Source organism: Talpa occidentalis, unplaced genomic scaffold (assembly GCF_014898055.3).
Source record: "Talpa occidentalis isolate TD23 unplaced genomic scaffold, MPIMG_talOcc4v2.1 talOcc4.5, whole genome shotgun sequence".
NCBI classification, from domain to species: Eukaryota; Metazoa; Chordata; class Mammalia; order Eulipotyphla; family Talpidae; genus Talpa; species Talpa occidentalis.
In genome coordinates, this window is record NW_023604861.1 from 113,651,371 (window position 1) to 114,202,105 (window position 550,735).

A 550,735-nucleotide genomic window follows, 5' to 3' on the forward strand; every position below is an offset into this window, starting at 1 on the left:
GCCAGGAGAGGTCTGCTGCGCCATGTGGGTTGCTCCCTGGTGGGCCGGGGGATCGAACTCGTGCTGCAGAAGTTGCAATAGCTTCAAAGGTTGCATCCTAACTCCTTGCACCACCAGGGAGAGAGGCCCTATTTTCTCTTCTTTTGATAGTGGTCATTTTGATGGATGGGAGGTGATATCTCACTGTGATTTTGTTCGCATTTACCTCATGATTAGTGATACTGAGCATCATTTTTGGGACTTATTAGCCAAATTTGTATCTCTTTTTGAAGAAATATCTATTCAAGTGCTTTGCCCATCATTTAATAGGTTTTTTTTTTTTTTTTTTTGCTGTTGTTGTTTTAAAATTATAAAAGTTCTTTATATAGCATGGATATTGATACCCTTTCTCAGATATATGACTTGCAATTACTGCTCCCATTCTACAGATGGCCTTTTCACTGTTGCTTGTTTCTTTTGAAATGCACAAGTGTTTGTTTATTGCAGTCCCATTAGTCTACTTTTGATTGTTTATTATGTTTTTGAAGTCCTCTGATTTTAATAAAGTCACTAATATAAGGTGTTGCTGCTGTTTTGGCAAATTGTATATATGTGTCAATATGCACACAGATGTATTAAAATTACAGTTTCCCCAAACAGCTTTTTTTTTTTTAAACAGGTAAAACAAAGCAACACTTAAGATGGGGAATGAATGAAAGAGAAGTAATAACTATCATTTTCACTAGTAGGACTGCTCAGCTTTGACAATGAAAACATTAGGTATTTCTTGACAATGATTCAAAAGATAATGCTCAAAAAGATTTAGAAAATCATTTATTATGACTGAAAGGAAAGAAAATGATAGGAGACAAATATTACAATTAAACATGTAACATTATTCTCTTACAACCAATCATAATAATATACTTTGAATTTTTTAAATGGCTATAGAAGTAATTTCCCAGAAAATAGTTTTCACATCATCAGTTATAGAAAATTGATTTCTTTCCATCAAAATATTTTATCTTTGTTCTATCAAAAATAAATGCCAAGTCTAAGGTACGACTGTTTAAGCTAAGCCTCCACTACTTGCTTAAATTAGAAGATTTGGGGGAAGCTTACCAGATGGTAAACTAATTATTGCCTGAGAAAAAAGTCCTCACACATATGTAACAGTTTTGCCAAGTCTCTGGCTCAGCAACTAATGATTATTAAATGGTTTTCTGGGAACTTAGAAACTCTTACTGTATCTGAACCAAAAGGCTTTAAAAAGTCATCCCCAACTGGTAACCGGTATATACTGAAAAGTGAATTTTCTTAGTGAGTGCTTGTGGCTCAAAGATTTAGGGGACATTGTAAATGGAGATTGATGGGGTTTTGACCTTCTTTTTGTCACCATCAATAAAGCAAAATCTTATTTGAGCAATCTGTTTCCAGACTCTGCTCATTTTAAGGAGAAGGGATAGAACATTTTAAAAAGGCTTCGTGTGAGAACAGTACATTTTCATAGGAGAAAGCAGCAAAGAAGAAAACATGAAGGCTTGGCTGACATATTAACTCAGCAGCTAATGTTTTTCCAAATTGGTTAAAAAATACCATATACAAAGTGATAAATATATATCCAAAAAATAAATACAAATATTCCACACATAAATAAGGTATACTCATGATTACTATTGTAATTAAACATTTTTATAATATAATTTTCATGTCTTATCACAGTTTCATTTTTATCACGAATATTAATTATTTTGTGTTGACACATACTGGAATCTACTATTTATCAACCCAGTGAAGCAATACTTTTTTAGACCTTTTTTGACTAAAATTTTACCTCCTTTTACAGAAAAAGTACTTTCTCTTCTCTTTTAAAAACATTACTGGGAATTTATTTTCAAGGTATATTTAAAAAGGACTGTCGAGGCAAAACTTTAAAAAATTTTGTTTTCAAGGATACTATTACCTACCAAGGCAAAGTCAAGATGACCCAGCACCAAATGCAATGAAATGTGGGTAATGTTCCAGTAAACTCAGGCTATGTTGACAGCCAAGGAATGTCAGGAATCACTGTTTCATTTTAAATTGTACACTTCAGTGATCTGAAGAGGGTATACATTTTAGTACTACATAGGAGGGTCTGTTTCCCTAACTCCTGTTTTCTCACTCAGTGATTCACAGGGCCAGAAGATTTATTGCACTTGCTCTAAAAATTCGCCCCTTAACATTACCCTGCAGCTGTTTCATACTGTGTGTACTCTATTCCTTCCCAAACACCTTATCATTGATTAAAAGCACATTTAATTACAGTACTTAATTTTTTGGCAGTGAGCATTTCCAAATAAAATCAGCTGGGTTGCCAAATGAGTTTGGAATCTCTCTTTCTAAAGATTGCCAAGTTTAAAAAAAAGCCACGATGTGTCTGATGGCAAGGAAGAAAAGAAATGGAAAAAATGGTGACTTCTAACCCATTTAATCTGAGAGAAAATCGGCATGTGGGCATATTTTGTGTTTATGTTTTGAATATTTAAGAATCAAAAGGGAGTAACCCCCACTCTTTTTAAAGTCTGGAATACTAGTGTGTGGGTGTCAAGCTGCCAGGATGTAAGTGAACTTATTTGGAGCTGATACAGCTAATGCATAGGACAAGGAGTGAATGCTCAGGCTCCAGAATCTTCAGAGTAAAGTGGGGCCTTTGGTGGGTCTGTTGCCTGACAGAAGGGGTTGGCTTCCCATTGCCCTTGCTTGGGGTCCCCGCGTCTGGGCTGAGAGCAGTGCTGGAGCAGAGAGGTGATGAAATGCTGCCTTTTGCTGATGGAAGTTATTTATGTAACTGGCGATCAAAAGAGTGATTTCAAGAATCTGAAACAAGAAAAACAGAACTGTTACGCTCCTGAGAAGTTCTCATCACTTTCAAAAGAGTGGAAAGGGTTGACCTTCTTCCCTGATCAATGTTTGGTGTTCAGCACCTTCGAGGCGCTGACCTCTTTTCCCTTCACTTAAACCAGCACAGAGTGAATCTTAAAAAAAAAATCAAATCTAGTGGCAATATTAGAAAGAGTAACAGTCACTAGTATAGCTCTATCAGTTATGTTCAAGTCACAGTTGTGAATATATGAATTAAGAAATTTAGTGTATCACAGCAAGTCTTTATTAGACGAAAGTGCTAGTGTGACAGGATCTTTTGAATTTATCTGCCTTGATTTAAATATAGATTAAGAAATAATCTCCCACTTTAAAAAAGGTTTCAGACTCGAAAAAAGTGGTTTCCTTTAGTTGATAATTTTAAGAGTTAGTTTTAAGAAGATCAATTTCTCATATTCTCTACTAAAATTGGAATTGCATTTTTGTGTGTAGCCCTTTAATTTACTTCTTTTGCTTAGAGACATTAAACCTACATAGTTTGTTAACAATACTAAGGAGACAAGTACATTTTAATTACAAAGCCTTAGTATTTATATAAAGACTTCTGAAAAGTGAGTTCATCAAGTAAGAAAATGCAATAAAGTAGCTACTAACAAAATCACTTACTTTGAACTTTCTACATACCTGGCACTGGGCTAAGTATTTTATAATCCCTTCATTTAGTTCCTAAGCCAGAAAAACTAGGCAGCATCATAGCATTTTTAAGATAAAGAAACCAAAGTTTAGAAAGATGATTTAAGGCAGAATTTGTTTGATTAACAGTAAAAGTAAAGTCTGTTTTCCCAAATGGATCTTTATACAATAAATGTTACAAAATGAAAAAGAAAAATAAATAGTGTAAAAAAACGGACAGTCTTTTACTCACCTTTGGTTTTGCCATGGCAAACAGTAATTTCTCTGTTGGTTTGTCTTTTGAATGTGTATTGTTAATGACTATCATAAAATCATCTTGATAACCGCCAAAGGTCATTAGATTCTTGTACACATAGCTGACTATTAACCTCTTCAAAGAGAAGGAAAAGTAAATTTGTTGTATATTCTTTACTTTCAAAGAATGATAATAAATGGTTAATATTATATATGCCAATCATATAGTATTATTATATAATACAGAAATGATAACACTATCCATTAAAGGCTAACAAAAAAGTAATTTTTTGTATTCTATAATCCAAAATAAACAGTAATGTACTAATTTACCTTATAATTAAAATACATTTTGATTCTGAAACAAATAACTCACTGCAGCAAAAGTAGAAATAAGCCAGAAAATGGTCTTATGAAATAAGTACCTATATTCCACCACCCCGTGGAAGACCACCATCAATATTTTGTATATGTCTTTTAAGACATCTCTCTCTCTATATATATATATATAGCTTTTATATACATTTTATATACATTTATATATGTATATAAAATACATATAATAGACATATAATCACAGGAAACTGAATCATAGGTTAAATCACAGGAAACTGATAATTTTTTAGGTAACATTCTTAGTTATTAGCAAATCCATATGGTTCACCCTGATATATAGATTTTGATACATATGTAAATACAAAACCATCATACATAGTTTAGTTCTCTGCTTCTTTTTAGAATTTAACATATTACAAATGCCTCCCATAACAATATATTTGTATAACATTATTTTAAATTATTAAATTGTAATCAGAGTTGTATTTGTAAAATGACTTTCATTACATAGTATCAGGAAGAATGTTTTCTGTGTATGAAAGTAAGATATATTACCTTCTGTTTATGGGTGACTGAGCAATAGAAATAGTTGATTCAATGCAAAAATTTAGGATTTAGTCTTACCATGGAGTTGTATTCTAAGATGCTTAAACCATCCTCATGTATAGCCAGCCACATGAAAGTACTTCCAAATGATGTTGGAGTGACAGGCTAGGAAGAGGTGAAAAACATACTATATAACAAACATTAAGTAAAATTATTGAAATATTTTTCAGCCTAAATGCCATGAAACATTTGCAGCAGCAGCTTATTGAAAATCTGTCCTGGAGAGGAGACAGTGTGTAAAGGGAAAGAGAAGTAAATCTGGTATTAGGAGACCCACGTATAAAGACCCAACCTTGCCATTTATTAATGTAGTACATTTGGACAAGTTACTTGATCTCTCCTGGGCTCAATTTCCTCATCTTTAACATAGAATCAATAAAGTATATATCTTATTATTCTTCTATTTCAAGAGGCTACTAAACAAAGCCAATCAGGTTTCTATGATGACCAAAATCCTAATGAAACAAAGCATACTGATGTGCTTTTTAGGGTGTACAGAGCTTTTACAATGTAAGGGATAATTATAATTGTACGTTTTTGATGAAAACATGAAATCTGGCATTCAAAGCATAATAAAAATAGAATAAAAAGAAAATATGAAACTCTGTGATTCACAATAATGAGAAACACTAAAATATTCACTAAATTCTTTATTGCAAAAAGCAATGGAATTATATAAATAAAAACAATCCCTCACCACTAAAACCCAACTACAATCCGTCAGTGTTTCGCATTCCACAATGATTGCTTTGTTCAGTTACCAAAACTGCTCTTTTAAGAAAAAACTAACTACTTCTCTTAAATCTTATCAAAGAATGTCAAGACTATAGATAAGAAGTTGGGATGAATCTTATATTATTTGTATATAGTACGACTTATCAGAATCTCATGTATAAAAAAATCCTAGGTTACCAAGCTGTCCCATTTTCTCTTACTTTTGCAAGAAACAACTTGGCACCAAAGAAAGGCCACTTCCTGGCTACTGTCAAGTAAATGCGCACACAGTCAGCAGCGCTGTGTCCCCGAAGGGCCATCCATCTGGTTGACAGGCGCTGGCAAAGCTGCCTAGAAAGAGAAAAGAGTGAAACAAGAAAACAAAACACAAAAGCAAGAACATACACAGTTTATCATCTTCCCAAAATGAAGCTCTCCTTGAGCCAACTCTGGCACAACTGGGGAACAGGCATCGCCAACATGCAGCCTCTTGTCCTTGTTGTATCATTCCTTTCAACAACTAACACGATTGGTGCTCTCAGCATGACCTAGGTTCCCCCCCATACCTTCAGATAATTTTTTTTTAAAGATTTTATTTATTTATACAAGCACTGGGGTACAGGCCAGAGGCGCGGGAGGGCGAAAGAATTCATCCGAGATAGAACAGGGAGCAGAACAGGCAGATGGACCGAAATACACTGCTGAGGGGAGCAGCGGGCGCGACAGGAGAGGTCTGCTGTGCTATGTGGGAATCTCCCTGGGCGGCTGGGAATCGAACCGGTGCTGCAGAGGCTGCGGACAGCTCCATAACTCGGCGCTCAACCAGCTGCACCGCCAGGGAGGCCCCCTAGATAAATTTTTAAAATCTGATAAGCTAACATAAAATCTTATAGATGAGTTTAAAAGGTTACCTCAATGGGAATAACTTTCATTTTTAAGGAAAAGTATGAGACCAAAGAATGAATGTCTAATAGTGGAATTTTAGGTACTACCCCTCCTCTCTTGGAGAAATGTTGAATGTGGGGGAAACTTAAAAAAATCACAAAGGCAACTATTGATTCTACATAACCAAAAACTGATCTGCAATGTTTCTATGTGGGAAAAACTGGTGATCTCATTAGATTTGCCTCCATTTTTATATTTATAACTTTTCTTTACATATTCTTTAAAATCAAAATCAATAAAAACTAACCAAATTAGCTGAGTTTAATTAAAAATGTTATACTTTACAATCTTGGGTAAGAAGATAGTTTGCTTTATTTCAATTTATTTATAATGGAATACTTAAAAAAGATAAAAATTTTTGGTGAACACTTCATAATATTTAATATATTATTACATAAATATTTGAAATTTTATTAGTGGAATTAATTTGCACAAGAATGGGTAAGATGGAAAATAGATATTCTCAATTAAGATAAAAAATTTTAATATAGGGCCTTCCCCGGTGGCGCAGTGGTTGAGCGCTGGGTTGCGAAGCTGCCCGCGGCCTCTGCAGTGCCGGTTTGATCCCCGGCCGCCTGGGGGAGGGTCCCACATGGCGCCAGACCTCTCCTGCCGCCTGCTGCTCCCCTAGCAGTGTATCTCGTCCGTCTGCCTGTTCTGCTCTCCTCTCTAGCTCTGGTGAATCTTCTCACCCTCCTGCACTTCTGACTGCACCCAGTGCTTGTATAAATAAATAAATAAATCTTTAAAAAAAATTTTACTATAGATTCTAAGGTCTCTAGGCACATTTAAAATAAAAAGACATATAACCTGGGATTCAACAGCATTAAAAAATCTTGAAAAATTGTCATGTGTAATTTTTTCATCTTTATGAGTTGAACAGAAAAATGTCAAGGAAAAACTAGTGTGACTCTATACCCTTTAAAGAATTACAAGGGCCTCCCCGGTGGCGCAGCGGTTGAGCGCTGGGTTGCGAAGCTGCCCGCCAGCCTCTGCAGCGCCAGTTCGATCCCCGGCTGCTCCCGGCCACCGTGTGAGGGTCCCACATGGTGCGCAGACCTCTCCTGCCGCCCGCTCCCCTCAGCAGTGTACCTCGGTCCTTCTGCCTGCTCTGCTCCACGCTCTGGCTCTGGTGAATTCTCTCACCCTCCTGCACTTCTGACTGTACCCAGTGCTTGTATAAATAAATAAAAATAAATCTTTAAAAAAAAAAAAAGAATTACAAATGGTTCCTTACCTTAACTGTTCTTCAGAAGAGTCATCTCTGTATCTTTTAGGGTAAAATTTCTCTATGACTTGTTTTAGAGTTTGATTTGCTTTGCACTGATTAGTAACATGCCCTGCTGGAGTTGAAAAAGGTCTTTCAAAATCTCCAATCTCCACCTAATGGGGAATCCAAAACAGAGAAAACACAGGTTACTGAAAAGAATTTTTAAAAAGAAATATCAGTTTTATTGTTTCTTATATATTATAACATATAATGTATAAATCTATTTGTCATGATTGTGTGATTAGGGACTTGATACTCATATGTAAGTGCTATTGTTAAAATCTAAATTCCAGTGAAATTCTAATTTTGAAAAAAATATGTAATTTAAACATGTCAGTTCATTTCTACATTAACTACTCTAGACTAATACCACCATCTAGTAGTATTTGCTAAAGACCACTTCAATAGCACAGGATAATTTTTCATTTTTAAGGCACCATTTTAATTGATAATAACATGAAGTATAAATTAAAAATAAAAGAAACAAAGTCATGAAGCTATGAGAAATCTCAAAAAAAAAAGGTATTACTTAAATTTTCTAAGGGTCTCTACTAAGTATAATGGAACAAGACCAGTATTTATTTTCTTCTTAGGTTTTCATCATAAACGTTTGGGCATTTTATCCCCTCATTGAATGATTCTGGTATTTCTGGGAACAGAACCCCCATCCTCCAGTTCCCCTTTCTCCCCAATGAAGTATGTTCAACCCTTATTTGGTATTCCTTATTAAGGGTTACATCTTCTACCTACCCATTCACCTAACTACCCACCCTTTTCCTCTCTATTCACTCACCCACCCATTCATTCATCTAAACTAGTACTAAATCCTGCATGGCAGGCAGTGCTAAGTGATGTCAGAAAGAAAAAAGCATTGAGCATAGTTCCTGACCTCAAAGGGTTTACTATCTAGTAGGGGAGAGGGAAATATAAACAAATACTTGGTATAAACCATGCTGTGTGCCTTGTACAGGGCACCAAAGAGGGTTCAAGAAAAGGTATAAACTGCAGAGAAAAGATATGGCTATCATGGGCATAGATGGTCAATAAAATGGAAGAGAATGAATAGGATGCCCTGGTGGTGACAGAGAGAGAAGCCTGAAAACCCTGGAAATCTAAGCCTTTGTCCAGATTGCATGTCATACGGTTACCTGAATATTTTTCCCTTAGTTAACCTGCACAAAGACTCACCGCATAGAGACCCTGTGTTACACCTTGGGACAATTTTCTCCTTTCTAAGTAAAAAAATCCTTGAATTTAGCTGAGATTATGCTGCCCAGCTAAGCTATATTCGCCAATCCCCCTGTGGGCTGGCAAAGCCACATGAGTCAGCTTTTATTTTTTTAAAAGATTTATTTATTTATGCATACGAGAACTGAGTACAGGCTAGAGGTGTGGGGGTGAGAGGATTCACCAGAGACAGAGTGGGACACAGAACAGGCAGACTGACTGAAATACACTGCTGAGGGGAGCAGTGGGCGAGTCAGGAGAGGTCTACTGTGCCATGTGGGTTGCTCCCTGGCTGGGAATTGAACTCGTGCTGCAGTGGCTGTGGATTGCTTCATAGGTTGCGTCTTAACCCCTTGCACCACCGGGGAGGCCCCATGAGTCAGCTTTGACAGAGATTTGCATGGGGCTGGAGCTCTGGCAGATCTTGGGGACCATGAGGATGACATGCTAGGGACAGCAGGATGAAGCCCACGGTCCTTAAGATTTTTGTACAGGTACCAGCATGTCTCTCTCTCTGTGAGAGCCAAGTACACGTCTATTTTAAGTCCTTATTAATTGGCTGTGTGTGTGTGTGTACAGAAGTCTGAACTCAATCCTAATTGATAAAATAGGCAAGTTAAAGAAAGCTAGCTAGCTTTTAAAAACTGATTCCTACTAGACTACTGAATGATTTCAGCAGGGCATTCTTAACCCCACACTCAAGTTTCATCATTAAATGCAGAGCCTAGTGGTATACTTTCATGATAATTAAGAAATTAGGTTCCTTTTATGGCACACTTCATTCTACATCATTGCAACTGTCAGCATTTGGAGTCAAACTGTAATTATAATGCCTGCAATTTTTAAGGTGTTAATCACAGCAAAATGAATTGAAGGAATTACCAAAGGTATATTGTTTCACTACATTCAATTCAGCTTAGAAATTACTATCTTATTTTTATAAAATATTATTTTACAAATTTTTCAAAATATTACTTTACAAAGCATAGAAAATACCTGAGCTAAAAGTGCTGCCATTTCTAATGCCAGGTCCTTGTTCAGAGGAAAAAGTCCATTAATGATTTGATCATTTGTCTGATACATTAACAGCAACTTTTCTCTATCAGTCTCTCCACGAGCTTGCACTGAGAAATATAGTCTGTAAAAAAAGAGGAAATTTTTCAAGAAATGACATTCTTACAAAGGAAGATGGTAAAGGTTGCTAATATGGGTTGTTCTAGCACAATTCTCTAAGTGATACAAAATTAGATCATTATGTTAGTGACCTCTGTTTTCTGATCTATATAGTATTTTTACCAAACTGAGGAAAAACTGTGATGTCAAGGCTGGAAATTCTTCTATGCTATTTTTTATGCCCTGAAATACCAAATTCTTAAGTGTTACTGAGGAAGCACCTAAGACACTGAAGGAAATGAAAAATGCCCTCCCCTCACAGCGACACCGATGTAACTCTTCATTTCAATGGGCTGTACAAACCTAATTTTCGAAACATTCATGTTTTGCAAGAGGTGTAACTCTACACCCTTAAATCACACAGTGCTATAAGCCAACATTACAACATTTAAAAAAATTAAAAATAAATAAAAATAAATGTCTTGGATCTTCTGTGCCACATTTTGATAAGCAGCTTTATAAGCTCCAAACTAATATATGTGCTATTATTATTAACTTTTGAAATATGACAAGGTTTTCGTTTGTCTACGAGGTCTCCTTCAAATCAGCAACCCTCTTTATTCAACTTGCTGTTTCTCTTTAAGTGAGAATTCTGAAGCTCTACCTTCAGGCTGCAGCTCAGGATAGGGTGCTGTGAATGCTGTAAATGCTGTGGCAGTGGGTGAGGAAGACACCCCTTGACATACCTAAATACCTTCATGGCAACACAATGGCAGGTAAAGAATTTAGATCTAGCTTTTTTGTTAGATGCAGTTGTTGGATCCAATTGGGTAGAATAACTGGATTTTCAGCCTTTTTTACCTATACACTTGAAGGGGAGGGCACAGTGCCATCAATTACAGTATCTCTCCACTAATTATCTTAAACAGCAGATATATGAGGGCAGCAGGTCAGGATCTTGGGGGAGTTGGTAGGTGTGCTCTGTAAAGCTTCTCCTCCCCACGACCCCACTAAGCTTCTCCTCTGCCCACCTCAGCTTAAGATTCATTCGTCTGGTCAGTCACTCAGAGTGGTTTCCTGAAAAATAAATCCTAAGCCCCATTTCTTCTGTGACTGCCTGATGACCAATTGTTAACTGGTAGAAGAATATGGCTGGGCAATAGAAACAGACTACATTCAAAATGAAATGAGCAAAGTGATATAAAACAAAGAGAATAAAGTTGAAGATGGAAGCCCTCCCTTTTGGCATGCTAACATTTTGTGTACATAGCTTATTTTCTCCACTTGAAGTTAAGATTTACATCTCATTTATCAACACTATAATCCACTAAGGGCTAGTGAAGTGTTACCACTAAAAGATTCTTAATAAAAGTTGAATTGGGGATACAGCAAGAAAAGCTAGAGTGCATTTTTTTGTCATTTCTAGGAAGGGAAAATGAATCACTATGAGCACAAAAGACAGACACATAGACAGGAATATATTATGCAGGAATCTTTGGCTCAGCCCCTAATGAAACAGTTTGGGTTCCAAAAACTACAAAGAAAGTTGAAGCGAATGTGGAGAGGAAGTAAGGAGTCATAAAAATGACCAAGAAGTCAGAAAGTCAAACCTATGGATCCTGAATAGGAAAGGCCAGGGAAACATGATCTGAACCTCCCACGCGGTAACCAGCTTCCAACTGCCTCTCATCCTAAGGAGTAGTGAAGCCAAGAAAATAGCTTCTGTCACAACAGGCAGCGACTGGGCTAGAAAGACCACCAAGGTCTGCTGAAACACTGCTAAAAACTGCAACTGTGATTCTCTACTGAAAAGGTAGGGAAATTCTTCACCTTTGAGTCTCTACTCCAAGGATTGACACTGGCAGAAACCGAGGAGATGTTTACTGAATAAATGATAAATGGATGATAGTGAGAATTGTTAAATACAGGAATTTGCCCCGAAAACTCTGAAGAATCCCCTTCCATTGTCTTGGAAAGTGACTTATCCCTCTAAAGCTTCAATCTCCTCATCTATGAGATGGATACAATAATAACACTACCTCCTAGTGGTGCTTTAGGATTATATGAGCTCAGCACAGGACTGGCTGGTGTGTAGTAATGCTGTGAGTGTGAGTAATGCTTAGCAGATATTGGTTAGTTATTGTTACCGCTATTACTATTATTAGAATTCTCTAGAGGATCACAAGAGTCTCTTCATTCTGCATTTTGTTTTAGTGCGAACATAGCTAGAAGCTATGGAATAAATAAGATGACCTTTCAGTATGCTTTTGGGCCGAGAAGCCAAAGAATATAGATGCTCAAGGAGACAGAGATGGCAATGTTAAAATATGCTCCAGAAAATAATGACAATTGCACAGAATCTTTTCTTTCAAAAAGGGTAGGAAGAAGAGCTGTTCTCTTCAAGGATCCTTGCCAGCTTTCTTTTGTTAAAACATGCCTTAACTTTTGCAGTTTCAAATATACAGGAAGAAATTAAATAAGCAGCTTAAATATGAGTGGAACTTAAATGTTACTTTCCAAAGGTTGCCCATGAGAACAAGTTCAAAACTTAATAATTACATCTTTAACTCCTAACTAAAATTCCGTTAGTTACTAGATATAAATAAAAGTTCCATGATAAAGAGAGCTGGTATTTTAGTTTTGCTTATGACAGTCTGCTTGACAGATGAAAAATCAAATTCCTGGTTGTGTGATTTTGTTTCGAAATTAGGGCTCATTGTCTAAACTTTTTGTGCATAGATGCAAAGCACGACCATATTTGGAAACATAGTACTTTCTCATAGCTATGGCTATCCAGCCATTTTAGACTTGTGTTAAAAATTAAACTTTTTGGTTACTTTTTCCCTCTTATGTCAAAGATTTTATCAAGGAGGATTTTTTTTTTTAAAAACAAGGCAATCTTTATTATGAGTTATGCACACTCCTCTCCTTTCACGGGCATTTACTAGACTTGTAGCATTATTCTTATCTGTGCTTTCACATCACCTTTCTTGATTTCATCCAACTTTAATTTGGTTTTAACCAGAGCCCTGGTAGTCAGAATGAATATATATCAATCATTCATTAGGCGCACATTATTAGGAATATTCTTAGACATGTAATTCTATATAATTCCAACAAAGCCAATGTAAATGTCTCAAATTCTTCAACATAAAGATGTACGACAGGTCAGGTCAAGGACTCAGCTCCTCCTCACAGGTAAGACTGAGGTAAAAGCAGAAACGAGAATCTCTAGGTCAGTGGTCCTCAAATGTAGCCTGCTCAAGAATCACCTGAGAACTGTTAAGAGACAGTCTTCTGTGCCTCACCCCCAGAGATTCTGACTCTGTGCGTCTGAAGTGGGGCCTAATGATTTGCATTTCTAAGAGGTTTCCTAGTGGTATGGAGGCTGTGCTGGTCCAGGGCTCAGACTTTGAGAACTACTACTCCAGCCATCAAAGAACTAAACAAACTATCCAGAAGGTCCAAGTCTTCCTCACTAGTTTGTCAATTCCAAAAATCAAGGGCTGTGTTTGTGTCTGTGTTTATTACCACTTTATTCAGAGCATCTAGCTAAGTGCCCAGTTTATAGTTGAAGCAAGGAAGAAAGAGTGAGCATGAATACATCACTCCTAAAAGAAAAGAACTGGGTAAACATAAATCTTCTTACTATGGCTCTGTCGTTCATTTACAGTCTTTATGAAAAAATGTAATAATGGTGGGAAAGAGAGTTTTGAAAGTGAAGAATTCATCCTTGTATTGCCCGGAAAGCAGCCCTAAAGGAGTGGCATCTAAGTAGCTATGTCTTCCTATTGTTTATTCCTAATTTCTGTCCATAGTTGGACAATGTATATATACAAACTGTATATAAAGTATAGTTATTTATGACATTAAGAGATTATAACTGGAATGAAACTTTTATGTGACAACTTCTTCCTACACAAGTAGAACTACTGTTAATAGAAAAACGAGCATAAATATAATTTTCAAAGTATCCTACGGAAATCTGGGAGCAAGATGTGAGCACGACTGTCTGACCATCCTCTGATGGGCTCGGTAGGTCTGAGGTTTGCATTTCTAACATGTTTCCTAGTGGTATGGAGGCTGCTGGTCCAGGGCTCAGACTGTGAGAATTACTGCATTACACACCTGTTTTTATAAGTTAGACGAACAGTTCTCGTACCTTCCCATTTCCCAGGCTGCTGTTCTTTGGAAGCCTGTTCCCACTTAGAAATAATATCACAAATCTAGAAGGAAAATGGAAAGCAGATTTATAATATTTTACAAGTCAGCATTTTTTTGAAGACAAGCATGTGTGTGGATTGAAAAATTTCAATTAATGTGATCAAACCAAATGGACTGCTGTTTTTTATTTTAAGCCCCTGCACAACTCTGTGTTAAGGATTTTAATTATAAATTGCTCTTTGGTCTACTTATCCTTTGGACACACATTAACTTTGGACTGTGGCCATGAATTTTTTTGATTTAAAAAGAAATCTTAATGAATTGCATGAAACGGGAAACAAGAAGATTCCAGGAATTTTTTCTTGAGTTAGTCACTGAAGAAGCAACCTTTTTTCCTACCTGCAGAGTTTATAAAGATTATAATAACTGAATATATACCAAAGAAATATGAAATAGAATCTTAGGATTCTTTGATTGGGAAAGAACAAAAATCCTTTAGGAACCAAATAAATGTTTGTTTTTTTTTTTAAATTGGTCATTTATAGAATAATAAATAAAAGTTTTCAAAGGTATGTGATAAGCAGTTATTCACCAAAGCCCCTAATATTTACTCAGTTCAAGTCAACCAAAAACACTAGCTTATCTTTTGACTAATCATTAACAACAGTGCTCTAGGAATGTCTGTCTCAAAAATTCACATTTGGAATTGTTGAACTGAACAAGATATTCCTGGAGCAGCAGAGAAAAAGATAGTCATTTGTCTAGATTTCTCTGTCTGCAGCTGAAGAATAGGTGGGTGCTGGTGGAGGGGGAGGAAGTAGCATTACTTCCACCACCCCTAATGAAGTTAAGTATGAACTTGACTGCTATTCTGTGGAGCCCATGGAGCACCCACAAGTTGTTCTGCAGGTGGAGCTTGACTTTGGAAGTCAGAGGAAAGTATTATGTGTTTCATGTGGGAGCTCTAACTTATGAATCTCGTCCTTCCCCTCCTCTTTCCCAATTCTTAAATCTCCAAATCACAGAAATACTTGCATCCTGTCATAAGGTATTGATTTCCAAGAGCAATCAAAGATCCCATCAAGTGAGAAAAGGATCCAGGCTCAGTTCTAGCTACTTGGGGTAAATCAATTTCCACTTTGGCCCTCTGTTTTCTCACTTGCAAAATAAATAGGTTATTTCTCTAGTGTCCCTTATGGTTCTATATTCTGTATTTCTAATTGTTGCCATCACTGGATGAAAACTTTATTATTTTACTATGCCCTAGGAAAGATTTTTTTAATCTTCAAATATTTATGTTTCTTTCCAACATAAATGTACTTACTCATGATTTTCCTTAGGTCTGAAATCCCATCTTTATTTTCACAGTTCCATTTCCTATCCATCCTTTAAAGTCCAGTTTAGATCTTCCTTAATTTCCAGCGCTAAACTTAATTTCTCCCTGTGGCATGTTCACAGCACTCTTAAAAAAATTCATCACTTTCAGCTCTAGTTTAAGGTTCTCAATGCAAAGCTGTTCTTCCTTGAGCAAAGTTTAAGTTCATGGTGAGCAGAAACTATTTCTGATCCTTGCCTGTATTCCCCATGGGATTCAGCCCAGCTCTGGGACACAGTAAATAGTTCAATAAATAGAGCTGAGTGTATGAATAAAATGGACAGTCATTTTATTAGAACTTCCATACCTCCATCCTGATTACACTAATATTTAGGGTATCATTGCTATATTAATTCTTGTCCTTTTAAAATATGTAGTATTTAGGCATACAGATTGAGAGTAAGAATTCTATTATTACAGCAAAGTCATGCACTATCTCTTGTGTGTGTGCAGGTTAGATTGCTTGTGTTGGCTGAACAGGCCTAAACTTTTTTCAAACAGCAAAGAGTTGCTTCTTTGCTGTTTGTTGAATCTGTCTCCTTAAAAAGATGTGGTTTTACCTTGATGTTGCCTTGAAGACAGTGCTCTAAATCTCTGCCAGAAGGATCATCTGTAAACAATGCAAACCCAGAATGTGCTGGCTTCCTCATTCCTGTATCCTGGTTCAAAGTATTTAAAAATTCTTCTACTGTGGTGGATGCATCAAATCCAACTACCTAAACAGAAATAGCAAAGTTGTTCTCTTAATAAAAAAGTATGCACACATGAAATTTACATTTCAGGCGGAAAGAGGGCCTACTTGATACATCTTAATGATAACATATATTTATGTCTGTGCTTTCACTTTTGTTTCCCCAAAACGCCACTGAAGGAGTCATTAGTCATTAGCTTGCTGGAAGAATTCAGAAATCTTGAATTCAACAGATATGAATTCAAAATAGAAAGATCATTTGAGAGTATAAACATCTTGCAGTGATATTATTCCTGATGATTAAAAGCAAACCAAGAACTGTAATACAATAAGTAATCTTTAAGCAAATGGGGAGAAGAAAAAAATACATTTAAATGAATACATTAATGTTTGTTTCTTTAATATGCAGTTAAGTATCTGAATTCTGTGATAAAAGGCTTATGGCTGCAAAGACTTAATTACTAGATACGGCACATTTGCTTTTGTTGAGAGACAAATGTCTAGATCTGAGAAGTTTTTCCCAGATAATTTCTGAGATTTGGAGACTTTAAGGATAATAAACTTGTACACATCCATTGTCAGTATTTCCTCACCTAGCAGATACACTAGTGGGGGAAACCCTCAACCAAAGCTTCAACCAAATTTTTGTTTTTCTCTATCAGAATTATAATGGTAGTGAAACTCCATCCTTATTTGGTTCAACATGGACTTGTTTTTCATGTGAATCCTGTTCAACAAAACTGTTTCAAAACTCAGTTATCCTGATAGAAAATCTAATATATTTGCATGTTTCCACTATCAGCTGCTGACAAAGGTAGGCAGACAATCCAGTTCCCTCTTCCACAGAGGTTACAGACACATAGAATTCTAGGCCAAGTGCATTTTCATCAGGATATAAAGTCTAACCCACCTGGTATATCCCATTCATGAAGTGCACAGGGATACTGAAGGGCAAAGAGTGATGATAAGGGTTTCGGAGAAGAGTTGAAAGAATTTCCATTCTTGAAGGTCTTGCTTCTCGATCTCCATTTTGCTGTGTTCTTTCTACACATCGCTGGCAGTAAATGGCATATTTTCCAAATTCTGTCCTATAATACAAAATTTAAGATAAAGCCTAACAATTCTGTAATTAAGTCAACTTAACATATACGTGCAAACATTAAGAAAGCTTTGGTTGGTGTATATTATTACAATGGATTATGCTAATGTTGACCATTATTTTTCTTTTTCAAAGAGAATAGTAAACCCTTGTACTTCTGTATACTTTTGCCAGTGACTGCATCAAACTTCCCCACAAAGCATCGTTCATCTTTATTGTATTATTAGAATCACAAAATGAATTTAAAATTACCATTCTAATGCCAATGTATAGTGATTATATCAACAAATAAAAAGAAAATAATTGTATCAAGGATAGTTTGGGATAACTTAAGAAACACATGATGTGGCAGCATTATCTCTTGAAGAACATGGAGGTTAATGTTTGATGCTAAACAAGGTAAGAAAATATCTTCAAACAAAAATAATTTTTTTCTTTCCTGAATAAAACATGCATTTCTTTAAAAAATAAACATTAAACAAAACCACTGGAATAAATAAATGTAAATAAATCTTTGTAGATACAATTTTTATTCCATTTATGAAAGCAGACTGATAACACCTCTATATATTTATATTCTGGTGCCTTCTGGGCAGACACTAAAATGTCACCCTTCTCTGGGGCCCCCTCAGTGACTGAACTGAAATCACATTACCTTGATCACAGAGTTCCCCAGATATCTGATGAACTAAAGGGCAGTTTCCTACTGCTTCCAGATTGCTTTTTATTTCTTCGTGTTTGTTTGTTTTAGTCCCAGAATCTATTTAAGCAACCTAACATGAACATCTTAGACAAAATGATCCTGATAATTCTTGGCTGGCTGCTGAGTCCCATTGTCAGAAAGCCATTCTGACAGTTGAATTTTAAATGTCTTTCAAAGGAGTAAGAAGTCTGAAGTAATTCAGATACACATAATTATAAAAGAAGGGAAGACCACATAAAAGGATTCAATGTGGAGAAAAATAGTAATAGAGAAAACTAAGGAAACAAAATAGTTGCCTCTATTGAATGAACGCCCACTAATGCTAAGTCATTCATACTTGAAATGTACATAGACTTTTCACTTAAAAATATTCATTGTCAGTTTTTCACACTTTCAATGCAATCTTCTATAAGAAATTTAACATAACAAAGGAAATATTTTCCAAGCTCCATATTAATGATAACCAAAACTTTCCTGCACACTATTCATCTCACACATTCTTCACAAATGTAACTGGCAGATTACTAAATACTTATGATTTATTGTAGACTTTCAGATGTCATATAAACAGTTCAGCTAGTTTTCTGCACACCTGGAATCCGCATTCCTCTTTAGGTGGAGTCTGAGCAGCCACAGGAAAGGATGATGGGGAAGGAAGAGTCCCACACAGAGTGCCAAGAGCTGCCAGCCCTGGGGAGAGAGAAGCACCATAGTCACACACCACACAGCAGCTGGAGATCCAGGTCAGATGAGTGATTAACAGATACTGAGAGTAAAGGGCGATGATCATCTTTCTTGACTCCCACAATTTTTTGCTTCTTCCACATATACATTTTCTGCTTACAGAATTCATGATACATAAAACACCAAGTTTCATGCAAGGTCAGGGCCATAATCCACCCAGTTGTGTAGACTATTATCTAGCACTGAATACCAAAGACCATGGTAGACATGGTGGTTGTTTTTCATATCACACTCAAAGATTAGGGGCATTGTTCTGTTTTTATTCACTGATTTGTTTACTCATCCAATGAAATATAAACAATGGTTTTGAGGAAGGGCAGATCAAAGAACAGTAAAAGAATCATATACTCCAAAACAAAAGCAATTTATCCACACATACATTCATATATACATACATAAATAGAGGCAAGAATAAAATGTTAACAGAGATCATCTTTAGGTGATTAATGCATATGAGATTTCTATTTTCCCTTTGCTTTTTTTCTGTATTCTTTTCTATTTTAATTTTTTATTAAACAAATGTAACTTCAATTAAATGTTACATTTAAAAAGAGGAGGTGGGGAAGGCACTGACCCTACTCAAGGAACCTACAGTCTATACCACTTTTCCCACTTTTTGTATTTTCCAAATGTCTATTTGAATGTGTCATTCTTACAATCAAGAAAATATCATCACTTTAATTGCATGTATATGTATTAATATATACCTGTAATGGTCCTGGTTGATTCTGTGGCTGTCTCCGTCTTGTCTGTTTAATGAGCTGACAGCAAATTTCATTCTGCAGCTCAGGATGTGTCAGACAGACTTGCAAAGCACTCTGGGCTAGAGATATGTGGTAATCAATCGCAGGGGAGTCAACTGCTGCATTTATAAAAAGCTGGCAGGTCTGAATTAAACACAAAAAAATTTATATACTCAAGGCAATTCATGATTAGATTTACTCTGCATGAATTATATTCTCTTGTTAGCAGTAGTTTTTGTCTAAAAGGATGGAAAAAGTGTATTATGATAACACTAACCTAAAGAAATCTGGACTGGCTACATTAACATCAAACAAAGTAGATTTCAGAGCAAGGAATTCTGTCAGAGATTAAAAAGGGTCATTTAAAAATGTCATCGGAGGACATAACAATCCTAAATGTTTATGTGCTTAAAAACAGCTTCAGCTCTTCAACAAGGGCCTCATGTCTCCAATAGCAAGGGAAACAAACAAAAGTGAACAAATGGGACTAAATCAAACTAAAAGGTATCTACACAGTAAAAGAAAACATTTTTAAACCTACCGCATGAGAGAATATATTTGTAAATCATGTATCAGACAAGAGATTAATACACAAATCTATAAAGAGCTCATAAAACTCAACAAGAAACCTGATTAATAAAAGGGCAAATGATTTGAATAGACAGTTCTCTGAAGAAGACATACAGATGGCCAGCAGGCACATGGGAAAAGATGTTCTTTATCTCTTACTATTAGGGAAATGCAATTCAAAACCAAAGCAAGATAGCACTTCACACCTATAAGAATGGTGACTGTGAAAAAGACAAGAAACAATGACAGTTGACCAGGACTTAGAGAAAAGGGAACCTTTGCACACTGCTGGTGGGAATGCAAATTGATGCAGCCACTATGGAAAGCAGTTTGGAGATTTCTCACATTATTAAGAAAAGAAATACCATATGATCATGCTCTCTCACTTCTGGGTATTTATCCAAAGACTATGAAACACTAATTTGAAGAGATATATGCACCCTCATATTTTTTTTTTTTAAACACATTTTTTTTTTTTTATTTATAGAGGCATGTTTTTATTTATTTATTTGTTTGTTTGTTTGTTTTGTTTATACATGCACTGGGTACAGTCAGAAGCGCGGGAGGGTGAGAGAATTCACCAGAGCCAGAGCGGGGAGCAGAGCAGGCAGAAGGACCGAAGTATACTGCTGAGGGGAGCAGCGGGCGGCAGGAGAGGTCTGCGCGCCATGTGGGACCCTCCTCCGGTGGCTGGGGAGCAGCTGGGGATCGAACCGCTGCGCCGCAGAGGTCGCCGGCAGCTTCGCAACCCAGCGCTCAACCGCTGCGCCACCGGGGAGGCCCTATGCACCCTCATATTCATTGCAGCATTACTCACAATGGCCAAGAGCTGGAAACAACTTAAGTGCCCATTGACAGATGAGTGGATAGAGAAGATGGAGTATATACACACAATGGAATACTACTCAGCTATTTTTTTTTTAAAAAGGGTGAAATTCTGCCATTTTCCACAACATGGACAGACCTAGAGGGTATTATGCTTAGTGAAATAAGTCAGATGGAGAAAGACAAATGCTGTATGATTTAACTCATATGTGGTAGATAAAGAAACAAGCAAAACAAAACATGAACAAAGCAAAACAAAACAAAAACAAATTCTTAGGTTATAATGGTTATCAGAGAGAAGGAGGTAAAAGGGTGGGTAAGTCAGATAAAAGGGGTCAATTGTATGGTGATTGGTGGAAACGACTGCTGGTGATAAACACAATGTAGTATATACAGACATTGATTTTTAAGCCTATACACTGAATACTTTTAAGGTTTTCATTTAATAACTTGTTTAAAACAAGTGATTATGTGTGGAGATTTCTTGACCTACTAAACATAGAGCTTCCATATGATCCAGCAATTCCACTCCTAGGTATTTACCCAAAGGACACAGAAATATCAATTCCAAAGAACACCTGCACCCCTATGTTTATAGCAGCACTATTTACAATAGCTAAGCTTTGGAAACAACCCAAATGCCCAAAAATAGATGACTGGATCAAGAAGATGTGGTACATATACACCATGGAATATTACTCAGCAATCAAAAAAGATAAACACATGCAGTTTGCGGCAACATGGATGGAGCTGGAAGGGATCATGCTCAGCAAAATAAGCCAGAAAGAAAAATACCAGATGGTCTCACTCATAGCAGGAATTTAGAAAACCTGAATAAGAGACCAGGAAAAAGACTAATCAATGCAAAGTAATAATCAAAATCAACAAGCAACTATAAACCAGAGACACACTAAGGGGGAGGGAGGATTAAGGAAGGGAGGGGAGAGGAAGCACTAGAGTCAAAATAAGTGGGGGGGTGCAATTGTATGGGGAATATAACCAAAATGAAAATGTATACTTTGTACAAAGATGAAAAATGATGTAAGAATTATATAAAATAAAATATAAAAAAAACAAGTGATTATGATGCATCTTAGTATTGTTTTCTTCATATTTCTTCTGTTTAAGGTTCATTAATCTTAGATTTGAAGATTTTTTTAAGATTTATTTTATTTATACATACAAGAGTATAGGCCAGAGGTGAGGCGGGGGCGAGGTGGGGGCGGTGAGAGGATTTGCCAGAAACAGAGTGGGGAGCAGAACAGGTGGATCTACTGAAATACACTGCTGAGGGGAGCAGTGGGCAAGACAGGAGAGGTCTGCTGTGCCATGTGGGTTAGCTGCCTAGCTGGGGATCGAACCCATGCTGCAGAGGCTGTGGATAGCTTCATAGTGCTGTGCTTCAAGGGGTTATCCTTGCACCACCAGGGAGGCCCTCATCTTGTAAATTCTACCCACCTGAGCCTCCTCAAATAATGAACTCTGTCTTGGCAATTCAAGAAGACTGTCAGGCTCTATTTGGTCTATTTGGCTGCCTCCTTCTTGCTCTACAGTCTTGAAAGTTCTCTAGACATTAAGCTGCAGCTATAGAACTGATTTCATTGTTTTTCCTGAGGATCATTGTCTTGTACTATTATCCAATGTCTGAAAATCACTGGTAGGGCAAATCCAGTCCCTTTTATTCCATCATGGCCAAAAGGAGAGGTTTTACCTTTTATTTTCTATCTGGTTGTTGTATATATACATATAAAGATTTTGATGTCTACTTATAAATTTTGTATCTCACTACCTTATTGAATTCTTTTTTTGTTTGTAGTTATTTTTCAGTTAGGATTTTGAAGAGGGAGTCCCCAGATAAATAATTATACGATCTGTAAATATTTTTATTATATCAAAAAAGTATTTATCACTATATTATGAATATTATATTTTGTCAAATCCCTTTTCAGCATGTATAGATATGTCTATATAATAATAAATAATATTGATATCCTAATATTTACCCATCTTTAATATCTCCTGAAAAAAAATCTTAGTCACAATATAGTATTATTTTAGTATGATGGTGGATTCTGTATACCAATATTTTGCTATTTTTTGCATTAAATATTCTGTTTTGTTCAATATTTTTTGGAGTTTGGCATCAAAGTGATGCTTCACAAAAAGAATCTGGCTATATGATGGATGAGAATTGCTTCAAAATAACCTGATGTTGGGGAGTTGCAAGAATAAGGAGATTTAAACAACTGTGTGGTGACGACTGTGGAAATGGTTGATGAGTACATTGGATCTAATAATATTCTCTCTGCTTTATATATGTTTGAAATATTCCAAAACAAAACCATACTTTGGGAAATTTAAACAGCATTAAAATTACCTACACTTATGTCGGTAAATGTTGGTAATTTCCCCTGTTTGAGCATTCATTCTCCTGTGGAACTGAGTATTTGGCCGCTTCTATTCTGTTGTAAAGTTGAATGCTTCATCCAGACTTTCAAATATACTTGTAAAGGATCTTTCTTGCTTTGGGTGTTTGTAAATTCTACAGGGAGATTTTTCTTAAATGTTCCATTATGGTAATTTTAAAATGTGAACAAAAACAGAGAAAATACAATGATCACTCATCTACCTCTCTCCCTACTGAGTAGATGTGATATTAGAAATCTCTACATTTGAGAGGGTGAAGGGGAAATGATTCTTCTCCTATGAACTGGCTCAGATAACCCAAACCACACATAGTTTATTTCAGTAAATTCCAAATCCTCACTCAGAAAGCATACTAAATTTACCTAATTTTATTTCAGTGGACCTTAATACTAATCGTCATCACATTTTGAACTTTTTAGACTGAAATTTTGTAACCTAAATTATTTTTATAGTTAAATTTTTAAACAATATACAATTCCATGTATAATTTTACCTTAAATAATTTAATAGCTTCTGTCTGCAGAGCTTCTGAAGGTAGTGTTGTCAGAGGAGAAGTGATTCCTTCTTTGCTGTGACACAAAGTTGGGTGTCTCCATATCTGAGAGGCTAAAAACAGAGTAAAATATGAACAGAAAATGAAAAGAACCACTTGTTTTGCCTTACCATTAAATTAACCCTATAGAAATTTGCTCATTTGGGCTTGACTCATACTTTTAAGTCCCAAAGTTCACCAAAAAACTTTGCAATATTATTTTGTTTTTGTTCCCGTAAGTCCAGGATTCTCATGTCTCTGTTTTGGAGAAATTAAAACTAGAAGAGTTTGGTCTTAATTGTCCAGACTGAAACAAGTCTACTGGGGCACTATCATGTTGCTTCAATGTGTTAAGCACTGGTGGTTTAAGCAGGGAGATGACTAAGTAGGGAGATGCCTAAGGATGAACTGGAGAAAGATCTAGAGAGGAGAGCCAAAGTAGGAGATAGAAAGATAAGGAGAAACTTGATGTCATGCCTAAAAAGAACATTTATGCAATTCTTATTCTGTAAATAAGGCAGATCAGGAAAACAGGCCCATGCCCTCCCCTAGCTGGCTGTCCCCTTCACCTGAGCCACTGTCTGTCTTCTGGCTCCTGGATGTTTGTTTAAAAAAAAATTTCTTATTCTGCAAATAAAATGTGATCTTTATAGTTATGTAAAATATAACAGTATCTAAACTGCCAAAGGGGAAACCTTAGCCATAAAATAAATGATGTCAGTGCAGAGCAACAAATGTTATACAGGAGTTAAGTAGCAAGTGCATTGGGAGATAATTTTAACATTTATTACCTTTCATATGCCAGATGTAAGACTATGGTGGGCTGTTTGGGGGAGCTAAGGTAGGTAGGATTTCATCAGGCTTATGGGGAACACGAAGAGAGGAATTTCAGGCAAAGGAAATAATGTGAGCAAAGGCAGAATGGTGTTAAAGGAGACCGCATATTGGGGAATGATGGTATCTCTGGAGCCTAAGAATTACAGTGAGAATCCTGGCCCATGACAAGCAAAGACGATGAAGAGGTGAGCAGACTTTAGGGAAATAGGAATCCATAAAATGGAAATGCCATTAAAATAAAGGGGTCTGGGTCCTTTTCATATGCCATAAAACTTTATATGCTATAAACTTACAAGGTTCCCCTTCAATATTCAGCAATTTGCTCACAAGTTGTTCAAATTCAGACCCAACATTTACATTGTTACTTCCAGCAGCAACTGTCAGATGATAGAGCCAAGTGTCCTTAAAATCAAAACATATTAACAGAGATATTAAGCAAGATATAGTTTTTGATGACTTAAGGGGAAAAAAACGACTTGTATAAACAGTGGAAAACTTTGACTCTGACAAAAAAAAAAAATCCCTTAATTTTGTTGAAGACAAGTCAAAAAATATAGATTGACCCCAAAATATCCAGTCTGAAAAGACACACATTTTGAATTTAAGATCTCTTTGTCCTCTACCTTCATGCACTAATTTCAGCCTTGAGGCCATTTTTATCAATTGGATTAAAAAAACGACATAAGGCTTTTCCCCAGGGATAGAGAGTCTCTGAAAATACAGCTGATCATCTTTGGCAAAGTCTCTCATTTCCAAAAACTGATTTTTTTTACATAGCAATAATTATACTGCTATGTAATATTAGTGTAAATCATTCTAAATCAACCAATAAGACCCTAAGTACCTTTTCATGCTTGGATCCAATTAGTAGGTAAGTTGGACCTTGGTCTTTGGGGTGGATCACAATGGTATAATGTGTGGACAAGAGACTTCGCCCACTGGCTTCATAATCTTCATCTGAATCACAGGACCTGTCAACCTCTTCAACTTTAGCCTCCCAGAGTTTGATCTGACCTAAAGGAAACTAAAGCAAGTGTTAGGAATTGTGAGGAAGGTATTTTGTAAGTCTTTTCCTACCAAAACTTTTCAGTCCTTTTCATTCTTACCTTTGCAAACCATATATTTTTTTTAAATGAATGCCTAAAAGCAATCGGATTATCCACATTGTTAGGAAATAGGAGACTCAATACAAATCCCCAATTATAATAACAGCAAATTTCAAGAAAAAAATATACGCCACACATCTAATTTTTGTGTCAACACCTGGGAAAATATGAGAAACTGATAGTTGGGAGTAGAGTAGTAGAAGTCTTTTCTCTTAAAAATTTTAAAATTAGGATCTACAATCAAGTTAAAATTTAAAGTTGCTTAGGCATGTAATTTAAAGAATCAAGACCTTTGTAGGTATATGATTACCTCAGTAATAAACTTTATGCAAAATTTCAACTTTGTCAAAAATTCTAGTTTTAGCTAGCAACAGAAGAGTGAAAAGGAAAACTTTAAGCCATAACAAAAAATTCCTCTAATTAACAAATTAAAAATACATACATACCTTATCTTCTTGACTACGAAAATAATACAATGTTTTTCCTATAAGTGTACACCAGACTCTTTTGGAGTAGCCATGTTTTACCTGCAATCATATTTCAAAGAATTACAATCGTAGCTCAGAACTCTCCTACTGAATAATAAAGTTTATACACGCTACCTAAGTTGTACGGGTATCCATCCACTTTGCTCAGGTATAAATTCCAACTAGACTATCCAAATGCTGTTTAAGATTTACCTGTTACATTAGCATCATGAATTCTTTACCTGGATGCAGCATTCAACATTCTGCTGATGTTTGTTCTATGTCAAGAATCAGGACTCAAAGATGATAAAAGGAAAATACAAGTTTCACAAGTCAGTATATCTCACAGTTTCTATATTTCACTGAATTCTAATAATCCTGTGGCTCTCTGGGCTAAACATCCTAGCCTTAGAAATGAGAAGACTGAAACCTAAAGAATTCTAATAATTTCTCAAATGTGAAAGATCTGATCAATCCAAACATGGCTTCTTTGTAAATAAGCATACACTGAGCACACTAAGTGCCTTCTCCAGAAGGATTCAAACAAAACAATAAAATGATATCAAAAGTTATTGTTATAGCTTGAGGAATCTGAGGACTTCTTTTTTTAAAAAGATTTATTTATTTATACAAGAACTGGGGTATAGTCAGAGGTGCGGGAGGTTGAGAGAATTCACCAGAGACAGAGCAGGGAGCAGAACAGGCAGACAGACCAAATTACACTGCTGAGGGGAGCAGCGGGTGAGATAGGAGAGGTCTACTTCCCCTTGTGGGAATATCCCTGGCTGGCTGGGAATCAAACCCGCACTGCAGAGGCTGCAGACAGGTTCATAATGCGGTACTCAACCCACTGCGCTACCAGGGAGGCACAGAATCTGAGGACTTCTGACATGTCAGTAACTATGTTAAGTGACTGGAACAGGATTTAAATGTAGCTCTTGGTTTTGGATAGTGATAGACTGGTCTAAGTGTCTGGGGATACAGATATGAATAAAACAGTCTCCATTGTCACAGAGTTCACAGCCTTGTGAAGAAAAAAGACAAGTAAAGGAGCAATGTGTTATATGTCTTCAATAAGGACACGAAGTTTACATTTATATATATTTTTAAAATTTTTTTTCGAGACAACATTGGTTTATGACTCTGTATATGATTCAGAGCAGAAGGTCTGTTCCTCAGATGTGCACACGTTCCCAGAGCACCCATATCCCATTAGTATATATATTTTTGTGAGAGACATTTAACAAAATTTCAGGTTTACTGTCATAGGTTTATTATTATTTGGTGGTTTCATGAAGATCCTTACAATGATCTTCTTATCCCAGTCCTGCCCAGGTACCCAGCTATCTCCTCGGAGGTCAGAAAAACACCAAGAACCCCACTCCACCAGTGGGTAGGATGTCGCATAAGCCCTGTTTCCCCAGACCTATAATCCCACTTATGGGGCTGCCCTGCCAACTTCTGCTTTGAAGTTAGACCGTCTCCTGCACTAGTTAGGGTGGGCTTGGATCTAGACAGGCCCACCACCTGGAAACCAAGAATTTGGGCTGAAAACTAAAGTCCAAAATTCTGTTGTGATATCTCCCCATGGTGGGACATATTGAGGAGAAAAATCAACCTGGAAAGGAAAAGGAAGCGTTTGGGGAGGTGAGGTACAATTTAAAGCAAGGCCTCACTGACATGGAGGAAAGCCCGGAAGGAGGTAATGAGCCACGCAGTGCTCTGAGAGAACATTCCAGGCAAAGGAAGGAGCAACGCCAAGACACTAAGACAGTGTGTGCTGGTGCGGATGAGCCTGAGTGAGGGCAGGGAGAAATTACTGGGGAAGGGACTGTGGGTGAGCTAGGATGCAGAGGGGTGCAGATTTTGCAGGGCCCTTATAATGACTTACATTTAAATGGACTATTCTGATAGCAATCCACTGAGAAGATTTTAAGTTATTGCCACAACAAGTTTTATAGTAGGCAAGTCACAATAAGTGATTTGGGCTTAAATAAAAAGATGGAAATACTTGAACATTGAGTTCGAGTGCACCAAGGGTTAAATTGAGGGTCTACCATATACCAATTCTGCTGGTAACGTGGGGTTACTGTTGGGTTGGGATATGATGGCCAAGGGAGAAAATGTCAATAAAGGAGAATAGTAGCTACTCAATAAATGTTTCTTCCCTTGTTAGGAAATAAGGAGAAGTAAAACATATGTTTCATTTAAAACCACAAATGCAGCCTTTGGGCTTTCAAAGCAAATAACTCCACCACCTAACAGTTTGATGGACTGAGAATGCTGTTTAAAAAAAAAATATGTTTCATTTGGCAAGACATGTTTCAGTTTAATTAAATTTAGAAACATAGATTTACAGACAAATATCTTAGAAGTTTTAAATAGTTTGTGTTATGCAGGTTTCCTTCCCACCTCCTCCTTTTAAACAGACTCCAGAAAGGAGTCTCATCAAAACTGGGATATAATGCATCTGGCATGAAGAGTATACTTTTAAAATGATTTATCTATAAAATAAAACAATGTGTGCCTTTGAAGAATCACAAATTAAAAAAGGACCTTGGCCAATTCGCTATAAAAGCTATGTTTTAAAAACACAGTCTTGTTATATGTAAATCTGATTATAATAGGATTTCTTAAAACTCTGACATATTCTGAATAACAGATAATAGATTATAGCCTGGAAGACTGAAAGGCAATCTCAAGACTCAAATCTTTGGCAAACTAAATAAGTGAAATAATGATTTTTTTTTTTAATCTTGCATCCATAACCAAGGTACTTCATTCCAGCTGTTTGAAACCTTTGAACACACACAGCGTATCCCGATTAGCCTGGGTCCAAACCAAAAATATGTTCCCATGATCTTCTCACTCCTACATCTTCATCCCCCCTAGTGTTCTCCACCGCAGATCCTGCCACCAGCCCTGGTGACCTCAATATTCAGGTAAAGCTCTTGTCATATAGCAGCTCTAATTTTCTGAGTGTCCGTGATGTATAGGGCGCTGTTCTAAGCTCTATTTAATGCTTAGGTAATTCATTTACTTTTCCAACACCCTGTGGAGTTGGCACTATTATCATCTCCACTTTACAGATGGGGACACTGAGGCACAGAGCCTGTGTGTCACTTATTCGAGGTCACATAAGTTGCAAGTGTCAGAGCCAAGACTTGTGCCCAGGCAATGTGGTTCTTTGGGCCCGGGCCTCTGAGCTGCACTACCTCTTGATGTCCTTAATAGTTCCTTGCTCTCTGTATTTCCACTAACCGCTGCTAGTCCTCCACTATCACCAGCCATGCACCTAACCAGAGTGTAGTCCTCTTTTCCTCACTGGGATCAGCTTCTCTTCTGAAACATGCATTCTACTCTCTGATACCCTCTCTCCCACGTACACCATACACTGTACACCACTTCTATTATTTGACCTTTCTTAAAAGTGTAAGTGCCCTGATCCTGCCAGTTTAGTCAATTATAAGTTCCCTCTTGGCCTTTCTCTCTTCCTTCTCTAACAATCTGGAATAGCATGTTGATCACAAAACCACTCTTGCTTCAAGGCCTGTGATTAAGTTGTATTCCTATGCTTCTAACAAATCCACTCAACAAAATTGCATCACCACTTGCTTTTTTTTTTTATCACTTGCTTTTAAATAATTCAGTGGTGAATATGCGAAGAGAGAGCAGGTTATAAAAGTTTGACACATATGGTCCTTGAAATAGGAGGACAACTAGTCATATTTACAAAAGCTGAACCGCTATACCAAAAGTCAGAAAAAATTCATTGGAAAATATTTATTTGCACAATGCCAGGGAGTTCTCCAATCCATCAAGGTGAAAGTACATTTTCATGATAATATAATATTTTGGAAGAAAGCACTGTCCATCTTTTTGCTGAATGTTATTTGTGAATTTTTGTCTTGCTTTTGGTATAGCTGTTCAGTTTTCATAAATATTACTCGACAAGTGTAGGTTACGTGGTAGCATATTAAGTCTAAGTTACTGCAGTTAGATAGTATGTGTATTTTTCAGTGGCCAACTAGAATGGGATGAGAAAGAAAGGAGTTCATCTATCTCTAAAATTTTACTTCTTACATAAACAAAACACATTTATGATAAGTGATTATGTAAAGGTTATTTTTATGTGTAATATTTTTCTGCAAATATTTTATTCTATTTTTCTAAATGTGACATGCAAATAGGACTTTGGATTTTTAAAACCCTATTTATTTTAGCATAAGTCAATTCCTAGTCAAAAAAAGTGAGAAAACAGACTGATGCAAAAATAAACTAAAATGACACAGAGATAACAAATACACCTTGGCATACTTCCCATTCAAGACATTTTTCTATGACTATGTAAAACAAAAATGAGAAATTTAATATTGCACTCTTTTTATTTTATCACCTAACAGTATATCATATATTTCTGTAACACTAAATATTCTTTTATAATGTTTAAAATGGCTGATTATAAACATATTTACTTAAATTATCTCCTACATTCAGTACAACTAAAATGATCCCAAATTTTTTAAAATTATGAACTATGCCATTCAAATAATCTTTCTGGGCTAATGGAAATGTTTTATATCTTAATGGAGTAACTGTCAAAATTCATCAAACTCCACCCTTAAGATCTGTATTTCATTTTATGTTAATTAAATCATTTCTTAAATAGGAAAAAAATAAACCACACTGTGATGGACATCCTTATACTGAAATATTTTACAAATTAAGACCATTTCCCAAGTATAACTTTCTTGTAGAGAGATTGCTGGATCTAAGGGTATGCAGACATGTTTTTAAACACTTAATATTCATTCATTCATTTGTTCATTCAAATATATCTGCTGAGTAAACACTTTGGCCAAAACATTGCCAAACTGCCTTCTAGAGTAATGTTCCCACTGGCACATTTCATAATTTGTACCAATAACGTGTTTCATAATTTAAAAAAATGTTCTCCCTTTGACCATATTTTCAAAAACATCTGTTATTTCAACTTGTGCTTTTAAAGAAAATTTTCAATGATATAAATTGTTCTTCCCTATGTTTATTGGTGGTCTGTATTTCTTACCCCTGCTGGCTCTACTTCTCCCTCATTGTAGTCTTTGCTCCCCTCTCATTAGTATTTTTTCTTTATGAACTGTTTAGAAAAAGCTAGCTTCACACATTTCAAATATCTTTTACTTAGAGACTGTTTGAAAGTAAGAACACATATATTTATGTATAGTAGTTACATGTGTCATTTTTCATCTTTATGGTTTTTGTCTTTGGTATCATACTGAAAACACCCCTCCCCACTCCAATATAACATAAATGACCAATAGCTATATTCTCTGATACCCACTTTTCATGATCAGTGGGATAAACTGATCCTTGGAGGCCTGAGACACTGCTATACACACAAACTCCCTACCTTAGTGAGCAATCCCTTTACAGTTGGTTTACCCTCGGGCTGCAGGAAAAGAGGGTTGGCAGCTTGTACTCGAAGAACATTCTGTAACACTTTCATCCATTCCTCCAAGATATTGGGAGAATCTGCAGTCAGATAGTATGTGTGTTTTTCAGTGGTCAACTAGAATGGAAGGAGAAAGAAATAGGAGAGGAAACCCTGGAGATTTAGGATTATTTCTTTGTCCACTCTTCAAATATCACTACTAACCACAGAAATAAACTTGAATTCTATGTTCTTAATAAATGGCACCCCAAAATATATAATATTTTAATGACTTTGTCAGAAGTGCAATAATTAGTATCTGTTGAAATAAATTTTTCACTTCAAGTTACTTTAAAGCTTGCATAGTATCATATATATGGGTCATGATTTTTCTTTTCTCCCTTAAATGTATTACAGAACCCTGATCATTGAAAAGAGAAGAATGACTGCAGACTATAATAAAATAACACATATTTTTAGCAATGTGGAATTATTGTTATAGAAATGAAGAAATCAGTGATAAATATAAGAAGAGAAATTCTTGGCACTAGCATGATCAGATTATAAACTCACAATTTTTCAGTCTCAAACTAACATTTTAAATTTTTCAAATATTTCAGAAGTTTACAAATGGCCCTTAACTGCCATGCTCAAGACAAAGCTTTCTCTGATTCTCCTTCCTACATTTGTGGACATTTCTTTAGCAGTATCCATTGGAAATACTGATAATGTACCTTTCTAGTAAGTGTTGTATTCCACCCTTCAGCAGAGAAAGACAAGAAAATATTGGTTATTAAAGGCATTTCAGAAATAAAGGGTCTGATTTAAATAGCATTTACCAGACTATCTCAACAGACTGCATTTAAATTATTAAGTTTCCACTATGAGACCTTATATGTGTACGCAATGATCAGCAACCAGCTCTATATGGGACTTGGTAGGAACTAGGACAGCCCCCCACTCACCAATGTCTTTCCCATTTAGGTGTTACAACATCTGAAGTTCATAGAAGAACCGCCATTTTTTTAGTTCTGTATTAAAATGCAAACATTCCCAAATTTAACAGTACATTAAATTACTGAAATCTTACTGGGAATTTATCAGGTAACTCTCTCTAAAATAGTTTGACAGTTTGATTGCTACAAATAGTAGGGAGATTAAGTATAGGCAAAGCACAGTGTAAAGGGATATAGGGCATAGAAACTGTAGTGAGGAGTTTCCCAATATTAAGTTAGCTTACATTTCAGATTTAACTAGGATATCCTGGCATTTCACACATTTTTAAGGCATCAAAACTGATTCCAAAGTTAACAGAAAATATATATCACCCAGTCTTCTCTCTATTTGCTTGGATAATTACTAACTGAGCTTTGCATGATTAAAAAAAAAAAAAAGACAGAAAGAAAAAAAAAAGTACCTGAACTGTTTGTTTGTTATCGCCTCTTAAAATACTGCTGGCTGCACTAAGTTCAATATGGCCCTGGGGTTTTCTAATTACATCACTCTATAAGAAAGGAAGAAAACCAAAAGGAAAGTGATTACCTATAAGAGTAAGATTAACAAATGCTTTATATGATTCATTGCTCTACAAGGAAGAAAATCAACCAGTAAACACTTTCCACTCACCGGAGATTTGTAGTATAGTAATTCACCACCTTTAAGAACAAACCATCTTCGTTTCCAGGTCTTGACCTTACCACTCATTTTTAATAAATAGCCAGATTTTTCCAGTGGTTCCTAATTAAAAAGATATTTTTTAAAAATTAAGTTTCCTTTTGGAAGCTCAATCTAGCAGATTCATTAACCAAAAAAAAAATCTGATTCAGTGTTTACATTTTTCCCATTATCACTGGAAGATGAGCAAGTTTTAGGGAGCTTCTGCTCTGGCTGGGAGTACTCTGTGTCTGTGGAGTAAGCATCTGGGGGAATTGCGTAATCACTTTCAGAAGTCACAGAAGAGAGAGAGACACCTAGGTAAAAGAAAGAAATGAATGAAGTCAATATTTAATACTAAGGTCACCAAAATATTGGTTATAAGTTCTGCCAAAGAATACAACCATTCATTACATCATAAGCCTTCCTGGGCTGGATTTATTCTCATGCCTTTGGTCATGAAAAACTTGAAAAACAGAGAATCAAAGGGTAAGAACTATCAAGCAAATCTCTAAAAAATTCAAAGGAACACAGTATTTTGACATGATTACCAGCTATTACTTTTCCACATACAAAATATATGCAATAGTCAACTAATGCAGGTTTTGTCAAGGATTAAAATATGGACACTAACATATTGATATAAAGTCAAAATGTGTCTTATTTTAATCTATTAATATTTGTACAATCATATTTAAAGCCATTTAATTTTTGTATTCATTTTTAAAGTAATTCAGAGTAAAAAGCCTCACAATTTCAGTAGTATTTTAGTCTTAGTAATTCTTTTTTCACCATGGTTTGAAGCAAGTCCTTTGATTTTTTTTTTTAATCCTATTATGGAGATAAAATTCCCATTAAATAGTCAGAATTATTTGGGATTTGTATGCCCGAAGCTTCCTCTCACCTCGCTTCATGGCTCTGGGGCTGCCTGGCCCACTCCGACTGCGTGTGTCCGACTCTGAAGTCCGGGAGCTGGATCTGGAACTACTTTCTTCCTCTGACCCAGAGGAGTCATCCAAAAATGGGCTGCTGCTTATTTGAGTAGCTTTCTAAAGAAAAGCAAGAACATCCTCCATGTGCCCATCTCCAAAGTCACCTCTTTCATTTGATACAGTATATTTTACCAGAAGTATGAATAAGAAGTTTTAAGGAAATCAAGCAAATATCTTGCCATTTCAAAGGCATATTGTTAAATTCCAAATTCTTATCAGCAAGGCAACTTGTCAATTAGAGAAGATTCCTGAAAACACAAAGTTGTTAATACCTTATTGGGTATGAAACAGAAGTAAAAAATACTTATTTCAATTAGATACTCCAAACAAAGGAGAGGAACCTTGGCAGGCAGCAAAGAGCTTTCTAAAGTAGGAGTTTTCATCACATCATGAAGAACATGTTTCCCTAAAACAATTAGCAGCCGTGGACGGGATGGACAATCACATGGGGCATAACAAGAATGGAACAGACTTCCAATACTCTGATAAGAGTAAATATCTTCACCAAAGCTTTCCATTTCCATTTTATGATATATTATTGTGAATTTCTAAAGTTTCCTATAAAGGGAGAGAGTCTGTGAAATGTCAAGAACGGAATCTGGAGCTTGAATAAAGAGTTTTCTAGATTCATCATGAAGAAAGCCACATGCTTAACAGTAACAAGGATGAGTTACCCCCTTCAAAGTCGTATACACAGGCGTTGTCATATTCTTGTAGATGAGAGATGTGTAAAGTCCTGGTGAGGTATATGAAAGCATTGCAACAGAATCTGAAACAGAAAACAAAAATGGTTTTTTAAAAAAAACATTCTAACTAGCGCTTAGGTTCTAGTTTCAAATTTCTTAGGAATTTGGATTAGCAAAATTTCTACCAAAAGAGAGAGTGGGTTAATACGTATGATTTATTCATTACGTAGTTTACGGATGACAGCACTGACAGGTTGAATGATACATGGTCTTGCTGGTTCATTATCGCCTTGCGTTTGCCAGTGCCCCAACTAGAGTGTAAGCTCTTTGAAAACAAGGTTCATCGCTTCTACTCTTTTGGCATCTCCATGCAGCTCAGACTGGGTGAAATGAGGATCAACACCTGCTGATTGACTCAGTGAGCAGCACCCGAGGGAGATATTCTTAGATTATTTGTGGCCCTGTTACTGACATGGTGTTAGAACATTGCTGGCCTTAAGCCTTCATCAGGCAAACCTCCTATTGAAAGGTTAGACTGTATTTCCTGAACGGCATGTACAGGAGACAGGAAGGTATAGAACATCTGTTCCTCCAAGATAGGATTAGTGGTAGAATAAGGAGGGGGCTGGTAGAAGGAACCACAGAAAAATTTCTTTTTTTATTTCAGATAGTTGCTGGGTTTTATTTTTTTTTAAGATTTATTTATTTATGCATATAAGAACTGGGGTACAGGCCAGAGGTGTGGGGAGGGGGTGAGAGGATTCACCAGAGACAGAGTGGGGAGCAGAACATACACATAGCGGGCGAGACAGGAGAGGTCCGTGGCACCACATGGGTTGCTCCCTGGCCAGGATCGAAATCATGCTACAGTGGCTGCCAATAGCTTCATAGTACTGAGACAGAACCCCTTGCACCACAGGGAGGCCCTAGGTTATATTTTTTATAATGCGCATGCATTGCTTCTATATCAAGTTTTTGAAGAAAGAGAAAGGAGGAATGTGTTTTAAACTCTGGAAAAAAGGAACACAGAGACTGATATTTTTACAATTTAGACAGCTGAAACTATTGTTTCTTTGCTTCAACCTTTCACCTAAAATCACAGTACAGTGTTCTCAACTCAGAGAGTGGGAGAAAAGGAAAAAGAAACAGCATCACATAATTACTTATTTTCTGAAACATTTACATAGTACTAAACACATAACATGAAATTTACCATCTTAAGCACGTGTGAGTATACAGTTCAGCAGTTAAGTATGTTCACTTAACTGCTCCTGTGAATCAGAGCTCCAGAACCTTTTATCTTGCTAATCTGAAATTCTACCAGTAGGCAATTACTTATCTGTCCAGTCTCACCCAACCCCAAAGACCATTCTACTACTTTATCGATCTGACCACTTTAGGTATCATGAGAATGGAGTCACACAGTGTTTGTCTTTTCGTGACTGGCTTATTTCGCTTAGCATGTCCTCAGGGTTCATTTATGTTGTAGTATGCAAATGATCACTTACTTTTGTTAACATTCTCCATATTGAAGGCCTCAGACATTCGAATACCTGATTTGGCTACAGCATAAATTCTGCTTTCCTAATGTAAAAGAGAGATTTAAGCTGATATTTAAAGCAAAGAAATGATTATTTTCAATACACATGCTTTTCATTTGTTCTTCATTTAATATTCATTCAAGTACAGCATTATTATACAACTGTTGTCAGTGCCAACTAAAATATGCTGCTGTGAATAGTACTGCAAAAATTTTTTCCATCCATTAGTCATTCCATTATTTACCTTTGTTCCCAAATTTTTACTTGGTATTTTAAATTCTTTTGAAGAGTTAAAGAAAAAATTAAGAGAAAGCTTATTCACAGTCACTGACGATACTTAAGCAGCACCTTTAATAATCTACCATATTAGAACACGGTTTAAGGGAAAAAAAGAGAAAGCTTGACTGGCTTAAGATAAAGTCAGAAACCATTCATAAGCATTGCCTACACATAAATATTACCTTTACTATTCCACCATTCATATGACTAGAGAAAAAAGAAACATCTGAAGTCAGAAATCACAGATAGAGTTGCATTAAGTGCTTCTTATTTCAATATTCATTGAAATCATTGAAGTAGAAGAAATACCTGAGGTCAAATTATAAATGAATTTGATGGAATTTATAGTAATAACTTCTTCCAAAGATAGGTTGTTATTTTGCTTTCTCGTCTCTGAGTGAAATCTCTAAAATGAGACTGGTAAGGCTAGCAGGCTTGCCCCCTATGAGAAAAGAAGTTCCTAACACATAGATTATCATACCCTGATCTGTGATGCCTCTAACCTGGACATAGTTTTCTGGTGGGCAGCTAAGGCAGTCCTCTTCAGCACTTGGCCAATCTACCAGAAGGTTTCTGAAAAGCAATACTATTTTTTCAGGACTGAATAGCTTCAGAAGACAAGTTGAACAAAGAACAAGTAGTAAAATGGTTTGCCAAATAAAATAAACTGGAAAACCTAACCCAATTCTCTGAAAATCTCGACACAATAAAAGAAGCAAAATTTCAACTTCTCACTGCCCAAAGGGCAACATAATTGGAATTCCAGAGATTCACATGCCAGTAATGTCCACTTATTTGACAGTATCCAGAATTTAGTAATAAACTGCAGCCAGCTTCACATAGACACTCCAATAAAATATTAAAAGTAAATGCATCTCAAGAGCAGATACATCTCAAGGTCTGTATTTATACTAGGAAAGCATGACTGCCTTAATTTGCTTAAAATTGCATTGGTCACCAAAAGAATAATAATAATAATAATGATGATGATGATGATGATGATGCAGAATTTCACTCCCAAACCCAAAAAAATCCTGTAAAAATCCTGTAAATCCCAAAAATTTTTCTGGAGACCAAAGGAAAAATGATGCCAATATGTGAAAGAAAACTTAAATCTACAAAACAGATTATTTAATGTTCTTTCAAATATAATAATATCTTTTTAATCTAGTGGTACAGATATACCTAAGAATTAATGGATTAATTGATGCATTAATGGTCAGTGTTTCAACAGAAGAAATGTCAATTTATTCTAGGTACACAGGAAGATTTTTGTTGTTGATAAAGCAATGGTTTATAAGCACATTAATAGTGAAATTAAATTTCTCTTAAAGCCAACTAAGTAAGTGATTAATTTAAAAAACTGGTGACCAATAGAGTTAAATGTCCTGGTCCAGAATTCAATCAAAAGCATTACACAGGGGGAATTCTACTTCCCCACTCTGATGTTTCCTTCCTTATGGAGGGGGTTCCTATAATTGAACAGCCCTGATCTCTTCCATCTATTCACCTTCCCCTCCTCCAGGATAAGGAATGGCTTAATGCAACTGGTAAACTTATGAGAAAATGGACATGCAAAGCCTAGCACTTTCTTTTCTCAGACTTTCTCTTGGGAAGTAGCTGCCTGCAGGAAATAACCATCTGTTCTTTCTCCAAGTTGTAAGTTTTAGAGAAGCAGGACCTCATTGGAGGAAGCCTGAGGTCCTCCAGTGCTGCCTGGGACTGGATGAATAAATTTAGCTAGTTCCAAGATGTAGCGATGGAAAATTCAACTGTCCACAAATTTTCTATAATTATTTTATTGGTAATAAAGGTAACTGTTTGATCTCCTTTCTGTTTTATCCTTGTGTATTTCTCAGTGGATTTGGAACTCAGGAAAGAGAAGGGGGAATTCAGAGAGCTGGGAATTGTCAGAACAAAGCCGGATTTGAAAAGAAACAGGGATAGAAGTAAGTTAATCCTGAAAGTGAGCTTGGAGAAAAAGCTAGCACGCATGTGTTGTACACAACAATGTGATTTACCCAAGAGGGAAAGCGGTGCAGGGGAGGAGTTGGGGGTTTGCTGCAGCCTGCCTTCTTTGCTGAGTCAGTCTCCTGGTCGTCTGAACACGGGGACTCCAGGGAGTCATAGGAAGACAGGCCATCGTCACAACCAGTGTCCATGTTTTCTGAAATGTCCGTACCGTTGCCATCAACAAGATCAAGATCTGTTTCCTGAGGTCTCAGTGGCCGTATCATACTTATAGCATTTCTGTTTGTACCAAACATCCTATCGGAACTTAACTGTGGCTGGCTCAAGTGCCGTCTGGCTAGCGCAACACTTATGCTGAAAACATTTGGAATTCGTAACTTTGGGGGCGGCAAGTTTGATGAAGGCCCCAAAGCCGTTCCTTTTCCAGGGAAAGAGTTGGGGTGCTTTGGCATCAAAGCTGGGGTTAAAATAGGGCTTGGGGTATTGGCCTCACTTGATGAAGATGAATAATCCAGTCTCTGAGACTGAAACTTTTTATTCAGTTCATCTGAGGAACTATCATGCTCTTTTTGACTTGATTCTGAATTTCCCTTTGCGAGAGAACTATTATGAGCTTTCCATTGTGCCTCCTGCTGCCAGGAATACAGCTTCTTGTGTTCTGGCTTCTTGATGCCAAAAGTCTCTTCTTCAAATATAGAGCTGCTGTCATCAGATGCAGTCAGGTATGTCTCACTGCCCATTCGGCTGTCCTGGACCCCTTCCTCCGATGTGTGACTGGAGAGGGTGGATGTGTACCTGGACTTGGCTCTTCCTTTGGCCCCATCTTCCTCATCGGAACTCCAGTCACTTGCTGGAGCCCCAGAATTCTGGGATATCCCACCGTCTGTTAGGAAACTTGTTCTCCCATTCCGATTCTGTTCTGAAACACCTGGGTTTTGAGGCAACATTCTCTGACCTCGGTTGTTTTCTTGAATTGGATTATCGGCAGACTTTTCTGGAATTTCCATTTCTACAAAAGCATACATCATATTGACAAGTTGCCTCTAATAACAATCTTTCTGAACATTTACCTTTATGTAACCACATTGTAGAAACTGAAATTTTAACGAGAACAAGGTTAATTTACCTGAAGTTTTTTAAGTTTTATGTTTTAAATCTAAGTTTGAAAATTAAAAGCTTCATATAAAACACAGAGGTCTAACAATTCAATAGAATGGTATCAACACTAAACTGCTTTTTACAAAGAAACCTGTTGGAGGAAAAAGCTGACAATAGTCTAGGAGAGAAAAATAAAAGAAGTAAAATGTGCAAAAGGGCAACTCTCTCTGTCAAAGATGGTGGGCACCAAGGAATACCATTAATTATATTTTAGAAACAAAGAAAATGACAACCCCATTTCAATTAAATTGCAAAATTATAGTAGATAAATTTAAACACAATAAGTATAAAGCTATAGCTGGAAAACTAAACTTTGGTCCCAAGCTTCAATACTTGAAATAAGCCAAACCATGAAAAAAATATAAACAGAGAAAAGCTGTCCTCGCCCCACTTTTGGTTTAATCATATCTACAAAATATGTTTTCAAAATAAGAATAACATGCTTTAAAAATGTCTTTAGATATGGTTTACTTTCATTTATAACAAAATTGGTAGAATTTTGTTCTACTGTTAGCTTCATGACCAATAAGCTAAAATGCAGACTGAAGGTTGTGTAACCAAGCATAATTCAGAGATGTTTTAATGCCAAAAGAAGGGTAGAAATCTGCATACAGGTCTAGGATTTAAACAATTAGATATAATTTTCCTCTCTGAAACAATAAGGGAAAAGTCAAAACTGTTACTAATTTGTTACTTGGTGTTCTTTTTCTTTGTAAATTTACAATGTTGATGAAGTTCACATTTAATACTAGTTTTTTAATATTTCAAGTAAATAATGAATAGAAGATTCATAGTTCTAGTCTGAAACTCAGTAAAAACAAGCACCTGGTAGGTACAAATAAAACAATTTAAAATTTAAATATCACTGCTACCTACTGCAGGAAAAAGTCAGTTTTCTCCTAAACACTGACAAAGACTCTCAAAAAACACAAGATAACTAGAAACACAAAGTTAAACGCTCTAGTTAAAAGCTGTATTGCTCTTTAGAAATATTCTCATTAAACATCAAGCTATCAAGAACAAAATAAGGACAATTAAGCTATATTTGGATTAATCTTAGCAAATGATTTTTCCTTTTTTAAAATGTCAAAGTAAATTCCTCTAGTCAGTAAATACCTTCTATATCTTTTCCTTCAGTGAACTCAAGTTCTTTAGATGATATCTTGCTCATTTCCTCAGATTTTACTACTTGAGGAGGACTCCTTGCTCGGGATGAAAAGCACCCAAAGGTCAGGCTGCTCAGGCGCTGGCCTTCCGAAAGCTTCAGTGTGGAGGCAGCCGAGGGCTTCTTCCCTTGAGCCTCTGCAAGACCATCCGTCACCATCAAGATCTGAGTTTTTTATTAGTTTGTTAAAGATGGAGCAAATGCATATGAAAACTTGGACAAAACACTCCTTAAAGCAGAAGAAAGTCTTAAGTTCATCTTTACCTATAGAAACATGGAATCCTCAATGTCTAGCATTTTAAACATGCCAAAATTTTAATGTGCAACAACACATTTTTTAACTGCACAAAGAAAAATATCTAATCCCTTTAAAGATAGTTCTCAAATGAAAACAAAAACACCAAACCATAAAAATTAGAGTTCTCTAGTTTCTGCAAAGTTAAATGTTGGTACTGGTAAAACTTAACTATGTAGTCATGCTACTAGTTGGGGGGGCGGGGTGGAGGGACTGAGGTCCCAGTTACCACGGCAACCAAATGAAATTTATATATCCACAGGCAAATATCACCTTGTCATTGTAATAACCTTCTTATCTAGGTTTTCAGCATGCCTCTCCTATGAAAGCAGATGGAGGAGATTGGTTTACCATGACCAGTATGTGGAAAGACTTAATCATTTCTTTACAGGTAAAAAGGGAGTGGAGACAGTTTCCAGCTAGTGCAGTGACTATCTAAGCACCTAAATTCAGATGGATTTCATTCATCTTCTAGAACTTGCTGCTGTAAAAGGAAAAGCATGGTGATTCCAGTGATAAAAAGAGGTTTCCAAGGAAATTAAATTTGTAACTCTGGGAATGCACCAAAGGGTTAAACAGCAACTGGTAAATAAGGAGAGTAAAAATATCTTTACAGGTGTATTTCTTTAGATGAGTCTTTTAATACTCTCATGTTGATCATATCTTAACAGAACTAATGCACAATGATTCTAATAAACACACATATGCACATGTTTTTAAAGTATCCTGCTATATAAACACATCATATCTCTTTTTCTCTACTCCAAGTGTAGTTTCCAAGGATCAAGATCTGAGAGGCTGTCAACGAGGATTAGAACTGCAAGCTAAGAATATCAGGGAAGCTAAAAAAAGAAACTTTCATTCTAAGTATGAAATTCTGGATTAACTATGGGACCAATTATTTTCCACCACATAGAAGAGAAATTGTGTAATATAAGAAACATATTTTTTGGTCTTCATCCAAGGTTCCTTGCACAGAGCTGCTAAAACACACACACACACACACACACACACACACACACACACAACCTTAGGATTTCCTAAATTATAAGAGCAATAAAGATATCTTTTGTTTTCACAACAAGCTGTTTCAACCACATCAGATTTTATATTAATGAGATGATTTCTGGAAATCACCTAGATAGCATCAGGATAGGGGGTGGTTGGGAACAAACCAGGCAATTAAAGGATTGGAACTTTCAGTTTCACCAGTAGCCAATGAATTAATGGATCGATCATGTAGTTAAGCCTCCAAAAACCAAAAAGGGCTTTAAGGCTGGTGAACACATGGAGGTGCTGGGAAGGTGGGGGCACCCAGAGAAGGCATAGAAGCTCTGGCCCCTTCTCCCATACTTTGCCCTATAGATCCTTCAGCTCAGTGGGCACACGAATGACTCTCAACAGAACAGGATATTGAGTAAATGTCTATCTTTAACTCTACCCTCCATCCTTAGCTTTCAAGTTGGGAAAAAGAAAAGTAATCCTAAGACTGGAAAACGTAAACAGTTTATGTATATGAAAAATCCTGCTCAAAACACTCCAGCTGTAAGAGTTTCAGTGATGACCATGATACAAAATGGAAAATAACATGACTGATTTCTTTTTTAAATTAAACATTCAAACTATTATTACTGCCTTTGAATTATTTGTCACTAATAAGACATGTGGCTTTGAATTTAAATCATTCAAATTTAATATAATAAAATGTAAAATTCAGTTCCTTAGTTGTACTAATTATACTTCTATTGCTAAATAGTAATTTTTTTTTAAAGATTTATGCATTTATACAAGAACTGGGGTACAAGCCAGATGTGTGGGAGGGTGCGAAGATTCACCAGAGACAGAGCAGGGAACAGAACAGGCAGGCTGATGAAATACACTGCTGAGAGGGGAGCGGCAGGTGAGACAGGAGAGGTCTGTCACGCCATGTGGGTATCTCCGCAGCCGGTGGGGATCGAACTGGCACTGCAGAGGCTGCGTACAGTTTCACAGCGCTACGCTCAACCGCCTGCGCCACCAGGGAGGCCCCTCAATAGTAAAATTCTGTGCCAAATAAATCCAACCAAGTTAGCTTAGCCAAAGTACTCCTACCTTGTAGTTTTGTCTGCATTGTTCTTATCTCTTCAGTTTGCTTTTGGTTGATCAAACGAAGATTCTTTTTCTCCAATTCCAGCTGAAAAAACATCATGTTATTCTTTTATACAGGGGTACCATTTTTAAACTGCATTAGTAAATTTTAAAGGAAATGCTAATACCTAATTATACATAAACAAAAGAATAATTACACATAACAAAAGGATAATAAGTTAGTATAAATTAATCTATCAGTATAGATTATGAACCTAGATAATGGCTTATGGCTTCAATATTTACTTTTCTAAAACTAAAAGTTTCAAATGTTTTCATTCTTTATCTCTTTTCCACTGTAAAATTAATTTAAACTAAATTATTTTATCATTTAACTTGTCATATAAACTATATAACACGTAACTTTTTAAATGCTGAATACATTAATTTTATGAGAGAGACACACAAATTCTGTAATTATTTAAAACTAATGAGAACTAAAATCAACTAATTAATTGAGGTTATTTACACTGATTACCACAAGCGTATTAAAATTTTAATTTTAGAGATACATTGGGCATTAAAATGAAAGTCACCTATCTCACATTTACCAAAAGACAGCAGCACCACCAACTGATCAAAATTTGATTTTGCTCAGAATGATCACATATTCTGATGACTTATCTATTCAAAAGAAGTGAAAGTTAAAGAAAAGACAAAATATAGCAATAAATACCTCATTTAACTTAGTTGTCACCCATTCTTTGATCTTAGCTGCTTTCTCTTCTATTATTTTAGCTTCTTGTACTCTTATTTGTTTCTGAAATAACATTAAGAGTTTGTTTAGTTCAAATATAAGCTCACTGCTCTGGAAACATTACATCACAATTATAAAGTCCACTTAAAACCTGTTTCCAAGTTAAAACAGCTACCTTCAAATTACCTGGTGAGTAAAAAATAATGAGAAACAAAGTCTAGCAGAAACAATAAAAAACCACAAAGGCAAATGTAAAATTTTCTAGTTTTTTTTTTAAGATTTATTTTATTTATATTTATATAAGAACTGGGGTACAGGCCAGATGCGTGGGAGGGTGAGAGGATTCGCCAGAGACAGAGTGGGGAGCAGAACAGGCAGACTGACTGAAATACACTGCTGAGGGGAGCAGCAGGGGAGATAGGAGAGGTCTGCCTAGCCATGTGGGTATCTCCATGGCTGGCCGGGAATCAAACTCGCACTGCAGAGGCTGCGGACAGCTTCACAGTGCAGAGCTCAACTGCCTGCGTGCCACCAGGAGAGGCCCTAAAATTTTCTAGTCTTAACAATTGTCATTATCTTTCTCTGAAAGATCATAGGCTAAAATCAATCCACTGAATTTATCAACAAAATAAAACCATTTCTGGAAATAGTTTAGAGTTTAAAACAATGGAAGAGGGATCAACCAGATTAGGGAGAAAGGAATCAGAATCTCCTCAGGGGCATGGCTTGTTTTCCTCAAAAACACTAGTTTTAAAAGATCCAGAAAAAATAAAGTTCAAGAAATTCTACCACACATTTATCATCCTTAACATCTGGCTATGGTCACAAAATGACTGAGAATGTGACTATCATATACATCACAGCAGTGGGGTTCTGGGGGTGGTGAAAAGTTGAAAACCACTGACCTCAAAAAACACTGATGCCCAAAGTAATGAAAAAAAATGCTGAAAATAAAGAATTTAACAATTTCATAGTGATCATATTTAAATGATGCTAAATGACTGTTTAAGTAAATAACCCTAATGGAATTTTTCTTCCGAATAAAATTTTAAGATGAACTAAATACCCTATTTAGTCTGAATAAAGTAGTTCAAAATCAGTGTACACACTTTAAGCAGGATTAGCATCAAACGTATATTTAAAATACAATGTTCTGTAAACATTTCCAACACCCTAACGATCTAAGGCAAAGACTTCTTTCAAACATTTTACAGACACAAATGCCTGCTGATAACCAAGTGTTTTCAACTTAAGCACTACACTCAAACTCTTTAGTCTGAGTGTTAAGGAGCATTGTCACATTCAAAAAGTATTTGTGATATCGTCCTGGAATCACCTTGGACTTAAAGTGAATGCCACTTTATCTGCACCTTTTAGTAATGAATATGGTTTGATCCTATGTGTTGACCAAGTAAGTAAGAGTTATAACCAAAACGCAGAAATTTAGACTTTTTAAAATCTTTATGATTATGCGTACATGAATGCACATATTTAGAACTCTTTGATGATCAAATTCCTCCTAACCTGCTCTTCAAGTTGCAGCTCCAAGTTTTGAATTATGTCATCTTTTTCCTGTATGAGAGTCTCCAGATCTTGACACTTTTTATACAACCTCATCTCTGATTCACTGGTTTGGATATTAGCCGCTTTTAATTTCTCTTCCATAACTTGTACCTATATTCAGAGGATAAAATATTAAAATTATGCATGTATTTAATTTATCAAAGTATTTTAAAACTGAATTAAAATACTTAGTAAATTTTATCAGTTTAACCATAGTATTAAATTCACAATTTTACTTTAACGTTAAATAGATTCCTAAAAAAGTATCATCACAAAAGAAAAATACCAAGCAGCAGTTTTAATGCATTTAATAATCACAAAGTCTAAAGACTATTTTGCCAAGGGTTAATAAATTTGAGGTACATAATAATATATAAAAGACTCTCAGAATACTGCTATCATAAAAGCAATGTATGCGTACTCCAAGGCAATGATAATATGTAAAGTACTTCATACAAGCATAGAGCCAGAGTTTCCAGCCCTCTTTTTTTCCCATATTTTAAACAAAGAAGGAATAGAAAGTAAAGGGGACTGGTGAGATAAGTCTTAGATTGGATGAGCTGGTATTGAAACACACTTTGGGAAAAAAAACCTTGAATTTACATGAAAAAGAAACACATGCAATAAGGAAAGAAAAAAGGAAAGCAAAACAACCTTAATGTTTATACTTTTTTAAAAAAGATTTATTTATTTATGCATATAAGAACTGGGGTACCGGCCAGAGGTGTGGGGGTGCGAGGATTCACCAGAGACAGAGGGGGAACAGAACAGGCAGACTGACTGAAATACACTGCTGAGGGGAGCAGTGGGCGAGTCAGGAGAGGTCTGCTGTGCCATGTGGGTGGCTCCCTGGCCAGGGCTTGAACTCGTACTGCAGTGGCTGCGGGTAGCTTCGTAGGTTGCATCTTAACCCCTTGCGCTACCATGGAGGCCCATGTTTATACTTCTTTTAAGTGATGTAGTCATAAAAAATAAAGTACGAGAGTCAAAATTTAGGTAGAATGCATGTAATAAGAATTTATTAATTCACTCATTTAATAAATATTCAATGAATGGCTGTTTCAGGGCATGGGAAAACACTCATTTTCTGCCTGCATAGAAATGACTACTTAGTGAGCAAGAGAGGTCTCAAATACTACAAACATGTAAAAATCATGCCGCATGTGGCATAAGGTGGTAAGGAAATTGGAAAAAAACAGAACAAGATAAAAGGGAGCTGAGTGGTTCCTCAATTTTAACACCTAAGATATATTGACTCTGTTTAGATTTTCTGCATAATGCATCTGTTCATACAAAATCTTAGACAGGATTGTGAGACATTAACGATAGTAAGAAAGAAAATACTCAGAAATCTATACAATATTAATGTTTATTCTGTAGACTCCAAATAGGTAACAAGGTAATTTTAGCAATGTTTTAGGTTCTAGGAGGCAAAGAAGAAAAATATGTGAAAATATGAGAAGTTAAAGATGACAATTACAATGAAAAATCTTTTTTTTTGTTAAAGATTTATTTATTTATTCATATAAGCACTGGGTACAGTCAGAAGCGCGGGAGGGTGAGAAAATTCACCAGAGCCAGAGCGGGGAGCAGAACAGGCAGAGTGACGAAGTACACTGCTGAGGGGAGCAGCGGGCGGCAGGAGAGGTCTGCGCACCATGTGGGACCCTCGCCCGGCGACCGGGGATTGAACCGGTGCTGCTGAGGCTGTGCGCAGCTTCACAGCCCAGCGCTCAACCGCTGCGCCACCAGGGGAGGCCGTACAATGAAAAATCTTAAACTATTAATAGTACCTCTGAAAAATTATAACGAACCCTTACTTAAAATTCAAAAATACTTGACTAAGAGGGTTTCCAGAAGGAAGTGTTTTGGTTAGTTTTTTTTTTTTTTTTAATCATGAATACAAGGTTTCATCTGTGGGCTCACTACATAAATGAAAACTCAACTAGGATGCCAAAAATGCCCCATTTGAATAATTCCCATGAGGCTGAAAACTGTAAAAACAAGAGTAAACAAGAAAAATAGGAGAAAAACATTCTATCCAGAGGATAATTTTAAGTCATCTTAAGATTTAGATTTTTAACATGAGACAGTCTTTCTGCGAGAACTGAGAACAAGAAGTGCAGGGCCAAGGTCAACATCAAGATGCTGTCACAAACAACAGCTGGAGCAGGACAGAGAGGTGGACAGTAAATACTAAGGGTCAGTTTTAAGATGGTATAGCCAGTTCCACACAGGGTGTTCTGTTACCATGGAAACAGGGAGAGAAGAGCAGAGACTAAGTCCAAAACCATAGTTCACCTCCAGGACAGAGCAAAGGTGATAAACTAAAAAACAAACAAACCCAAATTAACTGAATAAGAACAGAAATAAAAATCACCAAGCCTATACCTACAGTCTTCTTTTATTAAGTCAGACACCTGACATTAAGTCACCCTACAGACTTTGGACTGTCATAAAATTTTGCTATTATTGCTTAAGAAAGGTCTACAGTTCTATGGACCTCCCCGGTGGCGCATAGGTTGAACGCTGGGTTGCGAAGCTGCCCGCAGCCTCTGCAGCGCCGGTTCAATCCCCGGCCACTGGAGGAGGGTTCCACATGGTGTGCAGACCTCTCCTGCCGCCTGCTGCTCCCCTCAGCAGTGTACTTCGGTCCTTCTGCCTGCTCTGCTCCCTGCTCCGGCTCTGGTGAATTCTCTCACCCTCCCGCGCTTCTGACTGTACCCAGTGCTTGTATAAATAAACAAACAAACAAACAAATAAATAAATAATACATGCCTCTTTAAAAAAAAAAAAAAGAAAGGTCTACAGTTCTGGAAAACTATGATTGGGAGTACTCTTCTCTGAAAAACATGTTCAACGTGAAAAAGTTCTCATTGTAAGTGGTATTACAGTCAGAGCTCTGTGGCTGCGTGTTTGCCACATGCAACTACTGAATGTGACCATTACTGCTTGATGAACCACTTTCCAGGCAAAAAATAAAATTGGCAAAAGTGGCAAAATCTCTTAAGGAGAGAGATTACAAAGGAGTTACAGGCAACTTATTTGCCAGCTGCTCCTGTTAGAACCAAGCTCCACAGGATTCACCAGCCTCCCTTGGTCATCACTATGGATATAAAGTCAACAGAAAAGCCCATAGAAGAACCAGGCAGACTTTTAAAACTTCTTACCACAAGTGCACAGAAAACAACCCAGTTCTTTTTCCATTTATTTAACCTCTGGAAGAGGATTTACCAGAGACAGAGTGGGAAACAGAACAGGCAGATTGACTGAATACACTTCTGAGGGGAGCAGCAGGTAAGACAGGAGAGGTCTATTGGACCATGTGGGTAGCTCCCTGGCCAGGGATCGAACTTGTGCTGCAGTGGCTATGGGTAGCTTCATAGTGCTGAGACTTAACTTCTTGTGCCACCAGGAAGGCCTGGAATTTTCTATTTTATATATATATATATATATATATATATATATATATATATATATGTTGCAATGGCATGGCAAAGATATCTGTTGTTCCAAAATACAATGAAGAAAGGAATTGTTAAAAGCATTTTGAATCCTAGATCATTTTCCAGTTAAACTCCACTGCAAGTTAATTAATCATTCTAATGTCTAGTGACGTTTTAAACACAATTATTTTGAAATAATTTTGGCATAATTTCCATAACTTATGTAGTAAGGCCAGAACCATTCTTATTGAAGCTATAAAGAAACAGCACCTCTTCCACTTGTTAGACTTCCACTAACAAAGCAAATTATTACAAGATCCTGGATGTTAGGATGACTAAGCAGAATCATATATTAAGAATCAAAATGACTAGGATAATAAGAACCAACTTAACAGAAAGGCAGATTAGTCTACATGAGTGGTCAGAGTGACAGTCAAATCCAGCTCCTAACAAGTCTGAATCAAATATAGGCAAGAGATCAACCCCAGAAGATAAAAGGAAAAGACAGACCTCTACAGGAGAAATGATATATTCCCTTTTGGTTAGCATAAATTACAGTGAATGATTGGCATATACACCTAATCAGGTATTTGAGAAAGATTCCTAGGTATCAGTATCTTCCAAGTGTGCTATTTGCTCTTTTTCTGCTTCACAAAAGTAAATCATAAGTAGTACTGAGCTGATGTGCACTTTGCTTTCAAAACTTGTGAACAACAACAATAAAAATATACTATAGCATTAAGTATATATAAAGATATCCAAATTTCTCTGGAAAATTGCGTGAAATTTTTACAGATAACTTATTTAACGGCTATGAAGGTTATGACACTCATTAATATAAAGGAGAAAAATGTAAAAAGCTAAAGTGTAATGTAGTGTCAGCTGACTACCACTTTTAGAGGTGAAACATTGTTTTTTGGTTAATACAGAGTTTAAGTCTTAGAATATGGCTCAAGGGCAAAGGACAAGTTGAATGTAAGCAACATAAAGGGCAGATAGGCCACAGTCCTATGTAAATTGTTAAAGACAGCAAAGGATTCAGTTACTCTAAGTTAACATTTACTTAGTCTGGTAAAAGCGAAAAAAAAGCAATATGATCAGTGCATGAGAATTCATCGCCTCTGTATTTATATTTCCTATTAACTCTTAGATTCATTATGAAGTATTTAAGGAAAAAAAAAAGTCCTTGTGAAGGATATTAAAATGTGGCAAAAAAAAAAAAATCTACAAATTTTGCTAGAATATATAGAAACTCTGGGAGATTTGTAATTCTCACTTTTTTTTTTTTTTTGGTAATGGCTCAAAGCAGTATGTCTAAAATAACCAATTATGCTGTCTTTTGCTTAAAAATGTAACATTGAGAATTAAATAATGTTACATCTGATAATCTCAGAGGACAACTTCAAATAATAAATTTTCCTGTTAACTTATGAGATCAGTGGTTGTCTCCTAATGGCTACAAACTGTTACCGTTTGCTTCCCCTAAATTAGGAATGAGGAATCTTTTATTCTCTTAAAATTCAGGGAATGGAGGGGGAGGATTAATTGGAAATCACAACTGAAAACTCTTAATTTAGTTGAATTTTCAGAGATATAGAAGAAAAAATCATTTTTAGTTCTACAAACTCAATTCTTGGGGTGTTTCCTAGCAGTCCTTTTTTAACTCTCAGGTTTTCTTTCCTGTAATTACTAATGCATTAAAGATACAAAATGTTGACCTTTTTTCCTAATATAACTCTAAGCATTTTCTATTTAAGCTCATATGCCTTGTAATAATTTTATTGGTTGTTTACTATTTCATGGAGTAGATAAAATTTCATCCTCTTGTAATTGCCATCCATATTATTTCCAACTCTTTATTATCATAAATACACTATAAAAATATTTACATATAAAATTTCATTATGGTTAGAATTGCCATAAGTCACATTTGATTTTCTCAGAAAGTAAAATTTCCTAATGAAAGCATTTTTATCCTTTTGAAAATTTGTTAGGAGGCAACATACAGTTAGATTCTTCATTTTTCTCTATAGATACAGGTCCTGAAAAAGTAAAATGGTAAGATGTAGGTTAAGACTAAGGACTATTGTGAAGGCTTTTTGGGACCAAAAATATTTACACTGAAAGTGGCGGGAAAAAAATTAAAATTATATACCCTACCTGTTGAAAAGCTTTCTCTGCTTGACGTTCAGCATCAATAACTTGTCGCTCAAGCTGTTGCATCTGTAAAGAGGGAAAAAATAGGAAAAATGTAAAATTCACCTTTCCCATTTACATCATCAAATTCTTAAAGTATATTAAAGTTGTTCACTAGATAGAAATTACAATTAGCACATTAAATGGCCCTTCAGAGCATATTAAAACCTTGATCAAACAAAATGTCACAGGTTTGATTTTTAAATTAATTTTATTTATTTCTTACATCGTTGCTACTTTTTGGACAGTATTTGATTTCTCCCCTCAAGTGTAGTCCCTGTAGTTTCCCCACCATCGTAGCACTCATAATCCATCTCAACTGTCTCTTGGTTTGATATTTTTAATACAATGTGAGATATACTACATGAGACAGAATTTTCTTCATTGGACCAGAAATTAGAAATGACTGGCCTAACAATCAATTAAATCTAAGAAAACAGTAAGACCTCAAATGTCACTTTGTTGATCACAAAGTCACTATGACGTCAAGGAAGTGATGCATTCTCTTAATTTCCACAGGCACTATGTTTAAGTGAGAACTCTGGGTAGTTTTATTTATTATTTATTTTTAAGATTTTTTTTTTTTTAATAGAGGCACGTTTTATTTATTTATTTGTTTGTTTGTTTGTTTTGTTTATACATGCACTGGGTACAGTCAGAAGCGCGGGAGGGTGAGAGAACCCACCAGAGCCAGAGCGGGGAGCAGAGCAGGCAGAAGGACCGAAGTACACTGCTGAGGGGAGCAGCGGGCGGCAGGAGAGGTCTGCGCGCCATGTGGGACCCTCCTCCGTTGTTGGCCTGGGAGCAGCCGGGGATCGAACCGGCGCCGCAGAGGCCGCGGGCAGCTTCGCAACCCAGCGCTCAACCGCTGCGCCAACTCTGGGTAGTTTTAAACCTTACAGATTTTGACAGAAAGAGTAGCCTCTGATTAAACACATACATCTGGGCCTCCCCGGTGGCGCAGCAGTTGAGCGCTGAGTTGCGAAGCTGCCTGCAGCCTCTGTAGAGCCGGTTCGATCCCCGGCTGCTCCCCGGCCACCGGAGGAGGGTCCCACATGGTGCGCAGACCTCTCCTGCCGCCCGCTGCTCCCCTCAGCAGTGTACTTCGGTCCTTCTGCCTGCTCTGCTCCCCGCTCTGGCTCTGGTGAATGCTCACACCCTCCCACGCTTCTGACTGTACCCAGTGCTTGTATAAATATAAATAAATAAACAAATAAATAAAAAATATTAAAAAAAAAAAAAAACACATACATCTACACACCCACACTCATCTACAAAAACATAGGGCACAGAAAATCTAAAATACCTAGTTATTTTTTTTAAGTTTTGTAGAGAACAAAAAGTTCAGAGATTAAAAGTAAAATATTGAAATAAACATTATCAGTAAAATAAACAAAAGTATTAAAAAGAACCCAATGCAAATGAACCTGAGATGACTATTAAGTATTGACTACACAACCATGACGTAAGATTCAATTTGAAATTGTTTTTTACTGAGGGTTGAGGTCTGATTAACACTAGAATTTGATGGGTGTTCATTTTGCAATTTCTTGTTGGTTGGTAGTCCACATGTTCACAACCTCAAGAGCACCTTGTTTCATCCCAGCCACCTCTCAGTTCCAGCTCCACCCACCTCCTAAACCACTGAGAAGCCCCATTGAGCTAAAACAGAGACCCGGAGGGGAAAGCAACCCCAGTTTGGGGGTGAGAGGGTGACAGTGACCCTGCCCTGAAGCTGCATTTGACCCTATGTTCTGACCCTAAGTTTGTATAAAACAGATTTCTCCCTTCGGAATCCTCTGTATTTTCTGCAAAAACTGGCAGGTAATTCAGGCAGCTTTCCAGCTTCAATTAATTTATCTTCAGTGAACTGAAGATAACACATCAGAAAAGGATTTCTGATTTCCACTGATTGCATCATTTCTCAATGGTATGCTGCTTGGGGGCGTTCACTGTGTTTTGCTAATTATGTTTAGGCAAATTAACATTCAACACCTAGGTGGCACCAGGATCATCATAGCTCACCAACCAGAAAAAGATTTTTTTTTGAAGATTTATTTATTTATGCATACAAGAACTGGGTACAGGTCAGAGGTGTGGGGTGGGGGAGTGAGAAGATACACCAGAAACAGAATGCGGAACAGAACAGGTGGATCAATTGACATACACTGCTGAGGGGAGTAGTGGGCAAGACAGGAGAGGTCTGCTGTGCCATGTGGGTCAGCTCCCTGGCTGGGGACCAAACTCATGCTACAGTGGCTGCTGATGGCTTCATAGTGCTGAGACTTAAGCCCCTGTGCCATCAGGGAGGCCCCCAGAAAAAGATTTCTTAAATATTTTACAAGTATAAGGCATGGAGCTTAGCAACAGTATCCGTGCTTCCTGCATCATCTTTACACTATCCAAACACAACCACGACTGGGCTGTACGTAAAGAATCTTGGTCCACCCTGTGACTATGCCCACCTCCACAGCACTAAAATAGTTTTCTAAAAGGAAATGACATGTCGGGGGGAAGTATGGCAGCAAGGACTGGTTCGCTCTTGCATATCCCACTCCATTTGCTGCCAGTGAAAATATCAAACACCTTTTCTTTGCGAGGATCGCACCACCACCTTTCTAGCAGGGCCACCCTATAACTTCTGGAGACCTGGAATAGTGACTAGGAAAGGAGGAAAGGGTCTGTGGAAACACTTGACAGCCTTCTCCATGAGTCTGAAAAGTGTACACATCAGTTTGGCTTGGAAGTTAACTGAAGATAAGTTAACTGAAGCTGGAAAGCTGCCTGAATTACCTGCCAGTTTTTGCAGAAAATACAGAGGATTCCGAAGGGAGAAATCTGTTTTACACAAAACCACTGCACATTGTATTCAAAGGACAATGTTTAACAACCCACAGCAAGCACTAGAAGGCTGCTGTTCAGGTCTGGCTATTACTTTCAGTGGAATGATTCCCAAAAAGATGATAGTAATGATGAATGGTGTGTACCGGCTCCGAGTATTTGGATGTAATTTCAACCACACACTGATTTTCTTTCCTCCAAACGATTCAGGAAATGACTGAGGGCTAGGGAATAATAGAATTATTATTATAGTCTGAGAGCACTTGAAAGGTGGCTAGTCCAAATTGTGATGTAAGTGTAAAATACACATTTCATTCAGTGATTTTATATATATATATATATATATATATATATATATATACACGTTCACACACTTGAAAATGTAGTATAAAAAAATGAAAAATATCTCAGTAATTTTTGATACTGACACACTGAAATGGTAATATTTTGGCTGTGTTGCATTAAATAATATATGCTATTAAAATTAATTTCACCTATTTTTCATTTATTTAAATTTTTAATTTACATGTTTCCCATTTCTATTGGATAACAAAAGTGTAAAACATTCCATTGTCACCACATATGGCAATTTATCTCCCTGTCCACTTGGCAGCATTTAAAAAATTATTTTTATTAAGGTAGCATTGGTTTAAATGCTGTATATGTTTTAGAGTTACAGGTTCACACCTCTACAAATGTTACCACACCACATCCCCTACCAAAGTACCAACAATCCTCCACCACAGTCCTCTGGGCCCCTTCCTCCTTTGCTCTCAACATCCCTATCACCACTATTCTGGCAGCCTCGTTTCTAAACTCAGATTTCAAGAATTTGTTTTGGTTTGTTTTTTCTGTTCCTCTGCTTTCTTCATATTCAGTATTTGTGATTCCCCTTCTTGTTTCACATTATAGCACAGTCTCCTCAAATGACAGGATTTCACCTTTTTTAATATCTCTATCTGAGCAGCATTTCATTGTGTTTACGTACTTCGGGATATTATGACCCACTCTACATACCTTACAGGAAGTTGGATAAAAATAAGAAAACATTTAAAAGTGACATGAGAAAGTTGCTGGTATTTCATTCATTAAAACTATGAAATAGTGCTTGAAGTGTTATAATTTTAAATGATAAAAACAGACATGTGGTCTGCTTTTTTCTCTCTGAAAGCTTGCAGATTCTTGTAGGTGTGTATATTCAGAACTTTCATGAAGATGTGCCGTGGGGTGAACCTACTATCTGTTGTGTTAGGTACAGGGTAGACCTTTTTAATCTGGAGTCTTGTCTCCTTCAATTCTGGGACATATAACCTTGCATTGTTTTACTGATTTTCTCCCCGAAGACCTCCGATTAGTAGAATTTTGGACATAACAGATTGGTCTTCCACATTTCTGATCTTTTCTCTCCTGTTTCCCATCTCTTCTAACTTTTTTTTTCTACTTCCTAGGAACCTAGCTTAAGTTTATATCCAACCTTTTCATTATATTTGCTGTTTTTATTACTATGGCTTTTTTTGTCAAGAGTTCATATTTGTTCTCTTCTACTTTCCTTTTTTTATAGAAGCAGTATCTTTTCTCTTGGTGAATATGAAATGATAGGGTTTTGCTTGTTTTATTTTATTTCCTTTTCCCTGAATAAGCGACATTGGGTTTTTTTTCTGATTGTTCTCTATCTTTCATGGAGAGGTTCTCTTTAGATGTCTGGTTATTCATGTGATGCCTATTTATGTCTTCAGTTAAAAGACTAAAAAGCTGATTTGAAGCTTAACTACAGAGATTAAGTTGTTGACCCATGAACTTTACCATTCAATGACCTGGCTAGGCTTTCCACTAGGGGACCACTGACCTTTCTCTTTCTGGGTTGACAAGATTCTCCAAGTGCTTTCAAATTCCTTCTATAGGATAAGAGTTTGGGAGTAAGTTGGGAAAAGACGACAAGTTCACCATTATAATACACATATATTCACTTAATCCCCTTGTTTTTGGAGAAGCAGAAAGATGGAAGTCACAGCCTAAAATATAGACTGGAGTGTTCTGGGAGCTAAATGCCCTGCAGAAGCCTCTGAAGAGTGAGTGGTGGGGCTGATAATAGTATTAGTGGAAAATGTGGCCCTTACAATAAACCAACCCTCTGAAACCTTCTCATTTATCTCCATGTGCCAAGCGTTCAAAGTGAAGAATTTACTTCCTGTTTAAATACTAAAATGTTCGTCTCTTACAAAATTGAATAACTTGCTTGGAGGGCATTACAACTGTGGTATTTATGGGTTGTGGTATAATGTAATAAGCAGCCTCCCACCCACTCACCCTAAAACAAAGATTGACAGTTAACCGGCGGAGACTATTTAAACACAACTGTCGGTCAAATTTTCAGAATGTCCCAATCTTAAATAAAAATGGACTAGCAAAGATCATCAGGCATTGGTGAAAAGTTTGCAACCTGAAAAAAATAACATAAAAGTAATCTCAGAGGAAAATAAAGATAATTCAGATAACAGACAGTGTTTTTAAAAAAATTCTAATTAGAGCTTAGGAATCAGAAACTTTCAACCACATTATTTCACAGCCACACCAAAACAAAAACTGTTTTTTCTGTGAAAAAGATTAGGAAATTGATGTTCTGAGTAAGTATGCCTTATACAAGTAGCCAGTGACATGGCTGAGATTTGAGCATTCATATTTCTAGTCCCTTCTGTTCTTTTAGTTGAACCATACACACCTGCTTTGGTATTTATAAGTGCCACACAATCAATCCCAAATGTGTGAAACCACAACATTCTTAGCTGGAAAGCACTTGCCTTTATTTCTGTCCCTTGCATGTTATTCTTTCAATGTAGAAATCGTTTATTCATAACAATTAATAATTTTACATATTTACATTTTTTCACATATTAACATTCATAATGTGAACAATTTTAAATTATATGTTCTCAAGGACCCAAGCACAGAAAGACAAAGAAGAACAGAGATATAACTAAGAGAGGCTAAATTTGGATCTTCAGATTTTAACAGATTTTTAGTACTGGATAGGAAATAAGCTAAGTAGTCACTCCCCCAGATTTTTGGTATATTATTTACTTATATAACAATTGTTGAGGCATGGGTAATGAATACTCACAACAGAAACTCACTAAATGTTTATTAAGCAAATGAATGAATGGAAGAAGGATTCAACTCTTTCCCAGGCATATTTAAAAGCAAAAATAAACTTGGATAAAAATAAATCACTACATTTTCACAATCTACATTACAAATTATAACTACTAAACAGTCACGTTGCATAAATGTAAATACACATTAAGTGTATACAATAAAGTTTGGACATTTAAAATCAATTTAAATGTAGGATAGTATTAAAGGCAACTTTGATTATAATTATTCAAGGTGGAAAATAACTTTGTCAAGTAATCACAAAAACAATGCAATAGTCAAGTAAGTTTTTACTTTCTCAATGTAGGCTATAATGTAAAGTTTGGGTCCATTCCACAATCAACCTATACTAAATCACTGAAAAAAAAAAACTCGAAATGATCTGCTGCTACATTCCAGGCTTTGGACAAAAGTAAGTATCTTGGGAAAAGACCACTTACACAAAATAAAGTAGCAAATTCTGAACCTACTTCTCTGATTCTCTACTTTAGACCTGCTCTCTGTAGCCCGTGGCAGAGAGAAATCTGCCACTGATCTTGGATCATAACACCACCACACATAATACTCAGTGAATCCCGTGTTTTCCCAAGCATTATATATAAATGTCTTATATGTAAACTTGTTTAGTGGGTTGGTTACTTTAGGCAGAATACTTTAGGATCTTTCACTTTCTGAAGGGGATAGCAATTTCCCCAAAGTATCTCTCTTCCTGATTTTGTTATCTGTGTAATTCTGGAGGGCACTGTGACATATTAGGTGAGGCAACAGAGTGACCAAAATGATGTGCAATTTAAATAAAGCAAGCACTGAGTCTTACTGCACTGTTATATGAGACTCTCCAGGGACTCCTCATTCCTAGAGAATCACAGACCACTTCAGGGACTCATATTCACAAAAGGTCAAAAGACAGGAGGCCTCATACAGCAAAGCTGTATCAGGTAAAGGCAGCATTAGGGTAAGTGGGTGATGCTCATACAAAAAGGAAAAAGCCTTCATATCTTTCACCCTTTTCACTGAGAATCTAATCTATAGGAAATAACATTCAGTTCAACTTATACAGAAGCTTTCCCTTTTCCCTCTCTAACTCAGAACACTAACAAGTAATACTGTAAAGTAGGAAAACTACTTAAATCTCAGCTTCCCTGAAGAGTTTATATTTGGCATACTAGAGATATTTCCAACACCATTCCTTAAATTCCTCTAAAGACCTCTCCCACTTACAGCAGTATTTGCCCAAGTCTTCAATAAGGTCTTTTTCTTCACAAGCTTCAATATTCTAAGTTACTTGGAAATAGTGATGGAAAAAAAAAAAGTGCAAAAATAGTTTTAAGAACTCTCATGCATTCCCCTAATCCACCTCCAAAAAAAAAAAAAAGGTACATATCACTGAAATCCACCTTTATTATAAAAAACATTCTGAGATCATCTCACACATTTTTCCTTAAAAAAAAAAAAAAAATCCATGGGCCTCCCCCAGTGGTGCAGCAGTTGAGCGCTGGGTTGTGAAGCTGCCTGCAGCCTCTGCAGCGCCAGTTCAATCCCCAGCCGCCGGGGAGGGTTCCACATGGCGCGCAGACCTCTCCTGCCACCTGCTGCGCCCCTCAGCAGTGTTATTTCGTCCATCTGCCTGTTCTGTTCCCCGCTCTAGCTCTGGTGAATTCTCTCACCCTCCTGCACTTCTGACTGTACCCAGTGCTTGTATAAATAAATAAATAAATCTTTAAAAAAATACACAGTCTTCTGTAATCAATCTGTATCTATAATTACATTTATTTAAGTCCTCTCTTGCTACATTTAACCAGTGGTCCATTTAGAAAGGTACGGGAAAAATAATGAGTTACTTTTATGTGCCAGACTCTCTATTAGCTGCATCACAAAAAAGTGTGAAAGATGTAAGGTTTGAGGCCAGTTCTGCTATTTGTTAGTTGTGTGATATTGATATTAAGGACACTATTCGAAGACTCTCAATCTTAATGTCAACATCTTGAGATTGGGGATAATAACAGTAACTTCATTGGATTTCTGTGGGGTTTAAACTCGCTAATGGTTGTAGTATAGGCTTAGAAACCACAGCTGGCACCTAGTGGTAGCTACCTATAGCCAGAGCCAATAAAACAGAACTAAGAACCAGAACTGTTGTAGGAAAGAAATGTTGGCCAGAATTCCTGGCAAAGAGCTGAAGAATGAATCAGTACTCACTCAAGAATCCTCAGCATTGGGTCTGCATCCATTTGGGGAAAGGTATGGAGAATTATTAGAGAGAAGCCTCGGGGCAGACTGGTCCTAACACAAAACCAAAGGTTATGGATGGGATCAGACTGGCCTCTGGAATGCAATATTGGAGTCAAGTTGGCATGGAGAAGCAATGCAATGGGTTTGCTTTGAAAAATATGCCATATTATATAAATTATTATTATTACATACATACACATATCTAACACACACAGATACCTACCCTTAAGCAGAGATGGATTTGTGTTTCAAGGCTGAATAAGAGAAGATGGAATAGGTGAGTGGGTGAGTATATCAGAAAAAGCAAGGAATGTGGTAATAAAACTAGATTAGAGACGCTATATAGGGTGATTGCTAGGCATTCAGACTGTTAAAACAGATTGCCTGGTTATATCTTCACCTCATCATTTACTTTTTTGGCACAAACTAAGGCAAATAACTTTCATGTGCCAAAGTTTCCTCCTACATAAATATGGATAATATTATTACCTACCTCATACGGTTGTTTTAAGGATCAAAAAGTTTATATATATAAAGTATTTAGAAGATTGATCAAAAACATCAGTTCCCTAATCTGTGAAATGGGGACAATAAAATTCATTAGCACACAGGTTGTTATAAGAATTAAATAAATCATATCTATAAAGTGTTTAGTGCATAATAAATCAATATTAGATGTTTTAATTAAAATATGGAAGGGTACCAAAATGATTTTTAATCTAGAGACAAATATATCTTAATGGAATATACAAAAAAAAACTGTAAAAATTGTTTTTCATTTTGGTGTTGAGTATATCTACTGGGAAACCATGAGTAAGTTGGCATGCTTATCCACTTTCCACTGGACAAAAAACATCTGAATAATTCCATCTTTTAGCTCTGTCAAAGGACGTTAAGTCACACATACAAAATATAGAAGACCAAGGGAAAAGAAAGAGGACGCCACAACTAACATAGCAATTTTGAAATAATATCCCTCTCACTACTCATTCACTAACACGGAAATTCTAATGACACAAATTAGTAATCTATTTATAGTCTTATCGAAAAGAGTGACTTCAAACATTTTTTTAAATGGATACTTATGAGGAAATGTGTTACAACATGCCTTCTAAAGAACAAAACAACTGTCATAAAATATAAAATTTAAAGATCAATACTTCGAGCTAGTTCAGAAAGAAACTAGGAGAGGTTAGAATTTCAAGGGAACCGAGACAATGCTGAGGAGACTGTGTGGATGCCGTGCCACCCCACTCCCAGCAACGTGCCACCCCACTCCCAGCAACGGCTGGGACGTGTCCAAGAGGTTTAGGCACAAGGATATAATTGATAATCAGGATAAAATCATTATATGGGGTTGCATGGTTGTGGAAAATACCAGCCAGCTCACAGTCTAATCTGGGGAAGTTTTAGAGAGGAGAGCAAAAAATAAATGTGAGTTGCTAACTTTGAGTCAGAATAATCTTCCCCAAGTTGAAAATATTTGAACTGGGATTTTTTTAGGCTATCATTTTTATTCTTATAGTGATAAATAATACAAATTAATTTGGGGGATTCAGACCACAAAACCTATTCCTGGGTCGCTCTTTCTGACCCAAGTGAAAAGGATAACTTTATTCTTTCTACCTGAAAGATGTTAAAGGACAAAAATTTTAAATGATGTTTATGAAAGTTTAAATGGAACACTTTATTGGATTTTATTAGACTCTTTCTGTGCCAAGAAATTCTTGGCTAGCAATGGAAGGTAGATTTAAGGTCTTTTCTTGGAGATGTGCTCTGTGTACCAGTCTCCATCTCAAAAGGATTGCACAACTAGAGTTTAAGAAACCACCTGTAAGTTCTTCTGATCGGTACTGAATGACTATTAATTTCATTTATCCATCCATCTAGTCAGCACTGTTCAACAGAAATATAACATGAACCATATGTTAGTCATACACATAAATTTAGAATTTTCTATTATCCATGTTAAAAAAGTAAAAAGAAATATTTCCTATTTAATCTGATACCTAGTATATTATCATTTTAACCAAGTAATCAATTCACTCATATAAATATCTTGCTGAGATATTCTGCATTCTTTTTTCATACTAAATCTTTGAAATCCAGGGTGTATTTTACACTTGTGACATATCTAAATTTGAACTCTTCTCATTTCAAGTGCTCAATAGCTACTTGTGGCCAGTGGCTGCTGTACTGGAGAGTGCAGGTCTGGAATTCCCATTGTCTGGAAATAGGAGCATGGATTGTCTTGTTCACAGATGCAGCACAAGGAACAGTGTCTGACTTATCCAAAGAAGATAAACAGATGGCCAATAGGAGATGTTCCACATCATATTTCATTAGGGAAATGCAAATCAAAACCACAATGAAATATCACCTCACACCTGTGATACCAGCCACAATAAAAAACACAAGAAACAAAAAGAGATGGTGAGGATGTAGAGAGAAGAGAACCACTGTATACTGCTGGTGGGGATGAAATTGGTGCAGTTACTATAGAAAAGAGAATGAAGATTTTCCTCCCCAAACCTGTACAATTCAGTTGTATTGCATTTCTGGGTATTTACTCAAATACAAAAACACTAGTTCAAAGAGTTGTGCACCCCATGGTTATCATAGCATTGTTCACAATAGCCAAGGGTTGGAAACAACCTAAGTGCCATCAAGAGAGGACTGAATAAAGATGTGGTATATGTATACATACACACACACACACAGAATGGGATACTATTCAACTATATAAAAAAAAAAAAAAAACCATGAAATCCTGCCATTTGCAGCAACCTGGATGGACCTAGAAGGTGAAATAAGTTAGAAAAAGACAAATACCATATGATTCCACACATATGGGTGCATGAGAAAATAAAGCCAAAAAATGAACTAAATAAAACAAAAATAAAGTTTTAGACTGTAAGACCAAATTAGCAGTGACCAGAAGGGAAGGGGAGAAGGAGGTGATGGGTAAATCAGAAGGGTCAATTGAATGGTAAAGGATGAAATTAGGCTTTTAGTGGAGAACATAATGTATATATACAGATGTTGATTTATAATAATGTACACCTGTAGCCTATATAATTTATATACCAATTTTACTTGAATTTAAAAAATTAATAAAAATTAATGTATAAAAATAACAGTGTCTGGCACATAATCAGTCCTCAAAGAATATTTGTTGAATGAATGAGCAAATGAAAGAATCCATTTATACATTTTATACACATATATACAAAAAAAATTGTGACTTAAATGAAAACTAATTATATGATTAGAAGTATTAAGAGAAGCATATAATTACTTTAAACTCAATTCTAGGCCAGATGATCATTTAGTGATATACAGTCAATACAAATTTCCAAATAGATATATACTTACAAATACAGTATAAACACATTTAACTATCAATAGGGAACATTCTTCTATAATCACTTTAAACATGATTTTCCTAAACAGTTAGTGAATCAAAATCCTGTCACACTCCTTTAGTAAAATCAAGTAAATTATAGCTTTTCTCTCTGGAATGAATAAACTCCACATTCATCAAATAGACACAATTCATACATGTTCCACTAGTATTTGCAAATTTTTTTTTGTTTTAATGTCTAATCCACTCTGTAACTGATAAAAGAATATGCCAAATATATCTAAAAACCCTGACAAACACTAAATTATACTCATTGTTTTAAAAAAGTTTGTCTCCTAAAAGTGGTAGGATTACTTAATATAAATAAAATAAGCTCCAAGTAACTGATGTTTAATAAGAAAGGTTAGGGAGAAAAGCTTACCTTCTCTGCTAAGAGCTCTCTAATCTTGCTTGCTTGAACTCTAAATTTCATGAGCTGGGACTCCAGGGCTACACATCTTTCCTTCCAGTCTACTGGTCCTTCTGTCTCAGAAAGCTCTGCCATATTTATTCTACAAAAGAACACATTCAAATGGTATAATACCAATTAGCATTCAGGATAATTCATGAAATCACCCAATGTATGCATTCTAGTCACCATCTAATGATTTCCAGATACAAGTTTTGAATTCTAAAATAAATTCCAGAACCAGTTACAGCTTACAGAAAAGACTTGCTAGGAGACAGGAAGTCAGGTTTGAAGGCCCAACTTCTTACTTAATTTTTCTATGTAATTTAAACTGTCTCTGTTTCAGTTTACCCAATCTAAAAAGGGAGGGAGTGCTGATAATAGCAAACTATTCTTCTTCAAGGGTATATTGTGAGGAAGTAATTAAATATTGTTGTTTTTAACAACACTTTGGGCAGTGTAAGAATAGCACAATACACAGGCTGCTATTATTATTTTAGCTCTGCCCAATGGATAAGATTTTTTAAATCTACAAGCTCATAATTTTACCAGACTCTCAAATTTACAGATAGCATAATAGGATATTCCTAGCATGACAGGATAACTTAAATAAAATTTGTACCAGTGCTGTAATTAAGGCTCAGATTTTTATTACAACTATTACTTGCCACCACTTTAAATCTATCTTTCAAACTAAAAATCCCTCAGCATATATAACTGGGCAAAACGTTATGACCCTGGACAAGTTTGCATGATTTTTATTTGGTGCAAGAAGAGAAAACATATAAATATGAAATTTGGAATGACATTAACTCAATCTGGAATCAGCATTTTCCATGATATTAACTTTCCTTTTGGAGGTAATTAATCCCAGGGAGAAGCACTGTAAGGAGAGGCCAGGAGAGGGGACCTATTTTTGAAATTCTAAAATGCAAAAAACTATTAATGGATTGTTTCTGACTCTGGGATTCAAAAAGAATTTTTAAGTGTTCGTTAGTGTTTTATCAAGCCATTTTAATAAAGGACTTGATTAAGTATCTCCAATCTGCACTTGCTATGCACTAATAAAATTTGTCTTAGGAGCAGATACCCCAGAGAAGCCAAGCCCTAGTCATGGGATAAACATGACAGCTAACTCTTCAACTTGGGATGGCTCTAAAGTTTAAGTGTACTATTCTGTTCTTTTGCTTTACAAAAATAAGTGTCCCTCACATATTAACCGAGTTATTTTCCCAATATTTAGTGTAATATAAGCCTTTCCTAAACCGACACCAGTTTTGAAAAATTTTCATTTCAGTAAACATCCACAAGTGATTCTTTTCCTAGCATAAGTAATATTTTTTATTTAAAACAATTTTCACATTGATACTAATAGTATCATTCAATAGCTTAGAAATACATATAAGTTGCATTATTCTGCAAAGGCCACAACTTTGTTAAGAGAACACTCATTACCTCATACTTCCAGGTGCTTCTAAATTCTAGAGATTTCTTATGGGAAACAAATCATTCTCTTTTCTTTTTTCATTTCTTTGTTTTTATAGAAGTTTTCTGAGTTTTTTCTCCTAAGGACATTAACTTTGTTAATGAACTTTTTTATAACCCATATTTGCATTTATTAATACTATTAGTAATTCATCTTAGCATTTATTATCAATGATTTAAGAGTAGAGAATGCAGTCAGTGGCAACTTTTCTCAATTCTACTGCTGTTTCATTTCTCTCATTTTGAGTGGACAAGGAAAGAAAATACAAATGAAATATTAGAAAAGAAAAAGCAGTTCTGAAATAGTCATCCTTAAGTCTGGAACCATTCATATTGCTACACAGAAAGGTAAATACAGTCTTCCATCTTAAAAAACAGGAAGAGTCTGTTTCATGTTGGATCATTTTTGCTCTACATTTTAAAAACTTGTTAATGTTCTATTATAAGATTTCTATTTCTAAAAATAACATAGAGTATATATTTTTCAATAAATCAAAATCAATCAATGCAATGCACCATATGAACAGTATAAAAGACAAACCAAATCATCATCCCAATAGACACAGAAAATACATTTGACAAAATTCAACATCTTTTCATGATAAAAAAACATTCAACAAACTAGCAATAAAAGGGAGCTTCCTCAATCTGACAAAGAGCACCTACAAAAAGCCCAAAGTTAATATCATATGTAATGATAAATGACTGATCGCCCCAAGATCAGAAAAAGAGAAGGATATCTGTTTTCCCCACTTCTATTCAACATTGTACTGGAGGTTCTAGCAAGAGCAAAAAAGGAAAAAGAAACCAAATGAGAAAGTAAGAAGCAAAACTATCTTTATTTTCAGATGCCATACTCTTGTTCATAGAAACTTTTAAGGAATCTACCAAAAAAACCTCAACTTTTAGAACTACTTGATTCAGCAGGTAAACTGGATCAGTATACAAAAATCAATTGTTTTTCTATCCACTAGCAAGGAAAAACCCAAAAGTAAAGTAAAGAATGTACCATTTACAAAAGCATAAAAATTATTAAATACTTAGGAACACATTTAACAAAATAAGTGCAATACTTGTATGCTGAAAACTATAAAATATCATTGAAAGAAATTAAAGAAGAGCTAAATATATGGAAAACATCCCTACTTTTCATGGGTTAGATGACTTAATATTATGAAAATGGCATTATATGTTGAATGAGACATTTAACAATTCCTATCAAAATTTCAACTGCATTTTTGCAGAAATTGACATGTTGATCCTAAAATTCATGTGGAAATTCAAGGAACCCATAATAGACAAAACAATCTTGAAGAAGTATAGGACTCTCATGCCGCAATTTCAGAAATTACTACAATACTACAGAAAATAAGACTCTGTGGTACTGCCATAAAGATAGACACATCAATGGAATAAGAGTACAGAAATAAAACCTCACATGTTTATAGTCAGTTGGTTTTTAAAACCAGTGCCAAGATCAAACAATGGGGGAAAGAATAGTCTTTTTAACAAATGGGACTAGACAGTTACATGCAAAAGAATGAATTTGGACCCAAACTTACATCACAGAGAAAAATTAACTCAAAATGCACCAAAGACCTAAATGTAAGAGCCAAAGCTCTAGAACTCTTAGAAGAAAACAGGCATACGTTTGTATGATCTTGAATTAGGCAAGAGTTTCTTAGATATATACAGTATAAGTCACCAAAGAATAAAATCAACTGGACTTAATCAAAATTAAAAACTTTTGTGTATCAAAGGACATCATTAAGAAGGTGAAAAGAAAACCCAGAAGGGGGAGAGGAACTGCAAATCATATATCTGGTAAGGGATTTGTATCCGGAATATCAAAGGGCTCTTACTATTCAACAATAAGAAAAAAAGAAAAGCAATTTAAAAGGAGGCAAAGGATCTAAATATACACTTCCATGAAGAAGATACATAAATTGACAATAACACATGAAGATGCTCAACATCATTGGCTATAAGGGAAAATGCAAATCAAAATTACAATGACATACACTGCATACCAAATAGAATGATTATAATAAAAAGACAAATATAATAACAAGTGTTGGTGAGGATGTAGAGAAATGTAATTGGTAAACTGCTTAGGAAAATAGTTTAACAGTCCCTCAAAATTTTTAACATAAAATTAGCATATGACCCAGAAACTCCCATGCTAAGTATATATACCCAAGGGAACTGAGTACACAAATCCACACCAAAACTTGTATACAAATGGGCCTCTCCGGTGGTGCAGGGGTTAAAAACAGTGCTACCAAGCTATTGCAGCCCCTGCAGCACGAGTTCCATCCCTGGACAGGGAGCAGCAGATCCACATGGCGCAGCAGACCTCTCCTGCCTCACCCGCTGCACCCTCAGCAGTGTATTTCAGTAGATCTGCTTGTTCTGCTCCCCACTCTTTCTGGTGAATCCTCTCACCCACCCCGCACCTCTGGCTTACACCCCAGTTCTTGTATGCATAAATAAATAAATCTTTAAAAACAAAAACTTTACACAAATGTCAACCAAAAAGTGAAAAGAACTCAAGTGTCAGGTGCATGGATTAACAAAAAAATGTGGTATATACTACAATGAAATACTATTCAGTCACAAAAAAGGAATAAAGTACTAAAACATGTTACATAAAAGTATGAACCTTGGCAACATTACCCTAAACACTAAGTGAAAGAAGTCAGCCACAGAACACCTATTGTATGATTCCATTTACATGAAAGAGGTTAAATCCAAAGAGACAGAAAATGGTTTAGTGATTGCCAAGGCCTCTGAAGAGAGGATGATAGCAATCAACAACTAATGGGCTTAGGGTTTCTTTCTGGAGTGATGAAAATATTTAGAATCAGATAGTGCTAATGGTTGTACAACCCTGTGAATATACTGAAAACCACTAAACCGTACACTGTGGAAGAGTAGATTTTATGATTTGTGAATTATACTTCAATTTAAAAGAGCTTATCTTTGTAAATGAGTAAAGGAAAAGTAACAGTTTAAGTGGATATATATTAGATCAACATCTACAAACTTAATAACCCATTGTTTGTGGTTATCCCTTCCAAGAACTCCACCATTAACGCAAATAATTTAAAAGCAATGGTTAACCTCAAATATGACAAGGAAACATATGTACCAAGAGAACCTTACTATGAAAACTATACAATAAATTCTACAATTAAAAATACCCATTCATTTCTTTAGTTATGCTAATTATATATTTTATAGTGAAGTAGCAAAACCTTAATATTATTAAATGGATATTTAACATCTGCATTCCCAAGTATTAAGATCATGATTTAAAAAAATTTCAAAACTACAGATAGGTTAGCTAATAGTCAGCCCTGAGGTCTAGACACCTGATTTCCTCACTTCATTCTGTAATTTCAGTTAATATGAAGTAACTGTTGTGTTAATGCACCACCTTGAGTAAAGATTCTAATTTTGAATATTCACCATCCTTTTCCATTACCACTGATTTTACAGAATGTAACTACATAGCTTTGGGACCTCGAACCATTTGCTAAATAAATACCATTTCTGGATTTTGAATTTGAAAGTTATCTATCTTCCCTGCAGCGGGAAGAAAAAGTCTTGGTTTTCCAAATACCCCTAGTGACTTCTGGAAATATTTACCAACACAAAATAAACTGTTTACAATTGTGGAGTGAATGCTCTTTTCTCTGAATGTCTGACTTCCTGTTTCTCTTCCAACTCCCAAAAGGGAAAGAAAAAGAATAGAAAGAATTAATCTATTTAGGCTTTTACCCCAATGAAGCTCGGGGCAGCCACCCATTCTGAAATTCTCTCCTCTAAAGAGACAGCGTAATTGGACCAGGTAACTTTTGTTCCCCCTTAAGTAGAAAAGATGTCTTTCTTGACCACACTGGCATTCCTGTTTAAGAAAGCTCCTGACCACCATGTGTACCACTTGGGCAAAGTTTGCCCGGGGCTGCCCAGAACAGCCGAGCTCCAAGGCCCCTGGGGACACACCCCGCTCTGGGGCTGACGCCTGCGACTGGCACTTGCACAAAGAAAGCAGTGACCTGCAGGTAGCACAGCATCGCAGCTTTTAGGGCGTTAAGTTCAATCTGTTTTTCCAAAGTGTTTCGCACATCAAAATCTATGGCTCAAATGTTCTGTCTTTTAAAAAGAGCTCTAATAACTTCAGGGACCACAATGTTTCACGGTAGGTCACCTAAGGGCACTTTGACATTGCAGCAGCTCGAGCTGCAGAAAACAGCTCTTGCAAGTTTTGCAGAGTTTCGCCCCTGAGATCACAGTAGGGATCCCCAGACGCCGAGGCCGCGCTGCAGCATCCCTAACTTCGCCGGCCCCTCCGCGCGGGGACTTGGGGTGCCCGGGGCGCCCCCCATACGGCCCCTGCCGCGCCCAACACGCCGACCCCGCGTTTTGCAACAAAATGTCACGGAGACCAGGGGGCGAGCCGCTGCCGGCCGCCGCCCCCGGACGACCCCAGACCAGGGAGCAATCGGGGAGGCGACGTCAAGTCTGAGGACTTCGGCGAAAGCCGCGGGGACGAGGTCCCGCACCCGCCGCCTTCACTCCCCAGGTCCCTCCCGGGGGGCCGGTCCGCCGCCCCCATCCTGGGCTCCGCGAGCCCCCCGGGACGCCGCGCACTCAAGGGGGCGGGGATCCCCGGGCAGTAGAGGTACCGGGGTCGTCTCTCGGCTCCCGGCCCTTCCCATATGCCTACCTCTGCTGCGGGCCCCAGACGGCAGCGCCCCAGATCCCAGCTGCTCCGGGCGTAGGGTTCCGGGGGTTCTCAGCCCGCGCCCGCCTCACACCCTGCCCTAGGCGGGCCGGGGCCGGGCACCGCCTCCTCGCGGGAACGGCAGCGAGAGCAGCCAATGGAAGGCCGCGGCCGGCCCCCTGGCGTCATCTGGGGGTGTGGCCATGGCGCTGACTCCGCCCAGTCCGTGCGGCGGGAGGGAGGTCTGCCCTGCAGCCGCTGCCCCTCGCCTCCGCCACACCTAGAGCTCAGATCCTGTTTTAGTGGTTACCTCCTTTCCGCTCCCTCTGCCTCGTCAGGACACCCTCCCTTGGGTCTCCCAGCTTAAGTCTCTCTGCTTGCCAGTCCATCAGTGCAGCAGGTTAACTGTCTGATGTGCACCCCGCCAGACTTTCAATGACTTCTTTAAGTTTTCAAGAAAAGATTTCCTAGTCCAGTATTCAAGGTTTCCATTCTACTTCACTTCTGTTTTTCACAGATGTCCTTCACACTCCTGAGACTGCTGCTGTGCCCGTTCCCATCCTAGGGAAGTGCATTTACACCATTTCATATTTACTATCTCACCTTTAAAACTTCTGATTATCCTGTAAGAGACAACACAGTGCAAATCCTCTTCTTGTAACCACGTCTGTGGCCCCACCAAGCGTAATGTCTTTCTTGCTTCTGCTCCCTAATTATTTAGGTTTTTATTCCTCTTAGTTCATTCTGCCTTATGTACCGCTTCTTGTCTTTTCATTAGACTCTGAATTCTTTGAAACCAAGGGATTGTATTCTTTCTTTTTGCATCCTCCTCAACACTAGCACGGAGCATTGCAGAAGTACCTGAGCGATTATTTTAATATAATTGGATTTTGCATCCCAAGATGGGGTGTGGAGAGGGCAGTCTCAGGGCAAGGAAGGGAAAGTATTCTGAAGATTATGGGTAATCCTTCCCGGGGTCAAAAAGCTAGGCCAGACAATTTACTCTCTTGGTTCACAGTTGGCCAATAGAGGGTGTCAGAGGGCTTTTCCCACCACAATCTTTTTAAAATCTATCTCACCTTACATGGAAAAATCACAAAAGGATATAATACACAGAGTTCCTTAGAGGGGAGGCAATAAGTGAATCCGACTAAAAAGCTAGCAAGGGAGTATCAGGCCTCCATATTTCTTCCAGATGAGCACTAATTTTGGACTGGCTCCCAGACTACCCCCACACATCAAATTCCTTTTGCCTTCTGAGGGAGCTGATGATGCATATCATATGAAAAATTGTCTCCAAACAGCCTTGGCAAACAAGCAGGCTGGACTAGGCTTCTTTTACAGAGTATGCAGGAGTTAAATAAACAGAATTTTAGTAACTTGCATAATTTAACACAGCAAGTCAGTAGAGACCAAAGAGCTAAGCACAGGAGAAAGAAAGAATGCCAAAATAGAATCACTTCCGTTTGTGAGTCAGAATACTAAACAGACTAAGAAAGCTGAGTGAATAAAGTCACTCATGAAAAGTTTTTAAACACGGCTGGCGCTCTTCTAAGGCTCAGCCAATATTTACTTTCTGTCACCTTTTTGTAGAAAACGACAAACTAAATTTGGTTGTGGAGCATATAGTGAAGCAGCATCTTATTTCTGGCTGGGCTAAGAAAAATACATGATACAATGAAATACTATTCAGCAATAAAAATAAATGAGGTATGATAAATCTTATAATGTAAATAAACCCTAAAAACATCATACTAAGTGAAAGAAATCAGTCACAAATGAGCCCATTTACATGAAATGTCCAGAGTAGGCAAATCTACAAATACAATGTACATTAGTGATGATGAGGGATTGGGGGAGACAGGGATGATAGGTAAGTGGGGCAGGGAGGGAAGGCTTCTTTGGGGTAATGAAAGCATTCTAAAAATTTTGGTGATGATTTTACAACTCTGTGCATATACTAGAAGCCATTGACTGGCACTGTTTAAATGAGTGCATTGTATCTTAATAAAGTTGTTCGAAAAAAGAAAAATATACACTGAATTTTATGTTTTTATATTGAAAAGCAGCAATTGGAAAATGTCTCTGACCAGTCCTCATAAATGTTCATCAGAGTATGTACAATTGCTTCATAGTATTTCCTTTGTTGCAATATTCTGTTTATTTGTGATTATTTCATTGTCTGCTTTCCTCCACTAGACTGTAAGTGCCTCCACAGAAGAAATGATCTTGTTTTCCTTTTCAATATATATCTGACCTCTAGCACAGTACTTGGCATGTTGTAGGTACAAAAGTAAATACTTTTTGACTGAAGGAGCAAAGGTGGCAAGGGATATGTTTTATTAAGTTCTTAGACTAAACCAGGCACTGTACTAGGGTCTGGTTTCTGTCTTCATGGAGTTGTGGTCTAGGAGGAGAGATGCACATTCATTAACTATTCCCACAAATAAATATATAATTACAAATTGCATTAGGTGTTCTGAAGGAAAAGCACAAGGTGTTTTACAACTGAAGAGTAAGGGAATCTGACCAATTCTTTTTTTTTTTTTTTTTAAAGATTTATTTATTTATTTATACAAGCACTGGGTACAGTCAGACGCGCTGGAGGGTGAGAGAATTCACCAGAGCCAGAGCGGGGAGCAGAGCAGGCAGAAGGACCGAAGTACACTGCTGAGGGGAGCAGCGGGCTGCAGGAGAGGTCTGCGCGCCATGTGGGACCCTCACGGGTGTCCGGGGATCGAACCGGCGCTGCAGAGGCTGCGCAACCCAGCGCTCAACCGCTGTGCCACCAGGGAGGCCCGGAATCTGACCAATTCTTAAGAGTCAGCAACGCCTCTTTGATAAAATGGCATTTGAGCTGAGATTTAAATGAGGAAATTAGCCAAGCAAAAGCGAAGGGTGAATCAGAAGACCATCTCAGCAGGTGGGGAACACAGGTAGCAGACTCCACAGTGAGGCGTCGTCTGAGACATTGGAGGGACTGTACGGAGGGCAGTGAGGCAAGGGCACACTGGGGCACAAGGAGCAAGGGGAAGGGTAGAGCCAGAGGAGGCTGCAGAAGACAGCGGACCAGACTTTATGCAAGATTTGAAGAATAGGGTGTCTCAATCTTCAGTGAAGATCTTGTTAAAACATAGATCCAAACTCAACTGGCTTGGTATGCAGACCAAGATTTTGCTTTTCTAACAAGCTCCAGGGACACGTTTTGAGGAATGAAACTTTGACTACCTTATTTTGAGAGCTCTGGGAATCAACAGAAGTGTTTTAAATGGGGACATGATGAGTTCTGATGTAGTAGGCGTGCAGGGAGTGGATTAGAGAAGAGCAAGAGACCAGTTGGGGACCTGTTTTAGCCATCTTGTTGGGAACTGGTGGCCACTGGGTCCTCTCCCCAGCAGCTACAACATGGCCTACAACATGGCCTACAGCATGGCGATGGAGAGAAACAAAGCTGTGTTTTAGGAAGCTCTATCTAGCATGGTAGAGACAATAGGTAGAGACAGAGGAACAATTAGGAGGCTAAGGAATTCTGTGAAGATCATCTGTTCATGATGAGAATGAATTGGAGGCTGTGTTGTGAATTGAAAGGTTCTGGATGAAATAGGTAAAATTAGTAAACAGGGCATTAACATGCATCAGGCCAATGTTCTAAGGACTTCAGTGTATAATTTCATGACAGCCTGTGACACAGGTTCATTTATTCTTCCCATCTGACAAATGGGGCAACTGGGATTCATAGAGGTTAAGTAGCTGTTCCCAGTTTTCACAGTCATTAAGTAGTGGAACTGGGAATTCTGGCTTTACTATAACCTCTACGCTATACTAAATCTTAACCTCTTTCAAAAAGTTGAATTGACAAAGTCTGACAACCTTAGTAGAATGGCGAACACGAAGGTCTAGGAGGTTTTGTGTGATTGAGAAGTCATGGTGCTATTAACCAAAGTAGAGAAGTAAGGAGAAAAGGGAATTAGTTAAGGGGAAGAAGAATGAGATCTGACTTGGTTGTGCAAAGCACAACTTTAGGTGCCAGTGAAATATCCAGGAGAGATTTCCAGAGAGCCAACTGAATTAGAGAGAAAGGCCTGGGCTTGAGATATACTTCAAGATAATCTGCAGAGAAGGGAGATTCTTCTAAATTGCAAAATAATTGTTGACCACATCATCACCTGGCACACAGGGAGTGGTGACGGGAGCACACTCTTTAGTCCAACTTAATTTTTTATTTATTTTTTAAAAGATTTATTTATTTATTTATACAAGCACTGGGTACAGTCAGAAGCGCGGGAGGGTGAGAGAATTCACCAGAGCCAGAGCAGGGAACAGAACAGGCAGACTGATGAAATACACTGCTGAGGGGAGCAGTGGGTGGCAGGAGAGGCCTGCACGCCATGTGGGACCCTCACCGGAGGCCAGGGATCAAACTGGCACTGCAGAGGCTGCGGGCAGCTTCACAGCCCACTGCTCAACCACTGCACCACCAAGGGAGGCCCCCAACTTAATTTTTTAAAGTAGCTCCAACATGTTTGGAAATGGAAGGGATTATGCTAAGCAGAATAAATCAAAAGGAGAAATATAGACACTAAATTGTTTCAAAGTAATAGACAAAAACAAACCCTTGAAATCAGAACTGAGGCTGCCAGAGGTGGTGAGTTGGGAGTGTAAAGGGGAAACGAGTGTCAGTGGACTGAGGTAGAGGCTTATTTGTGCATTGATGCTGAGAATGATTTGGCAATACACATTTGAAGAGGTGTAAACCTAAAACTTATAAATGTTGTAAATCAATGTGATCTCACTACAAAAATAATTTAGGGAGAAAAAAACCATTGTTTTTCCTCATTACAACATTAACATAATCATTCTCCTTCCTTTACCTGGAAAAAGAGAACCTAGTGATTATTTAACTGTTCTCAGGGAACTTTCCACTTTCCTTACAGATCTTCTAGAGGTTCCCTTGAGTAGCTCTGATTTAATTTTGTAATGGTTGATACTTAAAAAAACACACACACTGAAAATAATTGTGCAGCAGATTAGGTTATCACAGACTTGAATTTGTGTTGAAATTACAGCTTCTCCTGGAAATTAAATCAGTTTATAGAGCCAAATTAACTGTTCTTGCCCAAACCCATCAGCTAACAAAAGATAAAATATTTGTACATATAGTAAGTATTGTTTGGGTTAGTCTATGATTTCAAAATCCTTTAGAAACAAAAGGGATTTTCTGACCACTACAGGCACACTGTAATCAATTAAAGAAATTTGAAATGTTTTGCTGTTACATAAAGAGTTACAATCAAAGAGTTTAACTCAGTTAATGATGACATTACCCACAACAGCAAAGAGAACTTAGCCATTGGTGAGATAAATTTAAGAAGTATTGCTAATGATATCATCAATGTATATCCTATTTACCAAATACTTATAGCTTATTCCCTCATTTCCTTTGGGTCTTTGCTCAATATAACTTAGAATTTTCTGTGGGAAATAAAAATCTTCTCCCACAACCTGTTTTATATTTCTTTACACCAGTTAGCCTATTGTCTATTTTTTCCCACTAGAATATAAACCCCATGAGGCTCATTTTTTCTGTTCATTTCTGTTCACACCATTATCTGGTGTGCCTAGAAATACATAGCACATAGTAGGCACTAAGTAAATAAAATCTGCCTTTCTAACTCCACACTTAGCAATATTTATTTATTCAACAAACGGTGCCTTTAGTTTTCAGGCACTATGTTGAGATCTGATGATGAACAGTGACTAACTTCAAGGAGGTTATGGTGTAGCCTCAGGAAAACTGACAGGTAAACAGTCAATGAAAGCACAGTGTACATAAATGTGACAGGTAGAAATACTAAGAAATTCCAGAAATACTGGGATTATACAGACTCATCTCATCCAGTATTGATATCTCAAGAAAGAATTCCTGGAGGAAATAATGTCCCAACAAAGACATAAAGGACAGGAAGTTAAAGCAGGTGAGAAATTAAGAAAGAATGGCCTGTGAAAAGCCTAAGAGTGAAAAGAGAAATGCCAGACCTGAACACTCACCTTCCACCAAGGCGCCAATTTATTTCACTTGTTCAAGTCTTTGCATGTGTTGTTCCCTCTGCTGGGGATGGTTCAGATGCCACTCTGTTTACCACATAATCACTTCTCTATCCTGAAAAAATCTTTGCTATATGGCTTCTCCTGACTCACATAAGCCAAAGAAATCACTTCGTTCTTTGCCCCACTACTATTAACCAGTGCTTTCCTCCGTTCCAGAGCTCAGCAACGTTTGTTTTCAATACTATATGGGATTCCTTAGAAAACAGAAAATACACCACATTGATTATGTATCCTTAGTTACTAGGAACCCCAAAAGCCTGGCTAGAGTAGGTACTCACTAAATGTTTGTTGAATGAATGCGTAAATAATTCATTCTGCTTCAGAATGTAATTTCCTGTTTCTGTTGCTTGGAGAGGACAAAGACTGAAAAATTCCTGGACTCTCCTGCATTAAGAAAAGAATAACTTCAGGGCCTCCCCGGTGGCGCAGCGGTTGAGCGCTGGGTTGCGAAGCTGCCCGCGGCCACTGCGGCGCCGGTTCGATCCCGGGCTGCTCCCGGGCCACTGGAGGAGGGTCCCACATGGCGCGCAGACCTCTCCTGCTGCCCGCTGCTCCCCTCAGCAGTGTACTTCGGTCCTTCTGCCTGCTCTGCTCCCCGCTCTGGCTCTGGTGAATTCTCTCACCTTCCCGCGCTTCTGACTGTACCCAGTGCATGTATAAACCAAACAAACAAACAAACAAACAAACAAATAAATAAGACATGCCTCTAGAAAATTAAAAAAAAAAAAACAAATAAAGAAAAGAATAACTTCAGGGTGAAAACTAATATAAATGTAGGTTTAGATAAATAGGTAGATGGATCTATTGATCCACCCCTCCATCCCTCCATCCATCCAGATACTTGATTGATCAATAACGGTGTTGAACACATACAAATTTGTTTTATTTCATAAATGTGCTAATATCTGCCTCCAATTTCTTCTATGAAAGCAGAAACTGACATGGGACTTGGCATGCTGAATATTTACTAAGGACCAACTTCCTTTGGAAAGGCGGATGTAGGATTGGTGAGAGGACCACCACAGAGCCTCCTTGGGCAATGCCAGGAGATAGCCCAGAGCACACAACCCAGTCAGGTTTCACACAGTGAACTGAAATAGCCAGACCTTTATACAGAGCCAACCATCAGATATCAGTAGTTGGCAGAGGCCACGCTGGAAGGGTGTGCATTTGGGCATGGCAACGGTTTAGGGAAACTGATGAGATTGACAGCAAGGAGATGTCTGATCACTGCATTCCCAGCAGGCTGGGCAGCAAGCCCTCTGTATTTACTGTAGTCTTATTCCATAATTCACAGTCAGAATTTCAAATTTCCCTACCAAGAATTCATGTATGTAAAAAGGTGAGGAACACCTCAAAGATATATGATGGAAATCAGTATACTGGGAATATACTGTAAGTACATTTTTCTTAGCAATATTATTGGAACGTGACGCTCGGCCATGCAGCTTCCTTTCTTTTAAGTTTGATGGGTAATGTTTTCATGCCAGAGTTTTGGTTTGCTTTGTCCCAAAAGACATGTAACATTTTCCATGGCAGTTTGCAGCTCTCTCTCTGTTTTGAGGTACTGTGAATTTCATTTTTTCCATCCCTTTTCTGCATCAGGAGCCAACTATCCAAACAAATTTGACTTAAAATGATTCATATGGTAGCTCTGTACTTTGAAGTTTAGTGTTAATCCTTCACATTATAAAACGACTCCTTGAATCTATTTTAAAGCAATGAAGCCAACCAATTTCTTGAAATGGTTTCAATATAATAGATACTGTGGAAGAATTTTAACATTATAAAAATTAACTTTTAATGGGGAAGATGTTTTCCCTTAGTATCTAAGACCTTTCTCTTGTTCTTCATTTCTTTCCCCTGCTTGTGTCTTCCCAGATCATTCATTCTATTCTACTGTTGTGCTTTCTTTTCGAATTTTTACTGGCTCTTACCACTACTTCATGTTCTTATTTCCTAGTTGTTTTCTTTCTCAACTTATGTAGATATTGCTATTTATAGGATCTACGGATCATTAATAATACATTAAGTGTTAACCTCATGTAAGAAAGCAACGGACTCTTAAAGACCATTGAATTAGTCTTTCAGATTCTAAAAACTCAAGACTCTTAAGATTTGACTTTGTTCCCCTTCTGTATTTATATCTCTAGTTGTCACTCAAGGTTGCATTCATTTTCCCTGTGTTTTTACCACACTATAACAGAATGGCAGTCAAGTCGGTTCCACTCAGTCATTAGATGCTATTGCAGCATTTGTTGGCCATCAACTGTAGCAGGTACAGGAGGAAGAAAGATAATCCCGATTCTCCAGAATCCTACCACTGACAAAAATCAACATTTACACAAACAGATACTTTTTTTAAAAAGATATATTTATTTATGCATACAAGAACTGGGGTACATGCCAGAGGTGCAGGGGGTGAGAGAATCCACCAGAGAAAGTGGAGAACAGAACAGGCAGACTGACTGAAATACACCGCTGAGGGGAGCAGTGGGAGAGATAGGAGAGGTCTGCTGTGCCATGCAGGTTAGCTCCCTGGCCGGCCAGGGGAATCGAACTCACTCTAGCTTCACAGTGCTGTGCTTAACCCCTTGCACCACTAGGGAAACCCCAAACATTTAAACCCCAAAGCATTTTAATACGTTAAATGCTGACAGAGAGGTAAACTAGCTACAAAAGGATAAAGAAAAGGCACTTTATCTAGGGACTCAAGAAAGATTTTTAGAAAATATAACAGCTGATTCGAATGCTAAGGATATGTAAGAGTATTCAGCCCCATATTGCCAGAGTATCATATAGGGGATAGGAGAGGAGGCTGGAAATGTAGCCATGGAGCTAATATGCTGTAGGGTAAATGGTTTTCAGGCTTTTCTGTCCTCCTACCATTAGGACTGCCCTGCCTGATGGGGCACCTGCAGTTGTTACATTGTTGTAAGCTGACTTGATAACTTCTGTAGGCCATGGGAGGAGTATTGAGATAGTCACCCGGAGAAACAGAAGCAGGAGAGAGGCAGGAGAGAGAAGGGGAGAAAAGAAGCCTGAGAAGCCCAGAGTAAAGACTTGCTGTGGGCTGGAGGCTACATGTAAAGCTCAATAAAAGCCTGAGAAACCCACCGAGGGCTCCAGGACTCTCCTTTACCCGGTCTGCCGAATCATAGACATCCGGCTCTGTCCCCTATCCTGCCCCTACATATGCATTCAGCAGCTACTACATTCAATGGAACATGGGAATCCATTGAAGAATTTTAAGTAGAGAAATGCCTTGTATTTTGCAAATAACACTTATGTTGGTGTGACAAGAAGGATGGTCCTAAGCAGTAGCTCTCAATGTGCCCTGAACCAGCAGCTTCAGTGTTACCTGAAGATGTGCTAGAAATGCCAATTCTCAAGGCCTCCCTGGTGGCGCAAGGGGTTAAGTCTCAGCTCTATTAAGCTGTCCGCAGCCACTGCAGCATGAGTGTGATCCCAGGCCAGGGAAGTGACCCACATGGTGCAGCAAACCTCTCCTGTCTCTCCCGCTGCTCCCCTCAGCAGTGTATTTCCGTAGATCTGCCTGTTCCGCTTCCTACTCTGTCTCTGATGAATCCTCTCACCTCCCACACCTCTGGCCTATACCCCAGCTCTTGTATACATAAATAAATAAATTTAAAAAAAGAAAAGAAATGCCAATTCTTGTGTCTCACCTACACCTACCAACTGAATTAGAAACTCTGGGAGTTAAAACACAGCAGTCCTCTGCCTCCCTGGTGGCGCAGCGGTTGAGCGCTGGATTGCGAAGCTGCCCACAGCCTTTGCAGTGCTGGTTCGATCCCCGGCTGCTCCCTGGCCACTGGAGGAGGGTCCCACATAGCCACAGACCTCTCCTGCCGCCCACTGCTCCCCTCAGCAGTGTACTTCGGTCCTTCTGCCTGTTCTGCTCCCCGCTCTGGCTCTGGTGAATTCTCTCACCCTCCCGCGCTTCTGACTGTACCCAGTGCTTGTATAAATAAATAAATAATTTTTTCAAAAAAACCCCAAAAAACAAAAAAAACACAGCAGTTGTTTTAACAACTCCTTCTGGTGATTTTGATACAGGCCAAAGGTTGAGAACCATTGTCCTAATTCAGCAGAGAACGTTTGACAAAGTCTGGAGCTGGCTTCAGGTTAGGGTAAGGGAAGTAGAGAACTCACCTCAGGTACAAAATTTAAGAGGATGCCAAATCCTCAATAATTAAGATAAATAATGTTAATGCAATGCTTTTTTTTTATTTTAAAGAAATTTAAATTAATGCCAAAAATTCAGTGTTGTTTGTTTTAGGACCTTGTGTTATTGTGCAATAGGAACAGTTGTTTCCAATCAGCATGGGGCTCCCAGAGCCCACACAGCTGTCACATTTCCCATCAGGCAGATGGGGTAATTTGGGGTTCAAGGGTTCCATTGTATGAAACCCATGCAGTCAAACAGAACCCCACATTCAGGAGCATCCCATGCATAAAAGGGTCCCACGTGTTCTGCTGTCACTGTGTGGAAACTCTTCATAATTTTTGAAGGAAGGGTCATGTATTTTCATTTTTGTACTGGGCTGTGCAAAGTTGCCCCAGAAACATTTCTAGATGAGTTTTTCCCCTTCAAATTCTGTAACAGTGTAGAGTGGATTCAGTCTTCTTTTTGTAGTTGTAGAACTTTGATTAACTTTTTACACTGGGTTCAAAATATGAGAGGACATTTTTGATAAGTGTACACGGGACACAGGTATTCCCTTTTGTCCCAGGCACGGATAGGGCTCAGCAAATTTACAGGTTTGGAGACCCTGTGACTGTCAAGACTAAGGGGTGCTACTGACACCTAGTGGGAAGACACCAGGGATGCTGCTGAACATTCTGCAATACTCAGGACAGTTGCTCAGCCACTAACTGTCCTGTCCAAAATGCCAATGTGGAGAAGTTAAGAAACTGCTCCTCAGTAACAGGTAAGGAGGTTCTTAGTAGTATTTTAAATGGGGGCAGTGAAGGCAAATCTGGAACCGCCTGGAACTGGGGGGTGGAATTGAAGGGAAAGAAAGACTCGCAGAGTGTTTGCTTGCTGCTCAAGCTGGTACAGAGAATTCAGGAGGAGCTAGTTAAGTAGAATCAAGGCAAAAAGAGATAAGAGATTTAAGGAAGACATCCAAATGGAGATGTTTATTTAAATTTGGCATCTGAAGCTTTGAGTACAGAGATTTTAGCGCTATTAACAGGCACCTCAATTTCAGTCCTCTGCTTCCCCAAACCTCTCAGACCATTCCATTCCTCATGCCTCTGAGAATGGACATGACATCAAACCAGGGAACAAGGGAGGCAGTTTTTGGCATTTTAAGCTCCACGTGATTTTTCAGAAACTAATGGCAGAGAAATAGTTTTGTGTATTTCAACTATGTAAGCCAAAAAAGCCCAAGGTATAGAGTTCTTTGTCATGCTTTAAGTAATAGGCAAGTCCAAGCACTGAGAAAAATGAAAGTTCCCAAAGTGGGGAAGAGGAATCGCAGGGGGGTTATAGGAGGGATGGTGGGGACAAGGGGATTGGATTGGGGGCACCAAATGCACAGGGGAAGAAGAATCAGGTTCAAGGCCAGGCCACCCTGGATCCACCTAGGCAGGCACCAAGGAGCTGCCTTTCCTGATTATACCAAAGTGCTGTGTGTGGGGAGAATAACCCAACATCTGCACCAGCATATCCCCCAGGAATGACTGCTGCCAAATGACCTCCCCCTTTCCAAGATCTCAGAACAATTGCAGACCCAGGCCTGCTCACCTATTCTTGGGTAGATCTGAAGGGATTCACAGTTCATTACAGATGAACACCAACGTAATGGCCCACTGCTCTGGTTGTGACTCACAGTAAATGTCTCCAGAACTGCTTCTGGATGGCTTTATTTTTCTTTCTTCTTGACTTTGTACAGCAGCAAAGAGTAGATTCACTCTTCACCCTGAATATTTTTAATATTCTTTATTGCCATAAATAAAAGGCAAGGCTTTTTCTTTGTCATTTAAGCTATGGAATACATTGTCTATCTACAAGATAATGTGTTTGACTTCCTATTTTAAAAAATATTTATCTGTTTATCCATTTATTCTTTAACACTGCACCTCTGGGCATCGTTGAAGGCAGAGACCTTATTTTGTTCAATATAGTATCCCTAGATGTTGGCATGGTGCCCAGAACGTAGGAGGGGTCTGCAGGGGATTTGTGAGGAGCTGCCCAGATCCCCACTTAAGAACCAAGGCACTCGCCTTCCCCCAGATGCAACTTGTGTGTGATAAACAGTTGATCCAATATGGTTGATTCAGGACAGAGTCCCTCACCTGATCAGTGGGATTGGCTAAGGCCTTTGTGGCAAAGTCCTCCCAATTTAACACTTTCTAACCAAGTTCGGTTTCCCTCAAGCTCTTACAAAGGATGAAATACTCCCAAGAGTATTTCCTAGTAACCTTCTCTCAGACTTATCACTGCCTGGAGTCTTTTTTTGTGGGGAACCGACTTAAGACTGTGTAATAAATATTTGTTGACTATGACTGGGTTCTGCCATTGTAAATATGAGGTTCTCCACTCTCAACAGAGATATTACGGGAAACCTCTGACCTCTATTTGTATGTTTAACTTTTTAGTTTGTCATCGCAGGCCCGAAAAGTCGGAGCCCACACTCAAATCACTCACCCAGCCCTCAGGGTCACACACTACTTTTATGAGATGATGGCATCAATGCCCACTTGTTTTAGCTATATTGTCATTTGACCACCAGATGGCAGAGGTGACACTTGAAAAGTCACTTTTTCTGGCCCTGGGTCACTTACTCTAGGATTTAACTTCAAACTGAAATTACCCATTTAGTACCATTAATTCCCAAGCCTTCATAATTATGGTATTGTTTCATTTTGTAAGAAAGTGTCACTGACACAATGGCCTCATTAGCATATAAAAAAACGAGAGTTTGGAATATAATGGAGAGTCCTAGACTAACCATCAGAACCACTATACATGGCCATTTGCTCCATTTGAACATTTCTTCATGAGTTAAACGAGTATCCCAGCTCTGCCTGCTTTACAAGTCTGTTGTGAGGAATAAATAAAAATGATTTTGGTTGAGAGAAGGGGCCTGGTTGAAGGGACCACGTGTTCCTCCCTAGTCCAGGAGAGGTGTGGAATCCCTGGAGGTAGAGGAACTTTGCCTGGCTCCCAGGATGAGGGGCTAGTGTGAATGATATAACCTAAAGAGGCCCCTGCCTGGACCAGATACACGCTCCAGCCTAAGCCAGCCTCTCTTGTGGAACCCTTTGAAGTTTATCCCCCTCCTAGAACAGCACAAAGATCTCCTGTCTGCTAGGGCACAGAAAGTATGTTTTATTCTTCAAGAATCCTCAACTCCTGCCCTTCCTTCTTGGGCATGCTATGAGATCATGACTAAGTAGCTGGATTAGGGCAAATGTTTCGGACGGCTTTGGGATGATCACCATGCTGCCTGAATTTATCCATCCTCACACCAAGGAAGAACCTAATGCCAGCAAAACCAGAATAGTTTGGTTTTCAGGTCTATCCTGGCACCATAGCCAGGATAGCGAGAGCAGCTGGGCTAGCCTCTAACCCAGACCAGAGGGGTCGATCAGATGCTTGCTGCATCTGTGCAGCTGAAAGGCTATCATCAAAAATGCAAATGCCTGAAGATGTCACAGAACTCTGTGGAGGGAGTTATTCAGGCACTGGAGAAACAGAAGCAGGAACATTGGTTGGCCCATATAGGAAGAAATGTAACCCCACCTGCTACACAGGAAGGGAAGAAACTTTAGTTGTCATGTTATACTCAAACCAAACACTTGATACAATTTTTCAAGTGGCACCTAGAAGTGGCATTCAAATCTGGTTAAAAGGCATGAATTTTGCAAGACCCCCCAGTGATCTGGCCTAAAATAAGTACTACAGCCTAAATTCCAAGAACAGAGACTGAAACCTATATCCTTGTTTAAGTAGAACACCTTGACCTTGGAAACTTTATTGTGTTTATTTTTACTGAAGCATAATTGACATACAAGATTATATTAGTTTCAGGTGTACAACCTGGTTTGACATCCATATACAATGCAAAATAATGGCCATAATAACTCTGTCTCCCATTTATTAGCATTTTTCAAATTTTCAATGCTATATTACTGTGTGCAGACCCCATCTGTGGCCTATACCTCCATAACTTACTAAATTTTATAACTTGAAATTTGTACTACTGATCCTCGCCCATTTTACAAAACACCCCTCTCTCCATCTTCTTCCTCCTGGCTATCACCAATCTGTTCTCTGCATCTATGAGACTGGTTTTCTTTGCCTAGTTTTTCAGATTCCATTTAAAGTTATATGATATTTGCTTTCTCCATCTGTCTTATTTCCCTTAGCATAATAACCTCAAGTTCTATCTATATTGTCACAAAGAATGGCAAGATTTCCTTCTTTTTTATGACTGCATACTATTCCATAGTATACTGTCATGTGTTACTTAATGACCTTTCAGCTAGTGGCATAGCACATATACAAATTGTGTCCTCAATAGGTTATGCCATACAGTTTAGGTGTGTAGTAGACTATATCATCTAGATTTGTGTAATTATGTGATGATAGTATCGTCACTTGTTTTGCTATATTGTCACTTGACCACTAGATGGCAGAGGTGTCACCTGAAAAACCACTCACCATTTCTTTTGCATGATGAAATGGCCTAATGATCACTTCTGCTAATGTATCTTATCATAAAGAAAGGAATGACTATTTGTGCATATTATGTATATATCATATCTTCTCTATCCATTCATTTATTGATTGATGCTTAGATTGTTTCCATATCTAGCTTACTGTAAATAATATGCAGTGAATATAGGGGTGCAGATATTTTTTCAAGTAAGATATTTTTCAAGTGCAGATATTTTTTCATTTTCTTGAGATAAATACCTAGAAATAGAATTGTTGAATCATATGGTGGGTCTATTTTCAATTTTTGGAGGAAACTCCATACTGTTTTCCATAATGGCTATACCAACTTATAGTCTCACAGACAGTGATGACATTCTGCTAACACTTGTTATTTTTTGCCTATTTGATAAAGTTATTCTGACAGCTATGAGGTGATGCAGTCATTTTGTATTTGATTTGATTTGTATTTCCCTGATGATTAGTATCTGGTGCCATCTATAGGTCTGCTGTGGATATGTCTATTTAAACACTTCATTTTTTAATTAGATTGGTTTTTTTGTTATTGAGTGAAGTGAGTTCTTTATATATTCTGCCTAATTATCCTTTATATAATATACAATTTGTGACTATCTTCTTCTGTTCAATAGGTTGCCTTTTCATTTTATTGATGATTTCCTTTGCTATGCAGAAGCCTTTTACTTTGATGTAGTCCTATTTGTTTATTCTTGCTTTTTTCTTCTTCTTTTGGAGCCAGATTTAAAAAAAAAAAAGGCATTGAAAGCCCCCTTCAAGGAGCTTATTACCAATGTTTCCTTCTAGTTTCATGCTTTAGGTCATTTATATGGCCAAAATTTAAGATCTGTGGGAAGACAAGATTTATATTTGCCCTTGAGGAATTGTGGCAAAGGCAGGTTTCAGATAACACATTGGATTTATAAAAGGCCTCCTTCCTATAGATATTTCTTTATTTCTTTTTGACAACATGCCTGTCTGAAGTTTGCATTTTATTTTATTTATTTATTTATTTTAGAGGTATGTTTTATTTATTTATTTTGTTTGTTTATTTTGTTTATACATGCACTGGGTACAGTCAGAAGTGCGGGAGGGTGAGAGAATTCACCAGAGCCAGAGCGGGGAGCAGAGCAGGCAGAAGGACCGAAGTACACTGCTGAGGGGAGCAGCGAGCAGCAGGAGAGGTCTGCGCGCCATGTGGGACCCTCCTCTGGTGGCCGGGGAGCAGCCGGGGATTGAACCGGCGCCGCAGAGGCTGCGGGCAGCTTCGCAACCCAGCACTCAACCGCTGCGCCACCGGGGAGGCCCTGAAGTTTGCATTTTAATGGGCTCACTCAGATAAGGATTTCTGAAGAAGACCAGGGAGAATCACTGACTGGGCAAGACTTTGAAATACTTTTAGAGCTGCACTTTCTGGTCTTGCAAAGGTTTATATGATAAAATTTTCCAAAAGGCTTTGATATAAGCTACCAAATTTATGACTGTAGAGTTAAAAATCCTTTCAAATATTCTGTCAGGTTTCAGCTGGAACCAATAAAAAATATTTCTGGCAGTATGAGACAATTCCACAGTCTCAATCTAAAGCTACTGCATAGACCACCAAAAGAAAGATTAAGACATTTCCCCAAAGGCTGGCAATAGACCCTACCTGTTACCCATATTTCAGTCTAGTCATAACCTGCTACAAATAGGGTACAACTCTATTTGCATCCCCAAATATGGCCATTTCTGTTGTGTGGCCATATTTGGGGGACCAAGTCAAGTTTTTAGGACACAAAGAACAAGGTGAAAGGAAAACCTCATTGACTCTTTATGACAAACGACACAAAAGACAGAGAGGGGTGGTTCAGCCAAATGAGGACAAGAAAGGAGTGCAAACTCAGAGGCTTTCTTATCTCCTTTTAATTATTTAGTGACCTCAGTCAGTTTTATAATAGTATTCTGGAGGGACACAATTTTAGAATCTTGGTATCTTTTGGAGGTTTTTACATACCAATAAAAATAAGGTTCCCATTCAATTTGTTTGGTTTATTAATCAGTGGTTTACATATTCAGGGAAAAAAAGAGAATTTTTAGAAGCTCCAAGGAGCCCCAAAGTAGCTATAATGACTATAATTTTAAGTCATTTTTAGAATTTTCCCATCAGGTTAAAGATTTGCAAAGAGCAGAGAAATCATAATTTTTTAACATAAATCCAGCTGGAGTTTCCAAAGGAGGCACATACTATGGAAGAAACTGGCAAGAGAATGACAATAGGGAAATGAACTCCTTAATTTAGAGCACTCATCAGGATTCTGAGATTTGCAGTCCCTGTGTGTTCATTAGGCAGGGACATATCCTGTTACAGGAACGCTTATCGCAAGTTCCAGCAACTAAGTGCCTGGCTCAGGGACTCCTGCTACCAGTTCTAGTCCTTTCCTCCACTGAGTAGGGCTGACTTTTGTAATAGGAGATTGTTGGAATGGTGTGTGACTTTTGTGGTTAGGCCATAAAAGTCAAAGAAGCTTCTATATTGTTCTCTCTTGATCATTCTGGGGAAGGCCAGCCACTGTGTTGAGATTGCTCAAGGAGCCTGGGTTCACCAAGAGGGGAACTGTGGTCTCTGGTCCAAAACTAGCAGCACTGAGTTAAGTCATCTTGGAAGAGAATCCTCCAACCCCAGTTACACCTTCTGATGACTGCATGAAAGCCCCATGGCTAGAAAACTTAGCCAAGTTGCTAATGAATTTCTGACCCAGAGAAACTGTGATATGATAAAACTGTTTAGAGTGGTTTAAGCCATAACATTTTGGATGTAATTTATGCAGTGATACATAAACAATAGAAGTACTTTGCTTACTTTCAGGGACTTGATGACATATTAACATAAAATATCCAGTAATTCCATGTTAAACTATAAATTAATCCCACTATTCTTCTGTTGAAATGACCTTCCATTTCAGAGAACAAAAACCTTATAAGGGACTGCAAGTTTTTACATGATTTAAATCCCTTTTGTCTTATTCCTTAAAACCTGTCCCCTTGTTCAGTTGGCTACAGCTACACTGCCCATGCTATTCATCACACAGGCTAATTCCTGCCCTAACACCTAAGCATTGCCTGTTCCCTCCTTATGGGATGCGTTTGCTCTGGGTGACCATCACATCTCTCTCTCTCTCTTTTTTCTTAAGATTTATTTATTTATGCATATAAGACCTAGGGTACAGACCAGAGGTGGGGGTGGGGGTGAGATGATTCACCAGAGACAGTGGAGAACAAAACAGGCAGACTGACTGAAATACACTGCTGAGGGAAGCAGCAGCAGGAGACACGAGAGGTCTGCTGCACCATGTAGGTTTCTCCCTGGCTGGCTGGGGATCGAACTTGTGCTGCAGTGGCTGCGGATTCCTTCATAGGTTGTGTCTTAACCATCTGGGCCACTAGGGAGGCCCCCCTCTTATTCAATGAGGCTTACCCTGACCACTCCATTTAAAATAGCAACAATTCCCTCCCCTCTCACTTTACATTCTTATTTTTCTATAGCAGTTCTCACTTTTCACACACACACATATATATATATGTATATTTATATATATATATATTTATATATATATATATATATTTTTTTTTTTTGGTGTGTGCCTGCTAGCCCACTCCTTCATTGTGTGGGATGCAGAGTCACAATGATCACCTCTTCTTTTCACATGGTTGGGCCAGAAGAAAAACAATGGTTGGGATCATTGATGGTTATGTAATTATCTCAAAGGGCCTGATACAGCATACATTAAAAAACAAACAAAAAACCAAAAACCCAACAGTTAAAATAGTTTAGGAAACTGGAATAAATTTTCGCCACAAATGCATCCACGTCTATTTCCTAATCATGCCCTCTGCCCCAGTTTTCTAGCATAGTGTTCTGTGTCTACTTATTTTGTTTTTAAAGGGCTGTTATTATATATTCTGTGAAATATATATCCTAAACGGGACAACTTTCAAGGTAGCGCCTGGCGAGATGCCCTGACAATGAGGCTCATTAACTATATATCCTGAATGAATAAATGCACTCACGCATAAGTCAGCATGTTTCAACACTTCTCATTTTAGCCCAAATTCTTACAATGGCTTGCCTTCGTTACACGCTCCACCAGTACCCAGTCTGGAGGGCTAAGTAGGGCCCTCGTTCCCACTGCCTGGAGTCTGTTTTCTCCCTGTCTCAGTCCACAGTAAGATGAGCGGGAAAAGGGTGGCGTGTTTGGTGGAGCAACAGGGGCGTGGAGAACTCAAACTAGGCTGCTCTAAAGAGAAACAGGCGGTTCCGACCCACTACGTTCCCTCTAGCGAAGCAAGCGAGGCTCTATTACTTTATAAAGCCAGGTCTAACCAAGCCCACGCATGTTGATGACATCACGACCCTCCGGATTCCTGATTGGAGGAGCGCGTTTGCTCAACTCTCGCGATTCCTTGTGCGGCCCCCGCGCTTCCCTCCCTTCAACTTGACCCGGTAGTCATCAGTCCACGCTGCGAGCCACGGAGACACCGTAGAACTACATCAGCTTCCGGGAATCATCTAGACGGCTGCGACTTGTTCTCAGACGCCCACGGGCACGAGGTTTGGCTCCCAGGCATCCTGCCTGGCTGACCTGCGGTGGCGCGGGACTCCTCCACAGCTCCGCTTGGCCACTTTGCTAGCGTCGCCAGGTGATTCACATGTCCCATCCTTTAGCATCGCGAGAGTTTCCGGCTGTGCAACTGATTTCCCGTCGCCTAGGTCTCCATGGAGACCGCGTCTTAACCTTTTTTTTAACCTGTCATTCCCTGAGCGCCACGTGGTTGGAACGGCTTAGAGAATGTGGGAATCAGCCAGAAAAGTGTAGCTGCAATGAAGCAGCGTTCAAAGGGCATCAGCGAGCGAGACCCAGGAGTGTAATTTACGGAGCCTCTTCTGGCCATTTTAGTAGTGCTTTACGGTGGGCACGGTTTTTCCCTCTGGGGGAGGCGCAGTTCATCAGGACGAACGTTTATTGATCCCGTTGAGCACGGCTAAACACCGAGACTATTTTTGTGGAGTCTTGAGGCATCCAAGAACAGGCCCTGTGGCAAACTTGCTCACTGTTATCCAGAGAATAGTGTCTCCAGTTATCTGACTCCCTCCTAAACGTTGTATAGTGGTCACCTACCTAGGAAGTGATCCCCAGTGAATGCTAGATTGATTTTTTTACATAGCAAATGAACGTAGGTTCCTTAATGTCAGTACTAGCTTATCACTTAGATGTAGAATGTATTTTCGGATCAGGTAGTCCACCTTTCTGCCATACATCCTTTCTGGAACATCTCTCACAAATATTAATTAGTTAATTCGTTTATTCCAATGATATATATCAAGCACCGAATGCACGCCAGGCATTGTTTTAGGAATTGAGAAATGAAACAGTGAACAAAACATGCAAGTTACTGCCTTCAAGGCGTTTACTACTCCTGGAGACCAACGATGCACAAATAAACAATTTAATGTAATTTCAGGTAATAGTAAGTTCTATGAGGAAAAAGTAGTGGAAATGGTGCATATGGGATCAAGAGTGGTGGCATTTTAGTTAGAGTGGTCACAGAAGGCTACTTTTAGGGGATGGTGTTTAAGAGAATTGAATTATAAGGAGTCAGCCTTGCAAACATCTGGTGGAACAAGCATTGATAGGCAGAGGTATGAGGAAGTGCAAAGCCCCTGAGATGGTGAAGAGAAGATTGATTTGAGATGAAGAGCAGAGGAAGGCAGAAATAGATTATTTAGAGCCTTTAAGGGGTTTTATTCTAGGCTTAATTGGAAGCCCTAGGAAAATTTTAAGGAAGAGTAATTTAGATTTGATTGGGGTTTTTGAAACATTGTTTTGATAAATGGACTCTTCAGAAGCAAGGGTAGAAGAACAGTTGGGGTGCTGTTGCCAGAATCCAGGTGTAAGGTGTTCATTCAGCTTCTGTTATAAATCTTCCTTGCAGTAACTACTGTTAATTCCATTTAAAATGGGTGTAAAGAAGAAGAAAGAAACGCAAGTTATTGCATTGACCATTTGTCATCAGGACCTTGAAACCTTGAGATGTGAGTGATGTCTGACTTCATTTATTTCTTCTGTAGGTTGCAAACATTTTTACCTCTAGGACTTCATATGTCATAATATTCAAACATTTGCTTTTTTAATAATTTTTCCATGTTCTTTACATTCAGTTCTGCCTGTAAAATGTTTTTCTTAAAAGTCTTCAAACTAAGTTTTTTTTTTTTTGATTTATAAACTTTAATTTTATGGGCTGCATATCAAAGTTGAACTCATTTGTATATTGTTAAATCAATGAATTTTTTGTTTGTGTGTGTGTTATATAGCTTTGGCTGACGTGGAAGGGAAAAATCTAGCTTCCTTGCTATTACATTGTGTGCAACTCACGGATGGAGTGTCACAAATCCATTATGTTAAACAGGTAAGGCTAAATTGATATTCTTGGCTGCATCTTGAAGATTATCATGCTGTTGTGGACTTTTAAAATGAACTGACAATTTTTGGCTTGTGATTACTTAATATCAATATATCATTAAAAAAAAAAGGGTTCTGGGCCTCGCCTGGTGGTGCAGGCGGTTGAGCCCAGTGCTGTGAAGCTGTCTGCAGCTCTGCAGCGCAAGTTCGATCCCAGCCGGCCGGCGAGGGTCCCACATGGCGTGGCAGACCTCTCCTGTCTCGCCCGCTGCTCCCCTCAGCAGTGTATTTTGTCAGTCTGCCTGTTCTGTTCCTCGCTGTCTCTGGTGAATACTCTCACCCTCCTGTGCATCTGGCCTGTACCCCGGTTCTTGTATAAAAAATCTTTAAAAAAAATAGAGTTCCTCCCTACCCTCTTTGGTTGTATATCTTAATTCAAAGTAGCAGTAGAAGCCACATTCAGGCTTCCTTTGCCATTTGGTGATGTAAGTAGGATAGTGAGATAATGGAATACCTTTTTTGTGGAGATACATTTTTATTAATTATTTCTGTTAATCTGAATTTTCAGCACTTCTTAGCAGGCACATGAATGTTAATTTAAAATGTATAGCTTTCTTTATTAGTATTTCAGTATTAGGATTTACCATTTGAATGCACATAATTTTTTTTGGGAAACAGATGCATTGTTGATTTTTTAATGGTGCTACAAAATTCCTGTATCTTGTCATAAATAAGTCTGTAATGAAGTTAATAAACATCTCAGAAAAGATGGGCTGGTAGATTAAAGGAGGAATTGGGAAATTGCTTAATTAATTAAATCAGTGTCTTTAAGAATGTACTGTGGTGGGCCTCCCTGGTGGCCCAGGCAGTTGAACGCAGCGCTGTGAAGCTGAAGCTGTCTGCAGCCTCTGCAGTGCTGGTTCGATTCCCGCTGGCCTCAGAGCAACCCACATGGCGCAGCAGATCTCTCCTGCCTCACCCAGGGCTCCCCTCAGCAGTGTATTTCATCAGTCTGCTTGATCTGTTCCCTGTTCTGTCTCTGGTGAATCCTCTCACCCTCCCACACATCTGGACTGTACCCTGTCTCTCGTATAAATAAAATAAATCTTTAAAAAAAAAATAAAAAAAAAAGAGAATGTACTGTGGAAAATATTTCACATTGTAGTTGAGACTTGAAAGAATATTTCAAACCATGTTAACTTTGCTGAATTTGATATTGAAGAAAATTACATGACTTTTGAATTTTTTCATTATAGATTGTTCCTTTACTGGAGAAGGCAAATAAAAATGTCATATGTGATCCCACTATTCAAAGTTGTTTGGATATTTTGGCAGGCATTTATCTTTCTTTGAGTCTAAAGAATCCCTTGAAGAAAGTCTTGGCAAGGTAAGGAAAAAAAGAAGGGAAGTTAGGCATTATAAATGTCCACTTTGACCCAAAGTAACTGGTACTTAAAGTTCCTTTCCTGGTTTGGAAAAACTGAACTGAGATATATAATTTCATTCATGTGGTTTCTTCTTGGTTTTATTTTATTTGTTTATTACAACTCTGTTAAACTGTAAAACCCTTTCTTAGGTTCATAGGCCTTCATAATAACAGGCTGTGGGCTGTAGTTTGCTGGCCTGGTTTAGGCCATTTACATTTAAGTGCACTTATTGTTTAAATTTAAATCTATTACCTTGCTAGTCTCCATTTGTCCCATCTATTCTTAGCTTAAATATATTAATTACATAGGCAATACAGTAATACATGCTTGATATAAAAACTGGAAACATAGAAAAACACAAAATAGAAAGTGGGCCTTCTGTCTCACTATTTTTGTCCTCTCTTACTTTCCATAGTAAGCCTGATCACTTAACATATTGGTATCTATCTATCTAGACCTTTAGGTTTGTGGGTGATGTATTTTCGTTTTGACTTTTTTTTCCATGAGTGGGATTGTACGCTACATATTGTTTTGTAGCTTGTTTTTTCACTAAAGAATGCCTGAGATATTTTCACGTCAGTGTAGTCCTTATTCTCTTTTACCTTATTGTAAAGAAATGCAATGTAAAATTGACGATTTTCGAGTATATGGTTAAGTAGTGTTAAGTATATTCACATTGTTGTGCAGTGAATCTCTAGATCTTTTTCCTCTCACACTACACTTTCCATATGGAGAAGCACATATCCCCAAGTTTTAAGTAGTTCATCTTTCTCACGTTCTTGGAATACCACCTTGTTCTATTATTTGTTCCTGGTAAACACAAGTTTGATTTTATAATCTCTGTATTTATATACCAACACACAGTGCTTGATAGTATGGCTAATTATGTTCAAGAAAAGTCATTCCTCTGGCAACTCTTCTTCAGAATATGCCTATTTTTGAATTTTTTTTCCTTCTAAAAACGCTTTAGAACAGTTTAGTCAAATTTAAAAAATTGACTACTGGTTTTGATTTAGATTGAGGTAAATTTGATCTTAATTTTAATTTATCCTTTCAATAAATATTTATCGACTGACCACTATGTGTCTGATGTTCTTCTAAGCATTGTGGAAGCTGAGTAAAACAGTGGTTACATTCTAAGAGGAAGATGGAAAATTTACTAAGCAGAATATGTTGGATTAGATGGTGTGAGTATTGAGAAAAATAAAGCAGAGAAGTGAAAAGGGGAGCCCTAAAGATGCAGTGAGAGTTACAATTGAAATTATATTGGCCACTTTAGAGATCTTTGCTTAAATATCATTCATAAAATGATACTGAGATTGACTCAATGGGCCGAACCAGTGATGTCTGGGTTTATTTGAGGGAAGAGTATTCCAGGTGGAGGAAATAGTGAGAGCAAGGGGTCTGGTGTGTTGCTCGAAAACAGGAAGGCATGTAGCAAGAGCCTAGTGAGTAAGGATGGGGATGAGGTCGGGCAGCTAATGGTGGGGTCAGAATGTCTAGGGTCTTTAAGTCATTGTAAACACTTGAGTACTACTTTGACAGGGACACTGTGAATGATTTGAGCCAGAGGAGTAGGTATGGTGTTTTAGTGATATCAATAATTTCACTCTGTGTGCTATATGTAACCTAGTCTCCTCTTGTCTCACAGGAACTCTCGTTCTACCTTCTTTTGGGCTTTTCTTCCTTTGCTCACTTTTTTTTTTTTTTTCTGGAGAGTCTGCAGGATGGAAAGGAAGCAAGATAGAAGCAGGGAGACTAGATGAGAAATAATAAACCATAGATTTCCAGTGATAGTTGTGAAGTTAGAATTTTTCTGACTGCATTTTGAAGGTGTAGTTCAACATTCCTTCATTTGTATGTTTCCCCACCTCCCTCATTTACCCATGTACTACAAGTTGTCAGATTTTTAATATATGGTTCTCTTTCTAGCTCACTAAATGGCCTACCTGAATTTTTTCTAACTGAAGCCACACAGAATTTTACTTCTCGTCTTCAGAAAGAATTAAATACTACTGATCTGTACTCTTATAGGAAAGTAATTGACAATATATCTTCCTGTTTGGAGAATTTTAACTTGGGTAAGCCCATTCTTTTATAGTACTTTCTTTAGCTACCACCTGTTATTGTTTAAAAATGATGTGAATTTTGGTCATGAACCTCCTTATTGTGTTATTTTCTCCTCCACAGGTAAAGCCAGTGTTAATAATCTTCTTACAAATGGTAAGTCCTATTATTTTGTTTTACTGTGAGAGGTGAGTGTGATAGGAGTCATTTTGGAACTGATTCTCTAACTCTTGTGGTTGGGTAGAGCATCAAAGGTGCCTAAGGTGTCCCACATGCCTTCCTTTTAAATTTCTACTTCTACATTATGAGGTCACTCCAGGTAACAGTGACTTGAAATATTTCCTTGTACTGAGGTTAACATTCGGTATCCAATTCTAGTTTGTCATTATATTCTTTTTGTTTCAGTGCTGCATTTTCTGCAGAGGAGTTTAATCGAAATCTCAGAAGAAAACAGGCAAGTGCAAAATGTTTGCCTGCTTGTGTGTGTCTGTGTGCACACTTGCAGTTGTGCGTTGTTTGTGTACAAAGGACAATTTAAAAAAGATTCCAGTATGTGCTCCTTCCTATCCCTCTCCATTAATGTTAGACCTTATTATGTAAGTTAATTTTTTTAGAGGTTTAATATTTAATTTAAAACTATCACATAAATTATTATGAGGGTAAGTGAGAAAGAAAAGAGCTCTCATCTCCACTCGAGTGTTCCATTTTTGTAGTGCCCTGTTCATATTTCATGGATGAAGTATCCTGTGTTATGTCTGAAATATTGATGACAGTTAGTATTTGTTTAAGCTTTTTTTTTATCTCTACGTAGTCTCTCTTCCAAGTTGCTTTTTTCTCTTGGCTGCCTTTGGTCACTGTGTTTGTGGCTAGACTCTTTCCTCACAAGGCTTGGCTGAGCACTTTTATTTGAGAATGAGGGCCTGAGAATTGATTTGTATCTGTGTGCATGCATGTAGCGTTGATTGTAGGTTTTATTGAAGGATAGTTTAGGTGGGCTATTTCTTTGGGGAACCTCTGATGTCAATATCTCTAGGACTTTTTGCATGGAGGGCGGCTTTGCCGTGGAAGAATCTTGCCAACTATTATCCTGATATTCTGTTTGCTGAGTGAGGGAAGGAAGCTGAGATCTTGGCATTTGATATTCATTGTGTGTATATTTATGTAATTCTGTTTCAATGTGGTACACTGTCTTGTCTGTGTGTAATATCTTCCTGTTTATATAACTGCTGTTCTACCTTCTCTAGAGGTAAACCAGTTGTTTGCTGACCTTGAGGTGTAATCCAGAGTTCTTATTCTTGAACAGACTTGTAGTCAAGTTTTCTTTTTGTTTCAGCCTTATCTTTATCTTCACATCAAGGAGTATTAGATGCCAATGTTTTAAGTCTTTTTGGGACTGCAAATCAGATTGCTCTGGGTTTATTCTCTGACTTAGTATTCACTTTTTTTGGTGCTGCTAAGTCATTTATCACTTTTTTATCTTCTTTGTAGCATCTAAAATTTAATTATTGTCTTGTTTTCTGCTGCCCTTGTGGCTTATGTCTTTTTATGTTTTATTTTATTGTTTTTTAAAAAATTTGCATATAATAACTGGGGTATAGGCCAAAGGTGCGGGGAGATGAAAGGATTCACCAGAGACAGAATGGGGAGCAGAACAGGTGGATCTACTGAAATATACTGCTAAAGGGAGCAGGTGAGACAGGAGAGGTCTGCTGTGCCATGTGGGTTAGTTCCCTGGCCAAGGATCAAACTTAGGCCTTAAAGATGATAGTGCTGAGACTTAACCCCTAGGCCACCAGGGATGCTCCTGTCTTTTTATGTTTTAAATCCCTTCACTGTTGGCTTGGGGAGGTTCTGGGAGAATAGAGGTCATATCTATGTGCCATTTGTAACCTAGTCTCCTCTTGTCTCACCAGGAGCTCTCTCTCCATCTTCTTTTGGGCTTTTATTCCTTTGCTCACCTCTGTAGTGTGTGTTGTATCTTTTTTTCCTGTTTATTATGGCTGTTTAATATCATCCACATTTTGGTATCAGCTGCCATCTCTAATCTTATGATTCTTGAGTTTTTCACTGAAAATGAGATCTCTCCCCTGAGTGGTAAACTCCTGTAGTCCTTTTGTGTCTGACTTATTTCACATGCTTTCTTTTTCTTTTTATTTTAGACTAATAATAATTTTTGACCAAGCTTTTGTTCCCTCTTCTTTTTTTTTTTCCTTTTTTTTCATTTTATATAAATTTTTTACATCATTTTTCATTTTTGTACAATGTGTGCATTTTCATATTGGTTAGAGTCCCCATACAATTCCCACCCCCCTTGTTTTGATCCTACTCCCACCTACTCCCCCTGTAGTGTAGCTCTGGTTTCTATTTGCTTATTGATTTTGATTTTCACTTTATTATAATTAGTCTTTTTCCTGGCCCCTTATTTAGGTTTTCTAAATTCCTGCTATGAGTGAGACCATCTGGTATTTTTATTTTTCCTTCTGGCTTATTTCACTGTGCATGATCCCTTCCAGCTCCATCCATGTTGCTGCAGATTGCATGAGTTTAATCTTTTTTGATTGCTGAGTGATATTCCATTGTGTATGTGTACCACATCTTCTTGATCCAGTCATCTATTTTTGGGCATTTGGGTTGTTTCCATTGCTTAGCTATTGTAAATAGTGCTGCTATAAACATAGAGGTGCAGGTGCCCTTTTGAATTAACTTTTCTGTGTCCTTTGGGTAAATACCTAGGAGTGGAATTGCTGGATCACATGGAAGCTCCATCTTTAGCAGGTTGAGGAATCTCCACACAGCTTTCCATAGTGGTTGGACCAGTTTGCACTTCCACCAGCAGTGCAGGAGAGTTCCTTTTTCTCCACATCCTCACCAACATTTGTTGTTGCTAATTTTTTTTAATATGTGCCATTCTCACTGGTATAAAATGGTATCTCATTGTAGTTTTGATTTGCATTTCCCTGATTACAAGTGATGTTGAACATTTTTTCATATGCCTGTTGGCCATTTGCATTTCCTCTTTGGAGAAGTTTCTTTTTAGCTCTTCTGCCCATTTTTTGACTGGATTATTTACTTTGTTTTTGTTGAGTCTTATCAGCTCTTTGTGATCAGTCTTTTATCATTAGTGTTGTGTGCAAAAATTTTCTCCCCATTGGTGGGGTGTCTCTTTGTGTTGGTTACTGTCTCTTTTGCTGTGTAGAAGCTTTTTAATTTGATGTAGTCCCAACTGTTTATCTTTGCCTCACTATAACTGCTTTGGATGATGTGTCTTTAAAGATGTTACTGAGGTGTATGTCATGTAGCGTTTCGCCTGTATTTCCTTCTATATATTTTATGGTTTCAGGTCTTATGTCTAGTTTTTTCATGCATTTTGAATTGGTTTTTGTGCATGGTGTGAGGTAGTAGTCAAGCTTCATTCTTTTGCATGTAGCAACCCAGTTTTCCCAGCATCATTTATTGAACAAACTTTCTTTGCTCCATTGCATATTCTTTGCTCCTTTGTCAAAGATTAGTTGACCATAAATTTGTGGGTTTATTTCTGTATTTTCTATTTGGTTCCATTTGTCCGTGTGTCTGTTCTTGTTCTAATACTATGTAGTTTTGATTATTATGGCTTTATAGTATAGTTTGAAGTCTGGGAGTGTATTTCACATATGTTTACAAGGTACATGTATTATCTGTAGTATATGTCAGAATTTCATTCATTTTTATGGCTGAATAATACTTCATTGGCTATATTTACCACATTTTGTTTATGCATTCACATGTTAATGAACACTTGTTGTTTCTACCTTTTGGCGAATGCAAATATTGCTGCTCTATACACTGCTTTATAAGTGTGTGTTTAAGTCCCTACTTTTCGGTTCTTTTGGGCATATACCAAGGAATTGCTGGATCATATGGTAATTCTATTTTAACTTTTGAAGGAACCCCCAAATGTTTCCCCTGGCTTAAATTTAATATCATTTTTGTGTTCTGTTATGTGAGAATAGACTGAGAGGCCTATGGATAGAAACTGGGAGACCAGTGAGGAGACTATTGCAGTAATTTAAGGAAGAGATGAAAGTGGCTCAGCCAGGATAGCAGAAGTGGTCTGAATTTGGATATATTTTGAAGGTAGAACCAACAGGATTTTCTTACAGACAGGGTGAAGAAGACAGGAGTCAAGGATGATTACACAATTTTTGTAGACTAGAGGTGTAGACTGCCAGGTAAAGCAGTTTGGGGTTAAAGTTTTTGTAGTTTGATATGTCTGTTAGACATGCAGGTAAAGCTATTAACTGGGGAGCTGCATATATAAGTCTGGAATTATAAAGAGAGGCTTGGGTGGGAGATAACAATCAGGGAATTATCAGCACACAGGATAATGAAAAAATTTGAGCTAGATATCAAGGGCATGAATTAGGTGGACAAAAGAAGAGGAATAAGAATGAGTCGTGGAGAGCTCTAACAAGGAGGTCAGAGCAAAGAGAGGAACTGGCCAAGGTATCTGAGAAGGAGCCATCTGAAGGTATCTGAAGGAGAAAATCTAAAAGAACCTAGCATCTTGGAAGCAAGCGAAGCAAGTATCAAGATTTAGAAAGTATTCAAGTTTGTTAATTATGACATTTATTCTTGATCTGTTATTTTTATTCTAAAAGAGCAGTGAGGTTAGTCATTGCCTGAGAAAAGAGAAATATTAAGGTAAGTTAGAGTGCTGCAAATTTACAGTAGGTATCTCTATAATTGGGACATTTATGGGAATGGAAGAAAGAGGTATAAATGTCTACAATAATCTGAAATTGATTTTGGCCCTGTGAGGAATGTGTTTATTTTGAGAAAGATAGAAGTGGTAACATTTTTACTTGACCTTTCTTTTGTAATAATGGCTTTTCTTCGTTTGTAGAAAGTTTGCTGGAAATCATATTATTCAAACGCAGTTGATGAATAACTTGTTAGTAGGCATTAGAGTGACAGTGATGTTAGTACAGAAAGTACAAGGTTTCCAGAGAATTCATTTGAAGACTTCCAGTTCTGCCACGTGGCAAAGTATGTGTGGATTGCTGAGTATTTTCACCAAGTTTTTACATGATGGTAAGTGTAAAATCATACACATAATCATTATTTAATTGTCAATCAGTTTTTGCTAATGAAGATATGAAATATGATACTTTATGAGATGTGGAACTTCTCTTCCCCCAGCCCCTCAAAGTGAGGAAAAAGCTTGCTTTTTTCTTTCAAATGTACCAGTTGAGCAAGGGAATTGTTGAAGGACTTTTATAAGAGTGTGTTTGTGTGTGTGTATATTATACGCAAAAAAGAAATAATAATTTAAACTAATAATTGTAGTGTTGAAAAGCCACAGACTTTAAATAACAAAAGGAAATTCTTCAGAAGAAATTTCTGAATTTGGAAAAAAGATCTGGAAAGGTTGGGGTGACCATATTTCCTTAGCAGCAGGCATTACCTTCAAATGATGCCAGTAATCATGGTGAGACTGATTGTATTCCCCTGTTGTTAAAATATTTTAACATTTTAATATTTTAACATAATATTTTAACATAAAATATTTTAATATTTTAAGATATTTTAACATTAGAATAAAAATAAAGGATGGAGGGGGCACCTGTACAAGTCACAATTCTGTTATCCCTGATATCCAGAATGGATATTTACAGTACGTAAATCTTACCTCTGGTTGAGTAAACCATTATATTATTTTGTGTGCTGTCTCACAAACCAGAAGCTAGAGAGAAAAAGCTAGCACGTCAGTATTTGGTTGTTTTGGGGACACTGCCAGGGAGAGCAGAAATGTTTGTAATGAGCACTGATAGAGTATCTTTTCACAAGCCCTCAAATCATTTTAGGAAAAAGTACTAAGTGTGAGGTTGAGATGCAGAGGCAGCAGTGGAGGGGAAAGGACAGGCGGCGGTGTTGCTTGATGTGCCAGGAGGTGGCAGGCAGAGAGTCAGAGAGAGTGAATATTAGAGGAAAGGGGAAGGAATCACACTCATTGAATAGATATGTGCTGAGCATAAAAACTTTTACGTTCATTATTCATTTAAACTTTATAAAAACTGTGTCAGGTAGGATTTATGTTTTCCTATTCTGCAGAAAAGAAAGCTGTGCTCCAGGAGGTTAAATAATTAGTCCAAGGCCTACCTAGGAAGTGGTTAAGCTAGAATTTGCATCTAGGACTCTGACCCTGCAGCATCTGCTTTTTCCACCATACCAGACTATCCCTCTTCATTAATAAATCCTCTCTATTTTTTGCCAAACAGATGATCTCTTACAGACAATTCAGAGTACATGTGGATTAGCTGTTATTCTTTTCATTAAGACTATGCTTGATCCACCTGAAAAGATTCCTGATTTGGTAAGTACATTTTATGTTTTGAATTTTACTTTATTGGTAGATATATTTTAAAGATATTTTCGAAGAATAGCAGTTGAGCGCTGGGTTGTGAAGCTGCCAGCAGCTTCTGCAGTGCTGGTTTGATCCCCGGCTGCTCCCCGGCTACCGGAGGAGGGTCCCACATGGCGCTCAGACCTCTCCTGCCACCCGCTGCTCCCCTCAGCAGTGTACTTTGGTCCTTCTGCCTGCTCTGCTCCCCTCTCTGGCTCTGGTGAATTCTCTCACCATCCTGCGCTTCTGACTGTACCCAGTGCTTGTATAAATAAATAAATAAATAAATAAATAAATAAATAAATAAATAAATAAATCTTTAAAAAAAAAAAAGTTTGGGGATATATAATAGGATAATATCCAACAAGAGGTAAATCATAGACAATATTATAAACCAACATTACTTTAATAAGTAATATAATTAGGAAAGTAAAGTTTTGAACATAAAATTTTCTTTTGCATAGTCAGAATTTTTCTGATGATCTTTTTTCTTATACTAAAAGTTCCAAAAATTCAGATAAAGATAGATGACAGTAATAGTCACTTGTAAACCCATCTCACAAAGATAATCATTATTAGTATTTTCTGTGTTTGCCCTTCTAGTTTTTTTTCTAGTGCTCTTTGTTCAATTTATGATTATAAAAGATACTTGCAATATTAAAATTATGTATGTAGAGATTAATATATGGATATATATAATTAATGCTGTCTGATAAATATGTACTTTTTGTTATAGATAATCCAAATTTTGTATTTGAGAATAGGAAGCATGAGATACTGAATTGTTCAGTGAATATAATTTTATGGTAAATAAAATTGATTAATTTAGGCCACAATTATTTGCCAATAGAAGTGTTTCTGTATTATCTAGGAAATTATTTTGGCTCTTTATCTGAAAAACAGATATCTACACGTCTGTGAAATCATGCAAGGCAACTATTGGATAAATTGAAATTTTTTATTTCTCAAATCCCTGCTAAAGACATTTAGCTAAGCTCATCCTCCTGCAGGTGGCAATGTGTTGTGCTTTATCAGGACTTTGAAACCAGCTAGATGGTTCACGTACTTAGATTTAATTTTTTTTTTCTTTTGATAATAGAATTTTTTTCTCCTTTACGTTCAGCAGTATTTCCTAGGCTGTTTCCGGGATAAGAGATTTTTGTATTTATGTTTTGAAATATCTGAAAAGCTTGAGAGTCTTTTTATGTATTAACTGTACTATATTTTACAGATCAGTAGTTTGCTTCTCCGTTCAGTGGACTGCACCACCATCCCCGAGTGGTTTCTGAACTGCTGCAGGAACCTTTGTTGTGCCGATATCTCCCAGTCTGCTCTCCTATTCCTGTGCCAGGGGACACTCAGCATGTTGGATTGGCAGGATGGGATGATGGGCCCGAGTGGGGAGACCCTGCTGTTAGATACTGTGCATGTCCTGTTCACCCTGAGTACACAGTGAGTTCTGATGCTGCTGTCTCATTTTTTTTTTTTTTGCTTGTCAGACATTTAAAAGAGGGCAACCAAGCTAACATACTTAGTAATTCAATGAAAATCAATCAGGGTAATCTTCTGTTAAAAGGGAGATATATGTAGGGAATGAAGTGGATATGAAAGTAGAACAGGAGACAATAGGATGATGGGAGGAAGAAAGTTACAGAAATTATTGGTGCAAATTAACCTGTAGTGAACTTTCTACAATTAGTTTTAACATTAATGATCTAATGCTAGCATTGAAAAACACTATAAAAATGTTTGTATGTATAGTGCTTTAGATTTTATGAAGAATTTTTTTTTTTAAGATTTATTTATTTATGCATACAAGAACTGGGGTACAGGCCAGAGATGCGGGGGGAGGGGGTGGTGAGAGGATTCACCAGAGACAGAGTGGGGAGCAGAACAGTAATTTGTTCAATGGGTAATGTGAATTTTGGAAATATAAAGCTTAGCTAAGAGTATATTGTTAATAGGCACCCAAATCAGAACTGAAAGCAGGTCCTCTGACTTCATTGGACTCTATTTTGTGATTTCTTTTTTTTTTGGTGTTTTGCCATAACGCCTGAAAATGATTATATGCTTAAAATGTCAAATCATAGATGCAGCTGATAGCAGTAAACATGTAGATTAAGGAAGAAAAATACAATGTTCTAAAATAAGTTTTTACTTGTATTTTCAATTTATGTGTTTTTTAATTGTGCATATTTTAAGGGAATTAAAATTTCTTTATTATATTTTACAATAGCTTTATTGAGATATAATATATATACCATATAAATCACCTATTTAAAGTGTGCAGTCAATTTTTTTCAATATATTCACCTGGTTGTACAACTCTCATCACAATCAACTTTACAGTATTTTCATTGCCCTCCAGACAAGCCCCATTCCCCTAACTTTTCCCAACCCAAGGCCCTCAGTATTTTTAAAAACTCCTGTGAAACCATCATCATAATTAAAATAACTAACATATTCTGTTACCCCCAGAAGTTTCCTTGTGCCCCTTTTTGAATGGTTTTTTATAAGCTAGAGAGATTCGTGCACAATTTTGAGCTCTGTGTTGACCATGTCATTTTTGTTGTAAATTTAATAATTAATGAATTTTCTGGTCATTCTTTGCATTTTATGTTTTAAGAGTCTAAATAATTGTAAGATGAATTTTCTTTTATTATGCAGTTTTATGATTGATATCATTCATTTTTCCTTAGGATCAAGGAATCTACTCTGGAGATGTTTCTGTCTAGAATTTTGGCTTCTTGGACTAATTCAGCCATACAAGTCCTTGAATCAGGTTCCCCAAGCGTAAAGGACAGTCTGAAGGGGAAGTCAACCATAGTTGGGAGACTTTTGGAATACGTCTATACCCATTGGGAACATCCACTGGATGCTCTGAGACATCAAACCAAAATCATATTCAGGAATCTTCTCCAAATGCACCAACTCACTGTAGAAGAGTCAGATTCTGAAGTGTCAGATTTGGCATCTGATCCTTTCATTATTGAACTGACCGAGAGTCTCCTGCAACTGGAATGGCATATCAGAGGAAAGTACACATGCCTGGGTTGTTTAGTAGATCACATAGGCATTGAGCCTATTTTGGCAATAGCTAAAACTATTCCATCACAAATCTTAGAGGTGATGGGGGACCAGTCATTGGTACCTTATGCAAGTGACCTCTTAGAAACCATGTTTAAAAATCATAAGAGTCATTTGAAATCCCAGGCTGTCGACAATACTTGGATTGATCAGTGGCATGAGACTTGGGTTTCTCCTCTCCTTTTTATACTCTGTGAAGGAAATCTGGATCAAAAATCTTACGTGATTGATTATTACTTGCCAAAATTATTGAATTGCAGCCCTGAAAGCTTAAGCTATATGGTGAAGATTCTCCAGACTTCTGCTGATGCTAAAACTGGTAAGAACATGAATTTTTGTTTTGGTAACTCTAGTTATGTTCTTACGTATAGGTAATTAGGCAGATGTTGACTATAGGTAAATATAAATGTTACCACTTCTATATATAATAAAGAAAGATCTACCAAAGGAGATTTCAGATCCAAATGAGTATTTGTCTACATATCTGAATAAAATTTTGTGGCTGAAGTAATTTCTATTCGTGAAGGGGTGATTCCAGTTATGATTATAAGATTTCCTTTATTACTGGGCTTCATTCATTTTACCAAGTTTTTGTTACTTGGTTGTCAGACTGAAGCAAAGGTTATTTGTTTTATCTAATAGTTTAGTCAAGTGATTGAAACAGTAATTATAAATTGTTTTAGGTAAGGTTAAAGACTGGTAAATTGGTAGTAGCAAGTTTTTGCCTTTGGGAAAGAGATGAAAATAATTTAGAGGCATGACTTCAACAGCTGTCTGTAGTCATTTAAAGTAGGGATAAACATTCTATTAAAACTCAGGAAGGAATCACTGCTTTAAAGCATAGTTCAGACATTAATGTATAAAATGATGATCTAGACCCATCATGCAAATCTTAAAATTATCCTGTTTAATAAGTTAGGAATAGGGTACCTTACATTGCACTTAAAGAATACTTCCAACTAAAATATTTAAACATTTTTCAGTACTTCAAGAGTAACCTTGAGATAATTGGAAAATTTGATTCCTGTACATGGAAATGAACCATTATTTATAATTTTTTCCAGGTTTTTTTTTTTAATTTTTATTTATTTATTTATTTGCACAAGAGCTGGGGTACAGGCCAGATTCGCAGGAGGGTGAGAGGATTCACCAGAGACAGAGCAAGGAACAGAATAGGCAGACTGACGAAATACACTGCTGAGGGGAGCAGCGGGTGAGACAGGAGAGGTCTGCTGCGCCATGTGGGATTCTTGCCGGCCAGCCAGGATCGAACCCGCGCTTCAGAGGCTGCGGACAGCTTCACAGCGCTGTGCTCAACCGCCTGTGCCACCAGGAGAGGCCCTTGTTTTTGTTTTTGTTTTTCCTTTTGTTTAGGGAAAGAAAAAAGTTTATTGAGAAGAAAAGGAACAGAAATAAAGTAATTTTTTCCAGTTTTATTGAGAAATAATTGGCATACATCACTGTATAATGTTAAGGGATATAATATGGTGGTTTGATTTGCATATATTGTAAATGTACTTGTAATTTTTAATAGCAATTATTTTTACCTTTTGGAGAAGCTATCCAAAGTTAGGACTCCAGAATCTGTTTTGATGTAAGGAAGTCTTTATTTTTATATCAAGGTGCCCTGTGAGCCAGAACTCCCTAACTCCTTGGGAGTGGCTGATGTTCTAGCCTGAAAATATCAAGTTCTTTATGACTCTCCTTTTAATGTCCTTTATCAGAAAGAAAAAGTAACTCCCACAATTGCATAGAGGTTCATTCAGTATTTATTTTTTTTTAAAAGATTTACTTATTTATTCATGCAAGAACTGGGGTGGCCAGACGTGTGTGTGGGGGGTGAGAGGATCCACCAAAGAGAGTGGGGAGCAGAACAGGCAGATGTACTGAAATACACTGCTGAGGGGAGCAGCGGGCAAGTCAGGAGAGGTCTGCTGCACCATTTGGGTTAGCTCCCTGGCCATCTGGGGATCAAACTCATGCTGCAGTGGCTGGTGATAGCTTGATAGCACCGTGCCTTTAACCCCTATGCCACCAGGGAGGCTCCAGTTCATTCAGTATTTATTTTTAAAGAAATAGTGGTCTTTAGCCACTGAATGTTTTTCCTGTCCCTGCCCAAAGCTATTTTAATTTTTTTATTCATTTAAATTATTTCACCACCTGCTAGTTTTCCTGATTTACTATCCAGTTTATTTTCTAAGTATCAAGGAAAAAGTGAAAATATTAGCAAAATTCTGATTTAAGTTAGCAATAAGAAGATTCTGCTTACTTGAAATTATTGAGACCTGAACTGTTGGATCTTTGTATATAGTGAGTATTTTATAATAGGAATTTTAATTCATGTTAGCTGGTATTTTAAAATACATTTTTTAAATGTTTGAAATAGAGTATTAATTTGAAACATGAGAATTGTTGTTGCATGGCTCAGTAGTACTCTTTGTTATGCTTTTGAAATAAGAGCAGTCTTTTCCATTTTTAGGGTCTTGTAATAGTAGAGGGGCACTGGGAGCGCTGATGGCATGTCTACGCACAGCTAGAGCTCATGGACATCTTCAGTCTACAAGTGATACCTGGCGGGACCTTGTGTCCAGTGCAAGAATAAAGCAAGGCTTAATTCATCAGTACTGCCAAGTAAGTAAACAAAAGAATTGGAGTTCTTACATTCAGTAGACTCCTAATTCATTTATTCATTTAGCAGTCCAATAAAGAGATCCTTTTATGTTGTGTTCAATACCATTTTAGGGGATCCATGAAGAGGATGAGTAGAAAGTGAAAAGTATAGACCTGGTATCATGCTGTTTAAAGTTTAGTTGAGGGAATAAGAAAACCTACATAAAGCAATGGAATTCCCTGGGAGGACAATGCAGGTACTCATTGTACCTTTATGTACAAGGACTTGGGAGGCTCAGAGTAGGCTGTGGTTGATAAAGTGATGAATGTGATCTGAGGAGAGGGAGCATGGGAGTGGCATGCAAAATGGAAGGACAAAATAAACACGGTCTTGAGGATGATTAAGGACATTGTGGCAGGAATGGAGTGTTTCATCCATTTCATGAAAGCCTGCAATGCTGGGCTGAAGACCTCCCATTTCATTCTGTTGGTAACTGAATCCCAGCCACTCTGGCTTCAGCAAGGAAGTGGCATTAATGGGAACAGGGATGCATTTCCAGGGTGGAAGAAAAGAAACCAGGAGACCAGTTAGATGTGCGTGCCATGTATCTAAGAGCAAAGAGACACAATATTGGGCTAAAGTGATCACTGAGAAAAGAGGAGAGAGAAGGAGATTGAAATTAGATTGAAATAAGAATCTTTAAGATTGTTGACTTAAAAAAAATACCCAGTTTACACATTTCATAAATAATTTTATAGTAAGTAACCACAAGAACTTGTTAGGTACCTTCTGAAATACATATGGGTAAACTGAAGTACATATGGGTAAACTGAAGCTTACTTTCTTTTCTTTTATTTGCCTTTGTAAATAAATAAATCAGGTGGCTTGGGCTTCACTCATTTCATTGAAAAATTAATGTTTTATTGCTTGTTATATTTTAGGTGCGGATAGATACATTAGGCTTACTTTGTGAAAGTAATCGAAGCACAGAAATCATTTCCCCAGAAGAAATGCAATGGATTCAATTCTTTATCACATATAATCTTAACAATCAGTCTCCAGGAGTGCGGCAACAGATTTGTTCTCTTCTTAAAAAGGTAGACTTTCTCATCAGAAAGTATAGAAAAGTGGTGAATTTTGCCCTGGTATAAAGACGCCATGTTTTGGGAGATTTGGGGAATAAAATGGTCATGGGTTTGGACGACTGCATCTCTTCATGGCCCGTCTGTGAACTCTTCCATGAGCCCACAAAGTTTACATTTGAGATTAAAATCCATAATGAAAAGTCTTCCATTCTGGTGTAATAAATCAGCCTTGATCTTTTTTTGCAAGAAGAAAAATCTAGTGCTGGAGTTTTTCAGGGTGTAAAGTATTTTAAGAAAACTTGTAAGCCAAGAAAGATGTCATTGTATATTTATAGTTTCTTTACCGCATGAAATAGTTGTTATTGAATAATCAACTCGAGTTAATCAGATCATTTATGGGGTGAAGAGTTTCTATAGAAGTGAGTTTATCATCTTTAAGTTCATGCCTACCTAAAGGAAGTAAGAGAACTGTGGTTTAATGATTGTGTTTTCTGGTTTGTGGTATTATTTTGTTTTCCCTTGAAAAATATCACTGATAACGTTCTGTTAGAAAGAAACACTGTCAATATTAAGTTTTAAAACCAGTACTTTCCTTGCCTGACTAAAGAATTTAGAAACTTCTCCCTTTGCCTTTTAGACTGACATTTAAGTTTAATGTGGCTCACATTTGCCCTCATTTTTCTTTTGCTCAAAAGTTGTTTTGTAGGATACAGGAAGGTTCTCAGGCACTTTATAAACTGGAGCAAAATAAATCCAAACTTGAACCAGAGATTGAGCTAACCCAACAGCACCCTTCTGCTTCTTTACAGCAATATCAGGTAGGTGATATAGTTCTAAACAGTTGACTTTTAAGAAACCTGAAACAAGTTTGAGTAAGCATCAAAGGGAAATAAATGGAAGTCTGTTGGTAAATAATGTTTTTGTGCTTTTTTTCTCCCATCATGCTGGGTTTTACATAAGCCTTCTGGTGCTTTGATACTTCTTTGAAGATAGCCTGAGGTGTAGAACTAGTGGTGGACTTGCAGTCTGTTACACAATAAGATTAATGGGCTAACCTAGAAAATGGACAGTTTCTTTGGGCCAGTTGAATTTAGTACTGCAACATATAATTGCCAGCCTTGAACTCCTCCATCCCTTCCGAGGTTAAAAGACTGGTGTGCCTGGGCCTGTTTCCCCTTTAGACTAACATATTTTCAGTGCCTTGCTAGTGATTCCTGGACCCTGGTCCAACTTTGGAGTCTGTCCCATTTTGGAGTGAACTTGAAAGCTGGCTGAGTTTCAGGGCCCTGTGTTAATGGGATAGATAGAACCTCAGATGTAGCAGCTCTGGGCTGGACCAGTGTTGAGTATGACAGCATTTGATTTCTGCCTCTCAGAAAAGAATGAGCTTTCACTGCTTTCTTACTCCAAATGTAGCCTCTCAGAAGTAGACTCTTAATTTCTCCTATGGCCCACATAGATGCCTGAGATCATCTATTTTATTTGGAAACAAGTTTAATTAATGATACACTGGGCCTTGACATACTCACTGTTTATTTTACACATTAGTAAGGATGGACCTCAGTTTTCAGTTTTGAGTTTGAAAGATAAAAAAATCATCTAAACCCAACCTTTCTGAAAGGGGGGGTTGCAACTGTATGGGGAATATAAAAATAAAATCTATTATTAAAAAAAATAAAAAATAAAAAAAATAATAAAAATGTTTTCCTTTCCCTACCAAAAAAAAAAAAAAAATCATCCAAGGAATAGTCTTTACAAGATTGAAATCCGCTTTATCTGGTAAAATACCACCAGCAAAGACTGGAAAGTCACAACCTAAACTTTATAGAAATAGGTTTAGCCCCATTTTTGCCATTGACTGGTGGATTTACTTTATGAATGTACTCAACTATAAGTGGGATTAGTAGACTCTTAAAAGGTTGGCTTTGAGGCTGTTAAATGAAAAAACTCAGTAAACTAGAAAAGTTCTAAGAAGCCTTGCTGAGAGTTATTAAAAGTGTCTGGAGTGTATATTGAGTGCTTGGTGCATGTGTGAGACAGTTACAGGTCAGCCTTTCTTAGATCATTGCTAGAGCTAAAAAAGCATCTTGTTTGCTTCTTTTTTGCAAGGGGTAAAATGACACTTGTAAAATATGAAATAGGTACTTAGAAACATGAAAACCTCATGCTTTTGATATTTTCTCTCAACTGCCTCACCTGTGGCTTCGAAGCTTATGACTTTAGCACCACGTCACCGTCATCACAAAAGTGTGTGTCACATGCAGTGTGGTTAGCTCCACGAGAATCAACAGACTCAGTATTGGGGGAGAAGAGAGTTAATTGGAAAAGATGTCTTCTAATGAAGGAAATTATCTCATAACTAAATAATTAATATTAACAGCTAGACTATTTTAAAGTTCACGACAGTTTTATTTCTATGTTCTCATTTAGCTTTAAATAAGATTGTGAGATAGCATATTAGCCCCACTTATAAGTGAGAAAATTGAAACTTCTAGTTAAGTAACCTGCCCAAAGTCCCTCAGCTAATAAAGGGGAGAGCCAGAACACCAATCCAAATCTGCTATTGAATTCAACATCTGAATCATTCTTTCCTTGAACCAGCTTAAGTGAAGGCTTGGAATTAAAAAAGTACAGGAAGAATTGGAGGAACAGTAAATTCACTGGTGTGAATGACGTATAGTGTACTTAGAGAAGTAGAGGAGTTGAATAATGGGAAATGAGTTTTGAAAACTAGCCCAAAGTATTTGGAAACCTCCCTAGAGAAATTAAAGAAACTAGAACATATATTGAGCCTCTTCTGTGTGTTGGGTACTCAGGACTGTGCTCAAGACTGTGCTTAGGACTAGGGACATAAATGTATAAACCAGTTCCTGCCTCTGTTGTGGTTAACATCTGGGTGAGGGAAAGATGAACTGTTTCTAGAAATATCAATGACATAACAGTCAGGAAAAGTAATGCCTAAAGGATGGACTTACTGCCCTTTAACATGAATACTGTACTGCTCACTTATATATATAACTAGTTATATCTATAAATTATAACACATAAATATCTTAGTATTTTCAATAACTATTCTATTTCTTTGAAACTCAATAGAATTAGTAAATTAATAAACTCTTACTAAGGATTTGTAGGGGCTAAAGGATAAATCCCTAAAATTGTTTATCCTTGATGAGAGAAATGAATGCAGGGATCCTGTCTGAGGCGGTCAGGACTAGGGCTGCTTATATGTTGCTCAATTCTAAGTGTTTGCTGTTGGGGCAGAGCAAATGCATGAGAACCACAGCTTTTTCTTATAATTTTTCTCTTTGCTCCTGCATAGAAATAATAGCAGTAGTAATAATAATAATTGTTTAGTTAGAGGAAGAGGACTTAACCTTGTTTAAAGTATTTTCTACTTTTTTTTTTTTTAATTGCATTTCACTTAAAGTTCTAACTTTTTATCTTTGATATAGCAGAATGGTAGAGCAGGAGTGTCAAAAAGGCAGATAGAAGACAACGGGCTATGGTGGTGGAGAGTGGACTAGTTGGATCTTTGTATGAATCAAGTCATATAGTGAAGTTTATCAAGTATTATATTTATCAAATTTAGTAACTACTGATAGTATGGATTAGATAGTTCTTTGGTGACTTTAAAACTTAAAAGGTGTGTATATATCTTTGATGCCAGAATGCCCCTGGTGAAGAAAGTCAGTATTCATCCAGTTTTAGCATAATTAGGGCAGGAGAAATCTTGTTTTCACCAAAAATAAGTTTTTTTTTTCTGGTCTGAGCTCCAGTATTGTGTTGACTCATTAAAGTTGTGTCAGGTGTGCTACTTAGAACTGTCAAGCAAAATGAACAACTAATGTAGTTAAACAAATCTTTCTCTCTTAACTAAACTAAAATAAAACAGTGAAAGGTGATACCTATTGTGAATTAACTGAATTATGCTTACTGTCATTTTTGTTTTTAGAATTTCATGTCATCTGTATGCAACATTCTTTTTGAAGCATTGTTTCCTGGCTCTTCCTACTCAACTAGATTTTCAGCTTTAACCATTTTAGGTTCTATAGCTGAAGTTTTTCCTGTACCAGAAGGTAAGTGTTCAATAATGTTTGGGGAAAGTATTCTTTTTCCTTGCAAAGTGCATATTTCTGCTTTTTGGTTTACTCGAAGTTTCAGTAATGCTGTCTTTTGTTTAGATTCTTATGGGAGGTGTTATTTTCACTATATAATTTTTAATTAGGTCATAATTAAATTTGTCAATAAGGGATATAATGGAGAGGAACTGTTTTCAGTGATCATTGTTTGCTAAACCAAAGCTATAGTTTTTAACAGATTTATGCATATTATGGGAAGAGTTGCTGTTCTCACCCTCCTGCCCAATAAGCATATTGTTCTTTCAAGATAATCCCCAGTCTGTAAGTTTAGTTTTAAAAATTATAATAAAAATTACAATATTCCTGGTTTCTCTTGTGTATAACATTCCTCAGTATGTCTTTGTGGTTAAAGTGTGGTTTCACTTCTAGGCTATCTGTTCTCATAAGTCTCGATCTGGTTTTGAAAGACAATACGAACATGTCATTTCCAGGCATTCTGGTTTAATGATGCCCTTTGTTTCTCCTTCTGTGTGGTATTTGAGAGGATAAGCATTTAATTTCTCTCTGTGAGTCTTTTTTTCCTTTTTGACCAGAAATGATTCTTTTTATCCTGGTACAGTATGTTTTTTTATATCTGAATTTCTTGTTAGAGCTCATTCCTCATCATCAAACAAAAATATCCTGCTTAGCTGCTCTTTCAGAAGGAAGGGCCAGAGAACCAGAGAACTTTACACTCTAGTTGGATTTTTTTTTAACATTTAGACAAAGCTTAATTATTTGGAGGAGAGGAAGACGGATATTTTTGATGAGGCAGGCTTGCTTCATTTGAAGAAACCATTTTTCTTTGAAAAAAATTCAAACCAACAGTGAAGTTTCAAGAATAGTTCAATGTCCAACTACATACCTTGATTCATCAGTTGTTAATATTTTGCCATAAATGCTTTATCTTTGTGTCTCTTATTAATTTTATAACTATAGCATGTCTATCAAATTCAGGAAATTTAATGACATAAATATAAATATATTACGTTATCTAATATACAATCTATATTCAAATTTTGCTAGATGATTCAATAAGTGACTGTTTGTGGAAAAAAGAATTCCTATCATCCAGGAACCAACCTAACATGATGTATTATATTACCTTATTATGAGTCTAATCTCCTGATATCTAGAAAGTTTCTTAATTTATGACTTTAACATTTGGAAGAATGTATCTCAGTTTGTTTTTTTCCTTCTGATTTGATTCAGGTTATGAATTTTGGGCAGGAATATTGTATAGTTGATATAGTTTTCTTATGGCATCGTATCAGGTATATAATGCTGGTTTGTCCCATTACTGATTATGACAAGTTTGATTACCTGATTAAGGTAGCTATGGTAAGCTGAAAAATGACCATAAAAGATTTCCACATCAAATCCTCAAAACTCATATCTTTAAATTCTTAGATGCCAAATGATGTATACCTCTGAATGCTTACAACCTTATTTGGAAAAGGTGGTTTTTGCAGATGTGATTAAGTTAAAGGTTTTAAAATGGAATAATCTTGGATTACCTGGGTGGGCCTAAATGCCACTGCCAGTGTTATAAGTTAGAGAGGCACAGGGAGGCCTAACACAGAAGCGGGAAGGAATCCTTGTCTCAGTGGAGGTGGAGGTCTGAGTGATTATGCTATAAACCTGGAATCTTGGCAGCAACCAGAAGCCGGAAGACACGTATTGAATTCTCCCAGTGATCCTCTAGAGTGAGCCTGGCTCTACCAACATCTTGATTTGGAACTTCTGGCTTCCAGTACTGTGAGAGATGTATTACTGTGTTCTTATAAAAAATATTTTTTATTGAGTTAATACTGATTTACATCACTTTGCATTATATTACTGTGATTTTTTTTTTAAGCCACCAAATTTGCGGTGATTTGTTAAAGCATCCATAGAACATAAATACAGAGATATCCATCAGCTTAGGGAATTTACTACAATTGAATATAGATTATACAGTTTTATCTGCAAGTGATGGATTGTCCATTTAGCAAAAAGTTTCTTGTTCATTTAATGTAGGTTTAGTTTTACCTACTCATAAGGAAAATAACAGTAGGTTGAATTATACTGGTAATTATTCAATTGAAGAGTAGTTTAATGTACTTAAATGTACTTTAAAAGTAAAAATTCTGAGTCATCTTCCTAATGAATGAGTCACATGTAATTGAGCAGTGATTGATGTCATGGTAATTATGTTAATTAAACAACTGGGAGGTAAAGCAAATGGAGCAAACCATATTATAACCATTAACTTTAAAGGAAACTGAAGAGGCATGACCATGAAATACAGGATGGGATATGCACATTTATTTTTATTCTTTATCTCAAGTGAATTTTTATATTATTACAAGGACTGTGATTTGGGATTACTAAAAACGGGCTTTACCTTTTTCTCAATATGTCCTAATTCAAGAAGAATAAGCCAAATGCATGTCTCTTCCTTGGAATAAAATTTGACAATATTAAGTGAAAAATTGGATTCTACAATAAGATTAAAAGGGTTTGTTTATCAGGTATTTATTTACTGCTTCTTATATGGCCAGTAGTGAAGAATATGCGATGTACAAAGCAATGTGCTCCCCACTTTTGGGTGTAGATTTTAGTAAAGGAAGATTGACAATAAACTAACAAGTGAATTTTATGTGGAGAGATTATAAAGACTAAGAAAACCTGCTTCAACAAAATGGGGGTGAGGTAGATGAGAGGGTATGGGGTGGAGGGGGTAGATATGGAGTACTTGGGAGGATGGGAAGTTCTATTTCATATAGCGGAATGGGAAGGCTTCCAATTTGAGCAGAGCTCTCAAACAACCAACGGCTCGAAATCACAAGGGAAATTAGAAAATATTTTGAGAGGAGTGAAAACAAAAATACAGCTTATTAAATTTACAAAACACTGCTCATAGGGAGATTTAAACCTACTTAGGAAAAAAATCTCAATTCAATAACCTAATTTATACCTCAAGAAATTAAAAGAAAAATAAATTAACCCTAATCTAGCACAAGTAAGGAAATAATAAAGATTAGATTGGAGATAAATGAAATAGAGAATAGAAAAACAATACAAAGAATCAATGAAACGAAAAGTTTTTTTTTTTTAAAAGATCACAATTGACAAGATTTTAGCTATACTGACTAAGAAAATAGCAAAGGAGACACAAATAACTAAAATCAGAAATGAAACTAGGCACATTTCTACTGACTTTACAGAAATGAAAAGGATTATAAGACTGATATAAGCATTATATTTCCAAAAAATTAGATAACCTAAATGAACAATTTTCTAGAAACTTTTATATTACTGATACAAGAAGAAATAGAAAATTTAAACAGACCTATAACCACTTTGTGGAAAGAAATGTAGTTAGTGGGCCTCCCTGTTGGCGCAGGGGATTAAGACGCAACCTATGAAGCTGTCCACAACCTCTGCAGCACGAGTTCGATCCTCCAGCCAACCAGGGAGCAACCCACATGGCGGAGTAGACCTCTCCTGTCTCACCCACTGCTCCCCTCAGCAGTGTATTTCAGTCCGTCTGCCTGTTCTGTTCCCCACTCTGTCTCTGGTGAATCCTCTTACCCCTCACACCTCTGGCCTGTACCCCAGCTCTTGTATGCATAAATAAATAAATCTTTTAAAAAGAAGAAGAAATGTAGTTAGTAATCAAAGCCTTTCAACAAAGAAAAGTCCAGTGGAAGTGACTTCATTGGTGAGTTCTACCAGATATTCAATGTAAAAGGGAGCTGGGCTAGAAGGCAAGGGCACCATACCTAGTACAGGAATCTGCACATACACAAGCCTAGGCTGCAAGTCCACACTACATGACTAAGGGTCTATTTTCTTTAAATTAAGACTCTTGTGTTAAACTGAGATTCCTCCCCTGATGATGCCACAAATGAGTGCTAAACATTGACACTCTCAGATGTACCAGGGTCAAGATGACTGGGAGGCTGATAACAATTTCTGGGGGTGGAACATGACAAATAACCAGAAGTATCAACTGTGACAGGCTATTTCTGATGGTCTATTTGCTTACAACTGTCTTCCTGTAACATAATAAAAATGCCAGCTCAATATGAGATGGCGGAAGCGTTTCTTCAGGGTGCTATGCTATGCCCACCGTTCTCACAGATCATTGGCTATGACAGAACAGTTACTTTAGGGTGTTATACCCACCATTTTCTCAGAACAGTGGCCAGCAATCTGATAAATAAAAGTGCTTATAGATTCAATTCTTGTCTCTGCTTACTGGCTTTTTGGTACAGCCAAAAAGTTAGCAGCAGAAAGCAGGCCTGCTCCACTAGCAGACAGAATTAACCACTTCTTTTCAAATTTCTAAAAAATTGGAGAGGAAGGAATACTTCCCAACTTACTCAACGACGTCAGCATCATCCTAATACTATAGTCAAGGGGAGGGGACCAGTGGTTTGTAGTAAAGGACTATGGGTGCTTTGGTGGTGGGTGTGCTATGGTAACATACATCTGTAGAGATTTCACACTATTACCCTAAATCATATACAGTATTGTAAACCATTGTTGCCGCAATTAAAAAAGTGTAAAAAAAAATTGTAAGAAAACTATAGGCCTGTATGGATATGAAAGTTAGATATAGATATAAAAATTCTCCACAAAATACCAGCAAACCAAATCCAGCAGCATATTAAAAGTATTATACACCATGACAAGAAGGCATTTATCCTGGGAATGCAAGGAAGATTCAGCATAAGAAATAGTCGATCTAATATGCCATATTAGAACAAAGTAAAAGCAAACACCTGATCACTTCAATTGGTGAAAAGAAGCATTTAATAAAATTCAAAACCCTTTTATGATAGACCAACACCCAACAAAGTAGGAGTAGAAAGGAACTCGGTTTGGTAAAAAGACATTCATGAAAAACCCACAATACCATACTGAATGATGCGAGACGGGGAAAGCCTTTCCTTTCTGATCAGGAAAGTGACACCAGTGCTCACCTTCCATTCACCTTTCTAAGTTTTAGCTAGAGCAGTTAGGCCCAGACTAGAGAAAAAAAAATTGCTTCAAATTAGAAAAGAAGCAGCGAACTGAACAGATGTATGCATGAAGTGCCAAAAACTTCATTTGCTTCATCTAGGAATGTCACAGGATTACTAACTTACTTGTCAGTTAAGATTAAATAAGAAAAAACATCCTGCTTTATATTGAACATCAGTCTTCAAATTAAGCGTAGGAATGTTTTCAGTTATTCTCAGGGGTTAAATTATTAAATGTTCTTCACATTTTGCTATGTAACCCATTATTCCCACAATTATTTTGTCTTAATCTTAGAGTTAAACGTATTCATTACTGCTATCATTCTTTTGTGATAGCTTTTTCTGTTTGTTTCTTGGTCGGCTGAAATTCATCTTCCTTTGAGAAGAGTTTTTGGGAGAAATGTATTTCTTAATTTCTTGTACATTCACTTAATTTCTTGCCTTATGTCTGGTGCTATATTCAGATTTTGATAGACAATTTTTCATCACACCTTTCCCTGAGAATTTTATAAGCATTGCTCTACTATATTCTAGCTCTACCTCTACTACAGGTTGCTCTGGTGAAGAGTGAAGCCAACTTTGTTTTTTCTAATGTATAGATTGAGGTGGTTTTGCCACTATGGCCAGAAGATTCCTCTTTATTTTTGATGTCCAGTAATCCCTTTAGGATATGTCATCTTACTGATTATTTTCAACTATTATGCAGTAGGGCTTGAGTTTACAAAAAATTTTTTAAACAATATTTGCTTCCCCCCACCCCCTCAGGTAGAGACCCCCATAGAATTTCCTTCCCCAAGGCACCCATACACCATCACCACAGTCTCCTGTGCTCCTCCCTCCCTCTGATCCCTCTCCCTCCTCCTCCCCTGCAGGATGTCTCTGGTTTATAATTGTCTGTTTTTGCTTTGTTGTGTTTTGTACTGTTACTATTTTTTTTTTTACACTGATGTCTTATTTTGTTCTCCTATATTCCTGTTATAAGTGAAACCATCCATTCTTTTTCTTTTTCCTCTGGCTTATTTCACCGAGCATAATTCCTTCTAGCTCCATCCATGTTGCTGTGAATGGCATGAGTTTATCTTTTTTTTTTTTGTAACATCATTGTTCATTTTATCTTTTAAAATTATTTATTTATTTATTAGGTCCTGCTTCAGATTTATTTGTACAAATAGCACAGGAAGACACCAATGCCTTGTAGACAGCAGCCTAGGGGTGACACCAATCCTTCTGTCCTCACACGGGCAGACAGCGTTCTCTATTCTTAAGGCTTAGCTGGGGCCTGGGCACTTGGCGGCCTGGGCACCTTCGGCTGCCTGTGTTCCTTTGGGGACCTGTGCTGCAGCCGCATCCTTGGCCTGGGTTTGAGCCTTGCCCTTTGGCCGCGAAAGCCTGAGACTCTTGGTGATGCAGGCACGTGCATGTTTCCCAAGCTTGGGGTGAGCGATGTAGGCAAGTCGGCTGAGCTTGCGGCTGCTGCCCTTAGGGATGTTAGCCCTGACCATCTTGGTCTTTACAAGGGCCTTGATAGCCTCAGCACGTGCACTCTTGGCATTGTTGGCCTGCGTCTTCTTCAGGCCCTTCTTGTTATGCTTCTTGGCAAAGGGCATGTTCCTTAGGAACTTGGGATCTACCCCCTTAAGAGATTCGTATCTTTGGGATCGGGGTTTCTTGATGCCATTTCTATGCCATTTTTGGTACTGGTTGTGTGTGGTGTGGTTCTTGGACTTGGCCATGTCTGCACCGAGGCCCGCGGCTCCCCAGGGGCCTTGAGCCGGAAGAGAAAGAACGGCCGCGGCTATTTTTTAAATTTTTAAAAAATATTTTATTTTATGTAATTCTTACATCATTTTTCATTTTTGCACAATGTATGCATTTTCATTTTGGTTATATTCCCCATACAATTGCACCCCCCCTTATTTTGACCCTAATCCTTCCTCTACCTGCCCCGTAGTGTGTCTCTGGTTTATAGTTGCTTGTTAATTTTGATTTTTACTTTGTATTAATTAGTCTTTTTCCTGGTCCCTTATTTAGGTTTTCTAAATTCCTGCTATGAGTGAGACCATCCGGTATTTTTCTTTTTCTTTCTGACTTATTTCGCTGAGCATGATCCCTTCTAGCTCCATCTATGTTGTTGCAAAGTGCATGTGTTTTTTTTTAACTGCTGAGTAATACTCCATTGTGTATATGTACCACATCTTCTCGATCCAGTCATCTATTTTTGGGCATTTGGATTGTATCCAGGTTTTATCTGTTGTAAATAGTGCTGCCGTAAACATAGGTGTACAGGTGTTCTTTTGAATCAATGTTTTTGTGTCCTTTGGGTAGATCCCTGGTAGTGGAATTGCTGGGTCATATGGTAGCTCCATTTTTAGTAGACTGAGCAACCTCCAGACAGCTTTCCGTAGTGGTTGGACCAGTTTGCACTCCCATCAGCAATGTAGGAGAGTTCCTTTTTCACCACATCCTCGCCAACATTTGCTGTTGCTTGTTTTTTTGATATGTGCCATTCTTAACTGGTGTAAGGTGGTATCTCAGTGTGAAGAAATGTCTTTTAAGTTTTTCTGCCCATTTCTTGACTGGATTGTTTATTTTGTTTTCGTTGAGCCGGGTGAGTTCTTTGTATATCTTTGTGGTCAGTCCCTTATCAGTTGAATGGAGTGCAAAGATTTTTCCCAACCAGTGGGGTGTCTCTCTGTTTTGGTTAATGTCTCTTTTGCTGTACAGAAGCTTTTCAGTTTGATGTAATTCCAGATGTTTATCTTTGCCTTCACTATCACTGCTTTGGGTGATGAGTCTTTAAAGATGTTTCTGAGATGTATGTCTTGTAGTGTTTTACCTGTACTTTCTTCTATATATTTTATGGTTTCAGGTCTTATGTCCAGTTCTTTTATCCATTTTGAGTTGATTTTTGTGCATGGTAAGAGGTATGGTCAAGTTTCATTTTCTTGCATGTGGAGGTCCAGTTTTCCCAGCACCATTTATTGAACAAACTGTCTGTGTTCCATTGCATATTCTTTGCTCCTTTGTCAAAGATTAGCTGTTCATATAAGTGTGGCTTTATTTCTGGGCTCTCTGTTCTGTTCCATTGGTCTGTGTGTCTGTTTTTGTTCCAGTACCAAACTGTTTCAATTATTATGGCTTTGTAGTATAGCTTGAAGTTTGGAAGTGTGATAAGAGGTCAAGAAATTTTGTAAAGATTTTTTTAAAGGTATAGTCCTAAATTTAGTTTTTTTTGTCTTTTAAAACAACTTAGGAATCTTATATAATATATAGCCTTTTGAATGAGAATGAAGTGATTTTAAACAAATTAAAAAATGTTTATTTTCTGTCTGGAGTACTATTACCATTTTGGGAAATAAATTAAGAGAAAAATTATTCTTATGCTATTGTGGTAAAGTATGAAGTATACATATTTATGTTAATTTTCTATAAACTTGATCAAATAACTTAAAAATGTTGCTTTCCTTTTATTCTCTTGTCAATCTTTGTTTTTAGATGGAGTCCAAACAGTGTATCAGCTGAGTCATGATATTGATGTTGGTCGTTTCCAAACACTGATGGAATGTTTTACCAGCACTTTTGAAGAAGTAAAAATTTTAGCATTTGATCTTCTCATGAAGTTACCAAAAACAGTTGTCCAGTTTCAGGTATTTGGACTTTTCCTCTCTGAATGAAAATGTGATTTTTGGATGAAAACTTTCTATTTTAGCAACAGATACAGCAATTTGTGTTTTGTCCAGGTTCTTTCCATCTTTCTTATGATTTCTGCCACTTTCAGTTCTCATTAATGCCTCCACTGTTATGGGGTGAAAGTATAGAGGAGATTGGAGTGAATGATATGGAAGGAGGAAATATCATAAGAGAAAACAAAATCCAAATCAATAAGCTTTGTTTTTTGCCTTTCTTTAAAATTGTTTTGATAAAAAGAGGTTTAGAAAGCAGTTAGTCTCATTGTTTAGAAGATTATTTGGTAGATATTGACTGTGGTCTCCCTGGCTTACTTGAATGTGTTAATACATGATCAAAACACATCACTTACAGTAACTTGAGTTTTTTGAGATAACCTCCCTGCTTAGTTGTCTGGGAAAAGCTGTGTGTGAGTGAGGTAGAGAACATATTTCTGACCTTCCATCAAGCAGTAGCTAAACTGAGACTGAAACTCAGTACTTGAGGTTAACAGCAGTTCTCTTCCTAGACGTTCTACCCCATCCCCGGCCCTCCTTCTCTTTCTGACACTTTGTACTTTCCACCTTAGGGTGGGAACCTAAGATGGACTCAGGAGGGAGGGAACAGCTTTGGGATAGGTCTGCAGCCACGGCACCCCTTAGTTTAGGCACCCAGGCTTGCCTTGAAACTTAATCTGAGTCTGTGAGGTCACTTTTTTTTTTAATATTTATTTATTTACGCATGCAAGAACTGGGGTACAGGCCAGAGGTGTGTTGGGTGAGAGGATTCACCAGAGACAGAGCGAGGAACAGAACAGGCAGACTGAGATACACTGTGAGGGGAGCAGCGGGCGAGTCAGGAGAGTCTGCTGTGCCATGTGGGCAGCTCCCCGCCTGGGGATTGAACTCGTGCCTGGGATTGAACTGCAGCAGCTGCAGACAGCTTCATAGGTTGCTTCTTAACCCCTTGCACCACCAAGGAGGCCCACCTGTGAGGTCACTTTGCTGTGGCTTTCTGTTAGAGCTGTATGGAGGCCCAGATGCCTGCTGGGATTACATCTGTGCCATGACCTGGGCTTCAGGCCACGCCCTCTATTTAAGGCACGCCAGCTTGTAGATGCAGTGTCATTCTGTAGGAGCACATGTCAAAAGACACAAGCTGACTATTTCCATGGTTTCTTGATGGCATTGCAAAATCTCAGAGCATCTTTTCTGAGTTAGGTCTAGATTAGGAGTTGTTGTCCAGTATCCACCTATCCCTGCGGCCTTTCATGTGCCCTGGTGAGCAGAAGCTTCTTTGATGCTTAGGGTGCTAACTTTTGTGCCATATAGAATTTTAAAATTTTTATTAAATTTTTTTGGTACTATATAGAGTTTATAAAGAAGAAATTTATGTTTTCTATCTTCTTTCTCCTCTCCCTCCTCCCCTTGCCCCTTACCATTCATCACACTGTAGCCTTATATCATATATGCAACTGGGCCTCATTGCTGGCAAATATATTGAGAGCAACTGGAGTGGGGAAAGTATATGGTAGCACTGTATCAAATGCCTGATCCTTACATGAACTGTGAAGGGTTTTTTTTTTAAATAATAAATTTTATTTTTATATTCCCCATACAATTGCAGCCCCCCCATTCTGACCCCAATCCCTCCCCTCCCACCCCCGCCCCCCAAAAAGTGTCTCTGGTTCATAGTTTTTTGTTGATTTTGATTTTCACTTTCTTATATGAACTGTGAAGGGTTTTTAGGGAGCCTCCGTGTCTCTAAACTGAGAGACATGTGCTTGAGATATAGACACTTAACTATAGAATTCAGAAAACTGGGCTGTATATGGCTTGGTATAGGGGTTTGGTAGTTATCCTTTCTGGTTTGGCTTGCGTATTAGTAAAACGGTCATAGAAATAGGCATTCAAGAGTTTAAAACATTGATTACATATTTATTTGGTTATGCTCTATAATACGTAATTAATGTTTTAATAATTAACTTTAATTAATGCTTATATAGTTAATTTTAAGACATTTCTTGAGTGCTGACACAGTCTCTTTAACCTGTATATACATGTTTTTGATAACACATCTTTCTAATATATGACATTACTATTCACCTAGTCAATTTTCCTTCTTTCTTGTGGGGTTATATATTCAAAGTTTTTACATTACATTTTGATTGATCTAATATGATAGAATAAAAGAATAAAAGATACTTTAGATTTGAAAGGCTGTTTATTATGCTTTTTACTAATTAGTTGGTTAAATAGTTTGGGAACTTAACTGTTAGTTACACAGAATGGCTTAGAGGCTTAATTGATTCTTTCTAATGTTTATTTAGATTTGAGCTTTGGCCACTGTTTTTAAAAGGTCATTGAAAACTGAAGATATCAAAGACCAAAGAATTTAAATGAAACTGATACTTGAATCAGTATGTTCAATTTTTACTTTTTGGAAATTGTGCTGCATCATTAATGTACACCTGTGATTAAATTCAAAATTAAGTTCATAATGGTTTCCTCCCTTATATTAGACAGTTATGGAGCTATCCTAGAGGAATCAGTTTATTGAACAACAAAATCCTGAATTCCAGCATGGTGTACATACAGCTTGTCGACTATGGAGTTTTGAACAGGACCATGTTTCTTGTCCTCTGCCCAGTGCCTTTGCATGAGTATGACAGTGACCTGTCCTTTGTTCTGTCCTCTTTAGATAGGCTGTGTGAGTGGGCATCCCTGTGAGCTCTATGTGTGGGAGCTGTGATGCAGAATTTTTGAGGCTGATCTGATCACTTTATTTCCCATCCATATATGAAGCTTCACCAGGACCAACCTGGTGGATTTGTATTTTTGTGACGCTTGATATTTTTCCTCTGTTGAACTAGTTGCATGAGAAGAGGAAAGGGAGACAGGCAAGAGTATGATATCCAGTTAAAACAAACCTCAATACGCCCAAGAACTCTGCTCTTGGTAGAAATAATGAAGATGATTTGGCTGTGGTTATTGCAGAATTTCTACAGAGAAAAAATAGACATTTTCTGAAGAAAGAGGTATACTTAAGAAAAAAAAAGGCTTTATCAGTGTTTAATTTTCTTACTGAAATTCTATTCAAGACTCTCATCACCAGGATTAATAATAATCATTGATTCTTACAATAAAAACTTCAGCCTGTGTTCAGGGAGAAAGGGAATGAATGCTCATATTAAATTATAATTATGCGGCATGCTCAGTTTTTAATTACCTACTATTCTCTTGAATTAAAAATTTGTTTCAGTTTTGGTAACTGTGCTTTATTCTAGGATTCGGAGAAACTGCAATACTTATTCCAGGCAGCTTTGGAGCTCAGCACAAGCACCAAACCATATGACTGTGTAACAGCCTCCCACCTGCTGAACTTCTTAATCTGGCAGAATGCGCTGCCATCATCGCTGTCAGCCTGTTTGAAAACTCAGCAAGTTGCATGTGGAGATGGAGATAAGCCTGCTCTTGTGGTAGAAAGAAACACATTAATGGGTTTGTATTGAGTAAATGACCTTTTGTTCTTATTTATCAAAGCCAATATCTTACTCCCTCACTATTCATTTGGTTAGAGTATTTAATGGTTAAACATGTACTTTGTGGTTTCTTTTTTTAAGCATTTACCAGCATAGTCGTTTTCCAGCATATAAGAATACCATAAATTTCTCTTATGCAAATGAATAATTTACTCATTTTCACAGGTTTCTAAATAGGGAATTCATGTTAAGAGAGGAGATATACAAATATAGTTAATTAAGCTTTCACTTAAACAGGACTTTTTTCTCTACCAAAAAAGAACTTTTTTGTCTGCAAAGGTTTACTATGACTATAGCCAGCTCATCTTCATTATTTCTATGTAGAGCAGAAGTCCTTAGTTTGTTAGGGTATGTATTTTAACTGGCTGCCATACCCCTGCCTTCTACTCTTTCCAGATAGCCAGTTCCAAAACATAGAGTCCAAGTTGGTTTAGAGCTAGTTATTTTCAATAAGTATATGTTAGGAATTCATGTACTGAATTTTCATTTTGGAATTGTACTGGAAATAAAGACTGATAGGGATTTATATAGACAAAAAAGAGAACTCAGGGCCTCCTTGGTGGCACAGGCAGTTGAGCATAGCCCTGTGAAGCTGTACACAGTCTCTGCAGTGCTGCTGGTTCAATCCCTGCCGGCCTCGGAGCAACCCACATGGCGAGCAGACCTCTCCTGTCTCGCCCGCTGCTCCCCTCAGCAGTGTATTTCTCTAGTCTGCCTGTTCTGTTCCCTGCTCTGTCTGTGGTGAATCCTCTCACCCTCCCGTGCATCTGGCCTGTACCCTGGTTCTTGTAGAAATAAAATAAATCTTTAAAAAAAAAAAGAGAGAGAAGTCAGATACAGAGAGTTGAGACTTATTCTCTCCAAGATGGTAGAAAAGTGATGAAAAAGTAAACTAATCATGGGGGGAAGAGTAGGAGATGATGGGTAGTTCTGGTGGGAATGTGTCCATAGACCTGGGGATAGAGGTGACAGTACCATGGCGGCTGATGCTCACCCACTCTAATTGTTTCAGGGCTGGGTTCACAGGGCACCCTGATGACAGGTCTGCAATTTTGGTGAACTGGGGAGTTCATGCTTTTTGTTAAGTTTTCTAAATTCAAGACATTTGAAAACTATGAAATATTTCAGACATACAAAGAATATTTATATATATAGGGTTTAAACAGTAATAATATGAAAAATTTTACAAGTTTGGTTTCCAATTGGCATGATAGCATCCAGATTAAGTACCAGCACCCATACCTTTGAAACCTCTCTTTTATCCTAGCTCCCCTACCTAATTACTGTCCTATATTTCCTATAAGCCTTTCATCTTGTGTCTACCAAGATTTTACTTACTGTCTGTATATATCATTAAACAGTGTTCTTTAGTTTTACATGATTTGGAATTTTATATAAATAGTACTTGCTTTATATAAATTAGCTATAATTTATTAATGTGTTCTGTTGTCAGGCTTTTTTCTCTGTAAATAATGAGCAAACTGTTTTCACTGTTCACAAATTTATAAATGTGTTTTAAAACTAGCATTTCTTTGATTTTGTTTTACTTTCTCTAGTTATCAAATGCTTACTGGAAAATCTTGAGGAAGAAATATGTCAGGCTGAAAATTCTCTGCTTCAGGCAGCAGCGTCATTTCCCATGTACGGGCGCGTCCATTGTGTAATAGGAGCTTTGCAGAAATTATCTCTAAAGTAAGTACATCCACAGCTGTCTCCTGAAAACTCATTTCTGAGCTTTCAACTCTTAATTGTAATGTATTATGGGAAAGGAGTTTATAACTCCTTTTAATAATAATATAATAATAATAAATATAGTTTATTGCCTTAAAGATAATTAAAATTAGGTTTTAAATTGCACATATGCATATTTTTCTGTCTCAGTTATTTCAGATTGCACAGTTTTGAAACCCATATTCTTTCAACTCCATTTATCTATTGCCATTTGAAAAATTTGATTTTTGCTTTTAGTATAAATTTCCCTGACATTCTTGTTGCAGCAGCCTGCAGTTGGTGAGTGAGTGGAGACCTGTGGTGGTGAAGCTCCTTTCCATGTCCTACAGGCTTTCTGCCGTGGTGTCGCCAGTCATTCAGAGCTCCTCCCCAGAAGGCCTCATCCCAATGGACACTGATTCAGGTCAGCAAATGAAGGAAGCTGTAATGACTGTATTCTCTCTTTTTTTCTCCCCCACATCCACTCATTTCTTTGGAGAGATATAAAAGCTAAATAAGGGGGGAGGGAAATGATTTTTTGTGATGTTTCTGTCTTTTAGGTAGTATTTTTAACTATTAAAAAATAGCCAAAATAAATAAATTATTGGGTGATGACCAGGGTACTTCCTGCTCTGGGGTTTTATAATATTGTCATTTCAGAATACACAACCTTGTTTATTGTTGGGACTGGGAGAGTGGGCAGTATCAATGAGAGATCAGTTGATGGAGTTAAGTTAGAGGAGGCAGCTTTTTAGGGGTCTATAATGGTCAAAGATAATTTGACATACAAAGACCATTTAATTAAAAAAAAATTGGAGGAGATACTCAAAATACCCAAAATTAAACTCACAAACTTTCGTACTTTCACCTGCCTTTTCTCTCACAATCTTTGCAAATGCCCCTACCAGAGATCTGTTCATGCGAGTCAGGAGCCAAAGGGGTGTTGGACATCTCTCCTTTCCTCCTCTCTAGTTTCTCTCTACTTTCTCTCCGTGGTGCCCCTTATATACTTTTCAAATCTCTTTTTAGCTGCATCTTTTCTTACTCCAGACTTATGTTGTATCTTGTTTGGACTATTTCAAAGGCCTCCCAACTTGTTCTCCCAAGCATAGCTTACCTCCTTCTATTTCTATATCTAAAGTAATCTTTTCTACTCATAAAATACATTATGTTACAAATACTCTTTATGTGTAAACAAAGTTGGGAGGGAGCACAGTGGAATGGGGGGAAGGAGTGTCTTGGTGGGAGGTGTGGTGTGGTTAACAGTACCTGAATGGGAGATCCTATACCTCCTCAATGTTACTGCAACAAAAAAATAATAAGTAAAATACTTAAATAACCTCAGACCAGGTCCTGTAATAGTTTGACTCCTGCTACTCTCCCCTTCCAGAATTGATACCTATAGAGTTGTTGAAACAGGATTCTTGGCTATGATTTCCTCCTTTGTGTAAGCACAGTGCCTGGTGGAAGTGGGTTACAGTAAATATTTGTTATAATGAACTAATCAATGAATGAGTAATTTCCAAAAGAACGGAAACTAAGGTCAGTGTCTGGAACATCCCAGTGGCATATGCCTGCACTGCAATGGGCCAGAAAAGATTGGCTGTTAAAAATATATGCTACTCTGAGTGTTCCTTTGAACATTAGGAAATCATGAAGCATTTGGTGTTGAAATACAGTGGTGAGTGCATTTTGGAATACAAAAGAGAAGCTTGTATTAAAAACACAGTATCAAAATATAAACACACTGCACCATACAATATAGTATCTTGGGTTGATAATTAAAGTAACCTGGAATTGTGTGGTATGCAAAAAAAAAAAATGTTCGATTTTGTTCTTTACTGAAACTGAATTGGAAGATTGGGAATGGTTCATGATACTGAGGCACAGTCATTTGTTTATTTTGACTGATGTCAGTCTAAGTACTAGAATATGATGCTTTAGTTTTCCTACCTAAACAGTACATAGGAATAAGGAACATCCAATCTTATAGCTAGTGTTTTTTTTTTTGTTTTGTTTTTGTTTTTTTTTGAGGCATGTTTATTTATTTATTTATTTGTCTGTTTGTTCTGTTTACACATGCACTGGGTACAGTCAGAAGCACGGGAGGGTGAGAGAATTCACCAGAGCCAGAGTGGGGAGCAGAGCAGGCAGAAGGACCGAAGTACACTGCTGAGGGGAGCAGCGGGCGGCAGGAGAGGTCTGCGCGCCATGCGGGACCCTCCTCCGGTGGCCGGGGAGCAGCCGGGGATCGAACCGGCGCTGCAGAAGCCGTGGGCAGCTTCGCAACCCAGAGCTCAACCGCTGCGCCACCGGGGAGGCCCTAGCTAGTGTTTTTTATGAGGCAAATATCAGTATATTCGAAGGAGGAATCTTGAACACTTGCCATCTATTGTGGTGGGTAAGGCCTGTAGAGTCTGCTCAAATTCTGTTTGTTAATTAACATTTTAAAATGTCACTCTATTTCAAAAACTGTCTTTGGCTTACACTTTTCCTTATCTTGACTTTTTTATCCACTTGTCTCCACGTTTCCTGTTTCTTTGTCATGTTATCGGTTATGCATTCTGAATTCCCTAAAAGCCATAAAAATGAATTTATGTCTCTTAAAATTTTTAATCTGATCATCCTTTTTTTCCCCTTTAGTCTTTCCTTGATTTCTTTTTGGGCCACAGTTACTTTTTTCTTGACTGTCAAATTTCTTTTGTCAAAATTTCATGGAAGCCACAAGAGGACATTAGGTGTCAGTTGAATTCTCGTGATATTAGTTGTATTTGTATTTCCCATGTTACCTGAAATATAAGTGTACATAAAAGGTATACTTTAAGTACCTATACTTTGATTTATTGATTGGTTTTATATGATTACCTGTTGTTTTCTTTAAAATAAGGAAACAGGCGTGGGAGGGAAAAACAAAACAGAACTTCAATCAAAAAAAAATATACGGATAGATTCAGTTATATTTTCTTTTTTTTAAAGATTTATTTATTTATTTATACAAGCACTGGGTACAGTCAGAAGCGCCGGAGGGTGAGAGAATTCACCAGAGCCAGAGCCGGGAACAGAACAGACAGACCGACGAAATACACTGCTGAGGGGAGCAGCGGGCATGGCAGGAGAGGTCTGCGCACCATGTGGGACCCTCACCATCAGCCAGGGATCAAACTGGCGCTGCAGGGGCTGCGGGTAGCTTCGCAGCCCAGCGCTCAACCACTGTACCACCAGAGGAGGCCCTTCACTTATATTTTCTATTAAGATTTTGTGTTAAAAAAAAATTCACCTTATCTAATCTCAAAAAAAAAAAAAAATTGAGCTTGGCTAACTCTTTGTTACCAAGTCATCCATTCATTCCTTTAGCCCATGTTACTGAACTTCTACCATGAACCAGTGTTTCTTCTAGGCACTGGCAACTCAGCAGTGAACAGACAAAGTGTTGTATTCATAGAGGTTACATTTCCTAATCCACTGAGTGCTCAAGGAATAAAAATGAAGTTTAATGCAATACTAGGACTGTAAATTATACTTAGAAAGCAGTATGTTACATAATTCATTTCAAAATCAAGTATGGAGTCTTCATGATATTCCTGTACTATGAAAGATTGTTTTTATTGTTGTTGGTTTTCATTTTTAAAAATGCCTCTTACCTTTCTGCATTTAACCTTGCTAATTTACATTGCAGCTAGAGAAGCTGCTTATTGAAGTTGATTGCCCTTCTCTGAAAATGATTGAACTCTGTGTTTGAGAGTATTAATACTAAGAGTATAAATTTAAAAGCAGTGTAAATTAGGTGGCAACCTTTGTCCTCTGGACAGTTTCTGTTGTGTTTTTTATCTAGTCTTTCTTTAACTTACTTAAAATATATGTCATATTTTAAAAGTACATTCATTGTCATGCAGACCTTATATAAATAATTTTTACATTATTTACTGTCTGAGTCCCTTCTAATAGAGTTGATTATCAAGTATTGAAAATTAAAGAATTTTGAGGCAAAGACCCGCAAGGAAAATCTGCAGGAGATGTGAAACTGGGGTTTTATGTACTTATTGCTCTCCCTCAGAATCAGCAAGCCGCTTACAGATGATCTTGAATGAGATTCAGCCACGAGATACTAATGATTACTTCAATCAAGCCAAAATATTGAAAGAATGTGATACCTTTGATTTGGAGGACTTGAATGCTGGTCTACCAAATACTGGTACTTCTACAGACATCAAAGGTAGCATATGTAAAATCAATTTGTAATATAGAAATGAAGGTCTAAGTCACAAAACATACAGAATTTCTCTTTTTTATATGGTAAATCAGATGCTTCAGATGTGTACAGAACATTTCGAGAAAATAAGGTCATTTTTTTTTAACTTTTAAATTATTTGGGGAAATGAGTTAAGGCCTTTCAGTGCTCAAACCTGCCCTGACAGCCAGATGATGTAAGAGCAGTGATGCTCAATGAACTGGGTTTGGGCAGCAATTGACTCAGCAGTGGGGTTCCTTTGCTGTTTGCTTGGAGAGTCCTTAGACTCAGGCAGCCTTTTTTTTTTAAGATTTATTTATTTATTTATAAAAGCACTGATACAGTCAGAAGTGCCGGAGGGTGAGAGAATTCACCAGAGCAGGGAACAGAACAGACAGACTGACTAAGCACACTGCTGAGGGGAGCAGTGGATGGCAGGAGAGGTCTGCGCGCCATGTGGGACCCTCGCCAGTGGCCGGGGATCGAGCCGGCGCTGCAGAGGCTGCGGGCAGCTTCACAACCCAGCGTTCAACTGCTGCGCCACCAGGGAGGCCCTCAGGCAGCCTTTTAAAGAAAACAAGTCTAATTACTCAGTAAAATGTGAGACTCTCTGTTATCAAGCCTCCAGAATTTGAGTTATTTCTGCTTATTTTATCTTTAATTGTTATTTTACAATTTTGTATAATGCTATAAAAAGTCAACAGAAGCAGTAATTTCAGTGATATATTACAATGTCTCCACTAGATGGCGATATTGTGTTGCAAAAATTTCTCTGAATCTTCACACAAATTTGGTATAAATACATTCTTATTGTAACATCATCAAACAATACAGATATAAATATAAGTTAAGAACTAATATAAGTTTCCCTTCAGTTCTCATTAGTCCTTTTTCTTTCCTTGTAAACCTGTTGTATGTATTTATCTGCATGTACAATTATCCTATAGTGTGGTGGGCTTTTTAAAAACAAATGAGATTACATTATAAAGATTATATTGTTAACTTGCCTTTTAAACTTCATAGTTTGTCTTGGATTTTTTTTAAATGTTAGTACTAAAATATTCCTAAAACTCAAGAGTAAGCTTGCTAATCGTGGGTTTTAAATATATTTTGAAAGAGAATCTGTATTTTCCTTTGCCTTAAAAAGTCATGTCCTCCTCCTCTATTGATAAATTAGCCACCTTTACCAAAGTAAATAATGAAGTATGGTTATCGTTGTCATATTTTATGGATAACTTAGAGGCAGAGAGAATTTATTTCACTGATTTCCAAAGTTTAGATTTAAGTTTTGCAACAATATTTTTTTAATTTTTAATTTATTTTTGAAATAGTATATGAAAAAAACTACTGAGCATGAGTCCTACTCGTAGCACATGCTCAACAAATGTTCGCTATTTTCTCCTGAATAAATATAACATATGACACATTGGTTTGTTTAAGCAGATTATTCTGGGGAAATTATGAATAAGCTTGTTCTAAGAAACCTGGGATGTGAGTAATCAAGTGTCTACTGTGGCAATAGTTTGTTGCTTTTTTTTTTTTTAAGGTAAAGAAGGAAAAACATGTGATGTAACAGCTCAGATGGTGCTGGTATGTTGTTGGAGAAGCATGAAGGAAGTCTCTCTGCTTGTAGGCACACTGTGCCAGCTTCTTCCTATGCAGTCCGTGCCAGAAGCTCCTGATGGATTATTGACAGTGGACCAGGTAGGGTAGATATATATTCTACCTGGTATAATCTGTGGTCCAGTGATAAATTGCAACTTTTCTTTATAACCCAGCTTTCAAAAAGGAGTTTTGAATTTTTCTTGAATAAAATACTACCTGTGTCAGATGAAGAAAGTTTGCAGTCATTTAGGAATTAGACCTTTAGTACATTTTAAAACTGGCATTTTTAGAAATATGTTTCTAAGTTAAATTAAAAAAACGTAGATTTCACCTCACTTTAAGTTCAGTTGGTATTATCATTTTCACTTTTATTTCTTCATATTACACATGTAAAATTTAATTTTAATGAAATTGTCTGTTTAGTAAAATTCCACAAACCTCTTAAATTTTGCACTGAAAAATATGTAATATACTCGTTAATTTTAGATCTTGTGTTTCTCACTACATTGATGATAAAGTTGTAGTCACTTCAGTGTTTTTAGCTGACTTTTATTTTAAGACCACAAAGTTAGTTCACCATCTGGGACTGTTCAAGTGACTTGAGTGCAGTGTTTACAAGAAATTAGCTTACCACAAGCATTTCATTTGGAAATATTTTAGATTTATTAGATTTCTGTTTTTAATTGATTCCCTCTTCCTTTCCATATGGTTTCAACAAATCCATTTCCCACTATTTTCCAGCAAAAATATATAGCATGTACTTTCATTTTTAACCCTTTTCAAACAAAGATAATATCCCCCCTAGGGTGTTAGAACATTTTTGAACAAAACAAATATTGTAGTATACTAATGATAATTATTTCTATAATCACCATGTGACTAGTTCCATGGAAATAATGCTAATATTTTAATTCTCAGACTCTCTGTGGCTGATGCGCTTGCATCTGGTTAACAGCTGGTCTTGTGATGTTGCAAGGCCCTGAGATAGAGAACAGCAAAGGGGACCAGCACACTGCAAGCATTATTATGTTCCTTATTCTCTTCCAAATCAAATAGGCGTCAGTGTCCTCGAGTTACTTGCAGTCATTGCTGGTGACTGGCTATAGTGCCAATGCCAACATTTTTGCTGAGGAATCCAGCTATGATTAATGATCACTTCACTGATGTTCATCATCTTGCTAAGAAATAAACATGTGCTGGAGTCCCTTAGCTTTTCAAGGACAAATTAAAACCTCTAGTGTTGGGAGGTTGTCAGATAGTGTTTTAAAAAGAAATTGGGGTAAATATATTTTGCTTTTACTGTAATTGAGAGAGACCTGAAAACTTCCTGTGAAAATCTTTTTCCTTAACACCCATTACATAGCACCCAAAACTTACGAATTTAAGATATATAGGATAACCTTGGTGAAATTGGGGATTAATGTAAAATAAGTGATGTTTGTAAAAAACAAAAACAGTGGTAGAGAAGATCTAACAAACTAAAGAACCCTTCTGATCACTCTTTTGACTGTCTCTCTCTTCTTATATAGATTTCCTTTGTAATGATGTCCAGTCATTTTTTTCATGTCACTTTTAGGTGTGATAACCTCACATAGATAGGTTTGAGAAGAAATTAATGACAGAATGAGTGTACAGGATTGTAGCACTGTTTTGACATTGAGACTGGGCTCTCGGTGGAAAACTTGGTTCTTAATCATACTGACTGACTAAAGAAGTGGCTCCTTTAGGAGTATTTGGTCAATGAAAATCCACAATCACAAAGAAATTAGCATTACTCATATTGCCAGAGGATTCTTGCTTTTAAACATAAAATTTTCCTCCATGATGTTTCTTTGAATTAAAACTACTCCCATATATTCAGAGTTTTTAAGGGTTCAAATATAAATGGCAGAAAAGTGTAATTTACATTGGGGTGGCTGGACCATGCCTGAGGTACGCTTTCTTTCCCAGGGATAGTCACCCCAGCAACACTAGATTTTCTGTGCACCTAGTGGCCAAACTAAGAATTTTAATAATCAACATCTTAGGTAAGGGTGACCACACAGACCTACAGTGACTGGCAAGCAGGTGGTTGATCTCCCCCTTGTAGGGGAGAATGTGGAACTTGGATATTTTCTTTCCAAGAAAAATAATAACTGTGGTCTGATCTTCCCTCAGTGGATGAAGATGGTCCACACCACCTATAATACTGATGTTCAATCTGATTCTTCTCTTAGACGCCACTCATTTTACTCTGGAAGAACTAATAGATTCTATTATAATTTCAGATTTAACATCTTGCATGCAGAAGGCAGGGAGGATTTCTTTTGTAACCCAGTTCCTGATTTTATAGCGCTTTGTTAGTGGGGTAGCTACTTAAATCCCACTTGTAAGAGTAGCGTTTATAACAGGACAACAGAGTAAGATTACAACTTGGGTATTTTTGTTGCTATACATGGAGAATGGGTGCTCATTTATAATTTTGAATATTTAGCACTACACTCACAAACTATGAGGGCTGGAAGGGTCACAGAGATGATATTATCCAATTCCCTTGTACAAGGGAAATTGAAGCCTTTGCATGTTACCTGGTTTGCCTAACATCACAAAGCTGGCTTGTGGTAACTCTGGGACAGGGACCCAATTCTTCTTCTTCCTTCCCAACCTGTGTTCTGCCATGGCACAGTGCTGCCTTTGTTCAGAGCTGCTCGTTTAATTTTTCTTTAAATTTAATTTTCCCTGCTCCCCAAACCCAACCAAATTTTTTGCAAGCAGCAGGACAGTTAGGCAACTTGCTGCTGAGTTTTTCAGCAAACGATCCATTTCCCTGGATCATGTCTTAAGAAATAGTGTGTCCTCACAGCTTTACCAAGAGGAAAATGTGTTCATTCAGAGGCATGTCTGCACTGTAATCACGTAATGAAAGGTTCTTTCATAATGTCCCTGTACAAGAAGTAGAGATAAAACCAGCTTTGACAGCTGTAAGGTGAGACCCTTAATGAGTGAGCTGTCCAACGAGCCTTATCTCACAACTTCCTGACCCGTATGTGTCTCTAGGTTTCAAGCTCAAAGTTTTACTGTTGGGAGTTTTTTCTTGATATATTTTGTTGCTCCTCTTACCATAGGATATCAGATATTTAGTGCCTACTGATTTTTTTTAAAATAACTTCCTCTCGCTGGAGTATCAATTCATGTTTTCCCACTAACATACCTAAAAAGAAGCTTTGGAGTAGATTTTTCATATCTGTTTTCCCCTTTCTAGTATTCTTGCTACAGATATCACATGAATAATAATAATCAACTCTAACTATATTTTTAACTGGAATTTTAGATTCTACAATATTATAATTTTTACAAGTACATGGCTAAGGGAATCTATTATATTCCCTCTTTTGTGTCTTTTGTTAACTGTTTCAGGTTTTTTGTGATGGATTACAAATGGGTTGTATATTTATTAGCATACAACTTAAAGAAAATGCCTTTTGTACTTTCTTTGGCCAAGTTTATTTTTAGAAATTATGAATAAGTATTCATTGAATTGCACTGAATGCAGGTTACCATTTTTAAGTTGTGAAATGAAATTAAGCACATAATCACATCATTTATTACTTATTTTTTGACTGTCTTACTACAAGAGTGTTGTGGGAACATAAAGACCTGTCATATGTAGTTCTCAGATTTGAAGGGCTTAGAAATACACTACAAGGTATGAGACAAATTCATTTTAAAAAGTCAGAATAAAGGGCAGCAGTTAAAATGGGAAATGGTTGAGAATTTGCTAGAAAGTATAAAATAACCATTCTTATAAGAAGATATCTGAGCTTATATTTGTTACTCTTATGTTTGGGTTTTGAAGAAATTCCAGGTGTTAGTAAGAAATCACTATAGTAGAGAATGTACAGTGTAAAACATTATCTATCTTACTATAATGCAAACTTTCATAAACTATTTCATTAAACCAAAGTAACATTAGAGGTGCCTAACTATGGACATTTCTCATTTTAAGAAGTGACTGCCCTAAAATAAAAATTTAAATTTAGGTTTAGGGAGTAAGTCTCACTATTTGATAATATTAAAAAAGACATTTTTTGATTCTTATTTTGTGCCAGGTACTCTGCTAAAAACTTGTGTACATAATCTCAGTTACTGCTCAGAAAGTAGCTTCTAGTTTTATCTTCATTTCACTTATGAGGAACTATATTGCTTAACTAGTTTGTATTAGAAGGAGGCTAAACTCAGCCCCACTGGTTTCCAGGTCCTAGATCTTAGCCACTGCACATGCTTTTTGTAGGAATGTCCCACCTATACTAAATCTTTTTGGATTTATCTAATTTATGAGTGGAATTAGGTATAGATATATTGTATTTTTATTGTATAGCTAAAGGACAAATTAACAAATGTGTTTACAGTTGTTCTTTGTGGGTTTAGTGCTTTAGGTGAACATTTAGCTCCCCTAATTAGTCCATTGGTGAATTATAGATGCCTGGAGACGTGGCATGTGGCTGTATTCTGCCACATGTGTACCCTGTGCATCCATAAAGCATGTTCATTTCCTAAGGGAAATAGATTTTATAAAAGTTACAACTAGCATCTGCTAACCTTAAAAAGACAGTTACTAAAATTTAATTTTAAGTATAGAAATTATTGCCCCCTTTTTGCATTTTTACTTTAATTCCTTTTTTAAAATCTTTAAATGTATGTTTAGTAAGAAAACATTTAGTGAACACGTCATCCATGTTGATGTGCAATGTATGAAATTTTAGGGTGAACTTTAAATAGGAATTTATTAGCATCCAATAGAAAGGGAATTGGCAAGAAGTTTTCAGAGGACTTTTTCTTTTTTTTTAAGTTAAATTTTAAAATTCTGTTTCTGATTCTGAATATTGTCATTTATTTTCTAAGTTATCAGAATCAAATATATCTGATTATCCAGTGGGAAGGAATCAGCATGACCCCTTTTTCTTTTCAATTGCTCATAGATCACACTGCCCTGCGGACTCCGCTTATCCTTTCTAATTGGGTATAGCCCTGTCTTGCAACTCAGTTTCCACAGTTTCCTAGCATAAAACCTTGAGACCATTCAGTCAGGTCTGCTAATTCTCTCCTGTATTCGGTATTAATTCATTCATATAAAAAGACCTCATAAAGTTTATTGAAGGGAGCTGTACTAAAGAATATTGATTCATTCATTCATGCCTCCCAGCCTCTTCTCATGTTAATTATCTTCCAGTTTGGTCCATCCAGGTATATCCTGTTCAAGGTCTGGACTTGAAGCTTTTTCTAATAGTTTATTCTAGTGTAGAAGGATTTCTCCTTTCTTGGAGCTGTTAAGCTTCTGATGGGTACCACCCAGCATACTGGTTTTCTCTGCCAGTCTGCATTGAGAGCCTCCTGAGCACAGATGACTTTTTCTCCCCTATCTACCCTAGCACTAAGCTGTTAACAATTTGGCAAAGTTGCTGAAGAAATCGTGCTACCTGATTTATAGAATGTTTCTTTCTTCATTGGGAAATATTCATTATAAGCCTGAGTATTACCTGGGTGAGTTTGTTGGGAAAATAAATGCAAATGAACTGAGAACTGTCTGCCTATCACTTAGTACCTTATTCTGTTCTCAGACCAGGTTTATTTAGCATTGAGTTCCACCCTGAAGAGCTCCCACCTGTCCCTGTTCTGAGATCTTTGATTTTATCATATGCATTTTGTGTTAGGCCCATTGAAGGAAGGGAATTAGGATAAAAGAAGTGATGAAAATTTGATCTGTGATTAAGGACTAGACTGTGAACCTTTCCAAGTTTCCCTGCTGAAGTATGTTTTAATATCTGAAATATTTTAAAAAATGAAGTTAGAGAGACCCCCATGTTTGTGATTTCTGTTTTCATTTTCTGTGACTTAAAACACCTTAAAAATCTCTAAGAAGAGAGATTTCTGTAATACAAGTGATGGACATGACAAATTAGCAGACTGGTGTTTCTTCTCTTCCTCATTTTCTGGCATAATTTGGCTTCAGATCCAGAGTTGAATTCAGATTTAAGACCTGATAGTTCTGTTTAAAATATACTCTGAAATTGCTGTACTGAAGATAATAAGACTTGTCTTGTGTATGACTTTTAACAACTAATAGTATGTATGACCTTCAAAAATACTAAAATTAGGAGTACTTATCAGATTTTTACCTGAAAACTTTGTCTGGTTCACATAACATGTCACTCTGTGGGATATTTAAGTTAAAATTTAAAAAATCCGGGCCTCCCCTTGTGGCGCAGTGGTTCAGCGCTGGGCTGCAAGGTTGCCTGCAGCCTCTGCAGTGCCAGTTCGTTCCCCGGTCCCTGGCGAGGGGCCCACAAAATAAAATAAATAAATAAATAAATAAATACATAAATAAATACATAAATAAATAAATAATCCTATTGTAAATGCTTTTGTGGTTTTTGTTGGTCTCAGATCTGATTTTTATTTAAGTGTATCATTTGTCTCTTTGTAATCAGATATATTTTGAGCATAGACTATGTCTTTACTTTTCCTCTATTGAAAAGCCTGGACAGAGCTAATATGGAAATGAATTAGAGTATAGATTATGGACCTTTTATGTGTTTTTAGATTTATTAACTGAATACACAATCTATGTGTGAGTCAACTACAGTTATTACCCCCAGTTTATAGATGAGGACACTGAGACACTCACCCGTGGTCACGTGTTTAACCACTCCTTGTGTTGTTTACCATCTCTGATGTGTGTAGAGCACAAATCTACCGTATGCTGTGGTTGGTGTTTCTGGGTAAGCATATCTGAGCTATCTTGGAACAGTTTGCCTTTTCACCACACTCTGGTCTCCTGGGGAGACCTGGATCAAGAGAGCCAATTTTAGCTTTAGTCCTGTAATTACACAATTGTTTTATACGCAATCTGGATTTTTCTAAAGCTGATCATCATCAAATCTAATGGTGAAAAGTACAATTTCCTAACCAATTTAATAGCTAATTCTGTTCAAAACCTCAATTAGCAACTAACTGCAGTCAAGCCTTTTTTTAAAAAAATAGTCATTTTTGTTATTTGTCTAGCCTTACTTGTAGAAAGGCAACATGTAGGAATTCAACTCAGTAGCTTTCTGAAAATTTCATAGTTCTGACTCAGAGTGAAGCTTGTTAATTTTCAGTAGGTGCTTTATAATATATCTGCATTGCCGTTCACATTTGTAAACCTCTAAAGGTAATTATTGAGAGTTAGTGTTTAATGGATGGAATTTCATTTTGGGAAGATAAAGTTCTCTTGATAGATGGTGGTGATGGTTGCACAGATGTGAATGTACTTCGTGCCACTGACTACAAACTTTGAAATAATTAAAAGGGTAAATTTCGTGTTGTTTATATTTTAGCCACAATAGAAAAAAAAATAAGTGGAAGAAAAGATCTTTTTTTTTTTTAAAGATTTATTTATTTATGCATAAAAGAGCTGGGGTATTGGCCAAAGATATGGGAGGTGAGAGGATTCACAAGAGACAGAGTGGGGAACAGAACAGGTAGACGAATTGAAATACGCTGTTGAGGGGAGCATTGGGTGAGACAGGAGAGGTCTGCCTCGCCATGAGGGTATCTTCCTGGCCGGCTGGGGATCAAACTCATGCTGCCGAGGCTGTGGATTGCTTCGTACTGTGGTGCTTAACCCCTTGTGCCACCAGGGAGGCCCGAAAAGGTAATTTTTTTCACCAAGGATTTCACCTTGTGTGATTCGTTGTTGGTGTTGAATGATATGAATTAAAGAGCACACAGAGAGGTTTGTGAATCTGGCATGGGAAGGCAGTTCTGGTGTGGCATTTAAAAATGCCAAGCCTGAACCCAGACTGGAGTTTTGTCCTTGCTGTGCAGCATTGAATAATTACTTGTCCTCTCTGGGTCTCTTTTTCCCCATTGTAAAGTAGAGATAATAATAGGACTTCTTTTATGCACTTACTGTAGGGATTAAATGAAATATTAGAAAACTGTTTAAAATGCTACGTGTCATATAGTTGATACCAAATGAATAAACATCTAGACCTGGGTTCTAAATTATGTAACTAACTAAGTGTATATATAAGTGTCATTTGAATATCTATTTTTTATTTTGTTTTATAGGTAAAAGAAATAGGTGATTACTTTAAACAACACCTTTTACAATCCAGGCACAGAGGAGCCTTTGAACTGGCTTACACTGGCTTTGTGAAACTCACTGAAATACTAAATAGGTAAAACAAGTATCTTTTTGTGTACTAAATATATAAACCATGTGATTGAAGTAGAATTTTGTTATGTCTTTTGATGTTTAGAAGAATAAGACTTAGTTGGTTTCAAAATTCTTGGAAGACGTTGTTGTCTTAGGTTTCATTGTATGATTTATTGCAGATGATTGAGTGAAATGTCCATGCTGAGTTGCTTTCCCATTGAAAGGTGATTTGAAACATACTCAAAATTTTTGCTAAAAATAACTTTCAAGTTACTATTTCTTTTCATTGAGAGAAATGACTCTTTTGTGTGTTTGAAAATTACTTGGCATTTGGAATAAAAGACGCCCTTCAGTTTTTTGAATTTGTGGATATTACAAACAGGGAAACATGTAGGATTTTATGTTTTTCTTCATTATTTTCTCTTACAGAAAAATTTAAGCACACAATGAATAGACCAAAAAGTATAAAAGATCTCCTCCCCCTTTACCTGGAAAAATACTTAGGTAGATTTCATATATTTAGCCAAATGTGTTTTTTTCCGACATTATAGGTGCTGATAATTTCATTCATTCATATAATAGATTTCCTCCAAAGAGCTTGTGAGGAAACCTTAAATTACTTAATGACTAAGTGTTCATGGCAAGTGTTCTCTAAATAAAAGGTAGTATTTTCCAGGAAAACATTTCCATTGCCTGGAAACTTTTTGAAATGAAGCAGAGTTCTGCCAGCCTTGTAGCCTCAGCAAACATTTTATTTTGGGTTGTTAAGACATCTACTTGAATATTTTTGAAGTATTTTTTCATACTCCCGGTAAAAACATTTATAAAACATCTTGGCAGTTACGAGCTGCACAGAGTACTGTAAATGATATTAAAAAAATGGCCCTGACATTAAACCACTGATCTTGAAAATATTTTGTTATCTTTTCAACTCCTTCTTTCCAGTGTAGACATGACTTAAGGCTATTTTTTCTCACAACACAACATACTTCACTCTTTTCAACTCAGTTAACATATATTGAAACTAGCTGTGTGCTTAGTATTGTGCTTGTTTTGGAGAATATAATACTTCTTTATATGACATGGTTCCTGTTCTCAAAGAACTTATGGTTAGTTTGGGAAATAATAAATAAGCAGGAATGAAATTAAACATTTAAATAAAAAATAATAAAAATATTTGACAAATGTTAGGTCATGGATCCTGTTTGTCATGAATGGTCAGAACTAACTGAGCACCTCACATCGCTGTACATACATAGATGTGTTAGTTGAATTTCCAACTTGAAAAGTGAGAGCAATGAAAATGCACTTTAACAGGATAAACAATTCAATTATTAAATTTTGGGTGAAGTTTATAAGGGGGAACAACAGGGATAGACTGGTAGAGCTTAGTGAAAGAGGTGGAATTTGTGTATAAGGCTTAAGTGGGTGGGAAGAGAAGAGAAAAAAGGAAACACAGTGAACACATGTTGAGAGGCTAAAATCAGCATGACATAGTTAGTTCGGTGAGTAAAGAAGCCAGCTTTATTGTAGAGGTGTTGGAGTTAATGGGCGATACCACACAACTGGACGGTTTGAGGCCAAATTGTGGACACCTGGAAAGTAGGTTTGCTGTAGGAGGGATGGAAAGAGATATTGAGCATTTTTTATTTGAAATAGATCATGAGAGGCTTTGTAGAACAGAGGGAATAGCAGTGATCTGTGACACAAACTCCGAGTTCTGTTTAGATTGTTTCCACTTACTGTCACTGAGATTGTACAAAAGTTGACTTAGCCTCTGATCTCTTTATCTCTGAAGTAAAGCAAAGAATATTTACCCTGTTGTGATGAGAGCTTCCCCCATGGCAATTGCTCTGGGGATGGAGAGAAAGAAGTGGTGTCTTTGTCAACATTCATCTCATGTAATAACAGCTCCACATATGGCATATTGACTGCTTAGAAGGAAAGTGATCCACATTTTGGGTTACATACATATTGTATGTCAAGATATTGCAGGACTCGGCTAAGTGATTCTTTTCTTCAGTGTGTATACTGAGTTCAGTAGCTGGCAGATGAACTGGCCGTGAGGGTTGAGGACAGCTTTATTCACATTGATAGCACCTTGGTGGGAATAACTTTAAGACTGATCCTCATTGGGACTCATTTAGCATTTCAGCATGGCAGTTTTCGGCTAGTTGACATCTTTGTGTTACAGCTGGCTCCTCAAGAGAACTAGGCAGAAGCTTCATTGTATTTCCTGATCTAGACTCGACCAATGTCTCATAGCATTGCTTCCGTCATGTTCTTTTGGTTATAAGTAAGTATTAAGGGCAGTTCAGATTCAAGGGAAGAGGAATTAGACTCTGCCTTTGGATGGCAAAGTGGCAAGACATTGTAGAAGTGCACATGGGGTGAGAAATGAAAATTAGCAGGGAGTCCTTGAGTCCTGTGGTTTTTAAGTCTTGGTGAACAGAAAAATGGAAAGGATGGTAACAAAGCAAGGAACCTGAAAGGGGGAATTGTTTTTATAGAGGTGAATATGTTTTTTCTGCATATGTTTAATGTGAGATGATGGTGGTACATATCCTGGTAGAAATATTTGAGTCAGAAGTTGGATTTAATGTATTCGTTTGGGCGATATAACAAAAACAGATGTGGATTTATGAGTTGTTACCATAAACATCATAATAGGATTGCAGTCTTAAGAGGGGGATAATGAAAAGAGAAAAGAATAGAAGACCAAGGACAGAGGCTTTTGAACCACTCTCCTGCGGTTGAACGGTACAAAGGCATTCTGTGTAAATGGATTGGAGAGACAAGGCCAGACCCATTGCCTGGTATCTTAGTGACTACTGATCTGCTTTAAGGATCTTGTGGCTGTCACTATTGGCTTTTCACCAACCTGTTATGAGTTCTCAGTTGTTGCTTCCAAACCAAGTGGTTCTGGATCCCTTTGGAGAGATATTTTAGATCTGCTGTAACAAAATGTTTTGCAGAGAACATCTTTATAGTGTATGTGGCTTCCTTTTATTTGGTTTTTATTTTTAAAAGAAAATGTGTTTCTTTTGGATTTCTTTGAAAGCTTTTTATATGCTCTTAAGTTATATAATTCTTAAGTTTCATAATTCTCAAGTTATGAAAACGTTATTTAAGCATACAATGTTTAAAAGTTTGCAAAAAAAGAAATCTGGACTTCCATGAAAATCTGCTGAAAAGAGACCAACTACTGGCCAACTCTTGAACTACATCTGTGCTGAGGGAGGAAGCACTTAGAGACTAATGGATAAATAACAACTGAAGAGTTACACATGACCTGCAGTGTTTGAATAGGTTTTTAATAGAATTATTCAAACTGTCTTCAAAAGTGTAAACTGACTTTATTTTTAAACAATCACCTAAGAATAAATAGGAATGGGAGACACTATTCTTTTGAGGGGAGGAATCCTTTGAAAGCAATACTTGCACATACACAGAGACACGATATAATGAGCTAGTTTTCTAGAATATAATTTTTTAATATTTTTCTTTCTGTTTAGGATTTGATAAAATTCATAAGCTCTTTAAAAAATACAATTACCTGCATAAGTGTTTGCTCTGGACTGGTTAAGTGCGTTAAAACCATAACTCTAAATTGAAGCTTCAGGTGAAACTCATACTTGCTTATTTACTCTCTATGATCTTAGTATTTTAAGTTGTTCTTTTGATGAAAATTAACATAATTCTAAACTTGGATGGTATCTAGCTTTCATTTGTTCAACCATAACTTGGAAGCTTAACCATAAGAGGACATAATTGTTGACTACACTTCTAAATCTAGGAGGGAAGTGTGAGTACTGAATATTATCTAATCCTTCTATTTGAATTGCTCAGCTTATTAACCTACACATACTTATTGTAATAATTACAATAATTTTTCACATTTTTGTGAACTCAACTACTGACATTTAGTAGTTTTTGTCATAAAATGCTGGTGCTAACTCATGGACTTCAACAATTATGGTGGACAAAAGTAATTTATGTGTTTAAACTTTCATCAGTTAATTATAGCTACTACAATTCAAATTCAATAGAAAACTTCTTACAAACACTTAAAATTATTAAAAATAATTTTCTCTATTTTATTAGAGAGTAAAAAACCAAATCTCTGATGTATATGCAGTTGAGCAAGAAATAAATATAGAATGTAATGTATGACCTTTGGGGAACAGATCAACTCTAAATGAAAGAATAAACACTCTTGTCTAAACCCTTATTTTCTCACTTTTGGCAAATATGTGTAAATAAGACACATTTTATTTCTGAGTGTCTATGAGTTTTATTTGAAAACTTAATAATTAAATAAGAATAATTGATAATCCATTCTGGGAAGCCATATCAGTTCTTTACAGAGAGAAAAAAAACTTTCATTTTCCCATTTCTATAGTAGATTAAAAGAATTTAGGCAAAACTAAGATGTCTTATTAATGTTTAAATTCTAACTTGTTATTTTAGTTTCTGATTCCTGATTTTACTTACTTAGTTATTTACTTATTTATATTGAGTTTTAACTGACATAGCCATCTATTGGCTTTAGGTGTACTTGATTCAATATTTGTATATGTTGTTAAATGATCACCACAATGACTCTAGTTTGTAATCCTAACTACACATTTACAAAGTATTTTTCTTGTGATAAGAACTTTTAAGATTTACTTTCTTAGCACTTTCAACTATACAATCAGTATTAACTGTAGTTACTATAATGTATATTTCTGTGACTTACTTATTTTATAATCAGGGGTTTGTATCTTTGCTCACCTTCACTATTACCATCTCTCCCCATCATCTCCTGGTCTCTAACAACCACCAATCTGTTCTCTGTATCTATTACTCAGTTTTATTTTGTTTTTGTTTTAGATTCTACATTAGTTTCACCTATTTCTTCCCAAATGGCAAGATTTCCTTCTTTTTTATGGCTGAATACTATTCCATTATATGCACATTCCACATTTTGTTTATTCATTCAGTCATACATAGACACTTTGGTTGTATCCATATTTTGGCTATTGTAAATAATGCTGCAGTGAAAATGGTGTGCAAATATCTTTTTGAGTTAGTGTTTTTGTTTTCTTTGGATAAATAAATTTGGAAGTGGAATTGGTAGAGTACATGGTAGCTCCAGTTTTAATTTTTTGAGGAACCTTCATACTAGTTTCCACAATGACTGTGCTAATTTATATTCCCACCAACAGTGCATGAGTTCTTTTTTCTCTACATCTTCACCAATGCTTGTTCTTTTTTTGTCTTTTTGATAACAATCATTCTGACAGGTCTCAGGTGATATAGTGGTTTGATTTTCATTTCCCTGATGATTAGTGTTGTTGGGCACTGTTTCATGTGCCTTTTGGCCATCTGTATATCTTCTTTGGAAAAATGTCTGTTTTGCTTCTCTTCCAGTTTTTTTATTCTATTTTTTTTTTTTTTTTTTTTGGTGTGCTGTTGAGTTGTAGGAGTTTATATATTTTAGATATTAGTCCCTTATTAGGTCTATGATTTGCAAATAGTCAATACTTTCTCCCGTTTTAAGGTTGCCTTTTCATTTTGTTGATGATTTCCTTTGTTGTGCAGAAAGATCACTTTTATGTAGTCCTGCTTATTTATTTTTGCTTTTATTGACTTTGCTTTTGGTGTGAAATCCTAAAAATCATCACCAAGACCGTTGTTAAGGAGCTTGCTTCTTACTCTCCTTCTAGGTATTTTATTTTTTTTATGTTCAACTTCTTAATCCATTTTGAGTTAACTTTTGTGCATGGTGTAAGATAGTATTCCAGTTTTATTCCTTTGCATGTGGTTGTCCAATTTTCCTAAATTTTATTTTAAGTCCACTCATTGTTGAGTCAGGTACTACTTTTTTTTTTGAAGAACTTTGCATACTTGTTTTTACAGTTCTCATAATGTTTTTGTGTCATTTAGACGCAATAACAGAAGAATCTTGTTCTTAGTGAGTAACTTCTATCCCACCTTTATTGTTAAAGTCCCAGAGTTTTTAGTATTGTTTTTCCTTCCTTGATGTCAGGGAATGATTGTTTTAAATATTAAGAGAACCAATAATCTGGTACATCCTTCTAATGATGTCTTTTAATCCACTATTTCTTGCCCTTTTCTCCATGGTCTCCTGATTGGTAATTCAATTTAGATTTGGTCTTTGTTATTATTGCCTATGCCTGCAGCTGAGATTTCAGAATAGCCCCCTGATGCTTTAGCCTGCAGTAAATCTCAGCAATATTTGATAGTGGAGAAAGAGGCTAAGATGGCTTCTGGTGATATGTAGCTCTTTCACTGGGTCTCATTTGGACACATCATTTTTCAGGCTTAAAATTTCTCCATGCTTCAGGGTTATGTTCCTTTTCTAAAATGTGTTTGCACATGCACACAGCCGTTCTGCACATCTGTCACTGTTTAGTTTAATTGAAATAATAAACATGAGCCTTGTAATAACAAACATAATACTTGACCAAAGAATGAATGGAGTGAAGAAATTAAGTTATGAAATAATTGGAGATTGGAAAAAAATCTCTAAGTTACAAAGAATAACGACACTGAAAGAGTTTGAGGAAATGAAGGTAACATTTCTCAATTAACAATAGTAATATAACTAATCAGAACTCAACAAAAAATAGCTCTTGTGGTACCATACATAGGTGGATAGATGAAGCCTTTGTAGTCAGGGAACCTGATTTATTGGCACAAAATAGTCTAATGACCAATTAGTTGGGTATACGGCACATATAATTTGATTTCAGTCTGTGGGTTTTATGCTTATCTTAGAAAACTTACCCACTATGAGTGAGATAGCTTTGTGGATAGAAATTGGACTAATCTGTTTATGGAACAATAATTTGCTTTAGTGATCTGCTCAAGACAAAACAAAGGGCCCAACCCCAGCCAGGCCTGTTCATTTCTGTCACTTTTGGTTGAGATTCAGGCCATAACACTTAGCATAGGAAAACAACAGCAAAACCCGTCTCTTTCCGGTCAAGCTTCCCCCACCCCCACCCCCAATACCCACCACTTGCCCACCAAATTTCTACTACCTTTTGACTGATGAACAGGAAAGTCTGCGTGATAGGATCTTTGTCATACCCCATTCTTACCCACACCTTGTTCTGAGTCTAGAGGGAAGAATATTGAACTGGGAATTAGAACTGAGTTCTACCTGCCAGCTTTGTTGACACTAGGAAAGCCATTTAGCCTGTCCGGACTGCTGTGTCCTCCTTTGATAAAATAAGGAGGTTCAGATTTCTAAAGCCTCTTTCAGCTCTGAGCATTCTATTCATTGTACAGTACTGCTTTCTAGTTTCTGGTGGGGGAAGTCTTAGGATTTCGGGTCTGAAAGATTGAGGAAAGCTGGATACTTTTTTAGTAAACTTCCTTTGGAACTGGTAAACTGATCTCTTGGGAGCATTTTGTGGATTAATAACATTTAGTTGTGTTGCTTATGAAGAACCTTGAATCCCTTATAAGAAAGTTGCAATTTTGTAATGTGCTCAGAGACTGAAGACGGTATATTTTATATTAATTTGACATGGGAGTGAAATAAAACAAAAGAGCCTTCAAAGAGGATGTCTGCTCTTTTAACAGAGAGGCAATCGCTGACAAAAGCAGAATTGGAATTCCCCAAGGTTGTGTTTGATTACTGTGTAGAGTTGGCATAAAGAACCAAGGCTGCTTCACTCAGTGTCTTTTCCCTTTTCCTTGTTGACCCCTGGATTGTGTGATGAGAACCAAAACAAACAGCTCAGTTTGTTGCATTGTTCATAGGAGCCTTGCAGGGTTCTGTTTTCATCTCTTAGTTTCTTCATTATCATAAACACTAGCAACTCTGGAGTTTTGAAATTACTTTCTTATAAAGTAGTATTTCCTTGTTGGGGATAAGCATAGTTCATTGTTGGGGATAAGCATAGTTCCTTGCATAGTCAGAACTCTCGACTCTGCTATGGTGGTTTTATAAGCAAAGTGACTTTACCATTAAGACCTGAAGTTTCCACCTCTTTTTCTGCACCTGGTTTTTCAGTTGTCTGCTTAACTGAAGGCACAGCTGGTGTACAGAATCTGGCCATATCTTATCATTCAACAAAAGATTTCTTTAGCATATACTGCGTGTCAGATGCTGTGTTAGAAAAGCTCTGTTTAACCACTGACAATATGATATAGTAGACCAGAGCTGTTTTGAACCTAGAAATAATAATTAGGGTCCACAGATAGAGAACTTAAGAGGTATGTGAATAGCTGAACAAAGGATGAAGACCTGTGTGGGGTTATGAAGAGATGTTTTGGGGAGATTCTCATATGGAGCTTTAGGTATTTTAGATTCACTGATTTCTTTATTTTAATAGTAATCCAGGTTATAATAGTGCATTGAATTTCAAAGCATTTTTATAATGATTTTATTTTCATTTTTTCATGCTGAGAAGTCAAGCCAGCATTAGAATCCAAATTTTTTTGAACTTTGTATTGCTTCAGAGATCAGCAGTTCAACAAATGTTGATTGATCACCTACTTTACATTAAAAAAATGTGATAGGCCCTCCCCAGTGGCGCAGCAGGTTGTGCACAGTGCTGTGAAGCTGTCTGCAGCCTCTGCAGCGTGGGTTTGATTCCCGGCCGGCCAGGGGGATACCCACATGGTGCAGCAGACCTCTCCTGTCTCACCTGCTGCTCCCCTCAGTAGTGCTTTGTGTCCGGTCTGCCTGTTCTGATCCCTGCTATGTCTCTGGTGAATCCTCTTACCCTCCCACGCCTCTGGCCTGTACCCAGCTCTTGAATAAATGAATAAAAAATCTTTAAAAAAATGTGATAGGTAGGCATTGTAGAGAATAAAATATTAATAAAACATGATTCTTGTGCTTTGAAGAACTTCTAGCTTCCTATTTTAATCTTCAAAAGTAGAGAAGTAAATTTGATAATTTATAAGGTAGAGATGAAAGACAAAGAAAAAGGTCCACTTACTGAGCTTTCTGTGCTAGGTAATGGGAAGAATAATTACTACCATTAACATTAAAAACAATGCAAGAAGAAGGGCTGATGGAAGGTAGGAGAGTATTGATAATACTGTAGACAAGTTGAGTTGGGGGATGTTGGGAGGCTGCCTAGAGGGCTAGCAGATAGCTGGAAATACAGGTCAGGGTGGTGGGGGTGGAGATAGTGACCTGGGTCTCCTCTAGTTTTTTAGCACTAATCATACAACTTTATGGAAAATCTGTCTGTCCCAGGTAGATTGGAATGGTTGCTGTGGCTAGGGATACATATTGAATATTTGGAGTCAGTCATACAGAGGAAATAACTGAAGCCATGGTCCTGGAAGTCTCCCAAAGAGCCATAAGAGAGGAGGAAAAAGGCTCTGACTAAATGTTATATTTATTAAAACTCAGAAACACTGGTCATTTGAAACAGTTTTTACCCCATGTTTCCAACTACACAAACTTCAGCTAAATAACATTAAATGCCAACTTGAACCCAGTACTGTGCTATAAACTTTATTCTTGAATCTTGGAAAAAAGTTCTCTCTCAGGATAGCATTTAGGATACAGTTGTTTTCATAGACTACTTGGGTATTAGGGAATAAGTGGGACAAATGAGAAACTATATAACTATATAAAGTAAGTGAAGATCACGTGTCTATCTCCAGAAAGTGTACTGAGTCTCATCAAGGTGTCTTTATCCTTCTCCTGATTCGTTTCTACCTATACTTGGAAGTTAGGTCAGTTGTGTGGTATCATGAATGGATGATGCTAGACTAGAACATGGAATGCCTAAAACACATAGATGTGAAAGCAGACATCTCTTTTTGTATTGTGGATAATATTTCTCTTATAAATCTAAAGGGTATAGATTTCCTCTCTCCTTTTAAACTTTACCGAGTTTAAAATCAATAGTCTGACTTGGTTGTTATGTTACGAGTAGCTAAAGTTTTGCTTTGCAGAACTTTGGACTTGGATGATTGATAAAAATGGAATTCCTCATAATGAGATTGATGTGGTAGAGGCTTGGAGGTGATCTGAAAATTACCAGGTTATCCTCCTTCTACTTTCCCTGAAAGCCTCACTCTTTTTTTTTTCTCATGAAAGAATGCAGCGCTTACGTCTTTGTATTTTGTGTCAGACCAGTACTAATTTTTCTCCTCTGTCACTCCTCCTTAGTTGCCTATGTATCATATCATTTACTCTGATAAGTGCAGTGTTTTAGGAATCTAAGTATGTTATTCTGATTAGCCAGTCTGAGTTTGTTGTTTTTGAAATTATTGTTTATAGCTGTTTTAATGATGGTGATGACTGATAATATTGAGCTTGAGTAAATGCATCATCATTTACTTTTTAAAACACACTCACTTTTTCTTTGCATTGTTTACAATTATTTAAATGATTAACAAATGAAAAATAAGGAAAAAGGAATCATGATAAGGTGAAAATATATTGACATTTAGTAAACAGATAACTTTGGGTTTTTTTAATATTTATTTTCTCAACCCATTAACTTATTTATTTAATGATTTTTCATTTGAAGTTGCTCTTAAACCTGACTGTATTTATGGGAAAGGTAAAGGACTTTCTTCTTTGTGTTAAAAGCCTGTAGTGATAACAGCTTGGTACATAAATTATTTGGGAAATGAAGGTATTGGCGGAGGTTTAACCTTTCCTCAGTTGCAGTTATACATAACTAGTTTCTAAGGAATTGAATCTTGATAATTTTCTAGAAATTTGCTTCAATATTGCCTTTAAATATATTTCATATTTAAAATGTGAAATTAGTTACTTTGTATTTGCAGGTGAATAATTTCTTTTAAGCCAATAGTGAGTCAATCATTAATATAGGAAAATTAGCTTATTAACAGTAATAAATGTCCCCAATTGTTCAAGGGAGTTGGAATACCTCCACAATGAATGAGACACAGTTTACATCAAGTCAGTCAGAAAAAGGTTGCCCACCAAGTGGATTTTCCATAGGATATTTTAAATTTCTGTTTAGTTTTCCATCCATATCACCTAGTTCTTTAAAACAACTTAGCCCCCACCCTGATGTACATAGTCAGGGATTGAAATCAACTTGGAAGGTAACCTGAATAAAACATTATTAGGAAGTTAATGTCTTGAAAACAATATACCGTGCTAATACATTCCAAAGCCATAGGAACATGCTTCCTTAATTATGTGTAATTTGGAATTTTTATTCTTCTGTTACCTTTGTAGAAAACAGCATGATGCCAAACAACTACGAGGCACTTACTCAACCATTTTTCCAAATGAGTGAATGAAATCCACTGAAGCAAATAATAGAGAATTGATGGTGTGTCTGTCAAAAGTCAGCTCAAGCTAAATATGTAACTGAGCATTTGGAACAGGCATTTTGAAATCATGCCATTTTGTTGAGCAAGAGGTTTGGTGTCAATCTATTATGTGTCCCTTATTAGCTGTATAACCATGAGTAAATTATTTAACTTCTCTCTCTCTCTTTTACCCAATTTGAAAAAATAATATGAAGTGTTTAAACCTTGATAAGTATAGTGAGCCCTATCACCAACAGTTGTATTACTGAAGGAAGAGGATACCAGGCAAGTGCAAAAGCCATTTGCTACTATGATATAGTCTCCTGTTGGTTGGGAAAATAATGTCTTCTCATAGATTTCTTTGTTACAAAATAAGATAAGTTATGAAAAGCCTAGTGTTGTGTCTGATTACGATAGACATTCAAAAAATGTTTTTCTTTCGTTAGTGATAGGAAGTTTTATTTTTAGTATAATAACTTAAGCAAAATGTGTAAGCAGATTTTGTTTAATATATAGCATATTTCATTCTAGTAAAAAGGGTGGAAGTTCTATTATTGGGCTGTCCCTTGTGTGGCTATGGGTAGCACTGACCTGAGAAAGATGCCAAACTAGGAAGCAAGAGCATCAGAGAATAAAAGTCTAGCAGCAAAGTCCAAATTGGAAATCAGACAATCGAAGGATTCTTTAGAAATGCTGGTGTATGATCCTGGGGAATTCCAGAACAGAACAAGGTTTGGACGAGATGGCGGGAACTGATATTTTCAGTATTTCCCAAAGCTCCTGAGGCTCCTGAGTTCTTGGTAGTGAACAGAGAGGTCTGTTTTGAGGGTACCTTGTCAGTCTTGACCTTCTTGAAATTCTTCTGGCCTTTGTTTTCAAATTCCCCCCAAATTAACAAAAACCATTTAGTCATAGCCTGCGACATTCACGGAAATAAATAGGCCTGGTTACCTGTTTGTTTAAATTAGCCAAGATTCTAAATTTGGGAATTGCCTCTAGGGCCTGCACTTAAGCTGTTTCCTTGGTCACCTCATCTCCTGCTTCCTCAACTGTACATGCATGGACCATCCACCATCCTGCCTGCACATCCTTCACAGTCCACCTTAATTTCTGCCTCTTTCATGGCACTGTACTGACCCCTTATATACGGTGTACCTAAGTACATTAGAAGCTTTCAGAAAGTAGAGGTCCTTGTAAGACACAGTGTTTGGAGAAAGTTTGAATGGATAGGGATAAGTGTGATGACCAAAAGCAAGTACTTTGTTGGCAATATGGAGAGGTGAGTGTGTGTTTGGGGGTTAGAGGAACTCTGATGTTAGTGTGTACAGGCAAAATGAACAACCTTACTGGTTCAGGATTGTATAGGAATTTGGAAGAATTTTTAAAGTTATATTCAGGTAGGAGGGTTGGTACCAGGTCATACGAGACCTTTAAATCGAAGAATCAATCAAGATGGAAGAGAAGTTAGATCAAGATTTGTTAATAGTCAAGAGCTATTGTGAATTCAAGCAAGAAAGGCTGATGCATGGTGAGGTGGTTTACTCTGATCCTAGGCCTGCCTGTCTTCTCAGATTGATTTTACTAGAACCTCTGGGTAACTCAGAGAGGCCCGTAGAAGCTCACTGACAGTGTTGAGGAGTGTTTGTGAACTGGTATTTGTTGTATTGTACTTCATTGCACTTGCACTGAGTAGAAAATTTTGTCTTATCTCCCTTAGTTTTTCCTACACACTGAAACTTGACCTTAGACCAGCATTATCTGTAAGCCATTCCTACATTGCCAGTGGTCCTTTGATAGGGGAAGAAAATACGAGTAAATGAAATCCACAGATAATTTTTGATCAAGGAGTTTTTATTTTCTTCACCTCAGTGAATCCTACTTTTTCTTAGATGGTTTCATCACAAAAAGATGACTTTTTCTAAGAGAGATGAATTCAGTGCTTAGGAAATAGTTTCAGTCCTTTTAAATGTAAAAAAGTATGTGAGAGTTGTGTTTATTATGAAACTTTTAATACCTATAAATGGATTATATTTATTATGAAAAATTCAAACAGATTCTTATGAAAAATTTTAAACATAAATTTTAAATATATATATAGCAATATAAACATATAAAACATTACATTTCAAATATATATATATATACACACATTGTGTAAGAGTACAGAGAATAATATAACAGACTGCCTTTACCCATCAGGTACAGTATCTATCAAAATTGTGCTGTACTTTCTTTATTCCTTCTTTTTATTATTATTATTTTTTATTTATTTATACAAGCACTGGGTACAGTCAGAAGCACGGGAGGGTGAGAGAATTCACCAGAGCCAGAGCGGGGAACAAAACAGGCAGACTGATGAAATACAGTGCTGAGGGGAGCAGCGGGCACGGCAGGAGAGGTCTGCACGCCATGTGGGACCCTCGCCAGCATCTGGGGATCGAGGTGGCGCTGCAGAGGCTGCCGGCAGCTTCGTAGCCCAGCTCTCAACCGCTGTGCCACCAGGGGAGGCCCTCTTCTTCTATTCCTTCTTTTGTCTTTTGTTAGTATTCTAAAGTATATTCCTGATTTATTTTTACTCTTACATACTTCATTATGCATCTCTAAAAGTACTTTCTTCCATGTCCACAATGCCATTAGCACAACCTACACAAAATTATTTGACATCATTCATTGTTAATACAAGTATAAAAAGTACATGGACACATATATAGTTCTTTTATTATTTGAAAATAGCTTTTTTACTTGTGTTTCATTCAACTCAATATCTAAACAAAGTCCACACTTTATAGAGTTGGTTGTTATGCCATTGAATCTCTTTTAATCTGTGGTTCAGATTGTTTTTGCTTAGTTTGGTGGCTAATGGGGCGAGGGAGTAAAAAGTATATCTGAGTGATGGAGTTTAAATAAAACTTTTAAAATCTCAGGACCTGTTGGCAATGGGAGATTTGATTGTAACATTTATGGATGAAATGGTATTTTTTAGGTTCATGTTAAACTTTTAAAAAATTGACCTTAAGAATAGTATTAGTGCTGTGTAATACATAAGTAGAGTTGTTATTTGGAATATTTAGTCAGAAAATAAAGTTGTCTATCTTAAACCAAACTAAAATAGAGGAAAAAATCCCGCATGTGTTTCTAAAAGATCTTACTACAGATTCTTACTAAAGGAATTGTTACTACAACTGAAGAATCAGTTACCTTTCTGCAGATTATCTTCCTCAATTTAAAACAGTTTTTTCCTTTGGACTTTATCTCTTTATTTTCATGTATTAATTTTAGTTAAATCCAATTACAATCCTCCTAAAGTTTTTGTTTCTACCAATGAATATGCTGTTTCTTAGGTTAAATGTTATACAATCTGGTAGGACATAAGTTGAAAAAAAAATTTTAATATTCTTAAGTAAAGAAGAAAACACTCATTGTAACATAGCAAAATCTCACTAACAGTAATATCCATATAACGCAAAACATTTACATCTCTTCCCAGATAACTTGCTTTATTAACTTTTCTTAGGATCTGGTTGAAAATTTTATTTGTGGTGGGTCACGTTTTGAAAGCGATGAAAATGATTACTAAAATATACTTTAAAATGTGTTTTCTCTGAATATAGGTCATCTTTATAGAACAGACATGAACTTATTCTCTTTGTTGAGAGTTTTGTAGTATAGAGCATCTGTGAGAGCTTGATTAACCTTCAGAACATTTTGAGTGTGGGTGCAGTCTAGTGATTAAAGCTAATTTTGCAGTGAGGACAGATGCTTTACATGCTTTTGTAAGAAATGGAATCTTTAAGAGCTTCAAATTCTAAGACCCATAGTGAGGGAAGTGGATGAGAAGTAGGAAAGTGAGACAATTTTTAAGTTTTCCCCTCTCCAGATATAAGGTATTTATTCTTTTCTAACAGTGTTAATATATGTCAGTAGCTTGTACTTTTACCTTTTGGTACCTGTTAATTCCAATGTTGTTTTTTATATGCCTTTTAGATGTCCTGATGTGAATCTACAAAAACTCCCGGAACAGTGGTTATGGAGCGTTTTAGAGGAAATTAAATGCAGTGACCCTTCATCAAAACTCTGTGCTACCAGGCGCAGTGCAGGAATTCCTTTCTATATCCAGGTATTTATCTACAGGACTGTATCTGTTTGTTTGTCTTTTGATAATAGCATTTTCTAATACCCATACTTAAGGGGTATTTCGGTATTTTCAGTATTATAGCATTTGTGGCTTTGGTTTAATGGGTGGACACTATGTTCCTGTGACATTTCTGTTCTTGGAATAAACCCTCTAAGGGTCACTCGTAATATGAACAGAGGGTGGTGTAGATTTCTGCCAGTATGGTAAGTGGTCACGTGATTCTGGCCCTTCATTGCTTGCTTCCAGGAAGTGCATGTTGTCTCTTTTTATTTAGATGAGAATACTCTTCTTCTCATCTACAGACCCTTAAGATTCTTAGTAGGTAACCAGTATTAAGTTTCTTTTGAATCCCTCCATGAAGTGTCCATGCATTAAATATTCCTAACCCCAATAGTAGCTACCATGTGTAAGTGATTATTTCACATGTATTATCTCATTTCATCTTTTCTCAAGCCCTATGAGATAGGCCCTGTTATTCTCATTTTATACATGAAGAAACTCGAGTCACAGAGTTAAGGCAGGAACCTAGGCAACCTGATTCCTGGATCCTTCTGTCTGTGGGAATGAGTGTGTGTGTATGAGTCCATTTTTCCTTTTGAATACAGATGAAAGCACATGTTTCCCCTCACACCCCTCCCCCCTTTTCCTCCACTTAACTTTATACCTTAAAGAGCGCTCCATATTTGCATACCCAGATTTGCTATTTGGTGGGAAAATGTTTCATTTCCAGTGTTGATATTAAGACTCTGTTGCTTTCATGAATCCAAGAATAGAAACTGAAATTCTAACAATACTAAATCACCCTAACCTGAAAGGCCTGTATTTCATATTCAGTAAGATAAATCCAGGCAAGGGTGTTATAATGCAAAAGCAATGCCACTAGGTGTTTTTCAGTCCTGCATTTTTTCCTTTTCATTAATATCTGACAGTCCTTGAGTGATCTGGGATGATAGTGGGCCCCAACTGTAGAGGTTGTTGATTTGATAGAGATCATCCAGGTAGTTATGCTGGCTGGGTTTTGGTGACCTTCAAAAATTAACTTCCTTCTAGTATCACCCATTCTGGATCAGTGTGATTCATTCTCCTGCCTGTAATTCACTCTGACCTAATGGGTTTTTACCTCATTTATCTTGGGACAAATGTTAAGGCGGCAACAGCTCTGGTTACATGCTTGTGCTAGTTACATCCACTGTGTATTGTGGTATGTATTTATTGGGCTTTTGGTTCCCAACTAATACAAAATGTTGGTCATAATGTTAGAACAATCAAGATGTGCACTTTCTCAGCCCATCCTTAGGAAGTGTGTCAGAGCTACACCCAGCTCTTGGAGGGAAAAAGCCATGGTTCCCAGAAGACGCTGTAGTAATTGCATGTAACTTACTTATTTTAGTTGAATAAAATCTAAATTAGTAGAAAAAATCTTTTCAGAGAGCTCCCATTTCTCTTAGCGCAACTTACTAATAAAATAAAGTTATATTTTTATATATAGCTGGTGGAAACTTCTGCTTAGCATTAGCTAAGCAGAAAAATTGCCTTCTTAGTTTAAGAGCTTACCTTTAATGTAGACAGATATAAATATTTTTGGAGTGGTTATTAAAAAAAAGTGTGTATATGTTTTCTGATCATAAATATCCTATGAGAATTTTCTCTTAAACCTAGCTATTTTATGTGCTCCTTTACTTTCCTCTCTTAGCGTTTATAAATGTTTCAGAAGAAACTGAGTACTTGAAATTTTTTATTCTTGGGGGCCAGCACCCCATTACATACATACGAAATACCTTTGCTACTCCTAGCCCTACACACCCACAAATCTATTTCCTGTCTATTCCTGTCTAGATTTGCCTATTCTGGACATTTCATATAAATGGGATCATACAATATGTGGTCATATCCCTTCACTTAGCATAATGTTTCCAAGGTACATACTTGTTGTAGCATCAGGACCTCATTCCTTTTTATTGCCTCAAGTGGTTTGATATCTTATTTTCTATGTTTATTGAATATTGGCAAAATGTACAAACAAATTATTGACACAAATAAACAGCTCTTGAAAATTCAGATATAGGATCCCTTGGAATTGGCAGTGTTTCCTTTTGCCCCATGAAATTTCCTATGCTACACTTTGACTTCTCCTCCAGAGAGAGACTCTTCTGTAAAGAATTATCTAACTGATAAAGCTCCATGGAGTTTCAAAATCCTTACAAGAAATTTAATCCAGAGGTTTTCTGTTTCCTAAGAAAAGAGAACTTTCTTATTGGATTAATTTGACTGAGTTATCAGACTGTATCTAAGACTTGCCACATAATTATGATTTTTTTTAAGATTTTATTTATTTATTTTTGTGTAGAAGAACTGTGGTGCAGGCCAGAGGAGCGGGTGGTGAGAGTATTCACCAGAGACAGAGTGGGGAGCAGAACAGGCAGATCTACTGAAATACACTACTGAGGGGAGCAGCAGGCAAGATAGGAGAGGTCTGCTGGGCCATGTGGGTTAGCTCCCTGGCTGGGGATCGAATTCAGGCCATCATGGTGGTAACACTGGGACTTAACCCCTAGGCCCCCAGGGAGGCCCAACATAATTATGATCTTAAAAAAATGATCCTCAGCCTCTTAGAAGTATATTAACAAGCAAACTGGAAATGACTTTAGAGGCACCATGATAACCATCTTCACCTAATTTTATGATGAAGAATCTGGGGGATGCAGAGGTTAAACCACTTGCCCAAGCCCACATCCCTTACTTAACTTGCATGATATGACGTTTTTATAAAGGAGATTTTGCATTTTGGCACTGAGTCTGAGAAGTAGCAGGTAGATGCTTATACAGTAGGAGCCCTATTAATTTTTGCCTTGTTTTTCCATAGGCACTGTTGGCGTCTGAACCGAAAAAAGGCAAAATGAATTTGTTGAAAATAACAATGAAAGAGTTAATCTCTTTGGCTGGACCTACAGATGTTGTGCAGAGCACAGTCCCCCAGGTAGGAATGGAAATATACAAACCATGAGAGGAAGGTAGTGGTTTTAAATCTTTGCCATACTTAAAAAAAAAACCCATCTTTGCTGTACTTAAAAAAAAAACAACAACCAAAAAACAAAAACCTTCTGAAGATAATAGGACTCTTGAAGACAGGACAGACTTTTGAAGTTTGTTTAGATGGGTTTGGTTGGGTTTGGTTGGTTGTGTTTTTAGCCTTCCCTGTTCACAAAATAAACTGTTGCTTTAGTTGATAATATATTAACCAAAATGAACTATATTTAATAATATTGAAGACATCCAGCTTAGATATTTTATAAGACTGTTGCATCTAAAAGGAATATGTTGTCACTTTGGAATTTCTTGTGTGCTTCGAGTTGGTACACATTTTGTAATACACCAATTGCATCCTCTCCCTAAAATTCAGTATTTACCTTTTAGTATATCCACAGTCAGTTTAATTTTAGCTAATTCATCCCTTTCAGTCTCTGCTAAAGTTGGGTAAATACATATATATGTGTTTATGGAGCTGGCTTCATTATTCCTCACAGATCTACTCCATGATAGTAAATACCTGTCAAACACTTCTTGTCTAGGCTTCCTCACTAAATTTTTCATAGTTGAATGCTTCTACCCAACAGTTAGAGACCCATCCTAGGTCAGGGAACAGACTTGAGAACTGAAATTTGCAATCATATACAAGTATATATGGTTATCAGAGCCCATGCAGGTAGTAAAGGGGATCCTATGGGCCAGATGTGGATGATGAAAAAGGATAGAGTTTATTAACATGTCGCTGTGGCTGTAAGATTACCTGTGACTGTAAGATGTGTGATTTCTTTATTTCTTTAAAAATTTTACCAAAATGTTATCACCTTTCAGAAATGATAATTTTAAGATATTTTCCAGCAAAATGTTAAAAATAAGTATTCCAATTTCCTAGGTTATCATTTTAAAAAATGCTGTTTTCTCTAAAACATGTCAGAATAATGGAATTTGGTTTTTAAGAGAACAAGATAAATAGTTATTGCTTTTTTCTGCTTCAAGATGATTAATAGCATTTTAGTGGTCTTTTCTTTATTGGTAACATTAAGTGTTTGTTTTGACCAGTCATCTAGTCTTAATTGATAATTTGCTTTCCTTTTTCCCCTCCTATGGCTTATTTCTTTATTATTTTAATATGTATCTTTGAATATTCCAACATATAAAAACCAATAATGAACAGCCATGAAACCAATCCCAAATTTAGTTTAAGTAAAATATTATAGATACACTTGGGTACACTGTGGCTTTCTCCCCATTGTGTTCCTTTTTCCTCTTCCTCAGCTAAAATTATGAATTTCGGACATTCCCAGTGCATCTTTATGTTGTAACTTATTCATTTTCATTGCCATACAGTGTTATACAATTTATCCATTTTTCTGTTAATGAACATTTGGATAATTTTTAATTTGGGGCTATTAAGAATAGTACTTTTAAGAACATTCTTTTACTTGCTTAATAGTAAATGTATGTGTACATTTCTTTTAAGTATTTATCTAGCAGTAATTGCTTGGTAAGTGTATATTCAGCTTTAGTAGGTAAATACCATTTTCTAAAAGTAGTTATCATTGCCTTATTTTGACAGCTAAGCTTAGCTAGATTTGTAAAATACATTTTTGAGTTTTCTCTAAACAGTTTATATATATAAGATTGGTGTTAGCTTTTCTTTGCCTGTTTGGTAAGACTCATCTGTAAAATCATGTGAATCTATTTTTCATTGTATTATTGTGGTTAATATATTGGGTTTGTCCGGTTTCTTGGTTTTGGTCTATGGGAATGATTTTTAACTTGATTTTCTTTATAAAATAATGTCTTCTAGCTTTTCAATTTCTCCTTGAATTTATTTTAATAAATTCTGTTTTCTGGGAAATTGCTTATTTTGCCGTAATTTTTCAAATTGTTGAGGGTACCAGTATTCATAGCATTATTTTTGCTTTATTCTCTGTTCTTAGTTATATTCTTTTCAGAAATGTTTATATGCATCCTCTCTCTTGAGATTTGTTTCTTTTTCAAAGAATAAGTTTTTTTAGATGACTGGATCAGGAAGACGTGGTATATAAACACAATGGAATATTATTCAGCAATCAAAAAAGATAAACTCATGCCATTTGCAGCAACATGGATGGAGCTAGAAGGAATTATGCTCAGTGAAATAAGCCAGAAGGAAAAAGAAAAATATCGTATGGCTTCACTTACAGCAGGAATATAGGGGAACCAAATAAGACATCAGTATAAGAAAATAATAACAGTACAAAACACAACAAAGCAAAAACAGACAATTATAAATCAGAGACATCCTGCAGGGGAGGAGGAGGGAGAGGGATCAGGGGAGGGAGGGAGGAGCACAGGGGACTGAGGTGATGGTGCATTGGGGAAGGAAACTCTATGGGGACTACACCTGGGGGGGTGGGGGGAAGCAAATACTGTTTAAAAATGAACAGTGATGTAAAAAATTTAAATAAAAAAGTCCCTCCAAAAATAAAAATAAATAAATAAATAAAATGGATAAGAAAACCAGAAAAAAAAAATAGTTTTTGTTTTTGTTACTCCCTAGGTCTTTATTATCTTTAAAATTTCTGTTTTTAATTGTCTTACTCTGTTCAGAGCTTATTGTTCATTTCATATCATCTGAGTTGGACATAGCATGCTCATTTTTAGTCTTTTTAAAATGTTAAAGCAATTCAAAGTATACATTTCTTTCTTTTTTTTTTTTCTTCAAGATTTATGTATTTATTTATGCAAGCACTGGGTACAGTCAGAAGCACGGGAGGGTGAGAGAATTCACCAGAGCCGGAGCGGAGAGCAGAGCAGGCAGACTGACGAAATGCACTGCTGAGGGGAGCAGCAGGCATGGCAGGAGAGGTCTGTCACACCATGTGGGACCCTTGCCCAGTGGCCGGGGATCAAACCGGCACTGCAAAGGCTGCGGGCAGCTTCACAATCCAGCGCTCAACCGCTGCGCCACCAGGGGAGGCCCAAAGTATACATTTCTTTTAGTGTAAAAAGAATCTGTTGTCTTTGTTAGATGCAGGATTCTACATATATCCATTAGATCAGGTTGTTCAGCTCTTAAAAATGGATTTATCATTGTTAGGTGTGTTTCATAGGAAAAAATTGGTATTTTACTTATGGGTTGTCTGTTCTTTCTTGTAACTCAGTAATTTTTTTTTTTTTTTGAAACGATGCTGTTATATATGTACAGATTCAGAATTACCATGGGCTTAACCCACAATTAATTTTGAACTTTTTGTTCCAGGTTCATGCTTTAAATATCCTCAGAGCCTTGTTCAGAGATACACGTCTGGGAGAAAATATTATTCCTTATGTTGCTGATGGAGCTAAGGCTGCAATTCTGGGCTTTACATCACCAGTCTGGGCAGTAAGTGCTTTTGCAATTTATTTTCACTGACTTAATTATACTTCTGAGTAGATTTTAATAAACTATACTTTCACTGGATGAGAAAAAAATATGTACTGCATTTTATCAAGAAACTCCTCTAAGAGACATATTCTTGGATCAAGCTGCATTGGGTATTTTATGTTTACACGTTATCTCCTTTGTTGGTGTATTAGTTACAATTCCTTGTTTTCTTAACTGAGTGATTACTTTAGGGTTCCCAGCATATATATTTAACATCACTGTCTACCCTTAAGTAATATTGCACCATTTAACTTAATATCTATACCTAACAGTAGTATACTTCCATATCCCTCCTCCCAGTCTTTGTGCTATTAATAAAATTTTTGTTTTAATGAATGTTATAAACTCACATTATAATATATTGTTTTTATGTTTCTTTAAGCTGTCAATTATCTCCTTTTTAATTTTACCATTTTAATCACTTTTCAGTATACAGTTCAGTGGCATTAAGTATTTTCACAGTATTATACAGTCATCACCACTTCCCATTTTCAGAACTTTTTCATCATCAAACAGAAGCTCTATACCCTGTAAACAGTAACTCCTCCTCTTCTCCGCCCACATTCTGGCTACCTCTATTTTCTGTCTGTATGATTTTGCCTATTCCAGATACCTCATGTAAGTGGAGTCACCATATTTATTACTTTGTGTCTCGATTATTTCACTTACTACAATGTTTTCAAGTTTGTCTTTGTTGGAGCATGAATCATACTTTCCTTCATTTTTAAGACTGAGTAATATTCCATTGTATGTATATACCACATTTTGTGTATTTACTGATTTTTTTTTTAGAGATTTATTTATTTATTAATACAAGCACTGGGTACAGTCAGAAGCACGGGAGGGTGAGAGAATTCACCAGAGCCTGAGCGGGTAGCAGAGCAGGCAGAAGGACCAAAGTACGCTGCTGAGGGGAGCAGCAGGCGGCAGGAAAGTTCTGTGCGCCATGTGGGACCCTCCTCCGGTGGCCGGGGAGCAGCTGGGGATCGAACCCGCGCTGCAGAGGCTTCGGGCAGCTTCGCAACCCAGCGCTCAACCGCTGCGCCACCAGGGAGGCCCATACTGATCTTTTCATGGAAATTTAGGCTTTTAAATTTTTTTTACTACTCTGCATAATATTGCTTTGAACATTGGTGTACAAGTATCTGTTTGAATCTCTGCTTTCAATTCTTTTGGGACTATCATGTGGTAATTCTGTATTTAACTTTTTGAGGAACTGTCAAACAGTATCCACAGTGGTAGCACGATTTTATGCTCCTATCAGTGATCTAAAGAGTCCCATTCTCTTCACATCCTGTCAGCACTTGTTATTTTCCATTTATTAAAAACAGCCATCCTATCAGGTGTGAAGTGGCATTTCATTCTGGTTTAGATTTGCATTCCCTTATGACTAGTGGAAAAAGAAAGACCCCATATTTTAATGTCTTTCTTTTAGATGCTATGGGCACTAGATATCGATGTGTTGAGTGAATGCTGTAAATATATCCTATCAAAAAGTGAGGAGAGGGGGGCAAGGAAAAGGAAGAACCACTCATAAAACATTAAACTGGAGAAAGTTAAATTCTGGGCGGCATTTTCTTTTGTGATGTGATCATTATCCAAAACAATGTTCGTTTGGAATGCTAAAGACAGTGGGCAATACCCAGTAATTATAAGGTTAAGAAAGTAAACTTCCAAATATTTTTTATGATTCCTTGGTGTAGGAAACGCCATTATTTTATTGTTTTCCTATATCATTGGAGACAGCATAAAGAGAATAAAGGAGAAACCTGTGGTGTTGAGGTTTTATTATGTAGCTTAAAAAAAAAAAAAGACAAAGGGAAACAAGAAGCTCGACTTTAATACATTACCTGCAAAGTGGAGAAATTGCTGAAGAGTCTGGCTTCTTAATAAGTGAGCTGCACAAACCGTTTCATAATTGTATGATTAGTCTAGAGTTGAGTCAGTATATTGCAGTGTAGCCAAAGGCACAGATTGCCATTATAAAGAGGAATCCTCAAGGTTGCCAACTCTTGCCTGGAAAAGTATGCATCTTCCTGTAACAAAGACAAATGTCTGAAATTTGGTGTAGGAGCATTGCTCAACTCCTCCTGAGGACATTGTGTTTACCTTTTGCATTTACAGGAAGCAGAGCAATTCCTGTATCATGTCAGTAGAGGCATAGAGGGAGGGATGTGGCTTGGCATCAGGAAAACTAGAGATCATAAAACTGATTGACAGAAATATCAGTGTTGTTTTCTTTGAGTAAATCAGGTGACTTTTCCAACTTTTAACAGAACTGAAAATATCAGTTCATTTTTTAAAAGTCTTTCTTGAGTTCTTTTAAGTAGTTATACTTGTACACTGTAGCAGTTGTGAAAATAAAGAAAAGTAAAAGTCACTTGTTAATTACCACACAGACATAATCACTATAGCATTCAGATGAATTAACTGTCTCTTTTTTCTTTGTTGAGATATACAAAAATAAAAATCAATATAATCAATGAATGTATTGATTTTTATTTTTGTATATCTTGTATATTTTTGTATATTTTGAATACATTTGAAATGTTTGACTTGCAGAACTTTGATTTGTACATGTCTCAAAATTATCTTGTACCTACAGATGACTAAGTCTGTACTTTTGACCTAATTGTTTTTCCTGATAAAAGGAAAAAAACACAAAATGAACTTAACTTTAATTTTGCATTAAAAGAACATTTTCCAGAAAACATTCATCTATACTTTAAATTGATTTTTACAGATGCTTCAGCCTTTTGTATTGCCACTTATTAGTCATTTTTTAAAAAACAGAGAAACATTTGGTACTGCTACTGTGTTGCAGGTGATATGTTACACACACACACACACACACACACACACACGCGCGCGCACACACACAGGGATACCTGAGACATACTAGTGGTAACGATTGTTGTCTTGACTATTTTCCATGTGCCTAGCATTCTTTACACTGATGATCTGTTATTCCTCAGAACAACTCTAAGAAGTCTATTTATTGTTATCTCCACCTTACAAATAAGGGAAAAAGGGCTCAGAGAGGTGAAATGTCCTTAGTTTGAGGATACATTACTATTATGTTTGACTCTAGGATCGGTGTATTATAGGGACAAGTTTTAGGTGTTACAGGAATATATAGAAGGTTTGGTTTATCTGCCTTGTAGGATTTGACCCTGTTTCTTAGAAAACAAATCTGGAAATACAGCCTACCCCAAAGCTGCAAGAGTAAAGGGGAAAGGAAACTGAAGCAAGAAAAAGAAGAAAACCATTACTAAGAGGGCCTTAACCTGGTAGGGAAACGGTTGCTTGGTCATGTGGTATATCTTCTGGTATACCAGGTCATGTGAAACTGCCACCTCTTAGAATAGTCCCATCTCCTGTCTTTTACTGATCCAAGTTTACCCCATGGGACATTCACACAGCTTGGACAGTTAGTGGCAAGAGGAGTCTGATCCCATGCCCTGTGACAGAGCCTGTCATCTGAGTCTAGAAATGGCCGGATGAACCTTAGCCTCCAAAGGTGTATGTGGGGAAGACCTGAGCTTTGGAACTGTGACTCCCACTGCTGTTTGAAAATCCTGCGTGAGAGAACTTCACACTAGAGGAGTGATTGGTATAATTACAGTGGAGACTTGATGGTTAGATGATGAGGGAAATGAGAAGACAAACCTTATAGTTCTGCCAAAAGATGATGGTGGCTGAGAATAGAAAAATATTAGTAAAGATGGTGACAATAGATAATCTTTGACATCTTTCAGAGATGAAGCTAGTTTCTTTGAAAATTTAGGTAACAGAAAATAATTTTCAGGTACATATACATGGAAACTGAGATTTTTTTGTCAGTTTTTGGAATCTGAGAAATTTCTGGGCATTCCCAGGATCAGAAACATCTCATCTGCTTTCCCTGCATCCTCATTGTAGTGCATAAAACTTATCTTTCCAGCTTGTCTGGCAGCTCCAAAGTTTGCCACTTTAGGGTCCTCTAAGACCCACACTAGGTTTATATTTTCACCTACTTTTTTCCCTCAGGCTAACTCTGAGGAATCCAGGTTCATGGCATGTGGTGGAATTTAGAGGAGGAAAAGACTTTTGATATTCCCAGTAATGCTGCCATGTGTCCTCTGTGTCTCTGTGTACTCTCCTGACCCCCTAGTAGTTGTGAGGTTGCCACAAGGGTACCACGCTGAGGACCGTGGATGCTGAAACCTAGCCATGCTCTCTCGAGTACAGTGCTTGCCGTGGCATGGAGCTCTATACACTCATAGGAAGAACACTCTCTTCCCTAATATGTAGGTGCTGTAAGGGATAATGGTACCTGTCTTCTTTTGCCTTCTCACGGAAGTGTCTTGCTACTTTGGAAGAAGGTTACCAAGGTACATGACTGGCCCTCACCTTAACCATAACCCAGACATCCCAGTACAGTTTTCCTAGATTACAGATGAAAATCTAGAGGCCTAATGTTTTAAGGATGCATGGTTTAGAAGACAAATCAGAAATCAAATCTTAATTTTTTTTCAGAAAATGCGTCTATCTACTACAAAATGGCACCATGTGCACTAGACAGAATATTTTTTAATGTTATATGCAGATCCCATCTGTAAGGATTTGACTTTCTATTAAGGGTAAAGGTGAATAGTATATAAATGACCATACCACATAGTAGGTTCTCCATGTTTTTTGAATATTTGTTAAGAGGGCATTTCTGTTATATAAAAGTTATATGTAAGAACTATATATACCTGCATGCACACTTCTATGCTCCCTCTCACACTCCTTTGTGAAGTCGAATTTATTTTTCATTTATCCATCTCTTCTGTATCTTACATAAGTCTACATGAAAGATCTTTCATGTCAGAAAAAATACACATCTGCTGAGTGAATAGATGTGGGAAACTAGAATAAATAATGATGATCACTGACTGTTGATGAGAAAACCTGATAAAAAATGGATCAGGTTGATGATACCGGAACTCACGGAATCCATCTTAACATCACTAAAGGACATTATGCATCTCCTGCCTCCAACCTATTTAATCAAACATGGGAGTTTTCTTTCTACGCATTCACTTGGTAAAGCCACCTCTGTGCTTTTAATCTGGGTATGTTTCCTTAGGTGTCTTTTTCATCTCTTGGCTCCTGTTTTAACTTCATGGCAACTGGTAGCCTTTGTCAGAAAGTTTGGGTTAGGGCAAAATGGAGTTTATTTCTGTCTTTCTCCTTTATATGTTTTGTGAGATTTCTGAGAGAACAGGGCCCTTAGATGACTTTACCAAATCATTTTAAACCTTGGTGTCTTTGGAAACATTTCCAGTAAAATAGGTAAGAGATAATCAAAGCCCCAACTAGGGCAGAGGCAATGTTGATAGAGTAAAAGGACAGATTGACTTGTCTTTTGGATATTTTTTTTTTAAGATTTATTTATTTATTTATACAAGCACTGGATACAGTCAGAAGTGCAGGAGGGTAAGAGGATTCACCAGAGCCAGAGTGGGGAACAGAACAGGCAGACTGACTGAAATACACTGCAGAGGGGAGCAGCAGGCGCAACAGGAGAGGTCTGCGCACCATGTGGGACCCTCGCTGGTGGCCAGGGATGGAACCGGTGCTGCTGAGGCTGCGGGCAGCTTCCCAGCCCAGCGCTCAAGCACTGCGCCACCAGGGGAGTCCCTCTTTTGGATATTATAAGGGCATATAGTAGGCACTTAATATTTGTTGGCTGTTGAATGGGCTGTCCAATTTTAGGGTTTCATTGCAATTTTGCTATGAATTGTGCTAGTTTATTTGTCGTCTGCTTCTAGAGGGTACCCTGCATAAATTCAGTCTCAGGCCTCTAAATGAGAGGTTGCAAATCAGTTGATAGTCCACATTTAACCCACAACTGTGTTTTATTTGGCTTCCACAATGTTTTCCCCCCACCCCCTTTAACTTGTTGCCAACATTTCAAAATAGTGAGATTTCACATAAAAATCGGGTTTCTGGCTTCTCTTGAAAAAGCAAAAGCTCTGGCAGCACTGGGCTTACATTCTTTTGAGGCAACAATTCAGATGAAGCTGAATAGTGACTGCACTCCACCTACCCTCTGCTGCCTGAATCGCTCAAGCTCAGTGAGGGTTACTGCAGCGATTTCAGGAAACTGCTTCTAATCTTACATTGTTGCTTTAATTGCCTTTCTTATTATATTGCTATTTAACAAGAGGTTTAATTATGACAACTGTCTCATTGGAACATAAGCTCTTTGTTGGTAGAGTTTGTTTCTGAATATTTACCTTGGTTCTGGTTTATAGCATCATACACTCTAGGGAAGTCAGTATTTATTTATAATCTCTATGCCAATCTACTAAAGATATTAGGAAGCCCAGTGTACTGTGGCATTTAAGACATTTTTGATGATACAGCAAAGCATCTTGATACATTGGTTTGGAAATAGGAATGCTCTATTACCATTTTGAAGAAATGATTCATGTTTATTAATGACAGTTATTTCCTCTCAATTTTTATTAACCAGTTATCTGAGATAATTTTATTTTGTTAGGTTACTAACATTATGGAATTAATATTAGCAGCATTTGGGATATTAAAATTTACATGGCCACATTAATAATATGTGGACTCTTTGAATTATGTCTTATAAATATTTTCTCATAGGTAATTGACTACAGAAATAAATGGAAAGAGCTGAGTTCTTTATGGGATATTCACTGTTGGAAATGATCTAGAAAACTTAATTTTTTTAAAGTGTTATTTAATGATACAAAGAGTACAAAGTACAAAGAGGGAATGAAAACAATTGGTGATACATTAGAAGGTTGAGAAAAGCTGTGTTGTTTGCCTGTGGTTAAATTGTAGTGCTCAGTTTTAAAAAGATGTCATTGAGTCAATTACTGTAAAGTTTTTGAAAATTATTTTAAGAACTGTATTTTCTTTAGCTTCATGATAGCCAATTGGGTAATGATTTTTAATATCTAGCTTGAACTTTGTAAATGTTCATTTCATGCCACAACTATTTCCTAACCCTATTGTATGTTTATTTTTACATTAGGTGAGAAATTCATCCACACTTCTTTTTAGTACCTTAATCACAAGAATATTTGGAGTTAAAAGGGGAAAGGATGAACTTTCCAAAAAAAATAGGTAAGCTCCATCTAATGCTAACTTTACTTTTTAAAAAATATTGTTCTGGCCAAAAATAATTTTTGGAATTTTGCTTACTTTTATAGATTCATCTAGAGCATAAAACTATAAAAATACAATAGTAAATTAACCCATGCTGCCAAATGTTAAGCCTTCAGGCAAAAATGCCTACTGTTTAATAATGGACCTTTCAAAGAGCTCAAATATAAAAAGGTAGCAAGGACTGAAATGTAGAGAGCTTGTTTCTCAGTGCCACAGCTAGTTTTTATTTTTTTTCCTTAGCATCTTTTTCAGGTATTCCTGAAATGTCCTAAATTGCTTTTTCTTGATATGCCATTAAGTACTAGCTTGTGTTGTCTTTGCTTTTATAGATAGAAATTTAAATGTTTAAGGTACATTCATTAGAACATGCCCCACATTATCTTTGCATTGAACTCTGTAACCAAGGGGAACAGTCACAGATGTTGGTCACAAAGATTTAACAGTGCTTTTGTGTTACATTTACCCACCAAGATGTTTTTATCTTAAGGTTTTTCAATGTTTGGAAGGAAGCCTAGGTAAAAATTTTTATTAGGGGTAATTTTTAGATACAATGTAGGAGATCAATTTTGGTTTTTAAAGAAGAGAAATTTTGAGTAGTTAGTTTCTTATTTAGGTAGTCTAAAAATAATTTGCAGCTTTGAACACTAGGTGTCACTGTTGCTGCACGTTTGATTAATTTCTTCAGTTAGACTCCAGTTTGGCCCAGTAGCCACCTGTAGGTGACCTGAAGATATATCAGGGCCTATTCCATTCTTAACTAAAGAAAATTGATTATTATAACTTTAATTTAGGTTTTAAGTTGTTTATTAAAGCATATTTTCTTGTGATGAACTCTTAGGAATTAGATAATACTGTAAATTTATGATGCACTGGTAATTTTAATGAAATCTACTGATAATCCTGAATTGTCATTTAAATTGCTACTTATCACCCTATAAAATTCAACAAATCTTTAAAAAGAAGGCAACTGGCTATAAGTCTGAACCCCCTGAGTATATTCAGGAAATACCAAAGTGGTTTTTTTTTTTTTTTAACTTTAAACTGACTTGTATTTTTAAAATAATAACACATTTTTTGGGAAAGATAATTATAATTTTGTTCTATTTAGCCTGTTCTTAAGTAAATTCTTCCTGTCAATAGTTTGAAATCTTCAATGTTTGTTTCTCCTTAGCATTGTTAATTTTGTTAATAATTCTACGAAATATTAAAATTTAAGATTGGATTTGATAATGATTTGAGGCCATGATAAATAGACCATGAAAAATAAAATATGGTTTGAGATTATCAAACAAGTGAAATAGTTTAAAATGAAACTGAAAATTAAAAAATGCTTTTTCTTCTTTTAATTTTTATGGAGTAAGTCTTGTGTCCACAAATGAATTACCAGATTTATTTCATTTAGTTATAGCTGAAGGAGAGTGGAATAGTGCAATGTTTCAATCTTTTTGCCAAAGACATGCTGATAGAAACCTTCATTATAAATGCATTCCTCTTAAATAGGAAAGGATACGAAATTTATAACTTTCCTAGAAAGAGGATAATGGGATATTCATGTAACTATGTTGAGCGATGTTGAAAAGTGAAGGAATTAAAATAAGTTAATAATTTTTTAAAGTTTTTAAAAGCATTTTCTGTAAGCACCTTTATTTCAATAACCTGAGGATTGTTATATATGATTATGTGTGCAAGGCTTCCGTTCCTTGTTTAACCTTAAGAGTATATTTTTGACCACACCCACCACATGTGTGCTACAAAATCTTTAGGATCTTTAATTTACCGTTATATTTGCAGTAGTTCTTCTAGTTATAGTTTTAGTTACTTTTTGTTGAAATGTTAATATGCCTTTTTCCTACAATGTTAACTCTCTGAGGGCTGAAGCTTTTTTATCTATTCTGTGTATAAGGGACACTTTGAGAATGCTGATAAAAATGATGTTGGTTGGTTAGAAAATGATGTTGATTGGTTGGTACTCAACCATCAAGCAGCTCCTTTCAGATGATGAGACCTCATTGGCCCATTAAATCTATTCTCACAGCCACAGGTTGTCCTGCATACAGTCTTGCAAATGTGTACTTTTGTTCCAAAGGGAATTGAACATAGAAAGAACTTATACATATTTATTTATTTATTTATTTATTTATTTATTTATTTATTTATTTAGTGGGATCCTCGCTGGTGGCCGGGGATCGAACTGGTGTTGCAGAGGCTGTGGGCAGCCTCGCAACCCAGCACTCAACCGCTTCGCCATAAACTTATAAATATTTATAAATGGAAAAAATGCTTTTCCCATCTAGTGGGGGAAAAAATACCCATCTTGGAGTAAATAGGTTTTGTTTCTAGGCATTTTGCTGTCACTGGAGGTGATCGTCATAGACTCCCTTGTTTGCTTTCCGCTTTAGTTTCTCCATCTATATAATAGGAATAAGAAGATCTATGCTATGTACTCATAGGACTATGATAAAGTCAAAACACACAACAGTTCATTTTCTTTTAAAATACTAGATGTCCCAGGCAATTAGAAATACAGTTTTCTTTTTCTCCCTATTATCAAGTCTGTTATACTTATCCTATTTTCTTAATGTTGCATTGTGCTTTTGGAGGAGAGAGTCAGTATCTTACCATTTTTTGTATTCCTGGTGCCTAGCACAGTCTCTGGCATATAATAGGCACACAATAATAAATAAGTAAATTTTGTTACTAGACAAGAGATAAGAAATCTGGTTTCTATTCTAGCTTTTGTTGCTATAGTTCCATGATAACCAATTGAGATAAGTTAGTTAACCTCTCTGTGCCTTGCTTTCTTCTCTAAGATAATGAGGTTTTTACTGCCCTTGATTTGTGTAAAATACTAACACTTTATGTAATTGATGCTAGAATTGTGAGTTTGGTAAACTGCTATATTCCCAGTGCCTAGAACAGTGTCTACTTCATAGTAGGGATAAGAAGTTGCCTTTTCATACATAAAGAATTGGGGAGTTCTACCTCCCATTTATAATTATGTAGAGTACACTCATAATGATGCAACTGGAGCCCGTAGTGTTGTTTTAGATGTGTTCTTTGGATTACATTTTAATTTTCTAAAGTTCATTTCTTGCTTATTACCCTGATTGACTTGGCCTGACAGAATAAAGCATTGATGAATAATTGATCTTACGTAGAATCAGACCTGCACAGCTCTGTAAATCTGGGGAGTGGTCTGGGCTTCCTAAATGACCTCCAGCTGCAATGCGAGTGGGCTCAACCTGATAGTCCCTCAATCCTTACAGGATAGGCGCTAAACCCACACCAGTGGCAGAGCTAGAATGCAGTGTGGTCTTTAGCTCTAGGTTTTTCCTTTGGCTCCCATTTGTATTAACTTTTAACAGTTGTAGTCTCAGCTAAATGATAAATAGCAACATATAGCAGTCTGAAAAGTGCAGTTTTTAGACTTGCCAAACATTCATACAGGTGCCCAGTGTACAAAGTGTTCTGTAGTGCTCTTGCTTTTTTCATTTTAAATCAATCAGTTAGCCAATAAGCAGTTGTCACAAACTCAGTATTGACATGAGAGAGAAGTATGTGAGAAATACTTGGACCTTGCTTGAGGGGTTTACATTTCAGCTAGGGAAACAAAAATTGTTATTTGTGAAACAGCTATGAGTAGAAGACCACATATAATAATCAGCTGCACAATGTAATTTGAGTAATGGGTACAGTAGAAATCCATTAATGGGAGAGTCAAATGGAGTATGAGAGTGGGGATAGTGTTTCTTAGGAGTCTTTGGGGATGAGCAGATTTGGAGTATGTGGAAACTGGTTGAAAAAAGGAACAAAAGAATAATAATCTTGTGTTGTTAAGTACAAGCTCATATTTAGAGAGAGCTCATATTCAAATTAATAGTTTAGGACGGTTTAGTACAACTTAAGAAGAAAATGTCTGTAAAAGCACCATTGGGCTTAAGGAAAATGATTTTTAATGACTGTGTTACGAGATGTTGAATTGCTTTTATTTTCCTGAGTGTAAATGATAGAATTATTTTAGTTATTTCTTCTAGTCGTGTAGGTCTGGAGCAAACTAACCTCTTAGGGGCATCTAATCTAGTCCATCACCGTGCCTATAACAGATTTTGAAGCAATTTCCAGACAGACTGGCTTCTCTCCTGTTCTGCATGTTTTCTAGGAAAAGAGATTCCACAAGTTTCTGTGGTTACCCACTCATTGTTTAGGAAAGAATTGAATTCTCAAAACTAAAATTGAGAGCCATGGGGCAATTGGGTTTTTATATTTCAGAGGTTGTAATTATTAGAATTCAGAATAGCTTATTTGCTTTGAACAACATAGTAGCTTGTAATAAGTGCCTTTTTGGCCAAACTGAAAATCAGAATTTTCTTTGAGTGTGGCCAGAGTAGTCTTAACATCAAACCCAAAGGATTCTCATGTTCTCCATTTAACAAGCATTTATTACATATTTACTTTGGGCCAGACCCTGTGCTGGGCTCTGGGATCTAAGATGAGTCAGATACACTCTTGACCCTAGGGAAACTGACCGTCTAAAGAAGACCATGGCATTTGTCTGCTATTCAGGAGTCTGTTTCATTCATGCAGGAGGGAGAAGTTGAAAGCAGGTAGCATTTTTAGTGCCTATTTGCACATTTGACACATGCCAGACCCTTTCTAGGTGTCTAATTTAGCCTTTATCACAGTCCCGTGAAGTGGATCGTGTCTTCCTTATTTTACAGAAGACAAACTATGTGAGTGAGAGTCAGTTATTTGCTATAGGTCCTCCAGCCAGAAGGTGGCAAAACTGGAACCCAAATCCCATTCCAAATGCAGAGTGTGTGCTGGTTTACTCACCAACATACACAGCCACTCATGAGCAGTGAATCACCTTTTTAGATGTTCCACTGTCAGACTCTGGGAAATAAGCCACTATACCCCAAGTCTTAATGTGGAGCAAGAATCTTTCCTCTCCCCAATGGCAAGTTGATTTTAGGAGGGAAGCTGGGAGGGGGAAGCCATTAATGAAGTTGGTTTGAGGTGATTTTAGGTATGGTGGGTGACAGGGTGAACCTTTTGGTCCTCACTGAGACTGCAGACAAAGGTGAGGGTGGGGCCTGTCCCAAGGTTTTTGATGTTAGACCTTAAAGCCCCAAAGGTAGAAATTTAAACCTTCTGGTTTTGGCAAGTAAGGAATGAATTAAATCACCCCAATAGGATATCAGTGTGGCAGGATACCAGTATGTATCACCAGTGGGAAATTGACCTCCATAAAACTCATGTATTTGATGTCTGTTTCATGCCATGGGCTGAGGTTGTGGGGTTTTGTAATAATCCTTACCTAATGGCATGATGTCTTCAAGGTTTAACCTAAGCGTAGTTCCAAGATTGCTTATTATATTTTTTCATTCATGTATTTAATGAAAAATGCTGATAACTTTTATCATTATTAGTTTTCATCTTTGAAAGAACCTAAAATCACCCAATACTATCCACATGTTGCAGATGTGAAAATTGAGATGCAGAAAAGTTAAGCAGTTTGCCAAGGTCACATAACTAATGGTGGTAATGTAATTTAGTGGTTACTTTTAGCACACAGTAAGTTCAACTAGAACATTTAAAAAAAAGCTGAATATTTTTAAATGGAATTCCTGTTAAGCAACAACAATAATAGTTTGGACTTAAATGATTTGAACTTAAGTTAAAAGCCCTGGTGTTTTGATATGGTCTGGAGATGTCATTCATGTATTTCCCACAGTTGTTTATAGAACATTCAATCTGGTTCTTTAGGCAAAGTAGATAAATGAGTATTTTTGGAGACTGAGAAGTAAAAAGTACACGTTCTGCATAACCCTTCTTGAGAAGTTCTTAAAAATTAGAATTGAGTCTATACTGACACTTTGGTCTACTGGAGGGTTTGATATTTCAGGTTTTTGCTCATTCTTAGGTTCATGGATCACAGGTAGGAAAACCACAAATAAATTTTGCTTAAACATTTTAAGCAAAAAGAAGCTCTTTAAAGAACTATGTTCATGAACTTGAAGTGGGAATTAGTCATTGTGTTCTTAAATATTGACTCTTGCATAGACCAAGTAATCTTTGTTCCTAAGTACAGCTTCAGGCCATTGCCTTATTTAATAACTAAGGCATTGTTGCTTTAGTTTGAGCATGTTCTATGGAATTTTGGCAATGCATGCATCCTCTTTCTGCATCTTAGTAAAAGCATGAGTAAATATTTTTTCTTAGCTTTGGTATTTTTGTAGCTTACATTTTATATGAACCAGACTAATATAATGTAATACCAGGATTACATAATTTAAGACATCAGGATTGCTTCCAGGGCTGCGAGATAAAGTCTTCATTTATTGGGGGGTTTATAAGAGTATTTGTTGCTCATTCAGTACCTGCAGAAAAATAGCACAGAGCTATTTTCCAAATGAGAAAATGGAGTCAGAGATGTTAAAACCAGAACAATTTCTTTAAAACTTGGATTATATTTCTCCTTTAACCAGAGCTTGGTCCTTTAGTAATGTGTAGTTTAGAAATTTCAGGAATTTCCAATTATTTTGTTACACACCACACTTTTAATAAAATAGAATCCATAATATGTTTTCATTGAATACTTTTTATGTTCCTTGGCACTCTGCTATATACAAAAGTAGTTTATGACATGGTGTTGGATTTCAAGGAGTGTATCACTTATTGAACGATAAGACCAACATGTGAATTAGTTTAGGAAAAACAATTATCAAACTCTTTACTACTCTCAGAGTATAGGGGATGAGGCTCCATGCAGGAGACAGGGCTTAATTTGGATTTGAAAGGATTGGCAGGATTGGGTTGCACTTTGGGTTATGTTGCATGAACAAAGATACAGAGCTTGGAGCATATGGTGTATATGTCTAAGAAAGACAATGAGTCAGACTGGGACAGAGAGGATTTGATGAAAATATTCATTCATTCATTCATTCATTCATTCCTAGAGTAAGGTTTTGTTAATTACCCACTTTGTGTAAGTTCTATATTAAGTTTTGGGACTAGTATCAGTGAATAAATCAGACATTACAAGCACGCTAGTTAGAATTTCATTTGGCATTAGGAATAGTTTACAAGTTTTTGTGTTCAAGTATTCCATGATAAAAAGCATTATTTCAGTAATCATTCGAGAAGTGATTGCATTCTGTATCTTTGGCTGGTGTGATCGGAGAATATGATGCAAGACCCTGGAAGAGAGTTACTTATGAATAACTTGTGTTCTCTGTGGATTGTGGAAGCATGGTTCCCTCTTGGTGTGGTTACTTCAGCATTTGTTCTTTTTTGTTACTTCTTAATTGAGTGAGTTGTGGGTATATGAGAGGGGAAGATGTCTTAAGTTTTAAGGATTAAAACTAATTCCCCCAAGATATTAAACAATATTTAGTGAGAAATAGATTCCAGAGTTAAGTAAGTTTGGAAAATACTGGATTAAATAAAAATTTCTTTATGACAGGACTTCTCAGAACATCTAATATGCTAAATGTGTTTTGTAAATCTTCAAGAGTGGGATAGAACATGCAGTATTTCCCCAAATTATTTGACCATGGAGAAAATACATGCACTCTCTTTCTCTCTCCATCTGTTACGATCCTACATTCCATCAGACATCTTAAGTTCCATCAGACATAGTTTCTGGGGGTACTACTATGAGTATACTAATTAAAGCAGGTGAAAGTCATCTTTCCTGTGATTACCAGCTGCTCCATCTGTGAGAAAGGAGATACTAATCTCACATAGATCTTGGCAACAACTGAAAGTTGTTAAATATACTATAATTTGTCACAAGGTATCAGATAAAAATTTTAAAAGTATCCTATTGTAATTAGTCAATAAATATGAATCAGTGAAAACAATAATTTTATTGGTGATATGCCTCCAGTGTCTGCATTTGGAAATGAAATTCAGTGTACTAAAAAAAAAGTGTCAGGCCTTGAAATTTGAGGTGTGCCCAATTTCCCCTAGAAATCTTCCATAAATCATCATTTCTGTCTCCATGGTTTAATCAAACCACATTTTCCTTAAGCATCAATGTTGTAGGGAAAATGAAAGAGAATTTCTCTTTTAGTGGTACTCTATTGATTAGTTACCAATATTGCAGTAGCATAGATTGCAATTTATCATTGTAAAAGAATGTTTCAATGTTATTATTGAGATATGTTCCTTCTGTCCCTATTTTGTTGAGAGTTTTTATCATAAATGGTTACTGAATCTTGTCAAATACTTTTGCTGCATCTATTGATAGGATCATAGGATTTTTGTCTTCTGTGTGAGCCTAACTAAAGGTGTATTGACTTTATCTTTTCAAAGATCCAATTCATGGTTTCCTTGATCTACTGTATTGTCTTTTTGGTCTCTACTTCATTCATTTCTGCTCTGATTTTTTATTATTTCCTTCCTTCTACTGATTTTTGCTTTCATTTGTTCTTTTTCAACTTCATTTAGGAGAAAGATTAAATTGTTTACTTGAGATTTTTCTTGTCTCTTGATGTAAGCCTATAATGCTATTAACCTGCTGCATTTCATAGGTTCTGATAACCCATGTCTTTATTTTTGTGTCCACGTGGTTTTTTTTTTTTTATTTTTGCTTTAATTTCTTCACTGACCCAGTAGTTATTTGGAGCATGTTGTTTAGTCTCCACATGTTTGTATACACCATTCTTAGGTACTTGTTTTTATCCTTCCTGTTTCCAAATTTTGACTGCCTCAAAAGTGATCTACCTTACACTCTAGCAATGGTTGGCTGCAAATAGTATTAGTTTCACTTCATTTTTTTCAATCTGGATTCCTTTTATTTCTTCTTTTTGTCTAATTGCTCTAGTTAAGACTGCAATACTAAATAAAATAGAATTGGTGAGAGTGGCTACCTGATGTGAAAATTAAATTCCATAGGTTTCATGGCTTTTTCTGAGTAATCCTCTTCTGGAATTCTCTTATTGTCCTGCCCCCATTAAATTGAAATTTAATGATTTTGAGGGCTTTGTATATGATATCTTTTTTCTAGCATTAAAAAAAATCATAGTAATTGAAGAAATCATGTTTCTTCATTTATTCGTCTTAGTCTAATATGAGTTTATATACATGATCTGATGTCTATCAATAAATATGTATAAAGCACGAACTGTGTGCCACACATAGTGCTAGGCACTATGAAGATACAGGAACAACCTATTCTTAGGCATCATACAGTGTGCTTGATATTAAGCAAAACAAAACAGAAATAACAGGCACAGAATAGTTAAAGAACAGATAAGTCTTACGAAGTGACAGTAGTGATAAGAAGGAAGGAGAGGAAATGATCATTAACAATCAAATATTATCCTATTGTTTAAACATAATCCAGGAACGAAACATTTGCTTGTTCTTAAACTATATATATCCTCTCTATGATATAAATACCATTGTCGGGCCTCTGTGGTGGCGCAGCGGTTGAGCGCTGGGTTGCGAAGCTGCCCTTGGCCTCTGCGGCGCCGGTTCGATCCCCGGCTGCTCCCCGGCCACCGGAGGAGGGTCTCACATGGCGTGCAGACCTCTCCTGCTGCCCGCTGCTCCCCTCAGCAGTATACTTCGGTCCTTCTGCCTGCTCTGCTCCCCGCTCTGGCTCTGGTGAATTCTCTCACCCTCCCGCACTTCTGACTGTACCCAGTGCATGTATAAACAAAAAAAAAAAAAACCAAACAAATAAATAAATAAATAAACATGCCTCTATTTAAAAAAAAAAAAAGCGTATTTGGTTTAAAAAAAAAAATAAATACCATTGTCTGTGTGTATGAAAGGCCCATTTTTTTTAAAAAAAAAAAAAAGATTTATTTATTTATTTATACGAGCACTGGGTACAGTCAGAAGTGCAGGAGGGTGAGAGAATTCACCAGAGCCAGAGCAGGGAGCAGAACAGGCAGAAGGACTGAAGTACACTGCTGAGGGGAGCAGCTCGCGCAGCAGGAGAGGTCTGCGTGCCATGTGGGACCCTCCTGGTGGCTGGGGATCGAACCTGCCCTACAGAGGCTATGGGCAGCTTCGCAGCCTAGCGCTCAACCGCTGCACCACCAGGAGAGGCCCTGAAATGCTCATTTTTTACAAGAGAAACTAACTCATTTTTGACGTGTGTTATTTTTAATCATAGGTATTCTTTGGGATAGTTGTCAATATTTTTATTCTTTCTGGGGAGCAATAAATGGTAATTTGGTAATATTCTGTATTCCCTTCAAATCTGGAATGTTTAATGTTTACTTAGGGAGAGCTTTGGATCTTTAGAGACTTGAATGCAATTTTTTTTTTAATTGAAGTAATGTTGGTTTATATCGTTGTTTGTATTTTGGAAGCATGTTGTTTAGTCTCCACATGATACTCCCTTCAAGTGTTGCTACCACAGTGCCTGTGTGCAATTGTTAATTGAGGAAAAACATACATTTTCAGTAGGCCCGTAGAGTCCATATTCTTTTTCTGTTTATCCTTTTTCAATCTATTCAATCTTTTGTTCCTGGGGTCCTTCCTCACATCAGTATCCATTAGTGAACTCTCTTTCCTATGTTCAAAATGAATCTTCTCATACTGGAGTTGTCTCCTTTTGCCACCAGTTACTGCTGATTTCGCAGGTCAAGTCTGTTTGCAGTTGCAGACTCTTCCAGAGCAGGTATGTGAATGGATTGTGCTGTGATCTCCTCACTGGCCTCCAGAACACTGCACTTTCTTCTCTTTTTCACTATTTTTATGTCTCTCTTTTTATATTGAAAATAATACATGCTTACTAAGAAAAATATCAAGCATATAGAAAAGTTAGAAAGATCTTACTCTCTTCACCCAGACTCAATCTTTGTTACTGTTGGGTGTATTTTCCTGCCATTTTTTGCATCAGTGAGTATAGTCGTTTTTATAGAGTATATCTATATTTATTCTGTGCATGTACACACAATTTTGCATCTGCCTTTCTTCACTATAGAAGTTATATAATTTTCATATAGTTATATAATCATATATTTTATATTTTCATAATTGTTTAAGTAACAGTTCTTATAGTGGACAAATCATAATTTACTTAACAATTTTTATGATTAAATATTTAGGTTTTTATGTTATTGTTTAATTAATAATGATGGTGATTATTTCCAATACCTAGGACATGGAAGCAGCCTAAATCCCCTTCAGTGGTACATACATACCAATGAATCAAAAAGATCTTGTACATACACACTGTGGTGTATTACACATCCACAAGGAAGGGTGGACTGCAGCCATTTTCAACAAAATGGAGGGAATTTGAAAAAATTACATGCAGCAAGACAAGTCAGAACAGTAAAAACAAATACTGGAGATGTGTGTAATGTGTATAACATTAAACACTTTCAAAAACTACTGGCCATCATCAAATATCTAAAGTTATGAGGGAGGGAATAAGGTGACTCAAAGAAGGGTGATGGAAGAAAGAGAAAGCAATAAAAAGTGAATTTTTAAAAAACAGTTTACTTCTATTTTAAAAAAGGCAAAAAAACCTGGTATGGTAATTTTACTTACCAAGTATTTTAATATATAGCGTTCCGCTTTTTAAAAATTTATTGAAGTACCATTGGTTTACATCGTGGTGATCTCCCTCCTCTGCCCCCCCGGTGTGGTCACCACCAAAGCACCTATAGTTTACCTCCACAGTCCACTGTGTGCCTTCCCCTTCCTGCCCCTCATTTAGCTCTCAGTTCTCTGGTCAGCTTTCAAGGATTAGTTTTGAAATTTGTAGGGCTATTTCTTGCAGATAGAACCTGTAATTGTAATTTCTTGGTCACAAGGTATGATTAGTCTTCAGGTTCTACTTATGTATTGCCAGATTTCTTGATAAACTGATCTTGAAAAACAGTTTCTCCATGTCACCATCCTGCTCTGGAACTTTCTGAGTTAAAGTCCACCTCTCTTTTCTTGGCCATTTCCAGATTTGTTGAAACCTTTTTGTTCTAACCAACTGGCTGCCATTGAATGTTGATATTCAGGCTCATTTTTCCACATTATAAAAAGTGGTGCATGGAATATCCTCTTGCATTTTAGCTTTGCCCACATTTTTTGGTTACTTCTTTGGGAGAAATGACCAGAAATGGTACTACTGGGTTTAAGGATATAAACAGTACACACAGTTGATAGTCAGGCTTGTTTTAAATAAAAATATATCAATTTACAAATTTGCCAGCATGTATAATCTTCCTAGTAATGGGTAATGTTATTTTTATTTACAGCAAGTTTAAGAGATTTGGGGGGATAGGGGGAATTACTATGTTGTTTCAATTTATATTGCATTTATTACTAGTGAGTTTGAATATTTGTCCACATTATTTGTTGGCTAATTATTTTTTTTAGTTTAGTTTTCAAGACCCTATATAATTTGGACCTACCCTTTCACTTTATCTTCTGTTATTCAAACCCAGAAATATTTATTAAACTCCCACCAGGTACCAATAAGTAACACCTAGTCTCATCAAATTTAATTGCCTTTTGATCTTTGAATTTGTTATGATTTTCCTTTTTCTTACTTTTTTGTTCCTAAAATGCCTGTCCCTTCTGCTAATATTATGCTGGTTTTCCCTCTCCTTTGCCATTCAACAAGAATCTTCTTTCCTCTAGGAGGTATTCCTTACCCTGACTAAGGCTTCCTTGAGAGCAGGGCCTATGTCTAATGCAGCCTTTTATTCCAGGCCTTGTTATATATAACCAACCTACAGGAGGGAAAGAAGTGTTATATTGATATTTATTGCTAGGAGATGCATGATTGAGTAAGGCTGACCTAGATTTAACTTTGTTTTTTACTTTGGGCAAGTTGTCTTGTTCCTTGAGTCTCAGTTGTTCCTGAGTCTTGTCCCCTGAGTCTCGGTTTCTTGATTTCATCATTATCATAAATTAGGGATCTGCCTCCAGATTTGTGGGGAGTAAATGTGATAATGCTTATAAAGGGCCTAATGCAGTATGCTTCGTATATAGGAAGCTCTCAGTTAGTGAGAATTATTTTTAAATTAATTAATGAAAATATAAACTGGTCATCCCAACATTCATGGTCTGCCTTTTCTTTGGAGTCTTCTTGGTGTACCCCAAATGATATACAATTGATCCTAGGACAACACAGATCTGAGCTGTCTATCTGCAGGTTCTTCTTTTAATGATTCAACCAACCATGGAGGTTGGTTGGTTGAATCTGGAGATGTGGAACCTGTGGATATGAAGGACAGAATATAAGGCACTTGAGCATCCTGGAGTTTAGGTATGATGTGGTGATGGGGGTCCTGAAACCAGTTCCCCAGTGGATAACAATAGATAGTCAGTTAGGTTTGGGGGAGTCAAAAGTTAGCCAATGATTTTCTACTTGGTGGGGATCGGTGCCTTTAATCCCTGTGTTTTTCACTGGTCAACTCTATGTGCACACTCTCTCTCTCTCTCTCTCTCTCTCTCTCTCTTTCTCTCTCTTTCTCTCTCTCTTTTTCATGTTGCTGTTGCCTCTTATGTACTCTGAAATTAATTCCAAGTTCTTAACAAGAGGGATGGTGTTTTAAGTTTGTTGCATGTCCTTAAGCACTGTGTAAACACCAATGTGTTAAGTATAGTTGCATAGCTTTGGTGACATTGGTGAGGATCTCATTTTTTATTTTTACTAAAACCTTTACTGGGAGAAATTACTTTCTCTTTAGGGCCTTTAAGCAATCTTTAGTTTTGTTGCTTGCTCAGCCAAATGGAGTTAATTATTCAGTAGAAAATGGTAAAAATATCCAAATAACACCACTGGATTTCAATTTTCCATATAGTGTTTCAAAGTGTTGTATTCATTAGTATTTGTGAGAAACCTATGGTTACTACCACAAGAAACCATAAACTAAACCAGATTTCCCCCCTTTTTAACTTTCACATGACTTGGATTAACAACAGTGTTACTCCCTAATTTACACCTGGGATTTCCAAACCTTCTCAAAAAAGCTGAAACAATGATTCATTTTAGTCACTGTGTGACTGGGTTATTTTCATTTATTGAAAATATAAACAACAAAAAATATCCGGGATAAAGATCTCCATGTATTTTAACTAGTGACAGATGCTATGATCAGAATTTCTACTTAAGTCAGGCATTTTTAACATACACCTCAAGCCTCGCAATTAAGCTTTATGCCTTTCCAAACATAACAGTTAACCAATAAACCAAAATATCAGCCTGGTCTGGCTTAGCTCAGCAGTCTTTTGATTTCTTCCAGTCTGTTTGATGTGGAAGCTTATTGAGATTTATCTACTGAACTGTTCATAGTTTGTAGGGCTGAGAGCACTGGCTCTATTATATAGGATTCCATTAGTGACAGGAGAGTGTAGACAGTCTCTACAGTGTAGATAATTTAGTCAGTTGTGCTGCTCATGGTTTTGTTGAAATTTTAAAGATTTTTTTTGTTAATACTCAAAGATTTTTCTTATTTCTCAGTTTACATTGTAAGTCTCAGAACAGATGTAGTTTGGTAGAATTTGACAGAAATTTTCTTAACTTGTAATACAAATCACTATATAGATTTCAAAACAAAGTATCTTTGGAAAACATTCCCAATCATTTGAACCAGTTTATTCATAAGGGCAATAAAAGTAAAATCCACCATAATCAATTATAATTATTTGCTGTGTGTGGAGCCAGACAACATCACATTGTATTGATGATAATGAGTAGCATCCGTACACCCAGCTTGATAACATAAAGGCTACAAAAGACTTTCATATATTTAACCCACTTAATCTTGTTAGGAATACTCAGTAAGGTACATATTATTGTCTTGGTGCTAAATGACACACTTGGAATTTAGGTTATTAATTTGCTACATGTCTCATATCTAGTATGAAACAGAGTGGATGGTGTTCAAATTCAGATTTAACTCCTAATCCAGTTATTTTCCAATTACACTAAAGCTTTTTGTTCTATCATATACAATATTTCTAAAAGTAACAACGTTCTGCCAAACAGCTTTCTAGTGTTTTAATCGCATCCTCTTTCCTAAGAAATAAAACTGCTCATGTTTACCCCACTGGAGATAAAATAAGCTCATTTTGGAGGAATAATGAATAGTACTCATTTTTTTCCTGCCTCAGTTGTCTTATGTATTTAATAGGGAAAATACTTACACTTATCGCATAGGGTTTGTGGACAGAGTAATTGAGTTAATACCTGCAAGGAGATTAGAAGTGTGCCTGGCACAGGGTAAATGAATACATTTAGCGATTGTTAGCATTCATTTGCTCAACAGGGTTTATCGGCCTGCTGCTATGTGCCAGGTAATGTGCTGAGCACTGGAAGAGAAATGGCTCACTCTTTGCTCTCAAGGTTTCATAGTCAAGTGGAGGATTTACACTCCAAACCGCACATCATCAGCATGTATGTTCTGTAGAGAGGTTGCCAGGAGAGATCTGGAAAGCACGGTAGGGATGAGTACCTACTGTCAGGAAGGTTTCCTGTAAGAGTCAGAGCTTGAGTTTGAAGGATTAGTACAAGTTAGCCAAGGGAAGAAAAGCAGCAGGGGAAAAGGGAACCGGGAGGACAGATGATGTTGGTGAAAGGTTGGTATAAACATATCTGATTAATCCAGAATTTCTTGAAGACTTGAATGTGCTAATTAATGTACACTGGTCACAATTTCGTTACCCATTTAAAATATTGACTCTAGGAAGTTCCTTATGGAGTAGCTTATGAAGAGCTGTGTTTTGAAGAACATACTTTGGGAAACCCGGGTAGTCTGAGTAGTGAGAACTGAGGTCAAGTTAAAAATGGAGTGGGCATGGAGGATGGGAGGGAAGTTATTCATTAGGGGTATTAAGACAGTAGATTTGACAAGGCTTGATGAAAAATAAAGAGAACACAGAAGATGCAAAATAATGGGATGATAGTTGATTTTTGGCTTGGGACAGTGTCTGGAGTTGATGGTTCATTTATAAAGGTGAGAATTTAGGAGGAGGAACAAATTGGTGGGGGGGTCGGTTTTGCACCTGTGTTTTGAGTACCTGAGGGATATTCAGTGGAACGTGTTCAATATGCAGTTCAATATACTGAGTCTGAAGCCTCACAGGTGAATGAGATAGCCCAGGGGAGGTGAGGATAGACTCCTAGGGCCATCACTAAGTGGCATGTGGAGGAAGAGAATCTCTCAGTAGAGATTGAGTATTTTGACAATCTAATATTCTTGGGACATGCTTGTCTGTCCTCCTGTGTACTTTCAAGATCCATGAGTCTGTATTTTGTTTTGTTTTTTTGGAAAGTGCCTGCTCCGCCCATGCAGGAATGAACTTTGTGGGCTACTTCTCCCAAGAATCTGGGTAGTCGCAGAAAGAGACATTTCACCCACACCCTAAGCTCTCTGAGGAGAAGTGTGTGATATCCTGCCCAGCCCTTCTGAGCTCAGTGGGGGAAAGTGGAACCATCTTGCATTGTTAAGTTTTTGAGTGTGAGGTCCTTAAATGTAGCTGGAGGAATAATGAAAGAGAAGTATTCTACTGGATTAAACAAGTTCAATGGATTTTAATTTTCCTGATAAACTATTATTAAGAAATTGTTTTGGAGATTTACCTCTCTGAGTAGGATTAGCTAACCTACATTTTTCATTTAGTTAAGTAGTTCTTTAATTAGAAACCCAGATTTAGGAAATAGTTTCCCATTACTTTATATAGTATAGAGAAAGTATATTAAACTGCCAAATGAAGGTTTTCCTTATGATAGTGAGAAGCAGGGAAAACAAGAGGAAATTATAATATGTTAAGGGAAAGGATTCTGTTCATCCAGTGTGCCTGCTTTTATCTTCAGTCCTGGAAGTCTCTACAGGCAGGTCCCTCCCCCACTCCCCCACACCCCCTCTATTCTTACCGTGCCAAAAGTTGCATATTTCTGGCAAAATGTTCATTACTGGCTAGGGGTGCGCATGAAATCCTTTGCCAGGGAATTAAGCAAGCAGAAGTCTGTCAAAACAAATATTCTAGTTTGAAAATATAGTCCTGCGGGGGAAGGGGAGGGGTGATAGTGGAGGAAGCCAAGGCATGTTCTAAGGCTGAGTATTTCATAAGAATTCTGTGTTCTGAAAAACTGTTGCTGTAGGAATGTTGGAAGAAGGTGGTTTGTGGTACATTTAATGTACTGAGGAGCAAGGCCGGATCCTCTGATATTTGCTTTGCTCTTGAGTTTGATATTCAGCTTGTGTGATGAGAACCTTTGCTAAGAGTGAAACATTTCGATAACAAAAGAGTCTTTGTAATTTAAATCAAAAAGGCATTTAACAAAACTTATGTTTACATAGAAAAACTCTCAGGCTTCAGGATATTAAACACATATAAACAAACATGCACATAAACAAATGGTCCACTTCATAAGCATTTATTTGTCTGGGACATGGCCAACTTTATATAATTTCAGTCTTAAAAGTATTGACTCATTGATTCAAAAAGCAAAATTTCGGTTTTTTCCTCCTAACTTTTTCCTTCTACTTCCTCCTTGTTACATTTGGAAAAAATCATTTTGCGTGAACAAGATTATAGATTGGATAAATGCAAAATCGTTGCTATAGTTGCTTAGAACTTGCTTTTTAACTTGGGGAAACACAAGCTAACATTTTGTTAATTTCCCCTGTGAAGTGGTTAAGGGCTACAACCAAATTAAACCTCAAAGATGAATATTGTTACATGTAAAAGTGGATTTTGAGGATTTCCTGAATATGTATGAGAATACAATTGATTTTTTTGAGAGAATTAAAATACGTATATATACTGAAATAAGAGATCACTTGTAACAGAATGTATTAGTAAAAATTTTAAAACCCTCGAAATAGTATCAATAAAATACAGACCTGTATGTTCTGATTTCCTTATGTCACATTTAAGACCTTCTACGATAAGCAATTCAAGGAACACATGCCTTCTTCCACAGCAGTAAAAGGAAGCCCTGCTCTTTGAGTCTCTGATTTGATATACTTTAGTTACTGAAAGAAATGTTAATTAATATAAAATTTCTTTAATTTTAGCAACTCAGAAGAATAAAATTTTTTTTGAGGGGTTGAAAAGATCATGGTACACCATTGGAATTTGCCTTTAGTAAATGTAACATTTGTTTTCTAAAGAATTATAACAACATACTTAAATTCCAGAACAGTAAGCAAAATAGCTTAAGTTCACTGACTTGAAAAAACATTCTTTTATACTGCACGGTTCTAAAATAAATACTTAAAAGAAACAGAGAGCAAGCCATTCTATCTTGGATTTCATTTTCCTTCAGATAGAACAGCTAGAACAAACATTCTTGCTAGTTAACATTGCCTGTGTTTTTATGAAGTTAATAACTGACCTGTCAATCACGCCCTATATAAATACGGTAGTTGAATGCTTTCTGCTTTAGAAGCACTTTTATTTACAAGAGCTGCCAGCCAAGATTTCCAAAGGACTCCACGGGCTGTTTGCTTTGATCTGTTTTGAGGGCTGGTCTCTTTATACCTGTTGGTTTGCTATTTATGATACCTTTGTGTAATCAGGTATGGGGAGAGCAGATGTGCAGAATAAACACGTCTTAAGGAAACTAAGGCTCAAGAGAAATCATGTAATTATGCACCAACAGCTTTAAAAAGAGAGAGAGAATGTTTTCTTAAATCAACTTAGTGGCTGTTATGACAAGAGAACAGATGTTGTGGTATTCACCCCAGAGAAGTAAAAGATTCTCTCTTAAAACTCAGTTTATAATGAATGGAAGTGGTGTATATATCCCCACCCTTCAAACTGTTGCTTTCCTTTAAATTTGTAAATTGCTGAGATGTTGCAGCTCTTCTCAGTTGAGTTTTACCTTTGACCTTTTTTCATTTGCTCCTTCCCTAGGAAATGTTTACCACATGTCTCTATCCAAATAAACGTCTCTCTATGGGAATAGTTACCTTTACATTTTGAACTGGAAAAGCCTTTTAATGTTTAAGGCAGGTTTCAGAAAACGATGCTTTTTAGTTGTTGTGGGTTTTATGATATTGATTTGGAGTTGCTCCTCAACACCGAGGAGAAAGGAAAGCGAAATTCTTCTTTGTATCCTCATAATGCCACACATACCGCCTTAGTGTCAGACATAGTACTAATAGTGGAAGGGCTCAGTGAATGAAAGAAAGGCAGAAATGTAGAGAAACTGAAGTCTTTTGTTGTAGATTTCAAAATGATCTCTTCAGAATTTCGATTCCTTCATCTCTGAATAAAACGTTGCCCTGACAATTCCTCTATATTATACTAACATGTTTCTTTTCTCTGGGAATCTGAAAGTGTGAGCATATTGGAAAGATGTATAACTTCCCCGTTAGTTTGAAATTAAAATGCTTCCCCCTTCTTTTTTAACTTGGAATTTTACTGTCACATGCTTTTGGAGGAACTAATTTGGAGATTTTTAGGCACTTGGAGCAGTTCACTCTACTGCTTTGGGAAATTCTCTTGAGACTTTTCATCTTGATTTTCCTGCCATTTTTTGGCCAGTACCTTTCCCTTTTGTGACGGTAGAGTGGATCTTAGATTTGCTGTGGAAGAGTGCCCAAATATGCTCCAAAGTTTAGAAAGCAGGTCTTTGATTAACCAAAGTTGTGTTGTTGCTCAGAAAACTTTCAAAATCCAGTGTTTTTAACTGGCATTATTGCTATTTATTTGATTCTTTGTAACATTTTAATTCTAGCATCTGTATGATAAAGTATAAACTGTAGCCCCAAATACCTTTGGTTCAGCAGCCTTCTCCAGATAATCACTTGTCAGAGTAAAATTATTTCGTAAACTTGAAGGTAGATTAAGGCCTGGTTTTCAACTCTGTGTTCCCTTTGCACAGCTTTTGGGGGTCAAAGGTGGTACTCCTGGGGTTGCCTGGAGCTAGGGCAAGCAAGTGCAGTCATGTTACTTTTGTTTAGACAGAAACTTCTAAAAGGTACAAAACTGCCAAAATTACATTTGAGCATCTCCTGGCTTTTGATTGCAGAACCTTTGCAATTTGAGAGGTATATACAGGCAGTCCAAGATCAGGCCAGAGAAGCAAGTGGGAGTAACTTGGATAGGCCATGCCCCAGACACCAGGAGGAAACTGCCTCTTCAAATGATCCACACAGGGAGAATTTTGAAAGTCCATGGAATTTTGAAATTTGAAAGTTGAAAGAATTTTGAAAGTCTATTTTCCACATCCTTACTTAGTTGGCAGATTAGCAAAGAGAAGGTCCTCTCCAATATTTTCATGTTACTTTTATCCAAGATTCAAACCTGTAATTAAATTTTCTGAACAAAGATCCTATTAAGGTACACCATCCCGATTGATGACTAACAATTTTTCCTTCCTGATACATAAGGATATCTGCAGATAAAGCCAAATAAAGACCCATGTCAGATTTGGGAAGTGGTGATGTAAGGGGATGGGAATAGTTGGGAGGGGTTTGCTTTCCAAGTCCTTTTTCAGTGTTGCTTAAGTCTTTCAATGGGTGCTGACCTTTCTTATCAAGTGTTTGTGACTTAGTGATTTAGCTAAAATTTACTCAGGTGATACGATTTTGTTTAGGATAGACCCCAAACACAATTGATCTTGTTGCTTATTTGCCAGAACTTTAAGTAGCTCTCCAGTATTTGAGAAATAAGGTTTAAATTCATTAGCTTGGCATTCAAGGCCTTCCATGATCAGCCTGCTCTGCTCGCTACTAGAGCAGCTCCTTCCTTCAACCTCCTCCATTGTCCTCAGGGAGGCTTTACATGTCGCTGCCTCCTGGCACCCACTTCTCCATACACCTCCTTTTTCCTCCTTTACCTTCCCCCAACCCCCTGCCTACACACACACATCCCTGGAAAATGTGAATCGTAGCAATCTTTGGAGGCCAAGCTTCTCCTAGAATAGTTTAGGACCTCTCCTTCTCTGTTTTTCCAAATCTGTCAAGCTCCTAGTTGCCTTGCCTCTCATGAAACTGGCTGCCCTGAGAATTCCTCTGTACGCTCTCCACACTGCCTTTGCCTCCACAGCAAAGTTGTACCACTTCTTGGCTCTCTCCATGCCGATCCATCAATCATAGTTTGTTTTTGTTTTTCCTTAAATTTTTAGCTTGCTTTTTAAACCTGATTTTCAATTCCTTGAGATTAGAACTGTATCTGTATGTGCTGGTGTCTTCTAGAGCACTTAGCATAATGCACGATACGTGTTTGTCAGTTGGTTGATTGATTAGTGTGTGTCTCAGGTCCAGGGCTTGACCTGTTTGCAGTCTGAAAAGACAGAGAGTTATTTTCAAAACCACTGGGTAACTTTGTACCAGCTTTATTTCTTGGCTTGACAGTTTGGTAGTGGAGATGTTAGGCACAGTTCTGTCCAGAAAAATCTATTTTCCACATCCTTGCATGAACAGAATGGTGTTACAGTCACATCCTGGAGCAGTTTCACCTGGGCACTGCCAACTCTTTCTTATGCTGACTAGTTGACCCATGTGGAGTGTTCCTCAGATCTCAGTTCAGCTTTCTGGGTTACTTTTATTTTTAATTAAAGGAAAACTTATTTCTAAGACCTTTTTTGAACCAAAGGTAAGTGAATATTCATTAGATGTTTATTTTCTTGACTTTCATTCACTTCAGCAGGTAATAACTCAGGTGGGATTATGCCTTGACAAGGCCCTTGTTTGAGATGGTTATTGACTTTTCCAGTGTTAACCTTTCAGCAGTATCATGAAGCCAGCATCCTAGTATCTGAACCATATAAGGAGGTGGCTTTCTTTTAATTTTGTGTATTCAATTTGAAAGAGGTGTGTACTGTGCCAAGTTGGGACTTTCGAGACTTCAGTGCTTTAACTCATTTGATCTGAAAGTTACTTCTAAAATTACTACTTTTTCCAGGTGTAAAACTGAGTTTTAGAATAGTGAATGCCCTGGTAGGACTGACACAGCATGTTTTAAGGCTTCTGAAAGCTTGGGCTGGATTCTAAGAACAGATTTTAATAGCCCAGTATGAACCTGTGCATCTGGTATTCAATCCTTCACACTTGTATTTATTCATTCAGCCAATATATATATTTGAGCATCATCAGGGAGCTACACTGTGTTTTGTGGGCTATGATGATGAGCAATCTTTGTCTCATTCACTGTTGTATTTCCAGCCCCTGAGCAGCCTGTCACATAGCAGAAGCCCAGTAAATATTTCTCAATGTATGAATGAATGAAGTTCTGCTGAAAGAACACTTGGGAAATAAAAGCAGTCTGGGCTTGAGGGTCTCAAGGAAGAACTCCCAGAGCAAGTAAGATAATGGCTAAGAGGAAAGATATGCAATATTTAGCTGTGACAGAAGAGGGGCGGTAGGGAGTGACTGCTCATGTGCAAAAGTTGGGAGATAACAAAACCGGATTGTTGTGCAGGGTGCAAGGACAGGTGGCCTGAAATGAGGTGGGGACTTTGTCAGCCAACTGGAGAACTCAGGAACAAGGGAAGTATTTTAAGCACAAGTATAACAGAATGAGATTTGTTTTAGTATGATCATTTTGACTGCATTATAGAGAAGACACTGTAGCTGGATTGGAAATAAAAGCTAAAGACTGAGAGATCAGTTTGTTTGAGTAGTTTTGTTTATTAGAATAACATAGATTTTGGGTTTCATGAACAAGCAAAAAAAAAAAAAAAAAACAAATCCACCTTTTAAAATTTGAGGATCAACGTAATAGAGTTGCTAACTTTTTCGTTTTGTTAAATAAGGGCATTTAAAAATATACCACATGTTAGAATCATTTTATAAAATAAAGGACTTTTTGACATAATCACAAGTACACACACCACACATACAGGAAACACTCAAGTAAATGTTAGATATTTAAGTGGAATACATCTAGCTTAATTCAAAATTATCTGCATGGCCCTGGTTTTTCTCATTTTCCTCATAAATGAGTGTCTGTGTATGGTCTATAACCTAGAAGGAAAATACAGGTGATATAAACTCGAACAATGTCAGTGGCGATTGAAAGAAGTGAATAAAATTGAGACATAGAAGGTAGAATGAGCAGAATTTGGTGATTTCAAAGTACTTTCAGATCTCTTACCTCATTTGATCCTAGTGGTAATCTTGTGAGGTAGTTAGATTAAGTAATTACCCCCTTTTAATAGATGTAGAAACCGAGACTCAGAAGTTAAGGTGACTTAACTAAATCAAGTAACGTATTAATGGAAGAATTAAAACCACCATTGAAGTGGTGTGGGACTCTAGATACATGCCCCCCTCCATCCCTTTTTGATTTTGCTCGTTTCAAGGAAGAAAGGAAGAATCGTGGGCTCACTGTGAATCATGTATTTTAGGACAAAGCATATGGTACAGTCTGCCCTTAGAATAAAACAATATTTTCGTGATGACTCTTTGATTCATCCTTGTTTTCGCAATAGCATCATTAGCAATCCATGAACTTGTGTAAGCCTATTTAAATTAGGCCAGAGGAGACTAAGAGGCTTCTTTGGCTGTATTTTCATTTTTATCCTTGGTTACCCTTTGTCCTTTCTATAAATAGGTATTTACTATCCTATTTACAGGGTTGGGTTGGGGGGTTAAGGCTTTGCATATATGTAAGGCTATTTATCTCCTACAACCGGTTCCCCTTCCCTCCTTCTTCCTCATTGTACTTGCAGACTAAAGTAATTTGGCTGTATATGAACTCCAGAAACAATGGAATAAACTTTTTAATGGACTACCCCTTATAGAGGGACAAAGAAAAGAAGTGGAACTGAATAACAAAACAAAGTTGGACTTAAAGGGGGAAAATGAAGCAACAACCATTTGAATTGGACAAAAGGAAAAAATCTGTTAGAGAATATTTGTGGGCAGTTCCCTGTTAATGGATTTATAAACAACATTTTTGGTATGTAGTCATGAAATCCTCTGACCTATGAAACAGCAATTTAGTGGAATTAATTAAAAATTAGATGGAAGGCCAAAATTTACATATGAAAACTATCAATAACTATTCCTTCAATTAGTTATTTTTATTTAGTCTTGTTATCAATCATTTTTGTAGGCTCCTTGTTTTCTGGCAAATTTGAAGACTTTTTGGAATACTATTAAAGTGACTTTAAATTACTTCCATATAAACTCAACTGTTCGCCAATCTGTTGTAATCACAAATAGTTATGAGAGCTATGGTTTCCTTTTTCCAAGAATGAAATACACTTTTATTGAAATATCTGTACCTACTGTGTGTATATTCAGTTATGAAAGTGTATTTGTACTACTGGAGTGAGCATATCAAAAACAAATACTGTTTTCTTGTAGCATATGCGTGAAAGAGTGTGACCACCATTGTATCCCATTATTTTTATCTCACATAACATCATGTGTCTGTGTGTTTAAACACCCTGAGCATATCTTTTCTACCAACATGGATCCGTCCATACTGTTTGTAGGGTAAGGAAAAATGTCAGGCCTTTCTGCCCTCCTGCCATCAGGATAGATGATGGATCCTTGCGGTCCTGAATGCATGCCTGATGGCGGGCACCTGGAATAGGGTGTGGGCATAGGTACATGGGATTCACCTGGGCTAAGACTGTGCTTTTAAGGGCGGCGTCATGGGGACTCCAGCAGCAGCAGAAGCTGAAGAGAAGCCGAGATCACCGGAGAGCCCAGATAGAGTGAGGATTTGCTGGGGGCTGAGAGGACTGCCAGCCCCCATCACCCCTGCCTGCTGTGTACTGGGTAAATCCCAATAAAAGAACTGCAAAAACCACTGAGGACTCTGACTCCTCCTTTACCCGGTCTGCATGGGATCAGAAAACCTGCCCTGTGTCCATTCCTGCCCCTACACCATTGTATAGCTTTTTTCCTGGCCTTTGACTCTAATACATGTAATTTAGTGTATGATTACTGTAAAGTGTAGGTGTCAACATATTCAGAATAATATGTAAAATCTTTTATGCCAACCCCCAAATTTAACCATATTTTCACTTGTACTTCAGGTATTTTTTAACTATTTTGGGGGGAAAAAAGCTATTTGTAGTGTTAGAGTGAAAGTGATTTGTGTTCTCTGGGTTCTCTTGGATCTTAGAATCTCAGTGTGTTGACCTTCTTGGTTATTTATACCAATCTCCTCTCTATTCCTTTCATCTCATCTTTAAAGTTGGGAGGGAGACAAAGAGGGTTGGGTAGCAGGAGCCAAGTTCAAAGAACAATATGTGTGCAAATCGTTGAGAAGGTACTGTGTTAGATTTGTCCATGCATTATCTCACTTCTCACAGTTACTTCATAAAATTGGCACTATTATTCTTATTTTATAGAAAACAAAATGGAGAAGTACTCAGCAAGGTTGAATAAATCACCCAAGACTACACTTCCAATAAATTGTATTCCTTTGGTCTTATTTCCAAGCCTTTGCTCTTTCTCAACATTGTTGCCTCATTCCCTCTCCACTACAGAGTAAATGATCTAGTTTCAGATTTTACTCCATGGTGTAGTATTTTATTTTATAAAATAAAATGCTGTGCATGTGGTAAAAAACAATATTTCGCTGTTGGAAATAGCTTTATGTAGGCAGATAAATAATATTTGAACTGCCTACATTTAAGTGGCATATTATCATCTTTGAACTCATGGCATTATTTATTTTAAATGTGATTATATAATTAAGATGAGCATTTGGCTTAACATTTGTGAGTTTCACACAAAATTTTAAGACTTGGAGGTATTTATATACTTTAAATGTTTACAGGGAAGTATCTTTGCAAAGCTAGGTAAAACATTTCACCAAACTCCCAGTTTCAATGAGTCTCTGTTGGAAAAGGTTAAATAGCACCATAGAGTACTCTTTTGGCATTCAAGCAGTTTTTCTGCTCAAATAAGGGTGAGTATAATCGACGGTCTTAGTAAAAAGGTCATAAAGTCAAAAAAGAGTTACTGCAGTGTGGTGAACATTTTGACCATAAGGAACAGTATGTAAAAATTTGGTTAGCTGGAAGGATTTCCTGCCTCCTTAGTAACTATTGTGTCTTGATTCCTTTAGAGTCATAGCCTATTTGGAAAGAAGGGGAAAATCTTTTATGTGAACATTTTGTCTTTAGAATTCATGTTCTTTAGATTCACATGACGAAAAGCTTTGTGCAGAGTACTAACCGGAACCGGCCCTCTGCATGAAATGCCTTTCTGCTTATTGCTCCTTCAGGATAGTTTTGGATGGACTTTCCTGCCCTTGTTTGACACAGTATAGAACTTCGTCTTTCTGTTTTTAACTGATAGAATTAGTCTTTGCATTAGAGTGTGTATGTGCTTGTGTCAGAGGAAGAGAAGTATTAATAGGCATACTCTAAAACAGCTGCCTACCTAAAATTCATAGTCCGTAGTTGAAGAACAGAGCTTAAAAAACGAAAACAAAATGGGAATTCAGTAGACACAGATATAATATAGGGACCAAAAGAAAATTTTTGAAAAAAAGCAAATTAACTTTTTAAAGAGAAATGAGATGAAATTGATTACACAAAATAGGAACAGGATGGTATTTTTAAAAGGAGCAATCAGAAAATAAGAGAGTTCTAGAAAATGAAAAAAATCTGATAACCAAAGTGAATACTTCAGTACATAGGAAATAAGATGGAGTGAAAGAACTCCAGATGTAAAACTAAAGAGAACAAGAGGGAGAGAGAGAAAAGCACTAAGAAGGGGCCTCCCCTGGTGGCACAGCGGTTGAGCGCTGGGCTGCGAAGCTGCCCGCAGCTCTGCAGCGCTGGTTCCATCCCCGGCCACCGGGGACACAGACCTCTCCTGCCACCCCCGCTGCTCCCCTCAGCAGTGTATTTCATCAGTCTGCCTGTTCTGTTCCCCGCTTTGGCTCTGGTGAATTCTCTCACCCTCCCATGCTTCTGACTGTACCCAGTGCTTGTACAAATAAATAAATAAATCTTTAAAAAAAAGAAAGAAAGAAAAGAAAAGCACTAAGAAGACTAGATTATTTCAGGTGTTTTAACATCCAGCTTACAGGAGTTCAGAAAGGAAAGCAGATAAAAGTGAGGGTAGGAAAATGTCAAAGAAGGAGCACTGGTAACTTTCCTGGAATTATAGGACAGGAGTCCCAGAACAGTGATTGAAAAGGATGTAGTTTTATTCAAAACATTTTTTCAAAATTATGGAGAAGGAAAACTAGATTTTCCTCTTTCTACCCAGAACACAAATGAGTGAAGTCCCAAAATATTTTTTAAAAAGCAGATTGCTGAACAGTATTTGTGTAGCACACCTATGTTTGCCACTCCTTCAATACAACTGTGCATATTAAATGCATAGTTTTAATGTTTTTATATATGTGACTCAAAAAGGTCTATGATGAAACTGTTCCATTTTTATATTGTCTGATTTTTTAATGAGCATATATTAATCAAACATAATAGAATATAGCTAAAAAGAGGGGATGAAAAGAGACATGATTTAATCCTTGATTTATTTTTAAAGAGTAGGAAGTACATGCTATGTCAGTCTACTGTAGGAGATACAGTTGAAGTAGCAAACACAGCGTAGACCTTTGACGGATTTTGGGTCTGGCTGTTAAGGAAACACACATGGAAGGGAATGGCTCCCAGCCATGTTAAAGACCTGCCTCTGTGTGATCTCAATGTACAGGCTGCTCTCAGGGCCAAGCAGATGGCTTTCCAGGCTCTGTGAAGAGGTGACAACTTACTAACTTCAGAGTACTTTAAAAAGCCAGCATTCATGAGAACACCAAACACAGGACACTGATCTTGCAATGTCTAATTTATTCATTCGCATTTCTGCAGAAACCAACATGTGTCCTGCTGCCAACCCCAGGAGCCAGAGGTTAGGGTTTTTAATAATAATAACAATAATACTTATTCCAGATTAGTTTTCTGGCTCTCCAAAAAACAAAATGGCTAAGATATCCAAAATGTTCCTTTCACAACTCTGCCAAATGCTGGCTTTTCCTCTCTGTCTGGAGATCCAGCCAATCTGTTGGAAATTATTCCCTTTTTTTCTTGAGCATTTCCAAGAGGTTGTTTAGAGAGTAGACTAAATTCTGCAGTCTAGTGGACATCCACTAAATGGAGACTTTTTTCTGTATTTCTCCAGCAGAAGACAGTCACACTTTATATGCTCAGTCTTATTTCATTTCTTCTTGTGTAACTGGGAAAATACACACTGATATCATATTATGCTTAGTTATGGACAACATTGTGTATTAATTGGGAGTGTAACATTTGCCTGATGAGGGCCTTTTTTTTTTTTCCAACCTTGCAATTAGCCTTGGCCTGAGCATTCATAAACTTAAAAAAAAAAAACATGGTTTCACTGGGGAAAATGAGCCAGAATGAGAATAAAACGTATGCTCTATTTTCTGCTTTGATTTTCTATGGCATTAGAGGAGTTTTTTATCTTTGTCTTTTTGGATGGAGAGGGTAGTTAGATAGATTAAAATGTATTAGTAAGATTCTTTCAATTTGAATACAGGGAAGAGCTAAGACTTATTAGACCAAATGAAATATTTGTCAGTGGTCCAGGCATCTCCAAAAATACTTTATAAGAGCAGATGGATAAGTTTTTAAGAATAGTGTAACTGGCAGTTTGCCTGCTCATTAGTCCCTTTAAACAGTGTGAGGACTTGACTGAGTGTGTGGAAGCAGAAATTCAGGTCGAGACCCTTAATCTAACTTGACCAGGGTGATTGATAGTCATGGAGAGATTGTCTAGCCCAACCAGGGGCACTTGGACTCCTGTGAAAGTTGGTTTGCCTGGGCCATGGTGTGCCCTCTGCTCTTCAAGCGGGTGCCTGGCACAGGGATTGTGGGATTCCCTGTGTAATAGGAACCCTGAAAAATCTAGTGACTAGATTGTGAAACAAGAGTGCTGAGTTCTAGTCCTGTCCTTTCCCTCAGTTTTGATTTTTGATCTTGGGAGACTTATTTAATTCTTCTGGGCATCTATTTTCTCATCTGTAAAATTAAATGATTAGAATAATAAATCTTCTCTGAGAGTCCTACTAGTTCTAATACATTTCTTGAAGGCTGAAACTCTGCTGGCATCTTTCCCTGCTTGACTAATACAAATTGAAAAATTAATGTCAGCCTTAATGAAAATCTCTATCTGGTTTGGAGTATGATCTTAAAAGAGTTAATTGAACAGAAATTTTCCAGGGCTAGAAATCAAAAAACTTATTTTGAAATATGGAACCTTGTATGAAATTAGCCTATTAATTGTTATGGAGTGAAAGAAATGTCTAGGTTATTTGTTAGCATTGTGGAGGAGGCCTATTCAGCGCTGCTTCAGCTGTTTACCTGTGTCAGTGCTTGTGCTTGACTAGAGTTATAATGCTTGTCTGACGCTCTCTAGAATTACCAAAAAAGAGTTTCTTTAACCCTGTAAAACTTTTGGGGGCTAGGACCACTGTGGTTGGAAAGAAGATAGCCCACCCTTAACTGGGGCAAGATTTGTGGAAGGAGTTCTAAGAAAACAGTAAGAAAGCTTCAGATAGTTCCCTAGTGTCTCCTGTATGCTAGCACCATTCTGGGGTTAAAGCAGAAACAAAGACAGATTTTAGTCTCAAGGAGTTAACTTTTAGTGAGAGGAAACAGACTTTAAATATGTTTTAATAAGACAATAGTAATGTTGTGAAGAAGATAAAATCACTGCCGTGGGGAATGGTGGGTAGTGGTGAATAGAGTGTGCTGCTGTGAGTGGAGAGGTTGGAATCACGGGAATAATAGGAAGTGAGGAGATGGTGAGTGTGGACAGCTGTCAGAGTTTCTTTGTCTTCCAAAGCCTCCAGATTCAAAACTGTGCCTATTGAGCTCACAAGGTGTTTTAGGGCCAGAACTTGCTATGAATTAGTAAAAGACCAAAATAGTAATCAATCCTACTTTAGTGAGATCAGCTCTAATTTTGGTTTTGTTTTTTATGTTTAAAAGAATGAGATTGTAGTTGAAAAAAGTTGTCTGGTGCTTTAAATAAAACAACTGCCTTGGAATAAAGCAGTTAAGTTCATTCTTGCTCCCTAGTGCCTTATCCCTGATGTTTTAGCAGTTGTGATAGGTAAGACCGTGGCCTCAGAAGATAGCAGGTCCTCATTCATGGAACCTGTGAATGTTACTTTTAAGGAAAGGGGCTATTTGTAAATGTGTTTGAATTAAGGATCTTCCAGTGGGGTGACTGGTTTGGATTATTGGCATGTTCTCTAATGTGATCACCAAAAGAATGGAGGTTAAGGGAGATTTAAAAGGCAAAAAAGGAGGAAGCAGAGACAGGTTGGAATAATGTAGCCATAAGCCAAGGAGTGCTGGCAACTAGCAGAAGCTGGGAGAGGCAAGGACTGAATTCTCCCCTAGTGTCTTTGGAACTGCCCTGCTAACACATTGATTTGGGGCATTGACACTAATTTTATATTTTTTGTTTCTAGAACTGTGAGAGAACAAATATATCAACAGTAGTTAAGTTGAATTGTTTGTTCCTTGTTATCAACCTTCTTTTCATTTAGTATTAGTCTTACTTTTTTCACAGTCTCACTCAGTGCTTTAATATCATAGCTGTATTTCAGTTACTTATTACTGAACAACAGCGATAATAATTTATTATGTCTTCCAGTGCTGTGGCTGGTTTTAATTGGGTGGTGGTTCTTTAACATGTGTTGTCCTCTCGGATCACTCGTTCATCTGAGACACCATTTCTGACAGGAATGACCAGGATGGCGTCACACCTTTATGTCTGGAACCTCAACTGGTAGCACCTAACACTGGGGGATGGCTGGGCCCCTTTCCAGCCTTCTGCTGACCAAAGCAAGTCACAGGGCAGCCTAGAGTGAAGGGAGGCATGTACGTATTGGGAGGGCAGGAATGATTGATGCTATATTTTGGAAATAGTATTTCAAACTGTTAGAAAATGATAATTGAATTAGCTATTATAGATAGGCTGATTCTGAGATTGTATCAGTAATGAGATTCAAAAAGAAACATTTTCTTTTTTTTTTTTTTAAAGAGGCATGTATTTTATTCATTTATTTGTTTGTTTGTTTGTTTTATACATGCACTGGGTACATGCGCGGGAGGGTGAGAGAATTCACCAGAGCCAGAGCGGGGAGCAGAGCAGGCAGAGGGACCAAAGTACACTGCTGAGGGGAGCAGCAGGTGGCAGGAGAGGTCTGCGCACCATGTGGGACCCTCCTCCAGTGGCCTGGGAGCAGCTGGGGATCGAACCGGCGCCGAGAGGCCGCGGGCAGCTTCGCAACCCAGCGCTCAACCGCTGCGCCACCGGGGAGGCCCCATTTTCTAATGAAAATATTGTCAGTTGGCGGGGGGATGGGACCTTGCACACATGAAGATTTCAAGAGATGTGTGTTTACTGACTATCTGGCTGTGTAATGAGTGGAAATGTATTTCCAGGTCCACCCTGGGCCATTGATTTCACAAGGGGATGGCTGGGCACTTTTAGGACTAAGGCCCTGGGATTAGTACAGTGATGGCAAATTTAGTGATGTGGGAGATTCTCCATCTGGACAGCAGTTCCTGAAGGGAAGGATTAGAAAAGCATTCAACAACTCCAAGAATTTTGTGGCTATCTGCTGAGCATAGGAAGGGAAATGAGGAGATGAGCAGGATAGTCTGTCAATCCGTGCACTTAGGACCAAGTCCTGGCAGAAGAAGCCTTTCCTCTAACATCTTACCTGGTGTGTCTGAAAACAAAAAGCAGAGTTTCCTGGTAGAACCCTTGCAGTCATTGCAAGGGCTTATGGGATTGTGTCCCTGGGGCCCCTGACATCTCTTCTATCCACTTACTCATTCTTTTTTAATTCTTAAACATTCCAGAGAAAAATGCTGCTGTCAGCCCCAGCCACAGGTGGGGAGAGGATTCCCTGGAAAAGGGTCAGAAATGGTCCTCCTGGTGGGACTCCAAACTCAGATTTCTTTTTTAATAGTTGTTTCTATTTTATTAATTTGCAGTTGTTCATCCTTTGAAATGTGTGTGTTCTTTGTCTTCTTTGTAGGTTTGCTTCCATTTGGGGGTGGGTACTGTTTTTCTTAAGATGAACTTGTTGTTTTTTTCAGCAGTCACTGTGCCAAGAAGGCATAGAACCCTTTTAGATGATTTCTCTCTTCTGGGGTGGTTTTATAGGCCAGAATCTGGAGAGTAGCTAGGTTTTAATAGTTTATCAAGTTCCCATTTGAAATACCGACGGGAAACCTTTAGGCTTTTGCCTTCAGCCTTTGTTTTCATCTAATAACTAGGTTTATGGTGTTTGCTCTGTGGCCTGTGAATAAGACTTGCTGTTTTCAAACTAGGCACAAACCATGCCTTACTGCTGTTTACTGTCTAGTTCTTTCCTCTTGCATGTTTTTGCTTGCCTTTACTAACTTCCTCTTTTTATTCCTTTGTATGTTACTCTGTTGATCCCCACTCCTGAGATGAGGGAGAATGATAGGAGTTGTGGATGCAGGAATTGGGGGGCATAGAATGTCTTCTTCTTACTTTGAACATGTTTCCCCAAATGCTTCTGGTAGTTGCATGATAGTTCATCAGGATGCTTTTGTTAAGCTCAGAAGCCTGTGCTTCTAGCATTTCAGCTTTCATGTGTGTGGCAACTCTTGGAGAAGGTCTCTAAGAGAAACAGAAGCTTACTTCAAGTGATGGTTTCTTAGGCTGTTAGGTGGGAGGCTGGATTCTAAGACTACCAAATGGTCAAGGCTCAAGTGCTCTCAAATATAGACTGTCAGCATGACCAAGAGTAGATGTGGAATGTGCAGGCAAAGGGAGGCTCTGGACTTGCTTGGAGTATGGGCTGCCTTCCACACAGGCCTTCACCAAGATGGGGACGAGTCATTCTGGATTGGTGTCTGGATTAGTGCCCTGGCCATGTTTCAAACAGGAAAGTACAGAGAGTCTGCTGCACAGGGGCTATTATGTTAAAATGGGTTCATTGATCGCACCACTGTTCTTGATACATTCTTAAGTATGAAAAGCAGATTATTGAACAACATCTAAGGAGGAGAAAGGTATAAATGGACAGACTTCCTGACAGACTGGCAGCTATCTTTGGAGGTTTAGATTTTTTTTTCCTGTATGATAGTCTTATTATTTACTTTTCCCACAATAAACAAGTAGTGCTAGAGTAATTTTTAAAAAGCTTTCAAAAAAATAAAACAAATAAAAATGCTGGGCAGGCATTTTCATTCATTCAGTATACCTCTGTTGCCTGCCTACTTTGTTCTAGGCTTTGACTGGACTTTGGGGAGTCCAGCACTGAATTTGGCAGGAAGAGGATGCCTGCCTGGGGGAGCACGCAGCCACCTCTGCTCTTGGCACCTCATTTGGTGCTAGGCAAGTACATAGATTTCTTCAAGAAGCATCTGTGTTCCCCCAAAATCCTCTCATTAGTTTTTCCTTCCTGATTCTTACCTGGTGGGATAGAGAGTAACTTGCCTTTGGTATAGTCTGACAGTTCTGGGATTAAGGCTGCTTTTTTCTCCCCCTTTATCCTGACTGGTTTGTTTTCCCCCTTCATCTCTTTGTTTCAGCCCATTCACAATTTTCTGATGGTCTCCTTTTGTCTTCCTAGGAGCCTGAATTTACCAGAGGTCCTGTTTTTCCTTTTTGGTTGTCACTTCTCTTGTTTTCATAAAGTTGCTATGCTAGTTTTTAGCCACATAAATAAACAGGTTTGAAATGCCTGTCACTGGAGAATTTACCCCCAGGATTTGCTGTATCTGTGGAGGTAACTTATCAACCTGTTTGCTTATTTGTGTGAACTAGAATTGAACTGCTTGCAAACCAGTGAGTCAAGCTTTATATATTTGTGTTTAAGAAAATTTCAAGCCCTGGTAGAGAATGCTCAATTGATTAATTCAAATGATGATTCTGATTATCCTTAGATATAGCTAATGAAGGACTTGAGGGAATTATTAATTTGTTACTCTCCTAGCCATATTTCTTTTTGTCTGAGTCAAAGACTCTGTCCTTTTGTTTTGCCTCATTCACTCAGTAACTGTTTATTAGGCACCAGCTGTGATCATGGCGTCATACTTAATACCTGAGATAATGTGGAAAATAAGATAGAGTCTCTGCCTATGCAGAATGTATACTTTGGTGGAAAATAAGTAAGTAAATGGGAAATTTCATGTATGACATGTGTAAGTACTATAAGGAGGTGTTTATAAATAGTAGTGTAACTCCAATGACAGGCATCTAACCCAGATTTGAAATGTCAGGGAAGGAATCCTGGAAGAAATCAGCCTAAATCCAAAATTGAAACTTGAAGGACTATTTGAAATTAATCTGGGGTGGGGATGAGGAGAAGTGTTCTAGCAGAAGTTACAAATTTGCTAAGATCTGGAGACTAGAGAGAGCATGTTGATAAAGCCAAAAGAAATTACATATGATTAGAAGGGGGAGAGGCAAAAAACAGTTGGACAAGTGAGTCAGATTTAGCACCACTTTATAAACTAGGCTGAGGAATTAAACTGTATCCAAAAAACAGTCAGGAGTCATTAATCTCATAATATCACATTGGATTTGTATATTAGAAAGAGAATGCTTACCAAGATAGAGAATTATGGGGAGGGCAGGTTTGAGGCAAAGAAATCAGGTGAGAGTTGCACCTGTACAGTATCCAGGTTCTAGGTTGGCAGCAGTGGGAAGGAGAGAAATAGGCTTAGCACGTAAACTGTGGAAGTAGAAATAGCAAGCTTTCCCTATTGTATGTGTGCATGGGGAGTTTTTGGCTTGGGAAACTGGGTGGGCAGGGAGACGTCAACTAGGGTACCAATCACTGAGAGAAGAGTCATAAGGCATAGATTTGAGATCAACTATATTAGAAAATTTTTTTCTTTCTCTGACTAATATTGTTTCTCCATTGCCAAAATATTTACCAGTCACCCAACATTTACCTAATATTGTCTTATGTATCAGGAGGGATGCAAACAAGTACAGACAGGGCCTGTTACCTATTCATATTTATGCTCTAGCTGAGGTAAAACGGTACACATTTATGGCCTTTGTCCAGTGGGTCCATTGTTCATATGATGTCCATTGTATCACCACATCTCCATTCTCTCTGTAGTGTAGTCCATCTGCTCATGTCCCATTTCTCTCCTATTTAGAAACGTTCGATGTCTAGAAGACAAGGAAAAGCTGATTCTTCTGATATTCAAATTCCTAAAAAATTATATGCCATCCTGTCTTTTATTCCTTGTCTTGTCATGAAGTCCTCTTTTCATCCAGCCAGCTTTATTAACTTGATTCCTGTACCTATAGACCTCTTCCATATGGTCTTCTCTCCTTTTTAATACATTTTACCAATTTTCAAGACTGATAGTTCCCACACAACTTGTCCTAACCTCACTAGTCCCTAATCTAGTCCCCCTTTCCAACTATCTAATTTTATTGTAAACATCATTTATTTGACCCTTACACTGGTTTGCCTTACATTATTAGTTCTAGTCTATGTTTCTGCTAGGTTTTTCTAACCAGATTTTAAGCTCCAAGAGCAGTGACCATGTTATACTACCTCATACCATATATAAAATTAATTTGTAGTGAATTATTGCCCTTCGCATAAAAGATAATACTGTAAAACTTTTAGAAGAAACCAAGTTTCTTTGTGATATTGGAATAGGCAAAGATTTCTTAGCCCATAGAAAGCATGAATCATAAAAGAAAAAAACACCCATTTATTGGACTTCATCAAAAATTTAAAACTTATGCTTATCAAAAAAAAAATTAAGGATCAGCAAGCCAGACTAGGAGAAAGTATATACAGTACATATATATATGGCAGTGGAAATAAACATCTTAATTGAAAAATAGGCAAAGTTCTTGAATAGATACCTCACAAAAAGCCATTCCATTGACCAAAAGCATCAAGGAATTGCAAATCAAAATCACAGAGAGAGACTACTGTGTAATCACAGGAAAGGCTAAAATGGAAAAAAAACAAATGTTAGAAAGAATATAAAGCCACTAGAATGCTCATGTATTGTTGTTGGGAGTGTCAGATGCGGTAATTATTTTTGAAACCTATCAGTTTCCTAAAATGCTTTGTAAACAATAGAATTTTTATTTTCAGATATTTGTCCAAGAGAAATGAAAGCATATGTCCACAAAAAAGCCTACACAGTAATGTTCATATTAGCTTTGGTCGTAATAGTCGGTAAATAGAAACAATTCAGGTCTATCAAAAGGAGACTGGATAAACAAACTGGTGTCTTCATACAATGGAATATTACTCTACCAAAAAATTAAACTATTAAATACATTGAATATAAATGACTCTCATAAACTTTATGTTGACTAAAAAAAGATATAAAAATTATTTAATGTATGACATTTATATAATGTAATTATGTAATGAATGATTACATTTATATGAAATTCTAGGAATAGACAAAACCAAATTGTGATATTAGAGATCGAATCCATGCTTGCTTTGAGGATTGGGAGTTGGCTGGAAAGGAGAAGTGGCAAAGGGAACTTTTTGGGTTGATAGAAATTTTCTGAATCTTCATATGGGTATGGATTACATGAGCATATATCCTTGTGAAAACTGATCAAATGAAACACTTAAGAAGATTTGAGCAATCTTGAGGAACTCTTTTTAGGCCTTCTCAAAGTTCAAAAGTAGTATTTATGAAGATGGATAGGTAATCCTCCCAGGTGTCAGCTGAGATTGGATCTCCAGAACCTCACATCCAGTTTTTCCTTCTGATGACCATATTCAGCTGGACCCATTTTGCCCCTCAGGGTTCAGTTACCAATGTCCAGAGTCATTTTTGATTGTCATTACTGGGTGTGGGGTAGGAATGGGGAGGGTTGTACCACTGGGCATCAAGTGTGTAGAAGCCATGCAGAAGCCAAGCCATAGGGGCTGCTAAATATCCTATAATGCACAGCACAGCCCCCCACAACAAAGGATTACCTGAATCAAAATGTCATTGGTGCTACCTTTGAGAAATCTTGGTCTAGACCTGACCTTCTTACTAAAGCTGAGTCAGTCTCAGTCAACCAGGTGTTGAGTATCTTCGTAGTCCAAATCAACTGTAGAGAGTTGGCTTTTTCAAATATTACATGTTTCTTCCCTGACAGAATATCATATAAAATATTTATAATATACATAATCTTAAATTTTGAAGTAAAAATTCCGTATATTAAGAGCACTTCCAAAATAAAATCAAATGTATTATTTCTATTGATTGTTAAATTCTTTAGATGTAGCTTTTGTTCTTAACTATATTTCATTAAATATCCAAACAAATGACCTTACTTATCTTCCTTATATATATAAAAAAGCTTCATTAGCAGATCAGAAGAAATAAGTGGTAGTAATTTATCTTTTTTCTCTTCCTCTCTCTACAGAATGACAGGGAGTGAATTTTTCTCTCGTTTCCCAGAACTCTATCCCTTTCTTCTCAAACAATTGGAAGCTGTAGCCAATACTGTGGACAGGTAAGAAGACTATAGGGTGGGGCAAAGTATAATCAAGAATGTGAATTACTTTATTAATCAAGATTTCCCCTTCTGGCAACCATTGTTAATCAACTCTTTCCTGTAACAAGGTGGATTTTTTTAAAGTGCTTTTTTATTATATCATGTTGCCTGATTCTCTATAGTAGATTTGTACTTGAAAAGTTCTGTAAAATTCTATTCTATTTTATAATTTTGGAATCTTGTTTCACATTCAGTTTTATCAAATTTAATCCTGTTTTCAGTGTTATGCAGGAACTAACTTCTTAGAAGCACTTTGTTATTTCTTCTATTAAGAGTTTATTTCTTCCTATTAGTTTTTCAAAAACTGTGTGTTTATATCAATATAATAAGTTCATTTGAACACACACCTGTCATTTTTGATTCCTGACCTATTGCAGTTAGCCATTGTGAAACTAAAGCAGTGGGCTGACTCATGTGGTCAGCTATAATCAGATATGGTACTTGGTTCACCTGAACAAAACTGGCCAGTGACCCTGGGAATACAAAGTGAAGCCACTAAGAGAACTTTCAATGTGATGGAGGCAGATAGAAAAGTTCACTATTGTGCTTTCAATACTATTCTGTAGCAGGTAATGGAATTTTTAGTTTGGACATTTTAGAACGTGTACTTTTTTTATTTTAGCAGCTTTTGTACTTGGGCTGGACTTATACTAGTGGTCTGGAATGGGAAGATAAAATAACATCAATGAATTTTACTTCTGTTTATGATACATTTCCTCATATTAGTAATTAGTATCGACAGGCTTTTTTGGCCCTAGAAGTGACTGTTCGTGGCTTCTTAAGTACATTGGAATGCTGAAAGTTTCACATTTCATCCTCTGGAATAGGCATCTCTCTCCTGGATGAACAGCTCAAATCAAAAAGCAGACTTGAGGGCCTCCCCGGTGGCGCAGCGGTTGAGCGCTGGGTTGCGAAGCTGCCCGCGGCCTCAGCGGCGCCGGTTCAATCCCCGGCTGCTCCCCGGCCACTGGAGGAGGGTCCCGCATGGCGCGCAGACCTCTCCTGCCGCCCGCTGCTCCCCTCAGCAGTGTGCTTCGGTCCTTCTGCCTGCTCTGCTCCCCGCTCTGGCTCTGGTGAATTCTCTCACCCTCCCGCGCTTCTGACTACCCAGTGCATGTATAAAACAAAAACAAACAAACAAACAAATAAATAAATAAAACATGCCTCTATAAAAAAAATATATATATATAAAAAAAAAGCAGACTTGAATTATCAAGTGATTAACTCTGAGAAGAGAATCGTCTGCAAAAGTCCAATTTATGGCTTTGCCAGTAGTTCTTCCTTATGTGCACATTAGGAAAATATGATGTGAAAGGAGGGGAAAAAAAAATAAACAAAAAAAGGAAAACTATCCCTTGATCATAGAGAGTCTTACTTTAGATATGTAATTATTTAATGAGAAAAATGTTTGAAAATAGTGCCTGACCTCTTAAATTTTAAATCTTTGATGTATAATTTTTTTTTTTTTTTCAGTGATACAGGGGAACTCAACCGCCATCCAAGCATGTTTCTCTTACTTTTGGTGCTGGAGAGACTCTATCCTTCCCCGATGGATGGCACCTATTCTGCTCTCAGCTTGTCACCTTTTATTCCCTTCATTATGAGGTAGTATGTGCTTCATGGACATCCTCAGGGTGGGCATGGGGCTATTTTAGGGATAATTTGGGGTTTTTTAATTAATTTTTTTATTGCATAGAAGAACTGGAGTATAGGCTAGAGGTGTGGAGGGTGAGCGGATTCAACAGAGACAGAGTGGAGAACAGAACAGGCAGATGTACTGAAATACACTGCTGAAGGGAGCAGTGGGCGAGACAGGAGAGGTCTGCTGCATCATATGGGTCAGCTCCCTGGCCAGGGATCGAACTCAGGCCGTGGCGGTGATAGTGCTGAGACTTCACCGTTAGGCCACCAGGGAGACCCCTGTATTATAAGGATCTTGTTTTGTTTCAGAAATTATGGTAGATTTTAGCTTGGGGATTATTGACATAGCCTAGGGATTATTGGCCTCCAGTGGAAAGTACTTACATTGTGAGTACAGGTGCTCATATCTGCCATTAAAATCGTGTTTCTTTAGAGCCCTGCCTACTAGTGGATGTGTTATATTGTGTTGATAAGAGACTCTCACTTTAGAAAAACAGCCTGGTGTTTGTATTATCCCTGTGTTTGGCCTGACCAGTATAGTGCGGGCTTGGTCTTGGGGTATATCCCCTCTCCAGGAATTCAAGAGCACATCTGACTCCTTACTTAGAGAAGTTTTTGTTAGTGGGAGGGCAAGGGGTGGCATCTCTATGGCAATGCTGTGCGACAGGAATGCACATCCCACTCACCTTCTTTCAAGTTTCGAATACCTGAGAACCATGTGTACAGGTTATCATGGATTCAAATGATAACAGGCTCTTCTGCTTTAAGAGTCTATTACCACTTCCTCTGTTAGATTTTTGTGTGGGATTTGCCCACTTTGGATCAACCTTTTTCATTTTGAATCAAAGTCAGTATATAGACTTCCAAAAACATGTTTTCTTATGAAACTTTTCAGAAGCCCCGTCTTATTAGTTAGCTTTTACCTTTCTGTTCACTTTTTGACAAAGCAATACCTTCATTTATATGCATGTACCAAAAGTAGATATGGACTTAGAGCAGAAAGGTAAGATACACTGAATTCAAGAGAGTACGTTTGTTATTTATGTGGTGTCTTGGGTTCCACTTCCTGGTTTCACAGAGCTGACTGATGCATTTTAATGTGAGAAACCATTAAACATGAGACTCTGGCATGTGATTGCTGTAGTTATTTGTTTGCGCCAAGCCCTGGCTGTGGCTGTGTTATCTGTGATCACAGAGATGACTCACACAGATTGGTTTTTGTTTCCTGATACACAGTTACCAGTCTCCCTTATCCACATTTGGTGATTCATTTTAAGAATTTTGGTTACAAATTTTACTTTCAGGAGCACATAAAACTTATACTTTCACATATAACTGGAAAGCACAAACAAAACTTTCATAAAGTTGATGGAAAGACATAGAATCATGGTCTACATTAGAAAAAAAGACACACTTTAGAATTTTGTCATCCTGTTGAGAACATTTGGTATGTGGAAGTTTATTACTGATCAGTTTGTTATATGTAGTATCTTAGAAGCCAGAAGTGACTGCATTGCAAGCATCCTGTTATTTAATTTGTTAATATATAATCACAATACTTATATTACTAATTATATTGAAAGCACCATTACATATGACAAAGACTGAATTATCATAGAAGATTTAAATATTACTCTAATTGCAATGAACTTAATACATTGTTTTAAACTCAAAAAGCACAAAATAAGGAAGTGTACACTTATCTTGTCCTTCCAGTGAAACTGGCTTGATCAGTAGTTGCTTTCTATCTGAATAGTCACAGAACAGCACCAATCACATAAGTGCTATGATTGATTTCTTAGAGTGTCAATAGGCTTTGATTTATTGAGTTTCCTTATGTATTATGGACAGTCTTTCCTAAACTTTTAAGATGTAGGCCTGTCACTTGATGATCTTGCAAATTCTGATTCAGTGGCTATGAGGTAGAGCCTGATAGTCTGCCATTCAAACGGATGCTGTTGGTATGTGAGTAGCATAATTGTATTTGGAATATTAAACCCCATGAGAACCATACACATCCACCCCACACACACACACATGCATAATTTTGATAAAGTAGACAATAGGAGGTCACACTTGGTACTTGGTTAGGCTGTTTGAACAGTCTTAAGAAGTAGATTTTGGCTGAGGAATACAAAGAACAAGCAGGAAAGTATTCCGAACAGAATGGTCAGTAGGAAGTAGACCAACCTTTGTTGAATCCTCACTGTTTGCTAGGCATCAAACTGGGCATTTTGCTTATAATTATTCAAATTCCTGTTGAGGAATTTGATATTCAGAAAGCAAGTCAGTTCTAGAACAGTAATATGAACTCAGAGAGTAGGACTTGTTTATAGTGTTGGATGTGTTCTTTCTACTACACCAAAATAACTAGCTTCCTTGCGTGTACTCAAGAACTAACTGGGTAGGCCCATAGGTCCTGAAATTTATACAACTAGAAGTGATGAGGCAGCTATATCCAGAGTCAATCTGAGTGCAAGTGTTTGTTTGATATAGAATTAATGTCCCACCAGCAGTGGGATCTGCTCCTTACTTTGCTTTTCCAGTAGTGAGGGTGACTTGATTGTATGTACCCTTTCTCTCAGGCACACATCTATGACCAGTTATAGAACAGTAAACTTGACAAAATTCTACATATTTGATTTAATTACTTCTGTGAGGGCCTCCCTGGTGGCACAAGGGGTTAAGTGTCAGGACTATGAAGCTGTCAGCAGCCACTGCAACACGAGTTCGATTCCTGGCCAGGGAGCTGACCCATATGGTGCAGCAGACCTCTCCTGTCTCATCTACTGCTCCCCTCACCCCCTGCACCTCTGACCTGTATCCCAGTTCTTGTAGGCATAAATAAATAAATCTTTAAAAAAAATTATTTCTGAGAAAAATATTCATGAAAAAAGTGAAACATTGCTTGTAATGTCATTCCAGGTGGTTATTTGTGATTTTGGTCATAATAAAGTGTGTGCTATTTTGACTTGTACCAGGGACCAAAAAGATGGATTTACACACAAGTGGGTGGGTGGTGTTTCACTTTTGTAACATAGCTCATGTTAATCTATATACTTGAATGAATTTTAATCAGGTTCTTGGATAGTCTGAATTAGCTAAAGAGAAATTTTCTTTTTTTTTTTTTTAAGATTTATTTATTTAATTTATTTATTTATACAAGCACTGGGTACAGTCAGAAGTGCGGGAGGGTGAGAGAATTCACCAGAGCCAGAGCGGGGAGCAGAGCAGGCAGAAGGACCGAAGCACACTGCTGAGGGGAGCAGCGGGCGGCAGGAGAGGTCTGTGCGCCATTTGGAACCCTCCTCCGGTGGCCAGGGAGCAGCCGGGGATCGAACCGGTGCTGCAGGGGCTGCGGGCAGCTTCGCAACCCAGCGCTCAACCGCTTCACCACCGGGGAGGCCCCTAAAGAGAAATTTTCAACATCAATTTCTAATTTACCAACAATGTCACCATTTGACTTTTAAAATATTGTTGCTATACTATGAAATATGCATACAAAAGTATATATATGTAAGGTGTATATATGATTTAAATAATAATAAAAGTTTCCTTATTTTAAAAAAAAAAGAATTTTTTCACCTAGTTGGAGTACAAATGTTGCTCTGATAATGCTAAAATGAATTGCATAAGGAGAAGATTAAAAGCCGGAATTTTTTTTTTTATTTCCTTTTGACTTGTGTATACTTACCTTTCATTTCCTTCCTCTCTGTAAGATATTTGTAAGTATTGTTTGTATTTTGGGGAGTATGAGCTTCTAGCTCTCTTGATTTTCTTTGTTGATTTAAATCTTAGAAGTTTCTGATTTGGATTTTCCAGAGATAAGCTTCTTAGGACATATATGTTAATGTTAAGCCTACTGTTTTGTTTGCAAGTATGTTTTTCTCATCCTGTGTATTTTATGTGGCTGATGTTGTGCTGAAATCAGATACATAACCTCACCTGTAAATGTGAAATCTTCAACCTAAAGCCATTCACTTTTCAGTTCAAATGCCACACAGCCTAGTAAACTGCTTTAAAAGGGATCCCAACAGCACACCAGTGTGCACTTGTCTGGGGCATTCTTGAGACCAGAATATCTCTGAGACATGCACCTTTGAATCCCCTTTCACACACAAATTTCAAGATTAAACAGAAGAGCTGCAGGAAATGAAAAATGCCCCAAGTCTAGGTGATAGCACCTAGCTCTGAACAGATAAAAAGCCCTGGGCCCTAGAGACCTGGTTCTGTCCAAGCTCTGCCACATACTCATAAACTCTGACAGGTGGACCCACTTTTTGCCCTCCCTGGCCCAAGGTGTTACCTGTGTGGGTGGGTAACATCTGAGACAGAAAGTGCCTCTTGTTGCTGATCATAGACCTCACCATGGGATTAGTACCTGCAGGAGAAATCCTTCCATTGTCTTTTATTCATCCCTTTGGGTATTTTTAAGGATGTCTCCCTACCCCTCTTTTTTTTTTGACTTATGACTTTTATGGCTTTACAAAATCAGTGTTTTCCCCCAAATCATATTACTCATTGTTCACTCAATTTTCAGTGAAATCTTGTTTTCCCTGACAAATATTTAAGTATGAATAATAGTACAATCTTAATTAAACATGGGAGTAGAAATCACTCATAGACACCTATGTAGTGGAAATTTTTTTTAGTTGAAATACTGAAGATTCTAGCCAACAATCAAAAAAAAGGAAAAATGAGTGTTTATATATTTCTAAAATGTTTCATGGGTTCTTTTGATTGTTTAAGTCTCAAAAAAAAAGGGGGGAACAGGAGCAAAAAAATAAGAGCTAGTCCTTTTAAGCCCATGACATTTAGAAATAATATTGACTCATTTTCTTTTCCTTGAAATAATTCAGGGATTATTACTATACTTCTTACCTGGCTGTGAAGTTGAAAGAACTTGTTTTTCACAGTGTGGAAGTTTTGGAGTTTTTGCAGTAGACTTTAGTTGACTTCCACCTTTTTTGATTGTAATACTGGGACCTCGCCTTCAAGACTGCACATCCCATTTCTGACTGCTCTGTGTCCCCAGAATCCTTGTAGATAAATAGAAGGCAGGATTTGCTTACAGAGAGATAAATGAGGCAGAGAGCAATTGAAACGCTCTCCACCTCAGAGCCTGATATACTCTCCCTCCTCTGATTGGCTGTGGCATTTGTTGCTTAAACCGCTTATCTTGAGACTCATCATCACTATATCATTCTGTAAGTTATATGCTCCATGTTTTTTCCTCTCCAAATAAATGACAGTCTCTTTCCATGCAGAAACAGTTACAGTGTTTTGGTTTTTGTAAACTTTCTCTCCCAGGTTTGGGCACAGAGTTAGACTGAATTATTCAGCTAAAAATGAACCTAATTGTGAATTGAGACATTTTATGTTTTAGCAGATCTATCTATTTATGAAGTACTTAAGTAACTTCCACTCCTACAATATTGGAGGCACATTTCATATCCTACTGGTTACCAGTTATGTAGAAAGGAGACTAAGTTTTATATTTTTCCAGGTCTTTGAAGAGCCTTGTGTTATAACATGGGCTCTGGTATTTGCTTTTATTTTCACTTCACATCTCTCCTCTTCCCTGACTATTATCCAGGTAACTGCTCTGCTCGGGAGGCCCAATTCAGAGCTACCCTACCCCTTTGCAGGCAGTAAATGAGAGGGGCCTGGACTGATAAGAATAAAAGGAGGAAGGGGCCATATTTCTGTTGCGAAGGTCACAGAATTTTTAACAAGCCAAAACAAGTAGGTGAAAGCCTCCCAGATTAAAGTGGCATGAATGGGAGTGCCCTTATGTGCTTCAGGCTGTCAGTCTGTATAATGGGGATAATCCTGCTTAAAAAACAGCAGATAAAAGTTCTTGGTTTGCTTGTTAAGAAAAATTCTAGAGAGAGGAAGGGTTCATAGTATAATGGTGAGAGGGCAGATTTTTTTTTTTTTAACCGTCCTTTGGCTTGTCATCTCTGCAGTTAATTGGAGAGGAGGCCACTGGGGTGGGGGGGAGGTGTGGGAAGTGAGGGTGGGGGAGAACACAGTCTCCTGTGAATAGAGGCAAATCCCTGAACTGAGATAACTTATAGTGTGTGTAAGCCGAGAACCATTTCAGTACTTTGAGGAGAATGTGGGATGGAATGTTGTGCTAGGAACTTGCAGAAGCATTTTCAGAAGAGAGGGAGAAAAGCGTATTTTATCAGTGACCAGACAATTGTGTTGATAGTGACTGTTTTAGACTGGATCATTCATGTATTCCTTGCAAGTGCATCATACTTTATTTGCTGACAACTCGTAAGGATTCTCTTAAAATAAGTCATGCTCCAGTTACCTTATTGTTTTGATGGGATTACTAGTCTGATGGATGAGGACAATTCTGCTTCAGTCAACATTTGGACTATGTACTTAAATGAAGAAATACTAGATTGCATGCTCATCAGGTTTGTGTATGACATAAATATAATAGGTGATTGTGTACTCATCAGATTGTATATGACATAAGTATAATAGGTGATGGAGGGCCTCCCCGGTGGCGCAGCAGTTGAGTGCTGGGTTTTGAAGCTGCCTGGGCGAGGGTCCCACATGGCGCACAGACCTCTCCTGCCGCCCGCTACTCCCCTCAGCAGTGCACTTCTCACTCTGCCTGTTCTGCTCTCCCCTCTGGCTCTGGTGAATTCTCTCACCCTCCCACACTTCTCACTGTACCCAGTGCTTGTATAAATAAATAAATAAATAAATAAATAAATAAATAAATCTTAAAAAAAAAAAAAAAGTGATGGAGTCAAAATTCAAAATAGTCTTCAAGTCCAGGAGTAAAAAACATAAATTCAGACACTACCTCTGTGTGGCTGGGAGGAAAGGGATGAAAATGAAGAAGTCTGGACCAGGAGCTTCAGTTTTATTTGTAATATATTCTTTTTTATTATTATTATTATTTTATTTTATATATTTTTGCATTGTTTTCCATTTTTGCACAATGTATGCATTTTCATCTTGGTTATATTCCCCATACAATTCCCACCCCCCTTATTTTGAACCTAATACCCTCCTTCCCTCTCCCCTCCCCATAGTGTGTCTCTGGTTTAGAGTTGCTTGTTAATTTTGATTTTTACTTAATTAGTCTTTTTCCTGGTCCCTTATTCAGGTTTTCTTAATTTCTGCTATGAGTGAGACCATCCGGTATTTTTCTTTTTTCTTTCTGGCTTATTTCGTTGAGCATGATCCCTTCCAGCTCCATCCATGTTGCTGCAAATTGCATGTGTTTATCTTTTTTGATTGCTGAGTAATACTCCATTGTGTATATGTACCACATCTTCTTGATCCTTAAACTGGGTTCTGGTTAGTGATCACACATTATTTTCATACTTTTTATTTCATGTCTCTATCTGATACAATCCATAATTGAAAAATAAGATTTAGGGCGGTGCAGACGGTTGAGCGCAGTGCTGTGAAGCTGTCCACAGCCTCTGCAGTGCTGGTTCGATCCCTGCTGGCCTCGGAGCAACCCACATGGCGAGCAGACCTCTCCTATCTCACCTGCTGCTCTCCTTAGCAGTGTATTTTGCCTGTCTGCCTGTTCTCATTCCCTGCTCTGTCTCTGGTGAATCCTCTCACCCTCCTGCGCATCTGGCCTGTGTATAAATTAAAAAAAAAGAAAGAAAAAAGAAAAAAGAAAAAGAAAAGTAAGATTTAAAGTAACCTTAGAAGAGTTGGATTAACAGACTGTTATCAATATTTACTAGATGTGTATCTGATTTTTAAAAGAAAAGTCAAAATTATAACATACAGAATGAGATCTATCTGGCCTCATAGCAGTTTTTATGAAATAGCTCTTGGGGAAGCAGTGTGACACAGTTGCTGCCTAAGATAGTGAAGGCTATGTTTCCCCCCATCTTTGCTGGTCAGACTAAACCCCTATCATTCAGCTTATTATGTTATTCTGCTCTGGGTTTCCCATTTTAGAAGGGTCACTGATAAACTAATATTTATCCAGAGGAGGTGACCAAGATGGGGAGGAAACTAAACATCTGGAAATAGTTAAACTAGAAAAGACTTCACTGGAGTCAACATGGTAATGGTCTTTACATATTTGAGAGGCTGCCATGTGGTGGAAGGCACATAATTTCTCTCTTTTGCTCCCGATGGGAAAGTAGGAGATAGATTTCAGATTTTAATATAAAAAGAATTTTGTAAAAGTTAGCATTCTCCATCCAGAGAATGAACACACTTCCGTAATGCTGAGCTGTTGGTCACTGAAAGTGTTCCCGGAAGATGGAGCACATGTTGGGCATATATTTTAAAGGGTTTCTGTGGTGCATGTGAGGATTTTGGGCTAGGTGACCATCAAGGCATCTTCTCGGAACATCTAATTTCAGAACGGCTCAACTGTAGATTCTAAATGCAATAAGTGAAATGACAAACCTGCCTATAACCCCCTAGCATATATTTGTACATTTTTATTTGTGGGTTCCTCCATCTCCCAAAGAAGAGAAGTTGGGGTGCCAATCTTGGCATGACCTAAAAGGGCACAGTGGTCTACTTATATTTGATGGCCTCCAGGAGTTAATCCACTCAAATTTAGCTTCTAAATAACTTCTGTAACTTTGTTCTGGATAGTTCTGAAAACATTTTCTTGGCCTATGGGATATTATGTCTGAAAAGCATTCCTTATTAATTTAATTATCATTTTTTTGTGGTTGCTATATTTTTCTTCATTCCAGATGTTGGCTTAAGCCGCATTTGTTTGCTGACAAGTACAAGGAACATCTGAGTCTTTGAGAAAAGTCAGAGATGCTTTTCTGACAAGTGGTTAAAATAGATAACTCTTTGTTGTCCAAACTTCCTGGATGGTCTTTGCATGGAGATGCCTGTGGAGAGAGTACAGGAATGCCCACGCCTAGCCCATTCAAGTAGACTTACCTAAGAAAAGGGCTTTGCTGGTGTTGTTAATGCAGAACTTCTTCACACCTGGTCAGCCTAGAAGTTCCAGAACTCCACCTCTCCTGTGGTTAACTGCTAAATTCCATGAGGTTTAGAGAATGGAATTATAAGCTTATAGTTACTCTCTGCCATCTTGATTTGTTAACAGTAGTTGGGTAAAAGAAGGAACCTGGCCATCCTGTTGGTGTGTGGAAGCCCCAACCTCTGATTTGCCTAGAGGGACTCTGATACCAGGGCAGGCTTTGGGCCAGATTGTCAGGGTGCTCAGTTTTGCTCAGGGGTTTTTTCAGCTGCTCTATTTTCCTCTTTGCTTAGAAGCCAAACTTGCGCCCTCTCCTTTTCATACAGATGTATAAATGATTCTAGTCATTACCTTCCTGTGGCTATTTCTTGTATTTCAGAAACATATTTTGAAATCAAGCAATGGAAACTGGTGGTGGATTTTTAGACCTTACATAAAAGGACCTAAGAGCAGAGATTGGAAGGTTATTTCCTAATGCTAAAGCAAAATCACATTTTGGGTAGCTACCTACTGGGCTTCTTTTTTATTGTGGCCCTGGCTAGCTGAATTTATTTGAAGGGCTATGCACATGACTTTCTAAATTTCTGAATTCCTCCCAGGGGTGGTTGAGGTTCAGCATGTGGAATGGAATCATGTTTTCTCCATTGTGTGACTTTTTTTGCAAAGGATTTCTGGCATAAAAAGATACTCTGTCATCTGTCACCGATTTTTATCTTTCAGTTCCTAGAGAGGGCCATGGCCAACTACTTTTCTGGTGCCAGATCTCTTTAAGGCCATTTTCTAAATATGTTTTTGAGCAGAAGGAATGAGGAGTTCACCTCTTATGGAATGCATTGACAAAGCAAGGTAGAAAAACAAAACTTGTAGAGACCAGCTTTCCTTCAAGTTATCTGTTACTTCAGTGGGCCAATTCAGGTCATGTTAAAACAAGTGATTTGATCTGCAAACAGCCTCATTCTTAGGTGAAATTTCTGACAATGATAATCCATGGCCTATTGCTGCAGTTAACTCTAAAACTTAGAGTCCAGTCAGTTACCTGATTAACCAAGTAGTTGTTAAACATCCATTGTATATCAAGCCAGTGTTAGGAAGATGCAAAAAAAAAAAAAAGAAAGAAAGACCTTGAAGGACTTACAGTCTAACTAGTGAGAAAATCCCAGGGTTGTGAATCTGACATACTGTACACTAACCACTTCGTTGTGTGACATACCACCAAGGACCAAGTGCCTATAAAGAAGGGGGAAATGCCAATGGGTTGGAGAGGCTCTCTCCAGTGAGTCAGGAGGCTTTCCCAAACAGCAAGGCAGGAATTGAATATGGACGGACGTTCAGCCTGCTATCTAGAAATCATCCATGATGATTGCAGCATATGCAAGAGGGCTAGATAGTCCTGCTGGCCACTCTGTAGACAGTGGGATCTAACCGTGGGAAGACTGTGAAAGAGTTTTATGATTCTTAACTTTGAAGTCATCATAAAGAGCATTTCTTCTCCTTGAATCAAAGCTTGCTGAGAAAATTCACAAAGCAGTTTGCCATTTAAAGAAGAAACCATCGATGTGAATCTCTGGAAACTCACAGTATTTGCTCTAAGTGTTGCATGTAAGCCTTAGGAAAATGACCAGTAATGGTGGGAAGATTCCTACAAATTTAGTAATATTTAAATTTTAAAATATTTTATTTTATTTTTTTTTTTTTTTTTTTTTTATAGAGGCATGTTTTTTTTATTTATTTATTTATTTGTTTGTTTGTTCGTTCGTTTATACATGCACTGGGTACAGTCAGAAGCGCGGGAGGGTGAGAGAATTCACCAGAGCCAGAGCGGGGAGCAGAGCAGGCAGAAGGACCGAAGTACACTGCTGAGGGGAGCAGCGGGCGGCAGGAGAGGTCTGCGTGCCATGTGGGACCCTCCTCCGGTGGCCGGGGAGCAGCCGGGGATCGAACCGGCGCGGCAGGCCGCGGGCAGCTTCGCAACCCAGCGCTCAACCGCCGCGCCACCGGGGAAGCCCTAAATTTTAAAATATTTTAATAATATTTTTCCGTAAGGAGTTTTCATGTCCTTGGTCTTAAATATTTTTTTCCAAAATTGTAGCCAAGGTGTTCAGCAGACATTTTCAATGCTGAATCGAAGGAGTTCATAGTACCAGTCTCAAATGCTAACAGATTTGCAATTATCTTATCCTATATGGTAGGGAAGGTTTTATCAAAAATGTACTTTTTTATTGTTAGGTAGAAAATATGAATAAGGGGGAAAAAGAAAAGATGAACACAGTAGGCTTAAAATGAAGAGAAAGAAAAACAACAACAAGGCGTGTTTATCATCCCTGGCTGGCACCTTGTTTTTCATTCTCCCTCCTGCACCCTCACCAGTCTGCTGTAGTCCTCTAGCTAAAATGACTGCCAAGTCCGATGAACCACCCACCCACCCCATATCTTTTTACTTTCTCCCTCTCATTTTCCCCTCACTCCACTTGATGTCAACTGCTCCTCTTCCCTCCCCTCCAAACCAATGACAGATAATCGCTCACCATTTATTCTTGTCTCTGACTTTATTTTGTAAGCTCTCGTCAGGACCAGTTCATCCAGCCACTGAATCTATTTACTGAGGGCCTACTTTGCACTATTGCCCAAATCTGATGCTCCTACTTTCATCACCTCTTTTTTTACCTTTTACTGTAGAATAGAGGCCATCAAGCGTGGACTCTCTCCATGGAAGTGCCCACTCTTCCTGACGCCACAGTTCTCCCCTTTGTTTTACAGCCACTCTCTTGAAAGGGTGCCTGTGTTTACAGTTCCCACTTCCTCACCTCTTATTCATTCCTTGAACCACTGCAGCCTGGCTGCTTCTACCACTTCAGTGAAGTTGCATCTAGAAAGGTGAAAGAGGAGTGACCTCCTAGTTAGAAATACCACTGGATGCTTTTTAGTCCTTATCTTTGCAGATCTTTCTCTGGAATTTGACACTATTGCACATTCTTTTCTTCATGATACTTTCCTCTGTGACCTTCTTTGACCATTACTTCTCTCTCCTCCTTCAGCGCTCCTTTCTTCCTGCTACCTCCCAAATGTCAGTTCACCTCTTTGTCCTGTGTTCCCCCTCTCTTTCACATTTTGCGTAAACTCTGGGGTTGCTACTCACATACACTGTTGAGTCAGTACTAGACCTAGAACTTGTCCAGAATCATAGACTCAACTTTCTTTTGTACAGCTCCTGCACACGTCCCACAGACACCTAAAAGTCAGCAGTGTCAAAAGAAGCCCCCAGAGAATTCCTCTGCCCACTGAGGCTTAACCAGCCATCTTTCTAAGGGCCTTGCACGGAGTCCAGCATCTATAGTCAGAGGACTTATTGAAAGGAAATAAATTAGAATCAAGACTCAGCGTATCATCGATGGTCCTCCCTGATGTCACTGACTGTGTTCATGTGTACTAAATAACAGAGGAACATTGGTTTAAAAAGTCATTGACTTTTGACTTCCAGAGCTTTCTGGGAAATGTGAAATAATATGTCCATAGTGAAAAAATGATTCTTCAAGGAGACAAGGATTGAATCATTTATTCATTTCACCAACAGATGTTTAATGTGAACCTTGACTGCATGACAGGCACTATAAAAATTTGGTGGAACATCAAACAGATAAGATTTTTGGCATAATGGGGTATCCTTTGTGCTATGCTGCTTTTTTGGCCTAAATTTTATTCTTGGCTCTAAATTTTTCCATTTTATTAGTGGTAAATGATAACAATTAGCAAATGTTCACTGGTAAATGATAACAATTAGCAAATGTTCGCTGTGCGTGAGACACTGTTTTAGGACTTTAAAGGTACTAGCTCGTTTAATCATGGCAATACTATGAAGTCCTTAACATTGTTATTCCCATTCCACAGAGAGGAAAGGTTGGGCAGGTGGAGTTTAGAAATGTACCCTGGCCCTACTGCTAGGAAGTGATGAGGCTAGGATTGGAAGCAGGCAGTCTGGCTCCAGAACCCATGCTCTTAGCCACTCCCTCCACTCTCGCAGTGCTTAACCTCACAATGTGCCTTTCTACTTAACTGGTTATGATGCTCTGTCTGTGAAATATGACAAGCTAGTTCTCAGTATGCCAAAATTAACTGCAGTTTTAAATAAGAACCCTTTGGACTTCGCTTTTTTGTGATCTCTTCCCTCTCCCCGCACCCTTGGGCATTGCTTTGACAGTGGTTTCATTTTCTAATCTGGAATCAGCAAAAAAGAAAGAAAAATTTGCAGTTAAGCCCTAGTGGTTGACAGGTTGCTTAAATAAAACTGGCTTAACTAAAGTTGTGAGATTCTTGAAAAATACTAGAATTTCTTTCAAAAGAAATTTTCCTTATAATAGGAACTCAAGGGTCATTGCAGTTATGAGTGTCTCAGTAAAGAGAAAATGTGCCTCGAGGCTAAGAAGTATAAAATCTTAATGAGATTATTTGTGGGCTGTGATTTAAACATAATTTTAAAACTATTAGAAAATATATTTTCCATCTGTCTTTACCATCTTAAGTTTCCACTGTTGAAACTTCACATGCTTTTGAAAATCTTCAGGGTTGTTGAAAGAAAAATTTAATAGTAGCACACATTTATATAAGAATTTGAACTTTGCAAAGTACTTTCATACACAGTAGCTTATTTGATCATTCCTCATTTTACTCTCTAAAAAGAAAACAGAACCACAAGGTTATCTATGTTAAAAATTTCTAAATTGCTAACATTTTTGTATGTGATAGTTCTAAACTTAGAAAAAATAGCAAGTCTGAGTCAATGAAGTGTTAAAATTACTGAATATTTTGAAAGTATCATTACTCCAAATTACATATAGTAACTTTAGGGAACTGCTTTAATAGGTGCATGACAGTAGCATCTGGTTAAGGTATCAGTTGATAGTCCATACCATAAAGCCCCCCATTTTTTACCTTGGCTTTGTATTTTTCACTTACATAATCAATCCGACCTCCCTTCTTCACTGACCAAAAGTTACTAGCTGAAACCTGTTGAAGCGCAAATGAGAATGAGGGATTTGTTTTGTTTTGGTTTTAGTTTTTACAGCAGGGAGAATTCCTGGTGTGGGACATTCTCTTGGTTTTAAATGAAAACTCAGTCCCAAAGGTAAAAATAGCAATTGGTCTCAATCTGAGTAATCAAAATTAGGCCCACACGAATGAGATTTTTCTGTTCAGTCAGTCTCTACAGTATCCAGACTTGAACAAAATATTTATTTGTTTGAAGAGTGCTACTATGTAAATAAGTCTGCTCCTTTTTGATTATTGCAATCATACAGGAAAGGACCATCTGTTTTTATAGACACTATGGAAATAGATCTAGCTAGCCAAGGAAAAGCTGAATTGTTACTGAAGGATGTGTCACACAGACAAGATGATAATTTAGAGAGCAGTGGGCTGAAATATTTTCAAACACTAAACAAGTGAGTCCGTAAGTTGTCCTTTTGGGTGATGGGTGAATAGTGTTGGTTTGGTTTTGCTTGACTGTTTACTCATGTTTTTTCCCAGAAGAATCTCTTATTCCTGTAAAGCCAGAATTTAAGGATCAACTTCTTTTCAGTTTGGATAAAATAAAAAGTAAATTTCATTTAATACAAATTATAACCTGCATAAGTCTAGTGAAAAGAAATGTAATTCTTGTTTTCTTGCCGCGCTTCAATGCCATCTAATTAATATAATTCAGTCACTTCTTACCCATTTCTTTTCTGCATGATTTAAGACATCAGAATTTAATTCATAGTCAGAATGAAAACTGGACTTAGGAAAAACTTGAAAAGACTAGAGAGGGATTTGCATTCTGCTGCATGGTTGAACACGTCCCTGAAGTAGCAGCTTAAGAATGCCATGTCCTGATAGAATTCCCCATTGAAAGTTGCCAGAAGAGTGGCTTCCTAATATCCTTGCCCTTGTCTGAACCACTGTGAACTGTTGTGAGAGGCCTGGAGATGAACCTAGGGGGCTCACCAGGATTGCTACCCAGCCCAACAGAAGGGAACTGCTATCCCCCAGCAATCTGTGCTCTGGTTTATAAGCCCTAGGCTGTGGGTTTTGGACTTGGCCAGCACACTGGCTCGGCCTTGAATAAATATTCCTGGATTTTTAGTGGGATGGGGAATTCAAAGTCCTGTTTTTCCCAAGTCCTTCCACAACCAATTTGTGACATGTTGTTATGAGGTCTGAGTGGAGTGACCAAGTTTGGAAGAGTTTAGAAGAAGAGAGTGCTTTCTGCTACTAATTATTACATACTCCTATTGCAGTCCCTTTTCCCCTTAGGAATGAAATCACTCAGAGGGCCTGATTCTAAGGCCATTGGAGCCCTTGCCCTGGACCAGCTACCCCTAAGGTGTTTGATTTCAGAGCTTTTAAGCAGTGCCTTCTACGCACCCAGTGTTCTCAACGCCTCCTCCATTTTGAGCTGAGCCATGGAGTTTCACAGATAGACTTTCATTCTTCAAGTGTATGGTTTTGATTCTTCTCAAGTGGAAATTCCACTGTGAGGTATATTACTCTAAGTTTTGCCACAGTATGAATTAGTTTAAATTTCTTTGGTTTTGATAAGAAGATAAATAGAAGACATTGATTGGGTGAAGCGTTAAAGATGCGTTGTTGCTGGGTGTGGAGGAGAGGGTGCAGAGTTTGGAGCAAAGGCAGAAAGCAGGTCTCTACCTTCACAAGTGTGGCTTAGGTGAGGACTGCAGTGACTTCTTTCCCCCCAAAATTTGCTTCTATGCCTTCAGTGAAACAGGGCATCTTATTTTCCGTTTACTCCTCCCTTCTGGCAGGCAAAGACTTGGAGGTCTTTTTTCAGCTTTGACTCTTCCTTACCCCTTCTAGAGGTAGTTCCATTTCCTTTCCAGGATGAAAGCTTGTCTTTGTCCCCTCCCAGAAGCGTTCCAGGCAGCAAAACACAGTGAATCCTTCCAGATAAAAGACCCTGCTGATAAAATGCCAGATTGTTATCAGAGAAGCGAGTGAGAGGAGTTGAGTCTCTACCATTAATTACCTAGTTACAGCTTTGTTTATATCCTGTTCGTTTGGGGGCATGTATTCCTTGGACAGTTTCTTGTCTGTGTTCAGAACTGCAGCCTGATGTTTGTAAAAATCCCCAAAGGTCAGGGAATAGTGGGTTCCTTATTTTCTGAAAGGTTTAATGGCAAGGAAGAGAATATCAAAGTTTCTATCTTCCTTCTGGAAGGAAATGGACAAATGCTTGCTTGTGATGGTTCATTCCTCAGTTCAATCACACAAACCACGGTGTTGAGTGAACTCTAAATTTGAATACTTAGCCAAAGAAAGAGCTTAATGTGGAAATAGAATGACATTAATCTCTGAAGCCATGAGTATCAACCAAGGAATACTGAGTATCTAGACATAGAGACCAGAGTCTAAAATATTCTAAAATAAAACTGCTTGATAAATGTACTTAATGCCACTGAACTGTACACTTAGTAATGTGTAAATTTAATGTTCTATATACGTTAGCATGATATGAATACATGAATGATACTTGCTTCTCAACAGCACCAGTGCTTTGGTCACATTTGAAAATACCACTGTACTGGGCCTCATGGTCTACGTTATTTTGATTGAGATTGCTGTTGCATATAAACCATTATTTATCCTTTTAAAAACTGTGAGACTGTGCGCACAGAGAACTTTAAAGAACACAAGATGAATGAGATTGTTTTGCCACGACCGCATGGACACCCTGAAAAGTTTAGGAATGGAAGAGCCCTTTCTATCTTTTTTTTTTAAGATTTATTTATTTATGCATACAAGAACTGGGGTATAGGCCAGAGGTGCAGGAGGTGAGAGGATTCACCAGAGTGGGGTGCAGAGCAGGTGGATCCACTGAAATACACTGCTGAGGGGAGCAGCGGGCGAGATAGGAGAGGTCTTCTTTACATGTGGGTTAGCTCCCTGGCTGGGAATCAAAATCATGCCACAGGGGTTGGCGATAGCTTGATAGCACTGTGTCTCTAACCCCTGTGCCACCAGGAAGGCCTGAGCCCTTTCTATCTTGAAAATGATTAATTCTAAACCTCTGGGGCCATTCTCCTTCCCCAACTATAAAAAAAAAAAATTGGAGAATAGGGTCTTGGTGACTGGAAGAGTGCCACACTTCATATGGGAGCTACTTGGTGGCCAAGTCATGTCTCTATCACATTAAACTTATATCTGACTTTAGGTTTTCCTGTTAAGTTCTCTCCTCAACCCAGCCCATTTTTTTTTTTTCTGTAAGACTCTTGACCTCTGCCTCAGTTGGTTCTGTTACTTTCTCTAGTGATGGTGGTTCTTTTAATGATGACACAGTTGCATTTTTTCCCTGCTAAACCAAACCAAATGTGTTACCTGGTGACAGAGCTTCAGCATGAATTACAAGTCAAAAAATAAATAAATAAAAGAGTTAAAATAGTCCTATTTCAAATCAGAGCCCTGAATTCAGAATCCTGACTAAAAGGTGCTTCTTTTTCCTTCTGTGTACGTGTGCATGTGTGTGCATGTGTATGCTTATGTGCTTATTCCTACCACAATTTGAATGTAGTTACGAGATATCTACAATGCTGTCAGCAATCTCTCTCTCATATTTAAATTTAGAAGAGACAAGAAAATGTAGAAGAGACAAGAAAATGTAGGGATTTTAAAAGAAGTTAAGATAAATTCAAAGCATATAAAAGCTTAGTCTGAGTGATGCCAGTAAAAATAGGCCTGACCTCATAGATAAGAAAAATTAGAATTAAAAAAAAAAAAAGTATTATTTTAGGAAATAAAGATTTTGCTAGAAATAGCATGGGGTAGTTTAAAGGAGTTTGGTATGAAAATGTACACCTTAAAGTATCTCCACTTTAAAAATTAAGGTGTCTTTGCTTTTTAATTAACAACTGTGTGAGAATAACCATTTGTATAATAAATGAAGTTCTTTGAGCTGCATAGAGAAGTGGAAAACTTTTCTGTGCCTTGTACATATTGGTGATACAGATTATAAACTAAATGCTGCCAGATTCCACCAAGTTATCCAGGATCCAAATATTAGCAAATGTAGCCAAAGCCATTGAAATCTCCTGATGAAATCATGAAAAGGAACGGAAGTGATCCTAATTGTTTAATTTTCTTTTGAAATGTTGTATTTATTAGATATTAGCACCCAAAAGTTAAACAGTATTGAATTTCACACATAGCACTTTATTTTTAATCTTGGGTTGAAGGTTATGTCCTTGGCATGATTGAAGAATGACTCATACAATTTGTATAAACTTTTTTTTTTTTTTTTTTTTTTTTGATGGGCAAGAGGAAAGCTGGGGAATGATACTGCATGGAGATGAAATTTATTAATTGAATTCAAATGGAAATAAAGACTGTAACTTAATTATTTTCATTTCTTCTTATATTCATGTATTTTCCTTCTACGAAGATTCTCTTGAGTGCTACTTATACTTACAAAGCAATATAAAATATCTCCTAGCCACTAAAAAAAGCAGTGGAATTAGCAGTAATTTTCTCCTAGTAAATGTATTGAACTGTGTCTCACAACCAAAATCTTCAGTCACAAGGGTATGTGGGAGGATGTGACCAGAATTCTTTATTGACATGCTCCCCACTTTTAAATACAATCACCATGAAATTCATGTATTAAGCCTTAGTCACATCCGGGAAGGACTTAAAGGTAATATGATTCTCCTTATAATTAGTAACCTTAATTAAATGCTGGGGGACTTCATATAGTAATGTACCTTGCTTCTGAACAAAGATAACACCACTACTGAAATTGTATACTTGTAACACTAGTATATTTTTAATTAGTGCTGGGGTATGTGTGTATGTGATCATTTTGTTTCATCTTCAGTTTGCACAGCAGTTTCCATTGTGCATTCATTTGGACATATTAAATAATAGTGTGCTGATATGGCTACTGTTGTTTTTTTTTTTTCCTTTCAGAATTCACCATAATTCAAACTGGGATGTATTGAACATTACCTTTTTACTGTGAAATAAGCAAATTATCAAAATAAGCAAAAATAAGAGCCAGTAAGAAGATGGGGGTTACTATTTTACCTTATTTAACCAATTGGAAAGCTCCTACTGCTAAATGCAGATTAGTTTGTTAAAGCTGGATCAACAACTTTGACTTTGCTTAGTTGAATGGTTTGAAATATCAAGTGTACTTAAGAATAATAAAATTAATTACGTTTCTCTTAATGTGCATTATTGTCGTTCAGTCCTGTGGTGGTAAAACAGTTGGACCACACTGCTTTTTGCAGCTAGCATAGGCTCTAGAGTCAGACACCTTTGCAACCCGGTTTGTCTATTTGCTTGTTTTGTGTGTGTGGGAAAGTCACTTAATCTCTCTCTGAAACTGTCTTGAAGAAGCATGTAGAAGAATTGGAACATTGTCCTGAAAAAAAAAAAAATAGTTTTTGTTTTTGAATTCTTCTATGATTAATTGTTTGGGTTTATTGATTTGATTCTTTAAGAGAGTACAAGGAAAAGTTTATGGTCATAAAGTTCAAGGGAAATAACTGAGCTTATTTCATGTGAGAAAGAGAACACTTGGGATATTCTGGAGATGAATAAGAAGATGTATAACTTTACTAATGTGTGCCCGATGGTTATTCTTTATAAACAGCTTCACTGAGGTATAATTAATATAAAATAAACTGCATGTATCTAAATGTATATAAAATAAACTCACTTCATATACCCATAAAACCATCATCACCATTGTCAAGATACTGAGCATATCTATCACCCATAAAAGTTTTCTTTTGCCTTTTTCGATCTTCTCCAGCTACTCTGCCCCATCACCTGGGAACATCCATTCTGTGTTCTTACACTACAGATTAACTTGCATTTTCTAGAATTTCACATAAATGAAACTGTGCATTATCCACTCTATTTTTCTGACTTTTCACTCTGCATAATAATTTTGAAATTCATCCATGTTTATCATCTAATAGTATTTCAGTTGTTAGGCTATGCCACAGCTTGTTGATATCCTCCCCCATTGATGGACATTTGTGTTGAAACTAGTTTCAGTTGCTACAAATAAAGATGCTAGAATATTGCTGCACAAGTCTTTGTATAGACATATGCTTTCATTTTTCTAAGCTAACTTCTAAGAGTAGAATGAGTGGGCTTGTGTGAAAGGTGTGCATTTAACTTTTTGAGAAACTGCCAGATTGTTTCCCAAAGTCATTGTACCATTTTACATCCCCCCAAACAGGCAGTGAGATGCATATCCTAGCCAACATATGGTCTTTTTCATTTTGGAACTTCTTGTATATGTAGTGGCACCTCTTGGATCCATTGTGCACTTCCCTAATGACTGTGGGCTTTGAGCGTCTCTGCATGTGTTTATTTGCTATCCATGTAACTTTACTGAAGTGTCAGTTTGAAGTTTGACCCAATTTTTTTTTTTTTTTACTGGGTTGTTTGTTTCCTTATTATTCTGAAGATATTCTGGATAACAGTCAAAGGCTCTTCTGCTAGGCATAGATTCACTTATTTTCCTGGCATGTAGTACCAGAAAAGCAAAATTAAGTTACAGTAGAAAGAGCATAATTATATATAAGGAATTCCTTTTTGACTGTGACACTAACAAGAGCATTGGGACAACCAAAGGAAGATGTAAAACTTTCGCTGAAGGTATTTAAAAGTAGGGCTGGCAGTAGTCTATTTGAATGCTGTAGGCATGCTGATGTATGACTCAATTTACCTAATTGCAGTCTTTATTTGAGAAAAGATTCTTTCCTGGGGCGGGTCTATTGCTAACATCTCACTATTCCTTGCTCTTTTGTGCTATTTTTTTCAGGCCAAAAAACACAATTTTTTGGAATTTTTCAAAACTTTCCATGTACTTTATGGCTTAAAAAAAATTCATTCTTTCTTATTTTAGCTTGAAGTGTTGCTAGGAAACACTAGGAAGGGTCATTTAGGAGCATTAATTAGCTTCAAAAACAAATTGCAATCTCTGGAAAGTAATCAAAAGAAATGCTCAAATTTCTCTCCTCCAGTAGTAGCACAAATCATTGCTTTAGCTGATAGTATTGGGAAGATTCATTTAACTCTCTGAAGAGGCAAAATAATTAACTAGATTCTAGAGAAGAGGTTCTACATGATTAAAGGAGTTGGGGCTGTTTTAGCCTGCGGAAGGGAAGAGTAAGGGGTGATTTAATGACAGGATTCCAATATAGTTAATGAAGGGTTTTCCTGTGTGGAGAAAACACAGGTCATTTGTTCTCGAGCTCCAGAGAGGTTTGACTAGAGAAAATTGGCTCCAACTGTAGAAGGATTGAGTGTGGTTAGTGTTAGACATAAAATTTTTATTATCAGCATCAATATTATTATGAGATTAAGCAATGGAACAAGTCAAGAGAGGTCATAAAGATATTTTTAAAAATAAAAAAGATAGCTATCTGCCTGGAATGTTTAAATGCCCATTGAATTATAGAATTTTGTTATTGAATGAGACCTTAGAGATCACTTCTTTTAATCTTCTTTTACAGAGGAGGATGGGAAAGGACATTATGTAATTTGCCTCTGGCCACATTACTAGATACTAATATTTTAATTTGAGGTTGTTTAAAAAGTAGCCTCACTTAAGAGACACCCAGGGGACCATGTAAGTAGTTTCTGCTTCCCCTGAGGTTACACTCCACCAAAATAGTCACTTAAAGCTGATGATAATATGCATCATTTTTTCTTTTTAGTAAAGATCCTGCTGATGTACTGGCCTTTCTGTGTCTCTTCTTGGCATTAAAAATGTTAGATTCTTATTCTTGGCATTTTGAATTTTTCTCTGAATAAATATGATACTTTGAAAGACTACAGATGATTTGACCCAAAGTGATCAATATTGATAGAGGACCACAGAGAACACAACCTTTGGGGAGCTTGTCACAGTCTGCTGCAGTGCTCTTCATACATTTTTGGTCACTGGCATGCTGCAAAGACTACAATTTGGTGGGTGACTTTGGGTCATTATGTCCTAGTGACTAATTTGCCTTCTTCAAAGATAATGTATTATAAAGTTTTAAGTTTTGTTTGGTTAAACATTAGGTAGTCTTAGGAAACACATTTAGGCCCTCAATTCACTGTGTATGGGATCCACTGCAATTAGTGGGATAACTTACTTATAAAGGATTCCACATTCATTACCGCAACAGGAAGAAATTGGCACGATGCAATTTATTTGATTATGGTTACACTTTATTTGGTAACTCATCATTCTGTTCATATTCCCACTAGACCATCTACTGCAAAAACTTACATAGATTTATGTAGTATTATATACTAACTACAAAAGATTTATGTGAGTACTTAAAATGAGATAAAATATTTGAAAGTACCTAGCACAATGCCTGACATCTAGCAGACAGTAAGTGTTTCTACCTTCTCTTATATGAATTTTAGCATGGGTATTGGAGTTTTTCAGAGATGTAACAGATTCTTTTCAGGAAGTTAATAAAATTATTCATATTTAAATGATTATTTAAAAATTATCATTAGTATATGTTGAAATCTCACTTGATTTACTCAATACTTCCATTTTACAAGGTTTTAGTATCTTTTTAGAAATAGTCATCTGAAAACTCAAGTTTTGTTGGTCCAAGAAAGATTTACTCAGCACCCATGATTTGCCCAGCTAGTCTTGGACTAGATTTAGGGTGCTTTGAATGCCAGAATGAGGCAACAAAAGTGATCAAAATGTATATTTTACAAGAAGATAAATTCTTTCTATACCCTTGTTTAGTATCTTAATTTGACCATCCTTAATTTGACCATCCAATGTTTGCAAACTGTAAACCACTCACTATAAATACAGCACCTTGTGTCTTCAGGTCAGTGGGGTAAATTTCACTGAATTAAATCACTGTGAATTTGGCCTTTGAGCAGTGACCATCACCACAAGGACTGATTCCCTTGACTCTTCCCCACCACCCCCCTCCACTTGCAAGGAAAGGAGATGACATGCTGAGGCAAGCTATGACGTTCAACCCCTTTAAAGAATCAGCATCTGCCTCAATGTGCTCTTCTCTTTTGTGGAGCCAGAACAGAACAATGTGAGCTCTTTAGCTGTTGAGAGGAATGTGCAGCTCTTTCAGTCTGCATAAGCTGCAGCCCTCAGCCTTGCACACAGCTTATCCCACCCCAGAACCCTGAAGGTAAATCCAGAACATTTTTCCAGCAGTCCGTGAGGAGACCAGTAGGCCTGTGTATGACTTGTTGATCCAGGGTCAGAGAGAAAACCCTCAGATGGACCGGGAGAGAAAATTATACCAAATTTTCTGCTTATGGTTATTTTCATTGCTTAGGAAAGTTTTGTACTGTTTATGTTAGATATTTATGTATTTTTCACTGCAATATTCCATTTTACTTTGGGTAAAGACTAAAATTAATGATAACTTATTAATTTCTTTGAATTCTAAAGTGCTTGTGTTTTATTTATTTATTTATTTATTTGGGTTATAAAGTCTTTTCCCTGTTTTTTCCAGGGTCAGGAAAGAATCACTGTAAGGTATACCACATTTTAGTGCTCCAGAGGAAAGAGCCCTTTTTCCCAACTATCTGAAACATTCGACTGGAGTGTGAAAAACTCTGTTTCAAATTGTATTTGTTGTTGTCTAGGTAAAAAAGTAAAGAAAAGAAGTGAAATGTCAGATGAAGTATAATTTTCAGGCTTCATCTATGTTTTTGATACCAGTAAAGTATGCAGGAGTTAGCATTCAAAAATCATGCATCCTTAAAGTGTTGTGGCTTTTTTTAGGACATGTTTGTAATCATGAAAATTTAAAGAGCATTATTCAAAGAGCTTTTAAAAATAAGGGCCACACTGGACCCCTTCCCCATGCCCCAAATGGAAAATTTTCTCTATTTCATAGCACTGAAAGGAGTAGTATGCAAATAGCTCTTACCATTGAAACTAGATCTATCTTTCCCCCAGATAGTCTGGTTCAGTTCTTTCAGTAAATGTTTCCCAGTTAAGCAGAGATGCTTTTAGAGACAGAGAGTCTAGGGGCTACAAGGACAGAAAGTTAAGAGTACCTAGATATTTATCTAGCTCTGGACACTGGGTTTTATGGACATAGACAAGTCACAGTAATCTCTCTGGGTCTCAGTCGAGCTAAGTGGTGACATGGCCCAATGCTGTGCTCGGTTATTGCAGGAACAAGTGGAGGGTTGGCAAGGTGATGGAGAGGAGACTGATTGCCAGCAACTTCCAGCTGCCATTTGCACCATTAGAGGATGACTAGCCTGTGACTGATTAGCCTGGGTAAAGCTGCGGTAACTTGGACACAGATTAGATGTGGTCTAGTAGGGATATCTAGTGGATGAACATTTTCATCAGCAGCAGAAGTTTTAGAGGCTTCTTTATTAAAAGGATGTATCTTCTGTGTCTTCTACTCTGTGGTAGGACTGTCCCAGGTGGTTACGGATTGCATTTTTAAATGTTCTATTGTGGCTTATTATTGTCGTCATTTCTTCATAAAAAATTTTAAGTGTTTTAATGTGTTGATTAGAGTTGATTTGCACAGAGCAGTTAAATTACTGCTTTGAGCTGGACAATTAAACTACCATTGTACCTGCATATAGATATATGCCTTTTTTCTCCGTGAAAGCTAGAAATGTGCATTTCTTAGTTTAGCTACTGTCTACTGCTCTTATTTCCTCCTCACTGCCCAAGGACTTTAAAAAACCAAACTTCAAAAGTCCTGAACCCATTACCCTTCCAAGAAATATATTTGAATAAAGAAATTCATGAGCTGTGCAGAGGGCAAGATTACAGTAAATGCAACTTTTAAGTGCTAGTGGTTTGAGTTGCAGGAAAAGGAGCAAGTAGCAGTTCAAGTGGTGGTAGGTCCTTTGATGAACTGAGAATTGGTATCGGAAGGACAAGTAGAGAATCTGGCAACCTTGACAGGCGCAGAACCCACCTAGGAATGTGAAAGAAGAGCTTCAGGATTGCCCCAATTATAACAAAAACACATTGACATGGTGAAATGTCTGCTTTTTTCAAATTCACTGAAACAAGCTTTTTTTCAGTGGTTTCTCTCCTGTATGCGTGCACACAAACCCACACATGTACAGGTTTCCTGAAGGCAAGATTTTTAAACTAGGAACCACATGCGATGGAAAGAAAAAAGGAAATATTTGGGGAAACAGCAGTAGAAATAGCATTAAAATTGACAGAAAATAGAATCTGCACTCTGAACCAGAAGAAGAAAAGGCAGTAGGCCTCACACACATGAGTCAGTTGGCTCCAAAGAAATTCAGTCTTCTTCTGTCCTTTCCAGCTTCTTTGCTGGGGATGGGGAAAGATAGGCCTTTGTGAGCCCTTGTTTCTGTGTTTAGTTGTTGAGATAGAGAACAGTAGAGAATTTGTATGTATGATTAAAGCTTTTAAATTTGAAAGTTATTCCACCTACTGGATTCAGTAATAACTGCCATTTATTGATCACTAACTTATAGGCATTGTGTTTTATGTGCTTTATCTTTTTTTTTTTTTAAGAATTATTTATTCATACATACAAGAACCGGGATACAGGTCATATGCGCAGGAGCATGAGAGGATTCACCAGAGACAGAGTGGGGAACAGAACAGGTAGACTGACTGAAATACACTGCTGAAGGAAATACTCTCCTGCGAGGCAGGAGAGGTCTGCTGTGCCATGTAGAATTCACACCGCCCAGCCAGGATCGAACCTGCGCTGCAGAGGCTGCGGACAGCTTCACAGCGCTGCGCTCAACCACCTGCGCCACCAGGGGAGGCCCTATGTGCTTTATCTTATTTTAACTTCCCAATAGCCTTATAGGTCATTATTTTTCTCCATTTTTTAGAGGATAAAAACAAGTTCACTGGTTTGTCAAAGGTCATACACCTATAAGTGACAGAACTTGGATTTAAACTTAGGTCTGTCAAATTCCAGATCATGTTCTTAATGCCTGACCTGTATGTTCTATTATTCAGAACTACAGAGGCCTTGTTTTAGTTCTCAAGATCATTTTGGTGTAGCAAAATGATGTGGGGAGGGCAAATGGGATGCACTCAGCCAAATTGTGAAACTGGGTGAAGTAGGAGGGTGATCTCTGAAGAGTGGTCTCCTTGATCAGAATACTATATTCTTTTTTTTTAAGATTTATTTATTTATGCATATAAGAACGGGGCTGCAGGCCAGAGGTGCTGGTGGTGAGAGGATCCTCCAGAGACAGAGTGGGGAACAGAACAGGCAGACTGACTGAAATACACTGCTGAGGGGAGCAGTGGGTAAGTCAGGGGAGGTCTGCTGCGCCATGTGGGTAGCTCCTAGGCTGGGGATCAAACTCGTGTTGTGGTGGCTGCGGTTAGCTTCATAGGTTGCGTCTTATCCCCTTGCGCCACCAGGGAGGCCCCAGAATACAACATTCTAAAAGGCCTGAAATATGAATCTAGAGGTGCCTGTAAGCCTCACTTGAAGGTCCTTTATCTCCTTCAGAAAGCCATTCCAGCTCTTCATCCCATCTCTTTGGGTGCCACTCACCCCCAAGCTTGTTCTGTGGGTGCCACTGATGTGTGTGAGATTGTGAATTTACCGGTCTGGCTCTTCCTCTGCACTCTTAGCATGAGCCTCTGCTTGTCAGCAGTGGCCTTGTTCTCTGTCTCCATGTCTCTAAAGGAGAGCGTGTTTCTGACAGCCACACTGTGTGCGAAGAAGCAACTGGAGGAGGTTTTTAGGCTGGGTCCAGGAAACACTGTCCCCAAGGCTTAGGGTGTGTGTCATGAACCTCCAGAATTGTATGGGAAGTTATGTGTATATGTTCATAGATCTGTTTCTCTTGTGAGCGAGTCCATAGTTTACATAAGATCTTGAAATGTTTTCATGTTCTTATAAATGTTACAAAAACAACAACACTTGTTTAGAGATTTTCCACATACTTGTAAATTAAAGCTTGTTTTTTTTTTATTAGCTGGAGGATACTTTCATGCTCCCTCAATTTCCAGGTGTGAGCTTCAGCTTAGGAGCGCCCACGGCTTCCATCTTGGAGCCATGGATGGTGGTTCTGTCCTGGTTCTTGCTGCTCACATGTTTCTGGATGGTGCACTGGCTTCCTGAGCATCATCCTATGTTTCATCTGTTAATTTTAAGTTTATAATGCTCTCATGTCCTACTGGAGTTCAATGCTAGCTTTTTATAAATTTCCTAAGGACTGTACAGTTGTGGATGCCAGTATTTCTTTTACAAGTGTGTCGTTTCTCATGTTACACAGCATCAAGAACACATTAGGCAATTGATAAACACATTTGTCCCTCCCGCCTCCGTAGTTTCACTTTCTGTGGTTTCAGTTACCTTCTATGAACTGTGATTTGAAAATACTATATACAATAAGATATTTTGAGAGAAAGACCACATTCACATAACTTTTGTTACCATGTTGTAGTTCTGATTTGTTGTTGTTAATTTCTTACCATGCGCTAATTTATGAATTCAACTTTATCATAAATGTGATATAAATGTGGGGGGAAAATAATATATACAGGGTTTGGTACTATCCGTGGTTTCAGGAATCCACTGGAGGTCTTAGAATGTATCCTCCTCAGATGGGGGGATCTGCTGCCTGTGGTTAAATGGGTGTTGAAAGGGTTTCTTGGAGTGAGAGACGCTGTTGTCTTCATGTCCTGTAGATCCTCTGGTGAACCTAATATTCAAGTCTAGAACACAGCTAGGACTACTGAGGAAATGGTTATCAAACAAGGATAAAAGTAGAAATGACCTTCAAGAGACCCAAACCATTCTCGTTGTTTTCCAGAAGAAACTGAGAAGACTGGAGAGAGTTAGGCTGTCCTGCTTCTTTTCAGAGGTGGGATTCCTCCTCATCGCTTTTAATGGAGGCAAAAAGCAAACAAACTCTTTGCCTTCATACCATCAAATGTGTTGTCTTATCTTTTAACAAATAGTGCATCGTTCACATCAGTCTTAGTTCTTTCATTGGGGCCACTTAGAGGCCTGTAGTTCATAGAATATGCTGGTCTTGTGCTAGACACAGGTACAGTACACTATAAAGATGTATTTCCAAAGCACTTTTTTTTCTTAGACTGTTCTTGTAGATAACATTAGAGCATTGGGTATAGATTATTGTTACCACTTAGCTCGACTGAGACCCAGAGAGATTACTGTGACTTGTCCATGTCCATAAAACTCAGTGTCCAGAGCTGGATAAAAATCCAGGTGCTCTAAACTTTCTGTCCTCGTAGCCCCTAGACTCTGTGTCTCTAAAAGCATCTCTGCCTGATTGGGAAACATTTACTGAGCCAGACTAGAAGACTATCTAGGGGAAAGATAGATCTAGTTTCAAATATACTCCATTTAGGACTAAATAGACTGTGTTTACATTCCCCCCACTGCAGGCCACCTATACCTGGAGAAAGGCTAAGTCTCACTAGACCCTCTCACTGGCCCCCACCTGGAAATGTTGTATTGCTTAATGGGGGGTGTGTGTGTGTTGCGGGGGGGGGGGGTGCATACATGCGCACTATAATCTATCCTTCCATTAAAACAATTTGCAATAGAGGAGTTTGAAATTACATTTAATCATTGCTTTATAATGGATGTTACTTAATTAAATATTACTTTAAAAATAGGCTTCTCTTTTTCTATAATTGCATTACTTTTTTGAGAGGAGGTTTTGTTTTGCTCTTTAACCTGATTTTGTGCATTTGGAAAGTACCCTTGCACAGGGTATCCGAAAGCAGAAGATTCTGGCATGTTTCCCACTTTCCATTCTTTCTCCTGTATGGATGCCAGATTCCTTTGGGAAATCATCATTTGCAAAAAGGTCAGGAGCAAAAGGAGGGGCATTCTTTAGTGTACAGTTACTGCTAATTGGATACTAAACATCTGTAACCATGTCAGAGTTATTTGTATTTGAAAAGAAACATTTATACACAAGAGCCTTTTTGGTAACATAAAGCACACTCTAACACAAAGTGTGTGTGTGTTGGAGGGGTAAGGGACAGACAGCCGGGAGGCTTCCGACAAATGACTCTGCTGAGTGAGATCATTTGCTAATTAAACCTGAATGCATTTTCAGGGTATTTTCTTTTCTCTGTCAGGTGAAGTTTTCTCATTCCCTCCCAACCCCAAACCCCCACAGGCTGGCTGAAGTAAAATTTTTACCGTTTGCCAATTAGAGATTAAACATTTAATCATTTTAAGGAGGCGGGGGAAGAAGAAAATGGGTGAACTGTCAAAACCTAGTCAAAGACCACTGGGAAATCTCTTACTACCTACTGTAACTTTAGCCCGCAGTGTCTGCCCCTAGTGTGATGTAAGGCGAGCTCCTCTCCCTCCTCAAAGTGCTTGCTGATTGACCTATCTCACGGACCTCCACTCTCAGGGAAAATGACACAATGTTTTGACTTACCCATATCTTTTTCTCCTCTCTCCCTTTCTCCACCTTCCCATCACCCTCTTCTTGATGAAATTCTGCTTGGGTCAGTCCATTTGTACTGAAATTGTTCCTTTTTAGTCATATTATTAAGACAAATGCTGGTGATAGTTCTGGGGTTGGAAACATTTTGGTCATAGGGCCTTGTCTCTCCTCACACTACGCTTGCAAGACTCTGTGGCCCTAATGGCCAGATATTACCAGTAAGTCCTTAGAATATTGATTAATTTGGGGAAAACAATACGAGAGGCCATCTTGTTCCCCTGCAGCTACTATCTTCTGATTTCGACAGCCTTGTCTTGGCCTCTAAGACATTTCTATAAACTGAGTTACTTTTTTAATTGGGTTAATGATTTAAGAGTTCTAGTCAACTTTTCTACAGTAGGATTTAACCATATTAGGCTTTCCTCTCAATCCTGTATCTGTGAAGGCTCTTGAGTACAGTTTCAACAAACCGATTGTGGACTCTCAGGTTCTGAGTATTTACAAAATTAAGAGGCCTTTAGATGACCTGCCTTTCCAATGACATTTATAGAATCTCAAAATACCACTTGCACTTATTTAAGAACTGGCTTCTTTTCAAGCTCTTTGGGTGTGAGTCAGCCCAGAGGCAAGGATATGGTGATTTGAGGGGCCATCTCTTGTTCTCTTCACAGTAAGTCACCTCACATACTGTGCCATTTGGGGCACTTCGTCTGTCCTAACCTCCTCTCAGCCTGAAGTTCCACGTTTTCATGAGCCTCTACTTCAGTCAGACATAGCTACTGTACCCCAACAGTTTCCATCCCTGTTTTTGTCACTGTTCTGATTGAAGTTAATTCCCAGCTTCTCTTGTCCTGTTTGAGTCATGCTTGCTTCCTGAGTTCCATCCTTCTCAGCACCAAAACTCCTGTAGCCATAATGTCATGATCACTTACTTATCTTTTTTCCAGAGCTATCTTGTGTTTGGTCTTTCTTGGTCTTTTACTACCAACCAGAAGATAAATTCCTCAGAGACAATAGTGACTATTTCATTTCTATGGCATGTTCCATGATGCTTTTGTTTATTGTGAGTACCCAATAAAGAGTTGTTTGGTTGTTTTGGAGTAAGCCATTTTTGCTACTACCTGTTTATTGTTTTGTGTATGTGTGTGTGTGTTGTGTGTGTATGTGTGTCATCCGTGCAATAAGTATTAAAAATATTTGGAGTAAGGAGCAATTCCCATCCCGTGCTCCCAACCCAACGTGGACACGCCAACTGGCACTGGATAGACAGCATATACAAGAGCCTGGATGTGGAGATGAGTATTAAATGGTATTGTGTTTTTATTTCTTCCCAGATGTGGCTGCTCACCTGTCTACCGCTCCCGTGAAATGGCAGCTCGTGCCTTGGTCCCATTTGTTATGGTAGATGAAATCCCTAAAACCATCCAAACTCTGTTGGCCAAACTCCCCAACTGTACCGACCAGTGTTTCCGACAAAACCATATTCATGGGACACTTCTCCAGGTAAGGAAAGTTACTTTGTATGACTTCTCTCAGTCACTGCAAGATGAACTTTAGTTTCTTATATCAGCAGGTAAAGAGTCAATACATAAGCTTTTGTATTTTTTTTTTCAATTTATTTATTTATTTATACAAGCACTGGGTACAGGGTGAGAGAATTCGCCAGAGCCAGAGCGGGGAACAGAATAGGCAGACTGACGAAATACACCATTGAGGAGAGCAGCGGGCACGGCAGGAGAGGTCTGCGCGCCATGTGGGACCCTCGCCGGCGGCCGGGGATTGAACCGGCGCTGCAGAGACTGCGGGCAGCTTCACAGCCCAGCGCTCAACTGCTGCTCCACCAGGGGAGGCCCAGCTTTTATTTTTAAACATCTTTCCATTGCTGAAAAAACAAATATTTCCAAGGTGTTCTTTTTTCACCCCATGCATGAATACAGTGTTACACTAATTTAGTCAGATCATCTTTTGCATTAAATCCTGTGTATTTTATAGCATGCTTTCCCCTTTCAACTTTTATAGTATGCTTTCCTTTTTCGACTTAACTCTCTGACCCAGATAAACTTTTGTCTTCTCCTTCAAGTATGCCTGCAGAACATTCTGGGCCACCCCATGTTTGGGGTGAAGTTGTGAGCAGTCCTTGAAACAGCACTTAGTCCCAGGAGAGCATATATATCAGGGAGAGTTTGACTGCGGCAATATACCGTATTCCAGGGAACTGTCAAGCCCTCCTCTCCTAGTTTCTCTGTGCTACAAAAAAGACTTTAAATTTTGAATATATATAAATTTACTTTCTACTATTAACATTTCTTCTAGAAAAGACTACAACAACTGAATGAGACACTTATTATTGAAACTGTCCTTTTCAAACTTTTTTTTTTTAACAAGGGGAAAAGACTGGGAAGAGAAAGGAAAGGAAGAGAGAGGCGGTGAAGGGTAGGAGGAGAGGAAAAGACTGGGGCGGCTTCAACTCTTAACTATAAACTTGGGGACAGGTGGTTTGGTGAGAAGATCTGCTTTTCACAGGGCTCCTGTGGTCACAGTGGGCTAGGGCTGGGATGGGCATTTAAGTATCAGGGCATGTTTCTGGCTTGTGGGCAGATTTGAGAGGTGTGGGCAGACTTGAGATCCAAATGTATGTTAAAAACTTGAGGGCTACCCTGTTTGTCCCAGGAGGGAGTGTGTGGGGTGGTTAACGGGAAGGGACTCTAGCCAGACTGTCTGCGAGTCAGTCTCAAGTCCATTTACTCAGAGCCCGCACGTTTCTGAAATGAGGATAATAACAGTGTACACCTCATAGGGATTTTGTGAAGATTGAATGAATTAATGTATATAATGTGCTTAGAAGAGTATCTGCCACATAATTAGGTAAATATATATTTTGTTGTTATTATTATTATAGTTTTAATGAGCCCGTGCAATAATGAAAACTAATGTTTTTAGTAATTCCTACGCGGTGAGAATGCAAGATAAACCTATCTTCTTGCCTGTTTTCCTTGGTTAACTTGTATATTCAAAGTAGTTACTGAATGCCTCCTATATCCCGCGTCAGTCACAGTAGTTCCTAAGTCAATTCTTACGTTGAAGGAGTTGAAGACAAAAAAAGATGAGAAAATGGGCAATCACAGTGTGGTGTGCAAAGTGCTAGGGAAGCCCACAGAGGGGCCACCGCTGCTTTTAGGGAAGTCAGGAAAAGCTTCCCAGAGAATGTGACCTCTGAGCAGAGAGCAGAAAAAGTTAGACCAATGAAGGGAGGGAAGGAGTCTCCACGCAGAGAGAAGAGCACGTAGAGAAGCTGAGGGTGATGCGAAGTCAATCTCCCCAGAAGCTGCAGGTTTGGTGGGAATGAAGGTCTAGGTTGGTGGATGGGTCTTAGGACCTCTTTACTCTCTTCAAAGTTGTTGAGGATCCCAAAGAGCTTGGTCTAACAATATTTAATTAGTAACTAAACCAGAAAATCTTAAAACACAAAACTCACAAGCATACAGGCCACTAGTTACGAGAACAGTGACGTCATTATCACATGCCTTGTCATCCCCAGCAGTCTCCCCTGTGCACTTTTCAGAGAATGAGAGGAAAAGAGAAAAGTAATGTCTTGGAATCATTTTGAAAATAGTTTAATCTTGCCGAGCTCCTTTTCCCCCACCCTCCACATACACACACAGAGGTCTCAGAATAGGTCCTCTGGTCTTTGTTGTATACATCATGGGGCTTTGGTGGTTTCTTCAGAACAGACTCTTAAACACTCATCTCCCTGGGTCCTCACTACATCCCTGTGCTAAAGAGGGGGTCAGAGATTATTATCTTGATTTCAAATATGGGCCCCTGAGGCCCATCCATCCATACAAGTTAGATCTCTAGATTCTGTCAGATTGTACTGCTGCTTTGAAGGGAAGGGGCATGCTGTAATGAGTAATGCAAAACGAGTTCTTCATAGATTCATGGATTATGCAGCTCAGTTAGAAGGAAGACTTAGATTGTCAAGGGCGTCCGGCCCTGTCATTAGATTTCCTTTATTGGAGACCCTCTCTCGCCTGAGCTTTGTCACAGGTGGTAAGATTAGAACTGCTTTGTTGACTCACTCACCAGTTTTACAAATGGGCCTCCCAGCCCAGTTTCCCATACACAGTACTAGCGGGTCTAGCTGTGTTACCCTGTCTGCCCAGCAACAAAACCCAGTCTTGCTCTGTTTCTGGGTTGCTTTTGTGTATTCTCAAATTTACTTTTTGCTACATACAGTTGTGAAACTCCATGGGAAGGCAACTCTAGGGTGTTTGTGTCTGTTGCTCGTAGTTCTGAGTGTTGGGGAGTTGAAGGCTTTGTTTAAAAAAAAACAAAACCAAAAAACATGGTATGGGTGTTGGGTATTGTGTTCATGTTTGTCCAACAGATTCCTGGCTTTACCAAGATTGGTTTATACCCTGGTTGAAAGAAGGAAATCAAGGGCATGTGAAAATCCTTTTGTCATGTCTATTCGGGTGTCTCATCTGTGTTGTAATAGTTCTGTTTCACCCTGTCTTTCTTTATGGGAAAGTATAAGGGGTTAAAATGGGGAGATTTTTTTGTTTTTTTTTCTTTCTACAGCTTATAGATTCCTTTTCCACATAAAGCTACCTTTGAAATCAGTAAAAGACCTGCACCTGGGAAAGAGATGTTAGGGATTGAAAGGAATGATAATCTCCATGGGACTTTCAGAGCCAGCTAAGTAAATATAAAATTGTTATTTTTTCAAAAGCAGGAACTCATTTTGTAATCAGAAAACACATTCTTTCACAGAACATTTTCTTGAATTATACATTTCGACTTCTTTGAAAAATGTTTACATAAATATATCAAACCTCAGAGTATTCCAATACTATACCTTCAAAACAAGAAATGTGCTGATCTCTGAATTTTCTGCGACTACTGAAGAAAGGCTCAAATTATAGGACACACAAAAAAGAAAGAACATGTGGGTTTTATTTCTTAATCATTTTAAAAGCCAGAGCTTCATAATTGCCATGTTGAAGAGGGTGGAAGTAGCACACGTAGAAAAGGCGAGATTATGCGGCAGGTTCACAAGAGCCAGCGGTAAACAACATTCAGTCGCAGTGCAGGCCAGATAAGAGCCATGGACATTACCTCATTTGGGAACAACACTGGAGGGCTGCCCTGACTTTTAAGTAGAATTAACTGTCTGTTTTCGTTGCCAAAATGCTTCATGTTAGGGACTTCACATTATTACTAGGTTACTTATCACTCCCAAGTAATCATTGGAGTTCAGAAAGTTCTCTTGTATTGAGAAAGAGTTTGGCCAACAATCATGAGGAAAAATTTATCTGATTCTTGGGTACTTAACTTGTGTTTTGGTGTTTCGTTGGAAAATATATACCACTTGAACTGAAAGTTTGAATTTTGAGTTTTTTCAGTTCCAATGCTGGTTATTTTTCTGATGATATAAACATATAAAGGATGATTCCAGGCCTTTCTGTGCATTCTTTTGTATGTTTAAGGTGAACTATACAGTTGAGGTAATTTAGCTTCTCTAAAGGCAGAAAAACCTTTTGCATTTATCTGAACATTCTAGGCAAAGTACCCATTTCCCTTTAGTTAATCCAAATAATCGCCACAGCTCTGTGCATCCCTTTGCTAGTATTAAATTTTCTCAGTTTTTATCAGCAAAGTTAGTTGAACACTTTAATGCTTTTCTCTCCCCTTTCCCCTCCAGCCCCCTCCTAAACTTGGGAGTCCTGATTTTTGTGTTTTGCAAATTCTGAGCCAAAAAGATTCCACTTTCCTGACTGTGTTGCCAAGCAGTGCTGTATGTTTGGGTTAACATGAAATATTATTGAGAGATGAACTTCACAGAGCCTAGGCCCATGCATTTGTAAAGAAAAGTAAAAGGAACATTTTGAACACCACATGAATTCATATGTGATTTCATTACTATTCTCAGCAACTCCACAAGGCAGGTAATATTGCTCCCCCGCTCTCTCGCTCTCTTTCTCTGTCATTGAAACTGAGCTCAGCCTGAGAGAGTGACTTGCATAAAGTCACAGACTTAAACTGAAAAGCCTGTGCTCTTTTCCTCTTTGCAACATGCTGCTTCTCTTATAGTTGCTGTGAAGAACAGCTTTCTACATCTAGATAGACCAAACCAAGAACGTCCTCTCAGTTTCCTTAAATCTAATTTGATATGACACCACAACATTGGAAACAAATTACAGTAGTTCCCCTTATCTGCAGGGAGTATATTCCAAGACCCCCCATGGCTGCCTGAATTTGCAGATAGCCCCAAACCCTATAGTCATGTGTGGCTTAGCGATATTCCAGTGAGTGACAAACACTATACCCGATGTTGGTCCTCAGATGTCCCAGTAATAGGATTCCACGGATCCTAGGTGTGCAGTGGGCTGTACCATCGAGATTTGTGTAATTGCACTCTGTGACATTCACACAACAGCGATATGCCTAATGACACATTTCTCAGAATGTAGCCCTGTCCCTAAGTGATGCATGGCTGTATATATTATTTTTTCCTATACATACATACCTGTGATGAAATTTCCTTCATTAATTAGGTACAGTAAGAGATTAACAACAAAAACTAATAATAAAATAAAACACTGGTAACAAATTACTGTGATAGACTAATGGGAATCTGTTCTCTGTCTCGCTCAAAACCCCTTGTTGTTTGTAATATTTTTGGATTGCTATTGACCACTGAAACTGCAGAAAGTTAAACTGTGGACAATAGGGAATTAATGTTCATAAAAGAACCACAGTACAAACCCCAGTGCAGGATGACAACGATGGCAGTCCAACAGTATTACAGAGCAGGGCAGAGGAAGACAGTGAAACCCAGAGAAGCTACAACTGGTCGAAGACTGAAAAGTATGTACTGTACCATCCCTCACTGCACTCTCACCATGTCTCTTTGTTCTCCTTTTTAGTGTTTCTAACCTGGAACTAGACCATAGGCAGGTTTGCAGCTGCCACACCTCTGTCATCCTTACAGGTTTGACAGAGCCGCTCAAACCTGGGCAACCATAGGAATTATGGCTCCTATGCCTGGGAGCTGATAGAATCACGAAAAAATGGTCAGATTTAATTCAATTCAGCAAAACACTGTGGTCTCCTTACCCTGTTGTAGGCATGGGTGAAAATACAAGTTTACCTTTAAGGCTTTTATCTCCCAAGGTGAGGAGCTGTGGGTTAGAAGTCAAGTGAGCCAAGAGAGGAAGGTTTATGTGGATAACAGAAGGGAAGATGATGTTAAAGAAAAGGATCAAGGCAGAGTGTCAGGCATAAAAGGCAACTTTTAATACTAAGGCCTTTGCAGCTGAGTTTGTGACACCCCCGATATATGCTGGGTTAAGGCTAGAGTCAGGATCTTTTTGGAGGTGAGAACAGGGGTACTGGATTGTGAAGAACAGCTTGAGGACAAAAATACAGGTAGATATTGACATTACATTTGTGGGAAAGAAGAGTAAAAAGCTGGGGAAGACATAAAGGTAGCTCATTTCGAGCAGTCACTTGTGTGAAGGAGTCCCTGTTCATGAAGCAGGGTTTAAACCAACCATCCTTCCCTCTGCTCTAGAGAGAAGCACTGGAAATAAATAGGAACGCAGGGATAGAGTTAGGCTTCAGTATAAATTCTGTTTGACTTTTTCTAAATTAGGAAATGAATATATTTAGAAAAAAAAAACATTTTTTACCAATATTGTACCAAAACTTATGATTAAGAATGATTTAAAGTTATGATAAATTCCATGCAAGGTGCTGATGTGAGTTGGAGCTATAGCAGCCATTATGCTCTGCAGTTCAATTTCAGAGGGTGTAGGGCCGACACCAAACAAGAAATTGCGTTCACTCCAGTCCTGGCCCATGTAAGATTTGGATATGTCCTTCATATATGATTGGATTTACAGTGGTTTCAGCAGTGTATTACAGTTTTCAGGGTTTTTTGAGAAAAGGGGTACTTCTTGGATTGAATAGTTCAGGAAACACAACATTGCTACATGTGCTAAAAGATGATAGACTTGGACAACATGTCCCAACATTTTACTCCACTTCAGAAGAACCAACCACTGCTGGCATGACCTTTACAACTTCTGGTCTGGGTGGACATGTCCAAGCTTGAAGACTGTGGAAAAACTATCTTCCTGCTCTCTGTGGCATTGTATTGCTGGTGGATTGCGCACACCATGAAAGGCAGTTAAAAACCAAACAAGAACTTATTTCACTAATGACAGGTGAAACCATGGCTAATATGCCTATACTGATTTCTTGGATATAAGATCAACAGAAGTGAAGCCATCAGCAGAGAGGTTGGAAGAGACACTTGGTTTATAGGGTCAGACAACAGGAAAGGACAGTGATTTTCAGGAAGAACTAAATGCCTATGTGCTCTGTGCTCAGAAGACAAGGTTATGGAGAAGGCTTCCTCTGGAGGGCACAGTACCTTGATTTACACCCACCCACATTGGTTCCAGCTGTCACCATTCAGTCCTAATCAGAGATTTGATCTCTCAACATGTATAACTTGAATTCAATAGACTTCTGTTGGTTAGAAAACAGGTATTTTGTAGATTATTAATATATCAACTTAATTTGAGTGAGAATTAAAATGGATTTAAAGAAGTTTGAATATTGTATCACAGTCTTAGCTTTCTAATTCTATAGAAATAGCTAGTTTTTACGGTTTATAGTCTCATATTATCCCCAGCACCATTTACAAAGACCAATTTTCCAGCAGTGCACTTGAAATACTTTTAACCACATGAAACCACAATATAAACCATATTTAAAAATGCATGTTGTATTTTTTACATCATTTTTAAATTTTAGATTTTATGCCCATCTTAAGTGTACAGTTAAAAATTAACTTATTGATTGCATAATGCCTTATAGTTTTCAATAACATTTTTTAATGCAAACATCATGCAATAAAGCAAACTCTTACATTTGGCTAAAATAAAGGGAAAAGAAAAGATTGACCAATTCTATCTTTAAGAAATGTGACCATATGAGACAGCAGCTTATGCTTAAAGAATTTTAATATATTTTCCATATTTCTTAAAAGTACAAAATTATGAATCATAAAAGAGAATACTCAGGTTGTCCAGAAATGGAACATAAGCCAACCTTAGGTCACCAAATGGAATCTATCTTTGTTGTTGATTATTTTATAAAAAGAAATATAATTTCAGAATGGAAAATCAAAAGCAAAAGCATGAAAGTATGCTGATGTTGTAAGTAATAAGTAGATTGGTCTGTGTGCTTTTTTTCCCCCCAGAATGAGTCATCAGTTTCACTCTTCTTTTCTGAGGACTTGTGTTTGTATGAAAGGATAAAAATCTATGTTGGTAGGAATGTCCCCAATCCAAGAAGGGCTAAGGCAGAGCTTCTCCCAAGTCATGGCTGCAGATGCGCCAAAATACTTATGGATTCCTTCAACTCACAGGGAATCTGAGTAAAGCCTGGAGACTCCAGGCAGTCACCTGCAGCTGGGAGTAGCATCTGTTTATCCCAGAATGCCAGAGAAAGATTAATTTCTCTGTGTGCCTTGGTGTAAAAATGATTGGGAAGCAGTGGGCTCTTAAAAAGAAAAAATTAGGCCTCCCCGATGGCGCAGCAGTTGAGCACTGGGTTGCGAAACTGCCCACAGCCTCTGCAGCGCCGGTTCAATCCCTGGCTGAATCCCCAGCTGCTCCCTGGCCACCGGAGGAGGGTCCCACATGGCGCGCAGACCTCTCCTGCCGCCCGCTGCTCCCCTCAGCAGTGTACTTCAGTCTGCCTGCTCTGCTCCCCACTCTGGCTCTGGTGAATTCTCTTACCCTCCTGCACTTCTGACCGTACCCAGTGCTTGTATAAATAAATAAAAATAAGTCTTTAAAAAATAAATTAAAAAAATTAAAGAAAGAGCAAAACCTTGTTAAATCTTACCTTTTGGCAATATATTCCTTTCTGGATATAAGCCCAGAAAAGTCATTTTTAATTAAAATGCTACTTTTGAAGATGAATTAATCTTTTCTTTATAATTATCCAACAGCTTTTATTTGGTGTCTGTTACTTAGGGAGCTTCCACTGGGTGTGGGAGACATCTTTTAGCTTCCAGGTCCACAGCATTCCTCTAGTACGCTGTCACTGCCACTAACCAGTGTGCTACTGCCGTTTTGTAATGATCTAAACTCAGTGTTACGTCAGTCAGGAGTATATAGAATTAGATACTTGTCAGTTGGTGTGTCCCCAGGCTTTTGTTACTGTTTGGGGTTTATAGTGGAAAAAGTGATGGTTGAAAAGAATCTGTGTGTTTAGGTATGTTTGTATCACACATACACACACAACTCATAAACACATACACCAGTTTACTGACTGTGTGAATGTGTGTGTGTGTGTGTGTGTGTGTGTTGTGAGAGAGAGAGAGAGAGAGAGAGAGAGAGAGAGAGAGAGAGAGAGTATTGAGTGTCTACAGAGGCTCTTCTGGGTAATGGGTATCATTACCATAGCATTGATGTGAAAACTGAGGGTGAAAGGGATTATGAGATTTGGCTAAAGTTATGCAAAGATAATGGTAAATATGGAGCTGACATTCAAAGCTTTCAGGCTTGTGCAGTTAAGCATTATACTACACTGCACTACACTTAGCACACTACTATTCTGGTGGAGGGAAAAAACATTCTCAGGCAAGACTGACTGCAGCCTTCAGTGTGTGGCATAAAATGGAAGTTGACATCATTGATTTTTTTGTTTCCTCAACAGTTGTTGATTGAGCACCAACTAGGGGCAAGAACTGTTCCAGGTGATTATAATACATCAGAGAACAAAAGACACAGACCCTTGTTCTCAAAGACCTTGCATCCTAGATGCAGGAAACAGACAATAATAAGAGATAGTACAATAAAAATTTTGTAGCTTGCTGTAAGTATAATAAATAATTTATATAGTTTATAGATGATGATTTCTGTGGACAAAAGGAATAGTAAAGTAGGATAAGAAGAATTGAAAGTGGTAAAAGAACGGCAGTGTTTGTTTTTTAAAGTATTAATTAAAGCAGAATTAAATGAAGTGTGTGTCAGAAGTTATTTGTTGAAAAGATAACCTTTGAACAAATCCCCCCCAAAACATAAGGAAAAACTTTTTTTTAAATAAAGAGTAATCACTTTTCTCCTAAATACTTTGTCACTGCTCTCTGACCAGTACTACCTTAGCCATAGAGGAGAGCCACCAAAGTCGGCTATGGATAAGCAAGGGCCAGGAAAGATGCTATTACTTTAGAACCTTGAGTGCTCTGTAAGTGAAACCTCCATGCTGTATATGCAGATTTCAAGGGACTGTTTGAAATCCTTTCCCTGTAGAATCGCAGTAGTCCAGTCAGTCTGGACTTCGCGGGAAGTAGCCATCACATCACCTCCTCTGCTCTCTGAGATGGTCTTTACCTTAAAGTCTGTACCTGGGCCTTAGAGATTTGGGGGAAATGTAGAGAATTTTTGGTTATTCTTTTATTAGCAAAACAGTTATTGAGTGACTATTAAGTGCATAACTCTATTCCAGGCACTATGCAGACAGAATACAAAGAAAAGTTAATATATGACATGTATTCTCCTCTCAAGAAAGAGACTCATGAGCTGCCAAGGAAGAACAGTCATCCACTCCTCAAACAATTGTACAGAAATACATGACTGTGGTGTGCGCTGGGCAAATGGCTGAGAAAACCTCTGAGAGAACAACTCAGAGCAGGCCTCCTGGGGACACCGGGTTTTAAGATAAACCTTTACACTCATTTTTTGTTGTTGAGACAACGGACTTGGTATGAGCCAAGGCATGGAGGAAGGCATTTATGTAGAATGTGTTTGCAGAGAACAAGTAAACCAGCAGGTTAGATCCAAGAGCGTGTCAGGGAGGGATGGGATGTGTGATTGGCAAGGTAGAGGCAGGTCAGCATGGGAGAGACCCCACATGCCAGGCCTGTGGCCTTCCAAGTGGGATTTGCGATATAGTTGTGTGTGGAAGACTATTTTGGCGTGTTATTTCTTTTCTCTCTGCCTTCTAGCTTTTATTTTGTATATTACACATAGTACATTTTATATATTGCACATAGTATATTACGGTAGAATATAATTTCTAATCAATAAGTTTGTAAGAACTGGAAGCATATGCTCAAAAAGGTCATTCCAAGGAGTAAGAATAGGCTCTGAATCCACTTGTCTCCATTTGTCCTTTCCCTGCTGCTTGCTAGCTCTGTTATTTTGGACTAGTTACCTTATTTCTGTGTCTCTACGTCTTCTGTAAATGGGAAGATTAAACTATATCATAGGTTGGTTGTGAGAATTGAATGAATTAATGTATGGACAGTGCTTTGCAAAATCTTCAGCAAAAATAAGTGCTCAATATTAGTTGCTATTACTGCTCCTTGCTGACACCGCTACCATCACCACCACTCCTGGTAGGGGTATATGATCCCAGAAGGTGAAGACCATTGGCATAGATGCTCAGTAGAAGATTTTGAGTAAAAGGAAGCTGTCTTTTAGACAAATGAATGCTATACAATGAAATAAAGTACTGTAAAAAGGATTCCTAGTGAGATGTATGGGTGTATGAGAGAGAAATAAGTTGACTTTCAGCCATTTTGACTTTGTGTTAGCATGCTTCACAAAGAGGTTCTTCTCATCAGTTTTTTCTACCTTCCTGTAAATCATATTAAAGATTATAAGAGCTGAGATTAGTTCTGATTTTTAAGGGTTGAGTTCCTGCCTATCAGGTTGTTATTCCCTGCACCTGTTTTGTTTTGAATTACATCCCCCACCCCCACCCCAAGACCCATCAGAAACCTGATGAGTCAGGGAAGGAACACTGTCACGCTGTCCCAGACAAAGGAGCTTTTAGCATTTGAAGGGAGAAATTTAACGTTCATAAAGTAAAAGGGAGATACAGGATCCTCCGAGATAGATTAATCTAGCGCTTTTCCCAGTTCATTTTTCATCTTGGAAGGCAGACTTTCCATCCCCTCTTAGCCTTATTGTTTGGGACCTTTTATGACTGAAGATAATTCTGAGTATACTTAAAAAACACAATATGACAAAACATTGCACTGTGGGCAAACTAGCAAGTTACTTTTGCTTCCCAGAATTCCTATAAAACATCCCATGGTATGTGGGCCCATTATGTGATGTGGTTGGTTTGGTGGTTCTCCATTCCATGAAAATAGCCTTATTTGTTGTTTGTTTTTAGCTTATGCTAATCAAATAGACAAAAAGAAATACCTCATTGTTTTTATTGAGGAAGCATTTTTTGAGATTATGGAGGATATGTACTTGCTGGACAGCTTGTGGATTTATTTAGAGCACCCAGCATATTTCAACTGGCTGTTTAAAAGCACGGTGGGTGAGTATAGCCAGACAATTTGGCAGCCACCCCAGAGACCTGAAGTTAAATCAGCCCATGGCCCTCAATGAAAATTTAAATAAGTAATAAAACTCCTTTTCTATTTTAAACCAGATTACTTTTCATAACATCCTTTTATTTCTCTGTGCTATGTTTCTCCAACCCCTCACCCTGACCTTTCTTGGCAGGAGTTTCTCAACCTCTGTGCTGTTCATATTTTTGGCCAGGTAATTTTTTGTTTGGGGAACTGTACTGTGCATTATAGTATCTTTGATAGCATCTCCTTAACAGATGCCCGTTGTATTCACCCTCCCAGCTGTGGCAACCCAAAATGGCCCCTGGTTGAGAGCTTTCATAACACAGTTCCTGTGAATCTTCTCCATGGTCCGGTGTAGACATGATGTGATGCAGCTCTTTTAAACACTGCGGCCTGTGAAAGAAACCTTTGTTGTTCCATGACCAAACTGTGGTCCCAGACTACATGAGCTGGGGATAGGAATAAGGGAATGGGAGGAACATTACAAAACTTAGGCCAGAAATCTTAAAGGAAGCACTTTTCTTTTCTTAGTTGGAAAAGTGCTATGAACATGTAAGCCAGCTTGCTTTCAGAATCCTGGCTTTTTATGATTTACTTCATGTCCTGTCCTAACCTGCCTCTGAGCCATTTGCATAATGTGTATTTGAGACTTTTTTCTGCCCTCTCCAAAGTCAGGGAACATAAAAAATTTCTAGAGAAGTTTTGGAACGTAATGCATAATTAAAATTTTCTCACTTTTATTTGAATCACTGATCTAGTACTAGTTACAATTGCTTTCTATTCCATTGGTCCTCTGTGGCAGAGGACAAGAAGCTTTGTGGAAAATTTGTACTAAACACTGAACTCAGGACATCACATTTTGATTTTGAGTTAAACATAAAGCTTCTCCTGGTCCCTAGCTATGATACCAGGAACATAAATCTAGGTCAAGGTGCTAAAAATACATAGCAAAGATAGTAATTATATTAATTTTTAAAGACTCTTCAATTTTTTATGCCTCAGATATGTAAATGTTTAAAGAGCCAGTGATAAATTTGTGGCTTGGCTGTGAATTACAATATATAAAAAGTAGTCTTTAAAGCACATCCTTAATACCTCTTTTATTGTCAAGTAATTTGTGTATATGTTCTCCTTTGTCTCTTTAGCAGTATAGCTACAGATATTAGAATCTTATGTTCTGTTTTTGTTAAAGGCATAAGCAAATTAAATCTTAGTGAATTGCTCTTGTTACTGTCAATAATAAGCACTTTCTATGCCTTTTCTTTTTATCAAGAGCTATCAAGAGCTGATACTAAAAGTAAAAGTTTGCACTTGTGACTGTTTTGGTAAATCATTTTTCCTCTCTAACTTTTGCATAGTTAATTTATTAGTCACCCTATTAAATCAGTTACAGATTTTAACATGAATGTAAAGAATTAGTAAGAATGTAAAACCAAGCTCCTGATAGTCCTTGGTACAAACATAAGGGCATTGGTGGACTCTTCTGCATTTTCATTAAGAAACCATTCAATTGGGCCAACATTTAGTTTCTGTTGCTGCTGAAATACACATTCATTTCATTGACTTCTATTTCCCAGGTATGTTATGGTTTTGCAGAACTCCCTTTTGCATAGTGAATTCCACCAAAGTCATCAACAAGAGTTTTTCCTGTCTAAATTGATAAGAAAAAGGTAGCTCATTTGTCTTATATAAATGCCTTTGTTTTTTCAGCTTTGTTGAGGTATAATCGAAGTATAACATTGTATAAGTTTAAGGTATACCATGTCATAATTTGAAATATTTATATATTGAAGTGGTTAACACGTTAAGATTAACACATCTGGCACCTTACATAATTACTTTTTTGTTCCTTTGTGGTGAAAACTTCTAAGCTCTACCTCTTTGCAACTTACAAAGGTATAATACATATTGTTGACTATAATCACCATGTTCTAATGTAAGTGAGATTATGCAATATTTGTCTTTTTCTGTTACTTATCTCAGTTAGTCCTCAAGATACATTCATGATGTCACAACTGGAAAGGATCCCTTCTTTTCTTATAGCTGGATAATATTCCATTGTATATATAAACCACATTCCCTTCATTCATTCATCAAGTGAGAGACTCAGGTTTTCTTGTCTTGGCTGTTGTGTGAATATACTTCAGTGAACATGGAAGTGCAAATCATCTCTTTACGACAGTGATTTTACTTCTTTCAGATATATATATATGGTTGTTCTATTATAATTTTTTTGAGGAATATCTATATTATATTGTTTTCCATAATTACTGAACCAATTTACATTCCTAACAGCAATGTACAGAGGTTCCTTTTTCTCCACATCCATGCCAACACTTGCTGTTGCTTGTCTTTTTGATAATTGCCATTCTAACAAGTGTGAGGTGACATCTCATTGTGGTTTTGATTTGAATTTCCCTGATGATTGGTGATGTTGAACACCTTTTTAGGTACCTTTAGCTATTGGACTATCTTTGGAAAACATTTGTGCAGGCCCTTCACCCATTTCAAATGGATTACTGTTTCATTTTATCTTTGCTATTGAGTTGTATGAGTTCATTACATATTTTGGATGTTAACCCCTTACTATACATGTGTTTTGCACATATTTTCTTTTATTCCATAGGTTGCCTTTTCATTTTGTCTCCATTTTCTTTGTTGTGAAGAAACTTTTTAATCTGATATATTCTCACTTGTTTGTTTTTTAAAACTTTGTTGCTTGTGCTTTTGGTGTTATGTCTATAAAGTCATTTTGAAGACCATTGTCAAGGAGCTTTTCCCCTATGTTTTCTTCTAGGAGTTTCTTCTAGGAGTTTACTTTAGAGTTAATTCTTGTGAGTAGTGTAAGATAGGACTCCAATTTCATTCTTTTGCATGTGTGTACCCTGTTTTCCCACCATTCTTTATTGAGTGGACTTCTTTTTCTCCATAGATGTTCTTGACTTCCTTGTCAAATGTTGGTTGGCTATATAATGCATGGATTTATTTCTGGGCTCTTTATTCTGCCCCATTAGTCTGTGTGTCTTTTTTAATGCCAGTGCCATACTGTCTTCATTATTATAGCTTTGTAATGTAATTTGAAATCAGGAAGTGTGATGTCTCCAGTTCTTTTTCAGGGTCTGTGGTGGTTTAGTAGGGATTTTAGATTTTTTTTTTATGTAAAAATAATGGAATCTTGGATAGGGATGGCACGGAATCTATCAATGACTGTTGGTGTTATGAACATTTTGAGAATATTCTTCTAACCTATAAATACAGATAATTTTCCATTTATTTGACTTCATCAATTTCTTACATCAGCATCTTACAGTTTTCAGTATATAGACCTTTCTCCTCCTTGGTTAAAGTGTTTTAATTATTTTTCAATATATTGTAAATGGGATTATTTTGTTTCTTTTCAGATCATTTATTGTTAGTGGATAGCAAATGGTTTTTGTATGTTGATTTTGTATCATGCAACTTCGCTGAATTTGCTTATTAGTTCTGTAGTGGAGTTTTGGATTTTCTATATACATGACCATGTCATTTACAAGTGGACAATTTTATTTCTTTTTTTCCTCAATTCAGATGCCTTTTATCCCTTGTTTTTCTTGCCTATTGCTCTAGCTAGGATTTCTAATATGTTCAGTAGAAGTGATAAGAGTGGCACCTTTGTCTTCCTCACTTGGTCTTTGAGGAAAAGATTTCAACATTTCACTGTTGAGTATGATACTAGCTATGGGCTTGTCATATATGATCTTTATTATGTTGAATTGCATTCCTTCTATACTCTCTTTGTTGAGAGTTTTCATAATAAATGGATGCTGAATTTTGTCAAATGTTTTCTTTGCGCATATTGAGCTATCATGTGATTTTTGTCTGTCACTATTAATGTGTTGCGTTACATTTATTTAATTTGTATATCTTGAGCCATAATTACATCTCAAGAATGACTCCTACTTGATTGTAATGTATATCTTTATAATGTTCTATTGAATTGGTTGGTGAGTATCTTGTTGACTATTTTTACATCTATATTCATTGGGGATATTGACCCATAGTCTTAATTTTTTCTTGTAGTGTTCTTATCTGACCGTGGTATCAGGGCAATGCTGGCTTTGTAAAAATGAGGTTGGACGTGTTCCCTTCTCTTCAGTGTTTTGGAAGATTTGGAAAAGACTTGGTGCTAATTCTTCCTTAAATGTTTGGTGGAATTTGCTTGTGCATCCATCTGTAGTGGGCTTTTCTTTGCTGGGTGGTTTTTGATTATTGTAATCTCCTTGCTCATTACTGGTCTGCTCACATTTTCTGTTTCTTCCTGATTCAGCGTTGGTAGGTTTCTGGGCGTGTTTCTAGGAATTTATCCATTTCTTCTAGGTTGTCCAGTTTGTTGGTGTGTACTTGTTCATTTAATGCCTTTCTTCTTTAGCTTGTAGATTCCTGTGCTCCATTAGACCCTTAGATGATAATGCATTTATTGAATAAAATCATGTCTGCCTCTTGCTCCCAGGGCAGTGCTGACCATTTTGACTCCCTGGCTACCCTGGTCCTTTTCCTTCCGCCCCATGTCCCATATCTTAACCCGTGCTGTTAGATGATTACATTTAGTCTTTATTCTTGTATTTATTCATTGGTACTGCATTTTCTTTCCTTTTTTTTTTTTTTTTGAATATTTAAGGGACACTTAATACAAACTAAGCATCTGGCCACTAAACAAAAATCGTTATCCATGAAAAAGGTCATCGCATGCAATATAATTTTAACTTAAATTTACAATTTTATATATACTAAGGCAGGGAATGTATAAGTGGCAGAAAGCAATTTTTAGCCAAAATGATTGATTTTAAAAGTAGACCTTAGAGTGGATATACCAGCTATCTCTAATGTATATTTTATTATATATTAATAATTATTACTTATAATTATTACATAATTCCCCAGTTATCCAAATGAAATATATATCATTGTATTGTGGTTCCTTGTGGCTTAATAAAGTGAACCAAATGGGAAAAAATAAATTAATAGGATATTCCATCTTTGCAGAGATGGTAGCTGGATTATATAGAAGTAGGTGTTCATACATTTTTCTCTAGGACTTAGGTACTCCCTTGAGGACCTTATGTTTATTATTACTTCACAGAAATTTTCTTTTGTTGTGATGCCTTTATAAATTTATAGTTCTGTGTTAAAGTAATAGTGGTTGAGAGGAAAACTCTGGATAAGATTATGTGGATCAGGGCCTCCCCGGTGGCGCAGCGGTTGAGCGCTGGGTTGCGAAGCTGCCCGCGGCCTCTGCGGCACCGGTTCGATCCCCGGCTGCTCCCCGGCCACAGGAGGAGGGTCCCACATGGCGCGCAGACCTCTCCTGCCGCCCGCTGCTCCCCTCAGCAGTGTACTTCGGTCCTTCTGCCTGCTCTGCTCCCTGCTCTGGCTCTGGTGAATTCTCTCACCCTCCCGCTCTTCTGACTGTACCCAGTGCATGTATAAACAAAACAAAAACAAATCAAATAAATAAATAAATAAATAAAAACATGCCTCTAAAAAAAAAAAAAAAAAGATTATGTGGATCAAATCCCAGCTCCACTGCCTGCTTAGATCTCTTAGCCTTCATTCTGGAAGTCTCTGTAAATTGAATGAACATAGTTTTCTGAGAACAGTTGTGAAAATTAAATGAGATTAAGCAGAGTGTTTCTGATGGACGCATCTGTTTCTAGGAAAGAGGATATGCTTGAAGGTAGGAAGGAGGTCCTTAAAAGCTGTTCTAAAGCCTCCGGGCTGTGGATTCCTCAGTGGGCTGTGGGTTCCAGGAGCTCTCGTGAGAGCAGCAGGCTGTCCATGTGCCTAACAAGTGTAGCTCTGTTTGTTCCATGTTTTGCCAAATGCTGTTGCCTTCCTGATTCATCTTCCACTTCATTGATTATTAGTGAAGGGAATATGTGTTTTATACTTGAATTAGTGACACTCTGGAGCAGTTTTTAGGTGTCAGATGTTTGAAGGTTGGACAACATTCGTTCTGAATAGGTGATCTGTTTTCACTAGCATCTTGGTCATTCTCCTCTTTGGGGCACATTTTTAAATCTTAATAAAGTGAAATTTCTGGTGAAGAAGATGTTTTCCATGAACTTCCTGAGACTTTCATTTCCAAAAAGAGGTCTAAAATTTGGAAGGTTTTTTTTTTTTTAATCAAATGAATTTAGCTGATTTTTAAAAACATTGTGACTTTGAAGAGTTTTTAAGTGCCAGAAAATTCTATCACCTTTGTTAATCTTCAAAGAGAGCAGTATAATTAACATCTTAAAAGTGCTGTTTGGCATTTTTTCCCTTATTCAACTTCTTAAGCCTTTAAAACATGTTTTTATTTCTTGTAGATGGCAGGACAGGTTTTACTTGTAAGTTTAACTCAGTTTATAGCAAATAGGTTTATGCCTTTCCTTCTCAGATTACAGGATCTATAGCAATTTTTATATCTAGCATGTTATTTCTAAAATGCAGTTTCAGTTTCCTGTTTTATAATTGATTTTTTTCTCCTATGTGTGATATTTACTAGTTTAATTAGCAAAGTGTTCATTTTAAATTGCAAAGCAGAATTCATCCATCAGTCTATTTGAGAGAGAAATTCATCATCAAGTTTCATTTTCAGATTTGTATTTAGAGAATATGGATACAGGCAATAATTAATACTAAAATATATGATTGAACATATGTGTGTGTGCATGCACGCACATACATTTAGAATTAAGGTCTTAGAAATTTGAATTCATGTTCTTCCAAGGAAACTCTGATGGTGAATTAGAGATGTAATATATTCCACAGCCACCAAATCAAAGGGTACATAGTGGTCAATTTCTGAAGAAAATCAGTACCATTGCCCTTTGGCTTAGAACCTTGGAGCAGTGGGGAGGCTCTTGATTTGTCTTCCACCCCTTCTCAAGCCTAAGAGGCCCATATTGTTTTACAAATGCATTACCTCATCTCTTCTGGATAAATGTCTGATTTACTTTGTTAATCATCCCTTGTCCTAATCTTTCTTACTTTGCTGTTTCTCTAATTTTTACTATTTCTCCCTCCTGAAGGAGAGCACAGGGAAGTAGAGATATAAATTCCCAGTTATCATTCCATTTCAAAAGTTAAAGCTTAGATCTCACTCTGCATTGGGTTTAGTCATTTTTAACTTCATGTGGAGAAGGTTAGAAATTGGCTTGGGAGTGGTACTAGGGGCCTAAAAACATCTGCAATTTAGTTTAAAACAAAAATAACACTAAAAAATATCTGCCTCAGAGTTTATATTCAAGGGACCACTTTCATTATTTTGGTGTAGATTTGAGGATGGAAAACATTTTTGTTTTATTTTTCCTTTCCTGACTGATTGTCAGAGGTGGAATAGGTGCCATGAAGTAGAGCGAGCGCTCACTCCCTGAGGAGACCTGACAGTGTATACAGCCTCGTGCTCAGATCGTAGTGCTGGAGAGACAGTTTTGCCATTGCCAGAGCTGTTTAAAAACTCAGAATCCTGGGCCACCCAAACCTGCTGAGTCAGAATCTGCTTACACAAGCCATCCAATTAAACTCATATGTTCATTGAAGTTGAGGAATTATTAGTCAATATATGCCTTTTCTAGAATGCTGCAGCAGGACTATAATCCAAAGTATAAAATAAATATGCATACTGATGTAAATAGATACTAACTGAGCAAATAAATAAATAGTAGTGAAGAGACAAATCCATACAGAAGTCCAAGTAATTTATGTGCATACTCCTCTTTCCCCACAGAAAAGGAAGCTTTACTTCCTTCTCCTCAACCCTTGGGTGTGGCCTATACTTATTCACTTACTCCCAAAGAATATGAAAAGGGGGAGGAGAAGAGAATAGCTCTACAGTGGAGAAATCTGGCAAATACTACCTGTAAGCTCTGTGGTCAAGGCTAGTATCAACAACTGTGGTATGTCAATACCATATGATTTCCATGTGCCCTTGATGTGATGTGTTAAGAATGGCATGTCACCGCTGTGTTCTTCCTCCCCCAAACCTCTAATTCTAGTGTAATATTTTTTTAAAAACTTAGACAAACCCAAATTCAAGGGCTTTTTATAACATGTCTGACTGATACTTCTCAAAACTGCTAAGGTAATCAAAAACTAGGAAAAGGTATAAGAAACTATCCCAGACAAGAGAGGCCTAAGGGCACATGACAACTAACTGTGGTGTGGCAACCTGGATGGGATCCTGGGACAGAAAAAAACATTAGGTCTAAAGTAGTGAAATCTGAATAAAATGTGTGGAGGCGCGGCAGACCTCTCCCGCCTCACCCACTGCTCCCCTCAGCAATGTGTTTCGGTCAGTCTGCCTGTTCTCCTCCCCACTCTGTCTCTGGTGAATTCTCTCACCCTCCGGTGCCTCTGGCCTGTACCCCAGTTCTTGTATAAATAAATGAATCTTTTTTAAAAATGTGTGGATTGTCCTTAACAGCAGCATACCAATTGCTTCCTTAGTTGTGGCAAATGTACCACAGTAATGTAAGATGGTAACAATGGAGGAACTGGGTGAGAGAAGTACTGAAACCTTCTGTACCATCTTTTATAACTTTTTGTTACATCTACACCCTACTTCAGTTCTCTTAGAAGAACAGATTTACTTTCTCATAGGGTAGTGATGGGGAGCTGTAAGTATGCTGTGTGCACTCAGACCACCGGAGCCTCTGAAAGGGCTCCTCTACATGGTGATAATTATTGACATTTAACTTCATCTGAGTGTGGTATTTGGGCTTCAGTCTGGAAAGTAGCAAGAACCCTCACTGGTGATCCCAAGGAAGTATTGCTTTGCTTCTACGTGGAACAGGATTAGGCTTTATTCATTCAACATACAATCATCAGTAATTGAGGCTGCGTGTTTAGAACAGGAATCTTTATTGTTGTGTGGAACCATCCTAGTAAACCCATAACACCAAGTTCTGTGTATTTTCAGCTTTAGAATCAAAGAGAACTTTGAAAATGACTTGCTGACTGGGGGCCATTCTTGAAAAGGAGGTGACTGAAAAATGAAACGTTGGCTTAGTTGATCAGCTGCTGTGGGAAACAGATCACCATCCTCAGGGTCTTTAAGAAGAAAAAAAAAAAGGAAGGGCCTTACTTCCAGAGTATATGCATGAATATCTTTGTACCTGACCGTCTAAACAGAGGACCTGCACTCTCTGAACTTTATACACTGTAAATAAAGTAGAAGGGAGTAATTCTGGTTATGTGTGGAATCCTTAGAGAGGACAGTCATAGAGAAGGGCTGTTCTGTTGTCTGCAGCTTTAACCATGCTGTAAATATTGGCTCTGGGAGTTTCACAATGTTGATCCGGCTTCAGGGGCCTATTTTAGACTGAAATGGCAGTTGGGTGGTGTTTCTTGTATTGGGTTGTGAACACTCACACCAGTTTTACAAAATTCTCTTGCAAAATGCTCTTAGTTGCTTGTGTTTTGTTTTATTCCTGTTCTTGGAGACCTTACTGGTACAGGCCCTGGGCCGATTTTCCTTTGCTGTCTTACCACCGTCAGCAGTTCTGTAACACGATTAAAGGGACACCTCAAGTTCCAAAAATAGAAGTTCAAGAGGTTTACTGCCCAGCAGAGGGAATTCAAAATAACCAGTGTTATATTCTTTTGGCATACAGATTTTCAGTTTCCCACACTGGGACCATGTACATAGGAAATGAAAACAGTCACAAAATTTTTTCAGTGCAAAATTAATTTGAAGCTCACTGTAGCTTTCCTTTAACTCTATTCTTTATTGGAAAGAACATGGTATACAGTAGATTCGACCTTGGATGTCATCCAAAGACTGAATTGTCAGACATGGATCCCAGTTTAAAACTGAAAAGCATAAGGAGAAGATACTGCGTTTTACTATAGCTATTCACTCCTGGTTAGTATGCACAATTTATAGCGTCTCATTGTTTGTGTTGCTCCGTTCTCAGGGTTTCATTGACAAACTCAATTATTTTGTGGGTAGAAGAGAGAATATGGAAGAGGTTTTGAATTTAGCCAGACCTGGCTGTTCTGCTCCCCACATGGGGAACATATTCTTTCCCCACATTCTAGATATTTGGCCTAGGGCAAACCACTTAAATCCTAACCTGAAGCTTACCTATCTATAAAATAATGGTAACACATAATTTTCAAGGTTGATATAAGAAGTAGAGTTGTTATATATACAAATTCCTAGTGTAGTGATGGTTGCAGTATAGTTTAGTAAATTGTGACCATCACTTATAATTGTTATTATAAATGCAAAAATACCATTAATAGAAGTATTTAATATTATTGAAGAAAACAAACAATGGAGAACTATTCCATGGCTTTTTTTTTTCTTTTGTCCTAAGGTCATTTATTGAAAAATACATCTTATATTTCCTGACAGAAAGGCTATCTTTGTCATATACTAAATTTCAATACTTTTTAATGCTTATTTTCTAGATTTTTAGTCTCTTCCATTGACAGTGTGCCTGTTTGTGTACCAGTTACTCGTAATAGCTTTAAATATAAATATGTTTTACAATTTTGTAGAGTAATTCACCTTCTTTGTTTTTCTTTTTTCAGTACCCTATAAACTTTAATACAGTTTTTTGTTTGCTTTTATTTTTTTTAAATGTTTATTTATTTTGTAGATGAATTGGGGTGTGGGCCCCAAGTGCAGGGGTAAGAGGATTCACCAGAGACAGAGTGGGGAGCAGAACAGGCAGATCTCCTGAAATATATTGGTATGGGTAGCAGCATGCGAGACAGGAGAGGTCTGCTGCGCCATGTGGGTAGCTCCCTGACCAGGGATCCAACTCAGTCCATAGCAGTGATAGTGCTGAGACTTAACCCCTAGGTCACCAGAGAGACCCAGTACCCTTTGAACTTTAAATCTATTTGCCTGGTTCCCTCATCCTTCATTGTGTTATTTTTGTTCTTTTATTGGAATAACACTAAATTTATAGATTATATTATTAAGTGTACATAGCATCTTTCTTATGCCTTATTCAAGAGTGTGTCATACCTTTCCATTTTCATGTTCCTCTGCATATTTTAAAGCTTACTTCGTGTAAATTATTTCTCCTTTATATTTATTACTGTTGCCATGAGTATTTTTCTTATGTTTCATCTTCTGACTTGTTATTTTTACTTTTGAAAGTGATTTCTACATGATCACTTTGTAGTAATACTGTTATCACTTATATTACATATACTTTCTTTGTGTCAAATACACATGATATATATGTTTATTACATTTGTTTATTCTATCCTTGTAGCAATTTAAGAAAGTCAGTACTGTTTTAAATGAAGAAACTCAGATTCAGAGAGATTAAGTAATTTGCCTAAGATCATACTGATAGAAAGTGGCAGATCTAAGTTTTATACTGTACTGTGTTCCTTCACTTAATAATATCTGTTATTGTGATAATATCATTTATATACATCCTTTGTAATATGTTTTCCATTGATTTCCTTGGGTTTTCCCCAAATATATTGAATATTTTAGAAAATTACAAAATTATCCATTTTCTCCAAATGTAAACTTAGGTTTAATCTATTTCCTATAAAAATATTTAATGATTTTTTTTTTTTTTTGGTCAAGTTTACTTGACAGTGCATTTAAATTCATGTGAAAGAGTAGCAAGTAAGAATAGACAAAATGTTTTTTGATTGGGATTGTATTTTAGAGAATCTGGGAGAAAATTGACATTGTTAAAGTTTATTCTCACAATGGCAAAGTCATTACATTTTGGCAACTATAAGATGAATGTGTAAAAGATTTTATTTACTTCACTAGTTAATTTGGGAACCAGTAGCTGTTTTGATCATTTCAAAGAGCATGTGAAAAAGTATTTATAGGCAATAATAAGACAGCTTAATGTTAATGTTCAACAGATTATAAATATTTAGGCTTATCTATTGCTTTAGACAGAAATTTACATGAATCTGTCTCTCTCCCTCCTGCCCCCCCAGGAGGCTACAGGTTCATGAGGAACTTCACTGAGGCTGGAACCTTTAGTCAGTAGTAAACAGGGAAATGTATTGAATTTATTTTTCTGGACCACTGGTTGACAAACTATAATCTATAAGTCAAATTCATCCTGACTCCTATTTTGTAAATAAAGTTTTATTGCAGTACAGGCAGGCCCGTTTGTTTTCATATTTCTATGGCTACTTCTACAATTATAATGGCAAAGTTGGGTAGCGAGCCTTTTACAAGAAAAGTTTGCTGACTGCATGCTTAGAGAATTATTAGAAGATGAATCTTACATATATTTGTTAGATTTATCCCAAGATATTTTGTGTTTTCAATGCTGTTAGAAATGACATTGTTTTTTAAATTTCAAATTCCAAATTCATTGTTGGTTCAACACTTGAAAATCAATGATATTCACTATATCAATAATAAAATGTCTACATTTTATTAAGGCTTTTGTGTTTAGCAATTTTTTTAAAGGAAAATCAGTAATTGTAGAACTTACATCAAATCCCAAAACAGTGTAAAGATATATTAATATTTACAATAATTCCACAATAATAAAAAAAGCATGATACTAACTCATCATTAGAAAGAAAGATCAGAGGACAAAATGAAGAAACTAGAAACAGATCTGGTATGTGTGAAAGTTAGTAATTTATGAAGATTCTATTAAAGTTCAGTTTTCATAGGGAGACTGCAAACTAATCCTGTGGCATTTTACCTTAAACCCTCAATAAATGTTGAATGAAACAGATTATTACCGGTTTTTTAAATAACTCAAAAGGTTTGATAGTGTTTTCTTATTTTCCTCTGTTTTCCTATTGATAACATGACAAGTAGGTGTTTCTGGGATAATCTAATGGTGATTTGAAAGACTTACTAGACTAATGCTCTGCTTTTTCACTTTGGAGTTTAAACTTTCTGCCACTTAAAAATGTAGTGTGGAAGGCTTGTTTCCTTCTGGTGACATGAAGCTAGAGAGTGCTGCTCAGCACAACAGGAAAACCTGTGTTACAGAAAACTCCCCTCTGTCAACTGGACTGATTTGGTGGTGATTTGAGGACCTTCTCACTCTGCAATACAAAATTCTCAGACACCAGTTCTAGACTCGGTGCTTAACGATCACGTCACCTCTCACTTTATTCATTGAAAAAAAAAATGAGATTTTTCTATATTAAAGAGAAAATTGTATTCATTTGAATTTTACTATTTTAGGACTTTGTTTTTGCAATTCTGACATTAAGATCGCACGCAAATTTATCTTCCTCACCGAATGTTCATTACAGAAGAATCTTCTGAATTTATTTTGGTTCAGCTTAACAAAATATTACTTGACAGTCATTTGTTTGTTTTAGTGTAGTTGATGTTATTGGCCATATTTAAATAATAAACCAGTAACTCCTTAAAAATTATTTTTGTTGAGAAAGACTTCTTAATGCATTGAGACTGCTTTTTTCCCAATAATGTTGTAGTCAGGAAGTGATGTTATTTCTTAGATATTTGCCACTGATAAGTACACATTTGTTTAGCTAAGTACATCTTCATCTTAGCCTACCACGGAAGAAGTTTATATTATGAGGAGATGACAACAGGCAGTTAAAAGATGGGAGAATGTGTCTGCATAAGTGGTGACACAAACCCAGCACCTGAGTTATCTCAACAGTCAAAATCCAGGATAAGTTGTATATCCCAGGCATGGGTTTAATAATCCATTATTGACTTGAGTAGTTGATATTCAAATAATGAAAAAAGTTAACACATATACAGAGCTGCTAAAATGACTAGAGATTTCTTAACTCCTCAGGAAAAGGAAATGATAGTGAATCTTTTTAGAACAATTAAGAGGCCAATTTATATGTGGAGATTTAGAAAATAGACTCAAGTGATTTGGTCAATAGAGAGTAAACAGTTTTAGTTGGAAAAACTGGGAAGGCTTAATTTATTTTGTTTACTGAGGAGTTGATACATCCAGGGATGAGTTAACAAAATAATCAAAGGTTTGAAAATCAAAGTTGATGATCTTTATAGCACAAGATCCACATTTGACTTTCCTTCTTTTGTCTTCATCTTTATAAAGTGTTTTCTTACTGAATACTTCTTTAATATAAAGAGGCAAATTATTTAGTTCTGAAGGTTTAGTCCCTTCCCCCCACCAAACTGATGCTGCTGTTTTTTATAATATGAACCGTCACTATCTGCTGTGACAGTTTAAATCAAGATGGTAAGTGAGAATTCTCTCATTTAACCATGAGTATAAAAAAAGTTAAAATGTACTCTTCAGAACTAATGTGATTAGTAATGATATCACAAAGAAAATGTATCATTTGTTGAGTTATTTTTTCACAAGTTTAAATTATTATAATTAGGCATTTTAAAAGTTCATCAAGCTTCAGATTTAGTACTTTAAGTTATATTTTGGTTTTTAAAAAGTCTCTAAATAAGAATGGTGGGTGGGGTTTAGGAATTGTGTTTGAAAATATAGGGAGTTATACACTTTATAATTCTATAGAGAGGGTATCCTTTATGTAAAGAAGTTCCACAAGGACTGAAGATTGTGGTTAATTAAAAGGAGAATAGTTTTTAAATCTACCTCCAAATCACTGTATAGACTGTTTTGCACAATTAAAGTCCAACGGCTGAAGAAGAGTATGTTGTGGGTATGATTTTCAGCATTCACTTCAAAGCAGAAATGTAATATTCATTAATCTTGTTCTTTGATTGTGATGTTAGCTCTTTTGTTACTGTCAAGTTTACCTTGGCCTCAGTGCTGGCAATTAAAGGCACAGTGAAGATTACTGCAAAACATTAACTTGTTATTGTTAGTTGACATGTTGCTGAGGTTGATGGGAAGTGGAGTTTATAAATAACCTGCTCTATGCATTGATTTAGAAATCTACTCAGCTTCAGGAATGAATCTTCTCATACAAAGCATTCATTGTTTACATTTGGAGCTTTTTATTTAACAGAGATTAGAGTCATCCTTTTGAAAAATGTAATGTTGAGCATAGACCTGTGTCCATCCCCCTTAAAACTTTTGTTTTCAGTATTAACTAATTGAATAAATTGACTTCTTACTGTTAGCACAGTTTCATTTCTCATGATAGTTTAGAAGTGGTAATCTTTCGCTTTTTAGAAAAGGTCCTATATTCCTGTCTACTTGATATAATTCATTTATATTTTAACCTAAATGGCCTTCATATTTTGAATAAGTATATTTTAAAATAAGTATCCTTGAACATTTGCAGTGTTCAGCATAAAGCTTTCAGTTGATCCTAAGAAGGGTGTTCCTGTGTGTCCTTGCCTGAAAGCAGACCTGCTAGTTGAATTTTTATGAGATACTATCAGATGCAAATCATTAACTCTGAGATCTCCCCAGCATGAGGGTAGAAAGAACACAGGGTCAAAGCAGTAATCCATGAGGGGTGAAAGGAAGTTGATTCTATTCTGAGAAATCTAGGCAGTCAGATAAACTGTAACAATAGTTTCTACAAATCTGGCCAAATGACTGAATAAAATTGCCTTCCTCTTTCGGACCAAAAGACAAACCCTAAGTTTGTGTCTCATTCTCATCAACCTGATGGTGAGGGAAGGGCTGGATTCAGTACACTTCAGGTAGGCTTTCAGATGTGTAGTTTTAGGGCGTTTTGAGCTGGTCATTCCTAATGTACTATTGATAATTGAATCCTGGGTGATATGAAACAGTATAAATTCATCACCAGAATATTACAGGATGACTGGGGAGATACAGCCAACAAATCTGAAACAGAAAAAGTTGAATGCAGAATCACACACATTAAGTGTATATTGTCAGGCTTGCTGAAGAAGTAGATAGAATCTTCAGAACTAAACCCTAAATAATTTAGGCCATCTGCCTGTGTCTTCACACCTCTAATTGTTAAGACACTGACAAAAGCAGGAACATTTGGTAAACTGCCAGTGCTTCCCAAACTTATGTGACAGACAAGTTACCTGGAACTCTGAAATGTAGCTTCCCACATTTCTGTTCTAAACGTTTGATTGTGTAGATCATGTGCAACTTGATCAGACAAAATTTGGAAAATGTTTGGTTAAAGTAGAAGAAAGGGACTTGGTGTTTAAAATTAATATAAGAGACAAGTGATTCTTGTATGAGGTCCAGGAGATAACAGGAGATGTATCAACCAAGTGATGGATATCATATAGCCTAGGTAATTTATCATTGAGTTTAAAGGACCATGAAGAACAATACAAAAGTTTTAACATTTCTAGGCTCAAATATTTAATGTGGAAAAAATGCCCTGAATTTCATTTCATCGCTTTTTTACCCTAAACCTGTTCTGCTTTGGGGAGGGTGCCTCTGGTCATTCATGTGGAGAGCAGACAGGCAGACATGAGTAAGGAGGAAGTGTTTGAAATAACAGCTTGGCAGATGCAAGGGAAGACTCTTCCAAGTTTAAAGGGCAGCTGGCAGGACTGCCCAAAGGCAGGAGTGAAGGAAGCAGGAGACTGAAACACAGTGTTTTATGGTCAAGATCAAGGGGCGTGAAGTAAGAGTTGTGGGAAATCAGGGCAGAGATAACAATAATAATTATAATTGTGCATGGTATATCTTATAAGGATCAAGGAGATCAGTGATGCACATAAACTCTTGGTCTTCCTGACAACTTCATCCAGAAATGACCTGAGTGAAAGCTAAAGTATTTGTTAAAGTGTTACCTGATTTGAGTCAGTTGAGAAATACTTAGGAACATAAGAATGTGCTTATTTAGCTTATTTTAAAGTGTTTGCCTCTCCAAGGCAGAATGAAAGAGCTGGAAAATGCAGCTACTACTATGTTGCCTTTTCTTTAAAAAAATCAAGCATCTGTGGAATTATAAACACATGTGCACATATTCATACCTTTCAAATAAGAGTGCAACATAAGACTACAAAGCTTTGCCATATCTATATACATATATCCACTTTGTGACACTAATATACACAGGAAAGATACTTTGCTTCTTTACAGTAAAATGAAAGCAACCTGGTCAAATTCACCCGGAGCGGTAAGGAGTGGTTAGTTAAATTATTTCAGTTTTACAGCTAGAGACCTAGAGGTGTTGGGAGTGGTGTCCATTATATAATGAGAGAGAAGAAAGCAAGAAAATTAGAGCCAAATGGTTTTCTACTGAGTAAATGAATGAGTCAGAAGCTTCTTGAGGATATAGGCTATGCTAAATAGCATTTCCCAAAAGTAGATATAATACATGGTATTAGTACACAGATTAGTATGCCTGGTGCAGTGCTTCTCAATTGGGGCCACTCCCCCTCATAGGGGACATTTGCAGGGTCTGAAGATATCATTGGTTGTCACAAGTGGCAGTGTTCCATTAGCAGGTAGTGGGTAGAGACCAGGGATGCTGGTAAACATCCTATACTGTACAGGATAGGACCCACAACAGAGTTATCTGGCCCCAAAGGTCAATAATGCTCCAGTTGAAAAATCTTGCTTTAGACTAACACCCTTGAGTTAGAGGTCAGTTTTAATAGCTCTGCTGGATCTTCAAATCTGTCTCATTACCCAGAAAAGAGTATATAATAATACTTGGAAAGTAAATCCTCTTCGTTAAAGACTGCTCTCCATCCTCAGGACTGTGTGTATTATTCTGTAAGAGTAAGTGCCTCCAATCCACAGATTTAAGATTCTGAATTTCCCTGTTGATGAGCTGTCTTATTCATTTCCTCATAATGCTGTGATGAGCTCAGTCTTTTCATTTGTTCTCCCAATGATAAAATTATCACTAATTTCCAAAGTTGAAGGCATCCCTCTGGACCAAGTGAGAAATCTCCCTCTTCCTTCTCAGCCCCTTCAAAGGTTTCTGAGCAAACTACTTTAGGTGATCATTAAGGTTCTCCTATTAGGGAGACATGATTCTTCTACTAAGAGTTCATTAGTTTCAAGAAGATTGGGACTATTATTCAGCCTTTTTAAAAAGAGTAAAGGATCGGGCCTCTCCTGGTGGCGCAGGCGGTTGAGCGCCACACTGTGAAGCTGTCTGCAGCCACTGCAGCGCCTGTTTGGTTCCTGGCCGGTGAGTGAGGGTCCCACATGGCGCAGCAGACCTCTCCTGTCTGGCCCGCTGCTCCCCTCAGCAGTGTATTTCGTCATTCTGTCTGTTCTGTTCCCCGCTTTGTCTCTGGTGAATCCTCTCACCCTCCTGCGCTTCTGGCCTGCACCCCCAGTTCTTGTGTAAATGAATAAATAAATCTTTTAAATAAATAAATAAATAAATAAAAAGTAAAGGATCTGTGAAATTTTAAATATATGCACATATGTATATACATTTCAAATAGTCTGTAGTAGAAGGTCAAAAGTCTACTATTTCATTGTCCATTTTTCTGAGGCTATTATACACAGAAAAGACACTTTGCTTCCTTTGAGTAAAATGAAAGCAAATTGGCCATATTCATCCAGGAAATAATTTGAATGGAAGCTAAAGTATTTGCTAAAGTGTTACCTGATTTGAGTCAGTAGGAAATATTTAGAAAAATAAGAATGTGCTTACTTGGCTTATTTTAAAGTGTTTGCCTCACTGAGGCAGAACAAAAAAGCTGGAAATTATACCTATAAATATGTGAATTTATGGAGCATGTTCAGTTGGAGGAAACGTATCAAGGAGAAACCTCTGGAAGGGCATGACTAAGAGAACTAATACCCCCAGGGGTCACCACATTATTCTTCTGAGACATGAATGGCACAACTTATTGTTAGATGTAAATCACAAAGGCAGAAAATTTAGCTTATGACAAAAAAGGCAAACTTGATAACAAGTACTAAACTCATTCTTCTCAAACCACCTGGGGATAGTCATTTATTTATCTTTGCCATACACTTGATTATTGTTATGAGCTGGAGTAAGATGATTCGTCAGAAACCAAAGTTTCTAGGAAAATCATCAGAAAGCACAAAGAAAAATATAGCAAAGGGATATGACTGCTAAGGGATATGACTACCAGGCAATGGTCCAATGGCAGCCAAAAACACCTGCCAAACAGAGAACACAAGCAGGTAGCACAGAGGAGTAAGAAAGCTACTTAATACTGGGCCTCCCTGGTGGTGCAAGGGGTTAAGTCTTGGCATTGTCAAGCAATCTCCAGCTACTGCAGCACAGGTTCGATCCCCAATCCCCAGCCAGGGAGCTAGCCCACATGGCGCAGCAGACCTCTCCTGTCTCGCCCACTGCTCCCCTCAGCAGTGTATTTCAGTGCATCTGCCTATTTTGCTCCCAACTCTGTCTCTTGTGAACCCTCTCACCACACCCCACACACACACACACACACACACACACACACCTCTGACCTTCACCCTAGCTCTTGTGTGCTTAAATAAATCTTTAAAAAAAAAAAAAGAAGGAAAGCTACTTAATACTGCAGAACGAGAACATCGATACCCCATGAATGGAGCAGGGTGAGGTAGTCCTCTTTCTATATCAACACTGAGAATGCCATGAAGTATACAGAACAGTGCAAGTCACACAGGGGTATGTCAGCCATTAATAATGCTGACTCATTTTTGAAAACTAACTATAAAACACTTTTCACATCAATTTTCTTCCAGGCTTCACAATAACCTCATGAGGTGAATTGTGTCATTAGCTCCATTTTATAGATGAGGAAATGAAGGGTCAGTGAACTCTTGACTGCAAAGCCTGGACTGCTACAACAGACCCTGGTTTCTCTACCTCATCACCATTGACATTTAGGGCTGAATAATTCTTTGTTGTGAGGGTTGGTCTATGCATTGTGTGATGTTTAACAGCATCTCTGGCCTCTAAATACTAGATGCCTGTGGCACCCCCTTTTAGTTGTGACAATAACCTTTTTTTTTTAATATAAATCTAGTGGGCACCAAGAGCAATGTCCTGTTGTCCAAATATTTGACTGGGAGGAGTTGTTCATGGGGAAAAATCCATTACAATCCCTTATAATTTCCCTAAACCTGATCCTCATGGCCCTTTCAGCAATACTGTGAAAGGGGACAGACCAAAATAGATTATGGATAGATGGCTGCTTAGAGAGAGTCATTGTTTTGTTCAGCCACTCATTCAGTAAATAAATTTAACAGTTCCTGGGAGGATGGTTTCAGAGAAACACCACTGTTTGAGCTGAAGTCAGTTTAGAGGGGGGATGATGAATTCATGTAGAAAACATGACATGTTACTAGACCAGGAAGAGCAGGCTGATGGCCCATGCCACAAACATATTCCTATCTTGAGGGCTTGCATTCATTGGTCATCTTACTTTGTAAGCTAACCCATTTGCAAGCCGACTTGGTGTTTACTTTCACTATTGAGTTAACTATTGCCTTGAAAGTACTGTTTATCTCAACCCACATGGTAATTGCCTTAAATTTAAAATCAAATCAACAAACATTTGCATTCCAGTAAGGCTCTTTAGGAGATAAAACAACATGGTTTATATAAAAGATAAATAGCAATCAAGGCAACATATCTTAGGTGCCAAATGAGTGGTTCAGATAATAAATACTATGGGATGAGAGGATGGAGAGGTTGCCTTGACCTAAAATTGACAGGGAGAACGTCAACAGAGTTGATGAACTGAGTCTTAAAGGGTAAGTAGAAATAATATAAAATCTTTACAAAGGAGTGAGAATCACATCTTGATTAATTCATACAACATCCCATGTAAAAAGGTACCTTGTAGATGGTTATTTAAATGCTAGCTAGTTTCATTATCTTGGATGTATTTAATAACAGATACAAAATCCAATGAGAAGTTCATCTATGATGATTGTCTAGAGCTGACAATGAGGAGCTCTACCAAGAAAATTTATCATAAGAGTAAAGGTTGTTTTGGTCACTGTTGGTGATGAGAGGATTGCTTTAGTTAGACCTTACCTTTAGTTTAACCTTCTATGACCTTCTAAGGTACCCTCTTAGGAAACTGGGCTCAAGTTTGAGAGACCTTCTATGTGACCTTGGGTAATACACATGCTCAGCAGGATTGGGAGAGGCAGGTATCAATAAGAGCTAGAGCTAGAGAGGTGTTTGCCTCTTAAGATACTGTCTTATTTATTTCACAAATCCCAGCACCCAATAGACTTTTATAATTTTGCATAAAAGGGATGTAACAGATATTTGGACCTCACTGCTGGAGGTGTTGAATGGCAAATGAACAAACAAACTGGGGGGAGGAAGGAGAAACCACCCAAATCTCCATTCCTAGGGGGTTAGAGGAATCATTTTTTTCCTTCCTGCATGTGAAAATATAAACAGTCACTTTATAAACAGTTGTCACTTTGCGACTTTTAAAGATTCACAGTCTTCCTTTTGTTTACTTTGATGACCTTTGAAATAAGCTGCAACCAAAGAGTCAAAAAAATTTTTTTCCATCTTCATTTTTCAGAAAGAGCAGTCTCTGTTGCTACAGTGTACTGCAAGCCAGCAGACTTCTGAGTCTGGCTGCAGCCCAGGCCTAGGCCTGCTGAGCCGCTAGGTCTGGTTCCTAAGTCCAGTTGCTCCAAACCCCATCAACTGGTCAGCATTTCCACTCTGTAGACCAGATGCTAAAACCAAACAGTTTTCTGTGGGTCAGACTCTTTTTACAAGGTAAACTTTAAAGGTGTTCTAAAACCTGGGAAATGCAAATTAATATGACAACTTTACATTTCCTTTGGCCTTGATTGTTAAAAAGACAACGTTGGAGGGCCTCCCCGGTGGCTCAGCGGTTGAGCGCTGGGTTGCGAAAGCTGCCTGCGGCCTCTGCGGCACCGGTTCGATCCCCGGCTGCTCCCCGGCCACCAGAGGAGGGTCCCACATGGCGCGCAGACCTCTCCTGCCGCCTGCTGCTCCCCTCAGCAGTGTACTTCGGTCCTTCTGCCTGCTCTGCTCCCCGCTCTGGCTCTGGTGAATTCTCTCACCCTCCAGTGCTTCTGACTGTACCCAGTGCTTGTATAAACAAACAAACAAATAAATAAATAAAACATACCTCTATAAAAAAAAAAAAAAGACAACGTTGGAGATAGTATTACAGCTCTTCAGAATAATGCCACCTCCCCATGGCCAGCCTTCTCTACCCTCAGTGGGCCTCTCCTCTGACCACTTCTTCTGTCCACATTAAGCACAGATCTGAAAAGTTGAAAGAGGATACCAGGAGGAGCCTTGGAAAAGTTCTGACATCTCTTTGATGCTTTGAAAATTCATTTTCTCTAATTTTTATCTCGGGTGAAAAATACCACATGGCCACCTGTCCCAGTAATTAGTATGTGCATTTTCATATTGGGGATGGAGTTAAGGAATTCCTGGTAAAAAAAAGAATATTATTTAGCGCTTACTGCTTCAGATTTCAGAAGTAAGGCATTCTTCTATTTTGGTGATAGGAAGGTTTTGTAGCTTTGCTTGTATTGGTGGTTAAATCCTCCACTCACCCGCCACAAATGAATGAACATAAAAAAGGGTGAGACCTGAATACAGTATGTAGTCTAGTTAACAGTAAAATGCCTTTGTCAATTTTCTGGTTTTACTAGTTACACAAGATGTCACAATTCGGGGGAACGGAGTGAGTGGTACTCCAACTGTGCTATTTTTATAACTGGCTATGTGTCTGTAATTTTGAAATTCTTACTGTAAAAAATTCTAAATTACAGAAATATGCAACATTGCATGTACAAATCCCACTCACACTTAATAATTGGCATCAATAAAAATGGGATCCTACTATTTTTTTCAACTTGCTTTTTCACTTAACAGTATGTGTTGGAGATATTTTCATGTCAGTCCATATAAATGTACAGCATTCTTTTATTTATTTATTTATTTTTAAATATTTATTTATTTATTTATTTATTTATTTATTTATTTATTTATTTATACAAGCACTGGGTACAGTCAGAAGTGCGGGAGGGTGAGAGAATTCACCAGAGCCAGAGCGGGAAGCAGAGCAGGCAGAAGGACTGAAGTACACTGCTGAGGGGAGCAGGGGCGGCAGGAGAGGTCTGCGCGCCATGTGGGACCCTCCTCCGGTGGCCGGGGAGCAGCCGGGGATTGAACCGGCGCTGCAGAGGCCACCGGCAGCTTCACAACCCAGCGCTCAACCGCTGCACCACCTGCGAGGCCCTACAGCATTCTTTTAAATGACTGTACAGCTTGGCTAAATATGAGATACTTAGAGGAATAACCCATAATTGTTTTTAATGGTTCTGTAATGATCTTTTCTAAATTTTCCGATTAAAATCACTGCTGCTGAAGATTGTCCTTGCACATCTATACCTTTGCCCCTCCCTGTGTTTCTCTAAGGTAAATTCCTAGAAGTACGTATTGCAAGACTGAAGATAGTGCATATTTTCCATACTATATATATACTAGCAACTGCCAGACTTCCACCTTGCTGCTTTGTCCAACACCATTTGCAAGAACATATTGTATGTGCATCAACATGATTCTGTTGGTTACTCTCAAAAAATGATGAATGAGAGTGTCTGTTTCCTTGAATCCTGCTCCCCCCTTTTAAAAATTCTGTGCATATCAATAGTTTTTACTCTTGATCTTAGCCAAAAGGCTGAGAAGTGATATACATATCAATAGTTTTTTTTAAAAAAATTCGTTGTTTTAATTGTACTTCCTTAAACAGTAATAAAATTAAATTATCTTCATGTGTTTATTGGCTATTGGTAATTCATCTGTGAATTGCTTGTTTATATTCTTTGCTAAATATTTGCAGTTCCCAAAGTATGTGCCAAAGCGCCATATTTTAAATTTGGGAAAGAAGCACAGTGACACTTGCCATCTGTGATATATTATGTGAACTACTAACTTGAAGTAATTTACAGTTATCAACATTTGCTCGTACTAACATTCCTTTTCATGAAGCTATATTTTTGCAATGTTGAGTATTTGATAGTTGCTATGATAAAAAGCAAGTACCATGAGAAAATCAATGTGAAACAGGAATGAGGGTAGTAGAGTTCAGTAATTCCAAGGCTTGGGAAATTATGAAATATCAAACAGAAACACTCATCCCATTAGTAAATAATTGTGGTTATTAGAAAATGAAATCAAAATATTATTTCTTTCAACTTACGTGTGTTATCTTTTCAGCTATTATGTTGTTTGGGCATTAATACTTATTATGTTGTTTGGACCTAAGTACTTAATAAATGGAACCATTAGGTATTTCTTTTGGCCTACAGGCACCATGAAAAAATTATTGAGGTACTGAAGGGTGTTATGAGTAGGGCAAGTTTGTAACTCTCCACCATAGTTCATCCATTTATTTTCATTATGTTACCGATTTGTGAGAATTTTGTTCCTTAGACAAATTGACAAATATTTTACCCTTAATTTGCCTTTACTTTAGAAAATTCATAGTAATTTTTGCCATGCAAAAATCTTCTGATTCAGACTTGAGTGTCTTTTTTTTTTTTTAACATTCGTGGCTTTATGTTCATTCTTAGAGAGCCTGGTTTTTACCTTACTATTATAGATTTTCTGTTTTCTTCTAGAATTTTTATAGTTTCTTTTTTAATATTTGATTATTTTCTCCATCTGGAATTTATTTCAGTGCAAAGCTTGGGTAGAGATCCAATTATATTATTTCTCAAAGAACTAGTTGTTTATCTTAATACCATTTATTAAGTAAATCAATCTTTTTACTACTCTTTAAATGTCATTTTTATCATCTATTCAATTTCCATATTATAAAATTTCCTGCAAGAGTATTTCTGGATCCTATTCTCCCTTCCTCTTACAGCACATACTATTTTCTACCTTGAAGTTTAGTTATTTATGTACGTCTTATTTTTCTGTACTAGGTCATAAACTCTCTTTATATTGATTTCACCTATATACTTAGATGTTATATTTTTTCCCATTTTTCTTGCCTTCTCTAAATCTTTTTTAGACTTTTATTATAGGAAATTTTAAATATACACAGATTTAGACAGCATAATATGAATATTATGTAACCATCCCTCACTTAAAGCAATTACTGATTCATGACAATTTAGTTTTGTTTATATATGTCACTACCAACTTGCCTCCTCTGCATAGCTTAAATTAGCTCTTGACAGAACTGATTATTTATATTATTTTTCATTGCTAGGTTTTACTATTTTTTTAAAGATTTTTTTTAAAAGTTATTTATGCACATAAGAACTGCGGTGCAGGCCAGAGGTGCGGGGAGTGAGAGGATTCCACCAGAGACAGAGTGGGGAGCAGAACAGGCGGACTGACTGAAATACACTGCTCAGAGGAGCAGTGGACAAGTCAGGAGAGGCCTGCTGCGCCATGTGGGTTAGCTTCCTGGCTGGGGATTGAACTCATGCTACAGTGGCTGCGGAGAGCTTGATAGCTCTGAGACTTTAAATTGCGCCACCAGGGAGGCCCAGGTTTTACTCTTTCAAAGAGTTTCTCATTGATCTCAGTATTGAATGTAAAGGAACTCAATAGTTTAGATATAAATATTTGGAAAAGATGAGTTATAAGGTATTGATAAAACTTCTCCTAAAGAATTTAAACTGGGATTTATTTGTAATTTTAAAAAGTTTATGCATAACTTTTCAGAAATTTATCTGTGTTCTAAAATTCGGAACTCTTAAGTTAGAACATTAATCAGTGTTTAGTAACTTGTTATATCTTTACATGCAAGCCTTTGTATGTATGTTGGGTTGTGACTAGCTACCTTTGATATCACTTTCTTTTTTCTTTTTTAAAGATTGATTTATTTATTTTTGCATTGAAGAACTGGGGTGTAGGCCAGAGGTACAAGGGGTGAGAAGATTCACCAGAGACAGAATGGGGAGAAGAACAGGTGGATTTACTGAAATACACTGCTATGGGAAGCAGCAGGTGAGACAGGAGAGGTCTACTGCACCATGGGTGGGTTAGCTCCCTGGCTGGGGATTGAACCCAGGCGGAAGGGGTGATAGTGCTGAGACTTAATCTGTAGGCCACCAGGGAGGCCCTGACATCACTTCCTAAACCTTGCTTTTACCCAACACCTTGGAGTCCTCAGTGCTTCTTCTGGGTGATGGGACCCTCATTTTAGTGTAAAACTTGGAGTACTAGCCCAGAGGTGACCCAAAACAAATGTATACTCACTCTCTTAAGACTGTACTATTTCCCCCAACTCTGGGACAACTGAAGCTTTTAACACCTTCAAATGCTGCTGCAAATACAGGTTCTTCTCCTGCCATCTTTGCAAGAGGGACGTGGTAGAATTCCAAATCAATGAAGGCTCTTATCACTGAGCCCCTCTCTCCACCATACAGACTATATATATTTTTGGGCACCAGGAGCTAGGAAGACAAGGATACAGACCTTTCCTTCAAAGCTCTCTGTTCCAGGACAGGAAATTGTAGATTGATAACCATGATGACAGGATTTTAAAAGTTAAAAAAAAGAAAGAAAGAAATGAGCTGTTTGGGCTCAGTGAGAAAAGAGTCTTCAGGTGGGGGTGGGAGGTGACTGATGAAAGCTGAGGAAGGTTTTATGAAGGGAGTGGTGTTTGAGCTGGGCCTCACGGTGTGAAGGGAATTTCAGTAAGCAGAGGTGGAGGGACATCCTGGACAGAAAAAATTTCTAGTTTTCAGGAATGGGAAATCATCATGTGTGGCCGCCAAACGAACACAAAGTAGAAGGAACAGAATGTAAAAGTAGAAAGGTAGATTGACACTTCAGTGCTCAGCAAATTCTTTAGGTAGTTAGAAGTCATTGAAAGATTTTGAAATTGGGAGTGATAAAATCAGGACTTGGCTTTGAGAAAATTTCCCTGCAGCCATGTGTAAAATAAGTTTTGGAGGTAAAGACCAGTCAGTTAAGCTGTTTCATCATCTAGGTGTAAGGTCTTTTGGTTCCTGAGTTAGGAGCGTGGGAGTGTTTGTGACTCTCCAGGGTTCTAGGGAGTTTGTGTTTTGTATATTTTAGTCCTTAAAGCTATTCACGGCCTATTTCCTGTGATTCTGTGATTCTCTTTCCCAGCAGTCAGCTGGGAAGTAATTATTCTTATAATTAGAGTCCTTTTCCTGGCAGTACCACCAGGGCCACACAGACCAGTGTCATCTTGTGGGGACTCACCAAGACCTTTCTAAGGATGTATTCTCATCTGATAAGCAGGTTGAGATTTGGGGGAGCAACCATTTGTAATGCTTGCTGGCCTACCCTCAAGCACAGGATCAGATTGGTTGTTATGTGGGTGGCACATGCCCACTAAGCCCAGGATTCTGGCATCACGCCTCTGGTCCACACTGACTCCCCAAGTCTGGTAACAAGAACTGTCAATAAGAAAGAATAATATGTTGACCTCGCTGACCAGAGGACAATGGTGGTACATAAACCTGACAGCCATGCCCTGTGCCATGGAAGTCACGGCCAAGGGCGCTCCCCAGAAGCCTGTGGTCTGGTTGGAGATAAGATTAATATGCCTGAAGCAGAAACCTATTAAATCCTAAACCATGTTGTTATGATTCGAAATGACATGTAAGTTAGAGAACTCTTCTCTCTCTTGCTCTCCCATGCAGCCCCTCCCCCCTCACACACAAACACAACCTGCCTTTTGAATAATTTTTGCTGTATCCGTTTCCCAGCAGTTATATGATTAGGCATGTTTCTGTGAATTAGAAAGTTTAGATTCCTCCCTCGGCCATCCCCCTGCTCACCGCCCCCCTTCAGTCTGACTTAAAGCCATAAAATACTTCTGCCTGCCTGCCTGCCTTTAGTTCTGTTTGTATGAATTAAGTCGACAGGATAAATATTCACATTCCCAACGACAGGCTGAAACAATGTTTGCCTGTTCTGCCCAGTGAGTGGAAAAAAAAGGGGGGACCTGACATCACCCTATACTGTACATTCCCGGCATAGATCATTTATTTAAGTCCCTGAAAAAATACAGATGTTTTACCAGCCGAAATAAAATCCTGTGTAAACACTGAGCTTGGAAAAATGTGGCTCTGACTTAGCTGTGGGGGTTGGAGCAAGGCAGGGAGAAGGCCAGGCAGATACAGAAATGTTATACTTGGCTGAATATGATGGGGGCACAAGTGTTCACCCCCAGTCTGAATGCTGCAAAAGAAGGGTAGAATTTATTTTTAAGAAAATACAGTTAAAAAAGTTGGTAGATTGATGGATATCTAGAGTTTGGGGGTTGGGGTGGTATGATTACCATACATTCACCCCATTTGTATCTGACCTCCAAAAGGAACACCTCTTTTCTTATTGGGGTTGTCCTTTTTCATGGCCTACCTAACCCAGTCCTGTTTTTGCTGGATCCCGCTAGTTTCTGGAGCTCAGCTGCTGTTGATTTTATAAGGGGGAAAATTGCCTGGAAGCCACGCTTGGTGAAGAGGAAAACCCATCTTAGCGTTGCATTCCCAAACAACCATAGATCATCTTGATCTTGTCGAACACAAGTCACTATTTTAGTCCAGAAGCATAAACCAGACATATTTCACTAGGGCCTTGCAGGTTTTTTCAGGGATCTGCCTCAGGACTCTTTTTAGGCCTGTGGCATTTATTCAAAGAACATTACATTTGCTCTGCGGAGTTGCTTTTAAGATGCAAAGCTGCCAAAATGGACCCCATGCTTTAACCAGATGTCTGGGGGCTCCCCTGAGTCTCTGTGTTTAGAGTGGGAGGGGAGTGGACAGAGGGTAACTGCTTCCAGGTTCTCCAGACTTTCTTAGATCCTCACAGAGTTTCATTAAGGCCTGCATCTCAGGGGCTAGGAAATCTCGCCACTCTCAGCTGCTCCTTTGAGCACCCCTTCCAGAGTGCAAGGCATGATCACCTCATCTCTCACGGCTTCAGGCCTGGGAGAGTCTCGGGTGATGCTTTTGGTTTGTATTTGGCTGTTGTGTAGGTGCTTTTGGTCTCTTTCTGAGGGTCTCAGCTATCTTAAGTCAACAAAGCTTCCTCCATTTCTTTTGCTTATGAAACCTACAAATTCATTCTAACCTTTCTCTGAGGGGCCTAGTATATAGAGGTAACCAGTGTCCTGGTTTATCCCAGCGTTAAAATAGAGCTCCTTTTCACTCTCAAGAGAATTCCCAGTTTGCAAGATAAAGTTATCCTAACTAGAGTGATCATCATATGGGTATTCTCAACCAAACCTATTAAATCCCCCTTCCTCATTCCCAGACCAGCTACATAATATATTCTTATGCTCCCTACCTTGAAGAATGCTGCATCTGCTGCCCCCTTCTCTTTCCTCACTCTCAACTCCAGGTCTAAAGCAGTTGCCAACTTCTGCCTCTTCCGCCTCCAGAATGTCTCTCAAACGTGTCCTTTCTTCAGTGTATCGCTGCTGCTGTCCTTTAGATTGGGGTGGGTTGGCGGTATCACAGTATCAGAGATCTACCTGTGCCAAGCAGGTAAGTGAACAGAGGGCATGAACCTACATATAGCTTGCCCCCTTGATCCATCCTTTGTTTTCAACCTTTTGATAGAGATTTGGGTTCAGTAAATATTTTATTTTTTTCTTGATTCTCCATGAGTAAAAAAAGCAACGGCACAAGAACAGTGATAAATGACATTGGCACTCCACCTGAGTGACAATGAGTAATAGGCAATAGGGGTGACTATGGTGAACCAGAGCATGCATTTCTCTTATATGGGGCCAGCTGCTCTCCTCAGCCTGACCAGGAAACTGTTGTCTGTATGAATGTGAACCCCTGATTACCAGATATTCTTATTCTTTTCTAAAGAAGTTGGAAATCAGGATGATTTTGATGTGAAATCTCCCAGTTTCACATCATTAATCATAAATGACGGTTTGAAAATACTGTCTAGGCCAAATAAAACATCTGCAGCCACTTTTGGGCCCCAGGCTTTTGGTTTTCAGCCTCTGCTTTTGACCCTCACCACTTCTTGTCTAGACTATTGCAGTGGGCTTGGTCATCCTGCCCCCTTCTAAGCGCGCCCTCCGCACTGCCCTTGACCTTTTCTTTCTAGTTACAGATCAGATCACACAGAGGTCTTTGCTGGCACGGTACCCTGTTCTGTGTACCCTTAAAGCTACATGTAAGACCTCTTTCAGTCTGACCCGACCCTCTCCAACTTGTCTCCCGCCATCCAGTACACACCGTGCCACACCAGCTTTTTGCTGACCCCTAAGCAGTGCCAATATTTTCTTTTAATTAATGTATTTTTAGATTTGCAGAGAGATTGAACAGGTGGTACAGAGAGTTCCCATATACAGCAGTGTGGGATTTGGAGAATCAGCCTTCCCCACGCAGTCGAAAATCCGCATGCAACTCTTGATTCTACAAAAAGTTAACTACAGAAAGCTCACTGATAACATAAGCAGTCAGTTAATACATATGTTGTATATTATATGCTGCATTCTTACATTGAGGTAAGCTAGAGAAAAGGCGATTACAAAAATCTTAAGGAAGAAAAAATACATTTAGAGTACGATCTTCATCTATTGTGTAAGTTTACATCTGTTAATGAGAAAATCAGAGTGCAAGTGGGCCCACTCAGTTCCAATTCATATTAATCCAGGTCATCTAGACTCCTCCTTCCCATCCCCTCTCCTGGGTTTTCTTGCCTGTTAATATCTTGCATTAGTGTGGTATATTTGTTGTAATTAATTAACCAATATTGACACATTATTATTAACTGAAGTCTATATTTTACATTAAGGTTCACTCTTTTTGTTGACAATTTCAATATTTTAATACCCTTTCATTTTTTAAAAAATAATTAAGTTTCCATTTCCTGTATATTCTTTCCCCAATTTTGGAAGACTGTTTTTAAGACCAGACATGAACATCACTTTTTCTGCAAAGCCTTCTCTGATTATTTTCGGAGCAAGGACTGGAAGAGAGGGGAGCAGAGAGACATTTTTAAAAAATGATAACGATAGGGGCTCGGGAGTCAGAGGAATTGAGTAGGTACAATAACTTTTTTATCAGGTACCTAGGGTGTGCCAAATATTATACATTCTTTTAAATTGGGCCTCCCTGGTGGTGCAAGGGTTAAGATGCAACCTATGAAGCAATCCGCAGCCACTGCAGCATGAGTTCGATTCCCGGCCAGCCAGGGAGCAACCCACATGGCACAGCAGACCTCTCCTGACTCGCCTGCTGCTCCCCTCAGCAATCTACTTTGGTCAATCTGCCTGTTCTGTTCCCCACTCTGTCTCTGGTGAATCCTCTCACCCCCCACACATCTGGCCTGTACCCCAGCTCTTGTATGCATAAATAAATAAATCTTTTAAAAATAAATAAATAAATTTCTCTAAAACCATATCAAGTAGATGCTATTATATGCTATTTACTTTGAGGAAGCAGAGGTTAAGCAAGTTGCCCAAAGTGCCACAGCTAGTAGTTGACTCCAAAGCGTGTCATCCTCCCACTCTCTCTGCCTTCTTACCACTAATCCGGCCTTCATGCTTTCCCCACGAGATTAGGATCTACTGGAGTGAGGAGCTCTGTGTCATCCAGCTCTGTCTCTACTACCAATGCAGGGTTGGCATCCACAGGAGCTCACCAAACCCACGGACATGTCCTAAAAGCAGAGCTAATATAGGGAAGAGGCGCCAGACATCAACATCAGCTCAGCAAATGCTTGTTGAATTCCTACTGTGCACTTGACTTGATGGAGGGGGAGGTCAAGCACAAGAGGAAAATAATGGCAATGCCACCAAACAGGTTATAAATCCAACCGGCAGAGCCAGGGACGCTATTGATTTTCCATTTATTCATAACTGGAACAGGGATTCTGCTTTTCCAGTGCTGCAGCCCATAGGACAGTGACTGAACATTTAGATCCTATTGCAAATGTGGGGTCCCCAAAGTGGCCTGCACTTTGTCGAGTTCCCATGTGCTTCAGTGAGTCTTCTCCTCAATTCTAGTAGCTTCAGTTTTTCAGTGTAGTCCTGTATTATAAGTTGTTTCCAAATTATCCCAGGCTTGGGCTTGACCATATGCTTAGCCCAGAAGTTCTTTTGGACCAGAACTTTAGGAAAGGGGGCATGGAGGAGGAATTGCCTGGCCCTTGCAGTCCTTTCAGAGCTGATGGATCCTTCCTGCGAGCTGCCAAAAGCGCCTGCTCTGACGTTAGGCCGTAGTTCCAGAGGCCTGGCCTTACTTCTGCTTTTCACACCAAAGGAGAGCTTCATTTTTCTTGAACAAGTGAAACTCCACACTGAATGTCATGTGAGGGTGGTCATGTATTTAAATATTTTCATTTGTTTTCTTGAAAAAATGGTCTTCAATACAATAGCCTGTTGCCTGGTTTGTGCCTAAGGTTTGTGCCTAAGGTTTGTTCAATACAATAGCCTGTTGCCTGGTTTGTGCCTAAGGTTTGTGCCTAAGGTTTGTTCAATACAATAGCCTGTTGCCTGGTTTGTGCCTAAGGTGACAGAATTGATGGACCTGTAGGCTGATTTTCTTAAACCAGAGCTACCAAGCGTTTCAAAAACAGCCTTGTTTTTGCCAAGTAAGGTGAGCAAATATAGGACTAAGTTTAAACATCCATCAGAAGTTATTTTTGAAGTGATTGCTTCTAAATGAGAGGCATTTGAAAATCTCACAGCTTTCTTTACAAGTAAATTCCAAAGTCATGTATTTTGCTGGTGTCTGCTGATTAATTACGATCCTGTGACACCATGAAAAGCCCCGGTGGTTGGTTTTGTGCAGCTGTGGAGGAAAGTAAAGCAAGACCCGGGGACGTTGCCAACTCTTTCAGGATAGTGGGGATTCAGGCAGAGGGAGGTATTTTTTTCACTCTGGCAGTCACCACATAAGAACAGAAGCCCCAGCCAGACCCATTTCTCCAGACTTCACGACGGGTGGCTTGGGTCCCTGCGGGGGTGTGGTGAAGTAGTGATATTTGATCTGCTGCTTCTGAAATAACAGATCCATTATTAGTGCGACCATGTGTAATCTCCACATCGGGACTTGCGTTCTCCTGTACAGCTACTTCTGTTCAGAAAAAATATATTGCAGCTACATAGTCAATTTTTTTGTGGGGGGGGGCGGGGGCGGGGGAAGACTCTAAATATAAAGTGCTTAGCCTGGATGTTTGTTTTGGTAATTGCAGATGTCTAACCCAGGAAAACCTGCCAGCTCACACCCATTTAGGGGCTGATGATTCTGGGTCTCTTTTATCTTGACCTCTTCCTTTTTCTCGTTACTCCTTCCGTATTCACATCTATTATGACCCTCATTCACAGGAGAGAAAGAAAAGGAAAAGTTGAATCTGGGTATTTGACTCATGTGGTGCTCTAGAGTTAGGAGGCAATAGGAAAAGAAAACAAACTGATTATTAAAACAGGCTTTCAAAGTTCTCAATGTGTTTGTCTGTGCTGGCTTTGCTCCTTGGCACTAGCCAAGGTTGGAGGGTCTTGTCTAAACCCTCGTCCACTTTCTTTCTCTGCTGCAGCTTGGTACTCCTCACAAGGGCCTTGTTCATATCATCACCGAGTGTGCATACCTGACGCACCACACATGCCTGTGTGTGCACACATGTGTACACATACACACTTGCACGCAGTCACCGATGTATCTGCTGAAACTGTAGCCTTCATTCTAGGTATAGGCAGCTGGAGACACTATATGATTTGTCTTTGTTGCTTACTTCTCATGTAGGTAATGTCATGTAAGGGTGAGAAGTGCTGCTTCTCCTGACATCTCAGTGAAAATCTGTAAAAAATCTAACAAGTTTACAAAAATCACTGTCTGGTATCAGGTGGCCTGCTTCTCCAGCCAGGCCTCTTCCGGTAAACACAGACTTGTAAACAGTTTAGACTCTCAGATGATCCATTTTTCTTAGGTAGGAGGAGTTTGACTTTAAAAGGTACTTTTTTTCCATTTGTGACTGTTAACATAGACAAAGATGTTTGTTTCATTTCTTCGCTAAAATCAATCTATTGATTGCTTATAACTAAAAACTCAAATGTATCAAATGATTGTCACAGAGTAGTCACCTGTTTTTGCAGTTTGTGCAGGGAACTCGGAGCCTAGATATGGAGTAAGGACAGAGATTCTCCCGGCTCACTGCAACCTCCAAAACCAATAGGCTTTTCGGCAAAGAAACTAGAGCCATGGTCTGCAGGTGTCTGTATTCTTTGAGGGGGATATTTTGAGGAAACCTAAAAGGGAGGAACTGAGCATTTAGGAAAAATATATTTTCACAGCAGGATATTGCTTCTTCTCTTTTTTGGTTTAGGTTTTTCATTTGTTGCAAGCCTTCTCAGACTCCAAGTACAGAATGAATACATACTTTCAGCAGGAGCTGGCTGACGTTGCTCTTTGTACCAAAGCCAAACTCTGGCTGGCCAAGAGGTATGTTAAAACCCCACATGAGCAAAGAGTTATCAAGGGTTAGGAATACATTAGAGAATTGCTGTTTCTAGTTTGTGGGAGTTTTAAGTCATTGGCATGACTTTTCTAAACTTATTGGAGTATTTATCTTTTTAGAACTTCGGGTTGTGGTAAAGAAAGAAAAATATTTTTTTGACAATTTTTCTAAAACTGCTGTGTGGCTGGGAGACATGTAATATGGCTTTTTATCTGTCTACCAGTCATCTTGTTTTTATTAATACCTGTTCTGTGCCCTGCTCTGTGTTAGTACAATGAAAGATCGTAGTGAACTAATATATGTGGTACAGAGGTGTAGTTGCTACAGAAACTGAAAGATTAGAGATCAGGGTAAGATTTGAGCAGGCACTGACGTGCCAATAGGATATGGATTAAAAAAAAAGACATGGAAGTCACTTTTAGAGGGTAGGTTCATAGAGTAGCTTGAATAAGCAAAGGCAAAGGAGGGTGAATATTTATATATTTTTTTCATCCTTGCCATTGTCAGTTTATTCTAGAACTTAGAAATTCCCTATGAAAAGATAGAGTGAAAAGAATATTTAATGCACAGGGAGTACTGTCTATAACACCGAGTTCAGAATCCATGTTGCAGGTCTCTGGGGTTGGCAGGACAGTGTTACTCCAAGGCCCTGGTATAGCCTCTCTGAGGTCCGGCACAGCAGAAAGTTCATTCAGGGGATGGTCACGTTACCCCATTCCGTGTTGTGCTTGATTAAGAACTGGTTGTCCAACATAGCCTCTTTTTTCTTTTTCAAAAATGTGCTTTTGTTGGGCTTCCCATTATATACAGCAAATTAAGCAGTGGACAGTGTGAGGCCCACGAATCAGCTTAATTTGACAAAGTATTGTTGAACACAAGACTACATGTTAGCTTTGTGTTAAGAGATACAGGAGTACAAAGATATGGAAGAACTAATCCTAACTTCAAGGAACTCATATCCAGGAAGTGAGAAAGGTATGTACATAAATGATTTTCATCCAGTATGGTAAGTGTAACAGCAAATGTATATAGTAGGAGTACTGCAGAGGAAAGCCAACACTGAACCAGCCTCCAAGAGATGAATAGAATTTTGCCAAGTGTCCAGGGCTGGGACAGGTATCCCAGAGTCACAGGCAGAGACACGGTGTACAAAACAGCTTGGTGGACATGGAGACCTATTAGGAAGTTAGTCCTTCTGGAACATAAAGTTTGTGGCAGAGAAGGAAACTGAGGAAATATGTGGAGACCATGCAGTAAAACCTCCTGAAGGAAACCTTTAGGCGGAAGGGAGCCAGAGAAGAATTTGTCAGTGTGTGGATGTGTGTCTCCATATGTGCCTAAGCTCTTACAGCTTTGAACAGAGATATTGTTGGGGAAATTCTCTTGTGTCTAAAATGCCAATAAATAAATGGTTAACCTTTCATTTTTATTATTATTTATTTGTTGATATTGCTTTTTTTTTTAATTGAGATAACATTGGTTTACAAACCAATGCACTTTAGGAGTATAGGCTCACAACTCATCAGATGTATGTTACCACACCATTCCCACCACCAGAGCACCCGTAATCTTCCTCCATAGTCCAGTGTAGCCTCTCATTTTAGATCTACTTTTTGTTTTCTCTCTTTTATTTAGAGAGGAGGAACTATAACTATAAAGTGCTTCCTTGAGCCTAGTATTATTTTCCTTCTGTGTGTCTCAATTTCCTCAAAATGTCTTCCCTGAGATAACAGGGGAATTGTGCTCTCACCTGCTTACTAATTAGGAGACCCAGACTTTCTATCTGTTCTTTCTGGGGTTCAGAAAGCCAAGGCTATCCAGAAACCATGCTGTAGAAACCCCTGCCTCCAGGGACTGCATTGGTTCTTAATGTGCTGAAAAGAAGGAGATTCTATCCCCTTCACTTGCAACCCTTTCTTGGGCCTCATAGAAATTAACATCTCACTGACTTTCTGAGTCCATTCCTTCATGTTGGATGGGAAGAATAAGGTGGAATAATACACTGGCCATCAGAGTGGTCCTCCATATTTTGTGTGCCTGATGGTGGGCAACAGAGCTGCCATCAGCCTCCTCTTCAATGAGGAATCCTCCTGGCCTCTTTGAACCTCCCCTATGCTTCCTGTTGCAGTTTTCTCCTCAGGCTTTCCATCATCATTGTGGCCCTCCCCACCTGCTCTCATTTTTCTCCTAGAACACAAAGGCATGAATCCCTGCAATTCCTTGGGTTTCTACCTTGCTTGCTGAAAGTCCCAGAAAGCCACTTTCATATTTCCAGTACAGTCAACTCATTATTATCCAGGTGTGAACTTCCCACTTTGTGAGTGGTCTATAGATGATCCTACACCAGGCTTCCTCTTGTTCCCCAACACACTTTTACAATATTAATCAGGATGTGCTCAGAGCCTGGAATAGCATTTAGGAGAAAAACGCTGCCAGAGCCCAGTGCATTCCCAAGCCACGTGTCAGTGTTTTTGTATTATCCACACCATTGACAGGATAACCTTCAGGTTCCTCGATACGAAAGTACAAAATTAGATATAATTGATGAGGCCTCAGCCTGTCACATGCATCCCATGTCCCTCAGGTCCTCTGAGGGTGTAACCCCAGAAGGAATTTGTCTACACTAACAGATGAGCCAGTTCAGGGTTCTGGTGGGTCCTTCACAGAGGGGACCCCTGTCTTCACATTCTCACCTGCCTTTGCTGTGAAAAATGTTACAGTGCAGAGTATTCCAAATTGCACTGCTAAAGAGGTTCCTTTATGTCCCTAGCAACTTACACATGAAAGAGGAGTAAATGTTCCTTTGTGCCTAGTAAGGATTGTCTGTATCTTTTGAGCATAAGCTATGAAACGTTAATGTTACTGTAAAAAAAAAAAATTGTTGGTTTAAATTTTAGTACCAACACCTTTTTGCTTCTAGAATTTATTTGATCACTTGCATAAGTTCTTTCAGTCCAATAAGTACAAAAACACTAGTGAGGGTGTCATTTATTTGTCTTTTTATTCCCACAGAAAGTTAAAAAAAAAAATTCATCAGAGCCATTGAACAACCAATTTCATTTTTAAAATTTTGACCCTGAAATTGAGGGCACATAAAATAAAGACTTTGGTCATATATTTGTGTTTTGACTTTGCAAGATTAATAAGGATTTATATGAGGTGATTAAGCAATAGCCATGGAGTTGTTGGGGAATTCTTGGTGATGAATGGCCAGCTGGCAACATGGCCTGAGAAAAAGGACTGGGCTTCTGCTCTTACAGGCCGCTTTTCATTCCAAGATGTCAAAACCTTTATGGAAATCAGCTCATTAATCCTTCAAGTCCCTTCCTTCCCCTTTTTCCTCCATCCCTCCCTTCTCAATCCAGTTTACTGTCTCTCACAGTGTGAAGGCGATTTACCCACTACTGAAGGAAAGCTAAGCTGGCCCAGGCTAGAAACCAAGTGAGAACAGGAGTCAGCGCTGGCCTAAAGCGGCTGGCTGCAGGCGCCATGAAAGAGGGTCAGCATACTCCCCACCCACCGTGGCCCTGTCTGCCTTCCTTGCTATTTGCAGATTCCAGCATGGCTTTCCCAGCTGAAGAGCCCTGCCTGCAGAGGAAAGGCTTTTAAAAAGGCCTGTCAAGTTGGACCAAGAGGAGAAAAGACTTATTTACTTTGATTGAGAGTTCTATTATATTACTGCTATAGTGGGCTTAAAATTTTTCAGAAATCAATTTGGCCATCTAGTGTGTCCTTTAGTTATGAAGGGGAAAAAGTGCGTATGTGTTTTTGTTTTAGTGAACTTGGTGAACTAAATGGGCTGTTCAGACTAAGTGCAATGGGTGATGTGATGACCAGAAAGAAAAATGCGTCCTATAAAATGTTGTTCACTTCTGTTTCCTTGATTGTCACTGGAGTATATATTTATCATAGAAAATTAGTCAAGAGTAAAATTTGGAAAAGAAGAGAATGTAAGCAGAAAGCACTACTGTCGTTTAACAGTTTCATGTGGTTACTTCATCTTTTTTCTTATGCTTTTTTTTTTTCCACATAGTTGAGGTTATACTATATATAAGTTATAACTAACTTTTTTTCACTTAACAGTACCATGAAAGCATTTGTTGTTATTAATGAAAACTCTGATGTAGCTGCTCTAGAAAATAGTATGGCATTTCCTAAAAAAATTAAAAATAGAATTACCATATGATCTAACAATTTCACTTCGGGGTCTGTACCCAGAAGAATTGAAAGCAGACTCCTAAAAGTGAGATTTGCACATTTATATACTTACAGGCATCTTTCACAATAGCCAAAAGGTAGAAAGAAGCAATCTGAGTGCCATTGATGGATAAACAAGATGTGATATACATGGACAGTGGGGTATTTATTATTCACTCTTGAAAAAGAAGGACATTGTAACACATTAATGCAACATAGGATGAACCTTGAGGACATTATGCTTAGTGAAATAAGCCAATTACAAAAAGGCAAATACTGTACTATTCCAATTATATGAGCTACCTACAGTAGTCATTCATAGACAGAGAAAGTAGAAGGTAGTTGCCAGGGCCTGGGAATGAGAAGTTAGTTTTTAATGGATACAGTTTTAGATTTATGAGATCAAGAGTTCTGGAGATTGCACAACAGTGTGAATGTGCTGAACTGTACACTTAAAATGGCTCAGATGGTAAATTTTATATTATGTATATTTTGTCACAATTTAAAAGAAAAATAGCAAGATCTCTTTGTATCTTAACATTCCTTTCAGCTTATTATTGTCCTGACTTTTTATGATCGTCATTTCTTTGCTTTTCTTCTTAATTTTACTATCAGTAAAAATTTTACATCACTAAAAATAAAATACTTTTGCCTATTTTTGATTTAAGAAAACAACTTTGAAAACCTCATTTTTTGGATCTTCCTGGTGGCCTAGGGCTTAAGTCTCAGCGCTATCACCCCTACTGCCTGGGCTTGATGCCTTGCCAGGGAGGTAACCCATATGGCACAGCAGACCTCTTCTGTCTCTCCCTCTGCTCTCCTTAGCAGTGAACTTCAGTTAATCTGCCTGTTCTGCTCCCCACTCTGTCTCTGGTGAATTGTCTCATCACCACCCCAACCTCTGCACCTCTGGCTACACCCCAGTTCTTCTACACAAGAGAAAAATAAAATAAAATAAAATAAATGAAAACATCATTTGTTAAAGGTAGCATATTTTTGGCACTGGATAAGAAGTCAATGGAGCAAAGCCATTGTCTTTGCTCCATTGCTAGTCATTCAGTTTGTTCCCCATTTTACCTGGTTAGTCTTGTCTCTCCTTGGTTACCTGCTGAACTCTCAGAGAATGAGGAGTTTCTAACTGTTGGTGTTGGCATTTATTAAGCCCCAGATTTGCTGATGGTGAATTTTTACTCAGGGCAGTAGTTCTTAATGCTGATGACTGCATATTAGAATCATCTGGAAAGATTTTAAAACCTATGGATGCCAGGCTCCACCCCTGGAATTTCTGATTTTTGTTTTGGGTGTGGACGAAGCACTGGCAGTCTTTTTTTTTTTTTTTTAAATATTAAATTTTATTTTTATATTCCCCCATACAATTGCAAACACCCCATTCTGACCCCAATCCTTCCCCTCCCGCCCCCACCCCCAAAAAGTGTCTCTGGTTCATAGTTTTTTGTTGATTTTGATTTTCACTTTCTTATATTCATTTTCCTGGTCCCTTATTTAAGTTTTCTAGATTCCTGCTATGAGTGAGACCATCCGGTATTTTTCTTTTTCTTTTTGGCTTATTTCGCTGAGCATGATCCCTTAGCACTGGCAGTCTTAAAACTCTCCAGGGTACTCCAAAATTCAGTCAAATGGAGAACCACTGGTGTTTTTCTCATGCATCCTTGTGTCTCCCATCTCATCAAGGGAGAAGATATAGGGTGAGCATTGAATAAAGTAGCAGTCTTGCTAGATAGTACTTGTCCCTCTGCCTGCTACCCAGGAGACATCTCCATTAAAACTTCAGTTCCACAGTTAGGCCAGTATGAAGGGCCTCACCATTGTGAATTTTACTTATGAGTAAATTTCTAAGGTTGGTTACTTAAATGCTACCTTAGCAAGATATTTTGTTGTATCAGTTGCCTTCAGAAGTGCCATTTAAACCTGACACACTGGTGTGGTTGATTGTCCTGGAAGCTCATGACAGGTTTTCATTTCTTGAATTTAATTACAAATGAGCCATTCCTGTAGCACTTCATGCAGCATTTGTTTGTTGAACCCTGCTATATGCTAGGCTGTATTAAATACTGCAACTATTTATTAGAACCACTACTTCAGTGTAAGGGGAACAAAGTAGTCTTGTCAAGTAGAACCACAGATCTAGAGCTTTAGAACTGGAAATTATGAAGTTTATTATAGTCCACTCCCATCCCCATGCATATGGGAAACTGTAGCCCAGAATTTGTCCCTTTCCACATAGCTGGCCAAGGGAAAAGGCCTATCTGATAGCCATTAACATTCGCTGAGGACTTAGTGCCTAACTCCTCGTTGGGTTCTTTCTACCAGCCACATGGCCTCCATCTGGCCACTGCCTTTATGTCAAGACTTTGAGTGGCGGGGCTCCCTGGTGGCACAGACGATTGAGCGCAGCACTGTGAAGCTGTCCACAGCCTCTGCAGTGCCAGTTCGATCCCCGCTGACCTCGAAGCAACCCACATGGTGAGCAGACCTCTCCTGTCTCACCCGCTGCTCCCCTCAGCAGTATATTTCGTCAGTCTGTTCTGTTCCCCACTCTGTCTCTGGTGAATCCTCTCACCCTCCCACGCATCTGGCCTGTACCCTGGCTCTTGTATAAATAAAATAAATCTTAAAAAAAAAAAAAGACTTTGAGTGGCAGTAACGTAAGCATTCTTTAAAATTGTACTTCTCAGACCTTACTGTATACATGGGTCACCTGGAGATCCCCTCATTGCATGGGTTTGGGTGGGACCTGAGATCCTGCACTTCTAAACAGCTCCCGGGAGATTGCCATGCTGTGGTTCTAGAACACAGCACACATCTTAAAGGCCAAGTGTCAGCGAGCCATCCAGAACCCTTCCCTCTTTGAAATGCTCCCCCTTTCCTCACCCCGTTTCTCAAGGACTCGTGATAAGAACTTGGAGCCTCAAGCGACAGCTGAGGCCACTCCTGATCTGGGCCCAGCACAGACTTCTTTCCCCACCTACCTGTGATGACCTGCTCTCAGGGCTGCCTGGTCTGGGGCTCCCTATGGATGGCCCACAGCCCCTTGTCTGGGCATTCATCCCTGGGTCTCGGTGCCTGGGTTAGCACAGTGCTTTGCTGGCATGCAGTGAGTGTTTATCATTTTGAAAAGTAACACTGATATTCTAAGGAGAAAAAACAGGCTTTCAGGAATAGAACAGGCCCCAAGGCTGTTAGGAAAGCAACCTTGGGAAATACATTTTGCTTAAAACAGTGCTGATGGGGGTATGAAATGGCTGAGGGAGCAAATGTTTGTTGAAGACCCACTCCCTGTGCCCAATCTAATGATCTGTTATCCCAAGTTAATTTGATTTGCAAAAATTATTAGCTCCATCCATTTCCCTATACAGCTTTCCAGTAAGTGCTCCTGCCACCCCCTAGTCACTTCTCCATGTTCTCCTCATCTACTCCTTATCTCCATGGTATATATCTTTCCATCACTTCCACATCTCCTTCCCTCTTCACTCCCTTATCCACGTACTCATCTTTATCCCCATTTTCTCTCTTATTTACTAGTCCCTACTAAGCTGAGTGGTATGCTTCCTGAAGGCCTCTGGATTTGAGTTTGTAAGAAAAACATGCTTATAGAGACAAAGCTAGGGCTTGCTTTTGTGTGGCAATCCCAGTTCTGTCTCAGGGGGCCTGTGGCCAGCTGCAGAAGTTCTAGTTTAGGATCCTGTTTTGCTTTATAGTTGAAGACAGCATTTCTTTTCTAACCGCCAGATTTATTCACACAAGAGACTATACTTCCCAGGCAGAAATACTGGGTTTTAGGTCACATTCCATTTTCCCACTGTCCCCTAGCCCTTCCCAAATCCCTCATGTCTCCTAGGCTGGTCCTCTGCCCAAGGAAGAGGTCTTTCTTTCGCAACTACTTGAAATAAAGACAGACCTCAGCCTTTACTTTAGCTGCAGGTTGCTGTTTCACTCCCATGCTGCTGAAATTAATCCAGTGTAGAAGGGTTGTTAAAATAGTCAGGTGATCAGGTAGCATTTTAAGACTTATCATTTCTGGTCCCTGCCAAAACTTTAAAGAAAGCAGGTCTTAACAGAGATGGTTAGTTATATAGCATGTTCCCAGGCATTGCTGGAGAATGGTTTGCTTTTGATTTGTTTCTTCTTTGCTCTCTTTCTCTTCTTTTCTTTTTGTCAAAATGGAAGGTTTTCTCGGTACTCCACTCCCTCCCTTTATTTCATTTTAGAAAACAGAGGAAGAAGGATGACTGTTTTTCTTTTCAACACCCACATTTTATTGGGGAGGGAGAGTCTCATTAGGACTCCTCTTTGGTCCTCCAGCTCAGCCTGTTCAAAGTCTCCTTGAACCTTGTACATAGCTGAATGGTGAGAGAAATGAAGTTGGTGTATTTTAGACCCAAGCTTGTTGACATTTGTTCGCTTCCTTTTCAGATGTCTCAGGAATGTTTAAGGTCGTGATAGCTCAGGATGAGATCCTGTTTGTATTTTTAAAAACAAGAGAAAAACATTAAGTTAGCACATTGTAACCCAAACCAATGGAACACGGTACAAAACATTTTCTTCCTTAGATATTCCCTGTAAAAATCAACATTGAGTATTGATGGAATAAGCTATTAGAGAAGAGATAAAGTTAGAGAATATATGAAGTATTGTTGATAGACTGAGGTTATGGAAACTAGGTGTGTAAAACAGTCAGGAGTGATCGATATTTTAAACCAAGTCTTTGAACAAGTTCACCAACATCAAAGTTTCTTCATATTGCAGTGAGAAGTAAAAAGAGTCCTCTTATGCCACTGCACATCAAGAATTTAACCTCCTAAAACATATAGTGTTGTAAACCAATGTTCCTCCAAAAAAAAAAAAATTGAACCCCGAACTGCTGATGCTTTCTACTTTTTAAATATAGACACCTGCAGAGCTAACCTGGAGATGGTAACTAGTCCAATAAAGGGCTCGGAAATATCTGTCTTGCTCCACTTGTAGCTGTTGGCTGGTTGGGTTATTGCTGTTGGAAGATTTGGGCAATACTGTCATTACTCAGCTTGCAAGGGAGTGTAGGCTTTAAGTGTCCTAAACACATTTCCATACTATGATGTAAAACTCTAATGTAGAAAGTTATTTCTCTTTCCTTTAGCATGAAACATGTTCCATCTTTTGGATAAGGCAACACCTCAGTTACCTTCACTGAGCTCACACACTTCCAATGAATTCAAACCAATTCAGATTCAAAAACAGCACACAGCAGCACAAAGTCATCATAGTGGGAATGGTAGGGATGAATAATAGTGTCCCAAGTTCAAAAACAAAATAAATAAGACAGGTATGGATTTAGTTGACTGTAAACAAGAATTTGGTAATGATAGAATGAAATCAGGGTGTGTTTTGGGATTTACCCTATTGGGGTCAGGATACACGGAAGACTTCTAGGAGGAGGGAGAAGTCTTTGAGGGCTAGGTGAGATTTAATTGTTAGATAAGGTTAATTTTCTTAAATTAGAATGAGTAAATTGTGAAGCTCTTATTGCACAAGTACAAAGGAAGAAATCTTAGTATAGTGCTCAGCATTGTGGAAACCACTTTAGGCACATATAATGGAGTCTCCATTGTTAGAGTTGAGTTGTGGTCCAATCTAATGAAATGAGAGCTTTTCCATGTAAAACAACCAACAGTAAGGGGGGCCTCCCTGGTAATTCAAGGGGTTATGTCTCAGCACTATGAAGCTATCAGCCGCCACTGCAGCATGAGCTCAATCCCCAGCCAGGGAGCTACCCACATGGCGCAACAGACCTCTTCTGTCTTGCCTGCTGCTCCCCTCAGCAGTGTATTTCAGTAAATCTGCCTATTGTGCTCCCCACTCTGTCTCTGGTGAATCCTCTCACCCTCACCCCCATACCTCTGGCCTGCACCCCAGCTCTTGTATGCATAAATAAATAAAAACAACCAGCAGTAATATTCCTATGGAAGTCCTAATTCTGTAGTATACATAGTAAGTACAAGAATTAAGAAAAGAATGTGGACAGGGTAGTCTGGGGAGACTTTCTGGGAGAGTTAGGTGTTTTAGATAGGTCTTAGAGAATGGCTACCAATGGGGAAGACCAAAAGTGATGTCAAAATGGTGGACAGCAAGTGTACTGGCATATTGTGGAGAATGTGTGTGATACATTGTAGGCTACTGAGGAGACAGAGCTGGAGAAGACATGGTGTGTTTTGGAGAACAGTACAAGATTTGGTAAGAGACCAGTTGTGGCAGGCCTTAGATGTCAGCCAGAGGAATTTGGATTTAATCCCAGTATTAAGAGGAAGTCAGTAAGCTCAGGTTTACACCAGTAAATAGGCTGCGGTCTCGATGCACATGACATGCACAGAGGAGGGTATGGAACCTCTCCCCGTGGCTAACAAAGTTACCTACCCCTTCTCTGGTGATTAACAAAAAGCTCCTGAGTAGCAATCCACCAGCTTTCTGTTCCCTGGAAGCCTGCTACCTGCCCTGGCAGCTAGTCATGGAAATAGAAGTGAACCTTTTATGCACTTCAGTCTCCACAGTTATTGTCTTCTCTATACTACTAATAGGTCCACAGAACCACAGAATTTATAGCAGAAAGGTAATTTAAAGGTCATCTAATCCAATGAAATCCTTTCAAGCAGAAGGTTAAGTGGAAGTTCAAGATGTTGAAAATAGTAGAGATGGCCAACAGGGTGCAAGTTGGGTTGGGCACACCTCACCCATTGGGAGTACCAGAGAGGATTACCTGACTCCTTATTTCAAAAACAGGAATCTAATCCAAACCAGTATTCATATTGGAGGAGAGAGATACAAGGAATGGTTAACTTCTAACTTGACACATGTGGCTGGCTCTGAAAATGGCCCAAGTTAGGGATGTAAATAGTGAATTTGTTTTATGCCTCTTCAGACACTTCCTTCCTCTCCTGCAACCTGGTCATCCTCATAGAAAGTGCTGTAACCCTGTGTCACTGGGCTTCTCTCAGGAGCTGCCGTCCATGGCCAGAGCCCCATACTCTACATCTTATTGCCACCAAAACTTTCCTCAGAAATCCACTCTCAGCTGACTGTTGACTATTACTTAATCTAACCCATAAATCGCGCTAACATGTTTCTAAGTTCTAATGTGTACATAAGTTTATTCTCCTGGGTCACATGATTATTTTCAATTGTGATCCCTTGGACACAGCACCTTTAACTGAAATCAGGCTTCTGGGCAACACACAGACCTGGCAGGAGCTCTTTGCTCGCCCTCGCTTGGCCTGCCTTTCTGCCCTCATATTGAGCTGAGTGAGCCCTGGTGTATTTGTCCTTTGTGACAATGCTTCAGGTTTCCCCCAGGAGGACTTGTGGGGCACGTGGGCTGGTCTTCCATGAGTGGGCCAATGGAACGGCTTTGAGAGAGACCCTCCAGAACCTTATTCCATCCTTGCCCTCAGTGACCATTGCTGCCCAGCCTTCCTTGGTGATTGGACTGGCTTGCAGGCCTCTGGAAAAAGTACCTTCCCAATCAACTTCAGGAGCTTATTCCATAGCTGTCTCCCGGGGCCAGGAGGGACCTCACCAGCCCGAAGGCCCTGTGATCTTGGGCAGCAACTGGAATGGCCACCTTGAGAGGCATTTGGTGAGTGGAAAAGTCCCTGGTCTGTGAACATACCTTGCTAAAGCTGAGGAGCAGTTGAGTTCACGAGGTTAGCAGGTCATGGGTTAGGACTGGATCCTTATCTCTCCTTGGCTATAACCAGCAATGTGTGGCTTATTTCTTTGGACATCAGTGTTTATTTGTAAAATGGGAAACTCTCAAATGGGGAAATACATAAAAGCGGGGAAGGACATGGTGAGTAATCAATGTGAAAGTACAAAAGAGTTAAGTTTTTTTTTTTAAAAAAAAGGAAATATCTATTGTCAGATAATTAAGAATTAAGTCTTTATTGTCATAATCAGCCGTGTTAGAAATAGGTCTGGATGTTGGTCCTCACAGAAACAACTGGACTGGGAGCCTTACTCTTCACTAGATTGGCTACCAGGACACAACACCCGAGCATGTGACTACAAACTGAAAGACTCTGGCACAGGTCTCCCTTTTCATTTGATTATGTTTGGGACACATAGATACAATTTATCTAGAAAACCTTGATTCTATTCTTGGTTTTTGCCCTGATCTTGCATAGATCACTTGAACTGTGTGAGCTCCTTTGTTGATGTGTAAAAACATGGGAATAATAATGCCTATTTTTCTTCCTGCTTAAGAATTTTATAAAGATAAAATAGGAATATTTTTGAAGAGAAAACTTTTGGAGACGATAAAACATTTTTTGAAGAATATTTTTTGAAAATGAAACTTTTAATAAAATGCAGTTGATATTATTGTTATCATTATTACTATTATTGCCAGGGCTAATTTTCAGGTGTGTGATTTGCCAAGTTCCATTAGCACAGCTCTGTTGGCTTTGCTGTTAGAAATTCTCACGTTGTGATTTACATACAGACTTCTCTACAGCTTCCAGAAGTTTTCATTCACTTCGCTTCTTTATCCATTTTTTTCAGTAGTGCTAGGGAGAATGTAAGGTTTAAAAAGAAAGGGGACTTCTGTTAGCATTCTATATAATAACTGAAGCTATATATCCTCCAAACCCCAAAATGTACAATAAAAGTTTTCTTGGATACTACTTTTCTCCCATAATTCCTAGCACATAGCTTATTAAGTTATTAACCAGCAATTTCTCTGGCAGCATATTAAACTTTACTTTTAAACAAGTCACAGAGGGGGGGAAACATGCATCTCTCATAAAAGGAATAAAAAACATACACCCTCTAAAACAGTTTCCCCAGGCTTTGAACAAATCCCAAGCCCCACACAAGGTCTCTTTTTCCTCATTCTCTGCACATAACTTGAATGCTAGTACATTAATGAGAAAAAGATGCCTAATAGAAAGATGGAAAAATCGGAGGGCCTTTGGGGGTGTGGGAGGCTCCCTGGGGGTCCTCTGAAAAAGCAGGTGAGCTTAATCGAGGGGAAAGACAAGCTTTGGCATTGAAGTTGTGGGCTGCCTTTCTAGCAGAGGCATCCACTGGAGAAGCAGAAGCAGCTATGGCTTCCACAGTGACCTAAGAAGTGCCCAGTGCCTTCTGCAGACAGCCTGCATCTCGCTGATTGCCAAACCAGAACCTTGGTTCAAGGCTAGGGCTCTCTATTTTCACAGAGCCTATTCCCCAGGAAGAAAAACTGCTTTTCCTGGGGGAGCTCCATGTGCTGTAGTGTGTGACTGGGTAACTTCGTCTCTTTTTGCAGAGACTCACAGCTCATGGCCTCTTGCTTCGTGCATGGCAACTTAGTAAGAATTCCCTGTAAATTGGTCCTCCACCACTGCAGGGCACAGAAGATGGCTTCACTTTAAAAGGAAAATCCAAGTAGGAGGGCTGCAGGGTAGCTTATATGTGTGGGTGTGAGTATAAACACTCGCAAAGCTGCAGACCAAGAAAGGCTGGCTGGAAGTCGGAGCATACCATAAACATGCAGCCCTCTGTCACCCTGCCCCCCAGGGAAGGGCAAGGTAAACGAGCAGGCCTGGGTAGCCAGCCAGGCCCTGCATGCTGCTGCCAGCTGGCCCCAAGCGCAGATCTGAATTCTGGATGTTGTAGTGGGGGGAAATAACTTGTTTAAAAATATATATTCTGCAATTCATGACCATTTGGCATGTTGGTTTAAACAAACCCGCTATTGTTTCTCCAAGAATGCCATATGATGGTTGCTTGGCTGGGGGGCTGTGGTAAAAATGGAAATCAAAAACGGAGAGAGGGCTTCTTTTTATTTAATTTACACTTCCATATTTACACGACTTAATGTGGACTACATCAAAGCACTACCTCCTGGCTCCTCACTGAAGCAGCTCTTCCTTTTATAACCAAATAGAAGAAAAGGCTGTGTCTGCCTGCGGACAGCCGCCATCGCAGGACGTGAACTGCCAGGGACCGCACGGTTGGCCAACGGGATATCTGGGAGACCAGGGGGAGGTCAACAGTATATCCTGTGTCAAGTCAGCCATTCACACAGCCCTCCAAGGCTGTTTTCTGATAGTCATAGAGTTCAGGCTTTGAAGTAAGTTTTAAATAACAGACATGGCGTGGCTAGGCCCGGGTCACGTGGGAGATCAGAGCAGGACGGGGGAACGTGTTCCAGACCCTTTACCCCTCTCCTCTTCTGCCATTTCCCTTCTGGCATCATTCTTCTCTCCCCAGCCCGCCCTCCCCACCCCCGACTTCTCCCCCCTTACTTCCTAGCCACTCGCCTCTCTTTTTTTTTTTTTGGTTTTCTTCTTTCCAGGCTATTTTGGTCCTAGCGGTGGGCCCCCGGGTAGTGTTTCATTCGCTCCAGTGCTGGCCCCTAGTAAGAGGCTGCTAGTGCTTTTTGCTCATTGTGGTCGAGAACAGAAGTGATCTCAGCAGGAGCCAAGATTGGAGCGAGAGCCCACAAGGGTTGTGATGAGCCCTGTAGCACGCAGTCATGCCAAGCCCTCAACCTTGCCAGCTGCGCCATTTTGATTTTCTAGTCTTCATTCTTTCCTGCATGTGGTAAGCATGTTCCGGCCTTTGTGTCTGCTCATGTGAACTCTCCTGCCTGGAATTCCTTCTCTTTCCTTTCTTCTGCCAGATCCTTCCATATCTCCATACCTCTCTCCCATAACATTCCATCTGATTATTTTTGTGTATAGATTGGTTTTCTCCACATAACCCACCCTACACTCACTCTCTCTCTCTCTCTCTCTCTCTCTCTCTCTTTCTGTCACACACACACACACACACACACACACACACACACACGCACACTCTTCATAAGCTCTGCAAGACCAGAACCTTGTCCTCTCCCTCCTCTTCTATCTCAACTAGGATATCTTCCATGGTGCTCAGTATGTTTCTAGATTAATAATTTTAAACTATAAATCTAATCAGAATTCTGGGGGAGTAGCTCCCTAGGGACTCAAGTGACCTTAAACCCTGACTCTTGAAGTCAGATACTGGAACTAGACTACTTAACAGAAGGTAGTAGCCACAAACCAGCACAGCTGCTTCCAGCCCTCTGCAGATGGCAATGAATCCTTCTGGAAGTATGTCCAGGATGAACTTTCCAGAGGGAGCCCACCAAAGTGTGGCACAGTAGTGAGTGGGGACCCCATCTCTCCAGTGTAACTTGGGCTGATGAGATACCATTGGAGGCTTCAACCCGTTGGAGCTCTTGCCCCTTTTAGAGGTTATGTAGAGCTCCAATTAGGAAAACTTTGGAGCTCTTAAAGGTCACTCCTAAACTCTCCTATTATGGACATTTTTTACACCTCCTCTATCGTTTCCTGCTGTCCCTCACTTCACACATCCCCTTTGTCGTTGTTATTCTCCAAATGTGCCATGTGCCCTGGTTTGGACATGTTGCTTCCTCTTTGAGGTCACTCTCCCCATGGGTCGGCCCCCAGACTCATGCTTATCCTCCTGCTCACTGCCCAGGCTCTTCCTGACTCATCCAAGACAATGAGAATGTCCCTCTCCACCATCCTTAATTTTCACTAGCTCAGCCCCTCCTTTGTCTTGTCTTTCATCTGCTAATATGCTCATTGTGTGTTTCTCTCTAAATTAGTGGATCTAAGTTCCTTTTGACAGTCACTCACAAGAAATTGATATTGCATGTGACCTGCTGTGTATCTGTATGCTGTGTCTACACATACAACCGTGAGCTCCTGCACAGTTAGGGTTAAGGTTTGAAATTTCAGTAATGTCTGAATAAGATATGAAGAGTCTGCAAAGACATGCCACAAAGAGGGATTTTACTTTTAATTTTAGGAATGTTCGCTTTCTGCATGTTCACTATCATTTTAGATGCCAAACATAAACCTTTGGTTACTATTCAGTGTAATGTGAGGTTGCTGGTTTATTACCTGAAAAGGAAAAAGAATGGAGCTGGAACAAATCAATCGGTATTTCTACTAAAACAGTTATACTTTGTAGATTATTTATAGCTTATATCAAAAAAAATATTAAAAATTCATTCTGGACAAAGACTTTATCAAGACCCTGTATGTAACAATTTAAAGAAACAATGCTTACCTTTACTACTCCGCAGCACTCTGATTGTATTTTCCTCCTCTTCCCTTCCTTTCACAGCTCAATTTTTTTCTTCTTCCATCCTTTCCCCCCCTCTCATTTTTCCTCTCCCCCTTCCTTCTTTCTCTTATACTGATCACCACCCAGTAGTTATAACAAACAAAATGTATCATAACCTACAGTTTGAAAAATGGTATTCAAAACTCTGAGTTCCTTGAGGACAGTGACTGTGTCTCTGAATCACTTAATCTTCCTATTTCCAAGCCCTGACACTGTTCCTGGCTCTCAGTAGCCTCTTACTGAATATTTTCTGAGTGAAAACATCAACTGAGTGGGCCCCAATTAAAAAGATCTAGAGCCACTGGGATTCTGGAAGGGACAGAAGAAGTGAGTGATTTATCACAAACTTCCCAAGAGCTCCACTGTCCTCGAGACACCAAGGCCATGGTGGACGTGCCTGGAAAGTCCTATCTGCCCTGATGTCAGCCTCCCACACCTACCAGGCGACAAGGCGGGAGGTTTAATGAAGTTTAGGCATTTCCCAAGGCAAAAACCTATTAAACAGGTTCTCAAGTGGCTATTTGTCAAGGAACAAACGATTTTTAAAAAGAGTAGAAGAAAGCAACTTTCTTAACAAGCCCATCGTATCATATTAATATGTGTAAACTTATACCTCAGAGTACCTGATTCCTGCTACTCTTTCTAAAGCCACTATTATGCTGTTTTCCAGCCCATCTGTTAGACCCTGAACACTTCTGATTTTTTTTGAATACTCTAAATCTTCATGATACCATGCCTCATGCCAGAATTTTTCCACTTGGGGGTAGAAAAATTCCCCAAGCCCACCAAAACCTTGGTTTCCTGTCCAGCTGGCTTGTTCTTTCCCAGGATTTTATTCCCATCATCAAAGTGACTTGACAGGCCGAGAACAAACCTCTGGCTCACCCTGAACTCACAGTGTATATTTCCAAGTCAGAACAAACACCAAGTAAGAGTGAAAGAAAAAGAAAGGGAAAAAAATTATTTTCCTGACTTAGAAGCCAATTCAGAGTGAAGCCTAACTCTGACTCCAGACAGGGGTGTTATGTGGCTGTGGCTGTGCCTGTGCCTGTGGCAGTGGCCTTTTTTGAGGGTGGAGCCACAAACAGTGGGGTCCAGGCCAGAATTCCTCTCTGTCAGTCTCATAGGGCCATGTATGGACGCCCTGTAGCCCCAGATTTTCTCTTTCCTGGAATCAAAAGCAGGAGCATTTGAGGGACTCCTAAGATTTTGTTGACTCCATCAGACTTGGTCCTGAGCCTCACAGTTGTGGGAGCAGAGTGGTCCCTGAAGTATCCCAGGAGTCCAACAAGGTTACCCGCCAGAGCCAGGTCAAGACAAGATGCAGAAAACTTTAGCCTAGCAGGAGGCTCTACAGATTGCCAACTTTCCCCCACTATTCATCTAGAAATATATATATATATATATATATATATATATATCAATCACAAAATCCCCTGAAGACTAGGCTTTTCTCACCAGACTTGAGAGTCAAACCAGCTTCCCCAAAACTTCCCTTTATGGTTCAGTGCAGTTCCACCAATACCCAGGGTAAGAAACTGTGACTCTGTGAGGCTACATGGAAGCACGCAGAATATTTTTACACTAAGGAACACCCAGTGAGCACACAGTATTGCATTTTCTGAAAGCCTGGTTTGCCTTGCCCTTGTTCCCACCTTCTCAGTACATTCTGAACCTTCCCAAGCTGGTGACCCTGAGTCCCTGGACAAGACAAACTAGTTCCTTCCCACCTCTATTGCCCCCTTTCAAAATGCCCTTCCTTGTCAACTTCGTCTCTCTCAGTGTTTCCCATTTTTCATGACCCAGTTGGAATTTCATCTTCGTCAACTGCTTCCATTTCTCAAGTCTACCCTGATATGCTCTTTCTCTTAACTCCTTCCATCCTGTCCCAAAGTTTGTCTTTATTTTTGTCTCCATAATTAGTCAAAATCCTCTGAGGTCCAAAATCATTTCATGTATATCAACCAGCACCCAGCTCAACACTGCATGTGAGGAGGCACTCCCTGCTCTCAGCAGACCACTCTGCTCAGCGCTGTGCTGGATGTCTGATGATTCATTAACCCCCTGCATCCCGTTTTCTCCCTTTCTTAAGTGGCATTTTCTTTGATAAGGAATGGGAGAGAGGTGGGAAGGGAAAGGAGGAAAGTTCTTCCTGCGATGGAAATACAAAATTATAAATGCTATTATGAAAGTTATCATAAAATGTGTTTCCATAGAGCTGGAAGTTATGGCTGAAAGACCTAGGGAAATTGGACAGAGACAGAAGGCAGGGTTGGGAAATTTTCAAATAAATAGAAGTTGTTTTTTTTTTTTTGTTGTTGTTTGGTTTTTTTTTTTTTTTTTTTTTAAAGATTTATTTATTTATTTATACAAGCACTGGGTACAGTCAGAAGTGCGGGAGGGTGAGAGAATTCACTAGAGTCAGAGCGGGGAGCAGAACAGGCAGAAGGACCGAAGTACACTGCTGAGGGGAGCAGCGGGCGGCAGGAGAGGTCTGCGCGCCATGTGGGACCCTCCTCCGGTGGCCGAGGAGCAGCCGGGGATCGAACCGGCTCTACAGAGGCTGCAGGCAGCTTCGCAACCCAGCGCTCAACCGCTGTGCCACCGGGGAGGCCCTAAATAGAAGTTTTAAATAACAAAATGAAATGATAAAATACTAGAAGAAAATATGAGAGAATCTTGAAGAAAGATTAAACTTTGTATGTTTGATATAAAGCTCAGAAGACAAAAATGCTAAAATATTTGTGTAAAAGTAAGCGTTTTTGAATTTCAAAACAATTATAAAGTTAAAAGACATGGTGAACTGCAAAAGTACATTTGCAACATATGGGACAAAGGACAGATATCCCTACTATACAAAGAGCTCCTAGATATCAATAAGAAAAAGACTAGCAATGTAAGGGTTTACAGAAAAGGAAATTAAAATATCTTTCTTGAAAAGCATATGAAGGGATGCTCAACTTCATTTAAAATAGTTGTGATGTTAAGCAGTGAAATACTGTTTTCACTTATGCAGGCAGAGGTCAAAAGTTTAATAATGTACTGTGTTGACCACTGTGTTGTGGGGAAACTGGAATTCTTACACTGTTGGTGAAAATGTAAATTGGTATGGTCTCTTCGAAGAAGTACCTTTTCAAAAGCAATCAAAATATTAAATGTGCAAATATCTTGATCTAGCAGTTCAGCTTCTAGGAATTTCTATTCTGAGTACCTATTCATATATATTTATTACAACACTGTTTTCAGCAAAATATCTTAAACAATTATTTATTTCAATAAATAATTTACTGAAATTATTTCAATAGGGGGCACAGGTACTTGCCTGAAATGGAAGTTTATAGTCATTTTAAAAAATGAGGGAAATGTCTTTGTTTTTGATAGAGTAATGTCTAAAATATATTAGTAAAAAAAAAAGTAATGCTCAGAACTCAGTAAACCACCATTTCTATAAAATTAAACAAGTGGGTAACTATAGATACATTCTTGTAAATGAATAGAATGTGCCTGGCAGGATATACTAGAAAGCAGTAATGGTGGTTGCCTCAGGGGAACAGAATATGGGTAGAGAGTGGGGGCATGGAAAAGGAATTTAATTTTTACTGCATGCCTTGTCATACTGTTTGAATTATTTTTGTACTGCGTGTGTTACCTATATTTTAAAGCTTTTTTTTTTTTTTTAAGCTACATGCAGGTATGAAGTTGGGTCAAATGAGATATGTGTGTGTGTGTGTATATGTGTGTGTGTGTGTGTGTGTGTGTGTGTGTGTATAAAGTAGTAGTTACGGCAGGGACATCAGGAAGCAAGCAGATAATGTAGATGAAACTAGACATGGGACAGAAATGAGGTGGATCACCAGCAGAGAGACCTTGAAACAAGACAGTTTGTTTCAGATCAAAACTGCTGATTTGCTTTTCATGCTAGAGCATACGCCACCACTAGGATATTGACAGTTCCCTGTAGAGTAGACATAGCTTTAGGGAAATGGTAAAACTTAGTTGCAGGGAATGAGATGGGTGGGTTTAGGGATCCAGCGAAGTGGAAATCTGCTAGCCAGGATGCTTGTGCAGTTTCCTCATCTTAGGTTGAAAGCTGAGAATTGCAGGGAAAGAGCACCCAGGGAACATTTGAGGTAGCCTGGTACCCAGGTGGGCATCTTACATTTGCTGTGCCACAGTTGGATGCTCACAGTGACTCTGGGAGGTGAGTGGAACTCCCATTTTATAGGTCAGGAGTCTAAACTGGATGATAAATAATAAATGACAAGGCTAGGATTCAACCCCAGACCTGTCCCTCCTGTTTTTTATTACCACTTTGTTGAATTTTTCATACACCAAGGAGGTCTGGGGCCTTTTTGTGGTCCAGATGAACTGAGGATCAGAGCCAGGGGCCTTCAGCAAAGTTCTCGAAAGAAAGTCTTCATTCTTCCTTTTCTACCTAACCCCTTGCTCCAAAATCTGAGCCCACTTGCTTTTTCCAATATGCAATTCAAAGACTAAACAGAGCAGCTCCATTTATTGAAAGAAGAAAAAAGTCCATTTGCTGGAGAAGGAATGTCTGCTTCAGTGTTGGTGAATGCTTTCATGGGTTTATTTTTCAACTGGTTATTTTAAGTCCATAGATACGTTTGTCATATGGGAATGCCGTTTCCTTCCCCAAAATGCTAAATCAGTGATACTCATAACCAATCACTTTCCCCCTAACTTTGTCCACTGCAGAGGAAAATAATAGACTATAATCCCTTCCCTCAGTCATCACCTTTTTTTCCTTATAGCTAGTATAGGACATTTGGTTTTGTTTGTTTTCGGTTATTTTATTCAGACCCAGAGCATCGCATTTTGTCTGTGCTGGGCTCACATCACCCCAACCTCCACCATATGCTCTAGGATTTCATTTTTTATTTGATTTGCTGATGTGTTCTCACCATTGGTGACTAGCTATCTTTTTTAGCATTTGCTTCACCTCCCTAAGTAAGCCTCATGATGTGCCGTGTGGGAAATACCCATTTTCTCTTTTCTGTGACTCAGGCCTCAGGGAAAGAAAAATACCAATTTGTTTTCTGTTCTTTACCTTTCTAGGCAAAATCCATGTTTGGTAACCAGAGCTGTATATATTGACATTCTTCTCCTGTTGACTTGCTGTCGTGACAAACTTACAAAAGGCAACCAACCAGGTATGATTCATTAGCTCCGTCATGTTTTGGGAAAGTAAAAGGTCTTTGAAATGTAAGTGGGGTTATGAGTGGCTCTTCCTTACCCTGCCTGCCATGATCTGCTTTTATATGACTAGCCAGCCACACATCAGAATTAAACATAGTGTCATATGATTCCCTCCTAGAACTTCTCAAGAAAATATGTCCTTGTTTTGTTGGAAATTTACTGTTTATTTTCTATTTGGTCATTCAGAGAAGAGCATGGGCTTTACTCAGATGCCCTATGTGTTTCTGAGACCTTGGCTTGGTCCCATTTCATACATTTTCTTTAAAAGGTCATCATTTTCAATAGCTGAGAGTTCATTCTGTTCCTCTCCGAGGAGATAACTGAGCTCATTTAATACTGGAGCCTGCATATGTGAGACTGTCTCAGATCCATCCCCTGCTACCTCAGGCTCTGGCATTATCCATGTTCCTGGGTCACGTATGTTTCCTGGTATGGGCCCCAGATCCACATACGAGTGTTCTATTTTAATCTTGATTCACAAAGTGGTTTTCTTAAAAGGGAGAGGGCAACTCCAAATAAAAAAATTTTTTGATGTGTTTATATAAGAGGCCACAGGAAGTGCTGTACATGAATTCCAGGCCACAGACTGAAACTGATTTTCATCAACACAAACTGGAATGCAGGGTAATGAGCCTGCAACTGGTTAAAATCAGCCTCTTCTAATTGATTAGGCCTGTCTAAAGGAGGCTACAATTACAAAGTCAGATTCTGAGTACAAGCAGGCCAGGCTTTTCCTCTGTTACATTTAGTCTGTCAATGATTTGTTGTCTTCAGTAAATACATTCAGGCTGTCAGAGTCCAGCTTTGTCCATATGGAACCCTGTTCCCAAATTCAAACCAATTTAAAATGCTTTGGGGGGAGGTGCGAAACCGCCTCACCCGGATCAGTGTGTATTAGCCCACAAAGCCCCTGTGGCCATGCAGAGGTAATAAGAACACGCCTGGACTTTCATCAGCTCCACATCCCTACACAGGGGTAGCTCTTGTATCCGTTTGGTAGAACAGGATCGTAGAGTTTTATAGCTCTAAAGCAGTCCTAGTCTAGGGACTCTTGCCCCAGCATAATTATTAATAGTGCCCCCTTTTACTCTTGAAAGTGACCAGATTTGCACAATAAATTACAGGTCACCTTGGCTATAAGGGAGCTCGGGGTGTTGTCTACTTTATTGTACACTTGGCGCTAGCAGGGTCTAGAGATTATCACATGTTACCAAGTAACTTGTTTGGGTATCTGCCATTTTTATATTTCAGTTCCCAATTCCATCAAGCTTTATAGCCCTTCTCTGCTAAGCATGGCCTGGCCATGGAAGATGATCACTACTTCCAAGCCCATTCACTTGGGAGCCTGTCAGAATTGTATGGTTGATTATAGTCATTAGCTTATTGCAACTAAATCTTTTCTTGGCATATTAGTACCTTTATTCCTTGTCTGCAGGGTTAACCTTGAATGTGGTCAGTCCCTTGCTTTCTTCTCCAAATGCCCTTCCTTTGCTGATCAACTGGACTCCTCCATGCAGTTGACTTTGGCTTTAAAAATCATCCTTTTCTCCAAACTCTTACATTAGTTAGAGTGTATATCCCATTTTAGTATGATCATAAGCTGTCATTTATTACTCAACAGTGTTTCATCATCATCAGTTTATGAATCCTCTTAAAGTCATTACTTTGCACAGTGAGGTGCACGGAGGATGGGGCATTTTCCTCTTATTCTAGTCTGACAGCCATAGCTCTAAATATTTTATCCTGCATATCCAGTATGGCAGTCACTAGCCTCATGTGGCTCTCGGTCACTTGAGAGGTGACTGTATTCTTATTCTATAAGAATACACATTGGATTTCAGTGATTTCATATAAAAAATATACAATTTCTCATCAATAACTTTTTATATTGACTACATGTTGGAATAGTAATTTTTGATAGATTATATAAAATGTGATGTTAACATTAATTTTGCCTGTTTCTTTTAACTTGTAAAAAATCTACTAAAAAAAAAACCAAAGATGGCTCATATTATCTTCCTGTTGGACAAGTTCTGGTTTTATCCAGTTATCTTTATAATGTAATGTATTCATATAATACATTACACACAAATAGTTGTGGCAAATTTTCCACCTTTGAGAATGAATTAGATTTTTAGAACTAAATATCAAAAAGAATGGCAATTAAGATGGATAACACTGTTTAGGATTAAAATTGTACTGTGAGCTTGAAGTAATGAAATCTTGTTTCCAAAGGCACCAAACAAGGGAGTCACTTACCTAGGTCTGTAGATTTCAAAATAATGTCATGACATTACAGTATTACCTTGTAAGTGCCTTGAAAGAATGAATCATGCCTTAGATATATTGTTCCCCAGCTAGGGCTTTGGAGGCCATCATTAAGCAGGCTTGTTACTGACTGATTGCATTGCAGAGTTTCCCTCAGGTTTTAGAATAGTAGTTGTCATCTAGATGCAAGTCTTATTCAAACTCATGCATCAGTTAGATGTAATTTTCTGAATTCAAATCAGATGTTTTAAATCTGTTCAGATCAGATGTTTGTAATATATACTCCATTATTAGCTCACAAACCTGAGAGAGTACATACCACATAGGCTCAGAAGCCAGATTCCTAGGTTTAAATGCTAGGTCTGCTGTTAACTTGCTTTGAGCCCTTATCAAGTCATTTAATCTCTTTGAGACACTTTTTCTCAATTGTAAAAGGGAATAATAAAATCTGTATCTTCACATGGTTGTCAACTAGCAATGGCAAAGCCCTGTGTGCTTTGCATGGCACAAAATAAGTGTTCGGTAAGTATTAAATACTTTTAATATTATCATCAGCAGCATAGAATTAGCTGGAAACCACGCATGTAACCCAATCCCCTAAAGCCTGGCAGAGTCATGCTTAACCTCTCACCTCCACAATTCTCATAGTCTTACACATTCAACTAGGAAAAAGTGTCTGTTTTCTTAGGAAACACTGAAGCATAACATACCTGACATACAATGTCAGGAAACCACTTGGGAATCCATCTGATTAGGAATACTCCAGCCCCACTGAATAATCCAGAAGTGGGTCATTTTTTGTTGTGCATTTTTTTATTTATCAGACTTGACGCACTAGCCTCAGACACAGGTTGATCACCTATATCTAGAGATATACATGAATATGTCTCCGGCTTATAAGTAGGTGTCATAAGGTATTACTTGTGCTATAAAGAAAGTATGTGTGGGATACATTTGAGACACTAAAGAATAAAAGGTCATTTCTACTTGGGAGGGTGAAAATGCTTCTTAGAGGAAAAAGTGGTTGAGCAGAAGTCTTGAGGCTGAATAGAGATTCACCAGACGGGCAAGATGGAGATGGAACTTACAGACAGAGGGAGGCGCATGGCCAAAGCCGCAGAACTAGCACGGTGTGACAGGATTGTTGGGTTCAGAACCAGGCAGATGTGACCAGAAGTGAGGCTGGGGAGGCAGGAACTCAGTCATGGAGGGCCTCGTAGGTCAAAGTCTAAGGAGTTTTGACTTGACCCTGTAGACACCTGAAGTTACTGGAGTATATATGTAAGAAAGTGAGTAGGGGGCCTCCCCGGTGGCGCAGCGGTTGAGCGCTGGGTTGCGAAGCTGCCCGCGGCCTCTGCGGTGCCGGTTCCATCCCCGGCTGCTCCCCGGCCACCGGAGGAGGGTCCCACATGGCGCGCAGACCTCTCCTGCCGCCCGCTGCTCCCCTCAGCAGTGTACTTCGGTCCTTCTTGTACTTCGGTCCTTCTGCCTGCTCTGCTCCCCGCTCTGGCTCTGGTGAATTCTCTCACCCTCCCGCGCTTCTGACTGTACCCAGTGCATAAACAAACAAACAAACAAACAAACAAATAAATAAATAAAAATACATGCCTCTTTAAAAAAAAAAAAGAAAGTGAGTAGGACCATGTGTTTTTAAGACAGTTACATTTCTTTCTGTGACTACATCCTGATAGGATTCTGAAGACCCTTATGGAGCCAGGTTCCCACTGTCACTCAAAAAGAATGTAACTGTAAATTCATCCAAATAATGTTAGAGACTTGCCCAGGCATTGTAAAAATCAATACGGGAGGTTTGGGAAGTGGGAGATGGGAAGTAGAGGACCAGACTAGAGTTAAAGGCAGCACAATGCTAAAAAAAAAATGGTTGTTTTAGAATGGTGTGATTTTAAAGGGGTGCCTTCCTTTTATTTTTAGTCTTGCTAATTTTATGAAGTATAAATCTGTTTTATTCATATGTGGGTATCTACATGTATTTTAACAATAAATGTATCTAACCATGAACCTTGAAGAAGCTGCATTATTCCAAATGAAATGAATTAATATCAGTTTCAAGGAACTCTTTGGATAGTTGAGTATTTGCCCATCCCCTCTCAAATACTATTCTGTAAGTGACCTTGGAAGGCTATTCCTACCTCTAAAAATCTTAGAACCACATTGAAGAGCTGGGGCATAAACAATGAGAAAAACAGTGGAGAGGAAAAGGCAGAAAAGATGATTAAAAAAGCTTAAGATAATGATGTGTTTTGTGTAATCCAAACTTTTATCTCAGTGCTTCCCAATCATTTGAGGTTTCCTCAGCCATTAACTAGGTTTTAAAAATTCCAAATCTGGGGGTTTTGTTTTGAGTTTTAAAGTGATTTAAACCCACAAGGACTCTCTGTCCCCTATATTCTTTTTCCTCTTCTGAATCCAGCTGTCATCATTAGTATATATCAGTTTCCTGCTGGAAAGAAAATTATAGTTTCCCATTGGAGTTGGGGGAATGAGGAAGAAAAAAAATCTACTGCCACAAGAACTCAGAGGCTGGGTTACAGGGACATGGAAACGGAGATCCTTCATTCTCATCTTAAACACATCTTAAATTATTTGCTCTCGGTTGGAAATTCCATTGAAACATCTATTTACTGAAACACTGAGGCGTGACTGAATATTGACCCCCTTATTCTGAGAGAAGGATTTCTACTGTTCTTTTCTGCTTGCACCCCTTAAATTTGTGGGTTTTTTTTTTTTTTTTTGCATCCTTCTTTTACCAGGTAGTTAAAACAAATATCTTTCAATTTAAGTTCTCTTAGTAGATTTTTGGGTGAATTTTTCCTTTCCCAATCTTCATTTTACTACTATAGTGCAACCTACTGTTTTTTCTTTTATAATTACGTGTATACATAATGTATTGAAATGTGAATCTTGAAAAGAACAAGTTAGTCCCAAAGAAATGACATCATAACAATGTTATAGAAATCTTGCAAATGGAAAAGGCTTTGTTCATCCTCCTTCACATCACATAAATGATCTCAAAAGATGTCCCTGTCCCTGAGATGTATATACCCCCGAGATGCCCATTGCACTCTCATTTTCAGGAAACATTATTTTCAATATCTTCTTTGTAGGAGCCATAATAATAGTGGCCAACATTTATTGAGCACTTAACTCCATGCCAAGCATTGAGCCAAGCATTTTGCAGGCATTAATGAAAGAGACATTAGTGCTTCTTCACCTTAGACATCAAGTAACAGGGCTGGGTGCCCTAAATCCCTTTGTGGATTCACCTTCCTAGGCTTCTGTCCCTCCTGCAGAAACCCCAGGCCTTGGAAAGGGATCCCCTTTATAGATACTTCTAGACCATGTTTTTATGTGAACTTTCTTGTGTTCAGTCTCCTATCCAGAGGGTGTGTGGAATAACACAGAGCATAGCCAGGATTGGCGCAGTTACTAGAGAGAGAAAACTTGTCCACTCTCGGGCAACCACCTGCTCCTTTCCCTGGAAAGTGGACACATGGTCATTGTGTAAAACCCTGCCCCAAGCCAGGCTGCTGCTGCTGCATTTAGTAGTTTCTTTGTTAGCTGGAATTTATTGTTCAAATCTCATCATTCTACCAAGTGCAATAAACATTTTGCTATAACTGGAATATAACTTTTATTATTGTTATTATTTTTCTTCTAAATGCCTTAAGAGTGACCAGCTTATAAGCATGAAGTCAGAATCCCTAAAATAGTCTAAATACCGAGTCATTGTACTTTGTAGATCATTGTAAGATTAGAAGACAGGTTCTCATTTATTACTGTTTGTATTGATGGAAAGAAAGGTAATGTAAGCTCTCCCAAAGGCTAGCTTAGCTGCTGCTGATGGCTAAATGGTAAGATTTGAAAAGTGTTCAACAATGCCTTGTATTTGTATGGCCTAGAACTTGAATAATATATGTGGGACATGAATAAATATAAAGTCAATGATTTTTATGACATATTCCTATACTTAAGTTCCTGGGAAATGTAGCCAAACAATTATGGTGAATAAAAACATTGGCAACTTACAAACACCTGCTTTGATTATTTGGTCTAATTAGGTTAAATTTAACCAATGCCATCTGAACAAATTGAAAACAACTCTTATCTGTTCCCTTGGTCCTGCACTTTTATCGGTGTTGAATGCAGATGTGTTTAATATGACACAGTTGGTGCCGTTCTCTCAGCTCCGAGTGGGAGATAAAAGGGAATTGAGAACATATTTTGAGAGTCTTCTGGGGACTTTGTATTTCTGGGCCTGGAGCTATCACATTTCAAGGAAAAAAACAACAGGCTTTGTTGTCAATAAATTAGTAGTTTTTCTCCAAAACACTGGGACTGTCATCTGAACTGTTGCTTTTGCCAAAAGTGTCTTTCCCAGGGAACTGTGAGCTCCTAAAATAAGCAGATGATTCCTCACTGCCTTCCCAAAGTCAGAATAATACATGATATGTTATTAGATTGCTAGGTTCAGGTAGTATTTACCCCTCGTTAATTCTAAGCCTAGTGCTTAGTACAGAGGCCCCCAATTCATAGTTTTCCAGTTTAGAGATCATTTAATGAGTAGGTAAAGTGGAAACTGTAGTAATTAAATGACTTGCCCAAGGTCACACAACTGGTTAGTGAAAAAATCAGGCTTTCCTGCCTCTTGGTCAACCGCCCATTTCCGTAACTCAAGATAAGGGCTTCATAATAGTGAGAAAACTGGATTGAGTGTCTGAATCTGTGACATATCTGAGTCATGAAACCTTTCTTCCTACATTTCCACCCCAGGAATAAAAGAACTGTTCAAATGAGCGAGTAAGTTCTCAACATCTGTGATTTTAGGTTTTTCTATATGTTTCTGTCTTACCCTTCTCCAACCCCTCATCACAGATCATCTGAAGAGTTACCATGTCAGTTAACTTCATTAGCAAGTTGTATTTTAAAAATTTATTCTATACATTTCATATAAATGGAGTAATGCAACATCTAATCTTTTGTGTCTGGATTCTTTCACGTAAATTAATGTTTTCAAGGTTCTTCCATGTTGTAGCATGAATGGATGCTGCCTGCTGTTCTTTTTTATGACTGAATAATGTTCCATTGTATAGATACAGCCAGTGTTGTTTAATGAAAGGAATATACTCTAAGAAATGCATCATTAGGCAGCTTTTTCATTGTGCACATGTCCTCGAGTGTCCTTACGCTAGGCCATAACGTGTAGCCTGTTGGGACCACTGTTGTATATGTGGTCCATCGTTGACTGAAGCAATTTTAAGCAACACTTAATGTATACCACATTTTATTTGTCCATTCATCAGTTGACAGGCACTTGGGTTGTTTCCACTTTGGGGCTGTTATGAATAAAACTGCTGTGAAGATTCATGGACAAATTTTTGTGGGGACATATGTTTTCATTTCTTTTGGGTTTATATCTAGGAGTAGCTGGGTCTTATGCCAACTCTAAGTTTACTTTTTTGAGGAACTGCCAAAGTGTTTCCAAGGAATCTACAGCATTTTACATCCCCACCAGCAATGTATGAGGTTTCCAGTTACTCTACATCCTCAACAATACTTGTTATTGTCCCTCTTTTTGACATAACTATACTTGTGGGTATGAAATGGTATCTGACTTACTTTAAGTTGAAAGTATGTCTTCTTTAGAGAAATGTCTGTTCAGATTCTTTGCCCATTTTATTTTTGAGTTGTGAGAGTTCTTTACATATTCTGGATATATCAGATACAATTTGTGAATATTTGCTCCCATTCTGTGGGATGTCTTTTCACTATCTTGACAATGTCCTTTGAGGTACAAAAGGTTTCAGTTTTGATGGAGTCCCGCTGATCTCTTTTTTCCTTCTGTGACTTGTGCTTTTCATGTCCTATCTAAGAAGCCACTGCCTAATCCAAGGTCACAAAGATTTATACACCCATGTTTTCTGCTTAAGAGTTTTCCTCTTAACATTTAAGTCTCTGATCTATTTTGAGTTAATTCTTGTATTTTTTGTGAAGTACAGGTCTGTCTCACCCTTTTGCATGTGCCTATCAATTTGCTTTTTAGTAAGTTGAAAAGATTATATTTCCCCATTTAATTATCTTGGCACTCTTGTCAAAAAAAATCAGTTGGCCATGAGTGTATAAATTTATATCTGGTTTCCATTGATCTCTATGTCTATCTTTATGCCAAGACTACACTGTTTTATAACTTTTGAAATCAGAATGTAGGAGTCCTCCAGCTTTGTGTTTTGTGTTTTTTTTTTTTTTTTTTTTTTTTTAAGATTGTTTTGGCTGGGTCCCTTACATTTTCAAACAAATTTTCAGATCAGCTTGTCAATTACCACAAAAAGAAAAACCAACTAGGATTTTGATTGGGATTATGTTAAATCTGTGGGTCCCATAACAATATTATGTCTCTAATCTTCAGAGCAGAACACAGGATGTCCTTCATTAGATCTTCTTCAGTTTCTTTCAGTGATGTTTTGTAGTTTATGCATCATGAATGTCTTTTGTTAAGTAATTTATTCTTACTCTTTTTGATGTTACTGTAAATGAAAATATTTTCTTAATTTCTATTTTGGATTGTTTATTGCTGCAGTGTAATACTAGAGTTGATATTTGTCTATTCATCTTTTATCCTGCAACCTTACTGAACTCAGTTATTAGCTCTAGTAGGATTTTTGGTGGACTCCTTGGAATTCTCTTTACACTAAATCCTGTCATGTGTGGTATAGTTTTACTTCTTCCTCTCCAATCAAGATGCTTTTCTTTTTCTTGCTAATTTACCTTGTCTAGAACGTCTAGTACATTGTTGAATACAAGTGGCAAAAGCAGACATCTTTGTCTTGCACTTAATCTTAGAGGGAAAGTGTTCAGCCTTTCACCATTAAAGATGCCGTTAGTATGGTGAAAAACCCAACAAGTGGGATTTTTATAGATGACTGTTACCAGGTTAAAGAAGTTCCTTTCTGGTTTATTGGGTGTTTTTATCATGAAAAAGTGTTGGAATTTGTCAAATAAATTTCTGTATCTCTTGAGATGATCATGTGTTTCTTTTATTAATATGGGGTGAGCAGTGATTTTTAATTGTTGAGTAGTATTAGATTGTCAGTATGGCTTATGTTAATTCACCAGTTGATGGAATTTGGGTATGTCTCCTCTTTGGAGATTGTGAACAATGTGGTTCTGCCCATCATTATATTTTTATTTCTCTGAAGTAAAACCTAGGAAGATTACTCGGTCATCTTGTAAGGATTGTTTCATGTGAAAAGAAACTGCCAAACTGTTTTCCTAAGGTGCTTACCATTTTGCATTCCCACCAGAGTATCCTCACCTTGACTTAGTCTTGTTATTGTTAGCCATCCTAGTAGTTGTATAGTGGTATTTCATTGTGATTTTAATTTGCATTTCCTTAGTGACTAATTATGTTGAATATACATTTACATGCTGTATTTGCCATACATATGTCTTTTTGGTAAAGTGTCTATTCAAATCAAAGCACACATTTCTTTTTTAAATTGAGTTATTTGCCTTATTGAGAGGCTAAAATTCTTTATTCTGGTTAAAAATAATTTTTGGAGATAAATGTTTTGCAAATATTTTCTACCAGTCTTTTGCTTTTCATTTTCTAATATCTTTTGAAGAGCAAACGTTTAAAATTTGATGAAGTCCAGTTCATCAGTTTTTTTCCTTTATGTCTTAGTGAAGAAGTCTTTGGCTGTCCCACAGTCACAAGCACTTCTCTCTTTTTCTAGAATATTTACGCTTAGATTTCTGTTCCACTTTGAGCTAACTTTTTGTATGTCATGAGATAGGTTCATGTTTGCTTTTTTCTTTCATGCATCTGAATAGCCAGTTGATTTAGCACTGTTACTTCTTTGAATGTTTTTTCTTCCCTTTTCCCTTTTTCCCTCTTTCTGAGATTCCCTCATTGATTCCTTCAATCAATGCAGTTGTCCCACAGATAACTGATGCTCTGGGTTTTTCTCTCTGTGTTTCATTTTTGATAGCTTCTATTTCATGCCTCTGAATTCTCTAATCTTTTCATTTGCAGTGTCTACTCTGCTGTAGTTCCATCTAAAGCATTTTTAAAATTGCAATATTACATTTTTCATCTCTAGAAGTTTCATTTCTGTCCTTTTTTATATCTTCTCTATTACATTCCATTTTCTCCTAGATTCTTGACCAAATGTGGCATGTTTGTAATATGTTTTCACCGCCTTATTTCTAATTCCATTATCATTATTATTTCTTTTTACTAATTTTACTTCTGGCTATGGGTCATATTTTCCCACTTCTTTGCATGCTGGTAACAAAGATGCCAATATTAACCATATATTTTTGGGTGTTGGATTCATTTTATTCCTTTACAGTGTTAGACTTTGTTCTGCCATATGATTGTTATTTAGGGTCAATTGGATTCTCGTAAGACTTGCTTTTAAGTTTGATTATGGTGGGTCCAATCTTAAGAGGACCCTGTAGTTTAGAACAAATAAATTTAGCTTTGCTTACAAGGTATCCCCTTCTGAGATATTATAACATTTCTCTACGCTGGTGGGACATGAACTATCATGACCCTATATGAACTTGAGGAATTGCTCAGCACACTGTTTTCTTGTGGTGCTTTAACCTCACAGACTTTCACCCCATGCTTGGGCTGTATTCAGTGAAAAAAGTTTAAAGGGTCACCTCTGCAGATCTCCAGAGCTTTCTCTGTACAAATTCCTCCTGTCTGATATTGTGACCCACAAATTCCAGTTGCCTCAATCTTCCTCAACTTTGTTATCTCATCTCTTCAACTCAGTAAGACCTCTGGGCTCTGAGTTCCCCATCTCTGTACTGGGGAGTGGAAATTGCCTCTAGGCAATAGTCTGAGGCAGTCGTTGGGTTTAGCTTATTTCCTTCTCTGAGGGGTCACGATGCTGCACTGCCTGCCTAATGTTTAAAAACAATAATTTTATACATTTGTCCAATTTTCTAGTTGTTTGTGGCAGGACAATTCCTGTAGCAGTTAAGCCTTCATGGCCTGAAGCAGAAATTACTTCCATCGCTTTGTTTTGAAATCTCTTAGTTCTTCAACTATAAAAATGGGGATTATATCTTGGGACTGAGGTGAAGGTCACATTAAAAAAAAAAAAAACTTGTGAAAATCCCATGAAAAGTCTCATGATAAGAAAAAAATCCAACATTGGAAGAAAAGCAGCTGTCATGAGGTAATGTTGATAACAAGAACAAAGAAATGAGCGGTCATCACATCCACAGCAAGTAGATGGCAGCTGGTCCCCGGGCCAGGTACACTTCCTCCCAGGCTCATCTCCTTTGCTCATCTTGTTGTAGAGCAACCCCAATACAAAACGTGGTGCCTGACTGTGGGTCCTCACCCGCGCGCTTAAAAGGACTTATCAATGCTCTACTGCAGGCACACGTGAAAGGTTAATAAAAGGTTTATTTACAAGGGAAGGGGAAATGAGGAAATGTACAGCTCTGGGAGAAAAGTGGGAGACAAAGTTTTAAATGAGTCCTACCCGATCCGCCGATCAGGAATCCCAAAATGGCGCTCTGAGAGCTGGCCGCCAGCCAGGAGCGGTGAAGCCAGGAGGCGAGCGATCGTGAGCCAGAGAGAGCCCAAGGCCCACGTGTTTGGTTTTTTATATCCAACCTGGCTGCCCAACTCCACCCTCAGGTCCCAGCCATCCTCCCTTGGTGGTGATGGGATTTGTCTTTCCCAGAGTCTTGATGGCTTTAGTCTGGAGTAGGGGTGGAGTCCACAAAGTTAATCCTGTATGGGATTAACTCAGGACATCACTTCCCCCTAACAATCTGACAGAATTTACTTAACTCCTCCTTCCATGTTGGGACCAGACTTCACATTAAATAGAGTTCCCAGACCTACCACATTCTGTTGGATGCCTTGCAGCGTCATTCCTACTGGTGTTGATCCACTGTCCAGAGGTGCTTGGAACCTCTTCGGTCTTATTCTGTTTCTCCCAGCATGGTAACCTGGAGGGACTCCAGTCCTGGTGGTCCCAGCTTTTCTTTTATTATAGGTGAGACAGCAGAAGTAAGCCCCGGGTATTTATAGGAATCTTCAAAGCCAGCGGCTGACTCTCAAGTTGTTCTCGTACTATATCTCATTGCCTAAGGGTGGAAAAAAAAAAAAAAAAGCCCCAGTCCTCTGTGGGAAAAGGGTTAAATGAAAAAGGGAATGTCTAAGGTGTGATGATAAGGAAGTTTTCTGATTTGCCATTCTTGTTCTTAGGAGCAACTCACTAACAAAGAACCAGAAGGCATGTATACTTAGAAATCATTTTATGTTTTTTGTCTGGGTTGTCCTGTGTTTGTTCACAAGTATTTCCTCCTTGTGTTGGGCAGAGGCAAGGATGGGATGGTGGGTGGAGGCAAGAAGTAAAAGATGTTGGTCCCACCCAGTGGCTGATGAGCTCATTTTTAGGGACCCAAATCCTTCCAGAGCTTTCTCTTCTGACTTGCTGTCTCCCTAGCCACAGGACTGAGTTTTTATTTTGTGGGTTGAAAGATAGTCCTCAAATAGTATTCTCAGAAGCTCATTCTCCCTCCTCAGCAATAGATAAGGAATTCTGTGATTTGAAAATTCATTCCTTTGAGAATATGTGGGGGCAAGAGGAAAAGGGAATGTTTTCAAAGGGGTGTGTGTTGGGCACTATGCCTCTGTAAACAGCGCGTGAAGGAGTTCAGAGACCTAGAAACAAAAGTAGGCAAGAAATAAACAACCAGTGCCAGTTCAGGGTGCTTCTCGAGACAAAATTAGGCTCCAAATCCCTCTGTCAGGGCATTCTACAAGCTTGTAGCTGGGAGGGCCCCTCGGGTCAGGATTACAGTTTATTGGGAGGGGCAGAGGATTAAATAGAAGAATGGAATTTCCCTTCGATAAGGAGAAGCCAAGATTTATTAAATCAGTTGATTTTTTTTGTTGTTGTAGTTCCTATGGTTTCCTTTTCTCCCCAAATATTTTTTTTACTGAGAAATTGCATAACAGGACATTGACTTTCACAGAGTGTACAAATTATCATCCGTGATTATTTTTAGAACCAGTTCATCAACTATTTCTGATAAAAACTTTGGTTGGATCTGATTACAGTTCTTTCTGACCAGAACTTCTCTGAAATAAAAAAAAGCAGATCATTTCACCATGCATTCAAAGTGAGGTCTGCTTCATATTCTCTCACCACCTAATTTTTTAAGAAGGGTAGAGATTCTGGGAGAGAAGTGGGAGCAGAGAGGAAACCAGAATGATTCCATCTGTAAACTTTTCTCGTTCTAATGCTATCAGACCCTTTGCCATATGTGAAAGAATATTTTTCGTTTATTCATTCATTCAAGGCAGAGAAAACAGCCTGAGTGAGGTGAGAAGGAATAAAGGACCTTTTGAGGCTCAGTGGCAAGTGACCACCATAGTGGCACAATCAGTATCATTGACTTTTGTGCAGTTTCCTTGATAAGTGACTTTGACTCCATAGTAGTAAAACCTTTTTGGTCTGGTTGATCAGCCTTTCAGTCCTGGAAGGGTTACTTCCTTTCCTGGAATACGCTAAGGGGAAGGGCTGCTTACTCTGCATGGATACTGATTGGTGCTCCTAAATACCACCAGTTTGTTGTGATGACTGGGGCTTTTGCCTCCCCCATAGCCATCTCTGCTGGGATCAGAAAAGGCAGTGACTTTGGGCCCATACACCTTTCCCTCCTGCTGTTTTTCTTTTGACCAGTTCAGCACAAAGCACTCAGGCTCTCTTGCTTTGTGACGCCACAGTGAAGGCCAGAAACTGTATAATGTTCAGGAATTCATTGGTTGAGCACTAGATAAAAGGGTTGATTTATGATTAGGGGCCATAGTATACAAAAACAGATACCATTAAACACTAGAATTACACTCAGCACAGCAAGGTGTTTACACTGTGAGAAGCACGGATGATCTCAAATGGTCTGAGGTAGTGGTTCTTAACGTGTGGTCCCTGCAGCAGCATCGCCTGGGGAAATGTTGGCAGCGGGAGTGGGGAGAGAGGCGGCCTTGCTCCAGACCTCCTGAATCAGGTCCTCCGCGGGCGAGAATGCTGAAGTTTGAGAACCACGGGTCTGAGGGAGCAGTACAGCTACGCTTTCAGGAATATGCTCAGTGTTTGGAATGCCAGGTGAAGCTGCCCTCTCTCTTTTAATTGTTATTTTCCAATCTCTCTCTTTCACTTTGCTGAGTACTTAGAGTTAGTCACCTAAATTAAACACTCTGATGGTGAAACTCCATGGTATCCATAATTATGTGGTAATGATATCATCTACTTTATTTTTTTTTTTCAGAATGCCCTTGTTAAAGCTGTACAGATTAATGTACATCTTATAAGATTATGTGGATTTTTTTTTTTTAAAGAAACTTTAACAAACCTGTATGGGTAGCTCAAAGAATCACAGATGAATGACCCATGAGCTTGTGCTTTGGGTCTGTGCTCTTTCTCCTGGGAGGAGACAGACTTCCCAAAATAATAAAACAGGACTTGCGAAATAGGACTCCCTGCTGTAGGTAGGTGCTCCTTTTACATCCTCTTTCAGCAGCCTAGTCAAGGTTAGCGCCCTACCTTGGTAGGTTAGGGATTGGCAGCTTTGAAATCCAGTTAATTTCGCAATCACATTGCTCAGGTTGCAAACAGAACACTGAAATCTGCAACTTGCCAAAGAACTGAGAACAGCTAAGATAACACATCTGAGATTCCCAGAGGGAATCGTGTGAATGGGTCACTGTGCTCCTTCACTCACTCTGCTCCTTGTCCTGAGGGAAGCATGCAGTCATTTCCATTTCTTCCTAGGAAATCTGCTCAGGTAGTCAGTCCTGCTGTCCCGACCAACCTCAGAAAATTTGCATCAACCTCTCCAAAGCTGTCGTTCCCTAATGCTGGTCTCTGGTGACATTTTCACCAGCTCATGGCACAGTAAGGCTCTGACAAAATGACACCTAAGGAATCTCTTCTTAAAGCCAAATTTCTTTAAAGAATTGGTCTTTATGATAATAGTATGGATAATTTATTCCTTTTTTGATGCTAAGGTAACCTTTCTTTCATGAAATGATACTAGATGGTGGGTTTTTAATATCCTTACTTGACAAAATAAAAAGTGGGCAACTTATATTAGTCAGTCTGCCACATTGTTTCTGACATTTGATTGATCCTTGAGTTCCAACCTTGGAAATTATTTCTCCACTGAACCAGCAAGAGGTATTGTCCTCCTGTGTGATACCAGCCATTAATCCTTGAGGACTAGAAAAATGGTTGCTCTAAAGAAGAAGGAAAAAAGTTAATTTCTAAAGTGAAGTGAAATTGGATGTTTAGAATCAGTCACACATACTTGGGAGACTTAAATGACTACACTGATGGGAAAACCTAAAGACTTTCCAAATAAGGAGCGTTGGAAAAAAATTCCACTAATAAGAGTTTGCAAAAATCATCTAGTATGTGAAAAATAAGATGGGGACATTAAAAAAGGGACTTAATTTTAATTGGCTTTCCGAGAAAAGCTAGGAAGAAACCACAAGCTATCAAAATTGAAATTGTGAGTAGAAAAGTTACATGTAATCTAGAGAAAAGGTTTGCTAAACTTCGGATCGAGAAAACCATTAAGAACTGCAGTTTTTTGTGACCTCCAGACAGATAGAAGTAAGTACCCCAGGTTAATTTAGACATTGAACTGCTTTTGGTAGGACAGGACACAAAACAGTGCTTCTCCAGGGAGAAATCATGGTTGTATAAACCATTTGGGGACTTCTATCTGCTGTAAGCTGTACAGCCACAGAAACGGCAGCTGTCAACTCCAGCTGCAACCATGGAATCACCTGGTCCCTTTAAAGTCAGTCTTGCCCCAGAGACTTACTCATTTGTCCCTTGAGAGTGTTTTACTGAAGCTTCCACATGAATGTAGTATCCTTCCTATATTGAGTAACTGCTATGCAGAAGGAAAGAAATATGTCCTTTTTAGTCACTGCAACTGCTTATATTAAAATATTGGCATTTCTGACTCCATCCAGCCTCCTGTTCCAGCTCAGGAACCCCTCACTATAGCCATGAGAGTAGAGAGTGTTCTTTGCTCCCCATGTAAATAGGAACTCCATGAGAATGGAGCCTGGTCTTTCTGATTCACTGCTGCCTCCGAGGCCTGGAGCAGAACCTGTTTGCATAGCCAGCATTGAGGGTCTCCTGCTAGAGGCTGTCAGAACCTTTATTGTGCTTATTCATACCTGTGGATCCTTGGTGATTTCCCCTCCGTGAATTTTTTTATTTGTAAGAGAAAAATGGAGCATGGTGAATTTTCTACTTCTTTGCTATTGTGAAGTACTGGGCTGAATCAGTTGTGCTCTGCTTGAAACTGCAACCCCTACCTACCACACTAAAAGCCCAGGAATTCCTGTGAAAGTCAGCTCTTAGGAGTGTGGTTAGCTGGGATGCATAGCAGAATTACCTCCTAGCTTCGTAAGACTACAGGTGTCTGTACCCAGCTCAAAACCAACTGAATCAGAAACTACAACAGTGAGATTTCAGGCATGTGTGTTGTTAATAACCTCTAGTTAAGAGCTATCACTTGAGGGCAATTTTCAAAATACCTGACCCAGAAGTATCAGCATCACTTGGGCCCTTGCTAGAAATGCAAATTCTCAGCTTCCAGCCTAGACCTCCCAAATTCAAAACTCTGGAGACTAGATCCAAGCAGCAGTCTGGTTTCACAAGCCCTCTTGATGATTCTGATGCCACTGAGAATTGAGAAACTCTGCTATAGGGTATCTCTTTGGGTCTTGCTGTACAACAGAGAATGCTTTTTCTAAGCATTAGTTTGGAAAAAGTGTATATATGAGTGTCATCATATAACTTTCTAGCTTGTGGCTCAGACCTGACCTCTCCACTGAGCCTCTGTTGACACTTTAAGTCTGTGAACCTATTTGCAGGTCTGTCCATTGTCTCCCAGCAGTCCCTGAGGCATTCACCCTTTCCTCTGCCAGTCAGGCACATCTGGGCAGCCTTCAGGGCCCACCTGGAATTTTGCTCCCTCCTGAAAGCCCCCCTTTTTACTTCTTCCAGTAGAAAATAAGCAACCTTTGCATTCATTTTGGACATTCTTATGGCTCTTTTGTATTCCCGCTTCCTACCATTTTTGTGCCACGCTGAGCCAATAACCTCTCTTTTTTCATCTGTAATACAGGAATAGCGCCTTCTTCATTGAGTGAGTTAATTGTTGTTAAAGTGCTTAGAATAATACCCAACAAGTGTCAATTCTAAAAGCAATTATTATTCACAACATTAAATAATGGGTGTATATTTCTATAGCGGGTGGCACATAAATACTCAATATATATCAGCTTTTTTCTGTTGCCTTAGGGGGCTAAATGGCTTTCAGTTTTTATAGTTGTCTTATTATTTTGTATTTTTCTTTATCTTCCTGTTAGTTTTATTTTTTATTAATATGTTTATTTATACATATTTTACATCATTGTTCATTTTTAAACAATGTTTGCTTTCTTTTCTCAGGTGTAGTCCCCATAGATTTTCCACCACCAAGTCACCCGTGCACCATCACCACAGTCTGCTGTGCTCCTCCCTCCCTCCCTCCCTCTCCCCTGCAGGATGTCCCTGGTTTATAGTTGTCTGTTTGTTTTTGTTTTGTTGTGTTGTATTTTGTGTTATTATTTTTTCCCTGATGCCTTATTTGGTTCCCCTATATTCCTCCTATAAGTTAAACCACCCGATATTTTTCTTTTTCCTTCTGGCTTATTTCACTGAGCATAATTCCTTCTAGCTCCATCCATGTTGCTGCAAATGGCAAGAGTTTATCTTTTTAGATTGCTTAATAGTATTCCATTGTGCATATATACCACATCTTCTTGATACAGTCATCTATTTTTGGGCATTTGGCTTGTTTCCAGGTTTTACCTACTATAAATAATGATGCAATAAACATAGGGTACAGATATTCTTTTGAATTGATGTTTTTGTGGCCTTTGTCTTACCATTAGTTTTAAAGCTTTTTAACAGCAAGTAATTTTTCTTTCTCAGCTCTGAATCTATATATCTCCCAAAGTACCTAATATATACTCAGTAACTGCATATAGAATTATACTGCACTCCACAGGCAATATAGACCAGATTCCACAAGGAGCCCTTCCAGAGTGCATCCTCCATCTCCCACTTCTTCAGGGTAGGGCCTTCAGGCCCTGGCTTCTTGGTGATGTATTTTTAATTATATTTTTAAAAACAGATCTCCGAGCCATTTCTGACTCCTTGCCAAACAGTTGAAATTCCTTTTCAGTGCAGTATTGTCTTAGGGTAGTCGTGGGTGGGAAAAATGGGGAAATGTTACGTGGTGACCACAGGAGGGTGGTCTTCTCATTACTAAATTATAAATGGGTTTCAGCATTAGGTATTAAAAATAGAGATGACAACTGTTGTGTAACCATCCTAGAACGGGCAGGTTCATTGTGAATTCAAGCAGACGAAAAAAGAATTTCAGAGCCTTTGGTATTTCTATCATGTCTTTAATGCTGAATCAGGGGACTGAACTCAGAGGCAGACAAGCAGGCAGGGAGAAAGACAGGCAGCAACTGAGTCCCCTACCCCCCTGAGAATCTCCTCTTTATCCCCACTCCTTGGCCCAGGTGTCTGTATTTACATATGCACACGTGCCCCCTCCCCTTCTCAGCCCAAGTGTCCCTTATCAAAGGTGCACGTGCCCTGTGCACACACGCCCAAGCACTTTTTGCATTGGTATATCTCATGCGGGCAATGCAACCTGGGAGGAACACATGGCCGCAGGTGACAGCTGTAGAGGCTGGCGGCAGGAGACAAAAAAATAGCTTGAAGAACTCCATTTTCCCTGCAATGACCCAGCAGTTGAGAATCCTGACTGCCTAGGATGTCCGTGCTGTGTTGCCCTCGTGCTTGAGCTTGGACTTCTGCAGAGTCTAAGAGCAGAGGTGTTTCTATGCCTGCAGCAGATGGATGGTGGACAGTGGCCTCCATGGTACACAGTCACATTGGAGCTTGAGTTCACACTTTGGCTCTTGGCAGATTTCTTTTTGAAATAAGTTGATGTGTAACATTTTTAATCCCTGGATTATTGAAAGCCTGTGCAATTTTTCAATTTCAAGTCAGTTTTTTATAACTATTTTCTTAATCTGTTACATTTCTGTTAATATTTTTGATAGCTTTCTGGAAGTCAGCTGTGTTCACTGAGATGATGAATAGAAACAGTGCATTATAAACTGTAAAAGCTGCTCTCTTTGATAAGCCATTCCAGAATAAATTTACTAACTTTTAGGGTAGAATTTTCACTCAAGGTTTATCAGATAAATGCTATGTCTATTATCTATTTGAGCAAGGCTTGATAAGGTCTTTCTTGATGTTCTTGTAGATAAAATTCTGTGGACATAGAGATAAGGTTTGGAGAATTCATAGCTCAGGAATGATTAGACCCAAAGAGACTGGTTAATGAATTGGTGAGAGCTTGGAGTGGAGCTGAGGACAGGAGAAGGCAGGAAGCTGACTGCAAGTCCCTCTGTCCTCCACACTGGCCTTGTCCACATTTTCAGTACTTATAGCATTGTGTATTTATGACATGCTTGAAGTTTTCCCAGCTTCTTTTGAATGATAAATATAGTGTGTGAAGAATCTGGGTGTCCTAGGAGGTACCCCAAGACTCCTCCCCCCAAGCCAGGTTCCTAGTTCTGCCAGTTTTATTCCTTCAGTTCTTCTCAAATCTTCTCCTCTCTTGTCAAACCTTTTCTTCTCAAGAGAGATAATCTGAGCTAATCTCTGTCTTCTCCCCTGTACTAATCTTTTATTTATTTATTTTTTTAAGATTTATTTATTTTTACAAGAACTGGGGTACAGGCCAGACGTGCGGGAGGGTGAGAAGACTCACCAGAGACAGAGCGGGGAACAGAACAGGGAGACTGACGAAATACACTGCTGAGGGGAGCAGTGGGTGAGACAGGAGAGGTCTGCCACGCCATGTGGGACCGTCGCCAGCCAGCCAGGATTGAACTGGTGCTGCAGAGGCTGCGGACAGCTTCACAGCGTGGCGCTTACTGCCTGCGCTACCAGGGGAGGCTCTGCACTAATCTTTTAACTGATCTTCCTGCCTCTAATACTGCCCTCTCAGCAATAAGAACACTTCAGGGAACATGTTCACTTCGGGAAACCTCACCCTATTGCTGAAAATAGCCCCTCAGTGGCATTCCCTTGCCTACAGCAGAATATTGCAGCCTGTCCTAAGAGAATTTCCATGTCCTGGCCACATGACTTCTGTAAACTCACTTCCTGCTTGTCCCCACCTTGAATTCTACGCGCTAGTGATACCAGACTGCCTGTCATTCCCCACGCAGCCTATTCTGTTCATGCCTTTGCTCTGGCTTTGGTAATTCCAAAACATTCTCCCCTCTCCTCTTTACTCCTTTGACCTCAAAAAAATGATTATATTTGGAAATAAATGGAAGAAAAAAAGGGCAGATTGGACCATGTATTCCTAGTGAGACCCATGTACATGTCCCTGAATCACAGGCTAACAACCCCTGAAAAATCCTCTAAAGGACTGACCTTGTTCCCAGTTCTGCAGGAGGAGGAAACAGCATTACTTCCCCTGTGAAATGAGATGCAAGGCATGTTCTGGAGTTTTTACCCCTGCACAAACACTCTCTGATAGTCTCCCAACCTCATTTAAATAGGATTTTTGTATTTTAATGTTCACACTTACATTATCATTTGCATCACTGTATTGGAATCCCCAAGTCACTCATGTGTCTTCCTCAAACTATAGACTATAAACTCCTTAAGGGCAGTATTCTTATAGAGCATCCAGCACATTAAGAAACAGACAATAAGTGTTTTTGATCAGAATCACGGTTATAGGAAGATCTCAGCAATCGAAAAGGCAGACCATGAAATGTAACAGGAGATAAAAATTTTTAATGCGGATATACTTGGGGTTAAAACAAACAGGCAAACAAAGAAAAACAAGTCTCATTCTCAAGTGCTATGTGCACGATGGGAGAAAGATGACTCAGCACCATCCATAGACCATGTGGAAAAAGAAAGGCTGTGGTTTCAGTTGACTTTATGGTCCACTTGAGTCAACAGTGTGATGCAATGCCAGTAACCTGTTGTCAGGACAGGGCAAGGAGGAGTCCTGCTGGCCCCTGTGTAGGAGAGTCATGTTCCTGTCATGTGGCCATACCTTAGAGGGGTGAAGCAGCTAGAATGGTGAGAGAAGGTGACCCCTGCCACATGGAGAATAGTTGAAGGAAGTCAGATGGAGAAGACAGAGGGGGCAGAGTAACACTATTCAAATGCTAAAGGGCTCATTAAGAGCCTCAAAGTGTAGCAGTGAGCAGAAACTCCAAAAAGAATTTGGTGGAAGGATATGTCTTGTGAATGCCCAATCCCTGTGGGGTGCAACCTAGAGCCTCAGAGAGAAGGTGCCATAGAGGGGGTCAGAGCTCGTGAAGAAAACTTTGTACTCAATGTCTATCTGGGTCAGCTGTGAGGCCTGGTGACTCAAGAGTTCATTGAGTTCATGTTTACTGAACACTGAGGAGGGGTGCCAGGAACATGTCTTCAGATAAGAATGCCTTTGTATCCCTCCTTTGCCCACCCTGGGGAAAAATTTGGAATTACCAAAATAGAAATTGCTTCTAGGCCAGAAGCCTGAGCCTTAGTGTGTTAGTCATTTGTTGTATCATTTGTGTAAAGCATCACCTCAGGAATGCCGTCTTGTAGTGCCACCCACCCACCCAAGGCCTGCATTCTCCATGTAATACAGCACCCTTTTCTAGGACTCTGAAGAGTAATTACCTTTTCCCTTTGCTTTTTAGTTCTGGAGTGTCTTGGCTTCTGGGAGGAAGTCAGAAGAATCATCTCAGAATCAGAGCTGATAACGGGGTTCCCCTATACCTTCACGGTGCCAGGCTTGCCCCAGTATCTCCAGAGCCTCACCAAACTAGCCATTGCTTCTGTGTGGGCAGCGGCAGCTCAAGCTGGAGAGCAGACAATGGATGCTCCCATCTCCTTCCTTCAGCTGTTGGAGTCTTCCTTCCCTGAAGTGCGCCTGCTGGCACTGGAGGCCCTGTGGGAAAGGTTCTCAGCAGAAGCCTCAGGCCTAGGAGAGAAGGGACTGCCGCCCTTGCTGTGGGATATGGGAAGGACGTTCTTGATGTTGGCTATGAAGGAAAATCACTCTGAATGCTTCTGCAAGGTAAAGTTTCTGGCTTTCTGTTGACTCTCCCCTCCCACTCCCCACAGTCTTGGGCGAGCCCACCAGAATTATACCATTGTGAAGACAGGATTGGGTTTGGGTTCTCCAGGAGTAACAGGAAGAAGACTCAGCATCCAGAGGGCAAGGACTCTTTGTATGGCACTTGACATGGCTCCCTGCAGAGAGGGGCACTAAGAAAAGGATTTCATGATAATGGTATTGATGACAAGGATTAACCAAAGCAGAGTTTGAGAGTAAGCCACTCCACGCTCTAGGAAACAGCCCTGGAAACTGGCTATGTAATGTGTTAGAAGGTATTCTTTGCTGATGTGGCTATTTGGAACTAAATGACCACTTGGAAAGCTGATCTAAAGGAAAGGGCACTGACTCAGGAATCTGGGCATCTAGACTCTGATCCCAGGTCACTAGAATCCCTTGGTCATGTCACTGCTCCACCCTGCTTTGGTCTTCCTAAGGTTTTAAGAGGAAATAAGAAGTCAGTGGGAACTCTCTGAAAGACAGAGCCTTAAAAATATTTTCCTTAATATTTCTTTTCTTATCCCACCCCCTCACACCCGCCCACTGTGGATTTGGCTCATACAGATACTGAAAATTCTGCATTGCATGGATCCCAGCGAGTGGCTTCCCCAGACAGAGAGCTGTGTCCATCTCACCCCAAAGGAGTTCTTGATCTGGACCATGGATATTGCTTCCAACGAACGGTTTGTCTCCAAGGCTCCCTGCATAACCTCAGTGTGATGTGTCATGCCACGAGCCAGTTGTATAACAAGCAAGAGCACAGTCCCTGCCTATGGACTCAGGTCCCAGATTTCTGCCTAAGTCTCAGCCTAGGAGTTATGTTCTGAACTCAAGCAATAGAATGATGTCAGACTTTCATATTAATAAACAAAAGGTAATGGCTTCTATAGAGCCATAAGGCAGGGATTTCCAGCATTCACATCCACAGGGATAACAAACTATCTGCAAAAACCATCTGTGTATGAAATATGTTTGATTTCATTTTTGTGTGTTTTTTGGCTTACGTTTTCTAGGTCTGAAATTCAAAGTGCAGCTCTGAGACTGGCCTCCAAAGTGATTGTGCACCACATGCAGACGTGTGAGGAGGTGAGGCGGATTCTGCCTGACCTGGGCTCTGGGTTTTGTGCTCTTGGATACCTGGGAAGTGTCAGGAAAAGTGCACCAACAGGTGGAATCACTGCAGCATGCATGCCTCTCCAGAAACGTTGGTCATGTTGGTTTTCACTTTGGATATAACCTGTGAAGAATTTTTTTCTCTCTGATTAGACATTAAATGCTCTACTAGGGAGGAAGCTGTGGGAATCCAAGGGAGCTGGTGGGGGGGAGCAGTATTTGGGGAGCTGGGGAAGACTTCACAAAGAAGGTTAAATTCAGAGATCCTGGGGCTGACCAAAATCAAACCAGAGGGTGAGACTGAACACACAGCTACACTGTACCCTTGGATCTTCCACTCAAGCAGGCCAGGGGCCAAAACTAGGTTTACTAGAAAATACAAAAAGGCAAAGAAGAGTCAATAGTGGGGAGTTTGTAGGAAGGAAAAGATTTGCTAAGAAATTAAAGCCCAGAAGTGAGCAATTCACGTTTTGAGTAAGTAGTCAGAGTGCCGCCTAGCCCATCTGCCTAACAACATCATTCTCATCTAAAGCCATTTCCAGCCAGTTATCATATGCATCTTAAAGGCACTGCCTGGTACTTGAGGGAAGTAATAATGAAAATTAGGAATTTCTCAGGGAGAGAGAAATTAACAATGTAGAGAGGTTTTGTATCGAACATGAATGACTTTTCCAGGCTCAGGTGTCTCTGTGCTTGGGAGGCAGCATCTTTCTCAAGGCCTAAGACGCTCATTAGTTTAGTTCCATAGATGTTCAAGGTAGCAGGTAGTTACATTTGGGCGTTTAAAAAGGGTCACTTTGCAGGAGAAGTAAAGTATATCGAAAAAAAGTAGAAAGCCAGGGTTTAAAAGATAGAAGCAACCCAAATGTCCATCAAATGGCAAATGGGTAAACAAAATATGGTATTCAATAGAATGGAGAATTACTCAGCCATAAAAAAAAGAATGAATGAACATGCTCCTGTATGAATGAACCTTGAAAATGTTGTGCTAAATGAAAGAAGCCAGTTGTGAAAAGCCACATATAAATTCCATTTATTAACTGTCCAAAATTAGCAAATCCAAAGGGACAAAAAGTTTGTGGTTGTGTGGGCCTAGAGGAGGAGGGGAGATGACAGGATGGGAGGATGATAACTTAAGGGTACAGTAAGTGCTCCCCAACATCTTTAGGAACTGCAACTTTAAGCAAAACAATGTCTTAACAGTTTTCCATAGCTAATGGAGACAAGCAAGAGATAAGTTCCTCTGGCATATTTCTGGTCTTAAAAACATTACCAAATATCTAAAGACCTAAAACATTTCTAATAATAAACATTTATTTGTGTTAATTCATGCATTCATTCACTTTCAATACACTTATTCTAATTCAGGATCATAAGTAGCCATGAGGACAGGAGGCCCTTCCATCTCAAGGTGCATCCACATGCATCCACACGCACCCACACTCACTCAGAGACACACTAATGAATGCACGTCTTTGAGATGTGGGAGAAACCCCACAGACATGGGGACAACATGCAAACTCAAGGGCACTGGTCCAGAATTATTTTTTCTCATCAACGTTATAACAAAATGACATTGAACAGGGCCTTCCTGGTGGCACAAGAGGTTAAGTCTCAGCACTATGAGGCTAGCAGCAGCAACTGCAGCATGAGTTCCATCCCAGGCTACGGAGCTGACCCACATGGCACAGCAGACCTCTCTTGGCTCACCCACTACTCCCCTCAGCAGTGTATTTCAGTTGCTCTCCCTGTTCTGCTCCCCACTCTGTCTCTGGTGAATCCTCTCACCTCCCACACCTCTGGCTTATACTCCAGCTTTTGTATGCATAAATAAATAGATCTTTAAAAATAATGACATGGAACAAAATGAAATTATTTGAAGTAGTTGTGATGAAAATGTTCTACAATGTTTTAAAATTGACTGTGATGGTGTTTGCACCTATATGAGTATACTAAAAACCATTGAATTGTGTAATTAAATAGGTGAGTCATGTGACATGTGAATTATATCTCAGTGAAGCTGTTACTTTTTAAAAAAAAGAAACAATAGGACTTTGTTTCAACAGTGTTAGTTTGAATGCTATTTTAAATGTTGTAACAGAAAGGTATAAACATAGTGGCTTAATCCAGATGGAAGCAGTGCAAAGCAGATAGGGTGGTACAAAGCAGATAGGGTGGCTTTACTGCATGGGGCCCCTTCTACCTTGTTTTTCTACTCTACAACATGTAACTTCCATCTTCTGATCCCAGAAGGTCGCTCCAGCTCTAACAATCTTGTCTTTGTTCAGTGAGCAAGAGAGAGAAACCCAGGAAGTGAAGGTCACACCCATTTCATAAGACACAGATAGCACTTTCAGTGATGTCCCATTACTCAGAACTTAATCATACATTACTTCCAAATGCAAGGGAGGCAGGGAAAGATAGTCTTTAGCTGGGTACCACTTGCCTAGCCAAAAATCTGGGATTCTGTTACTAAAGATAGAAGGAGTATCTGATTATTGAGAGCAAATATTATTTGCCACCACAATCTTTGCCCACAAGTTTTGTCTTTACTGCGGCTACTGAATCCACCAATGTTCTGATAACTGCTTTGTATCAGAAAAAATTCAAAGAAGTTGTTCCCTAATTATACTAACTCCATGTTACTGAAAAACAGGTCAGACTTTCTTCCTTGGGCTTAGATATTTCTCCCAATTTGGGATGGAAAAGCAACTTGTAAAAACCTACTTGCTCTCTGGGCTTGGACCTGGTTTGTGGTGACACGGCCAAGCATAAGACCAGAATTTTCAGTGAGTAGGGGACCCAGCGTGGTACCGCCCTCAGGAAAATGGTGAAAATTAAAATCAGCCAACATGGCAAGTACCTTTGCTCTTTCTATGGTAAAACCAAGATGAAAAGGTGAGCTGTGAGGATCTGGCACTGTGGTTCTGTGTAAAAACAGTGCCTGGGCCTGCAATACCATCTCACGGTAAAGTTGGCCAGCAACTGACTGAAGGAATTGAGAGACCAGTAGACGCTCCACCAGTTTAAGCATAGCTGGCCTGTAATAAATGGGTTATTTTATGTAATTAAAAAAGCGGGGGGGTGGGGGGAAGAAAATCATCTTTCCACTTCAGTAAGAGCTAATTTGCAGGCCCAGGTTGGAACAGCTCTTCCCTAAGACCATGTCAGCCCATGACTGCATCTTCTGAACTGCTGTCCATTTGTGCTTCCAGGCTAGGGACTCAGTAGCCCCCGAGCTGAAGCAGTGGGTTCAGTTGGTTGTCTCGTCCTGTGACGATCATCTTCCCACAGTGTCCAGGCTCGCCGCTGCCGAAGTCCTCACCAGTACCACACCTCTTTTCCTCACCAACCCTCATCCCGTTCTTGGTAAGTGTGCTAAGCAGGAAGAAGCCCATGGCACCAGACTCAATGAAAGTGTGAATATATATACTCCAGGATAAAAATGACGGCATGCCCCATTCCTTTTACTCTTTCCAATATAGTCCCACCCTCTTACTTCTGCTGTGATCATTTGTCACCAGTCGCCTCTTAACCGGCCTCTTTCTAGTCAGTCTTAACCTCTGAGCCATTCTCCTTACACATCCAAAGCAATTTTGTGGTCTTTCTGAAATACAAATCTGAGCCTTTCACTCCATTGCTTAAAACCTTCCCGGGGGTTCCCAATGCCTTTAGAATAGAGTCAATACACCCGTTAACATGGCTCATACGGTCCTTCTGTCCCTTGTCCAGCCCTCCCTCCAACTTGGCTGCCACTTTCCAACACGGGCCCTCTGTGTCATCAACAGGGAACAGTTCTCTGAACAAACTGCTTGATGACTTCTGTTTGTCTTTCAAGACTCAGCATAAACATCTATTCTAGGAAGCCTGTTGCAATGATCTAAGTGAGAGATGAATCGGTGAACGGATCAGTGGAAGGCATTCAGGAAATAGTATCAACAAGTCTTGGTGGTGTTGGGGTGTTACTATAAAAATAAGGTTCAAGGATGACTTCCAGTCTTCTGGCTTAAGTGACTGAAGAGACTGCTTGTTCCTTTCCCTGAGCTTAGTTTTAAGTTTAAGGCATCTTTGGGATATAAATCAAGGTAGAGATATTTTGAAATCAATGGATGGTATAAATCTTAGCTGGTTGCTGGCCATTTTCTGCATCTGCATATCTCTTTCTCACCCACACTCTGTTCTTCAGGAGTCATCATTAGGAAAGAGCATCATGTCAATGACATTTGAGAAAAACAAACTTTAGGAAAATCCTATGAAATTGAAAAAGCATGGGTGGTTTGTTTTGAAGAGTAGGGTCTAATAAAAGGAATACCTGGGGCCTGAATCCATGCAGCCATCCCAGCTTTGTCTTCTGTTGCAGGGTTAGCCTGTGTTATGTTGCTCTGATTCTCTTCCATCCTTTAGTGCATTTCTGCTTTGTTCACCTCTTTCTTGGCCGACCCGAGCGAATAAGCTATGGTACCAGCTCCCAAGGAGCTTTCAGTGGAATTGGAGGGAAAGGATTTACAGAATAAAGGAAGGAATTGTCTTTTAGATGGTGAGATTCAAATTTTAAGTGTTAGAAGAGTTCAGATCAGTGAAGTGTCTCTTGTCCCTGGACCTCTCTGGAAAACAAAGTTGTCTTTCATATCCTTGTACTTCTCTCTTCTAAATGACTTCCAGGCATGTTTCTTTAACCCAAAGGGAGATTGAGAGCAAACCTCTTAATATATTGAATTTAATTGGACTAGGGCAATAAAAACAAAGGTTTATAAACTTCGGTGAAACTTCTCCAGTAAGGATAATATTATTTTGCAGGATAATTTCTGGGTGACTTTGGTTGCTCTCACCCTGGCTCATATCAGACAAAATGTGTGTGGAATATCCTGGAATTCCTTAATGAAACTGAGTCCCGGGAAAAAGCTCCTGGTTCATAAATAATTGCTGGTGTTCATCGTAGGCAGTAAGGAGGGTAGTCAGCCATGGCTGATGACCCTCAAGAACATGAAAAGCAGGGATCGAACTAAGAGACAAAAGGACATGGGGACACATCAAGGACAGCAAGGTCATTTAAATAAAAAAAATTGAAATGGACTAAAGAGGGGAGACCAAGGGTCTTGGAAGTAGGCATCACCATGTTGAAGAGGAAAATATGAAAAAGGAAAATATTAGACCCCAGAGAACAATTAAAATGAATTGATTCTGAAATGCTGAGTAAAATTTAAAATGGGATCTATAACAAAAAGGAGAAAACGAAACCCAGAGGGAGCCGTTGCTGTTCCTGGTATGACTAAAGAATTGGCAACTCTGATATCAGATTCTCCTTGGACAGATGCAGGAGAGGGGAGGCTAAGGCAAGTTCTTAGGACAGGATTAGGTCTCCATCGAAGGGCTAGGGGTGATGGGTAGTTGTCCTGCCAGACCCCCCACTGTGACCACAAGCCCTGGCCCACCCGACCTGTACAACATGTGATCTATTCTTGACACCCTGCCCAGCTCTCACCTCCCGCATGAATTCTGCCTCCATTACACCATGCATTATGACCTTTCCCTGTTGTGAGTCACAGCTACACATCTCCATCCTCACTGCCTGGTGTGTTTGCGTTTGAGTTCCTTTCGTTTGCTCAGAAGCACCACCATCCACACAGCACCTAGCATAGAGCCTAGACAGTTCCTGGCCAGGAAAATGACAGTCGGGTAGTGCGTGACACAGAAATGTCACACAGGCTGGAACATCTGTTGTGGTTCCTGGCCCTGTTTTGATTCTGATCCCCCAAAGCATAGTCTTGATGGAAACTGCTTTCAGAATTTGTAACCTCAAACAGTCACTCAAATCAACACCATGCTAATTTCCCCAAAGCGCTCTTGATGCATAAAGCTTCATCCTGAAAATTGTGAGTCATTGTGAACAGTTGGGCCAAAGGCCTTTGTCAGCCTGCAGGTAGCAGGGGTCTTGCCTGGAGCTGATTGCCTCCAGAAGCCTTTTCCCCCCTCATAAAAACAGAAACTGTTTCCAAAACTGCCACCTTTGAGCCCTGTCTTTTTCAGTGTTAATCTGACTCCCATCTCTTTGTTCTTATAATACCCAGAAAAAAAATAAATGATTTTTGCTCATTAAATACTGCTGTTTTCCATCATGGATGTGAAACAGGATTTGTACCTGCTTATAAATTGCATTCTAGTCTGGGGGGGAGGGTAGAAAATCCTATATGTCTGGGCCTCCCTGGTGGTGCAAGGGGTTAAGCACCACACTGTGAAGCAATCCGCAGTCTCTGCAGCATGAGTTCAATCCCTGGCCGGCCAGGGAGCAACCCACATGGCTAGCAGACCTCTCCGGTCTCACCCGCTGCTACCCTCAGCAGTGTATTTCAGTCATTCTGCCTTTTCTGTTTCCCACTCTGTCTCTGGTGAATCCTCTCACCCCCCGCATCTCTGGCCTATACCCCAGCTCTTGTATGCATAAATAAATAAATCTATTTAAAAAAAAAAAACAGGAAACCTTATATGTCTATAAAGGAAACTGATATAAACTAGTATTAATAAAAAATATTTTTAGAAAATAATAAATAGGGCCTCCCCAGTGGCGCAGCGGTTGAGCGCTGGGTTGCGAAGCTGCCCGTAGCCTCTGCAGTGCTGGTTCAATCCCCGGCCGCTGGCAAGGGTCCCACGTGGCACGCAGACCTCTCCTGCCACCCGCTGCTCCCCTCAGCAGTGTACTTCGTCAGTCTGCCTGTTCTGCTTTCCCCTCTGGCTCTGGTGAATTCTCACACCCTCCCACGCTTCTGACTGTACCCAGTGCTTGTATAAATAAATAAATAAATAAATAAATAAATAAATAAATAAATAAATAAATAAATAAATAAATAAATAAAAATTGCATTTTCAGTAACTTGAATTCTTTTTGTTCTTCTTAGGCCTGCAGGATACACTTGCTCTTTGGAGGTGTGTCCTCGCCCTCCTGCAGAGTGAGGAGCAAGCTGTCAGAGATGCAGCCACAGAGACTGTGACGACTGCCATGTCCCAGGAGAACACCTGCCAGTCCACAGGTACCTCGTTCTTAGCTGTTTGCATTCCTTGTTGCTCTTAGACATGGCTCAGAACTCTTTCTCTATAAAGGACTGAGGAGTGGATATTTTGGTGGCCTAACATTTGGTCTCTGTCCCAACTCTGCTGTTCTAGGGGAAAGAAACCCTAAACAAGAGGTAAACAAGTGGACAGAACTGTGTTCCAATAAAACTTTCTTTACAAAAGTGAGCAGCTGCCCAGATTGGATCTGCTAGTCATCATTTGCTGAGCCCTGCTCTAGGACATCACACAGAAAAATTATTTTCAAAGATAGAAATCTAACAAACAGTGCCTTCTGTTATATTGTCATCCTTTTCAAATAAGGCCAAGTCTTGTTATCTGTGTAGTTACATAACCCAGAAATCATAGATCCATCATTTTGATCCTCTGTGGATTTTTATATGCACCAGGAACTGATGCATATAGGTCAAGTTTCTCGTCTTTGTTCCTTGGCTCCTTGTTTGGTGATGACTGTGAACTGGGAGGCAAGAAAAGAGTGAAAAGAGGAACAACCCAGAGGCATAGTCTTGAGCTCCTACACTCTCAGCTGGTCCTATGGGCTCTGGTTATCTGTAAGCCAAGGTAAAAATCTATGGCGGCAAAAGGGAACTGCTGGTTGTGGGTGGAAAATGGGCTGCTGGATGGGAGAGATGGGGGCTTAAAGCAAGGTCACCCCTCTGGACTGGTGGCCATCTGAAAGGTCTCTGGGTCAGCCATGGCAAAGGGAAACTAGCCCATTTGCAGACAGTGGGTTGCAGGCTGGGCAAAGAAATTTACCTTGCTGAACACAGAATGGGAGGTGAAGTAGCCATCCAGTGTTGGTCACCAAGTTAGGGCTCCTTGTTCCTGTATCTCAGGCATGTGGTCCCTGGAAAAGTCCCTAGGAATGTATGATCACCCCCATGTCCGAGTTCTCATAACAGCCTGAGTACAACATGTCCTCAAGCGAGGTGGTTTCATTCCTGGCCAGTGTGGAATGAAATGACGTTATTGGAGGACCTGGTTTCGTTGTACATCTTTTGCTCAAAGTTACTGTTTCCAGAAACCTATTGCTGATGCTAAGTGAGGACTTTTCTCTGCATTTATAGAAAAGGCTAGTTTCTGAAAAATCTCTTGGTGATACCGCTGCAGGGCAGGTTTGGTCTTAGCCAAGTTCAGCTCCACCTCTCAGCTGGAAAGCCTTTGGGCTGGTGCTGGGTGAGCAGCCTTCGCCCCACCCCACTCCCAGGCTGGCAGGCTCCTGAAGAGCCACACTTCTGCCGTGGTGACTGCCGTGGTGATGCATTCCTGCTTCCACTTGTGGGTTTTCCTTAGGACACACAGAGCACCCAGCAAGCGCTTGGTAAATATTTGGTAGTTTGTAATATTTGGAGAATAGAGCTGGCCCAAAGCAAGGGATACTGGATTTTTCTAGGACCCTCTCCTACAAGGATTGGAAAGATGATTTCAGTGGATTTCACAGGTGGACTTCTCTTCTAATCTCCTAACTGTATAGTCTTTGACCTACAGTTTTATTTCTTCCCGGATTTTTCCAAATGAATGTATTATAAAGCTATATTGTCGTGTATAAAATCCTCCTAGTTTGGATAATTTTTCAAGAAATAGAAATATGGGTGCCTTCTGCATGCAAATCTCATTTTTGTATTTCTCATCTTGATCCACAAGGTGGATTTGAGATGTGAGAAAGACAAGAATTGTGTAACTAAATATAGTATGTTACCCTGCACCAGATCCTGCACTAGAGGGGAGAAAAGTTGTACAGGAAGTTATTAGAAAAACTGACAACATCAGAATATTGTCTATAGATTAAAATCAATGTCAAATTTCCTGAATGGGTAACTGTGCTGTGGTTTTATGAGAGAATGTTTTTGTTCTTAAGAAATATACACCACTGAAATATTAAGGGGTAAAGAGGCACTGCGCCTGCACCTTACTCTCAAATTATTCAGGAAAAATAAAACTGTATGCATATAAATAGTTAATACAGATGTGGAGTTGCTGACCTTGCATTTTTTCTGTATGTTTGAAATTATTTCAAAGTAAAATGTTTTTTTAAAAATCCTATTCTGGGGCCTCCCCGGTGGCACAGCGGTTGAATGCTGGGTTGCAAAGCTGCCCACAGCCTCTGCAGCGCCGGTTCGATCCCCGGCCACTGGGCGAGGGTCCCACATGGCGCGCAGACCTCTCCTGCCACCCGCTGCTCCCCTCAGCAGTGCACTTCGTCACTCTGTCTGTTCCACTCTCCACTCTGGCTCTGGTGAATTCGCTCACCCTCCCATGCCTCTGACTGTACCCAGTGCTTGTATAAATAAATAAATAAATCTTTAACAAAATAAAAAAATAAATAAAAATCCTATTCTGGGCCTCCCTGGTGGCGCAGGTGTTAAAGACAGTGCTATCAAACTGTCGCCAGCCACTGAAGCACAAGTTCCATCACCGGCCAGGGAGCAGCCCACATGGCACAGCAGACCACTCCTGTTTTGCCTGCTGCTCCTCTCAGCCATGTGTTTTGGTAGATCTGCCTGTTACTGCTCCCCATTGTCCCTGGTGAATCCTCTCACCATTCCCCCCACACACACACACCCCTCTGGCTTATACTCCAGTTCTTGTATGCATAAATAAATAAATCTTTTTTTAAAAATCCTATTCTACAACCAGAAAAGACCAACACAGTATATATTGATAAAGTATCTTACTGGTTTATCAACAACAATTCCCAGTCATCTTTTTCCTAAATTACATGAGCACATCTTGCTCTCTCCCTCTGTTTTTACTCATTTTGAGTGAAGTTTTGCATCCAAAAAATCAAACTCAAGCCAGATCCTCAGACTTGAGGCTCTCAGCAACATGAGGTCACCGGGCTAGGACACTCACTCAGCGCCTACCCATGTGTTCTGCCTAACTGGTCACATTGAAACTGAACCCCTATACCACAGCTTGATCTTCTTAAGCATGAAATACCCATCTTTCTCCTTTTGATTAAAAAATAGCTAGGGAATGAAGATCACCCCTGATTTCTCACTTTAGTTAGAAGTTAAGTCAGTTGATTCATCAGCACACTAGTCTTATTTTGATATCTCTCAAGAAATTTAAGCAGCTTCTGGCAACTTTTCATATTTCTTCAGCACACGGGGAGTTTTGTAGAATACACAGCTAATGGTTTGCCTTTGGTGTTCCAAATTAATTAGCATTCTTGAATTTTGAGTACCTTGAAAATACATGTTATTAAGTTTGTCCCCAATAAATGGCTTAATAAATGCCAGAGTTATATATTATTAAATTATGTAAATATTTGATGTCTTCATTGAGAAGACTAAATATTGTAAAAACAAAATAACAATTTTCCTCCTAAAAGCACACATACATATACATGGACTCCCTGCCCTCTGAGATCTCATCCTATGATGAGGGCTGGAGGGAAAAACACAAGAGTTTTGTGCTCCTACTGTGAGAATAGAGCTGGCCCAATGCAGGGGATAAATGGGAGCAAGCATTTCAACACAGAAGGAAAAGCCAAAACCCAAACTTGGAGTTGGGAGGAAATTGGGAGTTGATTAGAGAAAAGCAGTTGGACTTACGCGGCCAGAACACAGGCTAAAGCCAGGGAAACACATCTCACATGACCAAGCAGGGAGGGAAGCTGGGTCACCGTGACATTACACTGTGGCCCCATGGTGACTGCCCAGACAGCAAAGCCCCAACCTGTGGCGCTTTGGAGCTTCACACTGAGTCACACACAGTTCCTCCCTCCAACACCCCTCAACTTTCAGGGCTGTCCACCAAGTCTTCCATGCAGTTCTTCACCCCTACACCCCCTCAACCTTTAGAGCTGCCCACCAAGTCTTCCACACAGTTCTTCACACCTACACGCCAACCCCCCCAACCTTTATGGCTGCCCACCAAGTCTTCCCACCTGCCCACCCATCCATCCACGGCCCTCTGCTTTTTTTCAGTTCTTACAAGTCCTGGGAGTCAGGTCCTGAATGAAGGACTCTCTCTGAGTATGGCCTCTCTTGTTCCAAAGGTAGCCCTTTGGGGGGGGTGCGTGTATGTGTGTGTGTGTATTTCATCCTCTCTTCTTCCAAAGGCAGACGTATAAAAGTACCCTTACAGGTTCTCCCCTGCTGCTTACCCTTTAGTAGGTTCTTTCTTAATCTACTCAGATATATTGTCTCCAAAGTGTCTTTTCTGTCCTGTAGTGCAGGGCCTGGCCCAGACTCAATTTTAGAAAGCCTTTAAGTTCCCTAAGTGTCATCTTATCTGTATATATCAAGTATCTTTCTCTAGAGAAGAGTGGCCCAAAAATATTCAGAACCACTGTGCTAGGATGTGCCTTCAGATCTGTCTCCAAATCCCACCTAAGTTCCTCTTGGGACAAGTTAAATTTTTTTTGCCTCTTTCATTTCTTTGTCCCAATTTTTAAATCCTAAATTGTTTTCTCTTCCATCGAGGGTCCACAGCTTTTCCTGTCATGGTCTAAGTATGAGGCAGAAAGTGGTGAAAACTTTTTGCCTAGTACTTCATTCATTCATTTGTTCGTTTATTTGTTCATTCCACAAATATCTACTAAGTAACAGTCCACCTAGTATTTCATGTTCTAATCCAACCACTGTCATTTCTCACCTGACTCCTATTAAAACCTCCAGTCTTGTTCTCCTGCCTTTGCTCTTTTCTGCCTACAAGCCACTATCCAGGTGGCTATAAAGAGCTTTTCTTAAGAAGATCAAATGATGTTGCTCTTCTCATCAGAACTCTCTGCTAGCTTCCCTTCCTTCTCAGGATAATACCCAACTCCTAAAGTAATATACAAGCCCTACCTGACTCACCACTGCCTCCCTCTCTCTCTCCTCCTTCAACCTCATCCCCTACTGTGCCTTCTCCCTCTCTCTGCTCCAGTTACCCCAGTCTTCCTTGGGGTTCTTCACCTCCCCAAGCTCATTCAAGCTCCCTCTTCGGCTTGGAGTGTCCCCACAGGGCTGAGACCTTGTCCTTTCAATCTCAGTTTCGGTATCACCTCTACATGCAACCTGCCTTGACCACTCGGTTTCTAGTAACCACCCAATCATTGGCTACTACTTCACCCTGCTGGTTTAATGCCCTGCATAGTTCTTTCACTATCTTATCCTTTTACTGTTTATTTACTTTGTTATTTGCCTCCCTCCACCAAATAAAATATCCAAGAACATAGGATTTTTGTCTGTCTTGCTGCTGTATTCCCGTAATCTGGCACATAATAGATGTTTAACAAAATCACTGTTGAATGGTCAGTTGAATGAAGGAATGGAGGACTTTATCACAATTGTTAAATACAATAAAAGACTAGTATGCTTAGAATTAAGCTAAGGTGGGGAAGGTAGAACTGTTTGGATTTGTGCTTGTAGGTGATGGATCCTTGTAAAGCAGATCAAGCCAGCTAACGGGCCCCATGTTTTCCTAGAAATACTAATTTAACAAGGCATTGAGTGAGTCTTTACAGAGGTTGGGCCACTGAGGCAGACCTAGAGTAAAATCCACCGCTTCCTCGCTCCCTCCATCCTGTCCCCTACTAGACTCCATCCTGTCCTGAGCTAGATGGAATTTCTTGAGCCTACAGACCTGGCCCAGGGCTATATCAGGAAATGCCCAGCAGGGGGAGACCTTTCAGCTAATGGTCAGCTCTGGTCAGGGGAGAGGCCCAGTGCTGGATGAATCCATCCTAAGGTCTAAAGTTGGTGGCAGCAGCTCTAAGAATGGGGTCCCCATTCTGGCAGTCTCTTTTTCTGAGTATGCCAGTGGTGGGGTGCGGAGAAGGAGAACATCACCCCCAGGATCCGTGTTCCTGCTTCATTTTACCTCTTTAAATTCTCCAGCCACTCTGATATATTTCCCTTTTGCTCTTCATGTTACATATGAAGTTCAGAGACCTATAGGCCTGAATGCAGGATCCCGTGGAGGATAAGCACAGGTTCCCATGGTAACAGACAAAGGCCTTGCTCTTTCAGTGTCTCATCTTCTAAGTCAGGAAAAAGACCTGTGTCAGGTTTGGTGACCTAGAAATTGCTAGAGGGGGACATTGAAGGCCCTGTGAATAGAAAGGAGACACTGATGATTTTGTTAATGGGAAGGGCACGTTGAAGGTCTTCTAAACTTAATGTTGCATTTGAAAGGAAGATACTGGAATCATAACCCAAGAAAATGGATTGGGGAGCCAAGAGCGCAGATAAGCAGAGTGGGTCCCAGGAGAAAACAGAGCTGTGGTGGCACTAGTGGTGGTTGCAGTAAGAGGTGGCAGAAACTCATACAAGCCAGGCTCGTTGTGCCTCCATTTTCCAGTCTCCTTCTTAGAGGAGGGAAGTTAGTCACACAACCTGAGGACTCTAGAGCCTCTGATACGCAGAGGCAGAAGCTGAAGCCCAGGACAGGTAAATGATTTCCCCAGTGTCACACTTTAGTAGAGAAATGAAAGCTAAAGCCCAGACCCGCTGAGATCCAGGACGTGCTCCCCAAGCCCTGGTTTCCAGAAAGTAAGTGAAAGAAATGCAGGGCTGCCCACTGAGAATTATATGACTCTGGGGATGGGGAGAAGCTGGACCTCAGCTGGGGGTGAGGTGGGTGCCCTGGGGTAGGGGTAGAAGAAATGGAGGACGTCCCTGGAGAGAGGGCTGGAGGAGCTCCAGCATCACAGGGGCGAAAACACAGTGTTCTATGAAGCCAGGCATCTCCCAGCATTAAAACCAAACCCCTCATGCAGTCAGTCCTGAGATTCCACGGCCTCCATCCCTCCTGGGCCTCTCGCCCGTGGCCATCGGGGTGTTCATCTCCAGTAGTTCCCTGTCGCCCACCCTACCCACAGTTTTGCTTTCCGGGGCCAACCATGATCCAAAAATACTACTACGTACAGTGAGATATTTTGAGAGAGAAACCATATTCACGTAACTTTTGTTATGGTATATGTTGTTATACTCATTCTCCTTATGATTAGTTAGTGTTGTCAGTCTCTTACAGTCCGAATTTATAAATTAAACTTTATGATAGGTATAACCATTTAGGAATAACTCTGTGTGTGTGTGTGTGTGTGTCTACACATATATATGTGCTTCACATATATATGAGGTTCATTACTTAGCCCAGTTTTCAGATCCACTACAGTCTTAAAATGCATGTCCCACAGATAAGCAGGGACTGCTGTATATTGTCAGTAGGGTTACAGGAGAGAAAACATAAGGAGTTAGGGATTGCAAGCCTAATTCCCCAACATACCTCTAGCATTGCCTACATGGAGGGGCAGAGAAAATGACTATTGAAGAAAAGTAACTATAAAAAATGGTCCTTAAATTTCTCACTTATTCCTTCAAAACAGAGATTCCTGATCAAGGAAGAATTGTTTGTCCCCCTCACCTCCCAGCTGCAGTGGGCTGTCCCAGTGGGGTCCAGTGACCACATATCAAATTGCCTTTCCCCTCGGTTGTTGTCCCAGGAGTCTTGGGCTCCTGACATTCACCTGCATCTCAGTGAGTACGTCATTGGCAGCTAGCTTCCATGATGTGCAAAAGCAGATGCAAACTAACGCTCACATCTAAAGCTGGGGGCAGGCTGTCATTGCCACTGAGTACCCTGACTGGGCCTGGTTGCTGGGGTGATGAGATTGTTTCCATGGCCTCCCAGTGACTAAGCCCCAGAGAAACAACAACAGGCTCCTTTCGAGGAAATGAGGGTCACTTTTGCATCATTTTGCCTTCAGTGTTGCTGCTCCTGAAAGCCAAGCTCCCAGGGCCCAAGGTGACTGACCTCTGTGGGTGACGATAAGCCCACAGCCTGCGGCTTAACCATCTGGCGCTGACGTGGCTGGCAGTGTTTTGTCTCCCCTCTCAGTCAGGGCAAGACCCATGCCCGGTGAGCCTCTCCTGTTCATGACCCCAACTTTACCTCTTCTCTGCTTTTCCTTTTTTCACCACAAGAGCCTTCATTTTCCTTGCAGGATTTTCCTTGTCATTATGGCAAACACGCTTCCTCTTTGAATCTCAGCCAGCTTCAAGAGTTAGGATGAGTCCCCTTCCTTGTTCACCCCTAGGACGACTGAGGAGTCCTGCTGACCGGCACCCCACCAGCCCTCTCATAGGTTTAGGCCTGACTCCTGCCCTTCCTGAGCACTCCCCACACACCTTGTCTTGGTCACTGACCCATGCCCCTTCCCCACCCAAGTTCACCCACCTATAGGCTTGCCAGAGGGCTAATCTTCTCCAATGCCAGCAACCAGGTGACTGGCAAGCCAGACTATCACAATGTAACTGCTACCCCTGAAAGTACATCTGGCCACCAGAACACCCCCTCATTCTTCAACATCCTGCTCTTAGCCAAGGAGGTGTGAAGAATGACATCAGACCCTCATCCTGACCTTAAACCAAGTTCTGTTCTCAAGGCCTCAGTGATCATCTGCACATCCTTGTCCCAAGGTGCTTTTTTGACCACGAGTATCAGCCTGGCAGGCGGTCATCTAGACAGAACACAGTAGGAGGTGGCATCTTTGTGGTGAAAGGCCTCACAGGGAGTATTATCATCTGTGCACATGGTGGGGGGGGGGTGTGCACACTAGATAGGTGTGTAGGTTGGTGTGTAGTAAATCTGTGCACCTTTCAGGGCGGCTCTTATAAAGAACACGTAGAATTGGTGTGGATGTAAATATCGAGATGGGTGTTGTGAGGAGAGTGGGATTTTAGGAGATAGGTTCTGGCCACTTGACTGTAGCATCCTGAATAGGCTCTGACCGCAGGACTGTAGCATCCTGATTAGCAAAAGTAAAAAGCGTTACTCACCCCTACATGCACACATGCAGTCCCAGTGCCAGGAAATCCGAGCTGTAGTTTAGTACTTCAGTTTCTCAAAAGCTGCTTGAGAGGCTGGTCACCAGCCCATAGGCGCATCGTGCGACAACCAGACACAAAGACCGGCCTGAGCACAGTTTGCTTCCCTCTTACGCTCCTGCTGTCTCCTTCCTGCTCCCCTCCTCCAACCTCCAGCGGAAGTGCTAAAGTTCCTGGAGTACAACCAAGGATCGTGGTTTGGAGCATATCCTTAAATGGCCCTTCTGGAGTATTTTCTCGAGCTTCCAAGCATAAGACACCTGGTGTTTTAGTTGGGGTATAGGCTTGGCACCTATGACAGAGAGCCGTGTTAACAGTGACTTCAAGTTAGCTGTGTATCTCTCCCTCACTTAATAAAATCTCCAAGGTCTGCTATGATAGTCAAAATCACCAGGACCCACCCTTTGTTGGTGCTATGCCATGGTCAAGGCCCCGTTCCTCTCACAGACCAAGGTGGCAGTTCCAGCTCCCAGTTCCATGTCCACAGTCCAGTGGGCAGGAAGCAGGTAGGGAAAGGCCACCAGGAAGTCACACACATCACTTCCAGTGCTGTCTCGTCAGCCAGGCCTGACTTGTGTGCCACGTGGCTCAGCAACATGGTTTGGAGTTATGTGGACCCATGTCAGCTAAAAAAAGCTATTCCTTTGTACGGAGGGAAGAATGGATTTGGAAAGACAGGACCTTCGCTTCTCTCCATTTCCCATCTTCTTGTTTTCACACAGGTACTCATTACTGAGTTCCTGGAAAGTTCTGGCTATCTGCTAACAGCTAGAGACACAGAAATAAATAAGATAGAGCCCGTCTTCTTAAGTATTGGGAGCCACTCTGTCAGTGTCCTTCTACCTCAAATCAACAGATTTCCCTCTATTTTCATCAAAATTATTTTTAGCAACTCACGTAAGAAAAAGAACCAATTAGCAAGAATTTTGATCTAAATGTTTTCATTCATTTGTTTAGATGTGTATCCCCATTGCATTTCTTAGGACCACACACAACCCAAAATGCAAAAACATCCTCATTAGGAAACAAGATCTCAAACCTAATGCAATTGTGTATGCCACAGCTAGAATTTACTAGAAAGATTTCTCTTTAAAGGGGAAGTTAGGGACAAGAGACCTAAGTATGGGGAGATTGAAGCGAGTGTCCAAAGTCACCTCTTGACATAAACCCTGCCCATCCTTTTACTGTGCATGTCCATATCCTTGTCCACCTACATGAAAATTGCTAATTCCACGAGGCTGAGCACCAGGCCCTCCTTTTGGGACCTTTGTATTCTCTTTCCTTTTGTTAGACCCACACTGTTTAGCTCTTATATTGTTTCTTGGTTGTGATCCCACCCACAAGATAAGCTTTGGTGGGGAGGGGCAGGAGCCTCTATCAGGTCAAAGCCAGACACATGCCCTTCTGGAGCAGCTGCGTCAGGCTGACATGCTGCTGCGGTAGCAACATGGGTGTTTTGGAGATGAACATGGACATGATGCTGAAGTGGGCAGCTGTGCTTGGGTGTCCTTAGGTGGGAGTCCCATGCCCAGCCTCACAGTGAGCCCCAGATGCCCAAGAACTTGGCCCAAGCCTTTGGGGTCAAGTTAGATGGGGCCGGGTTAGCAGAGCCTTCCAAGCAATGCAGTCCCATCATAACCAACAGTAAAATTCTCTTAAAAGCCAGTCATTGAACATGGTGAATCTCCTTCAGAGTCACAAATGTGTTCGTTTTTTCTCAAAAGTTAAAGAAAAAATCCGATTTCTGCCCCTCCTCCTCTTCCTTAATCTGTTCCAAATGAGAGCTTTGAGGAGGAAAACTCCCCAGAACCTACTCTGTTAAGCAAATTGGTTTCTGCTGTGGAGTGGGACTGGGGTGGGGAATGGAGTTAGGAAAATATATGGAACCTGACATAAAAGATTGGGTTTGTGTTTGAAAAAGGATTCGGGTTGTTTTCAGGTTTTGAATTACAGCTTGGGCGTGTTTGAAGCAGCAGAATCGAGCAGCACCTCGACCCACAGCCTTTAAGGGTTTTTCATTCAGCTCCTCCTGCCTGGACCGGTCCCTGTTCAAGATGCCTTGCTTGGCAGGCTGGCCGGGAAGCCTTCCTTCATAAATAACTCCTGGGGGAGTCAGGAGTGATAACAGACGTTTTAAGTGGAAGCCGAACTGCCTTAAGCACTTAAGAAAGGGCCCTGCACCAGCCTGGCCCCGGAATCTCCTTGCCAAGATGCATGAACGCCTGTCAAGGTTTCAGTTTGGTTACTCTAATTTTATTATTTCTCTAACCTCTCTAACCAGCAGGGTGGTTGAGGCTCCGATTGTGAATCCTGTTTTTATTTTTCACACTCTATTTTTATACTTTGAAGCTGTGGTTATAAAATATACACTCAAAAATGTTGGCTCCATACCCGCAAGACCCAGGAGGCTTTCCAGATGCACGGTGTTGGGGCTGCTCCCAGCAGCGCCCCTGCCCCCACCTCTGGCCTTTCGAGGGGGGTTGGGAGGGGAGGCGGGGACATGAGGGACAGCAGTTGCTGTCAGAGACTGGTTCAACCATGAGCAGAATTCTGGCCAAATGTTTTAGATTTGACTCTGAGAAAATTGGCAGGAATATTTTTCTGGTGGCTTCCCAAGCACACGATGAGAGGTCAGAACCCTTAGAAGCAGAAGTTTCAGATAAAAGTTTCATTCATCTCCGTAGCACAGTTCTCCTGGCCCCCGGCCTCCCCTGCAGAAGGTGCGGGAGGCATGACACCTAAGTAAAAGCCATGCCAGCAAAGCAGACTAATTTTTTCATTCACCACCATTTGCTGGAAGTGGTCACTGCCTTCCTGTTACCATAGAACTCAGAGAATGGGGCTGAGAAATCATCCCAAGTGCTGACCTTCCCATGTTCTTCTCCAGCCAGTCCCAGCCCTTTCCAGTTTTCTTGTCTTCTCTTTTGCCCCAGCCCTTCCCTTCTTGCAACCAGAATAGATCTAGGAATCTCCTGCTGTTGTTTCCACCTTGGCTACAAGCAGCACTGGGTCTTTTGAACAGACTTGTCCATAAATCTTAGATTGTTTTTCATCTTTGAAAAAGCCGCTGCTATCAGCAAGTCATTATTCACATGGAAGGGGCAAGAAAAAGTTCGCCAAATTTCAAACGTCAGTTTCTTTTCACTCCATTTCACAATATCCACTCCCCAGAAACCACAGAAATTTAAAAAAAACCAGTCCCAGTAGAGAAAGTACCCTGTGGCAGAGGTTGCCAGAACCAGGGCCAGCCACCTGGCTGGGGAGGAGGCAGGTTTGCCTGGATTGGTTGGCTGACTGAAACCCATAAGGAGAAATAGTTTAAGGGTCCCAGAGAATTAACAACCCATTGTTTTCATTTTTTGAGTGGTGCATTTGGTGAGTGGGCGAATGGAATGATATTTATAATGAAACCTAGCTGTTACTATAAATTCAAAATAAGGAATAGAGCAGAACATACCCAATGGATTATAACATATTTCAACTCCATGTTATAGCAGCTTTTGGAGAGCTGGAAGGGGACTGAATTTGAAACAAATTGGAAGAGAAAGGAAGGGCGGGGGGGGGGGGCAGTGAAGAGAAACATATTCCCAGTTAGGGACCTGACTTGTTCTGTCTTTCTGCTTTGTCATTCTCAGCACATTGGCCTTTGACTTCATGTTTGTTCTCATGGTTACGAGATGGCTTTGTACCTTCAGATATCACCCCAACATTCTAGATAGGAAGGAAGGAAAAAGAAGGATCATAAAACTTTCTTATCATAAGTTTGTTTGTTTGTTTGTTTGTTTCTATCCAGGAAGGAAAAACTGCCCCTCTGCCTCTCAATCTACCCCCTCCTCTATCTCCCAGCAGCTCTCTCTCTCTGTACTTCAGCCTGGCCAGGTCTGGGTCCATGGCCATCTTACCTGCAAAGGTGGGCTGAGAGAGGAATTAACATACAAAGGAGAATGAGACAGGGCTAGACACATCACCTGGAACTCGATGTGTCACCTCCCAGAACACAATTGACTTCTGTTCGCAAAGAAGAAGGGGGATGACTATTGGCTGGACTGCTAGGAGAGGACTTAGTGTGTACCAAGGGAGTGCCACGACACGCTCAGAGAATTAAAACATTCCAGTATGAGGAGTAGAGATTAGGGGTGGAATGGGGGAAAGACAAGAGCTAAAACTAGAGAGGTGAGGGCCAGCTCCTCAGAGGCCAAGAATGCCAGTGCCCTGCTGATGACTCTACAGGCACCTTCCATGTTCTCAGTAGGAAGCTGAAGAGATCGCTGTACACTGCCTGGAAAAAGGGAGGGAACGCCAGTATCCTCTAAAGCAGTGGTTTCACAGATCACCCGAGGATCTTGTGAAAATGAGCTGCTGACTCAGTAGGTCTAGAGCAAGGATGTGATTCTACATTCCTTACAGACTCCCAGGTACGCTGCTGATGTGGATCTGGAGACCATACTGTGCATAGCAAGACCCTAAAGGATATCGCTTGGGGAATAAAGGCCCAAATGTGTTTGTTAAGCATTTTAATGTAACTATTAATATAACTGAAATTAAGACTCAGATCATTAAAGAAAAAATATAATTAATAATTCTTAGATCAAGTTCCCACCCCCCCCACCTCCAACCCCACCCCCAAGGCAAAATCTGATTATCTTTTGGGAATCCTATAACAGAAAGGCCAAACAAACCATAGTTTAAACAGTGAAAATTTATCATTCTCTGAAGTTCAAACAGATCACAAGGAAGTGTAGGCTGATCCACAGCTCTCAGTCAGAGGAACCCGGGCCCCAGGCTTCCTGTGTCTTTCTGCTTCACTAGCCTTCCCTCCTCAAGGTCACCTCCAGATGACTGTTATTAGCCATCGTGTCCTCTTTGCAGGTGAGAAGAGAGCATTAAAGAGCTCAAGGCCTCTGCATGTTAAGGAGCCTTCCCAGAGCCCCATATAACATTTCTGTTTACCTCTGGTTAACTACAAGAAGTGCAAAGAAATTCACTTGGGCAGGGAACATAACCTAGCACATCTAGCTGTATGTGATTTTGATACAAGAGATACACATAACATGACATTGAATGACTGAGATAACAGAAAAAACAAAACTTCTAGGCAAACTACCAACAAAAAGAAAACAGAGATGGTATAGTAATATTAGGCAAACTAAAATTTCAGACAAAAAGTATGAAGATAGTCAGGAAGGGAAGCATTGAGTAATGATAGAAGGTTTAATTCATAAGGAAGATTTTACCTGCATAAACCTTTATACATCAGGCAAAATAGCATGAAAATATATCCCCCTCCAAACCATTAGAAATACTAGGAAATAGTTGTTAAAATCACAACCATAGTAGGATACTTCACCTACCTTTTTTTTTTTTTACTTCACCTACCTTTCTCAGAACTTAAGAGGTAAAGCACATCAAGCATAAATATTATAAAAGATTTGAGTACCATATTTAAAAACTTGAATATGTATAAACTCTGCAGACAGAAAATAAGCATCCATTTCAAATAGCTACATAAAAATTGCTTACATTTTAGGTCAGCAAGAAAAATTCAATTCCATAAAGTAGGAATCTTTCTAAGCCACATTCTGACCAAATTGCAAGCCGATTAGAAATTTAAAATGAAAATATAACAACAAAATGTCACTTGGATATTTATATACAATCTTCTAAATAAACTATATGACAACAATAAAACAAAAAGTAAAGACTCCTCTGCAGCCCAATCAAATGTAAACCATCAAGATTTTAAGAGATAATCCTCTCCTCATAATATACTAGACAAATTTTTACCCATAATATGTAAAGAATTCTTTAAAAATCAATATGTGAAGATAACAGAAAGAGGCAGTAGAGCTCCGTCATATCCCCCAGACCTGGAAAGAATAAAAAGATCGCTCTGACCTAGCGTTGCTAAGACTGTGAAAGAACAGGCATAACCAGAGCGCTGGAACTATAAATTGGTAAATTTTTAGAGGAATTTTAATGGTATCTATAGAAAATGTAAATGCATGACCAACTGCGCTCCAGTAATTTCACTTCTAAAACTTTACTTTCTGGAAACGTGCACATGTACAAAGTTATAGATTCAAGGTTATTGCTTTCAATATTGTAGCAGGTAAGATGAAGCAACCTAACTGCCCATCAGAGGATTAATTAAATAAACTTTGATATATCCATGAATCATGAGGCAATAAAAAAAATGAAGTAAACCTATATGAAAGCTATTCATGATCTATTATTACCTGAACAAAAGCAAGTAGTAGAAAATGCAATTATGGAATGATCCCATACTATAATAATAAAACTATATTCAATTATTAATATACTGACATCAATATTATATAATATTATTATATGTAAATACATCACCTTTTTAAGTGCAGAAGGCCCTGAATTACTCTCCAGTGTACACAGGGAGCTGGCAAGGACCTTCAATGCTGGCACTGGCTGGGTGTGCAATGAGAACAGGGCTCAGTTGTACACAGGTGTTGCAATTTGCTATGTCACCAGGTCCCCCAGCAGGGACCCCAGCAGGCCCCGGGATCAAGACTGCTAGGGCAGCTCCACGGTGGCCTTTTGACCCTTAGCAGAGGCTATGCCCACGAGCCTGTCCGCATTCTTTGGGTCTTCTGGGTGAACTGGCGCCTCCCCAGTTCAGGACAGTCTCTTGCCCATTTCCCTGATCATGGTTGTATGGACGCAGTCTTGTCATTCTAAAAGTGACTGTAGGGCCTCCTTGTGGTGCTTAAGTCTCAGCCCTATCAAGCTATCTCGAGCCACTGCAGCACGAGTTCCATCCCTGGCCAGAGAGCTGACCCATTTGGCACGGGAGACCTCCCCTGTCTCACCCACTGCTCCCTTCAGCAGTGTATTTCAGTCTGTCCTCCTATTCTGTTCCCCACTCTGTCTCTGGTGAATGCACTCACCCCCCTGTACCTCTGGCCTACGCCCCAGCTTTTGTATGCATAAATAAAATTTAAAAAAAAAAAAAGTAGGGCCTCCCCGGTGGCGCAGCAGTTGAGCGCTGGGTTGTGAAGCTGCCCGCAGCCTATGCAGCGCCAGTTCGATCCCCGGCTGCTCCCCAGCCACGGGAGGAGGATCCCGCATGGCACACAGACATCTCCTGCCGCCTGCTGCTCCCCTCAGCAGTGTACTTCGGTCCTTCTGCCTGCTCTGCTCCCCGCTCAGGCTCTGGTGAATTCTCTCACCCTCCCGCGCTTCTGACTGTACCCAGTGCTTGTATGTATAAACAAACAAACAAATAAATCTTAAAAAAAAAAGTGTACTTATGACTTGATCATTATCAAATTATGATAACAAAAGTGACGGATGGTAATTAAAATTCACTTTAAGATTTTTTTTATAGCACCCTAGAATTTATGGACTGTGTCTTGTTGCAGCATTGCTTATTCCTTAGTGTTCTGCAAACTTAACCTTCACCTCAGAATCTCCAGAATCCTCCAGAATCTTCAGGAAATCCCACACAGGCCAAGTCACACACAGTCCCAATGAAACTCTGGAGAGAGTTTTTTAAGACTTTTTAACCATTGGCAGAGAGAGAGGCTGACATAGTCTCAGCTGCACTGGAGAGTACTTAAGTACTGATAGTCCCCACTTGCTGATTTCTATCATGCTTAGCAAAATCTCTGTGTTGCTTCACTCATTTGTAAAAGTAACCTTCAAGTTGATTTCCCCCCGGCCCTCAGTGTAAATATTAGCCTAGCCCAAAAAATCATTTGACCTCTGGTGTAGGGTTGCCAGATTTAGTCCTATAAAAATATGGGACACCCAGTTAAATTAGAATTCCAGATAAACCACAAATAGCTTTTTGTGCTTCCTGCAGTATTTGGAGCATACTGGCATTAAAAAGTTATTCATTATTTATCTGAAATTCAGATCTAACTAGCATCCTCTGTTTGATCCAGCAATTCTTCTCCAGTGGGCTTTTGTGGTTCCCTCATTCTCAGGTTGGCATCTGAAAGTTTGAGGATAAAGATGAGTAGGAGTTTAAGTAATAGTTACTCACTAATAGGCATTGCCTGAGCAACTCTAAGTCTCTTTACTCCCAAACCTGTGGAAAACCCCCTATTTTGCCGCCTGCCTTCCTTCACTCCCCTACTTCAGAGCTTCAGCCCTGCTTCCTGCCCCTGGGCTTTCTCTCTTAGTCTGTGGCTTTCCCTTATCCTCACTTCTCTTCTTTCCTCATTTTGCTCTCGGTGGTCCATCCTATATAATTAAAGTTTACGTATTTGAGTGTTGGTTATAACTACAAAATAAGATTTTATGTTCCTTCCTGTAATTTAAATAGCAGGGGAATTAAACTTTCTGCGTGTCTTTTACTTTTCTTGATAGGTAACCTTAAGTTCATTTTTAGCTATGAGAATCATTGACCCTCACCATGAGTGGGAAGAAAGGTCTTCCATTTTGGGAATCAACTCATGCATCTTGCTGAGATGCCATGCTTCAGGGAAAATAGGGGTAGAATAGAAGAAGCTGAGGCTCCTCAGCTGAGTGGGGGGCTCCTCAACCTATTCAGGGAAGACTAGGAGGCCTCCTGTGCAGCCTTTAAGAATTGGGCCCAGCTGCCACCTCTCTGTCACTGATCCACCTGACTTACCATCAAGAAACAGCCCCTAATAGGCAGTGAAGAGCATAATTTTGGCCTAATGAAGAGGGCCTGGTGACCCTCTTCCATTTTCTACCTCTCTCTAGGAGCTAATACTGAAGGAAATTCCATCCTGGCTCAGTCCACTGAAGTGGGGTCGGGGGGGTGGGGGGCGGTTTCACGGTTCTCTGAGTTCCTCCTGCATTAAAATCTCTGCTTTCTGTCTTTTGCTCCCAGGGATTCTGGCATCTATCCTTTTTCACCAGTCTCTTCCCACCTTTATTTCTCCATCCCCACTCTCCACCCGCCAATAGAGGGACCTCTTCCCTAACTGAGGAGCTGTTTTCCCATCTGGAAAGGAGACCTTTGGAGGACAGTGCCATCTTGGAGAGAATAGTAATCTGGGAACCTAGTTGATTCTAGTTTCTATGCTGAACTAGTTGATTCTACTCTCTTGACTTCAGTTCTGTCATCTGTAAAATGGGGATGGTCACAAATCTCACAGAATAACTATTAAAATATGAGTGGAAACAAATGTCAAAAAGTAAGCCAGTTTTGGGCCTCCCTGGTGGCGCAGCAGTTGAGCGCTGGGTTGCGAAGCTGCCCGCGGCCTCTGCGGTGCCGGTTCAATCCCCAGCTGCTCCCCCCCGGCCACCAGAAGAGGGTCCCACATGGCGCGCAGACCTCTCCTGCCGCCCGCTGCTCCCCTCAGCAGTGTACCTCGGTCCTTCTGCCTGCTCTGCTCCCTGCTCTGGCTCTGGTGAATTCTCTCACCCTCCCGCGCTTCTGACTGTACCCAGTGCTTGTATAAACAAAACAAACAAACAAATAAATAAATAAAACATGCCTCTATTAAAAAAAAAAAAAAAAGTAAGCAAGTTTTCATTCCTATTCCAAATACTGAATGATACTTGTTCAGTGCCAGAAAACCGGAAACTTGTTCTTGGTCATGGAATCCTTTTCAATCACCCAGGGAGAGAACATCACCCCTGTATTTTGGAGGCATTTTTTTATTCCTTGTGTTGTGGATTCATGAACATCTCAGTGTTCTCTGCTAGGCAGAGGAAAACTAAAGTGGCTGAAAGAATAAGTATGTCCCCCTCAACCTTCCATCACATGTCTTGTAGAAAGGAGCTCAGCTCTTTGAAAAATGCAGCTGATGGCCTGGGGAGGCGAGTCAAGGTGTCTTCTGTACCCTGCAGAGGAAGCTGCTACATGAGTTTGAGGTCAACACTTGCCAAATGGCTGTAGCTGCCCAAGGAATTTTTGGATCAGCTCTCTCAACTTTGATGGGAAGAAAATAACAAAGCCTCACCCACCCAGAGCCTGTTGCCTTTTGCATGTCAGCTGTTTGGTGCAGAGACCTTACCCCAGCTGGAAACCCGATAATGAGGGAGGCATAAGAATCGGGGCTTCCCAGCGTGTGTGGGAAACTGAATATTAGAGGCCACAACATTCCAGCTGCTTGGACGAAGCTGGTGCATTCCCTTGGTTACAGGCTTTGGGGCTCCAAAGGCATAGATTTAGCCTGAGCCTTGTCTCAGCAGTCGCTGAGGGGGCCCACACCCCTGGTCACCTTGAAGTTCTGTTCAGTTCTCACCTTCACAGCAGCCCCACAGCAGTGAAAAACAATGAAGATCAGCCACACCCGTGGAAATTCATGGCAGGGAAAGAAGGTGGGAGCAGCATCAAAGCCTCTTGTAACCCAAGAATTCCTCAGCAGCTCGAGTCCCTTAATAATTATGGTTTGGAGATTTGCCAGAAAGCAAAACCACTTAGCATGCCATATTTAACAATGAACAGTTTTCTGTGTTCATAATAGTCACTGTGTGGAGCAAATAGGCACCTTGAACAAAGGGGAGGATATTTATATGTGTATATAAAATAACCCGCACCACCTTAAACCAAAGCATGTCTGCAGGGAAAAATGTGGCACTTCCCTCCTCACTGGTACCTGTTTTATGAGCAAGTTGGAGAAAGGCTATTTACCCTGCCCCGCCCCCAACTCTCTGAAATTAAAAAACAAACCAAAAAGCTCTCACCCAGAATTTTCCAAACTTATTTAATAGCCAAATATTCCCCCCTACCTCCTTTTGGATTCAGAGTTTATTTTGTTTTGTTTGTTTTTAAATACCTGCTAACAGTCTAAAAAGCTAGCATCCCCATGACAACTTTTGGGAAATAATGGCCAATGAGGGTAGGAAACAGCGATTTAGAGCCACGTGAAGAGGGAGAAAAACAAGTGCCACGCCCTGAGGAGTGAGGAGAAGAATTGCTGGAACCGGGTCTGGACATCAGTTTGAAGAGACCTCTTGGTTCTCTGTACCATTGTTCGGTTAGTTACTTATTCTCCAAACCTTTGTCACTGGGGAGATGGAGGAAGAAAGGTTGCTCGGAGGAAAGTTCATTAGAACTAAATCTTAAACACTGGGTATAATTTCAGTGAGCAAGAATGAGAGAGATGGGGAGCATTCAGACAGGAGGCGGGGCCAAGGATGAGCCTGTTCAAAAAAGGAATAAATGAGTACGATACAAACCTCAAATATGTAAGCAGGGTGGGGTGAGATGAATCTGGGGTGCAGTATAGCACCTTTGTACTACGCAGGACTCTAAATCCAGCCCAACATGCTTTAGCACAAAGGGACATATTGGGTTGTGTAATAATTCTAGTGTGAGGACTGACTTCAGATGTGACATAGTTCAGGGGTTCAAACAGAATTCCAAGGACCTGGTTTCTTGCCATGTCTTCCCCCCCTGCTCTTAGGCTGGTTCTGTTTGCAGATAAGCTCTTACTTCCCTTAGGAGTTTTAAGGTGGCAACCCTAAACTTATAAGGTAATAACTCTACACGACATTTTCCTCTATTCAGGACCTGTGTCAGTAAAGACCCATTTTTTTTTAAGATTTATTTTATTTATACGAGAACTGGGGAATAGGCCAGAGGCACAGGAGGGTGAGAAAATTCACCAGAGACAGAGCGGGGAGCAGAACAGGCAGATGGACTGAAAGCACTGCTGAGGGGAGCAGCAGGCGAGGCAGAAGAGGTCTGCTTGCCATGTGGGTTTCTCCCTGGCCGGCTGGGAATCGAACCCATGCTGCAGAGGTTGCGGACAGCTTCACAGCACTGCACCCAACCCGCTGCACTACCAGGGAGACCCAAGACCCATTGTTTTTTAAGTGGCTCTCACTTGGTTTTAGGCCACCCTGGAACTAATTTCTGAGACAAGGAACATGATGCCCTGATTTGGGTTAGACCAAAGGCAGATGCCCAGGCCTGGAGTGGAAGGTAGTGTTAGCCCCACCCTAACCACATAACTAATTGGTGTGGAGGGTCTGACTCTCCAGGGGAAGATTGGGATACAGCTATCCAAAGAAGGTGAATGGAAGAAAAGCAACAAAAATCACATATATTCTCTAAAACCTGGAATGCCTAGCCAAAGAATCTGTATGTCATTTGTGCCAGAAAATGGGTAAAGATTTTGGAACAAATCAGTAACATGATCAGAGCTGTGCATTAAGGTTTATTCAGCTACACTTTAATAGCTGCCATGTGCTTGGCACATGGTAGGGGCTCAATAAATATCTGTTGAATGAGAAAGATAAATGGATGGATTAGGAGTGAGGAGAGAGAGAAATTAAAGATAGGGGGTAGTCTTCGAAGGCCATGGTAATAGTTTAAAAGGGGAGCTAACAGAGGAAGTAACAAAAGACCCATCAAGAAAATCAAGAGTTTCCAGGCGCCTTCCTGGTGGCACAAGGGGTCAAGCACAGCACTATGAAGCTATCTGCAGCCTCTGCAGCATGAGTTCAATACCGGGCCAGGGAGCTACCCACATGGCGTAGCAGACCTCTCCTGTTGTGCCTGCTGCTCCCCTCAGCAGTGTATTTCAGTCAGTCTGCCTGTTCTGTTCCCCACGCTGTCTGTGGTGAATCCTCTCATCTCCCACACTTCTGGCCTATACCCCAGTTCTTGTATGCATAAATAAATAAATTTAAAAAAAAAAAAACGAAAATCAAGAGGTTCCATTGTTAAGAAACCCACATAACAACAAAATGTCAGGAGGACAGGGTTGGTTAACCGTGGCAGACACTATCAATGGGTTGGCCAGGAGAGATCAAAATGGAGCAAATGTCGTAAGTAAGTAAGAGATGAGAGAGAAGGTTTAGTAATGGGACGGTCAGAAGCCAATTTGAAGGAGTTTAGAGTAGGTAAGAGGAAGCAAATAAAGGGAGCAAGTGCAGACCACTCTGTAACACCATCTGTCTCTTCATCCGCCCCTTTCAAACTCAGCAAAAACAAACCAGAAAAGTCCCCTCACTCCACACATTCTTCTTGCAGCACCTATGCCATCCCCTTGACCTTCAGCCAGCCACGTTTCCCTTTACTCTCATGGGCCCTTGGGCTCTGCTTCTTCCTGTCCAACGGCTATCTCTCATGCAAATATTGACATTATTCCCTGGTCCTAAAACCACAATCCTAGACCCTCCTCTGCCTTCTAGCTAATGTTTCAAAAGAATCATTAGAGAAATTTGAGGTTGGGAAGGACAGAAGTTTGAGTTTATGTTGAATGTCCTTTGTAGAAGACAAGATTATAATAAATGTCTGGAGAGTAGAATGTAGAGACAGGGAGAAGAAGGTTGAAACAATTTATGTAGAGGCTCAGTTAGTCAGAAGACACCAAAAAAGAAGGAATTGCCCGGGGACAGTAAGAATCCAGCTTAGATTAAATAGCCTGAACTGAGAGAGCATCTCATCAGCATCCTGCCTCTCTTCAGGGGGCATGGGTGGCACAAACTGGAACAGTCCATTGGGTCTGGGCAGATGTGGTTATGGAGCTGTGAGCCTGTACTAGGTCAAGTTGATGAGGGAGCTGGGGCCTAGAAAGAGCATCACAGACCAGTAGTCCAGGATATGTAGAGAGAATCATGTGATAGTCTGGGAGATGGGGCAGGGACACAGATGTGGTCAGTAGTGTCAATGGTCAGGGTAGTTTCAGTGGAAGAAATGGAAGGTTGAATAGTTAGAGAAACCATGTGGTGTAGAACCATAACACAGAGTCCATGGTACAGACCCCATAGCCTAACCTGTCTCTGTTTACCTCACTTAAAATAGAGTTGGGCCTCCCTGGTGGTTGCAGGCGGTTGAGCACAGCACTGTAAAGCTGTCCACAGCCTCTGCAATGCGGGTTCGATCCCGGCTGGCCAGGGAGATACCCATGTGGTGAGGCAGACCTCTCCTGTCTCACCCGCTGTTCCCCTCAGCAATGTATTTCCGTCAGTCTGCCTGTTCTGCTCCCTGCTCTATCTCTGGTGAGTCCTCTTACCCTCCCGCGCCTCTGGCCTGTACCCCAGTTCTTGTATGCATGAATAAATAAATCCTTAAAAAATAAGTAAATAAATAGAGTTCATAAAACCTTCACAAATTTATTGTAACGAATGCAAATGAAGCACTTAGGATAGCGCTTGCATATGGCAAGGGCTCAGTGAATGGTAATGATGCCATTCTTCATTTCAAAGTGATGGTAAAACTTTAAACTTGAGACCTTAAAGTTGAAACAATTCTAGGTAATGACAGGTTCTCAGATGTCATTGTGCTTATTGGGATAGGGTGAAATTGAAATAGAGGGTATTGGAATTGAGAATGGTAAAGAGAGGTGAAAACAAGTGTTGGAAGGGACACTTTTATGGATGTTGAAGCCACCAGTGGGGTGGCCTAATTCTGAGTCACTGAGAGAGGGCTCTGGCTTAGGTTAACAAGAATGGGGAATGGTCAGTATTGAACTTCAAAAGAAGAGAGATTGTTGAGTAAGAACTGGGAGAGGGTTGTTCTAGGTGACAGAAGGCGTGTGCTGAGTGTGTCAGAGACCAAGGGAAAGTGGGACAACCTCTACTGGAAATTTAAGACTATGACAGCTCCTGCCAGATGGAAGAAGCAGGGGAAAGAGGAAAAATATGGAGAATTTATTCACAGTAGGACAGATTTTGATTGAGAAGAGCTGTTTTTCATAATAGCTTTTAAGACAAAACATTCCCCATACCTGGGGCAATGAAAAAAGCATGAGGGAAGGAGGGAGGAACTGAAAGGAAGGTTTAAAGTAGATTCCTGAGAAAGGCAATAGAAGGAAGCTGTTCCCTCTCCTTGACTGAAACATGTGGGACATTAGACAGATGGGCTCAGGACTGTGCACTGGTGCTGGGCATGCCTCAGCTGGATGCCACTCCCTGATGGCCTGCCCACATCTCCTGCTTGGGGGGGACACAGTTCTGCATACATTTCCCAGGTCCTTGCCACTGGGCACTCTGACAGATCAAGGGGCTGAGTTGGGTTGGAGGCTTCTGCTTTTAGAGTGCAGAAAGCACTCAGATGACTTTAAAGGGAAGGAAACAGGACACCAGCAAGCTTCATGGCTGCCTTCTCTTCCAAGAGCTCTGCTCTGTAATGTAATTGTATTCAGACATTTTTTTTGCATGACGTCAGGGAATAGTCTGCCTCCCTTAAAAGCTTTCATGAAAAAGCACAACCATAAAACAGATTCAGGCAATGAAATGGAAACCAGACGAGTGGGTCTGTGTAATTCGGGTAAAGAGATTTCTCTTGCAGCTCTGTGATTTGATCGCTGCTGTCTGCATAAAACTCTATTTCACGGGATCCACTTACACAGGAGTCTCACCGTGCAGGTGCTTTAAGACATAAAATGTCTTGCTTTATTACCGAATGTGATGAGGTGCACGAAAGCAAGGGTTTCCTCCTTAGTGGCTGCTCAGACCACCCTCCTATGCTTGTGGTCTTTCTGGTCCTGAAAGTCCTAAACCCCTTGTCTGTATGTGAGCCCAGGCCCAGCAGCAGGAGTAGCCCTTCTTTCCCCCTTTTGAGCCCCCACAAACACTTTCATCTGCCTATCTTTCCCCTCCCTGCTCAGGGTTACTAGTCCTTGGGAAATGTGTCCTGGGGAGCAGGCCTCATCGAAGAGGCTCTTTCTTACCCCCTCCCCTTTTCTTTACAGCCAAAGGGGCACAGAATTAAATTACCCCTCATCCTCTGTTTTGGCATACTCTCTGGCTCCATCTGAAGAAGTCCTTTCATTTTTGTGTTTTTATTATTTTTTAAAGATTTATTTTTTTTATTTATGCATACAAGAATGGGTGTCTCAGGCAAGAGGTATAGGGGGTGAGAGGATTCACCAGAGACAGAGTAGGCAGATCTACTGAAATACACTGCTGAGGGGAGCAGTAGGCAAGACAGGAGAGGTCTGCTGTGCCATGTGGGTAGCTCCCTGGCCAGGGATTGAACTCATGCCACAGTGGCTGACCTTAGCTTGATAGCGCTGAGACTTTAACCCCTGGGCCACTAGGGAGGCTCTTTATTATTTTTTGAGATGAAATTCATATAACACAAAATTAACCTTTTGAAAGTATACAACTCAATTGCCCTTAGTACATTCATAATTTTTGCAACCGTCACCACTATTTCAGAACAGTCTCACCAGCCTGCCCAAGAAAACCTCTCTCTGCTAATAGCCACTCCCTCTCTTCCCACCCCACCCAGCGCCCGGCCACTGCCAGTCAGCTTTCTGTCTCTAGGACTCTTTCTATTCTTGCTATTTTATATAATGGCATCATAATATATGATCTTTTGTGCCTGGCTTCTTTCAGTTGGCATAAAGTTCCAGACTTATCCATGTTGCACGTATCCATATTTCGTTTCCTTTTATTATCCCTGAGTTATATTCTATTATATGGATGGACCGTATTTTGTGGCTACTTTCACTCACTGATGGACATTTGGGTCACTTCACCTTCTTGGTATTATCATAGTGCTCTTGTGAACACTCATGTGCAGGTGTTTTGTTCGAATGCCTGTCTTCAGTTCTTCTAGATGTAAGCCTAGTAGTGGAGTCACTTGGTTATATGATAATTCTGTGCTTAACTTTTTGGAGAAATGGAGGTTTGTTTTTTTTTTTTTTGTTTTGTTTTGTTTTTGTGGGACCCTCGCCAGCGGCTGGGGAACAAACGGGCACTGCAGCGGCTGCGGGCAGCCTCACAGCCCAGCACTCAACCACTGCACCACCAGGGGAGGCCCTGGAGGTTCTTTCTTGATGGAAATTCTCTTAGGTCTGCTCTGACAGGAAATAGCAGGCAGGTACCACCCTCCAAGACACACTGAATTCATTCTGCTTGATCTGTAAAGAAAGAACCCAAAGGAATAAGGCTGATGAACCAGGAGTCTCCCTGGGAATGAATGAGACCACCAAGAGATGGTTGTAATCAGAAGAAAAACCGTCTCTGTAGGGAACAAGGAAGAGGATAGGGAAGATGATAGGGTATTGAGAGGATTTGGGGCCACTTGAAAAGACTGGACTAAGGCAAGGGAAAACCTTAGTGAGAAAGGGACAGGGACTGAGCAGGCCAGAATGAAGGAAGATGTGGCCCCCTAAGACACCGACAGCTGTCACAGCCAGTCCGTTAGTGATGCACGAGTGTTCCGTGAGCGCTGTAGCCTGACTCATCCCTGTAGCAGTGGGGGCAAGGAAGCAGGCAGAGAGAGCTTCTCATGCTTGGGAGCCAGCACTTTCAGGCTCTGAGGGCCAGCGATGTCTCTTCTTTTCACAAGAAAGCTTTAGGAGATCACCCCAACCACAGGGTGGAGGATGGCTTGCAGGCAGGGAAGGCAAGACCGGGAACAGGGAAACTGGTTGGAAGCTATTATCCTTAAGAGAAGACTGGTGGGGCCTCCCTGGTGGCGCAAGGGGTTAAACACTGCACTATGAAGCAATCCGCAGCCTCTTCAGCACGAGTTTGATCCCCACCCAGCCAGGGAGCAACCCACATGGTGCAGCAGACCTCTCCTGACTCACCCACTGCTCCCCTCAGCAGTGTGTTTCAGTCAATCTGCCTGTTCTGTTCCCCCCTCTGCCTCTGGTGAATCCTCTCAGCCCTCACATCTCTGGCCTGTACCCCAGCTCTTGTATGCATAAATAAATAAATCTTTAAAAAAAAAGAGAAGACCGGTAAGGGTGAACCACAGGCTGGTAGTGGGGAGGAGAGACCACAGATATAATAATCAGGACAGGTAACGTGGATACAGAAGTGAGGGCCCAGGAGAAGGTACAACTAAGAAGAAATGGCAAGTCGTAGCAGAGGAGACTGTCAAAGACATCCAGAGAGATCCAAAGCTCTGGGCATACAGCCAAGGACTGGAGTCAGGTAAGAGGTGATGAGTTTGTGGACAGGAAGGTTGTGGAAGCAGGCCAGACTATTCCTTCTGGAGTGAAGACAAAATTCAGAGGAGACTCATCTTCTTTTCTTCCCTTCAAGCCAATAGAATTTCAAAAGAATTCAGCATGTTTTGACCTCATGGTTTTGGCCTAGAGGACATTGGGACTCTGGTAAATACACCTTTTTCATCTGGATTATACCCACATTGATTAATTTTCATCTGGCAATTATTCTCCAGTGTAAATCCATCGAGCCGACTGATTTCCTAATCAGTTTTCTATGTAGAGCGCTTAAACCATTTTTAATGTTCTCCCTGATTATCTTAAATATCAACTGTTCTAAAGAAATTACATTTGACAACGAAGCTTTGAATTTTGGTCAAAACTTTATTCTAATGAGTAAGAGTTTACCATCCCTGGTTTTAGATTTGTCCGTTTTGGTTTATGTATTTGTTTCCGCCAAGTCACATTTTCCTCCTGGTGGTGTTTTTTGTCTTTATTTGCTGTTTTCAGTGTAACTTTGAAAGTGACTTCTTTGGTCAATTATTATGAATCATATCATGTGCTTTTTAGTCAGTGTTAGTTTAGTTTTATATTCATTATTTTTGCCAGTAACACTCATGACAAGATCAGAACATCCTCACGATCAAAAAAACCTGTGTCTTCCCAGAATTCCTCTTCCTCTACCCACACCCTCTTGCGCGGAAGACCGAAAAGACAGGAACTTTGCCGCGAGTGGACGCTGGCTTCTCAAAGCCCTTAACATGAGGTGCTGCTCCTGGCTCATTTCAGTACATTCTGCGACACTTTGGTCTTCACTCTTTTTTGGTTGGCTGAAAACCCAGAGCCTCAGTACCCTGTATTCTCTGAATTGTTCTCTTTCTCCGCTTTTTGTGGGTCCTCTTCCCTCTCATCACCCCCAGGCTTCTCCGGCTTTAGACACCCCCCCTTTCTCAGCCCAGGGCTGGCAGCAAGCGGTTTCTGATGCCTTTGGGATAGTAATTCCAGGGAGGCTGCTGGGGATTGTGGGTCACAGGGACAGAGAAGAAAGGTCTTGGGAAACCTGGCAGTGAACTCAATTTCAAGATATAAAATTCCCAGGAACTTTGCAATCACAGGCACTTAACGTTTTGAGTACTGTCGATAAATGACAGCTAAGCTCTGTCAGGAGTTGCTTGCTATATTATCATAGAATATTTTTGTTCTGTTCAAAGCTGTAAAAGCGAGAGAGTGAGGGTAAGTACCTCTGAGGGAGCTTTCTGGATTCTAGATAAGCCTGGGAGGTAGAGGGAAAAGCCCTCAGGAGAGAAAAATGATCGTGCTGAATGTCTCTGATTTCAAATTTTCAGTCTTCTGGTACACTTCAGGACTGTCTGTCTCCACAGTATTCCATACCCACCAATGTGCTGGAGGAGCTGGGCAACCCCCCATCTTGAGCTCTGTACTTAGACTAGACACTTCTTCAACGAAGCCCCGACTGCTGCCTAGCACTGCGCCTTGTGCTCATGACAGTTTTGCTGAAATGACTCAGTCATCTGATGAATAAGCCAAAAGTGTTGAGGGTGGGAGTGGGGCAGCAGAGAGGACACTGGGAGGGGGGGTGACTTGAGGGCTTAAAGAAGGTTCACAAAGACCTCAGAAGGAGCTCATCAGTCTTATGAGCTCATGCCAAGAAGAAATTCCCTGTAACAGAAAGAAGGTCCAGTAGTGACATAGGCTAAAGGAAACTGGAGGGACTTCAAGGAAAGGAAAAAAAGAAATTACAAGATTCAAACTGGTGAGTGAGCAATGTGGAATGTGTCTGCAGAACCTTTGCAAAACTCTACCCAGGCAGAGGAAGCTGATGGAAGAAGGAACTCTCAAGTTGCCCAGCCCTCCCCACTTAAAGGGGCTTCCCAGTCTGTAGGCCATCTCCATGGACACCACCTCCAGGCTGCCCTCCAGTGACTCACTTGGTTGGGTCAGGGAGCTGGGCAAAAGGGGACAGATTGTCCCTTCCAGGAGGACTGCTGTGGGGTGAGTATCCATGTAAAAGAAAGAAAGCACAAGGTGCTTACCCTCCATGAAGATTCCAAGGTGACTGAGTGAGCAATTTGGGAGGCTCAGCAGCGTAAAATCACCAAGGTGCAGGGGATATCTGTGCTGAAGAGGGCAGTGCTTATCTGGGGGAGGCGTGGCTTTGTACCTAGCACAGGGAGGACCTGACATGGTTCAGGCCAAAGGAATCCTTGCTGGGTGGAGAGTAGGCCAGATGCTGTTGTCCAGAGTCTCACTGCTGTGTACCCAGCTCACTCCTCATCCTGTAGCCCCTTCACACACCAGGTCCCCTGGACTGGGAAGAGCTGCAGTACCCTGAAAGGTTTAGAAGAAGGTGAGTGGTTCCCTCCTCCCCAGCTGAAAGCTGCTAGGGGAGGCCTAGGTCTTTTTCACAGGTGTTCCTGCCTAAGGGTGATGTTTGTTTGAATCCACTCCTTATTCTTTGGTGTGGTTAGGAGTTAGCAAATTCAAGTATTTTTATAAGCGTTGTACCAAGTCTACTATTAGCCAGCTGTAATTTAATTTATCAATCCCTTTTAGGTGAACTACGGCCCTACTGAATAAATGATTATTTGTTTGAAGTGATTATTTGTTTTCATACCTGTGTCCATTTTAAAAATCAGTTTAGGAAAATACATATATGTACCCAGTGATTTGAGGCCTGCCTGCATTTTTTAAAATTACAGTTTTTTAAACTTTAAAAATAAAGTTGCTTCAAATATATATATATATATATATATATATATATATCTTTTCTTTAAAATGAAAACAAAAGATTTGCACGATAGGCCACCAGGAAGACGTTTATATCAGCCCATGGCTACATATGTGGGGTCTCATTTTCTGACCTGGGTCCACAGGAATTTTGGGCAACCCAGCCCTTTGTTCCATATGAAAATAACTAGTAAATGAAGAAAAGTGAATTGCTAATATTTGAAACTGTTTTTTACCCAAGTATTTTTAGATTGCAAATGGTGGTGTTTTTATCCTATCCCTCCTGACTAGAAATTTTCCACCTTTGGACAGAAAGGGCCCTATAGCCAGTTGTTCCCCTCAAAATGGTTGCTTTCCACCTGCTCCCTGGTGAGGAGAGCTGGTGAGAGCTGGTGAGGAGGGGTGTGAGCTAAGGGTTGCCTTCTAGGGAAAAGGAGATGAGGAGATGAGTCCTCTCATCTGCCCCAGCAGAGACCCGAGCCCAATGAGCGTTGAAGAGTTCCACCCATCTCCTCGACAAGTCCCTTAAAGAGACTTCACTGAAGGGCCTATTCTCAGCTATAGGGTTCAGGCGGCGTTCCTCTGCCTCGGCACTGTCGCCATGTGTTATAGGATATTGAGCAGCATCCCTAGTTTCTACCCACTCCATGCCAGTGACACCACCACCTCTGAATTGTGACCACCAAAAATGCCTCCAGATACTGACAGATGTCCCCTGGGAGGCCGCATCACCTCTGGTTGAGTTGTGAACCACTAGGTGAGGTCATAAATGATGTAGCTGCAACTAGAGGCTAGCAGAATAGATGCTATTACTGTCCCTGCCACCCTACAGCTGAGAGCAAGGGGTGGGGTTACCAGAACCCGGTGAGAGCTGGAATGGGGGGAGGCAGCTCCCACTAGAACCCTGGAGTCTTGCCAGTGTTGGGTACAGGAAAGAAATACCCAATTTGTCTCTCCCTTGCTCTACTCTGTCACGCCCTTCTCTCTATCTACCCTCCACTATCTCAGCACCCCTTCCTGTTAGATGAATCCAGCTGGAAACCAGGCAGCAGGGAACCCAGGCCCTGAGCAGGGTGAAGAAGTCACACGGATCTGAGAGGACAAGCAGCAAATAATCAGCCTGCGCGTGCATCCATCGTTCTGTATATTTAGCACCTCCAGGCAGTTCGGTAAAATAGTCAAAAATAGATCCCCAAGTCAGACATCTGGCTCTCCCACTTGTAGCTTTCGTGATCTTGGAGAAGTTACTTCTCCAAATCTCAATAACCTTGACTGGAAAATGGCAACAATAGTCTTATCTACATGTATGACCTAATTCTCGCAATCTTGGCGCTTTCCCGCTGGAGAAACACAAATTCTAAGTAAATTGCCTAGCAAAGCACCAAGGGGGTTATCTGCTGTGCGCCCAGTGCTGTCTCCATGAAGGGTCCCAGAGGGGCAGCGGTGTGGGCGTCAGCCGTGGGGTGCCTCCCTCATCTCCCGTGAGCTCACCAGGCGCTGTGGAGATGGCAGCGGAGAAGAGTCCTGACGAGCTGGAGAAAACCAGACCACAGGACCTGAGTTGAGCTGTAGGGGAGGAAGAGACCTGCCTGCGTCAAGATGAGGAAGAAGACCTACCAGACAAAGGAATGGGGAATAAAGCAAAACCACAAGGGGTAGAAGGGGTGGAAAGACCCAGAGAGCCGCGGGGGAGTCTGGAGAGAGGAGCACTGTGGTCAGGGCCCCTGTGGTCAGGGCTCCCGTGTTCTCACCTGGAAAGGGGAGGGGCTCGCTTCAGGCCACCACCCTCCTCAGTACCCTGGAACAGGTGCAGATCCAAGTGCACGGGGCCACATGTTGAGGTGGGTGCCAGTCGCCTGGCCCAGGCTGGATGCACAGATATCATCTGTCCGGGCAGCCACTACTCTGTTCCAGCAGCTGTTGGCACATTAAGGTGCAGAACAAGAGGCCAGAATCTAACTTTTTCGATTTTCAGATGATGCTCCAAATTGGGATTTTTTTTTTTAAAAGATTTATTTATATTATTTATACAAGCACTGGGTACAGTCAGAAGCGCGGGAGGGTGAGAGAATTCACCAGAGCCAGAGCGGGGAGCAGAGCAGGCAGAAGGACCGAAGTACACTGCTGAGGGGAGCAGCGGGCGGCAGGAGAGGTCTGCGCGCCATGTGGGACCCTCGCCTGGCAGCCAGGGATCGAACTCGCGCTGCAAAGGCTGTGGGCAGCTTCGCAACCCAGCACTCAACCGCTGCGCCACCAGGGAGGCCCTGAAATTGGGATTTTTATGAGACATTTCCTGATTTTTAAAAAACCATGTGAGTTGTTCCAGACTTGCATGAAGTGCAAATGGACATTTGCACCCCTTTCCAGACACTTCTGATGGGCCCCTTGGGCCTTAGAACCTGAACTCTGTGTGTTTAGTTGGGGTCTGCTGCCATGTGTACTGTCTCTTAAGTAATGGTGTCCAGGACTTAAAAAACAAGAGAAAGGAGGAAGAAGAAAGGGTCGCCTGCATCAGTTGAGCTCCCCTCTAGACCTAATACCATGGTCAGGCTGGAGGTGGGCGAAGGGCTGTAGTTGAGGGCCACAGGCATAGAGCAGCATGTGGGTGGGCAATAGTCCCAGTCCTGGCATTGGCCCAGGGCTTGCTGGGACTGGAGCTGCCCTTGGGAGCACTGGCCAGCACATCTGGCTCTTCCTTGATGAATTTTAAAATATTCAGATAAAAAACAGAGACTAATACCACAATTATCCATATTCCCCCAAACTTCCTGCTGAGTTCTTCAAAGCTGGTGGTGCCACCTCTCGCTGTTCCTTAAGACCTTCCTCTGGCTTATTTGCCTCACACAAGGGTCATCTGGGACCTGCTTGGTGGTAAAGGCTGAGATAGTGACATCTGATAGTATAGCCATGAAGGTCCCCTCCCTGACTGCCTTGCCTGGAAATCCCACCTCTGAGCCCAGCTCTGATGGCCCAGACGAGCAGAGAGTGAAGGGTCAGGAGAGGCAGGAGGCTGAGAGGCTTCCGGCAGCCCCAGGAAGAGTTGAATGGCAGAGTAAGCAACTGCGCCTGGTTTCAGCTCCACGCTTGTTTCTCACGACTAAAACACAGCCACTTGCCTGCTGGGGGGAAGTGAAGAAATCCATGGAGAAGACTGGAAATAATGAAGTTGTCTGAAAATAACCCAGTGAAACTTCAAAATATTGTTGCTCAGAAAAAAAGACAGTAATATTCAATCAAACTCTACCTTGGCCTCCCCAGGCCTGCTCCAGCCTGTCTGCCCCCTCCAGTCCCCTAGCAAACACCACTCCTTGGCATGCAGAGCTAACCTCTCTGCTCCCCCTTCATCCCAGCCTTTCAGCACTGCCTGCCCAGGTTCCCCCTTCATGAAGCTCTTCCTCTTCCCAATCCCCATATCCCCCCCTTTTCTGTCCTTCCATTGCTACTACTAATGATATAATTAGTCCCCACCATACACCATCTTGGACTATTTCCTGTTAATTCTTATGTGTCAGCTTGCCTGGCTAAACTATTCACTGTCTGAGAGAATGACCTGGGAGACTGGGATTTTCCTCATGTTTCTCATGGTTCCCCTTTCCCCCCTCCCCATCCCACCCCCAGCAAGGTGCCTAATAAATACTTGGGGGTAGAAAAAAGCTTGAAGTGGTGGGTTAGTTGGATGGGTGGATGGAGAGCTGGCTAATGGTAGGATTGCGGAAGTTTCCAAAAATGCCTAAAATAGGATTCTCCAGAGCTCAGAGTAGGGAGTATTCAATCCACTGCCACGTACTCAGTTTTTACTGTACTAACTTGACCTCTCGTGGGAAGGAGACTTGACCAATGACCTTAGTCTCACAGGCATCTCTCCCATGATACTTTAGAATCAGACTGGATGCTTTTGATCCATAATCTGGAAAAATTCATCTTGGCATTTTCATTTTAAGCAGTACACTTCAACATGACCTCAAAGCCTGTGACTTGCCTGTCCACTTGCCCAGAAGTGAAAGATCATGTGTCTTAGCAGGGGACATAAGCCAGATGTTACAGTGGATCTAACACATGTGTGAAGCCTGGGTCTGCAGCATTCTCCAACTCCTTCCTGGAACCACTCATCTTTGAGTGGTTTATGATTGCCTAATCTAGACATGTCCTTTATGTAGAATAACAGAATATGTGGTCTAATTGTGTCTGACTTCTTTTAAAATTCATCTGTGGTGTAGCATGTATCTTTACTTCCTTTTTATGGCAGAATAATATTCCATTGTTTGGATATACCACATTTTTACTTAAAAACATTTGAGTTTCTACTTTTTGGGTATCCTGAACAATGTTGTTATGAACATTCATGTACAAGTTTTTGTGTGGACATAATTTTTTTATTTCTCTTAGGTATATGCCTAGGAGTAGGAAGAATTATATGATGTTTCCCAGAGTGCTGAGGGTTCCAGCTTTTCTACATCTTTCTGATTTCTTCACATCTTTGCCAAAACTTATCATCAATCTTTATTTTAGTTATCCCTAGTAAATGTGAAGTGGCATTTCATGCTTTTGATTTACATTTTCTTTTTTTTTAAGATTTGTTTTATTTTTATGCATACAAGAGCTGGGGTACAGGCCAGGGGTGCTGGGGGTGGGGCAAGAGGATTCACCAGAGACAGAGTGGGGAACAGAACAGGCAGACTGACTGAAACACACTGCTAAAGGGAGCAGTGGGAGAGTCAGGAGAGGTCTGCTGCGCCATGTGGGTTGCTCCCTGGCCGGAGATCGAACTCATGCTGAGTGGCTGCGGTTAGCTTCACAGGTTGCATCTTAACCCCTTGCGCCACCAGGGAGGCCCTGATTTACATTTTCTTAATGGTTAATGATGCTAAGTATCTTATGTGCTTATTAGTCATTGCATATCTTCTCTGGAGAAATGTCTATTCAGATCCTTTGCACATTTTTAAATTGGGTTGTCTTTTTATTATTGGATTTTATGAGTTATTTATATGTTCTAGATACAAATCCCTTTTCCGATGTAGAATTTGCAAATATTTTCTCCAGTTCTGTGAGTTGTCTTCTCACTTAACTTTTCTTTCCATGCTTAACTTTAAGTATGAAGACCTGCCACCCAACAATATCACCTAGAAATCATTTCACCCACTCTCTGTTTAGCTGCCATTCTATCTTTAGCAATGGTGAATTAATACCTTTTCCTCGGGGAAGAGAAATCCTTGGTTTCTCACTTTTGCCAATAGCAAAAATGTTGGAGAGGTTGGTGGCAAAGCTTTTGTGGGGGCATCTTTCACATGGACTACATCTAAAGAACCAAGGTGTCTCTTTCTGCTGGTGAGCACACCAGCTGTCACCGAGTTGACCTCCAGTCATCATGTACAGGTTACCAGTTTCAAACTTGTACAGTCTCCAAATCAATCTGAATGTGTCATTCATGCTTTTTTTAAATTTTTTTTTAATTTATGCAATAGCTGGGGTACAGACCAAAGGCATGGGAGGGTGAGAGGATTCACCAGAGACAGAGTGGGGAACAGAACAGACAGACAGATCAAAAGCACTGCTGAGGGGAGCAGCGGGTAAGACAGATCTGCTGCTCCATGTGGGAATCTCCCTGGCTGGCCGGGAATTGAACCCGCACTGCAGAGGCTGTGGACAGGAGGCCCGCTCTGCCACCAGGGAGGCCCATAATGTTTCATTCATTTTAATGAGGGGACCAGGCTAGCAGCTAGTATGAGCATCATGGGGATGATGAGGAATTCCTTTGGTCCCCACAAGATCTTTCTCACTTTGCACAACTTATACTTGGTCTCAGGTATAATGCGATGAACAGCAAAGTGACCGTTGGTATCATAGATCAGACAGAAATTCTCTCTGGTCTTGTCAATGCTGGTGACATCCATAAAACCAGCAGGGTAGGATAGGTAGTGTAGACCTTGCGATCAATCTTAATGAATAGGTGCATGCAAATCTTCTTCATCTCATCTCCTGACAGAGCATCCTGAGGTACATTCCTGAGGAAAACAATGAACAGGAGACATTCTTTTAGCTTATAGGAAGAGCAAACATCCTAGTCAAGTTATCCAGCATCCAGTGCTTTGGAGATATGACCTACTTCAGATGCCTCTTGGGACCATGAGTCATCGTTACACTAGGCAAAGAGCATCTTTTCACTTTCTTAATGATGTCCTTTGAAACATAAAAGGTTTCAATTTTGATGAAATCAAACTTTGTTTTGTTGCTGTGCTTTTGATGTTATATTTCAGAAACCAGTGCCTAATCCAAGTTCACAAGATTTACTTCTGTGTTTTCTTCTGTGAGCTTTGAAGTTTCAGCCCTTAAGTTTAGGTACTTGGCATATTTTGATTTAACTTTTGTACATGGTGTGAGGAAGGGGTCAAACTTCATTCTTGTGCATAAGGATGCCTAGAGCTCCACTGATGTCCGAGCTCCACTGATGTCCAAGCTCCACTGATGTCCGAGCTCCACTGAAAAAACTGTTCTTCCTCCCCTCTCTCTGTCCAATTGTTTTGGTACCCTTCTCAAAAACAATTGGCCCTGAGTGTGAGAATTTTTTCTAGACTCTCAGTTCTAGTCCATTGATCTATGTCTCTATCCTTATGTGAGTACCACACTATCTTGATTCCTGTCATTTTGTGATGTTTTGAAATAAGGAAGTATGAGTCCCCCAGTTTGACTGTATTTTTCCAGATTGTTTTGGTTCCCTGGACACACAATAGATTCTTCAGAATTCCTCACCTGTGAAGTAGGGATGGTAATGCCCAACCCATAGGATGTTGGAAGGATTGGAGAAAGAGTACTTGGTAAGGGCCCTGCACCTCGTAGATCCTCAGTGAGGCCATCCTTTTAAGTCTGATTCAACACCCTGGGAAGTCAGCTGCCCATGCCAGATGCCAAGTCCCCTCCCTGTGTACCATGCACAGCCCGCTTTGGGGGCCAGATGGTCAGGGCCACATCTGTGTTCTGGAGTTGGAGAGGTGGATTTGGAAAAGACAAGGTCTTAATTGATGTGGGTCACAGAAAGACAGGCATGGGTGCATGATGGACTGAGAGAGGTTCATTTTCTGTGCGATAGGACTACAGTCACACATTTGAGACCTCCAGGTTGGGAATAGGAGGATCTGGGTTATTAGTGTCAACACCCTCAGCTTCCTTCAAGCTCATACTGAGGACTAAGGCAAAATGGTGACATAAGCAATGGTTTCCCCAAGACACCCACTTCCTCTTTCTGCACCCTGTTGGGCTCTTTCAGTACCCTTCCCCAAATAGCTAGAAAGACGGGTACCTGAAAAGTGAATTCGCTGTAAGACAGCCCGCCACCTTCTGTAGTACAACCTGTGAACTGTGAATAGTTTTCACATTTTAAAAGTTGGGGGGGAAATTTTTTTTTAAATCTTGACATATTAAAATGACATAAAATCAAATTTTATTGGACTATAAATAGTGTTATAGGAACACAGCCACAACCATAGGCTGTTGTTTACATAGGCAGCTTTCAGCAGTTGAGCAGTTGTGACTCAAGGTCAAGACCCCCCAAATTTAAATACTTTCTGGACCTTTAAGAAAAAGTTTGCTAGTGCCCTGCTCTGAGGTGTGATAGGTATAAAACGCCATGTGCCCAGTGGGGTTTGCGTTCAGAGGAAGGGGTGAACTAATAGACTTCAGGCCTTGTCCTGCCGCAGAACACTCCTGATATCCTTCCAGTGACACCAGAAGGACTGAGGGGAGATAAGTGTGTGTCGACTGGGCTTTTCCTATTCACATTGGGAACTGGAAATGGAAATGGTGGCGTTCAGGCCTATTCAGGCCTCATTCTAGCTGTTTGGAGAGCAGGACTCAAAAGTGGATTGCTAGGGCCTCCCTGGTGGCGCAAGGGGTTAAGCACCACATTATGAAGCAGTTCGCAACCTCTGCGGCACAAGTTCGATCCCCAGCCAGCCAGGGAGCAACCCACATAGTGAAACAAACCTCTCCTGTCTCGCCCACTGCTCCCCTCAGCAGTGTATTTCAGTTAGTCTGCCTGGTCTGTTCCCCACTCTGTCTCTAGTGGGTCCTCTCACTCCCACCCCCCCACATCTCTGGCCTATACCCCAGCTCTTGTATGCATAAATAAATAAATCTTTAAAAAAAAAAAAAAGTGGATTGCTAACCTTCAGTGAACCTGGCCTCGTTTCCCTGACAGGCTGGCGGCAGTGATTTCACCTGAGCCCCTTCATGGTGCAAACCTGCAGAACCTCCTGGGCTGGCCTTAACAGCACCTTCATTGCTCACCCTTCTCCTTTCCGCAGAATTTGCCTTCTGCCAGGTGGATGCCTCCATCGCACTGGCTCTGGCCCTCACTGTGCTGTGTGACCTGCTCCAGCAATGGGACCAACTGGCCTCTGCCCTCCCAGTCCTGCTAGGATGGCTCTTGGAAGACGGTGATGACCTCGTGGCCCTTGTGGAAAACTCGCATCAGGTAATCCCGGTACCTTGGGGCAGTGGGAGGCAGAATTGCAGTGTCCCACCCACCCTAGCGCAGTGCTGGTGGGCTTGTTTCGATTTAACATGCCTGTGAAGATGCCCTCAGACACTCGGGCAGAGCAGCTGCCTAGAAAAATCTCCCAATGACCATAGCAGCCTGGTAGGTGCAGCCTGAGGAGTCAGGCCACTCTCCTGCGGGCTCTTGGGGGTTCTGATGGAAGCCTTCAGATGGGGGGGCAGTAGGAAAAGGCTTTTGCCCCTGGGAAGTTGAGAGTTTAGTTACGGCAAATGTTTATTAATCAACATTGGAGCAGCCAGGGGCTCCTCATGGTTAGGTGAACCATTTCCAGAGAAGCATAGTCCCTGAAGCATATTTGCAGATTGAGGAAAATTATTAGCCCCTTCCAGGCAGGAGGGAAATCAACAGATAGGGAAACTGAGGAACAGGACAAGCAGCAAAGCATCTTGAGAGCTGAAACTCATATCCACCTGCGTCTGACTGAGCTGGCCTTTTTGGCATCCCCAGCAGGTCAAGAGGTCAAGAAGCAGTGTGTTTATGGGAACATTGCAGACATGATAAAGTGTCTGTGGTAAAATGACCTTGATAATGCCGAGCATTATAGAAATTTGTTTTCACCCTCAGAGACTGGTGTCCTGTGTTTGATGAGTCTTTGTTCTTTGTTATGCTGCTGAGATGTCCCTTCCTCCCTCTTCTGATTTCTAAGTGCACCTTTAGGTCTAGAGCCCAGTCCCATGTCGAGGTTCCCTTTCAGCACCAGCTCCCCAAATATCTTGGCTTTGAACCACAAACCACATCTTTATCAAAGGTCATGTTAAGGGGGGGGGGGCGGGAAATTCCTCTCCAGTGGAGAAGTACAAGTGAAGAGAAGGTGACCTTCAGGGTAGCAGGGGGTGTACAAGCATGGGTGTTGACAGGCAGGAGTGGGCCCTCTGTCAGGTGGGGGAGGGTACAGCCTTGCAGGACTCTGCTCAGTCTGTATTAGAGCATGTAACGTCTCCCAGAAGGTAAACTTTTGGCTTTTTCATTTGATTTAGGTGGAAGAAGACTACCTATTTGAAAAAGAAGAAGTTAACTTCTGGGCTGAGACCCTGATCTTCGTGAAGTACCTCAGCAGGCACCTCTTCCACCTCCTCTCCAAGTCTGGCTGGCGTCCCCTAAGCCCTGAGAAACTCCGTCATCTTCAGAGCACAGCATCCGGGCAGCACCTCCTCCTTGCCCGGTTCTTAAGACAACTGCCCCCAGCTGCAGAGTTTTTGAAGACGGTGGAGTTCACGAGGCTGCGCATTCAGGAGGAAAGGACTTTGGCTTGCCTGAGGCTGCTGGACTTTCTGGAAGGAAAAGAAGGCAAGGGCACCCTAGTTCTCAGAGCTTCTGACTCTCCTGCAGATGCAAATCAGTTAATTCTTCCAAGAACACAGGCGGCTTGTTAAAGAAAGTAGGACTTGGGGGCCGGGTGGGTGGGATATTCCCCCTCTAAGTCTGCAGAAAACATGTTGAAGATAAATTCAAGTATTTTCTCCCTTTCATGCCTCCCCCACTTTTTTGAGTCTAGTCTTCTGTCCCTTCCTACTGAGGAATTTTTCTTAAGTTCACTCATTCAAGGCGGCCAGGTTTATTGCAGCTACTGTAGGAAGTGAGACTACCACATTGAATTTTATTCTGTTCCCAGGTGCAGGCCACCTGTGGGCCTGAATTGGCCTTTATTTCCCCCGGGACCTCTAATGTCCAGCCATAGCCCACTTGCATTTGCTGTGAATTGACTATACAGCATTGGGTTTTTACACGATTTCTCCTAACCACCACCCCTCCCCCCCCCTTTTTTTTTTTTTTTTTTTGCTGGATATAGGGATTGGGTTCGTTGGCAGACCGCCCATTTGGACGGAATTCTAAATTTATTCCAATTTAGCAAAGGCAGAAATGTGATCCAAATGTTGAGTCCTGGGAGGATCAAGGATCAACTTCATACAAATAATTTTGTTTTTATTGTCTGCATGTGGAAGTTCTGCATTGACCTACACATGCCAATCCGATCCCCTGGAAAAGTGTGCGAATGTTAGAAAACCCAATTTTGCCAGTAGGTGAAAAGTGTTAGAAAGAACCTAGGGAAAATGGAACCCAAATAAATGATTTATTTGATGCCTACACTGTTTACTGTCATTTTCTTGGTGGCGATAACAAGAAGATTCTCGTTTAAAATGACAGAAAACACATCGATTCATTTCAACTATTTAATCTGGAAACCTTACTGCAGATTCTCTGCCTTTGCAGAGGCCCAGCCCGGCCCTCTTCCTCAGACACCCAGCAGGTGTCGCTCTTGTATACATTTTGCCACAGGTTCTGTTTTTCATTGGCTTGCCATCTTTAATTTATGATTTCAGCATAAGTGTTATCCACAGTCATCTTGAAAATCATAATTTGAATGGGTCATAGCCTCATCCACATTCATTTTTCATCCTTGTTATCAAAAAAAGCCATTTTAGTAATAGTATATAAACTTCGTCCAGCTCTTAGGATTTGTAAATATTTAAATACTTCTCAGGTGAGCAGTCACTTATTATTTTATTGATGTTTGACGTTCTGACAGGACAGTTTAGAGGAGAGAGGGCTCTGTGTGATGAGATCTACTACAGAAAGGTTTGTATTTAAAAAATAAGATGTCTCTCTTTGAAATAAAATCACCTAATGCTAAAAGCATCACTGCCCTGGAAGTATAGGAAAAGGGCTCTATGAGATGAAGCTGGGAAAGAAGTTAATTTAGTATCCAAAGAGTTGTTGGTTCCGTGAGTGGCTTGTGCACCGTTCAGCTCAAAATGTGCTTTTTGTGATCCTGAATCAACTGCCTGGTTAGGCATCAGTAGTCCACACTTCGTGGAAAGTTGCCAGTCCTTTCTTTTTGTTCTGAGAAGACCTGGCTGGTGAGAAATCATGGACTTGTTGGTGTGAAGTGGTGATAACCATAGTAGAATAATTGTGAAACTGGCTTCAGAAAAGCCCCAGCATTCAGTGGAAAAGGCCAGCATTCCTTCTTTCTTCATTTAAAATGAAAGCATTTTCATCACAATAAACCTTTTTTTTAACACCAGCAGGTATTCTGTACCAACACTACATGTTTATACGGTACCTCCAGAATCCTCCTATGCCTGCAAAGTGGGTGTTCACATAGCTGTTGACTGGGAATTACCCCAGATTTTTGTCTTGGCAGCCAGGAAGTACAGGTGGGACAGATGTTTCCATTGGTTTTATATCTGAGTCCTCCTGATGCACTCGCAGGGAATACTTAGGACTACCCCAAAATTTGTGTATTTAGAGTCAGTTCAACAAATAGAACAGTCAAGGTTCTCAGGTAGTCTTGGCTATGAATGTCCACTACAGTTGCCCAGCCCCATCTAGGGGCTAGTTAGGCAGTGTGTAAGGGTCAAGCACTCACCTCCTCTTGCCCTAGGGTGCAAGATTCAGGTGTCTCTCAGCTCTGTGTTCATGATTCTGTGGCTGTCTGCTCATCTGGCAAGGCTAGAGACCTGGTTTTCTCCATTTTTATGCTTTGCCAATTTGTTGTAATAAAATGGATTACGCTTGTTTATCTTTTATACGCTTTGAACAGGTAAATTTTGCACCTTGGCAAAGGTAAGAGATGAGTAAAGCAGGAATGATCTTAGTTTTATGAGGAAACCCAAGTACCAAAGAGATTGTGATTTGCAGGAAGATCTCTTGGCTTCTAAGGGGCAGCACCCAAACCCCAACTTGCACCCCTACCGGGTCCACAACACAAGCTCCTGGGCTGTGTGCTGTGTGCGGGGAGTACCGCAGGGAACAGCGTGCAAGCGGAACTGTTAGAGTCGGTTCGTTTCTTTTGGGTTTGCTCAGAAATAATGAGCACCGAATGGAAAGGAGTACAAGGAGACATCGCAAGAAATAAGATCATTTTGTAAGGCAATGTGGGTCACTGGCGGGAACTGGGCCCATTTACAATCTGGGTTCCCAGGTGTGTGAAGCGGCCGGCCCACCCCATCTTTTCAGCAGCACATGTACCAACCACGGCACCAATGCCCTGCACCACCCCATACTCTAGATCTTCCTGTTTGGGGTTGTCTGCGACTTTTTAGCCTCAATGGGCGCCGGCCAGAGGAAGGACGTTTGCAAAGAGCATTTCTTGGCGCAGTTTTAGGGTGTGGGGGGGGGGGCAAAGGAGGAAACAGGAGTGTTGTGGGAGAGTGCACCTTCCACGCGCGTCCTGGGCGCCTGGCCCCCCGCCGGCCTCCCGACGTCCGCAGGCAGCGAGCCTGCACCCCACAAGCTAAGCATCTGCGCAGCGCCTCCAGCGGCCAGCGAGGTAAAGGCCCTGGAGGGCGCGCGGGGCCCAAGCTGCGGCGGGCGGGGCGCCTCGGCTGGCAGCTGCACCCTAACCCCGGGAAGGCCGGGACGACCAGCAGAAGGACGAGGTGGCGGGAAGTCTCCTCCATGCCTGCGCGGCCCTCCCGGCCTTTCCTCGGAGCCGGCTCCCCCGCCCGAGACGCGCCGCGCCACTCCGCGCCTTTGGCCCCGGCTCAAGGTCTTGTGATGTGATTAGCAAAGCCAGCGCCTTGTCCTCAGACACGCAGCCCTGCCCGGCAGGCCCCGGCGCTCGAGCGCTGTTTACAGCAGCCTGGGCGGGGGGGGGGTGGGGGGGGCGGAGAACCCGGCCCAGGCTCCTCCGGGCGAGACGGAGGCCGCCCGCGTGGCCGCCCCCGCCCCCACCCCGCCGCGTCTCCACGTGCATTCGGGCCGGAGCCGCCACCCACCCCGCCCGGCCCCGGAGCCCGCGGGCCCCGTCGGCGGCACCCCCTCTGCAAACCGCCGAGTCGCGCAGCAGCTTGCACTACTCCTGCAGTTTGCAATTCCCGCGCCCGGCATAAAACCCAGCGTAGGAGATAAAAGCTCGGCGATTTCCCCAGCAGGGGCGGGCGGGCGGGGCAAGACACGTCTAGGGCTGCAGAGCCCTGGCCACGTTAAAACGGGCCGGGGATTTCCAAGAGCGCGGCCCCAGAGGACGGAGCCGTTGCTTCCCGCCGCCACCCGGCAGCAGCACCCATCTGGGCCGGGCTCTCCATGCTGCCCAGGGCGCCCGCCCCGCCCCGAGGTCTCTCCGCCCCGTCCCCGGGAAAAAAAAATTGGCGGCGGCCAATCGGAGGCCAGGACGGGGCCTGACGTCCCAGAGCCGGCTGGCGGCGTTGCCTGGAGACCCCGGCGGGGTCAGCGTTCTGTCCCCACCCCCGGCAGGCCCGCCCCGCGGCGACCGCGGGGTATATAGAGCGCGTGCTCCAGCGCCGCCGAGTTCCAGCAGTCTGCGAGCTGCCGTCGGCGCCGCGGGGGGGGCGGGCCGGCACCCCGGGGCGCGGAGGGGCGCTCTTTGCTTCTCTTTCCTCTTGCCCCCACTCCGCACTCCCGGGCACCCTCTCCCCACTCCACGCTGCTTCGTCTCCCCCTCTCCTCGCCCCACGGCAAACTTTCGGTCCCTCCCCCGGCCCTCGCCGTTATTCGTCGTGTCCCGAGCCTGGCCGCGCCTCCCCGGGGCTCCTCCGAACCTCCCAGCCTGCGGTTCCGACCCTTCCAGGATCCAGAAACATGTCGACCACCCTCCTGTCCGCCTTCTACGATATCGACTTTTTGCGCAAGGTACGCGGGGGAACGGAGAAGGCGCAGGGCGTGCGCGCGCAGGAAGCCCCTCGAGTTTCCAGACCCTGCTTTCCTGCCCTTGGCTTTTGGGGGTACCCTTGCCGCCCCGAGTTTTGGGGCTAGGGGAAGCCCCGGAGTGTGCACTAATGTGTGCTCGCGTGTTGTGGGCGCGGGAGGGGGAGCCGGGGGAGCCAGCGCAGGGGGGAGTCGCTGTAGCGGGCTAGTTTCTCCCGCCCGCCGGCTGCCACGCTGCTCGGGGCTTCCCGGGCCGGGTTCGAGCCGCCCCGCCCGGCCGCCGAGGATCACATGTCGAAACCGAGCGCGGCCCGCGGTGGGGGCCTCCGCCCGCCAGTTCCTCCCTCGGCCAGCTTGCCTCGCGCGCGTGCATAGGAGCGTGGGGGGCGGGGGGACTCGAAATCTGCAAAAACGGAGACGAGACTGTGAAGTTAACTCTGCAGCTCGCCCCAACTCTCCCCACCCTTTCCGCTCTTCACCCCTTCTGCGCTCCCCTCCTTTCGGCAGACGGAGAAGTCCCTGGCCAACCTCAATCTGAACAACATGCTGGACAAGAAGGCGGTGGGGACGCCCGTGGCGGCCGCCCCCAGTTCGGGCTTCTCGCCGGGCTTCCTGGGGAGGCACTCGGCCAGCAACCTGCACGCGCTCGCCCATCCCGCGCCGAGCCCCGGCAGCTGCTCGCCCAAGTTCCCGGGCGCGGCTAATGGCAGCAGCTGCGGCAGCGCGGCGGCGGCGGGCGGCCCGGCCTCCTACGGGCCCCTCAAGGAGGCCCCCGGGGGCGGCGGCGGCACGGCCTTGCTGAACAAGGAGAACAAATTTCGGGATCGCTCGTTCAGCGAGAACGGCGAGCGCAGCCAGCACCTCCTGCACCTGCAGCAGCAGCAGCAGAAGGGGGGCGGTGGCTCCCAGATTAACTCCACTCGCTACAAAACCGAGCTGTGCCGCCCCTTCGAGGAGAGCGGCACGTGCAAGTACGGCGAGAAGTGCCAGTTCGCGCACGGCTTCCGCGAGCTGCGCAGCCTGACGCGGCACCCGAAGTACAAGACTGAGCTGTGCCGCACCTTCCACACCATCGGCTTCTGCCCCTACGGGCCGCGCTGCCACTTCATCCACAACGCGGACGAGCGGCGGCCCGCGCCGTCGGGGGGCGCCTCCGGGGACCTGCGCGCCTTTAGCGCGCGCGACGCGCTGCACCTGGGCTTCCCGCGGGAGCCGCGGCCCAAGCTGCACCACAGCCTCAGCTTCTCCGGCTTCCCGTCGGGCCACCACCAGCCCCCGGGCGGCCTCGACTCGCCGCTGCTGCTCGACAGCCCCACGTCGCTGACCCCGCCGCCGCCCTCCTGCTCCTCGGCCTCCTCCTGCTCCTCCTCGTCCGCCTCCTCCTGCTCCTCCGCCTCGGCGGCCTCCACGCCCTCGGGGGTCTCGACGTGCTGTGCCACGGCGGCGGCCGCCGCTGCAGCTGCGCTGCTGTACAGCACCGGGGGTGCCGAGGACCTGCTGGCGCCCGGGGCCCAGTGCGCGGCCTGCTCGTCGGCCTCGTGCGCCAACAACGCCTTCGCCTTCGGCCCGGAGCTGAGCAGCCTCATCACGCCGCTCGCCATCCAGACCCACAACTTCGCCGCGGTGACCGTGGCCGCCGCCTACTATCGCAGCCAGCAGCAGCAGCAGCAGCAGCAGCAGCAGGGCCTGGTGCCCCCTGCGCAGCCCCCGGCGCCGCCCAACACGCCCCTCCCTGCCAGCGCCGCGCCGCCCTCGCCGCCCTTCAGCTTCCAGCTGCCGCGCCGCCTGTCCGAGTCGCCCGTGTTCGACGCGCCCCCCAGCCCCCCGGACTCGCTGTCGGACCGCGACAGCTACTTGAGCGGCTCCCTGAGCTCGGGCAGCCTCAGCGGCTCGGAGTCCCCCAGCCTCGACCCCGGCCGCCGCCTGCCCATCTTCAGCCGCCTCTCCATTTCTGATGACTGAGGCAAGAGGGCGCCAGTGAGGAAGGAAGGAAGGGAACACCGTTCTGGGGGCGCTGGTGGGCGCCCCTGCCGTTTCACCCCCCTGCTAGGGGTATAGGTTAGGGGGCACAAGAGTTGGGGGCTGCGTAGGCACGAGCAGACTGCAGGCCGGACCGAGCACTTGGACTCGAACTTCTGTGCTGGGAAGGGGGTCTCCCTACCCCTCCCCTTTCGGTTTCCTCTTTTTTTTTTATTATTATTATTATTATTATTTTTATTATTATTATTATGGAGTTTCCTTCTTGTTGGGCAAAAAAAGCCAACAAACTTTTTGTATTGATGAACAAAATATTCACAACTGGGCAGTTGTGATGCGACTAGAACAACCAACCAAACACTTAAACTTTCTTAGGTCTCCGAAGAGTTTGGGACTTTAGCAAAAATCAACCCAGCACCAGCAGCTACCAACCACCATTCCATGTCCTCACTTGAAACTTACCGTGAAAGAAGTTCCTAAGTGTCGCTTCTGAGACCCGTGTAAACAAACCAGCCAGCCACCACTTTGCTAAACCTATAAGCTTGTAAAATCCAATATGCTACCAAGAATATGCCTTCTGATAGTAGCCTTCACTTGCATTGGTTGTTTCTTAAACAAGGCTCTTTATGTCTGGAAAAAGGCCTTGCATTCCAAAGTTCCATGCTGGTTACTGGTTTTCATTGCCACCACTGAGTGGATGTTTAGTTTAGAACCATTTTGTCTGCTCCTTCTGGAAGCCTCGGGCAGACCTTAGTTGTAATTGTTGGAATAACTGCTGAATTTTTAGCTGTTTTGAGTTGATTCGCACCACTGCACCACAACTCAATATGAAAAAAAATATTTAACTTATTTATTATCTTGTGAAAAGTATATACATTGAAAATTTTGTTCATACTGTATTTATCAAGTATGATGAAAAACAATAGATATATATTCTTTTATTATGTTAAATTATGATTGCCATTATTAATCGGCAAAATGAGTGTATGTTCTTTTCACAGTAATATATGCCTTTTGTAACTTCACTTGGTTATTTTATTGTAAATGAGTAAAATCCTTAATTTAAGAGATTGTATGTAATATTTATTTCATTAATTTCTTTCCTTGTTTACGTAAATTTTGAAAGATTGCATGATTTCTTTTACAGAAATCTTGACGCTGTGGAATTAGTTTGAGGAATATCTTATGAGTTTTCTTAGAATGTATAATTGTTGTAGCCCATCCAACTTAAAGAAAAAAGTGACCACATACTTTGCGATCGGGCTTATGTGTGGCCTATTTTTCTCATTCCAACTTGATAAATTTGCAAAAAAATGTTTGTTTTGCTTATTCCACCAGTTCTGTACTGTGACATAACAAAGACATGTAGCAATAATGGGGGGGGATTCCCTCACAGTGCCTTTGGAAGGGCCAGAACTTGCCTTAAATCTTCCTCAACCAAATAAGTATTTTGTCTTAGTGCTTGAGCGGATTTGAATGTAGGATGGGTTCAACTGCACAAAACGAAAAGATTTTTTACCACTTTTTTTTATATAGATATAAAGTGAAGAGGCCACCTCTTAGTGCTGAAATGGTATGTAGTACATGAATATGCCTTGTTTAATTCCAAACTCGTTACCATTTTTTTTTTTTTCCAGTGTAGAAAGAGCTTTCCTCGACAGTGGATGAATGAGCAGTAGCTTTAGTTCATAGGTACAGTTGGCACACCATGTGTGTATGTACTGGGGACTACTCTTGACAGTAGGTTTTTGAATGTAACAAGTCAACTTGAGTTGTAATATATTTTGGGGAATCAGTTCACTACAAATTGTGACTGTAAACATTGTACTGTAAATGTTTTGTAGTTTTCCCCCAATAAAACTTTTGGGATAAAACGGTATTGATGTGCAAGATCACTTTTTTTTTTAAGATTGCTTTCTTTTTTAAAACAAATCAGCTTTCTAGTTTCTCCCACCTGGCCTCAGGTCTTGGAGGGGTTGGGGGCTAGGAGCTGGCAGAGCCATGGGTCAGAAGTCTGCCTCCATGTATTTTATAACAGTTCTTTCAGCTGAAAGAGTAATTATTTGGACTGTCAAGGGCACTAGTTAGCTTGTTCCCCTTGGTAATAAGATGCATCCCAGGGTTAGCTGGCTGGTGGCAGCTTCTGGCTGGGAGGCCTGAGGGGGTGTGGCCTGCCCTTGAGTCACCAAGTGAATCACGTGTTCACAGTGGCAGCTGAAAGTCCTCTCTGCTGGGCTGCCAGAGAGCAGAATTCACCGGCCAGGGGAGGAGGGTCTTGCCAGCCAGGGGTCCCCTGGCCCTGGCCTTACCTGGGCTGGAGAACCATGGTTTTGCCAGGACTTTGGGACACCTAGCTGTGTCCTTGTCCTAAGGAGGAAAAGGCAAGGAAGATTTAAATGGGTTAAACTTGTATCTGGGTAATGTTTATGTGGACAGCTTCCTCCAGGAGTAAGCGCACACATTACTTAAGCAAAAGGATTAGTGCCTGTCCTTTAGACCTCTCCTAAGTGGTCAGAAAGCAAAGTCAACCCAGATCTGTAGAAAAAGAAAGACCAAAAAAAAACCACAAAAGCATGCTTTGCCTGCTAATTCTCACACAACTGAAAAAAGACCATAGTGTCTTTTTTTTCCCCCTACAATCCCTTTAGAAACTTAAAATCGGGTTCATAAATCATGTTTTTCCTTCTCCATCCTCCTACCCCCACCCCACCCCCATTCAGACACTTTTTCCAAAGTAGGTAAAGGATTTAACAATAGTTTGTTTTCTGATCTACAACAGCTGGGCTCTATCTACCAATACTGGCGCCTCCTCGGCCCTGCATTAGCGGGGTCGGCCGTGCATTAGCGGGGTCTTCTGCCTCTCACAGCTGAGCCGGGCGGGGGCGGCCCGGTGGAGCCCGCCAGGCCGCGGGCAGCTGTTTCACGTTAACGATGATTGCGCTGGTGTTAACTGGAGCGTTTTGGCGCTTGGCGCCCGCTGCCAAAGGGAATGGGGAACAGTTTCAAAGTTCTCCCAGATGCCCGGCCCCTCAGCAGTGGGGGAGGGGACGGCGGAGCCCGGGCCTGCTGGATGGAGCAGCGAAGACCCTGCAGACTCCCTGGCCTCTTTACCATAAAGAATGCGCGATGGGGAGGGAAATCCTAAATGTGGTGCTGTTTAGGCCAAGTTGCATTTCAAAGACCTTGTTTCCACTTAATTCCAAAACTTATTTTTCTAAACAAGTACTTTTGATCAGCGGGAATGTTAGTCTGCTTTTCGGGGTAAGCCACATTCATTTTTAAAAAATTGGTTTGTTTGAAAGCCCAACTGCTAGGATCTGATGTTTTGTATTTTAGACCCAGTGGAGTGTGGAAAGCTGGGGGGAATCATTCAGAAATTTCCTCTTGCCGCAGATCAATGGAGGGTATGTAGGCCATTGTCTTTCTGCAGCGGCTGGAATTAACAGCCAACAAAACTCTCTTCTATTGCTTGATTACCCTTAGGCAGGTCCTCTTGTAAATTAAGGGAAATAGAAGTAAAAATTGCAAGTAAGGACAAGCCAGGATTCCTATCACGGGCTAGGGAGCTGAACTGATTCTGGCTCTGAGACTGTGTTATACTCAAGATAAAATTCCTTTGTAGACAGTTGTGAAAATGAGCCCAGAATGTGATGGTGTTTAAAATGTCTTTTTTATTATTTTTTTAAAGATTTATTTATTTATGCATCCAAGAACTGGGGTACAGGCCAGAGGTGCAGGGGATGAGAGAATTCACCAGAGACAGAGTGGGGAACAGAACACACAGATTGACCGAAACACATTGCTGAGGGGAGCAGCGGGGAGGCAGGAGAGGTCTGCTGCGCCATGTGGGTATCTCCCTGGCAGGAAATTGAACTTGTGCTGTAGTGGCTACGGACAGCTTCATAGGCTGCGTCTTAACCCCTTGCACCACCAGGGAGGCCCACATGGTGTTTAAAATGTCTTAATAGTGGCATTTCCACTGGCTGTTTAAAGGTAAGGTATTTTTTAAGTAGCCCAATTAGTGTGTGCTATCTTCTAAATTATTTCAGAGAAAGAATGCATATGTACATTATTTTTCACCCCTCACTTTGAATCTCCTAAGTATATTAGAGGCAAACAAACAAGCATATACACAGACACACACAGGTGCATGCACACATGCGTACACACACACACACACACACACACACACACACGGACAAGGCTCTGCACCCAGCCCTGGGAATAGATAGAGGATTCTGAGCCCAGTAGCAGCTCAGGAATCCAGATGGAAGGGTCAGGCTAAGAAAGTCCAAGCAGGAAGGACAAGCAGGCTTAGCTCTAGACTGCCAGGTCTGACCCAGCCGTCATGGTGCTCGGTATTCAAGTACACCTGGGGGTCTCAGATAAACCCTGGGTCTTCAGGCAGGGAGGAAGCTATCTAGAGAGCACATAAACCTGGAAGGGAACCCTCCCCAGCCACTCTCTCCCCTTCGGTTTTGCTTGTGACAAAGGTAAGGCCTCTGTGACTCTGGCTTCAAAGAGGAAGTTGGGTCTCACACCTTCCTTGGCCTTGTGAGTTGGTGTTAGCCCAACGGGCCCTTAGAGGCTACGCCTCAGTTCGGCTTATCATTCATCAGGAACCCAGAGCCACTCTCCATTGCTGTTACCTTGTTTAATTGTGTTTGTTTTTTTCTCTTGTTCGCACTAGGGAGGATGTGCGGAGATGGAGGTGGGAGGGAGAGGGTCAGGAAGGAGCCAGGGCCTGGTAGGTGGACTGGCTGCTCTGAACAGCTTTTTGGAGTGGGTACCTGGGCAACAGGAGGCTACAGTGTCTCCAGGGTCCACCCCTACCTTGTCAGATTCTCCTTACCTGTGCTGACAGTAAGGAGGGAGGTCTGACAGGGTGTGTTCTTTTAGAGTGTGTGTGAGTAGAACTGTGTCATCTATTTAGTGGGTGTGCACATGTTTGTGAGTATCACTGTGAATGTGGCAGGGATGTGTGTCTATGTGGTTTTGTTCTAGGGGAGTAGCGGTGTGGGGGGCTGTATCTGTAGGGTGTGCGGCTCTGGTGGATGTTGATTATGTGGGGATTGGTATGTAGGGTAGGAGCATCGTGGGTGTGTGGGTGTGTCTGGATGTAGAAATCTGAGTGTGGGTGTGGGTGTGTGTTGCTGTGTGGTGTGTCAGTATAATTGGAGAATCTGTGTGTGAGTGTGGGTATGGCTTTGGGTGTGTCTGTTGCTGTGTGTGTCAGTGTGTGTATGGATGAGTTTGGGCACGCCTGTAGCTCTATATGTGTACGTGTTATTGCAGATCTGTGTGAGTGTGGGTATGGGTTTGGGTGTCTGTTACTCTGTGTGTGTGTATGTGTGTGTGTATGTTTAGGTGTGTCTATTGCTATGGGGGGTGTGGGTTGGGTGTGCCTGTTGCTGTGGGTGGGTGTGGTCTGTAGGTGTGTGTGTCTGTGGAGTGTGAGGAAGGATCTGTGGGTGTTGCTGTGTGTTTGGGTCTGGATGTGTCTGTTATGGTCTGGAGGGGTAGCAGTGTTAACAACACCTACAGAGGAAAAGCAGCCTTGTTAGCAGACTTCTTTCAAGCTTAAAAATGTGCTTTCAAAACCCGGAAATGGTGGCCAGGCTCTCATCCACTTCCTACAGGACAGTGGGCAAGACAGGGTTGAGTGGGAGGGTGGCTCACAGGCCTGCAGGGACTTCAGACCCACCTATAGCTGGGCATACCTGCCAAGGACAGGCCTCCAGGGCCTGACTGCAGACACATATTTAGAAACAATTAATTCTCTGAGGGGAATGAGAGGGGGCCCTTTTATTTTCATCTAGGCAGAAATAGCTCTTGTCTGATAGGCGTTCTTGTGCCCTCTGGGGTGAAAGGTAATTCTGAAATAGGAGGAAAGATATTAAGGGCTTTAGACAGACAAGAAAACTCCTGAGCTCGCTGGAACCGAGTTTAAAATATTTCTCTAAAAATAAGCTTTGTTTTCCTTGCGGATTCCTCTGGCAATCAGGGCCTTGTGTCAGGGTGCTTAGCTGGCCTGAGAAACCAGGCGGAATTTTTTAAAAAGCGAGTGTTTCCCAGCTGTGGCCTTGGAAAGTTCTCTGTTTTCCATTTATTAAACTCCTAGTTTCCGACTAATTAAAATTATTTTCAAATAAAATTCCATGGCCCAACAATATTTAATGAAACACAGAATTCCCGGTGACCCCTCTGCAGGCAGCTGGGCTATAGGATGCCCTGTGTCACCTTTGCTGGGCCCGGTGCAGGCTTTACGTCGGGGATGACCCAGACCTGGCCTTACTAAATCCCAGCCTGTGGGGTCTGGGGGAGAGACTCCTGGCAGGGTAATCGTGGGGCCCTGAGCCACCTGAGAAGGGGCTGAGGGCCACTGGAAACCTGATGTTTGTTGGGTGTACTTTAGGGGAGAGGAATTTGGCTAAGGTATGTGGCCAGGTGATCCTGTGCTACTTGGTTGTCTCTCCCTGCATGGCTACTGTGATGCTTCCCATCCTGTCAAGCCAATGAGCTGAGATTTTATTGAGCACTTAAGGGATAACTGGACCCCCAAGAGGACATGCAGTGTAGATACTGCAGGGTCAGAGCTGGCAGGGTAGTACCACCCTCTACACACACACACACACACACACACCCCAACATACACTGCCCTGGAAGTTGGTTCACACATCCAGGGATGTGCCACTGGCACTGCTGGCCAGGACCTTCCATCATTCCACAGGTAGTTCTGGATTAGGCCGTACAGTTGGGTGTAGGTAAGAGGCGCGGGGAAGGGAGAGTGGGGAGGAGAATTCACTGGAGACAGAGTGGGGAGCAGAACAGGTGGGTTGCCTGAAATACACTGCTGAGGGGAGCAGCAGGCGAGGTCTGATGTGCCATGTGGGTAACTCCCTGTCAGGGAAGGAACTCATGCTGCAGTGGCTGGCGATAGCTTGATAGCGCTAAGACTTTAACTTCTGTGCCACTAGGGAGGCCTCTGGTTCCGTGTTTTCTATGTTGTTTTCTTGTAGTATACTTTGAACTTTCCTCTGTTGCCGTAAAATGTTTACAATGAACCTTTACAATTAAACAAAAATGCCCTAAAAATATAAGTACCCCCTAGAGGGGGACCCTTGGAGCTGTCCATGGGTCCATGAGTTCATCACAAGTGGAAAGAGTGTGGAGTCGGAGGCAGGGAATAGGTCCCAGGTGCTGCCACTGTGTGACCTTGAGCATAGAGTCAGTTACTTCATTTGAAAAAAATGCTGCCTCTTTTTTTGCAGGAAAGGTTAAGTGAGATAATACATGCAAGAATTAGCTTGCCTTTGTTACTGTTACCATTTTGCTTCCCCTTTTGCTTCCCTTTTGTACCCACGGAGGCCCACAGGCTCCAGGTGGAAAGCCTTCAAGAGCCTAACAGCTACTCTTCATGGAGCTCCTTTTAGTTACCCAAGCTTTACATATGTTAACGAAGGCCTTACCGGTATTACCCCAGGTACTGTTTCTAGCCCCATTTCAAAGTTGGGGAAACAGCTCAGGGAAGTTTTCATGTGCCTGAAGTCAAGCAATTAGGAAGTGACTGAAGCAGAATTCAAAGGAATCTAAGCTGTGCTCTTGCAAATCATCCCAGGCTGCCTCTCCAACTCCTCTCTACCTGCCCTACTTCCTATCACACCCAGATTCTGCAAGAAGTCTTCCAGGATTTCATTCCATGCCTGACTGACTGTCCTGCCTCACCTGTGCTTTCAAAATGCAGTTCAAGTCTGCCTTCTGCCCGAAATCCTCTCTCAGAATGAAATCCACACTCTTAACAAGGCCTACAAGGCCCTACGTTATCTGTCCTTCCCCACCCCTACTCCTGGCCCTTGTCTTTCTAACCTTGCCCCCTTCCTACTGCAACCACGCAGGCCTCCTTGCCAGCTCTTAATCATGCCGGACATGCTCTGGCTCAGGGGCTTTTCACTTGTTATTCCCTCTGTCGTGTTCTTCCATTTGGCCTGATTCTTTCACTCCACTGCTAACCGTTACCTTTTCAAGAGACCATCCAGACCACCCTCTCTAAAAGAACAGTCCCATCTAACATTCCTTGTGTCTCATCCCACTTTATATTTTTCCTAGGGTGGACCATATTTTAAATGCCTTTGTTCATATGTATATTGTTCTTCTTTCTTAAATGCCAAGCTTTGTGTGGGCAGGCACTGTCCCAACAGCAGGGGAGTAAGAGAACACAGACACATTTTTAAATGATTTTTGGTGTGTGAAGAGTAGATGAGAAAAAAAAATTATTCCTATTGTAACAGGGTGGTCCCCAGGAAAGGGGGAGGTTCCAGGTTCCCTGCCCCACCCAAGGAAGGGTGGAGCTGAGCAGGAAGAGAAGAAGCTGCAGAGGAGACTGAGGAAGGAAGCAGGATGGAGCCAGGAGACTTGGAGGAGGCGCATGGAGCCTAGAGACACGTGAAGAAAGTGCGCTTGTCTTTTGGTCGTGGACTGGGTGACACAGATGTGGGTGAGACCCGTGGGGAGGTAACAATGGCAGCTTTTATCTTGATGTTGATTTTGCTCTTTTCCTTCCGGGCTTGTCTGGTTGTTTCTGACCCTTTTCTGTGGGTCCCCACTGGAAGATGCTTTAGACTTGTGGCAGGCTTTGGGGCCTTGCTCTGGGCCATTCCCATATGGATGGACTTTTACCCACGAGGGGACGGGTAACTTTGGATGCTTGATTTAGAAACTAGACTCTTGGCCTCACCTGTATTGTTTCCTAGTTTTAGTAAAGTTCCTTCCCATTAAAGTCTCGTATGTTTTGTGTTGATGCGGCGGGTGGCAGAACCCATTTAGAATAGGCAGGTTTGCGGGGTTTGGGCTGCCCCTCTCCCTGTCCTATAACACTTATACAAAGTTGTTTTTTTTTTTTTAAGATTTTATTTATTTATGCACACAAGAGCTGGGGGACAGGCCAGAAATGCGGGGGTGAGAGGATTCACCAGGGACAGAGTGGGGAACAGAACAGGCAGATTGACCGAAGTACGCTGCTGAGGGGAGCAGCAGGAGAACCAGGAGAGGTCTGCTGGGCCATGTGGGTTGCTCCCTGGCCGGCTGGGGATCGAACTCATGTTGCAGAGGCTGCTTCATAGTGTGGTGCTTAACCCCCTGCGCCACCAAGGAGGTCCTATAGCAACAATTTTAATGCCGAGCTGTTATAGAGCAGCCCCGATATTGAACGGGTTCCTGGCTGTGGGTCCTCACCCGTGCGCTTAAAAGGGACTTATGAATACTCCACTACAGGCACACACAAAAGGTTAATAAAAGGTTTATTTACAAGGGAAAAGGAAATAAGAAAAATGTACAACTCAGGGAGAAAATAGGGAAATAGAGTCTTTAATGCGTCCTACCCGATCCGACGACCTGGAAACCCAAAGTCACTCTCAGAGCTGGCCGGATGCTGCGAGCTGGCGGAGAGCCAAAATGCGGATCCCCCAAAGCCCACGTGTCTGCCTTTTATCTCCACCTGGCTGCTTAACCCCACCCTCAGGTCCCAGCCACCTTCCCTTTGGTGGTGATGGGATTTGGAGTTCCCAGTGTCTTTGGCTTTGACCTGGGGTGGGGGTGGAGTCCACAAAGCCTGTATGGAATTAGCTTTGGGACTGCCTTTTCCCCCTAACAAAACGAGATTTTAAAAGCACTGACCGAGTTCAGCCCTTTCGCTCTACAGATGAGAAAACCAAGGCTCAGAGAGGACAGGAGGATCCCCCTGGACATTCTCCACTCTCTGGTATAAGAAACTACCCAAGACACTGTCCATCTTAGATGTGAGCTGGGCTAGTAGGGCTGTTGGCAGACTAAGTACCAGTGGAGGAGAAACAAACAAACTGCCTGCCTCATGGGATACCTCACCCCTCCCAGCAGCCTGGGAGCTGTCTCCTTTCAGATGTCCCAGAGACATCCCAGACCCTCACATCAACCCCACTAGATGTTCCTGTCCCCACTGTAACATCCAACCTTCCAGCTACCCCTACCCCATCATCCAACCTTTACCCGCCCGGACAGTAACCTACCCATCTAGCCAGCCACCCAGCAAGTCACCCACCTACCTATCCAGCTAGTCACCCATTCATCCAGCCCCTTATCTATCTATCCAGTCAGCTACCCACTGGGTGGCCTACCCATATAGACATGCATCTATCTAGCCTTCTACTCATTTTTCCAAGCCCCCTACCCAACCTGCCACCCACCCAGCCACCCATGCCAGGACTTGGCGTTCTCCTAGAGAGTTTCTTCTTTAGCTTTCCTTTCCCCTTGCCCTGTGAGCTGCTGAACTTAGTGGCTGCTTGCTAATCATGCCAAGACCCTGCCCACCCCCCCAAATCTCTTCTGCCTCAGCCACTCAGGTATCCTCTCACCTTGACACAGGGTAAACCAGGAGCCTGCAATTGGTCCCCTTCCCAGTCACCATTCCTCCAGAACCAACTTCTAAAAACACCCAGGCAGTTGTGCCCTGCCTCACAAACCCCAGGGAACTTGGAAGGCCCCCTCACCATTCAGACATGCTCTTTGAAGCTCTGCCTTGATGCTCAGTGTCTTGTATGCCCTGGAATGTGTTCTTCATGCCCTGGGCCTCTGCTGTCCTCATGCCCCAGCCTGGGACACAGCCCCAGTGTCCTCCTGCCTCCTCTGCCCTGTCCCAAAGCAGTTATCCCTAACTGAATCTCAACCTTGGCTCCAGCTCCTCCACATACACAGCCAGCACCTGCCCTGCCCAGATCTGTAGAAGCACAGAGCACGTTGTCCTGCACCAGCTGGTGACAGTGGTCTTCCTCTCCAACCTGCATGTTCCTTCAAAGTGAGAACTTCATTTTCCTCCTCGCACAGCCAGCCAGGCTCCCAGAGGGCCTCAGTAACTGTGCCACAAACCGGATTCCCTTAAGAGATTTGTACCATTCTCTCCCATTTCACAGATGAGGAAAATGTAACTCAGAGAAATGAGGACATCTAGCCAAGGTCTCCCAGCTCAAGAAAGGTGGGTGATGACACCCCCACCAACCCCAAGTCGAGGGCAGAGTGCCTTTGTCCTTCAGAATGGAAGAAAGGACCTGCTCCATGGTGACATGTCCTTACCTTCGTTTTTAACCTTATTCCAAACTCATGCGTACCTGTTCTGGATATTCAAAAGACAGACATTGAATTCCAGAATGTGCTAGTAGAAAAGCCCCTCTTAACGTTCCTCCTCAGTCCCACTCAGCAAAGGTGACCACTTGTTTTGAGGCATTCTGGAGATTCGATTGTGCAGTTTCTATAAATATTTACATACAGATACTCCTATATAATTTCCCTTCACGGAGTGGGTGGGGTGCTGCCCTTTATGTCCATTGGCCCCTCTCCTCACTCAGCATGCCAGAACCTTCTCTCAATGGCGGCATGGGTTCCATAGTGTGAGGGCCATAGTGCCGGACGGCGAGCTCTGCACTATTTTGCTTTCACAGACAATGCAGCATGAACATCCTTACATGTGTGGGTGAATATTTCCCTCAGAGGATTCCCTAAAGGCAGCAAGACTGAGGTGCTGGATGGCTCCCATGTTTCTGTGGAAAATAAAGTGCATTTCAAATCCTGAAACCTGCCATCACAGTACCCTCCCAAAATATTGCTCTACATACCCTGTGCCCCACCTCAGAGACCATTTCCACCCATGAGTCTCCTGTTGGCCCATTTTGAGTTTCTGAGTTTCCATATAATAGGGGCTGTACCCAGGGCTCTGCTCTTTCCCGTCTCTTGTCCAGTTCTCAAGTCCACTTGTGACCAAGCCCATCTCCTCACGCCATCATGAGGGCAGCTCATGATGTCTGCTACGCTGTCACCTGGGAGCCCCAGGCAGGCCTGGGTCAGCCTTACCAGTCTCAGGTCACCTGGGGCTTGAGGAATGAGCAGCCGAATGCAGGAAAGACTTTCCCACTGAAATCCTGGGGAACCCCCCTTCGTGTGACTATGAGTGGGGGCAGCAGAAATCCTCCCAGGACAATAGTTACTGATTAAGGGTGTGAGACTGTGTAGGTGTGTCTCTGCCAGAGTGTGTACATGAGCATGTGTGTGCACGAGTGTGTGTGTGTGTTTTAGGGGCGGTTGTGTCAGGCGTTATGTAATGGAGGCACTCCCTGGGGCCAACAAACCGCAGTGGTGTAACCGCCAGTCAGGAGGGCCACCAGAAGGAAAGGAGGGAAAATGTAAACACATTCTGGGCCTTTCCCTCACCACCACAAACAGGCCCTGGACTATACTGCTCTCTGGTGCTCCACTGCCCCCACCTTAGGCCCTGTGGGCTAGGCTGGGAGGGGTAAGAGGGGAGGCCAAGAGACCCTGAGACCATAAGCACTCTGCAGGGCCCAGGACTGAGAGCAGGGCCCTGTGAAGGTGCACCTAGACTTCTGGGTCTACTATAAGCCAGGCATTCCCCACAAAGGGGACATGCTGCCTCCCTCACCCCCAGGACCGTCCTCTCTTTAAAGCCTCTCAGGGGCTCTCTCCCTCCCTCTGGGCTCTGTCTGACATTGAAGCCCATTTTCCTGCAGGAGCACAGTGTGGACTCACCACTCATCTGTTTACATCCTTGGGGGTGGGGGTTGGGGGGAGTTGTCTTCGTCCCAGGCCTAGTTGTCTTTTCGTCTTTCTCTCACATATACACAAAAGTGCACCTGTCTCCTCCTCAGTCCCAGCCCCCCACACCTCTTCCCCAGCCCAGACCTGGTCTCCCAGCAGCGCCCAGCTGCTTGACCCACAGGGCCATGTCTGAGGGACTCTCCTGCAGGGAGGCCCCTGCCTGCTCCAGGCTCTGCTGTCTCCTCTGGGCACCTCTGGACACACAGCCCAGCATCTGGCCGTCACACTGTTCCTTGTCCGTAGTTATTCACTTTAACAATGATGACCACAGTGTAAGCAGCACACTTGCTGACAAACCAGATCCCCGAGGTGCTCGTGTTATTCCACGCCATGTCCCACCAACCCTAGAAGATGACTTCTTAGGAGCACCCGAGCAGAAACGTTAAGTGAATTTCGCACGGTGACATGGCCACACCCTGGAAGTGTCTGGTGGCTGAGCCTGTATCACAACCTCCACTGAAGAAGCCCAGCTCCCCACACCTCCAGGCGCTGTCCCATCCTACCTTCCCAGCACAGAGCCAGCTGGGAGCCTACTAGATGCCTGGATAAAGGCTATGCTTAACCCATCGTTGACACATAGCTGCTGTCTTTTAACTTCAGTTGACAGAAGAACTGGTTGAACAGAATGAATAGAATCTTTTGTTCATAACCATGGTGTGATATGTTAGGAGCAGTTTCTGGAATCACACAACCATTTGAGCCTCAGTTTCCTCATCTGCAAAATGGGAGTGGCCAGGGCGTCGTCCTCACCAGATTATCTCAAGGATTATATGCGACATTGTGGTACAGGCTTGGCTCAGTACCTGGCACAATTCAAATGATCAGTAAGTGCCAGCTGTTGCTGCTGCCACTGCGGCTACTCTCCCTTTCGGTGGTGCTAGTGGGACAAGACTTTCCCCATGTTACATGTGAGGAAACTGAGGCCCAGAGAAACACCTTTCATAAGGTCTTGCAGAGTTTAGATGACAAATTAGTGATTCCTAGTCCAGATCCTTAATGAGACAGGTCAGCATTTTCCAGGATTGTAGGCAGAAGTGGTGGGGTCAGTTGAAAGAGGGTATCTAGGCTTAAAAAAAAAAATGCTTTCAATCAGCTCTAGGGTCATGTTCTCTAAGAAAGATGGGTACCCTCATTTTCCACCCTAATGAGTGGCAAGGCTTATCAAGGTGGGCTTCCAGGAGGAGGTGAGCAGCAAGGCAACCTGGAGCCTTAAGGGAGGAAGACACCTTGGCACAGGCTGCAGTTATTTGGAGGTTTGACCTGGGTCTCTCGCAGGTTTTCCCTGTGAGAACAGAGATAGGGTCACAAGCTTGATTCTCACAAGGAGTCAGGAATAGTACTTCAGACCCCTTGGGGAAGCTGAGCCTACCTCAGGGTGACCTCTCTACTGAAATGTTAACTCTAGTAGCAATTTTTCTTCTTCTTTTTTTAAAAATTGGTCTGTTTTATCATGTTCACAGAGCCTAGCATGTAATAGGCGCTTAACAAATGCTTGATGGAATGATTGCATTATCACCAGCCTGCTGCCCATTATACATTAGTGCTTCTGCCCTGTTATGTCCCTGACAATGTCCTCTCAAAGCAAGTGTGTGGTTGTACCACGCCACCTCTTACAGGAAGGCTCCCAGGACTACACCCGACCATGGCGCAGCCTTTCCTCTCTGACCTCATCTCAAAGGGAATGCCCAGCCCAGTAGTCCTCTTCTCTAAGTTCAGGTTGATTTCAGAGTAGGAAGGGAGGCTGGACAGGCCAGCTGCCTGCAGCTGCACAGGGAGCTGCACAGGGGGCTGCATAGGGGGCAGATGTGGATGGTCCAAGACTTGGGAAGGCTTAGCCACAGGAAGTTGTGATACAGGCTCTGCTGCCAGACACTTCTAGGGTGTAACTGTGTACCTCTGGGTAACTCACCCAAATTCTCTGCTCAGGTGCTCAGCCATGTAGTGGTAGTAAGAATGCCAGGCTTTCCCCAAGGGCAAGAGATAAAACTCACACTCTGCTCTTATGACTAATAGGCCTTCTGCTCCAAATGAGCCAGGTATGTGTCTCAAATCAGAGGTATTTTGTAACCCAGTGGGCTGCTCAGCTTCAGGAAAGCCAGACTCTGACCCAGAGACCCAGTAGCCACGGCCTGCCTTGGAGACTTCCAGGGAGCTGAAGGTTCAGTGTTCCCTCGACCACAGGGTCGTTCTCTAAAAGTCTTTTGGAGGGGGTGGGGGTGGGAGGGGAGGGATTGGGGTCAAAATGGGGGGGTTGCAATTGTATGGGGAATATAAAAATAAAATCTATTATTTAAAAAAAAATAATAAAAAATAAAAGTCTTTTGGAGAAGTTGTCACCAAGCAGCCTGTATGTCCTTTGAAGTATACAGGAGAGAGAGAGAAAATTCTTTTTACTGTGGTAGAAATCCAAACCAGGAAGACAGGTGAGTAAAAACCAGAAAGTTAGAAAGCAAAGATGACTCAGGAGACAGCTGTGGTTCTGGCCAAAGTCACGGTCAGCTGAGGCTGCAGGAAGGAGTGGGGAGCCCAGGGGAGAGGGCGAGGTGGCCGCTGGCTGGCTATGTGGTACCCTCCCCCACTGCACCCCAGGAAGCATCTGCCTGCTCACCCTGGCCTGTGAGATCCGGAGGGCCCAGGATCATGTCACCTTCTCCCCTCTGTTCCCTGCTGCGCTGAGCCCATGCACTCACCCCACTTGGGGAATGTTTCCCAGGGGCGAGGGTGGGCATTGTCCATGAATGGCTAGCCTCCCCCAGCAGTAAAATTGTCTGTTGTACAAGGATTAAATGACATAAACATACCACACCTGGCATCAGATGATTAAATAATATCAAAGCCTCACCCGCCTTCCCCCAAGTCCTAGTGAAGTTGGACTCCACAGAAAGCCTCATGCCATTGGGCTGCAGGAGGATGAGCTCTAGCTCCTTGTCCAGTTTGGAAGGTCCCTGCCGTCTTAGGCCTCTATCCACCTCCTGTTCCTTCTCTGCACAGCTTCCTCCAACCCTCCAGTCCCTGGACATTCCAACATGCCTGTCCACAGCAACCCCTGTCCCCCTCTTCCCCTCCCTCCCCAGTATTCCAGAGCACAGACTGGAGCCAGTCTGACGCTTCCATCCCACTTTCCCCACTTACCTGCTGTGTGACCTTGGGCAAGTTCCTCACCCCTCTATGCCTCCCTTTCCTCATCTATTATTCCTCTCTTCCCTTAAGATCCAAAGGGAAGTGCCTCCCTGGTGACGCAAGGGGTTAAGCACTGCACTATAAAGCGGTCCACAGACTCTGCAGCACGAGTTCAATCCCCCAGCCAGCTAGAGAGAAACCCACATGGTGAGGCAGACCTCTCCTGTCTCGCCTGCTGCTCCCCTCAGCAGTGTATTTTGATCAGTCTGCCTGTTCCATTCCTGGCTCTGTCTCTGGTGAATCCTCTCACCTCCCACCTCTCTGGCCTGGGCCCCAGCTCTTGTATGCATAAATAAATAAATCTTTTTTTTTTTTTAATAGAGGCATGTTTTTATTTATTTATTTTGTTTGTTTGTTTTGTTTATACAAGCACTGGGTACAGTCAGAAGCGCGGGAGGGTGAGAGAATTCACCAGAGCGGGGAGCAGAGCAGGCAGAAGGACTGAAGTACACTGCTGAGGGGAGCAGCGGGCGGCAGGAGAGGTCTGCGCGCCATGTGGGACCCTCCTCTGGTGGCCGGGGAGTAGCCGGGGATCGAACCGGCGCTGCAGAGGCCGTGGGCAGCTTCGCAACCCAGCGCTCAACCACTGCGCCACCGGGGAGGCCCATAAATAAATAAATCTTTAAAAAAAAAAAAAAAAAGATCCAAAAGGAAGTCTGGTTTCATCAAATGGCCTCCCATTTGCAGAAAAGTGTAGAAGAAACCCACTTATTAAGGCTTTTAAAAATCTCTACCTCTATTTAAGACAGAGTTAACTCTCTTTCAGGCAGAAAACGAGGTTCAGAGAAAGTGGAAGCCTTACTCAGGGCCACCAGGCCTTCGTAGTTCTCTGCCTGCATTGCATTACTTGCAACTCTGATTCTGGGCTCTTAGGTGGGCCAAAGACATTCCAGACTAGGGGTTAGGAAGGAAATGAGTATTTAAGATGTTCTAAAAAGAGATTGAACATCAAGGAGAGGACTGTTCTCAGGGGACCAGCCCCTCCACAGCAAGTCTGTAAAATGATAGATTGCAAGAAGGGTTTGCATGCACTGATCAGAGATCTTTAAACCATGAGGCTATGTTAAAGAGCAAGGGAAGAGGGGCCTCCCTGGTGGCGCAAGGGGTTAAGCACCGCACTATGAAGCAATCTGCAGCCTCTGCAGCATGAGTTCGATCCCCGGCTGGCCAGCTTGTTACCCACATGGCGAGGCAGACCTCTCCTGTCTCGCCAGCTGTGCCTCTCAGCAGTGTATTTCAGTCAATCTACCTGTTCTGCTCCCCACTCTGTCTCTGGTGAATCCTCTCACCCCCCACATCTCTGGCATGTACCCCAGTTCTTGTATGCATAAATAAATAAATCTTTAAAAAAAAAGAGCAAGGGAAGAGCCGTGTTACAGCACAACCTCTTATTCTGTGTGTTCTCTTGAACAGATACAGATGTGTGCATAACTAGTGTGGACATTACTTTTTTTTTTACACAAGAAACTGTTAACTGGTCACCTTCAGATGGAGGTTGGGAAAGGGTAAGGGAGGGAGAGTTTTACTTTTATTTAAAAACCTTTCTCTTTTGTTTGACTTTCTGACTATGTGCATGTATTATTATTTTTTAAATGTCAACAGATGTTATCTGATCACTTGAGATTATGAGCCATCCTGTTCTGTTGTGTCAAAAAAACATGTAATGAAAGTTGGTGGGAAACAGAATATGGTCCTGTTGCATTTTACTGTTGAGGACAGGGCCTTGGTGGCAAGAGGCTAAGGGACCCTGGGAAGGGAAGAGGGAGGAGACCCTTGCTAATCCCACCTCCACTGTCCTGGGAGGCCTTTGAAGGCCTAGGCCGGGCTCGAGGCTGTGGCGCCCTGTCTCCTGTTTTCGCTAAACCTCCCAGAATGCAGGCTTCTTTTCTAAAAAAACAAAAAACAGAAGCTATGTCTGTTTCCTGAGGTTTGCCTGCAATTTGCATGGTGCCCCACCACAGCCGTCCTGCTTTCCGAGCCTCAGTCCTGCTGGGTGAAGCTGGCAGCGCATGCTCTGTGCCAGGTGTGTTTCTCTGCATCCTGCCAGCCCGTGCTCTTGCAGGGGCCTCCTTTGAGCCCAGCACAGATGTGTGGGCAGACGCCACAGTTTGCCAGTCATTCCTGGAGACCGGTGAGGGGTGCAGAGTTGGGGAGGTGGCATCCTGACTCTCTCCTTAGCTGGCCCAGTACCAGGTAAAGGAACCTAATGCCCTTGATGGCTTCACTGTGCCAAGTCATGACTCATGCCCTTGTGTGGACAGAGACACCCTCCATCTCCTCTTCCTCCTTACCTTCAAGTGGTCAGTGTGCCAGCAACACCACTGTGTAGGGTGAGACGTGGGGCACCAGGTTAGCAAGTGACTTACCTAGGCCAGCAGTGAGCTGGTGACAACCCAGAGCCTGGGATTCAGATGTTTCTCCATTCTGGGTGCTTGACCCTTGAGGGTAGGCTGATAAGAAATGAAGTGACTATGATCTCAGAATTACTTCAAGGAAAACTTGCCCTAAAAGTGACCCATCTTGGGACCTCCCTCGTGGCGCAAGGGGTTAAGCAGCAGTGATACGAAGCTGTCAGCAGCCACTGCAGCATGAGCTCGATCCCTGACCAGGGAGCTACCCACATGGCACAGCGGACCTCTCCTGTCTTGCCCGCTGCTCCCCTCAGCAGTGTATTTCAATACATCTGCCTGCTCTGCTCCCCACTCTGTCTCTGGTGAATCCTCTCACCACCCCACCCCGCACCTCTAGCCTGTACCCCAGCTCTTGTATGCATAAATAAATAAATCTTTAAAAAAAAAAAAAGGTGACCCAGGAGTGAGGGTTCCCAAGGCCCTCTCCTCTACGTCTTCCATAAAAGCACACTATTTCCTCAGGGCCCTCCTGGGTCCCTGCCAGCGAGGAGGTGGGTTGTGGGCTGCTCAGCACCTGTGCTGGGTTCCCAGCACGGGGGGACTTTGTTTGGGGTGAGCAGGTCTGTCTCCACCTCCCCACATTTCCTGGAGGAACCTCAGAGATCCCCGGCAAACCGTTAGCCCCCTTCTCCCCGGCTTCCTGTTTGGGTTCCAGAGACGTTTGGCGGTTTCTGCAGCTGAACTGGGAGCCAGTTGGGCTGGAGGGAGGGAGGACACTTGTATCCCCAGGAAGCGGGGAGCAGGTCAGGGGACTGTGGGTGGGTAGAAGCCTCTGCTCATGGTCACCTGGATGCTCAAACTGTGCCCTGCAGGCCCTTGAAAGGTCAGTTCAGCATTCAGTCCCTGCCTTTGTACAGGACAGATGTGGGCCAGGCAGCTGAAGTCTCAGGCATCACTCGGGCCTAATACAGCTCATGCAGGCTGACCTTCCTGGTCTGGGTGACTTCAGCACCCTTAATCTACACAATTAATCTAGACCACCCTTAACCTGGACCTCCTCCTTAATCTAGACCAGCCTCAGCTTTATCTGAGTTATGCAGGTTCATAAGCAGCAGCTTACATCAGACAGTCACACACTTTACATGTTGGAAGGGAACAAACCCTGTCTTGTCCCCCCGGCACTTGCCCCTCACCCTCTGCCCCACCCTGGGTGCCCTCCACACCTGTGAGCTGGATCCCAGCTGCAGACCTGCCAGGGCCACGGAGAGAAATGACACTGTCCTGCCCTCAGGAAGCCCTGAGTTTTTTGGACCAGAGGCAAACCTAGGCAAGTACCTTCTGAGGGAGCAGTATGGAAATTTGGGGCACACTTAAGGGATCTTAAGCTTCAGGGAAGCCTTCCTGAGGAAGGACACTCTGTCAGATGTTGGAGGCTGAATAGCATCAGCCAGACAAAGAAAGGTAGGGAGGTGTTTCATTAATCAGCTGAGACGGAGAGGCAGGCAGATACCGGATATGGGCAGGGCTATGCTGACAGAAGGTGCTGGGAGAAGAAGCCAGAAGCCAGTTAGGACAGTAGAGTCCGCTCCTCTCACCCCATCCTTCACTCCCCAAGGACTGACCCTGGGGTCTTAGCAGGGCCACAGACCCTGCAGGCCTAGCTCTGCCCCATCTCTGTATACATGACAATCGGGTTCCACTAGCTGAACAGAGAAACTCAGGCCACTGCCCCACCTGGTGGCTCCTCATGTATGTGGGGGAGGAGGAGGAGAGGGGAGAGTCTGACTCACAAGGTCCAGGAAGAACCAGGGGCCCTATCTCTGGGGCGGCCAGACCGCATACCCTTGGGGCCAGGGAAGGGGCGAGCAGAGAGGACAGCCCCACCCAGGCTTCTGCTGGGAAGGGGCGCAGGGACTACAGCCTGAGGGCCACACCACAGGCAAACAGGGAAGATGATTGCCTCAGCCCCTCAGTGGGGTGAGTAGGCAGAACGGTGAGGGAAAAACAAGGAGGTGCTTTTAGAGTGAGAGCTCTACCAGGTAGAGGGTGGAGGGATACCTAGTTTCTGCTTCTCCGGTTCCAGAAGCTGCTCACACCTCCTGTCACTATTCCCAGCAAGGCTCACAGGGAGGAGAAAAGTGGGGTTCAGATTGTAGACTTGCCCCCAACCCCACTGTGCCCTGGCAGAGAACTGTTTCCTCATGAGACTGGGGCCTTCTGGGAATAGTAGCCACATTTCTTCCTAAGACAGAGCCAGGGTGTCTGCCTCTTTCTTCTCCCTAGCAGTTCTGGAACCTTCTTGCCAGGTGATTTAAGGCTGAAGCCTATGGCATGCAGAAGGGACTCTGCTTCTTCTTTCGGCAGGTGGTTCTGGCCATTCCAGATTAGACCTGGATCAACAGGGCTTCACAGGAAGTTGGGGCTGAGAAAGGGCTGATAGGAGGGCAGGAAGGCAAGACTGGGTACATAATTTGGGGATTTGGGCACAGTGCAAAAAGAAAATTCAGGGGGGCCTCCCCGGTGGTGCAGCGGTTGAGCGCTGGGTTGCGAAACTGCCCGCGGCCGCTGCGGCGCCGTTCGATCCCCGGCTGCTCCCCGGCCACCGGAGGAGGGTCCCACAGGGCACGCAGACCTCTCCTGCTGCCCGCTGCTCCCCTCAGCAGTGTACTTCGGTCCTTCTGCCTGCTCTGCTCCCCGCTCTGGCCTGGTGAATTCTCTCACCCTCCCGCGCTTCTGACTGTACCCAGTGCATGTACAAACAAACAAATAAATAAATAATACATGCCTCTTTTTTTTTAAAAAAAAAGAAAGTTCAGGGCCCTTTGTTCAAACTTTTCAAATTTCAGGATGCACCAACAAAATATTAAGTCAAGCACAACCTGGAGGATTTGTGCAATTTTACCCGCCCATAAAGCTGGCCCTGTGGGAAGGGGCAGGTGTTCCAGAAGGAAGCAAAGGAAAAGGGTTTCCTTTCTTGGAGAAAGGAAAGGAAGCCGGAGCAAGGACCTAAGGGGCAGAGAGGCACTGGCCCACAGGACTGAACAGAAAGATGAGGCTGATTAGGTTGGATGATACCAGATCCAGAAGGATCCTGAACATTGAAATTTGAACTTGATGCTAAAGGTAAACTGAAGTTTCCTGAACCACAGGGGACCAGGAGAGAGAGAGTAGAAAGGAATGTCAGAGCTGGGTGGGTCCATGGAAATCATCTGCTCCCTACATGAATTTACTGAAGAAGAAACTAAAGCCCAGAGCAGGACAGAGACTCACCCAAGTTCACCCAGCCAGGGGTGCAGAGCCAGACCAGAGCCCTCACCACCGGAATCTTGTCTCAGGTTCTGTGAGGAGTAAACTGAGACCTGAAGTGCAGGGTGGGAGGGCAGGCAGTGTTAGGCTTCGGATATCTGTGTTCATACGAAGTGCCCACCTTCCCCGGCACCCTCGATCATCCCGTCCTGGGAGTTCCTCTGTGTCTTGTGAGCCTCTTCTTTTGGGGTCCATCTTCTTGCTTCTCCACTACCTTCCCTACTTGGCTCCCAGAAACTGTTCCTCACCAAGCACCTGGGCCTTTGGAAAACACATGCCATCCCCCACTTTCCAACTGCACCCTCTCCCAGCCCCAATCTCCCTGCACTCCAGGACCCAGATCCAGAGACCCACTCAAGACATTTGGAAACTTCACTGAAGTGAGGTCTCAGTGCCCTGAGGCCCACATATTTGTTCTGTGTTCTTTGGGAATATGGAGAGCTTCCATACAGCACATGCAAATATATGCAAAAGAGATCAAACTAAATATTTGAGCATCTCCCATTTAAAACCAGTCTGGGCATTGGGTGGTGTTGTCTCCTCCCTGCACTGCCTATTTATATAAATGCATTTGTGTGTCAATGACAGAGAGAGAGAAGGAGAGAGAGGCCCAGCCTGAAGCCATTGGTGCAGATTTGGGTCTCTGGGCCTGGGTGTAGAGGCCTGAAAGGAGAGGGTGAGGGGTGGGTACCTGGGCCCAGGAAAGCAGGATGAAATGCTGGGGTGAGTTCCACAGGAGCAGTTCTACTCTGAGGCTTAGACAAGGAGCTGTAGCCCTCAAAGGAAACCTTCAAGCTATTGGTCTGGAGGCCCTCATGGGTGCACACAGGGGATACACCCTGCATTCGGTGTCACCACTGCTCTGATGAACTCACATGGGAATCAAGGAGCCAGGGAGGCGCTTGACCTCCCGGGGCCTTGGTTTCTTCATCTGTAAACACAAGCGGTGGTGTGAGGAACCCACTGTTCAGTGCTGGTTCTAAGCAGCAGGAGTCTGGTAAGAAGGTTTACAGCATGTAGAACACAAGAAAATGGCGGGTCCTTCCAGCAGTCTCTGCAAGAAGCTGAACAACTTGTCTTTAAAGTGATGAGCTTGCAAATCCACATCCAGAGCTTCCTGTTCCCCATGTGGAGTCTCCTTCACCTGTGTACTCGGTACCTACGAGACAGAGGGCACCTCTGTTGGGAAGAGTCCTGCCAGGGAAGGCCTCTGGGCTTAAGTGGCGTGTGGCACGGTATCAACACAGGTGAAAGTCAAAAGGAAAATGGGAAGACAGGGTGGGCACCTACTCTGGAGAAGAACTGAGCTCAGGGCTGAGGCTACTGCAGGAAGATTAACACTTGGTCTTTTTCAATTTTGTGCAGCTCTCAGGTAAAAGAGGCCAACATCTGCCATTTTCTGGCTAGGTCCTGGAACTGCACTCAGCCTCAGTTTCCTCATCTGTGAAATGGGGGTGGTAGTGCCTGTGACTAGGCTCACTGTGCAAGTGCAATTCCACAGGATATCACATGGGGAGGGTAGTACAACCCCACACTAGTACTCAGCAGGCAGCCTCGGGGCTTCCCCGTGAGCAGAAACTGAGAGATTTTTCGTAGAGTTGCTACTTAAATAAAGAATTACGTTTTTCCAGAATAAGACAGAGTGCGCCCTGTGTCATACTGTCTGTGGTTCCTGCAGAGGGGAGGCTGACCACGAGCTTGCTCACAGGGCAGACCTTAGGCTTGGGTGTGATAGAGCCGTCCCCGCCCCCAGCCTCTGGAGGGCAGCGAGGGCTGCACGGTTGAACTTCAAAGGACCATTCTAACAGATGCAGGCAGTTTCCTGCAGCTGTGCAACAGCCTGACAGCAGCCTGAATCACCCAGGGCTGAGGGAAGCTGGGGAGCAGAGGCCCAGGGAGTGCTTAGTGCCAGGTTAGCCTGAGAGGCTTCCTAGAGGTGGTCCCTAGTGGATCCTCACTGCTGGAAGAAAGGGAAAAAAATGGCTTGTTTGGAGAGGGTGCCACTCCTTTGTGATTGTTGAGTAAAATAAATCCCTGGGGCCAAGGATATCAGGGCCTGGTATATGTAGATTCAGAGGGGTCTTTAGGTGAGGGAAAGACTTGGGAGTGAAGATAAGCACCTGATAAACTAGAACTCATATAGGAATGTAACCCACTGACCCAGGTTTCCCTCCCAGCCCTGGGATCACACAGCAGTTAAATTCTCCTCCTCCAGAAAGCCCTCCAGGAGTACTTCCAGTGGTATGGCTTATCTTGCACCTGCCAAGCTATAGGAAAACTTTTTGGGTTTGTGCTGTGGATATGGGCAAATATGATCGAGTGGGCACAGGGGAGAAGAAGATGGGCTAGGGTCAGAGCCAGGGTGGTATGTGGGGAGGTGGGCGGCAGAAGCAAAGGGCTTAGAGGCCCCACGTAGGGCTGACCCACAGCAGGTGGAAGGTATTTTTAGGTAGGCTCAGGTGCAGACTGAGACATTACGCCATGGCCCGACAGGTGGTTAATATTTAATCCCTTCCTTAATCATTAACCCCCTGGCTGGCTGGGAGGAACAGGACTGTTGTCAAATCAGTAACCACAGGACTGGGAACAATGTCCACAGATCTCATTGCCTCTCCCGCCACTGCCACTGGGAGTGCTAGCCAGGTGGGGTGCCCCTGACCCTGGGGGCCCTGCATCATCTCCTTTCCGAGGTGACCTCCGGACATGAAGAGGGTATAAATAGGTCTGGAAGAACTGCCTCCAGTTCCCAGGGTCACCCTCTAACTCTGAGGCACCTCCTGGTGGGGATTTCGGTGGGGTGGTGTCCTTTGCCCAGTGAGGAGCCCAGGCTGGGTGACCTTGGGCGAGTCTCTAAGCCTCAGTTTCTCACCTGTGCAGAGGCTAATATTCCTATCTTGAAGGAAAGATTGTAATGAGATAAAATGAGATACAGTGTACCAGGAAGTACTTTGAAAGCTGAAGGCTGAGAAGCAAACAAGTTAGAAAAAATAAGGATGGAAGGATAGGGAGTGAAAGGATTGCGAGGCAAAAGGGAAAGTTGGCATGCTCCTGTTTCACTCACCTCCACGCAGCTCCCCTCAACATGATGAGCTTTCATTCAGGGGTGTGTGTGTGTGTGTTGGGGGGTGTATTGGCAAGGTGTCCCCAGTCCTAAAATGTGCTTTGAGGGTGATTTGAAAAGGAGTCGGCCTGGCCCTCAGGGAACAAGAGTGACCAAACTCCAGGCCTGAATCAGAACAAGACAGGCAGTGTTTGTGATATAGGTCAGTGGGTCAGGGCTGTGGGGTCAGCGGGGAGGGTGGGGAAGGCAGTGTGGGTTGCAGGGTCAGAGCAGGCTTCAGGGGCAAGGCAGGCAGGGAATTATCCTTAGAGATGTGTAGGAGTGGGGTGTGTAGAGGGAGGGACGATTCCATCGTGCACATGCACACGTAGCCAGGGATGGTCAGGTATAGGAATTCAAGCATAAAGGCAAACAAAGGTGCACATGAATCACACACACACACACAGGTACATGGGTACCTACACAAGCAACCTCCATGTTGCACTGCCTCCAGGCATGCATTGCCTCCTCTCCCAGCCCCGCCCTGAGACCCCCTGGGTAACTAGCATAGCTGAGCCCAGCTGACATGCTCCAAAAGTCTGCAGTCTTCAGGTTGCATTGAGAAACTATGGGGTCACCCTTCAAAGTGGTTCCTGTTCCTCTGTCCTCTCCTTTGAATGAAGGTGCACCTGGCACCCTGGGTGGGTGTAAGAGCTGCACGCAGAGAGCTCTGAACGGTCAAGGGGATCTGGCCCTTCCTCCAAATGGCGCTTGGAGATAGGCAAGAAGAGAACAGAAAGACCAGATCAAGACAGGCCTGTGGACAACAGGCACAGCTTAGAGGAGGTGGGCATGGAGAGGGCCTTTGGGAGGGAGGGAGTGGAGGGCCAAAGATGGGGTAGGGAGAGAGGTCCTGGTGGGTTACAGGACCTGGCCCCCTCATCCATACCTTATACTCAGACTGGGCTCAGTACCCCAGAGCCAAAAAAGAAACCAGGCAGAGACTCCTGAAATTGGACTAAGAGTAAAAGAAATAGAACTCTGTCCTTCAGTCTGGGGTTGTGTAGGTCCCGCCTCTAAGGAAATACAAGACGCCTGTAGGAAGTCCATCCTGACTTACGGTCCCTGCCCTGAGCAGCTTTTAGTACAGTTCTGTCAGGACAGGACATAAAAGTCTCACACAGCACCAAGTGCATGAGGCCCTGGATGCTGCAGACTCCTCTACCGGCAGCCGTTGGTGGACTCAAACTCAGGCTCTGGATCCAAATTGCCGGCGGCTTAATCCCATCTCCGTCCATTTCCATCTGTGTGACCTTGCGTCTGTCACTGACGATAACCTTGGGCCTGTCACCTGACAATAACCATAAAGTACTGAGGCTCAAGGTAGCTGTGAGTGTTAATGGGACTCTGGGTCCAGTGTAGTGACCGGCACCTGGTAAGCACTGAAGTCACGTGAAGACAGAGAATGTCTTTCTGGCTCACATGTTGGTGGTGGGAGTAGGTCCTCCCCTTGAAGGACCAGCAGGATTCCCGCAGGTCCATTGAAGGAAGGTGTCTGCGGAGGGGCCAGGGCACGAAGGGCATGGCGTGCTCCAGGAGCACAGGGAATGTGTGACCGTAGTCATTGACTGAAAGATGGGAGCAGGGGTGTTTGGGGGGCTGGGCATGGCCGGGGAAAGTTGGGATGTCTGGCTGCCTGGGATCAGCAGGGACCCAGGGAGGTTGAGCTTTAGTAGCAAAAAGTGGGCCTTGTTGGAGGGAGAAGTGCAGGAGGAGGTCTGTAGAGGGAGAGGAGACTGGCAGGAGGCAGGCCTGGGGCAAGGACTTGGGTGGTCTGGGAGGCTGGCCAGAGGCGAGCAGGGAGGTAGAAGTGCTGAGTCTTCCTCTATGGGTCTTTATCTCTGGCTAGACCCGAAACACTCCTCATGAAACTCCATCACAGAAGCTCTCAGGCACACTCTCTGATGCCTCCATTTCTATGGTTCTGGCTCAGAGACCCTACATAGGCCTCATCATTTCTCCTGCCTCCATTTCCTCACCTGGAAGTGAGTGCAAGAATCCCTGCCCACCCTGGCATGTGCAAGCTCCAAGGGGATTCCCTGGCCAAGGGTCCCTCAGGGAAGCTCTGGGCAGGGAAAGACCCAGGCCACAGCTTCACCACTGTATTCCTGGGGTGGCCCCTCAGCTTATCTGAGGCAGGGCAGGACTGGAGTGGGTGAGAAGACCAGATAGCAAGAGGGCGTGATAAAAGGGCCCGGCCCAGAAACAGGCAAAAAGAGGGTGGGACAAGCAAGGCTGTCACTTCCCTGCCCCACTGCCCCACCCCTATTGTGCCCTCCAGGTCAGTGGATCGGCAATGCTGCCACCATCCCTGTGGGGCAGGAGGAGGGAGAAGAGTCCCTAAGGACCTCGCTTGAAGGCCTTTGTACACACTTTCAGGGCATGGACATGGGCAGAGACGAGGGGGGGCGGGATAGAGACTCCCTTATCCCAGTTTGCCTAGGGTTTTTCTTGTTTTAGCGCTGAAAACCCATGCAAGGAAATCCTCAGTCCTAAGCAAATCAGGACGGTTTGACTGGGGCTGGCCAGCTTTTAAACCTGCAAGTCCCTTTTCCTGGGAACCCCCTTAACCCCAGGAAAAAAGAAACAGTTGAAATAAAGGAATAAAGGAGTGAGTCTGCAAGCAGCGTGGACAAGATGGGGGCGGGTGGCGGGAGGACCAGAAGCCTCCTTTCCAAGTTTCCATGGTCTACTGACCTCAGTGCATACTAGACTTTTATCTGGAGTCGTGAATCTGGAAGTCCAGAGTCACTTGGCAGAGGGCTTTTTGTCAGGTCAAGGCTGAGAGGAGATGGGTGGAGAGTTCATGTGAGAGTATTTGCAGTCTGCAGTCTGCTCCTCTGGCCTGCAGGAGCATCAGAGCCAGTGAGAGGGCTTAGGGCTGGCTTCTTTGCCTCCCAACTGGCTGCTCACATTCCTGAGCTGCAGCAGTCCCATAGATGTGACCAGCAGCAGTCCCATAGAGGTGACTAGCAGCCAGCTCTATGCCCGAGATGAGACATTGCTGAAAAGCAAAGTCAGGGTCTAGTTCTAGGGTCCAGTCAGAAGTCTCTGCTCATAACTTCTGCCCCTGACCCCCTCAGGGGCCCTGCCTTCTGGGCTTCTGAGGGTCAGAGTAGGTTCTGGGAATAGGAAAGGGAAGCAGTTTTGGGAAAGGGGTGGGGAGAATCATCCAAGTCCCCTTCCTAGAGAATATTCAGAACAGCAGGGATGTCAGAATGGAGGCTTTCTTTGGGCTTTGGTCCAGGCCCAGGCCTCAGTTCAGGCTCAGGCCTCAGTTCAGGCCTAGTCCTCATTACCCCCAGTCTGGGGACTTGGTTTTACATCTCTGATAAATAGACTTTCCTTTCCTGGAGCCTACAGGTATACTTGGAAATCCCAGAGGCTCTTGGTCCTCAGAGGGCCATGGGTCAGTCAAAATAGGATCAAAGACCAATAGGTTGATGAGGACAGTGATGGAGGGGAAAGAAAATGCTGAAAGGAAAGTCTCTGGCCTTTCTTCTTATTTTTTTTTTTTTAAGATTTATTTATGCATACAAGAACTGGGGTGTAAGGCAGAGTTGTGGGGGTGAGAGGATTCACCAGAGAGCCTGGGGAGCAGAACAAGCAGATCGACTGAAATACACTGCTGAGGGGAGCAGCAGGTGAGTCAGGAGAGGTCTGATGCGCCATGTGGGTAGCTCCCTGGCCAGGGATCGAACTTGTGCTGCAGTGGCTGCCGATAGCTTGAGAGCGCTGAGACTTTAACTCCTGTGCCACCAGGGAAGCCCAGCTCTGGCCTTTCTGTTAGAGGATATGCCTAAAGGGATAAGAGAGGAAATCAGTGGCGGATGCCGGCCCTAAGCTAGCTCCCTAAAGGTTGGTTCAGCCAAAGAGAACTCCATGGGCTCTGGAAAAGAGTCTGAACCGGATGCCCACAGAACTGTTTTGAGACTTGATGGAAAGTCTATCCCTCTCTCCATACCAAAGAGTCAAGTAGGTTGGGTGGGTAAAGTCTGTTAATGAACCCAGCTGTGGTCATGCTATTGACTTCAGGGTTGACAAGTGGGTCAAACTGATTTGCCCACATTCTTATTGTAGGCCCTTCCAGAGTTTTCCCTGTCCCTCTGCTGCCCCACCCCCATCTCAGTCTACTGCTAGCTTACTTCATTTTATCTCACATCATGCCATATCACTTTTGCCTATTCACTTATCCAGAACACTCCCCTCCCTCCAGTCCTGTCCCCTGTCTGGTCTACCAGTGCCCCCGCCTACCTCCCCCTCCCCTGCCAGGCAGCAAGCTCAGTAGATGCCTGGAAGATTAACCTGGGGGAGGGGCGGGTAGGAGATGGGACCCCCAACAGTGGCCGTGAAGTTCCTGATAGGTGAACACCCTGGGAGAGATGCAGGTAAGGGGCTACTGGCCAGCTGAGGTGTCCTGGGGGAAGAGAGTACTCCCAGTGGGCCAGTTCCTGGACTGCTTTGTCTCTCACTCAACCTTCCCATCGCTCCCACACCAGATACAGTCCCAAGACCAAATTGCTCGAACAAATGGTGCTGATGGTCCACAGAACAGGACGGAATCCCCCCAGACAGGCTGGCCAAAGGGTCCTGTCCCAGGACTTCCTAGGTCTGCAGGGAGCCACAGGGAAGAGGGGGGCTGAGGTGGGGGAGGCCAGTGGCTGAGGGCAAGGGAGCCAGGCCTGGTTGGCCTTTGAAGGGCAGGCCTTCCTGGGGAGGACATTTTAATCGCCCCCAATTAAACCATTGCCGGAAGCTTTTAACAGCCCCATACAGCCTTTCAAGGACCGCCCTTTTGTTAGGCAGCCAAGTTGTTATGCAAAAAGACAGCGGCCAGGGGCCTCTGACCACTCACCCCAGGCCCCAAGGCCAGCCAGCCCCAAACTCCAGTTAGCCTCCAAAGAGGCTGCTTGTTTTCTAATCAAAGGCTAGAGAACCTGCTTTGATCTGGGGAAACCCAGCCCTTCTCTGCCTCCCCAGCCTCAGTGCCCCCACTGAGGGTTTGGGGGACTTCAAGGCCTTTACTCCCAGTTTCCAGACCTGGGGCTGGCTGGCCAGGCTGATCCCTAGGGTCCTGGGAACTTCCCCATACCCTTTTCTTCAAGAAGTTGGTCTGCAGGGGTGGGAAACTCTCACTGTTCCCACTGGCCCTCAGGCCAAGGAAACCATGACCCTACCTCCTTGGCCTGCTCCAGGGCCTTCTAGACCCTTGTTACAGAACATGGTCCTCTGTGGCACAGGCAGTATCTAGGATCCTATTAGAAATGTAAACTCCAGGTCCCCACCCCAGACCTACCGGATCTGAATCTGGTTTTTTTTTTTGTTTTTTTTTTTTTCATGTTTTTTAACATACCCCCCTCCCTCCTGCCTCTCCAGGTGAAGTTTGGGAAGTGTGGCTTCCGTTTCTTTCCATCCCTGGGTCTCCCCTTTCTCCTCTCTTGCCCCCAAACAAGATAAAGTGTAGAAATGATTAGACATGGTAGATTAAGGGCAATAGAGCCCTCTGCTTCCCAAACTTTCTAAAACATATAATTTCAAAAAATGTCAACAACAAAGACCTTTCTGTAAGTAGCAGCTTCTGAAGGACCCCAAATGGTAGGCTTCCATTTGGTCATTTGGTTAACATCAAAACCCTCCACCCTGATTTCCACATCTGCTCCCTCATTTCATCCTTAATGCTGCCCGAGGGAGACAGGGCAGACATCCCTCTTATACAGAGAGGAAACGGAAGCCAATAGGGTTTGTGGACTTGTCTGAATTAGTGGCCAAATTAGGGGGGAATTTCAGAAAACACCAGTCAGGGCCTCTCTACTCTCAGGACAGGCAGGATTGCCACGGACAGCTGTGAAGCATGTGCACTGCACAAAGGCCCTGCCCTGAGGGTGGAGAGTTGATGAATACTTCCCCTCCACTAGCCTGGGGTGTCCTGGTGTGGCACAGCCAGGGGTGCTGCAGGAAGGGGAGGCTTTTTCTAATTTACACAAAAGTCCCACACAGGCAGAGAGAAGTCAGGTGATTTCCTGAATTCCCTGTTTCCCACCTTCCTGCTTTTCACAACAGTGATCCCATTTAGTCCCCAGAACAATTCTCTGACTCATTCTTCCAGATAAGACCCATTCCTTCTTTCCTTGTCGCTGGTTCCTTGAAAGCCAAACAAGATCCAGAACACTCTCCAGATGAGTCAGGTCCTGTGGGGACAAAGGTCACTTGAGGCCCATCATGGGATGGGCCTGGGATGTAGAGTCTGGCTTAGTCAGGGGGACCCCAGAAGGCTGGTCTGGAAGTGATTTCTGGGTGTTCTCAGATCTTGAATCTTCAGTCCCATTTTGGGGAAGTCTTAAGAGTTTGAGGTACAAAGAGGCTGAAACCTGCCTCGCTTTCCCTCCAAGACTCTCCTCTGGGCTTTGCACACAGAAAGACAGCAACCCTGGGAGCTGGTGGGTGTTTGGAAGTCATTAAGCTATGGAACAGCCAGGCGAAGGCAGGCTGGTGGCCAAGCCTTTTAGAGCAGGGTCAGCAAGCCTCCCCCCCCAACCCTTTTTAAAAAAAAAGATTTATTTATTTTATGTATACAGGAACTGGGGTAAAGGCCAGTGGAGCAGGGGGTGAGAGGATTCACCAGAGTGGGGAACAGAACAGGCAGACTGACTGAAATACACTGCTGAGGGGAGCAGCGGGCAAGACAGAAGAGGTCTGCTGCACCATGTGGGTAGCTCCCTGGCCAGTTGGGGATCGAACTCATGCTTCAGAGGCTGTGGATAGCTTCACAGTGCTGTGCTTAACCCCTTGAGCTGCCAGGAAAGCCCAGCAAACCCCTTGGAAGAACCACAAGTCCTCTATCCCACCACTGCAGTGCATATCAGCTACAGACAATATCTAAATGGATGAGTGTGCCTGTGTTCCCAGAAAGCCATTTGTGGGCACGGAAATGTTCATTTTAATAAGTGATTTTACACTTAATTTTTTTTTCCAGCCATGTAAAAATCATTAGCTCTCAGATTGAATAAAAGCAGAGTTTGGTCCCTGGGGTCATCATTTACTGGCCCATGGTTTAGAGGGTTTTAAGGTTGGTTATTAGTCTTGAATTCAAATCTGGATTACTTCCCTAACCAATGGTGTCTTTCTGTAATTCAGAGCAAGTTACTGAAATGCACTGCGCCCCGTTCCTCTTGTCAGATGGGGGTGTTGGTGTGTACTTCAGTTGGTAAACAAGAGTAAGCATGTACAAACTCTTACTAACTTCACCAAGTGCATGTGCCCTGTAATACAAGCAATGAACATTGCAGCAGGCTGTTCAGAGGTCACTGGGAGGAACGTGAGACTGGGGAGGTGGGGGTACCCACCCTGGATGAGGTCTGGAGTAAGGTAGGCCGTAACTGATGTGATGGGGGAGGTCAAACAGGAAGCTGGTTTCAGTCTTAGGGTGCAGAATGGCCAATGAAGGCCTCATCACTGGGGTGGGGCGGTGGGAGGGTGCCCTTCAAAGTGGGACCATGGGGTGGTCCACCTGCAAGGGCTGCCTGGTAGAGGGCATGTGGGACCTAGAGCCACGACGCCTCTGGCTGATTGGGAGTGGGAAGGAGTGGTTATCTTGGGAGTGTCAGGATCAACAAATAACCACACAGCCGGGGCTTCTGTTTTGCTTTTAATCACCTCAGGCACTAAAATCAGCCTCCTTTCTTGACTGCAAGCACATTTCCAGGTTAATAATTGGAGAGGCCTGCTTATTGTTTTGCTGAATAAGCAGCTCTCTTCCTGGCAATATGATAGTGCTGTGTTATGGTAGCAGAACCCCTTGGCTCCCCCTGTACTGAGTGGTGACACGGTAGATCCCTCAACAAAGTGGAGCCATTTAGCGTCCTCCCTGCAAATTTTTTCACATGGGATCAAAGAGAATATAAGTGCCTCTCCAGTGGAGGGAACATCAACACATGAGTTGCAGGTGGATCAGTAGCTTTGTCCCTAGGGAAGTGAAAGAAGTTGAGCCCAACGAGTTACAGGACCCCAGAGGACCATGCTCCCACCCTTCCCTGTGGCTTGGTCACTCAGCTCTTACTCTGCTGATTGTGGGAGACCTCTCCACTGCAGTCACCGTTTTTTTCTAAAACTAGTTTAAGTTTCAGTCACTTGCAAATGAATAGAATGGGTGGCCAAATATATCATCCCAGTGTTGCTACCCATGTTTCTGGCGCATTACTTTGTGCCAGCACTGAGTAGGAGCCTTCCACCCCTTAGTCCATATCACCCTCAGTTATGCATGATAACCCTCTGGGTACTATTACGTGCATGATACAACTGATAAAACAGACGGTTCTTTTCCCCTGATACCTCCCTGGGATGCGCTTAGGCCTTGGTTAGCATGGATTACTCTCTCCTCTCCCAGGCTGGCTTGTCCATTTCCATGTTAATTCCATTCCTGTAGTTTCAGACTTTCAACATAGCCCTCCTTTGGAAAGTAGGATTGGTATACCCGGCTGCTTATTTGATATAGATATTTTATTTTATTTTTTTCAAAATATTTATTTATTTTTGCATACAAGAACTGGGGTACAGGCCAGAGGTGCCAGGGGTGAGAGGACTTACCAGAGACAGAGTGGGGAACAGAACAGGCAGACTGACTGAAATACACTGCTGGGGGAGCAGCAGGTGAGACAGGAGAGGTCTGCTGCACTGTGTGGGTAGCTCCCTGGCCAGCCAGGGATCGAACTTGTGCTGTGGATAGCTTCACAGTGTTGTGCTTAACCCCTCGCACCACCACGGAGGCCTTATAGATATTTTAAACCGTAGGAGTTTACAACTAAAAACCCCTATCTCTCCAGCCAAATCTGCCCCTTCCTTGAGCTACCTCTCTTGGTAACTGGCCCTGCCCTCCATCCATTGTCGATCAGCAGAAACCTGAGTTATATTTGAGGCCTTGTATATCTTTCCACTTCCATAAACACCCTATAAACAATTCCTATTGCACTGACTCCCTAAATATGTCTTGATTCCCTTCTCTCCAGCTCTGCTGTACCTAGTTCAACCATAGGCCCCTCCTTTGAAAGATAGCTTCCTCCTTGGTCTTCCAGAATTCACTCTGTTATTATCCATGCAGACTTAGAGACTTGTTGAAAGAGTTCTAATCATATTTCTCCCATTTTTTAAAACTACTCAATGACTCTAGTCCAAAGCCCTTCTCAAGTTCTGTGCAGTCCTGCCAGGTCTAGTCCCTCTACTTGCCATATCACCTTGAATCTTTCTTTTGTTCGCTCACCATGGGCGCCTTTCAGTACAAGTACCAAACTCTGCTGACCCCATTACAGGGCAGGCAGAGGGGCACCCCAGAAACTGGAACCTCCCCTTTTCCTGGGGACCACCCTGTTACCACTCCAGGAAATTTATACATGCCACTTCTGTTATCTGTACAGCATTCTCTCCCTCCATTTCCCCAATTCTTACCATTTTTAGATTTCCTTCAGGTCCTGACTTAAATTTCAGGGATACCTTCCCAGGAGCCCCCAAGAAATATATTATCCTATAGTGACCCTCACCCTCTGTAGCATTCAATAATTGTGTCTGGGTATGCATTTAATATATGTCTCCCTTGAGAGATTAGAACTGTCCAAGGGCAGGGATTGGATCTGTCTTACTTACCTGCAGCACCTGCAGCACCTTACACAGTATCAGCCACAGAACAAGTGCTCAGAAATATTTGCTGAAGAGATACCTGAGAGACAGAGGCTTGGAAAAGACACATGACTTATGACTCGGAGTCACAAATGACGGTGAAGCCTGGATGTCAATCCCAATCTCTCGGACTCTGAAGGACTCAGAGGACAGCAGTTACCTTCTGGGCAGTATTGGCTCCCTTCAGGGAAACCAGGGAGGAAGAGGCTGAGGAAGTGGTTTCAAGCTCCTTGACCTCATCGTGAAGGATACAGGAAGCAGCAGCGTGGGGTGGGGAAAACCGACCTACTGCCAAATGGAGTCAGGCTAGAAGTAAGGAGATTTGCAGGTCCCGGATGAGGTGGGGCGGGGGTATGCAGGATGATACCCACGAATGGAGCCCACACACCACACCAGAGCTTTGCCTGTGTGGCCTCCTTTAACCCCGCTGCTGGCCACGCAAAGTATGATTATTACTTCTTTGTAGAGACAGGAAAAATGGGACTTCAGAGAGAGAAACTCACCCACAATCTCCCAGCTAGTACCCGGCAGAACCAGCATTTGAATCTGGACCTCGAGGCTAAGAAGCTATTTGGGGAAAGAAACTAACAGGACAGGTCCCACTATTGAACTTCAGCTGGCAGCAAGGCCCCCTCCCTCCATCATTCACCCCACCAGGCTGCCCATCAGTGGGACAGCTTTTTGAAATTCCAAAAGCCTTTACAGGAAACCAAAAGCCTCTTCTTGCAGCCCCACAGGTGGCCGGACCCTCCCAGGCTGGCGCCTACCTCCCCAGAGGATTTCCCCGCACAACTTCCATTTGAAAAGGAGCTTGGGGCCTCAGCGCCTGTCCTGCTGGGGCCCATCAATGCCCTCAGCTCAGGGATGCAGAGTGAGGAGCCCTGCTGGGGACAGCAGGGGAGGGGGGTGGGGGGGAGTGGGGGAGAGTGGGTTTAATTTATCTGACATTACTTCATTACTTCCAGCACCCCCCTTTCCCCATTGAACACCACTTATCTATGGTTCCTTAAAAGAAAGAACATCATTTATAGAGCCAGCCATCTGTGTACTCAGAACTCTGTGGCGTAGACAGCTACTTGCAGACAGGGTCAGTGACTTGCCCAAGGTCACCAGCAGCAAGTGGCACAGCTGAACTTTGAACCCAGGCGCTGGTCTCTGGATGCTGTGCTCTGAGATCCCTCCTCTGGGCAGGGAAACCTCTCTGGGGAACAGGCATCTCAGAAAGTCCTGTTTTTTCCTGATGCAGCCCCAGCTGGGCCTCTGCGGCCTTGGGAGATAAAGGGTCCCTTCTTTTCTCACATATCCAGAGTTTGTTTATGTCGGGTGAGCAAGTGGCCGCCCCCAACAAAGGGGATGTGGGCAGAGATAACCCAATCATTCCAGGCCCGGCTGGGCCGTTGGAGGGCTGGGATTGAACTCAGCCTGCTTTGGGGCTGGACTTGGAGAAACTGCCAGGGCCTGGCAGCCCACTGTTTGTTGCAAAACAATGAGTCAGCCAGAGGGGGGAAGGGTGGGAGGTGGGTAGTGTGGATTTAGGGGCCTCCCCGCTCCAGCCCTGCCTCCAGCCTTTCCCAGGGTGAGTTCTACCCACCACTACCCTCCCAGCCCTTAGAAAGCTCACCAATTTCCTTTTCTTTTTTTGTTTGTTTGGCTGTGATAGGAAAAATCTTGAAAAATAGAAAGTGCCCTAGACAGGAAAACAGTCTGAAAGCTGAAACCTGAAACCCGCCTGCTTGGGCCAACACCCTGGTGGGGGGTGGTCAGTCCGCCAAGATTCCATCCTGGGCTCCTTCCCTGGCACCAGTCCATGATGGCACCTTAAGCTGTGGCCAGTAGAGAGGAGAACTTGGAGGTCCACCGATGACTGGAGACCAGTTCAAGGTCACAGTTGGTGCTGATAGCCCGGAGGGTGGGGCAGATCCTGTGGGAAGGACCCAGTTATGGGATCGGAAGAAGCTGGAAACCTAGACTTCCTCTTTTTTAAAATGGGCTTTTCCAAGGGACCGTGCCCTAGCATTCCATGTGAGGAGAGCGCCTCACCAGAAGCATGTGAGGGTGTGGGGCATTTCTCTACCTGGTCCTCACTGAATGAGTCAACATGGCGGCCCCTGATGGACTAACATAGTGGGGGTCACAAGTCACTCCATCCCCTCCACTCTTGGACACTGCCTCCCACTTATCCAAGGTAGATAGTACCTTTTGCATGTTAGAATGGGACGGAGGAAAATAGCTCAAGGTCACAGAGAAAATTCACGAATTCATTCATCAAAACCTCATTGGGTAGATGATGAGCCAGACTCTTGGGGTGGCACAGTCTCCCTGGAGCACAGTCTCTCTGGAGTCAGCTGCCTAAACTGAGAACTACTCTATGATAGTGCAAGATCAAGACTTACCTGCCATGGGTACAGTGGGCTCATTCCAGAGCCTGACCCAACCTGAACAACAGAGACGTCTTCCTGGAAGTAGCAGACAGAGCAGGGTCTTGAAGCCTGAGTAGGCATGCACCGGGGCGGGAGATCAAAGAGGAGGGTGTTCTAGGCAGGGGAGAAATCAATTCCACTAGCTCCCAGGCCCCTTTTCTGGACTCTACCCCTGGTCTGTAAGCATTGCTGAGTTCCTGCAATGACACAGCACTAAGGTGGGGTGTGGGGGAGGCTGTGGTCCAACTGTCATGTGGTACCTGCCCTCAACTTCTTGGACCAGGGAGAAGGCAAAACCTCACAATTTAACAAGCCAACAAGTGTTGGGTTGTGTATGCCTATGCAGGATGCACTTCATTTAATCCTTTGTGAGCTGTACACTTAGCATGCTCATTCTACAGAAAGAAACAGAGTCAGGAGCTATGGGTAACTTGTCCTTGATCACCACTTGGTACAAGGTAGAGCCAGGATCTAAACTCAGGGGCCTGGTGATAAAGTTCTAGGGCCCAACTTGAGGGAGGCGGCAGTCATAGACTGCATCTGATGGGCAATAGGGAGCTAATGAAGACTTTTTTTTTTTTACCTTTTTTTTTTTTTTTTAATAGAGGCATGTTTTATTTATTTATTTGTTTGTTTGTTTGTTTTGTTTATACATTCACTGGGTACAGTCAGAAGCGCGGGAGGGTGCGAAAACTCACCAGGGCCAGAGCTGGGAGCAGAGCAGGCAGAAGGACCGAAGTACACTGCTGAGGGGAGCAGCGGGCGGCAGGAGAGGTCTGCGAGCCATGAGGGACCCTCCTCCGGTGGCCGGGGAGCAGCTGGGGATCGAACCGGCGCCCGCCGCAGAGGCCGTGGGCAGCTTTGCAACCCAGCGCTCAACTGCTGCGCCACCGGGGAGGCCCTAATGAAGACTTTTGAGGGAAAACATGACACAATTTGATGTGTGCTTTAGCACAGTCATTCCTGAATCCACTTGGAGGATGTATTAAAAGTACAAAGCAGGGGCCTCCCTGGTGGCACAAGGCGTTAAATCTCAGTACTATGAAGCTATAGGCATTACTGCAGCACGAGTTCAAGCCCAAGCAGGGAGATACCCACACGGCACAGCAGACCTCTCCTGTCTCGCCCATTCTCCCCTCAGCAGTGTATTTTAGTGGATCTGCCTGTTGTGCTTCCCACTGTATCTCTGGTGAATCCTCTAAACCTCCATCCACCCCGCATCTCTGGCCTGTACCCCACTGTCTGGGCTTCACCGGCACCATTGCCCCACTAAGCCATCATCCTTCCTTATCTGAACACTAAGGGAGGCCTCCTACTTTCCTTTGTACTTTTAATTTTTTTATTCTTTTAAAGATTTATTTATTTATGCATATAAGACCTGGGATTCACCAGAGGCAGAGTGGGGAACGGAATAGGTGTATTGACTGAAATACACTGCTGAGAGGAGCAGTGGGTGTGTCAGCAGTGCTGTGCCATGTGGTTCATCTTTCTGGCCGGGGATTGAACTCGTGCTGTAGTGACTGCAGGCAGCTTCATAGTGCTGTGTCTTAACCCCTTGCGCCACCAGGGAGGCCCCTGTACTTTTTATACTTTTAAAGATTTGTTTTAGGGGCCTCCCTGGTGGTGCAAGGGTTAAAGACAGTGCTATCAAGCGCTTGTGAACCACTGCAATATGAGCACCTACTAAGTTCTGGATCTGTCACCCTGGGATACAAGAAGGACAAGGCAGTTCCTGCCCCCAGGGAACTCAGGGCCCAGTAGTGCAGTAATCCTCAAATAGCAACTTCACAAAAGTCTCTCCATCTAACCTCCCACAGCTCCAAGAAGAGAGGAGTTTCAGTTTAGCTTCTTTGTTTAGACACAATTCTCTCCCCAACATCTTTCCCAGGTTCTGGGAGACTCTGAGACTCATCTGTCTTTGACATTTCCCACAGGTCCAGGTACAGCACTGAGCATGTAGCATTCATTTAATGTTTGTGGAGATGAATTTGTCTCAAAGGGGAAAAACACCTTCAGCTGCAATCACAAATTCTTTAGTGTCTCCAGGAAGTTTCCAGAGGTACTGCTAGCCCCAGGGTCCCAGTCAAAGAGTGAGGCTGACTGATGGGCCAGTTCTGTGAAACCAAATCCTGTCACTGCCCGCACAGGTGGGATGACACTGCTGAGCCTTTAAGGCCGCCACCCAGTGTGCAGGGGCTGGTCTCTGCAGCTGTCAGTCACCCCAAGTGAGCCAGTCAGCACACAGGACACATGGAACTACAAGTTGAATTAGGAGGTGAATGGGAGGGCCCTGGCCAGGGGTTAGGTATCTCTGTTACCACAGCTCAAGGCTTCTGCAGACTTGGACTGCAGGGTTGCTAAAGTACAAACAAGCCTGAAGCCAGGAAGGAAGAGACCCCTGAGAAGCTCTTCCTGCCCTGTGGGAGCTTCAGTGAAAGTAGCTCAGGATGAGGAATGGGACAGGGCCTGGGAGTTCTGAGTGGGAAGTGGCCATGGGAGGCCAACAATGCTGCAGTGCATTTTGGGGGCTGTTTTTGTTTCTTGGACTTGCATGTTTTTATCTCCTCTTTGCCCTTCCTTATGATTTACTAAAATCCTCTGGCAAGTTTCAGCTGCCTCAGCTGTGTGTCCCATCTTGGATGGAGAGATGACCCATGGGGGATAGGCTGCTGGGAAGAAAACTGAGCTTGGGTGGGTGCCAGAAAGTGGGGGGCACTGAAGCTCTTGATTTTTGTGAGGGGTGCCCTCTCTTCCCCTCCCAGACCCTGTCCCAGTAGCAGGGCAGCCCAGGGCATGACTGGGACGCTTTCTTCCTTTTATTTCTGGCAAAAGCTGCTGGAGGGGAGTTCCCCTTCTCTGTTTGTTTTGATTCTGTTGTTTTCTTAAAGAGAGGAAGGAAAGCCATCATCACTTTTTCGGTTTTGTGAACAAAGGCAGGCAGAGGATGTCCGTGAAGCTGGCAGTGTGGGGGCTGGGGCGGCACCTCCTCTCCCCTTCAGACCTCCCCCCCAACACAGATCTTGCCCCTCAGTGTGGGGGTCTAGTTTAGGCACTGCCTCTGCCTCTTAATAGCTTTTAGCTGCTCTGAGGCACATCTGTGAAAATAGGAGTTGTCAGATCTGCATTACAGGATTGTTGAGATTAAAAACAAGAGAAAAATACTACATTGTGCCCCATATCTGAAAATTCTTTCCTTGGCTTCCTTCCATGGGAGTGAAGTGGGGGTGTCTTTCCCTTCAGCCTGGTTTTGTGTCCTTGGGTACCTCCTCCAATAAAAGAGGCTCCCATCCCCATCTTCTCGCTTTTCCACGCGTAGCTGGCTTTTTCCCAGCAAGATCTGCAAATGAAAGATTGAGCAATAATAGCAGGTAAGACTGGGCCCTTTCTTGGTCTCTGGAATTGCTCCTGCCATGCTGGGAGGCAGGAGAGGCTCCTTAATTTCTCCTAGCTGTATAGTCAGTCTCTCAAACTCCATACCCCACTGGGCTATATCCCCCAGGCCCACCCCTGCAACCCTGAGGCAGGCCCCCCTTAATGAGATGTCAGGGGGGCTGCCCTGCCCAGGCAGAAAGGGAGACCCGCCCAGCTCTTAGTGCCCTCTTGGGTCCCAGCTGTGTGTGAATTTGACCAGGATGTGCTACCTCTGGGGCATCGGTGTGTTAGTCTATCAGGTGGTTCCTGAACTTTTCAAACTCTTTCATAGAATCAAAACATTTTATAGAGCAGCTCCTGCTCCCCCTGATGGTAATTGTAACTTTACCACCCTTTGAGGAAGAATTACAAGGGACCATAAGCATATGTATATTCAGTAACGCATTTAAATGAGTATATGTTTTATGCAAGAGCTTTTCCTTACATTTGAAAATATGACTCCTCACGTGGGAAACATTAGTTTGTAGATGATGCTGAGACCTCAGAGCCCAAGTTACTGAAGGCACAGGGTGTGACTGTACCTGGCAGTTTCAGGCCCAGGTACAAAAGCCCAACAATGACTAACAAGATTGCAAATAGTATAATGGCTTTTCTGCATCACGTGAACTCTGTCTAGTCTTGAATTCTCACTCTGCTGCTAACCAGCTCAGTGACCTGGCTGTATGTTACTGGACCCCGGTTTTGTCACCTGTAAGATTTGTGTGATGGTACTGATGAATTTTTGTGAGAATTCAATGAGGTAATGAATTCACAGAACTAACAGCACAGGGCACAGTTGGTGCTTAATAAATATCCCATTTAAAACAAACAGGGGCCTCCCTGGTGGCACAGGGGTTACAGACACAGTGCTATAAAGCTATCACCAGCCACTGGGGCATGAGTTTGATCCCCAGCCAGGGAGCTGACCCACATGGCACAGCAGCCTTCTCCTGTCTAGCAGGCTGCTCCCCTCAGCAGTGTGTTTCAGTCAGTCTGCCTGTTCTGCTCCCCACTCTGTCTCTGCTGAGTCCTCTCACCCTCCTGCACCTCTGATCTACACCCCAGCTCTTGTATGCATAAATAAATCTTTTTTTTAAATGAAACAAACAAAAAATACCCAAAAATGCAAACACCCCCACCCTAATACCCATCCTTGCCTTCTTGCAGCTGCTGCTTACCATCATGTGGGTTGGTGCTGCCTTTAAGAATGGTCTCCTTGGCCTCTCTGGGGACCTCTCCTGGCTCCTCCAGCCACCTCTGCCTCCCCCAACTGTCCTCCCTCAGGACAGAGCTCAGCCCTCCTGCCTTGTGCCCTGGCTGGGCCTTGTTCCCTGACGCCAAGATTCCAGTTTCCCCTCAGTGTTGCTTGGCTAGGCCCAGTCCCCACACCCAGCCCCAGCCTCCCCCACCCTGGCCCAGCCTCTGCTCTGGGGACCTGAACGTTGGTTCCCAACCACATGAAGGCAGGCACACGGAAAAGCCATAAACCCAAAGGCTGAGAGGGATGTTTGTCAAAGCAGGACAGATCTGCGGCCAGGGACATGGAGGGAGTGTGCTGGGACTTGAGCGGAAGCGGGCATTTCAGGAGAGAGGGGATGAGCACTGAGGAGCTGGCATGGGCAGGGCAGGAAGGAGGCCCCATTAACACTTCAGCCCCAACCGCGCTTCCTCCGGCACCTCAGCCAGGGTGCACACAGGCGCGTTTGTCCCGCTCTCACTGTGGCACTGTGTTCCCGCTGCCCCTGCCTCCAGCCCCAGGTGGGCGGTGTTGCCTGGGCACAAATACCCTTTATGGATGGGCAGTGCTGGAGGAAGGCAGCACCTCCTTGGATGGGGACCACCCTCCAGAATTCAGAATTGACCCTGGAGCAACTTCCTCCCGGCAGGACAGGCACCCAGGGAGTCTAATCACATGGACTGGAGAGACATGACATTGCTCCGGGAGCCTCTAGTCACAGGGGTACATCCCAGGAGAAGCCACAGAGTCGAACAAGTGAGCCCTCTGCCTGGGCCCTTGCTGGGGAATGGTGCCCTCACTCATCTGCTGCCACCTCCTGGGGCTGAGAGCAGAGTTTCATCTTGAGGAGTTCTGGGAAAGTATTCCTTGGAGAGGCCTATAGAGGAGAGAGAAAGCTGGGCAAACCCAGTAATCCCTCCCTCCACCATTCCTGTGTGGAGCCTAAAGCCCCCAGGGACAACCTGACCACCCACTCCATGAAGTCTGGTGCACAGGAACCTGGGATTGTACTCTTGATGGACCCTGGGGCTCTTCCTACGGCCAGTGGGTGACAGAGGTCACACCCCATCAGGGCCCACTGAACTTCTGCCCCCCTCTTCACACAGATCCTCAAGCCCCTCTCCCCTCCCCCAGGCCAGCTCAGTCTTTTACCCTACTGACAGGTGCAGGCATGTGGAGCTGCCTGTCTGCGCCCCCTAGGGATGGTCTGGAGACCTGCACCTACTGAGCTGTTCTGGGCCTGGTTGGGGAGCAGGGAAGGAGGCCTGGTTCTGAGCCCTCCGCCTGTGCCCACTGCTTCAGGCTCATCCAGGTGCAGGTAACTGCTTTCTGTAGACAGGTCCCCCCTGACACCTGGAGAGACAGAGGCTGAGAGGAAACAGAGGCCCTGCCTTCTGGGCTTCTCAGTCTAACAGGGGCAGGGTCAGGTGGGACTCATAGATGAGGTCAAACTACGTGCCCTGAGGGGTCATCCTCTCTAGCGCCTGAGCTGAGCCCACCTGGTAGCGCTGGGAGGACCCTGTGCTCCGGCATTTCTTCTCTGTAGCCGGACTCTCTCTGTTGGGTAGACCCAGGCGAGGGTGTAAGGGGGCAAGGCCCCGCCTTCATTCCATTCCTTGGCCAGAGGCTCAGTCTGGTGAGCATCCCTGCCCCTGGGAGACCCCTGGTGAATGTGACATCACCCCCACCACAGCCACCAGTTCTGCTTTGGGTTTATTTCCAGTTCTCTGGGCCAGACTGAGGGAAATGTAACAGGAGGCTGTGACACTGGCCTCAGTCACAAACCCAAGTCTTTTCACATCCTGAAGGACCAGAGGCAAGACTGGCTGTCCAGACACAGTCACCCCCAGGACCCACACAAACACAGACAGCGACGCTTCCTCCATGCCCAGCACCCACTTCCACCACACGGATATCCATGCGCTTCCTTTACCCTACCCGCCCTAGTGGTTCAAATATACAACACACAAACACCTATGCCTGTCCCCACAACCCATGAACACACACACATACACCCCTCTCCATGGAAAGCTCTCCAACCACACCTCACACACACACAAGCCACAGCTCCCCTCACCGGTACCCCTTCTGATCTCAAGAACACAGGTGTGTTTACAAAGTTAGAAACAAGGAGCAAGGCCTCCCTGGTGGCGCAGGCAGTTGAGCGCCGCATTGTGAAGCTGTCCGCAGCCTCTGCAGCATGGGTTCAATTCCTGCCGACCGGGGAGAAGCCCATATGGCATAGCAGAACTCTCCTGTCTCGCCCACTGCTCCCTTCAGCAGTGTATTTCGTCAAGTCTGCCTGTTCTCTGCTCTGTCTCTGGTGAATCCTCACCCTCCCACGCATCTGGCCTGTACCCTGGTTCTTGTATAAATAAATAAATCTTTACCAAAAAAAAAAAAAAAAAACAAACACCCAGCAGCTCAGAGACACTGTTACACCCGTGTGTGCACATACCCATTGCCATGCGCCTTGTGCAGATACACACACGCCCCAGAACCTGAACTAAGCCCCCCACTTTCCCCAGCACTGGGCCCAGGTGTGTGAGCTGATAGGCCACTTTTTAAATAGTTTATGGATTTTGAAGTGTGTGTGTGTGTGTGTGTGTGTGTGAGTGTGAGAAAGAGAGAGAGAGATGTGCAAGGTGTCCAATGAGCAAAGTGGAAAGTAGAGAGGAAAAGAAAGAAGGAAAGGCCCTGTGACTCACTTCCAGCCTAACAATGCCACATCTCAGCAACTCCAGCCTGGGGGAAGGGCCCGTTTGTCAACATAGCCAGGGCCTGGCTGTGGGATGGTAACATGAGCCCTGTTTCCAGGCCTCTTGGATCAAGGAGTCAGGAACCCCACCCAGAGACATTTGCCCCTCCCCAGTCTGCACTGGGGGGTGTGAACACAGCACCCCATAGTCCCTGACACCTGTCTTGTCTCGGGGTACTTACCTCCAGGTGCTGTGGCTGCATTCCTCCTGCCTGGCCAAGGAACCCTGCTTCTTCGCCTTACTGTGATTCGTGGGCCTACGACTCCTGTCTCTAGGGTCCCACATTCATCCCTCATGAACCCCTCTGCTCCCCTCACACTCATCTCTTCCATCCTGCAGTCTCCAGCCCCTTTCCTGACCCTGCCTCCTGATGCTGAATTCTTTCTGCTCTAAACCAAGGTTCCTTTTCTTTGTTTTCTGGGTAATGAGCCACCCCTGCCCCCTCTTTCCAGTTACCTCTGAGCTAAATTCTAGACTCTGAAATTTCCTCATCTGCCACCAGAAAACCTGGCTAGGGACCCCAGCAGGGCTCTGGAAGCCAGCCAGCTTGCAGCAAGCTCTTGGGAGATAGATAGTCAGGGAACTGACTGAAAAGGCAAGGGGAGCTCTTGGGCATCCGCCCACTAGGTTCTTTCTTTGGGGACTTGATTCTCCTGGACAGGGCCCTTCCCCATTCCATAGCTCACGTGGACCAAGACTCAGGGAGAGTGGGTCTCTCACCAGGCTGCACCCCACCCCAGAGCTCAGGGGCGCAGAGAGCAGGGCAGGGCCTCACCTATTGCACACCTATTGGTCACCAGGCCTGACTTTTCCCATGAATTCACTTACCCCACAATGGGAGGGAGGGGTTGTTTCTCATTAGCCCTAGTTTATATTAAGGAAACCCAGGCCTTCAGAGGCTGGGGAATTGTCTAGGTTGCCCAGCTAGTTAGTGGCAGAACCCCAGAACTGTGTTCCTCCCATAGTTCCATCCTGCCCTGTGGCCCTTGACCTTCAGTAGCCCCTAACCCTGTCCCCAGTTTATCGTTTGAATCTCCAGGGTCTCTGCCCTTGAGCTTTTGCTACGCTGTGTCTGGTTGCGTCCTTTAACCAATCCCTGGAGCAAAATGAAATCTGCCCATGCTTGGGGGTCTTTCTGTTCACCATTTCTCACAGGGAAGCAGGCTTAGCACACGCTTTCAGATGTGAAAGGGTTTTCTTAAATCTGGATCAGGAACTAAACAGTGCTCTGTCCTCAGCAACAGCAGGGACCACAAAAGACTGCTCTTTCCTGGCTCACTGTCTCGCACACTCCCGCAAATATACACGTACCACAGCTGAATTGCCTTTAGAGCCTGCACAATCCCTGTTGCAAATGGCAATGGAAAAAACAGGTAATGGATTCTGGGAAATGCACAGGACAGATTCTCCTTGTGGCACAGACTCAAGTGTGCAATCCCAGCCTGTAGATAGCATGTAATTATTTCGTAATAAATCACATTCCAATCCCAAGCCAGCTGTGCCTGTTTTGTTTTCCCCCACTCTTTCCTGTGCTCCTCATAAACCAGCGATGTCTTGGTGTCAGATGTGAAATAGAGTTGTGATTCCCATGCCTAACCAGAGGCTGTATTCACCGATGATTTCAATTTCACTAGAAGGTAAAGACTGACCCCGATTCTTGGGTGTTGATGTTGAGGGTTGGGGGATGTCCAGGGGAGGGGAGAGATGGATAATCCTTGGATGTGAGGTTCAATTCTTTGCTGCAGGGGACTTCAGTGACCCTGTTGGGAGTGGCTAGTCAATAGTTGGAAAGGACAGGCTTCACAATATAGAGTTGGGGCCACAGGCCTGGTCCCTCACAGGATTGCACTGCACTACCTCCCTGAAGTGAGTATGGCTGAGTCACTTGCTTTGGCCAATGGAGTGTGAGTAGACTTGATCCGTGCCACTTCCAGGGAGCAGTCACAGGAGCTGCAGTGATGGTGAGTGGTGCTGTTCACACCACTCACCATTCACACTGATGGATAGTGGTGCTATCTCTGCCGAGGACAGCAGAGATCAGAGCCCCCCAGTGCTCATTTGGCATGAGAGAGAAATAAATCTTTTCTGTTTCAAACCACTGAAATGTTGGGATGCTTGTTACCTCAGCATAAATTAACATGTCCTGCCTGACAAACCTACTTTATAGTGTAGATAAGAAGATCCATAAAACAGTGGGAGAGTTTCTTAGCAAAGTGGCCTAAACAGTCTGCGTCCTCTTCTTGCTTCTCCTCCTCCTCTTTTGATGTTACTTCATTTTTTCATTTAACTTTGAACCAAGTGGCAAAAATTTATCCAGACCCACTAAGTGTCTAGTACAGGAGCACAGAGATGGTAGGGGGTGCCAGGGGTAAGTGCAAGCAGTGATCATGTGATGTGCCAATGCTGTGTTACTTATGTGAGTCAGAATTAGGTAAGCCCAGGGAAGACAGAAATAAGTCTAGTCCTCAAAAGTGAAGTCTGAACTTGAAGGGTTGACTTGATTTCCTCAGGCCGAGCAAGAAGGGGTGTTGTAACACTGAGAACAGCCCCACTTAACTGAGATCTGCTGCATGTCAGATACCGAACCAGGGACTTCAGCCTGTTTCCCCTTACTTCAGAGGGATGGCAATCTCTGTGATGTGAGCATGATTGTTAATTCCATCTTTTAGATGAGAAAACCAAGACCAGAGGGCAGCAGAACTCGCCCACGGTTGGGCAGCTGGTAAACGGCAGAGTGTGTGCGAACACACAGAAGTGTGGCAATTCCTAACTGCCCTTCAGTCTAGCACCTCCCAAAAGGATGTGTTACACAACTCCGGGGACATTAGTCTAAGAATGTAAGTCATGCTCCCTTCGGTGGCCTGAGGGATGTTTCCAAAACACGACTCTGGCGAAGTCACGCCCCTGCTCGCAAACCTGCCATGGCTCCCTACTGCACCCAAAGCTCTGACAGACTGGCGGGTTATTTTGGGCACCTCCTGACTTTTCCAGCGTTGTGGATACCCCATCCACTTTCCTGGGGCCTTGTCTGCACCTGAACATCTCTGCCTATTGGATTTTGCTCAAGCATTTGCTTGGAATGCCGTTTCCTAATATATTTATCCACCTGAGGCCTACCTTTCCTTCAAAGCTCAGCCCAGTTACCATCCCTGTCTCTGCCCCAGAAATCCAGACTCAGGGACTGTCTGTTGGGTTGATTTGATCTGGTTTGAACATAGGACAAAAAAAGGTGGTTCCATTGGACTGTGACATTTGCTAATATTTAATATACGGGTTTTCAGTCATACATGTATATGATTTATGGGTGTGTATAATTATATCGTGCATGTGCGCTAAGACTTGTTTTTTATTGAGAGTAATTCATAATCAAACAGATCTGGAGACTGCTGCCTTATAGACTTTTGAAAGTTGTTGAGGCTTGCCATTTGCTGGCTGTGTGACTTAGGAAAGTTACTTGGCCTCTCTGAGCCCAAGTTTTCTTGTCTGTAAAATGGGAATTATCTTGGTTTCCACTCCATGGGTTGTAAGGGCTTGAACTAGAACTTATAAAGGAAACAGCACCTACCAGATTGTCTTCTGGATGCAGCTGGGCTGCGGGTGGGGAGGAGGCGGGAGGGGGAAGACCGGTGGCCCTTGTTGATGGGGACTCTGCAGCTCAGGCAGCCTGGGCTGAGATAATCCCGGTGGTGTTTGATAAAAGGTAAGGGCTCTTCCCCAGCCAAGTAAACATTACAAGAAGAGGCCGTCTCCAGGGAACAGCTCCCTCTTGCTCCCCGCCTTGAGGGGCCAAAGTCCCCAGGGGCCAGTGTGGAGGCTCCTTTTATGTGACTGTAAAGCAATCCAGGGCCTGGCAGGGTCGAGCTTGGGCGGGCACTGGCGCACAGGGCGGTATTGATGTGGTCAATGATTACCTTTATTGCCTGGCCATAAAGGCAACCGCCCAGCCCTCTGGACAATGGCCCCTCCAGACAATGGCCTGGGAGGGTGGGTGCACACACACACACACACACACACACACACACACCCTGCCTGTCTCTAAGGACCTCCTCTCCAGGGGTCTCCATCTCTCCTAGGCAAACTCCAGAGACACAGCCCAGGAGCTAAGGGTTTGTGTGGCCATAAGTGGGGCCAGCGAGGTGTGAGGCACAAAAGAACTACATCTGGGGACCTGGATCCTCTTCCAGGTGGAGCTATGCCCAGCGGGAGGGGTCATTACCCAGAATCAGGTCTCAAGGCTCACTGAAAGGAGAGTGTTTTAGGACAGATCAAAGTTATGTCCATCTTACAGGCGGCGTGTTGAGGTCTGGCCTCACGGCGGCTGGCCCAGGATCCTGAGAAAGGGGAAGGTGGCTGAGCTGGGAGTAGGACCCAGGTCCTCTCTGATGTCACTGGACTCTGGGTGGGAAGGTCAGGGGTCATGAGGGGGTGGGGTCATTTCTCAGAGCCCCTGAGGCTCAGAATGGAGCAGGGAAGGACCTGGGGTGACTCTGAAGCTGATGTTGGGCAGAGGATGAGCCTGACTGTGACCACACAGGTCTCTTCCATGACCTCATCTCAGTCTGTCCTGATGAGTAGACGCCCCCTGATGAGTAAGGGGGTTAGCTAAGAGTGGGCAGGACAGGGGCAAAAATGGCTAGATTAAAATTCTACCTTGTGTGCTGATAAGGCACAGGGGAAACTTTGTCCCAGCAAGACAGGCTGGAAAAGCAGGAGCCGTGGCCTGCTTTGGAGCTGGGGGCAGGTTGAGGGGCAAGGAGTTGGGGACAGGTTGAGGGGCCTGGACCTGGAGCTTACTTCCCTCCCGGCCTTCACTTTCTTCCCCTGACTGAGGGGGAAACTCTGTACTATCTTCTTGGCAGGCACAGTGAGAACTGAACCAGACTCCACGACAGCTCTTGGACTAGCGGCAGCAGCTATCTGAGGAAAGAGGGCTATTAGTCACAGTGGCCATAAATGCTCTGCAAATTGGAGTGGAGTTGCTTTGAGCCACGGCCAGAATGTACCAGTCAACCTTTGGCTCTGATAAAGATAAGGGACCCAAGGTGATAACACACAAACCAGAAACTGTCAACAGGCAATAATTAGACACTGGATGCAGGCCACACCCACTACACATGATCTGGGGAGAAATCTCAGGTGGGGAGCAGGGGTTGATTTGGGGGTGGGGGGTGCTGAGAGGCCATGTGTTCACTGAGCGCATCTCAGCTTTGACTTTTTGTTGCCTCTTTCCAATGACATCCCCACCCCCACCCAAATTCTACCCCTGCCTACATATTACATAACTTAACACGAAAGAACAAAATATATTAGGCCATTGTGCAACTCAACTTGACGAGCATGATGTAACAGTGGAATGAGTCCTGAACTGGGAGCCAAGGGACTTGCTTCTAGCCTGTTCTACATGACCTTGAACCAGTCATTTCTCTTGAAATTTCATTGCCCTCCTCTGCAAAATGGGGGTGGTTACACAGTAATCCCCCTGCTGGGGTCCCAACTAGGTCTAAACTGCAGTGCTCTTCTGCCACGAACACCACGGCCTCTTCGAAGCTCACAGCACAAGCGCTCGGTGCACCCAGCAATGCTGGGTGTGTGTGACACTCCACAGAGTCACAGATATGTTTCTCGGGAGAGGGGCCCTGCAGGCGCAGACAGTTCTCAGGCTCATGGAATCCCTCTCACTCTCTGAGCCAGAGGTCAACAAGCTTCTGCCTGCTCTGGGGCACTTGGGGTCTATTTTTAACTCGGTGCCCATTTAATAAACGTGCCATTGCTGTGACGGTCTTTCCCCTCAGCATCCCACCCCCTATATGTACACACACACTGAAGTGGCCATCCAGAGTTGACTTGGGGTGCTGAATTGGTACCCCCAGGGTTCAGGTCCATCTGGCTCCCCTTTGACCTGAGGCCCAACCATCTCTCAAGTTCCCTAACACAGATCCTGCCTCCCATCAGCAAGGCCCAACATGAAAGTAGGGCAGAGCCCCTCGTTTTTCCTGGGAACTGGTAGAAAGGGTGTGGACACTTGTAGGGTAAGGAAAATGTCAGGCTTTCCTGCCCTCCCGCCATCAGGATAGATGATGGATCCTTGCGGTCCTGAATGCATGCCTGATGGCGGGCACCTGGAGTAGGGTGTGGGCATCGGTAGATGGGAGTCACCTGGGCTGAGACTGGGCTTTCAAGGGCGGCATCACGGGGACGCCAGTAGAAGCCAAGAAGAATGGAAGCCGAAAGAAGAAGAGAAGCAGAGAGAAGGCCGGAGAGCCCAGATAGAGTGAAGATTTGCTGGGGGTTGGGAGGCCTGCCAGCCTCCCGGCCCCCCAGCACCCCTGCCTGCCGTGTACCTGGTAATCTAAATAAAAGGCCTGCAAAAAACCACTGAGGACTCTGACTCCTCCTTTACCCGGTCAGCTGAATGGGAAAACCTCACTGTGTCATTCCTGACACTACAACACTGTTGGGCAGGGTCAGTATAGGGGTGAGGAGAGAGGGAAGAAAGCACAGGGGGAGTGGATGAGTCAAAGGAAAGGGAGAAGCTGATTTCTCCAGGCAGAGTTACCTATACCTCTCGCTTGCCAGGCTTAGTAATGGGCAGCAGGTGAGTGACTCAGGCCCAAACACCAATTTTCCCAGGAGCAGAAGGGCAAACACCGGTGCCTGGTAGAAAAAACCTAACAGAAGTCACTGGAGAAGTGGTGTCTCTAGGCTAGAGGCTGTTTGTCTTGCCTGGGACAGAGGGTAGGGACGAGGCGAGGCGGAGAAGGGGGAGTCCCAGGATGGTGGAATCTTTTTTTTTTTTTTTGGATTTATTTATTTATGCATACAAAAGCTGAGGTACAGGCCAGAGATGCGGGGCATGAGAAGATCCACCAGAGACAGAGCGGGGAACAGAACAGGCAGACTGGCAAAATACACTGCTGAGGGGAGCAACGGGCAAGACAGGAGAGGTCTGCTGAGCCATGTGGGTTTCTCCCTGGCTGGCCAGGGATCGAACTTGTGCTGCAGAGGCTGCGGATTGCTTCATAGTGAAGTGCAGTGCTTAACCCCTTGCGCCACCAGGGAGGCCCAGGAGGGTGGAATCTTGACAGATGGGTAGAAATTTTCATTCCTTAACTTCATTCAGCTTCCTTTCCCTCATCTGAAAAATGGGTGTAACTAATGGAACTTTCTTTCCAAAGATTTATTTTATTTTTATGTAGATGAACTGGGGTACAGGCCAGAGGTGTGGGGGTGAGAAGATTCACCAGAGACAGAGTGGGGAGCTGAACAGATGGACTGACTGAAATACACTGAGGGGAGCAGCAGGCGAGACAGGAGAGGTCTGCTGCGCCATGTGGGTCAGCTCCCTGGCCGGGATTGAATTCGGGCTGCAGTGGCTGCTGATAGCACATAGTACTGAGACTTTATCCTTTGTGCCACCAGGGAGGCCCATAATGGAACTTTCTGTATAGGCTTCTTGTGAGGATTGAAACCAAGCACTGTGTAAAGCTGTTAGGACAGGGCCCAGCCCATAATCAGTGCTCAGATACTAAGGTGTTGACTGCTGACCTATGGTCAGGAGGGCAAGGAGGCAGGTCATTTCAGGCAGAGCCAATAGTAGGGATGTGCAGGAAGAAAACAAAACAAAACAAAACAGAAAAGAAAACCAGGCCCTGATCCTGACAGTCGTCAGGGCTGGGCAGAAGCGTGGAGCCCTTGCATGTACTGGGGAGCACTGTGTGGTGGGGAGGGAGCAGGCGTGGCAAAGGTGCAGGGTGGGCCCCTTGCAGCCAAGTGGGGGGGGGGCTAGGACAGCTCAGAAGCAGAGACCCCTAGACTGGGCCACCAGGGCTTAGCTCAGTTCCAGGGGTTGAGTCAGGGACCCAAGGTTTTGGGGGGCTTTAATACTCTATGAGGCTAGACTAGGAAGGGGAGGAGAGCTTAAGGGGTTACAGAGGAGTTGTGTGTGGGTGGGGGGAGAATCTTCTGTAGGATTGGGGCCAAGAAGGCAGAGTTTGTGCCTATTCTGGCGAGGGAAAAAGAAGCACAGGCATTTCTCCCAGGCTGGACAGGCTCTGAACCCCCGTATCAGGAGATGCTGGGGCCTCGGCCGGAGAGGCCAGGAGGCCACACCCGCACATGCTGGGCTCTGCCCAGCGCTCCTCCCTGGCCTGCCTCAGCCCCATACCTGGACTGTGTCATCTCTGGGCACAGTGTGGCTGGGTGTGAAAGGGAATGAGTGTATGTGTGTGTACATGTGGCATTCCTAGATCAAAGAAAGCTTGGAGGTTCCTGCTAAAGGTTAGGTCAGTGAAGAATGAGGGCCTGGCTCATCTCCTTGGGCCTTGGCAAACAGACAGCTCATTCCCACCCAAATGTGCTGGGCCTTTGGGCAGTGGGGCTGACTGGCCTCTGACTCAGGCTGGGGAGGGAGGTGGGGCTGGAAGAACAGGGGACCAAGGAGGGACAGATGACTGTTCCCAGTCACTTGCTTAAGTGGCAGGCCTCTACCACCTGGGGTACGGGGACAGTGTTGTGTAGCTATCCTGCTGCCACAACGATAGTCAGCCCAGGTCTGTGTTTATTGGGGGACACGGTCAGGCGTCAGAGTGTAAGAGAGGCCATGTTCTTGAACCCCCACCCAAACCCAGGAGTAGATAGAGTCCCAGAGGTGACTCTGAGGCTGATGGCTGAGCACTGTGTCACGTGTGGAAGGCTGCATGGCATGTCAGGGGGCGGGGGGTGCTGCCAGGGGCAGGCCTGCAGCCACCAGCACAGGGTTGGACACACAGCGACACTGCGTGCTGGCAATGGGCGGGACTGAGCCAGGGTGGGGAAACACACGCTGGAGTCCTGAACTCTCATGAGAGCCCAGAAGAGGCCCCTGTACACACACAGGGTGGGGAAGGGCACTCTGCGGCTCTCTTGCCTGCCAAGGCCCCTGCCTTGGAGATGGGGAACAGCCCTGGTGCCTCTAGGTGCAGCCTCTGTAGGACCCTTCTCAGCTTACCTTACCTCGATTCTGGCCACGGGAACTCTGTGGAAAAATCTCCCCTGAAAGAAGCTGCCTTTGAGCTTTCCAGGAATGCTGGCCTGGGGCAGAGCCGGGGTAGCAGGGAAGGGGATGGGCAAAAAGGTGGTATGTTCCAGAATAGACTTGGACCTGAACCAGAGAGCACAGTGTACCCAGGGGCCCGATGCCTGTCCACGGAGGAACCTGGAGGACACAGGACTGTATCTGGCAGTACCAGGATGAGGCAGGCTGTGTGTGCGCATGTACGTGCGTGTGCATGTGTGTGTGTGTATGTGGGTGTGTGTTGTGTATGAGAGAGAGAGAGAGTATGAGAGAGCTGGGAATGACTTAGAATGTCACATGTCTATGTCCCTAATGCCAAAGACAGCCTGGACCAAGGAATTTCATATTTTCTTTTTCTAAAAATAAGTTTAAAGAGACATAGAAGAATGTAGAGGTTCAACTTGTGGGCTCTGGAGCCAGACTTGCTGGATTTTAATCCTGAATATTCTTTTTTTTTTTTAAGATTATTTATGCATACAAGAACTGGGGTACAGGTCAGAGGTGCTGAGGGTGAGGGGATTCACCAGAGACAGAGTGGGGAACAGAACACGCAGACTGACTGAAATACGCTGCTGGGGGGAGCAGTGGGCAAGACAGGAGAGGTCTGCTGTGCCATGTGGATAGCTCCCTGGCCAACCAGGGATCAAACTGGTGTTGCAGAGGTTGCGGATAGCTTCACAGTGCTGTGCTTAACCTCTTGCGCCACCAGGGAGGCCCTTAATCCTGAATATTCTATCCACTCCTAGTTGCTGTGACTTCAGGTGTTGGTTCATCTGTCCTACACCTTAGTGTCCACAACTGTAAAATGGGCATCAGAATATTATCTCCCCCACAGGATCATTGCAAAGCGAATAAGCAAGTATAAATAACATGCTGGGCCTCCCTGGTGGCCTAGGGGTTAAGTCTCAGCTTGAGTTCAATCCCTGGCCAGAGAGCAGACCCACATGGTGTAGCAGACCTCTCCTGTCTGGTGGCTGCTCCCCTCAGCAGTGCATTTCAGTAAAATCTGCCTGTTCTGCTCCCCACTGTGTCTCTGGTGAATCCTCTCACTCTTCCACCTCTGGCCTAAACCACAGTTCTTCTACTAAATGAATAAATGAATAAATAAATAAATAAATAACGTGCTTAGAAACAGGTCTTGCAAATAGTAAACAACATGCAGGTGTGATTGGTCCTTACTGAGGAATGAAACTCTTTGGCAACAAATCAATCAACCATTGCCAAGTGCAGGCCCAGGCTCAGGCCAGTAGGGAGCTCTGGCCAACTGGGCCCACATGGGGCGTGGCAGGGCCTCCAGCGTCAGCACAGCCAAAGTCCCTAGGGCTGCTGAGTTGGCAGAGGGCCTGACCTGGCACTCCCCTGCCCTGAAGAAAGCCCTAGAAAAAAATGCCTAGACTTCCCTCGGTATCAGTGGGTGGAGAGAACAATGGGTTGGGAGGCCTCTGCCTTGGCTGAAAACTCAAGATATGCTCCCCTGCCCTCTAATGGGGCCTGGGTCTGGCTAACTGGTCAGTTGTGCATCTTTCCCATAGAAGATGGGAGGTATAGGAACACAGGATTCACTCCTTGGGGCCAAAATGATAGGTGTGTGTTTTGAGGTCTCAAAGTCCTTCAACCCATGGATGCACCTCTGCTTTTACTAGAACCCCATAGTAGCTCATCTATACTAGCTTTCCTGGCACTGATTCTTAGCTTACTTTATCTCTAATGATTTCACCCAGCTAGTCAGTTGGTTAGTCAGTCAACAATTACTTATGGAGGCCTTATTGTGCATCACACTATTAAACTTTAGACATACAGGGGTCTCTGTCTTGAATAATAGGGCCAGTACATGGGTCCATAACTGAGATGGAAGAGGGGTGAATGGTAGTGGGGATAGTGTGGGTCAGGGCATATCAGAAGGGAGTCTATATAAGACACGAAACAAGGCTGGAGGGAGGGCACATGTGAGGGCCAGGACAGGAGGCAGGGTAGGAGGGTGGTTTTCTTTGGTGGGAGCTGTTGAAGGTGAACCTTCAAATAACCACAGGGTGTGGAAGCGTTCTTGTCATCCAGCCCGCAACACTGGGTCCAAGAGCTCTGTGATAAACTGTTGCAGGTTAATGACAGAAGAACGTTGGGGACTATCTGAGTGTCCAGGTTGCCCCACGCATGGCAGACCACATAATTGGCTCATTCTGGAGTTGTGCAATGCAGCAGCAGCCCAGTGCCATCTGGGGACCTGATGTCTGGGTGTCGGTAGATGGGTGTGCATGGGTACATGTGTAAGCGGGTATGTGTGGGGCCGTGATTCAGTCAATGGGTATGTGCATGTATACACGCCAGGATTGGGGTATTTGATAGCTGCTGCAGGGCTGTTTTTAGAGGCGTTAGCCCTTAAGTACAGCCCCTTCCCCCACCCTATCCTATGCACACCTGCTCAGGTGAGAACACCTGGAGATGATTCCACATCTGGGCTGGTACCTGACTGGAAAGTGTCTCTGGCATCAGGCCAAGCAGGTGTAGGCCTCCCTGGGAACCTGACCTGGGAAGAGATGGCGGGTGGGGAGTAGCCTGGAGTGGGGGTAGCTGGATTTTCAGGCCCTTCATGGATCTTCAGAGAATGGCTGAGGGGGAGACACCTCTTGGTATGTCACTCTGCCTCTTCACCCCCCCTTTCTTCTCCAGCCTCAACTCTCCAGTTCTCCAGACACCATTTATGTCTTTCCACATGTGCATCCACTGGTCACCTGCCTGTCCTTGGACCTCCCCTCCACCAGCCTGCTCCCCTCAGGCCAGCATCAGCACAGCCAAAGTCTTCAGAGTGAGGCTGTGATCATGGGCTTGACCCCCACCCAAGATAGCTCCTGGGTCACAGCACACCCTTTTCACTCCTGGTGCTTGGCCCTCAGTAGGCCTCCACTTCACCTGTGGGAGTCACGTGGTCCCAGCGCAGACATGCCACCCCCCTTCCAGTCCTTATAGACCCCTTCCCTGAAGACTCTCCTGTCTGTCTGGGCGTGAAGGGCTGGCCAGGCCAGAAAGGAACTGGGGTCCTGGTGATGCCTTTCCAGGGCCTAGTGGAACTCAGAACACCAGGCAGGGGGTAGAGATGGGGGGGGGGTGTAATTATGGAATATGTGTGTGTGACGAGTGTACGTGCACGCAGGTATAGAACATACATTTCCTGAACACCTGGTATGTGCTGCACTGTTATAAGCATTGAAAAAATAGCAGTGAACAACAAAAATAGGGGTGCAACCCTTAGGATGCTGATGGGGAAAGAAACCCAACAGCTGCTGGGTTAGTGTGTTTTGGGGAGTGTGAGTATGATAAGAGGGTGTGTGTGGATGAGGCTGGGCTTAAAAAAGGATGTGTGCATGTAAACTTGAGTGTGTGCCTTTGGGGGCCGCTGTGGGTCCCCTGGGTCTGTGCCAGGCATCTCTGCAGGTCTAGAAGTGGCGTGTGCATGCATATCAGCCATTTGGGGAGGCTGTGTGGCAGCCACAACTGACTTCCAGGTGGTGGGGTTCTATTTTTAGAACTCCCACAGCTTGTAGATCCCACCGCCCCCAGCACCTGCTCAGGTGCCCAGCTGCAGGGGAGGGCCTGGCTGGCCTGCCGGAGAGTGAACCTGTCTCAGCAGCACCACGGGTTCTATGTCACACAGGCCGAATACTTCAAACAGAGTAGCCTCTAGCCTCTCCTTAGGCAGGGTGGGCTATGCCTAGGCCCCCCATGATAGATGGGGAATCCCAGGTCCCAGGCCCACACCTGCAGCCCTATCTCCTGTCTCCCAGGAAATCCCCAGACACCCCACCATGCAGCTCTGGAACTTTCCAGGCTGCTGCTGACCACTATGCCCAGCCTGGTCACCCTGAGAGTTGTGCAGGGCTGAGGTAGGAGAGGAGGAGGGATATGGTTCAGGGATGAGCTCTCACCAAATAGCTGGGTCCCTCGATCACCTTCCAAGGGGTTTCTTTCCAGGCTCTAGGTGGACCATCCATGGAAGCTGGGCTGCCTGTGTGTCGCCTGTTCTTAAGTCCCTCCTCATTGCCTCCCCTTCCTATGCATCCTTTCTCCCTCATCCTCTTTCCCAGAGTCATAAGGCCTCACTTAGAGCTCCAACTCTTCACCCAGGGCATGGTGCTAAGTATTTTACAGAGATCATACCATTCATTCCTCACAATGACTCTGTGAGGTCGCTGCTACCACACCACTTTACAGGAAGAAAGCTGCAGTCAGGGGATCATTACCCAGTGTGGAGGGTGCACACAGAGTGGGGGTTCAAGCCCAGGCCCAGGCATGTTGTTGGGTATATTTCATCCTTGGGATTGCTCTTGGCTCTTCTGCCAGGAGAGCCTGGAGGCTCTTGGTCTTGGAGGCAGCTGATTTGAGGTCCAGGAGCCCTGTCCTTGGCCCTGAGAGGGAGCAGCACCAGATGCATTGGGGATCCAACCAGTGGCTATGAAAGATGTTTCTGGGGCTCCCAGCAGCCTCCCATGCTCTGACCCTTTTCCTGCTGCAGAACCTTCAGTGACTCCTGCAGGCATCCACCAGGGCACATTCAAAGTGCTAACTCAAGGGGCTTACCTGGTGGTGCAAAGGGTTAAGCACCACACTGTGAAGCTACCCGCAGCCTCTGCAGCACCAGTTCGATCCCCGGCCAGCCAGGGAGCTACCCACACGGTGCGGCAGACCTCTCCTGTCTCACCTGCTGCTCCCCTCAGCAGTGTACTTTGGTCCATCTGCCTGTTCTGCTCCCCGCTCTGTCTCTCGTGAATCCTCTCCCCCCACCCCACATCTCTGGCCTGTACCCCAGTTCTTGTATGCATAAATAAATAAAACTTAAAAAAAAAACCCAACAAAGTGCCAACTCCATCTCCTCCTCTCCATGACACCCTCCCAACTGGCAGATGCTTGCTCCTGCTCTGCCATCGCCTCTGCTTATGCCACTTTCTGTGTAGCACAGCTGCAGGGTAAGAATGAAAAGGACGCTGGCCTGTGCTAAGCCTTTGCTTCACAACATCCCTACAAGCCAGGTGTTCTGATGTTCTTGGTGCAAGTGAAGAAACTGAGCTCCAAGGAAGAGAGCAACTTGGCCAAGGCCACACAGCTGGTCAAGAGCTAGGCCGTGAGGTTCAAACCGGCTCATCTGACTCCACTGAGACATTCCGTTCAACTGGATTTCACAGATCTTTAGAGTGTGCAGTGCAAGTCCTCTGCCAGCAACTGGGGACAGAGATAGACTTGGGATGTGTACACAGACACAGACACACGCAGACACACACACACACACACACACACACACTCCTTCCCCTCTCAGTTTCAAATGGGGAGGGAAGGCAGACAGGGAGTAGGGGTCGGTGCTGAATTGCTCACCTCTCAGTCTTAAAATCTTCACACTTGTGACCCCCAGTTGGTTCCTTTCAAGGAATGAGTTGTATTTCCCTTTTAAACGGGGTGGGATTAAGAAAGAAGGAAAACACACTGGATTTTGCTGTCTCAAGATGGCATTTGGGGACAATTTGTCTCTTTTCCTCCCTATCTCCTTCCCCCACCCCATCTCCAGGCTGAGATCACAGAGATCACGTCTGCACCCATGAGGGCCCATTGTCCCACGGGGCTTTCAAAAAATCCCTGTGTCTAGTGCTGAGCCACTAGGCCGGGGGTGGGGGTGACACATGACAGGATGACCCCCCTACTCTGCGGCAGTCAGGGGGTTGGGCGAGAAGCCAGATCCTTGGCTCCCTCAGCTTCAGAACTCATCGCCTACCCTGACTCCTACTATTGCTGAGGTCAACCAGTTCTTTGCCCATAAACCCCGTGAGGGTAGAGACTTTTTCTGTCTGGTTTAGAGGTTTACAGTCTTTCAAAATAAAAACCACCACTGGCCCTCGACACTCTTACTTTGGAGCCCTCCCACTCACACGAAACACATTAAACCACACTCTGGGTGCACACTGAATGTAATTTTATGGTAAGCTTTTTAAAAAAGGTTTTCAAATAATTAAGATTGTGAAATTACCCAACCACAGTTAGTGTGTTTAAAATTAACTCTAATTTTCCAAAAGCATCATGCATACTTGGGGATTCTTTGAAATGAGAACATCTAAACTAACAAATTGCTTTCACGTCGTGACATGGGTGAAATATGTAATGACATATCCAGGTTTTCCAGTGAGTGATCATGCTGCAGATTGTTTGGTTAATATTAAATGTCATTTTAGTTTCAATTTTCTAGTCCCTTAAACACAATTTGAAGCTGATATGTCTCCCTCCCACCCCTAAGTCAGGTCTCAAACCTTTTTTGTAGGACCTTGAAAATCGTAGGAGTTCAGACACTCTGCCTATGTGCCTGGAGAAAAGAAGCAGCCTGGTACACTGTGGTTCATTATGTACTGTTGAAGGGAAGAAAAAGAGGAAGAGTGATATAGAAACATGAATAAATTCTAACATTCCTCATAATGAAGAATGCAAATTAAAATGAGTCATTGTTTTCATTTTTCAGATTGGCAAAGGCCAAAAAGTGATACAGTTTGGTGCATTCTGGAAGAAGGATATTGGGTGATGTCAATCAAAATGCAAATTGTACCTTCCCTTTGCCCCAGCAATTAAGTACATTTCAAGGAATCTAGGTTCCTGCTAATGTACAAAAATGAATGGAGAAAGATTTGATGGCCATGAAAACTGGGAACAGACTAGCTGTCAGCAGATAGAGACTGACAAGAATTGCTCAGTATCCCCACTTTGGGTTGGTGTGTAGCTGTAGACGAATATGTTGAAATGGAGTATTACATGAAAAAAAATTGTTGTGCAGAACAACGTGTAATGCATGATTTCTTTTGTGAATAAAGGAAAACAATATATGTGCTCATCGATGTGTTTATATTTATTCACTAAAAAACACCAACAGATGATTGGAAGGAGACTTAGGAACTGGGGAGAATGGATGTCTCTAAGAGGGAAATTGGGCGGATAGAGGGAGAAGTTCTTTTTTGTTATGTTTAATTCTTTAAAAAATCATCAGACTGTATATCTTTTTCCATTAAAAAGATCTGGTTAACAGAAAAATGCCTGTAGGATAAAAGAAGTAAAACAAATGGATGGATGGATGGGTGGATGGACAGATGGACAGATGTATGAGTGGATGGGTGGGTGGGTGGATCTGCTGCCACATGGAAGGAAGGAATTGCACTGCAGCCTGGAACCCTAGGGGATCCTACCACCCAGTGTAGGAGACTGGAAAGGCAGAAAGCCCAACAGTCTACTTGCCTGTGGGAGAGAGGGAGGGGAAGAGTCTGGAGGGTTCCTCCAGGAGGCCCCCCTGAAGGATGGGGAAGACTGTGCAAAGACAAGGAAAGGAATGGTAAGGAAAGATTTATAGGTTTTTGTTCTGGGGGGCTGCCTCTCCACCCCTGTCCTTACCCACAGCTCTGCCCCATAGTGCACATCTGTTTTGTTTTTTGGTTTTTTTTAAAGATTTTTTTATTTATTTATAGAAGCATTGGGTACAGTCAGAAGCACAGGAGGATGAGAGAATTCACCAGAGCCAGAGCGGGGAGAACAGGCAAACTGACGAAGTACACTGCTGAGGGAGAGCAGCGGGCGGCAGAAGAGGTCTGCGCACCATGTGGGACCTTCGCCAGCGGGCGGTGGGGGATCGAACCGGCGCTGCAGAGGCTGCAGGCAGCTTCGAGTGCTGCGCCACTGGGGAGGCCCCATAGTGCACATCTGAACAGTCCCAGTCCCTAGCATGACGGTTGATATATAGCCTATGGCAGTAAATAATGGTTGACTGAATGGATGGAATCAGTCACTGGTTAATCTGGACCACAGTGTCATTCCTGTCCCTTCACCAAACACCTCCCACCATCCAACAACAACAACAACAAATGACTCCCTGGGGCCGCTGTGTCCAGCTGTGCAGGCTATCCACTGCACAACTCCAGGAGGTGCCATTTCTGTAGGCCGGCTTGAGTGATGCCTCCTGAAGGTGTAGGTCATGGTGTGGCTGCAAAAGTCTTTTCTTTTTTCAAGCTCAGGGGAACTGAAACCACATTAAAAGTGAGAGAGGTAGGGGAAGTGCAATCTCCCAGTTCAGGCATTGCATGCTTCCCCCTCCAATTCCCAAGTCCCCTTTTTTTTTTGCTCCTCTAACTTGGCTTTGAAGTGACTTGACCAAATCCAGACTTATTGCAGTATAATTTTGGACAGGTCCCGGCACCTCTCTGAGTCTCTGTTTTCCCATCTAAGAAATGAGTAAAGTATGGTGAGCAATTCTTTTTTTTTTTTAAGATTTATTTATTTATGCATATAAGAGGGGGTACAGGCCAGAGGTGTGGGGGGATGGTGTGAAAGGGGAGCAGCGAGCGAGACAGGAGAGGTCTGCTGTGCCACGTGGGTTAGCTCCCTGGCCAGCCGAGGATCAAACTAGTGCCATGCTGCAGTGGCTGCGGATAGCTGCGGATAGTTTCACAGTGCTGCGACTTAACCCCTTGTGCCACCAGGGAGGTTCCTAGCGAGCAATTCTTGATAATCCCCCTAGAACTGAAGGGAATTTACAGAGCTAGAAGTTTGAAGGAATGCATCTCTACCAGAGAGGCATTCTCAGGGGGGATAGATTGTTCCATCCCACCTGGTACTGCCTGGCCCTCCGTGTCCTGGGGCCCTCATCTCAATTTAGGGGGCAGCATCTGGGGTGGAAGCAATGCAGGCCAGGAGCAGGAGCCTGGGTTGAATCCTGACTCTTGACCATGCCTGCTGTGTGCTATTGAGCAAGCCTCCATTCCTGTCTGGGTCTGAGTTTCCTCCTCTGGAGAATGGACACGTAGACGGAGACTGTTTCTTTTTCTCTTTAACTTCTACACTTTCTGTCTATTCATTCTGATGACTAACATCATATATGTTCATGAAAATTCACAGAACCAAAGCAGGTAGTGTACCAAGTGAAATTCAAACTTAACTGAGAAGCACTGCGAACTTTTCATCTTGATATAATTTCAAATTTATAAAAAAAAGTTGCCAGAATAGTACAAAGACTCTTGTATACCTTTTACTTAGATTTATCAGTTGTTTACATTTCGTCCTTTTTTTCTTTCTCCCTCTCCCCCCCTCTACATGTCTGTGTGTGTGCGTGTCTGTGTGGAGAGTAAGTTGCAAGTTGCAGACATAGTGCCCTTTTACCTCTAAGTGCTTCAGGGTGTATTTCCTAAGGATAAGGACATTCTCTTATAATGGAAGACTTACATAACCCTTGCAGTTAACAAAATCAGGAAACTCAGTATTGATACAACACTATCAAGTCCACGGTCCAGGTTCAAACTCATTGTGTCATGACTTCTTCGTTGGTTTCCAGTATTAAATAGAAAAATGCGAACAGCAGTTTTTCTGAAAGCTAAGATGTATCTAGCCTTAAATATCTCCTTTTAAATAAAAGTATTTAAGTTATCCCTTCTTTTATAAATTGATGGCTAACGTAGAAATTTTGTTAATTGCTTTTGATATTCTTGCTTGCAAAAGACAAATGGTAATCCTGTTAGCCTTAAACTTCTTTTGCAGATATCCCAAAGTATGGTCACCCAGCGCCAATGTTCTCTCAGTCCAGGTGAGTGAATTGGCCAAACATTTCCCAGAAGTCTCTGGAGAGAAGAGCTGCTTCTCCTGCTGGGAGCAGGGGGCGGGGGTGGGGGGTATGGGGGTGGGATGGGGGTGGGGGGGTTGGGAGAGGCAGCCACAACCCTGCCCCCATGGAGCAAATGGTCTGTGGCCTAGGAGGAAGCACCTTTATCCTTCCCTGGGACTCTCCAGCATCTTTTGGGGGCATTCCCACCGTGTGCATCTTACCGAGAGACAAAGACCTCCCATTCTAGAAACCAGACCTCACTTTCCCAGCTTCCTTTGCCTTCGCAGAGCAGACCTATGCTCTGGCTGAGTCAATTAGATACACCCACCCAGGAACTCTCTTAAACAGGTGATACAAAGAAGCAGAGATGGGTGGTAGCTGGCAGAAGTAGCGGTAGCAGCATTAGTTTCAGAAGAGTGTGCAATCTTGGGGCCTCAAGGCTAGATGCATGGTCCTGGCTGGTCTGGTACTGAGGTGTCATTTGGGCTGGGGTTCGTTCTGCAGTGCAATCCTCTCTGCTTCCTGAGTCTGGCTTCCGAGCTAGCCTGAGGAGTCCAGGAGTTCTCTGTTGCTTGCAACCAAGAACCTTGAGTAATAAATACTCAAAGTTGTTTGGTGGGATTGGAGAGAAGTGTAGACACATTGGGATTTGTGAGCAGGGATTCCGTGAGGTGCTTAGTCATGGAGGAATTTCATTTCTTAATCTGGAATTGGATAAGACCCCCTGTCCAGGTACTAGGTGGGGTAGCCCAGACAGGAAGTGCCATGGGTGAGGGGTAGGAGGGCAGTGAGAGGAGAGAGCCTGGATTCCTGAGGGTGGGGTTAGGCAGAGAGAGACAAACAAGGAAGGCAGGGTGGGAGTATCTCTGTAGGAGGAGCTAGCCGGGACGGGTCACTTGGCGCCATCTCCCCAATTTTTTTTTAATTTATAGAAGAGCTGGGGTACAGGCCAGAGGTGCAGGAGGGTGAGAGGATTCACCAGAGACAGAGCGGGGGAGCAGAACAGGCAGACGGACCGAAAGCACTGCTCAGGGGAGCAGCTGGCGATTCAGGAGAGGTCTGCTGCACCAAGTGGGAATCTTCCTGGCCGGCTGGGAATGGAACCGGAGCCGCCGCTGTGGAGGTTGCGGACAGCTTCACAGTGCTGTGCTCAACCCGCTGCGCCACCTGGGAGGCCCTCCCCAAATCTTATTTGACTCTTTTCTACATGCCAGGTAGTAAATTGTTAATGAAAACAGTCTGAGATAGGGGTTGTTACCCTCATTTTATATATAAATAAAGGAGGGTATACAAAGGACACAGAAACATCAATTCCAAAGAGCACCTGCACCCCTATGTTTATAGCAGCACTATTTACAATAGCTAAGCTTTGGAAACAGCCCAAATGCCCAAAAATAGATGACTGGATCAAGATGTGGTACATATATACCATGGAATATTACTCAGCATTCAAAAAAGATAAACACATGCCATTTGCAGCAACATGGATGGAGCTGGAAGGGATCATGCTCAGCGAAATAAGCCAGAAAGAAAAAGAAAAATACCGGATGGTCTCACTCATAGCAGGAATCTAGAAAACCTAAATAAGGGGCCAGGAAAAAGAATACCTCTAAGAAAGAAAATATCAAAATCAGCAAACAACTATGAACCAGAGACACTCTATGGTGGGTGGGGGGGGGCGGAGAAAGGAGGGCTTGGGGTCAAAATAAGGGGTTTGTAATTGTAAGGGGAATATAAAAATAAAATTTAAATAATAAAAAAAATTAAAAAAATAAAACAATGGAAAAAAAAAGAAAAGAAAAATACGATTTAAGTTGTCCAGAAATGAGAACACCTGCCTTCTGGGAAGATTCATAGCCTGTTTCTACATCTAAGAAATATGCAATAAGACCCATCCATTTATCCTGGATATGAATTTAAAAAGGAAAACAAAACTAAAGTGTGTCAATCAGGAAATCATTCAACTGTCCCTTCAGGAAATAGGCACATATAGGTCATTTAGAATTAATTATATCTTGTCTTTGAATTGTGACTTTATAATACCTACCTAGTAAAAGTGATGCTAAATATGCATCATTTGTAGATTTTTATCACAACTGAAAAAAATAAAGCTAATGTTATATATCTTTCTTTTTTATGTTAGATTTATTTGAAAGAACATTTTGGGGTTAAGTGAATATAGACACTATTTTCGTCAAGTTTCTCATTTTGTTCTATTAATTCACCTTTACCCCATATGGCTTTTATTGACTATTAAATTTTTATTTGTAAAGGAAAAATAAATAAATAAATAAAGGAGGGTATAGAGAGAAAATAATTTCTTCAGGGTCAGAAAGGTATAGTCAGAATTCAGATCTTAGGTCTAGCTTCTACATTGATGCTGAAATGAGGAATTAAAGTCTATGAGTTTCAGTCCCTGAGTTTTAGATTCTTTATCTGAATACCTTAAGTAAAATATATCTCCCATAAATACTTTGCAAGGCAAGCTAATTAAATAGTAGAATCTGGGAGCCTAGCTTACTTTGTAAATCCCAATTCTTCCTCTTCTTTCCTTACCTGTAAAAAAGCTGGGTCCAAACAAATGAGATACAGCTCACGTGGCTGGTTGTCTACCCCACGGCCCTGCTAGACACTACCTTCCCTTCAGCATACACTGAGTCGGGGTTTGTTCCAAGTGTCTGTCTTTCTCCTTCTGGGTTCAGGGATAATGCTGTGGTAGTAATTGTGACAATGTCTCCCTTCCATGGAATAGTTTAAGGTGTGGGATGTGCTCAATTCTGGCCAATAGGTAGTGAGAAAGTCTTCCAGGAAGTTTTCTTTCATCTCAAAATGGGGCACTAGAATAAGATATGTCCTGTGCTGCCTTTGCTGCTGTGAACAGCAGCATTGTTTGTGACAATGCAAAACTGGGGTTGTGGCAGCCATCTCGTGACCATGAGGTAAGCTAGCCTAGCACAAGGCAACACACTGAGAATGGTAGAGGGGAAGGGAAAGAGGAAATAACCTGTGTCCTTGAGGATGTAGAGCTGCGCGATCAACCTTTCCTAAAGTCACCCTTCCTCTGGGCTTCTTATTCTGTGAGATAATCTACTTTTCTTATTATCTAAGCTAACTGAATAACAGTTTTCTGTTTCTGACTACAGGAAACATCTCTACTCAAGCATAGCCATGGGATCAAAAGAATAAACACCCAACATTCTAATTTGACATGCTAATAGCTGACAGTAAGGGCAATGGCTAGTGTTAAATGAGGAAACTTGATTCCTTGATTTTGGGAGGCTCTGAGATTCCTTTCTCTGCTGTTTCAGAGGGGAGGCTGGGCAGCCTGCACTCTGCATTTTGTCCAGGCGTGTGGGAGGACTGCAATCATGGGAGAGGTCCAGTCCTGCCCTGCCGAACTTCTGACTCCCATTTCCTGTGGGTCAGCAGAGGAAAGTAGCTTTATTTACTGAATCAGGATGAAAAACAGATGTCCAAGCACCCCGCTGGGCCCAGACTCACCCTGGACAGAGGCTTGGCCTGTTCTCTGCCCTGACCCATCCGCCCACCCCCTGTTGCTCCCATCACATCCAGATGTGGCTTCTTCCAAACTCTGACCATTTTGATTTGTTGCGGCTAAGTAACCTTTGTGGCTCCCCCCAACCCCCAGCTCAGGACTAAACCCTCTAACTCTCCAAGGAGAAGGAGTGAAGACTGAAGTATTTGTAAGGAAGCCAGGAAGGGGGGAGGGGGAAATGCAGACCCAGACCAATGTGGGTTCAACCACAACTTGGTCTCCCATTAACTGATCTCAATCACTGTATCAGTCATGAAGGACTGTGTAACAAGCCGCCATAAAGTTCAGTGGCCTAAAGCAACAACTGTTTATTTATTCATGGTTCTAAAATTTGGCTAGGGCTTGGCAAGTAAGCTTACTTATTTTCTACGTGGGGCTGTGGTTTGCGAGTTGACATGTGGAATATGTACGCTCCCCTGTCCCTGGCTTCCTTAGAGAGAGAGAGAGTGTTCTTTTTTCCTTTCATATTTTGCCTTATTCATCAACAAGCTGAAGATAGTGAGTGCTGGTAGAATGTATGCAGATGAAGAAAAGAAGCTCTCTTGGAGGAGATCTTGAAGGAATCGCTGAAAATGGTTTGCTATTCATTTGACCTAGAAAACCCCACAAAATCACGCAAATCACATTGTGCTCATTGTAAGAACGCTGGTGACACTGCCTAGGCCATCAAGGCTATGCATGTCTGCAAGCCACCAAGTACTGAAGGATGTCACTGCAGAAGCACGAGCTCCATTCTGCTGTTATGTGGTGAAGCTGCTAGAGGGGCCTGGGCCAAACAGTGGGGCTGGACACAGGGCCAGTGGCCCAAAGAGAGTGCTTAGCTTCTGCTGTACTTGCTTAAAAATCCAAAAAATGATGCCGAACTTGAGGATTTACATGTAGATTCTCTGGCCTCTGAGCACATCCAGGTGAACCAAGCCCCCGAGAGGCAGTGGGGAACTCACAGAGTTCATGGTCGGATTAACTCACGCATGAGTGACACACTGAGATGACACTTACTAAAAAAAGAGCAGACTTTCTGAACCAGAAGAAACAAAACCTTACGGCCCAGGAATAAATTCAGCAAAAAATAAATGCAAATGAATGTAAAAGCAGGAAAAAAAGACAGAAAGTTGAGGGTTGAGTTAGTTTTGTGCACTATTTTGCGCAGTGCTCCTGCTGTTGGGGCAGGGTGAATACAATTGCATGTCTGAGCTATGAAATATGAATTGCATAATTTTGGTGATTTCATATGAGTTCAATGTGCTTATATTTGTATTTAAAACTGGCATTGCCTAATATAAAGTTAAGCAGTAAAATTTATGGTAGTATTTCAAAATTTTTATTTTTTCTGACTCAGAATGACATTAAGTAGCAAATAAAGCACCATGATGCTTTGAGGGGGATGACAAAAGGAGTGCCTTATAATTCTATACCTGTAATGACAATTTTTTCTTACTTTTTTGAACAAGGAGCCCCAAGCTTGCTTGCCTTTTTTTTTGCCCCCCCCCCCCGCCTTGCAATTTATGTAGCAGGCCCAGGAGACAAGTCTCTTAAGACCTAGGCCCAAGTGACACAGTGTCACATTCTTTTTTTTTTTCTTTTAAGATTTATTTATTTATGCATACAAGAGCTGGGATACAGGCCAGAGATGTGGGGGGTGAGAGAACTCACCAGATACAGAGTAGGGAACAGAACGGGCAGATTGACCGAAGTAAGGGGAGCAGTGGGTGAGCCAGGAGAGGTCTACTGTGCCATGTGGGTTGCTCCCTGGCCAGCTGGGGGATCAAACTTGAGCTGCAGTGGCTGCAGAAGCTTCATAGGTTGCGTCTTAACCCCTTGCGTCAACAGGGAGGCCCCACAGTCTCACATTCTATTGGTCAAAGCAAGTTACAAGGTCAGCCCAGGCCAGGGGTTTGTGGGCAGGGAAGTGGACTCCAAGTCTTGAATGGAGGAGCAACATTTGACACAGAGCTGGGAGGAACTGTTGGTGGCCATCTGTGAGGACTGTATGTCCAACCATAGGCCATAAACTTTCTGATCCCCTCTCAGGCTCCTCATCTGTAAAATGGGAATAATTCCATTATTTCCTGGGGCTGCAGGAAAATAAAGGAATATTCGGATTGTAATTCTTTGAACACAGCCACACTCACTCAGGGTTGGCCCCTCATCATTAATCTTGCTTTATAAAATGCTTTCCTAGTTGCTCATTAATTCATTCTTGAATCCTATGATCCTGGCACTGCCCTAGGAGCTGGAGATTAGAGCAGAGAATAAAGCAGACAAAAGTCTCTGCCTCATGGAGTTTACATTTTGATAAGAGGCAGACAAAAAGATGAGATAAACAAAAACATATGGAGTATGCTAGGTGTGGAAGATGCTAAGAAGAAAAAAGCAGTGGGGATGGGACTTATAGGGAAAGCTGAGGTTGGGATTGCCATGGTGGTGTGGCCTGAAGGCCTTACTGAGTGGAAGTCAGAGAAGATCCTGAAGGAGGAGGCATGAAGAGATTCCAAGCAGAGGGAACAGCCAGAGCAGAGGCTCAGAGATGGGGCACCTCTGGTGCGTAGGGGACGGGAGGGGCCTATGGTGGCTGGAGTTGAGAGAGAAGATAGTGGGAGAGCAGCTCCCCTGGGCTGTGGGAAAGCCTTTGCCGTTTACCATGGAGGAGTTGAACCCAAGCGGGAAGGTCTGGAGTGGGGGCAGTGGTGGCCTGTGGCCTGCAGGAAGAGCATGGCAGAGGGAGGGTGGCCCCAGGGAGGGTGCCTGGCCAGAGTGGTTGTGGTGGAGGTGGGGAAGTGACTGGATGCTGAGTTGGTTTTTAGAGATAGAACAGAAAGGATTTACTTATAAACTCACAATAAATCAACTTGGTATGAAAAGCAGATGTTATCAAATCTTCACTTTCTAGAAGAGCAAACCAAACCTTGGAGAGGCTGAGTTACCTACCTACTGTATGTGAGGTAGTGCTCGGGTGTCTCTGCTGGCAGGAAGGCTGCAGGTCAGCTGAGGCTGGCTGGTAATGGGGTGTGTAGTCTGTGCGTGGGTGTGTCCACAGAGTGCCTTTCTGGGACTTATTTGTCACCCCACTGCCCTCTGTCTCCCCTCCACCCCATCCCACAATTTGCAGACATATCCCTTCCCCGAGGGGCCTCTGTACTTTTGCTGCTCAGGGGGACCAGTCGATGTCTTGGGGGTGTGTAAGTGTAGGTGTGACCCTGGTCATGCTGGCACGCCTTGTATGAGTGTGGCTGTCCCAGTGCAGTCTGGGTGTTACTTTGTGTGTGGATAGCTCTGGCTGTGACAGCCTACATGGATGGGGGTTGGGGAGTTTAATGGACTGAGTGTGAGGTACCAACTGAGGGTTCCTCTCCCTCTCTACCCATTTGAATTTACTCTCATCCTAAAGGGACCCTTTTCTAGTTCCTGGCCTTCCACTGTTCCATCTGTCAGAATCACGTACCGGACTGGCCTGTCCTTAGGTGGTGGTACTGCTGGTTGGAGGGGATTGCTCAGAAACTGCAGGGCAGAGTGGGCCTGAATGTCCACCCTGATCTCAGATCAGCTGCCCCCACTCTCCTCCCCTTGGGTTGCTTTCATGCAGGGAGGAGTGCTGACCTCAGAAGGGCCTGGCAGGCATACTGGGCAGCCGCCAGCAGGCAGAGGCAGGTAGGCAGAGGCACTAGGCTCCCTTCTTCCCTGTGGGTGCCAGCTGGCATGCAGCAGGCTCAGTAGCAGCAGGGTGGAACTCCTGCTCTCAATGAGCTCATGGATGTGGGCTTGTTGGGGCCCTGGTACCCCAGAGACTCGTTCCTGTTAGAGAGTCCTGTGGGCCTCAGTGCAGCCTGCTCCCTTCCTGTGCTCTTTCCTTCATGCTTGCCTGGTGTTCCAGGTCTGGGGCCCTTCTCCCTGAGCTGGGGCCCTGGGGCGGTCATAGGCTCCTGCTGGTTTAAACCCTTTTCCTTCTCTGTCCCCTTTTTCCCATGAAATTTGTTCCTCTGAGAGCCCTTTGGCCTCTGCTGGAGGTCCCAGGGGGCCCCTTTTCTTTAACCCATTGGAAATCAGACTCTTGCTTTTAGCAAGATGAACCGATGCCAGGAAATGTGGGGCTACTTCAATCCCTCTCCAAGGCCAGCCTGCTCTTTCCTTCATCATAGCCAGACGTGCTCCTGCCTCAGGGCCTTTGTCCTAGGTGTTCCCTTTGTCTGGAATGTTCTCTCCCAGACCCACTCTGGCTCCTCCCTCTCCAAGTGCTGAAGTGTCACCTTCTCAAGGGGCTTAACCTGGACCGGCATGACATGGTTACTACTGTGCACTGTGCACACATGCACTCGTGCCTGCACAGCCTCTTGCCTGCCTGGTGCTTTTCACCTCCAACCCTGCAGTCTCCCCTTTCACCGAAACACCCATCACCTACTTACATATTACAGAAATCACTTACTTTGTCTATGGTGTTTCCTCAACGAGAACATTGACCCTCTGAGGGCAGGATCTTTGCTTTGTTTGCTGATGTTTACCCTGAACCTGAAGCCATGTTAGATGCTCGTGTATCTTTTAGGGTTGTTGCTGGGACAGTCGTTCAGAGAAGGGGTAACCTGTGGGGTAGTAATGGCTGCTCCACTGGGGGTGGGAAGGAGCATTTGGAGCCCTCTGGGCCTATGCTCAGAGGGGTTGGACTCTGTTCCCACTCCCCACCCTGAGACACCTGAGGGTACCCTTTTCGCTGGTTCTGCACATGCATGTTGGCACAACCTGCACGCGATGAACCCCTGGCCCCACCTCCCACCCAACCCTTGTGCGCACACTGCTGACGTGACTGTGGTTTCGAGTCTCCAGAGGTGCAGATTAGAGTCAGGGCGTCCTGTTCTCTGCGGCAGCAGCAGGTGGGGGCTGGGGGGCAGTCTCCCCTGCAGACGAGCACACAGAGTCCCCTTCTTTTGTGTGCACGCACATGCGCGAGCACGTAGCCATACGGACAGCGGCCTGGCCCACTAGGCTGGCTGCTCTGAGGCCACAGGCTCAGGCACTGAGCACTTGTCTGTACCAGGGCCCCCTGCGGCCAGGCTGGTGGGACCAGGGGCCAGAGGAAGTGGCTGCGGACTCTCTTCCTGAGCCTGAGTTTCCACCTTTAGTGCTTTATGGGGACACGTGGCCACCCACCCTCTTTGTCAGTGCTTTCCTTTGGGGAAAATGTTGCCCTTTTTTGTCTGCTCATGTCAAAATTACATCCCTATGGAAGGCTCGTGTATTCAGGCCCTGGTGGTGTCAAGCTTCTCTCTCTCTGTGGCCCACTGTGCATATGCCAACCGGTGGGTCCTGGGTACATGCTGCTCCCTGCTTAGATGCCTGCCATAGCTCCACAGCCCCACCTCCTGCTCTTGGCACCAACTCCTGCCCCTTCCCTGCTCCAGGGATGCCCTGGAGCTTTGAGGGTAGGTGGGTTTGGCTCCTGGAACCAGGCTGGGGGCAAAATGCCAGCTCTGCATGACCTTAGGCAAGTCATTTAACCTCTCTGTGCCCCAGTTTCCTCCCTTGAACAGAAGCTGTGAAAGAACATGGTCGATTAATGTTGGCAGTCACTGCTATTGTTTCCTACCTCAGACCCAGGATGGGCTGGAAAATGGCCTCAACCAGATTAGCAGCCCGGCTCTCACATCGTTCCACACTGCCCAGCAGCTCCCGGGTGACCTGGGAGCTTATAGGAGACTAAGAGTACTAGGCCTTTCTGGGGATCCTAATGAAGCATGGGGTGGGGGGGCTGGAGGTGGGGGCTCACACCTCGGTCTGCAGCCATCTGTGGGACAACAGTCCTCCAACACCCCTCTCCCTCCAGCCCCAGGATGGTCCACTCACCACCTGCACTCTCCCGCTTCTGCCTCTCATCTCAGATCTCTGTGCCTGGCTAGGCTCCTCTCCAGTGCCTCCTGCAGGAAGTACGCTTGTCAGCCCTGCTGTTTGTGCTCCGGCTTCTTGGAGACTCAGTTTCCTCAAGGGAAAGGGGATAAAACTCCTGCATCACGTGATCAACGTCAAATGAGGTCACAGATGAAAGTGCATGGCCTCAGCAGGCACGGGGTGAGCTTTTTTCACTGCTGTACCCAATGCCTAGCAGGCATCTGCTTACCCTCCTGGAGTCCCCAGTAGAATCTAGGAGCCTGGCCCCACCACAGACATTAGGGGAGACTTACTGAACCAGGGTGGATTGGAAAGTGCGTGATTCACTCTGGGAGTTAAGAAGGGAGCACAATGACTGGTGCTTGAAGGTGGATGGCGCTTACCCCAAACAGAGGCTGAATGGAGGAAGGAAGAGGGAGCTGAGCACACCCTGGGCCCCAGAGGAAGTTGACAGTTCAAGGGCCCTGCACCACAGCTGCTTACCCCACCTTTACCTGCTGACGTTAGCGGGAGTGCATGACCCTGGCATGGCTCCCCTCCCCCAGGCAGGTCTGGAGAGGCAAGGTCCCAACCTGGGTATGAATCCTTGTCTGTTCTCTGCACAGCAGCCTGCTGAGCTTTGTGGCTTCCGGTCAGCATTGTTCTCTCCAGGCTCCTTTAAGGAAAGGCAGCAGGTAAACAGCACCTCCTCACCTCTCCAGGGTGGGGTGGGCCCTAGAAGATATCTATTTAGCACTTACTATATACCAAGTGGTTTCATGGCCACATCCTCATTTAACCTTCCACAATACCTTGAGGCAGACATTTTACAGATAAAGAAATGGGCTCAGGGGGGCTAAGTAGCCTACTTGAGGTCACACAGCTTATAGGTGTGTGACCAGGCCAGGTCCAAGCCAGGCTTCTGTCAGGAAGTTCCTCATGCCTGTGGGTGAGTGAATTCATGCTAGAAGGTCCCTGGGAGAGCCAGTGTGTCAGGAGGAGGTGGAGGACACCCAGGACTGGGAAGCCAGCACCTCGGGCAATGCCACAGGCTCCTGGCAGAACCAGCTGGGTTGGTGAACTTTCTTTTGGCAGTGGATGCCTAGCAGGAGGGGCTCTGCCCGGAAGACTCCTTCCCTTGCTGCCTCCAGGCCTCCACTCAGAGGCCACTTCCTCCAGGAGAAGTCTGTCTGGACAGTCCTAGCTGAAGCAGCCCCTATCCCCTCTCCACCTCCTGGCCTGGCCGGGTTCATTTTCCTTTGTGGCACTTACTTGTCACTTTGCAGTTTTGTGTGTCAAATTACATTCGATTATACTGACCCCCTCCCGCCCACCTCAGAGGGGTTCTATCTTGTTCCCTCAGTTGCATAATACCTGGTAGCAACTCAGCGATTGTTTGTGGGATGATGAGTGGATGGATGAATGAAAGGGATCAGGTGCTAAAGGAAGGTGTTTACGCAAGTGGGGGAAAGTTCAGGGGGAAGATGACTTCTAAGGGTAAGCTAACATAGATACTTCAAGGTGGAGGAGGGGAACGGGAAGTAATTTAGAAAAGGGAAGGGGCAGGGTCACCGTGGACAGTCATGAGATCCAGCACATCCACTGCAAAGTCAAAGGGTCCCACTCTGCTTGTTCAGTTTGCAACTTGGACAACAGCACAAGGCACCCTGGACGAATACACCGGTGAGTCCCCTCAGCAGGGCTTGAGGGGACACAGGGGCCATGCGCAGAGGCAATGCTACAGGTGCCTGCAGCAGGAGGAACAGGCTGTACCCTCCATGAGGACACCACATGGTTGCGGTTAGCAGTTTGCCATCCGGGGGGGTGGCCTTGTCTCTGCAGACAGTCATCAGACCAGGGGAGCAACAGTTGGGCTATTAGCAATCTCTAGTACCTGGAGCACCCTGGACGCGGGTGGGGAAATCACCCCGACACACCCCACAAAAACACACCAAAGGCTGTAGACAAAGATAATCACAACAGTGGGAGGGAGGCTGCTTCCTGAGCCAGCAGCGAGCTCAGGAGGCAGAGGACACTGTGTTCTGAGGCCTCTCCACTGAGCAGGGGGCATGATGAGGAACTGTCCTGGCCCTCTGCCTCCTCCCTGGACCCACAAGCTGGGCATAACAACAATCACCCTGTGATTGTGGGCCCATCTTTGATGAGTCACCTTGCCCACAGTGGGCCTGGCTGGGCAATGTTATCAGTGCTCTGCTTACTTAATTCCTCAGTTGACATCACCACCACCACCTCTATCTTCTCAGCACTGCAGCCTGGCATATCCTGGAAGGGAAGGTGGTAGAAGTCTCTTACTAGAAGCTTCCAGGGCAGGTAAATTGCAACTAATTTCTAGCTTTGTTGTATAGTCTTCAGTTTACCTCCCAGGAAATGCTTTCTGGAGTCAGGAGCTGAGAGGGACATACCCACCTGGGCTCCATATTATTCTCTCTTCTTTTTCAAATGTGGATCAAGCCGTCAGCCCTTCCCTGCGCCCAGCTGTGTTCTTGGTATACAGTCCCCAAGGCAGCTCTCTCCTGGAGCAGCCCTTCTTTGCTCCTTAGCTGGGTCTGGTGCAAGCCTAACTGCCTCAGAGCCTCTTTGATGGGCCTTTAGGTCCCTAGGCTCTCACTGCTGGCCTCTGTCCACCTCTCTGTCCAGCCACTCTGCCCTTGGGGCCAGCTCCCTCAGAGCCTCCATTGCCTTCCTCTAGTCCTGTGTCCCTGGGCAGCCTCCTGAGAGCATGAGGCCTTCTGCTGTGTAACCGAACATTCGCTGTGGCCTCCCTTCACTTGTCACCCTTCTCAGTGCTGTTGGGTGGCCACTGAGTGGCACATAGAAGGGGCCATGGGGTCAGTAGAGTCGCGACAGGGCGCCCAGGGACAGGTGCTGTTGCCTCTCAGCCTCGTCCTGGTCTCTTCCCCCGTGGCCAGTCAGGCTGAGAAAGGAGGGGTTCATTTACTCTCCCTACTCTGTCTTCTTTTGCCCCTCTAACCCTCTAGCCTCCCTGCAGTGAGGCTGAGAGGCTGCAAGGCTAAGGGAACTGGACCTCAGTCTGAGATGGGAAGCTGCCCAAGCCTGGCATGCGAGGGAAGCTGTGAGGGGAAGTGGGTGGGGCTGGGCAGGGAGAAGAGCCAACCCTTTGAACTGTCCAAACAGCATCCTCTGTGGCCCCAGGAGACAGCTCCACAAATGTTGCTGCCTGAGGTCAGGAAAGGAGGAGGGAGAGGTTTCTCAATAGCAGTCACTTTTACTCTAGATAGTTGACCAAAATGAATTATTCTTAGAAGGAAAGAGAAAAAAACAAACAAACAAAAAACCCAAAACCCCACCACTGAGGTCACTGTTATTCCCCCGGCAGCTAATGAGCAGATCTGCGATCGGATAGCATACCTGGGCCAGGCCGATTCTCTACCCCTCCAGCATCAGATTTCTGTCTCACCACCCAGCACCCAAACGCTGGCAGCCGCCTTGGCCTCCTGGAACAAGATTGCTGTTCCAAGTAAGGGAGGAGCAGGCCCCGGAGGGAGAGGCCTGGAGAGCGGACCTAGGTTGAGGTCTCCCTCCTTCCCCTGCACCACCCCTCTATCCCACTGGACCTCTGTTTCCCCACCTGCCAAAGAGGGGCAGACATTGAGGAACCAATGAGGTAATAAATGTGAAAGCGCTTGTCAGTGTTCACTGGCCAGCCAAGGGGCTGGGGGTCTGCAGAGAAGGGAGAGGGGAGTTAGGGAGGGTTTCAGAGAAGAGTCCACTTCTCAATGATTTAAGAACACTGTCGATTGACTATGTCTGCTCAAGCACCCGTTAGGTTCCCGTATGTCCTGAGTTGAGTTCTCGTCAATGTTCCCGGGAGACGCATACATTGGGAGTGACGGCACCCTTGCGGATCTCAGCTCGTGGTCCGCTCAGATGCCTGGTCCTTTCTCAAGTTTTAGAATACAACCTGGATAGGATCTCATTGGTGTTCTGCCAGTGTACTTCCCTCCTTGGCTGCAAACTAAGCTCCGATTCTAATCAGCCCTGACTGCTTTTTCTCAGTGGAAGAGTGTCGCCTGGCTTTGGTTGTAGTTTGAGTCTATACTTTCACTTACACAGCTGTATAGACGTCAGACTCACTTACCCCAGGCTGAACTTATTTTTCTTTTAGCAGCCCCTTCCTCCATTTGGGCACTAGATCTTTGCTCACGGAAAGACAACCCAGCACCCAGGCTGGCGGCTGAGTCATGCTTGACCACTGTCTCCTGTCCACCCCAGCTGATTAGCCATCTCATGTGGTGGATTGTAACACTTCGGTATCTTGAGTCTTCATCTCTTTCCTATCCGCCTCCTCCCTGCCCCCCGTTTCTGAAATAGTTTAGATTCTCATCTGTTCCCTGCTCGGTGAACCACTGTAGACTGTGGACCCATCTTTACACTCAGCCACCAGGATGCCACAGCAACTTCCCTGACTGTGGCTACTGTCTGTCTCTCCTGTCAATGCTGCAGGACTCGGATGGACTGACCACATATATGCCGGAAACAGTCGGGAACTGCTTCCTAATGTTTGCTCAGACTGTGGGGAATGCCCTTCCCTCCTGGTTAGCCTGCATAGCACCCACCTCCTCCAGGAGACCTCTGGACCGGGTATATATTGGTCTCCCTCTTTCTTGGGTGCTGTACTCTGCCCATTCCACACGGAGCATGTACCCACTGTAGTGACCGTCCACCTCTAAGTCTTGAGCACAGAAGGGGCCTTGATCTTCTCTCCACCTGGACCCCGACCCTAGACCCTGTCCAACTAGACCCTGGGTAAGTGCCAGGAAGTGTCTGATGTCAGTTTTGCCTCTTTCCATGGGAACCTCAGACAAGCTACTTTATCTCTTTGAGCCTTCCTTTCCTATTTGTCAAAGAGGGTCATAACACTACCTGCTTCCCAGGACAGGTAACTGAGCATTTCAAGTACTTAGCACCCTCCACCCAGACAGACCAAGGCTTGGGTAGGGTTGCCTCGTCCTCTTTGCCAGCCCTTCCTCCCAAGCAGTGCTGTGTCAGAACTCTTCTCTGCATGGGGCCAGTGTGGACTGCCACGTTCCTGTCCCTATTGCAAATGTAGTGCTTGCTCAACAAGGCCTCCAAGTTTGCCCCCAGCTGCAATTGAGTGAGATGTTAAGTCAGCATGCTAGTGAACCCGGGTCTTCTGGCTCCAAAGCCATGACTTTATCTGTTCTGCCCTGATACTGCCTTTTTTTTTTTTTTTTGCATCTATATGACTTTATCATCTGCAAAATGGACATATAATCCCTTCTTCAACCAGAGGAAGGGAGTTACGGGGTTAGCTGGGAAGTGGCAAGGAGGCAGAGACCCTGCTGAACACAGACAGACAAGCCTGACTAAGGTGGAAGTTGCTAGAGGAGACCAGGTCTGCCTCCCCCATTTCAAAGCCCCGTGCCTGAGTCCACAGCGCCCCCTGCTGGTGAGTCCACCCAGAAGCTCCCTGTGGGCAGCATCAGCCCCACCTTTGCATTTCCCTATAGCGATGGCTGGTAAGGTGTCGCCATTGCCCTCAAGGGAGCCGGGTTTGAGGGTGACTATGCATCCATGGTGAAAAGGGAGCTGCCTACGTCAAGGAGCTCACCTTTCTTCTCCCATGAATCAGCTGAAATGTCTTCTGGGCAGAAAGGTCAAGAGCCTGCCAGGAAACCAGGGTGGTAGATTCCAAGCCCAGCAGCTACTTCTTGATTAGGACTACCTCACACTCTCCTCCAAGCCCACATGGACTGTGGGACTAGACAGTAGGTAAAGGCCAACCCTGGAAAATCAGGGCGAGGGTCTGGCCAGGTCCCTTGCTTGGCCCTCGGGCTGGGTTCCCTCATCAGCACCCTCCCCATCCAGCAGTGGCCCCCACTGGCCTTCCAGAGCCCTGGCCTCCCTCCCTCCTCATCAGACCTATTGTCCACATTGCCAGCAGCTTCAGTGCCTCACACTTCCTTAGGCCAGTTTGTTGGATGCTGGGGATCCAGAGATAAACAAGTTCCTAATTGGATCCCTAAGATCTCTGCTCTCCCTCCATTTCTTCATTCACTCCCAACATCTTTCCTGCTCTGCTCTCCAGAGCCATCTCTGAAGGAAGGCAGTTGGAACAAACCCCAGATTCAACTCCAGCCAGCTGTCCCAACCTCCTGTTCCCTCCCTGGCTAGTCTCCTCCTCCTTCTTCCCCACCCCCCTTGCCCCCCATTCTGGGCTCTGCTTACTCTTGCTGCAAACTTCATCCTTTCTGGACTGATGATGGAGGCCCAGATTGCCTTTCTTCTTCACCAGGAAACTTTCCTGCTTGAATCTGAGCCACAGTGATCTTCCCGCCTTCAGCCTTTTGCAGGATCTCTTGGCACTTGCCCCTCTGTCCTGGGTATGTCCCTCATCCTATCTGCCCCACAGAAGCTCCACGCTTTGGGAGGAAATACCTAGATACTTTCCCAGTGCTGTTGGCGAGGCACTGGGGTGTCCATGCAATGCTTCATTGAGTCCGCTTCCCCAAGTCATTCTCAGATGTTTATGATTTTGTCCCAGGGGACATTTGGCAATGTTTGGAGATAACTTTGGTTGTCACAACTGGGATGCGGGTGCTGCTGCATCTAGTGGGCAGATAACAATGATGCTACTAACTATCCCTATAATGCATGCACAGCCCTCCAGCAAAGAATCATCCAGCCCAAGATGTTCTTAGTACTGAGGCTGAGAAACTCTGATTTAAATGCAACCACAGATCGAGTATTGACATAGCAGACAAGGAGGCAATAATGGTTCCTACAGAAGCAGAAAAGGGAGCAGATGTCTCAGAGCACCAAACCCCTCTCCATGGGTCCCTTAAACCCCCAGTGCTACCCACACCCCAGGCTGCTCATGTCTTATATAAGTAGAGGTGGACCTGAAAAGAGGCAGAGGGACCTGGGACTGCCTAGAGAGTTGAAGCAGAAAGTTGGCCCTGTGTGGGGAAACTTCTGGGAGCAGGTGGAGATTTGGCCTCAGTTTAGTCATCTGTAAAATAGGAATGGGTGTCCCCTTCTGGCCTTAGGGGTCAAAGGTCCCGAACTGTGTTTTTCAGATGTGCATGAGTCATTTCCCTGTGCTGATGGGTGGGAACCCTACTAGAAAACTGAGGGTAGAGTACCAGCCTCCAGCCTCTTAAATAGATGTGTGTAGGGGGAGAATTGTGGCTCCAATTGCCCTCCCGGGAAACAGCTGGAAAGACAAGAATGCTTTGATAGGCTTCATCAAAGCTGCCTCTGTGTCCCCTGGGGACTACCCTTACTGGGTAAGGGGCAGAAAGGGCCTCCAGCTGGAAACAGCTGTTGGCCAGGCCCATGCAGAGGTGGAGACCGCCAAGGAGTCCCCCCCTTTTACTTGGGGTTAAGAATGTCCCAGAGACTGGTCACCCTGAACCTTTCTAGGGCTCTTCAGGGTCCTTCTCTGTGCCCTCCTGGGTAGGCTTGGGTGACCAGGGCGCTTGGTGGTCTAGCAGGACAGATCTTCCTCCTGTGAACAGCTTTTCCCTTGTGAGGGGTCTGACTCTGATTCTTGGGGTGGGGTCCACAAAAGGGCAGGATAAAGCCAGCCGTCCCAGCCCTCCTCAGTCTTGTGTAGCAAGGGGATCCTGAGCAAAATACTCATAGGAAAAGCTTTAGTTCCAGAAACACCTTGGAAGTTTGGGGTTCAAGATCAGAGCCTAGAGGTGTGATGGCTGGAAATGCAGCTGAAATTGGCTGTGTTCTACCACCTTCCCCAAGTGTGTGGATGCAACTGTGATTTTCATGCAGCTGGGGTGTGTGTGAGTGTGTGGAAAGTTGTGTGTGCTCTGGGTGGGGGTGGGGCGTGTACTAAAGGGGAACTCCACTATCCTCCACCCTCCCCCCTCCCCCGCCCCTCCTGTGTATACGAGTGTCTGTGTGTCCGCCCTTCTGGGCTCATCTTTCTCACTGTTCCTTCAGTGAAGGTGTCTGTGTGACTCTAAGCGTTTGCTCTGGGTGTGTGTTTTGGGTACCTAGTTGCTGGGTCCTTGTAGGTTTGATTTGTGGAAGCTGTAGTGTGAGGGGCCCCAGGGCTGAGGTGAATCGGGAGGAGCGAGGCACAGGCTGCTGTCTAAGGAGGGCTGGGTTTGGAATCGCCTTTCTTGTGGAGCAGAGGTGAAAGATTCTTTTTTCCTAAAGTAAATAGTTCGTGTTAAACCTAAGCCGGCCCTTTAGAGTTCCACCTCAGAGCGGTTCTCTCATTTTCTAGATGTGGTGGGTGGGTCTGAGACTTAGCGGCTGATGGGGACTGGCCTGAATCTCTCCCGTTGCTCCCCCTTTCTGGGTTCAGACCTCAGGGTTTAAATGTCAGTATGTCCTAAATATTGCTGGAGCATGCTTACACCGAAAAATGATTCATTCATTGTCTGCGCTTCTCATTTAACTGGGCATCCTGTTTTTATTTGCTAACTCAGGCAGTTCCACCTCAGGGCCAGTGTGATGGTGCTGGAGAACTCGGGGCCTCCAACCAGGTTCTGCCCAAGGACAGTCACTCCTGGACACCCCAAAGCAGCTTGTTGCTGGTTAGTGAGTGATTACTGGGGCCAACTATGTGCCAGGAGAGTGGGGTGACCCGTTCTGAGGCTCATGGCCAGAGCCGAATGCTCTAACCCAGTGCCCAGAGTGTGGGATCAGGTTACCATACAGTACAGGGTCTGGAAACCCGGCTGGCGGGGGAGCACCCTCCTACTGTCGTGGCCACTGTTTTTCAAAAGTAGGAGATTGTGATGAATAAAATGCACATTTGTTTAAACGCCAGCATTACATAATAACTTGCCTATTAAATCAAGAGAATATCATAAGTATGATTACTAGGAGAGAGGGGCACTCTTGGGGCTTTCGTACTTGAAAAAGTCTGAGAATTATTAGGATTGAGGGTTCCAGGTATGACTTTTCTTGTATCATGAACCCTATAGGCATCTGGTAAAACCCATGGACCCCTTCTTGGAATAGTGTTTTCAAAGGTAGAAAATCAAATCCTGCAAAAGGAACCTATGGTACTGTGATACAGAGTTAAAAATGTTAGCATGTGACCGACGGGTACCCATAGACCCCAAACAAACTGCATATACTCTGAAAGGGGGTCCTGCCACTTGCAGCATAAAGACAAAGGAAGCAGACTTTTCATCAGATAGTTTCACTTATAGGAGGAACATAGGGAAAGGAATCAAGAAAAAAAGACAAAACTCGCAGACAAACTGTAAACAGGAGCAGGGGAGAGGAAGGAAGAGGGATTAAAATAGGGACGAGCACAAGAGACTATGGTGATAGTTCACAAATGTATTGGTGGTAGTAATTATATGGGAATTACACCTGAGAGGAGAATGAACAATGATGTAAAAAAAAATATACAAATAAAAGATAGAAAAGAAATGCAGAGAATTTCCTGCATCCCTCCTGCTGCTATACACCAGGCCTGGTACTCACCATCTTGGACCATAAATATGACAGCTACATCCGGGGATGTGAGAGTCAGTTAGTTGGAAGTAGCTGAGATCCCCAGGGACCTCAGCAGATGTACCAGCCCTTAAATTGTCTTCCCTAGACTTTTCTGTGAAAGTGAAATAAACCGTTTGTTCTAAAAAAAAAAAGATCATTAAAAGAATTTTATTTTATTTATAGATATATATTTTTAAAGATTTATTTCTTTTTATATGAGAGCTCGGGTACAGGCCAGACACGCGGGAGGGTGAGAGGATTCACCAGAGACAGAGCGGGAAGCAGAACAGGCAGATGACCGAAATACACTGCTGAGGGGAGCAGCAGGTGATTCAGGAGAGGTCTGCTGTGCCATGTGGTTATCTCCCTTGCAGGCTGAGAATTGAACCCACGCTGCAGGGGCTGCGGACAGCTTCACAGCGCTGCACTCAACCCACTGTGCCACCGGGGAGGCCCTAAAAGAATTTTAAAAGAATTAGTATGCATATAGAGAAAGCAAGCAGAAGAAGGATTTTTTTTTTTGAAGATTTATTTATTCATGCATACAAGAGCTGGGGTAAAGGCCAGTTACGAGGGGGGTGAGAGGATTCACCAGAAACAGAGTGGGGAACAGAACAGGAAGACTGAAAACGAAATACACTGCTGAGGGGAGCAGCGGGTGAGACAGGAGAGGTCTACTGTGCCATGTGGGGTTCTCCCTGTCTAGCCGGGGATCAAACTCGTGCTGCAGAGTGTGCAGATTGCTTCATAGTGCGGTGCTTAACCCCTTGCGCCACCAGGGAGGCCGAAGAAGGATATTTTTAATAAAAGTTTCCCAATACACTATGGGGACTACACCTGAGGGGGTGGGGGGAAGCAAATATTGTTTAAACAATGAACAATGATGCAAAAAAAATTAATAAAAAAAACTTTTAAAAATTATTAAAAAAAAAGTTTCCCAATACAAAACCCCAAGTAACTCATCCCATCATGGGTAAATGCCCAGCCCAGCAGGGTCAGCCTGGTCTGAAGCGGGCCTCTGAGGTCAGAAAGCGCTCCAGAAGCCTGAAGTACCTTCTGGCAGGGAACAGCAAGAGAGCAGTAAGGTAGGCCCCAGAAAGTTGGGACAAAAGGGAGAGACCACATTAAAATAAGGGTGGTTGTTGTCAGTCTCCCCATGTGTCTCTCACACAGGTGTCTTTTCTAAGTGTCACTACATGCCTCTCCTTTACATGACCCCTCCAAGTCCCCCCAAGTCAAAACCGGAGAAGCAAGAAGCTTTGAGCCCAACTGTCTTCCTTGTTACTTAGCATCACCCGGCTGCTCAGCTCCACACCTTGTTCCCAGCAGCTAGTCTACGCCAACTGTGTGTAAGTGGGTGCAGGGAACAGGGCCCCCTTTCATGGTCTGCACCCCTCCTAACAATAAACATGAAGTAAACAACATTATGGTAGAGTCCGTTGTCTCCTTTATTGACACTTTAGTGGTGATCAGTTTAAAGCAGAGTTGGTATAAATGAGATTCCAAAAGATTTGCAGCAACCCTAATGTGATCTAAACATGTCTATGATTTCCGTTGTTGACAAAGTCACAAATTCTGCAAATTTGTCCCCCACATGAAAGGAAATGCTAAATTTCAGTTAGAGCCAAGTGAAAATAAAGATATATATTATCCACCCTAAATCATGGACCCCTAAAGTCTATCTGCCATTTTGGGGACTGGTGACCATGGACTTCTGGGTAAGGAGAGTTGCTCTAGAAGGAAACCCCATAAGAGCACTTAGAGTGGAGTCACCCACGCAGAGGTGGGGAGACATGAGATGATAATGTGATGGGCAACCTGAGGGTGTGGATCAGTGTGTAGGTGGACTATGCTTGCCCACGAGACCTCTGGCAACACCCTTAGTGTGCTTCTACCTGACTGCCTGAGCTGGCTTGCAGCCTTTGCATGAAGCACTGTCCCCTGAGGTGCCCCTCCACACTTGCCCCTGTTGTGGAGTGTGTGGTCAGGCTGAGCACTGGGATCTGGGGCCTGGGGGGAAGGTCCTGAGGGCTAAGGCTCAGCCAGACAACTGGCAACTAGGGTGACCTTGGTCCTTTTTTAATTTTAAGGTGGGGAGGATGGGCTCATACAAAATGCAGATGTGAAAGTGCAAATACAACCTGATAAGGGAATTATCACAGGAATGAGCACATTATTATAATAAGGACTTTCTGGAATTCATAAATAATGCCCTCTTGTAGGACTAAGAGGGGTTGTTAAAGAAGCAGCCTGAGCTAATCCAGAATATGTGCATTTCCAATACGTGGTACTAGGATCAGTCAGTAGCTTACTGTGGGTCATACCTTTTATTTTTTAATTTTATATTTTTCCAGTCTTACTGACATAGAACTGACAGTTAACTTTGTCCAAGTTTAGGATGTGTAACAATGATTTTTCCAGTTTTATTGAGTTAAGGTTGAAACTATGATTTGGTAAATGTATATATTGCAAAAATGATGACCAAAATACGTTCAGTTTTGTAAGTAATGTTAGCATTTGTTACTTCACATAAGTACAAATTTTGGTTTCTTGTGATGAGAACTTTGGAGATCTACTCTCTTAGCAAGTATCAAATATACAACATGGTGTGGTTAGCTATAGTCGTTGTGCTAGACGTCACCTCCCCAGGACTAGTTCATTGTAGAAATGGAAGTTTGTACCCTTGACTGTCATATGGCACAAAGGAAAGCTGGACACTAGGGCTAACACGAAGCAGGTTTAATGTACCGGTGCTGACTCAGCAGATTCACATCCCAAGGCTGAGGCCCTTTTGTAGGAAGTCAGGGACTTATATACACTTTCAGTTTCTACAAGGTTCTGGGGGGATTTGCACTGACAGCTGTACAAGGTCAGATATGACATGGCTACATACCAAGAGGTGAGTCATATATTTGCAAACCAAGGAGTGAGTAAAGGGTCAGCAGTCATGGGACCATCCCCCCACCAGGTCCATTCTGCCTCACATGAAACAAGATTCATAGCAGGGACTAAGTTGCATACCAGGAACTGAGCAAAAGGTTGTTACTAAGATCCCCAGGCTGCTTATCCCGGGTCACCATGCTTCATGATCATCTTTACCTGTACAACGCCCCCCCCCCCCGCCCCGCCCCACTCACCTGGGGTAACCAGTCTGTTCACTGTTTCTGAGTTCACTTTTTTTAGATTCCATCTATAAGTCTTACTTGTAGGTGGGCTGGTGGGCTGGGTTATAGAAAACAGAATTTGTTTTCCTCCCACTTATTTCACAAGGTCCTGGTTCTTTTGGAGCAAGGGGGAAGGATGCAGGAAAGATCAAGGCCTGGTCCAAGCCAGAACTGGGTTATGTCTTGCTGAGGGTGGGAGTATAGGGGATAAGATGTAGAAAGAAGGAAACCATGAGGAAGTTTCTGGAAATCTGTGCCTTTAGCCTTTAGCCTCGTTTCTTAACTTCCCCTCCTGTCCCCACATGCCTCCTCCCTCCTAGAACCAGGATCCAATTTCCTCTTTTTTCAAATGCAATTTTAAATAGATCTAATTTCTGGGGATAGTACTGTGTCAGGTACCTGTAGAGACAAGTTGTCTCTGAAGTTGTAAGAGAAATACATGTATCTTAGGAGTCGGAAAATAGAAAGTCGTCTGGCATGTGAAGCGACTCATATCTCTGCAACGTCCTGCCTGTGGCAGACTCATCTGGGACCATGTCTCAGGCTTGTTGTCCCTCCCGGAGCTCGCCTCAGGGAGAACTCTCAGATATAACCACATGGAAACTGTAAATCTAGGAAGAGACTAGAACTTGTGAATATGACAGAGGGCCATGAATGTAGATTCCTGGGCCCTCTTCCAATCTAATCCCCTATGACTGCTAAGGATTCTGCTGTGGATGCTCCATGAAGTCCTGCTCTGGGCAATCTTGGTCTGCTGGTGGGTGGCCCTGCTCGCTGTGGTTGGTGCTACTATAACTTTATGTGGTGCTTCAGAGATTAGACTTTGCGAGGGAACTTGAACAAGCTCTTCAGAACTGCCTCTGATGTTCTCAAGCTCCACTAGCCCAAATTCCTGACCCATGAAACCATGAGAAGAAATAAATCATTGCTGTTTCAAATCATGAAGTTTTGGGAGTAATTTGTCACATAGCAATAGATCAATAGTCATAGCTACATAATAAATGTGTGTGGAATGAGTGACTAAGCTCAAGGCCAGCTCAGGGCTGATCTTTCTTACAATGGCACTGGAGAATCATTGAGCTTTGATGTCTAATTTCTGGTGTGAATCCTGTGATGGTGATCTCATGTGTCTACTCGATTGGGCCAAGGAGTGCCTATACCGTTGGTCAAACACGATCCTGGGGATTTCTGGAAATATTTTTGAACGAGATTAATATTTAAATTGGTAGACAGGAAAGCAGCTGCCATCCATAATGTGGGTGGGCCCCATCCAATCAGTTGAAAGTCTGAATAGAAGAAAAGGCTGACCCTCCCCTCAGTAAGTGAGAATTCTCTTGCCTGACAGCTTGAACTGGGACATTGGCTCTGCAGATTTTGAACTTGCCAGCCTCCATAATTGCATAAGCCAATTCCTTATTATACATTTCTTTACAGATGTAGATATATCCTATTGGAGATATAGATATATCTTATTTCTCTGGAGAATCCTGAATACCACAGAGTGTGGAACTGCTGTAAGTAATACCTAAAATTATGGAAGTGTTTTTGGAACTCAGTTTAGGGGTAGAGGCTGAAGAATTTTGAGGGACAAACTAGAAAAACACTAGATTGCCTTGAAATGATTATTAGAAATATGGACATTAAAGGTGATTTTGGTGAGGGTTTAGAAAGAAAGAGAAGAGTGGTGAAGAATGTACATATTATTGGGAATAGAATGTTGCGAGAACCAGAAGTAAAGGTACTTCTACTGAGATCTCAGATGGAAATGGGGAGCATGTTGTTAGAAGTTGGAGGAAAGGTGATCCTCGTTATAAACTAGCAAAGACCTTGGCTGAAATGTGCCCTAGTGTTTTGTGGAAAACAGAACATATGAGTGATGGCCTTGGGTGGTCAGGAGAGGAGCTTTCTAAGCAAACTGTTGGGAGCACAGCATGACTTCTCCTTGCTGTTTATAGTAAAATGTGAGAGGAGAGAGATAAATGGAAGGGACTGTTAAGTGAAAGGGAAGGGAGCCAAAATTTGAAGATTTATAAAATTCTTAGCTTAACCATATTGCAAAAAATGAGAAAGCATTCTGGAGAAAACACCAAGAATGTGGCTGATCAACTACTTCTGGAATAGAGATGGGATTATATCACCAGAAGCACAGGCAGCTGGGACTAAAGGGGACAGGGGAAATAGACTGAAGAAGGCAAGGCCATGGAACTTCTGGCATCTGCAGGAAAGGCCAACAGAACTACTTGGCTGCAAACACAGTGATCCTTCAGAAAGAGACAGGCCTAACAGTGATCACTAAGGCAGCCATTCTCACTGCAAGCCCAGGACCAGGTTGGTTCTTCCTGGTTTGAGAGGCCCAGTGCCTCAGAGGTGGGCCTTCCAGCAGCTCTGTGTGGGTTGGGCCTCCATTCAGAGCTGAGGGGCAGGGCCATGGCTTTGGGGCAAGGGTGTGATGCTACAGCCCCAGACAGCCAGAGAGTAGAACCCTGAGCTAAAGAAGAGCCAATTAAATTTTCCCTGTGAGATTTTGCACTAACGACTTACCTGTTACCACTTTCTCCTTCAAATTCTTCCTCTCCTATGCTCACCTCACCACTGTATTTTGAAAGAAACTAACCTATCTGTTTCACAGGTTCATTGCTGGAGAGGAAATTTGCCTCAAGATGAATCTTGCCTGGAATATCACCCAGACCCTGATTTAGATGACATTTAGTAAAACTTTGGACTTGAAATTGATGCTGGAATGGGTTAAGACTTTGGGGGCTGTTGGGGTGAGATGAATATAATTTTGCATATGAGCAGTATACAAATGTGGATGACAGAATGTTATGGACTGATTTGTTCCCCCCACCCCATGTGTTGAAGCCCTAGCCTCCAATGTGACTAGATTTGGAATTTGAGCCTTTAAAGAGGTGATTAAGGTTAAATGGGGGCATAAGGGCAGGTCCCTAATCTAACAGGATTAGGGTGTCTGTAAGAGGAGACAGCAGAGATCTCTCTAACCTACTTTATATGTGGAATATAAAACAACTAAATTAATAGTCAGATAAAGACAGGCTGAAAAACTAACCCTGACAGGTGACTACAGAACTGGGACACCAAAGGGGGGGTGGGGTGGGGTGGGGTGGGGTGGGGTGGGGGGGTGGGTTGGGGGAGGGGAAAGAACAGGGAAGCACAATGGTTGGGGTGGTAGAGTATGGGGGTATGGGTGGTGGATGCTCTATGGTGGTAATACCTGTTGGGGATACCCCAATGTTATTTCAGTTAAAAATAAATAAATTAAAAAAAAATCCATGTGAGAACAAAGTGAGGAGGTGTATCTGCAAGCGGAGGAGCTAGGTATCACCAGAAACCGACCTGACCAAACTTTCTTCTTGGACCTTCAACCTTCAGAACTGTGAGAAAGTAAATCTGTTGTTTAAGGTCCCCAGCCTGTGGTATTTTGTTGTGGCTGCCTGAGCAGAGTGACACAGTTCCCCACAGCTGGTGAGTGAGGAGGGGTGTGGACTTGGTTTTCAATTCTGGGTCTCCCGGATCCCATCCTTTGGTCCATATTGAAGTTCTGTTGTTCTCACCACTGGGTTTCAACGGGTGTTAGCGCCATATGAGGGAGATATTCATCTTTGTAGAGTTTAACGCCATGTGAGGGAGATATTCATCAAATAGACATAAAGTAGTAACATTAAGTAGTGATGTCTGCTGTAGGGAGGTGTCGCTTAATGAAGAAGATCAGAGAGAAATGCTCTTGAAGACGTAACACCAGCTCTGAGATATGAAGGGCGATTAGGGATAAACCAGGTGAAGAGGGGAAGGAAGGATGTTCTGTGCAGAAGGAACAGCCTGTGCAAATCATGCTCCCCTCAAGAGGGAGTTGGTAGCATCCAGGAGACTGGAAGAAGGCTGCCTTGACTAGAGTGGAGAGAGAAGGGTCAGGGGGATGGGGTTTGAGAAGAGGTTGACCTCATCAACTGGGCCCTGAGCAAGGCCATTGAGCTATCTTAACCTTGGGTGAATTTGGCAGGTTACCTTTAAACCTCTGCATGCCTCTGTTTCCCTACCTGAAATAAGTGCTAGAAGCAAGATGGTGCTTGTAGAGGGTCTGACTCAGTGCAGCGTGACAGTGACTCTGGTCTCTCCTCAATGAGGTAGGATGGGCAGATGCTACTGGGAAAGCCAAGTGTCTGGAATATTGCCCCAAGACACACACCATTGGACCTAGGCTTATGGGAAAAGTCTTTCTTTGCCAACTCACTGTTCCCAAGAGCAGAAAGGATTCATTCATAAGCTGTTCAGTCATCATTGGAGGCCAAGCGTGGAGGGGAAGAGGCTTAAGTTCAGGTGGGAAATTCACTTGGAGGAAGGGGCTGAGAGGTGCCGGAGGACAGGCCCAGAGTCCTTAGAGGGGTATGAAGTTAAACAATGTCCAAAATGTAGGGTGCTGACAAAGTTAATTTTTTACCCACATACAATCCAAGATGCACGCTCTGATCGCCAGGCAGCCTTCTTCCAAGTGGAGAAGCAAACATCCAAGCTCCTTCATCTTGTGATTTCACCAAGTCCTAGGCCATGAAGTCATGGTAGAAGGGGAAGAGAGGCACATGAGGCAAAGGAGTTGGAACAGTAGTCCTGCTGGGTGCCCAGAAAGAGAAGAAAATGAGTTTGGGGACCAGTTACCCAGGTAGAGCTAGAGTAGCTCAGAACTAAAAGTTGGTCAAGAGGCTTTGCTAAGTAAAGAGGCAGCAAGGTCTGCCCAGGTTCTGCTGAACTTTCCCTCCGATAGGAGAGGACTAGCCACAGGAGAAACAAGTTGAAGGAGCCAGGCTTGATCCCAATGCACTTCTGTGTGTGCACTCATGGGCTGTGGAAATACCCCCTGACCCAAGTCACTGGGGCATCTATCTTGAGACACAGTCTTGTGGGCAAGCTGTGTAATGTGTTGGCTGGCAGAGACAGGGACATTGTTGTAAGCTTTAGCTGGGTGACCTCCACGAAGGAAAAGCTCCGCTGAGAAGGGACATTTGGCCAAAGACATGAAGATGCTTAACTCTGAGGATATTTGTAGAAGGACAAAAGCAACAGGAAGGGCAAAGGTCCTGTGGTAGGAGCAGTCTACATTGTGTCGGACCCCACTACAATAATCAGAGATGGTGGTAATAGTGAGTGGGGGTGAGGGAGAAGTGTTTAGATTCTGTATCTACTTTGTAGGTTTATCCCTCCTTTCCTCACTTCTTTTCTCAGTTTTCTAGAATGGACTATGCAGACACATTTCCACCTCTGTGCCCATAGACTATATGCCTCATGTGGACCTTGCCCCCCCCCACCATGTGCCCACCTGCTGGTTCCCCAGGAAATGACCAGGTGCACAGGCAGCCCAAACCAGCGGGGCCCAGGGCTCAGGCGGAGTTGGGCTCTGCCTGAGGGACTCACTGATGTGGAGAACTTGGTTGCAAGGTATCCTTTGCCCATTGCCCTGCAGCCTTTGTTTGAGTGGGCCTTTTCCCAAAACACCCCGCACTCTCTGACTTTTCCACAAACTTGGTGCAACTGCCGTTTATGACCCAGCAGGCTGCTGTTGTTTGAGAGGGCTTCGAGAACCCCACAGTCTAGGATTCAAAAAGTTGCTGCAGGCTTCCGGCTTTCTCCCTCACGGTGCTGTGAGAGTCATGTGTTTCCTGTGCTCTCATGCCACAAAGCAACTGCCTTTTCACTTTCACACAGGTCTCAGCTCTCGTTCTAGGTGGCGGGGTATCACAGGGCAGCTCGCGGTTTGAAGCGTGTGAACTTTGGAAAGGGACAGGTCTGAGTGGGCACTGGAGCCGCTGCTCCTACTCACTGTGTCATCAGCCAAGGTCTCTGAGCCTCAGTTTATGCATCTGTAAAATGAGGACGCTCATCATCCCTACCTAAGAGCTCGATTGTGAAAATTAATTGAGGTAGTGGCAAACTTCCTAGAGTCATAATAAATGAAAGCTATGATCACTGTTAACAATAACCCAGCATGAGGAGCACAGACCACTGTGCTGCCAGCACTGAGACTTGCTCCTACTTCATCCAGCCTCTCAGACCAGCTCCACTTCAGGCCAGAGCAAAATGAGAAAGCCCGACCTGTTCTGGGCCTTTGAGGGGGGTGGGGTGTGCGTTCGGGTGGGGGGTAGTCCATGAATAACTGAATCCATGAACGATGTCTCTGCAGGTGCCAGGGACCGGCAGTCTCACCCTCACCCAGAGCCAGAGTGCGGCCTGCCAGACCCTTGTCAGCGGTTACAACCTCCAACTGCCTCCCGCTGCCTGAGTTTTATCAAAAGCTCAGTTGAGAGAAATAAAGTTCATGGGGGTTATTTAAAGGCCATGCATTCCATCCATTCCTCCAGATGAGACTTATCCCTGAACCCAGTCGGGCTCTCATGAAGCTGAGTGGTTCTCTGAACACAGTATTTAGCCACCACAAAATCTTTATTATGTCCCTCCTTTATGATGGAAAATGGCCAGGAAGTCCCGCTGTTGCATTTATTTTGGGATGTTGCTGCCGCTGCTCTTCGCAGTCTCAGCCAGTGCTCTTTGTAAGACCTATCAGTCGAATATACTGTAGTCGCTGTTCTGGCAAAATCCACAGCTTCAGAGGAATTGGTGGGCTTCTGACTTATCAGGCAATGTGTCTCATAAAACTGACCCCATTCTCATATTACTTGGGCTGCCAGGAAGCTCAGATTTTGCCCTCAGCTTTAAGGGTCCCAGAAGATCTTTTGGTCTGTTAAGGAAGATAATTTCTCTCTATAGGCTGATTTCTAATTATTATTCTTAATCTTGTCACCTGCTTTCTGGCTTTGGTGGGACTAGAGTGGACATTTCCATCCTGGAAAATAAGAAATGGAGGACTGGTCAACGTGAGTGGGAGAAGAATGAGGAGATGGTGTTAAGCATAGGGCTCTTGTTCCTTTTTTTTTTTTTTAATTTTTTTAAAGATTTATTTTTATTTATTTATACAAGCATTGGGTACAGTCAGAAGCGCGGGAGGGTGAGAGAATTCACCAGAGCCAGAGCGGGGAACAGAGCAGGCAGAAGGACCGAAGTACACTGCTGAGGGGAGCAGCGGGCGGCAGGAGAGGTCTGCGTGCCGTGTGGGACCCTAGCCCGGTGGCCGGGGAGCAGCCGGGGACCAACCAGCCCTGCAGAGGCTGCAGGCAGCTTCACAACCCAGCGCTCAACCGCTGCGCCACCGGGGAGGCCCAGGGCTCTTGTTCCTTTCTAGAGCATGGCGGAGGTGGTGAAGGGTCTGGCTTCACTGAACCAGAGGTTGTAAAATGAGGATTTTCCATGAATTTGAGACCAGAACCACAGCCATTGCTCAATTTAAACTTCTCCTTGAGGGCTTCTCCCCCACCCTGCTCACTGCTCTTTGGATATTTTTGTGAAGTTGTGAAACATGGAAACTTTCAGTGTCTCCTTTCTCTTCCGCTTCCCTCCCCACCCCAGACACTCCTACCCATCTTTTCCTTTTTCCTCCTTTGTTCCTCTACAGCTACTTCTTCCCTCCTCTCACACCCAGGGCACAAGGGCCAGAGCTGGGCTGCCCGTGGTGGCCTGCTCCCTCCCTCCCTCTCTTTCTGGGTGAGACAGGCAGGCCTCTGGCCTGGGGTGCCCAGCTTTGCTGCTGGAGCAAGCAGAAGAAGATCAAGGAGTTCAGAGCCCTTAAAGAAAAAGCAGCAATAGAGCAGCAAACATTAAACAAACACCCTACTGTGTGCCAAACATTTGGGAACAGTTATTACCACATTTCGCTTCATTTATTTCAATGAATCTCTGCTTTAGCAGCAAGCACCTTCCCTCGTGGTCCTAGCCAGCCCCTGCCTTCTACCTGCTTATCCATCTACCTGGCGCAGGGCTTCTCAGCTGTCGCACTATTCACATTTGGGTCCAGATACTTTGCTATGGGCTGCGGCTGTTTTGCAGCATTGGTGGTCTCTATTTCCTAGACACCAGGAGCACACCCCACCTGCACTCCAGTGTGACAGCTGTAAAGATCTCCAGACATTGGGGGTGTTCAAAATCACCCCAGGCTGAGAACCACCTCCCCTTTGGGCCATTCTTCATTTGTATCTCTCTCCATGATAGGACCCCTCTGACACATCCGCTGGGCATCCCCAGTCTGCATGTGTTCTTGCAGCTTTGTGAAGGCTTGCTCAAACTTTCTGCCCAGTTTTCTCTTGGGGTTGCCATCTTCGGATTTGCACAGGGTGGGCCCTGTGTATTCTAGAAATCCAGCTACGTTGGTTGGAACTTATGTTTTCTCCCTTTCTGTCGCCAGCCTATCGACTCTTCCTTGCCTGTGTGGACACAGTAGGGTAGAATGCACAGCTGCTATAGAGGCAGAGCCAGGACCCTGGTAGGCCTCTGTACTGGAGTCCAGGCTTGATGCCCCGCTCCAGCAGTACCCTTCCTTCCCAATATGCCTTCACAGGTAGACAGACAGGCTCAGACCATGAGGACGGGGGAGAGGAGGAAGGGACTTGCTCACGGGTCACATGGCTGTTCTGTAGAGTAACTGGGTCACTTTGCAGTGAGGCCTAGTGATTTGGGAGGTAGATTTAGCCTTTACATTGGTCTAGGAATGGCCACTTCATTTTTCTTTAATATTGGACAGGAGACCTGGGGTTCGGTTAACGAAGGAGGGGTATCTGAGTGTTGTGCAGGGGGATCTCTTTGATGGCTCTGCCTAGGGGTGGGGGGTGTGTTCACAGGCTCAGAACTGGCAACTTTCTGATCTGTGCTTTCTGTCCTGGGCCTCTACTGGCAAGACTCCCTGGGCCCTGGGGCCTGCAGAAGAGTGCTTCTTGCCAATTCCAGGGGATGATTAATGAAGGAGAAATGGGGTGAGGGATCATGATTGAGGGGTTTTGTTCCCTAAATGCCCTTCACATGACTCTCTGACCTCAGAGTCCTTCCGCTTTCTCTTGCCTTTTTCTCCTTCATTGCATTCGGTCTTGCTTTGGCTTCCATCTCTGTTTTCCTTTTCTCAGTCCACACAAAGCCTTCGGAACACTGGAGCCGCCCTGGACCTCCCTCCTCTTGCTGGGTTGACAGTCCTGGGGGTCATCTGCCCTGGAGGTGTGGGGGACCCTGGACACTCTCCTTTGGAGCAGGAAACCAACGAACCAGCTCCTGGAGGCTGGCCCTGTACCCCGAATTCTCAAGAGCAGTGAGCTCCATACAGTGGGTGTCAATAAGCTTGCAGGGCACAGCCACTCCTCACCCACCCAAGACCCCCTCAGTTTGTTAGGGGGAAAAGGATGTCCCAAAGCAAATTCCATATAGGCTTTGTGGACTCCACCCCCACCCCAGGTCAAAGCCAAAGACACTGGGAACTCCAAATCCCATCACCACCAAAGGGAAGGTGGCTGGGACCTGAGGGTGGGGTTAAGCAGCCAGGTTGGTATAAAGCCAGACATGTGGGCTTTGGGGGATCCCCATTTTGGCTCTCCGCCAGCTCGCAGCGTCCGGCCAGCTCAGAGAGTGACTTTGGGTTTCCAGGTCGTCGGATCGGGTAGGACGCATTAAAGACTTTATTTCCCTATTTTCTCCCTGAGTTGTACATTTTCCTTATTTCTTTTTCTCTTGTAAATAAACCTTTTATTAACCCTTTTGCGTGTGTCTGTAGTAGAGTATTCATAAGTCCCTTTAAAGCGCGCGGGTGAGGACCCACAGCCAGGAACCCGTTTAATATTGGGGCTGCTCTATAACAAGTTCATCATAGAGCTTGTCTCACTGGCCTCAAGATTCTTCTCCGGAGAGAACGTGGAACCTCAACTTGTTACCCCTGGCTCAGAGCTCCACCTGTAGTTTCTAGAAGCCTTGGCTCTTCTAGTAGCTCTAAACCCAGACTGCAGTGAGAGTCACCTCGGTAAATTCCCAAACAGACTGATGATGGGGTCCCATCCTGAGATTCTGATTCATAAGTCTGGAAGGTGATCTGGGATTGAGAGGCTGTAAAATCTCCCCAGGTGATTCTAACGTGGTGAGAGCTGCTGTTTCACGGAGGGCTGAGTGTTACAGAGGGTTCAAGTCTAGACAACCACCAGTTAGCTGTGCGACCTTGGGCAAAGCCCCTTCTCTTTCTTTTCTTGGGGCAGGGGCACTCCAACGAGAAATCATCGATTTGGGATTTTAGTCTGGGAAGGGGTCTGGAAAATCAGCCAACCCATCACTTCCTCCCTGCAGCCAGAGGACTGAGCCTGGAGGGAATGAGTGGTTGGCCCAGGTCGTGCAGGGCGTGGGCAGGGTCAGGTGGAAACCAGACCAGTCCCCTGGACGTCTCCTCCCACTGACTACGCCCCACTGGGCCCACTGGGAGCTCTCTCTAGGTTAGTTTATTGGGGAGATTGTGTCTCTGGGAGCAAGCCCAGGGAGTGCTCTTAGGGGGAGGAGGAGCTGGGGAGGGGGAAGTAAGGACTGGAGCCAGGGGCGTTCATCTCAGCCAAACTTTGCAAGAGAACTTTTGCAGAGCTGCTGAATTTTTGCAGCTGTTTTATGGGGCCAGTGGACCAAAAGGGGAAGTTTGGCTGCATTTAGATCGTTGTCCACAAAGAGGAATGGTGGGGGTGGGGTGAGCGGGTGGCTGGCTTGAGAGCTGCAGGAGGAAGGTGGGTGATCTGGGAAAGGTGCCATCAGGGGCCTGAGGACAAGGGTCTGATTTGGGCCCACATGTTGTCACTTTGGAAGCTCTTGGGGTTGGGATGGTGGGGGCTGGGGAAAGTGAAGGGGAGGAAAAAGACAAGACAGGGGGAAGGGGGAGGGGGAGGGTTCCCAGCCAGGGAGCCTGGCCTTTTCTTGGAATGGAAGCAAACACAGAGTGTGCTGGAAGCATGTTCCGTCCTGCCCCAAAGGCCCAGTGAGTGGTTTCCTCTGCAGGGGCACCGGGGGAGAGGTGCTGAGAGAGGGAGAAGCTTTGTCAAGATGGCCGGGCCCCATGGTAGGAGGATCTTAAAGGAGGAGCTGCCTCCCTCCTCAAGGTATGCAAAGATTCCTCTGAGTGCCCCAGTCCTAAGACCAGAAATGCACCCAACTCCTCCCCAGCTGACCAGGGGGCCCAGGTCCATGGTCACAGTAGGAAGAAGGCTGGGAAGGTTCCTAGTCCGGGGTGGGGGGGAGGGGGCCGGAGACCTGGCCGGGCTCTGAGGATCTGATTGAGGACTCGCAAGCCTCAGTTTCCTTTTCCTTCTAGCAATGGGGACGAGTAGTTCCATTGTCCTGTGACATGCCCTGGCTCCAAGCACCAAGGAGGAAAGTGGGGCCTCCCCACAACCATTCTGGTGGTGCTGTCCCCGCCTGCTGCTGAGCCCCCTGCTCTCCTTCTGTGTCTGTCACCTGAGGGTGCTGCACTCTGCTCCACAAGACAGAGTGGGGGTAGAGGTGGGAGGACCATGATTTCTCCCAGGAGTCTCTGACCATACCAGAAATGTGTGGAGCAAAGCTCCTCTTCTCAAGTGGGCCTCCTCCCAGAGGGCCCTGTGAGGACTCAGAGGCAGAATCCTTCTGTCCTAACACTGAACACATCACTTCTGGCCAGTCAGGCTGCTGCCTTTCTCAGGGACACTGTAGCTTCGGCAGCCAGAGGAAAATACTCTGAGGGGTGCAGAGGGGGCAGGCCTGCACTGGTTCTGCCCCCATGGCTGAGCATCTGGGGTCAGAAGTACAACTCTCAAAGAGCCTGCTCAGCCTACCCTGGCAGGGAAGGCAACTCGACCCAACTCAACAAGGCTCCCACTCACTCCCTTATCAACAAGTCTTTATTGAGTGCCAACTATGTGCCAACCACTGCGCAAGTGCCAGACAGTCCGTGGTGGAGGCGCTTGAGGGTTCATCGTGGATCTGTGGCTACTCAGCCCTTGAGGGTGACTTTGGGGGGCAGTGGCCGGGGTAGGCAAGGGCCTCACCCCTGAAGTCTCACTGGGGGACAAGATTCCCACACATGAAACACTCAGAGAAGGAGGCCCTGTTTAAATAAGCAGATGATTGACTCTAGTAGGCACATACTGAAGTGAACACGGCCAGGGTCAGGGTGTGTGTCTCTGTAAGTGCTCTGGGGGGACTCTCTGGGACAACCCCCTGGGGCTGAGTTACTCTTCAGGCTTCATGAAAGCATGGAAGGATCTGATTAGGTGGATCTTATTGCTAACCTTGGAAAAAATCATCAGTTCTGATGTGTTGTATTAGACTAGAAAATCAATATGGACTCAGCCATCTTTCTTGGGTCCTTCTGCCCATCAGACAGTCCCTCTTTTTCATCCTTCTTCCATTTCACTCAGAGCTGGAGATAAACAACACAGGCCTTCAGGGGCCTCCCTGGTGGCACAAGGGGTTTAGACGCAACCTATGTAGCTATCCGCAGCCATTGCAGCATGAATTCGATCCCTGGCCAGGGAGCAACCCACATGGCACAGTAGACCTCTCCTGGCTCGCCCGCTGCTACCCTCAGCAGTGTATTTCAGTCAGTCTGCCTGTTCTGTTCCCCACTCTGTCTCTGGTGAGTCCTCTGATCACCCCCCCTCCACACCTCGGGCCTGTACCCCATATTCTTGTACGCAATAAATAAATAAATCTTAAAAAAAAAAAAAAACAAATCCAAAGAAACCCAACACAGGCCTTCAAACTATCTTGGGTTCACAAACTGCTATCACAGATGATTGCAAAGGTTGATTGTGAGTGTGTGTATGTGGTGCATGTGTGTGTGAGATAACAGAAGAGCAGGGTCCCAGCCTGCTGTGATGGGTGGGTGCTGCCTACTGTTGCTGTTTTGTTAAAATCTCAAATTTCAGAAAAATTATAAGACTATATTACAAGTAATGTCTGTTAGCCCTTTTCCTTTTCAACTAGTTACATTTGATGGAACTGCTTGAGAACAAATCAGAGACATTTTGCCCCTTTATTAGTAAATCTCAGTCTGTATTTCATGGACATTATTTTACCTAGCCTGATTTCCTTGGTAGCTGAGCCTTCTTCCTCTCATTTCCAGACAGGCTGGATCACTCAATCTGATTTAATGGGAGACAGCTAGCTTGTTTTTCCGCTGGCTCACATGCTGGTGGTCTGCCGTTGAGGTCTGCCTAGGTCCCAGGGTCCTTCTGGGAAAGTCTGCTAGCTTCAATGGCGGTGCCTGAGTCAGCTTGCTACTCCACAGCTGATCTGTCCCCGTAGAGGCCTGGCTAGACTTTGGCTGAACTCTCTCTTTTCCTCCGCTTTGTGGACCTTCCTGCACATTTCTCCACCCGCAGAGGCCAATGTTGCATGATATTGCTTTCCAGCACCCAGCAAGATCTGTTGGAAAAGAGTGAGGTGGGTTGGGCACCCTCTCGGGTGCCTCTGAACAGACAAGGGGCTTCCTTTTAGGCTCAAGGAGCGGGTGTTTTGTGATGAGGTCTGGCTCTGGGGCCTGGTCCTGCTCAGGACTGGCAGTCTTAGGCTAAGGGAACATTTTCCAGAGTCAGAGGGACAGAACATCTCAGCAAGATGGACTGGGGTGGCAGGGTTTTGGAAAGCTCCTGCTTGTTCTGGGAGATGCTCAGGATAGTGAGGTTTTAGGAACCCACATGGCTGTTCATGACTGCTCCCAGCTTCAGGAGAAAGATGAAAGGGTACCTGCTTCCTTGAGTTCAGTGGCAAAGCATTGCTGGCCTGAGACCAGACCTGAGGAGGGCCCTGGGCTGTGAAGGAGAAGGTAGCCTAGAGGACTGGATCCTGCAGTCATGGGAACACATAGCCAAAGCACCTTGGTTGGATGTCTATGCAGGGTCGCCTGACACAAAACCAACAGGATCCAGGAACTCGCGTTCAAAGGATCTTCTGGTAGAGCGAGTCAGAGAACCCTCATGAACCAACTAGATAGCTTGCTGGAGCTATTTAACTAGGCAGGTCAGTCTCAGGCAAGGAGGGCACCGAAAAACGCTCAGAGCAGGCCCAAGCGATCATGAACGTGTTGGAGAAGCTGAGACCTCCCTGTTTTGCTCTTGCACACAACCGGCACACCCAGGGTCCTGTTTCTGCTCTGTTCTGTCCCTCTAGCCAAGTCGATTTACTTCCTGGACCTGTTTCTTCATCTGTGAAATGGGAAGTGAAGCCTGAAACTTAATCTCCTTGGGCCAGTGCTGAGTGGCAATGGTGCTTGGGGAGCTGGTGAAACAGAAGCGAGGGCCTCAGTTTTGCAGGCCGATTTCCAGGACATAAGGCCCAGACCTGTGCAGGTGTTGTTTCCAACAGGCTCCCCAGTGGTCCTCAGAACACAAGTCAGGTGACTATGGGATCTTCCCAAGCATGCCCTCTGACTTAAGGCAGGCGGGCTCCACTGGACGTCTTTATTCCTTGAGGCATTTTCCCTGGTGTCTGGGAAGGCCTGGTACAGGTGGGGGCACTGTGTCCTCCCCACTGGACCGTCCATCGGCCCCTCCCACCCGGGAGCTGTGCCACGCCAGGCCCGGCTTGAATGCACCTCCTTCTCCTCCCCTAAGAACCAGCCTCAATGCCCCCCATTACCATTTCCATGGCTCGCTCCTCCAGGGCCCCATGGAAATCACGAGGCTTTCTGAGGAGTCGTGCAGACTTCAGAAAAGACCCCGGGCCCCCTGCCCACCCCGGGCTCCCTCGCCGGCCGCTCTAATCCCGCTCGGAGCGCAGAGACAGAGCAGCCTCTCTCCTCGGCGGCCTGGCCGCTCACTCTCCCACAGAGCTGACGTTTCTCTGCGGCCCAGCTGGCTGCAGTTTTTAGAAATAACAATATCCCCGGGGGGAGGAGCGGCGGGGTGAATGGGCGCCTTTGTCCGGGGCCCTGTGAAGCCCGATTAATTATGCGCTGCGCAGCGCGGGGAGCGCGGCGGCCCGTCCCCCCGGGGCGGCTGAAAGGCCCGGGCTTGGGAGCTCGGCCGCCGGCTCCGCGCCGCCGCACAAAGGGCCGCGAATTAGAAAACCGCCAATTACCCCGCATTTTGTATTTGCCCTTGTCTCGCTGACACTGTGGACGGCCCCTCCCCGGGCGGCTGCACTTTGAGGGTTTTCAAGCCCTTTCTTGGTTACCAGGGGCGACTGGGCAGAGGGCTGGGGCCTGGGCTTGGGGAGAGTGGGAGGCGCCGAGTGCCCGGTGGGATCCGGAGCGGTGGGGGATCTGGGGGGCGGTGTGTGGGTACCCCCCCCCCCCCCCCCCCGGGACAAGAGCCTCAAAGCTAACGCTCTTACTCAAGTTGGTGCAGGAATGCACATTCCCGGGCCCCGCTGCGGAGGACTCCCTGACGCTGTAGGTCTGGGACACCAAGGAAGCTGCATTTTTAACAGGCAGTTCAGATGAATGTATTTTTTTTTTAAGGATTTATTTATTTATGCATACAAGAACTGGGGTACAGGCCAGAGGTGCAGGGAGTGAGAGGATTCACCAGAGACAGAGTGGGGAACAGAACAGGCAGACTGACTGAAATACACTGCTGAGGGGAGCAGCAGGCTAGACAGGAGAGGTCTGCCGCACCATGTGGGTTGCTCCCTGGTGGGCCTGGGGATCGAACTTGTGCTGCAGAGGCTGCAGATTGCTTCATTGTGCAGTTCTTAACCCCTTGAGCCACCAGGGAGGCCCTCAGATGAATGTATTTTTTAAAAATGAAAGCACAGCCCATGAAATGCACAGACCTCAGGTATACAGTTGCACACATTTGGACACATATTACCTGTGAAACCTACATTCCTAAGAACAATTTCATCACTGGTCCTCTTTCCAGTCTCTCCACCCAACCCTCCACCCCCCCAGGCAAGCTCTGTTCTGATTTCTATCATCTCTGTCAAGCTTCACCTACCCGCTCTTGGATTTGGTGATAGAGTCACACAGTATTCACTTTTGTTTAAGACTTCTCTCACTCAGCATGTTTTTGAGATCCGCCCATGTTGTTGGTATCACTAGTTTGTTTCTTTTTATTAAATGGTTTGTTTATCTTTCCACCTGTTGATGGACAGCTGGACCGTTTCCAGTTGATGCTGTTGTGAATAAAGTTGCTATGATCAGTTTGTACAAGTCTTTTTTTGTGGACACATGTTTGTATGTCTTTTGGGTAAATATGTAGGAGTGGAATTGCTGGGTCACTGCCAAACTGTTTTCTAAAGTGGGTATATAATTTTGCAGCCCCAGCAGTAATGCATGAGAGTTCCAGTTACTCTATATCCTTACCAGCATCAGCATTGTCCTGTGAGTGTCCTCCTAGCCAGTCCTGGCTGTCTCCTTGGTTGCTTCTCTGTCCATGGTCTCCCCGGGGAAGTAGGGTAGGATGGATTAAGTCAGGTGGGGGCTGGATGCATAACCAACAAGATGTCCACCTAACAGTATGGTGGACCTTGAAAGCATAGTGCTGACCAAGGAGGGCAAGAAACTGAATGAAACCTACAGCACAATATCACTTACGTGAATTAAAAATAAAAATATGTGTACATGGAATAACACCGTATGTTTTATAGGGACACATAAAAACAAGGATATGATGTCAAACATTAGTGTGGTTGCCTTTAGAGAAGAGGGAACGAGGGTAGTGGATAGGATCAAAACAACAAATAGGTAAGAGAGGTCTTTTGTGCAGAAGGAGCAGTGCCATGGAGAGAATGATTGACTCTTGCACCTGAGGGCCAAACAAAAAAGTCAAAACCAAGCTCACACTTGGAAGTGATACTACCAACTTTAGGATGACATTCATATTTTTGTGGGTGGCATGGGGGAGGGACTTGGCTGTAGCTGCAATGTTTACTTCTCCAAAAGGGGTTAGGAAGTCTGAAGCAAAATGACAAACTGTTAATATCTGTTGAATCTGGGGAGAGGCTCTCAGATTATTTTTCGAAACTTTGCTTTCTATGATAATTAAAACAGATATTTTAAAAGGTCACAAATCAAGACTCTGTAAAATAACTTTGTGACTTTTGCCAGGATTTATTTCTGATTCTAGGTTGGCCTCTGATGAGGGGAATGACTGCTCTGGTCTGTCAATGACACAAGTCCCAATCAGGAAAGGAATTTGAAGACATGACTTTTCATTGGTGTTAAAAGCAATCACAGCTAAGCTCTTTGGTGAATGGGAAATGTCACTGCCTGCTGCATATGGAGAGAAACCAAATAGCAGGACAACCACAGGAATCATTTTTTCTCACTGGTTGGATCAGATCAGCTCCCCAGGATTTGTGGGAAGATCATCCATTAGCTATTGATCTTCCCGGCAATGATAAATTCTAGACAATTGTATGGAACTGCTTGGAGAGCTGCCATGCTCACAATTAGGATCTCCCCTTTGTGAGCCACCGGTGGTGTGGGGCTCAGCATGAATCTATGGTCGAGACTCTATAAAATATGGCTCTTCCCACCCCCGGCTATAGCTGCTGGATAGGGAGGGACTAGCCATACCAAGCTGGGCCAGGGTTTTTCTCTCAAGATTCTAGAATTTTAAACCTAGAGGCAGAGTCTGGGAGCTGCTGGTATGGGGTGCTTTAATAGAAACTTTCTAGAAAGGAGGTTCATTGACTCCAGATGCTTAGTTCCTTGGAACTGCCTGTGGTCTTTCCCGAAGCTCAATTGTTCAAGACTTTCTTGGAATTTAATAAATTTATTATTATTATTTGCAAGGGTTGATTTCCATTACTTGTCCTATGGAGTAGATTAATATAATATTTTTAATATCTTCCAGCCTTCCAGTGGTGCTACCCTCAATAAATATGGTATCTTTGTTGAATTAGAAAAAGGTGCCCTTCTGGGTGGACAAATTAGAAAAAACTGTTCTTTCTTCCAGCCAGCCACAGTCCCTGCTCCCTGGTGGAAGGTTCAGCCAGTGCAACATGGGACTAGGTTTCGGGCCCCGTTCCACTCATGGCCTTGGCCAGGCCCCGTTGGGCAGTGTACAGACTGCATAGCCATTCCTGGAGGCCCTGCCTGGCCTCCATTTGCTTGTTTCTTTTCTTTAAGTAAAATTTCCACTTTTTTCCCCCTAGCGGACAGTTTTTCTTCAGTTTTCTTAAATCTCCTTAAGGACTTACCTCCCTTACACGGGCCTTGGAGGAGGTTATGGGACAGTATCTGCATGTCTAAATTGGAGTGAAAGTGTGGGGTCCTTCCCAGTTTCAGGAGAACGATGCCTGACTACCGAGCTCTGACTGGCACAGCTCACACAGTAAAGTAATTTCACATCAGCTTGGAAAGCACACAGATATCAAAGAAGCTTGCTTCAGATAGGTCCCTGATGGCTGCAGCCTCCACTGTTTGGAATGATGAACTTCTCAATGGCCTTGTCTTGGGGCATACATCAGGCACAAGTTGGAGCAGCCCATAGACTGCACACGAGCTCTTTTTGGCTCGACCCCTATTCCCTCTTTTCTTGGTCATCTTGGAAGCAAGGACCCGAGACCATTTGTTTCTTGGTTGATTGTCTTCTGTATCAAGATGTCATTCAGAAATTGAAGCATTATTCCAGACAAGATCTGCTGGAAACGTAGGTCTGTCATGAAGCCCTATTTATAACATTAAGGCTTATGACAAATACGTGATTTTTAATCTCTGTGCATTAAAATCTGTTGAAATAGACTTAAAGGAAATTTAGGAAAATTCCATGGCCACAAGTTAAGAGACTTCATCTTCTGATGAATAATCTACAGGCTTTAGAGAGTTCCACTAAACTGTCCAGCAGGTGTTCTCAAGATGTCAAGGGGAAACTTCCCAGTGGCCCCCATGTGAACATGTCTAGCAAGAAGGTAAGAGCGAATGCACAGGACTGGGTGGACAAGGTGGTGTCTCAGACCATGGTGAGGGTAGCTTGGGAAACACAACCAAAAAAATTCATGATGCTGAGAAGAAAATCACCTCTGAGTGGAGAAAATTATTTGAGAGGCAGCTGCTCCAGCTCTGATTCATTAATTCATTTTATAGGCAGGCAGCTCCCTGCAGCTAATAAGTCCCACTACATTTCTCAACGAAAACTGAATATGGGAAAGGAAGTCAGGAACTTTCCCAAGACAGAGGACCCTTATATTCCTGTGTCACGCACCTACAATCACAGGAGGCAGTGTAGACTAGCAGTTAGGGATGAGTCTGGGCTCAGAAGGCTTAGGCTAAAACCTCTGCTCTGTCACTTCCCAGTCGTGTGACCTTGGAAATGTTACTTACCCCCTTGTGATGGTTTTAAAGTGTGTCCACAATCCTTTGACTCTCCTCCCATCAAAAACTGGCAGCTATGTCCCTGCCCTTTGAACCTGGGTGGGGATTTGGGAGCGCCTAGACAAATAAAACGTGGCAGAAGCAAAGGTGTGTAATTTTCAAGGCAAGGTTAGAAATGACCGTGCAACTTCTTTTGGTTCCTTCTGGGACACTCAAGTCAGGAGTCTTCAACTATCATGAAGGAAATCTGGTCGCCCTGCTGAGCCTGCCTTGTAGAGAGACCAAACTCAAAGAGGGAGATGACTGAGGAGTGCCAGGCATCCAGTCCAAAGCTCTTCACGTCTCTAGCCTAGGCCACAGATGAAGTATTTGGTCTGACCCCAGCCTCAGCCAATAATTCACTGAAAACTCATGAGAGATTCTAAGTGGGAACTGTCTGGCTTAGTCCTAGTCAGCCCCAAATTCACGAGCAAAAGAAATCACTGTTATTGTTTTAAGGCCATTTTGAGATAGTTTGTTATCCCGCGATATGACACAGCTGATACAGACACTTCGACATGAAGAACTGCTGTAATAAAACCTAAGTCTGGCCTTAGGACTGGAAGGTGAACAGAAATAAGGCATTTAAAGATATTGTAAGGCATTTGAAGATATTTGTTAGTGCAGCTTGATGACCCTTGAGGAAGTTGCTTTGAGGGCTTCAAGGAAACCAAGGCAAATGTTTTTTGTTTTAAAGACTTATTTTTATTTATTTATGCATACAAGAACTGGGGTACAGGCCAGAGGTGTGGGGTAGGGGAGATGAGAGGACTCACCAGAGACAGAGTGGGGAGCAGAACAGGCAGATCCACTGAAATACACTGCTGAGGGGAACAGCGGGTGAGTCAGGAGAGGTCTGCTGCGCCATGTGGGTTAGCTCCCTGGTGGGCCAGGCTGGGCATAGAAGTTGTGTTGCAGTGGCTGGTGATAACTTGTTAGTGCTGAAGTTTTAACCCCTGTGCCACCAGGGAGGCGCATCAAGGCAAATGTTGTTGGAAACAGAAGGATTGCAGTAGGGGAGGAAAATTTAGCAATATTGTCACTTGAAGCGATGTGGACAATAGAAAATGTACCTAACAATCACATGGTTAAGGCTAAAGAGATCTTAGCCCAGAACTTTGAAAATGCCAATTGGATTATTTTAGCTACATATGATATATGATAAAGATGACTTAAAGAGGAAACTTTTTTTTTTTTAAGTTTTTTTTTATTTATTTATACAAGCACTGGGTATAGTCAGAAGCGTGGGAGGTGAGAGAATTCACCAGAGCCAGAGTGGGGAGCAGAACAGGCAGACGGACCGAAGTACACTGCTGAGGGGAGCAGCGGGCACGGCAGGAGAGGTCTGTGCGCCATGTGGGACCCTCGCCAGTGGCCGGGGATTGAACCGGCACTGCAGAGGCTGCGGCAGCTTCGCAGCCCAGCGCTCAACTGCTGTGCCACCAGGGGAGGCCCTTAAAGAGGAAACTTTAGCTTTCAAGTAGAATTTATAGAAAATGAAAAAGTCAGGGATTTGCTGGCTTGAAAGCAAATCTTTGTTTCTCATTCTCAGTCTCCCCAGATGGCAAAAGAATCTCAAAGAAGGAAAGGGCTTCAGGACAAGTGCAAAATTCAGAGAGAGAAACTATAAAAACCTTTGTTAAAACCTTAAAAATCTAATGCTTTATATAATCTTTCAGATAGACAAAAGCCCTCTAAGTATCTCAAGAGCATGCCTCGCAGATTCTCCTCATTAAACAATATGCTTCTAAGACTCTTATGGGAATTGCCCCTCAACAGCCTCACACAAAAACTTAAGGTAAAGACTTGTTCATCTTGATGATATTTGTAGTAAAGATTTTGACTAATGGAATCAACCTCAATAGGATCCATAGGAAACCCACAACATCTGAATAGAATTATATTGTCAGAAGCAGCACCACCATGGACTAAAAGAGACAGAAAAATGAAGAGTCTTCGCAACATCTTTTTGAATTCTGTGGGACAGAAGCAAGGTGAAAAAGCTACTCAGTTGCAAGCATTAGACATTAGAAAAGGAAGAATGATTCAGAAGGTGGCCAAGAGCCCAAAGGACAGACCCAACAGCCACAGGGAAATATTTTCAGGCAGTAGGATTGAGTTCCAATTAAGTAATTGGCAATTTTTACATGAGTGGATTTTAAAATTGCTATGGACCAGTGACTGCTGTGTGCCCTCCTTCACTACCTTTTGCATGGGAGTATTTATAGTGGTTATCCTATGCCTGTCCCATCACCCTGTTGCTGGGTATAAATAGAGCTGAGAACTTGTCTCTTTGTTCGCAAGCCTTTAAATAAAGAGGAATAGTATTCAGGAACTATATTTAAGAATTGCTTCTGAGGGTCCTCCTCCATGTCTGGATTTAGATAACAAGATTCAAGACCTTTAGCATAAACTTAATGACATAATAGATACCTTGGGGATTGTTGGATGATTAGAAGTATATATGCATGTGAGAGGAAAATGAGTAATTTATGTCCATGGAAAAGATGTTATACCAGTGTGGGCCTGTGCTTTAAAAATGGCTTGATGGCTTCTACTTTTGTACTTTCAGAAGCTCCAACTGTCATTGAAGAAGTTTGGATTCCCTGCTAGAGAAATCCACATGGAGAGGAGAACTGGGAAGGCCACATGAAGGAGAAACTCCAAGAGTACTTGAGGAGTGAGGGAATTCAGCAATCTTAGGGTCCCAGCTGAGCCCAGCCCCTCTGCCCCCTGGGTCAGGGGGCCAGGAAAGAGAGTGACAGATTGACCCAGCCAGCCCAGGTGAGTTTGCAGATGACTGCAGTCCCACTTATCATCTGACTGTAGCAGCACGAGAGAATTAATAATATCAGTAGAATTATCTGGTCAACTCATAAAATGATGAGAGATAATCAGTGTTTGTTATCCATTTTATTTTATTTTATTTTTTAAAATTTATTTATTTATTTATACAAGCACTGGGTACAGTTAGAAGTGTGGGAGGGTGAGAGAATTCACCAGAGCCAGAGCGGGGAGCTGAGCAGGCAGAAGGACTGAAGCACACTGCTGAGGGGAGCAGCAGGCGGCAGGAGAGGTCTGCGCACCATATGGGACCCTCCTCCGGTGGCCGGGGAGCAGCCAGGGACTGAACCGGTGCCACAGAGGCTGCGGGCAGCCTCGCAACCCATCGCCCAACCGCTGCGCCACCGGGGAGGCCCTGTTATCCATTTTATACAAGTTTGGTTTGTTCCATAGCAGTAGAAGACCAAAAGTAAGAGCCCAGTACAGTGCCTGCCATATAGTGGGTTCTAGGAAAATCTCCTCCCAAGCCTGCTCCTCTGTGATGTCCTCCCAGGCCACTGCTCATCCCTCTGCCTCTGCCTTCCCTATATTCTCCATGGACTAGGGGTACTAAAGTAAAATGGGCTATTGGTGGGCTCTTAATTATCTCAAAATATGCAATGAGTTTCCTTTGTGAGGAAATCCCAGGTTGTGGATCTCTAAGGCAATGTTTTCTCACTTCTTGGTGTAATGGGAGCAGGTCTCCTTATATTTGTAACGAGGAAAGGGAAGAGAGACTCTGTCCTGGGTTTGAATTCCTGCTCCTCCGTGTCCTGAAGTGCTGGCTCAGCCAACTTCTTGATCTGCAAAATGGGCTCAAGATCAAGGCTTCAATGCAAAATGTCAACATTTATTCCCCCGTGCAACACCTGGAGCGTGGAGGGAGCAGGAGGATGCAACATGGCTGAATCTTACAGTACAAGTGGAGCAAAACAAGTCAGCTGCAAGAGCCCATGCTATTTGTGATTCCATTATTTATTTATTTATTTATTTATTTAAAGATTTATTTAAAGATTTATTTATTCATTTATTCATTTATTTATTTATTTATACATACAAGCACTGGGTAACACTTCAGTCAGAAGCGCGGGAGGGTGAGAGAATTCACCAGAGCCAGAGCAGGGAGCAGAGCAGGCAGAAGGACCGAAGTACACTGCTGAGGGGAGCAGCGGGCGGCAGGAGAGGTCTGCGTGCCGTGTGGGACCCTAGCCCGGTGGCCGGGGAGCAGCCGGGGATCGAACCGGTGGGCAGCTTCGCAACCCAGCGCTCAACCGCTGGGCCACCAGGGAGGCCCTGTGATTCCATTTAAATGAAATCCCAGAATAGGCAAAATCGATTACATTTTGAGAGACATTTCTAAGAGTGGTTAAGGGGCTGGATATTGACCGAGAAGGGGCTCCAGGGAAACTTCTCTGCTATTTGAAATGTTCTATATGTTGATCCAGGTGGTGTGTACGTATATATAGGTTCATTGATCTGTGCCATAAAGATGCCTGCATGTTACAAGTCAATACAGGAGCTGAGAAGACGATAGCATGTCTTCCCTTCATGCGGCTATGATCTTTAGGAGTTCCTTAATCCCAGACCTTTTGCTCCCTATGAGACCGCGTCCTTCCCTCACCCCAAGTCCAGCGGGAGAAAAACCTTTCGTATCACTGCCCTAGGCTTTGCCTGTGCTGACTGGCACTGCCTGGACTAGCCTGGGGCTGATTCCAGGATGGGGATTGCCCTGGGGGACGTGCTAACCTTCTGCCCCTGAGCAGCTGGACTGTGGGGCTCCAGATGCCCTTGGGGGCTGGTGAGTGGGGACAGCATTACACTACTCCCTTGGGAGGCTCTTGGGGGTCTGCGGGATTTTGGGGGTTCTGTGGGGTGTTTGGAATAAGTAACAGGAGCACATCCTTGGCACTGTGGGCCCGGTTCCTGGAAGGAGGGCAGAGAGGGGGTGGGTGCTGAGGCATCCAGACTGGGCTGAAATAAAGAGCTTGTTCTGCTCACAGCCCAGCTATTTGAGGACCTGGAGCCATGACGTGCCCTCAGTTTCCATTCTCTGCGCTGCAGCTGTTGGTTACGTGTTTCATTCAAAATGCTTTGCAGGAAGCAGCAGGCTCCACATTCCAGGGCTTTTAGTCATTTTTTTCTCTCTCAGACTTCGGGGCTGGGATTAGGACTGTCTTCAAACCACACTGTCCCCGGCTGGACTCCTGAGAGGAAGTGGGTGGGTCTCTGGGAGATGCAAACACATGTCCAAGTTCAGAGATGGGATGAAAAAAGGAAGGAAAAAGGTCCAGGCCCGCACAAGTAAACTCCTGGCGAGACGGCTGAGTCGAGGCTCAGGTGGAGTAAGCCGCCCCCTTCAGAGGCCCAGTGTGTGAGTGTGAGTTGTGATGTGTGGTTAGGACAGGACGGAGTTAACGGTGCATTTCATCCTGAGGAACCCTCATATTCAGTCCCTCCCTTTGGTCACTGTCCTTGAACTGGGGACTTTGCTTGCTGCAGGGTGGCAGCAAATGGACCCCACAAATACTCAAACCCAGAGAAAGCACAGCAGATGTCCTTTGAGCGTGTGTCATGCGCCTGATCTCGGGCGGGCGTTTAGGGATACAGCAGGGTGTCTCTATCCATCCCTCGCCGTAAGGCCTGGGACATATGGCCTGGAACATGTCCACTGGGATTTTAGAAAACAAGGTGGTGAATCAGTTGACTTAGACTTAACTAAAAGAGATTTTGATCAGTGAGCTTAACCTCATCCCAGGGGCCTTTAAAAATAGAGTTTTCTCTGGTCGTTGACAGGAGAGGGAGGCAGAGATTTGAAGCAGGAAGTGGGATTCCATGTACTTTCGGATGACTTGAAGGTGGAGGGGGCCACATGAAAAGGAACTGAGGGGGCCTCCCTGGTGGCACAAGGTGTTAAGCACAGCACTATGAGGCTATCTGCAGCCTCTGCAGCACGAGTTCCATCCCCGGCAGCTAGGGAGCAACCCACATGATGCAGCAGTCCCAGGCCATCGCTGGCAAGGAACAGCACTGCAGATTCCTCCCCAGACGCAGCCAGCTCACACCTCCACGTTGACCTTGTAAGACCCTGGTCAGAGAATCCCGGTGAGCCCATCTGCCTTTCTGAATACAGGAACATGAGAAAATAACTAGGTGCATTTTAGGCTGTTAACTTGGTGGTAACTTGCAGACAGCAGCAGAGAACACACAGGCTCCACTGTCCCATTTTCTGTGGGGCAGCTTCCATAATTCCCCTTTTGCAAATGAGGCAGGTGAGATGAGGTGCTCAGTTTGCACGCGTTTGGACGGGGGCTCAGGTTTTGGTCCCAATGAACGGCCACTAATGAACCTTGTGTATTTGGCCTTGGTCAAGGGTGTTGTCTCCCAGCTTAGGATGCAGGCGGGTGGGGGGGCTAAAGGGGGGCGACTTCTCATCCTCCCCCTTTCAAGAGCCTCCTGAGCAGCTCCAACCACACTGCTGCAGGCTGCAGGGTGCAAAGCTGTCCCAGTCCTTTCTTCCCCACAGAGGAGCAGGGCTCTGGGTGGAAACAAGAGAAGGCCGGTGACCTCGCCTTCCCCTTCTTCTCAGATGACAGGTGCGGGCTCTGTGAAGGCAAGAGAGGGGGGCCGGGGTGCAAGGAGTAATAAAGTTCGCCTTTACCCTCCCCCACTCCAGGTAAAAGCGTTTTCTGACTGGTGGGATTGGAGATTTTTAAATTTTATCTTGCCTCCTTAATAATTTCTTTTTTTTTTTTATAGAGGCATGTTTTATTTATTTGTTTGTTTGTTTGTTTGTTTTTGTTTGTTTATACAAGCACTGGGTACAGTCAGAAGCGCGGGAGGGTGAGAGAATTCACCAGAGCCAGAGCGGGGAGCAGAGCAGGCAGACTGACGAAGTACACTGCTGAGGGGAGCAGCGGGCGGCAGGAGAGGTCTGCGCGCCATGCGGGACCCTCCTCCGGTGGCCGGGGAGCAGCCGGGGACCGACCAGCGCTGCAGAGACTGCAGGCAGCCCTGCAACCCAGCGCTCAACCGCTGCGCCACCGGGGAGGCCCTCCTTAATAATTTCTTGAGCGCACAGTCAGGAGTTCTGAAATGTTTGCCAGGAACAAGGTTACATTTCTGTTTTACTCAAAAGCCCTTGAGTGGAGGTAAGACTTTCCTAAAATTTTTGGGTTCTTTGCAGAAACTGTCCTCCAGCTCTTGGCAGGGAGGGAGACAGTAGAAGGGTTGCCTTTGGATCTGACAGACCTGAGATCTCAGCTCTGACACGTATCCCCTGAAGAGAGTGGGAGGTGGGCAGCTTCCTCTTGTCTTGCTTCTCTGGATAGTTCCTAAGATGCAGGGAACCATCAAATAGGCATGAAGTGACTGGTGAGCAAGAAGGAAAAGAATAAATATTGTTTTTCTTACTTGCCTGCCTTCCTACAACACAAGAGCTACCTTGGAAATTTTTTTTTGGCAGTCAGAAAATAAGTCGTATTCTGATGACCAGCAGCCTGGTCGGTCAGAAGCAAAAGTCTTCCGTCAGCAAAGTCGCGCTTCACCCTCTTAAAGCCACTTCCTCTATCTGTATCCCGTTTCCTTCTTTCAGGCCTGGCCTGGCCAGATCCCAGGGACCAAGGTGGACACGCAAGGCAGCCTCTGAAAGGGCGGCAGCTCACCCTGAGATTGAGCAGAACCATGGCATCTCAGGCATGGGGGCAGATAGGCCAGAGGCAGGGCTGGGAGTGGGGGGAATTTGGGGGCAGGGGAGGAAGGTCTTTCAAGGCCCCTCCAGGTGTCTGTCAGGTTGAGATTATGAGAGGTGTCTGTGCAAGACTCCCCCCTGCTTGGTTTCTCTCAACTGTGTGTTTGGAGGTTTGGAGATTTGATCTAAATCCTCTAAAATGTAGCTTTTGCTGTCAAGGAATCCCTGCGGGAAAAATCTTGATTTAAGCATTTCAAGATTGCCAAGGTGAGGGCGGAGTGGCGTAGGTGCTGGAGACAGAGCATGGGGCTGTCATGTGTTTACGGGGTGAGAGGCAAGAGGCGCTTCAGGGTCCGGGCCCAGGGACTGTCAGCCATGCGACAGGGAAGATGAAGGGGTGGAGGAGCGGGTGGTTGCGTTTTCTTCCTTGTGGAAGGGAAGGAGGGTATTTCCGGGGTCCCCACAAGTCTCCAGGGCTTGGGAGCAAAGCTGCTTCCTCATAGTGCTGCCTTCTTGGGTTGGGCCTGAAGAAGATGTTAGCTGGACATCAGTGAAGTGAGTGGGGGTTTGGCAGGGGCGGGGCGGGGCTCGGAGGTCGAGGCTGGGGCCAGGCAGTGCCTTCAGCTTCCTCCATCCTCCCCCAGGCTGTTTGCTCAAAGCTGAGCCAAGCATAAAACAGACAGCCTCTCTCCACCTCTCTGTTCCCACCCCCATCCTGGCAGAGTCTGGTTTTCATCACCCATTAATCACTGAAGCTTCCCACAGCCTGTGTCTGTCTGTCCACACTCACCAGTCCTCTGGGCCCTGGGGGGATGGATAGACAGATAGGCAGATGGTCTCTGACTAGGGGGAAATTTAGGGTCACACTGGGGGCTTCTCCCTAATCCAAGTAGAGGGACATGCTTCCTGAGCTGGGTCGGTCCCCTAAACCCCCAACCCGGCCTGAAGCTGCCAGCCCAGCCCACCTCGCTTGGCAGCAGGCAACAGGGGCCATTAGCTGTCCTGTTCACCAGGAAGGAAATGGGTTGGAGGGCTGAGGAATTCTAATTAAGCTTCTCCAGCTGGCAGGCCGGCTGGCGGGTGAGAGCTGGCACCTCCAACCCCGCTAGAGTTGATGCCAGCCCTATTCGGCCTGGCCCTCTTAGTGCCCACCTGCTGCTGTGGGAACCCCAGCTTTGGGCTGCCTTGCAACCTCCATGAAGATTCTGGGTTGCCAGGGTTCCTGGTTCCTGCTGGCCTACCCTGGCTTTCTCCACGCTGCTCTGGTCCCTTGTCCTCTGTCTCTCTTCCTTTAGATTTCTGACTGCGGCTTACCTGGAGGAGATGGGCCCTCGGGGTTGCATTGCCACTTTGGGCGCCACCTGTTCAGCCTGTCATCGCTCTCTCTCCCAACTCTGGAGACCTGCCTGGGTTCTGATCTGATTTTGCTCTGATCCACAGTGTGACAACCTCTCTGGCCTCAGTTTCCTTGACTGTAATGGTGCGGTCATAGTGTTTGGCCAAAGAAAGTTCCTGCCAGTGTTGAGAAGCCCCTAGAGTCCCTAGCTGCCTCTATCTGCCCACCTAGTTGGGGTCTGGGTTGAGGGTTGGGGGGCAGCACAGAATAAGCCTGGGAGAGGCAGTGGCAAGTGGCAGGCAAACATGGGCTCCCCCAAGTTGGTCACAGCAGAAGGCTGGGACAGAATCTGAAAACCTGCAAACAATACCACGTGTGATCTTTCTTCTTCCTTCCGGAAAGCAGGTTTCTAGAATGCCTCCTTGTCCAGCTGCGTGCTCCCCCAGAACTGTGACCCCAGAACCCAAAGATCTCCAGCTCTGGCTATACCCCCAGCCCTTCCCCAAGGCAGACATCTCTTTTTTCCACACATTGGCCAGAGGATCAAAGGCTGACATTGCTTCCCAGATGGTTTCCAGAGGTGTTGGGACGCCACGCAGGGGCTGGGTTCCACCATGGCTGTGAAAGATCTATGGCAGACACAGAGGCCCTCAGAGGCGGAGCCCGCCAGAACCAGGGCTCTGAAGACATTGGATTCTTTCCTACAAATCCAGGAGGCACATCTGCATGTCATTGTACAATGATTTGCATTCATTTGCATCCAAGTTCACATCCATCCCATCCCATACTGTTCCTTTTTCCACCTCTGGTAAGATTAAATATTTTAAAAGCCCCTCCAAAATTGTAGTATCTAAGTCCACCCCTACCCCCACCCAATTCCATCCATTTCAAGTGTGCTTCGAGGAGGTGAGGTCTGCACCAGCCTGTATCTGGGTTGTCAAGGAAATGGAGCATGGGGAAAGTCCAGTTCTTCTTGGGTTCTCATAGCTTAGCTGGGAGAAAGAATTTATGGATGGGACCCAGGGAAAAGTAGATGAGATTTCTATGCCTGAGTGTAGACAGGAGGTCAGAGAACGCTGGTCGGTGAACTCCAGCGTCCCCAGCACAGGACTGTGCACAAGCTGGCCACTGTATTGGAGAGGGGTCCATGACGTTCAGAGGGCTGCGTTTTCTTACTCAGCCTTGCATCTGAAGGCTCTCTTTGGAGCAGTCCCTATAGATGGTTATCTTACATTGTACCATGGACCCGCTCTTGGCCTGGGTCCAGAGCCAGAGGCTCTTCAGCTTTCGAGAGCTGAGTAGGCAGGAGTCGCTGCCCCACCCACAGTCCCATTCCCATCTGATGATGGGGTGAAAAACTGAGGTACAGGTGCAGGTGAAAAGTAACACACTCCAGAGACCACTCAGGACGAGGATGAGCTGGGCCATGACCTGGGTGGTGTAGCTGTGTCCTTGATCACCATACTTGAGAGCTTCCCATGACAGGAGGAGCAGGTTGGGAGTGCCAGGCTCTGGAGTCCAGCTGCTGGGGTTCCATCCTGGCTCCATGATTGACAGTTGCATGACTTCAGGGAAGCTCCTCAATTTCTCAACGGAGGTTTCTCCTCTGTGGTGTGAGCATAATAGCACCTACTTGTAGGTCCCTGACTCACTTTGTACAGTTCCAGGGCCTTTGTAAATGTGCAATACATGTCTGCAGTGGGTGGGAACCGAAGGAAGAAGAATGGAGATGTCCTGCTGCAAGCTCTGCAAGGACATTGCTCTGGCTGTCCAGGGACAGACAAGATGGGCTGGAGGAAAGGAACCCCAGTGCCGGGCCATTGGCTGGATGTCAGAGGCCAATATACAGATGTGTCCAGAATGCCCCAGGGTTGGCAGTCTCTCTTTCCTGAACTCACCTGTCACTCATTCAGAGGATGGGGCTCAGCAGTCTAGGTGGGGGATGCCATGCTTTTCAACTCCTAGGTCTTCAAAGTGCTTCCCATGTTCAGCCTTCAAGTCCCATGGAGTGGTGAGATTTTGATTTTCTCATCATGGTGCTTAAAAGCAATGTCTTACAGTTAAGTTTTGCCTTATTTTAGTTCCTTAAAAAATGTCCAAGAAAGATGAGGACTTAGTTTTTCTATGCCATTGTGAAAAGATAATCAGGACTCATTGTCAGGGTATGAAGTTTGTGGGTATCTGAGGAAGAGGCACAGGGGGAGTTCGACACATGTAAGAGAGTGGGACTGGGATGTGTGAAGATAAAATCAGAGGAGTCCAGAGAGGGAAATATAGGCACACACGCTTAGAAATACCTTCCTGCCCATTTGTGGGCCCACAGGTCATCATTAGAGAGATCCAGAGGGTGGAAGGCCAGAAGGTGGAAGGCCAGTATCAGTCTTCTAGAATGCTCTTTCCTATGAGAGAATGTCCAGGAGTTCAGTTTAGGATAAGACAAGGCAGAGTGAATGAGTTCTCTTCTTTATACCTTTTTTTCAAGCACATTTGGTAGATTGATTTTACCTATTAATTGGGGCTAACGGAGAGACTTGAGGGTTAGTCTCTTCTTTGCCCCAAAGCCTTGGGTAGGGAAGAAAGAAGGATGGGGGAGACAGTTTACAACTGAGATTAGGGGCTGTCTTGGGTCCCAAGCCCAATGTACCAGCTCTGAGCAGGAGCCTACTGAGAACATCTTGTACCCACCCATTTTGGGGGTGTCAATACTTGCCTTCCCACCAGCCTGGCCCCTGGCCCACTCTTTCTCCAAGGGAGACAGTCACAGGTCTTAGACAGACTGAGTCATACCCATGGGCTGGAGGTGAGGGAGAAAGCGCCTGGGGGCTTGCATTGCCACAGATGAGATGTGCCTGTGTGCCAGCAGTGGGTGAGTGGGGGCAGCCCCCAGAGAACATTCCTGGAAAAGTTTGCCCTCCGTAACCACTAGACCTGCACATTCTGTCTCAGTTGGCAAGACTGGTGGGTCACTTTGAGCACCCGAGCTCAAAGCAGGTCAAGGGAAGGGCTGCTTTGGCCTTCTGGGAACTGGCAATGGACATCTCCACTGGAGGGTTCTAGATAGTGCATTCTTAACTAAAACCAGTTGTGGTTCATGGTGTGAAGACTTCAGGGGGTGAAATTAGTAATTCTCTGACTTAGCTGGTCTCCAAGAAGGGAAAGAGGCTGGGCATGCATACACACATGTGTGTGAGTGTCTGAGTAATGTGTGTGTGCCTCTGTTCTCTAGTCATTCATTCTGCAAATATTTACTATTGCCTATTATGAGCCACTGGGGATTCTGTGGTGAATAAAAGAGACAAGTTCTGCCTTCAAAGGAGTTTATTAGACCTAGAACTTTAGTCTTCATGTGATATGTGTGTGTACCTGAAGCTATGTATGTATCTGCTGGAGCACATGGCTGCCTCTGTGTGTGTGTGTGTGTGTGTTCATTTCTGAACATGTGTTTGAGCATGTGTACAGAAAGGGAGAGTATTACTCATCCACCCAGAAGACTGTTCAAGAAAGATCTCTCTCAGAGCAGTTACATTTTCATAAATAAAAATAATCAGATAATGAGTTCATTTCCGATCTCAAGTTCGATGCCAACATTCCAGTGAAACAAGACCCGTTCGTGGGCTGGCCGCTCGCTGTGTGGCTTGGATTAGCTGGGGGACAGTGCAGGGGTGAGCCCTGCCACTTGCAGGCTGCAGAGGATGGGAGGAGTGGGGGTGACCTACAGTCAAAGGAGCAGCTGCGTGTGGCCGGAGCTGAGTCCCTTCACCCTTATGTGGGGAATCAGCGGCCCCCCAAACAGCATGTGCAAGGCCAGACCTTCCTCCATTCATTGCTTTGGGAGCAGGGAAGGCAGTAAATGTAGATGGTCCCAGAGGAGTGGCCTGCCAGGCTGCCCTGAATCTCTGAAGGTGCCAAGGCTCCAGCTCACTGCTGTCTGCTGGGAAAGAAGGTCAGGTCATAGGTTACACAAAGAAGTTGTATTTGGAGCCTGAAGGAGAGGCCATCCCCAGGCCACTGTGCCTGCTGAGACCTGGACTCACACTGGGGAGTCCAGTCAATACCTTCATTTAGCATTCAAGGAATTGTACAATACCTGCCCCTGACCAATCTTACAACCTCAGATCTCCTTGAAACCTCCTCCCACCACTACCACTATGCTCTGGCAGTCAGAACTGTCCGCCTATTCTGCCCTCTTCAGCTCTATCAAAGACTATTCCCTCTCAGAAAGTTCTCCAAACTTTGCATGTCCAAATGTATGCGTCCCTTAAGAGCCAAATGTCACCCCCTTCATGAAGTCTTCCCTAGTTCTGCTGTCTGGGAGTCTTCTCAGCCTTTTGTCTATTTTTCATTCTGAACCCTGAGTTCCAGGAAGGAAGGATTCATGCTGCATACAGCTAGTTTTACTCTGCAAGTTCCAGCAATCCTGAAGATGGGCTGTTCCCAAAGGCAACTGAGCCAGAATCAGCAGCATGCTGTGACCTATATTGGGGTAACCTGCAACAGGTTTGTCCCTGCACTTAATTGAGACCTAATTCCAGACAGAAAGACCCTAGCATGGGGGCTGGGCGAGAGGCATTTGGAGGGAGGGGGAAAAGGAAGGAGAGTGACTTTTCCCAGAAGGCATGACTTGGGCTTCACATTAAGGTACCTGTGAGACATCAGGGGCTTACACTGGGGCAGGAACTGGGGAGAATCAATTCAGAGTTAGAGGCTGATTGTCTACAAGAGAGAATTACCAGTGACAGTCCATCCATCCATCCATCCATCCATGCATCCATCCATCCATCCATCATTTACCCATTTATACACTCAATAAGCAACTGAACACTCAGGGCCTTTACTGCATTATCTACTCAGAACAACTGGGTAAGGAGTGTGTTCTTATCTCTGAGGAGGAATCTGAGCCTGAGAGAAGCTGAAATCAGCGCTCAGGGGCTCACAGCTGCTAAAGGCCAGAGCAAGATTCACACTCAGGTCAGGCTGCTCCTCCAAAGCCTGGGTGTGTCCCAGCTAGCCAGCCAGGAACAAATGGCTTATTTCTCACAGCTCCAGGCAGAGCTGAATGGTGGCCCTCCGGCTCTAGGGTGAAGCCTTGTTCTTTGTCTGGGATCAAATCTTCACTGACAATTCCCTCTGTAGGGGCAGTGTCCCAGCTAACCCAAAAGGACAAGCTCCATTAGTGGAATTTCCAGCATAGAGGGAAGTTTTGCTGGCAGGGGATATTCTTGCTTTGATGAGGTAGGACAGTCCTGCTAAGAGGTTAAAGAGAGAAGCAGAGCTGAAAATGCTCTCAGAAATCACCTGGAAGATGGTTGAAAATGCATAATTCCAAGTCACACCCCTACAGAGTGGGGTAGAAATCTGAATTAATATGCCCCAAGTATTTCACATGGGACTTTCTCTCAGGACTGACAAGAAATCCCTTAATGGGATGTACTGGATTGTGAAATGCCACAGAACAGGACTTGTCTCCAGGCATCTGAAGATCACACTTGCTGTCTGGTGTGGATTCTTCACACAGCGGATTGGTCCAAGCTGAATACCAAATCTTTTAGTTTTTCACCTGTGCTGAGGCAGGTGATTTTCCAGAACACTTAAACAAATCTTGTTGTTGAATTCTCTTCGACTCACTTTTTAAAATGGGGTTTACCAACCTAGTCTGACCAAACCTTTTTGGATCCCAATTTTATAATTTAGTATATTTCCGATCCTTCTCAGCTTTGAGGATGGATCTCCCACATCTTCATACCCAACGAGTCAGGTCCAAGGCTGTATAAAAAGCTCTTCCCATGCCACCACAGGCCTGAAGCTCTGTCCCAGAGGAGCTGATAGTCCTTTGACCTGGACCCGCCACCCCCAGGACTCCCTCAGAAAATCTGGCTGGAATCTAGTCCTGGAGTCTGCACTTTTGGGACTCAAAGGCTGCCTGGGTCAGGCCCTGAGCTCGTAGCTTACAGCATTTTGACTCCACAAACCCATCTTTCCACAGTGTAGCTCCACAACCGTGATGTCAAATCACAAAGTACAGAAGATTTTTCTGTGTCCCCCTTCTGTGTGCTGAGTCTTAGGCCTGTCTGGGCATCCATCCCCAGCTGGCAGTTTCTAGTGCACTAGGCTGGGAGACCTGTGCACATCTTTGTGATGCAGAAGATGTAGTGAGGTAGGGTGGGTAGCTGTGGGAGGTGGAGGGGAGACACTTGTGGGAATTTGGTTTTCTCAAGGATGGAGGTTTGAATAAATGGTCAATGTAATTAGTCTTAAGCCTTGGATGAAATTTCTCCCTTTTCACTGGTGGAAGGGGCTTAGCTACCTCCCGGTGCTTCCTGAGGGGGGAACTTGAGCTCCTGAGCTGGTTTACATGCAAAGTGGAAAAAAAGGCAAATAGATGAACTCTGTGACTTAAATGTTCTGGGCCTGACTGGGAACGCGGAGCTTTGGAAATTTGATCACACTCTGTAACAGGTCCAGACATTTCTAACGTTTCTGAGGGCTTTCTCACCAGAAAGTGGGTTTTCTTTTGAGTAGTCCTTTTCCCTAGGCATGTTCTTCAATCTGATGGGGCGGAGGTGGGGGCAGGAAGTAAGTATTTTATTTTTTAAGTAATTTTTTAAATTAAATTAACTTTGGTTTCCAACACTGTATATGAGGAAGCCAGCATCTACCATGCCTTAGGTATTCCAGTCTGGTTGTCGCTGAAACCACCATCATCAGCTACCGGAAGGGAAAAGTGTTGGTGAAGAGGTGGAAGAAGCCCTCAGACTCCCCCACAACATACTACTGGCCTGGCAAGCCCTGGTGGTTGATGCTGGGAAAGGAGAAAGTTCTCTATTCTAGTTCTCTAGTTTCTCTGGTTCGGAGGCTCCTTCCTTGGGTTCAAGCCGACCTCAGGGAGCATGGGACAGAGCTGCCCCATGGGTGAAGGATTAGTACCCCTCCCTTTCTCCATGTTCTCACCCCTTTGGCCTTCGAGTCCTGAATTGCTCTTTTAGCAATTCCCTGGGGCATAAGGTCCTCCCCATCCTCGACCCATGCCCGGGGGTCAGGAGTGCTTTGCCATACGGGCCTGACCCTCTTAGAAGAGAGAGGCAGCGGCTGTGGTGGTTGAAGTTTGGGTCTGTAACAAGGAGAGAACATGGAGGTCACGGAGGGATGACAAGAGAGGAGACTGAGCTCTGACTTAACCAGAGTTTGGATCTGCTGCTAAACAAGTGGCAGCTCCTCAGGGACTCAGCTCTGAGCCACAGGTGTGCCCCCTAAGCCCCCAAGGAGGCTAGAGGGCCCCTGTCCCTCCAGCTTGCAATAAGGAAGAAAGGAGAAACATGACAGCAACCAATGCTCCTTCATGTCTTTTATGTCTCCAAGAAAGGCAGGGCACTGGGCTCGGCTTCGCCTTACTGTGAACGCGAGGGTGGGCTCCCCTCCTGGGTTACTCTCTGTTGAAGATGCAGACTGCTGCGGCTTCACCATGAAGTGGCAGGGGTTCAAGATGTCACAGGATAAACAATGACTCACTTTCCCAAGGTCAGGTTTACAAATTACGGGAGGAGAAGCTGCCATCATGTTCATATCAAAGTAGTCATGTGTTATGTTACAAAGCGGAAGTGAATTTCACCTTCATTTTAAAGAAACATGTCAGATAAATCTCAAAGTCGGAACCCCATCAATTCATGTCCCAAGATGCTCACTCTGGCCCCCTTCAGACAAATAACTCAGGCTCTGTTCTGCATCATTTTGTTATAGAGCAGCCCCGATATTAAACGGGTTCCTGGCTGTGGGTCCTCACCCGCGCGCTTTAAAGGGACTTATGAATACTCCACTACAGACACACGCAAAAGGGTTAATAAAAGGTTTATTTACAAGAGAAAAAGAAATAAGGAAAATGTACAACTCAGGGAGAAAATAGGGAAATAAAGTCTTTAATGCGTCCTACCCGATCCGACAACCTGGAAACCCAAAGTCACTCTCAGAGCTGGCCGGACGCTGCGAGCTGGCGGAGAGCCAAAATGGGGGATCCCAAAGCCCACGTGTCTGCCTTTTGTATTCACCTGGCTGCTTAACCCCACCCTCAGGTCCCAGCCACCTTCCCTTTGGTGGTGATGGGATTTGGAGTTCCCAGTGTCTTTGGCTTTGACCTGGGGTGGGGGTGGAGTCCACAAAGCCTATATGGAATTTGCTTTGGGACTGCCTTTTCCCCCTAATAATTTCATCCGAGAAGGGGGCTAACAGTAACTCTACGCTTGACCAGAAGTTTGAGAATGAACGAGGTGGGGAGTGAGGAAGAGCTGGGCGGAAGCCGGCGTTTCCTCCTCCTGTGTGGCAGTGTTCACACTCCAGTGCTGATGTCCCAGGAGAAAACCCTCATTTGATGGTTCACTGGGCTTCCCCTGGTGTGGCTGGAGGTGATGACCTCTGTCTCCTGGCCGTGCGCCTGGTCACCAGACCGCTGCAGCCTGGCGACGTCCTGTCTGAACCCTGTCCATCCTGGTGACAACCTGATGCAGGGCGCAGGGGCCTGGGCAGGGGCTGGGCATCCTCCCACACCCATCCTGAACTTCCTTCTCACTCTGAGAAGTGAGGAGAGCTGGAGGGCGAGGGGTGGGCTGTTCTTTCATCCAATGCTACATCTCAGAAGGAGGCTGTGAACTGCCAACCTGCAGCCTGATCAGGCCCACTCCTGTGTTAGTGTGGCCCACAGCATACTTTGAAACTTGGAAATCCCACCTGAAAGGAGGTAACTTCTCTCTTCTGAGAAGCTCAGACCTGGCCAGTGTGGTTCTAAAGGCATGAATGAGAGGTCACTGCCATTTTTACCAAAGACATTGCCTTTTTCCACCATCCATCATGACTTACACCAGGCCCACCTGTCCACTTTTCCCATTCTCCTCACCTGCAGGAACAGCAGGCAGGAGGGGCTGCCCTCTGGCCACACCGCCTATGAGGAGAGATGTTCAGTCACCGAGGCCTGATGCCCACAGCCCAGAGAAGGCTTTGCATTTAACAATGGGACTAACCCTCTGGCGTAGCTGGTGAGGGTTGGGTGGCAGGGGAAGGTCTGGGGTCCCCTTCCCACCCCTCTGTGGCATCACCAGTCCTTTATGCTGCCCTGTATACTGGAGGAGCCCAGAGGCTTTGGACAAAGATCCCCAAGGGAGGTACCTTGTGCTGGGGCCGCTGGCAAGGAAACCAAATGGTCATACCCCTCGAACCCCCGACCCTTGTGACCAGAGTCCCCTGCATTGCGCTGCGGGTGGCAATGTCAGTACTAACAACCCCCTGCGTGGACCTCCCTGAAGGGAATAGACTGCCATGTCCAGCCGGAACTCCTACTACCCAAAGCTCCAGGATGTTGGTGACCTCACAAGGGTGGGGTCAGGGCCAAGCCAGTCATTCATTCATTCATCACATAATTGTTGAGTTACCCTGGGTGGGAGAATGTGTCAGGTACCATCCTACGGTTGAGACCTTGGGCAAGTGACAGTTGCTGCACCTCCCTCCCCACCTGTAAAATCGGGCACTACAGGGTCACTCAGGAGGTCTTACAAGGAGTCTACCTGGTGAGATCAACTTTGGCATGGAAGTGGCACACAGTAGGTGCTCAATAAATGTTACCACGCCGTGGTGCCTGTACTAAGACTGCTCTGGCCCCTGCCTCTCTCCCCTCTTCCTCCCTGCACTGTCCCCTACTCCCTAGTCTGGACCCCAAAGCGGGGCTGCAGGCCTGCACTGGCCCCGGCCAGGTGCACAGAGGCCTCATTCTGTGGGCAAGAGACCCTTCGCCTGCTCCTGGCGGACCCTGCCCGGTGACCTCGCGACCCTGCCGTTTGCGCGGGCAAAGAGGGGCCTTTTGTTCCCGGCCGAGTCGGCAGGGCCAGCGCGGGCTCCCGCCCTAATCCGGCTAATTATCGTCCACATGGCGGTCGCGGCGCGCGCTCGCCCACCACTTTCCCACGGCTGCGAAGAAAGCCCCTCAGTGCGCGCCGAGAACAGAGGGCGATTCAGCCGCGCCCGCCCGCCCCTCCGCGGCTCCTTTTTTTTTTTTTTTTTTTGAGTCGTCTTCTGCTCTCTTGTCCTCTCTGTCTCTCCGCCTGTCAGTCTCTTGGGCCGGCTCCCCGACTGTCTGGTTCTCCCTCTGAGTGTGTTCCTCTCTGTCCCCCTCTATGTGTCTCCCTCCCTCTCTTTTTCCTGTTTCTCTCCTTCCTCTCGCTCCCCCATGCACCCTGAGGCTCTCTGTCTCTGTCTCTTTGTTGCCTATGTCTTCCCATGGTCTGGATTCAACCTGGGCCCTCAGTGTCCATCTTGGGGGTTCAGGCCCTCTTGGTTTTTCCTGCCAGGGACCCCTGAGTTCTGGCCCCTTCAGTTTGAGGGGAAGCTCTGGGGTAACCCCCAAAGTGAGCTGTCCAGGGAAGGTGGGAGGGAGGCTCTGACAGCCATGTGTGAGTGCCGCAGGCTGAGTGGACCCAGGAGGCCCAGCTGATGGTGGCCTGTGACCAGGCCAGAAGCAACATTGGCCTTGGGGCAGCCAGCAGTCCCAACAGGGTTGGCTAAGGAGACAGTCCAGGTTATCCTTGGCATGGGTCTGGATCTGTCACTTGTGAGTCTGGACAACTGCCCCTCTAGAATAATTCGGAATGCATGTTCAAGGGGTGCTGGGGAGGCTATGGAGCAGATTCTTTTGCTATTTTAAGCCCTGCCCCCCACCCCCCCAGTTCATTCATTCATTCAATAAATATTTATTGAGTGCTTCCTCTGTGCCAGAATGTGTTTTAGGGCACAAGGGAGAAAACCAGAAACAAAACAGAAATTTCTGTACTACATTCTAATGGGGGAGGAGGCAGGTAAATAAATTGGGAAACAGAGGTGTCAGATGGCAAGAAGAGCTGTGGAAAACCTCACAAGCAGGAAGGGGAGTCTGGAGCTAGGTGAGAAGGGGAGTCAGGAGACCTCTGAGTTGGTAATGTTGGAGAACTGAATTGAGGGCAAGGTGCTTTCACATAGAGGGTGCCTGTGTGTACTGGCAAGTTCCCACCACAGCTTCCAGGCAACTCTTCAGGTGCCACAGGCCATGGTCACTGGGCGATGCTGAGACCCACTGGATCCTCAGAGAAATGACTGACTCTAGGACCAGGATAGCAAATATACAGGAAGAGAAACCTGAAGCATCTGGCAGTGCCAGGAAAAATGAAGATGCTGACAAAAAAAAAAAAAAAAAGGATGGGGTGCATGTCAAGGGACACAGGAGCCACTTAAAAGCGCTTCCATGACCAAAGCTGGAACAATTTGAGCAACCTCATCCATACAGTAGTATTGGATCATTTCCCAAAGCATAAAATAAATTTTCCTGAATGCATGCTTGCATAAATAAATGATTACATAAGCAAGAGGGGGAGAAGAAGCAAAATGGTGCAGAAGAATTCCAAGTAATTTACGTAGACACTTTGGCCTCGAGGAGGAGTGCAACTCCCCACTTTAAAATGTGGTCTGCATGGTGATTTCCTTCCAAACATGCAGATTGGAAACAGGAAGGAAGAGTAACTTTCTAGTGGAGAGACGTGACAAACGTCAGGGTTGGCCTAGACGTGCTAGGTCCCACTGGCAGCCTAAACCCCTGACACTCGATGACTTTACCTCTGTGGTCTTCCTCCCCCAAACCCATAGTTCCAGTCTAACCAGCTGAAAAATATCAGTCAAGGCCAGCTAGAAAGACATTTTCCCAAACAACCTCAAAACTGTCAAAATGATCAAAAACAAAGGAAGTCTGACAAACTGTCACAGCCGAGAGGTTCCCAAGGCGAGCTGACAACTAAACATAGTGTGGTTGCCTGGGGAGTTAAAAAAATAAATAAAAGGACATTAGGTAAAAAAACTAAGGAAAGCTGAAGTATGGACTTACATTTTAATAATAGCATTTGCAATATTGTAAGGCTAATAATAATTTATCAATATTGGTTTATGGATTGTGACAAATGTGCCTTACTAATGTAAGATGAGAATACGAGGGGAAATTGGTTTGGAGATTATGGGAGCTCTTGAACCTTCTTTGGTTTTCCTATAAACCTAAAACTATTCTACGATAAAAAATGTTATCGAACAAAATTGAAGGTCTTATGCTGGTAATTCTCAGCTTACGTGAAGAGAGAGACGGGGGAGGAGAATCTTCCGGGGGGATTCCAAGGAAATAGAGGGAGGATTTCGGGAACTGTTCAGGGTGGAGAAACACAGCTTGGGAGACAGGGCCAAGGAGTTAGGTCTGTACGTGCCCACGCCCCAGTCTGAGAGGAGGCACCAGAGGGAAGAGGTGCCCTGGGACAGGCTGTTTTGGAGCCAGTCCCTGACCTGGGAGGGCGTCTGAAGGAGGCGAGTGGGTGTGGAGATAGCCTGGCTCCTTGCCCTTCTGCTCTTCTCCATTGCTCCTCAATCTGGGGGCCGCCCTCTGGAGGAGTTAAGGATTCAACTCTGGAATTAGATAAACTGCCATTTACCAGCTGCGTGACTTTCTTTGAGCCTAAGAGTGCTCAGTGATAAAGAATGGTGAGAAAATCTGTGTGACGGTTGTTGCAAAGGTAAATGGAGTAATGCCTGTGAGAGCCGAGGCCTCGCGCACACTGGAGACGTGTGTGTCTGGTGCGCCGTGTCCATTCGCCCGTCCTCTGCTCTTTTCTGAGCAAGCACAGAGAGTTAGCTGCTGCTTCCTCATTCCCGAGACCCAGTCCTTCCTCTGGATCCAAGGCCCAGTGAGGCAGTTTTAAAACATGGTCCCCAAATTCTGACCCTTCTTCCATTTGGAGGTGATGTTTATATCCACTTCCTTGAACCAGGGATATATAAGTGCTTCAGCCAATAGAGTATGGTGAAAGTGACACCATGCCTGGGCCTAACAAACTGTCATTTCCATTGCCTGTGTCTTGGGATTCTCACTTTCAGAAACCAAGTTCCCTGCTTTGAGGAACCTGAGCAGCTGTGGAGAGGCCTTTGTGGAGAGGAACCAGGCCTGGACTCCCAGTGCTGAGTGAGCTTTCAGCCAGCCGCCGTCCTCACTTGTTAACCGCATACGTGAGTCATCTTGCCAGTGGGTCCTCCTGTCATGTAGAGCGGAACCTATCCCATCATGCCCTGCCCAGACTGCAGATCATGAGCTAAATTGATGATGGTTTAAGCCACGAAATTTGGAGTTGCCCAATCCTATAACTGGATTCTGATCCCTGTATGTGAGTTGTGGTGTGGTGGTCTAATGCATAGACTCTGGAGCCGGACTGAGAGGGTTCAAGTCCTGACTCTACCACAGACCGATGATATGCTTCTTGGCAGGTTCCCTCATCCTTTACCTCACTTACATCACCTATAAAAGGGGAATAATGAAGTAAGCTGATAAACAAAGTTCATAGGGAAGAACCTGGTATGTGTATGATTATTCTGCCACGTCAAGGTGCCAGCTCTTATAGGTTCTGAGGTGCTAGCCAGTTAGACCTGCGTTGGAGGGTCTCTCATCTAAAATCATCCTTGTCTGGCACCTGGGGCTCCTCCAGACTTCCCAGGTACCCAGGTGACACAGACCTGCCTCTCTGGACTGTGAGTTATTACTCCACCTGTACCTTGCTCATGTCATCCCATAACACCCGTGGCCTATCTCCTGGCCCCCCAATCCCTTCCTCTCTGATCCTGACTGCCTGTCCTACTTCCCTCTGGCTGGTCTGTTTAGGGAATAAGGAAGAGTAGTCAGGTGGATTTAGAGATCCCCATATGGGGGGGGGGTGTTGATGGGAGCTCTTTAGTTCATAGATGTCACTAGGAAACAGAGGCTTATCATCCACGTATCTCATGGGAAGACATTGATTTGTTGCTGAAATAATCTAGAGAGAATGGGACACAATATGAGTGAGGCTTGCCTCGGGGAAGCTAGAGAGTTCTCACAAAACCTTTCTCAGGAACTGCCTGATGGCATGCGTCAGACTCCGGAGGAAGCTAAGGTTTCATCTTAATTAGATTTAGCCAGAGAAAAATGAACATGCTCTTAGAGACTTTCCCACATATGTCTTCCTGCAGTTTCTGAGAACTCAGAAATGCTTTGCGTCTAGGCTACACCGCAGGATTTGGGTTTTACTGCTCTGGGAGCTCTCTTTCACTAAAGTAACGCAGTGACCTGGGTGCAGGGCAATTTCTTTGAAAGAGGGAACAATTGCCCTGGCCTGAGGAGCAGGGAGCAGGTACCTGGTGGGGAGCAGGGACAGCAGCCTGGGTTTTGGAGTTTGCTAGTCCTAAAGCTCTGTTGAAGGAAGGTCTCACAACCTGCAGCACCTCTCCCCAGGAACCTTCCCTGGTACCTTCAATTCCACCACTGTTTTTGAGGGATTGATCCCTTCTATGTTGGGAAAGCCATGTTGATATTGACCTTCAGGAGCAGAATTGGGAATTCATAACTCTGCCTCCCTGCCCCCAGGGGAGACAGAGAGCAGAGGGGACTGAGAGCCTGCGCTGGGCCAAGAGCATCTGGGCACAGGCGGGTCACTGAGCAGCCCCACCAGGGCGCTGGTCCTGCCAGCTCTATTCTGCGGGTGCTGGACAGGAGCGGAAGCTCCTCGCCCTCCACAGGGCTGGGGTCTGACTGCAGAGACAGGAGTCCAGCCTGGAGAGTGGCCTGTGTGCAGCATTGCCCCCACCCCACCTCAAGCCCCCCAACCCCCAGGCAAAGCCAGCGAGATGCCCGATCCTGGAGGCATTCAGGGGGTGTTGAGTGGGGGCAATATGTGAAGCAGAGAGCCCTGAGTCTCCATCACGCTAACCATGGTGATGACATCAGGCAAATTCCTTAACCTCTTGGAGTCCTGTTTATGAAACAGGGACAATGTTATACATGTGTAATATTGGCACAAACATCACACACACAGCCCCCCACCCCTGGCCCCAACAGTTTCCAGAGTAAAGTTTTTTTTTTCCTTTGGCTTGGAAAGGATGCTTTGGATTTACCCGTGTAGTCTCTGAATCACCAAGAGGAGCTACGATGAAAGCATTTCTCAAACTTCATTGATCTTAGAGTGCTTTCTGGAGAGAGGATCTGCCCTTGGAAGTCATAATCGATTCAGAAATTCTTGACCCTGGCTGGCAGCTCAGAAGACTACCTGGAGCCTAAAATAATAAATAAGTGAATACTCCAGAGTGAGGGAATGCTGGTGGGCCCCTGAAGTTGGATCACTTTCAGGGCCAGGTGATTCTAATGAGCAACAGGATTGAAGGACTGAGGTTCATGGACTTGATGGAGGACTTGTCGACTGGCGCCTCTGCAGCCCCCACAGGCAGGGTGTTGTTGGGAGAAAGAGAACGAGAAGCTTGATCCCTCCGGGCAATCTAGCTACCAGCAGGCCTTGGCAGGATTCAGCGTGTGTCGCTAAGTTGAAGGGAGGCTCAGGATCTGCCTCCCATGGCCCTCATGCCCTCGGCCTCTGCTGCCATTGGGGCATCTCTGTGGCCACAATGGCTGGGTGGTGGCTTGTGCTCTCCAGCCCCGAGTCTGGCAGCCCTGCCAGCCTGGCACGGCCCGGGTCTCCCTCGCAGGTTTGGTGTGCTGCTGGCTCCAGGCCCAGAATATGTCGGCAGCTTCATTGAGATGCTTCCCTAGCTCTGCCCTAGTTCAGGGTTTCAGAGCCTTAAGGCACCACCCCAACTTTTTCCTGCTCCCTTTCTCACCCTGGAAACATCTCGGTTTTGAGAAGCCCAGAGAGGTTGGTGCACTTGTCCCTTAGGACCGGTGGGGGAGAGAGCGCTGACTGGCTAAGGTGGGGAGAAACCCTGATAGAACCAAGGCATGGTGGGGTAAGGCAGCCACGGGGAGGAGCAGGCAGGCCCGCCCTGGAGAAGGGGCCCTTTCCTAAGTTCACTGGCTTAGAGGGGGTGTTTTTGGGTTTGTCGCTCCTGGTGAGTGTGCCTTTTCCTAGTTTTTATGGAAGTGTTGTTTGTGTTAAGTGGTGGTCTGGTCTAGGTACTCAAACTGCCCCTTCAGGCAGCTTTTAGGGTTCAGTCCTGGAACTCTGACCCAATACCACCCCAAGATAAGGAGATAAACATCTTCTCCCCGACTCCAAGCCAGGCAGCACCCTTTACTGAGCCCAGGAGGGGTAGACAGAGTGGATGCTGTGTGGACCGTCTCTCAGCTTCCCCAGGTTTGTCCTGAGTCAGAATCCAGGTCACACTCACCTGGCCAGTGGTGCATTGTGGGAATAACCAGGTGAGGCCAGCAACCATGCTTAGTTTCCTTGTTCTTGAGACTCCATGATTTGTGGCCCCTCTCCCCACCCCACCCTCCAAACACCCACTTACACACATGGTGCAGCCAGTGTGAAAGTCCAGGGCAGGGTACAGGCAGATCCCCATTCGAGAAGCGAGGGTACTAGGCTGGGGTCTGGCACTGCCTCTGCTGCTGTTTCACCCATTTCTGGGACCCCATGCATATCTGGAGACAGGACAGTAGGACAGTTGGCTGAAGTGGTTCTGTGGGCCAGCGCCTAGCAGGCTTCCTGGGATTTCCCCACCCAGAGTGAAGTGGATACAGTGGCTGCTGTGTGTATCCCACCTAGACCGCTTAATCTGTGACCGTGGCTGCTAAAGTTCACTGTTCCTGCTTCTCTAGAGAATCATCCTGGCCCAACAGTCTGGTCTGGCAGATTACCTATCCCAGAACCATTCCCTCAGCCCCCAGCTTGCAGCCAGTGACTGACCCAGGAAATCTCAGGGCTGGCCGAGGCCCTGCTACAAGTCATGCTCAGCGTCCCATCTCGCTTCCCTCCTGAGTTCTGCCCCCTTCACAGAATCCTAACCTGAGATGCATGCCTGGCTGGTGAGCCCTGAGGACCACTGGCTCCAGAAGTACAAGACTGTGGGTGAAGATGAAACCGAGCAGGACGTAAGCGTCCTTAGCTGCAGGACTTCAGAAGGGACAGAGGGAAAGGTGGGAAGCATGGGAGCCTGGGCGGGGGCTCCAATCTGGGTGTGGAGGCAGGCTGGAGTAGGGGCTGCTCCCCTTTCTCCCCTCCCTCGGCCCCCACCCTGAGCCTAGGCTCTGGGAGCCCCTGATTATTCGCCCTGTCTTCCAGACTTGGCAACTGAGACCAGAGTCCCCTTTTCTCTAGCCCTTTGTCTCCCGGGGAACCGAGGGATCTGCCAGACTCCAGAGTCCAGCTCACGGTCCCCTGCAGATGCCCAGTCCCTGCCCTGGGAGGTTGGCAGAAGCCAGACCCTTGGCAAGAAAGAACTTGAAGGAAATTGAGAACTGGGTCTTCCCCTGGTCTGGAGAAAGGGCTTGACTATTGGGAAGGCTGGAACAGCTGGCCCGACCCAGGCAGCTGGCGGCTGGATTGTGCACTTGGGGAAGCAGACTTCCTGCAACCTCCCTTCCCTTTTCCTGTGAAGAGGAAGGGGTCTCATAACTTCCCTCCCGTGGGCTGACTGCTGCTTTTGCTCCCTGGGTGGACAGAGAGGTGGGACAGTGTCCAACGGGAGGGCAGGGGTACAATGGGGTGTTTCAGGCACTGTTGTTGGCCAAAGAGAGGATTCTTGGGGCCGTTCACATCATATCTGGTAGACCCTGCCCTGATCTCAAAGAAGAAGGAAGGTCTTTGCCTCTTGAGTCACTCTGACCTCCCCACCCCCACCCCACCAGGATATTCTCAGGGGTTTTGAGGAAGAGAAAAATGGAAGAGGCTGACAGAGAGGCAGCGCCCAGCTAAAGTGCTGAGGAGGAGGAAGCACTGGGTGTTTTGCTCACTCACTGCCCTTCCCATGTTGGTCTGGCCTGCACTGGCCCTCCTGGTCACTGCGGCTGGTCACTTGTATGCTGCAGCCACCACTCCCCAAAGTTTAGCCACCAACACCAGCCGACGCTTGGGCCTCAGCAGCTGCTGATAACCTCGGATAACCCTGGCAGCTTTTGCGGAAGGAGAGTGGTAGTCCTGCAGCACCAGCAGCCTGGCCCCGAGAGCTCTGGCCATTGTGCTCCCAATGTGTTTACCTCAAACCTTCCTTCCTCTCACCGCCAGGAGCCAGGAAAGGCCAGGGCTCTCTGGGCCCCAGCGAAGGGGCAGGGTGCACTGACAGGGAGTGACTTCTGGGCTTGGGAAAGTCTCTTAGTCACAGGCACAAGTGTCAGTGGGAAGGGAGCCGGGGCAGCCCTTCTGGATCCTCGTCCTGAAAGATGTACATCCCTCCAACTTAGCAGTTCACTTCTGTGAACTGATCCTAAGACAATATGGTAAGTTCATAAAAGGTGTGTATCCGAGGACGATTATCTCAACTTTGTTTGGAACTGATACCCATCAGTGGGAGATTGGTACATTCACACGGTACAAAACTTGGCAGACATTTACTCAGAAATATAGTTATCAATAAAGCTGCCATGAATATTCTGGTAATTGCGTGGGACCCAAGATAGAGTTGCTGGGTCAAAGGATATGTGTATGATCCACTTGAGTTGATGGTGCTAAATAGTGATTGTTCCAACGCAATAGTTATTGCTCCACCGTTTTCACCAGCACTTAGTATTGTCAAGTTTGCTTCATTTAGCATCTCTCATGAGTGTATAGAGGTGCTGCATTGTGGACTTAATCTGCATCCTAAATATATGTCAAGAGGAAAATGGATAAATCAATTGTGGTATGTTTATGAGATGGAAAGCTACACAGCAATGAAAGAAAATGAGCTACTGATTCATGCAAATACAGGGATGAACCTCAAAGGACATTATGTTGAGCAAAAGAAGTCAAACACACAGACTACCTACTGTCCATTTCCATCTGTATGAAATTCTAAGATGGGTAAAACTAATGTAAGTTGATAAATAAGTCTTATCAGCCTGTGTGGGCAGAGAAGGATTGACTGGGAAGAAGATGAAGGAAACTACTGGTTGGAAATGCTCAATATCTTGACATGGGTAGTGGTTAAGTATCAGTGCATGTAAAAATTTATCAAACAATATCTTTGCATTTTGTTATATGCAACATATGCTTATATTGAATACTTAAAAATATTTACCGAAAAAGAAAGAAAATATCGATTAATCTGAAATTATACTCAAAATATTTATTTTTAAAGATTTATTTATTTATATTTGTGTAGAACTAGAATGTCAGCCAGAGGTGCAGGGAGTGAGAGGATTCACCAGAGCAGGGAGCAGAGCAGGCGGATCTACTGAAATACACTGCTGAGGGGAGCAGTGGGCAAGACAGGAGAGGTCTGCCACACCATGTGGGTAGCTCCCTGGGCAGGGATTGAACTCAGGCCATAGTGGTGATAGCACTGAGACATAACCCCGAGGGAGGCCCATGTTCAAAATATTTTAAATGTAAACAGAAGTTGGCAGAATGCTATGGGGAGAGCTTCCCTTGTGAGCTCCTAGCAAAAATCTAGAGTATCTCATTTCAAGTCAACATAAAATATGGGGTTTGTTCTGAACAACAGTCTTTGGAAAAACTCTTAGTGCACAGAATCTGTCATCTAGAGATAAGAAATAACTCAATTTTACATAGATGAGGAAACCAAATATTACAGTTCTCAGTACCACATCTTGAAGACTGAAAACATCCTGTGTCCAGAGGGACATAAAAAGGCAGGAAAATCTATAAATTATGCAAAATGGAAACAGTTTTTAAAATTAGGGTATTTTCTTCCTTCCTCTCTCTTCTTTCTCCTCTTCTCTCAGCCCCTGACCAGTTCCAGCAGGGAAGGTTGTTTCTTACTCTGTCTCCTGTGGATGAGACTCTTGGCAGAGGGAAGAAATATGTGAGTTAACTCAAATTGGGGTGCTAATCCTGCAGCTGCCATCCCAAGGGTGACCTTGGGATAATCTGTGTCTTCCCAAGTCTTACATTTATCAACTGCAAAATGGGAATGAATAAAAACGCCTGTTAAATTAGCTTGCTGGCAGAATTAAGGGAGCAAATGATTGGAAATATGTTGCTAAATTGGCAAAGAACCTCAACACTTTTAAACTAGAATGCCCAGGGTGCCCCTGGGGGAAGTGTACAATAGACTCTTTCATAGGGTGTACCTGGATTTGAGTCCCCCCACCCACAGTTACTGTGTGGTCTCGGGCATAGGGTTTAACATTCCTGAGCCTGGGTGAATCTTTAGAACAGTATCTAACATAGAGTTGGTGTGAAAATACAAGATCGTATTTAGGGGCCTCCCTGGTGGTGCAAGGGGTTAAGAAGCAACCTATGAAGCTGTCTGCAGCCTCTGCAGCACGAGTTTAATCCCCGGCCCGGGAGCTACCCACATGATGCAGCAGACCTCTCCTGGCTCGCCCGCTGCTCCCCCCAGTAGTGTATTTCAGTCAGTCTGCCTGTTCTGTTCCCCACTCTGTCTCTCACCCTCCCACGCATCTCTGGCCTGTACCCCAGCTCTTGTATGCATAAATAAATCTTTTAAAAATTCATATTTATAAAATAAGTAGTGTAATGAGTGCCTAGATAGAAGAAATGCTCAGAATATAAAACACAACAGCAAATAGAAACCCATGAGTGGCTCCTCAAGCTCCATATTGTTACTATCATGCTGTCATTTCCCACAGGACAACATCAAAGGCCTCAGGATAGAACAGAATGGACCCTCCCTGAGGTAGGGGCTCATCATTCCCCTTGGGGTGGGAATGGTGGTGCCCACCTTGCCCTTTTGCCTACCGCCAAACTGGTTTGACTCTGCAGTTAGTCCAGAGTTTGGAGGCCTCATCCCAATGTGACTGGCTCTCCAGAAAGAACAGCAACCCCAGAATACTTGATTAGAGTTGAGGCTCCTATATGGCCAGGAAAGGGTCTCTGGAACCCAAGAGTCTGAAGCAGGGCTTAGGGCTCTGGGGTGGCTGGTTGAGGAGAGGGGTCCCACCATTCCTGACTTGCCCGTGGGGAGTGCACCAGGGAGTGGTAAGTGGGGGTAAGGGGTGGAAAGCCATGAGGAGAAGGGGCTTGGGAAGGAAGAGGTCCTGTGACTTAGAGGCCTCCTTGACATCCTCCCCCAAAGTGTAACTCAGGGCCACCTCCCAACCAAAAATTCTGTCTGCTGCCTCCTCGACCTCCTCCAGCATGTGGCATTTAAGGTAGAGCAATGGATGAAGTAGCCTCTGTGCCCAGGAAACATCAGCCTTAGATCCTGGAAATACAGGCGACGTGAAATAATAGGTGTGATGACGACAGAGACGGTCGCCAGCATGCCTGTGCCAGATGCCCTTCCCACATATCACCTCACTGAAGCCCTGTCACCAGTCACAGGAGCCCGTTCTCAGACAGGGGCGTGGCTGCTGGAAGCACTGAGGGGGCGGCTCACTCAGGCTGAACTTGCGAGAGGGGCGTGGACAACTTGGCACAGGAAGTGGTCTCAGCCCAGTGGACAGAGGGCCGGGTCTGGCCTCTGGTCTTGTTCTCTGTGGCTGCCTCTCTGGGATAGGAATTGCTGCCCTGACCTGTCTCCCACTTCAGCTTCCTTCTCCCTGGCTCCATCCTCACCTGTCCTGGCCTCTCTCTGGGCAGCCTTCCAGGGGCCATCACAGCATGCTGTATAATTCCCACACTCAACTATGGCTTCTTCTCCCCCTCCCGGCCCCTCTTTTTCCATACTTTTCAAGCTGAAAGGACTTGGGAGCTGCCCTTTGCACAGAGACCAGGAAGCCCAGCTGCTCCTGGCTGAGCCTGGGCCCCAGACCACCTGGGTCCCGACTCAATGTTTTTCAAATTGAAAACAGTTCAGATCTGGGGCTGCTGGTGAGGCTGACTGGGCTGAATTCCAGACTTTGGGCTTTGAGGAGCAGGGAAGATGAAGGTGGCCCTGCATGGCGCTGGGCTTGAGCTGGGATGGAAGCAATAGGGTCGGAGGCTTTCTCCACGGTAGAGGCACAATATTCTGGTTCTGGCTTTGGTTGCTGTATTTTCTCCCTTTGTTGTCTGAAACCGTTCAGCCTCTCCTAGTGTTGGATTTGCCCAAACTCCTGGTGGAGCTGACTGTGCAGGGCAGCCATGGCCTGATGAGTGTGTAATGAGACTCACGATGGCACATCTGTCTGTCTGGAAGCATCTGTCTGTCTGGGTGTGATGTGACTCAAATGCTGAGACGCACATTCCTTGATGTCCCCTTCCTACCCCCATCACCCCAAAGCTCTCAGCAGCTGTATCTGCCCCCAGGGAAAGAAAGTGCCTGACAGCTGCACTGCCCACCCCAGTCTGGAAGTTGCCACACAGATGGGGGTGCTGTATCCAGCTGGCTCCACAACATAGCCTCTTCGGGAGCCTCCCTCCCTGTTAGTGTCCCCATGAGTGCTATCTGCAACAGCTGTTGTCCTGAGGCAAGGCATGCCCCCAAGAAAATACCGGACAACCAGCAGGCGGGAGCCCTCTTGTATCCTGCCTGGAGCTCAGTCCAGGGCAGCGGGGCTGTCCAGGCACCCCTGGAAATCAAGACTCTGTCCCTCCTGCATCCCTTGGTGCCCCATCAACAGGTATGTGCTCCACAGCCACCATGAATGTGCCAGGACCCAGAGCCCAGTCAAGGAGCAGGAGTTCCCACACTAGACCTCAGCTGTCAGGGAAGGTGGTATGTGGTGGTAGTGGTGGGGCTTTTCTTGGAGAACTATGGTTATTACAAGTCCCCAAACCATTGCACTAAGAGGATAAAACCTAGGCACCATTCCCTCTCATCACAGAAGCCAACAGGACCTGATCAAGATTAGGAGGAAAGCCCAGAAACACAGTTTTAGTGATTTAGAAGGAGGACTGTGTGTGCTTGCAGGAAGGCAGGGTCCCTCCTGTGATGGGTGTTACAGGGCACTTGGGGAAGGGTCAAGGGTGTTCTGGCAGAGGGATAGCAACAGCAAAGGTGAAGCGGTCAGAGGGGGCATCTGGTTTGGTTGTGGTTTCAAGCCTGTTGCCCAGTTAAGAGGCCGGGAGGTGCCAGTTTGCGCACAAATTGCACGCGGCATTTCTGGGGAGAGATACATGCGGATACCCAGTGGGGCCAGAAAGGCTTTGAGAAGGAAAGGAGGTCCGAAATGGGGAGAGAAAGGCAGAGCCCCGCAGGGGGAGGACATGAACTTTGCTTCCCATTCAGCCTTGATCCTGAAGGCCAGAAGCCCAGAGGTGGAGGGCTCCGGGGGGGCTGTGGTGAGAGACAGGGGCTCAGCTTGCCCCTGTGAAGGCCAGCAGGGCTTTGACCAAAGAACAAGGGCTCTGTGTGTGTAGGGGGACCTAACCCTGGCCTAGCCTCCCTCTGTTCCCTCTTCTTCCACCCCCAGGGAGGTCCTTGCCCCCACACCTGCATACACACCTGTGGAGCACAGACCTTGTGCAGAGGGGTCTGTGATGGGTCACCCCACTTGCCAAGCAGACTGAATTGCTCTGTGTGACCTCATGTCCTCCTACAAACCACTCTCCTGCTTTGGGCCTCAGTTTCTTCACCCATAAACCTGTGGCTGGGCTGCAGGGGATCTCCAATACCTCCCTCTGCACTTGCCAGCCCTGATTAACTTGTAAGTGTGCAGAGGATGGTGATGCTAGGTCCAGGCTGGGATCCAGCAGTGATGTCTACAGTGGCTCTGTGGCAGCAGGTGGCACATGTGCCCCCACATCTGTCTTCATAACACCTTTTCTGACATCCCGTGTAGGCAGAGGCATGAGAGGAAAGACCAGTCTTCTAGAAGAAGTGATTTTACTAGTACTAGCACTTAATTAGCCTGTGACAACTCCTACCATAGGGCCATATCTAGATGGAAGGCCAGTGTCTCCAAGGATCTACCATCAGCCTTGTCCTGACAAAGGCACAGCCACAGTTTCATAAGGAAGAAGAGGGAGGAGGTAAACATCCCCAAGTCTGAGCTCTACGTCCATCTGGTTTTCTGGCATTTTGAGAAACGTGTGCCCAGCTGCATTTATTTATAGCTAATAAGAGGGAAAGTTTTGTTGCTGTTGCTTTGTTTGTTTTTTGCTGAATCAGAAAAAAATCCGTGAGTATTGTTAAGGAAGAAAAGAACAAACCAAGGGAAGTTGATGATGATAACTAGGTTTAAATAGAAACTCTGGAGAACTTATATCAGAAAATAGAATATGTTTGTGAAGGTGTGTGTATTTGTGTGTGTGTGTGTGTTTTTGTGAATGTGGTATTTGTGGGTAGTGCATGTTGTATGTTCATGTAGTATAACATGGCAGGAATGTGTGTGTATATTACAGTGTGTGTGTGTGTATGTGAGTGTATGAGTGATACATAGGAGAGATTAGAAGGACATGTTTGCGTTGCACAGCAGTGGTGTGTGTGTGTGTGTACTGCAGGGTATATATTATAAACAGTAAAAGCACCAGCATAGGCAGGGATGTTGTATGTGCATGTAGGATGCATGTGCACTGCGCCTGTGCATGGGATGGGTGACGGATGTGTTCTGGGGATGCACCGCGTCCTTGCTCCCTGATGTCCTGGCCTTGATCAGGACCTAGTGATGACGTCAAGTACCACTGGAGTTGGAAACAGCTCCCTGGAGAGCTGGAGGGAAAAAAAAAAAGGAAAGTGAGGTGCCTTGAGTCTTGTTCCATGTTTGCTCTTCCTAAGGGAAATCAGGATTTCTGGAGTCAGCTTCATACACCCTGTGAAATCTACATGAGCAGAAAGGGGTAGGGGCCCAAAGGAAAAGCAGCTGCCTGTTTGTGAAGGCCCCCAAACAACTTGCAGTTTCAAGAAAAATTGCTCATCACACTTTTCAGACCTTTTCTGTGCTTCAGTAAAGTGGGGAAAAAGTCTACTAGGAAATGGAGCCATGTCCATGAAGGATTTGTTCCCCCCCCCCCCTCCCGCAACACACACCCTTGTCAAAAAGTTCGTTTGTAGTAGGGACTGGGAATTTGACTGACAGTTGGAGCTGCCAGCACAACTGTTCACGGTATTTCCTCCCAGCGCATGGGACCCCTCAAAATGTGGCAAATCAATCTCTTTGAGCTGCCTTCAGACAAGACGACCAGAGGATTTCTCTCTCCCAGATCTTGGGCAAAAGTAGGGGGAAGGGGGGTGGTGCCCAGACAGCTCTGCATGTGTCTTTGAGGAACTCAAGCCTCTGGTTTGTCAAGAAAGGTTGTTGATCGGAGCCCCTCCTGCTACACAGGACTGTGCTGTGAGCCCAAAAGCAACAGTTGTGAATGTTTTTGCAGCGTTGAAAGGACAGTCCTGAGGGGCAAGGTTGTTCCTGGCACAGTGCCCGTGCCCTATGGGTGTCCAGTAAATAGCTGCTGAATGAATGAGTGGCCCAGGAGGGACCGTCCAAGAGAAACAGACTGGTTTCCACCCACTGCCAAGCAGGGCTTCCAGGGCAGGGCTGGGGGCGGACGCGTCTGCCTGTCCAGCTGTCGCGTTTCCTCCTCCCCTTTTCCGGCCCCTCTCCCCATAACTCCGGCTAGTTCCCACGCCCTCGCTCAGGGGCTTCTGCTGTCATCCGTGGGCTTTTATCTGGGCTGAGGCCACTGCCTGCCTAGACCCTTCATAGGACCAGGGAAAGGGGACGTTCAAGCAGATTGTGGGGAGGGCAAGTTTCTGGGACTGAGGAGCAAAGGAATCAAATTTCAAATGCAGCTGATGTGCAGCCCTAGATGAGGAAATCAAGGTTTAGAGAGGGTCAGGGGCATTCCCAGGGTTCCATAGAAAGGTGGCAGAATAATAACGATCATTGTAATTATGACAATAGTATTTCTACCTTGTATAGTGGGATATGGGATAATATTTTTAAAACAGTTAATCGCCCCCCCCCCCCATATTTCTTGCACTCCTTAGCTCCCACTTCCTGTAGCTCATTTGCTTTGAGGTATAGGAGAACATGAGCCTCTGCAGGCCTCTGGGGTTACTGGAGGGCAAGGAGAGCAGGGTTGCTAGGGGCTGACTGCTTAGGCCCCAGCATGCTAGGTGGGAAGGTTGACCTTAAACTCTTGTTGTTTGCTGCCTCAGGGAATAGGCCAGAATTCTTGAATTTTGACTTTCAACAGTCTGTAGAACTTCTAAAATAAAAAATAATCTTTGCAATTTGCAACTCAGTGATATAAACAGCATTAGAGGAGATCTGAGAATTCACCCACGATGAAGCACCACGAGGTAAGTAAGCGGAAAGTAAAAAGGAACAGGAGGTGTGGAGAATAGAAAGAGACACTAACTGATGACGCTAAGTAGAATTCCAGCCAGAGAGACTGCAAAGAATGAGAGGCAATATTCAGAGAGATGATGTCTAAGAAGTCTCTAGAACTGAAGACAGATATGAGTTTTCATATAGCAGAATCACACCACACTGTGGGTCACATCAAGGTGCAATTCTAGATCCCAAAGGGAAGCCCTCCTTACCCCCTTGTTCCCCATTTCCTCTCTCTAATCTCTATAGCCCTCACCATACTACCTTTGCTTTAGCATTGAATCTTTTTTTTTTTTTTTTTTTTTTTAATAGAGGCATGTTTTTCTTTATTTGTTTGCTTGTTTGTTTTTGTTTATACATGCACTGGGTACAGTCAGAAGCGCGGGAGGGTGAGAGAATTCACCAGAGCCAGAGCGGGAAGCAGAGCAGGCAGAAGGACCAAAGTACACTGCTGAGGGGAGCAGCGGGCGGCAGGAGAGGTCTGCGCGCCATGTGGGACCCTCCTCCGGTGGCCGGGGAGCAGCTGGGGATTGAACCGTTGCCGCAGAGGCCGCGGGCAGCTTCGCAACCCAGCGCTCTACCGCTGCGCCACCGGGGAGGCCCTAGCATTGAATCTTAACCTGCTTCCATTAACCCTTCTCTCTTGGGCAAGTTTTGCCTCCTCCAGTGAAACTGGAAGCTTCCTGAAGGTAGCAGGCCATCTGCTAAGCCCAGGTACTAGAGGAAAATGGCAAGATATCTGGGCAGAGATCTAGAGAGAATTCTGGGCAGTTTTCTCCTCTGTAAAATGGGATTAGAAACACCACGTCAGAGCATTCTGAGATTTAGATGCTGGGCCTCTGCAAACACTATGCTTCTATTGAATCCATACCATTTTTATTCTCACTGTTTTTTTTTCCTAGATCCAACACCAGTTCTGCCTATTTTTTTTTAATTTCATATTTATTTGTGAAACCATAAATTTCTCAATTTTAGTTTTAGCCGCAGAGTTTTTTTTCTTTTGTAAAATAAAAATGTATTGTTGTAGATCCAATGCAAGCAGAAACAAAAGATCTGCTTGTTGATTGGGCCAGAGAGGCCAGATAACATGCTTCCCTTGAACCACCCCTGGAGCAGCTTGGCTACAACAAAACCCTTGGCTACAACAAAAATTAGAAAACCACCTATCAAAAACTTTAATGCAGCTTCTTACACAACGTAATTCTGGGTGTCTACCTCTATTCCATGAGAAAAGGGTTCTGGGGTTAAATAAGTTTGAGAAACCCTGCATTAACCAAAGAGCATTGGGTCTTTTCAGGATTTCTTTGAAACTTAATGTTTGTATTGTGCACTGGGAGCTTTAAGATATTGGCTGATGTGTTGACTTCTGCAAATCTCCCTGTTTTCATCAGGAGCTTCCCTATAGGCTAAGGCTGTCCAGAACACACTAGAGACATGTGATACTGGAGAAGACAAATGCTTTTTTCTATGTCTCCTCCTCAAGATCTTAGTATAGGGCTAGATACTGAAATGGGAAAAGGCGGGACAATAAATAGTCTGGCCTGAATGTAAGCTTTCGTCTTCCCGCCACTGGAATTAAAAAGGCCTGCGGAAAGCTCAGTAATTTCCAAGTCTTTTTTCTTCCTGTCTCTGCTCTGCAGACAAATACAACCTCATCCTGCATGGACATGGGTAAACCCGGGTTCCATTGGTCAATTCTTTCTGATACCTCTGGCTGGGACCCAGCATCAGTCCCGGGGCTGAGCCAGCCCTTTGGCCTAGGCAGGAGGCCCGAGAGATCCGGCCTGGCCCGTGAGAGCTCTGGGAAACCTGGTTCCCACTTAATGATCCCCTTCCCAGCAGCCCAATAGGCAGCAAAGGCTTCTTTCCTCTTACTGGCGGGAAGAATTTCTGGAAATACGGCTGGGGCTGTGACAATGAGGCAGGATGCGCCCACCCCTACCAGGTCAACCCTGATGGTAGACCCACCATCTCTCAGGGGCTGGGGCCCATAGTGGTTACCTCTGCAGAGCAGGGAAGGGCCAGTCTGTACCGGCCAGGCCAGCCCTGCCCCTCACTGGCTGCCCTTCCTACTCCAGGCCTTAGGAATAGGATAGGTCACAGCAGCAGGCCTGGAAAGGAAGGGCAAGGCCCTGGAGTCTCACACCAGAGACCAAAACCTTGGTGGGTCTGTCTGGTTGCCTCAATGCAAACAAGACTATCTGTCTCTAGGGTTCCAGAGTAGGGTCACGTGATCCATTGTGCAACTCGAGCATGTCAATAAAATATTTTAGGGCTCTGACAGACATGAGATGCTGAAGTGCTTTGTCCCGAGGGGTTAGGGGCATTTTCTTGGGGGGACACCTTTTTTTTGAACTCCTTCCCCCACTCAGGGCTGAGGAGACACAGAACTGGGACCCAGTCCTTGCTTTCAGGAGTTTCCTGTCTGTGTCACTCTGCCTCTCCCTTTCTTTCTCTCTTTTCTTTTTGGCTTGGCTGCCTGGTTCCATCCCGCCATTCTGTCTGTCTGGTCCACACCTCTCCCTAACTCTATTCTGCCTGGTAGAATTGCTATTCCCAGGAAAGGTGAATGCCAGAAATTCAGCAGGCCCCTCCCTACAGCTCCCAGTTTGGTGTCCCAATCCTGGGGCCTGGGACCTCAGGACAGTTCTCCCACCCACCGAGCCCTTGGGTCACTAACTTGCTTTGTTTCTCTCCTGGGTGACTGTCACTATGGTTATAGTCACATCACTCAGCCATCCTTCCTGTGGGGAAGTTGGAAAGGAATTTTTGTACTTTAAAAAGTTGTTATTGTCTGCGGGGAGGCAGCACCCGCAAGGTGTTTTATCTGGACTGAACTTGGTTTTCGCTTATAAACTCATGAGCTTTCTAAAGAAGGGATTCCAGGGGATCCTAGAGTCCAGAGGAGGGAGAGGGAGGCTGGAACACTGTCTGTCTCTCAGACTGGGGGTGCTGTTCTTTAGCCGAGGTTCCTTGAGAGCAGGAATCTTGCCTCTGCCATTTTGCTAGAGTGTCATGATTCAGAGGTCCTGCCTCACTCCTACCCCAGGTCTGACCAGGTCCTCAGAGCCCAAGGAAGTCCCTGGATATTGCCAAGACCGGTGTTCCTTGGAACTTGCTGGTCAAGGTTCATCTCTTCCCATCGCTGGGTCTACCCCACCGTTTTCCTCTGCTCCCCGGGGTCTCTCAGGCCTGAGCTTTGGCAACCACTGCAGCTTCCACAGTCTGATCCTGGACCCCGTCATCCCCAGGCTTCCCTATCCAGCAAACCTATACGACTGGCCTCTCTCCAACTCACTTCACACACACATACATAATGAGCCCCTTCCTACCTTCTTGCCTTTGCTCAGGCTGGGGGCACCTTTCCCATCTCTGCTTGTCAGTTCTCACCACCACCCCCCCCACCAGGACTCACCCCTCCCCCCAGCAGCCTGCCCTGACTGCTCCACCCGTGTCAGCCTCTTCTCCCTCCCCCTACAGTCCCTCCATGGCCATAGGCCTGGTGCTTTATGGAGACTGACACCTCCACACTCAGCCCCAAGCTAACACAACAAGCTGGGGTGGAGGGGCAGAGCGGCAGGATGATGGATGAGGCTGCGTGGCTCCTTTCCCTGCTGAGGCTGTGGTTAGGAGATCTCCCCTTGAAGAAGCCTGATATTTTCCAGGAATTTCCTGAGAGGAGGGGACCAAGCATTCTGGAATGAAAGCCAGCTGTGGGGTTGTGGCCTGGGGGTGGGGAGGGGGCCTCTGGGCTTCCTGGCTGAGTCAGTGACTGTCCCCAGGTAATTTATGGGCTGAGTCAGGCCTGGGGCATCAGGCATTGGGGTGGGGTTGGGGGGGGTGTCTTTTAGGCAGTCTGTCAAGGGAAGGGCAGCCTGTCTGACCGGAAGTGAATCTGGCTGAGCCCTGCACTCCCGTTTTGTCCCCCAGCCTTTGTCTCCTTGCCTGGAACCTGCAAAAGCAGCAGTCAAGAGACAGGAGTTCAGGGAGATGGCCACAGAGGGGAGACACCTCTGGTAGGCCCTGGGGGCCCCTGAAGGCAGAGGGGCAAGGCTGGCAAGGAGTGGGCTTGGCTTGGCCTCAGAACTAAGTCAGAAGTGATCTGCCTGCTCTTGCTTCCTTCCTTGCCCCTACTTCAGCAGATGTGGCCTCCTCTGAAAAGCAGATCTGGCTTCTGATCTCCTTTCATCAGGGTTGTGCCTCCTTCTGAATCTCAGTTCCTTACTTGAGCAAGATGGTCTGGCACCCCTGAGCCCTGGTCTGAGATTGGCAGCTGCAGAAAGGGAGTGGATTCCTGTGACACTGGCCTGGAAAACAAGACTAAGCAAAAACAAGCCTGGGAGATACCCTCTGAGGGGCACTGCAGGGCTTGACCCTGACTGCAGAGCGGGCTGGGATAGGTGGGTGGGTAGAGACAACTGTTTTTTTCTCCTCCAAGTTGGACCAGCTGCAGGGGAGGTGGGAAGGGTGTGTAATCACACACACACACAGTCCCAGGAAAAACCCGTTTTTGGCTCGTGTCACTGGGCACTGAGCCTGGGTTCCCACAGAAAAATCATAAGTGGCGAGGAGCCCTCTCCTGCTGACAGAGGGTGGCAGACATGTCCCCTGGGGATGGGACTTAGCTTTCCCATGTCATTCATGCACATGTGTTGTGGAATCATCTGGATTCTAAGCATGTTGGGACTCGGCAGGTTCTGGTCTCAGCATTTTGAGGAGCCCCCTGAACATATATGGGGCTCAGGCAGTGGCATAGTTTGGTGCTGCACCAGCCCTGGCTTCCATCCCCGCCTGCTCCAGGCAACATGGATGCCGGGTCAAAGGATCAAAATGATCCAGACAGGAGACAGAGTAGGAGTGGTGAGAGGCGGTTGGCTGCTGGAATATGTGGGAATACAGTGGACAGTATTCTCAGGTGGACTGGACATGAGGTCTAAGAGAAAAGACTCAAGGACAAGTCCAAGGTTTTCACCTGAATGACTGAAGGGATTAAGGTGCCATTAACTGAGAGGGAGGATGAATTTTGTTGTACATTGAATACATTGTTTTTATTGTCAAAATCTGAAAACAGAAAGCCCCGGAACTGAGCGGGGGTATCTGTGTGGTTCCTGACCACAGGGACCCCTGGTTTATCACACCATCCACTGCAGACCTTGGGGGTCCCGAGAGATCTGGTGAAAAAAGTGAGGCTCCCTTTCCTGCCTGCAGCGCAAGGGATTGGCAGGAATACAAAGGGCTTTGTCTCACCTGAGTCCCCGGCTTGCAGGACTTGGTGTTAACTGAGGGGGTTGTGTGTGGATGTTTGCCTGCACAGACCCATTTTGGTCCCCAGAAGCCTTTTCTTCTCAGACCTGGTGTGCTGTTACGAGAAACTTCTAGAGGAAGTATTTGTGGGAGGTGAGAATACCTGCTTCGATTCTCCAGGCCACAAACCCCTGCCAGCCTGGCGGGTCAGAGGCGTGCAGGAGCATCCCAGGCAAGCAAGTATTTGGGAACGCAAGGCCAGAGAGGCTGTAAGGATGGCTTTATAGCTGCTCAGGTTGGCTCTGCCCAAATGCCTCTGACGGAAGAGGCCAGCTTGGCTGTCTAACTCCCCTGAACTCAGGTTCCCTGAGGAAGCAGTCCTGTAAGCATCTGTTTCTTATTTCTTCACATACCTTGGGTCTGCTGGGCCCAGAGACTAAGTGCTCTGTGCCCCTACATCAGTAGAGATGGGGGACAAGAAAACAGCGGGGAGAATATGGGTTCCCGGGCCTTTCTCCAGACCCATGGAATGTACATTCCTGAGTGAGAGGCCCTGGAATCTGAAGGTTTACAAAATTCCCCTAGTGACCTGATGGGGGTTGGGAGTTGGAAACCCCTGGCCTCAAGGGACACCGTACTTAAAGAGAGTCAAGATGTGATACAGAGGACAGGCGGCCAGAAAACTTAGGACCTGTGTCCTGCTTGTCTGAACACAAGAGAACCCTGGGTCTTTGAGGGGCCTCCAGGGTGCATTTGCTGAGTTTGAGTCTAAAGCAAAGATAAAGCCCCAGGAAAGGGGAAAGCCGTATGTGCTTCAACAAGCCGGAAGCCAAGAACGACTCTAGGGGCCAGCACCAGAAGCCTTGAGGAAGTATCCAGATCCAGAACTGGGGGTCAGGGCAAACCTACCTTTCACGGAGGACACATTTGTGCATGTTATTCAGCACCCTATTTCTTCCCTGAGGGATGGAATCCTGGCTGCCAGCTTCACTGCACGAGGTGCAGACCCCTAGTTTCCTGCACCTAAAGTTGGGAGATAGGATTTTAGAGCTTGGTGTGGGGCTGGAATGTGCCTGGAAGGTGGGGCTCCCTCTGGCCTGCCTGGGGTGAGCCCTGGAGCTGGCCTGTACTCTATGACCTGCTCCTCCTCCCTATAAACTCTTAACCCCAACCTGAAGAAGGTGATCCCCAAGGGCCAGGGCTTGCCCGCCCAGAAATACATTAAATAAATAATGTGCTCTGCCCAGATTTTATCTCATCTGGATTCCAAAGCACAAGACAAATGGCCTCATGTCCAGCTGGGAGGTGTAATTCATTCTCCTAGGTGAGCCCACAGCCCGGGGTGGGGGGTGGGGTGGAAGAAGAGGGGCGGTTGGATTGGAGCATCTGGAAAGGCAGACTCAGGGGCAGGTAGGCCCCAGAGCTCGGTGTGCAGGACTGGGTGCCAAGACCGCTAGAAACAGGCAGGCTTCTCAGGGATGGCAACAAAACCTCGCATCCTTTCATTCAGGGAATCTGTTCTTGGGACTTATTCTAAGGAATACACATGGAACATGCAAAGATTTAGCTTTCTGTAAGCCCGGAAAACAAGAAGCAACTTAAATGTCTGATTAAGAGAAACTTGGTTAATCATCCTGCAAATAAAATGCAATGTGGCCTTTAAAAGATGATGCCATACAAGCACATTTAATGACCTAGAAATAAGTTAATAGCACAGTACGATACTAAATATACAGCTACTTCATTTAAATGAGGCTGGGAGGCTAGAATAATTCTCATGCGTGCCCACGGATCACCCCACTACAGAATCCAACCGGAAGAGACAGACCTTGCCTTTCCAACCAGAAGTGATGCTGCTTTGCTGTGGGAGGAGAGGGGAGGCGGCTCCTCCTTGCCCAGCAACAGCTCAGCCAACACGAGAATGCTATAACCCGCAAATGAAACGTGAATATACTTTGAAATCCCAGCTTCCTCCATTGGACTCTTGATTTCCAACATCCCTCTAAAATTTGCAAAACAAAGTTTTCTCTTTGGGATGCACAAACCATGAAACCTCACGTTCCAAATTGCTTTTTGTTATTGTTTCTGAATAAACCCATTTTTTAAAAAAATAAATTTTATTTTTATATTCCCTATACAATTGCAGCCCCCTTGTTTTGACCCCAATCCCTCCTTTCCCTGCCTCCCACCCCCCCATAGAGTGTCTCTGGTTCATAGTTTTTTGTTGATTTTGTGAATAAACCCATTTTGCTGGGGAAATAACTGGCTGCTTGTTTGGCTGAAGTTAGCAGGAGTGACCAGAACAATAAAAGGCTGATAGATACATAATTTTGAAACTGTGCTGACTCAGTAAAAATGTTGGACGGATGTACACCCAAATATTGATGGGTCATGAGCAACCTAAATTCTTTCTTTTTCATTGACCTTTATTTTTTGTTTTTGCTTTTCTGAATTTATAACTTTTTCTAGAATAGTTGCACACTTATTTATATACAAAGGGCAAAAATAATAAAAGTGATTATTGTTATGATTTTACAAACCAGGACTTCCAAGAAGTAGCTCAGGAAGGAGAATTTCCAGGTGGGAGGGGCAGCTGTGTCTAACAGCCTAAACTCTGTTTCCTGTTGACCTCTCCTTGGTCTTTTTTCATTCCCAGGTCCATCCTGCTGCCTCCCCTTGGCCAGCACCCCAGGATGCCACTGTCCTTCCAAATCTCTGGACCAAGCACAGTTAAGAAACCTGAAAGATCATACCAGAGAGCATTAATAGACTCTAGGAGAAGATAGCAGAAATACAGCGACTAGAATAACCATAAAACCAACTAGACTTCCTTAGGAAAGGTTGTCCATCCTACATCAGGCTCCCTCCAAAGCTTCCCAGGTCCTGCCCATCTTGTATGGTAAGATCCACTCAAGGATCTTCTAAGTTTAAAAAACCAAATGGTTCTCATTTAATTTTCAATGTTAGGTTCTCTTTTAGTTACAAAACAAAGCTGTTTATATTATCAATTTTTCAGGTTCAGCTATTGCTGTCCAGTTTAGAAAAGTAAAAATCTAATTCACATTCCTTTACCTCTACTTCTACTCAATCCCTTCTGAAAAGTTTCCTTATTGTCTAACTGGTTTTAATCCTTCTGCTCATGCTTGTAACTTAAAATTTCCCCCAGTTTTACTGAGATCTCATCGATGAGGAATCTACATTTTTAAATCTCAAGAGAAAGAAACTCAGAACTACTAAGAATAATTCTTGATTGACTTGGAATGAGTTTTGGAATCTGTATTTTTAACCAGCTACCCAGGTGATTTTGCTGATCTTTTTGAGGTGGGGTGGTTGTTGTTTTTTTTTTTTCCCTTTCCTCTTTCTCTTCCCTTTAGTAAACTGTTTTTCAACTTTGTTTTTCAGTGAAAACCATTTCCTCCTCCCCATGGACTTGATCCAGAGGCTGTGCCCATCTCTCCCACGTCAACAGTCCTGTGTCCTTGGCAGAGGACAAAGCACTCTCATTCTGGGCCTTTCCCTTCCTCCTCAGCCAACCCCCTGCTTCGGCAGCTAATAAAAAGGCTAAGTTCCCTGATGCAGGGAAAGCCCCACCTGCAGATTGGAAATCTGCTAGGCCACACTGTCCTAATCTACAGCTGTCCTTGCCTCTTCCCTTCGGATTTTCCCAGAGCAGGGAGTTCTGTCCCAGACCTCGGGTGTCCCTGTGCCGAGGTGGAATCCAGACACCACACCTTCCAAAGCCAAACAGATCTGAGCCAAACAGGAATGCACGAGCTGGGTGCAGTTGAAGGCATTTGGTGGCTCAGTAGGCAGGATTTGGGGGAGCACTGTGCTGAGTGGAGGTGGGTAGGTATATTTATTTGGCTCACAGAGTCCCCTGTCTAGTGGGATCAGCTCCTCCCATCAGTAGCCACCTGGCCCAGCTTTGGGAGATGTGGACAATGGATTTCACAGTGATTTCCACTGGGCCATGGCACTGAAACAGCTGCAGGAGAGGGCATAGCTGTGTTTTCCCCACCCTTACCAAAGAATTGCTCTGGAGGAAGGCCACCCTCCCCAAGGGCCTACTTGCTATGGTTCTAGTGGCCCTGGGGCAGTACCTCTAAGCTAAATTTGACCTTTATTAAAATGAAATCCCATCATCACTTATTCAGTGACTCCCAAGCCTGGTTAAATGTCAGAATAACCCGGAATGTGAGTTGAGAAATAAAGATTGATAAAAAGAACAGATTTAGAGCCCACCCAGACCTAATGGATCTGAATCTCTCTGGGTAGGACTAGGGCCAGAATCAGTGTCAGTCATTTTAATCAGACCCCTGACCCCAGGAGGTTGAGCCCATAGAATGAGAATGTGGAGAGGGAATATCAGGTCGGGGGTCATGGAGGTGACACTGGGAGCCCCGACTCACAGTATGTCCATGTATGCCTACCAGAGAACTGGAGACTTTTCATACGTTTTCTTATTTGTTAGAACCAAGTCACAAGGTATGTCCAATTATTATCCCCATTTTGCTGATGAGGAAAGGTGGAGGGGGCGGGGCGCTCAATGAGGTCACATGACTAAAAAAAGGCAGAGCCAGATCTTAGGTCCAGATCTGTCTTTTAACCTCCCTGCAATGGAAGGAAGACTGTGAAACCTGGAGTTAGGCCAGTGTGTCCCCAAAGTATGCATTCTGCACACTTATCTCTGGTGCTCTGTCTCCCTCTGCCTCAGCTCCCCAAGTGTTTGGACAGGACACGACCTCCATCAAGACAGGGTGGCTTGGGAAAGGGCTCTGGGTTGGAATCAGGAGGCAGTGGTCCCCTGCACCACCACCCAGAGCTGTGAAGGGTCTCGGCTCCCTTTCTATGGCAAGAGGGGGATGGACTAGGTGACTAGTGGGGACCCATCAGCTCCTGTAAAGCAGGTTCAGCAGAGTCCAGCGCCATCTCACCAGAAACCGCCCCCTCCCACTTCAGGCCCCTCCTAGGTGAGGCATTCTCATCTTTCCTTCCTCATCTGGACACAAGAAGTCTCTCCAAGGGAGTTGCTGAGGGAAGAATGGAGTGGAGTTAGACTCCCCAGACTTTAGAGAAGACTTCCTGGAGGAGGTGGCATCTGAGTCAGAGGTCTCCAGGAGAGGGGACTGGAAAATCCTCAGGCAGTGGGAGCAGTGGGAGCCAGAACACAGCCTGCCGGGCCTCCTTCTGCATGGTGGTGCATGCTGCTGATTTGGCACTTCCAAGTTTCTGGCTATAAAACACAGCACCACTGGCTCCGGAAGTCCTCCTTATACCTCATGCAGCCTTGTTTGGTGTCCATGGGGCTTTGGGGGTCTCATCTTTGGGAGAGGATGTTTGCATGACTGTTTCCCCACTGGGCTGTGGGCTCTCACTGGCTGGGGCTGATTCCCTTCCAGTTCTGTATCCTGTGCCTGGAGTAGGACTGGGCCCTGCGTCCTACAGGAAGGAAGGGGAGGGAAAGGAAGAAAGAAAGGGAAGAAGAGGGAAGGAAGGTCTGGTTCAGAGGCACTTCACCCAGGAGTCCTCTGAGAGCACCCGCCTGTGCCATTGGGTCCATGGGGCTGCCCAGGCCGGGTGGGCTTGTCCCTCTCTGACTGTCCTGGGTACAGGGGCTTGAGGCCTGCTGTGCCTGCAGTAACCTGAGCTCTGGGACATAGAGCCAGTGAGGATGACTGCCAGGAACATGTTCCCGCATCCTTGCCTCTCCCTCTCAGGCATCTTGAACATGGGCCCAACATCTTTGAATAGGAATCTCTCCCCCTGTCTCAGATGAGCAGTGGAGGATCATGTCTTGGAGAAAGATTTAATTCAGCTTCTAAAGCAAGTTGAATTGTTCATAGGCGGAGGTGCTCCTCAGGTGTAGAATGCGGGATGAGGGCCCCAGTTTGAGAGCTGGGTGCAGAGTAGAGAGGGCTTCCCTTGTGACAAAGGGAATGAGGCAATATTAACCCTAGAGACAAGGCAACGAGCAGAGAGGAGAGGGTTCAGGCCCATTCCACGGGAGGCTCAGTGAGGCCCGTTCTGACTCAGCCTGTTAGCATCAGAACAAGAAGGTGGCTATGGGGACCTACCTTCTGAAAACACTGAGACCCAGAGGGGGACACCTGGTGTGGAAGACTGCCTAATGACCTGCAAATATATTCATGTCCACATCTCCCAAAGCTGTGAATGGTCTTCTGGGACAAAAGGAAGTATGCATATGTGATTAAATGAACCATTGAGATGGGAATTATCTAGGTAGGTCCTGTGAAATCATGAGCATGTAAGGACAAGAGGACAGCAGGAGGGCCACGATTAGAGGAGAAGCACTTTCTGATGAGATGAGATGACAGAGCAGAGATGACAGAGCAAAGATTGGGGTGATGTTTTCTGAAGATGGGGCCACTAGATGTCAAAAATGGTAAGGAGGCAATTTTTCCCAAGGAGCCTCCAGGAGAAACGAGCCCTTCCTACACTTTGACATTAGACTGGTAAGACTGATTTCGGACTTCTGATTTCCAGAATTGTAAGAGAATAAATTTGCGTTATTTTAAGCTGCTCTGTTTGTGGTGATTTGTTACAGCAGCAACAGAAAACTCATACCTTATCTGGAAATGCAGAACTAGCCAGCAGTCAGCCTGTTCTCAGATCCCCTAAGCCCAGCACTATGGAATTCTTGTTCCACACTGGAGGGGACTGAGCTAGAAGTGGGGGTGAGGCCCCAAAGGGCCCTAACACCATGGGTGGTGAGATCCCTGGCCTCTGAGACGTGTATGCGTGTGGGTATGTGTTAGGAGAAGGGAATAATACGCCCTCTTCATGTATCAGGGGATTTTCTGGGCAGACTATTCTCCAAAAGCATGTGAACATTTTTCTCTCCAGGAAAAAATAACTCAAGTTCTATCAAAAAAAGTCCCAGTTTCACACGCACACACATGGATGGGCTTGTGGGTCCTAGCAAGACTCCAGCTACCCCATCTGCTCCAGGCGTCTTTAATTTTCACAGGGCAGGGAGCAAAGCTGAGGGGGGCTGGGGGACCCATCAACAGGAGGACTGTGGACACATTGTGACATCTGGATTTCCCCAAAGCACTCTGGGTCCTGTGGAGAGAGCTCCCCCGGCCCGGCCCCACTCCCACAGTGCTTCCCACTTCCACGAAACCTCTGGGAAGATTTGACACATTTCTTTGCAGTGGAGAGCAATTGGAATTTCCAGCTTAATTCCAGATGTGGGGCTGGCTGTGCTGGGGAGTTTGGCCTTGTAAAGCATCTGGGAGGCCCCTTGTCCCATTGGACCCCCCAGTGCTGGCCTGCACAGTATGTGTGTCCCCACTCCTGGACTCTGGGTCTTGTGGTTGGGCTTTCTGTGGGGAGCTGGAGAGAGCCCATGCATGTGGTTTTCACAAGTGTGGAGCCGGCTGGGGCAGGGTGGACTGAGCTGGCAGCCTGGGGCCCATAGTCAGTCAAGAAGGGCAGGCTGCCTCTAGGTGGGGAGTGGGGGATGTGACAGAAAAGAATCTAGTCAGTAAAGAGTGCTCTGGGACTGTGGGCCAGGCCAGAGGCCTGGGTCAGAAACTGGATCTAGAGCAGGCTGGAAGGGGGTGAGGGAGGAACCAAGGGTGAATGTGAATAGAGGTTATAACTGGCATCTGGCCAGGCACTGGCATTTGGCTGCTGAGACAACAGGCAGAGGGGGAAGCCCTTTACCCAACCAGTGTGCCCTGGCTGTTGGGGTTGAATGCCCCAGAAAAGACTGCCAGGACCAAATGCCATTCAGAGGAAGTGAAGGTCCCCACTGAAAACCTTTGTGAAACTGCAGGGGGATATAGACTATAACCTCCTTTTGTCAGCCTGTCATGGTTGCCTTCATTGCCAAACAGAAATGAACCTCCTTCAAAAATGAACCTCCAAAGATGACCATATCCTAACCCTGCAGAACCCGTGAATATGATGAGTAAACAGGCAAAAAGATTTGCAGATATGACTATACTTAGGATCTTGAAATGGAGAGATTGTCCAGGGTTGTCTGGGAGGGCCCAGTATGATCACCAGGGGAGCAAGAAGGTCAAAAGTGATTTAAAAAACATTGGAAGACAGAATGCAGGAAGTGGCCACAAACCAAGGAATGTAGGCAGCCTCTAGAATCTGGAAAAGGCAAGAAAATGGATTCTCCCCTAGAACCTTCAGAAGAACACAACCCCGCTAATACTCTGACTTTAGCTCAATAAGACTGGTTGGACTTCTCACCTCCAAACTGTAAAATAAATTTGTGTTGTTTCTAGGTCACTCTGTGTTGATCTGTTATAGCAGCCACAGGAAACTAATACACCCCCATTCTAATGCTGGTTTCCAGGCTCTGCCCTACTCCTTGTTGTGAAGGTCTTCACAACATTACACAGGTTAAGGGGAACTTCTTGCCTGCTCTGAAGCCCTAGCTGAGCGTTAGTGCAGATCACCGCAAGGTGGGGCTGCTTTCCCCCAACTAACACCTCTGCCTGGTAGTAGGAGGTGTTCAGGCCCCCAGATTACTCCAAACCTTAAAATAAATTTGTGTTGTTTCTAGGTCACTCTGTGTTGATTTATTACAGCAGCCACAGGAAACTAATACACCCCCATTCTGGGCACAGACCTTGTTCTCATGGGCACTGCTTTCCTTCTTCACCCATGGATAAACCAACCAACTATCAGCCTCGTTGTTCTTCCACCACATTCTTCTATCTCCCCACCCCCACCCCGTGCTCTGGGGGTTCCACTACCACCTCCCAACAAGGAGAACAACATTTTAAAGTGACAAATGAGGCAGCCAGAACACATAGAGAAAGAGGGACACTCACAAAGGTCTGGAAGGACTTGCTTCCTGGGAACCGGACATCAGCAACACCTGCTATAAATGGGGTTTTGACAAATAAACTCAGGGGCTGTGCTGAGTGAGGGCAGGAAGCAGCTGAACTGGGTCAGCACTGATGACCCCACATCCCTGTCCCCGAGACTGAGATTCCACACCCCCTTCAGTTATTTTTTCCTTTCTCCTTACAAGCCCAAGCATGAATACCTTTGCACAAATCATACAGGCCCGCATGCACACAAACAAGCACAGGGCCTCAAGCAGTGCCAGAGTGTGCAAAGAGGAAGTGGGCAAACACACTTGCACAGACACCACTCAACACACTTACAAACGAGCAGTCGTGCACATGCACTGGCACACACCTACAGTCTCACAAACATAGACACATGCACTTTTCACACTTGTATAACCCACATCACACATACAAACACACATACACCCATTCGTGAGCAAAGACCACCATGCATATGAACACCTGGACTGCTATGAACACAGTGGAATGCGGGGGGTGGGATGGGGGTTCCTGAACCTCCCTTCAGGGAGGGAGGCAAGGTTCCCTCCCCCACTCCAATCCTCCTGCGCTCTGCTCTGGAGCCCTCTGCTGGGGAAGCCAGGAATGGTCAGCCAGGCCCTTCTTGGCCTTGGAGGGAGCTCCCCTCCTCCAGGAGCTACGGGAGGTGAGGAGAGATAGGGAGGGACAGGAGGTGCAACCAGATCCTGGGTGCTCAGTATCCTGCCTCCTCCTGATCCAAATGCATTTCTACAGCCTCCAGTCTGGGATGAGGGAGAGATTTCTCCCGCAAAGACTCCCCCTTGGGCTCCAGCCCCTTTTTATCAGACCTCAGACCCACCGGCTCCAATCAGTGGTCACTGCTAGTGTGTCTGTATGTGGCAGAAGGAACCCCCACTCTCTCCTGGACCAGCTTCTTCACTCTCCCACTCCAAGCCCACGCTGGCTCCGCCTACTCCCCTCATCCCACCTGGCCTGACTTGCAGAGCTGCTGGGCACCCAGCCTCCTTGCCACCCACTGGATCTCTGACTTGGCTTGTGGTAATTCCCAGTTCAAACCTCCACCTCTTGTGTGCCCTCAGAGGTTCCACCCTCCTGCTCTCAATAGCTTTTTCTTTCCATTTTCTCCTGAGGAGGAAGGGAGAGAGTGAATAAGATCTGGGCTCTGCAATAAGACAGACCAACCTGAATTCAGATCTCAGCTCAAAGGTTGGATTTCCTCACCAGCCTTAGGACACTTAGGCTGTTGCCTAACTGTGCTCAGCCTCAGTTTCACCAGCTGGGATGGAGATGGTGATTCTTGTGGGGCCGGTGACAGCGTTCCCAGGGCACAGCATTAGAGCTGGTTTACGAGGTGAGCGCCACACAGCTGGCTGGGGTGGCGTCTCTAGGAGGCACTCAAACATCACAGGAAATACAAGGAGATGACGAAAACCATATCTGGGACTGCTTGGAGGGACAGTTGATGAGCTACTTGCCAAAGGGTGATGAGGAGATCCCAAAAGAGCAGGCCAGAATAACAGAAGGTCACTAAGCAGTTTCCTAAGAAGGCCTGGGCAGGATTTCTACATCGTTCTTATTTGTCTAATTGGGGGATGCAAGTTTGGGGGTTTGGGGGCAGATCTGAACTGCTCAGAGGAGATGGAGTGTTAGCAGGAGGGATCCTCTTCTCCGTCCTCTATCCTGTTCTTTTGAGCAGAGAGCAGTCTCCACACATTAAAGTTGAATGGATGATAAAGAATATTGTGTGATGAGACACAAAGTTATTGGCCTGTCTGTGGTAGCCACTTTCCATTGGGCCATTCCAGGCCCTTCCTGCGGAGGCTGTTTCATACATGTTAGCTGTATCTGTCTCTCTGATCCTTGGCCCTAAGATCTCTCTCCAGCCCTCTCTCCCCTTAGCTCAGCTCATGCATGTCCTCGCTTCATGTGTCCAGGGCATCTCTTGGCCCCTCTTTCAACACCTTCTCCCCCAAACCTTAGGTCTCTGGCCCAGTCCCTTCTAGAAGACTCCAGGCTTCTAGGCAAGGGTCAAGATTTCCATTTCTTGGGAAATCAGATAGTTCTCATGTATTAGCTTGTTTAAAATAACAGCAATAACAAGTGGACACCTTCTTGCCCTGGAAAATATCTAGTTATCTTTCTTTTAAATGTCTACAACCCAGCAATCCCAACTTACTAATGAGTTAGTTACATTTCAAAATGTTTCTGCGAAGTAGATTGGCATGCCAGACAATGAGCCAATAGAAAATTGGGGACTCCATATTATGAATGGGACTCAGTTTTTCAGGTTCAGCCATAAATGCCCATTTAAACCATCACAAAGCTAGGCGGCCACACACCTACACGGGAGAAAGAAAAACCTGACTCGAGCCAGACCTGCAGGTAGAAATGGAAAAATAATAATGTTGATCTAGAAAGGTCTGTTTATTTTTTCTTGAAAGCTGGTGCTTGAGGGAAAGCAGGTTTCTTAATAGGGGCATGAGAAGATGGGTGGGTCGTTCTGAAGGAAACTTCGAGGGGCTGTTCAAGGGCCTCAGAGACTGAAAGCCTTTGTTCTTCATCGTTCTAATTAATCTTTCTGACTTTAAGTCTGCCTTTCTCTTGACACAGGGGCAGGCCTGGCTCCACTCCGACACTCAGTCAGCAGATTGTTTGGGTAGACAGAATAAACTGTGGGGAAAGGACCTCCTGAGAGAATTGGGGAGAGATGGAAGGACAGAGGTGAAGAAAGTAGATTCTAGGGAATGTGATTTGGGTTTTAAAGATGAGTTGAGGTACAATGACCTGACCCAAACTGATCATGGTAAAAACAGAAGAAGAGGGCTTTCCCCGTGGCGCAAGGGGTTAAGCACAGCACAGTGAAGCATCTGCAATCTCTGCAGAACGAGTTCGATCCCCAGCCAGCCAGGGAGCTACCCACATGGCGCAGCAGACCTCTCCTGTCTCGCCCGCTGCTCCCTCAGCAGTGTATTTCAGTCAGTCTGCCTGTTCTGTTCCCTACTCTGTCTCAGGTGAATCCTCTCACCCCCCACACCTCTGGCCTGTACCCCAGTTCTTGAATGCATAAATAAATAAATCTTTTTAAAAAAAAACAGGAGAACAAAACCAGAAAGATTTATGGTACATATGTGATCCCACCCTCCCAAAAACACAAAATAAAAAAAATGGAGGAAGGAGGCTGGGAATCAGATAGTTCTGAGGCTGGCCAGCAGAGGACACCACAGGCCCAGCACAGCTTGGTTGCTGTCTGTGGCAGGCAGGGGGACTCAGGAGGCTCCAGAGAAGTGGGGGAGACACAGGTTTGGAAGCACAAGAGACTCTCAGAAAAGGTCCTCAATCAGAGGAAGCGCCTATGCTTGGTTTCCCTTCCCCAGCCGCCACCCTGCCCGTGTGCCCTGAGGGGTTTATGCAGGTATACCAAGTAGGGTGGAAGTAGGATGGTGCCTTAGGAGAAAGGGGCCAGAGAGAGAGAGTAAAGAAAAGAAAAAGAGGGCTCAGGAAGGCCTTTGACAGAAACTTGATAGTGTAAGGGGACAGAACACAAAGAAGCTTTATTGTGCATCCACCCCCACTCACAGGTCCTGACAAAGGGACACCCAGAAGGGAAGCAGCAGCCCCACCTACGGGGCTGCCCACAGATAAAGGTGATTCAGAGTTTAGGTTTGACTGATAACAACCCCTCACTAGCTGAGAATGGGCCCTTTGTGAGGGCTCCACCTACCTCAGGCCCTCTCCTCACTTCTGGCTGGCTGGAGCCCACTAGGAGGACTGCTTAACTGGAAACAGGTTGAGGGGAAAGTGCAGAGAAACCCAGACCCTTGAGAGTGAGATGCCCTGTGGGAACTGGAAGATGCTGAGGGCAAATATGCAGGAGAAAATACAACTTGGCAGGAGTCACATTCTTTTCTTCCAGATTTTCTTTTCTTTTTTTTTTTTAAAGATTTATTTATGCATACAAGAACTAGGGTACAGGCCAGAGCTGTGGGGGAGGGGGTGCGGGGGGTGAGAGGATTCATCAGAGATGGAGTGGGGAACAGAACAAGCAGACTGACTGGAATACACTGCTGAGGGGAGCAGCAGGCGCCCCACTCCACTGATGCCCCATCAAGAAAAAAGCATCAATTTCAGGACTATGTAAGTCAGGACCCTAAGGTGCAAATGTCCAAAACCTAATTTGAATGAGATGGGCAAAAAGGGGGTACTGATTAACAGGCAAGGATACAGCAGCTCCCCGAGAGGCTGGAGGGAGTAAACTGGGGAAGGACCTGCAGGGAGAATTGGCCTAGAGGTGGAAGAAAGGAGATGAAGGCAGTTGATTTCAGGGTGTGTAATTTGGGTTTTAAAGATGGTTTTAGGAGAACGAGCTGAACTGAAGTGATCATGGTCAAAACCAAAGAACAAAAACAGAGAGAAAAGAGAAATTATGGTGTATATTCCCCCGTCTCCCCCACCAATCCCCAAGAGAGGGAAAAACAGAGGTGGGGAAGGAAAGTGGTTGGGAGGCGGGCAGTTCTCTCTCTTTGTGTCTCTCAGAGATTGGCATACCTTTCCCTCTGCAGGGAGGCTTAACCCAGGGAAAATAACCATGGTCAGTTCAGGTTAACATGCTCCTAGTTTCATGGCCAGAAGGAAACTGTGTCCTCTGTTACCAGATTTGGTTAGGGTCAAGTCCTGGGGATTGGCTCTGCTTGAGTCAGGTGCTCGGTTCTGGGCCAATCACTGTGTCCAGGGGAGGGATTAGTTACTATGGTTTTCCCATATGGAGTCACTTGCCCAATCCTGTGGCAGGGGAACGAGGTAAAAAACAAAGAAATACAATAGAACCTCCTTAACTGTGCACGTGAGGTCTCGTGGGACAGAACTGTGGGCTGGCCCCCCAAAAGTTTTCCCTTTTCTCTAATAGGACAAAAGGCAGCTATTGGCTCCATGACTGCCCAGAATAAAAAGTACATTTTCCAAGCTCCCTTGCAGTTAATTGTCTAAGTGTCTTGGTCAATGGGGAGTGAGCAAAAGCAGGATAGTGCCCTTTAAAGGGGGAGCAGCCCCTCCTGCTACTCTTTCCCCCTTCCTGGTGCAGTCTAGAAGCTTATGTGATGGCTGAGTCCTTTTGGATTATATGGGTGAGAATAGGACCATAAGGATGTCACTGCAGCAAGTTAGTTAGAAGAAGCTGAGTCCCTGATGCTACTTTGACCTCAAACTGAGTAGCTTAGAATTTTTAAACAAGGGGAAGCAAATCTTTCTCTCATTCCAATCAAGTTTCTATCTTAAGTAATGTATTTTGGCACCTTCTCTTAGTAATCTCTACTGTGGACTGAAAATTCTTTCTTGTATCCAGGACAAAATTTTTGTCCTGACCATACATACCTCCATTCTAAACCAGAAAAATCTTGACTATGACTCCATGACCAGCCCACCCTTTGCTGTGAGTGTAACTGGACACATCCCAGGGCCAGCTCTGCTCTCCCTCACCTGAGAAGGTATTTTCATGCTCCCTATAAGCCGACTCCCTCTTGTAACAGGGTGGTCCCCAGGAAAGGGGGAGGTTCCCTGCCCCACCCAAGGGAGGGTGGAGCTGAGCAGGGAGAGGAGAAGCTGCAGAAGAGACTGAGGAAGGAGCAGGATGGAGCCGGGAGACCCGGAGGAGGCACATGGAGCCTAGAGACATTTGAAGAAACTGCACTTGTCTTTTGGTCGTGGACTGGGTGACACAGATGTGGGTGAGACCCATGGGGAGGTGACAATGGCAGCTTTTATCTTGATGTTGATTTTGCTCTTTTCCTTCCGGGCTTGTCTGGTTGTTTCTGACCCTTTTCTGTGGGTCCCCACTGGAAGATGCTTTAGACTTGTGGCAGGCTTTGGGGCCTTGCTCTGGGCCAGTCCCATTTGGATGGAGTTTTACCCACGAGGGGATGGGTAACTTTGGGTGCTTCATTTAGAAACTAGACTCTTTGCCTTTCCTGTATTGTTTCCTAATTAAAGTTCCTTCCCATTAAAGTCTCATATGTTTTGTGTTGATGCGGTGGATGGCAGAACCCATTTAGAATAAGCAGGTTTGCGGGGTTTTGGGCTGCCCCTCTCCCTGTCCTATAACACTCTCACTGGGTACATTTTGCATGTGGATTGTCACGCACTGTGTCAGCCCCGGGATATAGTGAGGAGGCCATTCATTATTTCCTTCATGGGCTGGGGGTCTTGCATCCTAGAACCATCGAGAAATATAAGACCACTGCCCCTGCCTGCCCACAGATATAAGCTGTGCCCCTCTCATCCAGGTGGATAAGGGCAAACACAGCAGAGGCCCACCTCCCCATGAGGCAGAGAACTGGGCAGAGCTCCTGAGAGCTGAGCATTGGAGACGATGGAGAAACTGTCTCTTCTCCTGCCTCCTGGGATTTCTGTGTCTCCCAAGGTTCCTGCTCAGATCTTCTATGGCCCATGGTCCTGAGAGAGGGAAAAGAAAGTACCAGTTGGGTAGGACCTGGGTGTCTGGGATAGGGACAAGGCAGTGGCTAGTGTTAGTGGTTAGTGTAGGAGAAGGGACACAGAAAATAATCAAAGGACATTTGTCTCATGACCCTGCCCCCTTTATTCCAAACTTTGATGATTGAACAGGAATCACTGAGTTAAGCCCAGTTGGGAAATCCAGAAGGAAATAGTGCCTCGGACCACAGAAACACAGGCTGGACTGGGCTGGGCTCTTCCTTTCTTTCTGTATTGATTGTGTTTAAGAACAATGGCAGGCAGACCCACGTCTTTCTTAGAGCCCTTCTTGGCTCCCAAGTGACTGGCTTCACCTTCTCTTCTTTCCCACCAAGACTCCTCTTAGAGTCCCCCTAAGAGCCAAGATGGTGTCTCTCCCCTCAGTTGGAGTCAGAATACTCCTCCTAGGACAAGTTAGATTAGCCCAAGCTAGTCTGTGCAGCCCACATGAACCTGCAGGAGGTCTCCAGGATGCACCCCTGCCTCTCCTCTAGAGGTGGATGAAGGTGACCTCTGACCCCATCTCCAATCAAGGCAATTCTCCACACTTGTTTGATTTTTCATCTGCATTGCACCCAAGGGAAAATTCTCTGGTTTCTCCATCATATGAGGTATAGCAAGCCTGGGGAACAACACGGCTGGTGACATTGTGGCATGAGGGCGAGATGCAGAGGCAGGACACTTTCACACTTAGCATACCACTATGAGATGTGCATGAAGCTCTAGTTTATGAGGCGTGGTCAAAGCTGGCCATCCATGAGAACCAGGTCACCTTCCACCTACCATAGCCCAGAGTACCTCTGAGTCCTGATATCTGATGCATCCCCTGCTGGACCCGCCCTCCCCCCTCCCCTCCTACACAATGCACTTAGAGTTCCTGCTCCTCAGTCAGCACACTCACCTTCAATCTCTTGGAATGTTTCCTCTTTCTCCTTCCTCTGAGCAGTCACCTCATCGCAGCCCTCTCACATTCTTTGTAGCATAGGACTAAAAGGCTGTTTATCTTGATTATTCCTTCTTGTCATTTTTAGTCCATTACTCCTGTCACCAGTGATACTCCTGCTTCCAGCTATGCCATCCTTCCTCTTTGTCCCTGTCATCTCCCAGCCTCCTTCACCACTGCAGACCTCAGCTCTAGCTGCATCATCTTCTCTACCTAACTCCTGCCTGTCTTTTATCCTTATTCTCGTTTCTTGCTTCCATCAATTTTGTCGCCAATAATGCCAAACTTAGCTACCCATTGCTACACTAACACTTGAAGACTTTATGGTCATCCCTATAGAAGAGAATGACTATTAAGGAAAAGCAACTTTTGCCACCCCAATAAGTGGAATATACGAGTCCTCTTCCCAAGCCCCAATCCCAAAAGATCCCATCCATTACTGCAATCAGCTCGAAGTGTAGGCCTTCTTGTGAGATCTCTGTGTGAGTTTCAGAGCTTGGTCCAGTGACCTATAAACTAAAAAATAAGTTACCTATTTGTACCCTTCCACCAGTCAACAACACATTCATATACACTTAGGAGGTAGGAACAGGATAGCCACAATTAAGACTGCCATAGGAAAGGGAAAACTACAAAACACACAGCAGGAACAATGAACAGATCCCACTGGGCAGGAGTTCCATACATTCCCCACCTCCCAGAGTTAGGGTAGTGATAACATAAAGACATCTTCTCTGCCCATTATTCTCTGTGGCCCATAGCTCTGCCTTCTGGGAAGTCCCTCTTATCACCCCCCAGGGCCACCTCTGAAGAGCGCATTGGAGAATATGTCCTGCTGTGCTAGTAAGGGTACAGCTTTCACAGCCTGATTCAAGCTGCTGTAGGTTTGGAAGTTCACAACTTGCATTATAAGTTTAGCAATCCCAAAATTATACAGGTCAGCTTGCAGATTTGCAAATTAACTTCCCTCAAAAGCAGGGCAACAATAGAAACGTTGAATTTAAAAATCATTTCATTTATAATCACATAGAAAGGATAAAATAGGAATACACAAAACAAAAGAAGTTCCATGTGCACTGTAAACTACAAAATATCATTAAAAGAAATTGAAGATTATGTAACTGAATGGAAAGTCATCCCATGTCCATGGATGGGAAGATTTATTATGTTAAGGTGGCAATATTCCTCTAAATGATCTAGAGATTCAATACATTCCTTATTCAAATCCCAATTATTTTTCCCCCCAAAATTGAAAATTGATCCTAAAATTCATGTAGAATTGCAAGGAGCCCAGAGTAGCCAAGCCAAATTTAAAAAAGAAGAACAAATTTGGAAGACTAACACTGACATATTTCAAAACTTAATTCAAAATTACAATAATTAAAGTAGTGTGGTCTTTTTTTTTTTAAAGATTTATTTATTCATTTTATTTATTTATACAAGCACTGGGTACAGTCAGAAGTGCGGGAGGGTGAGAGAATCCACCAGAGCCAGAGCGGGGAGCAGAGCAGGCAGAAGGACCGAAGTACACTGCTGAGGGGAGCAGAGGGCGGCAGGAGAGGTCTGCGCGCCATGAGGGACCCACCTCCAGTGGCCGGGGAGCAGCCGGGGATCGAACCTGCGCTGCATAGGCTGCGAGCAGCTTCGCAACCCAGCGCTCAACCGCTGAGCCACTGGGGAGGCCCAAAGTAGTGTGGTCTTGACAAAAGAACAGACATATAGATTGATGGACTAGAACCAAGAGTCTCAAACCAAACCCTTACACAAGAAGAAAGAATCACTTTTTCATTAAATTGTAGTGTGACATGTAGCTATCCATACTCAAGAGAATGTAGTAGGATCTCTACTTCGTACCATATAAAAATATTATTTAAAATGAATCATAGACCTAACAGACAAAACTATGAGATAAAACAACACCAGGATCTTGAATTAAATATTTTTAAGAGATGACACCAAAAGCACAAGCAAAAACCTTTGGCTTTCAAAGCACACCATCAAAAAGTAAAAAAAAAAAAAAAACAAAAACACAGGGCCCGGTGGTGCAGTGGTTGTGCGCTGGGTTGCGAAGCTGCCCGCAGCCTCGGCAGCGCCGGTTCGATCCCCGACTGCTCCCAGGCCACCGGAGGAGGGTCCTACATGGCGCGCAGACCTCTCCTGCCGCCCGCTGCTCCCCTCAGCAGTGTACTTCGGTCCTTCTGCCTGCTCTGCTCCCCGCTCTGGCTCTGGTGGATTCTCTCACCCTCCCGCGCTTCTGACTGTACCCAGTGCATGTATGTATAAATAAATAAATAAATAAATCTTAAAAAAAAAAAAAAACACAGAATGGGGGAAAATATTGGCAAATTTTATATGATTAGAGGACTTGAATTGAGTATATAAAAAGAACTCTTATAACTCAACAAACAGACAAGTGATCCAATTTAAAAATGAGCAGAGAAGATATACGAACCTCCAGTGAACACATGAAAAGAGCTCGACATTATTTGCCAGCAGGAAATTCAAATTTCAACCACAGTGAAATACAGCTCTACAACCATTGCAGTGACTATAACAAAGAAAAGATAGTAACAAGTGTTGGAGAGAAAATAGAAAAACTAGCAGCTTCATGCATTACTGGTGGGAATGCAAAATGGTGCATTTACTTTGGAAAACAGTTTGGCAATTCCGCAAAGAGTTTAACACAGAATTACCTTGTGATCCTGCAAGTCCACTCCTAGATATATATCAAAGAGAACCGAAAATATATGTCCACAGCAAATTTGGATGCAAATGTTCATAGCAAGATTAATTATAATTGCCCAACAGTAGAAATAGCAGAAAGTCTATCAGTTGTTGAGTAGATAAATAAAACGTGGTATATCCATACAAAGGAAAACTAGTCATGAAAATGAATGAAATACTAATGCTTTGAATGTTACTATGTGGGTGAATCTTGAACACATTATGCTAAGCAAAAGAAGCCAGACACAAAAGATACACATGGTTTCAGAACACACATTGGAGGCTTCCATTTAAACGAAAAGTCCAGAAAAGGCAAATCCATTGAGACAGGAGATAAACGAGTGCCTGCAAGGGCTGGGGGAGGGAGGAATTTGGATTGACTTCAAATGGATATGGGGTTTCTTTTGGGGGGTAATGGAAAGTTCTAGAATTAGATAGTGGTGTTGGTTGCACAGCTCTGTAAATATACAAAAAATCCCCACTAAATCATACATTTTAAATGGTTGGGCTTTATCATATATGAACTATATCATAATAAAACTGTTGTTTGGGCCTCGCCGGTGGCTCAGAGATTGAGTGCTGGGCTACGAAGCTGCTGCAGCCTCTGCAGCGCCGGTTCGATCCCCGGCCACCAGGAGGGTCCCACACGGTGCGCAGACCTCTCCTGCCGCCCGCTGCTCCCCTCAGCAGTGTTCTTCGTCACTGTGCCTGCTCTGCTCTCCCCTCTTGCTCTGGTGAATTCTCTCACCCTCCCGTGCTTCTGATTATACCCAGTGCTTGTATAAATAAATAAATAAATCTTTAAAAAAAAAAAATCCATCCTGTTCTCAGGAGGCCTGTAATTAAAAATAAATAAATAAATAAAAATAAAACTGTTGTTTGCTGTTTTTAAAAAATGAGTATAATTCTAGTATATTTGCTTCTAATCTATTTCTTGAGTGAGCAATCCAGTTTTAAAAGCTGGTTTTAATACTCAAATTCTTAAGTCGGAATCCATGTATTTTTGACAGGTCTCTATATTCTGTCTGTCCTACACTCTCTCACCTTAATGATAGTTTATGAGCTTACATAATACAGTAGAAAAGGGTGTTATGTAGAAAAGCAACACCCACAATCTGATCTGGGCTTCAGGGTTGACTGGGAAAGGCTTTGGGCCACAATCCGATCTCCTGGGCAAGCTGCCTCTTCTCAGCCCCTCTCCCTTCAGTCTGGGATACAAGGGCAACTAGTTTTCTCAGCCAGCAGAGTCTCCAAATACTGGAATCTCAGTCAACTGAGACTCCTAACCACAGGCAGGAAGAGTCTCCATTAACAGAGCTCCCCTCACTTTCTTCTCAGCTTGCAAACTGCTCTTTCTACCTTGAGTTTCTCTCTCATACAAGACCTTGCAAAATGTGGGAAGAAGGCTATCCCCACCGAGATCTGCATCTTTTCTAACCACTTCCTCTAGAAGGAGGGCCTCTGTAGGCAAGTGAACTATCTAACAAGATACCATAGGAGATAATGTTGCCAAATATTTTGCAAAACTCTGGGTCCCCAGCTTTCCACCTTAAAACACCTGCCTGATGTCCGACAGTAACACAATGTGTCACATTTAAAAATTTGCCACAACGCCATTCCACTTCTTGATGTAAGTTTCTATGTTGATCAGGATATAGTTCATACTGTTGGAACAAAGAGACCTCAAGCTACATTGGCTTAAACAAAATAGAAATTTGTTTTTCTACCATGCAGTGGCTGGTTCTGGTCTGGTTTAGTGGGTTAGTGGTTTGGGAGGGCTCAGCCTTCTTGTATCCTCTGACTTCACTCTTTTCAACTTGCTGATTCCATCAGTCTAAGAGAGGTTCTGTCATAGGTTGGTGTCCTCAGGAAACAGACCCCAAGACGGCTTTGCAGAGAGCTATTTTTATTGGGAGTCCTCTTGGGATAAACCCTCTTGGGCGGGAGTGATAGAAATCAGGACTGGGCCAACCAGGGGTGGGGTGGGGTGTGGAGCTGTGACACAGGCACGACAGAGGACTCAGCTACGGGAGCTGAACTCTGGGCGGGGCGGCTGCAACATGGTCTCAACAAAGGCAGAGAACTGGCGGTGTTACCTCAGTGGGCGTTGATACAGTTAGCCATTAGACAACCCCAGGGAAGAGGTAACACGTGGGCAAAGCAGTTTCTGGGGAAAGACTGGCTGAGCTGAGAGGTCACAATGCCCTTGGCAGTTGGGACAAGAAGCTCCTCGGGTTTGAACGGGGTGCAGGGAGGTCTGCACTTCACAATACTGTATTCTCCTGCAGGTTTAGCTATCCGGTGGGAAATGAAAGCCCCCACCACACTTCCACTCACATCCCATTGGCCGGACTCAGTCACATGTTCACATCTACCTGGAAGAGCCAGGTGGAGAAAAACTGGAGAAAGAAAGCAAGAGTGGGTACCGGTGCCCTTGGGAGTCTCTGACACATGTCCCTTGACCCCAAGTCCACCTCCAGCCATTTGTCTGTTCCTCCTCGGAACCTGGCTTCCTCTACTTCTGCATCTGCCTCCACCAGATGGCTCACCTGGTGTCTCTTCTTGTGTGCTGGTCTCATTGGATTGTCTCTGAGTCAAAAGTGCAAGTATTCAAATCTACTCCGTTGACATTAAAAAAAAAAGAGTTGGTCCAGAGAGTGGATGGAAGAGTGAATTTAGCTTGACATGGGAGTGGATCCAGAGGGTCAACAATGCACAGAACTCAGGGTATCTCCATTGCCTGCTCTGCTTCTCCCCCACCATGTTGGTTTCATCCTGTGCCCCCTCATCCCCTGTGGAGCAGAGATGCCACTGACCACCCCAGATTCACATTTCCTTCCAGCTCACAAATCAGAGAAGAGTGCCACCCTCTTCTCTTCCCTGTGCCCCAAGTGATTTCACCCCAAGACCACTCAGTGTCCAAGGGGAGATCCCTGATTGTCCAGCCTGGGCTGTGGAAGTGAAGCATGTCAGTGGCCCACCAGAAACATTTGCTGTAGGGATGATCTGTGGCCTCAAGGAAAAGTGGGGTTCTACTACTAAAAAGGAGGGGAAGGGACACTGAGGCCTCCAGGGCCTCTCAAATTTTACATTTCTATGACTGAACGCTGGGTTCCCTCCCAGCCCCAGCTGTGTGCTGTCTCCACACTTCCCAGGTGTAAGTAGCGCCTACCTCTGCCTAGCTGTTCCGGCCAGAAACCTGGGAGTCATCCTCATAACTTCTTCTCTCTCCACCCAGCATCCCAACCCTCACCTTGAGATTCCACCACCCAGTACCTTTGCACTAGTCCCCTTTTCTCCATTCTCTCTATAACCAACGCATCACCAAGCTTCCATTGCCTCCCTTCTGTGCTGTGCCTCTGGTGTCCCCCACCTCTGGCTCCCTACATTCACCCTCTCTTGAGGTTTTTACACAGCAGCCAGAGGCATCCTTTTGAAACACACAATGAGACTGCCTATAACACGATGACTCAGGGTGCACCTGGAGTAAATGGGCCCCAATGCAAAGCATGCAATTCTTATTTTCCAATAGGTGGGTTCAAACGAGAATTCACCTGTTATTTATCACAGCACTTGCCACCAGATAGACCTGCTTGTTACCTGTATCCGCTCCTAAACTGGAAGCTCTGGGAAGGCGGGGTCTTGCAGTCACATACCCCACCACTGGGGCATCAGCCCAGAAGCCAGAAAAATATTCTTGGGACAGGTGAGAGGGGTTCTTGGGGACAGCGACCCAACCCCCCAATTACATCTTAGCTTTCTCAGAGCTGAGTCCTGGGTGGGGTTATCCCTACACGGAAAAGAGTCCTGGGAGAAAGCAGAAATGGAAGAGAGGCTGGGCCTAAGGAGGGAGAGAGCTGGAAGAAGGCAGGAGAATGCAGAAGAGAAGAACAGGAAGCAGAACGAGAGGGAGAGATGGAGAAATCCGGAGGAGAGAGGCTGAAGGTAGGGTGGAAAAGAAGAATCACTCTTTTTGATTGGGGGCCGGGGCTTTGCACACGCTGACTCAGAGGGGTGGGACTCTCAGGCCATCTGCCTCATGCTGCAGTTTTCTCAGTTAGCAAGACAATTGGAAGGAGAGGGGAATACCCAGCCAGAGCCTCCCCCAATCAGGATCACCCATAGTCTGTTGGGACTGCCCCGGCACCCTAAGTGAATGGGTGATTTGGTGGCCTGAGCTCAGGAATGCTCATCAGGACATGCAATTACAGGGTTTGAGTTACAGGCCCACCACTAGCAGGGCTCGGTGGCAGAAGATAAGAAGGTGGCACCAGGAAGGGCTGTGTGTGTGCTAAATTGTGGGCTCCCAACACCCCCCCAACACTGGCTCACAAGGCCTCCATTGTTAGGGTCTGGCTCCCAGCCCATCATAGTCAGATAGGAGTTGCTACTCTAACAAGGCAAGAAAAGTACACCCCAAGTTCCTACACCCCAAGCTGTTACACCATCCTTATCAGGTGGAGGGAAGGGAGCTAGCAAAGCTAATGTTTATTCAGAGAAAAAAAGGAAAAGAATATTAGTGATCGTGGCAAAGCCAGTTCCGGCAGCAGGGAAGGGTCAAGGGTGCTAGTCTGACTCAGCTGGGATTTTCATAACAAGCAGCATGGAAGGATGGCTCTCGTGTCTGGTGGGTGAGGGCGGAGCCCCGTGGTGTGCCCGCACCATGCTGGGGGTGGAAGCCAGCCACGTGTGTCCTGTTGCCAAGGACTTGCAATTTACTTAGAAAAAAAGATGGTTAATTCCTCACCTAGTGTAACTGAGCTTAACCCCCACGTGCAGGTTCTATTTGGGGGTGCTGTGGCTTCCTAGAGCTGAAGTTCCTGGGAATGTGCCTGATCACAGAGTCCTGAAGATTAGTACACAGGGGAGTGCTCACAGGGGAGTGCTCAGTGGGTCAAACGGAGGGATAAGGACGGATGCAGCTCTGGGACGGCTGGTCAGGAAAGGCCAAGGACTGGGTGGGGGTGGGAGGCCTGAGGGAGCCC

At 42.6% G+C, this 550,735-nt stretch overlaps 4 protein-coding genes, 2 long non-coding RNA genes and 2 pseudogenes across 8 annotated transcripts; 5 read left to right on the plus strand and 3 right to left on the minus strand.

The window, feature by feature from the left end:
• Nucleotides 1-828: 828 nt before the first annotated feature.
• Nucleotides 829-69,810, minus strand: PLEKHH2 (pleckstrin homology, MyTH4 and FERM domain containing H2). 2 transcript variants are annotated; one of them, XM_037528149.2, is made up of 30 exons: nucleotides 69,715-69,810; nucleotides 63,471-63,600; nucleotides 51,427-51,489; nucleotides 45,782-45,931; nucleotides 44,237-44,320; nucleotides 43,525-43,606; nucleotides 41,090-41,275; nucleotides 38,866-39,824; nucleotides 36,533-36,608; nucleotides 35,013-35,107; nucleotides 34,251-34,395; nucleotides 33,527-33,663; nucleotides 33,320-33,430; nucleotides 33,111-33,197; nucleotides 31,673-31,831; nucleotides 26,242-26,322; nucleotides 25,534-25,713; nucleotides 24,983-25,091; nucleotides 23,814-23,926; nucleotides 19,463-19,642; nucleotides 18,604-18,701; nucleotides 17,120-17,297; nucleotides 16,079-16,234; nucleotides 14,108-14,205; nucleotides 9,863-10,004; nucleotides 7,607-7,752; nucleotides 5,646-5,775; nucleotides 4,729-4,815; nucleotides 3,767-3,904; nucleotides 829-2,838 (listed from the first exon to the last, which is right to left on the minus strand). In XM_037528149.2, the coding sequence occupies exons 2-30, from the start codon at nucleotides 63,591-63,593 to the stop codon at nucleotides 2,653-2,655; spliced, it is 4,479 nt and encodes a 1,492-aa protein (XP_037384046.1). In that variant the 5' UTR covers nucleotides 63,594-63,600; nucleotides 69,715-69,810; the 3' UTR covers nucleotides 829-2,652. The 2 variants fall into 2 exon arrangements, with proteins under 2 accessions (XP_037384046.1, XP_037384047.1); XM_037528150.1 differs by lacking the exons at nucleotides 829-2,838; nucleotides 3,767-3,904; nucleotides 4,729-4,815; nucleotides 5,646-5,775; nucleotides 7,607-7,752 and having other exon boundaries at nucleotides 9,905-10,004; nucleotides 14,142-14,205.
• Nucleotides 69,811-88,977: 19,167 nt separating this feature from the next.
• Nucleotides 88,978-376,405, plus strand: THADA (THADA armadillo repeat containing). Its single transcript, XM_054687792.1, has 38 exons — nucleotides 88,978-89,200; nucleotides 90,494-90,593; nucleotides 90,873-90,967; nucleotides 92,217-92,347; nucleotides 94,320-94,468; nucleotides 94,578-94,610; nucleotides 94,860-94,912; nucleotides 99,341-99,524; nucleotides 100,712-100,806; nucleotides 102,068-102,288; nucleotides 103,536-104,242; nucleotides 106,403-106,554; nucleotides 107,476-107,631; nucleotides 108,315-108,437; nucleotides 111,575-111,698; nucleotides 120,248-120,399; nucleotides 123,705-123,918; nucleotides 125,516-125,651; nucleotides 125,957-126,093; nucleotides 129,724-129,882; nucleotides 131,444-131,601; nucleotides 139,594-139,703; nucleotides 154,946-155,078; nucleotides 157,960-158,073; nucleotides 161,368-161,490; nucleotides 168,572-168,663; nucleotides 206,001-206,090; nucleotides 207,606-207,737; nucleotides 238,479-238,647; nucleotides 284,648-284,763; nucleotides 306,206-306,300; nucleotides 328,482-328,861; nucleotides 329,465-329,583; nucleotides 329,914-329,986; nucleotides 333,229-333,382; nucleotides 336,907-337,038; nucleotides 374,759-374,928; nucleotides 375,990-376,405. Exons 2-38 carry the CDS (start codon nucleotides 90,518-90,520, stop codon nucleotides 376,383-376,385), a joined length of 5,853 nt encoding a protein of 1,950 aa, XP_054543767.1. The 5' UTR covers nucleotides 88,978-89,200; nucleotides 90,494-90,517; the 3' UTR covers nucleotides 376,386-376,405.
• Nucleotides 118,021-118,541, minus strand: LOC119259639 (60S ribosomal protein L29-like). Its single transcript, XM_037528605.2, has one exon. The coding sequence runs from the start codon at nucleotides 118,483-118,485 to the stop codon at nucleotides 118,021-118,023; it is 465 nt and encodes a 154-aa protein (XP_037384502.1). The 5' UTR covers nucleotides 118,486-118,541.
• On the plus strand, nucleotides 244,856-245,732 carry LOC119259361 (GTP-binding protein SAR1b-like; annotated as a pseudogene).
• Nucleotides 371,578-372,593, minus strand: LOC129146933 (40S ribosomal protein S4, X isoform-like; annotated as a pseudogene).
• A 3,875-nt stretch (nucleotides 376,406-380,280) lies between the features above and the next one.
• Nucleotides 380,281-382,948, plus strand: ZFP36L2 (ZFP36 ring finger protein like 2). Its single transcript, XM_037528153.1, has 2 exons — nucleotides 380,281-380,607; nucleotides 381,130-382,948. Exons 1-2 carry the CDS (start codon nucleotides 380,557-380,559, stop codon nucleotides 382,582-382,584), a joined length of 1,506 nt encoding a protein of 501 aa, XP_037384050.1. The 5' UTR covers nucleotides 380,281-380,556; the 3' UTR covers nucleotides 382,585-382,948.
• A 35,432-nt stretch (nucleotides 382,949-418,380) lies between these two features.
• LOC129146941 (uncharacterized) lies at nucleotides 418,381-431,655 on the plus strand. Its single transcript, XR_008554337.1, has 3 exons — nucleotides 418,381-418,414; nucleotides 429,335-429,502; nucleotides 431,525-431,655. It is a non-coding gene; the product is annotated as an uncharacterized LOC129146941 (long non-coding RNA).
• Nucleotides 431,656-504,774: 73,119 nt separating this feature from the next.
• LOC119259965 (uncharacterized) lies at nucleotides 504,775-530,989 on the plus strand. Of its 2 annotated transcripts, none has more exons than XR_005128615.2 (5): nucleotides 504,775-504,987; nucleotides 508,322-508,450; nucleotides 529,417-529,659; nucleotides 529,927-530,058; nucleotides 530,163-530,989. It is a non-coding gene; the product is annotated as an uncharacterized LOC119259965 (long non-coding RNA). The 2 variants fall into 2 exon arrangements; XR_005128616.2 differs by having other exon boundaries at nucleotides 529,417-529,489.
• The last annotated feature ends 19,746 nt before the right edge of the window (nucleotides 530,990-550,735 follow it).

Coding starts and splice junctions, on each gene's coding strand:
- PLEKHH2 (XM_037528149.2), bottom strand. CDS start 63,593: ATGGCAGAGCTTTCTGAGACAGAAGGACCAGTAGACTGGAAGGAAAGA. Junction 33,198..33,319: donor TACTATACTACAAATCTCCG/GTGAGTGGAAAG, acceptor CCTTTCTTATAG/AGTGATGTAATTAGAAAACC. Junction 2,839..3,766: donor TTGCCATGGCAAAACCAAAG/GTGAGTAAAAGA, acceptor TTCTTGTTTCAG/ATTCTTGAAATCACTCTTTT.
- THADA (XM_054687792.1), top strand. CDS start 90,518: ATGGGTGTAAAGAAGAAGAAAGAAACGCAAGTTATTGCATTGACCATT. Junction 100,807..102,067: donor CTGAAAAGATTCCTGATTTG/GTAAGTACATTT, acceptor TATATTTTACAG/ATCAGTAGTTTGCTTCTCCG. Junction 333,383..336,906: donor CAACCCTCATCCCGTTCTTG/GTAAGTGTGCTA, acceptor TGTTCTTCTTAG/GCCTGCAGGATACACTTGCT.
- LOC119259639 (XM_037528605.2), bottom strand. CDS start 118,485: ATGGCCAAGTCCAAGAACCACACCACACACAACCAGTACCAAAAATGG.
- ZFP36L2 (XM_037528153.1), top strand. CDS start 380,557: ATGTCGACCACCCTCCTGTCCGCCTTCTACGATATCGACTTTTTGCGC. Junction 380,608..381,129: donor ATATCGACTTTTTGCGCAAG/GTACGCGGGGGA, acceptor TCCTTTCGGCAG/ACGGAGAAGTCCCTGGCCAA.